This window comes from Ips typographus, linkage group LG16 (genome assembly GCF_016097725.1).
Source record: "Ips typographus isolate SLU linkage group LG16, UJ_Ityp_2.0, whole genome shotgun sequence".
NCBI lineage: Eukaryota > Metazoa > Arthropoda > Insecta > Coleoptera > Curculionidae > Ips > Ips typographus.
In genome coordinates, this window is record NC_138437.1 from 1,991,531 (window position 1) to 2,468,762 (window position 477,232).

General features: G+C 32.9%; 31 protein-coding genes and 3 long non-coding RNA genes across 64 annotated transcripts; 18 read left to right on the forward strand and 16 right to left on the reverse strand.

Annotated features, from left to right (window-relative positions):
• Window positions 1–5,658: 5,658 nt before the first annotated feature.
• onecut (homeobox protein onecut) lies at window positions 5,659–44,501 on the reverse strand. Of its 5 annotated transcripts, XM_081993485.1 has the most exons (7): window positions 44,384–44,501; window positions 42,774–44,321; window positions 37,338–39,267; window positions 26,051–26,110; window positions 16,754–16,777; window positions 13,316–13,428; window positions 5,659–12,911 (listed from the first exon to the last, which is right to left on the reverse strand). In XM_081993485.1, the coding sequence occupies exons 3-7, from the start codon at window positions 38,674–38,676 to the stop codon at window positions 12,666–12,668; spliced, it is 1,782 nt and encodes a 593-aa protein (XP_081849611.1). In that variant the 5' UTR covers window positions 38,677–39,267; window positions 42,774–44,321; window positions 44,384–44,501; the 3' UTR covers window positions 5,659–12,665. The 5 variants fall into 5 exon arrangements, with proteins under 5 accessions (XP_081849611.1, XP_081849612.1, XP_081849610.1 ...); XM_081993486.1 differs by lacking the exon at window positions 44,384–44,501 and having other exon boundaries at window positions 42,774–44,360; XM_081993484.1 differs by lacking the exons at window positions 42,774–44,321; window positions 44,384–44,501 and adding an exon at window positions 42,567–42,757.
• Window positions 31,672–32,094, forward strand: LOC145738645 (uncharacterized). Its single transcript, XR_014180830.1, has 2 exons — window positions 31,672–31,792; window positions 31,852–32,094. It is a non-coding gene; the product is annotated as an uncharacterized LOC145738645 (long non-coding RNA).
• LOC145738614 (SRSF protein kinase 3-like) lies at window positions 44,494–56,528 on the forward strand. 2 transcript variants are annotated; one of them, XM_081993490.1, is made up of 8 exons: window positions 44,494–44,852; window positions 44,944–45,192; window positions 51,663–51,881; window positions 52,001–52,283; window positions 52,337–52,499; window positions 52,552–52,778; window positions 55,918–56,185; window positions 56,241–56,528. In XM_081993490.1, exons 2-8 carry the CDS (start codon window positions 45,056–45,058, stop codon window positions 56,438–56,440), a joined length of 1,497 nt encoding a protein of 498 aa, XP_081849616.1. In that variant the 5' UTR covers window positions 44,494–44,852; window positions 44,944–45,055; the 3' UTR covers window positions 56,441–56,528. The 2 variants fall into 2 exon arrangements, with proteins under 2 accessions (XP_081849616.1, XP_081849615.1); XM_081993489.1 differs by lacking the exons at window positions 44,494–44,852; window positions 44,944–45,192 and adding an exon at window positions 47,599–48,186.
• Window positions 56,529–59,554: 3,026 nt separating this feature from the next.
• Window positions 59,555–80,825, reverse strand: Hcf (Host cell factor). Its single transcript, XM_081993432.1, has 12 exons — window positions 80,424–80,825; window positions 78,096–78,244; window positions 75,392–75,552; window positions 75,075–75,329; window positions 73,580–75,014; window positions 70,120–70,339; window positions 69,592–70,065; window positions 67,295–67,749; window positions 67,038–67,238; window positions 66,822–66,980; window positions 66,564–66,762; window positions 59,555–60,944 (listed from the first exon to the last, which is right to left on the reverse strand). The coding sequence occupies exons 1-12, from the start codon at window positions 80,581–80,583 to the stop codon at window positions 60,856–60,858; spliced, it is 3,957 nt and encodes a 1,318-aa protein (XP_081849558.1). The 5' UTR covers window positions 80,584–80,825; the 3' UTR covers window positions 59,555–60,855.
• Window positions 80,826–82,057: 1,232 nt separating this feature from the next.
• Window positions 82,058–83,496, forward strand: EMC3 (ER membrane protein complex subunit 3). The gene is made up of 4 exons (XM_081993414.1): window positions 82,058–82,346; window positions 82,632–82,885; window positions 82,946–83,107; window positions 83,167–83,496. Exons 1-4 carry the CDS (start codon window positions 82,195–82,197, stop codon window positions 83,343–83,345), a joined length of 747 nt encoding a protein of 248 aa, XP_081849540.1. The 5' UTR covers window positions 82,058–82,194; the 3' UTR covers window positions 83,346–83,496.
• A 199-nt stretch (window positions 83,497–83,695) lies between these two features.
• Window positions 83,696–96,257, reverse strand: LOC145738572 (importin-9-like). Its single transcript, XM_081993410.1, has 9 exons — window positions 94,820–96,257; window positions 93,043–93,470; window positions 92,299–92,865; window positions 89,910–90,316; window positions 89,691–89,856; window positions 88,835–89,634; window positions 85,828–86,005; window positions 85,492–85,774; window positions 83,696–85,260 (listed from the first exon to the last, which is right to left on the reverse strand). Exons 1-8 carry the CDS (start codon window positions 94,959–94,961, stop codon window positions 85,499–85,501), a joined length of 2,964 nt encoding a protein of 987 aa, XP_081849536.1. The 5' UTR covers window positions 94,962–96,257; the 3' UTR covers window positions 83,696–85,260; window positions 85,492–85,498.
• A 148-nt stretch (window positions 96,258–96,405) lies between these two features.
• On the reverse strand, window positions 96,406–103,026 carry LOC145738573 (uncharacterized). Of its 2 annotated transcripts, XM_081993411.1 has the most exons (8): window positions 102,622–103,026; window positions 102,142–102,283; window positions 99,161–99,451; window positions 98,455–98,526; window positions 98,314–98,400; window positions 97,755–97,944; window positions 97,484–97,702; window positions 96,406–97,115 (listed from the first exon to the last, which is right to left on the reverse strand). In XM_081993411.1, the coding sequence occupies exons 1-8, from the start codon at window positions 102,860–102,862 to the stop codon at window positions 97,050–97,052; spliced, it is 1,308 nt and encodes a 435-aa protein (XP_081849537.1). In that variant the 5' UTR covers window positions 102,863–103,026; the 3' UTR covers window positions 96,406–97,049. The 2 variants fall into 2 exon arrangements, with proteins under 2 accessions (XP_081849537.1, XP_081849539.1); XM_081993413.1 differs by lacking the exon at window positions 98,455–98,526.
• A 1,474-nt stretch (window positions 103,027–104,500) lies between these two features.
• Window positions 104,501–189,969, reverse strand: LOC145738827 (E3 ubiquitin-protein ligase RNF220-like). The gene is made up of 11 exons (XM_081993907.1): window positions 189,826–189,969; window positions 189,383–189,775; window positions 185,823–186,093; window positions 185,552–185,767; window positions 161,767–161,880; window positions 111,198–111,415; window positions 107,901–108,050; window positions 107,583–107,843; window positions 107,277–107,528; window positions 107,152–107,226; window positions 104,501–105,385 (listed from the first exon to the last, which is right to left on the reverse strand). The coding sequence occupies exons 2-11, from the start codon at window positions 189,500–189,502 to the stop codon at window positions 105,314–105,316; spliced, it is 1,749 nt and encodes a 582-aa protein (XP_081850033.1). The 5' UTR covers window positions 189,503–189,775; window positions 189,826–189,969; the 3' UTR covers window positions 104,501–105,313.
• A 4,751-nt stretch (window positions 189,970–194,720) lies between these two features.
• Creld (Cysteine rich with EGF like domains) lies at window positions 194,721–196,580 on the forward strand. The gene is made up of 4 exons (XM_081994438.1): window positions 194,721–195,187; window positions 195,241–195,417; window positions 195,471–196,053; window positions 196,110–196,580. The coding sequence occupies exons 1-4, from the start codon at window positions 195,029–195,031 to the stop codon at window positions 196,349–196,351; spliced, it is 1,161 nt and encodes a 386-aa protein (XP_081850564.1). The 5' UTR covers window positions 194,721–195,028; the 3' UTR covers window positions 196,352–196,580.
• Window positions 196,581–197,448: 868 nt separating this feature from the next.
• Window positions 197,449–208,903, reverse strand: Dcr-1 (Endoribonuclease Dcr-1). Of its 2 annotated transcripts, XM_081994428.1 has the most exons (10): window positions 207,777–208,903; window positions 206,558–206,923; window positions 206,145–206,498; window positions 205,897–206,093; window positions 205,552–205,838; window positions 205,281–205,495; window positions 205,017–205,230; window positions 204,357–204,959; window positions 200,249–202,176; window positions 197,449–200,155 (listed from the first exon to the last, which is right to left on the reverse strand). In XM_081994428.1, the coding sequence occupies exons 1-10, from the start codon at window positions 208,686–208,688 to the stop codon at window positions 199,766–199,768; spliced, it is 5,466 nt and encodes a 1,821-aa protein (XP_081850554.1). In that variant the 5' UTR covers window positions 208,689–208,903; the 3' UTR covers window positions 197,449–199,765. The 2 variants fall into 2 exon arrangements, with proteins under 2 accessions (XP_081850554.1, XP_081850552.1); XM_081994426.1 differs by having other exon boundaries at window positions 204,357–205,230.
• A 541-nt stretch (window positions 208,904–209,444) lies between these two features.
• On the forward strand, window positions 209,445–215,422 carry Cyfip (Cytoplasmic FMR1-interacting protein Sra-1). The gene is made up of 7 exons (XM_081994429.1): window positions 209,445–209,894; window positions 209,953–210,132; window positions 210,235–210,416; window positions 210,470–213,173; window positions 213,226–213,464; window positions 214,770–214,917; window positions 214,979–215,422. Exons 1-7 carry the CDS (start codon window positions 209,682–209,684, stop codon window positions 215,174–215,176), a joined length of 3,864 nt encoding a protein of 1,287 aa, XP_081850555.1. The 5' UTR covers window positions 209,445–209,681; the 3' UTR covers window positions 215,177–215,422.
• A 2,116-nt stretch (window positions 215,423–217,538) lies between these two features.
• On the reverse strand, window positions 217,539–223,015 carry LOC145739094 (uncharacterized). 2 transcript variants are annotated; one of them, XM_081994435.1, is made up of 2 exons: window positions 222,855–223,015; window positions 217,539–219,366 (listed from the first exon to the last, which is right to left on the reverse strand). In XM_081994435.1, exon 2 carries the CDS (start codon window positions 219,361–219,363, stop codon window positions 217,924–217,926), a length of 1,440 nt encoding a protein of 479 aa, XP_081850561.1. In that variant the 5' UTR covers window positions 219,364–219,366; window positions 222,855–223,015; the 3' UTR covers window positions 217,539–217,923. The 2 variants fall into 2 exon arrangements, with proteins under 2 accessions (XP_081850561.1, XP_081850562.1); XM_081994436.1 differs by lacking the exon at window positions 222,855–223,015 and adding an exon at window positions 220,637–220,776.
• On the forward strand, window positions 220,233–221,188 carry LOC145739099 (uncharacterized). The gene is made up of 2 exons (XM_081994441.1): window positions 220,233–220,740; window positions 220,794–221,188. Exons 1-2 carry the CDS (start codon window positions 220,351–220,353, stop codon window positions 220,881–220,883), a joined length of 480 nt encoding a protein of 159 aa, XP_081850567.1. The 5' UTR covers window positions 220,233–220,350; the 3' UTR covers window positions 220,884–221,188.
• A 42-nt stretch (window positions 223,016–223,057) lies between the features above and the next one.
• Window positions 223,058–223,776, forward strand: LOC145739100 (ribonuclease H2 subunit C). Its single transcript, XM_081994442.1, has 3 exons — window positions 223,058–223,314; window positions 223,371–223,603; window positions 223,664–223,776. The coding sequence occupies exons 1-3, from the start codon at window positions 223,167–223,169 to the stop codon at window positions 223,688–223,690; spliced, it is 408 nt and encodes a 135-aa protein (XP_081850568.1). The 5' UTR covers window positions 223,058–223,166; the 3' UTR covers window positions 223,691–223,776.
• Window positions 223,777–224,031: 255 nt separating this feature from the next.
• LOC145739096 (microspherule protein 1-like) lies at window positions 224,032–226,268 on the forward strand. Its single transcript, XM_081994437.1, has 6 exons — window positions 224,032–224,220; window positions 224,272–224,356; window positions 224,414–224,881; window positions 225,230–225,483; window positions 225,540–225,806; window positions 225,857–226,268. The coding sequence occupies exons 1-6, from the start codon at window positions 224,117–224,119 to the stop codon at window positions 226,062–226,064; spliced, it is 1,386 nt and encodes a 461-aa protein (XP_081850563.1). The 5' UTR covers window positions 224,032–224,116; the 3' UTR covers window positions 226,065–226,268.
• Window positions 226,269–226,821: 553 nt separating this feature from the next.
• Window positions 226,822–230,898, forward strand: LOC145739093 (targeting protein for Xklp2 homolog). 5 transcript variants are annotated; one of them, XM_081994430.1, is made up of 10 exons: window positions 226,822–227,078; window positions 227,144–227,236; window positions 227,302–227,431; window positions 227,487–227,550; window positions 227,661–227,833; window positions 228,711–228,821; window positions 229,021–229,150; window positions 229,248–229,526; window positions 230,165–230,287; window positions 230,391–230,898. In XM_081994430.1, exons 1-10 carry the CDS (start codon window positions 226,967–226,969, stop codon window positions 230,784–230,786), a joined length of 1,611 nt encoding a protein of 536 aa, XP_081850556.1. In that variant the 5' UTR covers window positions 226,822–226,966; the 3' UTR covers window positions 230,787–230,898. The 5 variants fall into 5 exon arrangements, with proteins under 5 accessions (XP_081850556.1, XP_081850557.1, XP_081850558.1 ...); XM_081994431.1 differs by having other exon boundaries at window positions 227,308–227,431; XM_081994432.1 differs by lacking the exon at window positions 227,144–227,236.
• Window positions 230,899–231,342: 444 nt separating this feature from the next.
• Window positions 231,343–232,662, forward strand: LOC145739098 (polycomb group RING finger protein 3-like). The gene is made up of 3 exons (XM_081994439.1): window positions 231,343–231,576; window positions 231,631–231,783; window positions 231,841–232,662. The coding sequence occupies exons 1-3, from the start codon at window positions 231,465–231,467 to the stop codon at window positions 232,251–232,253; spliced, it is 678 nt and encodes a 225-aa protein (XP_081850565.1). The 5' UTR covers window positions 231,343–231,464; the 3' UTR covers window positions 232,254–232,662.
• A 1,136-nt stretch (window positions 232,663–233,798) lies between these two features.
• On the reverse strand, window positions 233,799–239,985 carry LOC145739027 (serine/threonine-protein kinase ULK3-like). 3 transcript variants are annotated; one of them, XM_081994320.1, is made up of 8 exons: window positions 239,848–239,985; window positions 237,904–238,065; window positions 237,697–237,845; window positions 237,340–237,564; window positions 236,400–236,628; window positions 235,751–236,344; window positions 235,609–235,698; window positions 233,799–234,502 (listed from the first exon to the last, which is right to left on the reverse strand). In XM_081994320.1, the coding sequence occupies exons 2-8, from the start codon at window positions 238,063–238,065 to the stop codon at window positions 234,467–234,469; spliced, it is 1,485 nt and encodes a 494-aa protein (XP_081850446.1). In that variant the 5' UTR covers window positions 239,848–239,985; the 3' UTR covers window positions 233,799–234,466. The 3 variants fall into 3 exon arrangements, 2 of the variants coding, with proteins under 2 accessions (XP_081850446.1, XP_081850445.1); XM_081994319.1 differs by having other exon boundaries at window positions 239,786–239,921; XR_014180893.1 differs by lacking the exon at window positions 239,848–239,985 and having other exon boundaries at window positions 235,609–235,671; window positions 235,840–236,344; window positions 237,904–238,196.
• Syn2 (Syntrophin-like 2) lies at window positions 238,466–246,930 on the forward strand. 5 transcript variants are annotated; one of them, XM_081994316.1, is made up of 10 exons: window positions 238,466–239,182; window positions 239,238–239,444; window positions 240,548–240,707; window positions 240,763–240,888; window positions 240,941–241,284; window positions 241,344–241,502; window positions 241,551–241,775; window positions 241,828–242,031; window positions 242,087–242,210; window positions 244,876–246,930. In XM_081994316.1, the coding sequence occupies exons 2-9, from the start codon at window positions 239,247–239,249 to the stop codon at window positions 242,192–242,194; spliced, it is 1,524 nt and encodes a 507-aa protein (XP_081850442.1). In that variant the 5' UTR covers window positions 238,466–239,182; window positions 239,238–239,246; the 3' UTR covers window positions 242,195–242,210; window positions 244,876–246,930. The 5 variants fall into 5 exon arrangements, with proteins under 5 accessions (XP_081850442.1, XP_081850440.1, XP_081850439.1 ...); XM_081994314.1 differs by having other exon boundaries at window positions 238,467–238,859; window positions 238,962–239,182; window positions 242,087–246,930; XM_081994313.1 differs by having other exon boundaries at window positions 238,467–239,182; window positions 242,087–246,930.
• A 418-nt stretch (window positions 246,931–247,348) lies between these two features.
• rtet (major facilitator superfamily domain-containing protein rtet) lies at window positions 247,349–249,423 on the reverse strand. 2 transcript variants are annotated; one of them, XM_081994323.1, is made up of 7 exons: window positions 249,278–249,423; window positions 248,788–249,207; window positions 248,575–248,733; window positions 248,340–248,522; window positions 248,037–248,286; window positions 247,811–247,978; window positions 247,349–247,753 (listed from the first exon to the last, which is right to left on the reverse strand). In XM_081994323.1, exons 2-7 carry the CDS (start codon window positions 249,112–249,114, stop codon window positions 247,530–247,532), a joined length of 1,311 nt encoding a protein of 436 aa, XP_081850449.1. In that variant the 5' UTR covers window positions 249,115–249,207; window positions 249,278–249,423; the 3' UTR covers window positions 247,349–247,529. The 2 variants fall into 2 exon arrangements, with proteins under 2 accessions (XP_081850449.1, XP_081850451.1); XM_081994325.1 differs by having other exon boundaries at window positions 248,788–249,005; window positions 249,083–249,397.
• Window positions 249,424–251,365: 1,942 nt separating this feature from the next.
• Window positions 251,366–313,782, forward strand: LOC145739215 (furin-like protease 1). 4 transcript variants are annotated; one of them, XM_081994650.1, is made up of 11 exons: window positions 251,379–251,526; window positions 264,191–264,222; window positions 284,914–285,272; window positions 298,684–298,878; window positions 298,932–299,060; window positions 299,995–300,333; window positions 302,676–303,211; window positions 303,336–303,628; window positions 307,104–307,258; window positions 307,315–307,396; window positions 313,169–313,782. In XM_081994650.1, the coding sequence occupies exons 3-11, from the start codon at window positions 285,105–285,107 to the stop codon at window positions 313,600–313,602; spliced, it is 2,331 nt and encodes a 776-aa protein (XP_081850776.1). In that variant the 5' UTR covers window positions 251,379–251,526; window positions 264,191–264,222; window positions 284,914–285,104; the 3' UTR covers window positions 313,603–313,782. The 4 variants fall into 4 exon arrangements, with proteins under 4 accessions (XP_081850772.1, XP_081850776.1, XP_081850773.1 ...); XM_081994646.1 differs by lacking the exon at window positions 264,191–264,222 and having other exon boundaries at window positions 251,366–251,526; XM_081994647.1 differs by lacking the exons at window positions 251,379–251,526; window positions 264,191–264,222 and adding an exon at window positions 281,756–281,989.
• A 2,894-nt stretch (window positions 313,783–316,676) lies between these two features.
• Window positions 316,677–320,107, reverse strand: LOC145739216 (uncharacterized). The gene is given in 7 exon segments (XM_081994651.1): window positions 316,677–318,542; window positions 318,603–318,879; window positions 318,939–319,035; window positions 319,038–319,103; window positions 319,511–319,697; window positions 319,756–319,896; window positions 319,951–320,107. Coding segments are annotated over 6 exon segments (855 nt in total). The 5' UTR covers window positions 319,891–319,896; window positions 319,951–320,107; the 3' UTR covers window positions 316,677–318,449.
• Window positions 320,108–323,812: 3,705 nt separating this feature from the next.
• On the forward strand, window positions 323,813–324,460 carry LOC145738800 (uncharacterized). Of its 2 annotated transcripts, none has more exons than XR_014180867.1 (3): window positions 323,813–323,980; window positions 324,043–324,261; window positions 324,324–324,460. It is a non-coding gene; the product is annotated as an uncharacterized LOC145738800 (long non-coding RNA). The 2 variants fall into 2 exon arrangements; XR_014180866.1 differs by having other exon boundaries at window positions 323,817–323,984.
• A 404-nt stretch (window positions 324,461–324,864) lies between these two features.
• LOC145738799 (uncharacterized) lies at window positions 324,865–326,720 on the reverse strand. The gene is made up of 3 exons (XR_014180865.1): window positions 325,468–326,720; window positions 325,106–325,409; window positions 324,865–325,057 (listed from the first exon to the last, which is right to left on the reverse strand). It is a non-coding gene; the product is annotated as an uncharacterized LOC145738799 (long non-coding RNA).
• A 1,213-nt stretch (window positions 326,721–327,933) lies between these two features.
• LOC145738842 (BLOC-1-related complex subunit 8 homolog) lies at window positions 327,934–329,228 on the forward strand. 2 transcript variants are annotated; one of them, XM_081993936.1, is made up of 4 exons: window positions 327,934–327,952; window positions 328,320–328,443; window positions 328,494–328,671; window positions 328,730–329,228. In XM_081993936.1, exons 2-4 carry the CDS (start codon window positions 328,398–328,400, stop codon window positions 328,989–328,991), a joined length of 486 nt encoding a protein of 161 aa, XP_081850062.1. In that variant the 5' UTR covers window positions 327,934–327,952; window positions 328,320–328,397; the 3' UTR covers window positions 328,992–329,228. The 2 variants fall into 2 exon arrangements, with proteins under 2 accessions (XP_081850062.1, XP_081850064.1); XM_081993938.1 differs by lacking the exon at window positions 327,934–327,952 and having other exon boundaries at window positions 328,315–328,433.
• Window positions 329,229–330,730: 1,502 nt separating this feature from the next.
• On the forward strand, window positions 330,731–331,949 carry LOC145738843 (uncharacterized). Of its 2 annotated transcripts, none has more exons than XM_081993940.1 (4): window positions 330,731–331,098; window positions 331,211–331,435; window positions 331,649–331,796; window positions 331,852–331,949. In XM_081993940.1, the coding sequence occupies exons 1-4, from the start codon at window positions 331,029–331,031 to the stop codon at window positions 331,856–331,858; spliced, it is 450 nt and encodes a 149-aa protein (XP_081850066.1). In that variant the 5' UTR covers window positions 330,731–331,028; the 3' UTR covers window positions 331,859–331,949. The 2 variants fall into 2 exon arrangements, with proteins under 2 accessions (XP_081850066.1, XP_081850065.1); XM_081993939.1 differs by having other exon boundaries at window positions 330,757–331,098; window positions 331,208–331,435.
• Window positions 331,950–333,565: 1,616 nt separating this feature from the next.
• On the reverse strand, window positions 333,566–403,524 carry LOC145738597 (muscle calcium channel subunit alpha-1-like). 2 transcript variants are annotated; one of them, XM_081993461.1, is made up of 30 exons: window positions 403,327–403,524; window positions 363,145–363,487; window positions 358,066–358,171; window positions 357,872–358,011; window positions 357,692–357,798; window positions 357,038–357,190; window positions 354,637–354,830; window positions 354,066–354,576; window positions 353,936–354,009; window positions 353,726–353,877; window positions 353,465–353,672; window positions 352,948–353,068; window positions 352,666–352,879; window positions 351,820–351,905; window positions 351,582–351,723; window positions 350,387–350,519; window positions 350,040–350,206; window positions 347,805–347,892; window positions 346,934–347,041; window positions 345,782–345,834; window positions 345,109–345,727; window positions 344,975–345,058; window positions 344,713–344,910; window positions 344,544–344,655; window positions 344,342–344,490; window positions 341,717–342,382; window positions 341,056–341,375; window positions 338,877–339,148; window positions 337,308–337,463; window positions 333,566–336,301 (listed from the first exon to the last, which is right to left on the reverse strand). In XM_081993461.1, the coding sequence occupies exons 1-30, from the start codon at window positions 403,349–403,351 to the stop codon at window positions 336,141–336,143; spliced, it is 5,862 nt and encodes a 1,953-aa protein (XP_081849587.1). In that variant the 5' UTR covers window positions 403,352–403,524; the 3' UTR covers window positions 333,566–336,140. The 2 variants fall into 2 exon arrangements, with proteins under 2 accessions (XP_081849587.1, XP_081849586.1); XM_081993460.1 differs by lacking the exon at window positions 346,934–347,041 and adding an exon at window positions 347,533–347,640 and having other exon boundaries at window positions 403,327–403,523.
• Window positions 403,525–406,287: 2,763 nt separating this feature from the next.
• Window positions 406,288–408,521, forward strand: por (Protein-serine O-palmitoleoyltransferase por). Of its 2 annotated transcripts, none has more exons than XM_081994322.1 (7): window positions 406,288–406,461; window positions 406,518–406,678; window positions 406,936–407,146; window positions 407,197–407,416; window positions 407,469–407,601; window positions 407,700–407,861; window positions 407,916–408,521. In XM_081994322.1, the coding sequence occupies exons 1-7, from the start codon at window positions 406,424–406,426 to the stop codon at window positions 408,317–408,319; spliced, it is 1,329 nt and encodes a 442-aa protein (XP_081850448.1). In that variant the 5' UTR covers window positions 406,288–406,423; the 3' UTR covers window positions 408,320–408,521. The 2 variants fall into 2 exon arrangements, with proteins under 2 accessions (XP_081850448.1, XP_081850447.1); XM_081994321.1 differs by having other exon boundaries at window positions 406,291–406,461; window positions 407,469–407,575; window positions 407,632–407,861.
• Window positions 408,522–408,812: 291 nt separating this feature from the next.
• Window positions 408,813–412,271, forward strand: LOC145739031 (uncharacterized). The gene is made up of 5 exons (XM_081994326.1): window positions 408,813–409,424; window positions 409,478–409,577; window positions 409,636–409,760; window positions 411,474–411,724; window positions 411,779–412,271. The coding sequence occupies exons 1-5, from the start codon at window positions 408,906–408,908 to the stop codon at window positions 411,897–411,899; spliced, it is 1,116 nt and encodes a 371-aa protein (XP_081850452.1). The 5' UTR covers window positions 408,813–408,905; the 3' UTR covers window positions 411,900–412,271.
• On the reverse strand, window positions 412,261–413,698 carry LOC145739032 (E3 ubiquitin-protein ligase Rnf220-like). Its single transcript, XM_081994327.1, has one exon. It carries the CDS (start codon window positions 413,471–413,473, stop codon window positions 412,460–412,462), a length of 1,014 nt encoding a protein of 337 aa, XP_081850453.1. The 5' UTR covers window positions 413,474–413,698; the 3' UTR covers window positions 412,261–412,459.
• A 1,464-nt stretch (window positions 413,699–415,162) lies between these two features.
• LOC145739025 (EH domain-containing protein 1-like) lies at window positions 415,163–421,324 on the forward strand. Of its 2 annotated transcripts, XM_081994311.1 has the most exons (3): window positions 415,163–416,757; window positions 419,472–419,543; window positions 420,318–421,324. In XM_081994311.1, the coding sequence occupies exons 1-3, from the start codon at window positions 415,356–415,358 to the stop codon at window positions 420,515–420,517; spliced, it is 1,674 nt and encodes a 557-aa protein (XP_081850437.1). In that variant the 5' UTR covers window positions 415,163–415,355; the 3' UTR covers window positions 420,518–421,324. The 2 variants fall into 2 exon arrangements, with proteins under 2 accessions (XP_081850437.1, XP_081850438.1); XM_081994312.1 differs by lacking the exon at window positions 419,472–419,543 and having other exon boundaries at window positions 415,166–416,757.
• A 1,614-nt stretch (window positions 421,325–422,938) lies between these two features.
• Window positions 422,939–443,082, reverse strand: LOC145739024 (uncharacterized). 2 transcript variants are annotated; one of them, XM_081994309.1, is made up of 10 exons: window positions 442,971–443,082; window positions 439,098–439,290; window positions 438,867–439,043; window positions 438,570–438,808; window positions 438,202–438,510; window positions 437,862–438,147; window positions 431,510–435,705; window positions 428,189–430,352; window positions 427,666–427,832; window positions 422,939–426,742 (listed from the first exon to the last, which is right to left on the reverse strand). In XM_081994309.1, the coding sequence occupies exons 1-10, from the start codon at window positions 443,055–443,057 to the stop codon at window positions 425,849–425,851; spliced, it is 8,712 nt and encodes a 2,903-aa protein (XP_081850435.1). In that variant the 5' UTR covers window positions 443,058–443,082; the 3' UTR covers window positions 422,939–425,848. The 2 variants fall into 2 exon arrangements, with proteins under 2 accessions (XP_081850435.1, XP_081850436.1); XM_081994310.1 differs by having other exon boundaries at window positions 426,573–426,759.
• A 1,146-nt stretch (window positions 443,083–444,228) lies between these two features.
• On the reverse strand, window positions 444,229–447,788 carry LOC145738830 (ionotropic receptor 21a-like). Of its 2 annotated transcripts, XM_081993913.1 has the most exons (8): window positions 447,169–447,788; window positions 446,857–447,056; window positions 446,679–446,801; window positions 446,460–446,618; window positions 446,144–446,385; window positions 445,752–446,085; window positions 445,501–445,699; window positions 444,229–445,447 (listed from the first exon to the last, which is right to left on the reverse strand). In XM_081993913.1, the coding sequence occupies exons 1-8, from the start codon at window positions 447,739–447,741 to the stop codon at window positions 444,917–444,919; spliced, it is 2,361 nt and encodes a 786-aa protein (XP_081850039.1). In that variant the 5' UTR covers window positions 447,742–447,788; the 3' UTR covers window positions 444,229–444,916. The 2 variants fall into 2 exon arrangements, with proteins under 2 accessions (XP_081850039.1, XP_081850038.1); XM_081993912.1 differs by having other exon boundaries at window positions 446,460–446,801.
• A 128-nt stretch (window positions 447,789–447,916) lies between these two features.
• LOC145738767 (uncharacterized) lies at window positions 447,917–476,588 on the reverse strand. Its single transcript, XM_081993807.1, has 19 exons — window positions 476,357–476,588; window positions 458,437–458,629; window positions 458,035–458,296; window positions 457,827–457,976; window positions 457,712–457,770; window positions 457,581–457,658; window positions 455,701–457,521; window positions 454,631–454,797; window positions 453,583–453,773; window positions 453,480–453,523; window positions 453,264–453,428; window positions 451,902–452,945; window positions 450,823–450,921; window positions 450,310–450,503; window positions 449,592–449,817; window positions 449,266–449,395; window positions 448,845–449,152; window positions 448,592–448,790; window positions 447,917–448,539 (listed from the first exon to the last, which is right to left on the reverse strand). The coding sequence occupies exons 1-19, from the start codon at window positions 476,415–476,417 to the stop codon at window positions 448,381–448,383; spliced, it is 5,550 nt and encodes a 1,849-aa protein (XP_081849933.1). The 5' UTR covers window positions 476,418–476,588; the 3' UTR covers window positions 447,917–448,380.
• Window positions 476,589–477,232: the final 644 nt, after the last annotated feature.

Here is a 477,232-nt window from a genome sequence, read left to right on the forward strand (position 1 = left end):
TCGAGGAGTCACGTTTTGTGTCAACAGAAGAAAATGGTACGCCACTGCTTTTTCATCAGATACAAATTAGTCCTGAATTCCTCATTTAATTTAGAAAGGAAAAACTCTCCTGTCACTTTTTGACACGTTTTTTGGTTTTCGAGTAATATATAAAAAATCATGCAAAAGTACCAATACAATTAATACTAAATCCTCGACTTTTGTCATTATTCAATTTTTAGATTTTCATTTATCCAGTTTTTTAGTGAAAAAATTACAACATACTGCCTATCTACTCCTATCGATTTAAGAAAATCGTTTTAGAAAAAACTAAATAAATAAAAATTTAGAAACTTCATAGTAAACCGAATCCGACGATTTAGTATTGATTTTATGGGTACCTACATTTACATGATTAATAATAATCTTTACTCGAAATCCAAAAAGTTACTAGATAACTCCTCTGTTTTAAATTGCATGAGAAATTCAAAACTGATTTTCATTTTATGGAAAACAGTGGCGTACATAACTTGTTCGAGTTTTATGAAAATGTCTACAGCGGTTTTGAAAATTAATATTTTTTTTCAATAGAATTTTTTATCCAAACTTTAAGACCCTGTATTTCCATAACAAAACATATATGACTGAAATATGACGCATACTGGTTTTAGGACTGCTACTGGTTTTAAATCACCACAACCTACACCATCTATGTAATATGTAGAAATCCTACATTCAATACATTAATTCAAATATTTATTTTTAGTCATTTGCCCTATATCCATAAACAAATGAATACTTGTTTCAAATCCCTAAACATAATTATTAATGGCTTAGTGGAACAATGTAGCAATATTTTATTCCCTTGGGTATTCCAGTAAATTTAAATGTTAATATGGTAGGTAAATACCGAGAAATCTGAATGATGTTGAAAAATAATCACGAATATTTTTTTATCTTCTTTAGGTTGAAAATCCATTGGACCACGGCTTATAAGCCTTCATAGTCATCTTTTAATAGTTTTTCTATCTATCAGATTTTTTTATCCAGATCCAAATCTATCCACTATTGAATTACCGTAAGTGAAGTACCGTGTTTCTTTTCACAATCGAAAGTTGGCAACACTGTGAGTCAAAAATATTTTAGAAAGAGAGTATGTGTCTATGCTAGACTCTAAATTAAAAAAAAAACTATTGAGCCATTGTTTAGGTTTACCATATTACCATATACCATCACTGTAAACCACCCTGTATATGGCGTACTTTTCCTAAGGCTATATTGTCAACAGGTTAAACACAAATGGTAATGGTTTCGGTTAGTTTAACCTGAACAAAACTTAATAATAAAAAAGTGCCTCAAAACTTTGACAATTTTTGGTCTACGGTGACGTTAAACCGCTCCAAAAATCCCGTTTTTCCTTTTCTTTCCAGTGGTGTGCTCCAAAATCACTTCCATCGTCTCTGACGTTCAGGGTGAGCCAAAATAGTGGAGAGTTGAGCCACTCTGTATACACTTCTAGTGGGAAATTTGCCGTTCAACGTCTGGATTCAGTTTCTTAGACTTATTCTACGCATTTTTCACCCTTCCAACTTTTTCCGTATTTCTACTACTTTTTGCAATATATTCTACACGACTCATTTTAGAGACCGGAAACTCAACATTTTCTTAAGCAAGTGCTTCAAAATTTTAAGTGTCAATGTCTCAGTTAGTTTTTGGCCTACCGGAATGTTAAATCACTCAAAAAATCAAATTTTTTCTCCTCTTTGCAATGGTGTGCTTCAAAATCACCTTCATGGTCTCTTACGTACAGGGTGAGCCAAAATGTGGAAGGTAGTAGAGTTGGGTCACCCTGTATACCGTTCCAAAAAATGGAAAATTTGCCGTTCAAAGACCGGAATCAGTTTCTTTGACATTTTTTACGCAATTTTCACCCTTTTAACTTTTTCCGTATTTCTGCTAGTTTGCGAGATATTCTACACGACTCATTTTGGAGACCAGAAACTCAACTTTTTCTTTAAAAACTGTCTCAAAACTTAATTACCAATATTTCAATTAGTTTTTGGCCTAGGGTGGCGTTAAACCACTCAAAAAATCACATTTTTCTCCTCTTTCCAATGGTGTGCTTCAAAATCACCTTCATGGTCTCTGACGTACAGGGTGAGCCAAAAATGTGGAAGGTGGTAGAGTTGGGTCACCTTGTATACAGTTCTAGTGGGAAATTTGCCGTTTAAAGTCCGGATTCAGTTTCTTTGACATTTTTTACGCCATTTTTACCCTTTCAACTTTTTCCGTATTTCTGCTAGTTTGCGAGATATTCTACACGACTCATTTTGGAGACCAGAAACTCAACTTTTTCTTTAAAAACTGTCACAAAACTTTTTAATTATCAATATCTCAATTAGTTTGTGGCCTACGGTGGCGTAAAACCACTCCAAAAAAAACATTTTTTCTTCTCTTTTTAGTGGTGTCTTCCAAAATCAGCTTCATGGTCTCTGACGTACTGGGTGAGCCAAAAATCTGGAAGGTGGTAGAGTTGGGTCACCTTGTATACAGTTCTAGTGGGAAATTTTCCGTTCGAAGTCCGGATTCAGTTTATTTGACGTTTTTTACGCAATTTTCACCTTTTCAACTTTTTCCGTATTTCCGCTAGTTTGCGAGATATTCTACACTACTCATTTTGGAGACCAGAAACTCAACTTTTTCTTAAAAAACTGCCACAAAACTTTAATTGTCAATATCTCAATTAGTTTGTGGCCTACGGTGGCATTAAACCACTCCAAAAAAAAACATTTTTTCTTCTCTTTCCAGTGGTGTCTTCCAAAATCACCTTCATGGTCTCTGAGGTACAGGGTGAGCCAAAAATGTGGAAGGTGGTAGAGTTGGGTCACCTTGTATACAGTTCTAGTGGGAAATTTGCCGTTCAAAGTACGGATTCAGTTTCTTTGACATTTTTTACGCAATTTTTGACCCTTTCAACTTTTTCCGTGTTTCTACTAGTTTGCGAGATATTCTATACAACTCATTTTGGAGACCAGGAACTCAAAATTTTCTTAAAAAACTGCCTCAAAACTTTAATTGTCAATATATCAATTAGTTTTTGGCCTACGGTGGCGTTAAACCACTCCAAAAAAAACATTTTTTCTTCTCTTTTTAGTGGTGTTGTTTCCAAAATCACCATCATGGTCTCTGACATACAGAGTGAGCCAAAAGTGTGGAAGGTGGTAGAGTTGGATCACCTTGTATACAGTTCTAGTGGTAAATTTGCCGTTCAAAGTACGGATTCAGTTTCTTTTACATTTTTTACGCAATTTTCACCCTTTCAACTTTTTCCGTAATTCTGCTAGTTTGCGAGATATTCTACGCGACTCATTTTGGAGACCAGAAACTCAACCTTTTATTAAAACACTGCCTCAAAACTTTAATTGTCAATATCTCAATTAGTTTGTGGCCTACGGTGGCGTTAAACCACTCCAAAAAAAACATTTTTTTTTCTCTTTTTACTGGTGTCTTCCAAAATCACCTTCATGGTCTCTGACGTACAGAGTGAGCCAAAAATGTGGAAGGTGGTAGAGTTGGGTCACCTTGTATACAGTTCTAGTGGGAAATTTGCCGTTCAAAGACCGATTCAGTTTCTTTGACCTTTTTTACGCAATTTTTACCTTTCCAACTTTTTCCAACCGGTTGCGAGATTTTCTAAATGACACATTTTGGAGATCAGAAACTCAACATTTCCTTAAGCAAATGCCTAAAAAATGTTAAGTGTCAATGTCTCAGTTAGTTTTTGGCCTTCCGGAATGTTAAACCACTCAAAAAATCACATTTTTTCTCCTCTTTCCAGTGGTGTGCTTCAAAATCACCTTCATGGTCTCTGACGTACAGGGTGAGCCAAAAATGTGGAAGGTGGTAGAGTTGGGTCACCCGGTATGCAGTTCCAATGGGAAATTTGCCGTTCAAAGACCGGATTCAGTTTCTTTGACGTTTTTTACGCAAATTTCACCCTTTCAACTTTTTCCGTATTTCTCCTAGTTTGCGAGATATTCCACACGACTCATTTTGGAGACCAGAAACTCAACATTTTCTTAAAAAACTGCCTCAAAACTTTAATTGTCAATATCTCAATTAGTTTTTGGCCTACGGTGGCGTTAAAACACTCCAAAAAATCCATTTTTTCTTCTCTTTCCAGTGGTGTCTTCCAAAATCACCTTTATGGTCTCTGACGTACAGGGTGAGCCAAAAATGTGGTAAGTGGTAGAGTTGGGTTACCTTGTATATAGTTCTAGTGGGAAATTTGCCGTTCAAAGTCCGGATTCAGTTTCTTTGACATTTTTTACGCAATTTTCACCCTTCCAACTTTTTCCGTAATTCTGCTAGTTTGCAAGATATTCTACACGACTCATTTTGGAGACCAGGAACTCAAAATTTTCTTAAAAAACTGCCTCAAAACTTTAATTGTCAATATCTCAATTAGTTTTTGGCCTACGGTGGCGTTAAACCACTCCAAAAAACCCATTTTTTCTTCTCTTTTTAGTGGTGTCTTCCAAAATAACCTTCATGGTCTCTGACGTACAGGGTGAGCCAAAAGTGTCGAAGGTGGTAGAGTTGGGTCACCTTGTATATAGTTCTAGTGGGAAATATGCCGTTCAAAGAGCGGACTCAGTTCCTTTGACATTTTTTACGCAATTTTTACCCTTTAAACTTTTTCCGTATTTCCACTAGTTTGCGAGATATTCTCCACGACTCATTTTGGAGACCAGGAACTCAAAATTTTCTTAAAAAACTGCCTCAAAACTTTAATTGTCAATATCTCAATTAGTTTTTGGCCTACGGTGGCGTTAAACCACTCCAAAAAACCCATTGTTTCTTCTCTTTTTAGTGGTGTCTTCCAAAATAACCTTCATGGTCTCTGACGTACAGGGTGAGCCAAAAGTGTCGAAGGTGGTAGAGTTGGGTCACCTTGTATATAGTTCTAGTGGGAAATATGCCGTTCAAAGAGCGGACTCAGTTCCTTTGACATTTTTTACGCAATTTTTACCCTTTAAACTTTTTCCGTATTTCCACTAGTTTGCGAGATATTCTCCACGACTCATTTTGGAGACCAGGAACTCAAAATTTTCTTAAAAAACTGCCTCAAAACTTTAATTGTCAATATCTCAATTAGTTTTTGGCCTACGGAGGCGTTAAACCACTCCAAAAAATCCATTTTTTCTTCTCTTTCCAGTGGTGTCTTCCAAAATCACCTTCATGGTCTCTGACGTACAGAGTGAGCCAAAAAAGTGGAAGGTGGTGGTTTTCCATATTTCTACTACTTTGAACTGTATAGTCTGCCTTTCCGGGGTAATGCATTTCTACTGAGCTATGAATCAAAGTGGTGACCGTTACCCCGGAAAGGTAGAGATTATTGGTTCAAGTCCAGCTGAATTCGAAACAACATTTTTGCCTAATTTTTAATTTTTGTTCGAAAACCAAAAACTATTTTCTTGAAATTCGTAGATTTTCGAATAAGGAATAAGGAACTCCATTTGAGTTTTTATGTGTATAACTTTTTCTCCAGAGGAATATTTTGCGTTTGCCTCGACCTGTCATCTGATCACTGAGCTCTAAGCATCAACCAAAATCTCTCTGTGTACACTTTAACATGGAACATACCAGGAGGAGTTAAATTAATAAATACACGACACACATTGTTTTTCAATTTATTTAATCAACCTATATCTCTAATTAATTAATGTGTGTAGATTTATGATGCCACTCTAGACTGGGAAAGGGATATGGTATTGCCTTTTTTTATATGATTTCTATTGCACTATAACTAAAATTACATAATGCTTTCGTTATCAGTTTGAGAATTCTGAACATATACGTGGTACCAACCTCAATTGGGCATGTAATTGTTACAGTTTACATCGGTAAGTTAAGATTAACTAAAAAAGTGACAACTAAACTGAAATTTGATACTAAAAAAGTGCGAAATTAGGCAAGTAAAACGACAGCTAGTGAAAACATTCAATAACCTGCTAAAGAGTATTTGTTCGCTAAAATAAGTCAAACGAGACTAGAATAAATTAATTTTACGAAACAAATTCCTTATTTGTTTTCTTCAGTATAGACGAAAATCTCGCTCTTATAGTAAAAATATTCTGTATATTTTCTCTTATAGTATGCAAGAAATCGTGTTTCTCAAAGACTAGTTTTATATTATTTGTTTTGTATGAAAATAGAAACAAATATGCCGCTAACATGTATTGTTCTACAGCTGCTACCTCAATGTCTCAAAAAAAGAAAACCTCTAAACCCTAGAGTTAATAATTAAACAGCTGTGTTCATAACTACAGTGGAAAATTAGAAATTTGTTTCGCTGAATCATTACAGCTATAAAAGGGCCTAAATTTTGCTATTAGAACCCTGTCATACACTGCGTTTTATTGCCTTTATGCTAGAATGAATGTTTATTCACTGTACATGTAATAGACCCTTTTATAAGTAAAAATGTTTCAAAACTCTTTGACTAGATATATACAACACGACAAATCAAAAGTAGAAAACAACAGTCTCGGTTTATACAGTGTAAAAATATGAGGTGGGTGTACAATAGCATCTAGTCTGAATACTCCTATGTCTGTTAAAATAGAACGGAGACAATTTCCTAGAAGTAAGAATAATTACAACATTTCATAGCAAAAAGTGTTCCCAACAATACTAGGTATCATATAAATATTTTGTTGTCAATTATTTACATATACTTTTAACAGATTTATATATAATTAATCATAGTTTGACCTTATGAATCATGGTAGATTCGAATGGGGATGGATTTATTTACAATAAATAATTATAAAAATTATGACGCCTGGTCAGTAGAATTAGCAGCCAGCTGGTTAGCAATCGATGGACATAATATGTTTTATTAAATTTCATGTTTATCAAACCTCAATTTCAATGCAATACAATTATCCACCCTGTCTTGTCTAAAAGGCAAAATCACCAGTAACACAAATTTAGTTCAATACTAGTTATAAAAATACAATAAGAAATTGCTAACCAGCTGCCAAATAAAAATTGAAAAAACCATAATGAAAAATTTTGATTTTGAACCTTTTTTGAAATACGGGAGTACTTCTTACATAGAAAAGGATGTGTCTATTCATGAGTTTGCTATCTAGGTTACATTGATATTTTGTACCTATGGCAAAGATTTGCTAATACACAAAAACAAATTACAGTTTAGTTTGTACAATTATATCGATCAGACCATATGAGTTGCCTATGATTTATTTGTGCTAAAATCGTGTATTCACTTACGGGAACATGAAAAATCAAACTAAATAACTAAAATTAAAAGTGGCATATATTGCCTCTAAAAACAATATACATGTATTTTAAGCAACTAATCACTGATCAGCAATCTACCATAGTTAAGTCAAACTGTAAGGATTTAGTTGTGTTTACAATAATTTAGGAAAAATCAACAGAAAAATATTTATGTACATTTGATACATAGGTTTTTCATATAAATAATATATTAAATGAGGTACAATCATGTTAATAAGAACAGCCAAAATTGACAAAAGCCTTGGAATGTTTTCGGTTTGTAAAATACTTATCATTCATAAATTATTTTCCTATAAGTTGTTTAACTGTAATTTAAACCACCAGTTACAAAAAATGCTTTAATACAAATAATTCAAATTAAAAATAATAATTGAATAATTGACAATAAAAAAATTGAACGTGTAAATCAACACGGTTTATTTATATAATAATATAAATAAACAGGAAAATAGTAACAATAATAAAAATTATTCACAATACTATGGTTAATACTGTAAAAAAAATATTGGTATATTTCTCAGAAATATATTAATTTGCTAAAAATGTACCCCAGGTCCTCCATCATATTTAAATGTGACCAGAATCCTTTGAAATTAAATCAATTTAAGTATGAAAATTGCTGTTGCAATATGGCAACAACTGTATGATATAACTAATTTAATTGTATTGGAGTTCAAGCTCCAAATTATTGTCAACTTACGTAAAATAGCTTCAATTTATCTATAGAAATATTTTATTTTTTGGAATCGTTATAAATTCATCTCTGACAGATTCATTCGTTTTTTTGGAGCCTAGCTCTGGAGAAGAAACTGATCAAAGTATAAAAGTAGAATGTTTCATTTATACTGTAAGTAAAAAAAGTGCCAAAATGCACTGTAAATTGCTAATGTCATACCCACAGGAGGAAAAAATTGAAAATGATCATATTTTTGCATTCTAATTGATCAGCAGCATCTTAGACGACAAAATATGTGACTATATTATATAAGTTCTTCACAAGTGGAAGTTCCTATATTTGACTACTTGGAACTGAAAGGAATACAGAACAATGGTCCCAGTTAGTCAGAGGTAAGGAGAATTAATATAAACAATTAAAATATACAATTACGACTTGTGAAAACACGTTGAAGAAAACTTTCAACATAGAAGAACAAACTGGGAATATGGATTTTTTATTAAATGTTCCTCTGGGATTTTTTAGTAAGTCTGATTTTCAACCAATTAAATAGGCATATGCAAACTCTTTTTCTTTGAAAAAGTCAATTAAAAACACAAAAATATTGCCAAATTTGCAAATTTCTTTAATATGAAAATGGACTATAAATTCTCAATTTTAAATAAGTGACCACTTTGGTTTGGTTTTTGATTCGAACAGGTTCTCAGGTCTTCAGAATCGTTAACCAAACGAAAACAGCTTTTGACACAAGAGATTATATACCAAATTTTCATCGTGTATATGTAAAAGGCGTAAAGCAATTTTAGTCATAGTCAATCATCTTGGCATTTACTAAATACCATGGAAAATTCATTGTCCAGATATTTGTGATTAATTTTAAAGGGCTAATCTTTTTAAACGTGAAGTAGTAGTCCATTTTGAGTATCATTTTGTTACATGCCGATAAAATTTCAAAAATAAGAGAAAACATTTTTACGAAGAACTGCCTCTGAATAGAAATTTATTTATATACAAGCCAGCCCAAAAATTCAAGTAAAGACTCCAACCTGCTTTCTGTGGCATTTTATTATTTCCCATTGACATGTCAATCATCATTTATAGTATTCTCATAAAAATCCAACAGACGTAAATCAGGTGATCTTAAGTAATGATTCCATCGATCTACTTCTTTCAGCTCATTTACCTAATATGATATAAAATGTAAATTGAAACATTTATGAGACATATTTAAAAATAATATCAAAAATTCCTCCTATCTTATTTTTGAGCTGCCCTCTATATTTCCAACTTCTCTTGGAAGCCATAACATTTTATATCACATTTTATATATATAATGTGACAACATAAAACTCGTTTAATACTCTTGTTAATGACCTAGACAAATAACATCTGCCTAAAGTTGGTTTATGCCTACAACATATTCCTGTTCAACAACTAGTATTAAATTACTGTTTCCATTAACACAGCAGTTCTTGGTTAGGCGTTTATTAGTTCCAGCAATTGTTTGTAAATAACACGCTGAGGGTAGTAATCTAAAACCATTTAAGATGAAAATAGTATTTTGGAACTAGAATTAATTTTGCTCAAAAAATCTACGGGTCGCAGATCATCAACCCACTTGTTTGTAACACTCTGTAAACTTAGCTTACTTACAGAGTAAGTTAAAGTTTACACAATTTAAAACCGAACTGAAAATATTAATTTTCCATATACCTAGAAAAAACTTATTTTTAACATTATTTTTAAAAGAAATACTGATGACGTATGTCTATGAGCGCCATATTGAATTTCTTAAAAAAACTATGGTTTTAGTAATTGAATGCTTAAATAAAGTTCTGTACGGCTGTTGATGCCTTTTCGGATACAAATCAAGAAAGTCAAAGCCAACTAAAACAATATTCATCCATTATGAAGCAAATCATAAAATCCCATACATCACTGGCAAAAAAGCAATATTTTTCCTTCGAAAAATCTAATATGGCACCCATAAGTGAAATGTAGCAAGAAAATTTGATTCACCCTGTGTATGCAATGCAATGTTCTGTAGTGGTTCTCCGAATACAGGGTGGTCCAGTTTTATATGAAAGTTTTATAATTAAGTTGACATTTATTATGTTATTTTTGTAATAAGTGCTTCCTAAGAAAGACACAGTCCCCCAAATTTCAGTTTAAAAAATCGTTCTCTTGTCATAACTGTCAGACAGTTTTTGGAATTTGGAGCAAGCACTTATAAAATTAATACTCATTATTTGAAAAAGTATTTCTTGTAAAATTTTGATTTGAAACTTCGTCTACAAGATAATTGAGTTATTACGTTTTAAAACTCAAGAAAAACAGATATCTGGGCGGGCAAAATTTGGATAATTTATTTTATAAACATTGAACTGCAACAGTGGTTCTTCCTTCAAAAAATAAGTAGACATGCATGTTGTTATTTTTTAAAAGAACGCGTTTCCAGGAAGATACAGCCCTCCAAAGTTCAAGCTTCAAAAATCGTGTTTTTTGTCATAATTCTGAAACCGTTGAAGCAATTTAGATCAACTTTGGTACAAGTACTTATAAAATTGATAACCATTACTTGACGAAAGTAACTTTGATCTAAACTGTGCATGTCAATACGAGAGAATTGGTTTACTTATTTCACTTTCAGCGGTTAATGACAAAAAACAACGATTTTTCTGAACTTTAGAGAGGATGAGTCTTTTAAAAAATTACATCATACATGTCAACTTATTTTTTGAAGGAGAAACCACTTCTTGCAGATTTATTTTTATAAAATGAAATTTTACAATTTTTGGCTGCCCGGATATCCTTCTTTTTTGGGGTTTTAAAACGTAATAGCTCGGTTATCCCCTTAAAGGAATTTTGAATCAAAATTTTACAGGAGATACATCTTTCATTAAATTAACACCATCACCCTGTATCTACGCTAATTAACAAGTTTGACAAACGCCATTCACATCACATAATGAGCATTCGTTTTATAAGTACTTATTCAAGATTTGATCAAAATTGCTCCAACAGTATGACAGTTATAGCATAAAAACGATTTTTTAAACTAAATTTTGAAGGACTGTATTTTCCTTAGCACGCGTTTTTCAGCAAAATGAACATTTATTTTTTGGTGAACTATCGGATAGTAGATTATTGATATTTAAAACTGGACCACTCTGTATATAGAAACAACTTCAGAGAAGAAAATGAAATTAGAGAAGAAACACACAAGCGGATAAGTTACATTGCAGAAGAATAATTACCATCAGTAGGTCCAAATTATTTTATTAAGGGTTGTTCCTAAAAAGAAAGAATCTTGGAAAATTATATTGAGTCAAAAAGGAAACTGACAAATTTGATGATACAAAACTAAGGGTGGCTTAAAGAAACGAAAAATACGAAGAATTTGCAAATGGTGCCAAAGAAATCAGTTACTACCAACTGAAGATACTCTACAAGCCAACCTGATCATAATGAATTATCATGAAAGAAACATAAATCTTAACTAAATTTCAAAGATCATCTACACTCCAGTTAGGTTTTCTTTAGAAAGTCACATCTTATGCTTTTGGTGACGGTGATTAATATCGATCAGACAGATGATCAAGATGTGTGATTTGTTATGTATTAGAATTGAGTCTGCTAGGAAATATAACAATTTCACGTGGGAGAATGTGATGAAAGATATAGTATTGATGTAATTGATAGATTAGGTACTAAAATTTGAGTTTAACATTTGTAAAAACTGAACTTATCACGTTAACATCAGCCATAGAATTTTCTATACTTGCTACCATCGAAACAATAGACAGTTTAGCAGCATTTTTGAGTACCAAAGTTTTAATTAACTTTAGCATAAAAATTACTGACGTTTGAAAAACTGGTGGTTTTAATGACAGTTACGTGTGTAAGTAAAAAATCAACAAATACCTAAATCAAAGACAGACTTAACCAGCTCTTCAAATTAATAATTACATACTATTTTCTTATATCACAAAGATGGCAATCATGTAAAATTTCTTTTTGAGTAAATTAAATATAACGCTACTTAAACCTAACTAAATCTACCCTTACAAGAATATGACTTAGATCAAATGGCATCCTTTAAATAAAAGGCACAACACAAAAACTAATTCATATAAATTATGCAACACAATAATTAATTAAGTACAATTTTAACACGAATATCAAACGAATAATAGTTTTCTCTCTGGAAACTGGTCTCGGATTTTTTTCTACTTCAGGTACACGCCACAACTTTAGATTTACTTAATTAGTAAGTAAATGCCATTTTTTGCATCTACCTCTCGATAAAGCCAGTATTTAGAGAGAAAACATTGTTTGTCAATCTTTGGTCGACGCATTGTGCTTGACCAAAACGATATGCAACTTGTTTTGTGAACATCAAAATCTAACGAAATGCGCATAAGCCACTGGGATTGCCACTCGTTCCAACTTTAACGTACCGAAACGTATCCCTATTTAACAGAAAAGTGCAAAAGATTGTCGTAATAGTTGGATGCAAAATTTGCAAAATTATAAAATTTTGTCAGTGTCTTTTCTAATACATACAAATACGAAAGGTCAAATGCACAATATTATTTGGTGAATGATAAAAATTTATTACATGGCGCTCCACAAACGATCAGTGTCACAGCAGTAGTAAATGACGATCTCGGAACGCATGTCACAAGACATCTTCCTGGTCATCCATATCATTGTCTAATTCTCCATCGTGATCCATTTCATCCCCATCCATTCCTGGTGACATTTGTTGATGCAGCATTGCCGCCGCTGATTTTGGATCTTCATCTTTCCATTTATCCATAGATCGCCTTCGAGCGTTCATGAAAAAATTTCCCACTGTTGTTGGCTCTAAACCCAATTGTCTTGCAATCGTTACTTGCATTTCTTTTGATGGCCTTTTGGTTTCCTATAAATTCAAACAAAACATTACCAGGTTGACTAAATAACTTTAGGAAACTGTTTACTGTGGTTAAATTATACTGTTTTCCAGGTCGTCAGTTTAAAAACAATGAATTATTGAAGCGGTGGTGGAAATTTATGATGTTTGCTCGACTATTATAGACCCACAGAAACAATTTCCCGCGTTGTATCACAAAATCAATATTTATCTCGGAATTTCCATGTAAGGTGGCGCTAGGACTTACATGTGGAAAATATATTCTGTTACCCTTAAACCTCATTAATCCATTTTTTCCTAATGAAAATTGCAGCGTATTTACTGATGAAGCAGTAACATTCTGAGTTTTCACTGTTTTCAGTACAACGTGACTGTATGGAATATAGTGAAAAAGTTAATTTGCAAAACTTTACCTTAAAAATAGCCTGTAGAGTACGTCTCTGAAGGTCTGTGAAAACCAAACGTGGTTTCTTCGGCGTAGGCATCTGCTCGGTATTGTTCGTAACATCCTCTTTCCGTTTGCAACCTATGTTAGGAGATAAACATTAATCAGAAAACTACGAAAAGTTTGATTAAAGCCAATTTGTAAAAACCCAATAGTCAGCAGAATAATTTTGTTGAGTCGTCCAATTATAATTATGAATTCACATATGTTTAATCAAAAAAACCACAAGCCAATTTTTCAGTACATCTAGGTCAAGATTCAGCTATTGTGTAGTGTTTTACTCTCTCTCCATCCAGCAGGTTACCAGCCATTAAACTTTCAAATTTATTCATACACCAATGTATGCAGGCTATTGCTCTTGACAAAGATGGGAGCAATCATTGTGACACTTCTCAGCTTACCAAAATAAACATGATAGTTATTTATTAGTCACATGATTGAAAGTCTGCTGATTCAAGTCTTGTGACTAAGGTTCCAATTCCATCATTAGCAGAATGGTCCAGTTACTCATAGTTCTGCGCCAACTTAATTAAGAGAATTGGTTTGCAATGGTTCACTGTTGATTTCGTATGGAAAATTTTGAAATTTTTACACCTGTATATTAAGATTAAGTAGGGGCCTATAAACTCATTTGCAATGTTATTGGACTAGAACCTAAACTTGTTATGCATAGTACTGATATATCAAAAAAAACTAATTAGTGCTAAATTCAAATGTGTCTCATATGGCTTCCAAAATATGTCAAGAACATTTCTTCACGAGAAGACCCAGAAACTTTCAAGAACAACATTTGCACTTTACCAGCTTGTTAGTCTATAGCCAACAGACAAATTGTCGCCCTGATGACGTAAGCAGCACTACACTCTTTTGCTCAATTACCAGTAATCTAATCAAAGTTGTTTACCAAGTCTAAAATCTAGGATTTCCAATTTTGAAAAGCTTATAAAGTTTTAACTAAGTCTGATTGTCTTAATTTGTTTTGTGTGTAATCAGGCAGTAGAAGGTTATTTTAAATACCGGCGCAGTTAAAGTTAACATCTTCTGTTGATTAAGATCATTTCACCATTCTGTCTGATTCAAAGCGAATATTTAATTTCACAATGAGCGAAATGAATAACAAGGTCAAAGACTTAGAAGATATTCAGTCACAAAGAGCAAACAAGAATCATGTTGTAAACATCATAAAATACAGTCAGGAAAACACCATAAGAGTAAAATAGGAATCAAACTACTGAGAAACCATTCATGATGTAGGAAATTTTAAGAGAGAATGAGTATAAAAAATTTCAGGGTTACTTCCAAAGAAATGGGAGGAAGCAGGAGAACTGATAAGTTGGAATTTACAAATCTAAAACATACATCACGTGGAAGAAGCTGATGAATTGAATCAATTACTGAACATGCTTAAGATGTAGTGGAAAACGTCAACAATTCTAGACAAGGAGGGAAAATGTGATCATCATGTTGCAAAACGAAGGAAGGAAGTTAAAGCAATGGAGTAAATTATGTGACAAAGGGAAGATGAAAAGATGTTGCAGCTAAACAACCGCCTGAAAGAGATTAAAGCAATTACGTATAACATTTAAAAACCTTTAGGACTACTTCCACAGAGATGAGAGGAAGCAGGAGAACTGATATGTTGGAATTTACAGGTTTAAATCATACATCATGTTGAAGAAGCTGATAAGTCTGAATTAAATCAATTACTGATTCTACACAAGCAGAGCAAATGCTATCATCTGGAAAAAGAACAAAGATAGAGAGTTAAAGCAATGCAGTAAATCATGTGACAAAAGAAAGATGAAAGGATGTTGCTGCTTAACAACCGCATGAGAGAGATTAAAGCTATTATGTATTGCTAAAGATTCTTATCTTCTGCCTCATAAGGAGTCCATTCTCCTTGGCGCAAATACCAGATGAACTGAAAAGCAGAGACGTGTCCACCCTATAAAAGTGGTGGTTTTTCGTCAGAACCTGATTAAGTATCCATAAAACATTTTAGTTATATTTATACTTAACACAGTTTTTAATTTGCCTTGATTAATGGTGGTTCCAGTTCTTTGATGATGGTTTATATTGCGTTGTCATTCAACGCACTATTCTTTGCATCAAGTGTTCTTATAATATATCTTGCAGTTTGTAGTACCAAAAATAGCTAATTATGCTGACTTGCTGACTAAAGGTTCCACTATTGTCTCTTTGTCTTCTTGTTTGTTGCAGTTATTGTCATTTCTGTGTCAAATTGTTAAGGTTTTTTTTCCCCCTTGTTTGGCTGAAACTTCAGTAATTTAAAATGTTGGTTTGAGTGGCTATTTCATATCTAAAAACGTATGTTGGAACTTGTATTTCCTTTAACTTTACTTAGTGAAGAGAGGATCTGTGATAATTACGAAGGTCTGATCCCTGTTCATCACATTAAAAGTTGACCGTTTTTGACATATCCGATATTTTGATATTACATACAGCAACTTTTAAATTAGTAATATTGCTTTTAACACTTGTTGTCCAAAAGAAACTTTTTTAATTGCTAATACATATTTGTTGTGTGATTTACCTAAAAGCAAATTAGCATACAAAAATGTATGCAATATTAAAACACTAAATATCTCAAAAACGGTCCACTTTTAAGATCTGGAACCTTTTTTACGAAGAAAACATATTAAAATCATATTTTCGTCGAAGATGAAAGCACCGTATTTACCGGGTGGCAAAGCCCCTTTATACAAATTTTCAGTAATTTATATCAAAAGACCTTGATGATATGATAAAAAATCAAGAAAAATATTTTAACTTTCAACCTGTATTTTTCTTATTATTAATTTTCGGTATTGGACAAATAGCTAAATCGTTTTACATATTTTGATGTCAGGAATGTGCTGTAGCCATATGTCCCATTACCTATTGTCCACCCGGTATATATATTTTAGTTAAAATTTGGAAAAAAAAAAACATTTTTTGTAATTTGTAAATGCAGTGTTTTAAATTGATACTTTTTTCCACCGTTGAATGGTGAATTTTATGCCTTTTGCAAGGATGTATCACTCGATATGGGCTGTTATTTGACATTTCAAAATGAAGTTAGCTGGAGGAGAGGGGAGAAGGTAAGGCCAATTTATTCACATGCAAACTTACCTAATAAAATAAGATAAGATTATAGGAACGTAATAACTAATTTATATACCTACTTTTTCTTTATGGATGGACAAAATAGACTTTTTCGACTGTCTTCAAAGAAACTGAAAAACAGCAAAACACTCAACTATTTCAAGCATCAAGAAACAAAAGTCTAGCAGCATTTCAAGTTATACTAAAACTAAACTAACACTCAGACATTCGAATACAATTTTTGGCAAAACATTTTCAAACAAAAAGCATTAAAAAATGTTTAAACAACTATTTTACTTACTGCCTCGTTGGGGTATCTGAGCAGCTGAAACAAAAAATCATTATTAATTCTCTATTTTAATAATGTTAACCACATTTACATAAAATTGAACATCAAACATTTAAGAGTTTAATTACTAGTGTTTGTGCCATTGAAAGGGATCCCAAAACCATTTTGATTTAAAATTCCATATATTGAATAAGCATTATTTATGAGTTGCGATCCCTTTTTCAATTAATAACGAACATGCATTATTAAGGGTTTTAAACATCAAAATGACAAATAAAACTCACAAGCATGATGACGGCGAACTTTTCCTTCGTTTGCTGTTGACTGCCCTCACGTTTACATTGCGCGTCTGGCAGTCTGCAATGAAACAAGAGAGTAGTCAACAACATAAATTTATATAGAATTATTGTTATTTGTCACAAATTTAAATCACTTCATTCATAGTCATAGTTATTTTATATTAATAACTCTTTTGGGTTGCATTGTTACCGTTACCACCAGAGTGTAAGTTATTTGGTTTAATCAGACGTATTCGACATTATTCACGTGGAAACTAAATCGTAATCTAACAGAAAGCCCTCAAAGGGTTATTTTCTCCATTACTGCGTTTCAAAAATTAATTAAATAATTTTTTTTTGTTACAGATTATACTTTGGCGCAAGTAAAAGGATTAGTAGAATTTCTGATAAAACATTTGCATTGTTATGAATGAATTTAAAATTTGAAAGTTAATTAAAATTCTACTGCACGAGCACAGTCATTTTCCGCTTCAACTAAAACTCCGAATTGAGTTTCACAGAATTATAGGTATGGGAAAATTGGAAATCAAATTTTCTAGTTTCCAGTTTAATGACTGCTGTCGGAATCAGTGCGTTCACTTATGTTTTTTTAATTTCCTTACAAAGTTAGTTCTTAACAGGGGTTAATTGTAAATCAAAGGCGTCGTGAAATTAATTGCTCAATTTCAAGGCAAATCCCGTGTTCATAAACTTGTTAAGTCTGAAAATGCTAAAACAAGAAAACTGAAGAAAATCCCTTGAAAGACGTGGAGAAAACCCATTTATCCGTTACAATAGCGAACAACAGGAGTCAATCTTACTCCAGCTTTCTCTCAATTCTCCAAGTTATTAATGTAGCAAAAAGCCACGTTATTAATAACTGATCCTGGGGATCGAGACATTCAGTAATTTTCATTCCCTTTTTATTTATGTAGGACAACCTTTTCAGGATCACCAAAATTTGCTTAGGCTAAAAATATCTTTTTTAATGGTCAGAGGGATTGAAACCCGTTCATTTCATGACGGTAAATTAAGGACACAAACTACGGAACTAGGGGAGCCTTTTCAAACTTCCCTCCGACCATTTTAGGGTACACTACAAAAGTTAAAGTTTCATTTGCATTTTTCCGAATCTAGTTCGGGAAAGGTGGCACACTTCTTACCGGACAGTTGGCAACATTGTATGCTGAATAACCGAGGTACGGGAAAAATCAATAGCAGCAGGATGATTCACCTTCAACACGAAGTGCTTTGAAAGCTTACTCCTGCCTTAGCATACGTAATGTACGTTGCTTTATGTGTCATAAATTTTTGTATAACATTATTGTTCTAGTTAGTATTGAAGACCACGTACTAATTAAAATTAATTTCAACATTACGTAATAATTTTTGTAGGTATTGAAATGGTCTCTAAGGTTTGCATGTCACTAAGCTCAAATGTACTATCAAATTATTATTCCAGCTAAAGGCTTGCAGTTTTTCACAAAATATATAAACAATTCAGTACTGAAGACGTTATTCGAGAATATACTGAGATTCAAATTTCGTTATTAATATCATTCAGACAAATTTTCTAGTATATTTTTTTGACAAACGTGAATTTGAATTGTTTTCATTTTTTCCTGTGTTCTTATGCTTGCGAAATGTTTTTTTCCAATAATTCCTACAAATTTTTTTAAATTATCAAATGCAACAATATAACAAAAATGCGTTAATAAATAACTTGTTACCGACTATAAGTAAATTCTATTGTTTTGACTGTGAAATCAGCATTTTTACCTTAAATCAGAAGTCAAAGTCACAAATGGAATTAGGTTAATCCATGAATTTTCCACAATTAGATTAAGCTTCGCTTAGACATATACGACAAAATATTGTTTTCTTGATTTTTTATTAATTATTTACGAATACAATACTCTTCTATTTCCAGTAGTTATCTTGATTATTATCTCTTCCATCACAAATTGATTTTTTAGCTTTTCGTAAGCATATTCCATGTTTACACACTCTGTATAGAGTATTCTTTTAATCATTTTATAACTGAAATATGAGAGAATAAATCAATGTTATTTTATTTACATTTATAATACTTGCAGTGCAAATTGTACGTATTTAAGTACAGCTTAAGCTAGGTTTTGTTTTGGCTGTGACTTTTTACATCTAATCTAATCTGTCTCATTAAAATCTTAACTTCGCTGATTCAATCAGACAGACAAATAACGATATATCAATATAGAAATAACCAATTATTTAAAACATATTCTGGGTGCTTCCAAAATTGATCGGGGAAAGTCAGTAGAATACAGGTATGGAAATTTTAGAATTATCTATTCAAAATCAATCATAAGAAGAGAGAGAAGACATGTATCAAGTTCTGGAATGGATGCAACGTCATTCGGCAGTTGGTCACATGACTTTTTTCCATTATTGTCGGTAGCATTCGATCTCCTTATCATTGATTTCCTATGGATAATTTTCTATATACAGGGTATTCCAAATTTTTCGAAACGGTCTACCTTTTCCCGCAAGGTGAATGCTACGAGTATAGAATTTTGGAATATCACGTAAGGTTTAAGACCTAGGTTTTGGGACCAGCGACATCCACTACCTTTTTTTTTTAAATGGATAGGTAATGGTTTTAATCAATTTTCACGTTCTACCAAAATCCCTATAATCAACAATTAAGGTTGAACGAAGTTTAATCCAGCCAAAAAACAGGTTCCATTGATGAGTATAGTACTTCTCTGATGTCGATCCTTTAAAATAATCAAAATAGGTTAACATTTCTTATCCATCATTTTGTGATGTGTCAAGTCGCATTGCAAATTGAATAGAAAATGGTCCAACTAAACGAAAGAAAACGAGTAACATTACTCATGATGGTCGGATATGGTGACAGAAGACGTTCATATCGCCAAGCACCAGACATGTTTAGCAATACATTCCCCGATCGAGAACCGATATCCCTATCTACCGTATACCACCTTGTTCAGAAATTTGAGACCTTAGGAAGTATTAAAAATTTGCCGAAAAGTGGGAAACCGAGAACCACCACCGCAGAAGAAATTTGGGTTTTTCATTGTCTGTCCAGGATAGCCCACAAACATCCGTTAGTCGATTGGCCCTAGAAAACAACAACAGCATTACATCTGTCCATAAATTTTTAAAAAACAATAAATTACATCTGTACAAATTAAAACACTGCTACAAGAATTGAGGATGATCAACAAGTTATGGATATCATGCACAACAGTCTTCCATATTTTACACATAACATTGTATTTTCGGATAAAGCTTCATTTTATCTAAATATATTTCGGAATCGGCACAATTGCAGATACTGGTCAGGAGAAAATACTCACTGGATGAGAACATCATTCTCAACAGTCTCAAAAATTAAACATGTGGATGGGTTTAACAGGACGACATAAAGTTGGACCTTTTTTCCTTGCGGGAAATTTAACTCGGAATGGCTATCTGAATCTCCTGTGACAAAACGTTGTTCCTGCTTTAAGGCGAATGTATCCCAATACGTTGGAAGACATTTGGTTTCAACAGGACTCCTCCTCATTTTGCACGCAACGTGAGAGATTTCTTAGATCGCACGTTTCCTGATATTGGAAGAAGAGATATTATTGAATAGCCCCCTAGGTTTGCCTTAATGCCATTATGTCCTATTAAGTTGAATCAATTTATTTTCTTTAGATCTCCGGACTTAAATCCTTTGGATTTTTTCTGTGGGGACATTTCAAAACAGTGGTGTATTCAGCCAAGCCGTAAAATTTAGAACAGCTGGAGCAAAGGATAAGAATGGCAAGAGAAGGAATAATCGAAGCTACGCCAGATAATGTGTTGCAGGAATTCGAAACCAGATTAAGCCACTGGCAGGTCGCGGAAGGATATCAATTTGAACATCTCATTACATAAAAAGCAGATTTATGGCACTTTTTTTCAATTTGGACCTTAATTGTTGATTATAGGAATTTTGGTAGTACGTAAAAATTGATTAAAATCAAAACGGACCCATTAAAAAAGCTGGGGGATGTCGCTGGTCCGAAAATCTAGGTCCTAAAAAATCGAAACGACCATCAGAAGATTAACCTTACGTGATATTCCAAAATTCCATATTTCTCACCTTGTGGAAAAAGATAGACCGTTTCGAAACATTTGTAATACCCTGTATAAAGTGTATTCTAAATATCATTGGTTTTATATTTTTAGCAATCATTTTGTATTAATTTCTCTTGTCATCTGTTTATTCTACGTTACTCTTAAGGTCGTTTTAGATTGTAGAAGTTAAATTGGATAGTATCATAATACAAGTTGGTTCGAAACTTGGATGAAACTTGGAAGACCTACTGCAGGGCTCTATAATAGGCAAACAGCAAATATCACCTCTTGCTAGTTTTATTTCTGTGGTCTAAAGTATGATTAAAGAAGAGCAGATGGGCCTGCTTATTGTGCTTTACCACTAACAAAACATATATCATGACTCTATCTGCTGCAGCTCGGTACCGTTTGATGAAAGTCCCGTTGGTCCATTGTCGTAATTCTTTTTTTTTATCTGGTCCTTTTTGGTCCTTCTATTTTTCTTCAATTATGAGTTGTAGAGTTTTGTGCTGACATCACTTTTCAATATCTGTCCAAAATAACTTGATTTTCTTTGACCGTTCAGATTATTTCCTGTCTTTTTTGTCTGGCTTTTTCAAGGGATTTCAAGCGCTTACATTCTCCTTTGTGTTGTCTCTGTAAGCGTCCACGTTTATTACCCTTGTTTTAGTTTTATTTTTATTGAGTTTTATGCCATATTCTTCACAGACCTGATTCATAATGCCCTCCTTTTATGTCTCCTTCCTTGCTGTTGCTCATCATTACAGTATCATCCGCGTATTGCAAATTATTTCGACACATTAATCACTTGTTGAGTTGTTTAGCGCTTTTTTAAATATTGATTTGATCAGCATCTTTGTCTTTTAGAAAAGATACAACAATCTGCATTCTCTATACCACTTAATTCCATAAATCTATCATCATTTACGAGGTTTTCTAATTGGTTATATATTCTTCGATAAATCATTTGAAGAAATAATTTTGCTGTTTTTATTCATTAAGCTTCTGTGGCTATTTTAGTATTGGAATTAAAATAGATGCCAACCAGTCTTGTGGTATAACTTCTGTACATCTTGTATGTTCTATTGTCATCTCGTTGGTCTTCACCAAATATTTATTCCATCTTTGAAGTTGCGCCTAAATATCTGTTATTGGCCCTTCATTTATGTCTTATCATTCCACGATGCTATCGTTTTTGCGTTTCTGTTGCTTCTTTTATCATTTTATGCAATTTGAAGCTGTTAAGCTTGTTTTCGTCACGTTTTTTGTTAATCCATGTTTCTTTCGATCTTCTAGTGAAGTTCTGTTTGTTTTTCTACTTCTTTATATCGAGACTTTCTTGTTTCTTCCATTAATTTAAATAAATCGTCTATCATCCATGTCTGTTTCCTTTACCTAGTTTCCTCTGGTATGCAAATTGCGAATTAAAGCTAACAAAAAAAATTTCCGAATTTCGCCCCATTTTTCACAACTTTGTGAAAAGTGAAACAAAAACATTTTTATGGCACTTTTTCAACGTGATTCTAGTGGCGTGCTTAGTTTTTTGCTGCTTCCTTGCGTTTTCCCAATAATTGACATAACTTTCTTATTTTAAATGGAACTTATAATCGAATATAAGTTAAAAAAATGTATATTTTTAGACATTTACTAAGTCTATAGTTATTCCTACGAATAACTGAAATATGAAGTTAACTTGCAATGAGTAACAGATTCCAGAGAGACCCAATAACAAATTACTTTTTAAGTATTTTTACCTCGATTTCACACTCATTAAACAAACTTAAATTAAAGGTAGAAAATAATTAAAAATAAACTAAAGAAAAAAAAATTGAAACTTTGACTCCAAAGTTAAAAACGTAGTAATTTTAAGCATTCAAGTGTTGTCATAGAAACAGGGGAAAAATTAAAGTCATTTTTGACAGCTGATGTCAAAACTTGAATAAAAACAAAAAAGTGTATTATCTCAGTTATTTTTAAGATTAACTATAGACATAAAAAAATAGTAAACTGTATAAAATGGACATTTTATTAAAAATATAGCCAACTGTCATTTCAATTTAAAATAATAAAGTTAGATACATTTTTGAGAAAACGGAAGACATTATCAAAAAAAACAAGCACACCACTGGAATCACATCAAAAAAGTGCCTTAAGAATGTTTTTGTTTCACTTCGATATTTTAATAAACAAAAAAGTTGTGAGGTGTTTTCAAAATGGGCGAAATTTGAAAAACGCCCTCTAGCGCCGCAAACTGACAAGATATCAAAATACGGTTTTTGCCATTCATCTTTTCTCAAAAATCGACCTCTAGACTAGTTTTTTCCTATCTATCCGGGAAATGGGGTTTTCCTGTCAAAACATTCTAAATCCGGACACCCTGTACAGGGTGGGCCAAATTGGACGCATTTAAATGGGAAGTCTCTTATTAATAGAGATAGGCGAAAAGTCATGTCGGTGTCTGAAGCTCAAATTTTGACAGAAAACCTAATAGCGAAAACCGTTGGTTAATATCTGTCACCGTTTGACAGATATAGAGTGTTTCTCAGACCTCGTATTTTTCTTCAAAAAATGTCTAGCGTCTTCCAGGTGCGTTATTTTTTATTTCTGAAAATACATTTCTACAGCAAACTTTTTCCGAAGAATCCTGTAGTGTAAATTGTCTTTTTAAATGGAACACCCTGTATATTATTTCATTTTTGAAAAGATCTTGAAATTGCCATTCTAATGACATATAACACTTATAATTAATTTTACTATTTACACTACTGGATTCTACGGAAAGTTGCTGTAGAAATGCAGAAAATATATATGAAATAAAAAATAATGCACCTGCAAGTTTTGAAGAAAAGTACGAATTCTGAGAAGCACCCTATCTGTCAAACGGTGACAGATATTAACCAACGGTTTTCGTCATTAAATTTTCTATCAAATTTGGGCTTCAGACACCGACATCTCTATTAATAAGAGCACTTCCCATTTAAATACGTCCAATTTGTCCCACCCTGTACAAGAACTTGAAATTCAGTTGACAACTGGAAATCTTAGTAAAGTTCGACTTATTACCTCTTTAGGTCACTTTACCTACAATGATTTTCAGCACCATTGCCAGAAGTGGTGTATTGCACACCTGCACACCTTTCTACCTCAAAAGTCTAGAAAAAATGCAAAAGTAACTCATACCAAAACTACAAACCTCAACTATCATTTAATAATTCTATCTTATTAACTTTCATCTTCATCTTGTACTCAAAACGATAGAGAAATCACGGTGTTCTAACAATAGAAAATAAGCTTTCCAACAAAGTATTCCAAACAAAATTGTTCAACGTGATATATTGATTACTAAGAGAACTTGGACATCTGAGTTACAGCTACAACAATACACTTCTCTCACAAAGTTTCTTATTAAATTGAACTACAAAATAATGGAAAAGCGGATTTATTAGTCACTTCAAAAAAATGCATCATCAAATGCTGTGAAAAGAATTCAAAGACATAATGGGGAACTGGAGCAGAAGTGTACGAGCCAAAAAGCAGATACTCTAAAGCAGTGTTTTTCAGAGCCGGCAACAATAAGTGGATATTTTTGTTTTTTTAAGTGAAGTAAATCTACAGTTACAAAGTAAAAGCATAAATATTTGTTAAGCTGGAGCAAATTAGAAGCATCTGTACAAAAAATTCAGTTAACCGAATGTAACAATAGTTTTCGAGTACATTTCCTTTCCGAAGAGGCTCTCAAACGCTTTGATTTATGTTGTTAACAAGGTTCCATAATACTAGTGCCTAATTTGGAAAACACTGCTCAAAAGTAATAGACAAGGACATTTTATGAGTTAATCTTTCGAAGGATTATGTAAAGATAATAAACAACTCAAAAATGGTAGGTAATTTTTCTTGGTGTTAAGAATTTTATGAGATTCTCTTCATCAACCTCTAACAAGAGATAGCATAATAGAGAGTATAGAGACTTTAAGACAAAATTATTTAATTACTTAGAAACATAGTCAGCAGCTCAAAATGTACTTTTCTTCCACTAAACTAGTATCTGTGAATGCTTTATTGTATCTGGGTAAACAGTGTATTTTATTACAAATGCGATAGAATTAAATCAACAGATTGACAAATAGTAACAATTCTATTATGTGTAACATTGTTCCTGAAAGTTTACATTTAATACCTACTTAAAATTTGGCAAATGTCTGAAAATAAGTTTACATTCATATTTTTAGTACTGGTTCAATTTTTATAATTTTTTCTTTAATAATTAATTTTTTTTAAATTTAATGTATCATACAGATACCAAGTGGTGTATTAGTGTTAACGTACTATTGTACTACAAGCATGCTAGTAATAATAGTACTTCTGATGGCCAATTTAGCAGATTTAGGACGGTGAACAGGAAACTCTATTTTTCCGTAAATGATCTACGTTTTGACACTATATATCTGGTCCTTTTATAGACACAACATTAAAAGTTCCATAAAATCAGCTTTTATTAAAAATAAGTCAAAAGCGCTGCTTAGGGAAAAGCTTTAAAAACTACAAAGAGGTTTAACGCAGCTTTGTAAAAGTGGCATTAAGCTCTATACATTTTTTAATAATTTTTAAAAAAGTTTGGTTATTTTTAATGTTTGATGAAAATTTTCCGATAAATCAATAAATAAATTCTAAATGTTTGAATTCAAAAGTTAGGAAAAATTAGCAACATCAAACTTGAGTAGGTTTATTTAAATCTGAGTTACTGAAGTTGAGAATCAATTTAACAAAAACCTTAATATGTCAACATCAATAAAATAGTGACATTTTGAATTTTTCACAACCATTTTCATTGTCATCATCAAATACAAACACTGACAATAATTCAAAATGTCACTAAGTTTAAAACAAAGTTACGTAAGAATTTTAAGTTTTGCCTGCTTACGTATGAAGCTAGATTTCTCGTTTCTTTTAAGCTCGCCGAGGTTTGGAGTGATCGCATCATCTGGAAAGAAGCATCAAATTCTATAATTGTCTTCATTTTGTTATTTCTGCTTTATTAATAATGTTGTCGGTAATTATAAAAGTTTGAAATGAGTTTTGTAAAGCCATTGCGATTCTCAAAAACAACTGTTGTGTCAGTGTCACACAAATGTATGGTGGATAAAATAGAAACCTGAATACAGGAAATCAAATTTTTTATCACTAGCAGCTGAGGTTAAAATGCTTGTTTAACTCTGCTGTACTCTAAATGTTAATAATAACCGAGTTACAGAGTGTACAAGGTTTTCTGGTTCTGTGTTTGATTATTGTATAGTCTATGAATTTCTCATTGGCATTCAATAGTAACTTTTTTACAAGCCACCCTGTAGCTTGGTCATTGGCAACATTTAATTTATGTCAATCCTATATGTACTTAATTTTATTTACTAAAATACTCTAAAAAATGGAGAACTTATTCAAAAGTAATTAGCATGTACTTCAATACTTATAATTTCTATTTAAAACGTTTGATTCTACTTGAGAAATGTTATAGGAATTTCAATATTTTTTAGAAACAAGAGTAATTTTCAGGAAATGAATAAAATATACTTTTTGTTAATAAACTTTACGTAACAATAGTCATTATTAGCAGGTTTAAATTAGTAGGATTGTCCTACTTTTGATACTATTCAGGGTGTCCAGTCCTTCTGTTGAAGTGGCCAAAATCATAAAAATTGGCAGTGTAAACCCGTATTAAAAATCGCTTTGTTTTTAAAAGGCTAAATTTGTTTTGTTAAATTATCCTAAAATAAAAAAGTTCAAAATTGTTTCCCCAAATTATATTATAATACCTTATGTTATTTAAAACCGCTCACTAAATTTACTACAGCATATTATTTATTATTTTAACAAGGAAAATCGAATGACATGAAATTCCATTAAAAATAAGGGATGTTTGTGGCTTTCAACGTACGACTACGCTTAGAGTGCAATTATCTGTGAAGGATATGACAAATATGGCTGTAAAGATCTCAGAAACTGTACACTTTTAGTAGGTTATTATGTAAGGCTTGAAAAACAGGTTCGAATGATCCTAAAATATACATAGTGTCCCATTAAAAATAATGGAGATTTGTGGTTTTGAACGCAGTAATTAGGTACACTTATAGTGCAATTCTCTATGACTGATAATGATAAATTTGACTAAATATCGTAGAATCTGTCACTATGTAGTCCTTGAAAAACAGATTCAAATGGTTTTAAAAGATACAGGGTGCCACATTAAAAATAATAGAAATGTGTGTTTCTTCATTTTAATGCAGAAGATAACGACAACTTTGTAAATATCACATAAACCGCACTATTTTAGCATAGCACATAATAGGTCATTATGTAAGTCTTGACAAGGCGAATCAAATGACTTGAAAATATACAGGGTGCCCCATTAAGAATAATTTTAACGCAATGACTACACTTACAATTCATGTTCCTGTGGAAGACCAGGACAACTTTAACTGTAAAATTCCCAAAAATTGTCATCATTAAAAAAAGAAAATATGCATTTTTACTGTCAGTTTTATAAAAATCTGGCTTATAATGGCAACGTTGAAAATTATGCTATCAAAATGAAAATTAATAGTGCATATTTCAACACAAAACTAAAAAAAAAGGATTTAAATTGAAATTTATGAGAGTGTTGCTAATTCTGGTAAGAAAACTAGAAAATGTAGTGTAAAACAAACTCGAATTGAAGTTTTAGTTTCTTTTGATACTTATAATGCAAATATTACATTTTAAGTAGTTTACTGATTAAAAATATAATACTACTTCAAATGAATGTTCAATGCATCTTAAACTGAGAAACATTTTTTTAGAGCATGATCAATGAATGTATTTTAGTTCCTGTACACATTTTAACATATCCATCACTGAATTCCATGTATAGTTTGATCAATAAAATTCTCGTGACACGTCACGAAAATAAATAACAGATTAATTAATTTTATTAGACCATTTATTAAAGGTTATTCATATACAAATAGAACTGGATACTGGACAGGTGATGGAGTAAAGCACACTTTTTATGTTCCGCTTTGTAATGTTTGCGTATCTACATTAACAGCACGCGTAAAACCTTCCATGTGTGACAGTTTAGGGTTCCTGCACTTACACCTGCATATATCGCCCGCACGTACTAGATTAATTTAGGCAGTGGGTAGGAAAAACAAGGGTTCCAATCTAATCACGATTCAAGACCTATAGGGACGGCGCAGATGTTCAAAGTGTGTGTAATACGATAATTTTTTTCATTTTATAGAGTGTCAGTAAAATTGGATCAGACCAATAAATATCGTGGGAATAAAAATTCTACAAATGTTCTTGTTAATTGGATAAGAAGGAAAGATGACATAAATACAGCCGATTTTGGGTTTGTTCCTACTATTGTTAGAAAGTTCAATCACTAATATTTTGGAACTTATTAGCGCAATCAGTATAAGATGAGGGCATGTCAATTAAATCAGAACGGTACAATTGCTTAAAGCGAATTGTAACTCATTAAGGCTAGTCGGACTTGATAAACTGTTTGAGAAACACGTTTAACACTATATGTATGTTATTCAAATTGTCTATTGATCCTCTACGATGATAGAAACTTTGCCAATTACGGTCAACATAATGATAGGCACGAAGCTACATCATACACTGTTTTTGGAACAATATTTATTCACAAAAATTACAGTTGTAAGGATAACAGTAAAATGGATACCAGTCAATATAAAGGATCAAGCCACAAAAGTGATTTGTTCAAGTCAATAGACACTATGCTTAATAGCTTTTATTGGTTTTTGGCAAAATATCATTTACGTTGAAAAATTCTTTCAAACAGAAAGCTTACACAAAGTATTTTCCAAACCTGTTTTTGTCAACAAATCATACGCTTTATTATCGAAAGGCAACTATAACCAAAACTTTTTACAATAATTACTTTAATCAACCCACAATGTTTAATAATCAATCAAATTTGTTTACAAATCAAACATAATTTCTGAATTACGGGAACAAACTCGCATTTCCATGAGGTTAATCAATATTTAACCTCTACCTCTTAAACAACCAACATTTTTCAATAAACTATCCCATTTTTAGATATTTTTCAGCTGTTTTTAAATTTAAATTTACAGCAGAAACCATGCACCAGGAAGGAAGTTTAACATCCTTATGAAACATGTCACATAATGAGAAATTATTTTTGTATGCATCTCCTCAAGATGAAGTTCTATCAAGTTTTCCTTCCTGCATCTGATTATTTGAGACTTATTACTGCTTTGACAACATTCTCATGAATAACAACAAATTGTTAAATGTAGAATAATTTTTGTATGGATACTCATACAGTTTTATTTTTAAAGGATTTTTTTGGTGTCTTGAAACTAGTGATGGGTAAATTACAGTAACTATGTTTCTGACATTTTGACACATAGAAAATTTAATGAAGATTCCAAAAATGTGCATAAAACCGTCATTTCTGTTATTTCAAACTGAGTTTCTGTCAGTTCAAACTTTGACACCGGTTTTCTCCCTGACTGTACCAAATTTTGTAGTGTTTTTCAGGTTATCGGAAGGGAAAAGGGAAATTTAATGAAGGTTCCAAAAATGTACTTCAAATTACTCCAAGTGAGTTTTACAGACAATTTTGTCCCGACTGTTCTTTAACTGTGTTTAAATTTCAGACCACAATTTCAACTGATTTAAATATTTGTTATTTGTCAAACCACAAAACCAGTTTTTCCAGTGAAAGTTACAAAAAAATAGCAAGACCATACCAGAGGAGCAAGACCGTTTCTGCTTCCAGTATACATGGTGTGCATGAAAATAATGGTGATTGACTGTTTTTGGTCACCCTGTATGCAATTTTTCAAATAGAAATTTTTACTGTACACCACTGGAAAGAGGAGTGTTTCTTTTAAGTGGTTGAACCATCTTTAACTCCCCAAAAATAACTGAGTTACAGAGTGTTCAAATTTTAAATCATAATTTCAACTGATTTGAAAATTTGTTGCATCAAACCAGTTCATGCTAAATAACTCAGAAACAAAAAAATTGAAAAAGTGCAAAAATGTTTGTAAAGAACTGCTAAACTCATCCCTGAAGTTTCACACTGTCAGTCAATACAAGGGGTGCATGAACTGTGTAGTGATTCAGATTAATGATTTTTCAAATTAATGACAGCCATGACAGGAAAATGATATCTTTCAAACAAATTTTAATGAGACAAATAAATTTTACCAGTGAAATTATAAATTTACTGGTAAAATTGGTAAATTTTCCTGTCACACTGACTTACAGACATTTTACTTTTCCAGTTTTACTTTACCTTTACGGTAAATTTACGCCCATCATTACTTAAAACATAGAAACAAGTTCTAATGCTGTTATGCTGAAAAAATTGAGATATTTGGGAGTCTGATACAATAATACTCATCTTAGATACTTAGAAAGTTACAAAGAGTGTTTTCCATATAGAGGCATGAGGTTCAGTCTGTTTTCTGAAACCCACAATGGGGCTATTTCTTTGTATTAATTATAGAGAAATTAATTTATATTTTTTTTCGTCTTATTTGATGAGAAAAATCTTAAAACTTTACGTTACTTTACTGTTGCCTCGTTTCTTCCCTTATGACGTAGAAATTATATTTCCACAAGAGGATCTCTTAAAAATATTATACAACAAACGCAAAATCATTATTATTTGCAAACAAAATGGTTATGTGACTGTTAAATGATGATGGTGACTGATGACAGATTAGAGTAACTGTTACTAAATATTTACAAAAGTATGTTGAAACCCCCACATTTTGATGGTAAGACTGTTGAGTACAAGTTTTAAGTGAGGAGTGTCACTGTACAGCGATTGTTCCTATTTCTGTTAAACTGTAAGACTAAAGAATCAAAAAAATAAAATAAAACAAAGTTAACAACGTTTGCAGTACTTTACGCACTTTAATATATTTGAATTTGGTCATGATATGAAATCTCTTGGCTAGTATTTTATATAAAAGAGCATCAGAATACTGAAAATGCTATCCACAGTAACCTGTCAGTGGGTCACATACTTTTTGACTCCAGTAGAAAGTAATGCTGCATCAGCTGCAGTTAAGCTTTAGAAAAAAATCTAAATATACAGCTATACTAGTAATTATTGGAACAAAAATTTTTGAAAATTAAATTAAATGACACACTTGAAAAATGTGCAAAAATGTAATTAACTAAGCTTCTTTATTTCCACCTAATCTAAATACTAAATACTCAATTGCATTTTCACAATATATTAAAACTGTGTTTCAACCAGAAAACGCAATTTTTAGTAAGTTAAAATTAAATCAATAATACAAAAATAATGTTTTAATGGTTGTAAAACAACCGAACGTAAAGTATGCAGTTTTAAGTTCTGAACTGAAGACGACACCAATACAAATTTGTACCTAGGGAACCAACTCTGTATGAATGGTTTTTTCAATTACACAGGCGGAAAGTAGGTAGGTATAGAAATAAAAGGAGCCGTTTGAATGTAAGGGTGTGAAGGACGAAAGCAGGCAGATTTACTGGTCTAGGGTCGCAACAAAACAAACCAGTTTTGCGATGTACAAAATGTTTGATTCAAGACATAGAAGTGCTAACGATTTGAATTTACGTTACATATAAAGTAAGTACAGTAGCCAAACCAAAATAATGATACGAATAAATTACATTAATTAATTTAAGATAAATGAAAACAAAAGTCTGTGTGTGTCTTCAACAAAATCACCAGACAAATAAACGTATATTGTCGTCTATAATTGTTGCTTTAAGGTTTGAAGCTTTGTTCTTATATTTTAAATAATTATCACATACACACACAGACAGAGAACAGAACATAATGGAAATATTTTAAAAGTCCGCAAAATCAAAATTTTAACAGGACAAGTCTGTAGTAAAATCAAAACAATAAAAATGGTTAATAAAAAATGGTATTTTTACTCAGTAGTATTTGGTTTAATCTAAATTGTTTTTCTCAAATTCCAAATCTTAAATCATATTTCAAAACACGATTTTTCGATTTTTTTAATTGCTTTTTTTGCTTGAAGGTTTGCAGGTATGACGTGTTGTTATTGACAAAACTTGCTTGCAGTTGAAGATAACAAGAAACAACTAAAATATACAAAATATTATTTTTAAAATACACATCAGTTATGTACAGGTGATTATGATAACATTTATATATTACCAGAGGAAGCAACACAAACTTTTCCATTTTTAACAGAAAGTACCCAATAACTTTAATAATCATCTAAAAAATTTTATGTACTAATACTTAAATATATACTTTCAAATGGGCACATCAAAATAAAAATTAAATTGAGACTGGCATACCAGGTAGAAAAGTCCAGCCCTTTACAATGCATATAATTATATTAAACATCATCAACTTTATAAAAGAGATTGTAAGATCACGTTAAAGTTTACTTTTTAAGTGATGCTTTTAAATAAACCGTCTTCTTTTAATTTCTAGGAAATATTTTTTGCAATGGAAAAGATTGGTTTCTAAGTCTTACTTCAATATTGGTTTCCTCGAGGGTTTTCTTTTTCATTTTCTACATTTCCACTATGAGACAGGGCATTTCCTAGTATTATAGAGTTTGTTGCCTTTGCCATCCTTTTATATCAAAAATGATTTACAGAAAAATCTGATATTATCTAAGTAAAACTGACGTTTTCTTTTCTGTTGCATTTTGCTGAAAATAAAATTATTACTTTGCTCTAAACACAACTCAATAATGTCTTGCTACCATTTTGACATTAGTAATTTTGAAATAATTTAATAATACTAAAAGTTGGGAATTGTCGGTTTATGGAGTTAGTTGGTTTGGTGAAAAAAATCCAAAACATCGTGTAGTAATGATTTCCTCGACAAATTCATTCTAAATTGAAAGAAAAATTTATTTCATCCTGTCAACTCAAGATATTTACTAAAGTATATTGTTTATAATTGAATCTGTTTAATATGACTAATAAAAGTATAATTATTTCTTTATTTTGTGTAAGCATCATTCTAAATTTCTTCTAGTAGGCAATCCTCAAACTCTAAAGATCGATTTTAATGTGAGTGTGATCGCAAATGATTACTAAAAATGTCTATTTTCTTATCAGTTATGACCAAATTCGATTCATTTTTGACAAAGAAGGAATATGCTGTAAAATTGTCTTGAAAGCCTCATTCCAGCAAATATGGCAACTCTTTGAATTTACACCTGAACTGATTTTATTTCTAAACTATATAATTTTTTGACAACTCAAACCTTTCCTTCAAGTTGTTCCTCGATCCGCCACTGTTTAGAAATAATTTTGCTATGTCCCAGAAGACACGTATTTTGCTTTACTTCTGGTGCAAACCATTCGAATTGAGGTGCCATTTTACTGCTTTATTTTGTTAACATATACAGGTATAAAAAAATACAAGTTTATATGTTTGTGACAATGTTGTCAGATTAACATCAAAAAAGTTACAAAATAAATTTCCGGTTTTTAATATACTCTTAATTAACTTAAGCAAGACAGGCTTTTAAAATCAAGAAATTAAATATTTATATTAGCATCTTTATAAACATTATTGGAAATTAACTGCAGATTGGATTCACTGCTTTTGTCCAGGAAAACTCTCCAAAGCAAAGCTTTTCAAGCCGTATCTTATCTGGATGGCACTATATACCATTTATCATCCAGAAGATCATTGACAGTTTGTATCATAATATGTCTGACTAAGTAAGAAAATTATTTTTGGGAAGGTAAATTGCACACATTTATTTCCTGCATTTTTCATTTATGCAATGTAACAAGGAAAGGCGATATAGTTGGCTTTAATAAATTATTTAAAGTCAGATTCCAATTTTTGTCAAAAGTGATTTTGTATTTTTAGTTAGTTTTTTGGGAATATACACATTATTGCAAAAACACACACACAACCAAAAACCAATATAATAACATAAAATATCTCATGACTGTTCATATTTGACAATTTTTGAATTATTGATTATTTTCTTCATTTGACATTCATATTTTTTAAGTCTTAACTTCTTTACACCATTTTTGATCACTCCGTTTTACTGTTGTATTAAACAAATTGAGTTCTTATATAATTTGCTCAATTTAATTGGTTCTGTATTTTTTTTTAATTACTCGTATTACAGTAAATATTATGTAGGTTTACAACAATTAATTAACAATTGAAGTGTAAAATTCTTTTTTTAGCAGTCCTTTATTTAATGTTATTACATGGTTCCTATAAAATTATAACCCTGACAATTTAACGTCCATTGAATAAAATTGTTCATAAAACACAAGTACACTTTAATGTATTTATTCAGTTTTTTCTGTGAGTTAAAATTTTAGGTTTGGCATTTTATTCATTACAGCACTGTACAGTATGCGATTGCTATGAAATTTTGTCCACAACAACTTTAATGTACTGCACTGATTTCCAGAAATCAGCCGTGTAGGTAGCTTAGAATGTGACCTGCACAATTTGAAATTGTAACTGGAAAAAAATTGAATTCCTTCATTTTCATTTCTACTAAACAATTAAGTCTTTACTTGACATCGAATTCGTAAAACCTAATTCATTACATAATAAGGCGTCAAATTGAGGAAATTTAATACAATTTGCCTTCTGCAATTGTCACTCGTCATTAATCTGTTCGTTAACATGACAATTTTGCAATCGTCTTCAGTGATTTACGTAAGTCTTATAGTTGTAATTATTAGGTTTTTGAGAAATTGAAATTGACAGGACTGTATCGATTTCAAACAAACGGTTACATATTATTCAAACGTCGTTTATGCTGTTCAAAATTCTGCTATGGTCAGTTACGTCCATTATTTTTTTACACTGACCCACCGGACTAGCGTCATTTACTACGTGACCCTATATGCATAACATCATTAATTACATATTCATGTCAAAACCTGTTACTATTGATGTTCAATCATTGAATTTGACGTGCAAGAAAATCGTTTATCGAGGAAATTTAGTTAGTAAAACTTAGCTACTTTTTTATTAATTTTTACGTACTGAAACCCTTAGTTTGTCTATTTTCAGTGGTCAAATATATTGGCTCTAATGATATTTTTGAAACATAAATTTGGCTGAATGCTGTAGAGGCCATTGGAACTCTGGAACAGAACTTTTCTCTACATAACTTTCAATTTTTTGTGTTCAACGCCTTAAACTTAACGATAAACTAGATACTCAATCAACTCATTTTTCCAGGAAGCATTTACCATTCAATATAATGTATTTTGTATTGCTTTCTTTACAAATAAATTTTATATTATTAAATAATTATTATTTTGCCATATGCAATGTTTGACATAAACATTAAAATATCTCAAAAAATGTTATTATATAATATTTTATTTGAAATTTTAATTAAAGGTGGATTTATGCACCAACGTTAAATAAGAATTAAGCTAAACTAATTTAGTACTAAGGAACATCAACATGTGTAATGGCATGTGGACATTTATGCAACCAAATTTTCTATTAAGTTTAGTTAAGTTAAATTAAGAAGTTGATCAACTTTTAACTTAAAATTAATTTTAATGCCTTTGGACAAATGACAAATAACAATTACAGCTTATCCTGATTGACGTTTTCTTCCTTTGCCAGATTTTTCCGCCAAAGGGCCCTGTGGGCCTAACTGATTTGGGCAAATCACAAAAAACAAAACAAAAACTGCAATCAAAAATTTAAGTTAAGCACAAGGTAAAGAAAGAATGTTTTATCTGTGAATACAAGTTAGTACAACAAAAGTAGTATATACCAATATATAAAATCAACTCCCAAGTAGATGATTACAAGCTAATAGAGCTTGTTGTAAAATGTTGAACCAAACTTAACAAAGCCAGACTTAAAATTCACTTAATGTATTTAATTGTACTTATTCCAATTAATAAGTTGTAAAGCTCATTTTTGTCTATCAGCTTGCATTTTTCTTAATACTGTAGTTTTGGCCATTTGGACGCAAAACGTCTCTAATATTGCCAAAATATCAGATTTTCGCGTAGAAACAAGCAATTTATGATAGACCTGGTCATCCTGGGTGTTGCAATCATAGTTTAGAGTTTTTCTATTGATTTATTATTAAATGTAGTTACAATGTTATTTAACCCTAAAAATAAATGAGAAAGCTAAAAAACTTTAAATATATCTAAGGAAAAAAAACAAAAAAATAGTTATGAATGCAACACTTTACTTGACAAATATAACTTCCGCTTGACATCAAATTGTGTTGTGTAGATGCGTTTTGCGTGAAAAATAATATCTAGCTGGCAGCATTTAAAAAAAAATACAGAGTGATAGCGAAAAATGCACTCTACCACTTAAAGATTGAAAACCGATTTCCCATGTTAATCTTCTATGTTCATTGTATTCTAGGACACCTGGTATACATTCAGTTAATAGGGTGACTTATCATGACACATGCCTGATTTAAATGTTGACAATTTCGGATTTACAGGGCGTTGAAAATATACAAATCTACTTCCTTGGTTTCCCCTATTTAATCTTAACGTTAAATTTGTTAAATCCGTTTTTCTCGTAACACTCAAAATTCATGATTTACGTAGAAATAATTTTCAAGTTTTAAGTGAAATTTCATGTTTGATGTAAAATTGGTCCTAAATATTTTCTAAATAATATCAAAAAACAATTATATTCGTAACTTTTAACATATTTAACTGCATATCGGACACTATGTAAGTGTTTTCCTGTTGGTGGATTTAGAGTTTTAGAAACACCTTGTGGTTTTGTTGAGTGAGTATTTGATAGTATTGAATACATAATGTTAATTCAACCTGGTTGGTATCAGTTATCTTTGAAAAGGAACAGTTTTCTGACGTTTCGCTGAAATTTCATTTAGCACCATCAGATAATTTTATACCGGCAAATCCACAAAATATTTTGGTTGCTACAGAAGGTCCTGAAAATCAAATTTTAAAATGGCATTTTAGGGAATGATTGTCAATTATCTGTTTAATTTGTGGGTTTTATAATTAACGACGCCAATATTTCATTGTTGTAAGTTATATCTGGCTAGATAAATGTTACTTAAAGAAATTATGGTTTTTCAACATTTTTACTTAGGTCGTATGTGTGTATTTCTTTAATTTAGTAGATTTTTATTTCTTTAGGGTTAATTAAATACAAAACTCACCTGCTAATCGAAGTGCCGACATTCTTTGAAATTCGGGTTCCTGTAACCATTTCCACATCCTCCTAAACGTTTCCCGTCCAGATTTTAACTTGGACCAGGGTTTAGGATTTCGTAACAAATCGGATAACGTACCCTGTGACCTACAGAGTACCCTTTGGGCAAAAATAGCTTGGGGTATGCTATATCGTTTTAGTTCTGCACTAATTCTTTGGGCAAGTTCTTTGGTATTAATTTCTTCAACATCAGTGTTAATCGAAGGAACACTGAGGGAGCCGGGGCTGCCGTTTTTAATTTGGATTGTTTGCTGATTTTGTTGCTGTTGGTTGTGCTGTTGATGTTGATTACCGGGTGGCGTTTGTTGTAATGTTACCACTGGAGGCGAGGGCGAACAATCGCGTTGAGGAGGAGCGATTTGCACTAAAGTCGGAGGATGATTTTGTAATCCAAGGCCATTTAAAGTCGTTTGTCCACTGAAACTAGTCACTAAGGTACCTTCCGGAGAATTTAACGAACCCGAACCCGGAGGACTTAATTGAGGACTGTGTAATGTTCGACTCACTATTTCACCTTGTCTTGCACCATACGGGGAATCGTAACCTTGAGGGGACATACTCTTTTGAGGAGAAGTTAATCCGTTTTGACTGTAAGCACTTTGTGGACTAATTGGACTAGATTGTTGCTGCATTCCCATGGTAGGTGAGGAATAGTTGTGTGGAGGTGTCATTTCAATATTATTCATAGTGTAAGGTGTGCTAGCATTTAAACCTACTATGCCTTGAATGGTGTTATTTTGCATTACGGTAAAGGATCCGGTAACATTGCTGGCATGGCCATACGCAAACTTATCCGAAACCGTGGATATGGGCGGTAAGGGTTGCAAAGGAGTTAAGGTGGCATAGGAGGAACTAGGACTATAACCGGCGGGCGACATTCTGCCGTTTACCGTTGTTAACGTTTGATAAGTTGGCTCCGGATTTAGATTTCGATATTCATTAGCATCTATCATGACCGAACTCGGTGATAACTTTGGACTGAGCAGTTCGGATTCCCTAGATTCGTCTTGAGGTTGAACGATGACGGAAAGGGGGCCATCGGCTTCTTCCTGTTTAACAACACGACGCTCAACAACGGCGCGTGATAGCACCCTCATTGTCGTCACGACGCGCGTCTCCATGCCTCCTCCCGTTATAACAGCGTGCGTGTGCGCCGTGCCATTGGAGGAATCGACCGATTGTTCACCGAGTGACTGCTGTTCGATCATCTTTCCAATATTTTCCATCATAATATATGCGATGGGTTGTCGTCTAGTGTTATTCGCGATATCGAGACCGCTTACCATCCGGATATCTTCGGACGTTCATAACAACGTCCTCCAACGACAACCTGGATATCTCACCAACACTTAGCCTCACTTCAAGAGTAAAACACCAACTGGCACTTACACAAACCTAAAGTACTTGCAATTTCTGTGTATTTAAGACGGCGCCGACCGACACTCGGACGAGCCCATGGCATCCTTCTTAGAAATTATAGCCCTTATCGGCCCTTTAATTCCGACCTGAAATTAACGATTCGCATGCTCCCTTCGATTGGGAACCCCCCGCACTCGTACCCGATATTTAGTTATTGGTCTTCGATTTCGATTAGTATGTATCCGTAGAGAAATTGTAACTTGGCAGCCGGTCGATACTGAATTGAATGGGGGAGCGGGCGACGCCAGGTGGTTTTATGCGCGCGTTCTTCCCAAACCCTCGTGCTGCGCCTTTAGGTTTCTGCGTCCCTACGATATACTATTTTGTCCCTTTATTATGCCCGTTATACCACCCCGTCTAACTTGCTGTGGACTTTCGCAATATGCACCAATGAACAGAGACAGCTCTCGGTTTTCAATTCTTTTTATTTTGCTGTGCACCTCACATGCGCCAGCAACCTGAAAATTTTGTACTATTAACAAAAATAGCAAAAACCATCAACATAATACAAAAATTATCAAATAATATTTCATTCCACTTACACAAAAAGCATAATACACAAGACTGAGAAAACTTAAAAGTAGGTCAGTGTTCACCATGAAACTCTATAATCAATAAGCTCCCTTGGTGAGTTTTCCTAATGGATAGGTAGGTGTCTCTGATATCTCTGAGCTGTAGAGATTTATTGTAGCATTTCCATGACCGGCGAAACTGATAATTCAGTATGACACATTCAGATGTCATCAGCGGATTCATAATATTTGTATTGTTGTCTTTTAATTAATGTGTATTATCTTCAAACACAATATGTTAGAAACCGTTAATAAGTCTGAGACTAATGACAAATTAGAGATAATTTGATAATTATCAGCAGAAATATTAAATAATTTGTGATTTACGATCCTCGGTTGAATAAGTCTCCGGAAGTTTTGGGAGTTTTGGAAACCAAACTTCATAGTTTAGCCGACGATTCCTTGTCAATGTTACTTCAACTTCAACACATAACACTTAATAAATTATAATTAATTTAATTAATTTACTTCAACACATAACACTTAACTAAAATATCATTAATTTTTTTAGCTTGTACACAATAGCACAGTTAAAACAGGCTAAAAACTGTGAAGTTTGATTTCCAGTACAGATAAAACTCCCAAAAACCGAAAACACTAGTATTATTAAAGCATGAAAATATGCTTATTAGGCCAAGAAAAATTGCTTTGTTTTGTTGTCTATTACTTTGATTCTTAATAGTTTTGGGTCATTTTACTGTTCAATGGTCCAATTTTAATACAGCTACTGTGACAAGAATAGCATTGTATTCACCTTTGCCTTACAAGGCTGGTTGAATAACATGTTTTACCAACAACTCTATTATTAGTAATTTGACAGTTACAAAAATGTGAATATTTGATCAAATACACTACATGAACAGTTGATTAAATTATTTCATATACATGTCAACGCAGTTTTTTTGACATTTATTATGTCATTTTCCTTGTTTGACCATACTCTTAAAAGACACATGGGTTTAATAGTAAAAGATATACAGGGTGTTTCAGAATACGTATTACAAACTTATAGACCACGTAAGAAATGCAAAAACTACGAATGAAAATGTTTTATAGACAAATGTCATCAGAGCTTTAGTTTTCGAGATACAGAGAAAGGAAACTACAGATGGATAGATAAGCCACTATTAAAACGAATTGAATGACTTTAACTGTGTCTAACAGTCAATGCCAAATTGACACATTTCTTCATATTTAAATTTAGCACAATTAAAAAACGTAAATCGTGCGTTTTAGAACGAAAACATAGGATAACTTTTTTCTCTAAGCAAAATAAGCTAAATACCGATAGTGTCACATTGGCATTAAACTAAGTGCCATGTAAACACATGCCAATTTTCCTGCCATTGCACTGAATAATTTTTTCTGATTATTATTTTTTCGGATTATCAAATCATGTACTTTACTTAAGGCGGGTTCTCACGTATCAGTTTGACTGATTCAGTGATACTGAACATGAGAACACATTTTTAAAAAATGATCAGTAGTTCTTTCACTTTTACTGAAAGTACGAGTATACTAATCATTTCGAATAAAAATGTGTTCTCACGTTCATTATGTGATCAGTATCTCTGAATCAGTCAAAGTGCCTCAGCAAAACTGACACGTGAGAACCCACCTTTACCTGTACCATAAAGTATCTATCAGGTTTACTTTCCCAAAATTTGTATAACATATTTGAAACCACCGCTAATGCAACACTTTGTAAAAAGCTCACCCCGTATACAGGATAAGTGTGAAAAAGAAAAAAATAAAAAAAAATAAATCAATCTTTCAATATCTAAATGAAACTTATTTCAGTATTTCAGATACTATATTAGCAGCCATCCGGATTATTTTTAGGCAATGTCTTGATGACTAACAAAACAACTAAAAGATAAATTAAATTTTTGGAATAAAGTAGGCCAAAAAAATTGTGGCGTGGTAGACTTGTATTAATTAATGTAAACCATTAAAATGAAATGAAGCACCGTGTATATTATTGCATTTTTAGATAGTTTTTATTGTTTATACGAAAGATTTGTTAAATTAATGACACACAAAATGTAGATAAAAAATTAAGAATTCTTTTGTTATTCTTCTCGGGCGAAAAAAAGTTTTGCAAATTTTTGACTAAATTTTAAAAAACTTTGAAAGAAAATTCTCTACTTTAAATTTAAATTGACATTATCAAACATCGTATGAAAAAGTAAAATAAAATAGTGCAAACCATTTTTTTCTTCTGTTCAATTCATTAAGTTTTACGAATTTGGAAATCTGGTAAATTTCAGTTTTTGGTCGCCATTATCACGAAAATAATATCTTTCTTAGAATTAAGAGAACTAATCAAAAATAAAATCCAGGGTGTCCCATTTAAAATTTACCATGCCACAATTTTTCGCCATTTTAAAAATTTGCTTTCTAAAAATGTAATTTCAATCGAATAACAAATAAATCCATAAGCATCCGAGAGAGTTTAAATGAAGCACCCTGTATAAAATGAAAAATATTGAATACTCCGAAAATAACTTAATATCAGACAATGTTATATTATACCGGATATTTTGTAAATATAATGTTTTTATATTTAAAATAAAATATACAGGGTGTCGCGAAATGTAGTTGGGCTCTTTTAGAAGATAACCTAACACGCTAGTTTGTAATAATTAATATTACGTTAAGAAATTACAGTATAGTAGGTAATAGAAGCATTGTAATTTATTTTTGAACCACCATATGTATACCGAGTGTTCAGTACAATTTTTCCATTCAGTTAGTATATTTTATCAAAGAAAATGTAATAAAAAGTAACTTAAAATGTTACAGCTATAACCAGTCCCATGGTATATGGATGTCCATTGGATACATTGATTCAGACAATGTGCCCATCCAATGTGTGTCTAAATCTTAGAGGAACTTAACCTATTAGACATCCATTGAATTATACAAATGTCACAACTTCAGGCAAATTTTGGACATCCCACACATTACTAAAATACTATGTCTTTTGGAAACCAGACTTTATAAAAATCTGTACATCCAATAGACATCCAAAATCTTTAATGTTTTGAGATTGCTATTTTAAAGATGAACATAGTTCACTCAATCATTCCGCTGTTTTCAAATGAATTAAATAAAAACCCCATTCATATCACAATTTTTAAACGAAAACTCTTTTGATATACAACTTTTTGTAAAATACTTACTTGTTACAATCGAAAATAGAAAGAATTCACTGAAACACTAAACTTTTCAAGTTTTGTTTTGAACGTTAGTTTTTTTAATCCTGGTTCTTTTGAAATAACTAGAAAAAGAATTTCAACATTTTTGTTTATACGCTAATGTTTATATTAACGTAATTTAGTTTTAACCGTGTGTGTTACTGTAATGAATGCACAAATTCTACAACTTACCACAAAACACAAAAACCGTCTCGACGGCCTAAGTTTATCAACAACAATCACGTTTTAAACATTCCATTTATAGCTGTTTTTAGAGGAACAATTTATTTATATTTTGTTATACTCTTTATGTTATTAAACAAGTGTCGTAGTTTGAGAGAAATATAAAGCTGCAAGACGTATGAAATGGGGAACTTACTTGTATTAAACAATCGACAAGCAAATTTTAATTTTGTTAGTATCTGACTAATTTGAATTCGGTGGAGAAGGCACATGACAGTAATATTGAATGGATTTAATTATCAAAAAAATAGTTTCAGTCAAACTTCATGACTGTGCTCACCATCTTTTTTGTCATAACAGGGCTTAAACTAAACACTGAAAATCAGTAAAATGCTGCCTGAAACATGAATGGGATTTTGCTTTCTTTCTAGAACACCCAGTACAAAGAAATTGTTTAAGGACATTCTTATTAGGGATGTAGTATTTTCAATGTTAATTATTCTTATATAAACACCATCGCAATACAGGACTACGTCTATTTCCATAGACTACAGAAAGTTAGTTTGTGCACATTAAAAGGCTCCAAAAACTGAATCTTTTTCTCATTTGAGCCACCGTGTATTTCTCACCGTAGTTAAGGATAGCAATGGTGTAGCTGTCCATGTAGCATAAAATCGATATGTTTCTATTATTTTATTAACTTCTTTAAAGTGAGGACAGTATGACGTCATTTTGAAACCGGAATTTAAGGGAGTACAAATAGAAAGCAAGCAAATACTGGATAATGGAAAGTATAAAATATTTAGAAATGTTCTATTACAATAAACTATACAGCGTAAGAAAGCTTCTGCAAGAAATAGAATATTTGGTAAAAAGCGTTTAAGCTAATAAAGAGACATTTTAAAATGTGTTGAATACAGGGTGTTGCAGAAGTTGGCTTGGTTTTGGAAGTGTCACAGATTTGGAATCAGTCAATCTACCTGCTTGAAAAAACATATCATTTTGTTCATACCGAGTGACTTTTACATTATGTCAATTTATTAGTAAAAAGGTTGTTGTAATTGAGTGAAAATAATAAAAATGGAATGGAACTAAAATACGACTTTTCTTGCGACAAAATAAACATAATTTTTATTTCATTTCAATTGACTCACAAAAAAACTCTTGGGAAATTTATATGGATTAAAAATCGCGTTATACTATCCTCGATGATAAGTGTAAATAATATTTCATGCAAAAATCAATTTTGTCCCTATTTATATATGCATTATTAATAAAGTGACGATTTCACTTTACTGAAGAATTTTACATAAATAATTTGAAACTTAACTTAGTCTAACATATTTTATACCTGAGTCGTTTTATAACTTTTTATTATTGTTGTGTTTTGGGTCAGCAAAACCTTCTCGAAACCGTTTGTAATTTAGGTACTTGCAATGGTACTGCAGGTAGAAATGGATTTTTGTATTGACCAGTTTTTACTAGGAATTTTATTTCAACCTTGTGGTAGCCATATTGTAGTGTTAATGTTTGCACTACTAGATAATGTTCAATGACCTGCGTATAAAAAGATAAAACGAAATAAAAACGAAAATAACAAAATCCACCCAAAACCTTACAATATCGATCATTTTCCTCTAGCGCATGAGCTTTGATTATATCGCTTGGTAAATCGCAGGTTTCCCGTAGCAGAGAAAATTAATGTCGCGAGGTGTAACGCTTCTAGCCATCTCCTAAAGTTCATTATGTCGGATGTACCACATCTTAAAATCCATTCGATAGACAAAAATGTTCTAGGAACTAAAAGTGCAACGTCGTCTGTCGATTTTTTATTGAAAGGGCTTCCACCATTCTGGCTCCAAAGACTTTGGCAAGTCTGCAACCGAGTTCTGATAGCTGCAGACTTACGACGAGCGATAGCGGACCGTCTAAGAATTTCAGACCTTCCGAAATTCATTCTTCTTTCGACACTTTATATTCTTTATCGCCTAAAACTGCGTTTACCCAGAAACAATCCTTCTCCTTCGATACGCACTGGAGAAAATCTAGTTCTCAGGAAAACATATTTTTTAAAGGACTTTCTAACAGGTAGGCGTGCATTGTTTATCAATATAATCATGTGGTGCTCACAATTAGTGTTTTTTTTTAAGTTGTAGAACTTTTTATTAAAAAATTGTAGGGAACTGGAAGTCAGCTATCCGCCACGTTACACCACTAGAAGAAAAAGCGAAAATGGTGACAAATGGTTATTTGAAAGACTGCGATTTACCTCGCCGCCCGTGGCCAAAAAGATGCTGCCCGCAGCTGTGTGCGATAATACCTCTGGCAAACATAAGCCGCTGACTATAGATATTGACATACAATCACTCTCGTTGTCACCGCCAACTCCCCATTGTGAGAGTGCATATTTAATGGAATTTCCGTCTCTGTAAGTACGTTCTTATATTTTTTGTGCTTAAACAAATATATATAAACAAAGCTTAAAATTTGCGTTCAATAGACAATATATTGTAAAGTTGGAATGCACTGGTTGACTGTTTTTCAGAAATGTTAAAAAGTATAAAATAACATTTGAGTACACCTAAAATGGAATATATACTTATTAGATTAAATCACAAAAAAATCAATAAAAAACTGACCATATTTAAAAAACACTATCTGTACAGTGACCCTGAACTTCTTCTAGCTACAGTAGAAGTTGTAAAAACACTTTGCACGACGCAAATTACTCACTTACTTACTAAAAAATTATATAAGGTAATAGATACAGCAGATTATAAGCTTTCTGAAAATGTCTTTTTTTTCTTTAGTCGTTAGTTTATGTCCGTTTTTTTATCTTTCACCGTTACGCCATTAGAGGGCGTCAAATTTGGTGGTTAATTTGAAATTTGTCTGAAAAGGTTAATTGCGCACTGATGTTATCAGACGCGAATTACTCTGTAAAGTTACAAAGAAATTGCATAGAAGGTGAAAGGCCACATTACAAGCTTTCTGAGAATGTCCCTTTTGCTTTAGGGTCTTTAAGCATTACGCCACCAGAGGGCGTCAAATTTGGCGGTTAATTTAAAATTTGTCTGAAATGGTTAATTGCGCACTGATGTTATCAGACGCGAATTACTCTGTAAAGTTACAAAGAAATTGCATAGAAGGTGAAAGGCCACATTACAAGCTTTCTGAAAATGTCCCTTTTGCTTTAGGGTCTTTAAGAATTACGCCACCAGAGGGCGTCAAATTTAGCGGTTAATTTTAAATTTGTCTGAAAAAGTTAATTGCGCACTGACGCGAATTACTCTGTTACTTAAAAAGTTACAAAGAAATTGCATAGAAGGTGGTTGAAAGACCATATTAGAAGCTTTCTGAAAATGTCCCTTTTGCTTTAGAGTCTTTAAGAATTACGCCACTAGGGGGCGTCAAAATTAACAATTATTTTGAAAGTTCTCTAAAAAAGTTGCGCACTTAGGTTCAGGTTATCATGTCATTTAATAAGTTACAAGAAAAGCTCTGGAAAATGATTGGTTGACCAATTCGGTCAAAATTATCCTCTTTCAAATATTTGTCAGTTTTTTTAATTTTGATCGCCCAAAAACTCGTATTTTTCTTTTCAAATTCAATTTGACAATAAATTTTAATTTTTCACAATAAGACTTGTGTTACAAAGGGATTGTTCTAAAAGATTATAGAGAAAGAGAGATGTTATTGTAGGAGTTTGGCGATAGATATAGAATGTCAATCCCTTTTCAAATAGACGAAAAAAACATATGCGCCCATAAGAAAAACATAAGTGGCGCCCCCTAGAACCTAGACACATGTTTTCTAATTATCTACGTTATGTCAAACAATGGGCAGAAAGATACCATACATTTTTGGTATTTGACATTTTTTTCTAATGTCAACGGTTAGTGACATATTTACAAAAAAAGGAAATGAAGTAGTAATGTGGTGTTTAGTAATGTGGTAATAATTTGATAACCCCTCTAGATATATTGGATTTTAAGACACATTCTGAACGGGCACTAAATGGCGAAACTTTTCAAAATCCCAATGATGGGTTACCTTAAAAATTTCCACCCTGAATACTGTAATGAAGATCTTGTTCTTTGGTTATCAAGCCGTAATATGGCGAAATTGTTCAGAGGATTGGGATTGATTAACAAGAAACCACACCTCACCATTTGTAACCAATCACGAAAAAGCCTTTTTTATACAAACTCAATTCTTTCAGTCAAGGCATTTCAGAGAATGACTAAATATTCCAGTCTGGATTATTTCCGTGACCAGTTTCCTTAAATTCCTTCCAACCAAAAATAACATGGTATCATCAGGAAACATTTTTGTCGGTACAATGTAATTAACATATAACCAGAAACACATCATTTGTACAAGAATGACAATTGTCTCCTTCCATTTATTTGAAAATTCTCTACTTGACAGAAGTGTATTCTCTATATCTAGTAAACAGCAGCAACACAACATAGGTACATCACAGAGGACTTTTTTAAAGACTCCTCCTCCGCTATTTTTTTTTTTCATGTCGTCTTTTTAAAACTCCATTGTAATTGTTCTTCAAAATTGTTTTCCTGTTGTTTTGGAAATTAGACTTTCTGCCTTTGCATAATTCTGGTCAACATTCAACCATTTGAAACCTTCCAAATTGCTCAGTTATAGCAATTGCTTGCTGCAGTTATATATTATTTGTTGAGAACAATACCTCAAATGTTTATCCATGAAACCGGTCTACTCCATCGTATATGAGGCAAAAAACCTACCATAAAAGTCCACCCTAGGTAATACCACATATTTTCTGACGTCCTCACCAAGTGATAGGCAAACCACAAAACAATCTTTAAATAAATATGTTGAAATAATTTTAGAAATATTGGAGTTATCAATTTTCCGAATAGTGCCAAGACAAGTTATTTTTAACGTTAGTTTATTTTGCGATGTCTCACGTGTTGCGTAGCCTTCCTGACCGTGCTAAATTTTATCGCATACCTACCAGTGAACGACTATTAAAATGAAATAAATGAGAAAAGTGTTGGTTAAATTATCCTCATCAAAATGATAAGCCACGTAACTTCGATCAGATCAGCAACAATCTGAAAAATGATCATACTTTTTACTCCCAAGAAATGGAAAGTGTCTTTAACTGTCCATCAAATGCGACGGTATCCATTTATAGTGACTTATACAATTTTCTCAATGGGTGTTGTGAAGTGATGTATTATTATGTCGTTGTTTTCGCTACGTTTGTATTTTGTGTTTTGTATAAACGTCACAAATGCAGAACAGCTGTTAAAGCGGTTAGTGTCGAACCTGTTGCTGTCGTTGAAGAAATAGTCGAAGTCGAAGCTACTCCAGAAGTTGTGGAAATTAGATATTTTTCATTTCCTAGAAAAACTCAGTCGTGTCCTAATAATAAGTAGTAAGTCCTAGCTTATTTAATTATAGAACAAATCAGCAATACCAGCTCAATGGAAATAATCACCAGGCTAGCATTTTGAAGGGTGACAGCAACGTAGTTATTTAAAGTTTCTAATCATTAAATGCCTGGGATGAATTATTTTTACTTTAAGTTTTCATAGTTGTATCACAGCAAACACTAATTAACAATAAAAATCACATTCTTCCTGTTTCTCTCTGTCATTACTATTTGCCTCACATGGTTGCAATATCGTATATCAACAAAAATTTCATGATTAATGGCTTAACATGCTTTCCAAATAAATTAATGAATGCATGTTGTAAAACTAGCATACAAACAACTGATATATTAAATAAATTGGTTAATTTTAGGGAAAATTCTGTGTGGGTAGTTCACTTACATCGCGTAAGTTGAAGCAATTATATTCTCAATATGTTAAACTATTTCCTATTCATTTCATTATTTACAGTTGTGATTAGTATTTTTGTTCTTGGAAATCAGAAATCCAGATAAACAGAGTGGTTATTTAGTAACGATCACTGACAATAAAGTTTTAAATTATAGGCTTGTTACAAAATTTTAAATACATTTACTATTCATTATTTATATGAAGATTTTATTTCTCTTCTAAATATTTTGGTGTGTCTCAAAACTTAGATTACTAGCTTACCAAATACCATAGTATAAGATTATGTGTAGTTGGGCAACTTTGTATATCTTTGTCATTAATTCATACAAAACAAACCAAATACTACAGAATTTTAGCAAGTACATACAGGGTAGCGATCTATACAGTGTGTCCCAAATTGCTTCTACATGTATTGGGATTTCAAAAACGGTAAGAGCTACAGAGTCGGTTAAATGGGAAAAGTTTTAGAGAATTTTATGTGAAACGTATTTCCGGTTTCCAAATTAAATTATCTTTCTCAGTTTTCCGGAAAATTGGGAAAACGTCAGAGGCTGCATTTTAAACACTCTTTAACAAATCCAAAGAGAGTTTTGAAACTTAAGACATTATTAAGGCACTTTTTTACGTAGAACACGATGGCGTAATTAGGAAAAATCTATCTTCATTGGGTTCTGAGATCCCAATACATGTAGAACCAATTTGGGACACACTGTATAAGAAAAAGGACAGTTTTTAAAATTTGTCAATTTTTAATGTAATGCACTTACTAGAATAAACTAAACTAAAACCCACTTGCTTATTTTGAATGAAACACCCCGTATATTTTTATATACATGTATGTTACATGTATCATAACCTATAGTATATGTTTTGAAATATTGACTTCTCGAACATTAATTTTTCACAACTTGTGCCATATAGGTCCTAAACAGATTGAGTTAGAGCAAAACGCTTTGTATATTTCTGTGTTTACTCCGTCTATTCTAAAGCCTGACAGGTGTCAATTTTTTACTATTACAAAAATTTGGCCATCTGTCAAAATTAAAAATGTTACCAAGTGATGGTGACACATGGAAACCGTTATTCACGAAAAGTGACGTCACTGAGTTCAAAGTGCCAAAAGTCACAAAATTTAAATAGGACACCCTGTATATTATTTGGTCAGTGGATTGCGTACACTCACAGTGACCCAAAAAAGTGCTATAGAGAAACCGCTTTTGAGATATTTGAAGTCAAAGTTGGCCTTAACTCCGTGAACGAATTTCCAGGAAATTGACGTTACTGGGTTCAAAATGCCAATCATCACTAAATTCAAATGGGACGCTCTGTATATTTTCTGTTATATCAGTGGATTCCACACTCATTCCTCTACACAGTGACCCAAAAAGTGCCTGGTTTCCAATATATTTGAGGTAAAAATTAGTCTTAGCTCCATGAAGGAATTGTTTGCAAAATGACGCCACTGCGTTCAAGGTGCCAAAAATCACGAAATTCAAATAGAACACCCTGTAAACTTTTAGGTAGTGGATTGCGCATACTCAGGGCTACTTAAACAATTGAAATAGGTTAGGTTAGTAGTGAAAAAGGGAATAATATACAGGGTGTTCCATTCAGAATAAGCAAATTGGTACTACTTCTGGTGCAACCGGAATCGCCATAACATTGAAAATATTTTAGTTGGTTTGGGCATGCTGATTTTACTATATGTTGGTAATTTTCAATACTTTACTAGGTGTAGTTTTACTTACATTTTGTCTTTCGTCGTGGGACATCCTGTAATGTTGTAATTCATTTTTTTTTTTAACTTTTTTAAGTTGTACAGGCTCCGTATAATTAGACAGCTTGTAGCGACTTTTGTTTTTTGGCAGGTAAGAAAAAACTGTTAACACAAAAGTTTTAGTGCTTGTCTTAAATTACCAGAAAATATTATTGAGTATCACAACAGACCAAAGGTGAAGAAATAAAAAGTAGAACAAATTTTAATGAAACACCCTGTATATTTTATTTATTAGTTGATAGATCATTTTCTTATGATTCCAAAAATAAGTTGATATATGATATAGTTTTTCAAATTCACAGTTATCATGAATAATTAAACATAATTAATGTTATATTATTTGACGTCACGATGACGTATATTAACAAAACATATCACTGATGAACTGTCAATTACATCATCTTGACGTCAACCGTAACGTTCAGTCTCTTTGATTATTAATGGCAACTGTGATTTCAGAAAACAATAAAAATTACAATTTTTACTTTTTATTCTCAGTCTTATATTTTATTCAATAACGTTTTTTTGTCATTTAGGAGAAACCCTATAAATCCTGTATTAATACAAGTCGCCAAGAGCTGTCAAATATACCGACCAACACTGGACGTGAACACCAGTTTAAAGACACCAAAGAACAAGCTATATTACCCTTGGAGAATTAATATAATCAGTTCAGATCCCAGTTTTTTGCCCGATTAAAAGTACTGTGACTTTTTATCTTCAGGTTTGTGTTATTTTTTTCATTCTTCATTCTGTCAGTCCCTGTTCCAATCTCTGTCTGAAGAGATTCCAGTCACAGGATCTTTCTCTGATTTTCCGGTTAGTTTCATTTGTATAGATTGTTCACCTTTTACTTCACTCGTTGTTTTCATCACAAACGTTCGTTGTTCTGATTCCATTCCATATTAATCACATCACAACAGATTACTAAATGTATCTGCTTTTTGTTAGAGTATTCCACCAGTCTTGCTACCATTAGGTTCCTTTCCTTGTTTCTCCAATGAACAAACACGCTGAAATTCCACAAGGTAGTAAAAGTTGCTATTATGCAAGTTCTAAGATGGTTCCAGGCTCAGTTCTCCCAAGTTCTCTAAAGAAAATTCTTGTATCAGAACATCTTATAATGCGCTGTTGAATGAGGTATTTAAGGCTCAAAGTCAAGCTATGCTGTTTATTTTGAGCTACAGATTCAAAACCATTCTAACTCTTTCTGGTTGGTAATCAAAGTTTGAGACAAACTTGCCCAGCTTTTGCCAGTAGACTTACACTAATATTGGTTTTTATTTTCAGTTCGCCTAGCAAAGATGTAACTGTACTAAATTTAGAGGATATTAAGAAATTAAGGTATATCGAAAACAGAGAAAGTCAAGAGGATGAAGCTGAGTATGAAGCTGGTGGTTACATGCCGATTAATATCGGCGATGTCCTGCGAAACCAATACAAGGTCTGTAGAAAATTGGGGTGGGGACATTTCTCCACAGTCTGGCTTTGCAAAAATCTATCCGAAACGTAAGTAATGCAAATTATTTTTTGGTACCCTGTATAGTTGAAAGAACTTTGATTATTCGATCCTTCTTTTTGACTCACACTTTAACAGAAAATAATTTTATTGATTTTCACATTTTTAGTGGTCCTCAGTATGTAGCATTGAAAATATGCAAATCAGCACCCATGTTCACGGCAGTGGCAAACGACGAAATAAGACTTCTTCAAGAAACTCGAACTATCAATCCTAATCATGTTGGTTATAAAAACATAGTTCAAATGGTCGACACGTTTAAATTAATCAGCGTAAACGGAGTTCATAACGCCATTTCACTTGAAATAATGGGACCAAGTTTACTACATCTTCTTATACAAAGCGACTTCAGGGGTATACACGTCGCGGCTGTTCGTAAAATAATATTTCAGGTTTGGAAATAACAAAACCCTGATGTATGTCTACTCGATTTAAGAAATTCTAGGTTTTGCAAGGCCTAATGTATCTTCATGACGAATGTCACATAATTCACACGGATATCAAACCGGAAAATATTTTAATTAAGGTAGACGAGGGTTATATTAGGAAACTAATTGGCCAAATGGAGCGATTTTCAGAAATGGGGGTGGATTTGCCACGGTCTTATGGTAGGTCATTTTTAAATTTAGACAATTAAGCCTGACAAACCATGTATTTTAGTCAGCTCCGAAATATGGAAAAAAAGGGATAACATCCTACTCGAACCTGAAGAGAACATAATTAATCCCTTTGGAGATCAGAGAGCATCGTCCTATCCAGGGAATACCTATTTCAGTCAGGTGGGAGTTTATAAAGAGGAAAGAGATGCAGCAAATTTTGGGGCTCCCATGTGGGTTAGTCCGAATATTGAAATTAAAATTGCTGATTTAGGAAATGCTTGTTGGGTGGTAAGTATTTGTATTTGTATGTCTTATTAAAGGCAAAAATTAATTTTGAAGTTGTTTGTGTGCCTTCAAAGAATGAGTTATTTAATTAAAATATCTACTCAAAAGTATGTAATTGTGGCGTAGGTAGGTCTAATAGTGTTAAGGCCCTTGAATGACAGGAGTCGGCTCTATAAAGAAAGCCCTTGAAAATACCATCATACACACAGTACTTCACCACTTAAAATCAGCTAAATGGTAACTATAAAGGAATATTTACAATTTTTATAAAAATGACAGTTTTGCATTTAACGCCATGATCTTTCCTTCTAAGGTTTTGTAAATATTTTTGCAGATTTTTTGTTTAGGCATTAGAATATCAAATGGTTTTTGAGTATACACCCGCTTCGCTCCTCAAACAAAGTTTATAATGTAACACTTTAACGTTTATTTTTATGTACTTTCCACCTTTTAAATACCTTACAGTCAATTTTGGACCACCCTGTAGAGAGCTACGACTTTCAAGCACCAAGAACGAGCTAGTTAAAACGTTCTTGCTATTTGGTATACTACTATTGTACTTCAGTACTTCCAACCTTCTACGTGCCTTTTTCCAAAAATGTCTTTCTCAAAATTAAGGAAGTATACAGATAAAGTTAAGTAACCACCAGATAATTAAAAATGGTATTCCCAAACTTCTCAAATTTTCAGTTTTATATTTAGAACCTTAGTTTGTGGTATCTTTCAAAACTAATAATTTAATTAATCTTCTCAATCATTTGCTGTATTTAGTTTTTGTTGTTGTTATAAATCTGCAGTTTGTCTCCATTGAGATTCGATTCTTGTTTAGTACCTTCAGCTATTTCATTTTCCTTAACGCTTTTTTTGTGTAGGATGAGATGATTAGGCCATTAGAGCCCCCTGATTCTCTAAGAAAATATCAATTGCCATGTACCTCATAGATCTTTGAACTCACATACCTGTTCTAGTCCATCTGTTAAAATAGTGTGCCAGACCTGGTGATATCTCAGTTCAAGTATAAATGGCGATCACACATCTTTACAGATATTCTGCTTATATTGAGATGATTGGGTATGTGAAATGCGTATTCTGGAATGATATTTGGTGATTATATTAATCCCACGATTACCCTGGACAGACCATAATACAGCAAAACGCGTTCGTAGATTAGACCTAATTACTATGAGCAAACATTGCAGTGCACATATACAATCAATTCCAATAATTTCAGTGTGGAATAAGTGCATTACTGAGAAACATTGTTTTTTTTTTAAACCCTTGTCTTCCTGAAGCTGTTTTGAGGAAATGCAGATTTTATTATTTTTTGAGTTGTTACAATTTCAGTTTAGACCATTTGTCATTAAATTATCTTTTATTTTCAAATAAATCATAGCAAAATATGACACTTTTTTCCTGTCAGAAGACACAGGATCAGAGAATTACCTGGGATAATTTAAATCCTCTTATTTTGATAACTCTTCTAATTATTTCCTGTTCGCAGATAGCAGTTATTTCAGCCTAGATTTATAACAATGTTGGGTCCTTTAATTATCACCAAACTTCATATTTGTCCATTCTGCGAATAGATCTCATCGTTAACTCATTAAGGTTTTTCTCTTCTTCAGCGGCATAAAGCCAGCAAAAGACTCTCTCTCTTGACTTTTCACTCTCGAGAGAGTATGGTGACATTAAGTCTCAATTGCTCTGATCGTAGTTCTCCATTCTTCTCCGTCTTGAGCCACAAGAAAAGCTTCCCCCCAGCCCCCCACCATTGATTTTTCCCTTCACAATATGTTTCTTCAGTCCATTCGTTCTTCTTGAAATGTGTCCAATATGTCATAACTATGATTGGTTTTCGTCCAGATGTCTCGGAGGCATATGTGGCAATAGGAAGGATCAAGGAGTTTAGTAATTTCAGTTTGTTGCGTTGAGATATTGCAGAGTCTTATTACCATATTCGAGTTAGTTTTATGCTAAGTTACGTGCTATAGCCAATATGCGTTTGATTTCTTCGTTACAGCCGCCTTTGTTTGTAATAAGTGATCTTAAATAGTTAAATTTCTTAATTACTTCAAAACCATCGATCTGTGTAACATTGGCAGGGTTGCGGTCTACATTTATAATAATATCATAATTTACGTCTTCCTTTTGTTCAACGTAAGACCATGTTCTCTCTGCTGTCCAACATTCTCATGATTTCCCTGCGTTCTTCTTCCGAATGAGCGTGTCATCTGCATATCTAAGTAAGGTTAGTAAATATGTTTCCTCTTATGATTAATAGGAGTAAAAGACAAGCTAAAGTAAAATTGGGCAGCTGCTGAAGGATTTTGTTCTTTGTCTATCAGTATACCACCACAATCAACAAACACCAAATCAAATTTTGCCACTTGTTTTCATACGGGCAGAATTCAGTTCAAAAGCTTATTGGCAGCCATAATGGATACCTAGCTATGAGATTCAATCTCAGAGAGCTTTTTTGTCTAAACTTAAGGTTAAGTGGCCTCATTTTGGTATTCTGGTCGTCAGAGTGGGTGTTCCATCACACCAATTATCTCCCATAAGAGACTTATGAGAAATCTTTTTTCTTAGTATGATGTAACTGATTGTAACTCTATTCTGGTATTCTGACCATCAGAATGTCATCACACCAAATATCGGCTTTAGGAGACTTTTTGCGTGAATTTTTTTCATTGTTATTCGCATAGGACAATTTTTTCCAAAAGCTTTTGCTGTTGAAGATATCATAATTATTCAATCTCTCCCAAGAACTTTACTTTTGACGATTATAAACTGTGTCCTAACTTATATGCCTTTGAAAATGGTATGGTAATGTTCCCTCACCTCAAAAGACAAAAAAATTCTACACCTGTCTATTAGTTCATGTTAGCAGTTTTTTTCAGGTATAACTAATCTACTGTAAGCACTTTTAATATCATACACACATTAATAAGTAATAATATTAAGGAATTTAGTAATGATTAGTATACAAGGAAAAACTACATACTGGAAGGGGAGGCGAGGAATAATCACATACAAATTTTACAAGAAATTAATCTTATTAACCTGACATAACGGTAGTTTATCTCAGATTTCTAAAATTCCTTTTTTATGGTGACATTTAAACTTTTTTTTCATTATTTAGGATCAACATTTTTCCCCAGAAATTCAAACAAGGCAATACAGAGCATTGGAAGTGATATTAGGAGCTGGGTACAGTTACCCTGCTGACATTTGGTCGGTAGGTTGTCTAGCATTCGAGCTGGCTACAGGAGAAATGCTATTCAGTCCAAAAGGCTCAACTGAACATTCATCCAACATCGATCACCTCTGCTTAATATGGGAGACTTTAGGAGGCATTCCAAGATACATTACTGAAACTGGAACAGAGTCGAGAAAATACTTCCTAAATGGTACGTACACTTGGAGTTTCTTTAAAAGCGCGTTGGAAATAATTTGGTGTTGTAGGTAATTTCCGAGAAGTTCCAGAAGACAATCTCAGGATATGGAAAATAGAAGACGTTTTAGTTGAAAAATATAAATGGAAAAGACTGGATGCGATACCATTTTCGAGCTTTTTATCTAGTCTTGTGGAACCAGACCCTGCCCTTCGTGCTACTTCGGCTCAAGCCTTAAACAATGAATGGCTGCTCGCTACGGATCTTTAAAGTTAAAAGTCTGTTTTTAAAATCGTACATCCTCAATTGTAAAAATTGTTAGACAATTTTTTAATGATTAGAGTTAAGGTATATAATACTCATCATAGTTTTATTATATTACCCTTTATTTTATTCCTACTGACGCATAGTTTAGGTTAGGTTAGGTCAGGTTATTATACATAATCGAGAACTGTATTAGGAGAGCACAAACGCAAGGAGGTAAATTTCAGTTACTCCTGATACGCTCTATTCGTGGAAATCGACTTAATTGTCGTGGAAACAATATAAAAAATAATACCTCTTCGTACTCCTGTGCGTGGTAGAAAATGCAATTTACCCAAATCAAGAATTATAACAGGAGAGCAGAAACACCAGCAGGTAAATTTCAGATGCTCCTGATACCTCGCTCACTTACAAAATTGTCAAGAAAACGCAAAACATCTCCTGTTACTTCTATGGTCCTGGTAGAAAGTCTAAATTTTACACAAAATCGAGAATTGTAATAGGAGAGCAGAAACGCCAGCAGGTAAATTTTAGATACTCCTGATACCTCTCACTTACAAAATTGTCAAGAAAACGCAAAACATCTCCTGTTACTTCTATGCTCCTGGTAGAAAGTCTATAATTTTTGCCCAAAATCGAGAATTGTAATAGGAGAGCAGAAACGCCAGGAGATACATTTCAGATACTCCAGATAAGTCGCTCACGAAATTGTCAAGAAAGCGCAAAACATCTCGTGTTACTTCTATGCTCCTGGTAGAAAGTATAATTTTTACACAAAATCGAGAATTGTAATAGGAAAGCAGAAACGCCAGCAGGTAAATTTTAGATACTCCTGATACCTCGCTCACTTACAAAATTGTCAAGAAAATGCAAAACATCTCCTGTTACTTCTATGCTCCTGGTAGAAAGTCTAATTTTTACACAAAATCGAGAATTGTAATAGGAGAGCAGAAACGCCAGCAGGTAAATTTTAGATACTTCTGATACCTCGCTCACTTATAAAATTGTCAAGAAAAGGCAAAAGATCTCCTGTTACTTCTATGCTCCGGTAGAAAGTATAATTTTTACACAAAATCGAGAATTGTAATAGGAGAGCAGTAACACCAGCAGGTAAATTTCAGATACTCCTGATACCTCGCTCACTTAAAAAATTGTCAAGAAAACACCAAACATCTCCTGTTACTTCTATGCTCCTGGTAGAAAGTCTAAATTTTACACAAAATCGAGAATTGTATTAGGATAGCAGAAAAGCTAGCAGGTAAATTTCAGATACTCCTGATACCTCGCTCACTTACAAAATTGTCAAGAAATCGCAAAACATCTCCTGTTACTTCTATGCTCCTGGTAGAAAGTCTAAATTTTACACAAAATCGAGAATTGTAATAGGAGAGCAGAAACGCCAGCAGGTAAATTTTAGATACTCCTGATACCTCGCTCACTTACAAAATTGTCAAGAAAACTTAAAACATCTCCTGTTACTTCTATGCTCCTGGTAGAAAGTCTAAATTTTACACAAAATCGAGAATTGTAATAGGAGAGCAGAAACGCCAGCAGGTAAATTTTAGACTGATACCTCTCTCACTTACAAAATTGTCAAGAAAACGCAAAACATCTCCTGTTACTTCTATGCTCCTGGTAGAAAGTCTAAATTTTACACAAAATCGAGAATTGTAATAGGAGAGCAGAAACGCCAGCAGGTAAATTTTAGATACTCCTGATACCTCTCTCACTTACAAAATTGTCAAGAAAACGCAAAACATCTCCTGTTACTTCTATGCTCCTGGTAGAAAGTCTAAATTTTACACAAAATCGAGAATTGTAATAGGAGAGCAGAAACGCCAGCAGGTAAATTTTAGATACTCCTGATACCTCGCTCACTTACAAAATTGTCAAGAAAACGCAAAACATCTCCTGTTACTTCTATGCTCCTGGTAGAAAGTCTAAATTTTACACAAAATCGAGAATTGTAATAGGAGAGCAGAAACGCCAGCAGGTAAATTTCGGATACTCCTGATACCTCTCTCACTTACAAAATTGTCAAGAAAACGCAAAACATCTCCTGTTACTTCTATGCTCCTGGTAGAAAGTCTAAATTTTACACAAAATCGAGAATTGTAATAGGAGAGCAGAAACGCCAGCAGGTAAATGTTAGATACTCCTGATACCTCGCTCACTTACAAAATTGTCAAGAAAACGCAAAACATCTCCTGTTACTTCTATGCTCCTGGTAGAAAGTCTAAATTTTACACAAAATCGAGAATTGTAATAAGAGAGCAGAAACGCCAGCAGGTAAATTTTAGACTGATACCTCTCTCACTTACAAAATTGTCAAGAAAACGCAAAACATCTCCTGTTACTTCTATGCTCCTGGTAGAAAGTCTAAATTTTACACAAAATCGAGAATTGTAATAAGAGAGCAGAAACGCCAGCAGGTAAATTTTAGACTGATACCTCTCTCACTTACAAAATTGTCAAGAAAACGCAAAACATCTCCTGTTACTTCTATGCTCCTGGTAGAAAGTCTAAATTTTACACAAAATCGAGAATTGTAATAAGAGAGCAGAAACGCCAGCAGGTAAATTTTAGACTGATACCTCTCTCACTTACAAAATTGTCAAGAAAACGCAAAACATCTCCTGTTACTTCTATGCTCCTGGTAGAAAGTCTAAATTTTACACAAAATCGAGAATTGTAATAAGAGAGCAGAAACGCCAGCAGGTAAATTTTAGATACTCCTGATACCTCGCTCACTTACAAAATTGCAAAGAAAACGCAAAACATCTCCTGTTACTTCTATGCTCCTGGTAGAAATTTTAATTTTTACACAAAATCCAGAATTGTAATAGAAGAGCAGAAACGCCAGCAGGTGAATTTCAGTCAAAATCGAGAATTGTATTAGGATAGCAGAAACACAATGAGGTAAATACCAGTTACTCGTGATACAAGAAACCCCAAAACACCTCTTTTCCTCTCCTGTAATCCTGATAGAAAATCAAAATTTGACTCAAAAATTGGGCATCGTATCAGGACAGCAGAAACGCAAAGAGGAAAATTTCAGTAAAGTGCTTTGCCTATCGTTAGTGTTTCTAATGACCCGTTATTAGTTAAATAAAAAAATAATTCGTATTTTGAAAATTATTTATTTTAAAAATGGACAAATATATTATGGTGAACCAAAATATAAATAAAATGTAATGACGATATTTTGTTTGCGTAAATGATGATGTAAAATTATTAGCAGAAATAAGTAAAGAGTACAAAATAAAAATAACATCAGGAATTTAACTATAAACTATAATAATTTCTGGATATGCCTATATACATAAACCTAGTATGCACAAGAAAAACCGTTGACCAAAGAACTCCATTCGTACTAAAAAAAGTTAAATAAACACTACATTTATGTGAAAATTTAAATTCGTAAAATTTCAAAATTATAAAGTTGAATCGTAATTAAGCAAACATTGAAGTACTCTAAAGCACTTCCATAATATAATTTTAGATCTACAAATATTACATAACTTCTAAAAAGACATATTTAAGTAATTAATAATCAACGCATTCAAGTCGGAAAGGATAAAACGCCAAATTAACCAAAAACTAGTTGGACCACTGCATAATGTTAACTAGTCTACCCTCTTAACAATAACTGTTACATCTACAAAACTGCTTCATAAAAAACTTCAGCTAATACTTTTATGAAACACGTATCATAATAAAACGCAAACAATTTCAAAATTAGAGTCATTATTTATAGACTGTGTGATATTAGGCTATAAATAACAACTATGCAATATTAACACACAAAAAAGTTCTTGATGACGTAAACAATTTTTGAATTGGCGCCTGAAGTGTCCGGCTTGAAGGTATCGAAACTTTGGGTTTTTCGATTTACAAGTTTAGACTTAAAGATAATCTTTATACCCTAATCCGCGATGAACGTTAACTGATTTAACCTGATACTTTTTGTACGTATCACATTAGATCAATTTTAAAAAAATAATTCTCCCCATTATTAAGAACCTGCTCAAAAACGCTATAACATGAGCACTTTTAACAGGATAGGTGAGAAATATTGCGTACCAGAATAAAAAACAACTCAATTTACAGTAACATTGTCCTGTTTTCCATTCTTGAACTAAGTAATAATGATCTCACAAACAACAAAACTTTCATACACTTTTCACAAAATGAAAATGATGCGCATTTACATTTTTTATGGTTGCTTTTCCTATACCTTAACCCATGCTTTTTTTAATTGCTAAAAAAAGCGCAGATTAAGGTATAGATGAGACCATGATAAAACATAAGACAAATAATCCGCGTTTATTTCAAACGCAAGACAAATCTGGTGTGTTTTGAAGCGTTTTACATGTTGGGACATATGATATACATAATTATATTTAACACAACTAGAAGGTTTACACTTCGTCCTGTACTTTCAACTTTTTCAAAATGCCCGTACCGCCTTCTGTAGATCGTTTAGTGGGTTTACTTTGTACACCGGTATCTAAAAGAAAAAAACACAATAAGTATAGAATATTTATAACAAATCCAAGTAAAATATGAATTTAACAATGTAATGAAAACATTTTGTGATCAACTTGATGAATAAATGGAACAGTGTTGCTACATGATATTACCCAAAACCGTTTTGAAAAGTTGCCAGATTTCACTAAAATTCCCCAGAATTTTTTTGAAGTTTGGCCTTAATTCTACTTTCTTATAAATTGCAAATTCTTTAGTGTCCACTTAAAATGCGGTTATTACGTCTACTCAACATGGATTTCCTGATCTAAAAACTACCAGAATTTTGACATTTACTTAAAATGATTTAGGTTTAGAACTATCTATACTGCTTTGGAATATGTTTTTTTGTTTACTTTTATAGCTTCATAGAGTGGTATTTGACAGTTTGCAGCATTTTGACATATGGAACTAGCTCCAAGGAAAACACTTTCACGTCACATCGGTCAAAAATCCTACTAATGGAAGATCTACAAAACATTTAATGTGAATTTTAACTAACTGTACTAGTTTTAAGAAAGTTTTGTCATTTTAAAGCTTCAAGGAGAAGATTTTGATAATTTCCAAGTTTATGAGAAAATAAACAGATAAACGTCACAACTGTTAAATTTCTAGTCATGGACCTATAAACAAGCATTAATGTGATTTTCAACTGTAACAGTACTGACAAATACTCCAGTCGGTAACGCCATTAAACCGAGAAAACAACCTGTCAAAACAACTTACGAGCTACAAAGAAGAAACGTTAAATACAAAACTAAGTTATGTGTTACTTCCAGACAGGGGTATATTCTCAAATATATGCCAGATATGTGCCCAGTATATGAAAGTGTATTCCCAATACGTGCCTGGCATATTACTTTGTCCCTTTAGTTCATGTGTCAGGCATGTTTCTCAGGAATGTAAAAATAACATTGATGTAGGCGGAAATTTCGAAATTGTATTTTTTTGGTAATTTCAGTAATTTTTGTTTGGTTTACGCGTTGTAATCTTCTTGTGCTTGAATTAGCTCAACAGCTGAATGAAAATGTAAGGTTTTAAAATAAGACATATTCATATTTTGCTTTTCTTATATCAATTTATAGTTTATACTATATTTTAGTTGAAATAGTGTGTTATGTCTTGTAACAATTTTACGAAACTGTTTTCAATTTATAACAAACTATACTATAGAGACCAGTTTTCACTTCTCACACACCCCTGGCATATACTTATTGGAATATTTAAAACGTACAGCAGCCGGGTATATGCCAGGCATATTCTCAAATTCATATGCGGCTAGTCACATGCCTGGCATGTATTTTTCACATGAATATACTTTATTTGTTATGTAGGATTTAGCTCTACTGTACTTTTAGATAAACAGTTATTATACCGGGTGTCCCAAATTTGAGTAACGAACCAAACTTACGTTTTTTTTAAATACAATGACCAACTTTTTATACGATATTTGAATTCTACGTCAAATTATAGGCCTAATTGTGTAAAATGTTTGTATCGATATTTAACTGTTTCCGCAGCAGCGTCCTTGATTGATTGAATTTTGCGCACCCAATTAACTTCCTTATTTTTGGTTTTAGTAAAAAAAAACTAGTGGTAGATATTTAAGTCTACTTTACTCTTAGATAAATAGTTATTATACAGGATGTCCCAAACAGATGCTGCTGCAGAAAAAGTTTAATATCGATACAGACAGTTTACATCAATTAGGCCTATAATTTGACGTAGAATTCAAATATCGGATAAAAAGTTGGTCATTGTATTAAAAAAATAAGTATGGTTTGTCACTCAAATTGGGGACACCCTGTATAACAACTGTTTATCTAAGAGTAAAGTAGACCTAAACATCTACTAGTTTTGTATTTAACGTTTTTTTGCTAAAATCTAAATTAAGGAAGTTAAGGGGGTGGTCAAAATTCAACCAATCACTCTGTGCATATAACGTAGTTTAAAAGCTTTTTTGTTTTAGTTTAATAGCTCTATGGATCCGATTTTGCTCGTGGACACAACAGATTAAACTTAGTCCGAAAGATTTGTATGTCAGAACTGTCAAAATTGTATTCATAGACATATAAATAAGCATTAAATACTATTACTAGTACTGTCTTTTAGTGTTGTTAATGTGAAATATTTCAGGGCCCATAAATTTCATATTTTTCAAGTGACATTGTTGACAATGACAAGACAGAGAAGTGACATAACATAGTAGTAAAAGAGTTTAGTATTATTGATTAATTTATTAGTTATTATTAAGGACATTCAGATTATATTTATCCTGGATTTGTCGAGTTAAATTATGCAATGGAAAAACAAAGACTTGGCATGGAAATATTTTACCAGGTGTAACCTAAATGGTCGTTATTATTGCATATGAAATGCAAAATACAACCCGCTTAAAAAGCCACCTATATTGTTGTGGCAAAACATTAAAAAGCAAGTGAAATTACCCACAAACAGACAGAAAAGAGAACATAAAAATGATCAAGGTTCTAGGTTAGAAAATTCATTGGAAATACTCCCCAGTCCAAGTAGCAGTAGTTAACGTACTACATTACTAAATATACTACATAGAAAACACACCAATTCAAATAAAACTCTAGAAGAAAAGATCAAAGTGAAAATAGGTCATGTCAGATGTCATGAAAGATTTGACATGATTGACAGTAAAATATTTCATAAAATTTCTCAACACTACTGTCTTTAAACGATGTTTCATAATATGAAAGATTTATGGAGTTGTATTTAACTGTTACTACCATTGCGACAGATTAGAATACTGCCAAAAACCAAGTCATAAAACTATAAAATGCTTAATAATAATATGATTTACGCTAATTAAAATATTGATGGTTTTTAAACAAATTTTGTAGTTTTATGGAGTGGTATTTGACAGTTTCCAAGTTTATGAGATTGAAATTTGATTAAACTAAACAGATATAGGACACGACTGTCCAGTTTCAACTCATGGACCGATATATAAGGATTTAATATGATTTACACACTGTTATAGTATGTCTATTAACTATTTAACAATGCTGTTAATCAGGTTTTGTACTTTTAGAGCTTTATGGAGTAGTAACTGACAGTTACCCCCATTGTGATAGATTCAAGTATACTCAAAATAAACAGATACACGTCACGATTGTGAAATTTCTTTTTTGTAAATTCTGAATGTGTGATAAAAATTATAATTGACTATTTTTTTAGCTTTAAGTCAATTTTAATCAAAATTCTACTAGTTACTGTTCAGTGAATGTTGTCAAATTATCTGGAAATAATCATTCACCTTTGAAACTTTTTTGACACTCAACACAAACTTTAGGTTATTTAAAGATATTTTAAGTTTTTCCTGAATCTTTCCGATATAACATGAAATAAGAAAAGTGATTTGTAGAATCTCAACTTTAACGTTGGAAATATTACCGTATAGTTAGAACCTATAAAGGTATAAATAAAGCCAACATTTTCTACTTCCTTTCTAAATAATAATAAATTTTTCTTCTAGAGTAAATTTGGTTATTATATCACTGTGTGTACTACGCTGTTAAAATCTTGTAGCGCTACTAATCCACCCATCATGTTTCTTCAGAAAGTTTACAAAATTACGCATAGCATTCGTCAAATATTCACAAAGAAAAACTCATAAAACATACAGCTAAATTAATGCACGTGCAAACCCAACCACACTAAATGAATGCATAAAATACACAATGTTGAAAGCGTGACGTAACAAAAGGTAAAAAGTGTTTTGTATGATTGACCAATTTCTAGTATTCGCATAACATCTATTTAAAGCCTTGTAAGCAGTTGAAAAAAATATTGTCGCGGTAGCATGATAAGAACAAGTTAAACAAAGTAAAGTGTGTGCAAGATTTAAAAAATAAACAGAAGACAGAGCACGTGGTTCGAAAATACGTCAAAGCACATACGCCACACATTGGGGCCAACGTTGGCTTATGTTTGCGGTAATTTTTTGTAAAGCGTCCACACATTGGAACAGATTTATCGGTTCATTCCCTTGGAATCTCTTTGAAGCGGGGTCAAAAACCGACAACAGACGGCCAACTCCCAACGTTGGTCCGAACAACAAAAACGCTCCACACATTGGGGCCAACGGTTTTCGGCCAATGTGTGGACCGAGAAAATCGCGTTGGGGCCAAAATTGGCGCCAGCGTTCATTTGTTCAAAGAGATTCCAAGGGAATGAAACGATGAATCTCCAACATTGCCCCAATGTGTAGACGCTATACAAAAAATTATCGCAAACATAAGCCAACGTTGGCGCCAATGTGTGGAGCCGGAGTTATTGATTACTCTCAGGTTATGAAGCAGATAAAATATCAGCAACGTCGCATCTGGCCTTAATAGAATTTTTAAATAGCCTTCACTATACTAGCAGTGAAACTGGAAACAAAAAGAAATCTATTTTAGTTCACGACTGACACAAAGTTAGCAAAATTTACAAAAAAAACCTGCCACACCCTGGATTGATATTACCCACATAAAACACAAGCTGCATATCAAATGTTCCTTTTTGTATGATAAACACAGTAAAGAAAGTTAGAGTCTAGCTGCTCATGGATGATATTGGAACAGTTTTATAACATTTTATAAAAATATCATTTACAGCAATATCAACAGTCACGACATGTTTCAAATGCTGGTCGTAAAATGCCAGGTATTTTGCAAATTATTTGATTTTATTATTGCTGGTCCACCTTTACCTCCTCACTTTCTTCACTGCAAAACAATCTCACACCAAACCTAACATGTTGACCAGAATGACAACTAACAGATAATGATGATACATAACAAACATACTCCAAGCAGTAGTTCCAGTTAGTTTTACTTCTACTGTAAATATCAAAAACAAACTTACAACTTGCAACATTAATTGAAAAATTATACTTTAAAGAAATTACCTAGAAAAAGATACTCTCCATGTTACTAGCTTACGACTTCGCGTAAAAAATAAACAAATTATGTCACCCTGTTTGTGAAGATTAGCAAGTTACTAGGTTAGTAAAGCAATATCTTTCACTCTGTTGTTAATGGTAATTAACGGCTAAAAATCTGTTCAAAAGTAATAGTAAAAATAAATAATAGCAAAAAGTAATAATAGTAAATTTCATTTACATAAGGTGATTGATTTTTTGTATATTAAAATTCAAAATCGGTGCCAAACGGTATATTTTACTTAAATGAAACTTTTTTGAACTGTAAACAAAGCTTTATTTATTATTGCTCCAAGCCGAAACATGCAACATTAATGTGTATAAATTAGTGGTTAATACAAAGTCCAAACAAAAGTTAGTAATCCAAAACCAAAATAAAAAATATACAAAACACACAAACACACACACACACCCACAACACACACAGACACACAAACACAAATAAACCAAGTAATGCAAAAGGCGCATTTTTTTAAATACAAACACCACAAAAAACGTCTACAAATAAAAAGTTCTAAAAAATAAGTATATACAAAAAAAACTAGTCCCAAACTATTCTAAAATAAGGACAACATTGGTGATCAGCCAAGTCGATACACTGCGTGCACCTATAACGGATATCAATATTTTTTTTTTCAACATTCTCACCTTGGAGCCACCTGACTTGCGTAGCTGGTCCATACCCCTTCTCGTTCTTGGCAGCTATCCGGAAGATAATTGCGGCTTTAGTAGACGTGTCTATATGCGCAGCAAGAAGTGAACCGTTACCAACCACACATTGGTTACTAGGTCCGCAATACACGCGTACAAAGGCCAATTGTGGAGGAGTATTGTTTACGGTCTTTTCCTTTAATATGATCAAAGTTTCAAAAATTAGTGGTAATAATTCACAAAACACAAACATACCTTTCCTTTAACGGCTAAATAAACCGAATACTCAAGGATTTCCTGCGGATTTGAACCTGGTGGTTCCCAAGATAAATGTGCACCATCATTGGCTTTTGCTATTTTAATAGCTGAGGGAGCTCCTGGAAAACCTGGTACGCACGTTTTGAACGCGGAAACCTACAGAAACAAAACAGGTAAACACTCCCCTGCCACAAAAAGTATGCACAAGCATACCTCACTCCATTCTCCTCTCCCAACAGTATTAATACCAGCCACGCGGTATTTATAAGCTGTGCCTGGCTCCAAACTTATCCTGGGAAAATTCGAAAGATCGGGAAGATCATCCACAGTTAGGTCGTCAGTATTAGAGAGTAAGTAATAATTCTGGACGTCGTAACTTGTGCCTTTGATAAATCCAACTGTGTACCACTGACCCTAAAACACAAACGCTTATAAATATTAAAACCCTTAACTAATATCAAAAAACTAACTTTTACAGGTTCTTGGAACATATCAGCCCCGTTAAACTCAGTCTTGTCGTTGTCTTTCGAAGCATCTAATGCAGCAGAGGCTAAGGCCGCTAAAGGATCTTCGTTGCTGGTATTTTCCATATCCTCGTCTTCCTCCTCTTCGCCTTTTTCCTCTTCTTCCTGTTCGTCATAGTCCCGACTTTGAGCGGTCAGTTTACCAGAGGAGGCAAATGACGAGCTGAACCCACTGTCTGGTTCCTCTGGTTCAGTTTTTAAGTCCAAATCCAACGAGGTGGAGGAAAGCGACGTGGGAAAAATACCGAGGCCCTGATCATCCTCATCTTCTTGTTCTGGTTCCTGAGCCTCATCATTTTCCTCTACATCGTCTTGTTCCATTTCTTGGTGTTCTTGTTTGATGGCAGCTGCAGGCTCATTTTTTATATCAGAACATAAGTCCATTTCTTCCATTTTCATTCCTGCATTATTATTGATGTTATCATTTTATCAAAAATGTATTCAGTGTTATAAGAGTACAGTTGTAATGGAATTAACAAAAAAAAGTATGGCTGTTTTATTATGATAGCACCACGTGACCAAAACTAGATTTAGAGTGACACTGTTAGGCCCAGTTGTACAACAATGGTTCAAGTTTAAGTATCAGTCGCAGTTCAACTGAACTTGTCTTTGAACTGTGATTGTACAACCGCGGACCTTAATGGGGTCATCTACCAAAAATAGTATATTATGTTACTAGGCGTAGAAAGAGCGATTATTGTGCTGAGCTCGGAATTGGAGCGAATAAATCTACGTCCATGTAGCATATTCCAATTTTTTTCTAGCGGCTTTCCGTGCTTAACCAGTTGTTCGGGAAAACCATTAAATTCAGAACGCGTAACCGTAATCACGATTGAAAGCGATATATGACGCTAGACAGCCATGGTACGCTCTCTGTTGGACAACTTTGGAAATGGCTTCGTGTTAACTGTTGAAAGTAAAGTAGTGTTGCATTAATTTCATCTGTTTTTTTTTTAAATGCAACACTTCAGTCTAGATCAAGTTCTGGACATTATTTTTTTACCTCCTAGGACATTAATAAAAATCCATTTTAGCCTTTCTAGTACTCCAATAATATATTTTTACGAGAGAAGCCGAAACTGGTGAAATGAGTAATTTGCGTCCAGGGTGCTTTATTCTATAGGAACCTAGGAGATGAGATGAGATTTCTCTCCTATGGCCTGAACCATGAGAGAAATCTCATCTCATCTCACTAGGCACCTATAAAATAAGCACCCTGATTTAACACTTCCACGTACTTTATAAAATTGAAGGGGCTTTCACTACATCACAGAGGACCGTGCCCGGCTCATTTTAACTTTCTTTATAAACTTTTTGGGATGTAATATTGAAATGTAAGACGTAATAGCTCGTTTTAATGTATTTTAAAATTTTTATATCTGGAACCTTAAATTCCACTATGGTAGACGACCCCATTGTTTTAAATACTTGCAAAAATATAAAACAATCCGTGTTCTTCAACTTCATATTTGCATAAAACAATAATTGCTTTTTTTCAGACATGAGGGTGAAATGAGGTTCCCAAGTATACAGGGTCAGTCACAAAGTATACCAACCATACTCACTGCATGCGCTGTTATTTTAACTATAACATTACGCAAACTTTGAAAAAAATAAAATCACATATTTGCAATATTCCGAACTTTTTAGACACCCTGTGTATTGTATTAAAATATCTTTGACAAACTCGCAAAAAGATAATATTGTGTGGAAACAAAGAAAAAACACTTTTATTATTAAACAGATTTCCATTCAATGATTTATATTTAATCATATTAAATTACCCTTTTTCATTACTTTTTTCAAAAGTTAAGAAGTTCTATATGATCATAAACAGAAATAAAAACTTTTCAAAATGAAGTGTCCCTCAATACCCTTTAATGTAACCAGTTACAAAGCTTCTCACTCCCTTTTTTTTTATTTAAAGATACCCGGCACACCATTTATATTAACTGTCTAATGAAAGTACAACAAAATATCAGGGCATGTTTAAAAAGCTTCTTATGTCCACTTTGAAGGATTTGTTAGATACGAAATTTGACGTCAATGTGTTAAATGATATGGTAATGTACTACATACAACCCTTATATACAACATGAAATGTCAATGATCTCATGCTTTACAATACATAATATTTTGTAGTGGTTATAAAAAAAACTGATTTAAAAAGTTACCTTTCAAACAAACTGGCATAAATGAAAAATTCACTGGAATAAGTATTAAATCTCCACTAAAAAGCTTACCTTCACTTTCTTCTTCGCCTGCAACTTCATCTTCACCTTCTTCCTCTTCAGCTTCTTCAGCTTCGGGCACATTTTCCTTGGGTTTAGGTAAACCATTTACACTTTGTGTAGAATCCGCCTCAGCAGTAGTAGTAGGAGATTTGATATTATCTTCATCTTTACTACCTCCTTTCAAGCCTAGTTTCCTGTATCGATAGCCTTTAGGAGGGCAGTGAGAACCTCCCTTAAGAGAAAGTTTCGTTATCAAACTGCCACCCAAAAGTCCGCCCACCGCCGCTTCCGAAACTTCCACATCGTCTGGAAGTACCATAGCGTCGTCACTGGTCACACCTTCAGGTATGTCAGATTCTCCGATTTCCATCATTTCTGATTCTTTCGACTGCTGCTCTTCCTCTGGGACGATAAGACCAGCTTCTGCCGCTAGCGCAGCCAGAGCTGCGTCAGTAGTTGCAGGTCCTTCAAACGAGGACGAAGCTAAAATATGTTTTTTTAAGTTTAATGTACTGTCAGTGAATTAATCCGTATTACCGAGAGTCGCAGACGGTTGTGTGATTGCTTGTTTGGGCCTTTGGACAACCATCAGCTTTGGCTGTTGTTCGTTATTATTTGCCGCAGTTGTAATGGTTGGGTTAAGTCTCACAATCTTTCCAATTGTACTGATCTGGGATGGCTGCATCATAGTTAACGTTTTGTTAGTGCCTGATGCCATTTGTAGCGTTAACTGCTTTCCTCCAATCATTACCTGTTTCTATTGAAATATAACTTATTTTCTGATTGACTCTTTGTCATGGTTTACTTTACAAGTCAGTGAAAATAAAAATAAACCCTGATCATTAAAAGTTGGCAACCACTAGACGTCATGTAGGTGAGATGCCATTGCAAAAATTTGTCCATGTTTCCATAAAAAGACACAACATAATCAAAAACATTCTACCTACATATTTGTATAAAAATCAAATTGATTTGACGGTTAAAGCGTTTACACTGGACGCATTCGGTTTCAAGCTCCATGGAGCGAGCAGAGCATTTTTGACGTAACTTGGCAAAAACCATAATTTTACCAACTGTCAAATTACGTCATTGTGACGTCAAAAACGCTCTGCTCGGTCCATGGAGCTTGAAAACAAATGCAGCCAATGTTGGTAGCAAAACTTCTTGTTCAACATTCATTTGGAGTTCTTGAAGTAAAACCCACACGCAATCTTGTTGGAAGGAATCACTAGCAGCTGAAAATGCTTAATACACAAACAAGAGCGCGTAAAGAGGAAAGGAGAGGAATATGGCTATTCGTCGTTACCGCTGTACGACAATTAAATACGTTATCAATTAAAAAAGTACCTTTGGTTTTTTCTATACTTTGACAACAATGAATTTTTTTTACTGTAACATCACACTAAGTAGTTTGGTTCAATTTTCAATTATTTCTTATCTGGATTAACTTCTTTATTATTAAAATATTTGTATTTGAATTGATGAAATTGACATAACCAAAAAACAAGCAGCGGATTATTAACGACTGTTTGAATGCTTAGAATTTGAGCTAAATATTCTAAAAACTTATTGAAAAACTCAAAACAAAAACAAAAACTACTGCCATACACAAACCTAAACTTTATGTTGACACCCTAGCCTCGTGGTAAGAAAGCAAACTTCTTAAAAACCAAAAAACAAATTAAATTTATTAGAGCAACAAACGAGAAAAATTTATACCAAACATATTTTAGGTAAATAAAAACATGACTTTCCCAGAAAAATTATTGTCAAAATACTTAACAGATGGAAAATTCTAAAAGTAAGTTAATTAGGGATTCTAATTTAAATTAGACTCCATTCGAAATATTTTAGTGCCAAACACATAACATAAAACTATAAGTAGATTACACTGTTTCAGCAGTCCATTATAGATTTATTATTGTATAGCAATATAAATTGTTGAAGTTAGGTAATTCTTTTATTGTGCTTGAATTATTGACGTTTTTGATATCTTGATATATGTCTAAATTGATGATGGAGTGGAGGCTTAAGTGTTTATATAGCTTCATATTACAAATTGCCTAATGTAAGCAAATCTGCGTATTTGTAAAGCAAGCATTTGAAGCTCCCATTGGTTCTGGTGCAATTTAGGTGCCACCGTATTTTTAATTCTTTTTTGATGAAATCGTTGTCAGATGGTTTACTTACTTTTACCAAAATAAGGGTGGATGATTCACTTTCGCGCAGGAAAAACTCATATTTTCACCTTATTTCGTTTTTTATGGCATTCTCCATACTAAACATAAATGACTTATTTTTGATCGGTACCAGCACCACCAGCGTGATTGTTGAACATTTTGTTTGGTGCCTAACAACCCTAATAACGTTGTCAAACTGACCTACTTTTCTGTTCAAAATTAGTAAAGTCATTCTATAAATTGATTTTTATTTCTTAAAATGGAAGTTTTCCATATTTTTTTCTCTTTTTGACATCTTAACAATTATTGCTACATATATGAATCGGCCACTATGGTTAGCATTGTCAACAGTAATTATAGATAGTAAAGTGTCACTTTGCATGTAAAAACTAAAAATACCTATTTAATTTACTTATTTTTAAGCTATTTAACGATTAAACCCTTCATGTTAAACGTCTTATATCGTTTTCTTGAACCTTCGGTTTGGCAACGTTTCACATTTCCAGTAGTAAAGGGGAGGAATTTTTCCTAGACTTGGTGTAACCTGACCACTTTCAAAGCGTTTTTTTTTACGATTCTTTTCCCAAAAAATAGCTTTACACCCTTTTTTGGGTTGAACTAAGTTAAATAAAAAAAAAGACATCAATTTCATAAAAAAAAAAAATACGGTGGCACCTATATCGCACCAGACCCTTTGGAAATTACAGTACCTATTCATTTATTAAGTTCTAATTTTTTTAAAAATCTCTTGAAAGCAGCCTTGGACAATATATATAGCTTATTCACAAATATTTAATATTTGTTCAGTATCAATCTAACGAGAGTTGTAATATATATTATTCCATCTTTCAATACAAAACTTAATTAATCACCTTTTTCATCAATTGCACTAATACTAAAGCAATGTGATATCGAGTGTTGCAACGTTGTGCGGGACATGGGAATAGCAGTGTAATTTATTGGCACCGACAGTTATTTTGGAGGAAAACATAATTTAGAGTTTTTCAAGAACAGTAAAGTTGGCAACTAAAACGACAACTGAAGACATTTTTGATTAACTCGTCTAGGAGTAATTCTCAACACATTTATTTTCTTAACCCTCCGTATTTACGGGCCCCAGTCAACGAAGAGCTGAATATTCAAACATTCCTGGACAATAACTCTTTAACGGATTAATAAAAAATGTCTTAAGCTATCCTTCTAGTTACCGACTTTACAGACTAATTTTTTTCCTCCAAAAGAATTAGGAGAGCCACTAATTGATCCTATAAAAAATTACATTCCTATATGCCACACGACTATCAAACATCCTGTAGGAAATGTGTACATACATGAATATCTGTTATTGTCATATGAATGTTAATTCTTTATCCTTACCTTGGTTTCGCAAGTTATGTCTTAATGTTTGCTCTTTTGGCTTTAGGTGGGCAACACTTGGGGCCATTTATAAATAAAAATAATGTTAAATCTAGTGAACAAATGTTGAAAAAATGGTACCAAACCCCACAAATTACATGATTTAATTTTCTATTAATTTTACGTCACAAATCTATTCACTTTTATTGCGTTTTATTTGTAATAAACATCAAAAAACATAAAAGAGGACTGTATAGTGTTGAAAATATCACGGCACACCAATGAGTTTTTGTTGATATCATACAATATCATAAATTCACTTAATAAAACCCGCAACGTATGAGCAAACTTTTGCAATGTGGATCTGACGTACACCTTCCATTTTGTAATAAAAGGGAACCATTACCATAAACCACACCACTATATTATATTACACGCACCCATATTACAAAAATACTTACAGTGTTCTTAGGTAGAGTAACAGTCTTCGGAGATCCAACCACTTGCATTGGCATGGAAATGGTAATAGGTTTAGAAATCTTGACGCCTTGAATACTCTGCAACGAAGGCGCAGCTACCGCGGGATTAGTGTTAACGGTGTTAGTTTTAACAACTGACATATTAACAGATTGAGCATTGGTAATGGTTTGTATGTTCTTCAAACCAGCAGCTGAGCTGACTACAATCACTTGCTGATTACCAATAGTTTGTATACCACCAGTAGCACTTTTTGATAGTACTAATTTTCCCGTAGCTTTGTTCATTTGTATCATGTTAGATGGTATTGTCTTCAATGTAGTTAGAACTTTATTGCCTGGGCTTCCTGGTAATATTTTAACTATATTGTTCTTGGTCTGGGGTGAAATCACTTGAGTCGGAGCTTTGCTGACTACATTTCCGCCTTTAGGAAGAGCAGCTAGCGTCATTCCCGTGCTGGTTTTAACTAATGTGACAACTTGCTGCTGCACACCAGATTTTTGGATAAGATTTCCGCCTTGTTTTACTAGAACTTGCTTGGTAGTAGGTTGAGGTGAAGACGTTTTGATTATCGTTGCGCCTTGTGCGCCCTGGATCCTTACAGGATTGGCTAATTTGATTTGAGTAGGTTGAGTTTGAGCTAAAGTAATTTTTTGGGTGGCCGCTGCAGCTGCTGCTAGAGTTTGTATTCCAGACATTTGTGCAGTGGTCTGTCCCACTTTGCCAGAATCCGTAGTAATAGTATTCTGAAGCGTCAGTAAAGTGGGACTTTGATTAGAGGCTTTCGCGGGAGCTCGCGGTTTCACTTGTAATTTTATAGGGCTCGTAGCCGGACTAGGCAATATTTTGGCTTGCTGAATGGGAATGACTGGCGGGCTTCCTGGGACTGACAGTGCCGCTTTTGGTGAATTAACCACTTGAGGATTGCCAACCTGGGTAGTAATTGGCTTTGGAGTTTGAGCCACGGCTGGTGGTAAGTCATATTTTTGAATTTGTAATACATAGGTTTGCACTGAAGGTGATCCAGTCCAGTTGACTTCAAGTGAATGGGTACCAGCTTTAACTAAAGACACTCGACTTGGAGCCGGCGGTCTATCTACTTCCAAATACCATAAGTCTTTACAACACACTTGATTTTTCCATGCTTTTCTATAACCATCCCGTCCAGACCAAATGTACAACCTAGTACTAATACCTACAGCGCAGTGTCCAGCTCTAGCACAAGGCACACTGCTTTCATTTTCACTAAATATATTTAAATCCTCCCAGTTCATTGTCTCTAAATTAAGGCACGCCATTGTGCTAGTACATTTCCACTCTTTTTCATTTATTGCTAACTTTCCTTCATCTGCAACCACTGGAACCCACCCACCAAACACAAACATCCTATGCCCAATCAAGGTTGAAGTATGAAGAGATCTGCAATGATTATTCAAAAAATACGTAAAAAAGCTAATGTTGGTCTTTATCCTAGCTTACCGAGGTAACGGTGTGATACCAGACACAATTGGTTTGCTCCAAGTCATATTATCGGTATCCAAAAACCACAAATCGCCCAGTCGGCATCCACTCATTCCCCCATAAATAACCAAAAATGACTTAGACCGTTTTTTATCTATATAAGCCACTCCTGTATGAGATTCTCTAGGTGGAGGCGAGGGGCCATGTGTAACAGGTATATCCCATTGCATAGGATTACTTTTAATATCTAACGTGTATAAGTCGTTTAAATATCTAAAACCAAACCCCAAAACTTGAAGCTACTGTCAACCTTTAATAGTAATTTGGTTTAATACCTGGGAACATTATTTTTCGGATCTTCGCTGTCATTTGCAAGACCGCCAAATAAGTATACTTTACTATTTACAATGGTAAAACTATGTCCTAATCTTGGACAAGGGGGAGGACCACCCTTTGGACTTTTTGGATTAATCTTCTTCCATTCCCATTTTGATGCCTATAAAAGGATACCTTTATAAGAGTATGTTACGCCAGGGAGCGTATTCTTGAAACGAGGGAAGGAAATTATCAAGAGAAAGACCTGTAGAATGTGACCAGAACCCCCCATGTGTCAGCTTCTTCTGTCACATTCTATCAACAGGTCTCTTGAGAATTCCGTTCCCTACTTTCAAGAATTAGGCCCCAGGCGGTGAAAGTAGTTTAAAGGGATCGATAAAGACTTTACGTGCATGACAAACAGTTGTTCGTTCTTTATTTCTGTCGACCAAACTACAATAGTGTTAACGCAGACATTACTGTTTAAGCGACGATGTTCCTAGAGTGATGCGGAAAAGAGAAGGCAAGATTTCGGCTTCGAATTTCCAGCAACTTTTTAGTCCCAATCTTTTAACCCAAACTACCTTTTCCCCTTTTTTATTATTTGCGTTATCTTTTGTTTTGTTTTTTCATTAAATAGCTGAAAGTTTGGGGCATGTATGAAAGTTATTTTTCACCAAAAAAGTTTTGCACTTAGGAAAAATAGTGATTTGAAAATTATAGTAATTTTAGTTTAGCACATCTTAAAATGCTTCAAAAAATTTTTAATTCAAAGTCTTCTGTTCATTGAAGTGTCTTCTTTCATATGCCTTTTAAAAAACAGCAATATCTAGCCTAGTTTTTTTTTATTTGGATTAAAAGATTGTCATAAAATGCATTGAATCTCCCATAAGATGTTATGCTTTACTGATGCCCTTAATTTTAGGGCAACAGCTTCAGTTATTAATATTACACGTCAATTTCACATACTCTTAAACTTAACTGTAAGAAATTCACATTTTAATCTACATTTACAACTCTCAAACGATGTAAAAATGAAATAACTAAACTCATGTACTATATAAAAAATTGGAAAATTAAAGTGTCACTTAAATAAGAAAATATTAAGTTTTATTTCCTGTCATCATAAAGAAACTACAAATAACATAATCTAAAGAATACAAATACATGTACAACAGTTATTTATTGCAGTTATTCTTTTTAGAGTATAGACTAGAGAGCAAAGTAGGATAATGAGTTTGACACATGTACCTATTGTTGGCATGCAATATTTATCCATTTCTATTGGAATTTATTTAAATATCCACTTGAACAGAACAAAATGGTGAAGAATACTAATACCAAATTATAATAACACAGATACACTTAAGGCACCACTAACAAAACGTTTTGTCCAATTTTTATATAAACTAGACATGGACAAGCTATCAGAATTACTAACACGCTGCCGTAACTGAGCCCTTATATAACTTTTTTATTTTGGCACTTATTATTTTCTAGATACCGTTTTATGTTACAGAGTTACATATTAATATTTCTGCATGTGACAGAAGCAATTTAAAAACGGAAACGTGCTTGTTTAAAACTAGCAGTAGGACGTCTTTTGACATCGTCAACAGAAAAAAAATTGCAAAAATAGTAATATAAGCTTGGTCAAAATAAGGGATTAACTATATGAGAATGTACCAAAGGTCATAATAAACTGGACGTTCGTGAAGCAGATCTAAATCAATTGTACTGCTCTTAAATAGTTGAATATTGATTTCATAATTATTGGCAACAGTAAAGTTTATATGAACTGACAAAAAAGTTTTTAAACAGCTCAACAGTCAAAGTTAAAGTCATGTTATCTTGATAGTAAGCACGGTATATGACGATTGGAGTTTATTTCAATACAAAGGTATACTGAAACAGATTCCCCTTATAATGTCACAAATAAAACTATTTCAAATTGTCTGATTTTATATAATGTAATAAAATCAAAAGGTTGATCCTTGTAATGCTCCAATTATTGATAAGTGGTTTATCTTGGAGAATGTGTAGGTACAAAAAAGTATATGAACACTTAAAGCTGATAAGCAAAGAAAACGATGTGGATCCTTACTATCCACTTGTAATTCTCTTACAAATGGGCATCCAGAAATGTTTTTTAACTGATTTTGTTCTTAATATTATGACACATACATTTTCAATGTCAATTTTTAGAATAATATTTCATGTATTTTAATAAAAAATAATTTAAAAGTTTTTCTTAAACAGTTAAGAAAAACCTTGATAAAGCCAATATTCCACAAGAAAAAAATGGTGATCTCTGACCCATAACCCCTTTATAAAATCTGCTTAATATTCAGGACACCATCTACTTAAGTACAAGGTTAATTTATGGGAAAAAATTACAATGCTTACTACAGGCCTCTGTTATCAAAAATATTAGAGAATGATATAAATGATTGTTAATTTGTAAGAATATATTTGGAGAATGAATGTGACAAGCTAAAATTATGTTATATTTTGTAAACTGTATTTTTTAAATCTGAATCTTTTCAAAATTTTCAGTCTTGGCTGAAAATCCAAGGCCAAGAGATGAATTAGCAAAACAGGGTCTAATATGAATAGACAGATCAGGACTACTCTGATCCAGTATAGTATGATCCATACATAGTTTTAGTTTCCAGAATTTGGTAATATCAAGAACTAAGCAATAATAAAGTAGATCAAACTTGCCTGTAACTCATACAGTTCATTACTGTATTTGCCATATTCTACCATTCCTCCAAATACTAACAGTCTGGTTCCTTCGACGACAAACCCATAAGCTGCACATCCTGGAGGAACATCTCCTTTTGTCACTGGGACAAACCATTGATTCGTTGCTGCAATAAAAGATAGGTCATGTTATAACTTTATAGTAGTAACTTTATTAAAGTAATAGGATTTGATTAATATATTTTTTGTAGTCCAAGGTGGGTTAGGTTAAGTATATAAACCAATATAATGTTACATTACTTTGATTATAAGTGTAACTATACTTGTATGACACAGCACAATTTAAAACTTATTTCTTGCCACTATGATACTTCAGGGAACCTTTAGAAGCCATCATAAAAGAAAAGTAAGACAGGGTTGAGGCAAACAAAACACATTAACTCAGTTACTTGCTCTATAAAGTATGAATACACTTGAAGATAAGAATGGATGGAGGATTGGTTGAGTTAGACTAAGATACAAAACACCTGCCACCTGTATATTGTAAAAACTGTGAAAACATTAAGTGGCAAACACTTATTGACAAAATGTCAAGAGCCCTTTAATAACTGGTATAGTTTTCAGCTGCAAGTTTTTGTCATGAGACTTTTTGATAACATAGTAAGTAGGAAATACATAGAGGTGCTCTGGAAGAATACCAAAATTGCTTAATAGTAATCTTTCTACTGTAGGATACCATGTTTCATATAAAGTCTGTCCCAGGGCTAGTGGCAGTGACATAATGATTCTCCTTCCTTTTCTGTGTAGTTGTATTCCTAATTTTGATATTTTTAGTACGCACCTGACTAGCAATCTTGAGTGAACTCACTCACTAGTTGAACTAATCTAAGACATAAGGAAATTTCAATATGACATCACAGTTAATGTTATTCATTACCTATTTAATATACATTTAAAAATGCAATTACGAGAAATATAAGACAGCTTTGACAGTCCTTTCATATTACAGATAAACAAAACTTGCTTAACCAAAATTCAGGATTTCCCCAGGTAACACTATTGGATTGTGGTATTCAGGTCAGGCTTTGTAGGTGCCTCTACCATTAACCCATGTAAAAAATTATGGCAAATATTTCCTATAAAAATGGTAAAGTGTATTGACTTTTAAAACTACTAATTGGACAATATTATGCTGTTTCTCAAGTTAGTAGTTCAGACATATGGTTTGTACTGTAACTAATACACTGTATTTAAAAAGTGTATTACATACTGAACTGATGATCACATTATCACACTCTGTAGTTTAAAAACAATGATAAAAATAGTAAAATTACTTTTTATAAGTTATACAAAATTGTAGTTATAAAAACTGAAAAATAAAAGTTGGTTTATTATCTTACAGTAGCCTCATTACAAAACTTCTTTGAAATACTTTCCTATATTTGACAAAATTTGTTATATTTTGAACAAACTATCATAAGTTTATAACAAAATAATCTCCATTGCATTTTAACATTCATACTTAACAATTCTTCTTCTAAAAACAACCAACTCTGACAATGCCTTTTGATTTTTTATATTGTCAGTTGTCTTAAATATTAAAAAAACGCCAATTTTATACAAATTTGCATTACAAATTTAATATACCACTTAATAATTAAATATTTCTTGAACTTAATTTAACATATGGAATGGTAGTCATCAAATTAATTCAATAATACTGTTATTGGAGCTTAACAAAATAAAACCATACAAGATATACATTTATGAGATAATTTAATGCTAATTGATTCAAGTAATGCTAATACATAACTGTTCAATATTCATTAATCATGTTGCATTTAATTTAAAGGCAACAAATACGTTCAAATTTCCCGCCTTTACACATGAAGGAAATGCGTTGTTTTCATTGGTCTGAATGAAAGTTTCCTGCCGCGCACTGCGCCATGCAAAAATAGAGGTTATGCTTGAAAGTTAGGGGATGACAGAGACTCTCCCTCCAAATTATAGTGTTTGGCAAAGCTTTACTATTTAACTAAATAAGGATCAGCAGAATAACCGGTCTAGGAATAACACAAGCTAACAAATAGAGATATTAAAATCTAGAACTGTAGCTTCATATATTAGATCAGGACGCCATATTTGTTTCTAAGCTAAACAAATCCAAACCAAATGACATTTCATTATAGTCAGGCAAAATGCACTGAATTGAACTGCATTACTGACAGAAAAACAACATTTGATGGCGAACATAGAAACAAGTAACAATAGTTTTGTTAGTGTCAAAACAATAACAAACAAACGCGCCATATTCACCATCAATATGATACAAAAAGCTTGCTGTACCTGTGTTGTAAACATGGAGTTCATCGACAATTCCTTCGTTTCCGCCACCGAAAACTACCATCAAATCTTTAATGGCAACTGCCCGGTGTCCATGGCGAGGCCTCGGCTGAGGTCCAGTAGGATTAGCCACTAATTTCCACCGTAACGCCTTACCCGCCATTACGTATCACATTGCACTACCCTTGGGCATAGGAAGCAAACAGAACATCAATTCAAAACAAATAAATGTGGTTGGGAAAATACGACGTTTCATAATTAGTTAATCCATCGGATGCACTCTTTTCCTTCAGTAAACATCGCAACTCTTTTAACACTTAACTTCTTGTGAAAGAAATATTATTTCTCTTTGCCGACAAGCGGCAAAACGTTATTAAAAATGATTTTATTCTGTCGACCAATCGGTAACTGCAGATTCTGTTTTATCAGCAGTGCGTCCATTACTTTGTGGCGCCCTCTTGTGCTGATTTTAGAACAAACTCTGTTTTTAATGACGTCCCATAGAGAGCGCAGCCAACGTAAATCTATTTTAATAGAAAGAATAACACATTTAAATATTTAGACAAGAACCAGTCAGTCAGGCAATCTTTTAAATTATGATTTAATCGTAACGTTTTAACTACTCAGAGTTTCTATTGCAAATAACTTCAATTTATAAGTGAAATCGAATATAGAAATCTGTATTAGAAGTAAAGCAATTAGGTTGCTGTCAAAAATGTCAATGCCACAATAGAAAAGCCCAACAGACAAAAATGACATGTGCCTCGTGATTTCTTCACAAATTGAGATAAACTGTTCACGTGACAATAAAATTTTTTTCTTGATGGTAATCTATTCTGTCTATATCTTTTTTTGGTTTGGGGCCATCAAACCTTGCTAAAGCGAAAAGGACTTCCAAAACTTTCTAGTTAATTACACAGTTTTGTACAAATCATACAAATAGTGAATTTTTTTTTTAAGTTGTTTTTTCCTAGAATTGGCGGTTTCCTAGAGTTGGTTGACAAAAGTTTTGTAAAGTTGTTAGCGTCATGTCCTTGACCAATAGATCTAACTATCTGACATCACGTGACCTAATTGAATTTTTATGGTTATGTTTTTGTTTGGGTATCAGTTTATCTATACTCTAAACACATTTGAAAATCCTGAAAACGACTATTTGGAGCTAAATGTTCAATATCAACCTTTTAACATCCCAATTCCGTTTTTGTATATTAATTTTGCAAACATTTTTCAAGTCTGTTAAGGAGAAGGACCAAATTTAATTATTTGTTATTATTGCTGTATTGGATTGGATGACCGATGAAATATGAATTGACCAATATTGGACGGTAAAAATAGTAAAAAACTGTGCAGTTGTAACATTAGTAACTAGAAACGCTGGTCTGGTCGGTCAATAGATGGCGCACTATTATTGATTACATAAATCCAGGGAACATAAACATCAAAACATAGAAGAACTATAGGGTTAGCAATGCAATCTGAAAAATAAATGCCATTGTGTTTCTTATGGTAATGCCATGCCATGATTGCCATGTAATGCTCTCATCCAAGACTTTTCTACAAAACACAGAAACCCTGTAGAAAATTCGAACTCCGAAACTCATCACATTTCCAATAGATGGCTTTAAAACTGTCAGTGTCAGTAGCCCACATCAATAAAGCTACCTAACCTCACTTATCTAACTTAAGTGTTAGGTAAAAAGTTTATTTTTTACCAATCTTAGTACTTTTTCTCAAATTTATACTCAAAATTTATTAATAAAACACGCCAAAGATGAGTGCTGATTTAGTAGTAGACACTCAGATCCGTGTTTGGGTATTTTTGCCCATTGTGGTGATTACATTTCTAGTTGGAATAATCAGGCATTATGTATCCATACTTCTAGCTAGTCAGAAAAAAGTAGAAGCACAACAGTTCCAAGATAGGTAAGCATATAAGACTTTAGTAATTATAGCAGATAAGTTGTAGCTATTAAGACTCAGAGCAGAAAAGGTCTCAGAGCCATTCAGTTTGTTAGATTTACCTGCTTCATGAGTTACAATAACAGTGAACATTAAACTAAGCAAATATAGATCAAATCCTGTCTTAATTATGGTATTTGAACACATAGTAAATATACTGGGGTTTTACAGCAAATTGGAAACACACCAACTGATAAACTTTAAAGTGAACTAATTCCCAGTTACTAATATTCTTCTTGTATCTTGTAGCCAACTGATTTTACGAGCTCGTGTACTCCGCGAAAATGCCAAATACATCCCAAAAGCTGCCTTCCTATCCAGGCGGCTGGCTTTTAATGCAGAAGAAGATGGTTACTTGACCCAACAACGCCCAGCAGTAGCTCAAAGTATGATGACTGATCCTTCAATGATGACTGATATGGTTAAAGGAAATCTGACAAATGTACTTCCTATGGTTGTTGTTGGAGGTTGGATTAATTGGATGTTTTCTGGATTTATCACAAGTGAGAGTTATTACAATTAATGTCCATGTGTGAAAAGTCAAATTTGTAATCTTTTTACAGCAAAGGTTCCATTTCCTTTAACCTTAAGGTTTAAGTCAATGTTACAAAGAGGAATTGAGCTGTCACATTTAGATGCATCATGGGTGTCTTCAGCTTCATGGTATTTTTTAAATGTGTTTGGATTGAGGAGTATTTATGCCTTAGTTCTGGGAGAAAATAATGGTAATATTTCAAAATTGCTTTAAAAGGAATAATGCTCCATTTCTTTGTTATTGTTACAGCTGCTGATCAGTCAAGGCAAATGCAAGATCAAATGTCAGGGGCAGCAATGGCAATGCCACAAGATCCAAAAGTAGCATTCAAAGCTGAATGGGAGGGTTTAGAAATAGTGAATCACCAGTGGGCACTCACTGATATAGAAAGTAAACTTTTAGGTGTTGAAAAAGAAAAATCTGATTAGTTCAATTTTTTAATATGTAAATGCAATGAAAGCTTTTTTTGCATTTTTTTTATAGCATAAGGTCAATACTATTTAAATCCCATATAGTTGTATTATTGGATGTTTGATGGGTGTGGTGTGTTTCTAAAATGTTAGTAAATATTTAAAAATGTCTTGGTTTTTAACATCACAATTGACCACAACAAGAAAGAAGACTAATAACTTTATTTTACTAACTTTACTTTAACTATCTTTTATTAACTGATTATGCCTTCAAGTCTCTCCATAAGTTTTATCAGCTTGTCTAGTACATTTAACTTTTAATTTAGAGTTTGGTTTCATAAGAATTTACAAAAAAAATAAAACCAGAATTAAAGAATAAATGTTTCATACTCTATTATATTTGTCAAAAACTTTGTAACAATTCACAGCCATTTTGTCCTTAATTCTAATAATTAATAAACACTAACTAGAAAGACTACATACAAAAAATGGTTCAAACATTTTTGACTATATTTTTTCGAGGTTGCGTTAACCGATCTGCCCGAATTTGCAACATCTTAAATTTAAGTTATTGTACAGGGTGATTGATTGAATTTTGACCACCCCCTTAACTTTCTTAATTTTGATTTTAGCAAAAAACGTTAAATACAAAACCAGTAGATATTTAGGTCTACTTTATTTTTAGATAAACAGTTATTATACAGGGTGTCCCAAATTTTAGTAATAAACCAAACTTATGTTTTTTTAAATACAATGACCAACTTTTTATTCGATATTTGAATTCTACGTCAAATTCTAGGCCTAATTGATGTAAAATGTCTGTATCGATATTCAACTGTTTCCGTAGCAGCGTCGTTGATTGGTTGAATTTTGACCACCACCTTAACTTCTTTAATTTTGATTTTAGCAAAAAACGTTAAATACAAAACTAGTAGATATTTGGGTCTACTTTACTCTTAGATAAAGAGTTATTACGTTGAAGTGGTGTTAGAACTAAGTTAAGCTGGTTGGCAACATTTTTCTTGTTGACTTCAAAAACGGAATTTTGTGATCAAAGACACTACTGACAGAACTTACATTAATTACATTATTAATTATTAATATTAATTATTAATATCAGTTCTGTCATAATTAAAGAACCAGTATTTACATTTGGGGTTGTTATTGTTATGATTTATTACACTTGTAGGTGTTTAGTTTTATAGAGAAGTTAGCAGCAATAGGGTTCCGTTTTATCAATAAACTACAACATAATTCATATACATTTTTTGATGAAGATTCAAGCTATTCTGATGAGGATGAAAATTGTATTAATTAAGTGGTGATAAGGTATTCCGACGACGATTTTCAAGTATATTTAATTAACTTTTCTTAAAAATCTGTTCTGCTTCCTCAGGAAACAAATCTATTTAGAAGTGAGAACAATCAACAAAGCCCATACAAAACTTATCTCTAGAATCCGGATTACGCCGTTTCTATTTTCCTTAATCGACAACCACAACAAATGGCGGAAAGGGTTTAACATAACCTCAAAAAGGGGTAGAGTGTCATTGGTCAACATTGACTTCCAACATGAAATGAACATCCATCCGCTCCGAGGCTTGGTGGAAAGTTGAGGCTATGTTGGGATTCATCACAGATTTATGTAGACTTAAAAGATAGTGACAGTTGGATCCACCATTAATTCATCAGGACTTTAAGAACACTTTTTATGAAATTGTGATGCTTGTGTTGGCAACAATACCTAAACTGTTGACTTTAAAAATACGCGTGTTGCGATTTAAGATCGGTTAACGCAATGTCAAAATATAGTTTAAATCTGATTAAAAAAAAAAAACAACACAACAGTAGCAGCATATTTTACGTTGATTAAGACTTACTCTAACAGGAGAAGCTTTACAACACACATTGAGTTGGTCAATCATTTAAACGACTGTAACAAAAAAGAATAATAAACTGATATTGTCACATTTGAAAAGACAATAAAAAGTCTAGGGGTTAATTTTACTTAAATTGAAACAACTTTCTTAGCCTTAGTTAGCAAAAATGTGTTCCTCACAAAAAAGCGGACTTTTCGTAACTGATGGTTAATTAAATTACATCAACATAAGAAATCCAGGACTTAATTTAATTTGCAATTGTTAAATACAACAAACACACTTACCTCGTACTTACTCCATCGCCTCTTGGAAATGCATTTCTTCTTCCGGTACGCTACACCCCCACTCCCGCAGCTGACTACATACATTATGCGGCACGTAATTCTTTAAAACCGTATAATAAGGACTACTTCGAGTTTTTAAAAACTCGATAATGTGGTCAACTATGCTGATATTAAAAGGATGTAGGTAAAACAATGCAATCGAATCTTCACCACTTCTTTCCTCTTTATCTTCAGCGAAATTATGGAAGTCTTGTAGAGTCACCAAAGGCTCGTCGTAATATACCTGCCAATTAAAAATATGCTTAATTCTTGAGTTTTAAAAATGACACAACTTACTTTTTCAAAAACGAGAAATTGAATAAGTAGGTGGTAAAAGTATTCCATTCCAGTTAAGTTGAAGCTTGTAGTTGACCCCATTGCAGTGGAGTTGGTCAGTATTGTAACTTCTTCAAGACGCTCTCGATCGTTTGAATGTTCCAAACAGTGTCGTAAGATTTGAACAATTGCCAAAAGCCTAAATCAAAAAGAATAATTAATCCAACTGTATGTACTTATCCTTTGAACACTCTGTGATTGTTTTGTGATTTTACTCATTAGCTAACTCCGTTAATTTTTATCTGACAGCATACTTTAAATAAGCAAAAGTTTATTTATTTATTTAGGTACACTTTACAAACACCTTAGGGGGTACTTACAAGTAAAGGAACAGTTGAGCTAATGTAGTCGCTCATAAAGTAACAATCTTTCAAATCACTAAAGCTAACAAATAGAATATCTGGTACCACATTAGTAGAGATCAGCTCTTGCACAGTGAACTCATATTGCTAAGGGGTAAAGCCACAGATAGAAAAGGCTAGAGGATAAAATTCTTAAATTAACTTTAGGAACTTTGAAGTTTATATAATTAATCAGATCACAGCCAGAATAACCTTCTCAATTTCAATGCTATTAGAAAAATCTGCTGGTGACCAAATATTAGAGGCATATTTAAGTTGTGGCCTGACCAGTGAAGTATAAAGTTTGATAATTGTATCGACGTTGAAATCTTTGGTATTAATGACAAAACCCAGTACTTTAAACGCCTTGTTTATTATAAAGTCATAATGGTTATTGAAAGCAAAATTACTTTGAAATTTAACTCCCAAATCCCTGACCTCATTGCATCTCTCCAATCTAGAACCTGCTATATAGTAATACGTTTCCTGCTGTATGTGACAATAAAACATTTTTTAATATTAGATAATCCCGTCAAATGTCTTACTAAGAGTATTTAGTAAGCTGATAGGTCTGTAATTGCTCACATCATCCGTGATTCCATTCTTAAAAATTGGTGTCACCACGCTTTCCTTAAGTCTACTTGGAAAAACGTTATACTTCAGTGATAGATTAAAGATATGCCTCAAGGGAGCTAGTACCGCTTCTGCACATCCCTTATGTGTGTCCCAAAATGTATGTAGGAATGCCATGTGTTCCAGTAGATTTTAGTTCCAGTTGTTGTCACATGTAACAGTCTTGTTATTTGAATACTATTGGCATTTAGTATTAACTAGCCTTTACAGTGTTGGAAGCTCAAAATTGCATTATGAAATTCACGTACGTGGTGTGTGTCTCTTATAAATTAAGTTTTTACAACTTTCTAAATTTAATTTATCAATTTTTCTACATTTTGAAATATAAAAACTACTTTCTTAAGTTATTTACTTAAGTTACTCTCAACACTCTTACTTCTAAAAATTCTTGCTAAGTGTGTTTTGCTTGGTGTGCGGTAGACTCCAAAGTGCTTGTCCAGAAAAAGTGCAAGAGAGCTTTAAGAAAACCTGTCTCATTCCTTGAATGTTTTATTACACACCGTAATATGGTCATAAAAAGTTTTGGAATAAAATCAATTAATACCCAACATCATAGAATTATTTATAAATTTGGGTATAGTTCTTTAGTAACACTCAATGTAGATATTTTTTAAATTAATTTTAGCTAGAAGTTGATATACTTCTTAGCAATTTGTGACTTTTTTAACTGAACTTCAAAGGGTGTAACATAACTTCACAATACTCCAAACTGTCTCAAAATAATTATTGGAAAAAAACTCCAAATACTATTAATGTTCGAAAATACCGTTGAAGGTTAAGAATATGTTGTTAAGATTAACAACTCCCATATGGTCTTAGTAATTTAAACCTCCTCATTTAAAGCTCTACCCACTGAATACTGCTGTTTGACAAAAAGATTAGGCGTTGTGGGACAGCGCACACGTCAACTTCGTACCCTTTACCTCCGTCACGCTTGCGCGCGTACATCTCCAGTATAAATAGAGGCGCTACAGACTCACTTGATCATTATTCTTTCGACTGCCTAAGCATCAAGATGTACCGACTAGTACCTTTTGTCTCTGCTTGCTCAGCGTTACTTCCAATCCTCCCGGTGGAGGTCTGGTGCCTCATTTTACGGGCGTTAGATGGAAAGTCGCTGTTAGCAACAGTGAGAAGCACGTCCTTTTTCGGTAACATTGTTAGAGGAGATCCCGTTTTGAGGAAAACTCTTCGAGGTGCGGTTAAGGGCGAAAAGAAAGAGCTCACAGAGTGGCTAAATAGACCTGGCATGGCTTTGACTGTTACGCGTGAAAGTTCTGCTAAGTTATTTGGTTCGAACTCTAGGAAAAATGTGACGACTGTTAAAGGTCCAGATATGCAGGAGTATCCCAGGATAGATGCACCAAGGAGGGCCCGAAATAATCGGAAAATGAAGGTGAGTTTGACGAAAAATTCTAGGTATGCTCCTTATAGGATTTGAGTTGCGATGTTGTAAATAAACTGACTAATAAACAATGTTTTGCTGAAAAATATATAGTTTGGACTGATAAAATAACAAATAAAATATTATAATAACATAATTCAATATAACATGTATCCAAATGTATGCCAAAAATAAAGAAGTGACAATCCCTCATACCAGGAGAACTAAAGTTTTAAAAACTGCTCTAACAAAAACATGAAATTATTTAATTTTATCATTTTTTTCCTTGCTGTACCCATTTAATTTTAAAATTAAATATAATATAAATAAAATTGGATTATCAAAGTCAAGTGTAAGGTTGCAAGTTCAAAATTGCATAACAATAGCTTTTGCAACTAATGAACCTCCTATCTAAATTTTTCGAAAAGTCAAACCGTAAAAAATACATTATTTTCCGATTAAGCAAATAAATTGTATGTATTTTATTTCTGAAATCAGATCCAGAAAAAATACTGCAACTGTGCTAATTTAAATTAAATTAACGGATTTAGCTATTGAGTAAAATATAAACAATTCCCAAAATATAAATGTGCGACCCTGTAGTACTTACATAATTTTTCTTTCTGCTAAATCGACATACTCAAAAAACTCCGGACTCCATACTTCCATCATAAACTTTAATGCACTACCTCCATTCGGCCCAGGAAGACTGGCTAGAGCGTTTAAAGTATCACTTGGCCGGATCATGGTAATGAATAAAAATATTATCCAGTTAGACTTCAATTTAGGACACTGTGGTACAGCGCTACTTGTAATAGCATTCTTTATAATCACTTCACAGTGTGGTTGCATTATAGCAGGCAACGAATACATTGAGCAGACGACCAACTTTCCCAATACTTCAACTAAGAAAGTTACGTCAGGCTGCATTAGGAATTCCAATAGTTTAGGGTATTCCGTGACTATTGGCTGGCCTTTCGGCCAATTAACAATCATGTTTAATTGATCAGTGGCTTTAACAACCAATGTCAACAGCAAGTTGGATGCTGTGTCGTCTACTGCTATATCACGATGATTATTTAGTGTAAGTCTATTTGCTGCTGCTGTAAATGCTTCAAAGACGTATTCTGTATCCAAGGATGGTAGGTAAAGACTAACAGTCCCTAGAAGGTCAAATGGTATATCTAAGTTGCACTTGAGATTGAGTGGATGTCGAAGTTGGACCCACTGAATGAGGAATCTTAAAAACTTGTCATGCGAGAAAGGTTTGAACACTTGAGCTTGGGACATTTTAGCGCAAATAAATCGGATTTTAGCCATGATCTCAGGAGAGTTGTGGAAATTACCAATCGTTTGCATCAACACGTCTTCAAAATCTTCAACATGCTTTTTGACTACGTCCCTTTGACACTAAAAATAAAATCCTTCTTCAGTTTTAATACTCATATTAAAAAAACTATACTCACCTTGACTAAATACCCTAAAGCCTGAAGTGAAAACAGTACTTCATAACTATTCAAAGTTCTTGTGATGGACAGAAGATTACTCAGTAACGGTTCGACAAACTGCCTTATAATATTTTGATTTTCAACGTCAAGAAGGTGGAAACATTTCAAATGATTAGATAAAGCTCTAAAGGAAATAAATTTAACAATAAAAAAGCATTTAGTTAACTGTCAACTTACTGCATTGAAGGCACAATATTAAAATGTTCCTTGGCGCTTAAGTTTTGTTTAATGTAATTAAAATGACATTGAACCATATTTTGGTTGAGGAAGGTGGAATAGATTCCACCTACCCATATAACCCGCCCTTGCAATATTTCATCACTAACAGACAAGTTATCTGTCCACACGGTGAGATAGAGTTTCAAAGGGAACAAAGATTGAAGAGTGATGTCAAAATGTTCACTAAATGATCCTACTCCATAAATCATTGATTCTGTTATTCGTGATTTGTATTGCACGTTCTCAATCGTACTGTGGGGTGTTATATCTATTTCCGCACTCAGTTTTCGGAACACTTCGTTCATTGTTTTCATATACAGTGTACGGCCGTCTGGTCGGCGTTTTTGGATTTCCACTAATAGATGCTAGAAAAATGCGGTTTTTATATTATAAATAAGGAGCTAGTTGTACTTAACATTATTAGTCAAAAAGTGATGGGCAAATATTATGTACACAAAGTTACGATCTTGAGACATCCTTCTCCAAATCGATATTGTAACGCTATTTTTACATTTAAATTCATAATTTTCTTATGACTTGTTGTCCTCGTTTTGACGGTTAATTATTAGTCAATACCAGTAATCAAAAAGCTGTGAAAACGACATTATCTGTCCTGTATTTTTTGTAGTAATTGTCCTGTATTGTACAGGTTGTCTCAATAAGGAACAAAACGATTCGAGTTTAAAAAAATGTTATTAAATAAGGACTCACAGGTTCTCGATTAAATATTTTATCGGAAACTAACTTGAAAAGAAAGGAAGTTAGAAACTTGCGGTTTTTGTTATCTGCTGTCATATTTAGTACTCTTCATTTTGACATTAATATGACACAAAAATAAACAACTCTAAGCTATGATTTATAGTGCCTCTGATAGAGAAACAACTGCTTACATCAATTGCGTAAAAATCAACATTCTATAACAAATGGTTTAGAAGTTATGGCATTTTCTTGCAACCAGCTATAGACTTAACCACTTTCTTTTAAAAGACGAAGAAAAAGTACTAAAGATGTTAATCGTAAACGTACTTTTAGGTATTTAAAATTATGGAGATATGCACGTTTTTAGAACTCAAATTGATTTCTTCTCATTTCATGAAACTGAAAATATTTTTTAGCAATTTTTTTAGTTCGTTTCCTCTACAAGAAAGGGGAAATAGGTAATTGGAGCACTAAATTCGGTTCTATGGTCGAAGGATATAACAGATAGTAAAAAACGACTCATACTCAACACCATTCTGAAAAGTATAATGCTATATGGAAGTTACGTATGGCAACTGAACGATAGTCAAAAGAAAAAGCTTCGAACCGTGGAGATGGATTTTTGGCGACGATCTGCAAGAGTCTCCCGTCTAGACAGAATCCGAAATGAAGTCAGAGAAGACAAAATGAATTGCTTTTTGCCAGTTTGTAGCCTAAACATCGCATTTTAACCGTGGCGTACAGAGCTTGCATTAACAATTAGGCACTCCAATGAAATGTCAAATACAGCTGATTGAAACTTTTGGAAGGGCAAACAAGGTCATTACAACACATACACATATGTATTTGGCAGACATTTTATGAAATATCAACTGAAAGTCTTTAGTAAATCGCTAAATTTAAGTTAAAGTATGTATTCATAAGAAAGTGTGTTTTATTGGCCGTGTTTGCCCTTCTAAAAGTTTCAATCAGCTGTTTTCGACATTTCATTATAGTGCCTAATTAGAAATAACCAGTTAATGTTTTAGACTGATTGCAGCAAAAGTTAAAATATCATCTTTTTAACTTTTGACAGCTCATAACTTTGTTATTTTAACAGTTACAAAGCGGTTTTTTACCAGTTTGTGTCCTGGATACTGTAACAATTAAATAATCATAATCAATGCCAGCTAATGTTATTGACTGATTGTCTAAAAATTATTAAAATTTTACTCTGTTATTTTAAAAAATTACAGTGTGGTTTTCAGCCTTCTAAACTGGACAGAACTAGTTTAGAAAGCTGTATATAGTTTGAACTGGTGTTTAATTAAAATTTGTTCTTATGTTTATTTATAAGTTAAGTAAATTAGCAAAATGTTGGTTTAAAAACCTCTTTTAAAATGTTAGACCAATTAACCAAAATAATTTATTTTGTAATTTGCGGTTTAGGACATTCTGTCAAAATGTAACTTTTTCCAGTGTCATAAAAGTTATCAGGTCAAAACCAACAAACAAAAATGATATGACACTGACACTTCCAAAAAGCATATCTAAGTCATTAGGACTAACTTTAAACCTATTTGTATATGTAATGTAATACTTTAACTTTTACTATTCAAAAACATTCTCTCTCTATGAAAAACACCAGAAAAACTCAAAATATACTTACAAGTAGTATTTCTTTACACATCTCCCTTACTGTATAGAAAAATGACCTGTCTAAAGGGTCCACATAAAGCTGTTCCTCCATATTAGTATGACAAGCCATAAACACATAAATGCAATAAATCAAGTTTTGCAGATCTTCTATCAGCACATCAAAGTAAGACAGGTCAATTAAACTGCAAATAAACTTCAAAATGGAGCCAAGTAGATCAAAGAAGTGTTCAGGATCATCTCTCGTATGCGCTCCGTTTTTCCTGAACATATCCTTGATGATGCCCTTAAACAGCTCACAGCAGGTAGGCAATAAAATTCCTATGGTTGGTAGCAAGGGGGGGATGAATACGTGATACAGTGTGGTGAATTTATCTGTGCAACTGTTAAAAAATTGCATCACTTGCAGTTTTAAGATTGAGTCGGAATTTGGTGGAAAGGGTTCAAGTAAAACTTTCTGAGACGCATCCGTGATTCTGGTTAAGCATTGAGTCAAGTAATTTGGCTCTGGGTTTAATTTTAGAATTAGTACTAAGAGTGGTTGTAAGGTGGCGCTCCTTACTTCTGATGGAATGTTTTGCTGAAATCAACAATGCTGTAGTAGTATAATATATCCAAATGTATGTAAAGTAATCTGGACAGACAGAAAAAACATAATGACTTCACTAGCGTGGTGTATGTTTTTTTTTTGTATAAACGTAACATGTTTTAGCATCATATAACATTCAAATTTCATCCATTCACGTAAATGACTCACCGATGTAAAAACATTTAATAGTACATCAAACCAATGTGGCGCAAAACCACACCTGTCGGTTCCCTCCTGATAATACTCTACATTAATAACTCTATGCAAGATTTCTACAGCATTTGTCACTTGAGTAATATCTTGACTTTGTATCATATTATTGATTAAAACCGCAGACGAATTCCAAAATCCCATTCCCAAGACCATTACGACGCATTCGATAACCATGCGTCTTATGGGCGGATCGGTAATCGTCATTTCCTCGATCAACCGCAAGGCTAAAACCTTGCCGTAGCCTCTTTCTCGCAAAGCGGGATTTTGGTTTTCATGAGCTAGGATTCCTTTTAAGTAATTCTTTAGGAAAACAGAAGCTAGGTGGCGTTCTGATCGTGCTTCATCAGAGCATCCAATAATATCAGCAAGCACAAGAGGATACTCTGGAAAAAAAATTGTATGTCGTATTACTTGTATGTGCCATGATTTAAGCCAAAAATTCATTTTAACATAATAGAAAAAAAAAAGTTACAAACAAATGGGAAAATATTCAATTTTATTAACCTTGAGAGAAGATAATGTTTGAATTATGATTATCAATAGACTGCAACACATATCAACTTTAAAGTTTGAGACTAACCTTTATTTTCAAATCTGGAAAATTAACTTCTCCAAAAAAAAGAACAATCTATGACCCTTTATTTAATTTGACTTCTTCTAGATCAAGATAATTTTATCATTATTTTATAGTAAATTAGGTACTTAAATCTCTTATAAACAGTTATAAACTGATCTTAGAAGTTTTCATTATAAGCTAAGAAATATGGAAATAGCTTATAATATTTTACCTAATATATGTGATTGAGAGAACAAGAAAAGTATCTTGGCAACATTCACATACCATAAGTCCAGTGATAGTTAAAAATATTGTAGTTCAACTATTTATAAAACTGGAAAAATGACCATAGAATATAAAAATAGTATCTATTATACATCTGATAAGTGATCATAATACATTATCTACAATTAATACTAACATAACCATATGTACCTTAAATTGGATAACATGTAGGTGATGTAAAATTATCTGTACTATCTGTAGTAAAATTATCAAAGAACTGTAATTTGTGATTATTGTACTCATTCAAATTTATGTAAATATAACAGTGAAATAACTGACAAGTTTCAAACAACCATGTTAAATATATGTAATAATGTCAACAAATGGTAATATTTTCTGTCATAATAACATTACACTGTGCTGTCACAGGTTCATCATAAAACTCTCAATAAAACTGGATTCGTAATACCAACACACAACATGTGGCAATTTAATAAGTCTATTAAAGACTGCCCATTATTAATTCATTCCAAGACTCAGTGTTAATAGTGTTCATATCAAAAGACCATATAGATAAAATAGAGTATTTGCTTATATTTGCCAAAGTAAAGTAAAGTAAATGCTTCAAATTTTAAGTTTACTATACAAGTAAAAAGCCTATACTATTTTAAGCATTTACTGAAATTTTGTGTTTTGTTCTGTTATATTTTTATATCATTTTTTCCAATGATTCTTTTTAGTGACTATAATATATTGTTTTTGGTATAAGTGTTATACCAGCACAGTGACTGTACCAATTTCAATTATTTTCCTCAACAATCAGTTGATATTGTAACATAATTACACTATGTTAAGTACTATGAAGATAACATGGATATGGAAATAAATAATAGATACTAAATTTAGTGTATGTGTAGCAACTGTCCTTAACATTACTAATAACTTACATACCCTCAATAACTTGAACTTGTTTCAATCTATGCATAGATTGTTTCTGTATTGCATTGTCAGCCTGTAAAACACAACTTAAAATACAAGTCACTGTATCATACAAAGCTCTTTTGTTAGGTAATGGTAGTCCCGAGTCTGACATGGTTGCAAATCAACTAAAAAGCCCCACTAGTCAATAAATTGTAGAATAATTCATGTAAAACCACTTTTGTTTTGATTTTGTATGCTGGGCTGTTATTACAATTTCTAATAACCATTGAAAATATTACGGACATAACCCCAAAGTCTGTTCTTCTTTTTGGCATCAAGCCCACCCGCAAAACTTACTTTGCTATGCACTTTGATTTATTTTACCAGTTTTGTTTGGTGTTCAGTTTTGCCCGGCTTAGTTTTGCTAGATTTACAGGAAAAAGGCAGTTTTACAAGTAATTTTTTTGGTCAACGTTACAATTTGATATTTCCTTGGGGAAAAACGGCTCGCAACTTAGTAGGTAGACTTACACCAATCTACATATCATTGATGTAGTAGGTATTTTTAGAATGGCCAATCACCAGGATGCCTTCCCATCACTCAAGGTAGGTATATCAGATCACCAATAAAGCCAAAAGTCCCATGCATCCATGATCCGACGACACGAATCTCTTGTAATGTAATTGGTTGAGAATGCTACTGATATTCTTATTGGTCCAAATATAATTTTTGATTCCCATCTGACCGATATACGACGAAACGGTTACCCGAAACGTATTTTATTGGTCCGTAATTCACGTTTATTTTCGTTTGCGTTCACCATTTTAGACAACTATCAAAAATTAATTGTTAAGTGAAAGCACAAAAAGGTCTATAAACACAGAATTGTGTTTTTGTTACTAGAGTCATAGAGGGAGGTTAAAAACAAGCCGATATCGGACAAAAGTTAAACAAAATTCTACTTCATCCGTTGTTGTCCGAAATTTAAAAACCATCGGATAAAGTATCCCGTCAAAACATTATGACCAATCAGGAAAATGTCAGATCGCGGGCGCATGGGACTGCGCTTATTCCGGATAAATACCTCTCAAGCAGGCAAAGTTCCATACACCAAACACAAGAACAAAGATTATTGACATGTAATACTTTTATTTTGTACTTTCGTTTGCATATTTGTATGATTAATTGCGTTATTTCAGCATTTACAATAACTTGCTCCAGGGAATTTCGGTAGTATTGTATAACACACACCAAACATAAAACATACAAATTTAAATTTGCTAATTTGTTATGTACAAAAATAACTAGTCTTCTTACCGGTGGCACCAGACTTTAAGTCACTTAAAGCGATTCAGTAACGAAAGACAATAAAAGTAAATTTAAATAACCGTCATTTATGTGAAAATTACATTGTCTTCCTTTTTCCGCCAATTCCATTGAATTAAAATTATATATTTTGATAAAATTATATATTTTAATTCAATTATGTATTATATTTATCTAAAAATGGCGACTCACAGCTTGTAGTTTTTGTGTCATGTAAAAACCCAAATCAGTTAATACTCACCCTAACATCAGTGCAGTAATTAAAATTGGGTCAACTAAAACTCAAGTATTGTAGGTCCGATTTTTCATTTTTTTATTAAAAATGATACAAATTGCAAGATGAGAACGATTAACAAATAGAGAAATGCCAGATATAGCCAATTAATATGCAAATTCTCAGATTTGTTTGATAGAGCACTTTTATCGACCACGCCTTGCATAAACTTCCTGTTTCAATACTTAGCAGCTGTCTCTTGGCGTATTGACTAGTTGATCATGCAGCAATACGACAATCAACAAACGGCTAATCGTTATTAGTAGAATGCAATTTCACACTAGAGAAGAAAAAAAAACAATAATCAAACATCCTGATTAATTAATGAAAGAAAACATGCATGATGTAAAACCTAAAAATATAAATTAATTCTTTCTTCAAGACTACGGCGGATTCGCTTAAATGTTGTGACAATAACAAAAGGATATTTGAATCATTAATTACCCCAATTACTTATCCAATCAAAAAGTAACCAAACACTTTTAAACAGGCTTAACATATTCGAACACATAAAAAGTCAGTGGGGTATGTTTGACAATAATGTTGGTAAAATCCTAATTTCTATACCAACGCATTAACAAAAATTTATATTAATATACACTTTTAAATGGTATAAGATGGATTGAAAAACCATCAACAGCAAAAAACGTGATGTCCTTTTAACCTAACGACGGAAAGTCACGCTCGTCATTTACTTTCGGGGCTCTCGGAGCCTTCTCATCAATCTGAAAATATCAAAGTAAACCAATCAACTTTACTGAGTCAAATTGAAATAATATTTTCAATCATTTAAGTGGAAGATCGTATTCAAAGTAATATTATATACATCTCCAGCGGTTATTGTTCCTCAAATATGTAGTCCAAAGCCAATTAAAATATATTTTGGACGTGGTGCATATAATGAGGTGGTGCATCAATCAAATATATATAAATAACAGATTAATTTAGAGTTCAGTTTAAAACGTCATATGTCACGCAAATGAAAGTGACAGGAGCAAATTTGGAACAACTTATTTATACTCCAATCACAAATAATATAGTTGTATATAAGTTAGGCCTGTGTTCACAATACATTCATTTATTCAGTACTTACAGGCTCATCACGGAACCTTCTCTCCTCCTTTTCACGTGGAGGTCCACGTGGTCCAGGAGCTCCTCCCCTGCCCCCCCTTCCACCACGGCCGCCACCTCTGCCTCTACCACCACCTGGACGTCTGTTGTCGTAAAATTGAATATCAATGTCCAAAATGTGCTTTTGACGGCCAACCCTTTGCGGATATTCAGCGGCATCGTATTCCTCGTCGTCAGATTCCTAATGGAAAGGTTTATTAGTACTAAATACGCAAAACAGTTAAAATACTAACTAAAGCGTCGTCCTTTTCCTTCTTTTTCAGTTCAAACATCTTTTTCCATTGAGAAGGATCCTCTCCCTCGCCAGCTTTACGAATATTGTATTGAGGCTTAATACGTCCAGCGCGTTGAGCCTTCCATTCGTCCAAAGTCAGTTCTTTTGGTTCCTCCTCAACAGGCGCTTGTTCAGTTTCCGGTTCGTCTCTTTAATATCAAAACCATAAGTAATAGTTCAACAGCCATTTGTATAAAGGCTGTCATAAATGAGGGATCTCGAAAACGGTAACAGATACTGGTCAAATTCAGGTGATGTTTTGGAGTTTTGAGTTCAATAATATCCCAATTTAGAACTTGAAAATTGTCTATTACTTCTGAAAAAAAGTATTTATTTTTTTCTGAAATTATTTCAAGAGATTCAAAATGAACAGTGATTGTGATATTTGGAACATAGATTTAATTTAAAAAAATTTATTACCTTGATATGAGTGTAAAATGCGTCATATGATGGATGATTAAGACAAAGGCCTTTTTAGTGATCAGAAGCAAATAACTGAATTCTGAATCTATACTCACTTCTTTTCAGCGTCACTACTAACGTCGGGTTTGTCGGTCTCTCCCCAAGTTTGATCAGCGTCATTTGCAGGCCTTTCCACCTCCGATCTAAAACAAACCACATTACAACGTCGTTTTAAATCGAATTGGCTGCTTACTTACAAAATAAGATCTTTAGTTGATCCCCAGTTATGAGCGCCAGCACCGTCTCGCTTTTCTACCGGTTTTACTCCTCTGTAATCGTGGCTGCATTAATAAGGTATTGAGACTAACGCCATTGGAAATTTCAAAACTACAATTCCTTTTTTTTTTACTTCAATTTTTGCGAAACTTTTACTGTTGTTCAAATTGCTGCCATTCTTTCCGCCTTGCATTTCAGTTATTAACTTATAATTTGAGTAATGCTGCGCCTACTTTATTGTTTATTCTTAAGTTATGCTATCTACGTTATTAAATTTGACGCAACCATTTCCTATAGAAACAAGACGATTTCGCAATATTTGCACTTAAAAGCAGCAAGTGTATTTCAGTCCCCAGTAAATTAATAAGGAGATAAGGTGAATTATTTATAGCACTTTTTATGTAGGATCCAAAGGCGTAGTCGGATTATTTTCTAGATTCAATGGATTTTGGAAAATTTACAAAGGTGTTTAATTTCCACATGTTGACTACCAATTAAATAGTTTCAATGATAGAGCAGCTAAGTGAGGCACAAACTTATGATTAATGACATAAACATCAGCATGTTTTATTGTTTAGGTAGTCAATAGGTTTATATTTGCTGAAAAAAGAAGTCAACGAGGTTGCTAAGACACTTCTGGGCGCTTTTGCACAAGAAAAAAAAAATAAAAAAATGTGATTTTCTTACGTCTTATCAGATCCAGATTGTCTGTCGAACTCCCGTTTTCCGCGCCTGTCATCAAAAGTTTTTCGTGGTCCTCGCGGGCCACCACCTGGTCGATTTGCAGCCGGTCGTCCACGTTCTCCTCGCTCACCTCGGTCTCCACGGTCACCTCTGTCGCCACGATCCGCTCCTCGTTCACCACGTTCACTGCGTTCGCCACGTTCAATACGTTCACCACGTTCAACCCGATCGCCACCACCACGGTTACGGTTCTCAAAGTCAGAGTTTTCTCGCCTAGGTCGGTTTTCCCGGTCACTGTAACAAAAAGATAGTATAATGTAAAGTCAATTTAAAAATTTAATACTCCTTAACAAAGATGACCACATAGTTCTTTCTTTTTGTAATAATTTAATAATCCTAGGACAGAGGGCAGATATTGATCATTTTAGACTGAACAATGTTGTCTAACACTAGAGATGGGTCAGAAGAAAAAACCCATAAAAACCCTTGGCAACCATTGGGTTTAAACCTAAATTTTTTTTTTAATAACCTGGTTCTTTAAAGAACAACCTAGCCCTACTTAATAGTGTGGCCAACTGTCTACTATAATTAAAACAAATTAAACACTGTACATTGTAGGTAATTTCTTCTGGCTTGTGAGAGTTTTTCACTTGTTTTAGACATTTAAGTTAAATAAAAACAAGTAAATAATGGAATTATTTAATAACAACCACCCACCACAAGATTGGTGGATAGAAGAGTGAATTTAGTAGTCTTTTTTTATCCTGAAAACTGATAGAAAAGTAATACAAATTACAAACTAATCCTTTAGATGTTGAACTTCAAAGAAAGTATATTATGTATAAAATAATAGGTAACATTTTATTAACATCATATCATTATTTTTGTTGTTTTTAGATTATTTGTAGTGTAGCTTGAGGCTCCAAGGGATTAAACCCTTAAAAATTGTGAATCTTGTACAGAAATATATTGTTGTATAAGTTTACTGATACTGCATTTAAACTATCTCATTTTCCCACTAATCCTACTACCCATCCATTGGTAATAGGTTCAACAAAAAAGTTTGAATTGTTTATTTCTGAGGTAACTTCTAATACAAGGGTCAATTTTGCTAATCTTATCAAGTTTTCTTTTATTTGTGGTTAAAGATTTTACACATTTCTTCTTCATAAATATCAACTGTCTAAAAAGTTAATTTCTTAATTATTAAAGTCTTTGATTACTTCCATTAGAAAGTAATATGACAGCTCTTGTGAACATTATGCATACAGTCCACTATGTATCTTTACATATTCTAAAACAAAAAATTTTTGATATTGATACTTGTTTCATGTTTGGCAAAACAAGTTTTACAAAATTAGTCACCCATCTTAGCTGAATAATGAAGAATACTGGGCAATTAATTTAAAAACACTTTCAAACCAGATCCGCGATTATACACAAAGTGAAATAAGTGATACCAAATGTAGACAGCTGCAAGAAATGCCAGACAACATTCTGTAATGCAACTAAGGTTGATAGTACTTTGTTCTTTGCACACAAACACTACCAAACCATTGTTTTATTTAAATGTGAACTGAAAAGCTTTAAAATCATAAACCCACTCTCAAAATTGCATATGTTTACTAAAAAACTCCTACTTTAATACACATTGCTTTTGTTTTAACAGAAAGACATCACACCTAATTTTTAATTAGTAGTAGACCTAAATGCAACAGGATAAATAGAGATTTATAAACCCAAGGTTGAATTCAGTTGTATTTGTAATAATGATGTAAGAACAGTTTTTTTAAATTTTTGAAGTTTAATTTGTGGGTTTCTGTTACCTGATAAATTCATAATTCTTAATTTAAAATCAATAACACATTTTGTATAATATTTGCAAATTGGAAGTTGTTGGCAAGATAAATTTCAACAAAAATATTCATTTATTAATGAGAAAACTCAGAAAAAGCACTATCAATAAATAGTAGCAACATACATTTTGAAAAGGTTAAATAAACATTGCAATATATTTTTCTTCTTATAACATAAAAAAAATTATAAATTTTATTCTTTAAAGTAAATTACAAAATCAATTTCTGGTTCTATTTAGGGTTAAATAAAAATTAGAATAGCTTCAGCCTGCAATTAATAATTAATGGTTCAAATCAAAACATTGAAATTTTCTAGATTATAAATTTCACACATGGAAACAGTAAACTTAGAACTGCACACAACTGAACTTAAAAACACTGACTTAGTCAGCATTTATCAATAAAATTGAAAGAAATAAATGCATAATAACTCTGATAACACTTTTTTATCAGCATGTTAAAAATCACAAAGACTGGGAATATTTTTCCTGATATCACTTTAAAGAAAATCAATATGATATAATGGGTTTGGTCATAGTGGACTTATCAAAATTTAGTAACCAAAATATGACTCCCCCTTAGTCACACCACTGTGTATACCAGAATTGACAGTTTTTCTTTTTACCATTATACTTTGCAAACCACACCATGATAAATAATCCAGAACTATAGAGCACACATTAAAAATCAAAAGCAATATTTTCTTGATCATGTCATTGAAAAACTTAGTAACTGAACATAACCAAGCTTATCTCTTTCACAAGCAATATTCACTGGCTATTAAAAGATTAATATATCCAAGCAATAATAAAGGCACTGTTACTAATGAAAACATTTATTGCTTTTTTGCATGACTGTACTTTAGTCATAGGCAGTATCAAAATGGAATATTTTTATGGTGCTACTACAAACCTGTATATAAAATTTCCAATACATATAAAACTTAAGATAATTGCTGATCTTCTTACTGTCATGAATTAATTTTTTTTTTTAAACAGTTGCATTTCCACTAAATGGAGCCAATAACAAAATGTCCCTTTGACTAAATTAAACTATGTTGCAAAAAAAAACATTTTTTTACATACATACATAAACAGTTTTTTATAAAATTATTATAGTAGGACTTACCGATTCTCAGAAGGTCCATTAAAAGGCCGGTCCTCACGGTTTCTTCTGTTATTCCTTTCCTCCCGGTTTTCATTACTAAATTTATTAGAAGTTCTCTCAGGTTTGCCATCAACATTGTTGCCCCTTTGGTTTGGTTTGTTTTCTATAAAAGTAAAAAGCACACCTAATAAATATCATGCATGAAAACAATAAGTTATTTACTATGCAGACACAACTTGAGATTGAAATATATTAAAGCCCCAAGAGTAGCTATAAACACCAGGCAACAGTACAATTACATTACTTATTAGCTTCAATATTAATAATTGAGTAAGTACTGGCAAGTAATAAAATTGCAGAGTGTGCAAAAACAAACCTTAACTGCTCTATTTTATAGAACTGGCAGGGTTTTGTAAGAGTTAAAACCTAATATATTATGTAGAGTTATGCATAGGAACAAAAGGAAAAGGCCGACAATCGGCGCCAATTTTGGCCACTTACCGTCTCGTTTTTCCTGAACCTTGGTAGCGGTCGTCTCCTTATTTGGTTTTTTTGGAATACTAGTCACGATTTTTCCTTTCGGCGGCTCAGTTTTCACTTTGTTTTCCTTTTCGGCGACTTTGGTTTTCTTCTTTAATTCCTTCTCTTGCTCTTTTTGAAAAAGAGTCTCCAGCGGATCCGATTCATCGTCCAGGAACAAGGCGTACCTGTTGGCGACGCCGATACCATAGGAATTCTCCATTATGGTCAAAACGCGAAAATGTCTTCACAACTTTAAGATGTCGGAAGATTTATTTTGGCTACTTTAGCCTGTCTCTATTCACACATTCATTAAGTGCAATATGGCCGGTCACCGTCACACACAACACGAGGAGGGACGCACGCAAGAGAAGGGCAACTGACTGTGACTGAAAGATGAAAGCTCGAAAGCTGAAAGTGAAGTCTCGTCTCTGTCGACTGTCAAACTTCCATTTATACGACTTGTGTTGCTTAATCCGCAACCAAAGTTACACCTCAATAAAGTGTTGCCTACTAACAGCTAATGTTTTTTTTAGTTCAATTCTAGTAAACGCAAACGCGTATTTGGAAGACAGTGTTAACCTGAGTTTTAGGCTGTAGTTGTAGTAGCAAAATCTCCTTTCGTCAGTATAAGTTAATGTGGAAGGAACACTCTAGTAAACAGTCAGGCCAAAATTCGACTTTCTTTAATTAGTCAGTGCGTGTTACGTAAAAATTTCGGGATAACTTGTAAAATAAAAAGCAAGAAAACTTTACAATTTATGTGTTAAAACAGTAGGTCTACCAAATCTTTGTCTTGTACATCAAAAAATTTGCCATAAATATTAATTTCTGAGAATTTCTGTCGTCTCCCTGTAGTTCGTATCATATCATTTATTTGCATAGAATAGCGCATTCACCATGTGTCAAGATTTTTTCATAAATAATTTTTAACTAAAATACTACATTACGAAACATTAGAACTGAAATTATCAGAAGGACAAAACACTTTAGATCTCTAACGTACAAAGACAAAGGAATAAGTACTAAAACAGCCACGACAATTTATAAATCCATCTGTAGACCTCTGCTAGATTATGGAATTGTATTGAGGATAAACGCTACTGAGAAAACCAAACTATACATACACACCACAGAACAAATTTCACTAAGACTAATTACAAAAATTAGACATCCCATAACCCTTTACATAATCCATCCAACGAACTGTTTTATGAACGCACACAAATGACAAAAATTTCAGAAAGACTGCTACAAATTCAAACTAAATGGAAAAACAACCCTAACAACTGGACTATACTTGATCCTCTTTGTCTAAGAAGACAAACGAGACCTTTGCCTCCTGCACCCTATTGGAACAACTTAGATTTTAACTGTAAATTAAATTTTGATTTATTTTTTTTTGTAAATATTACTGTTAACTTAACTAAACTGTTTTTCGTTCTCTCTGTAATTGTAACACGGGCAGAAAGACCAATTGGTCGATATACTATATTATTTAACGAGCATGTAATATAAATATTACTCACAAGAGTACTGAGTAAAGACTAGGAGTGTTCTGATTCTTAGTGATTAACGGAAATCATTTTCTTTTTGTTATTGACTACATTAGTTTAAAGTGGCCTACATCATTTTAATTTTATGTATGATATTATACTTGGTGGCGCCATATATAAAGCAAACACTGAACTACTTTTTATATTTAGTTTGTGGTATTAGAGATGTCGCTAGGCGTTGCAAGCTGATCAATTTTTGGTTTCGTTATACATTTTTTCGACTTTATGGTGGACTGAAATATTTTTATTCAAAAGTTAGGGTAAAATAGGAGTAGGTTATATAGTATTTAAAATCAAAGACTGTGTTTACTCATGACTGAATGACATTTATTATTTTTGATTATAGTTATTAATTACGCCACAACCCTTATTGCGATGTTAACATTCATAGTTTCAACGCAATAGGTATGACCAGATGCGGACAATAATATCTACATTTCTTTACATTCTTTATACAAATTTAATACATATTATTTACCTTACTTAATATATAACAAGAAAACAATTATTACGTAAAGTTCATATAACATACGACGTGTGAAATGATGTGATAGTAGATCAATTGCGGTATTTAGGACCACGACTATAATAGGTAAAATATGCGTCAAGAAATTGAATAAATCAAGACAGCAACTAATAATGTACAAATTAAAAACTAACATTTATAAAAATGTCCTAATAAGTAGTACGGCTTCAGAGTGAATTGACAACAATTTATAATTACAGTAATAACAATTAAGATCATGTGCTCAAATTAACCACGGCAACAACAACAACAATTTATACACAAAAATCTCAGTAAAATACATTTAAATAAATAAACAATAAGGATGCTTATCAGTCATCAACTATACACACATATAGGAGATTGATTTAAAAGCTACCGACAATACATTTAGAGTGTGCGAGAACCTGTCAAACTAGCTACAACAGTTAATATGACATAATATAGGTAATTAGGTATATCAGTTTTGGTAGAAACATTAAGAATATGATGTGTCATAGGCGTAGCAGTAGGGCAAATTCGGAATTGATTTAAATAATGTTTTTGAGGAATATTGCAATAAGCGAAAATATAGACCCCTTTCATGTTACGCCAATGTATGCGATACGTAAAATTACATAAAAATTTGTCTCAGATCTGCGGGTGAGGTGATCATACTGCATTGTGGGCACACTTTCTTACTCCCCTGAAAAAAAAATGAACATCTGTTATAAAGAAGTAATAATATAAGAAATAGGTCTGTAGAAGATCAGAGAAATAAAGTACAGTGATTGGCCAGATGTCATAGTCACATGAGCGTTCAACAAATGAAGGTTGACATTCTTTGATTTATAGTTGGAAACCAGTTAGAGACTGCAAACCAAACAGGCCTAATATTGCCAAAAAAGAATTTCGGCAATTACTGCCCTTTATGTAAAATGTCATATACCTATCTGTAACCGTTTCTGAGTAATTTTCGTATTATAAGAAAACGTTTTCTTTTTGGGTTTTGTGTTTTGTCGTGTTAAGTAAAGTTAGTTCTAAGAGTGGATACAGAAAAACGTCAAAAAAAAATGATACGGTGTGGTTAAAAATTGGCCTCCAAAAGTGGGTTCTAAAAAGGGCTAAAAGTCAAGTTTTCCAAATGGAACACACCTATGTTTATAATTTTATCTTATTCCCTTCAAATTTAGCATTTATTTATAATAATTAATTTATTCCCTTTATTTTTAGTCAGTTTGAGTTACTTATTTGGAAAATAGAGACAGATTGAGATAAAATTATCGTGACGTCAATATCGCTCAAAAGAGGGAGAGTCAGAATGATACTGCGCCGATATGCATGCACAGTCGTTTATAGGATAAATAAAAATAGTTTGTAGTGATATTTGAAAAAATATCAATTTTTCTAGTAAGTAACATAATACGAACATGGCTAAATTTTCTAAGGGGAACAAAGTAAAATTATAAAAATAGGAATAGGAGTGTTCCATTTGAAGAACTTACTATTTTTTAAATTTATTTATTGAATTCAATCTTTGACCACCCCGTATCAATGTTTTTGACGTTTTTCAACACCCACTCTTATTAGAACCAACCTTGTTTAGCACGACAAAAACGTTTTGATATGCAAAATTTACAATTATTGTTGTAGTAAATGTAAAATTTCACATAAAATAACAAATATTTTAGAAACGGATACAGATGTATATGACATATTATATACATGAAATATGTCTAGAATTTGTTGTAGAATCCCAAAAAGAAACAATATTCATGTTTAATTTAAAATAAGCGAGTTGGTATCTACTTCCAGTTTAACCGGAAAATATTTTAGATGAATTTCCTTATCGACTCGGTTATTACGGTTTTTCCATAACAGATCACCGCGGTTCGTGGTGGACCACCCTGTAGAGGTTCAATATCACTGTATACCGATTAACCATTTACATTTTTTTAGAATTGACAATTATACAGGGTGTTTCAGGAGGAAAGGAACACCTTGATTTAAGAAATGGTTAAGAATCGAATTAAACATTATGGGTTCATTTCCCTTTCCTCCCGAAACACCCTGTATAGACCTAACCATCTTCAAACAAAAGAAAAGTAAATCTGTTTGGCTAATGTACTGTTTACAACCAACAAGAAGTATTGTTAGAAATAATTTTTATCAAACCTTCAAAATTCAAAGAAAAGAAATTAGTTCCTGTTATGTTATTTTTTGTGTTAAAACAATTTAAATAAAAAATTACACTAGACAAATGACTTGAAGACTCCATTTGTATTGAAAGTAGTGAATTATTAGTCTGTCAAACTTTATAACAAAGAGATTTTACGGATGAATATAAGCAGGGCTATTTATATGCAAATTTTAGTTATATGGAAATTTATGTTTGAAAATTATATTCACATTTCCTTAAGTAACTCCTTGAACATACTACAAGAAGGGTTTTGGGTATTAAAATTTTCTTACCAAAGTATGTAGCCAGCATTCTTCGCAGTGCACGTGCCAACATACCGTTGATATGACTGGTTTTTTGTAGTGTTCCTAAAAAAATTGTTTTAAAAATGTTTTCTTTTGTAGTTCAGGTAAATTACCAAGCAAATCAAGCATTTATATTCATCCGGTTGAGGTGTATGATCGTCACCAGGTGGATGTTCACCATTAGCTGCAGCTTCAGCTTCAAGTTGCCTAATCCGAATTCTAAGCTCTTCTATTAATTGTAGTCGACTGCTGGGTTCAGCATCAGAAGTGCTCACATTGCTGTCACATTGTCCACTTTGATTAGATCGATTCGTCTCCGATTCTAGTTTAATTTCCACGTCCCCGCTTGAGTTAACTGTCGCCACCTAAAACATCCCTTATGAAATTACAAGCTCTTCGCCTGGTGCCTTTTACTTTACTTGTGATTGCACCCCGTCTTTTTCCCGATGACTTTCTTTTATAAGAATGTCCGATTCGGTGTATTGTGAGGGTCCGAAACTACTCTCTTCCGGCTCATCTCCGTCTACGATCACATCTCTTTCACTGTCAGTTTCAGCAATTTTAAGCGACATATTCGAGTTGCCCGTAACTGACGACGAAGCCCTTTGCCTTTGAATTTCATGCCAGTCTTCTTCTGAATCTCCTTCGACATCTACGGTTTCATCGTCTTCATTCAGATTCTAAAACAAAAAAATTTCTTTTGTATTTCAATAAAAATATTTCTAGCTGAACCAAACCTTTCTTGAGCACTGCTCGACATGCATGTTTAACTCTTCTTGGGTTCGGTGAGGTCGACCGATACAAATCGGACATCCGTCGTCGGCTTTGCGTTTTCGAATTTTGATTCTTAGTCTACCCTGTCGGTTGTTTTTGATTCGTTGAAAAGTCTGAGTAAACATAATATTATTATTAGACTTCGATAATCTATTGTACCTACTGAACTTTTGAAACAGATTATACTAGAAAGTCATCAGTAGTTATAATGATGCAAATTTTATATACTAATTTATCATATATGACACATTTAAAACCGAATTTTATTACATGGTTTATTTACAAAACTATACACATTAATCCATAGACAGAGTGGTCCAGTTTTAAATGTCAATAATTCACCAATCGATAGCCCATCAAAAAATAAGTTGACATGCATTATGTCATTTTCCTCAAGAATGCTTCCTAAGGAAGACACAGACCTCCAAAGTTCAATTTAAAAAATCTTTACTGTCACACTTTTTCACCAATTTTGATCAGATTTGGAACAAGTAATAATGAAATGAGTACTCGTAACTGTGATGTGAATGACATTCTTCAAAATTGTTTAGATGCGTCGATATAGGGGGATAGTCTTTATTTTCTACGCTCACTGGAAATTATTCAAAATTAACACTGAAAATAGTAAAAAAATAGGTTTTTTGGACTATTGTTAATTTTTTAGACTATAGGTAGTGTAAAACTGATCATTCAGTCAAACTTTTTTTTATTCAATTAAACATTGCTAACCGTCCGAATTTTTGAATTAATTTAATTCTACAAATTACTGTTCAAGACTAATATCGTAGCATTTAATGCCAAAATTGTTTACTTTCATCAATGAGGAGTCTTGAAACTTAACTTTTACTATAAAAATTAGTTTAAAATTCGATTTTTCAGTCTTAAAGCACAGTAAAGCGTCTAGAGGTCAATTTAATACTGACAAAGCGTGAAATGGCATGTTTAAGCCGATGGAAAATGTAAAAATAGCTTTTTTAGTCTGCTATGTCAAAAACTTATAGAAGATAACCCTAAAACTCGATTTTCCAAGCTGAAAGCAGTTTTAAAGCCCTTGCCTATGAAAAGCAAAGTAAAAAAAATTGAAAAGTAAGTCTTTAAGTCAATTTTCATAAATCTAATGTCAATATCCTGTATTTAAGACTATTTTCAAGACTAAAGTATTGAAATGTATTTTCAAATTATGAAAACTTTTGAGAGACTTCAGACTCATTTTTTGGTGTCCAAGTCAATTTTTAAGATTGAAATGTGTGAATTTGTAGTAAAAAATTTTAGATAAAGTAGTTTTTCATGGATACAAGTCAATTTTCACTACTAAAGTTTTTCAACTTATCTGAAAACTATAACTACTGACTGAAAGACAGTTTTTAAGCCTCTCAAGTCAATTTTCACAGTTTTTAAGTCAATTGTCAAGGCTACAGTCTTTCAATTTGTCTGAAAACTATGGAAACTGGTTACAAATACAATTTTTAATCCTATCAAGTAAATTTTTACCGTTTCAATGTAAATTTACTGGTTCTCTAAGTCAATTTTTAAAACTAAAGTCTTTCAATTTGTCTGGAAACTATGAAAACTGGCTACAAAGACATTTTTTAAGTTGGGTTGGGTGGGTTTTGGTTCTTTGAACGTAATAACTCACTTATCTCGTAAACGAAGTTTTAAATCAGAATTTTATAAGAGATACTTATTTTGTCAAATTGAACAAGTAAAGTAAAAAAAAACTAAATTTTTGAAAAAGATCCAGTGACGTAGAGAATAAGACAGACAAATGAAAACCATCTTTCTGTATTTACACCACTGGACAGTTTCGACAAACCTCATTAACATCACATAATGAGTATTAATTTCATATGTATTTGTTCTAAATTTGATTTTTATCTGAACTTTTATGGACTTTTATGTATTTTCCTTGGGAAGCATTTTTCAGGAAAGTGACATAATGTATGTTAACTTATATTTTGATGGGCTATCGAATGGTGAATTATTGACATTTAAAACTGGACCACCCTGTATATAAAACTCAATCATCACATGATTATCATATTATACAGGGTAAGTCAGGTTAAACGGCCAAACCTATACCATGCCTAGAGAATTGGATTTTAAACAGAAAGTTGTAATTTTTTTACACTAACACCACCATTTCTACAACAATCGATAAAAGTGCATTTATTATGTTAATAATTAATGAACTTATTTTTAAAATGCTAAAAACAGTTGATTTATAGTTGTTTATTTGGTTTTAGATGAAAACAACCAAATCTACCTATACAAATTGTAGGTGAATTTGCTAAATATATGTCTTTTCGTGTTTCGTAACTAAAGTGAAAACGAAAAATAGTTTTTCTTAAAGCAAAATTTCCGCTATTTATAACAACCAAAATATACTAGATTCTTATAAGGTATCTGATACAATTATATAAGATATCCTATATTCCTCTATGTTTAACTGTTAAAGTATCCTTAACGACTGTCGTCAGTATTTGCAAATTTAAATTTTTGTATGTTGAACTGCATTTACTTTTGTATTTTCTTTCATATTTTAAACTCATTTTTAATTAATTAGCATATCACTTTAAAAATCGACTAGTATTTGAATTTTAACGCGTATTTTGTTCGATGTTTAAAATTGTAAGTTGTAGAAAAATAAATTGCATATTTAAGTTAATGTAACATAACACAAGATTTACAGAAAAACTCCTTTATGTAGGTAGCACCTAAAATTTTACAAGAATCTTGCTTTTTGCTTTGTGTTGTCTTGTGCAAGAAATGCACGACAAGTATAAGTAAAACGTCCTGTTTTCTATTACATCAAGACATAAAAATGTAGTATAAGTATTGAAAACATGGATGAAATGGTTAATGCAAGACAAGACTTTATAGAGAATCAAACTTTGCAGTTAAAAATCAAGAACCAAAACAACTGTAACTTCATCTTGCAGTTATAGTACGTAGCTTATTTTATAATCAGCTGTTCTAATGCTTTGTTTGTTTGCATTGTGACTTTTCGTAAAATTATTTAAATTTTAAACTGTTAAAAGAAACAACAAATTTTACTTAACTCTATGTAATTTTTTAGATGTCCATAACTATACTGGTTTAAACTATTCTAGAGGAAAAACAAATGTTGTTTGCCAAAAGCTAATGTATGCTAAAACCCAGCCAAAATAGCTTACTTGTAGAATTTTGATGCAAATATATCATATCATTTGACCCACAAATAATATAGTTTGAATATTAAATAATGATGGAAAACATTTTACCTCCCATCTGCCTTCTGGTCCACTATCTCCAGGAAGAGCTGGAGGTCGTCCAGGATCCCTAATATTCCGTTTTCTGCTAGCAGCAATACCCGTTCCGTTAAGTTTATACAATCTTTCCAATTCCTGCATAAAGTGGCCTTCCAGATCACCAAGGGATATCGACACGCCGCAGACTGGACAACTAGAGGGGTCCCTTTTTTTCTTATTCAGCACCAGATCTGAACCACAAAACTTTCGGTTAGGAAAGGTTATTAACAGCATAATGAGGAAAAACAGCAGTAACAGCTGAGTTGGGGTAAACTGTTTTAACCGCGGGGTGAAGAGGATAAGCGGGAAGGCTTACAAAGGATTAAATCGATCGAAATACATTCGAAAGTCTAAATTCTAAATCAAAGGTGTTAAAGGGATCGTGTGGAATGTAAGGTTGCAAATAGAACAAGGTAGTCGCCGTACGTATGTTCCAAAGCTAGGAAATCAGATTCCAGTTTTCCAGTAAGGGATTCGATTGTGGGCTTAAAGATTTTGTTGGAGGAGGAATGTAAATATATGCGGCAATGGGATTTGTGGGAGAAATCTGGTCATTGTAACCGAGCTTACGTGCCAGTGTATTTGTCATCTTGTTATTCGTAATCATACTTTAGATATATATTGGGTTTTGGGTCAACGCAGTGACATTGAGGTTTGTCAAATCAGATTGTAACCGTATTTTGTAACACTTTTTTTAATTAATAATGCCAAAAATTGGCGTATACGTGGATATCATTAACTTCTCGCTTTTATGAAATGAATATGAGCAAGTACCATTCCTTGCATCTGAATATGTAAGTATTCAGCTAAAAAGCTATATACAGGAAAATAGTGAGACTCCACAATATCGTGGAGCAAAATTCAAACTGAGGAACCATGCAATATACTGTAAAAGTGGTTTAGTTTTCAGTGTCAGCCATTTTTCCATTCTCACAATGAGAATGAGCATGTGAACAAAACTAGGTTCTTTTTGATTTGATTTGGCTATTATTCACCACTATCCTTTGTTCCAAATTACAAAATCGTGATTTAGTACATGTATTTATACATAATTGACTAGTACAAAACCATATATATTTATAAACAATCTTTATTTTCTACACGAAAAGGCTATCGACCACATGGTCTTTCTGTCTATGTTTACAAATTTTTTATTCCTTAACAATTTTTATATGTAGATAGAATAATTGGGAAATACATGAACGAAAAATCTCTTAAAATACTACATTTTGCAAACTTTCAATCTAGATTAAAGTATGGGATAATTTTTTGGAGTAGAGATGCAAGCATTGCAAGTGTTTAGTAACTCAAAAAAGGGTAGTTAGAGTTGTTAAGAAAATGGATATTAAGAAATCTTGCAAAAATGTATTTAAGCAATTGGATATTGGGTATATACCTATTTGAGTGTCGCATGTTTCTGTGTAGAAATAAAAACTTGTGTCAAACGTTGTGTTCTGAGAATTATAACACAAGATTATGCTTGTTTTCTTACTCTAGGCACCGACTGCACTTGAGTCAGAAGAGTCCAGAGTATGTATGTGCGTAAAGCTGTTCAATAAATTGCCTTTAAAACTCAGACAAATTAAAAGTGTAGCTGCTTTTAAAAAATAAATTAAAAAGTTGCTAATTAGCCTAAAGCCGTATACTCTGGATGATTATTTAAACATGTAAATAAATTATAAACCCTGGTAAATTAGTGGTAAGTTAATTGTTTGTAAGTAGTACAGAATTGTAATTTTGAATAAAATACTTTTGATGGCCTTCTATGACATTATTGACATATTTCAATTGTTATCTTTTATGTAAGAAGTTTGAAATAAATTGTTATTATTTGGATGTGGGAAGTGATATCCGGATTGTCTATTTTGTCTAGTTATGCAAAGTGGATTTATTATTGTCCAGTTGTTAGGATTGCAGTTGTATTACTCTGTCAGTTATTTTAGTCATGTTTGTTACGTTCGTAAAGCAGTTGGTTGGAAGGGTTGTGTAGTGGATTCTCAGGGTGTCGAATTTTGGTTATTAGTTTTAAAGCAATCTGTTCTGTAGTTTGCGTGTATTTTTAAGTTTTGTCAGTAGCGTTTGCTCTGAGTATGTGTCCATAGTCCAGAACTGGTTAGCTGTTTTCGTGCTAATACCTTTGTATGTTGTACTGTTGTACAAAACCATTGCACATTTTCCTGCATGGCGCCCCAATATTTCCCAACAAAGTAAAACATTGTGTCGTCAGTAAGAGTTCAACCTTAGGTTCACACTAATTATTTTCACGGAAACCTGACTGATTCTCTATTAAAATATGCTCTCGCAATGCTCTTGTCGTGTAACCTCAACTGTGTTTATAGATTTGAACAAATAGAAACTTACCACTAGAGAGCAAGGCGTTAACAACTTCTAAAAAACAATCAGTCAACAATCTTTTGAAAGTTTCACTCAGGATTTTTTAAGCTTTTCAAATGGTTTTCAACTTTCCCATAGTTAACAATTTAAATCTAGAAAAATGTTTATTTACTTCAGGGGTGACCTGGTTTTTACAGGTGTCAGAATTTTTTAACAGAATTATATCTTTAATAGATCCTCAGAACTTGAATAGAGTTATCGATTACCTAGTGCCATTATAATTAATTCAAAACCTGCTGATTAATTAATTTCTTTGGTATTAAAGACGTTTTAGTAGTGAGTAGACGATTTTTTTCTAGAAACGTAAATGGTCCCGGATCAAGCAGTTTCGTATATTTGCCATGCGTAAATTCCGGGTCTGATGACTTAAGCCGGCGCTGATTTACGCGGACCCAGCAATTAACACGGTTAGCCGGCTAATCCCGTGAATGATGTCGGCCGCCGCTTCGCTGACGAATGCCATTTGGGGCCCCCGCCTTAGCCCATTGGGGCTAAGCCCCCGACGTCAAACGCTCAGATTTATATACACGCCAACCTATAGATTCAGGTACATAGTAGATGCATTAAAACTGATAATTAACCGATCACTATAACTATTCTAGAAATTGTAAAAAAATGTCATCAACACGTTATGGGTAGCGAGAAAATCAAAACGTTCATAAAGTGCTCCCCAGGGAATTGGTGGCATGTTGTTTGGGGACGCGCGTCACCCTTATGAGAGATTATGTGGTTATAAGTATACGTCCCTAGCTAGAACGGTATTACTTTACAGAGGAAAGATTTATATACACCACGAAACACCATATTAAATCTGGCCCGACCAACGTTATTTCATTTAACAACCCAAGTAGAAAGCATTATATTAGTTGTACTATAGCCATTATTACCGTTTCACCTTTATAAATTATCTACGTCTTAATAGGAAAAGATTAATTTTTGGTTATTAACACAGCAACATTAGGGGGAGCATTTACGTACGACACTTCAGCATATTTTGCTTTGTCTTCTCATTTTGACGTACTTTACCATGACATTTAATCAGTTTTTCGGATATAAAAGAAAGTAAACTTTGAAAAAGAGCGTAACAATAACGGACATGAGATGAAATGGATATATGTTTCATTTTCTTGTCACGACTAGCTGCAAAACAAGATATTAACAAAGTTTCAAACCCTATGACCGTAGTTTGGCTTTTGTGGACAGCGGTCGACTTCCTATTAATATCTAATTTACCCTCTGTAGAAGAACGCCTTGCCATGCAGGGGTCCCAGCAACAGAGTAACTTCTTTCCCAAATACTGTACGAATTAATTAGACTAAATAAAGAAAATATAAGTCTATTAATAATATAGAGAGTTTTATATATTTTATATTTGTAAAATGTTTAGTATTTATAATTACCAACCCAAGAAATTGCTCAGCTGGTCAGGTAGTTGCCACAACATGCAGACAGAGCAGAGTGTTAGTGACGAGTCAAAAGCTATTCTCTATGGAAGTTATCTTCTAGCTATAATTCTTTCCAATGCTATTTCACTAATTTGGTACAAAAAATATTGCTTTTCTTACTATAAAAGATGAGAATATTATACTTGTTGACATTGCAGGAGAGCCCATTCTTTTCACATCACATTCTACATTTACATTTTAATCATTTATTCTAATGTTCCTATTTTTCTGAAAATGAATAAAAAGTCGTAACAACGGAATACAACTTGCTTCAACTAAGTTGAAAATAACATTAACCTTGTCGTCAAAACACAAAATCACTAACTTAGGCTCGGTCTTGATACCTAAAAAACCTAACGTTTCGGTGGAAAGTCTATTACCGTGTTCAGAGAATCTAAAAAAAAAGAAACAACGGAAGAACACAGAAAACAACAACTTAATAAATATTGAACATGATTGTGGTACAAATTAGAGCTCCGAGAAGGGTTTGTCAATAAAAATTTACATTAATTTTGACTTTTGTCATTCCAAGACGAAAGGTTATTTATTGTTGTAGTGAAAGGTGGGTTTTATAATGAAAACAAAATTACAAGAAATTTTAGTTTTGTTTGATATGACCCAGTGTTATGTTATAGTTAAATTTGGTCAATATTAATAGAGGATGTCGCAACACATAAGTCATTGTTTAATCTAAAACTATGCACTTGGAGGAATTTTATATATCACGTTTCTTGTAGATTCATGTGTGTGTTTTGAGTTCTAAATATTGTTTAGCTATTCGTATGATTTTGTCAGAAGTACCTGAAATGTTTGTAAAAGGTCAAGCAATCAAGCATCTTGTAATAATGTATCATTTATGTAAAAAATCATCTTATATTGTAACAGTTACTTGTGTTTTATAAAAGGTTTATACTGTTTCTGTTAGAGCAGTTTTTAGAACTTCAGTTCCCCTAGATTGTCACTTTTTAACTTTTGACAAAGCATTTTGGCAACTCGATTGTTTATTAGTCAATTTATTTACAACATTTCCACTCAAATCCTATAAGGGGCATACCTAGAATTTTTCGTCAAACTCACCTTCATTTTCCGATTATTTCGGGTCGTCCTTTGGGCCTCAATCCTTGGATACTCCTGCAATTCTGGACCTTTAACAGGCATGACCTTTTTTCTAGAGTTTGAACCAAATAACATGGCAGAGCTTTCACGCGTAACAGTCAAAGCCATGCCAGGTCTATTTAGCCACTCTGTCAACTCCTTCTTTTCACCCTTAATGGCACCTCGAAAAAAGGACGTGCTTTTGACTGTTGCTAATAGCGACTTTCCATCTAGTGCCCGCAAAATGAGGCACCAGACCTCAACTGGGAGGATTGGAAGTAACGCTGAGCAAGCAGAGACAAAAGGTACTAGTCGATACATCTTGATGCTTTGGCAGTCGAAAGAATAATGATCAACTGCACCTGTAGCGCCTCTATTTATACTAGAGCTGTGATCGCGCAAGCGTGACAGAGGTGAAGGTTACGATGTTGACGTGTGCGCTCACCCACAGCGCCTAAGAACGTTTGTTCAAACTCTGTAGCAAGTAAATAAGTAATAAAGTTGACTTATTTTCCATTCTTAACTGACCTATAATCATTTTTGTTATTTTACTTCTTTAAATTTTGAATAATATAGAGCCACAATAATAAGTTTGTCTAATCTTTTATCTAAAAACAGTGCTAATGGTTTTTTCAAAAAATTAATAAAAGGTAAATAAATGTTTTTTCTTTTATCCATAGTAAAACATGGTTCTATAAAGGTAAGTTTGAAGTTTGGACTGCAAGACTGGTCATTATACTTTTTTAAATTAAAGGATAAAATATTATAATTAAAGGTAAACATAACTATCTTAGAAAGCAACACATATCTATAGTTGGTTGGGTTGAGCATTTCATATTTATGTAAAAAATCTTATAAACACTTACTTATTTTATAAAAGGTTTATATTGTTTCTGTTAGAGCAGTTTTTAAAATTTCAGTTCCCCTGGTATAAGAGATTGCCACTTTTCTATTTTTGACATAAATTGCATTTTGGCAACTCGTTATATTGAAATTATTATTTTGCTAGAACTCCAAAATTTGTATATTTTTCAGCAAAACAATGTTTATTAGTCAATTTATTTACAACATTTCCACTCAAATCCTATAAGCAGTTTTTAAAACTTCAGTTCCCCTGGTATAAGAGATTGTCACTTTTTTATTTTTGACATAAATTACATTTTGGCAACTCGTTATATTGAAATTATTATTTTGCTAGAACTCCAAAACAGATATACAAATATTTTTCAGCAAAACATTGTTTATTAGTCAATTTATTTACAACATTTTCTACTCAAATCCTATAAGGGGCATACCTAGAATTTTTCGTCAAACTCACCTTCATTTTCCGATTATTTCGGGTCGTCCTTTGGGCCTCAATCCTTGGATACTCCTGCAATTCTGGACCTTTAACAGGCATGACTTTTTTTCTAGAGTTTGAACCAAATAACTTGGCAGAGCTTTCACGCGTAACAGTCAAAGCCATGCCAGGTCTATTTAGCCACTCTGTTAACTCCTTCTTTTCACCCTTAACGGCACCTCGAAGAGTTTTCCTCAAAACGGAATCTCCTCTAACAATGTTACCGAAAAAGGACGTGCTTCTGACTGTTGCTAATAGCGACTTTCCATCTAGTGCCCGCAAAATGAGGCACCAGACCTCGACTGGGAGGATTGGAACTAACGCTGAGCAAGCAGAGACAAAAGGTACTAGTCGGTACATCTTGATGCTTTGGCAGTCGAAGGAATAATGATCAACTGCGCCTGTAGCGTCTCTATTTATACTAGAGTTGTGATCGCGCAAGCGTGACAGAGGTGAAGGTTACGATGTTGACGTGTGCGCTGTACCACAACGCTTTTTTTTGTAAAACAGTGACATTCAGCAGCCATACATGAAAGTTGTTATTCTGTTTTCTAGAAGTTAATTTCTTTAACAAGACTTTTCGTCGATTCGATTTTTCGAGTTGTGTAATGCAATATTGTTATATCAAAAGTCACATGATGTGCTTAATAAAAACTGAAAAAGGTCAGATTTTAAAGTAATTTTTGAATTGTTGGATTTTAAGAGTATAGTTTTCCTACATTTTATAGTTAAAAGGTACGCCAAATATATTCCTAAAATAGTTTATATGAGGAATATTTAATAGTCTTGGTAATATGCTCAATGATTGCGGGGCTTTACGTCTACTATAGAGCATCATTATTATTATTTTAGTGATCTTTAAGGTAACTAAATCTGTTAATATTAATATATCTCTCGTTGCGTTTAACTATTAGGAAAGCGTACTTATATTAAATCAATATTATTTTGAAAATAACTGTAGTCCCGTAAACTAATTAGCCGACAGCAAATAAATCATTTGCTATCACAGTAGTTCCCATATGGTGTGCCTGTCTTATTGAACGCGTCAAATGGGTTTTTACTAGGCAGATTACGAATAATCTGGTTCGAATATAACAGGTGGGTTAATCTCTCGAGCTGCAGTTATATTAAAACCAAAAACCGGCGAACCTTGTCGGATTAGGTATAATACCATATTACAACACTTAATTAACGAAAAAAATTAAAATATTATCGATAATCTAATTCCCCGTACTTTACTATATCTCGTTAATAATTGACAGTTCTTTTGTTTGGCCTGTTGATTCCGTCACTCGTATCGGTTCTGGTTAATTTGTCAAACGGTCCAAGTGGCTGTCAGCTAGACGAGGCATTTACTGTATGTGTTCGATTAAATGATTATAATGTCGTTTACTTATCTGGGATTTGATATGCCAGCCATTAAGTTAATTTTATGTTTTACCGCATTTAGTGGAACAGATACGTACGGGAAAAAGACCCCGCAAAAGAATTAAACTGTGGCCCGCAGGTGCTCTAAACATGATGCGGGTCGTGTCGATCTTTCAAACCAAATCCACCGATCTGTCTGTCCTCTTCCCTGACTATTTAAATGACAAATGCTAATATATTTTGGGGCTTTTAGCGGATAAACAGATTTCAGCTTGATATATATTTTTGCTTCTTAGTTCCCTTTGTTTATTCTTTCGCTTCCGCTTAAACACTTCATTACTTATGGCACCGTACAATAAATGTTACGTAGGAGTAGCGGATTAATGTCCATTCATTTCACCCATACTAAGCCAATCTCAGGAAAAATAAGGGTGTCGTTTCAACACCAAATAATCCGCCACTGACGAGCCACTCGCTAAAATTTTAATATAAATTAAAAGGTTTTGGGAATTTAAACGATCAAAACGAAATGAAATACAGAGTTTCCCTGAATATTTTAAACTTTCTTTCAACTGTTTAACGCTAGAACACGAAATAAATGCTCGAAAGTACGTAGGGGTTGTCGTTTATTTGCGACGCTCCCTAATAAACCTCAAAGTTTTAAACTTTTTTTCGTTACCATACCAACAATTTTAAGTTTTGTTTACATTATATTTATTTCACTAAATTTTATATTCTTTTTTTTATTATAACATGCGCAGGCATAATCAATCATTTATTCTTCTTTTGCGGCAGTTTTTTTGTTAAATTTGTATTATCCATAAAAATAATTCCATTAATAAATTATAGTATTTTTTCTGTTGGGCCTTTATTTAGTTTTGTGTAATTGTTTTAATTTTGAGTCATGACTTTGTTGTGATATGGAATCCACTTATGACTGCAGCGTTTAAATTTGTCCGATGGAAGTATTTTATTGTCTTTTTTGAGAGACTATACAGGGTGATGCCAAAGTTGGAGCTTTCCTTTCACCTGCGAATAGGGCTTCAAAAAATAAGGTTTTTTTTTTGTTTGACGCTTTTTCGAAATATGAACAATAACGAAGATACAGGCTGTCAAAGCTTTTACTGAAAAAAAATAAAATAAAAAATAACTTTAATTTAACAACTGACAGGTTATTCCTTATCAACAGATATAAACTATAAAAGTTTTTGCTGGAAACGTTTATTTCAGTTCATTGTTGAAGATTATTGACATGTTTGTTACTATGTGCAGGTTCTTTAACTAGTAAGTTTTTAGTTTAATTTTTTTATTTTGTTGCGTGTATAAGGTAAGTCCCATAACTAGAGTCCAGATTTCTAGGAATTTTGCTTTTTGTAAATAATAAAAGCAACCAACCTTTGACATCTCTAATGTGAACGATTTACGCAAAAACACGTCCTTTGATTTTTTTAATGCTATTTTTGCTTCTTTCTTCTTTTTGTGCTTAATTTGATTTTTTGTGCTTATTTGCTGCTATTTTTTGTATGGTTTTAAGTTGAATAGGCTAATTTACAATTGCAATAGCTATATTGAGATATTGAAGGCTTCTGAGAGACAAAAACATACCAATTATCTGTTTCAAAATGGGTAAGAGTCAATTTACAAATTTAAACTGACCAAATAATTTCCAAATGTTCCGGAGTAGTCTAAAAAGTGTAAAAACATTCCAAAACACTATAGAAGCTTCAAAATGCCTTGCAAAAGCTTACAAAATAGTCTAGAAGCTTTCAAAAGCTTTTAGAACAGTCGAAAAGCTTCCAAATCTTATCTATAGAAGCTCTCAAAAGATTTCTAATACAGTCTAAAAGCTTTCGTATGCTTCTAGAGCAGTTTAACAGCTTCCTAAAGTTTCTAAACTGGTCTGGTTTTAAATGCCGTAAGAATATACCAGGTGTCCAAGAGCACCCTGGACATAGGAGATTAACATGGGAAAACGGTTTTGATTTTTTTGCGCCTGTACGGTTGATTTGATTGAAAAATCGTATTAATGAAAGTTGTAGTACCAATCACGGACTAGTTTTCTGTATTTTTTTCAGATCTCTAACTTGAGCCGTTTTGTCGTAAAACACGAACAAAAATGCGAAAATTTAAACTTTTGGCCTGCACTGTATAGGCGGTTGTCGGGCAACGGGTAAACAGATCATTGTTGCTGGTACGGTTGCTCGACAACCGCTTATACAGTGCAGGTAAAAAGTTAATATTTTCGCATTTTTGTTCGTGTTTTTCGACGAAATGGCTCAAGTTAGAGATCTGAAAAAAATACAGAATACTAGTCCGTGATAGGTACTACAACTTTCATTAATACGATTTTTCAATCAAATCAACCGTACAGGCGCAAAAAAATCAAAACCGTTTTCCCATGTTAATCTCCTATGTCCAGGGTGCTCTTGGACACCTGGTATATATTTTGACAAATGACACTTTACGTCACATTTCTACCATTAAACTAATTAAGGCAGTTAAAGACAATTTTAAAAATTCAAAAAATTTGTGTGCCAAAATTGTTAGTGGATCATTATTTTTGCTCAACCTGTACACAATTTTTTGCTCTACACCACTGAAAAGAGCACTTCAAGACGATTTGTTTGAGTCATTGAACCACCATGAACTCCCAAAAATAATCAAGCTACAGGGTGTTAATTGAACTAATTTTTGGTAAAAAGTGCATCAAAGTAGTTTTTGGAAAATATCTCGAAAAAGGTACACGGTACAAAAAAAAACATTACAGAAACTCCAAAATGCTTCTCAAGCAGTCTAAAGTCTTCCAAAACAGTCAAGTTTCCAAAAGCTTTTAGAACGCTTTAAAGGCTTCCAAATGATCTTCAACTAGTCTAGAAGCTTTTAAAAAAATTCAAAACTGTTTAAAAGCTTCTAAAAGTTTCTTGAACTGTCTACAAGGTTTCAAATGCCTTAAAAGCAGTCCAGAACCTTCAGTGTTTCTAAAGTAGTCTAAAAAGATTTCAAAACACTGCAGAAACACCAAAATGCTTCTAAAACAGTCGGAAGCCTTTCAAAACAATCTAAAAGCTTAGAATTTCCAAATGCCTCTAAAGCATTCCAGAACCTTTAATATGCTCTTTAAACTGTCCGAAAATCTTAAAAGCTTTAAAAAATTTGTTTTGTGCTTTTTAAAGCTTTTTTACAGATTTTCATGCTTTTTTGAGGAAAACAATTTTGCTTATTAAGCGCTTTTTTTCACGATTTTAGTACTTTTTAATCCGGACTCTACTCATAACACAAGAATATCGATTTACTATAGTTTTGCATTGAAAGATTTTACCAGCATGACAAGCCAAAGAAAGTCACGAAAACTTTTACGTACTTCTTCGTTTTCAAATATCGAAATAGCATTATGGAATTTAACAAATTTAATTAATGATAATTTTTAAAGTACAGGATTTTCAACGGACATGTAAAGTGTGAATTTTTTAGAGCAATCTAATTACAAGTGCGATATTTCTCTATTGCGCCCGGTCAAGCCCCTTCGACTAATGGGGATTTTGTTCAGTGTTAACACGAAACGGGTGTTCACACCTTTGGAGCGTGTAAATCCTTTTCAGGATTTAGAAAACGAAGCAGTTTAAGCGCCTGCATACATTCCGTTGACCATTTATCATGCCCTACGGGTCGGCATTTAATTCTCGCTCTGTTTTCGTCTTCTCGCTGTTGTCGACCTGAACACTCTCATATCCCTCTGCTGAGTACTGCATAAATTACTGCTTCAATCCTTTAATATTGAGTGAGCATTTAACACTTTTTGACAAGACAGTGCAGTAAATTTTAAGTATCGGAAACAATAAAGAACACACCAATTTATTCTCGATCAAGAGGAATCAAACACCCAGTAGGGGAAAACATGTGTAAAACAAGCAGGTTTACAGCATTAGCGTTACCCCGATTTAGGGTGTAAAATGTGCGTTTTCATGCAGTATACGTGTGCGACCGCGTGTGCAAGTCATTAGGATATTACCAAACTGAAACGTTGCCACTTTTCCCTGATGATTTTATCATTACCACCACATAAAACCAATATTGCCCTAAATCTTTAAAACTACTTCCCTATACAGTTATGTTTGGATAAAGCAACTGGTTACAAATAATTTTAAGTGAAAATTTTAAGTAAAATTCAAGTTATCAGATATGTAAGCGGTTCATTTTAAAGGGCTAAACTCTCCCCCAACAGGACTATTAAAAACAAGGGTTTGGCAACATGGAAATTTTATACGGAAATGTGATATAGCGTCATATGGACGCAGACCGTGAACACCAAGAGGTCTAATTTGCCGCGGTTATGCAGCATCATTAAGCTCGATTGACATGTCTCATTTTTGCTCATACAACTGTTGTTACCACTCTATGTATTCAACGTAGTTTAATAAAAATATTTTTATTTAATTATAGTTAAATTATAGTTTTTCCAAATGCAACGATAAAGTCATATTGGCTCGAGGGGTAAACCACTGGGGCATTATAGTTTACAAACTGTAGGAATTAGTGGGGATTACTTGGGAATTGGCAACATTACTAAGAATATGTAGGCATTACTGGGCATTAATATTATTAATAAAATTGAAAAGGTCTAAATTATTTTATAAAAAAAATTATTATACAATATTTTTTTCTATACATCTACCATTGAAATATAAACATAAATAAAATAAACAAAGTTTGATAATTTTCATGAAAGCCGTTGGAAAACAAGGAAGAATTATGAATTTTGTATATTTACTTTCAAAATTTTTGACTGTCTCTAGCGGCGAAACCGTACAACTAATCAAACAACTTTTATAGGTCAATAAAAAGCTAATTTCATTAGCTATCCATTGACATATAAAAGCTTATACAAAGTGTAGCAAATAATAAGCTAGTTATTAACGATTGAACAAAAAAATGCACCAAAAAAGCTATGAAAAAATAAGTCAACTTTGACGCCCTCTAGTGGCCAAACCTTCCAACCTATTAACCCCAGGTATTTTTAGAAAGCTCATTTCATTGGCTATCCATTGACGTATAACCAAAAGTAGTGCAACTAAGCGACTTTTTAAGGATTAAACAAAAAGATGCACCAAAAAAGGGATAAAAAAATTGACGCCCTCTAGCGGCCAAACCGTATAACCTGTCAACCCTAATAGGGATATTTTTAGAAAGCTCTTTTCATTGGCTGTCCATTGACGTATAAAAAACTAACAAAGATAGTGCATTTACTACGCGAGTTTTTAAGAATTAAACAAAAAGATTCTATGCTGTTCTGGCTGTCCATCGACATATAAAAGTATATACAAAGTGCTACAAATACACGTGTGTTATTTACGGTTTAGTGACAGGACACACCACAAACATTTTTTGACTGGTTAAAGGCTAATTTGACTATAGAAAATTAGTAAAACAAGGTCACGTGACTTACTAGATCTACCACGACGTAATGCTTGGAAATTTTTTGAAAAACTGTTTTTGCAAATGACAATTTTCGTGAGGGTCAAATTTGCCTGAAACACCGCCACTATCCTAATGGGTTTTGCGCGTTATGTTGACCAGTTAGTGCAAGCGAAAATCGACCTTAATGATTGTATTTCTACAGTTTTGCTACTACACTAGATTTGGCAATCATTGTGCTAGGTTTGTGCCAAACATAACTAACTACTACTTTAAACTTCATTAATTCGGTTATTTTGACAGTTACAGGGTGGTTCAATGTATCAATTTATAGAGTGATTTTTTTAAGTAAGTGGCGTAATACACACTTTTTTAATGTTGAACAGAGAATCAGACAAAATTATAAGAATGTGTTCCGTTTGAAAAACTAGACTTTCTGTCTTTTTTTAGAACTGATTTTTTGACCATACTGTATTATAAATTTTAACGTTTTTCTACACCCATTTCTAGAACAAACCTTGTCTAACATGACAAAACACAAAAACCAAAAAAAAAACTTTTCTTGATATGTATCAGTTAAAAATGTTTTGGAGACCGAAAATATCAAATTTCACATAAAATGGTAAATATCTCAGAAACGGATACAGATAATTATATGACAATACACGAAATATGTCTAGAATTTGACGTAAAATACAAAAATAAAAAAATACGCAGGGTGTCCCATTTAAAATAAGCAGCAGTTGATATCTACTCTCGGCTAAATCGTTTACTATAACTTTTTTTAATTAAAAAATTAGAATCTCCAGTTGTGATAATTCAGGTTAGTGGGTATTGTTAGGCTAGGTTAGGTTAGGTTAATTATTAAGAATTACTGGGCATTACAAGAAATTAGTGGTCATTTGTGGCATATTAGGAATTAGTGTACAAAATTTTACTCAGCGGTTTACCCCTCGTATTGGCTAATAGATTTTTTATGTAAACCGATAGTATGTTACAGTGTTGATCCGTATAGACCACCCCTAGCTATCCTATTTCTAACTTGTAATTTCATTGTTTGACCAAATCAAGTTTTATTTAAGTTTTTCATGTCACATTTTTTCGGAAAAATTAGTTATAATGAAAAAGACTGTTGGTTGTTCTGTGTTTACTGTCTATTATATAGATAAAAGCATAAAGACTAAACGAATGCTACAGGTTCTGGTAAATTTGAAATTTGAAAAGTGAATAAAATCAACAAGTCAAACCACTTATTGTATTTATAAAGCATATTATGTTGAAGCTGAATTTGCTGTGAGATTCTTATTTTTATTATAACTAGTAAAATTGTTGTTCTAAACAGTTATACAGGGTGGTTCAAAATTGATTGTAGGATACTGAAAGGGTAGAAAGATCATAAAAGAATAACGCCAGAGTGCCCCCTTTCGGAGCTAGCGGGCACTAAGTATATGCCCAAAACACTACAAAATTTGGTACAGTCAGGGAGAAAAGCGGTGTCAAGGTTTGAACTGACAGAAAAACAGTTTTAAAGGACAGTCAGAGACAAAATATCCTGTAAAACCCACTTGGAGTGAAAAAATGGTTGTTGAACTGACATAAACACAGTTTGATAGGGTAGTCAATGACAAAATTACCTGTAAAACCCATTTGGAGTCATAAAATGACTGTTTTAAGCACATTTTTGGATACCTCATTAAATTTCCTATCCAATAATCTGAAAAACACTACAAAATTTGGTACAGTCAGGGAGAAAAGTTGTGTCAAAATTTGAACTGACTGAAACATGTTTTGAAAAGCCAGTCAGGGACAAAATCTCCTGTAAAGGGGAAAATGACAGTTTTAAGCATATTTTGAAATCATTAAATTTTCTATTCAATAACCTGAAAAACACTACAAAATTTGGTACAATCAGAGAGAAAAGCGGTGTCTGAAAAACTGCCAGAAACACAATATTTAAAATTTACCAGTAACTTACCGGTCAAATTTTCCTGATAAGGTAAAATATTTACTTTATCGGTAATTTACCCTAATTTTCACTAATTTATATGACACTTTGGAGCTTACTTCTTATGTACTTTCCACCCTTGAATTATCCTACAATCAAATTAGACCACCATGTATTATAACTGATCATCAAAAATATTCATTTGTTATTAAAAATAATCAAATTCGCGTTTTATCTGACAGTTTGACATCTGCCTGATAAGTTTCGTGTTCAGAAAGAACCTTCAAACAGTTTTTTAAGAGGCTATGATTGGATTTGCAAGATCACACAATAGTTTCACAGACTCAAGACAAGTAAGGTCCTCTGATGACTTACCCACTTTGTTACTATTTTTGCACAAACATTTATACATTGTAGTTACAATTCAAATAATAGAACAAACGCCTCATGATTTTATATTTTCTAAATCTGATTTTAGATGGTTTCTATCTCGAATTACCAGAAATATTTGTGATGGTACATATAAGTGGGCCCCTACGTAAACACTCCTACGTTTATGGCTCGGTGAGAATAGTAAAAAAGCCAATAAGGACATCGAAATGGGAGACTCGTAAGTTTATATGTTCATAAAAAGGCGTATGATTATAAGTGGCTTTTGTGGACAGTCGGATAATCTCGGGAAAAAATGACAAGGGGGATTTATAGGGCTAACAAGGTTTCCGAAAGGGCAGCTGGGTGCCCGACTCAAAGATTGTCGGAGTTAGAGAAAGTGCGTGAGCGGATTTCCGATACCCTTTTGTAAACTCCCATTTCATATCACCTATAGATTTGTTTTACAGTTTCGCCACTCAGACAGAGATTTATAACGGGAATTTGTCGAAGGATCATCGCGGTATAGAACTTTCAAAACTGTATTAGTATAATACCACTTATTATATAACTACTAATATAATTGCAAATTGCGAACCATAAATCTACGAAATTCGACAAGTAGAAATGCAAATGTAACGAGTATCATAACGAGGATGTTAGAAAAGAATCAGTTGTTCCCAGGCGATGATGAGCAATTGATAAATCCGTCCTTTCCAGAACAGCTGAGCCAATTACGTTCCGCAAATCCTTGTGAATCACTGGATAAGTCAGGATAACACGAGAACCGCGAATATTTGATTTGAATAATGTTAAGCTTAGCAGTATTGAAATAAGGGCTAGAAAGTGTGAAAGCAATAAACATCAAATCGTCAAAAAATACCAAGAAAAAAGAAAGGATAGACGAACAATATGAATGCATTACTGTTCCATATAGAACCGTTTTTATTATACGATAGGGCTTATTCAAAGCTGAGAAAATTTGAATGTCAACAAGGATATTTCGTATATGACGGACTGATCCTTCCGGGGAATTTACCCTGTCAATCACGAGTCGAAGATGAAGAGAGGTGAAGTAACAGACACTTTTTTTTCTTTTTGTTGAGCTTGATCCAAAAGTTTGAATGCAAAAATAAATGTTGACAGTCCACCAGTAAAAATGGATTAAGCAGTGAGAGAAAATGCGAACACAGAGGAATGCGAAGACTGGCGCGTTCCGCTCGCTTTCATATTGTTTTATATAGCTAATTTATTGTATTGCTTTGTTTGAGATGTCACGAAATTAAATTCGCTTTACCCCGGACCAACAATAGAGCCCGATTTGTTTGCGTGGCGACTTTCGCCCTCGTAATTATAACACTTTCAAATGGTGAAAACTGAGCTTTTGACGTGTATTCGCATTTGTATGTAGGAAAAACTTTACACGATAATGATGACGCCGCTTGTCGGATAAATGAAAAGCGATAAAACTCGAAGAAATTCGACGCGGATTGGGTGGAAATTGCTACGATAACCGGATTTGGCTTTTCATTTTTCTGCCAGAGTGGCTCTCGATCGGAAAACTCATACCTTCGGCCCGTGGCTGTCTCATTTCCCCTTTTGCGCTCGAATCCCCTAACTCGATATTCGAAAGACCGCGTGTCGGCGTTTCTTTGCTCTACGGAATTACGAAAATATATGTATCAAATTGAGAAGTGGAAGATTCAGATACAGGATGTCAAATAAAAATACGGAAAAAGTACTAGTTGGTTTGAATTAATTTTTTTTTATCACGATAGCGATCTACAAGATTGGTCTGGAACTTATCAGTTGTGTTTATCGGAATATCGAAGCTTCATAGGAAAATGCATTAATCCCTCTTTCTTCCGCACATTTTGCAATTTTCTTCTCTTTAAAATTGGTAAAGGTGCTTCCTGAACGGAAATTGTCCTGTGATTAGGCTCTCTTCAGTTGTGATCTTCCTAGACTTACGATTTTCTGTATTTTGCTGTATTTTGTTTTCATTAACCTGCTAAGGAATTTGACGCCACTTGTTTTCCTTGAAGGTACATTATATTTAATTCTTTGGGCCACACTAGATCTCTTAATGAGTTTTTTGGTACTTTTTTAGGTCAAGAGTCTGCCTTTTCAATTCCTTTTCTCTTCCTTTTGTTTAAGTGATTTTTTGTTCAATGAAGCTTGTCCATATGTGATGAAATTGACTGTCTTGTATTGTAATTGGATGTGGATCGTATCGTGAGTAATCCATTTCAACATCGACCAGTTTTGATTTTTTGTTTTCAAGTCAGGTGTCCCATACAGACTTCCGTCCAAGTCCAGGATTCTCCTGGATAGGATATGTCTTCTTCTTCTTCTATTGCCCTATCCGATTACGGACGTTGGCTATCATCATGGCTATGCGGATCTTATTGGCTGCGCATCGGAACAAATCAGTAGATGTTACTCCAAACCATTTTCGCAGATTAGCCAGCCATGAAATTCTTCTTCTTCCAGGCCCTCGTAGTCCATCAACTTTGCCTTGGATTATGTTTTGGAGAATTCTGAATTTGTTATTTCTCATGATATGGCCAAAAACTCTAATTTTCTACGCTTCACAGCATAGGATATGTACGCAATAAACAGGGGTGGGCATAAGTCACCTGGCAGCCTTGAAAACAGTTCATGCGTCAGACCCACCACTCTCGCTCGGAATTTCTTGAATTTTTGCAAATTTGTACTATACAGGGGTGGGCATAAGTCACCTGGCAAATTTGCAAAAATTCAAGAAATTCCAAGCGAGAGTGGTGGGTCTGACGCATGAACTATTTTCAAGGCTGCCAGGTGACTTATGCCCACCCCTGTATATCTGGAGGACATTGATCCTTGTTCGTTATTCCCATCTTTTTCAGGCAATGTTTGGACAATGGTCTGCGAGCAGAAGAATGATGATGACCTTTCTTTTTAAATTAGATCAATAAATTATTTATTAATTCACGCAAAGCTCGAGTTTGTATCTAACAAGATTATATATTACATATGCATACGAAGTTGGGATCAACCAAAAAACCACAAGAACAAGCACGTTTAAAATTTAGTATCAAACAGATCCTGAAAAAAAAACTATTATTTTTCATTACGAATCCAGAAAGAGAAAAAATTTGATCAAGTGCAGACATCAATGATCTATCGATCACACACCCAAAAAATCATCAGACAGGACTATAACCTAATCCTTATTAGATGGAGTTGACTCTTCTGAGACCAGTAGGAATATCATCAAACAATGGAATCCAACAGTTCCTTTCTCATCAATAATTTTTAACATGGATGCTAGCCAAACCCAAGAGCTTCACATCCATTTGGTTGCAGGGTGTCACTACAGCCTCTGAGGAGTTTATTTATCTCCCTGTCTAGTAATCAACTGTTGTTGTACTTAGGATCCTAGCTAAATATTGTGTACTAAAAGTCTAATGAGAAAGGACCTAATTTTGCTAATTTGCCACTTCCAGTGAGAGCTGGGACCCATATTATTTCCATTTAATCGTACATGCACTAAAATGATTTGTTAGTTACCTTTGCTCCTTAACTTTTTTTGCTGTATTGCGATCAATCAAAAGAAACTAAAGCATCTTAATTAAAGCAAATTATTTTCATTTGAGGTTATTGTGTATTGGAAAATTTGTGCTCTGCCAGCAAATTGTCGATGCCCAGTTTTGTATACCACAGAAGGAAATGAAACAGTCACCAATTCGGCATATTTTATAATCGATTATTATCCTTCGAACAAATGAGGTGGTTTGTTGGTCAAATGCCAGAACGGGTTTGTCGAATAATTAAAATTTAATAGCTGCGGATCAATTCGATTGAAACATACTATTTAACAAAATGGGATAGAAAAATGTATAATAAAATAAAATGTAAAAATTAGTATTCAATGCCAGCAAACTAGTTGGCAAAGACAAAAGTGATGTTTTTTTAGTAATTAAACATGAGTGTACTTACTGTTGGGTTGTAATCAGCAGCAGAGTAATAACTTGGAACGTTTTATTTTATGATAAAAAGGAAAATTAAATTAGACAGCCTAAAATGACTACTTCAAACAATAAAAACTTGTGTCATATTACAAACATTAGTTATACCGAAATTCTAACACCTTCTCCTAATCTTAAATAAGAATACTTATTAGCTATTACAAGTACAAACACATAAATCTAATTCAACATTAAAAATTTTGAAATTTCACTTTATCTAAAGGTTTGGTTAAACTATCTGCAATCTCCTCACTACTCGGACAATAAAACAATTTAACAATCCCTTCAGATACCTTCTCATTAATAAAATTATAACGGACATCAATGTGCTTGCTACGTTTGTTAAACTGCCCATTTTTAATTATAGTAATAGCACATTGATTTTCAACATGTAAATTTATTTTTATATTTACTTCCAAAAGCTCATTTTTTAATTTGCTATACAAAAAAGCCGTTTTGACACGAATTTCCTAATTATTACACTATTTTTAGCAGCTAAAGCAATCAAAATTCTTAAAGGAGCTGGACATGATTGGATTAAATGTTTCCGTATAATCTATTCCCTGTTCTTGCTCAAAACCCCTAATTACTAGTCTAGCTTTATAATTTTTATTTTCTTTAATTCAAAAAAAACATTTACTACTTAGAATCTTCTTACTTTTAGCCGCCTCTTTGCCCACATGCATCCAAGTTTGATTTTTCTTTAATGATTCCTTCTCTTCATTTATTGCTTCAGCCTATTTGTGCTTTTCAGTCCCATTTATAGCTTCACTCTTATGACAGCATTATGTATTCATTTAATCGTTGAGGCTTCTTGATGATTCTTCCATATTAGGTACATTTTCATTGCAGATTTCATCCATGACATTTTCAGGCAAATTTACGTCTGAAACTGGTTCAGGATGTTCAATCTCTTCATTTAGGTTATCTTCCAAAAACACGGTTTTTTAAGTTGTTTTAAATTCTGGGGTAATCACTGGTTTTTAAAGATAACATCTCTGGAGATACGATTTTTCTATTTTGATTGTACCACAGATGATAACTTTCTCAAGAGAATCCAACAAAAATATATCTCATCACAACGATAATCAAGCTTCTTGATTGGTCCCTTCGGTCTTTTCGCATAGGTTTTGCATCCAAAGACTTGTAAACTTGTTAAATCAGGTTTCTTTCCATTCCACATTTCAATAGGAGTTTTATCAATAACTTGATGCACTTCTATTTAACAAATAAGTTGCAGTGTATACAGCCTTCCCCCAGAGAAGAGTAGGACACTGTATAGTCTACAACTATACCTTTAGCTTTGCACCATTCCATAAAGTTTCGATTTTTATATTCTCCTCCATTATTACACCGTAATTTTGCCACTTTTAAATTTTGATACAATTTTCCATAATCCACGTGCCTTAAACAGGATTGTGACTTAAAATTTACAAATTTGATATGTTTCACTATTTGTTAATCTCTCATTCTGAGTAACGTTTTCCACCGTCATTTTAGTTTTAATTTTATGCCTTTATGACCACGACCAAACACCAGGTCCAAATTTTATTTTTACTGAAGACCTCTGTTCTTCAAAATTACTTCTGCAGCTTAACGAACTTTGGGCCCATAACCTGTTGGGTTGTAATCAGCAGCAGAGTAATAACGAAACGTTTTATTTTATGATAAAAAGGAAATTTAAATTAGACAAACCAAAACTTCAACTTCAAACAACACTAACTTGTGTCATGTTACAAAAAGGTTCCAAACCTTTATCTTTTACAAACTAAACATAATTCTAACTTGTCTTATTTAAGATTAGTTATAACAAAATTCTAACACTGACTACAAAAGGATAAATAAATAGTCAAGTAGTTAGGTAGGATAAATATAGATTTAATTTAGGAAATTAGAGTATCTATAGTGCTGATTGATCAGTCTGTAGTAGGGTTAGTCTATAATTTGTTTATTTTCCATATAGATTAAATTAGCAATATACAATTAGTTTTGCGATTTTGCACATTTAGTTTTATGATTAGCTTTACAAGTGGCTTAAAATTCTATCAGAAAACTTAGAGAGATAACTCTATATGACAAGTCCAAGTCAGACAATGAAGAAAAACAATTTTTTATTTTGTCGTTTCGAATATCTTTTATTAAATTTGTACCGACGTTTGTGCGATTTTTATTCAATAACTGAAAAATTAAAAAATATGACGTCACATGTATTGTTTTAGCATTTGGCAACGTTGACACTTAATTAAATACCGCTTTAAAAAAGAAGGTATTAGAATCATGTCACGTCACGTTTATTTATTAAATATTATGTTATTTATTTTTTTAACTAAAAAAGGTATTTGATGATTATTAACATAATCAAGATTGGAAGCAAAATAATGCAAAATCATATTGTAATCCACGGCAGACAGTTTAGTTGAATTTGCTTTTTGATAACCTTGTTTCATTTTTACATTTAAAAATAATTCTAATTACACTTGTGAATTAAACTGTAGGTGAGGTTAATTTGATTATAATTAGTTATGTTGAATAGTCTTTTCTTCTAACGACTAGTTCGGTTTTTGGGTTCTATAGAGTTGTTTCTGTATCATCTTTAGGATAAAACTAAATATTTAATTAAATCAGATTATAAAGTCAGGGCAATCAATGAAACTGAAATTAATGTGCTCTGAAAATGCTTGCCAGGCTTAGTGATTCCATTAGTCAAATGAAAACAACATAGATTGAACAACTTTAAAAAAAAAATTAAAATAACAAAAATTAACTTGGGAGCTTTATTTACTTTCCACTGGTATTACCTTTAATCGGTTTGTATTTTTTAGTAACTGCTCTCAATGTAATTACTCAGCAACTTTCTAGCAGTACATGAAAAAAAGTACTCTAAATGGACGTCCTTTCCGTTGGGTTACAAATACTAATAGGGTCCCCATTTGCGTCACCCTTCACCTACCTTCGGTTCTGTTATTTATGAGATCTTGTAATCTGCACTAACCCGATTTTCATTCCGGTTAATCTCTTTGTGAAATAGATGATAAACCCTGTTGACAGGACGGAATAAAATAAGTTAATAGGGTTTCTAACGCCACCGTGTTGTTTTTATTTCGAATAGCAAATTCGAAAGCATTGCGGAAAAAAAGGAGAAACTATGCATAATCTGAGAGAAAGAAAAATAGGCCCATTGAATAATATAACAAATGTGGGTATAAAAGTACATGGCGCTGTTCGAGCGGTTTCCGAGTTTTGTGGAAAGCAATGGAGCGCGGTCCATTTGCTTTCATTGTGTTGGCACTCACATATTCTCATATTCACCCACGCTAGTTAGGAGTTAAATCCCCGAATAAAATATCGCGGTTATCGTTTCATTCAAGCGTTTGTTTAAAATGTCTTGTCCGGCACCTTGAAGTGCTTTGCTTGTCTATGGCAACCTCCAGCTTGACATTAAAGAAAATGACTCGTTAGGACGAGACTTCATTCCTTCCGAAATGAATTAAGTTTCTCGATTAGGGGGCCCTCATATACGATTAGGACGACACGGGCTGTGGTATTTCCAACAAGTGTTGCTCTTCAACTTATGCCAAAACTTCTTTGTCTTTTTGATATTGTTTTGAAAGTATAGGAAGATTATTTCTTGTTTTGTTTTCAACTTTAATTTAATCAATTTCTGAATTTGTCAATATGTTGAAACCATTATAATAACAATATTTGGAAAAAGCGTATTAAACAGGATTTTTGTTATTTTATAAATGTATAACCCCATAAACTATCAAAAGATGACTAGTAAAGACTCATTGTCGATTAATAAAACAAGCGGAATTTACTGAAGCTATTTAGTTTTGACTCGATGATTATTCCAACGCTTGTAAACTCGGGTTTATGGTAATGAGGTTCAAGACATTCCTGTAAACAAGACGATAGTTCTTTGTGGCCGAGGCGCAACGCAAAAGATCTACTAAAGGTCTTGAATCTCGTATTCATAAATGTCCAATGCCTATAAAGTCCAGTTGAAAACAGCATTGATGGACATCTTTATAGGTAGAGATATATTGGTGGTTAGATCGCCGAAAAAACCATAAACATGAAGTTGTTAGAGGTGTCAGACAAAGCCTTATATTGAAATCGATTTCGGTCTTAAACATCGACTGTCAAGTTTATGCCGTTCTTTTAGCGATTGCACAAGGTGAAATCCTAAAAGCGGTTTGAAATGATGAGTCAAATTAAATTTAAAGACTTTTGCTAATAGTCTGGATCATGATTTCAACCTATTGCTAGGGAGCTGAGTAAAGTGGCGGTAACAGCTGGTCAGCCGCCCCATGTATACTGTCGATCAACGCCGCAAATGGAGCTGCGAAGATTTATAGGTCCTCAAAATTAACAAAACGGATTCATCTGGGCCAATTAATTTCGGATTCGGAATAGCAGAGTCGTTAGATTCCGGACGGAATATGCCATTCTGGAGGACCCGAATTACGCCTCATCCAGATCATGCTACACGCCATTTACCGTTCTTAACGTTCGTTTTATTTTGAGGTCTGCTCAAATTTAAATTAATCGCTCTTTTAATGGATCACTTTAACTGGGGATTTGCTTCATTTATATATACTTCGTCTTTCACTTTCTAACCACAACATTTATGGTTGTAGTGATATTAAAACTCCACCTGTGGAATAAGGCTGTTATTTGATTAACAGGTTGATTTTATAGGCAAACAATAGTATCACCTTGCATTTGTGTAAAAATGATGTAAGTAAAATAAATCGTGGGTAACAATGCCAACAACTTGGCAAAGTACATTCAGTACTTCAGTCAGATTTTTATTGTTAATTTGTTTATAAATACTCTCCGTAACTACTAAAATAATGTCGTGTGTAGATAAACAAGAGTAAGCAAACATTTTTTTACTTTAAAATTTTGAATCTATTAAAACACTGATCATTTGTGTTTTTCATCATATGCAAATTATTTTCAGTACAAATTTCTGCAGCCTATAATGTGGTGCACAAAGATCATGAGAAAAATGTCTAGTACATTTTTTAGTAACAAATTGTTTTAATCAACAGAGGGAACTTTAGAAAATACAAAATTACTGAATAACTGTTCCTGTTTTAGAATAGCTCCGTCAAGGAATTTATGATCTTTGAAGTCGGTAAAAATCAGGAGGTCATCTGGTAAGTTACCTTTCTATTTTAAATTGTTTTTTATGGTTTATTTAATAACGTAATACCTTCCTGTCTTTTCGTTTTAATGTTTATATTGTTACTCCTGATGAAGTGTGTACAAACAATACACAAAAATTGAGATTAATGGAAAAATAAGTATTATTCAACACACTGCTACCCAAACACTAATAAAACAATAAAAACTTTTACAATCTGTATCTTGAACAACAAAAACATTTTCTTGTAGATAAGCATTTCACTTCAACCCCCCTTTACAGAATTTTGAAAATATAAAAATCTTTTCAAGATGTAATTTTTGCATATCCTGGAGCACTCAGTCTCTTGGCAGCTGGGAATCTCTAATAGAAATGACTAGGCTATTCTGAAGGTAATTAAAAAGACGTAGAAAACAACACTTTCAAAATTAAAATGTTTGATAGATCAAACTTTTGACACCTTTTTTGTCTGAAAACAAAGGGAAAAGATGTAAAGGTAACCTCTTACAGCATCTGGATTGAGTCTAAAAAAAGCAATGCCAGTTTATTTGACAAATTTTAAAACTTTTTAAAATGATTCTGGTACTTGAGGAAGGCTGAAAAGCACTTCTGAGAATGTTGAAACCAATTCACCATGTAGGTGTAAAGGTAGTATTTTTGAGGTACTCCTAGAAGAAGCATTAAAAAAGCAAATCGCTTGACAAAGTGTTGTTAGAAATTATGCTAGCAATGTATATAGGCAATAGGCTATATCATATAGTAATGGAATAACAATTTGACCTGTATTACTGTATGCCTAACATGTTTGCACCCCAAAAATCCATAATAACTAGTAAAAGGTAAAATTCGTAAAGGCCAGAGGGGAAAATAAGAAACTCTGAATAAAATAAAGGGCTGTCGATTGAGGGCGAGGGTAATTCGCATTAGCAAAGGCAATTCTTTGAGCATCATAATAGAATTATAAATCAATCCACTCTTGTACTAATCGAATTAGTAGCGGTCAGCGATCAAACCCAGTTAATTGACTAGCGGACAACACAAACGAAAATTTCCTGAAAATCGTCTGATTTATTTCTTTTACTCCTTTTTTTTTGATCTCAAAGAACTCGTTAAGGTCGCTACTAAAAGCTCCAGTAATATAATTTATTTTTTTAATATTTCTCAATCGGTAATTGTGATTTAATAGCCTGATTTAATTTTGTTTATGTACTGCTAACTTCTACTAAACTATACAGTAAAGAATTACGTTATCAATGGTATACACTTTTTTATTAAACACCTATTTAATTTTCTAGAGCATGAATTATTTTTGATTGATTATGATCTACTTATGAATAGGCATAAGTAACTAACTCAACATGCAAGGTGTAAAGAAATAGATGCAAAAAAAATTGAAATGGAGTTAGATATAAACATTGTGTATTTGAGCAACCCCTGCACAGATACTTCTTTTTAAAAAAGGAGTAAAAAAGTAGTTTCCAAGATTAGAGAGACATCCACATCCAGATTAGAATTAAAATTCAATACAATTGCCTTAAAACTAAGTTCAGCTTAATACTGCAACAAAAAAGTCAGGTGACCATAGAAACATGTCCAGCTTATAATATTTCAGTACTACTTCAGTACAAATATAATCTTCAAGTCTTTATCTTTGAGCTTACATGTTAGCTTTAAGGATTACATTCCGATGAAAACGGCTATCGACTTACAATGGTCTTTCTGCCAATGTTACGGAAATAAATGTATTTACATAAATATTTACATGTTAAAAAAAAAGTACAAAAAAAAGTAAAAATTTAATATAATATTTTATGCTTGAAAGTGTTGAAAAGCAAGGATTGAGCAGGAAAATGGAATTGGGATTGTCTTGTTTGTCGCGTTATACAGAGTGGGTTTAATATTGTCCATTTTGCTTGAATTTGTAGTAGTCTTTCGCTAATTCGTGTCATTTTCGTGCGTTCATAGAGAACTTCGTTAGAAGGGTTGTGTAATGGGTTTTTAGGGTGTCTAATTTTTGCTATTAGTCTTAATGCAATTTGTTCCATTATTTGTATGTGTTGTTTAGTTTTCGGAGTTGAGTTTGCCATTAGTATGTTTCCATAGTATAGAAGTGGTCTGCAGATAGATTTGTAAATTTGTGTTGCAGTGTTGGTACTGATACCTTTATTTTTGTAAGTTAGTGATCTAAAATGTTTTGTTCTTTTAATGAGTTCAGTTCTTGTATTTTTTACATGTTTAGTGAATTTTACTTTGTTGTCTGTATCTAATTTTTCTGCTTAAATTTTAATTTGCTTTTTTTTAAGGTTGAAATCTTAAAACGTCAGGCGACCATCACTATAACGTCTAGCTTGAAGTTTTGAAAATACGTGGCCGTTTTCAAAATATTAACTTATACTTCAATTTTAAGTTTGATAGCTTACAATTTGAGCTTAACAGAGAAGTTTTACTTGCTTGGTTGCCATGTTAATTTTATGAAATGCATAGATTCTTTGTTTTTTTACACCATTTGGTAACCCAACAACAACAAACAATAACATGTTGATATGGGGTAATTCTGGATATGATTTTTAGAGAAATAAGAGGCAAAACTAAAAACACTGTGACTAAACCAAAAAGGCATCTTACAGATTAAAACAATATTAACTTTGTGATAATTTGTTTGTCTGTCTATGGGAAAAGACCTCACTTTTTTGTAAATCAGAACCAAATCGTAATTTATCTTAAAAGATACAATACGCTCAAAGCTAACATGTATAAACATCACAGAATGAGATTTGAGTAGATTATGTTATTATATGACAGTTACATTAATTGTCAAATAGGTTTTTTGACTATTGCTGTCACCTTAATGATTATAACAGACTCTAGTAAAACGGATATGTTTTGTTTCTTTTATTACTTCCTTAACCTTTAGTTTCCATGGTGTTTTAGCTTGAAATTGATCTCCTCGTGGTCAGGATCACACAGTCAACACAAAGACGAACAATGTACAGGGTGGGCCAAATTGGACGTATTGAAATGGGAAGTGCTCTTATTAATAGAGATAGGCAAAAACTGATGTCGGTATCTGAAACTGAAATTTGATTAAAAACTTAATGACGAAAACCGTTGGTTAATATCTGTCACCGTTTGACAGATATCTCTATTAATAAGAGCACTCCCTATTTAAATACGTCCAATTTGGCCCACCCTGTACACATTACAAAACACACTTAGCGACTTAGTTTTACAGTTTTCATTTTAATTTTAATTATGTTTCAATGTAAAAGCATGTGATGACTGTGTGTTTTGTAATGTGTACATTGTTCGTCTTGGTGTTGACTGCGTGATCCTGACCACCTCTTTTTAAAGTCTGATGATGACTTAAGCGCCGAAATCGGTAACAGGAATAAAAATTTTATGGCAACGACTTATTTTTTTTTCTCTTCCTGAGTAAAAAATATGGGCCACTTTGAGGATTGGAACAACTTTATCTTAAGGTTTACTCGACTTTAGTTTTAGGAAATCGTTTACGGAAAAAATAAATTTGAAGCTTTTCCTGACTTCACTTGACACTTTGATTTGAGTAAGTCATCAGTTTTATAAGAAATATTAGAGACACCTTGTATATACACCTAATTACAGATGATCAAACAACATAAAGTTGAACCTCAAATAAACAATTTGCAAATTTCAACCCTCTTTTACAACACTTTTACTACAAATAATTTCTTACAAATAAAAATGAATAAACTACAAACTTTGAAACTTATTTATGGAAAATTGTAAGGTTTACATGTAAAAGACAATACAATGAAAATATTCCAGACTGGTCTGTAAAAAACTGGATACTGCGTAAAACATCGGAGCCGTTTAATTTTAGTTTGAACTCGTAAAGGGAGAGACAGCCATATTTTCGAGGTAATTTTGCGTCTACCATAAAATCCAAAGCCCGATCTATAACTTTAGTTTGTAGAATACGATTTAGATATATAAATTTGTGCTACTTTTTAAAAGGAAATAACGCCTGGAAGGGGAAAGGCGGCGAGAAATGAACGGGGCGTGTCTGGTTATGCCGCACCCCCGCGATCGAACGCACCTGAACCCAACGTTTCACTGTTTATTTGTTTTGCGGCTTATTTCAGTTTGAGGAGCCGCACCTGATCGTGACGTAGACAATGAGCAGGTTTCAACATTGCCGCATTCACTTTACGATATCATTTTCGAATTGACCCGTCATTAATAAACCGCACGAGAAGCTAGAAGGGCCTAATAATGCTCACTCTCCCCGTACTTTCGATAAACACTGGACGGAGCCTAAATGACCAAAAAGTATCGTAAAATATGATAGCAAAAAACGTTAAGTTGTCAGTGGTAGGTATTGTGTGAAATATACTGGTAACATGTAGCAGCGATATTAAAATTTGTCGTGATTGATGAAAGTTAGATAACAAGTGCTTTAAAAAAGGGGGGTTGGTTTCACTGGGACGGGTATTGTGACCGACGGAGCTCGGTCTATTGTGCTTAGATGACAGTTTTTACTGCTTTTCTAAATTTATTAAATTTCTCGGTACGTTGCTTTTATCAGAACTTCGGTTAACAATCGCATTTTTTATATAGCGACCTTTTAATTTGCCACTCACCCTTATTTTGAATTCGGTTTAAGTCATCACCGAGCTTAGCATCGCCCTGTCTTGGGATCAATCGAGTGTCAAAAACGTTGTGGCGGTTCTTACCGAGTCGGCAAAATTAATTTGAATCGCTAATTCGCATAAATATTTCATAAGATTCTAGAGTATCAGCATTCGCGAAATATATTCAACCCGCTGATTACAATGGCAAATAAAGAAAGGAAAGAATAGAGGAAGAAATAATTCGACATCGTGCTAAAACCGAAAACGTTGGGGCAATCTAAAATGGAGATTTACCCACGGAAGTCACACCTGTGGCGAGGATTACACGGACAAGAAGATATTCCGCCGAATTTCTACAGTTAGAACCGCTTCACTGCCCTCCGAATATTTCATCCTTTTGTTACGTTTTGTACCTACCACATCTGATATTCAGTTTGCAAATTTGATTTTACCAAAAGATGCTTAAAATCACCTATTTGAGCATTCCTTCCCATATTCACTTTGAAAGTGTCTCAAAACTTTATAAAATAAAAATAATTTTTTTAACTATCTTTGCAGGAATCACTATGTATAAAGTTCTAAATTCAAAATTATAGTTTGTTAATTTAATCCATGGAGTAAATGAGAATGTTTAGGAGGCAACATCGGTTATATCAGGCAAAACGAGTACCAAAACCCACTACAAAGAAGCAAAAATTACTTCGCCACGGTTATACCTTTCCATATTACCTGGTTATTCTGAAAAACAATCCTAATCTTGGTTATCCTGCTTAACCAGGTTAGGAAACAGAGCATACTCTTAATGTTACTTAATATATTACAATATAAATAAACTGCGCACCTCAATCAAAACAGTGATTTTTTTGGGTCATTTTTAAAATCTTGTAATTTCTAAACAAAACGACAGATTTTGATGCGGTTTGAGCTTAATTTATTGGCTCTTGGTTGGTTGAAAAACTCTGACTTAAATGCACTGCCACTGTGAGGAAAAGAAGTGGGTGCAAAAAAGTGAAATTTTCAAGTAGTCTCCAATTGATAAATAATTTCTTTGCTTAGGTTAATATCTAGAGAGGTTTTTGGCTGTTTCCCAATTAACATCCTGTGACACAAGAAATATCAATTTATCCCATGTAAATATCAATATGTCCCATATTATGTGTTGCATAATTTTAAGTCAACTCCTGTGACCGATAAAACCATACATGGTGTTTAGAGACTGTTAGAGTGGAAGAACAACTTGTGCAAACAATTTCAAGTTTCACTCACTGTCGCTGGACACCCTGTAAGGTCTTACCAAATATGGGGTTTGTCCTGAAAAGTACTCAGATTATTTAACAGATAATGTTGAACATATGGACAGGGTGGTCCAGTTTTAAATGTCATTAATTCACCAATCCATAGCCAATTAAGAAATAAGTTGACATTCATTATGTCATTTTCCTGAAAAGTGCTTTCTAAGGAAAATACAGTCCTTCAAATTTCTGTTTAAAAAAATCGTTTTTTTTTCTCATAACTGTCAGACCGTTGGAGCAATATTGATCAAATTTGGAACAAGCACTTTATTACACGTTATTATTACGGTCAAAGACCCAAAACTAACCCAACCCAACTTAAAAATTGTCTTGGAAACGGAAAATTCACTTAAGAAGTTTAAAAAATATTATTGTAGCTAGTTTTCATAGTTTCCAGACAAACTAAAAGACTTTAGATTTGAAAATTGAATTAGAAAAGATAAAAATTTCAGAAGCTTAAAAGTTGTGTTTGTAACCAGTTTTCATGCAAATCGAGAGACTTTAATACTAAAAATTGACTTGTAGACATAAAAACTACTTTTTCAAGAATTTGTTACTACAAATTCATACATTTAAACCTTAAAAATTGACTTGAACCCCAAAATGTGACTGAACTAATGAAAAGTGACATCAGAAGCTTAAAATTTGCATTTGAAGTAAGTTTTCATAATTTGAAGACAAATTTCAATATTTTAGTCTTGAAAATAGTCTTAGATGCAGGACATTGACATTAGATTCTTGAAATTTGTCTTGAAAACGAACTTTTCGTGCTTTTTACTTTGCTTTTCATTTTCTTCGAATTCTGGACTATTTTTAGTGCTTCAAAACTGCTTTCAGCTTGGAAAATAAGTTATTGACATAGCAAACTTAAAAACCAATTTTTACATTCTTCATAGACTTAAAATAGCATTCCAAGCTTTGTCACTATTAAATCGACTTCTAAACACCTCAGTGCTAAAAATTCGGGTATTTCTTAATAAACTAGACTGTTTTTAGTGTTTAAGGCTGTTTTCAGTGCCTCAAATCGAGTTTCAAGACTATCTTTACAAAGTTTTTGACTTATCAGGCCTAAAAGCCAGTTTGTCCACTGACCATAATCTTGAAAATGTTATTTCAAGCTTCTTCACTATTAAATTGACTTCTACACTCATAGGTGCAATAAATTGTAGCATCTCTAAGAAATTCAGACTGTTTTTAGTGCTTTTTAAGACTGAAAAATCAAAAAGTCAAGTTTCTTCAGTAATAAAAGTAAAAAATGTTGGTACCAAATGCTACAATAATAGTCTTGAGAACTAATTTTTAGAAATAAAATAGTCCGAAAATTTAATTTACTTCTAGACTTGTTGTCCAGTCCAGAAAATTCAGTTGTACATCAATTAAAGTCTTGAAAATATACTTTTGGACTCTCTTTAGTCCTAGTAAAGTCAGTTCTAGCATTAAAAGTCAACTTTTATGTTATTTTTAGTAGTAAAAAATAAGTTTCATGCACAATACAATCTTTGTCTTGATTTCCGGATTTTTTTTTGTTCTTGAATGCCAGTTTCAGACGCTCAACCAGGATGGCAGTATGAGAAAGCGAATCATAAGACCATTCCTAGTAGTAAAAAAGTTTTTAGACTATTCAGTACAAATTTGGACTTTCAAAGTTCTTGGATGTTCAGTTTTAAACTATAAAACGATTTTTTAAATTGAAATTTGGAGGAATGTATCTTCCTTAGGAAACCTTTTTCAGAAAAATGACATAATGCAAGTCAACTTATTTTTTGATTAGCTATCAAATGGTGAACTATTGACACTTAAAACTGGACCACCCTGTATACAAACCTGCTAATATGGCTTAATGTGAATAAAGATAAACATATGTAAGTAAGTAATAATGTAAGAAAAAAGTTAAAAATATTTATTAGTAAAGTGACTGTAATTTAATACTTTTCATTTTTTGCACACGTTCTTGTCCCATTTTGATTGTCTCCACCCACCCTGTATGGTCTTATTGGTGATGGGGTTGCTTTAACAATTATGTAATAGATAGTATTGGATCTACACCCAACTAAAATGACACATAAAAAGCTGCTGCCATAACTTAATTCAAGCTTGAGCACTGTAATGTTGTCTTTTTCGGATAAATCAATATTTCTTGTGACATGGGACGTTAATTGGAAAACGCCCAAAAACGTTCCGAGATATTGACCTAAATAACACTTCCTTATGTTAAAACAAAAGTCAATTAGGGACTACTTAAAAATTTCACTTTTTTGCACGCACTTCTCTCACACCCTGTATAAGGCTTTAAAGCAAAAGTTTTTTACATCAGTAAAAAGCCAATAAACCAAGCCCAATGACAGTCCAAACTGGCACCCTTACAGGAAATACATCTTTCTTGAAATTGAACAAGGAAATTAAAAAACAGTAATTTTTGGTAAATATCCAATCAACGTAGACAATAGAGGGGGAAAATGAACACCATCCCCATATATCTACGCCACATAACAAGTTTGACAAACGTTATTCACATCATATAGGATAATGGATTATTAATATTTAAAACTGGACCACTCTGTATATTTATTGAAAATGTCAAGTAGGTAACGAATTATTATATTATTATTATATCTACATATTAGATTAAATTTAAGCCCAAAGTCTATAGTTGGTCCGTAATTCAGTTATTTTGACAGTTTGGAGGTGAATGTTGTTATTACTTATTTTTTCTCAATATTTTTTGTTGGTGAATTAGTTTTTTTTTTGCTCGAAAATGGTAAGTTTATTTAATTTTAGCAGGTTTTATTTTCATCACGGTTTCTGAAATACGTGTATTCTGTACACCTGGTATAGCAGAAGATATAGTGGTAATGCCAAATAAATGATGAGGGTGAGTTTGTATATTATCTAATAATTAAAGACTAAATGGACTAAACTGAGGGTTGAATTTCACTATTTGCAATTTTTTTATGATTAAAAATTCGACTATTTTGACAATTGTTGAGGCTTTTATCAAAATTAAATCTTCTTAACCACCCTATAAGATGATAAAATAATATACAGGTTGTATCGTAAAAATTACAAGTTCATCACGACACACTGTATAGTCCTGAAGAGTTTTAAAATGTATCTCCATTAACCACACATATTTTAGTGAGATTTCGGAAGTTCAGAATGTTCAGATTCAGGACTCTGTATAGTACAAATGTCAAATGTGTTTTTGTACTAACTAAAAACTGATTGGAGTCATTTAAATCGGATTTTACAGGTTTCATTAACAAGATGGTCGATGAGAAAAAAGTCATTATAGAGATTTGAGAATGCGGTTAGGACCTTACAATGTTTTCACAAACCGCATTTTTTTATGAACTATGTGACTAGTGACTACCACTTTCTCAGACTAATATTTAATGTTTGATAGATTAAATACAAATTGACAATATCACAAAAAACAACATGATTGGTGGATCCATGGCAAATTACCCAATTGTAATTTGTATATCATAAGTACCAAAAAGTCGTTAAATGCTACGTATACTGTTAAATATAATCCAATATAGTAAATACATCCAATATTACAATACTTTCAAAGATAATAATATAAGAGCATTATTCGGCAACCTATTCACTAAATAATATTATATTCTGTCAATTCGTAAATATGCGGAACAAAAATCACACTAAAATCACTTTATACTGTAAACAAGAAGCAATCTGTGAACTGACAAATAGTTGATACTCAACCTGTATACAAAAAGAGCATTTTCAAAATATTGGACACCATGATACAGGAGCTAGCTACTAATTTACATATTTTACATGCAACAGGCCTTATATTTCTATTTTTTGGATGGTGCACTAAATTAAACTGTATCGTCAGATCTCATCCTAAGCTAGATATTTAAAATTCAATTGAATTGAAATATTTAAATAGGACGGACTCCGTTATCGATTGATATCTTGGTAAATCACCCTGTATAATGCCTTGCTATTGGAAATAAAAAAAAGTCTTTTGTGTTTTGTAACAAGCCAAAGACCCATCACAATATATTATCAGTATATTCAATAGAAGTTTCATTATTGCTGTGGAAAAATGTAGCTTTTTTATTCACTAGTCTACTGAGATATATTAATATAAGGGGTCCAAGCTTTTAATCTAATCCGTTGCAATAACCGACATTCTTTTCCAATGACAAATACCCAATAAGTTTGATACGTCTACAGAATAAGGGGTATATAAAATCAGCAATCATCAAACGCTAAAGGTTACACCAAAAAGCATTTTTAGAAAAAGACATGTTAAATGCTATTACGTTTATTTTCAAACGTAATATTTTAGAGGGCTACCGCACTGGCATTAAGCCATCATGCCTTATAACTCCGTTTTGCCCTGTCACAGCTATAAACCTAATATTTGAAAACATAAATTTACCAAATCTCGTACGCCAAATGAATGAAACCGAGACAAATCCACAACGTAAAAATGACATTTCGCTCGCGATATTTGTAACTTGATTGAGTTTTATTCCCTCTGCTTTTAACAAATATTATTTTTGAAAAACAACTTAGTTGGTGGTGTTAACCCGCATATTGCCCTCGTATATTGCTAAAGAGTAGGATATATGCCATGGTCTAAACTGTAAGGGAAAGTTGAATAATGGCGACTTTTCTGGTAATTACAAAGCTTTTTGTTTGTTTTGAGGATTTTTTGAGACCTGTCGAGTTAATAAAATATGTCATCTTATTTTCAAGCAGAACATCTTTTGACTTAAGAACCAAATAGGTACGTCCTGTCATCACGCGAAAAATTATGAAAAAATAGAATTCAAAGATCAATTTTTATTATTCAAACAACTTAATATGACGATTTTGAATGCCAAAATTACTAGTTTATTGTTCTATTATTTTAACCCAACACTTTAATAAATTCAGTTTTAAAATGACAAGCTGTAACTTGAAAATTGAATTTTCAAGACAGTGATAGTATTGAAACTTAAAGCTACATTTACATTCACTTGAAAGAGAACTTTGTTATGAAATTGGCAAGCTTGACATATGGACCTCTATAGTGACATTTACACTAAAAATAATTCCAATTTGACTTCAAAGTGCACTTCGAAGTGCATCAAGCTGCTTGGCAGATGCAAGCAAAATGACCAATTTATAGGTCAGATCTGTTTATAGGAAACCAATTTATAGGAGAGAACTGTCAAATTTGGGGATGGGTTCAAAAAGAGTATAGTGATTTCTCAATAATAAACAAAACATGATGGTTAGTTAACATTAAAATGGCAGCATTGTTGTTTTGCTATTTGTAAAAATTTTTGGACAATATAATATTTGACTCGTTGATGCTGAGCAAAGTTAATTGCTTACAAGTGGTCACGTGACTGCTGTCAAAACTAAGTAAATTTAAAAGACCTCATAAAATAGCTTTTTTAACAAATGACATGTTAATTTTAAATTCATTTTTGAGAAATTTTTAAATCCGAAAAAATTCATAAACATAAATGTATGTTTACGTAGGAAATCGATTAATAACGAAAAACGTCTGTTAAGTAGAAAATCGAAATACTTTTGAAATAATGTGTTACCGCCTCACTTTCAAGTTGAAATTTCATATATAAGTAGTGGTGAGCTGTCAAGTTGACAGTGACATATTCAATATTTAAATCAACTAGCTGAGGATCAGGGTTTTTTAAACATGACTAGTTCTCAGTTATTGAAGTCACTCAACTCAATCCACCATATGGCCCATTTTTAACAGTGAAAGAAAAAAAGACAAGACGACAATATGTAAGAAATGGAAGTAAGTCAAGATCATAAGGTCAGTTTGCAGCAAAGGGAAACAAAAGTGAATAAACTCACAGGCCAGAATAGCAAGAAGAAAATCTAGCAAATCAAGATCTGGAAACAAATTTTGCTTGCAAGTTTAAGGAAATTGAAGAAATCCGGCAGAACCTGAAAATGAATCGAAGTAATAAGTTAAAGCTGTTTTTAAGCTGTTAAACCGCTCACCAGTTGATGAACTGTAGAAGGGGGTCAACGTTACAAAATAGTTTTTGTTATTTGGTGTTACCCCTTAAAATACTCCTCATTTGTTCACTATCATCGTGTTTACACAAATTTTATAACTTTGAATTTTTTGCAAAAAAAAATTCGAAAAATCGCTAATTTTCTGATAAACATAACACCATTTCATACTTTTTTTTGTGGAGTATAACGGTACAACACATTTGTGCACAACTGGAATGCATCCAGGAAACTAATTTTTTGAAACCTATTATGTATTATTACAGTCTATAAAAAAGCCACTAGGGTTAAGAAATTATTAAGTAAAGGTGGAAGTAAAAAAAATCAAATCTTTAAGTAGTCATAAAACGAAGAGAAGAAGCGATAAAATTTCACGATTGGCAAGACGAGGGAACGTGGAGAGTCCTAATGAGATTATTTAGGGAACAATACTCCTTATAATTGAAGTTTAAAGTGTCCAAATGAACGCAATAAACACGAAATAAAAAAGTTACAAATCAACGTTTAAAAGCGGAGGTTTGGCGAACAGGACTGGGGAGTCACAAAGTATAAAAATAAATGAAAACTTAGCTCATTCGGAGTCTGATTAAATTTAAGTCGGGGAGTAAAAGTCGTTGTCACCCCGTGCCCTTCTTAAGGGCCTTTTCGCCGAAAATTATATCCAAAAGCGGCAGTCGACTATAATCGGCCAGGAACATCAACCTGTTTAAATTAGTTCGGTTGCTGGCAACGTTTTCATTAATTTTACTTTGAACTCTTAAAAGACGTTAATGCCTCTACAAGCCGCGCTGCAATATTAAAACATTTAAGATGTCTCGCTCTTCGGTACCAGATCGGTACCGCTCAATGAGGGGCCAACTAATCATCATAAATCTTAAGAAGTGGGAAATTATGGTATATTGTTCACCGCAATAAACGTTGCTTATGACACTTGTGGGTAAATTTGAGTTTAGACAATACGTATAATAAAATATAACTTTGTAAGAACTCCAATAATAATTTCAATTAAACCCTTTTAAGTTGCAGGCTCATTGCTTCTAAAATTAATTACATCCCCGCATAAACAATAACTTCACAATGTGCCGCCGAGTTTTCACTGCGGCAAAGCATATGAAATACTCGGTCATTGATGTGGAATAAACCTCTATATAACCAGTCAGAGCCGGAATTTCTGGTTAAACAGACAATTATGTAATTTCTCAATATTTTCAAATTTTTATTTCAAAGCACCGTACATTTTTTCATTATCTCAAAACACTTGAACAAGCAACGTGCAGAGTATAGATTGAAATTTGAAATTATATAATAGTTGTTTGGATAAAAAAAATAAGTTTAGGAATTTCTTTTAGAGTTTAAAGGTAGCTACACCACTGTTTTAGTATGCGTCTCCCCTTACAAAAGCGCGTTCTACCCTATTATTACGTTCGGATGACCCCTTTGCAGAGCAATAGATTATAAGAAAGGGCAATCTTAAGTCCGTATTTTTCACCCAGACTCTTTTTATCTCAGCGGCGAATTTCTAACAGGTGATTATTCAATTACTTTTGCAAAATGTAAATTTGTGGAAAGTATTTCTATGGTACTTTAATAAATTAAATTGTAAGGCAATAATATATTTTTGTTGTTAATCCTTACTAAAAAAAATAGGTTAGGATTAGTTCTAGTATACTTTCTCTCTAACTATACTGAAAATCAAACAAAGGGACAAATCACGTCACAAATATTTCCACGTTACAATACAAATATATACAGTGGGATCAACGATTCTTTGCATGCACGTCACACTGATGTGAATTAATTTGAATGTACTTATTTGTTCAAACTCAAGTATGCTGTAAAATGCAAACACTGAAAAGTAGGTTTAGTGTCTGGTGAGGCAATTTTTTTCGGTTATAGTTATGACAGATGACATGTACACGTCACAAGGATGAGAAAAAGTGGTTGATGACGTGCTTGCAAAAAATACATGATTTTAATCAGTTATGAAAGTCATGAATACCATCATAATCAACATGTGGTGCATGGTATTTTATACATCCTGTATACGTTCGTAAACCAAAAACCTTAATTAACTGAAATCTTTGATATGCTTTTTCAAAAATTTCATTTTTTTAATGACTGACATGTGTCATTAGCAATTTTATTTATTTAAGTCGTATTTTAGACTATTATTTTGACTTTTGCATTCAGAGAATAATATTCATCATGCAAATTTTGTATTGTTTTCCGTATACATTTGAACATCAAACCAGTAAATTGAGAATTTGTAAATTATGGAAAAATTTTGTTTATTTGCTCACAGATGCATTTATTTGTTCTATAATTATTTTTGACTTCCTTCCACTTTACTAACATTTTTTTTGTTACTTCAAATTTGTAATTTTCTAACGGTTGTCAAATGGACGTAAATAACTACAAATATTCTGATCACTCAAATAATCGAGAATTTTTTGGTATCTCTGCAATACTTTGATCAAACCGATTTGATAAATAAAAAGTCGTTCTGTCTAGAATCAGAGCCTGAGGTTGAATTTGAATAGAAATAATTTAGTCTTGATTATGCAGGGTATACAAAAATGTTTAGAGTAGTTAGAACTTTTCCTATACTTTGTACATCAACTAAAATTGTTTTGAGAAGATAACATTTCCGTAATTTTTATTTATTAGCAGTCAGAAATGTTACACAAAAATGTCTGTACTTTACCTATATAAAACCTACCTTGTCAGCAAATCAACAAAGCCTCAAATCTGTTTAGTATTAACAAAAACTCAAAAAGTTTGGTAATTTCAATTTAAGATTAATACTAAGTACACATTTCGAATAAAAAATAACAATAGTCCGTCAAATTAATGGGTCAATGTTAAGTCAATCTTGTTTACATCGGACATCCATGGCATGGACGTTATCGTTTCAATTGGATAGAGCATTTCAATCCTGTTATTTTTTAGGATTGACTAGTCAATCCGAATGGTTAATCCGCGTTGTTTATATCGGGGATTTTATGACGGTTTACTTGATATGAGCTTGATATTTAATAATCATTGATCTCATCAAAATCGATTGCGGTACCTATTTCCTAGATACAGGGTAAGTTATAAAAAAAAGTTCGACTTTTTAAAACCCCTTGTAATTTTTCTGGTAGACCAATAATTTTTTCTGTTTGAAATGAAACAATTTTGCAATTCACTTTTTCTTACCCTGTATAACTAAGAACCTCTGGTCAATTCTAGAAAAAACAATCTTTCGGGGAAAGTGACCGAAAGTTTTGCTGTTTAGTTTAAAAATTAATAGAGAGAAAAGCCAAAAAAAACAAAGGCAGTTAGGCAAATACAAGGTTTTCTGAAAAAATGGTAGTACAAATCCTTGAAGCTTTTAAATAAGATGATTTCGGTAATACAGAGTGTCAAAAGATTTGAATTAGTCACTTTACAAAATCTCCTTAGCAGAATTTTGAACCAATAGGTCATTTATTCAATATTTTAACCAAATTAAACTTTACACCTTAAAATTTCAAGAAAACTTCTGACTATTTCTAGTTTTTAAGCAACAACAAGAAAAAGAAGAATTAAAATAAATTCAAATATCCTGTGTTTAAGGGGCGAAGTTCCACCGCAATGGTGTTAAATGTAGAGTAAAATATATACATACATACAGAGAAAAGCATCCCTATTTCCTTTATATGTGTAGCCACGCCATAAACACACGACATAGATCGTGGAGCGGTCTTTTGCTTAAGTCCAATACTTCCAATCGAGATAAAGCTTTAAAATATCGCCGCATTCTTTCTTCTTCAACCCTCGCTTTGTAGTTTTAAATTTAAACTATCTCCCGTTTCCGCACAAATTCACCGAAATTTAAATTGCATAGAGGGAAAGTTTTTCTTTATTTCTTGTTGTTGCTTAGAGATAACAGTTTTACTTTGCCACCCCCAATACTATATACCATATTATAATTACATGATTTTTTCCGTGTGTGGCAAGTATTATAGGAAACAAATTTGTTTTACAAATTGATGGGAAGAATTAGCATAAAAAAGAGGGAAGGTAATAAGACTCTTGATACCTTATTATGTCATAATGGGGCGGGTAACTACCCTCTCACAAGGAAGAGCCCATTACAAAGGATATGCAAAGAACAACGTTTGTTTATATCGCGATATCCTGTGAACAGCATGTGTACCCATATGTCAGGCTCCCTCGTTATCGGATCACTTTGCTTCAGATTACCGCGATCCCGGCAATCTAAACGACAGAGACGGAAATATCCGTCTGAAAATTGCGAAAAAGGGACGGAGAAAATATCTTTAGCCACGAACAGGCAGGAAAATTGCTTTGCACGAATACGTTCCCTTTCCGTTTTACCTTATATTCGTCGGATGCGCGGATTACTTATTCTCTAATATATTTAATCGAGATGACTGAGATGAGGATACGCCAACATTGGGTCTCAGACGTTTTCACGCTGGGGAGAATGAAATAAGGTTACATAAAAACGAATCCTGTTAACGTAACTAACCCCAGCCTCATAAAAATACCATAACTCAAAAATAAGCACGTCAATGCATATGCACACTATAAAATTTAGAGAAGCAGCAAGTTGGTGGACATTTGATTTACAATGAATACATAAAGCTGATTATACTCAGAAGGAAAAGTTCTTCAGTTAAAAAAAACTCTCAGTATCCTGTTTGTGACCATATTTGAAATATGTCAGAGCAGGCTCAATTAAAGTATACAAATAAGGCCTGTTGTTTTGTAATAATATATATTGTGGAAACTTTGGGAATTTGGGCTTTTGTGGTTTTCAGAATTAACTCTTTACTTGGTACTAAAACTGGTTAAAGCCGTTTTAGAACGCACTGCCTCTATATTAGAAAAGAAGGAAAAAAAATTACAATATCAAGTATCAAGCAAGTCAGAAATGCAGGATTACTACTGCTTACCATATTATGAAGACATTTTTAAATAGTCAAAAAGACAACAACAAGATGTCAAGAATGACGAATAATTTGACTACGTACCTTAAATAGTTTTCATTCATTTTTTTTACTTCTACTTAATCTTGTTTTCAGTATGTGTTATCTCTATCATTTAGTTTCTTTCTCTTTGTTTCCACATATTTTAGTTTCCTTTGCTTCACGTTTTATTGTGCTTATTTGTATTAGTTTTTACTTGTTAGTATATTTCTTATATTTTTCTTTTTAGACAGTTTGTTGACAAATTGTATGTAATTTTTTTTTGGTTATAGATTTCAAAATTTCAAAATTATAATTTTATTAGCAGAGTAATAACTACGCAACGATATTAGAGAGAGATATATAAACTAATCTGAAAACTACAACTACTGTTAAAAAAATGGTTTTGAAAAAATCCATAATGCTTCTTTTGGTCACTCGGTATGGTTATGTTGAACATGATGTGCAAACATTATGGATTCAAAACCAAGCAAAAATTAGAATAAAGAATCCGCTTTTAATCATAATTTGTAGGGGCATTAAAGAGAACAGCAAAAAACATTTTTATGACAAAATTAAAAATCACTTTTAAAAAACTGAATAACTAATTGCTCTTGTAGTCTGGTATAATAGTGAAACCCTTACTGATTACTAGAACCATTTTAACCAAATTTTTTTATCCAAAAACAGCGGCAGTGACATACTTAAATAAATATTGCAAAATGACTAGTGGCAGATAACTGAAGAAGAAGAAGAGAAGTTTACTGTTTAGAAATAATTAATGAAGCGTTTTTGGAGTAAAGCAACTATTGAACTATGTTGATGGAAGAAATCTGCATAACTGACATGTGTCAGTCTATCAATTTGATGACCAGAGAGACATCAATCAGATTTTCTGATGAGTGGTCACGAGATCAACTGAGGAATGACGTCACATCTGTTCCGGCAAACCGACACAGGTTAGTCACAAAGCTTTCTTCCATATTTGTCCAGATTATTGATTTTGAATAGTTTACATAATTGTATATAGTAGGCCGAGTGCATGCATATATGGCAATTAATTTTTTTTAGAGCTACAGAGTTAAATAGAGAACATTGTATTATTATAAAGTATAGTAAATTCGTTAAGAGAAGTGGAAATGTTCTTCATGCATCATAAAGAGTTTGGAAAAGAAACATTTCGATTTTTGTAACAAGTATATGTGAAGCCCTAGCCTTTATCTATATTTGAAAATCCCAATTTTTCCTAAATTCTTAACTACTAGTTTTAGTTTGAAATAAACATTAGCATCCCTCCCTTAATAGTACCTAATAGTATTTTGGTAGGTTTGGGTTTGGTAACTTTGGCACTTAAAATACTTTGCAAGTTATTGTTTTCAATCCACACATCGTTCAAACAAATCTCATTCTGACAAGCAGAAAATTCAAAATGACGTCCAAAAGATTTGACATAGTTACTCTATACATTACTCTCATTTCTTCAAAATAATGATACATCAATAATGTCTTTAGCTTCAGCCTGATTTAGAAACTACAGGACAATCTGAGAGTCTTCAAAATCCAGAGTTGTACAATTTCACAATGGAAAAAGTAAATTAAATGTTGACACCGGTATAAAATACAGCCAAATCTTTTTCCATTTATCCAAACATTCTTAAAAATCCCCACATATACCAGTTTGGTTTACTTTGTATACAAATGCAACCTTAAAACAAGTCTTGGACTTTCGCCAAAATTTTTCTGATTATGACGTTTTTTAATTTTGTTTGAGTTCTGGTAGCTTAATTTTTAAATTAGTACGTTATAGTTACGTTTACAATACTTTAACAGCATACCCATATCACACAAGTTAACAATAATAGAACATTCAAGGCGTTTTACTATTTTGTCTGCCTTAAGTAAAATCTATATTTTTTTAACCTTCTTTATCTACCGTCAAAATTTCGAATATACAGTATATATAAAATTATAATGTTTGTCGGAACCCTATCTTCTTGAATCCTACTAAATCCTGTAGTCGCACGGATTATCTCATTTTAAGCAGCCAGAATGCCAAGTTTTTTTTCATCTTCTGTTCTCTAGACAAATACAGATAATAATCCAATTAGTAAAGTTTGTGGACAAAAAAGTGATTAAATTTTGTATGATGTTTTATAGAACTAGTCAACTCTTGCTTATTAAAATAACATGATCAATCAAAGTGTAGAAATTCATTTACATTTACATTGAAGTCTAATTGGCATCAGAATTGTAAATAATGAACCGTGTGCATAAAGTGAAACAGTGCAGTTATCGATTTCATAATGGATTTTTATTAATATCGCTCTTTTGAGAATCAGTGGCAAATTTCAGAAGCTGAAAAACCGATTAAGACGACCTCGTCTCGGCAACAAGCAAAAAGGGTGTACAAGGCGTTTTTGCCATTGCGGAATCTGGTTGTGAATCGTGAGAGACAAAGCGACGACATTGTTTAGCACGACCGGCATCAAACGGGCCGGTTAATCACACCTGGTCCGAATTCGAGTCATTTTTATTCTTTTGCTCTGATGAACCGTCTTCTCAGATACTTGAGTCGACAGAGTCATTAATCAATTAGAAATATTCCTATAAAACATCTTTTTATCACTTCATTTGTGCTGTCTTGTTCCCTTTAAATATTTCAAACCTCCATAACCTATTACTCACTGCAAAAACAACACCAACTATTTTTATTTCTAAATCAATTATTATTAATGATGATACGAAGAACAATTGCATTTCCTGCAGAATATTAGTAAAGCTTTTCAAATAGAATTGGGATGTTGTAAGAAAATTGGCAGGGTCGTTCGAAACAATTTCGAGTGACAGTCGGGGTCGAGTTAAAAGTAATTAGGCAAGGTAATCATGTGGGGTGCTGAGATTTGGTTCAGTAGTGCCTATTAGCAGTCAGCGATGTGTCGTCCCGCAACTTTAGGGGGAGACCATAGACGGGGATTTGGGATTTATGTCCCTTGAAATATGCGTATTTATTCATACCCTTCTATGATAACTTAAGTCAAACTTGAATTCGATTATTGGAGAGCAAACGGAACGTTAAAGAGCCTTAACTTGCTTTATCTCGTAAAAAAACCTTTCATGTGATACCCCAACATAAAACATAATCATAGAGAACAGTTATTGTAGTTTTTGTGCCGCTAATGGCAATGTCATCCATGCGATGCATTGGACTTTTAGGGGAACATGTTAACTCGTGGGGTACAAGCGTCAACGAAGCGGTTAGCGACGAACGTTAAATAAACATTTAGGCCGTTACATTTCCCTTTTCTCCCAAACTAATGTCTTTACGTCACTCACTGTGCGTGTAGTCTGGCACTGACCTATGACGCCTGCTCCAGTCCGGGCTTATAACGTAATTGAGATCTGAATGGGATAAATGTTACGGTCCATAGGAAAAACACTTAAGTTTTTGCTACTAGATCCCGACCCCATCGCTGGCCTTGTTTTTTGCTACTTTCTCACATTTTGTATAAGGGGAAATTCATGCATTTCTTATTTACTTTTCATTATGAAAATTATAAATTTTCACTTCTAATTAAAAGGTATTCAATAAGTTGGTTTAGGGTTTCAGTTTATCTAAAAGGTTTGTTGCAATTTTACACTTTTTTCATGTGCAGAAGTTATTGACAATGCAATAGTTCTACTGGTTTTTCATTTCTTATACACAATATTCTTATAATGTGAATATTTTCAGGTTTTTGCATCCTCCACAATGATGAAAACTTATAACAGACATCCTGGAGTACATGTGTCAAATAACTATTTAGAATAACATTAACTTTAGAACAATGTGCAAATCGACTGGATAATCATGTTTTTTTTTTACTTTTGAATTATTTTCTTTCAATTATGATTGCTGCTAACTAGTACTATTCCCATTTGCATGTAGTAGCATAAACCTATTATTTGAAGTAGACTATAGCGATTATATACATACATTTTGTTTGCTTCACCCTACATTATCTTCGTTCTACGACTCTAAAAACGTAATTTACTACTTGGTTGGAAGTCCAAAACGCTTTTATTCTTTCAATAAATGGTTAAGGTATCTGCGGCGCAATGGTCGCTCCAAACTCGATTTGCGACATTGTATAAAGTTGTGAAACGCTAGGAATGCGGATTGAGCTAAATGCTTTTATAGAAAATCAAAGTGTCCGATGAAAATCCGTAACCTTCTACTTTATTATTTTTACCTGTCAGAAACAACCTAGATATTCCTTCGTTTGTGGTTATAAATCAAGTTGGAATCAGAGATAATAGTGTAATTTAAGTATACTAAGTATATAAGGTTTAAAAACCCTTGAGGCAGCATTTAGTTGAGTTACTGCAGCACGGTGTTAAAATGTAGTTCATATATGCTTGAAAAATTGATTGAGCCTCAACCACTGATATCAGTGAGAGTCCAAACTAACGACTACAAAGACAATGATGCAGTAATTTAAACTTGCTCTAAAGAAATAGACTTAGCGTTATCAAAAAATTCCTTAATGCTATAAAACGCTTTTTCAGCTAAATAAAGCTTTAGCCATCTTCTTAATTTAATTCTTGGTAGTGTTCTCACCTTTGTGGGAAACGAATTGTAGATCTTCTTACACGAGTACTCAACGTTTTGTATGTAATGTAATGATGTGTTTTGCTAGCAAAATTCAGTTTTGTACCAAACTACTTACATTTGGTATGCCTTGCCATTGCAAAAGTCTATCACAACTTTTCAAAATCACATTCTTATTTTAAATAAATTACCCTGCATATTGTTCCTTTTTTGAATGAAAACTTGTACCAAAAATATAATAATTTAAATAAGTTTATTTGTAATAGATATCAATGTGGCGACTAAGTCAATTGGATTGACATAGTTTTGAAATGTCAAATACTTAATCAAACCAACCAAACACAATATGACAGCGTCTCTTTGAGGCCTTATATTTTAGAAATATTTCATTTTATCAGAAAAATTAGGATAGTGAAATATGAAAGTTATCCAAGCTTATATTTAGTTTTGACCGGCCGTGAAAGCCTTCAGAGTCTGATAAAATTGGGATAAAGCACCTTTTTTTATCCTAACTGATTTTATATCTTATCAGCCTTATCACTTTTGCTAGATCTGTAATAGATACTACGCAAATGAATCTAAATATTTGAATGATACTTTTTAGATGATAAATACTTCAAAAATATATAGATAAGAAACTAAGATGTTATAATTGCAGAATGTTCAATTAATTTAAGCTAAGTAGAGTTTGAATGACAGTTCCGGCAAAAAATGTTAGAAAAATTAATTTAATAATACAATCGCGATCATACGAAGGCGTAGAAAGGCCACAGACGTTATTTTTCTTAAATTTCGACTTCAAACTCGGAAATTAACTAAATTCCGACTTTGAACTCGGAAATTAGTTAAATTTCGACTTCGAACTCAGAATTTACATTGTCACATTGCAAAAGCTCTTCAAACCAAATTAAACAAAATTTTTCAGTTTGGCAACATTGCAAACATTCTTCAAAGAAACTAGTCGGACTTGTCAGTTTGGTTACATTACAAACACTCTTCGAACCAAAATTGTAGAATTTGTTAGTTTGATAACATTGCAAGGATACTTTTGAACCAAATTACCAAATTTTGTCAGTTAGGCAACATTTCAAACAGTCTTCGATCTAAATTAGGAGAGTTTGTTAATTTGGCAACATTGCACAAACACACTTCAAAGAAATTAGTTGAACTTGTCAGTTTGGACAGATTGGAAACACTCTTCAAACCAAAATTGTAGAATTTGTCAGTTTGATAACATTGCATATACTCTTCAAACCAAATTAGTAAAATTAGTCAGTTTGGCAACATTGCAAACACTCTTTGATCTTAATTAGTAGATCTAAAATAGTAGAATTTGTTAGTTTGACAACATTGCAACTAAATCCGAGTTCGAAGTCGGAATTTAGTTAATTTCCGAGTTCGAAGTCGGAATTTAGTTAATTTCCGAGTTCGAAGTCGGAATTTAGTTAATTTCTGAGTTTGAAGTAAAAATTTAAGAAAAATAACGTCTGTGGCCCTTCTACGCCTTCGTACGATCATACCGTTCCTCTAGGTGAAAGCAAGTTAATGTCAATTCTTTTAAAAAGTTATCTATGTACGTCCCCGTAGGGCGTCCCAAGTTTGAATTGGAAAAAAGAATAAATCCCCATATAAATATGTTTAAACGAACATTTTAACAGATTATTTAACGGATAAGTCCAACTTTTTAACAGGAAACTTGGCATACTTATTTTATCGATTTCTACTATCTTATTGCACGTCATTCATCATACCAATATGGTATGAAGAACTTCATACTGACTAAACCTAATAATTACAACTACGTTAAAGAAACGTTGTACTGAAACGCAACCTAACGTTGATTTTAGGAGTTTAGACAACGTTAAAATAAAGAAAAAATGTCGCGTGAATCAACGTTGAATAGCAAATGTAATTCAATATTTGCAAAAAATACTTCAATCAACGTTTATTTGTTTAAAACTTTTAAGCAAAAATTGCACTTTGCAACTTTTTAAATTAAGTTTCCAATACTTCAAACTTTAGAATTGCCTTCAAAACTGTTAATATTGACTTTAATTAAAGTTTCTTATTCTTATTCTAAAATTTGCACAAAACACTCGAAATGAGCTTGTTTCATAAAATCAGCAGTTTTTTTAATTAAATTCCTAATGCTTGAAACATGAGAGATGTCTTCAAAACTGTGAAAATTGATCTGAAAGATAAAAATTAGCTTAAAGCAATGATGAAATGTACTTGAATTCATAAAAATCAATTTACAGTTTTTAAGTTAACTTCCAAAAATTGAAAAATGTTTTCAAAACTATAAAAAATACTATTGAAATCATGTAATTTGCTTCACAAAACTCGAAATGTACTTCAATTCATAAAATTCACTTTGCTGCTTTTTGAATTAAGTTTTGCAATCCTCGAAATAATATTGTCACAAGTCAAATTTATTTTCAAATTTCATTTCATTTAAATCAATTTTGGCTAAATATGTACAGGATGGCCACTTTTCGTTGGTTTTACAAGATACAGAGCAAACGGTGATAGATAAAAAAAAAGTAAGATAGCTGTTACGAGCTCAATTTTCGTATTTAATTCGCTGGTCCCATCAAAAATGAGAGAGATTTTTGTAAATTGACCATACTGGAGTTTTTGCGATATCTCAGCGGTCATTTAAGTCAAGACAACTGAGAAACTTGAAGCCAAAATTGGCCACCCTGAATATATATTCTGACCTATCTGACAATTGTGTATCCCGACCCGTCTGACACTCTGTATCTCAAAAATGAAGCATTTAAACAAACATTATTTCATTAAGATTGCTGCTTATTCTTTTATGTCCTATCTTCTCGTGCATCTTTAGGACTCAGGTACAAACAGGTAGTGCTAATACAGCACATTATCAACAATTAAAATGAATTAATTGACGGTAAAAAGCAAACTAATCGAGGTAAATATTATTTGTACTTAGAGAGAAAATAAACTAATTTATTAGTAATTATCTATGTTAAAGTGAATGTTTGTGGAATAATAAAATTATTTAAGATAATAGTACTTAGATACTACTATGTATCCTTTCTGTACTTTCATAGCTCTAATGATTGCAATATTATAATGAAGCTCTTGTAAGGAGAAAGAAAATTTCTTTCCTATTATAGCTACAATAGGAAGAAACAATTCCTTTAAAACTTACTCACATATTAAATACAGTTTAAATAGTCATAGACAAATGAATATTATTTAAAAAAATACTATATAGTGTATTTTGCATGTTGTACTGTACACAAACGTTAAAATATATAACTGGTAGCTGTCCTATTTAGGAAAAGGAAGGCGGCGCTAGGCGGAGCTAGAAAGCGTTCGTCGAGACGCCCAGACAGTATCGCGACGCGTCGCCGAATTCGGAAAATCGCTGAAAAATAACGCTTTTTTGTGCACCGCCTTAAACTTGGAAAATCATTACCTGAACTAAATGAGAAAATCCCCAGGAAAACGTTTATAATAAAAAAATGAAAGCGGAATGATATTAAGCAAAAATTATTACTACTGGGTGTTGTTGGTAGCCCAAAAGTGTCCCATTTTAAAACCATAACTCCAACCAAAATAAACCCATTATCTTTATCACCGAAATTGGCCATTTTTTACTTTGAAAGGGTGTTAACAGGGGTGATAAGCACGCTCGATGTCCATCTGCTAAAACGCCTAAACCCTTAGAAAGTAAGGAAGTTTTTGCAACACCCACGAGAAAGGCGCGGTAGGTACAGGCTGTTTCCTTTGGTAATAAAAGCGTTTTGAATTGTGTTGAATAAAGCAAATAATCATATAAATAATTAGGTTAAAACAGGTGATTAGTATATTTTTCAGTTTCTGAGCTCCGCTAATTTAAAGTTGTTTGTTCGTTTAATGCGAAAATGCTATTGACGGGTTACAGTGAAAACAAGCATCAGTTATCTCACTGTTTCTTCTGTTCTTTTTATGATCAAAAATCTCTTCTTAGATCTCTGATGAAATTAAATGCCGCGTTTTAATGTTCAACGGGTGGAAAAAAGTAAAAAGTTTGTATCATCCCCTTCAGCTTCTTTCGCTCGACAGTGTCGTCCCGAAAAAATCCACAACTACCTAATTTGACACATAACAAAGTCTTTTATCGTCAAGTGACATATGAAGAAGTCCACTTCTCCAACCCCTCAACAACTAATAGTCTAAACAAAATTTACTGCTGTTTCGTGGGATTTAGAACCAGTATTTCTTAATACTGCAATGCACGCCTTTGAATTATTCCTGAACTGTTTAACGTTCAGTCTGTCACCGAAAGTTCGTCGAAAAAGGGAATTTAATTAAGTTAAATTACACTGCTTGTAGTTTAATTATGTTGGTATCAGAGTTTTTGCTGCAAATCATGGGGTGAGATGTATTCGCACCATCCCATCGGCCGTTTTAGATGCGACTGGACGATCAAAAGCTTGTTCGTTCAGTGGCATTTCCTTGACGCGTGACATTCTTTTGATGCTTTACACTTAGTCACTTCCGTTGATATTAACTTTTTTTAATAAAACTGTACTTACCGTGATCGAATAGGAATCCAGACTTTGCCAGGGCGTGAGCAGCAGGCGGCAGACCAGGAACTGAGAAGTTGTAGGCTCCGTTGCTTCCGAAACTCCCTCCAAACAGTGGACCTACTAAAAAAATTATATTTTTATCATAACCGTTCTAATTCTCAATCAATAACTTATCATGATTGTATCAAATAAAAATATAACGTCACTTAGTGGACGTAAAGAATTAAATTTGAAACTACAGATAATCCATTAAAATATTTCAAGCGAAACGTTTCTTAATGGTCAGTACATATTTAAAAGCAAATAATTTCACAAAACCTAAAATAATAAAGGAAATATGGTAATCTTCAACACCTTGAAAGCTATTGAGTTTTAGCTCCAATTATAAACATACAAAATTACTATTTTATATGTTATTACACAATCAAAAAAAAATTAATAAAAGACCTGTATTTCTAATTTTGAAACAATATACTTAAATAAAATATATACTTGATTAAGAAAATATTTACTTGGAATATAAAAAACTGTTTAGTAGATAACTGAATTGTATTTGCGTTTAAGTTTTTTTATACTGAAATTAAGTATTTTTAAAAATTTTGTTTTAGCAGTTTCTGATTAACAAATGTATTGTTCTACTACACAAACTAAATTAGTAGCAATGCAATATTCTAGTTCTTCAGATTTACGAGACTTCCTAAAAGTCCTATTTGAAATCTACCTCTAAGATATGCAGGGTGTCCGTTTTTCAGAAAGCTGCGCAATTCTGAACTTAATCAAATGTAATGAAAATCAAAAAATGTATTTTTGGAGATCTCTGGAATAGAAAAACGGAAAGAGGTCCCGTACATCATTTAAGAAACAGTATGTCATATGAAATGTTTGAAAATGTGGTAAAGTGACTTATCGGAGATGTGTTGAGAGATGTTATTTGCTAAGCATTCTAAATTGCGCAACTGCTCTAATTTATCCTCTCTATGGTGATGTTCAAAGAACACTCTGTATAGTAAAAAACACAATTTCCATGCATCCAAGTCTGAAATTAGTGTTTCTGAAGTCTTGTAATATTCCATTTACAGCATTACCAAATCTCTTCTAGTTTCAAAATTTCGGTAGCAATCTTCGTTTTTCAAATACGAACTTGGATGTTTTTTACTGTACCAAATGCAAACCAATGTTTGACATTGTAATGAGAATTCAGGTCATTTTATGATTTTTTACTTTCAGATAATTATTTTCAATTTATTAATGAAACCAAGAAAAAGCGGCGTTAATGAATTCATTATCATGTATTTTCGATTTTAGTTATTTTTACGATATCACTTTCTCAATGCAGGGCCGCATCCAGGATTCACTTTTATATACAATACTGAAAATGCAATTTTGACATGGTAATGTCAAAAATCCTATTAGTGCAATAATATATCGTTCAATTGTATATTAACACGTTAGTGACCACCTAAAAAATTAAATAAAAAAACAAAAAACAGAGTGCACACTACTATAGAGCAGTTGGTTGTTAACGTGTAAAATTGCGCATCCCAAAATCAAGGTTCGTATTTAAAAAATCTGGGAAGCTAGGAAAGAATTAGCAACGCTGTAAACGGGATAAAAATATTGGAACATAGAGGGTGTTATAGATACCCTGTATTCATTGCTGAAACATATTCTCAAAGGCTGATTTCAGATTGTGCAATTTAAAACATGTTTTAACCCTTGCATTTCTCGTAATTCACTGATTTCTAGTTATTTTGATGAGTAACTAAATATCGAAAACTATCAACACTTAAATCAAGCATAACATTTTCAGATCCGGATTTTCCAATCACTCTCTAAATTGGGACAGGTAACACTATAAAGGTAAAGTAAATTTTGTAAAGGTACATTTTCTGTAAATGTTGCAGTTTCCTTAACAATATTTTCAAAATAGCCGACAAGAGAGCAATCTTACTGAAATGAATTTTATGAGATTAGTTTTGTTTTATCTCAAATATAATATTGGAACACTCCTCCTATTAGAATTTAAAGTTGTAACAAATAATTAACGTATATTTATGCAAGAAAAATTGTAAGCTTGACGTCACAGTAATAGGTTCAAAATTTGGGAACGTGGTGTGAGTGAAAGAGAGACAATAATAAAGTTTCTTCTTGATAGGGTTCAATTAGATTCTTGTTATCTGTGAATCACATTAAAAAACTGCACACAACATTTCGTGAAACCAAAATTAAATATGAAATAGATTTAGAATAACGTGATTCTAATATCTTCTTTCTTGAACCTATATTAGCATCAAAGTTGCCAAGTTGTTAAATAGTTATTGTGACAACGTTTTTAATAAGCAATGTATGATTATTAATACTACGTGATTTACAAATAATTTCTACAGGTACTGTTTCAGATCTTCTAAAACGTCTCTTGATTGATTGAATTATTTAGGAATATTTTAGGATATCCTAAAAGATTATATACGAAAATATTTTTTAATTGAAGGTTTTGCTGTGTTTTACTTTTGACATGTGGGACACTCTGTATAGACTGGCTTACAAGAAACTGCATAATAATAAACAATGCCATAAGAAAAAAAAAATTATGGAAATCATGTTATTACGTTATACAAGCTCAATTAGTTTAACCATTAGATTAAATTTATCATTAAGAATGTTTCAATTCAAGCGACTGGATGTCATTATCAAATTTTTTACCTAATTTTTCAACAATACAAAGTCACTTAAAATCATCATCAAAATTTTAAGACCTAACCTAATTTAAACAATCTGCACCTGGGTGTTATTTTTTGTGTGTCAAGTATATGTTTAAATTACCCAAATTCAATGTTGCAAACTATTTAATAAACATGAGTATTACTTCATCTTTAATCGCAAACAATCTCTCTTAACTAAAGCTAATCAAAGAAACGAAATGGTTTTCCAAATGTTTGGATATGATTTTAACGTAATTACAATTCTATTAACTTATAAAATAGAAAGTCAATAATGTAAAGAATGTGAACGTGACAGGTAACATGTATTTTCGTAATTGGACAAAACGAATAAGAGAATAAACTGTTGCCTTATTTAGAATGGCCGCTGACGAACGTTTTTTTTTCCACTGGTCTAACTACCTTCGGCTAAACCTAATTCGTTCAAAGTATGGCAAATTTAATTTTATATGTATTTACTTAATTAGAGATCATTTTAAACCGGTTTAAACTTTTTACATGCGATAAGTAACGTAACAACCTGAGTGATAAATGGCCGCATTTCAGCTTGTACGAGCTTTTTTAACTTAATACGCCGCAACATGGATCTAGCCAGTGATGACAGTATAACTTTGTTTTTTTATGTGAGAACAATATGAAAACACTATAGAAGACTGTGATTATCTTAATTAGCTTAGCTCATGTGCCATTAAATAGGAGATTAGATTATCATTAGCTGCTTCAAAGTACTAACATGTTGTTATATCACTCAATAGAGCAAAAAGTGTAAGAAATGGACGGATGGATGAAACTTATTCCTCGTTTTGCTAGTTTCCAAACTAACCTGGATTCCTCATTTGTTTTGTTGCAAAAACACAGGAACAATAATATATATAATTTTTATTCTGAATGATGCACTGATCAGCTGCCATATTGGATAATACTGCTATAAGATTAGAAGTCCTCAAAAGCTTAATAGCTTGCCTTAATTTGAAAGTAAGTCACCTTATTGGGAACCACATATACTCCAAACTTGAATATGGCGGTACAGCCTGCAAATGTCCGCGAGATTCAAGTAGCTACCACATTTGGAAACACTGAACGAATATAAATTGAAAATCGCCTTTTAAAATGTGCCCCATAGGGACCATTTGTCGACGTTAATTTTAACAATAACACTCCAACAAACCGACAGGACTGGAAAGAGTTGTACGCACGTCCTGCATTTCGCAATTAGCGTTTACGTGTTTAGGTCCATTTAGCCAGTGACGTAGTAGTCATTCACATTGGTTCAAACGTGACTTACTGCATGACTGTAAAAAATTAAAAGAGAACTTTTATGTGTCGTTTCGTGGTCCGCATTTATGGTTTGAATGACCTGCTTAGCTAGGATAATTTAAGTCGAGTAGTAAGTTCTAAGGTTACGATGAATAAGATGCAAAATTAGACTGTGCAAGTTATAATTAGAAATAAGAAAAGTAATAGAAATAAAATGATTAGCATAGATCCGACTCTGATTTACACAGCTTATAAACCTGGCACTCTGGGACAGCGGAGCACTAATATAAGTAGAGACACCGCTTGAATGCGGATCACGTTCGTAGCCCGTAAAATGTGCGTAATTGCCGCATTTCATTTCAATCGAATATATCCCACCAAAAATGTTTCAAAACTTTACCCGTGGTTTATCTTATTTATATTTTTAATAACCGTTCTCTAGCATATGGTGTTAAGGTCCTTAAAGAAATATAAAACGCGATTATGTATGACATTAGCTAGTTACTGCCTAGATCATGTTACTTTGAGATACAGTTTTATAAAATTTTGAATATTGTTACCCAACCCAAGATAGTTTTGTGATTAATCAAGGGTTCTGGATGACTTTTAGGAATTAATAGCCTTTTTAGGCTGTCCACAAGTTATTTTTAATGTCCCAATCAAACGACAAGAATGTTGATTTCATTAATTGACGTACAAGGATGCCCTGAATTAATTCACCCTGTAATAAATCAAATTATATTCTACGCCAAAAAAATATGTCAAAAAATCAATACCATAAAAATAGAGTTCATAGGAGGCATGAGCCCTTGAGAGCTATTTTTGTTTACTGTCAGCATGACATTGTTCTATATTAAGCTGTAATTGTATTCAGTGATTACAAATGATTTAACTTTTCCATAATGGCAGCCGAATCTTCATTAGATTGACTTGACATTTGAAAAACCTCTTGTTTGAAACCCGTTTTCACTGAATTTGACAATATCACCACTGTTTTTGAAGTATCTGGTAGACTGAAATTTGGTCCAAAAGATCTCTAGATATAGCAATAAAAATAATGTACTCTTTGTCCCAGGGGAAGTGGCAGAGACGACATTAATTGTGACATCATGTTGAATTTTACTTAAGTCTGAGATTAATGTTGAGACAGATTGTCCTATTTTGCACAGTGTCAGTGCAAAGTCAAAACCTTTGTTTACGAGAGCATTTGACGACATGGCATCAATATGTTTTTAAGGTTAATTAACACCCTCCATATGTGTTACATAAAACATACGAAAATGATTCAAATAATTACTTACTTTGAAAACTGGTCTTAAGGGTAACTTCTTTTTCCACCTGAAAATTTTCTACCAATTTTTTTTCCTCACAAAATCTGTCAAACAAAAATTTACAATGATTCGTAAATAACATACGGCAAAAACGTCCATCCGGAAGGTTGTCAGTAACACTTTGAGGTCAGATTCAAAATGGTCTTAAATTCCTCTAACAATTCAAACCAATTCTTGGGAGGTTTAAGACACTTGTAGAGGCCTCTGGTACTTTTTGGAAGGTTGTCGGGTACACTTAGAGGTCTCTGGCGGATTCAAAATGGTCTTAAATTCCTCTGACAATTCAAAATAATTCTTGGGAGGTTTAAGACACTTGTAGAGGCCTCTGGCACTTTTTGGAAGGTTGTCAGTAACACTTAGAGGTCTCTGGCAGATTCAAAATGGTATTAAATTCCTCTGACAATTTAAAACAATTCTTGGAAGGTTTAAGACACTTGTAGAGGCCTCTGGCACTTTTTAGAAAGTTGTCAGTAACACTTAGAGGGCTCTGGCAGATTCAAAATGGTCTTAAATTCCTCTGACAATTTAAAACAAATCTTGGAAGAAATTCTTGAAAACTGGAACTATAATTTCATGAACTAATTGCCGAATAGGTTTACAAAGTGTTTTTTCTTTCAATTTTGGGTGTAAAGCCTGTTTGACGGTCATAATTGACTTTATTATTCGTCGGTAGTGGAGAGTGGACAGTTTTTTGTTTTAAAAGTTCCATCTCGCTCAGTTCGCAAGTATAATAGAAAAGGAACTATAATTGTTACGTCACTGCCACTAGCTCTGGAATGGACAAACATTTAAATTAGCTACTATAAATCGTCCAAAATATTTTAACAGGTTTTGACACTTTTGATTACTATTATCTAACGATTTCTCTTACCAACCACCAACAATCTTGAGTTTATCAAAATTTACCTTTTTTTATTACATCACCAGAAATAAGACTATATAATAATTAGTCTACAATAAAAGATATATGTAGGCAAGAGGCATTGTCAATTTTTTACATAATAAGCGAGTAAGAATAATTTGTTAAGGAAAGTTATTTCGAACTGTGATATTATTATTACAATACACACAGGGTGTTCAGTTTAGAATGATTTTAAGTTTTAACCCAAATGATTTTGTTGGTGTTACCACTGTTAGTGAGGTTGGCATTTAAATACTTAAATGACAATGATAGAACAAGGTATAAGAAACCTAATCCACTAATTCACACATAAAATAACATTTAAAAATGACCAATTTGAAGCAGTGCTGTAGCGATCAGCAAATTAACAATCATGGCGTGTAATCACTTTGTACGTGGTAAATGTTACTTACTGATAGCTTCAATAATATTCTTGACAGTAAGAATTAATTCGGTATTATTTATTTATCTTTGTCATTTATACATAACGACTTTAATACTATTAAACGAATTTGAATGACCTGTTTTTAGTTAAGTATGATTTGAGAAACTCATCATTTGATATGTCTAAAGTGTGTGAATTGAATTTAACATTTTTTCACAACTTGGTAAATTGCCGTTTTTCTGTATCAATTTGTCACCTTTGTATTTAAAACATTTTTTTCTGAGATTAGGAAGTGGGTTTATTCGTTACACTTAAACATATGGTCGCAAATAAAATCGTTTTGCAAATGCCGAAGCCTGAAGCAGCAAAAATATTTCCCAGATTTCTACTGTCAATATTTAACCACAACCAGCATAAATTTACATGTAATTGACGTATTCAAAGAATATGCTCTGCAAGATGGTCAGATTTATACCGTCTATAAGAAATTACTCGATTGTATTACAACGCCGTACGTAATGTCAGTCAGAATCCGAATTGCCGAACGATGCAAATAAACTCGACTCTCCAAAAAACTTTTTTATTTCCTAATTTTGACCTTCTTTTTAAAAGCAGAGAACATACGGAAAAGAAAATTTACATAATAGCAGCCTGAACTAGAGCTTTTTTCAAAGATGACGGTTTGATAAGGTAATAACCTGCGCAGTCTGCAATATTTAAATAACTACGTATGAATTATGTAGATGGGTACTTATTCGATTGGACATATTGATACTCCACTCGGCGTTATTAATAGTCACAATTTACACACAATACGATACCAGACTCCGAGTCCAACGTTTCAATACAATTTATATTCAAATGCGATACATTCATTTGGGCATAATTGTGCAAAAGATATTTTGTTGTATAAACCGTCTGTATATCTAAGATCCAAAAAAAGAACACGTTCCTATTCCAGTGACTTAAGTGCAGCAATTTTTTTTGTGGATTTGAAAGTTGTCTTCTCTCTTGATAATTCCTGAACACGTTTCTAGTTGTATTTCGGCAAATACCTTGTCTTACTTTACAGTATGTTTCTCACTCAAGTGGTGATTTATTCCCAGCTATCGTTCGACTCGCGCTCCTGTGGCATTCCTGCCGCAGACAACTTATTTATGTTCGGATTGTTTTCTAAATCCCGACTCGCTGGAAATCTCAAAGGTTTTGCGGAATTCGCTCCTCCGAGTCACGATGTTCAAGTGGCCGAACCCGCGTGCGTTTTGTATTTAACACTTCATCCGACTTCTTTTAACTGAGCACCAACCCGCCGCTTGCAACTTAATTCTGAAGAGCTAATTTATCTCAACGTGGAAACCACCGAGATCTAAGAGAATATAGCATCTGCCGAAGCAAAAAAAACTGAAGAGCTAGTAAATCTTGCTACAAAATGTTAACAACGGAGTAGTCTATTTAGCCGGTGTAAACTAGCATAGCACCAACCTATAATCTGTGTAATACGAAAACACCTTTTGTCGTAATACCTTTTCGAGGCTTTGACAAATTGCGCTCGCTATGAAATATAATCGTTTAAATAGTGGTGTTTATAACGTTTCCGCGTGAATTATCGTCCAAATACGGGTGAAGCAATAGGATTAATTTGGGTGAAATGATGTTACCGAACATAGCCCAGGGGAGGACTAACACTTAATATGCGCTTACAACACTAAAATTACAGTGGCGTCTCACCCTGTACAGTTTTTATTTTGGCCAACTGTTTGATTCGAATAAAGTATGTTGCAGTTGGTAATTCAATTATGTTATTACGAAATTTCGCATTCAATACTACTACGACTAATGTCTAACAAATTCATACTTAATCCACATCAAAGTCATTACAAAATACTCAAACTCGTGGTAAATTTTCAAGCTGCAACTGAAGGGGTTAGCAACAAAAAAGTCATTTTGGTTTTAACCCCTTCACTGCCAATTACAATGATTTCTAAATAAACAAGGCAAAACGATTGTTTTTTGCTATCCTAGTTCTAGTTTTATGTTATCTCAGTGGACCATTTTGTATACCAGAGATAAAAGGTTGAACTTATTCAGTTTTTTCCATTAAAACCACATAGTTCCTTGATGTGCCTACTCAATTTTGCTGGGTCCTCAAACACTCTTTTTATGTAAATCATGTGCACTGAATCTGTAACAATAATGTATGTCTAAGTTCCCAAAGACGTAAAGGCCAGTTAATAAAATCAACGACATTTTTAGACAATAGGAAGTTTTACCTTAGTTTTACTTGTCCTGAACAAATCAGAGGACAACGCAAATGACGCCAACTATATTTGTCGTTGTTGATTAACTCTCTATACATCTTAGCAATAGACTTAGCAGAAAACTGTTAATTCAACAGTGTTTCCAAGGATGAACTCTATACACATTGTATTAAAACCATCTTAGTTATGTAGCTGAGAAGCATAAGATAAGGCTGTTCTTTATATGAGCTTCTGTAATTATTATACCCCAAATACATAATCAAGAACACAGTTATAGTACGCCAACAAAAAAGTCAATACTGTCAACATTTTGACAGATTTGTTTAGGTGGTTATTAAAAATAGAGTGGTAATGTGGCAACAACTATATTAAATATTAACATTTCATGGTTAAATATTAACTTATTTAACAAAGTTACTAAATTTCTACATATCTCATCCAACTTGTTTTGGAAGATCAAAAGTTTTAAGAAAATAATAGTAGCATTGTGTACCCGAATTCTTCCTCAAAAAAACTATTCCAGAATGACGTCATTGACAGTTCAAATGGGCGCCGCCATATTTGTTGGGAAGCACATATAGTTCATTAAATTCTTGTTTGCAAAGTTTTGATGTGAAATTTGAATCTTATTTAATTGTTTTGCAGGAAGATTTTAATGCTAACCAGTTGACCATCAAGCTGAAGTAATTTTGTGGTAATACTAGCTTGTATTTACAAACAAATTCAACAGGAACCAATGAGGGAAATAGTGTGAACTGTGAATACTACATACAATCCCCATTTTTCCCCTTGATTGATTTAATACGTAATTCCAGGTGAAAACAAACACGTAGAGTAGAAGGTAAAGCGTTAGTAAACATATACATTAAAGATGTCATTGTAATGTTGTTAAATATGGAATTAAAGAATCTTTTTTTGAGATAAAAGAGTAATTAAGGGAAACCAAATGGTTTTTATTTTATTGTTTCTAAATCTCTTCAAAAATAGTGAAATTTTTGAAACAAATAATTTTACACATAAACATACATTCAAAAGTCAACAAAAAATCAAACTTGATTTGTAGGAAACAAAAAAGAAGTCGTTTGTACCTTTAACAGTGTTTTCGTAAGTACAATAATAATTACATAGGTACCACCATAAGTAAGATATTTATCATTATTCTCATCTTCTAAACGTATTCTCAGGTAAACTTACTAATTTCTCAACTTTCTAGTATTTTCTGATTGTCAATAACATCGCTTGTATGGTGCTTTTATAAGCTTTTTCTTACAGTATGCTTTTGTTTGTGATTTGCGTAATTATTTGGAAACCACGAAAAAATACTAAAATTGAACAAAGTTTTTTTTTTTCTCGGAAGTTAGTAATATATTTATAATAAAATTAATAATGAAAGACTATACACAACACACGGTTGCCAAAAAATTAAAACGATAGTATTGAGTCAAGATGCTTGAAAAATTATTTATTATATAAATAATAATGAATCTAAAGAAAAAGACAAACTCAAATTAAATAATTGTCTGCCCCTCAATAAATATGATCTGTCAAAGTCACGTGTTCGGGAATACGTTTTGCAATGTTATAAGTCTTTATAATATGAAAAACTGTCAGATTTTGTATTTAGAAAAAACAGTTTTATAAAAACATTGTAGGCTATTGTACAAATTGTTTCTACGTACTTACAAAAATAAGTAAACATTACGAATGAAGAAAATCGACACTAAATATAGGTTTTTTAATAAGTAGAGCAATGTATGCATATCTCGATGTCCCTTTTTTTCCTCTACAAAAATGTAAATATATTTGGTCCACCCGTTATCAAAGAGTCCTTTTTGATCTTCAAATATTTTGATAACTGTTGAAGCAAATAATATACATATACTCTATTATATATTTTTTGACTATAATATGCAGTGTTCTATATTAAAAAAAAGTATGTTTTGTCAATTTTAAGCTTGTAGAAAAAGTGAATTAAAAAATATACAGAGTGGCCACAAACAAGTACCCTACTTCGGAGGTTGAAATTTTTACTATATTTTTTGCGTAAAAATTTGATTAACCCTGACAAAATCGAGTTTTTGGAATTTGCCAAAAAGTTTATTCCTACCCTGCAATGCCTGGCGGCACGTTTTCGATGAGCCACCTTGTAAAATTTTTGTATTTTTAGATTGAAATTTAAATCCGGCGACAACTTGTTACATTATAAAACCTAAACCTAAACATTATTTTTACTAAATTTAATGTGTCACAATTCATATATTGTGATTAGTTTATTAATTTAAGAAAGTGATATAATATCCAAATTTGATTTGATTGAAACTTATTACATCTTCGCTTTGGCAAAGTAAGTGTACAACATTTTTAAGTCAAAAACACAGTTATTAAGAGTAAACCAATTTAAAATGTTTTTGCCATAAGTGTACAAATTTACCTTCAATATTTTTATAGTTGGTAACAAAAGGTTAAATTTATACGATCAAAGATAAAAATTTGTAGCATTTTATCACTGTCCGTCAAAATTTGAGTAAAAAAAATAAAAACCGTAATTTGGTTTTATTTCGAAAAACGTCGACAATTTAGAGGGTTATAAAGTCAAAACGTGTTACACCACCAGCAAAAGTGTTCATATTCGCGAGCAACAAAACGGTACGCTTCCCCATAAAAATCTTCAAAATTTTATCGCTTTGTAATTCGGTTAGACGACAAATTTTCAGCCTTATAAGAAAGGGATTCGATAAGTTTACGTTTAGAGTAAATATAATAACAATAAAATGCAAATTGATTTCTCACGGGGGTTTTGAGCGACTCACTCACAGTTTATTTAGCGGAAGGGATAGGGCGACGAATATTTGAATGTTGACTTCGCAGCTGGATGCCTGTAATATGGCATCGACATACAGTCAACTAGGTCTATTTAAATAACGGACATAAAAAGGCAAAATCTGCACCTTTTAAACCTGTTCTGGTTCTTGGCATAAATGCAACGTGACTAAGTGTGCCAATTGCAGATGTGGCAGCTCTTATTGCAATAACACATTGGACTATCGAACATAGTTTGCGTTCATTTCTTAACTAGGTTATTAATCTGGTCAAAAATTCAATAAACATACATCTTGTTCGATTATTGTTTTTTCTCAAAGTTAGAAAGAGACTCTTAATGTGCTCAAATACACAAAGACAGGTGTGATATCTTGCCTTTGTTTAGGAAAAGTGCGAGTAAATCAATCCATCCTGTCTAACGTAAACATTAGACTTTTCATGTGTCGATGAACCTAATATCATCATAAAGAATATTAAAAACAGTTTTGAGAGAGAAATGAAAAATCAATAACCGGTGTTTTTCGTAATGGCCGATAATTAGCAAAATTTAATTAGGCAGTAGGGCTCAGCTGTGCCATAGGGCGGTTGACCCCCCAACTTCCAATTACGATTATCTAACTGTCACCGAACTCTCCCCCCATTTCAGCCCACTCCCTAAGTAAATTCGCATCTGTTTACTTACGCGATTTACAGATTAACACCATCGATTTTTAAATGTCACTCCACTTGCTTTATGTAGGCCAACAAGTCAGAGCTTTTGCCAGCCCCCCAGACTTCTAGGGAGAATCACTCTTCGGATTAAAATTCTCTTGAGACTTTTTACGGGCCAATTTAAATGATTGAAGCTAAATTTAAATTATTGAGATATTGGACAGAAAACCAGATTTACCTGAGTAAGTCGACCTACGTCTAAAAGGGGTGTCAATGCGATCCGTCACCTACAAGGTTTAAAAGACCAACTTAATGACTTTGGGGGTTATATCTTTTTTATTCGATTTCCGGTCTTGCTTTTGAAAGAACCCACTCGCCACGCTGGGTTACGGTCAATTTTAGATGCTAACAGACTACCATAAAACACAACGCCAAACATAAGGCAGGACATGACAGAGCGGGTAACTAGGTGTCGTTTATTTGCTACTGATATGGGGAAATGCAACGGAACGGTAGCAACTAGATAAAGGAAATTAATTTAAATGACAACAAAGTTATCAGGGTGGCAAAAGTATATTAGTAGGGACCCGTTCACTATGGCTTATTTGTCACCCTATAAGTGACTCGGCTTTCAATAGGAACACCTGCGTTACGGTTCAATGCCTAAATATTAGTTTGTGAGTACACTACCATTTGAAGTGACACCGGGAGTCATTCAGTTCAGTACCTATTGATTTAAAGGACTGCCGCAAGCGTGGCTTTGAGGAATTGTATCCTAGTCATAAGCGTATCATTTTGGTTTTTGCTATAAAATGTTCACTAACTGCATCACTATGTTTGCTTGCCAAATTTTGGTTTAGTTTATGAGATATCGACACTGACTCAATTTTCTTAAATATGACCCTGAATTTTTTTCGTTATTTTAAATGCATATTTAAATCATTAATCACGTGTGTACATTTGACAACATTTACAAGTTAGTCCCTGTATTTCAGTTGTCAGTGATCACTCATAAATACTTTGTTTGTTGGCCCTTTAGTAACAATTTTACTTTATTCTTACCCTAAAGATCTAATGTAGAATAAAATTAATTAGTTACCCTCTGTTTATGAAAACATGAAAAATTATGTTTTTTTGGCACAAGTGGTTTAATATCAATAGTATTTAATTAGAGAACATAGACAATAACACTAAATTATTCCAGTTACAACCAAAACCCATATACATACAGTTGATAAAATTATTTGTGAAAAACTGACTCATTAGGTAATTTACCAAAAAAGAGTTCGAAAGTTTTTCCAGAGCAATGAAGAACAGTTTTAACATCTGTAATTTATTACTTTACTGTCATTAATTAATTAGTATTGATTTAACTTATCGGTATCAAGTATTTTTCGTTTTAGTTCATGTTTTCTCATTTAAACAGAGGACTGATTTAGTTTGTTTTACTTTAGAGGAAAATTTATACGATTTCTGAAGCACCAACTTAATAAATGAGATAACAAAACATGTCAAATTAAGATTATAATCGATTTTTCAGAAATTGAACAAAATTTTACAAACGGGTCCTGACATCCTGACATGACAACTTGTTATCAATTTTTTTTTTCTCAATCAAAATTGTTATCAAAAGTGAAATGAAGAGGAAACTAGAGCAGATATTAATATTCCAGAAAACATGGCCTAATAATAGCCAATGGTTTTCCAGAGTATTACATTAAAAGAATGGAATAAATGTAGCAAATTCTTTAAATACACTTAAGATGCTCAGAAAACTTTCTTAGCACCAGAAAATGTGTCAACGTTCCTTTAAGAAGATGTCATGAAGAAAAAGTGAATATACGATGTCAGTGATTTACCTCCTGAAGGAGATTGAAGAGACAAAACCAAATTATGCCAAAATTATTAATATGTGAAATAAAGAAGAATTAGTTATATTTCCTTCAATAGGACATGATAAACTTGAATACTTTGTTTTCTTTCTATCAGTATTTCACCGAGAAAGACGAATCAAATTTTTGCAAATTTACTGAAAATGTTTAAGAAGATTTGATGTTAACTTTAGAAATCTTCTGAAGATAACTTTGCAGCAACTAGAAAATACCAAACTATGTCAGGGTCTTCTCAAGAGAATACAAAAAAATCAATATAAACTAAATAATTGAAAATGTATGTAAATTTGATATTTAGACCTTTAAATCATATAAAATGATTTGTTTCATTCAAGTAGTTATATCTTTATACAGCGTGTCCAGGTTTTTAGAGCATGACCCTAACTACGTCTTTTATGTCCAAAATACGCCTAATTTCCTTTTTAGTGTAATTTTTTTGTATTCGTGTTTTTTGGAACCTGTCATCGTCCATGTATTCCATTTTTTTTGTTGATTATGGTAAATTTGTCGTTCGGCGTGCGTTTTAATAATGAAGAAATTATTTTAGAACATCAAACCAACTAAAAACAAAACAAATAAAAATTTACTTATAATATAATTACTTATTTAAGTCACATCGTTAGTATTGCAAATGTTTTACTTTGAAATTTTTATTAACAATGACAGCCTGCTAAACTACCTACTAAAATGGCTTTAATCTAATAAGAATTAGGACAATAAACTTGTCGTTTAGTGCAACAGTTGCCTATTTTTGCAGTTACCAGCCGTTTGTTTCGACCAGTCTCTCCAAAACGGGACAGTACTCTTTGAATAGCAGAACGACTATCGTTCAGTTATCGAAAAGCATATCTTTGGCTTTGTCCATCTTCCACGAGAGCTTTAGCAGAACTTTCAGTGCTTAGAGCCATATACTTAACACTGTAACCTGTTTATCACAATAAATTGTCTAGCAACCAGTAAATATGTAGATAATCACAAAATAGAGGAACTTAGTTTGATTCGAACACATGCGATAGGTAAATGCAAAGGAAAACTAACTTCCTAACTGAACTCTATATCAGGTAATGTTAGATTTGTAAGTGTAAGGTTTATGACGTTTGTTAAATAATAAATAATAATAAGAGAAGACCAGTCCAACTAATCATCAGAAGATAACATCATTTGCAATGCTCAAATCTGTTGTGACTTGAGTGTATTTTCGGAACATCAATTCCTTAATAAAGATGGATTCAACCATAATAGCAAGTGGTTTAAAAATGGATAATTTTCAAAAAATTGTATCTCTGAAACAAAATCAGAGTGATCTGAGCAGTAGAAGATGTTTTGTCATTGTTATTGTTATCTGTAATTAGCTAAGAAGCTGCTTCTCTGAATTAAGTAATGATAATTGCTTTCGCCAATTAAGAAAAATTAAACACCTGTCATTTTTATATTTGTAAACAAACAAAACCTTTTATTTGTAATGACTGATGGCAAAATGTCACAGTCAAAACAAAGAAGCGTTGGTGTTATCGGCAATAAATGTACTAGATATAAAGTTCCTCAAGTAGAATGTCCATACAAATATTAAACTAAATCTCAACGATTATTTCAAAAGTTCATAGTTTTCGATTGATTCTAAATATGTATGCATGTTCTAGCAATCTGTTTATTCTATGGTAAACATTTATTTTAAAATATGATCCCAATTCTGGGGAAAATCTAAAAATAATTTAGTTATTTTATTGCGATTTATTAACGGATATCGGTTTGAGGTGTTCCAAGCATTATAGCGTAAACCAAGATTAATGAATGTTTGTTCGAATGACAAATTTCATTGTTAACCTTTCGTTCGATAATTGACAGCCAAACTCGTAAATAATGACCGGTACGAAATTTATTTTGTTTGCCAGCTTTCTCTCTCTGTGTATACTTTAATATGCATTCGGGATATTAGATGGACAAAGCCGAGTAGTGTGATATTATAAAATCGGAGAGTACAGTCAGTTTTTACTAGTGGAAGTACCGCGCGGAACCTATAAAGCTCTTTTAAGTGGGTGTGGATACGAGATAATTATATCTCGTATCGAGAAATCCGAACTTTGTTTGGTTTCTAAAGTCGGTTTTGTTTATCTGGGTAGAAGAAACCCAACTGTTTTGACTAAATAAACATAATCATATAGCTACTATTGTTTTTCCGTTGCGATAGCTTGCGTCCACCTGGCACGTCGTAAACTCATATATACCAGATTAGTTAGTATACGCATAAGTTTTGTTGTGGGGTTATTAAGTAATGAACTATTTTAAGTAGATATATATCGACCTCCATAAATTTGTACAGTGAAATTTCCCGCTCGATGTAAAAGAATTTCTTCGGGGAAAACGGAAGCGTGCGGAATTTGAACTAACCATATTGCATAGAAACGGACGAAAGTATTTTTATGGTTCGGTCGTATTTCTCAGGGAGGATATATTAGTTTCATTTCGAATGAATTGCAATCCGTCTAGGGGAAACGAGCGGAGAAATCATTCTCACCCACAATTAATGGCAATCGAAATTAAAAACGTAAAGCGATATTGTTTCCGATTGATTTGCCACCCCTATCGTTCTTATTACTTCTTAACCGAGCAAAATTGATGATACGGCAGTCAAAACCGATAACTACCCCTAAAGAAAGTTAAAAAATGTTTACAGAAAATGAAACCGCAGAATGGCAGTTCGGTTATTAAAATTGCGGATACAAATTCCCTCATAACGGGGCGGCATTATGTTAGCATTACGGAGGCAGTTAAAATCTGTTAGTTAAAGCTTAAATATGATTTGTTGTTGCGGGCTTTCGCCACCACAACGCCGACATTTCCAATAACGATCGTGATTATTTGGTCAGTCTCATATTCTTTTGTTCCGGAAAAATTCCATCGCTTCGCTAACCTAAACCAAATTTCCATAATTACGATTTGTCACCACTGAAAATCAATTTAGATCCCGTATTTACATATCGCAAACCTGAAAAATGTTTAGGTAAAACAAGAGCAAATGCGTCTCTTTGTAAAGGAAACGTAAAATGCAGTTTTTGACACGCGAACATGCTCCCTGATGCCAAAGAGACGCCTGGGTCGCTCGTTAACGTTTACCGCATAACATTCAAATTGAAATGTCACTGTCATACTCACGCCCTGTTCTCCCCAGGCTAATTGTTCTATTTTCAGCCCTTCGTGTCATATCGACAAAAAGAACAAAACTCTACGTGCATTTCACCTGCTAATTATACGGCTGTATGTATTCAAGTAATATCAGAACCATACATTTCTAATGCCTTTACAAGGACACTGTCCAATTCTGAACACAAATTGAAACTGACTGACTTTATTGTCATATTTATGATTAGGTATTATTGATGTGTATACCAAGATGGTAATATGTACATTAATAAGAACAGTAGTCGTCAAGTTGAGTAGTGAAGATATGTTCTATACAGGGTGGTCCAGTTTTAAATGTCAATAATTCACCAATCCATAGCCAATTAAAAAATAAGTTGACATTCATTATGTCATTTTCCTGAAAAGTGCTTCTTAAGGAAAATACAGTCCTTCAAATTTCTGTTTAAAAAATCGTTTTTTTTTTGTCATAACTGTCAGACCGTTGGAGCAATATTGATCAAATTTGGATCAAGCACTTTATTACACGTTATTACGGTCAAAGACCCAAAACTAACCCAACCCAACTTAAAAATTGTCTTGGAAACGGAAAATTCACTTAAGAAGGTTAAAAAATATTATTGTAGCCAGTTTTCATAGTTTCCAGACAAACTAAAAAACTTTAGTTTTGAAAATTGAATTAGAAAAGATAAAAATTTCAGAAGCTTAAAAATTGTGTTTGTAACCAGTTTTCATGCAAATCGAGAGACTTTAATACTAAAAATTGACGTAGACATAAACACTACTTTTTCAAGAATTGGTTACTACAAATTCATACATTTAAACCTTAAAAATTGACTTGAACCCCAAAATGTGACTGAACTAATGAAAAGTGACATCAGAAGCTTAAAATTTGCATTTGAAGTAAGTTTTCATAATTTGAAGACAAATTTCAATATTTTAGTCTTGAAAATAGTCTTAGATGCAGGACATTGACATTAGATTCATGAAAACTGTCTTGAACTTCTGGACTATTTTTAGTGCTTCAAAACTGCTTTCAGCTTGGAAAATCGAGTTTCAAGACTATCTTCACCAAGTTATTGACATAGCAAACTTAAAAAACAATTTTTACATTCTTCGTAGACTTAAAATAGCATTCCAAGCTTTGTCACTATTAAATCGACTTCTAGACACCTCAGTGCTAAAAATTCGGGTATTTCTTAATAAACTAGACTGTTTTTAGTGTTTTAAGATTGTTTTCAGTGCCTCAAATCGAGTTTCAAGACTATCTTTACAAAGTTTTTGACTTATCAGGCCTAAAAGCCAGTTTGTCCACTGACCATAGTCTTGAAAATGTTATTTCAAGCTTTTTCACTATTAAATTGACTTCTACACTCATAGGTGCAATGAATTGTAGCATCTCTAAGAAATTCAGACTGTTTTTAGTGCTTTTTAAGACTGAAAAATCGAGTTTAAGACTATTTCCAAAAGTCAAGTTTCTTCAGTAATAAAAGTAAAAAATGTTGGTACCAAATGCTACAATAATAGAACTAATTTTTAGAAATAAAATAGTCCGAAAATTTAATTTACTTCTAGACTTGTTGTCCAGTCCAGAAAATTGAGTTGTACACCAATTAAAGTCTTGAAAATATACTTTTGGACTCTCTTTAGTACTAATAAAGTCAGTTCTAGCCTTAAAAGTCAAGTTTTATATTATTTTTAGTAGTAAAAAATGAGTTTCATGCACAATACAATCTTTGTCTTGATTTCCGGACTTTTTTTAGTTCTTGAATGCCAGTTTCAGACACTCAACCAGGATGGCAGTCTGAGAAAGCGAATCAAAAGACCATTCCTTGTAGTAAAAAAGTTTTTAGACTATTCAGTACAAATTTAGACTTTCACCAGTCTTGGATGTTCAGTTTTAAACTATAAAACGATTTTTTAAATTGAAATTTGGAGGACTGTATCTTCCTTAGGAAACCTTTTTCAGAAAAATTACATAATGCAAGTCAACTTATTCTTTGATTAGCTATCAAATGGTGAATTATTGACACTTAAAACTGGACCACCCTGTATGTTTATTGAGACGAGGTACTCATTTCTTCGTTTCTAGTTGGGTATTCTGTCTCTCCACAAAGTCAACGTCCCGTCAAAAACTACATTTTTTAGTGCAAAATTCTATTTTTTCTACAATACTTTTTGTGTGGTGAGACAGAAGCCCAACTAGAAACAAAAAAAAATGTTAAGTAGTGCAGGAAGTGCAAAGAATCGTATTTTATTATTTTATAACAGTAAAGCTAGATTCATAGTTCTAATTCCGCAAGAAGTAAGCAGCATGCAGCAAGCAGTAGGAGTAAGAAGTAAGTTGTAAGAAGGAAATAACATAACCCCAAAGTCTTATAAACCATCAAACGCAAAAGACATATTTGTCAAATGATATTCCAAAAATCTATGAATGGGGGTAAAGACCAGTAGTATATGACAGAAGCAGTAAGGAGCAAGGTAAGAAATGAAAATGATTCATTTCTTGCTGCTTACTGCTTGCGGTTTATGTGGCTTGCCTTTATTTGTCCAACTATGAATTAGAGCGTTACAAGAATATTATTTATTTTTACTGCAGCTTACTGATTACTTCTTACTTCTTGCCGAACTAGAACTATGAATTCAGCTTTAATCTCCGTTTGCACAGTAACGTTTTTCGAACGCTAATCATTGATTAACTTAATACGTGTTTTAACTTTGACATTAGTTTAGGACGTCACAGTCAAAACATGACTTAAACTAAAACTATTCAATTATTAGCGTCCGAAAAACGTTACAGTACAAACGGATAATAGTCTTACGTAATGTAAGTGTGATTATTAAACCGATAATAAGTATGCTACTTTGAAAAGTACAATTCAACACCCTCTAGATCGGTAACGAAGCGTATGCGGACCTACGTTTATAGGAACTTTTTATCATAAAATGGCCTAGGCAATCACCCCCTTCAATATTACCGTGTTTTTTTAAACACTCTGTATACAAAAAATCTTTAAGTGTCGAGACGAAAAACTAATTCAGTCTGCTAACAATTGTTATAGTATTTCAGGCAATAAACACTCTTTCTTTTCCGTAATAATTAATACTCATACAGTTATGTATCTGGGTTATTATTGAAAAAATTAAAGTCTTGTTAAAAATGCACAATTTGAAATAACATTCTGTTTGCTTCAGCTGTACATTTTTGTTTATAATACCCCCCTAAATAATAACGTATTATTATTATAGTAAAAATATGGCGTTTATTTTTCTAACTTTTCGTTGACTGAGTGAAATGAATAAAAAAAAGTTTTCTCGGTGTGTTCCATTCTATCCGTTGCCCCAACATACACGTTTTCGTAATATGCAAAAAAGATACCGAGTTTGGCGTTTTAGAATCGTTCTTTTTACCCCCTTGTAAGCATTTGCTCAGTTGAAATCACACCCTGCTTTAAATGTGGGTCCCTTGTATACCGGCAAAGTTGTTTGGGAATTGTCGGCGGATTTTAGATATCCGAGACAAGCTGTAGTAAAAGAAAAAAACTACACGATTTCGGACGCACGGACAGTCAACTTACAATCTATAAATATGTAAACGACCTCTCAGAAGTCATTAATTCATCCTGCCTTTCAGAAGTTTTTAGTCAGCAAAAATACAAGTTCGTAAATCGTCTTTTATTTACAGTAAAATCTGACAAGGACCATTGTTCTCTGTCGTGGCAGTTTTATTTCCATGATACCAAGTGTTACACGACTAACATTGTTACGAATTAGCACATCACATATAGAACATAAGTTACAAATGGAATACGAGACGATACCACAAACAATCCCGAATTACCCCAATCTACAGAACTGATCATGATCGTTAGGGGTAGTTAGTAAAAAAAACAACACTAACAGGACCGGGGACGTAACAATTAGAGTTATTTAGCAAAGCATGAATGATGAGTAAGTGTTTACACGCATTTTTAATTGAAAAATGTCCGGAAGTTTGGCGCTGTGGCTTGTTAGTTATGCACTTTTGTGACAAAACGATAAATCCCGTTTGTCAACTTTCCCAACACTTTTTCCATTATCCCAAGTTGTTACGAAAAATAAATGTTAAAGGCGCCGTCAGTTGACGTCAATTAATTCAGTTTATGGAAAAAACAACCAATCAATTTATAACAAAATGATTTTCTTAAACTTTCAATATTTGACAGAACGATAAAATTGATTAGTTACATCATCATGTACCATTTCCATTCCTTTTAGAAGGCTAAAATATCTAAAACCATTCCAAAACTGTCTCAATTTTAAAAACACTCTTTGAAAATTTCGAAAATAACCAGAAAAATACAGACTGGGAATTTTCAAGGTGACCCATCAATCGGATCTCGGAAATGGCAATAGGGCATATTAGTTAAATGGAGAAAAAGTTGCGCCATTTAGTGCCCGTTCAGAATGTTTTTTTAAAATCTAAGATATCTACAGAGGTTATATGTCAAAAAACAAAATATGTCACTAACCGTTGACATTAGAACAAAATGTCAAATACCAAAAATGTATGCCCATTTTGATGATAACGGAGATAATTAGAAAAAAATGTGTTTAGGTCCAAGACATTTCTAAGATTCCAATAATGGGTCACCTTGAAAGTTCCCACATGAGACAGTGTATATGAAAACTATAATTATTAAAATTCAAACTCCTATAGGTTCAAAATGCATTTTAGGTATATTTTTGACTTATTTACAAATAATTTTGTCATATTACTGTAATTATTTTTTTAATCAGGGCACAGCCGAAAAGTTTGATGATAAGTAATAATGACTAACAAAATATATTTTATATTATGTATTATAAGTTTAATATGTCTTAAAAGATTAAATGCCACATTCAAACCAAAATCAGCATACGATTATTATTCTCAAACGACTAGAAACGACTTTGTTTAATTTTATGATCGTCGTATTGAATATTGGCAGTTTAGGTTATCCCATAAAACGTATTGCGTTGTTTCGAACATAAAACACGAAGTAGTAAAATATACTTTGTTGAACATTCCCAATACTTGATTTTGCAATTTTATCAAACGCGATTGTTTTGAACAGATCAAACTTTATCGCCGATGTTCAAGCAAAACTGCATTTCATAATTTGTACTTTATCGCACGTATGCAACATTAAATATATTTAGTTAAGTAAAGTTAACTCACTGTTAATAATTGTATTTTTTTGCTATACTTTGTACTATTTCAATGATTCAGTTAAATTAATAAGATGCAACTTTAATATAAAATTTCAAACTAAACTTCCTTATTTTACTAAACCTGAAAAGTGAGGAAATGACAGAGCCAATAAATATGATTCCTAGAATATTTACTTAACATTTTAGCATAATGTCTGGAAGCTGTCCAAACAGACCAAAAAATCACCGGAACTAGATAATCTGCTTAAAACTAAAAATGAAATAAAATTTTGCATATATCTTTTTGAAAACAAATAATTGATAAATAATTGATTTTACCTTCTTAATACTTTCTAGAGGGAATTCATATTCAAGTAAAAAAACAGATTTTCCATTTAAAATAAGCAACTTGGTTGCAGTCGGTTGGTTGGCATAAAACATATTTGCTAACAAAAGTTTTTTTAAATAACTGACCTACCATAATGTCCCCATAAATCAAACAATACACCACCAAATATTATTCTCTTAAGTGGTTTAGTTTCCAATCCTATGGACAAAATGTGTTTTTTTAATTGGAGATAAACCACAGGATTTGGTTCTCTCAAAACACGTGTTACTAAACCCGATTATAGTTCATAATTCAGGTTGGGCAAAATGATTAATCCTTTGTTGATGTTGATCTGACAACTGTCCGAAACTGGGAACAGTTTATAATCGCAACAACCTTTTTTTTGGTCACATTGTATCCAAATTTTGTACAGTGTTGTAAAACTGTACTTTAAGTATTTTTTGTTGTTTTGTTTTGAGAAGCTTTATGAACTAGTGACTTGACGTATAACGACACCAAATTGTCCACCCAAATTTTTGTTTTAGTTAGGTTACACTAACATTTTCAACAAAAATCAAAACGACATTGTGCCCTAAATTTAGTTCAGTTCAACATTTTTCACCACCTTTTAAATATATTAACAATTTTCCACCCCGACATCCCTCGCCCTTAATCTCTGGAAAAATAAAACACAACAATCACAAGACGGCTGCCTTCACTTATCGTGGTCTTTACATCCCCTGAAAAAGTAGCGAGAAATTTATATAAAAGGGATTTACGGCACCCTTCTAACATCTGCGGTAATTTTAATTTTTTCTGCGGGTATTCCGATTTAAAAAAAATAATGCTACGAAATCATAAAAGCGGCAATATCTTTTGGAGTGATTAAGATAATTGAGGACGTTAACACCCTCTTATTAAAACAGAGGCGTACTTACTTCGAAATCCCCTTGTTTCCTCCTGGATTCCCGGTGAATCGGTGTCAGTGGTTCGAGAATGATGCTCTCCATCCTCGGATATTTGAGTATCCATACTTTCTTCCTTAACTGAAGAATTTTGGGGTTGAGGAGATAATGAGGTGCTAGCTGGGGAGCAGGAATCTGCACCTCTAGGACTAGGTCCTAGGATACGATCGTCTGAGGGCGAAAATATACCTGAAAAGCACTTTTCAATTAGATTCAGAAGGGCACTGAAGGGATAATAGCTTACCATGGTTGTGGCTCCCACTCATACTTTCATTAGTAGTCTCAATTTTCAAGCATTTGGGAGGAGCAAAAGCGGATGGAGAGGGAAAAGATTTGAGATCTCCCAAAGGGCGGAACGCCCCGGAACCAAGAGATAAACCAGGATGAAGAAATTGAGGCTGGAAATGGTTGAGGATATGGGCAGGGATACCACTGTATGCTTCCATATGTCGCAAACCGAAGGAAGATGCAGCAAAAGGACGGTGTAATTCTTTTTGGGCTTCCGACATAACAAACTGAAACAACATAATTGTATGTAAAATCTTGTTGATTTGTTAAATAAAAAGAATAATCACCCAAAAAATTAATATACAAAGTGAGTTTCCTAACCTAATTTGTGTCAATCATCTAATAGTTCGTTTTCATATACCGAGGTGTCAAAATTAAAGAAGCAGTAGCCTGTCAACGTGATGTTATTTGTAAATTATTGTCGTTTTTATTTAAAACGGTTAAATCAACGGTACTAACACACAAAAAAACTGAAACCGATTTTGCTTCAGAATCTGTTATGTCCACAGACTTTCTGCTGGACACTCTGTAGTATGCTGGTACTTGTAATTGGAAGTTAATCATTTTACCACAAAAAGACTGCACACTTAAGCACAATTCATATTGTGCAATAGTAAAATACAGGGTGTCCAAATCACATGTCTCGTGAAAAGACAAGACTGACAAGAAAACATTTCTGTTTATATGTTTAATGTAAATTAATCGTAGGTGGAACTTAAATAATACAAACAATATTTGGATTTTAGAACAAATTGGGACCGAATATTTGCAATGTTGCCAAAAATTAATAACTTTGCTAAAAACTTCTTATATCTTCCCAAAATTTTTAAATGTCTGATAAACATTTTTCAAAATATTTCAAACAATATTTTGAAAATGGCCTCTATAAACTCCGTTTAACAGAAAATTGTAGATAACATTTTTGTGTTTTTAAGACAGCTCCAAACGAAAAAAATATTCCAAAAATAGTGACAGCTTACAGTTCTTATTTAACGGAGTTATGCTTTCTAAGTTTAAGTTAATCCAGTTTTGTTAAAGATGTTCCCAGTAAGCATTAAGGTTTCGTTCATGTGCTTTTCAAGTTCGGATTTGCTTCCCCAAGGAACATTCTTTTTGGTACGAGTTATTCAGATGCAGAATACGTTTCATGCAGCACATGAATTTAAACACATGTTATGCACGTGATAAGAACTTGCGCAAGAAACTCGTTCCGCATGGTAATTGTCATGTATCTCCTCAGTAGAATATGCATTACATGTTCTTTTCTACGATCATGGCATTTGATATTCATATTCTTTATGCATACCATATAAAATAAATAATATGCATAAATATGTTTTTTAATAATAACTTAGCAGACAAATAGAATAGAAAATTATTACTATCAGCTTAAAAGTTAGGTTACGTTAGTTAAATTATCCGTATCATGTGACTTTCAACATTATTAATAATACCCGGGCAATGTGATATTTCCTATTTAAATTATTATTTTGTCTTTAAATTAAATTATCAAACTACCAGGAATAATCAAATTGACCGTAACAGATGCAATCATAAGTACGATTTTTGAAAATTAAAATTAATAAAAAAGAATCCCTCAACAATATCTCACAACAGCTTAAATTCATTGTCAATCTATTAAAAAAATTTCAGATGTTTTGAAAGTTTATGTTTGTAAAGGAAGTTAGAAGAGACCTTTTGTAATATACAAAATAAGCAATAAACATCTTGAACATCACAAAACTAGTTTATTTATCATATTTCATTGCATGTAAAATATCTTGGAAAGACCTGATAGCCTACCATTACAGGGGTAATCCAGTTCTGTTTATAGCACTTAGGTACCTACTTACTGAAGAAATCAAAAGATAGGTAATACAAACTTAAACATGTCTATAGTCTAAGTTAATTCAAAAGAACTATCTACTAGTAAAAAACTTGCTCATTACAAAGAAATCAAGGAATAGTACACTGTGGCTTTAGCCTTATTTCTGAGACAATGGCAATAATTTCTCAATAAATAAGGTTACAAAAAATGTTATTTTTAAAGCCAGTAACTCTCTAGAATACTCACAAAAATGTATTAAAAATTACTTTTCTGTTGACACCATTTATTTTAAAGTAGGTAGGTAAGTTAAAATGGTTTTATAAAACTACATATTAGAAAAATGTACATATGTAATTTTGCCGCCGTCGGAATGTAAAACACTTTTTTTATTCAGATAAAATGCTTATAAAAGGCCTAAATTATTTTTTTTTGTTCAAAAAATATAAATGTCCTTTCCATATAAGAAAAAATTATTATTTTATATACAGGGTGAATCAGGGTTAAACGACCAAACCTATACCATGCCAAGAGAATTGATTTTTAAGCAGAAAGTTGTAATAAAGTTGCGTCTGGAAATACGTTGTTACCGAGATACAGGGTGATCAAATTTCAGATTTTTTAAAGGTTTACATAACTTCATTCATTGTTGAAATAGCAAGATTAATTTTTCTACATACACTACTCTTTAGGATCTCCACAATTACAATGTTGTACACATTGTATACTGAAAATGTACAAAGTGATACTTTTTCAGGGGTCAATCCCCATTTTATCTTCCCAAACTTTTTTGTAGTACGCCACCGATCATTTATTTTAATCTGAATTCTTTCTTTGATTTAGAAACTTTTTTAGTCTCTTGCATTTTTTCAGTATCTGTCGCTGTTTTTGATTTGCAGTGTCTAGGAGTGCACATGCAATTCTGTGAACCAAATTTTAGTTTATTAGGACTTTTTATTTTCAAAATATTGCTAGTCCTCCTTTTATGCTTAATGGAAAATCATTGGGAAAATAAGAATGAATGAAGTTATGTAATAAAACCTTAGAAATATGTGAAGGTTTATCACTCTGTGATAACAACGCATTTTCGGACACAACTTTATTATAACTTTCTGCTTAAAATCCAATTCTCTAGGCATGGTATAGGTTTGGCCGTTTAACCCTGACTCACCCTGTATAATAAAGTAATGCTAGTTATTTTTTGTAATAAGTTTTAAAGTGAATACGTATGGTTATTCTTTGGTTTATTATATTTTAAGATTACAGTTACTTTGAGTATTTATTTAAATAATAGATAGATTATGCAAATAAAATCTGACTGATTTTTGCTGTTACGATTTAAATTGAATCTATACAGATTTCACTTAAAACACTGGTATAAACATTTTGTAAAAATAATTGCAACGAAATAACAGTTTAGTAGGTACTAAGTAATATTTTGTTTAGAGTAAAACATTGAGAATTTGCTACTTTTTTTAGGTTTGCAAACATTAAAAAAATCTCACATTTATGGAGCGTTTTTAGCCGTAAATACACTAAGCATCAAATTTTGATAACAGTAAAAACTATATTGAAATCTACAAAGTAACATAATTCTAAATAACGGTTCACCCTATAAACATCATAAGCAGTTCTAATTCAGATGTATACTGCTTGTGAATAGAATGAAAAAATTTTGACTACAATTTTACCTGTGGATTGAAAGGTCGTTGAATACGAAGAGCATCTTGCAAACCACCAGCTTGAGAAAAAACCACCAAAGCCGGAGAACTTAAATGTCCAGAGCTAGGAACATACGCTGAATTATCCATGATTTTGGATAAAAACAAACGTTTGCAACACTGATTATTTCCAACCCGATTTGATAATCTAAAACTCCCGAGTTCGCGTCTGGTTTCAGAAAACTCAAGGGACGTAGGATAACATTTCACTCAGCATCGCGATTCAAACTGACAGAATTTCTGCCCCACTCTATGAAAGCACGTTGTTGGAAGGCCTTTTGCGTCGAAGGCAGGCGCAACATGTGAAATAATAAGCACCTCCTACCCAACCAAAACGAGATAGGAGGATCTTTTACTGAAAACCTATAATCATGTCATTAATTTTGTTGTTTTAGATTTATTTTTACTCTCACCTGCTCTTTTGGACCGCGACAGCAGCTGAAAAAACTCCTCAGCAATCGACCGACTCAGTTACATTAATCACTTTTAGCTGGATTTTTTTTCAAAGTGAGAAACGCTCTTTTAAGGCGTTTGTAACTGAAAGGCGTGACGATGCTTCAACAGTCTAAAGATATTTACTTGCGCACACAATTGGGCTTGATCTTTAATTCTTTTATTTGGACGCATTCCATTCCACATAAGGCATAAATGGTTCAAAATGACTTGATACAAAATTTGTATCTAATCTCCTTTACAGAAGAAAGTCTTATCAACACGAAAATTATTACCAAGCAAAAAAAACAGATTTGGAAAATTGTGTTTTACAACTCAAAGAACATGGTCTGTTTGTAAAAATTATGGCAATATTTGAATATCTTTCTAAGCATAGCAGTAGTCTAATACAGGACGTTGATAGCAACATTGTGGAACAATTCAATAATGTTATTGGTAAATACATTGGAAGAAAACGTGTCAATTTCACAGAAAAACGTCAATATCGTAGCCGATGTTTCACTGCGGCGTTAACATTCAATACCAGAAAGTCCACTTATTATAATTTATACAAATTTTACAATAGAACGAGTCCGCAAATAATTTTTTATCAAAAAAGTTGTCCGGAAGAAATGATGATAAAAATGATGGCCCTTATTGCGAGCACCTGACATGAGCTCAGAAGAATTTGAAAGTGTGAAACAACCATTTTTGCAAGCGCCATTATTCTTGGCAGGAATACGGCCTCAGATAAGGAGGTCAAGCAAGCTTTTTACCTCCCCATCGGTGTAGACCATTAGGCCAGTATCAGTTGCACCCCTACAAAAGCGAATTTTTCGACTTAAGTCGACATTCGCAAGTTAGGGGCTCTTCTGCGCTCTTCTGTCCTCCTGGACGCTTCTTTCTTCATCGGCTTGGTCAATGTCGGAGAAGGTTTGCAAATTAAATGGTAGACTTTCAGGTCGTTACCATTTCATTTACAAACCTTGGAAGGAGTTGAGTTGGGTAGGAAGGAGGTGCAACCAGAGCTTAGTCAGCACTAAGTTAGCTGCGGAGAGGTTTTACCCAGATTTTGAGAAAAAATTCGTCGGGGAAAACGTCTGTCGGAGTTGGTTTTGTCAAGTCGCATCTTCTTTTGAGTGGTTTGGTCCTGGCTTCTTAACCAGGTCCAGGTTCTCCTTTGGTCCACAATTCTTAACCCTTAACTATTTGGGCAAACCATTATCTAAGACAGGTTAGGTAACCTAATTTAAGTCTGACGTCATGGTTTAGACCACAGGTCAAGGAAATTTCTGTGGTTAACTTTGTTTCTAACCTGGTCTGAATAATTTTCTCGAGGAAATTCGCTTATTATTACTGCAGAATATAAACCTTCCATGCAAGCAAACCCGCTCCGAACGACGTAATTTACGGCGCATGTCTGTGTCTTTACTTCGAACTTATCGAGAGAGAGCGCAGTCAGCGCGAAATATTTTGGATATGGCCTCTTAAACGCTTTAAGGGCCGCCAAAGTCAATCACGCCTCATAAAATTATTTTCAAGACAGAAATTTGTTCTTTCTCTGTGGTTCTTTCAATACTAAGAATTCTGGATATTTTTGAAACTCATGTATAATACAGGGTGATTCACAACCTTACGGACACAGAGCAGAGGCGTGTAGAGAACCTCAAAACAAGTCGAGTTGCCGTATAACTTTTTTTCTCAGGTCCATGATTAACGAGATACAGGGTGTTAAAGTTTCAAAAAAATATTGGTGTTTTCTCTTTAATAACTCCTACAGTTACTGTAAATTAAATTAAAGTAAAAAAAATCTTTAAAGTCAACTAGTTGTGGAGAAAAATAAAAATAAAAATAAAAGTTTATAGTAAATCACCCAGAAACCCTACATGAACAGCAAATCTGTCATGTTATCGCAAATAATTCGAAAATGAGGCCAGATACGACAAATCTCCAAGAGATAAAACATTTCCTAAATTGAACAAATTCAAAAGTTGGTTCGATCGAAGTCAGTGGCGCACAATAAAAAGTTTGGGGGGTAAAAAGAGGTATTGTATCTCCGTTAACCATGGGCCTAAGAAAAAAAGTTATACTGCAACTCGACTTGTTTTGAGATCCTCTACACGCCCCTACTCTGTGTCCATAAGGTTATAAATCACCCTGTATAAGCAAAAATGTATATCAGTAGATTAGTGTAATTTGAAGCAACCCCAAACATCTTCGTATGTACAGTCTGATTCTTAAAAGTTGACTTATTTATGTAACAAAGGCAATTCTTACGAATTAACCCACACATACGTTTTTCTGAGATTAATCGATAGTACTAAATAAGTACTAGTACTATTTGTCAACATAACAAGCGACGTTTGACATTAGTCACGAAAAGAGACTGTGTGTGCTCAAAATAGCCTTCTTTGGTCACGTGATGGTCAACAACAAGAGAATCAGACAATAGCTACGTGGTCTCAGAAAACTTTTCGTTACATTACCATCTTATACCACTTTTTTGTTTTTTCTAGATTTATTCCTACATCCACTTTTATATTTAGGCAGAGTGCAGAAAGGAATAGCAAAACTAGCAACATGGTCGTTACTTTACTCAGTACCAGTAACAGAATGTTTATTACTTGACGTTTTATGTCATATGAAACAGTAACATTACAGTCACTCTCTTTTTAACGAAAAGTATAGCTACTTTATTTCAAAAGAAGGCTTATAATTAAGTTAAGATTTGTGTAAAGAAGTGTAAGATTCAGCTTTTTAGAAATATAACTTTCCCTTGCTAGAAAGTTTTTAGTCTTTATTTACTTATACGTCAGTCTGAGGCAGCTAAAAAATTGCTGGTTTGTACAAGGTCCAATTCCATAACATGAAGTGTTATCTTCATCAAAACATACTTCCAGGGATGTAATAACACAGTAGATTATTTCTTTCAGAATTTTGAAAGATTTTCTGCTGTTTGGTTGTATCGATGACGTTTGATGATACTCTCCTACAAAGCAGGGCACTGAAGTTTAACTTGTAATTGAATCTACGAGTTTGTCGGGATTGTTCCGATTCTTTAAAGCAAATGCCAAAACGACTTGTTGGGAGGTCTTGACCACGTTTAAATCTACATATATGAGCCATTAACAGCAAGTTCTCTCAAACCGAGCATTTGAGTATGAAAATAAGTGCAAGAACAAACATAATTCTTAAAGTAGCAGCATAGAATCTACATTTTTTCAGTCAATTTGTTTCTTCCAGTATAATATTAAATGTTTCCTTGGCTACACCCTTAACATTGAATAGAAATACAGAAGTTTTGCATAAATTCAAAAAACCATTATTTACGAATTATTTATAAAAATAAACTTTTGGCAGTATTCAGTCGAGCTGACTTAAAGGTGTGTAACCAAATCGGTTCGAGAAGAGTTCCTGTACCATTCAGAATCACGATTCACTAATATTAGAGTTTTCAAAATTACGCATTAATTGTTTAAACTATTTCCAGAAAATGTTTGCACTGCAGGTCGTTTCTGAGCCTTTAAAGACACTTCAAGGGTCTGTAGAAGCTCAGTTTTTCTATTTTGTTACCAGAGATGGTATAAAGTACCGCAATACATTTTGACATACCGCACCAAAGTGTAATTCAAATACTATTAGCAACAAAAGTTTATAAAGAAAAATAAACAAATAAGTTTGTTAGGCCTACTGAAACAGAAGGAATAAAGTTAGAAAGCCGAAATCAATTACTTACAGAGATAATCTGGAATACTGAAAACATTGAACTAAATTGTTAAATTTTGTGTTATAATTAAAAATTACAAGTGATTTTTTTTTGTAAACTTGTCGTGAGATAATAAATGAAATGTTTTTTGACCTTTTGACAACATTAGTAAAACGCTTTGTTTATTAACAATTTGTTTTATCAAATTCATCAATAATGACATAATAATTTTTAAAACCTTTGAAATTTTTTGGTTTAATTTTTATACAGGGTGGTATGGTATATTACAATTAAATAATAATAAAATTTTATGTTCGGTTCTGACAAACAAAAAATATTTTTTTACAAGTAGAAATAACAGATCAAAATGTATTAAGCTACTCATAATTGCTACCTATAGTTGCTACCTATAGTGCTACCTAACTATTAATTGTTAATTACGTTACTTTTATTAAAAATTACATTATTTTCAGTCAAATTTTGCAAAAAGTTAATTAATAGTAAAACTGTAACTAAAAATTTTTTTACAGTGTTAAGCATGTTATTTTAGCTGTATGGTAGCTTTGGGAAGTCAAAAATCTGTAGACCTATTGGAACTGCACTGCTTCTGGCAACACTGCACTCTGCAGGGAACATCCAATATTCAAAGTTCAAACGGTAAGCGGTTATTGCAGATGAGTACGCCATCTGTCCATACTTATTAAAAATAACCTATAATGAGAGAGAGATTTCTGTGTTGAGGCTATATAGTTAAGCAAGTAATCCTTGTATCTAGTTCTGCAACAATAACTGTTAACAAATGAATGAAATTAATAATTATCCAATAAAATAAAGTACAATTTAGAGTTTAATACGAATAAAAAAAGCGCATAATATCTGAGAAGCAAAATATTACTGATATCATTGTTTGATATTATGTTATAATTTTATTTTTATCGTCCGCCTGTATAATTGAGTGACTATATGAATTGATCTTTAAATTTTAAATTCAAATTGGTAAAAACCATAAAAAAATTAATCAGATCATGAAGTGCTAGATGGCGCTGCGCTTGGTCACAATGTGCACATGACTAGAGATATAGATAAGTATAAACCAATGAAGGTTTTTTGAAAGGCCACGTAATGTTATCAAAATATGCTAATATCGACATAACTCTTCTATACTCTAGAGTAGCGGCTTTCAATTTTCAATTCGTAATCAATTAAGGCCTATACCAAAGATTATAAAAAATAATAATTAATGCAATAATACATGTAACTCGCATGTAGAACATTCTAGAAAAGAATCGCCGTTATCGATAACGTCATATCAGCTACCTATATTTACACGCGTAAAGTATCGATGTGATAATACATCATCCCTATAGCGACGAATCGGTGATGTTGTTATTGATCGACCACATAACCTGACTTTTACCTAGTTTTATTAAATACTTTAATTTTTCCAAATTATTTCCGTTTGACCATAATTAATAACAATGCCGGGCTTCCAAATATACTGGATTAGTTCTTTATTATATATTGTCACCCTTTTTCATACTGGAACTTCAGATGGAAAAGTTCAAAGTGAACAAGCTCAAAATCTTAAGTTGGCACCATGTAGAGCTTGTAAAGTATTGGTGGATTCATTCAATAAGGTAAGTGGTATGCAGCTTATATTAATGACTTTGTTATCTGTTTTAATTTGCAGGGATTGCAAAGAACTGCATCATTTAAATTTGAAGGTGGGGATGCAGATTGGGAAGAGAAAAAGTTGGGTTCATATGCAAATAGTGAAGTTCGCTTTGTGGAAATCCATGAAAAATTGTGCTCTGAGGTAGCTGAAGGAAAAGCCCAGTGTTATCAACTGCTTGAAGAATATGAAGAGGTAATCTACTATTAAGCTAAAAAAATATCATTTAATAAGTTTGTTTTGGGTAGGTTCTAGAAACATGGTGGTCCAAAAAACAAAATGATGAACCAGACCTTTTAAAATATTTATGTATTGATACTGCTAAAGTTTGTTGTCCTGAGTTTCATTATGGAAAAGACTGCACTCCATGCAAAGGTTTCCCTGATAAAATTTGTAATAACAATGGGAAATGTAAAGGATCTAGTACAAGAAAAGGAAATGGAAAGTGCCTTTGTGATAGTGGCTATACTGGAGATTACTGTGATTCATGTACTGAAGGATTCTATCAGTCATATAAAGATGAAAATAAAGTTTTGTGCTCCCCTTGTCATAAAGCTTGCCAGGGTACATGCACCAAATTGGGACCTGATGGTTGTTTGAAATGCAAACCTGGTTATTTAGAACATAAAGACAGAGGCTGTGTGGATATTAATGAATGCTTAATAGGCAAATCACCTTGCTCAAGTAACCAGTTCTGTATTAATACAGATGGGAGTTACAAATGTTTACTCTGTCATTCTTCTTGTCTTGGTTGTACTGGAGATGGTCCAGATGAATGTATTAGTTGTGCTCCAGGTTATGTGTTTAGAAAACAAGACAAGTTTTGTATTAGTAAGTTAAATATTTATGGTAAAGTTTAAAAATACTTATATGATTTTTGTCTTTAGATGTTGGGGAAGAAGAAACAAAAAGACATATGTTTACTACAAGGTACATCACATACTTTGGGCTTTGTGTTTGTACATGTATTATTCTTCAGAAAAATGTCACAATAGCAGCCATCCTAGGACTATGTGTAGCAATATATATTGCCTTATCAGAATATATAGCGAAATCATTTGATTCTCCAGTAGATGATTTAAAAGAGCAATTGACAGAACAGCTCCAGAAAACGTTTGGTACAAGTTAATGTATTTTATAACATATAATAGCTTATTTCTTTAAAATTCGGTTTATATTAGCTATTTTGTCAGATTTTGTGTGTATTGATTCTTGTGACTGCTTGATTTATGTCTGAAACTCTAGGTAGTAAGTTTGCTCTAAAAAATCTTAGAGGTTGATGCGTGTACCTCATAAAGTTTACTTTTGTGATATTTTTTTTTTGTTAAGGATGATGAATAAATATACATTCTTGTTAGTTTGTATTCTTACTTCGTTACTTGAGTATCTACTGCATTAATTTTAATTTTCCGGTTATGGAAGTTGAAAGCATGTATTTGACGACAAAATCAGTACATTAACCAAAAAATCCTTTCAAAGGGCACAAAACCATGTCACATATATTTTCAGTCCTGGAGAAGGCAACCAACAATACATAACGAACATCATCTTATAAGCAACGCTGCAGAAGAATGAACTGGCAATAGTGCCAACAAGAAATCCTGCGGATAGGTTATTGATTCCTCAAGGAACAACGTCATTGGCTGTGGGAGGTCACGTGGTGGAAGTATCGAACACTGAAGTTAATCACAGTGGCGCCAATTTTATATTTTTAGTTTTAACTTTTAAGGGTAAAATGGTATCAACATTATTCAGGGATTTGATTTTGATATTAGTCTGAAACTGATGTAGGCACCAAATCAATTTTAATTCAATAAAAGTTGTCAGAATTTTTAAAGAACTAATTAATCAGGGTTACATTTCTTATGGTGAATGACAATTTAGGGCGACTATACTAACAGTTGAATATCAATTTGTACCTCTTAAATTATTAATGACATAACGAAAGGTCATATAGGAGGTATTTAACAATAAAGACAGATTTTACTAAATTCATGGCTTGAGTCTCCGCCCTTTAAAACTCGATCATTTGTGACCTGGAATATAATTTATTTTCAGAGCTGTCGAACGAATTTAACAAACAATTTTTACTGTTAAACTAGACACATTTTAGTAAAAAATCGAAGAAAGATGCGGGATCAGGTTACAGAAGTTGCAAGTTAAATAAGGAGCATTTAGAAGTAAGCCAAATATAGCTGTTAATAGGACTTGGAAAGAAAAAACCAATTTTAGGTCAAAAGTTTATCATGGAATGGTAAAATAAAAAACACATAACAACCAACTGAAAGTAAAGTGGTATATAACTCGATGTGGCCTAAAACAACGATAATAATAGTTAAAGTTAACATCAGTACTGTTTACACAGTGTTTGCCGGAATTAATAAAGAGATAACTGATGTGTACATAGTTTTATTGCTTTAATGGTGAAATGCAAGTCACTCAATCATGACTGGTTGAGAAACGTGTGTTAAGGCAAACACTGTCCTAATGTAAACCATATTGCAGCTACTATTGGTTAGATTTTAAGTCAAAAGCTGAAATGCATATGATGGTTAGGATCATCAACATTAAACGCTGTACCCGCAGATAAAAATCTTGAACTAATTTCAGATAAAACAATCCGCACGCAATTTCAATTATTGCAAGTAACATTTCTCTCAAATTCCTCTTACCAACTAGTCCAAGACTTTTTGCGTCTACAGCTAATATAAAATAAACAAATTATTATTATACTTCACAGCCGTATTTTTCGTATGTACGATAAGACAACGTTCATAAAATCACTCGCTTTGATGAATATCCTATCAATGTACAGGGTTAAATTGAAGACGGTGATTTGTGTAAACATTTTGTTTGCCTAGCCCTACATCAATTTACTCGATGTACGTTATACCGAAAAAAAGAATGGCTCATTTGTTATTATTTCAAAACAACTACAATACGCAATACTGTGTGGTTCGTAAATAAAAAAATTAGGTGCAAAATGGCAAGCCAAGTGATTGGTTTTACCCGTAGTTTTGGTGTTTATAATCAGTCTTTTGATATTTATTATTCGTTTGATTTGTCTAAATGGTGCTACTACAAAACAATTGTAGGCACCTTATAAACTTTATTATTAAAAGCAAATCCCGAGCTACGAAAAAATTTCCTACGATTTGAATAAAGTCTAAATTATCGTTATGACATAAATATCATTGACATAAGTTAAATGACCGAAATAGGAATAAAATTGACTAGAAATGTCTTTAAAATTCATAAAATACCCCTAAGGTCGTCGTGAAAACAGTGGATCAAGTGTATATGGTGTCCCAAATTTCTGTGGAAGTATGATCTCTATGAATACAATAATGGTCATATTTAGATGTAGTTTAAAGTTTTGAATGTGACAGATAGTATGTAAAATATCACAGTAAAACCAAAACTTACCCTAGACCATCTAAAGGCTAAATAAAGAAGTTGAAAATTTTTTCCAAGGAGATCCATATTGCCATCTGATACAACGTATAGTGTTATCGCTAAGACTTCCATACTTCCAGTCAAAATTGAGACACACCACATTTAAAAGAAATGCGAATGCCTCACCAGCCATAAAATATTGGTTAAAATCCGACAAAGCACCTTACTATTAAAATAAGGAGCAAGCCATTAAGGCTCAAAATATTGAATAAAAAATATAAAAGTTTCTTTGCCTTCTCAATGCACAAATATTGTATAATTGCAGTTATTTTTCTGGCGTTTGTTTGAATATTTTAGTATACAATGTAAATAAATACAACAGCGATTTCCAAGCATATATGGAATGTCAAACAAAGAAGAATAGAAAAGGCAGTTTTTCAAGAATGAAATGATCATTGCATGAATGATAGTTATATCATTTTTAAAAAATTGATAAAGCTTAATCATAATGATTAAGAGATAATAAATAATAATCAGATATGCCTTAAGTCTTGTAGAAACTGTGTGGAAATTCATGTTTTAACCACCAATATTTATATACATCAATATTTCAAAGATATTCTAATATCAACTAAGAGCAATGCAAAAATCGTGATAATGTTCTTGAAGAGGTCTTCCTCACCTTAGCTAAGATCACGTCGATGGTTCAGTTATTTATGTCACATCCTCAATATTTCTGACTTAATATGTTATGAAATTTCTCTGTTCTGTTGTTTTCTCCCAATGATGTAATTTAGCACAATGATACAGTACCCAACCTAGACTAATTTAACTTCAGTCTTTAATCATAATTTAAAAAATACTTGTTTGATACGTAATTAAACTTATTGTATTATTTAAATGAATTTTCTTGCATTCCCACGTTCAGAATTTTATATTCCGGGTTTAATTGTCTAAATGAGTTAATAATTTTAAAGCATTTTTTTTAGAACACTAACCCTTTCTACTACACGAAAGATTAAATTTTCTAAAAAATCGACTTTGTGAACGATTTGAAAATAAAGAGCAAATGACCCACTGTTGTCACATTGACCCTAAAAAAACTAGCATAAATAGCTCCAAATTGAAGTTAATAACTTCTTATACTTCATGATGCTTCCGTTTTATTTTGTCGTAGAAGTCCCCGTTTTTTTAGGTGTTTTAATGCACATTTAGCGGCAGTGCATTTGGCAATGCGATAATTCCGTCCTATTCCCTTAAAGATACCTTTTCCGAACACTTCAACTGTGACGCGAACTCGTCTTCCATCCGCTAATTTCTCCGGTCTACCAAATTTAGCCGTTTCTGGCTCTAACTCTAGCAACTCTCGTATAGGAGACTTAGGGACGCGGGTGGAGAATTGTTCGATTTCCGCCTTCATTATCCGGTAGTACACCCTCCAAACGCAATCTAAAGACATGCCAGAATCCAAGAATATGGCCCCAGCTACTGATTCGAATACGTCACCTAATGCTTTAGGCACCTCCACGTCCTCAACCTATACCAAGAAATAAAATATTACATATTCAATACTTTCAATAATACAAAAGGATTTCTTAAAGGTGATCTGAAAAAGAAAAATAAATCTTACCTCTTCACATTCAGTTTCCACAACCAAATATAGTTCATCCAAAATATTATGGCCGCTCTCTTCTTGCAGCCGAATAAACCTCTCAATTACTTCATTCAATCCTGGTGATAAATGCCTGAAATACTTGTGAAAACCATGCCTAACAGCTAGTGAAGCAAATATTGTGTTATTAACCAAAGCGGACCTTAAGTCCGTCAATGCACCAGGAGAATGCATTCTAGGGTCCTCATACAAATGCCTTGTTATCAAGTAGTCTAGAACAGCGTCCCCCAAAAATTCTAATCTTTGGTAACAATCGGTTAGTTGGTTAGGACTGTATGAAGCGTGAGTCATAGCTTGAAGTAAATAAGATCTGTCCCGAAATTTGTAGTGAATGTGGCGCTCGAAAGCATCATAACCGTCTAGTAGTCTGTCTAGTTCCTGATCTGCATTTGGTATATGTTTGACTAGTGGTGATTTGGGAAGGTAAACTTCTCCATAAGATCCAAACTCATTTTTAGGCAAAACTTTTATTCCAAGCCAGGCCATAAATAGCAATGCGCCTCTAGGGCCGCACTCAATTAAGTAAGCTCCAATTAAGGCTTCAACGCAATCCGCAATGCTTTTATCAGGAATGCTGTGTTGAGTAACTAGGTTGTACGGAATTGTGTGAGGAAAACACTGGCCGCTGCGTTCCCGAACCATAAAACAAATTTCATCTATTGTCATGTTTCTTGTGGCCTCCATGTCTGCTGGAGACCAACAATTAGCAGGAAACTTAGCGTCAATCAACGCGTCCTCCAGTTGTTTCGGAACGTAGAAACATGGAGGCAACCAGTTGTCGTGAGGGTCAAATTTCGTAGCAATCATATACTCTCCCAGTCCTTTTCGTTTACCAAGTTTATACAAATTTAAATTACTAACCTGCTTGGATCGCAAGTGACTCAACTTTCCTTCATGGACGTGTTCATATTTTGAGTATAAGTAGTTAGTAATAGCGTATTTTAAAAACGAATCACCTATAGTTTCTAGGCGTTCCAAGTTAATACCATCATTGGCATTGGACATAGTCAAGGCTTGCAAAAGAACGTTAGGACTCGGACCTGGGTGGGTTTGCAGATCTGGTTGCAAATCAAAACTAAATCCCAGCTGATCAGACGAGTCATCATACTCGTTTAAAAAAACCTCTGTAGGGGCTTCATCCGATTTTCCTAAAGACACATAACCAACATACAAAGCGCTGGTGTCCATATATTTAAATTGTGTTGACAAAATTTCAGCTTCATCTTTACCAGTTTTTTCATCCTTACGAAAAGTTTGATCTGCGTGTATTAATATTCCACTTGAGAGTATATGCTCTTTATTTTTAGAGCACGACTCGTGAAACTTGATCTTCAATTTCTCAGTCTCCTCACTGTTATCATCTACAGTCCAAGCATCATTATCTTCGAAAAGATAAAAACACTCATCTTTAGATCCGTCATCATCGACAGCTTCAGCTTGATGATCCCCAGTAAATTCAATTCGTAGCCCACCCCATTCATGTCCAGAATCTTCAGAATCAGTTCTGGAATTTTCCTCAGAAATATCGGAAAAGTCGTCGTCCCACGAACCATGCGGAAAGCCACTAGTAGGAGAACTATACCGCACAACTGCGGACGAACTACATGCTCCTCCTGCCATTTCATTAGACCAAGTGCCAATCTCCATGCCCCAGTTTTCCTCATGCCCTTCACTGTCTAAGTCACTCTCACTAAACTCACATTCTACCGCTAGATCACTCTCTTCGCAGTTTGATACTACTTCCGTAATTTGCAAAGCGTCTAATTTTTCTTCGGCTTTTTCTTGCAGCAAACGAAGTTCTTCTTGTTTGCGCATTTCATCTTCCTTGGACTTTCTAAGAACGTCGGATAAATTCCAACCGAAGTTTAAGGAGGGCCATTTAAAATCTGAAAATAAATGATGTTGAATGAATAGCCATTATTCAATAAAAAGTATTATTAACCCCTAATGTTTATTAAGCTGATGTTTGGATTCAGATGAAAATAAGTAGATATTTAACTTTAACAACCCATCAAACGTAGATTTACTCAGAACCATTTTGTAGGGTTCAGCAATATTTCTTTCAAATCGTAAGAAATTCTAACGTCTTTAAAGAACCCAGTTATTTTTTTGCTCAAAACGGTCAGTTTCGCACGTGATGCAATAAAACTTATCCGTTGCTTCACCGTTTCATATTTTAGCACAATGAAAAATACGACCCTTTCCAGTCCTCTTTGTTTAAGCTTCTCCCCCATTTGGACGGGTGTGGGAAACCGAATTTTGGACTATAAAATCAAGCTGCGATTTGAAACAAACTCTCTCTAAAACAAGCTCTCAGACTCGTAACAAACTCCAAATCCTTCACTTTGAAAGGTACTCTTGCTATTTGCAACACATCTATAATTTACTCTCTAAAACAAGCTCTCAGACATGTAACAAACCCCAAATCCTTCACTTTGAAAGGTACTCTTGCTATTTGCAACACATCTATAATTTACTCTCTAAAACAAGCTCTCAGACATGTAACAAACCCCAAATCCTTCACTTTGAAAGGTACTCTTGCTATTTGCAACACATCTATAATTTACTCTCTAAAACAAGCTCTCAGACATGTAACAAACCCCAAATCCTTCACTTTGAAAGGTACTCTTGCTATTTGCAACACATCTATAATTTACTCTCTCTAAAACAAGCTCTCAAACCCGTAACAAGTAAGGCTGTCCCAATAACACCCGTATGCACCGTTCGTACATAATCCGGATCAGCAACCTAATCCGGATCAAGTCTTCAATTTCCAATGCACGGTCATGAAATGACGTGGTTGATTCGGATCAAATTAAACGCCCAAGTTTGGCGGTTTAAACCTACTTTTCTAACCTTAAACTCAATGTGTTATTATGATCGGTCTGTTATGAGGTCTGTATAGTCTTGTTTTCATAATTTTGTTTTAAAATATTTTTATTTTGGAATTTTGTGGTTGTAAAAATGGAATTGCCATTAATTGAAATAGAAGATAAAATGTTTCTCTTAAAATCTTAAAAGATAAAAATCTTTTTATCTTTTAAAAATCTTTTAAAAATCTTTTTATCTTTTAAGTATAATTTCGCTGTACCTCTGCACTATATTAAGCAAATGTTCTTTCTCCGCGGGTGTACAATTGGGGGTACGTTGATTTTCAGTTGAGTTCACTTTCGATCTCAAAAACTCGAAGTAGATGAACTGTAAAACTTAAAACAAGGTGAAGCTCAAGATTCGCAACAAAATCGATTTCAAATTTGGTGGCAATGTGACACACAGATGTGTGGGTTAATGGGAGTTTGAAAGGTAAATGCCGTGTTGCCACGTCGGCCCGGTGGTTTAGCTAATCGTGCTACGGAATACCACGGTGCATTGAAATGCAACTTGGATTAGGCAATCCGGAGTAGCTAACTGCGATTAGAGTAGAGTTGCGGTGCATACGGGTGTAAGACAATGTCAAACAGTCAACCAAAACAAACCCCAAATCCTTCACTTTGAAAGGTACTCTTGCTATTTGCAACCTATCTATATTTTACCCTTTCTTACAAACCAATCCAATCCTTCACTTTGAAGGAACTCTTCCTATTGGCGTTTCAAGATACAAGATACTCCCTCTGGTGATCAGTTATGAAAACAGTTTCGGGCATTCCAGCTGTCATTTCTCCGTTTGTTTACTTGATTTTGGCATATTTTGGTTAGGAATTTAGCACAGGTTTCATAAATATGAAGTGACACTGTCATATTATTTATAATGTCAGGTTAGAAACGGGTTGCCCGATTTTAGTTCAAATGGCGCTGCGATCTTAACTTGAAACGCCAATAAGGCAACTTATTTCTGACCCTGCTATGGTTCTAGCAGTTTACTCAGCTACCCTACTCTAGTTTACTTTACCTATTGCTCAAGAATCACTACGTGTAATTAAAGTGTAATATATGTGATACAATTGTGTTGTTAAGGCAATTTGAACCACTTATATTACACTGCTTAGGTATTAATAAAACACATCATGTTTCTTATTGGTTTGCATGGTTGACCTTTTAAAAATACATAATATAATATTACTCTTACCTTCTGGAAGTTCAGTTTTTCCTAATCCAAGATCAATAGCAACCGTAGTCCGAATTTGATCAGCTAATAAAAGAGCATTAATTCGATATAGTATACAAGGAAGGGCTACAGCTTTCCGCCATAAGGAAGCCGGAAATGGATGAATAGAACACAATTCCGGCACCAAAATTTGTTTCTGCTCTAAATTCTCCCTTTTAGCCCTTTTTGTTTCTTCACTGCTCGTTGGCAATGCCACACCCTTCCTGTTTACATATCTAGGAGTCAAAAAGTTTAACCTGGCGGAGGTGTGATCTACGTCCAATAAATACTGATCCAAGTTCTGGATTTGGATTACGTATTTACGGAAATAATACTCTTCAAATGTTTTATACTCTGAGCCCGGAAATGCCGATTTAGGGTTCAAAAATGTGCATATTTCTGCAACGTAAAAGTACTGAGGTTGATCTTGATTACGGTACCAAGGCATCACAACGGCGTCTTTGTATTCATCCAAGTTGAAACTAAAGTTCTTGCGGTCCTCGTCCGGAATTGATTTCGGAACAAACTTTAATTTATCGTAGATCACATCTATGAACGTCCAGTCTACTTTTACACCTTGTTCAGCTAAAAAATATCGAAATACGTTAAAAAAATTGTAATATTCACTAGTTACAAACATACTGTCGATTATCGGTACAATTAAATAGTTTTTCAGCGAATTTTTCGGGCTAAAGAGCATTAAATATTTTTGAAGCCTTAGCACAGTGGTAAAAGTATAATTGACAAACTCCTCGATTTTGATGGTTTGCAATTCATCAATTACAATTTCCTCAGAGCAAAGTACCAACTCCACACTCACTTCGCCTGACCTAGTAAAAATTGGAAAGGCACTAATCTGCAAGAAATTATAAATATAAACTCTTAAGTCATATTTTTTTTATTAACCTTTGGAATTTTTTTGCTAGTCAAAATACCAAATCCTTGAACAAACTCCTCAGGAGGATAAATTTTCCGCCCACGAGTATTCTGTTCTTCTGGTAATGGACAAGTTAGAGTCATTGATATTTTGTACAAGTAGGATGGTTCACCAATTTTAGGATGGCAATCCAGCAAAGCGTTAGCAATTTTTTTGTAATAATATTGCCGCCTTTTTGTTGTCCCTATTAAATCAATACAGTTGTATAAATGTTTTAAAATTATTTTGAAAGTCTAGTACCAGGCCTGGCTTCAGAATTTTCGTCAAATTGCTCATCTAGAACAATATTAGTCCAATCCTCGTCATGAGGAACAAAATTTTCTTTGCTAATTGGTTGAAGCTGATTATCCAGCTCTCCAATTTTATGTAAGTATTGACATAATATAAAAGCAGCAGCTCGCCTTGATAGTAGCGAATTGGGCATTGGAGGACTAGAGATTGTGTATTTAAGGGCACTGTTTATAGGAAGTCTTATTTTGCAGACCCAACCTTCAGGTAATTTTTCTTCATGCCAAATTGGGGTCAATCTGTAGAAATACATTTTGAAGTAATAGTTTTAACATGTTAGAGACTCATAGGATATACCTAGTAAAAGTATCACTGGGTAGTTTGGCACAATATCTATTAATTAAAGCTATAGAATTTGAAAGGGTAACACTAGGAGCACCTTCTTCATTTAAAGGTTGATAAGGCAAACAACAAGATGAGTAATTATCAGCTAACAATTCCTCAGATTTATTGGGCTCCAAACTCTCACATCTTCTTAGTAAAGTATTTTCAACCTGTAATTAACTTTTTATCACATACTTAACCATTCATCATGTCATACTGACCTCATTATACTCAGCCAATTTACTAACAAATTCATCAACCTCACTTTCATTAGGAAATAATATGTAATGAGCTTCTGGAGCCCTAGCACGTGCTTTACTTTGTATATAACTATGAAATGTTTGAGGCAAATCAAATCTAACAACCAAATTACACTTAGGGAGATCACAGCCTTGTTCTAATACCGCAGTTGATACTAGAATATTGCATTCATGACATCTAAACTTCCTTAAAACCTCTTCTTGGGTTTTGTGCTCTTGCTCAGCTTCACGAGGCTCCTTGGCAATATCAGCAATTTTGTCTACAGAAAATAATGCTGACACCCACCAAAAATCATCATCTTCTTGAGAAAGAACCTAAATCAAATATCAACTTATGATATTTTCACCACTCAAAGTCTACTTTAAAAACTCACACAAAGCAATGCAAAAAGTGATTTGGCTTTGTACCTATTATGAACAAAAATAAGGGCGCAGAGTGTGTCATCTGTTTGAGCTTTTTGAGTTAGTCTCTTTATCTTCCCTTTGCCCTTCTTGAAAGGCACTGATTGCGCCTCAACTTCCGGCGACTTTTCCTCTTCCACCTTAGGTTTTTCCCCAGCAGGTTTAAATTGTCTCAACATGTCAATAAATTTTAAAACTTTTGGGGTGGAGTAATTTTTCACTCTGTCCATTTCATTATCACATTGCTCAAACTCATAATCACATAGAGATCTAGTATGGACTAATCTTGTAGAAGTTAAACATAACAATAAGTAGTGTCGCTCATAAGGTGTTTTAACCTGTAGAATACACAACATTTGTACAAAAATATAGTAATTAAGTGAGGATGTGACACCAACATTAAAATTGATGATCATAAATATAATTAAATGCTCAGATCACTTTTTGAGCCCACAAAAATAAGTAAACCAGTAGGATAACATCTGAAGAGAAGTATTGGGAGTGGGCATTAGAATCAATAGAGTTAGAGTTAGTTCCACACTCAAAAATGTGGTGTAAAAGCATGTTTGTGTCTACAATATGTAATGTTTGGTATTATTTTGAAATTTCTTCTGGTAACAAAGTCAAAATAGAATTTAAGAAACCCAAAATACTACTTTTGATGTAGGCAAAACTGGTTGTAGAAAGAAGCTAAATTAAAATTGTTGAATTTGTGACCATCTGACCATTTTGTAAAGGACTTAAATGTCATCAGTACAAAAAAGGTGTATTTTGGCAAAAGTGTTAACCTGAGTTTTAAGCTGTAGTAACATAGGCCATCTTGTTTTATCAGAATGAGTTAAAATGAGATAGACATTGTAAACACTCTAGTAAACACTAGCCTATAGCCAAAATATGTCTAAAGTAAAATAGTAAGTTAGCCACCACTTAACAATGCTTTATTTAATGCACCAATCAAGATCATTGCTCTCATAGCAACATAAAGTGAATAGGTCTATACTCAAAAATGTTAATTAAAAATAAAAAACAGATAATAAAAAAAATTCACTCAGGCACTTATCTTTTGGAAGAGAAACATAATAAAAAAATTCAAATTATAGAGAAAATTTGTCTTAATTTGAAGACAATTTTTGACAATCAAAATATACACCTGTGACACTAATATAAAATTATAATTCTTAGGTCTCTTACCTTCAACTTTTCAATTTTGGAGAGTATATTCAATGCAGCCTTATCAGCACACCAAGGGCCCATATCATTCAATATATCCACATAATTATCTAACAAAGTTAATGGCATATCTTTTGGATCTGGAATATCTTTAAATTCATCTAGGAACTCCTGATCATAAATTTCACTAGGGTCATATCTATGCTCAGTCAAAAATCCCTTACACTGGTCAATTAAAATTAAAAGATTTTCTTGTAAAGTGAAAGACACTGGTTTTGGACAGGTTATTAAGTACTCCTTTGGATGACAAGACAGGCGTATTAATGTAACTATTTCACTAGAAGTATCTACTTGTGAATGTAATAATTTTTCTAACCTTCTTAGCTCTGCTTCTAGTCTATCAGACTGCAAATCAGTACCTAACATTCCTGTTGTCAAGCCAACTATTCTAGGCTTATCTCTATCATGTAATTGTTCATATTTGCTCATTATTTCTCTTACTTTATTCTGTCTAATACCATAAAGACAATTGTCAATAACTAATAAGTTATACCTTTTGAGATCTAATAAGGGATGAATGTTAGCACATAATTCTGCAGTGGTAACAATAACATTATTGTCATGAGCTAATTCATCATTGTAGTCTTCTGGTTCCACAAAACTAACCACTTTTAAGTCTGTAAGGTACTGAACATGTGATGCTAAAACACTCACATTCTGAAGGTCCAAAATAAGTAAAGCTTTCTTATGGGGCTCTCCTCTCATCTCCCAAGAGTACTCTTGCAAAAGCTTCACCAAGAGGAAAGCTTTAGATGAACTTGTACTAGAACATACTATAGTGTTTCTTTTTATAGCAGAATCTAGGAGTTCTACTTGGTATTCTCTAGGTGTGAACGTGTGAGTGTATACATTTTCATTCACATAACACCCCATTTTTGAGTTTTATTAAGGCAACAGTAGGGGCAAAAGTTTATTACACTACTAATGTTAATTACCATGAACAGGATTTTGCTGATAGCACCAAAATAACCAGTACAAAATTTCCTATATTTTCCTATGGTTTGTGTATTTACTTTAGTAGGACTTCCGGGTTTATTTTTTGGTATTAAAAAAACTGAAAAATGTTATAATAAACCGCCGTTGGATTGTATTTGTTTGACAAATAAATAATGATTGACATTGACAATTATGACGTTTGACGCAACCAATTTTTAAAAGAAGAAGTGATGAAAGGAAGAGGAGTTTAGACTTCCACAACCAAATACATTAGAGATTATATACCGTTAATTTAGTTCGAAAAAGGTGACCGATAAAAACTATTGATCAAACATTTCGGTGTGCGCATGCGCTGCGGTAATTTGGTCGTATCTTTACAGTTTTTCCGACATGTAATTTGGACCAGCACGTGACAACATTAATAGATTTTATTATTAACTAATTATTTTGATTTGTGAATAGTGGGCTGATTATCATCACTGATTTTCTGACAGTTTTCGGCCGCCATACTGATTTTTGTCCCCCTCTTTGATTGCTATTGCTCCTTCCTGCTATATTTCTTTATTCAATGTGTATGTCGGTCTCATGACTCCAATAAATCTAAAAAGAAGAGGAAAAGAAGAACACACAATTTGTCTTAAAAGTTCCATGCCGATGCCAAGAATGACACATGACATTGATATATTGGGGTGAATCAATTTTGACATTTAACTAACAAAAATTCAATGTTTGTTTGGTATGCCGCACCTTTCCCAATTTTCTAAAGAATTTTATCTAGCTTAAGGAATACTGACTCAGGACTAGGATCACTTCCATAAAATGACAAAGGTTTTGTTTATCTACAGTAGAGTGTAGATTAAAAATGAGCTGTTGAAAAAAAGTTCAAAGCAAATTACATAAATTGAGAGTGTCATAAGTTTCTCTACAACTATGGCAGGAACAGATAGAGTATCAATGAGCGATGCTCTTTCCAATGTAGAAGTCTTGGATGAGCTTCCTCTGCCAGACGAGCAGCCCTGCATTGAGGCACAACCATGTAGTGTAGTCTACCAGGCTAATTTTGATACAAACTTTGAAGACCGAAATGGTTTTGTAACTGGTATTGCCAAGTACATTGAGGAAGCTACAGTACATGCTAGTCTGGTGGGTTTCAATTGATTTTTTACTAACTATGCTTAGCTTACTTTTTTGTTTTTGGCAGAATGAATTGTTAGATGAGGGACAAGAGCATGCAGTTATGTTATACACTTGGAGGTGTTGTTCAAGAGCAATTCCACAACCCAAATCTAATGAACAGCCTAATAGAGTTGAAATCTATGAAAAAACTGTGGAAGTGTTAGGCCCAGAAGTTAATAAGCTATTAAATTTTATGTATTTCCAGGTAAACTAATTTAAGTGTACTGTGCAAAACTAATGTTACTTTGCTTCATTCATTTCAACAATCAAAGACATCATTACTTTTCTTAATTTGGACTCTTTGTAGAGAAAAGCAATAGAAAGATTCTCCCAAGAAGTCAAGCGTCTTTGTCACACAGAGAAAAGAAAAGATTTTGTTTCTGAAGCTTACCTTCTTACCCTAGGAAAGTTTATCAACATGTTTGCTGTCCTTGATGAGTTGAAGAATATGAAATCAAGTGTCAAGAATGATTACTCAACATACAGAAGGTAAGTCAAACAATGAAAATTATGTAGTAAAGGCAATTAATTTTAAAATTTAGGGCTGCACAATTTTTGAAGGTGATGTCAGACTCACAGGCATTGCAGGAATCTCAAAATCTATCTATGTTTCTTGCAACACAAAATAAAATTCGGGACACTGTTAAAGAAAATTTAGAAAAAATTCAGGGATATGAAGAGTTATTGGCTGATGTAGTTAATATTTGTGTTCACATGTTTGAATCAAAAATGTATTTAACTCCTAGTGAAAAGCATATGTTGGTAAAAGTAATGGGTTTTGGTTTGTTTTTGATGGATAATGATATTTGCAACATAAATAAACTAGACCAGAAAAAGAAGTTAAGACTAGACAGAATAGATAGAATATTTAAAAATCTGGAAGTTGTTCCACTTTTTGGTGATATGCAGATTGCACCATTCAATTATATTAAACGTAGCAAGCACTTTGATGCAAGTAAATGGCCCCTTTCTAGTAGTCAAACTCCATCTCCACAAGCAGATTTGATGGTACATTTGCCTCAAATAAGAGAAGATCATGTTAAATATATATCTGAGCTTGCTAGATATTCAAATGAGGTCACAACCACATACAAAGAATGTGGAAGTGATGCAGAAAATAAAGAAACAGCAGATTTAGCCTTAAGAGGCTTACAGTTACTGTCTGAGTGGACTAGTGTAGTCACAGAGTTGTACTCTTGGAAGCTGTTACATCCCACAGATCACCACCAGAATAAAGATTGCCCTAAAGAAGCTGAAGAGTATGAAAGAGCTACAAGGTACAACTACAATGAAGAAGAAAAGTTTGCTTTGATTGAGGTCATAGCCATGATTAAGGGACTTCAGGTTTTAATGGCCCGCATGGAAACAGTTTTTACTGATGCTATAAGGCGGAATATTTATGCAGAATTACAAGATTTTGTTCAGATTAGCCTTAGAGAGCCTTTAAGAAAAGCAGTCAAAAACAAAAAGGACCTTATTAGAAGTATAATTATGTCTGTGAGAGAAACTTGTGCTGATTGGGTGAAAGGGATTGATCCAAATCAAGATCCTGCATTAAAAGGTAAAAAAGATCCAGATGGTGGTTTTAATTTAAAAGTTTCAAGGAGAAATGTTGGACCTTCCTCCACTCAATTATACATGATTAGAACTATGCTGGAGTGTCTGATTTCTGAGAAGTCTGGTGGTAAAAAAACGCTGCGTAAGGACATTGATGGATCTTATTTGGTGCAAATTGATCAATTTCATAAAACGTCGTTTTATTGGAACTACTTACTAAGCTTCAGTGAATATTTACAAAAATGTTGTGACTTATCTCAGCTTTGGTATAGAGAGTTTTACTTAGAAATGACAATGGGCAGAAGAATCAACAAATGTTCAGTAAAACATCTTCACAATGAAGAGTGTAATGATTTAATAACCATGGAAAAACGAATTCAATTTCCAATCGACATGTCAATGCCTTGGATTTTGACTGACCACATTTTAAAGACAAAAGAGCCTTCAATGATGGAATATGTTCTTTATCCCTTGGATTTATATAATGACAGTGCTTTATATGCTCTTACTATATTCAGGAAACAGTTCTTGTATGATGAAGTAGAAGCTGAAGTCAACCTCTGCTTTGATCAATTTGTGTTCAAACTTAGTGAACAAATATTTGCATATTACAAGCAATTAGCAGCTAGTATATTTTTGGATAAGCGGTTTAGAGTTGAATGTTCAGCCATTGGAGCCTATTTACTGCCTTATCCCAGAGCTAATAGATATGAAACATTGCTTAAACAGAGGCATGTTCAGCTATTAGGTAGATCAATTGACTTAAATAAACTCATTACACAGAGAATTAATGCTGATATGCAAAAATCACTAGATTTAGCTATTAGCAAGTTTGAGGCTGGAGATATAACTGGTGTGGTTGAGTTGGATGGTTTACTACAAGTTAATCGGCTCTGTCATAAACTGTTAAGTAAACTGCTGGCACTGGATGATTTTGACTCCATGTTCAGAGAATCCAATCACAATGTTTTAGCACCGTACGGCCGTATAACGTTGCATGTATTTTGGGAGCTGAACTACGACTTTTTGCCGAATTACGTCTACAACGCTGCAACAAACAGGTTTGCCAAGAACCGAGAAATATCGTTTTCTCAAGCAGTTGTTAGGGACAGATCTCCTCAAATGTCACACCACTACCTTTGGGGTACTAAACAGCTGAACATGGCTTACACAACTCAATACAGTCAATATTCAGGGTTTGTCGGTCCTCAGCATTTCCACACAATGTGTAAATTGCTGGGTTATCAAGGAATAGCAGTTGTGATGGAAGAGTTGCTGAAAATCGTTAAAAGCCTCATTCAAGGAAGCCTTTTACAGTTCACCAGAACTTTAATGGAAGAAGCCATGCCAAAAATATGTAAACTTCCAAGATATGATTATGGATCACCTGGTGTTTTGGGATATTATCATGCGCAGTTGAACGATATAGTGCAATACCCCGACGCCAGGACAGAGTTGTTCCATATTTTCAGGGAATTCGGGAATATAATATTATTCTGTTTACTTATGGAGCAAGCACTATCACAGGAGGAAGTGTGCGACTTGTTGCAAGCTGCTCCATTCCAAAATATCTTGCCAAGACCTTATTGCAAAGAAGGAGAAAAACTGGAAACCAAACAGAAAAGACTAGAAACTAAATATTCGGCCCTTCAAATTGTTCCTAACATTGAAAAGCTAGGAACTGCCAAGGTTGTATTTCAATCACATTTGTTTAAAAGGTCCTAATTAACGGCGTTTTTAGCAAGCGATGATTTCAAGAGAAGGAGACCTGCTTACAAGAGAACGACTTTGCTGTGGACTGTCAATTTTTGAAGTAGTTTTAAATAGGCTTAGAGGTTTCTTAGACAATCCTGTTTGGGTCGGTCCTTCACCTGCCAATGGAGTTATGAATGTAGATGAGTGTACTGAGTTTCACAGGCTTTGGTCTGCTTTACAATTTGTTTACTGCATTCCCGTTAGCGAACACGAATTAACGGTTGAGTAAGTATTGATTTTATTGTCAGTAAATTGCCTATTCACCTTTGGGTAATATCTGTGCTAAAGTTTGAGAATTAAAAGTGATTGTCCCCATTTTTGGACAGATGACATTTTTGTTGCATTCAAGAAACAGAAAGGTTATCTAGAGCTCTATTTGCACCTAAACAGCTAATTTCCCACATAAAAAGTTATTGAAAATCAAACATTTGTTGCATAAAGTGCTAAACTCTGAACGTGATTATATTTTAATTTAATTTGGCTGTTAAGATGCCTTGTTTGGAAACGTTTTTTTTTTTATACTGTCCATTGAATGTCGATTTTACTATCAAATGTTAGCCAGTATGGTTAACATTATTAAAGGGTAATTTATGACCTCAAAAGTACTGCAAAAGCGATCAAAATATCAATCAATAGTGTGCATTTGAAATTAAGTTCAAGTGAAGATTTTTTTTTAAGTAACAGCAATAGATTATTGTTCATGGAAAACCAGTGTTCAGACACAATGTTATTGCTTTCAAATCTATCACAAAAAAAAAAACAGGAGTTTGGAAGCCTTTATCCCAAATATAATTCAAAAAGACAATGTTAAAGTTAAGGAAGCTAAAGCAAACAACGTTTTAAAACACTACCAGAGAAATATTTCGGTGTTCAATGGAAAAGAACAATTAAGCAGCAATACAAAAGGGCCCTAATTCTTGAAAGCAGGGAATGGAATTCTCAAGAGAATTGTTGATAGAATATGACAGAAGAAGCTGACAATGGCGGGTTTCTGTCACATTCTACAGGTCTTTCTCTTGATAAGTCCCTTCCCTCGTTTCAAGAATACGCACCCCGGACGACACCGATAATGGGGATATATGAGAGGCTTTAAGGAGTTCCAAAATTTGTAGTTTAGATCATTGAGCATTTCCTCTGTTTAATCAAAAGTTGTTTTTTTGTTGAATAATAATTTTGTTTATGTGCCAAAGCAATAAAGTAATAAATTTCTTAAGTTCTAAATTTAGTTGCTGCAAAATCCATATTTTCACAACAAAATCTCTAATCTCCAATATATTTTAAATGTTTTTAAGGTTTCTACTACCAACAAATTACTTTTTTCTTATGACTTTAAACTTTGAATAAAAAAAAAATCTAAATAAGACTGATACAAAATGGCTGAACATATTTCAACAAAACATTGTAACAGTTAACTATCATCAATTAAACATGTTTTCAAATAGGAGATATAGTATATAAAAATTATTTTATTTAGAAAAATCACTCATATAATAAACACAAAATTATTACATTATATTCTTGCTTTTTTAGAGAGTTATTCGGTGAAGGTTTGCATTGGGCCGGATGCACAATGATTGTTCTTTTAGGCCAACAAAGACGATTTGAAGCACTTGATTTTTGTTATCACATACTTCGAGTACAACGAGTAGATATGAAAGACGAAGCTGTGAAAAGAATTGTACGTTTCCCATTCAGATGCTTGTTCCTAACTTACTAAAACTGTCTTTTTATTCATTTAGGACCTGAAAAGAATGTGTGACAGAATTCGTCGATTTCAAGTGTTAAACTCGCAAATATTTGCAATTCTAAACAAGTTTCTGAAATCTAGCGAGAATGATGAATTGTCAGTGGAGCACGTCAGATGTTTTCCCCCGCCGATTCACCCCTCGTTAAACTCGCAACAGCACTACCATGCGCCTGATCATGTAAGACCTTGAGGGTGGGTTGCTGGTGGAAAATTGCAGTCTTTACGATGATATTTTATAGTTAACATATACATATTTATTCATATTGTTTTATAGTATTGTTAAACGTCTTTTTAACTTTTATAGTCTTTTATAAAAAACACAATTAGGGTAAGATACTTCTTATTGTATCAAACACATACACTCCCAGTCTCCACCAAAAACATTCAACACTGATGTACATATTACGTGCTTATAATAAAACAAAATTGTCAAGAATTCGTTTTTTTATTTTCGACCAAATAGATACTCCTTTGACGTTTTTCGTGTAAGCTTTATAGACAGTGGAGAATATTTCAACAATTTGTCGTTAAACCAATTTATTAATAATAAAATCTCATAAAAAGGTAAAATACTACCGTATGATATTCACAAGACCAAATTAATTAAATACGGAAAGCAATGACGGTACGTGCAAAGCTGTGTTTAAAACAAAGAAAATAGTAAAATCTGACGGGAGTTCTGTTGAACTTCTATACCAAGTTTGACAACCATGAAATTTTTGGCCCATTACTTTCCTTTGTATTATATATTATAATAGGAGTTTCGGTATTTATTTTTCATGCCCAGATATTGAATTTGTTCTTCTTGCTGGTGTACATGATTTCAGTGAGCTGTGAATGATAATTTGAGCATTCTCTCCTATGTAGCCACATTCCAAATGTGGTGGCTTCTGTGTATGTCCAAGATTCAACCCCATGATGCATTAATTCGGAAAAGACTAAATAATGACCTAAATTTTAGGTATCGTTTTTCTGGACATGTTTTCTTGAAGATAGTACACATTCTGTTAAAAGGATTCATAAAAACAAATAGCAGATAAGCAATAAAAAAATCGTAAGTATTTTAAATTCGATGGATTAAATGACGTAGTAAGCTTTTTCGATTAGTAATCGATTTACTTCAGTGCATTCAGAAGAAAATTGTCTAGCAATAGCTAATCGATGTATTCTTACGAATGGGACTAAATACATCAGTCCCTTTTCAACTGGTTTATCTCTTCGCGTTGTCCCATTGCTGCGTGTCTCATAATTTATTACTTTACCCGCTAAAGACTCTTTTATATCCCGTCGATCTGCGGTTCTCACACTTACAGACAAATGGGTGAGGAAGTCCCATAGCCCAAACGGAGAAAAAAACAGGGCGCGGAAAAGTTGGTACAAAAATGACTGATTCTGAGTGGTAAAAATCGATAAACAGATTAAAAATTAGCAACTGCGTTACAAGATATGATTTATTTATTATCTTAATAAATGTGGTCTCGAAAAATATTGTCACACCCGTGTTAGTAGTTACGGTGCACGGAAGATTGTGACTAAACTATTCACTTTCAAAAAAGTTTTGATTCTGGGATGGATTTTAAATTTAAAAATATTTTCAAGATGTACCGTTGTCCCAAATGCAGAAAAAGTATCAAAGTCATGTTTTTCCAAATGGAACACCTGGTATATTATTTTATTTTCAGAATCTACGCTGAAAATAAAAGGTAATTTTATTGATGTTTGATAGAGGTCTAAACTTTACAGTTTCTCAGATATTCCTTATTTTGTAAAAATGTAGAACAAATATTAACATTTAAACATTCAACCTTCCTTTAAGATTTATTGACCAAAATTCGTTTGGACGCTGATAACAGATTAAGTTTCATGGTCCAAAAGTGATAAATTGTCTAGCTCATACAGAAAGTCTCAAAAAATTTACTCAAAAACTAAAATTTCGACTACAAACACAAACATACCTACTCCGTTTTTGAATCATTCAGCAACATTATTAAGTATCTTAATGGATATACTCCTAAAAATTTCGCTAATTTGATATTTAAGCTGTCATTTAAAACCACTTTAAAACAGTTTGAATCTGTGGTAATTTCTCAAAAGTATATTAAAATTACTTAAAAATGTTGACTTTCCAATAAAACGCGAACAGTTAGCCATAGCAGACCTCAAACCTCAATAATTTTCCATAGATAATTAAATTTTGCATCTACTTTAACCATAAAATAGGTGGTGTTCAATTTGATTTTGACAAGTTATTAAAGTTTAAAGGTTGCAATTATTGGGTAAAAATTTTGAGACATCCTGTATGAGCTGAGAACAGAGGTTGAGTGATTAAACCTTAATATATATTCTAAATTTGTGCAAAATAACGAATATCTGAGAAATTGTAAAGTTTAGACGTACCAAACATCAAAGTATACCTTTTATTTTCAACGTAGATTCTGAAAATCAAATAAAATACTAGGTATGTATTCCTTTTGAAAAATTATAACTTTAATACTTTTTTTGCATTTGGGACAACCAAAAAAAAAAAGAAAAGAATTTAAAAAAACTACATGTCAATAGCAATAATGGCTTTTTAAATATAACGGTATAATTACAAAAGAAAAATCTTTTCAAATGCACAATGAAAATTGTATAATTACTTATTACAGTATTCTTTGAAAATAATGTATTACAAACAGAAATTCTTAAAGTAACCCACTTTTTCAAGCAGTTGCTGGGCAGATAGAGGCGCAACAGTGTATATACAAGAATACTGACATTAAAAAAAAGATAAAAAAACTAACTTCAGGTAAATAGTAAATAGCAAAATGGTGTTTTTAATAACAGTAATAATAACAAAAGAAAAACCTTTTTCAAATTCACAATGAAAATGATATAATTACATTACTCCTTAAAAATAATGTATTACAAATAAAAAGAGATTCTTAAAGTAAGCACCTATTCCTTTGAAGCAGTTGCTGAACACATATGTTTCCAACGAACAGAAGCCAAGTTAAAAGCTGGAAAACTGTGTTTGCAATGAGTACACAACATAGGCTGGTCTAAGTTGTGTTCTATTGTCAGATGTTTCATCATTTCACTTGTGTCATTAAAATTTTCCCGGCAAAAGTTGCAACTGAACGTGATTTGAGGAAGTTCAAATTTGCCAGAGGTTGGACTGTTTTCAGGATTAAACGAGCAAAGATGATTTATGTAGTCATCTATCTTGATATCAGTAGCTACGTGTTCAAGCACGGTTTCCATTCTGGGAATTATAACTTCAGTATAACCAACATCATAACGAGTTGGAGGAGTCTTTGAGAGTTTTTTGTTTCTAAAGTAAGTGGATTTACCAATATTGAACAAAACAGAAGTGGCACTAGCAAATGTCGAATGACCATTTCGTTGAATCTCAATTTCTGTCACATCTGCTAAAAATTCATCTATTACAATCTCGTATGCCTTTAATACTTCTTTAGATGTGTAAACAGTCTTTAATGCGTCTAAAAATTCCATACATAACTCTTTTAGGTATCCTAAAGTATATGCCATCCTTTTGTTTGTGTTTTCTGTTTTAATAGTCTCAATTTTCTCAATAAAGTCCACTGGAGTTGGTGGTACACCAGTTCCTACTAAACTAATGAATCTTCTAAATTCATGCACATTCTTTCTTCTAAAAGAAAAAACTGGACTGGTGAAATGAACTCCTACATGAGGCCAAGTAATTAACTGTTTCAATGTCATAGAATCTAACATCACGCGGTTCCAATCTAAAACATGTTGTTTCATGATTATATCTCCTTCAGGTGTGTCTGTAAATACAATAGTATTTAAAAGATCAGGTTTTGCAGTAATGTGTATACAGACTGGCGACTCTGATTTTGGCGCCAAGTTGTCTGTCTGGGTGTTTCCATCCGCAACTTTCTTAAGTGTGTAACGTTTTTTATACGCGTTTAACTCATCCCCACTTAATTCCTCTACAGCCTCAGTGTAACGATTATTTATTACATCATTCAACTTAAATGTTACAAATTTTAAAAATTTGTCATACCAAGTCTTAAAAGTAATTTTGCCTGAATAATACTCAACACTCTTCTGCCAACCAGGCCAATTCTTAATGTAATATACTAATAGATAAGGAAGTGACCCAGCCAACACTGGATCAAGTAAATTTAATTTAATATTTAACTCTTTCCGTAACATGAGTTGCACCACTTCTAACTCCAAATGCACCTGCTTCCTGTTGACTAATGCGGAAAAACACTGTCTCAGTCCATTGTTTTTGGAATCTTTGACCTTCTTTTTACATTCACTAGACAGCCCTGTTTCTAACTTAGATGATTGCGCCTTACTAGTGGTGGCAGCATCTGACGGGCCTTGGGGCGGTGCAACTTCCATTTCCTTAAAAATAAAGTTTTGATGAAGAATTTTTTGGGCAAAATGTGTTTATGTTGGCAATGTGAAGCTAAATAACCATAGAAGTAGAGTACGGGTCTAAACAGTGAAGAAACGAGGGCTATCACAGTTTAAATCGTGTTTATAAATATACCGTACAGTGAAGAAAAGCGGAAGGTCCATGCGAAAAACGGAGAAAAGGGGAAGGTCAATATTTTCAAGTCACGGCAGGTACTTATTTGCCGACATATTTTTGTTGCTCTAGTGTTATTCTCGCTACGTGGGAATAACTTGATTATATTATTAGTATTTAAAAAGACGGGCCAAAAAAACAAACACAGAAAAAAAAAACAAGAAAAAGAAAACATAAATTGGAAACTTAAATACCTACTAACTCTGTAAATTTTTGAAAATACTTTCTTTTGCGTCTTGTTACATAATTAGTTTTACATTAAACAACCCATATTTAAAATAGCGTTTTAAACTTTAAAATCGAGTTTTCTCGAAAACATAAAACAGTGACCTTCCGCCTTTCTTCCCTGTACTCTTCATATGTTCTCATACCAGGTAAAAAAACTTTTGAGGATATGCGATTAAAACATTCGTAATCCTACACAAGGTGGATTCTAAAGAATCTCACCTAAAAACTAGAGGTTAAAACGTTTTCAAAACTTCCAGGAGCCAAAGAAGCACTAAGATAGGGCTCAGAAAAAGGTCATTAACTACGTGTTTATATGCGTGTTATTATTTAATAACTATTATCAATTCTATTGCTAAAATATATGAAATATGTGAAAGTGTTCACTATGAAAAAAATTATGAATTTGTTAGTGACAGATTACGGCGAACCTAGTTAAGCCAAATGGGACGCTTTTTTATACAGATGGCTCAAAACTAGAGGGGAGAGTAGGAAGTGGAGTCTTCTCAGAGTCCCCACCTCTCAATCTATCATTTCGGTTGCCGGAATACTGTAGTGTTTTCCAGGCAGAAATGGTAGCTATAAATGAAGCAGCCAAATGGGTACTTCAAAGTGGACTTGAGTCTAATGAAATATCTATTCTAAGTGACAGCCAAGCTGTCATCAAGTCTCTAAACTCGGTCTACCTGACCTCAAAGGCGGCTATACAATGCCGTGAAGCCTTAAATGAGCTGGCGACTAAAGTAAGAGTCAATGTTGTATGGGTACCCGGACACAGGGACATAACAGGCAACTGCATGGCGGACGAATTAGCAAGAGCTGGTACAAAGCTCGCGGCTATATCCGCTAATACTATACCAGGGGCACCTATCGCTGAACGAAGGTCGCTCCTCCGGAAGGAAATACTCCGCCTAACCAACCTTAGGTGGCGGGAGGAGCGTTCTTGCACCTCGTCAAGACAGGTATGGCCGGAGCTTAACCTGCGACGCACTAAAGATATTTTATCTCTTTCCAGAAACTCCATTGGAAACGCGATTGCGGCCATTACTGGACACTGGCTTGGAGGATGCCATGCTGCACGTATGGGAATCCTAGAACAAAATGACTTCTGCAGAAGCTGTCGAGATGAGGAGGAGGAAGAGACGATGGTCCACCTACTCTGTCACTGCCCTGCCCTATCCAGAAAAAGATTTTCTGCTATGGGACAGCCCCTTTTTGACAACCTATCCGATCTTCAGTCGGTTGGTATCAAAAGCCTCATGCAGTTTATTAACAGCAGCTACTGGTTTTCACGATAATGGTGGGGGTGGTAACCACCCCATACGGCATCACAACGGGCCTCTGGCCTATGTGGGTTCCACCCCGGACCACCGTGTTAACCTAACCTAACCTAGTGACAGATTGTCAAAGTGCCAGGTAGATCTACAGTATCCAACCTCTGCACATTTGCTGAAAATGCACTTGATGCACTAAATCAAAGAAAGCAACTGGATGTAATGTACACTGAGTAGGGTAGCTCCTTGGAGCATTTACTTTTTTAAGCTTTATCAATGATTTGCGGGATCCTGTGAGGTTCGCTGGACATGCTTACTGTACGCGGAGGACTTTAAACTGTTTAGAACCGTAAATGATAAAGCAGACTGCAGGCTGATCTCAATGCTGTTGTGGAGTGGTTCAACATGAATTATATGCGCCTGAATATTGAATAGAATATAGATTTGTTCAATTGTTACATTTACTAGGAAACTTTTGAGTTTGTTGCGGAAAGCTATTATGTTGGCAAAGCCTTATTGAACAGAAAAACTGAAGTTTTTAAATCGCGACTATAACGCCTGTGAGACGCCGTGTGTGGAGTATGCATCAATTATATGGATGCCTATACTGCATCAGTGAATGATCTGATCAGAAGTGGTTTCTCAGATTTCTCTATGGAAGAAAACAATGCTTACTGCACATGCATTTCAAAGCTTGACACTTTTAACATAGCAGGAGAGATAAGCAGGCTGTAATGTTTGTCTACTACGTTATTAATAATATTAAGTACAATAACTGTTAGCCAAATTTATTTAAAAGTTTCTAAATTACAATTAAGACTTTTGCAGTTCGATTTGTTCACAGATAGGAATCCCTTCTCACCAATAAGTAAAATGGTGTCAGTGTGTAAGGGCACACAATGAATATTTTAGGTTTAGCTGGTTAGTATGTGGTTTTCTTTAGTCATAAAGTGTAATAAAAATAAAATAAAATTATTGTAATCTTTTTCTGAGGTCTTGTGTCTTGCAGGAACATGCTGACCCAAACCACATTAGTTTTGTAAAAAATGAAAAAATGTTCTTTCAGATATATCAATATATACTTTTCATATACTGGGCTTTGTTTTAATTACTTTTTTTTGGACAAAAATCATAAAATTGAAAAATTTAAGTCAAAAATTCGGCCATAGTCCATTACAGCAGGGACATAAATATGACATATCATATGATATGATGACAATGTATGTATGATGATCATATGATGACAATCACAAAATTTTCTCATGTGGGAGCTCCTGTGACCTGTGACCCCAAGGAACTCAATTACTCAAACACTGTTTCACTTTATTAACACTAACATTAAGATCAATCCAGATATGTTAATCAGTGCATTTGGATTTTTTTCAATCTGGTTAGGAACTGTCACTTTAAAATGTTATAATGTGATTTTTTAGCATATAGGTATTAAGAACTGTTAAATATTGTTATAGTGTGCTAAATGAAAAATATGTTGTACAAATTTAAATTAAGATTAAAAAATCTAGAAGTTGTACCAATTAAATCTTGAAAGATGGTACCTACTTCCACAGACTACTTTTTCTCAGCTGATTGGGGCAAGACTTCAAAAATGAAAACACAGAGAATTTAGATCTGAGGAAGACAAAGCTCCATATTCAATACAAAGTATTGAGCCGCCTCCTAAATAGTTCTAATAACCCTCACCTTGTATAACAAATTATTAAATTTAAGGCAATTATTGCTTTGGTTTAGAAGACTTGAATGAGAAAATAATTTATGTATCCAAGTAAAGTATTGTTTATTACCTGGTCTAGCGTGAGGGCAAACGTTTCTTCCAGAACTAGTACAAGGTAGAAGAGACCGGAACATCAACCTCCAAACTTCCAAATGTTCCAACTTCCAGTTCCAACTACTAACTACTGTACTACTGAAACTACTGGAACCTCGAACAGTCAAACCTGTCAAACTTCAAACTACCAAAAAAACAAAAAACAAAAAATACATAACCTTTCTTTAACTTTAGCCTGTGTAACAGCAACGCCCCGAGCACCGACTGCCATCTGTCATAAACATACAATTTTAGTAACGACTTCGACATAACATAACCTCTAATAACAATGGCAATTCATATTCAAATTGACAAAAAAAGTATTAATAATACAGAAAATGCTAAAATTCAAAGTGTCCCGTGCAAAATCTACGCGGACGTAGACGCCTCGATCTCTACTTACTTCGAACCATACGTAAAAACCACCAAGGATGGTCGTAAGTATGTTTTAATACCTTTGAAGCGCCCTGTTACCCTAATTGGAAATTTTCAGTATTGAAAGGCACATTCAGGGGCTACCCTTTGACAGGCAAACAAATCCAAGTGCCCGAGGGCTACATGGCACTACTGCTGCATGAAAGTATGCGTCCTTTGAGAGATATAGATGAAAGAAAATTTTTTGTTGTTAATAAGTTTAAAGAGATTACATATTGGAATTGGGATAAAACCCCCAGCCGAAATGACCCTTTTGTGAAAGCACTTGACTGGATTGATATTGCTGAGGCTGTAAGTTATTTCATTGTTTGTCAGTACTACATCTAATTTTGTTGTGTTGTATCTTTTCAGTTACATAGCCCAGTCACAGAGGACTAACCACTAACTACAAGTTAAACTTACTCAAGTGCCTTCGTATTATAATAACCTTTCATTAAATACTATTAAACACATTTTTTAAATTAGTTAGAATGTTTTTTTTTTAGGAATAACTGCACCAAGATATTTTTATCTCAATCTAAGTATAGTTTTGGCTGTGCCATTTTGCGAGATTCAGGCAATATCCTTGCTATCACATTCATATTTCAACTTTTCAGGGACGACCCTTAACTTAAAAAAGTGGGTGCAATGAGAGTGATCCATAAAGTAGGCAACCGGCAAGTATATGAATAACAGGCCGCTGTCACAAATGTCACGTCAACAATGTCATCGGTCACGCCATTTTTTTGTTTATTTTCAATTTCAAGTCAGTAATCATTCAGTTTTGTTATTAAAAACAATTTTTTCTGCAAAATAAACGGTACAATGGAGGGTCTTAACGGCCACGATCTTATGCTTAGTGGCAACGATTACAACAGTATGAACAGTATGTTAAGTGAGAGTGCGGAGGCTACTGCTAGACGTCGCAGGTAATTATTTCCATAAAGCCCCTTTAAACTTTTTTAACATCTTTGATATAGCTCCAATCGATCTATAAAGCGCCGAAAGTTTGATGATGAGCTTGTGGAGTACAGTTTGGGAATGCCGGGCGTATCAAATGTTAAGGTATGCACTTGTAGAAAATTGGCCCAGGTTGCCCTATTTAACCTTCCAAGTTTTTAGAGTGGCCGATCTAAGACTCAAAGCTTCCAACCAGATTTCACTCCAGTAGGCTCCCCCTCTACACCCATCCAGTCAGTGACACCAGTTCCTCCCCAGCTGATCGAAATAAAAAGAAAAAGCATTTTGAAACCAACACTGAGCACCACAAAAGGCAAAAAGAGGAGCACTCCCAAAAATCATTTAACCACCAAAGATTTGGGTCGCTGGAAACCCATGGATGACTTGGCCTTGATTATTGGTGTTCAACAGACCAATGATTTGAAAACAGTGCATTTGGGCACAAAATTTTCCTGCAAATTTACTTTGCAAGAGTTGCAGTCGCGTTGGTACGCATTGCTCTATGATCAGGCAGTGTCTAGAGTTGCTGTATCTGCAATGAGGAACTTACACCCTGATATGGTTGCTGCAGTGCAGGATAAGGCTTTGTGGAGTCAGGAAGAGGAGAATGTGTTGAGCACCATTAAGTCTGTAAGTTCTCTTTAACTTTAATTTGAAGATTAATTTCTGGTTTATGATGGTGTGTTAGAAGCAGATTTGGGAATATGTATTCTTAATTACTTAAAATTAGCTTTATCTAAAAGACTATGGGAATATATCTTCACTAATTTCTTCTTTCTAAGGTAAATAGAGAAGTACTTATTTTCAAAGCCTTTTAGATAGTGTAATGGAATAAAGTGGCTGAAATTTTAGTAAATCAACTAAATGAGCTTAAACAAAGCTCTTATTTGAACATGTTTCTTTAGTAATTAGCAACAGTTTGCATAGCAACTTTGTTGTTTTTAATTGAACACTTTCTAGTTAAGTAATGTTTTGCAGAGCACAAATCCAACTCTAGAGACGTTTGCCGAACTCTTATCTAAGCATGCCAATGTGTTCTACAATGGTAGAACAGCCAACACATTGTTCCGTCATTGGCAAAGCCTTCGAATGTATCATTTGCTGCCCGATCAAGTAGTAACCCCCATCGCGACTGCAGGCAGACCTATAATGTCTTTCAATGATGCTGAAGAGTTGATCCAAGACTCCGAATTGACTGAACCAACAGATGAAGCCTTAGATAAGGAATTAAAGTTAGAAGTTACTAAACTTGTAATTGAATGTATAAAACATTTTGAGCAATTTTTAGACTGCAACACCGCCGCAACATCAAGGAAATTCGTCAGCTGGAAAACGAAGTGGGACGTTGGAATGTGCTGGTTGACTGTATTACTGGAATGTGTCCCGGTGAGCTGGACAATCAAACTTTGGCAGTTCTACGTGGCCGTATGGTCAGGTACCTGATGAGGTCCAGAGAAATTTCAATTGGAAGGTCTGGCAAGGGGCACAATGTTGATATTGATCTGTCTCTTGAAGGACCTGCTCATAAGATTTCTAGAAGACAAGCCACTTTAAGGTTAGTTGCCTTCAACTTATTGGAGTGTGGTTTTGAAGTGGTTGTTTTAGATTGAGGAATACCGGGGAGTTTTATTTGAGTGCTGAGGGAAAAAGACCAATTTTTGTGGATGGCAAACCACTATCTGCAGGGAGTAAAGTGAGGTTGTATGATAATGCAGTGGTGGAGATTGCTACTTTGAGGTTTATTTTCTCCATAAATCACGATTTGATAAGAACCATTCATAATGAGAGTGTTAAATATAATTTGCCACCATAGTTTGAAGATGGGTTAAACATATGCTACTGTAGTTTTTAAGTTGTTTTTTGATAAGCATGTATTTTATGCTAGATTTGTTAGTTTTAGTGAAATTGAACCTAAAACTCTGATCAGACTTGTGCAAATGGAATGTAAAAATATTTGCCACTGTAGTTCTTAAGTTGTGTTAAATGTCAATAAAGGAATAAAGCTGTTTTGAATTAACCATCTACTAGTTTAATCAGTTTCACTTTGCAAACAGTGTTAGATTTAACAAAGTTAGGCCTGTTAATTTTTTCATTGTTTCTATCAACCTTGCAAAAATGGATCGAAAAGTAATTTTAAGAGCAAAAGCTTTCTTGAGTAACTGTTGACTGTACAGGTGCTAAATTTTTTTAATTTTTACATAAGAAGGTAATTTAATTAATCATATTCACTTCTTCAGGATATTCTAATTTTTCTGCTAATAACTATCTATATATATTCTATTTCTATAAAGACGTCACGTGCAGGGGAAGAAATGAATATCATTATATTTAGATTCATAGATTCTCCCATTTTTATTATTTTTAAATTTAACAATAATTTATGGGGGTTAACATTGAATTTTTGATTTTTTAAGATCAGGAAGAAAGAAGAACAGTTCATTTGCTGTCTCTGTCTAATACATACCGATGACAAGAGATGCTTAAATTCAGTAGGCACTGAAAGGAGTCAAGTTTCATGTCAACCTCTTTGACATTGGACAACTGTTACTGTCAAACGCCATACCCAATCAACGTCACGTCAGTTGTTATTAAGAACGTTATTTTATTTGATTGCTCTTTAAAATACTGGCATTCCCTATAGTTTTTTTCTTAAATTTTTCAACTAGTTTTATTTCAATCGTATTTGTCTGTTGAATAAAATTTTGTTGGAGTTTGATGAGTTTTGCCATGGATGAGCACTTTGTTTTAGACGCGCCCCATTTTGTGGATTTAACCAACGCTGATGAAGATTTGAACGATTCTGCTTCAGCAGATGAATATTTCTTTCGTAAGTTACTTTTTAAACTGGTTTTAATGCAAATTCTGATGAATTTCGGTATGCTTGTGTATTAGAGACCTGCTCTATAGAAAGATACGAAACTGATGATACAGCTATATTGCAGTCTTCCAATACTATGTTTTTCTCCCCATCTGACAGTAAAATTGGTAGGAGCTAGTGATTTTTGTAATTTTTTGTGATGTAATTGTAATTTTAATGTTAAATTAATTAGAGCTAGAGCAACCTCTACCTGCAGTTGGGAACTCAAGAAAGATGAGAAGGTCTATGAGCAATGGCAATTTGGTTATGTTCAGTGAACAAAAGGGTCGACTGCTTCAAGAACCAACTTGCAAAGTTATTAAGTAGTACTTTTAGTTTCTTGTGTAACTTCAAATAAATTAACTTGTGCTTTGATAGGGAAAATGAGAGTACTGGCGGACTTTCAAAAGCCAGAAGCAAATCAACATGTAAAGGGAGTATGGTAAGTTCCTAATTAGGGTAGAAATGACTGGGCTTTTTTTTCACTCACCCTCTACCTGTATTAATATTTTTTTACTGAATGGATCTTATTAATTTCTTTTTGTTATCCAGGACCAATTGAATAAAGGAGCCCAACCCAAGCAGTATGGGTCCTATGATAACTTAAAAAAGCTGAACCAAAATAAATTTGTGTCTATGGCAGAGCAAATTAGTATGTTTCAGAATCGCACTCCAGAACGTTTCAGGGTTAAGGCACCAGTGCATACAAAGCCAGCTTTACAAAAGTAAGTAATTTTTCAATTATTATTACTCTTATATATATTTTATTTACTTTATTGATGACTTTATAAAAAACAAATAATTAGTTTTATGTTTTGTTCATGGTTAAAGTTTTCCTATTTTAAGTCTGGACTAATTATGTGTATACAGGTTAATCAATCAATGTTTTTGTTTCTCCTCTGCAGAGTTTGTAAATTATTCTTATTTTAAAATTGCCTATAAGCTGTTTTCAGATGTTTGGTTTGACATTTCCTGAACATTATTATGCTAAAGTTTAAATTTTTTTTTTTTTTTTGTTGGTTTGGGATTTACTGGTCTTGGATATGTATAGGGTGTTCCATATATTGTCTTGTTACTTTAACATGGTGTTTTAAACAATTCTACTCTGTAATTTGGTATTTCAAAACTAAATATTTTTTGAAAATACACTGCACAATGAATTTGATTTTTGAGTGAATTACTGAGTAGAAGGCTAAATTGTGGCTAATGAATATTTTGAAAGTGTTTGGATTGTGCTTGGAGTAATTATGAAGTCCAAGCATAAGCCTTGTATTGTCAATTCATAATTGTAAAACTATTCAAACACAGAACAATCAGAAAATTAAAATTTAAGTTGTACCAACTGATATTGAATAATTATTGTATAGCAAGACTTTATAAAATGTCCCAAAACTAACAACTGTCACCTGGTTCTTTTCATGAATAAATCAAGACTCCATTTGTCAGGCTTAGTTGGAAAGCAGCTGTACTTTGTGTTTATTGTGAAATTAACATTTCATAGATTATCCTTATATAAAAACAGACTATTACATTATTAACAGGTTTTAGTTTGTATAATATTGCGCTACGACCCTGCAAACATTTTTTATCATTGAATTTCAGGACCATACCGGAAAGTCCAGCGCTGACCACTAAATTACGAGCGCGTCCAGATCAACAAAAGATTTTATCTCATGAGGAACGGGAACTAAACGAGTTTCATAACTTACAGAAGTATGTTGTATTTGCCTGAAAACTGCTTGCGTTTTCATTATTCTTGCTAGGTAGAAATGCTCGTTTGATTTGCATGTAGTTCATCATAAGAAATTTGCTTTATTAAATCTTGTTGCTTGCAATAATTAAATCACCTGAGTGTGTGGGTTAACCTATTTGGTGCAACTGCTGGCATGAGTACTATTGTTGCAATTTTCAGGTGTAAAATCAAAGCAAATCCAGTCAACAAGAAAATTTTACAAGGTCCTGTTAAGGCTTTGGTTCCTGTAGAGAAAAAACCGTCGACAGTTCCGGTTCCTTTCAAATTGACGGAAATACCCCCTAAACAGGTATGTACTGCCTTCCAATTTCACGAAAATCGAGTTAAAGTCAAAATGATTCATTAAATGTTAATTAGAATTTATTTCTTAACTGCACCGTTTACAGACTGCACCCTCTCCAAAAAAGTACGTGTTCCACGCCACTCCGATACTGAAGCCAAGTCCGCAAAAGACAGCAGCAGTGACAGCCACTCGCTCAACAACAAAACCAATCACTCCCACATTTATGAAGAATTACAAACCGCCAATGCGATGCGTAAGCAAAGTGACAACCGCCACCGTTAATCCGGAAGTGAACAGACCGCGCATGACGAAACCGGAACCCTTCAGTTTTGCCGACCGCGATAGACTTGTAACAGAAAAGCGCGAAAAATTAATTCAAAAGGTAATGTAAAACTGTGTATAGTAACTATAACTGGTCTATTTAAAAACTAGAAGGAGTGATTACGAATTAGGTTGGCAATAGTGGTCAAATGTAATTGGCCAGTTGGCGGTACGATTTACACAGCAGAAATCATAAATAAACAGGTTATGTCAAGAAACACCGGCTCGGCCACCATTTGAATTTTCAGGTTAATCACCGTCAATCTGATTCTTGGCACCTCAAAGTTTCTTGTTACATCAGAGTCGTTAAAAGTTGTTTTTGTATTGATATCACAAAAAAAAACAACACTTGAATATCCATTCTGCATAATGTGGTCAACTACGAAAAGAACCAGTGCCTCGATGTGAATAATTCCCCACTAAACGCAAAGGCAACTGGAATTAGACCATTTGTATCCTGAAGAAAAGCAATTTATAGTGAATGTGTACAAACATATATTAAATGAAGACCCGGATGCAAAAACCATATATACTGTGGGAAGTTTTTTGGTAACTTTTGCTTGTGTATGTCAGGCTTCTTCATTCGATTCTCCTAGTTTTTAAATAGATTATAATAATAAAAAGCACAGAGTAACTGACACTGCAAATTATTAGTTGTCAGATTTGAAAATAAGTCAAAACAACAAACTTATTTTACAGATCTTGGAAGAAGAAAGGCGCGCTAGAGAATTTCACGCCAATCCTATTCCAAAATCCATATACAAATCAGGCAGCAAACGCACTTCAATGGAGAGTATAAATTCGACCAAGAAAGGATCAAAGGTTAGTTTTTAACTTAGCCAAAGTTAGTAGAAGTGAATTTACTAGCTGACTAGCTACTGACTTACGTAGTTATTTTAATTATAAACTTTTTTTACCCGTTTAGTCAAGTTCTGAAGACTTGTCCAGCAACTTTAAAGCGCGTCCAGCTAAAGTTCTTCAAAAGAAACCGTTTATTCCCGCACGAAGTGATAAAATACCGACAGTGCCAGAGCCGTTTGAATTAGAAAGCGAACGCAGACGCTTGGAAAGACTGGCGTTTGAAGAGAAACAGCGACAGAAGATGGAAACTATGCGAAATCTAGAGTTGCACCGAGATGAATTGAAAAAAGCAGCTGAAAAGGAAGAAATTGCAAGACTCCGTAAATTAGCCGAAACCAAAGCTAGGCCGATTCCGAACTTTAAACCCATGGAGATTCATTCGTCCGATAAGAAGCTTACTGAGCCGAAGTCTCCCAATTTCCGAAAAATAAACAAGGAAAACTTTCCATCTAACAATTAGTTAATTAGTTTGTGTAGACCACTGGCATGTTTAAGTGTATATTTTTTTCTTGATTCGTTATTATTAAAGTTTTTTATTAATACCTGATAAAATAAAAACCGTTGTAAAAGCTCTCTTTTGTTGATTTTTTAAACCAATTTCATATGGGCAGAGCATTCGGCTGCTTTTGACATTTATGACAATAGAAAGAACAGATCTGTTGAAGCTTTATACAGCTTTAAAGTGTTTTAACTTTCAGCCGGAATAGTATATTTTAAAAGTTTTACAACAAAAAAAATGCTAGAAAATTGTCTCTGCAGAAAGTGCCTTGTTTATGCAGTTATGCACAAAGTCCTCATAACAATATTTGAATTAATGTCGCAATGAAAATATAACGGAGATTCTTTCTAGTTTTGCTAGTTAATAATTATTAATTTGATACTTTAAAAATACACTTTTCCTATTGTTTTTCCTTTTTCCGAACATAATTTACGTAGTACACATTTGGCAACAATGGCCCCCTACCAGCTGACAGCTGTGAGCATCGAGAAGCTGACAGCGTGACAGCAAACCACAAATTTCTCAAAAGTAGGGTTAGGTAAGAAAAAAGGACAAAAAGGTTGATTATTCTTATCTCTTACATTTGTTTTCTTTGATATAAATGAATGATTTTACGAAAATAATGCGTGTCGCACAATTATGACAATGGAAAAGAAAATAAAATTGCGAATACTTAATAACTATATAACATGTAGGATATGCAGAGGCTATTTAATTGATGCCACCACTGTAACAGAATGTTTGCATACATGTAAGTTCCATGACAGGGTTAGTTCTAATTTACTTTATGTAAGGATATTTTTAGTTTGCAAGAGTTGTTTAGTAAAGCATCTTGAAGAAAATAATAATTGTCCATCATGCCAAATAGTTATACATCAATCCCATCCACTGCAATACATTAGCTTTGACCGAACAATGCAGGATATAGTTTACAAGCTAGTACCAGATTTGCAAAAAAGTAAGTTGTTGTCAAAATACTTGTGTTATTTAATGCTTAATTATAATTTTAATGCAGATGAATTAGAAACTGAAAGGAAATTTTACAAAGTGAGAGGGTTACCAAATCCTAAAGATGTGCCACCAGCTTCAGGGGATTATAATGGAGAACATGAACCCGACCCCCACGCAGAATCAGACTACCACAGACAAGATGAACAAATCAATGTTTGCTTAGAGTGCATTAGTTCCAGTCTTAGAACACTTAGAAGAAGGTTTATTAGGTGTTCTGCACAGGCTACCATATTACATTTAAAGAAATTTATTGCAATGAAAGTTTTGAATGGGATGGAAAGATATCGTGATATTGATATTTTGTGCAATGAAGAGTTATTGGGGAAAGATCATACCTTAAAGTTTGTTTATGTAACTAGATGGAGGTTTTTAAACCCCCCTTTAACACTGCAGTACAGACCAAGAATTGATATTTAGTAAATAGTGTAGTTAGTTTACCCTTAATAATATGAATCAAGGGGTTCTACCAATGTAAAGACTTGTTCAATTTACTTTATTGAATGTTTATATGTATTTGATGTACTTATTTTAATGATAAAAATCTGTGATATATTTATGAGAATAAAGACATGACATATATAATGTCCAGGTATAATTATTAATTGTATTATAAGTGTAAATGTATTTATATCAGTAAATTGTTCTATGTATATGTACTATTACTACCATTTCTAGAATAGTGTGTTTAGCAACACAGATTTACAATATTTTGATTTTTTTTATCAGAATAGAAATGGATAAACATGAGAGTATGTGTGTGTGTAGTTGTACATTCAGCCCAAATTATTTGGGCTTTACTTGAATTATAGATGTTTTTCGAACAGAATTGACTTTTTGTTTTAAGTCAGAATCTACGTCCATTAAAGGTGATAATAAATGTTAAAAATTTCACAGTTAGCAAACTTTTTTAAAAGACGTCTAAATGGCGTGAACTTTGCCGCTATTAACGTTAATTTAACGGCCGTGCGTCACAGCAATAGTGACGTAAATTAGTCCCTAATAAAACATCGATCAGTTACGAATAACGAGCACACACGGCAAATGTAACGGTTACATTTTCCGTTGCAGGGCTATATAGCATTATAAGACGTAGGTACGTTCTTTCTTAAAGAAATGTTTACTGCAGCTCTTATACAGGGTGTCCGGAAAATACGTGTACAACGTTTGACGACAGACTCCTGACGTCAAAATATGTCGATCTAAGCCGACTTAGTTATATCCAAAATTGTCTCGTTTAGCCGGTAGAGGGCGTCAAAAATTTGTAAAAATATTGGTTTTTTACTAAATTACGTGAAAACCTGCTAATGGATTTTAATGAATTTTAGTATGTAAAATACTTCCGGTCACTCGACAAAAATATCTGGGTTGTCATAACGCCGTTCATATAAAAAATTAGGAGAAATGTTGACGTATTATATCACCTTTATAACACGTCCACTTATTTACAGCCGGTGACTATACTACTAGAAAACGTCATTTTATAGTATTAGTCTACATACTAAAATTCATTAAAATCCATTAGCAGGTTTTCACGTAATTTAGTAAAAAACCAATATTTTTACAAATTTTTGACGCCCTCTACCGGCTAAACGAGACAATTTTGGATATAACTAAGTCGGCTTAGATCGACATATTTTGACGTCAGCAGTCTGTCGTCAAACGTTGTACACGTATTTTCCGGACACCCTGTATAGTTATAGACAACGTGAAAGAATGTTACCACTAAATGTTATGGTAACGAAACTATCCATTGATAAATAACGTCTTCTAGTGGTCATAGTTTGCTATCTGGGATCGAATATTATGATGTTCCACTCCACTGTACACTCTTCTCCACTGTGTACAGTTTGCACGTTAAGAGATATTTCGTTCCTTTGGACTACCTTATCTGTTTTACTCAGATAGCACAGTTGTAATATGTTTTCTAAAGGAGGGTTCAAACTATCAATAAAACTCAACAACTACAGATAAACTTTTTATACAACCCATTATTTTTCATTACAATATAAGTAGAATTTTATTTACTTAATACATCTATTATCACAGATGCGAATTTTGAACACATAAAGTACCTACCTGTATAATATTTTAATGCATAACAATCACAGAGATTCAACTTACGGTTTACATGTCAAAGTTGTTTAACATATTTAGGCCTTAAAAGTATCACTATGTAATAAGGTACAATTACTCAACATAAGGTACAAGCCAGATAATTGAAAATAAGATAATTCTAGGTTCCTTGCTTGGAAAATATTTTAATTGCACAAGTGAGTAAACAATGAGTTATTTAATCTGTACAATACATTTGAGTAGTTAAATGGTAATTTAATTATATAAGTTAGAAATAATTGTTCCCATTGCTTAAAAAACATTACAATAATATCTTTGGTAGGTTTGGTGGTTTGCGCTTGTTAATCATAATACTTTTGTGCAGATTTACTTCTCAATAACGCAAGTACCTTATTTTAACAAAATTTTACACACAACAATAACAGTCTAACTCTGAAAAATAAACCTCTTATAACACAGAACAAAACATAAACCGTAGATGCAACACAAACAGAAAAATCAGTCTTCATATAGTGACTGTGATGGTAGGTTACATGCAACTCAAAACGATGGCGTCATCAGAAGTTTGAAAAATGTGATGGTCCCGAAGCTGCCTAATAAATTACAAATTTAGTTTTAATGAAAGGTTATCTAACATTGTAATTAATACTAATGGACATAATTTCTTGATACACGCCAATAAAAGCTTTAGCTGTTATTTTAAAAATGACATATTTAGTTTGAAGTAGAAGTCCATTGTCTCGCAGTGTTGGTGTAAGAATACAGGGTGCGGAATAACACACAGTCTTCTCCACTATAAATTTATTAACCCACCAGTTAATGGGGGCGCGCTCGACTAGTTTCGGGCATAGACATGCCCATCATCAGGAGCTAAAAGAATTAAAACGCTCTAACAAAGGTGAACTCAAAAATGTGGACAATGGATCATTTTTCTCCATGATAAGGTAATGAAACTCTTTTATACTTCAATTTTATATTCCAAATTCTTTTTCAACCATTTTACAGTTTAGTTGCCTTCCATTAATGTTAAGATAACTCTTTGCTACTAATGGGTCTCGCTGTCTATCCCTGTATAGAAAGACAGCGTCTAATGTGTTAAGCAGCTTTTAAGGTATGTCCTTCGCCATTGTCCACATTTTTGAGTTCACCTTTGTTAGAGCGTTTTAATTCTTTTAGCTCCTGATGATGGGCATGTCTATGCCCGAAACTAGTCGAGCGCGCCCCCATTAACTGGTGGGTTAATAAATTTATAGTGGAGAAGACTGTGTGTTATTCCGCACCCTGAATGACATATTTGTAACAGTGACTAATTAAACTTATAAGACTGAAACTGTGTTTGATAAATAAAATCCACTTCTGATCGTTTCAAATAGCTGTAACGTCGCTCAAAAATTTACTTGCTGCACTTGAGGATTCTATTGGTACTGCTTGCATTTCACGGTCAGTTTTGTGGGATCACAACAAAACACAATTCTAATAATAACACCAAAAATAGATATTAATGATGTTTCTTTCATGCAGTTAAAAGTAACTCTACAGCGTGAACCAAAATTTAAAACAGAGGTTAAACAACTCCTCATTAGTGTATTATAGACAACAAATTGTTTTAAATTTTGTTCCTGTATCAATTTATGATTATAAATCAGAAGAACTGTAGGACTGGTCGTGAGTAATTAATAAATGTATTACCAAAACTTACCAAAGAAGTACTTGATAAAGGAACGGTGGAAGCATCAGATTCAACAGACGGATGTTCCAGCTTCTGCAAACAATCAATCCATTTTTTAAGCTAAACATAAATCATGTTAAAAAAAAATTAACTCAAACTGCCTTTGAATTACTTTGATTCCTAAAGCTTTCCTCCTAACGGAAGATGGCTCAGATTTCATCAAAGGCAAAATAATTTGTAAAGCCTCGTGGAAGAACTCACATGCTTTATTTATATTTCCTTCTTGTAAAAACATTTCCCCATGTATTCCAATGTCAAACCCTGTTAACAATTCTGGTGTGGAAGCAAGTTGCGCACGCATTTCTTCATTTGAAATTGGCCCGTCCTTCGAGTCCCAGTCAGGTTGACTTAGTAGTGCCGTTATAATTTTGTCAACAAATTCTTCATAAGATTTCCACTTTTGCTTTAATTTTTCTCTTTCAGCTGCATCACTTCTAAGATTGTGCATAATTTGCAGCTCCAACACACTTTTCTTCGCATCAACCAGTGCATCTCCATAGTCCTTGTTTTCCAAATGCTCAATAGCGGAACTAATATCCATTTTTGCTTCCATATACAAATTGTGATTATCATACTCTTGTTTTTTAATGTTAATAAATGGATGGTCTCGTAACAGTGATCCATGAAGTCTTTTCTTAGGATCATATTCCAAAAGACCAAATAGAAAGTGTGCACAAATGGTTGTAAATTTTGATATTCCTTTTACCTAATAGAAAATTTTCTAGTTACCTTCAAGCTTAGAAAAGTGAGTACAAACTTACCTCCATACCTTTCTGAATACGCATGGCGTCTCCCATCACTTTCAAAGTTGGACGAGCCTTTAATTTAAACAGGTAACGCTTGAACAAGAGCATGTACATTATAACTCCGGCAGACCATATATCGCAAGTTAGGTCTACAGGTTTTGATAAAACTACTTCAGGGGCCATGAATAAAATTGATCCCTTATCATGTGTAAATGGGGTCCCATTTATTTTCATTTCAGACAATCTAAAATTAATCACTTATCTCTTCACCTGTTCAATGCTTTCATCTAATTTGGTTTAATAAAATAACAAATAAAATTAATCAACTTTGAAAAAACTTTTTATGCAAAAGTTTAGATTTATGCACATATTTTATCTGTCCAGTCAAAAAAAACATAATGAACTTCATTTTTTAAATGGAACACTGTGGATATGACTTGGCATTTTATAAATTTTTGTTAAAATGTTTTGAAAATAGTTTAGTTATCTCAAAAAAAGAGTGCAATAATATAAAGTCAGTCTGGACTTACACACATAAACTTGGAAAATTATAGTTTAAGACAAGATAAGAATAGTAGAAAACTATTTAAAATTAATTTAGATAGCATGACACTCATTTCTGGTATCTGTAGCATTATTATGTCAAATCAATTTTGCTTAACAACATTAATTAAAATTTAATAATAGTAATAATCATAACAAAATAATTATTAAATAATAAATGTTTTTTTTTTGTTCTCCATCAGTATTTCAAATTTGAAGTTTAAGTGTATAAGCCAAGCCTCCCTGCATATGCAGCATTCCTAAAAAAAAATTCAATCAACTAAAAATTTAAAATAATTTACTTTACATTATGAAAACTAACCCTGTACCATAAAGTTCTCCCAAGATAAAAGTTGATTAAACACACACAGACACACTTGATTAAAATTTTTTATTTGAAGCCAATACTCACCCAAAGTCACAAATTTTGATATGAGGAACGCTATTTTTTATTTCGTAGCATATAATATTTTGCAACTTCAGATCTCCATGACAAACTCCTATTCCATGCATATAGTCCACTGCCGAAATGACTTGTGTCATAAGTTTCTGGACTTCTGACTCACAAAGGATTCTCATTCCCGCATATGTGTGCAAGGAATCAAAGCATCCATATTCAGTGCCAATGTATACATACCTGAAACCCAAAAGCCTAAATCTGACAGTTAATATGGCACACAACTATAACAAAATGTCTCTTGAAATCTTAAACCTTTCAAAATCTTTAAAAATTATACACAAGCACAAAGAACTTTCTTTTAACACTTACGTTCGACTAATCCCATACATTTTCACAGAAATTATATTGGGATGGTCCAGGACACGCATTATGGCGATTTCTTTAGCAGCTGATTCATACAGGGACTTGGTTGTCAGTTCTTTTCTGAAACATTTAATTGCCAGGACTTCTTTAGTTTCCTAAACAACAAAGGTGAAATTTCATCGTTTTGCTGGTCTTTTCTATTTTTCTTCATACTCTATGTATGGCCTTGTAAACTTCTGAAAAAGATCCACGTCCTATAACACGCTTTAATATGCTTAAGTTCTTGGTTTTTAGAATCTGAATACTCTCATTAACAGGGATGGGAATGGATTGATCAGCCGGTCCAGGACCAGCAGTCGGTGCAGCTGCAGCCATCTGGAATAAAATTCACAAATTGTTTCTAAATTTAAACTATTTTCCAAATTGGTTTTTGTTATTTTCTTAGTCAGGCCAATCAAGACAATAATTTTTGGATTTCAAAAGTTAGGTTATTTTTGTTTTGACTTTTGACAGATAACAATCAACATGGCGACATGGCGAATTTTGACATAGTGCAGAGTGCCGTGTTGCAATTCACTGGCACTGGATCTCACAACTCACAAGAGTCACAAGAAGAGGAAAATTCCAAAAGATAAACGATAAATTATAAATAAACAAAATTTGAAGAAAATAATTGATTTATTTTATAATTAATAGCTGGACAGCAGGACCAGCTAGACTAGAACTTCACCTAGCTCTGCATTTTCTTATCCATTCATCTGTAATGTCTGTAATTTTCACACAACACGAAACATCTCTGCCTTTGTGTATGTTGCTGTATTCTGTAAACAAAAGATTAAACCGGAAAAAAATAACAATGGAAAACTTTGCAAATACGAAGCTGTAATCCATAGCCGCTTTCATTTGGACAAAAAATAAAAATTTGTATGAACCTTTTGCGTTTAGCTTGAAAAATGTTATAAGTTACAGAAATACACAGCCGTAGATCAGTTTTACAATTTTGTTACCAAAAAGATGGTTTTTAACTTTAAAACATTGCAATAAAGGGTTATTAACCACAATTTCCTTTAAAATTGATTCAAAAACTCAAATTTCGCCGCGATCTGTGTTGAAAAAGTGTCAGTTGTCGAAAACAGAAGGACGCGTGTAGGGCCACATTAATCGATACGGTTGGTTAGCTAGATAATTTCAAATGGAAACTTTAATCAGCAATTTTTTGTGCTTGTTTAATGTGTAATGCTCAACTTATCAGACTACACGCATCTCTTTAGGGAAAGCTGGAAAGGATTTCCAGGGCTTTTGACCTCCAACCTGAACCTACATAGGATCAGCAAGGAAAATGGCTGTTTCGAGTTGTAATTGGACGACCCAGTTTTACAAAACAAATAGAAACAGAGCTGGAATGTTTATTAGATTAAACCATTTGAATTAGCTATTATCGATGAACGACAACTACAAATTTGGGTGAAGGTTGTTCAAATCTCCCTTAAAGGTAATACACTGCCCTAGTAATAGAAAATCAATTATTTCAATCCAAACACTTTCAGCTCTACAAAATGAAAATAAACGCTATCAGAATGAGCACCCCAATCGAAGAAAAAGTAGATCAGAAATTGAAAATTAGGACTGGAATGGTAACAGTTAGTGATGGAAAAAGTCGCCCCACACCAGTTCAGTTGCATTTATCTATGGAAGTGCTTCGACTTCAAAGAGAAGAAGTTATTCCTGCTGAACCAAAGCCACTAAACTCAAAAGTGAGTACACATCTATAGTTTATTACTTGTTGTTGCTGTTTTGTGCAATTTCTTTCATTGTAAATAATCAAAAGTCTTTTTTAAACTGCCATTTTTTGCAATCAAAAGCATTTGCAGGTTAGATTTTTTTCAATTATCAATTGTTAGTAAAAATTGGATGAATCAAATAAAAACCTTTTAGTATAGGTGAGAAATTATAGTACCAGTTTAATTTAATAGTTTAAATTGGTCTAAGTTTGCTTAAATCAAAGATTTGTCAGACCTTAGAAGACTGTAAACTAAAAGTAGGTATTGCCTTAAAGCCCTGTTTAAAAAATATTGTTTATTATTTATTGGCTTACCTCAGTCAAGTAAACCTATTTTAAATATGCAATAGTTGGAAAATAATAGCAATTTCACTTAGTTTTAATATCAGTATTCTGAACTGTGACTACTTTGATCCTTCACTATTTACCACTGTGTTGCCAACATTGGTGAAAAAATCCCTAGAAGATTTTTTTTTTAATTTTAATGCTTAAATATGGTGAATGCCTGTATTCAATTCACACATTTGTTACAGAATAAATTTATTACATGTATAGGTACTGACAATAAACAATTAATATGCTGTTTAAAATGATTAGTCTAAGGTGGAAAATACATTAAGTTGGCAACATTATTATTATTTTGTTAACAATTCTTATTAAGGCTTCAACATATTTTAGCCTTCTGAACTTGTATAAAATAGAAATATACTAAAAGCTAATCAAGTTATTATTTATTAGCAAAAACTGCAAGATTTATTTACAGTTTGCATAGAAGCTTTAGAAATTAAAAGAGTAGATCCTGGGCTCGAAATTTCCAAAAGGCCTTACCTCATTCTTTTGTAAACCTTTGGAAAAGCTGGTTCACCATCACTCCTCTCCTCAACTCTGACCCATACTTACCAAGTTGTAAACATTAACAGAAGTAAGCTTAAATAACCTCATGGGAAAAAACTGAGAAAAACCCTACAATCTCTACAACTTTAAAAAAGACTTTGCTATTCTTATCTACAATCTCACAAACACCAAATGATTGATGGAAGTGACATGTTCTGTTAGTTTTTCAATTATTATGATTAGGAAAGGATGGTACAAATTCACAGACAGAAAGTTGGTGGATTAGGCCTTAGTATCAAGGGAGGTGCTGAGCATAAGCTGCCAATCCTCATATCACGGATCTATAAGAATCAAGCTGCTGAAAGGACTGGGGATCTTTTTGTGGGTGATGCAATTATAAAAGGTATTAGTTTTTTAATTACAGTTTACAGTAGGGGCAATTGGTTTTATTTACACAGTGAATGGAGAATATATAACTGCATGCCCTCATGATGATGCAGTTAACATTTTAAGAAATGCAGGAGATTTAGTTGTTCTGACAGTGAAACATTATAAAGCTGCAACTCCTTTCCTACAAAAACAAGGTTTAATACAACTTTGAATGTATTTTCTTTAATTAAATTACTATTTTTACAGAAGATAAAGATTCCCAACAGACTGACAGTAATAGTGAAAAGGAAGCTTCAGATGAGAGTTTCCGCATAACTTCAAACAGTACCAGCAGTAGGCCAAGCTCAATTTGTTCTGAAATGGACCAAGAACCTGTTCAGACACACTGGGTGGATATAGTTACAGTGCCTTTAATGATGGCATATGTAACAAGGTACATTTTTGGGACTGACAAGTTGCGACCAAATTCATTTGAAGTTCGTGGATTAAATGGAATCAGTACTGGAATAATACACTGTGATGATTCAGCTATTTTATCTCAATGGTTAAAGTTTATTAATGACAATATTATTGGTCTAACAAACTTACAGGTTAACTTTCAATGATAAGATTTTGCATTTCATGTAAAACATAATTTTGTGATTTTTAGATGAAACTGTATAATAGAAATTTCAGTGTATCTGAGAGAATAGACTATATGGGTTGGGTTAATGAATGTGTTCTTAACAACAACCAACCTTGGCAGAATTACAAACCTAGATTTTTGGCTTTAAAAGGATCTGAATTAATGTTGTTCGAGTCACCTCCGGTACGGCTATTTAAGTTGTGTTTAAATTTTCTAAAAATGCATTTTTAGCTTAACCTGACGGACTGGAACAAGTGCACATTAGCCTTTAAAGTGTATCAAACAATGTTCAGGATTGTAAAAGATTCTGAAAATGTTGATGAGCGCCAACATTGTTTTCTAGTTCAAACATCCGGACAAGATTCGCGTTATTTTTCAGTTGAAACTAGACAAGAACTGCTAAGAATTGAAAATGCTTGGCATACAGCTGTGTGCAACTCTGTTATGAAACTAGGGGTATTACATTAGTGCTATTTACAGCCTTTAAAATAACCAAGTTAAATTTCAGTCTAAAACCTTTACTGTAAGCAGCTCTGGCAGAACGGCTGGATTGACTTTAGACTGGAATTTAGGATTTTCATTACATGAAGGAGATTCCAAAGTCTTAGTATGGCAGTACAAGTTTTCTCAACTCAGAGGGTCTTCAGATGATGGAAAATCAAAGCTAAAGCTTCACTTTCAAGATATTGACACTAAAGCTATTGAAACCAAAGTAAGTAGTAAGTATTTGATAATTTCATGTATTTATTAATGTATATTTTTGACAGGAATTAGAATGCTCAATTTTGCAAAGCTTGCTTTACTGTATGCACGCATTTTTAACAGCTAAAGTGGCGTCTGTAGACCCTGGTTTCCTGTGCTCCACCTGCCCATAAGAACTGAATTTCTTTAGTAAGTATAATATTGTTATTAGGCTGTTAATTATTTCGAAACAGACACTTCATAGACTGAATTTTCTCGAATATTTTATTTTTATTTGTGATGTTGTTGTTGGAGGTATATCCCCTTATAACTAGAAATGTTACTCTACAACCGAAGTTTGAAATTTGCTGGAAAAAAAGTGTAAACTTAGGGGAAAATATTAATGAGGTGTAGAAAACTGGTAAAACAAACTAAAGCAGCAACAGTTGTAATTATATCAAAATACAATGTTCAAAGAATTGTTCAAATAATAAAACAAAATAATCAATTTCTCAATAATAGAATCTTTTCAAAGTAGTCAACTGAGGCTTGATAGTTTGATGGTCAATTAAACAAACTGGTGCTTCTGCGCTTAGACCCATCTAGAGAAGGCACATCCCATGATCCTGAATGGGTGTTTTCTAAAAAAAAAACACATAAATAACACAGAAAACCAAACAACTGTATATGAACATTTAATTTACCTGTATTTTTTGATCTTTAACACATTTGTGTATAACTACAAATTGTTTTGTTGAGTATTAAACTGAACACAAAAACCAAACAGTAAATACCATTTATTTTCCATTTTAGGTTAGGTTAGGATACACACACACACACACACACAAAAACATCTTATAGAAAGTGTAGTTTACATTAGGCATTAGGCAAAAACAAGCCCAAGCATTGCCTGTCTTGACCAAAATAGACAAGGCGGTGTTGCGCATGTGAGGATTTTAAATAATCCGGTGTTGTGAAATTTTTGCAGTGTTGTGTAAAAAAAATAAAGAAATGCCCATCATTATTACTTAATATTGTTAAGATGGCGGCAGCCATTTGGCGTCCTTTCAAAATTCAAGACAGTTTGTTAGCCTCAACAAAGATTTCAAAAAACAAAAGCTTTTTTTATTATAAATGTAAGCGCCCGTTATATATGTAATGACATTTTTACCTTGTTTTTTCAATATAATCAACTCAATTCACTTTTTTTTTCTGCGCAGCAGTCAACAACGCCGCCAATCAACTTATCGTCAATAACAGTGTTGCCAAGTCAAAATATTTAATGGCGGTAGAATAATCAGTCAAAAAACTGTAGTTAACGGTAGATCAAAACAAATTCATTCATTTTATATTATTATACAGGGTGTCTTTTAAAGTTGTCAAAAATTTTAATCTTTGAATCTTTGCTATAAAAACCGTACTTCAAAAATACAGTTTTTGTTTTTTTCATTAATAGTTGTTTATTAAGTTTTGACATTAGTGACAGAAATTACGTGGTTGTAAAGGATAATTTAGCTAGGCAGTCACGTGACCATTCACAAAAATCATAAATCTTAAATACACTCTTTATATCGAATACTGCAAGAAAACGTTTCTAAAACCCTGATTTTTGCAACTTTAGAGCATAGTTTGACATTAGTCGCAGTTGTCACTTGATTGTAGAACACTATTTAGCTAGACGGTCACGTGACAATTGGCAAAATAACTGTCATAATTCTCAGAAACACGTTCTATATCAAATACTGCAAGAACATTTCTAAATTCTGATTTTTACAACTTTTGAGCATGGTTTGACAGTTTTGACGTTAGCGACAGTTGTCACGTGATTGTAGAACATTATTTAGCTTGACGGTCACGTGACAGTTGGCAAAATAACTCATAAATCTCAGAAAATCGTCTTGTTTCGAAAACTGTGTTAAAATGTAATTCTTGCAAACTCTAGTAAAATTTTGTCAATTGTGACAATAATGACAGACATCACATGGTTTTAGAGAATAATTTGGAGTAAGAAAATTACTTTTAAGCGCATTTGTAGAATTCTTATTAAGAAGTATATAAACAGTTTCACAATCAACATAATGGCAATAACGTAATTAAAAACGGTAGATTATATACAAAAAACAGGAGAACGGTAGATATACTGTTTTAACAGTAGACCTGGCAACATTGCTCAATAACTTAGTGTCACTACTCACTAACGTTGCCAACAGTGCAAAAAAAACACACTAAAAACAAAAGTTAAACCCAACAAAAATCCACTAGAATTTTTTATAATCCTAATGGAGAAATATTTTTAAAATTTCTATAATATTTATTTTCTCACATCTGAGTAAATTTACAGAAAATTTCTTGTTAGTGTAGTAACAAGTTTTAAAACTTGTAACCGAAAATTGCTGACAACTCCGAAATGGATACTTTAAACGCCTGTTATCTCGTTTAATATGTTTGATAGTAAAGATAATTAATAGTTTCTAGACTGCATTTAAATGTAAATAAACATTTCCTATCAGCCAATAATGCCAAAATGCACATGAGTTTTGGTTTTTGATTAATTGTTGTGGTTTAGCAATGTTTGGGCCAAGCCCAAACATCATTAACTGACTAAAAATTGAACCCAATAGACAAGGCGATATTGCGCACGCTAGGATTTTGCGAAGAGTTTAAAACTTTAACTGATATGGAAGCGTTGTAAAAGCATTTTTACAGGGTTAAAAAATACAAAATTCGTATCATTAACATTGGAAAGATGGCCATCCTTAACTCTAGCTTCATCATAATAATTTACAAAAAACGGTAATTTTATAAATTAACATTGTATAAGCGATATGCTCTATATGGCCGTGGATATGATATGGAATTTTTACCTTTTTTTCAGTCTTCAAGTTTTATTCCAACACTTTTGCTTGCAGACCAACTCCCACAAAAACAACAATCAAACCACAGAATGAAACAATGGTGACTCTCCAATGGCGTAAGGGTTTTCTATTGGCACGTTTAGTGTGCCATACTGTTTCAATGACATTTGAGCAAGATACAGATACATTAGTTTTGCAGTAAACTTGCCAATAAAAAACGCCATAAGTTGGCCAGTGTCACCAACAGTACCAAAAGATAACCACTAAAATCAAAAGTTCCATCAGACTTTTTTTTTTTAATTTAATTGTATTTGGATAAATTCTGCAAATTTCTCTATTGCTTATTTTCTTAATTCAGAGTTTTTCACGTAATTTTATAATTAATAGCGTTTTCGGTTGGTATGTTTAGTGCAAAACCAGTGTATTACCATACTGTTTCAATAACATTTGCTAGAGCAGGACACAGATAGATACATTGGTTTTGCACTAAACTTGCCAATCGAAAACGCCATAAGTTTTTGGGAATGTACACCATCCTAAATGAAACCAAAATTATACAAAATTTGAAGATTGTTTGAACACAGAGCTGCGAAAGTAAAAAAATTGAAGTCGCAGCATTCGGGTTGATGCTTCATGAAGAGCAGAGTGAGTTTGACGTCACAATGACTTAGTTTGACAAAACTATGATTTGACCAACTGTTAAAATACGTCATCGTGACGTCACATTGGCTCTGCGCTCCCCATAGAGCGTCAAAACGAACGAATAGAACGTTTTTTGAGTTGCCGAATTTCAATGTTGCTCTTTACTAATGAAAATTAGGTGAAGTTGGTATGAAAACTAACTTCACCACTTACAGTAGTTAAAAGTTTCATGATCTAACGTACAAACCAAAATTTGCTTTTGGTTCGTGATACTGTAATCGATTTTGCTCTCTTACCGTTTTCGAGAAAAATTTTATAACTTTAAGTATAACTGATGTTAAAAGTTTTTCCAGCATTGGATCGGACGTAGAATCACATTTCTAGCGGGTATACCCCACTGATGTATGTAATATATACTCATGGAATACCCTGAATTAACCTAATTGAAAGTTTAATGTTATATGGAATTAAAGTGTTAAAAAACATTCCAATATAGTTAGACGACAGATGTAGAATTTTTAGACAATTATCTTTCTGTGTCGTTTTCTAAGAAGAATTCTAAAAAATATTTAAATGTATGGGGTGCTTCTGTGTAAGCTCAGGCAAACAAACTCTATCATCCTTACTGACAATATTTACAAGTTGCTTTAGAACCACCCAGTATATTGTAAATCTTACAATGTTAACAGTGTCTGTAGTTTAAATGTCATCCATCAACATATCATTCTAGAATATAATAAAATGTCAATCTCTTCATCAATTAAACATATATTCTAACTAGAAATCAATAAGTATATTGTTATATTTAAGAAGGCATAAATCATCGTCTTTACTTGTTGGATTTTCGCCTTTTCATGTCACCAAACCATTCAATCTTATTAAAATAGCCTGACATATTTCATGAAACTAGTATTATGTTGACAATTGGTGAATGCGGTTTCCTTTAGGTTTTTAGCAGAAAAATATGTCAATACAATACAGGTTTCATTATCAAAATGAAAAACAGATGTATTTTTAAGTCTTTACTTACAGTTTAGAAAAGTTTTCTTAGAAAGAGATTAGATGGTTTACTTGCCAGACAGTCATAAAAACGCTTGAATTAGGGTTGTGATTTTTCAATTTAGAGCTCCAATGAGCAGTTTTCTTCCTAATTATTCTGATCTCATAGGCTTGTAATAATTCACGAGGTTCTCTACAGAATTAGTGTTGTATTATTCATGTACGGCTTTCGTGTTTATTACACTGTTATCAAAAAGTTCCGTGTCTGTAGCTTTATTAAGGAAATTGTCTAGTATTACTTCGGACTGCTGCAGGCATAGACCAAAATCCGAAACGATTATGATGCCCTGTATGACCAAACACTGTTTTATTACGTTAAATGTTATCAAAAGTTAATCGTTGACAATATAAATAAATTTATTTAATACCCTTTATTCTGTGCGTTTTTTACTCTCTGTACCCTCATCAGTTTCTTAAATCCTTTTAATCTTATCATTTTGAGGCACTTGATTAATTTTTTTGCAGTATTTGAAAGAGGTAATACCAAGTGAACTTATGCACATACTACTAGAGCAGACGAAATTTCCAAATATAAAAATTAAACACACAGAATACACATTACAGTGTAGTTACTTCTGGTTGTTAAAGTCTACTCTTTTCCTCCGGAAGCGGCGTTTCACTTCTTGCAGATAGATGACGACAATGTCGAATCAATGATAGGGCGATCGATAAAAAGCAAAATGGTTACGTTGTGCTAGCAAACTGAGGTAAAAGTTTTGGTTGTATGCATACTGTTTAATTCTCGATCGATTTTTTTGTAAATATATTTAGAAATGTGAATGAAAACAGTAATTTTAATAAAAAAATATAATTATATAAATATTAGTTGTATAAATATAGAATGAAAATATTAACAATAAAAAAGTTGTATGATGTTATGGTAGATGAAAAACATAAATCACAACCACCAAAGAAAAACAATATAAGTAATAAAATCATTAAAAAGAACATTGTTGAAATAATACTGAAATAATTAAACTTTTCTCAAAGTTAAAACAGGCCATAACAAAAATACTGCGCCGGTTAGGTAGGTAATTTTAGAGCCGACACTCCAAAAGGCAACACTGGCAACTATAGGACCTAAAGCACGAGCCAAAGCCCCTAACGAACGGAATATTCCCATCACGGTTCCTTTTTGGTGCTCACTGCCATGTTGAGATGCTAAGGTGGTTATTGATGGCACTACCATTGCTGTAGCTAGCGTTGTAATTTTATTAGACTTGAAACTCTAGTGAAAGGGTAAAAATTACTTACAAACTGCATACAGGAACAACCCTAAGTTTAGCATTAAAGGGTCAGTGGCTAATCCTACTGATATAAATGAAGGTATGATTATCCACAGCCCCAAAATGGCAGTGGCTTTAGTTTTCTGAGGAGGAATTCTTCTCACATAGGCTCCTTGTATGACAGCCATTGTCAGACCTATGTGAGTAATATACTTATTAATGTTTACCAAAAGTAAACACAGTTTTCACTTTACCTATAGCCAAAAACATCCAGCCTTGCTGCATAGAAGTGTAATTAAATACATGATGTGTCAAGAATGTTAGTGTAAACTCTAATCCACTATAAATAAATAGATATACAAAATATACTAATCCCAGTCTTTGAAGTTCATATAAGTCTTTAGCTTTCAAATCCTTAACAGCAGAAAATTTAAATAAATCTGTGGGACTTATCAGAGTCTTGGCATTTTCAATAGTAGCTGTAAACTGTGAGGCACGCTTTTCCTATAAAAAAAACTATAATTAGCAACTTATTACCCAGTTGATTATCATACAACCTTTGGAAGAGACTCTTCAAAAAATTTAGCAAAAAATATCAGATCAGCCAATGAAAGTAGAAGAGCAAATAATGCTGGAACCACAAACCAGTTTCCAGTTCTCTGTTTGGCCCAAACAGCAAATATAGCACCAATCATTGGTCCCACAATAAAACCCAGTGAAAAAGCTATACCTACTAAAGCCTGTAAACCATAATCTTTCTTTAAGAAGAAAATATAATAGCACCTAACTTACCATGCCTTTTCCTCTAGTATTAATTGTGGATACATCTGTAATAATAGCCATGCTTATTGAAACATTGCCTTTGCTGATACCTCCAATAATTCGAGCTAATATAAATAGTACAAGGTTGTTTGACAATGCCCATAGTACATAAGAAAATGAGATGCCCACCTGAAAAATGTTTACTATCATACTCTGACTCAATACTATATGCAATATACATACCATGCAAACAATCATAACAATTTTTCTTCCAACAATATCAGATATCCCTCCAATAATTGGAGAAGCAACAAATTGTAAAAAGCTAAACATTGAACCTAAGATACCCCCAAATAATACTGAGTTAAACTTGCTAGGGGCTCCTACAAGTTCTTGAAAAAAATATATCTGTCTTGAGAGCCAGGTATATAAACCGGTGCTATCATGTTCCTTATAGTGGTCTAGTAGTGATGGTAAAAGTGGCAAAATCATAGTAAATGCTAACAAATCCAATAACAAGGATACAAAAACAACATACACTGTCTTGTGAACCTTCTCTTTGCTCTCCATCTTGGACCGGTCAACCTAAATTGCTTCTTTGAATCTCAATGTTGAAAATTTAAACAAAACTGGTTCAACTTTCTAATTGTAATTAACATATTCCTGTAATGATTTGATTTTATCTATTTATTTGTAGTGTCATGTACCTTACAAATCTATTTTGCTAATTTACTTTAATTCTGTTCAAGGACAACCGGCTTCAGTTTGTTTACTTTCAAATTAAAAAATTTAAACCAAATGAAAATTATATTTTTTTATTACAGGAGAGTACAAACGATTGGTAGTAAAGAGTCAAAATGTCAAAATCAGCTGATACTAAATTGAAACTCCTTGGAGGACAAACAACAAGGACGCCATGAACCGATCTCGGTGGCGTGGTGGGTTAAATGCCCAGTCCGCCATCGAGTAGTCGTGGAATCGAGTTCCACCTCGGGCATGGTTGTTGTGTGTTGAAAGAATTAAAAAAATTAATTGACTTGGCCTGGATGAGTGCCCAAGTGGCAAAATCCCTTAAAAAAAAAAAAAAAAAAACAATTACGCTATCTAAAGGTATGTTCACCACACTCCACACCACTACTGGGTTTTTAATTTAGACAATTTTCATGAATATATGTATTCTGATTTCATTGTTCATGTTCGTAAAAGATAAGATATATACGTAAAAGTATACAAAACAACTGCCGCAAAGAAATGCAGAATGCTCCAATTAAACCCTCAATATAAATAAGAATTTTATTTTTATTATTTCAATCAATCAATCATAGTTTGATTTTTAATTATTATACAACAATTTAGAGAACTAATTATCCGAAACACAAACTAGATAAAATATTTAATGAAAACGATTCATCTAGTTTTAAGAACCTTGTTGTGTTTCTGTATAGATGGCGCTGTGCTGATTTGGACTCTCACCCTACTCAACTCACTCATTAACGACAAATAACAAATGCGGAAGTCCGAAGTTGTCAAGTGCAGTGTTTTATTCATGACTTTCTTTTCTTTTAATTCATCGAAATACATACAAGTCGTATTCAATTATAAATTGTACGAAATACCTAAATAAACTTACCTTTATATAATAATTTCAAATACAGACCAAATAAAATTGTTTAAATAAACAATGGTGCATATGCAACACTGCATTTGACTTTCATAATCGTTACTTGTCAACAATGACGCGCTAAATCAAACTTTTTAAAATATATTTGAGTGTTTTCGGCCCTTCAGGGCTTTCTTTGAATGTTCTTTGGGTTATAATATTATACCTTATCTTATTAGAGGAGCAGAACTGTTATTAGAATGCAATTTAATCTAATACGATACTTAAAAGTTCCGGTTGGTAAACAGCGTCTCCACCATACGGTCTCTACCATGTATGACTGGTCTTCGGATGCAGTACCGAAGGCTGCGGTCAATTTATTATTTTTATTAATACCTTACTAAAAATTTTCAATTTTTTCAATAAATAATTTTCATCGGCATCAAAAAAATCTTAGCAGTAGAACACCAAACCTGATTCATCCCTTTTTTCTTTTAATTTTTGCATTCAATTTTTAAAGATAAATTCATATAAACAAACAAGCACATGAGTCATAGAGCACACTATTTTCATCTAACTTTATTTACATGGAACACACAGAAGTAGATATAATTAAATCAATCAAAGCCGTCAGCTGTCATTTCTTAATCTTGAAAAGATTATAAAAGTTTACTCTCTAAAATGGAGTTTTTTTATGTCGTGGGTCGTGGACCTCCATCAATCAAGTACCTATTAAAAAAGCTGGGTTATATCGTAGGCCCCATTCTACGCTCAATGATTGTGACTTCACAATGACGTAATTAGACAGTCCAAACTTGTCATCGTAACGTCACTTTCGCTCCATGGCGATTATATTTAAATACTGCGGAAAGTTAGTAACGAGGTCATTAAATTTTGAACATTTTGTGCTTAATTGTTTACACTGTTACAGTACATATTTACTTTTTATTAAAGTAATTAAAAAAAAATTATAATAGTAATGGCAGTAAACACTAAACAGTGAAACAAATCGATATTTTGGTAAATGCCAATTTTGTTTATTATTATTTTCACTACCAACTGCAAAAATCGGTTTTCACTGGATACTCATTATTTTGTAACAGACCAAACATTTCGACAAGATTCCTCTGAATGCTTTCAATAACAATCCGTCGTGTGCTGCCGCTGTCGTGATTCGTGGGAACTACGCTTAACAACCGTCAAAGTTGTCACTAGATGAAAGGAATTTTGATATTTTTCTCCAGTTTGTGTTTTGTTAAGATGTGTGTAGTTACGTTGTTAAGTTTCTGTGATTGGAATACGCACATGTGATTGACTAAAGTTCGTATAAAATTTCCACTTCAAAATAGACACGTTAAAATGACTTTTGTGATACCTAAACGGTAAGTTTTCACTTATATAAACATAATTAGATCGCTACACTTAACCTAGTTGTCTATTCTATCTATCTAGTGTAAAAGTACCGTAGTTCTAGCGCATAGATGCTGGGGAAGATTTATCATGTTACAAACCTTATAAGTACTAGTTTTAACTAAAAAATAGGTTCAATCAGGTAAATTTGTTTCAAAACAATCTAGGAATTCACAACAAGTTTACCAAACTGATTATTTTAGTATTTAAAACGACAAATAGTGTGCGTGTCCAGCAGCAGGTAAATTCCTATAAACTACGACAAAAGATCTCTTATTAAACTACCTGGAATTTTTCTACTTTAATGTCCCCTAAATTTCAGGTACCTGTTCTTCCAGGTACCATTTTTTACTTGACGTTTTTCCTGCCCTATCAAAGTCCTAGTGTAATTTATGAGACGCACTAGGTAAAGGTAATTATGAGGATCATGATGATGACGATTTCAGGTTCATAATTTTGTAGATTACCAAAACCTGGTGGTAATATACAAAACACCCTGCACATGACGAGGTATTATTAAACCTTATTTAATAATTAATTGGCAACCTTTTGAATTGCACAATGCCATTAAGGTTCATATTATTATTGAAGTAATGTTACATTTTTAGATTTAAATAGGTATATAAAAGTAAAAGACCTGGAAGAATGTTTTTCATACCTCATATATGTTGTTACATATTTTAGGTAGGTATGTTTAGTTTTCATGATTCCTTGTCAGGTTATTTCACATACCTATGTATTTGTTCTAAAGCACCTTTTCTTCCAGTTTTTTGCTGTTATTTAACACAAATTTGCTTTTGCTTGCAAACTGCCCTGTGTAACTTTGATACTTTCATAATTAGCCTGTGCTTTTGAAATTGAAGTTTTGTAATAATAATTTTAATATACAGTGGCGTATACTTCGAAAATATTGAACATTTTGATGGTACGTGCGCCACATGTGAACGAAATCAATGTTAAACAAGTTCCTGCCTTAATTCTATCAAAAAAAAAGTTAAATGTCTCAAAGTGCATTGAGACTAATGTGAATTTTACATTTTTTAAACACCCTGATAATTCCATAACAAAGCATTTTTGCACTGCAACATTTACTAAGGTTATTTTTAAAAGTGGAATATTAGGTTAGATATGGCGCCTTTCTTATGGAACCCTTTTATATTTATAAATTTTAGTTTCGTTTCTATCTGCTGCTGTTAAAAAAATAACAAAATGTTTTATCTTAGTAACAAAGTATTGGCAAGGCAAATGGCAACACTGTTTGTGGTTTTGACAGTGGACGGTGACAACTAAGACATCGACGTAAATAAGATGGAAACTTCTTATAGAGAGGATACTTTCTTATCATGTTGTAAAACTTGATTAATCTGAAATTGTATTAGTTCTTTGGATTTCAGGAATGTCTTTATTCAGAAATATAGTTAAATTATTAAGACAGCTTTTAAAATTAATTCTCCACAATGCAATGACCAAAATTGTAAATTTAAGTTAACACCTTGATTAAACTCATTATTATGTGGATATTTGCCGATCTATGTTAAAAATAAAAAGAAGAAGAAATCCATATTTTTACAGTAGAGGTGTTCAAGTCAAAGAGATCAAGGAAGTTTAGTTGTTTTTAAGGGCATCTGTAAAGCAAAACGTCTTATGGGAGATTCAATGCATTTTTTGACAATCTTTTAACCCAAATTAAAAAAAAACTAGGCTAGATATTGCTTTTAAACAGCATATGGAAGAAGACACTTGCTATAATGTGCGAAAGTCATAATAATTTTAATAGAATGTCAATTAAAAATTTTAGAAGCATTTTAACAAAATGCTAAAATTATCATAATTTTCAAGTCATTATTTTTCCTACCTGCAAATCTTTTTTGGTGACAAAAATAACTTTCGCACATTTCTTAAACCTTTAGCTATTTAATAAAAAAAAGCACGCAAATAAGTTAAAAAATAAAGTCGTAATTTGGGTTAAAAGATCGAAGATTTCGAAGCCGAAATCTTGCACCTTTGTTCCACATCACTCTAGGAGCATCATCCCTTAAAAAGTAATGTCTGCATTAACACTGCCGTAGTTTTGTCGACAGAAACAAAGAACGAACACTGTTTTTTATATATTTATCTACACGTAGGCCAAGCATGGTGGTCGAAAAACGTAAAGTCTTTACCGATCCCCTTAATGGACATATTCACCAAATACTGATAAGTTTAACAATCTGTTAAACTCAATGATTTTACGTGTGTTTCCATTGGAACACAGGAACTGTAACTGACTTATTAACTTGATAACATGTTGGTGAATAAGGTGGTTAATCTTTGAAAATTATTTCCTTGATGATGAGACACTTCTGCTCTCAAAATATTACGTCCGTAAATCAATTAAGAATATGTAAAGTTGTGGTGTGGCGGTTGAAGGCGGAAAAAAAATTGCTAAAAAATAGTTTTATTGAATATTTTAATAGTTTTTTATTCTAGAATACAACTATAAAACCTGCAATTTTACTACTAAGTGAAGTAATGCTATTTTATAGGCATATTGAATGTGTTTTTAAAAGAGTTTCAAGGCGATATTTCAAAAGCTGTTTTAAACGTTTGTATAAAAATTTGAAAAACTGATATCTATAGAGTATCTCATTATAAATTAGTAGATGGGTATTTTAATTAATATAGATTTGCTGCAATGTACCTAAAGCTTAAATTAGAAATACTGTAAATTTCTCAATGATGCCAATTCTTTGAAATTGTAATAAAAGCACTTCTTGCTAGGGAAAGAGGGATAATCTAACAATTTACCTTACACATTGGGTAAACACTATTCTAAAACCACCCTATATAGTAACAATATTAAATAACACATTAAATGCCCAAAGCTCGGTTCCTTCTATCTGTGACACTTATTTTTTTTTTGGCTTACCCTATATAGTGTTAATAAGAAAAATGTTATGACTGACTTAGTTTAGTACAAAGACAGATTGGACTAAACTACTGTATCAATTTACTATTTTTCTTTATCAGTGGGAAACGAGGTTCTTTTGACAGTAACAGGGTGGCGCACGATATCAATCTGTGACCCTTCAAATTCCGTTTGATCACTGTATATAATGTCTATAGTGATAAATGTGGAATAACTGAGTTATTTAATAATACAGTCCCATTCGACTAAGATGCTGTATGATTTTTATTTTATTAGTTTCCAATTTAATAGTACAAAACTCAATTACGTTAGTAGCTACTGTTGAAAGATGCTTTATACCAATTTGTAGTCCTTAAAATTATTTTTGATAAACCTTGTAATCTATAGTGAAATTGTCAATAACTGTCTTATTTTATAATGGACATATTGGACTAAACTACTGTTTCAATTTACTAGTTACCATATAACAATCTTGACAGTTACAGCGTGTCTCTGTGGCTCTAAAAATAATTCAAATTTGGCACCTACAGGGTGATTCTAGGCAGAACTTAAATCTAGTTAAAATTTTGTTAAAGACAGTTTTTTAAATGGCTCGCCCTGTGTAATAAACCATTTCTTCCATTGACAAAAAGTTTGATACTCTATGCTGTTCATCACCATTACTCAAATCAAATTTAAAGGTTTTTGTGTTTAGAGTATTTGCTTATATACGAAAAATCAAAAAAAAGGTAACAATGTAATAGTACACATTTTGACACTCTTTGTTTGACAATTGACTCTGGTCTCATAATTTCTGTAAACCTCTTCGAAATTACAGAATTATTGAAATTATCTAGACATTGTCGAAATTCTTTATCATGATAATTAATTCAAAATGGAATTTAGGTGTACATATTTTTGTGTAACGATCAACATGCCTTGCAATTTCCGTTGGCTGCTCCTTCAACTTTTATTTAAGAATTTCGTAATATAAATGAGCATTTTTTTCAATTATTAAACCGAAATTAATTTGTTGTCATTCTTGCCAAGCAAATTGCAAATAAAATAATAAAAGCTTTATTTTGTTAAAAACGTTGATAGTAGCTTTGTGATTTAGCCATACCAGTTAGTCCTAAATAGTTTAGTATTTAACAGATAAAAAGTAATCTCTATTTGTGTGTAGTGTAATGGGGTGCAGTTTTAAATTAAAATAAAATTGATACGCGAATAACGTCATCTTGTAATCAAAAACAAAAATTAATGCGTCATTTCCCGTTTTAGTATCGGCCACTATTGTAAGCACAAGGTTAAAAACTAGTTTTATTTTTTGCTAAAGTTCATAAAAAGGTTGTCACACAAATGAATTGAGTCGAAATCATAATAAATTAACACCTTAAACCGAAACTACAGTTACTGAGGAAAGTAATTATAAAGGTGTGGCAACAGCAATTACCCAGATCAGCGTCTCCATAGTTTTAGAAACCGCGCAAAAAAGTTCTTTGAACGTTTCCATCAAGAAATGCTTTGGGTTTCACAGTTCACTGGCTTGGTTACTTACCCAAAAGGTCACCGTGCTTTTAGTGCAATGTTTCCGTTCTGTTTGAATACGGTTCGACGGTTCAGTTAGAACTTTTTTGGGTATACAGCTAATTTTGCTCAGTTTTGTCTGGTTTTGCCTACTCATTGACTTTCACCTTTAATGCAACGGGTTGTGGACAGTAAATTATACTATTATGTAGTGTTTCCTGTATTTTACTCTTGCGCCTACATCCTGACCACTTCCGCTTAATTTTAATGTCAGCAGATGAACCTTACTACATTATGTAACGTTTTCGGTTAGGGGAGTTAAGAGTCTTTAATCAAAAGTAATAAATTGATTTCATGTTTAATCCCTTATCCGGAAAAGTGTTTTTAATTTAAATCTGGGAAGACTGATGGTTTACAGGTTCATTTTTCTCTCGCTATCATGCAAATGACACTTGCTGCCTGTAGAAGTCACAGTTTCTAAAATAAATGTTTGTTTTGCTTGGCTCTGCTTATTTTAGTAAGTATTAAAATTTCAGTAGGTTGGTCCACTTTGCTGGATCTAAACTACATGTAATTAGCATAAAGCCAGCTTTCATGATTTTCCCTAAATACTAATATGTAATTATCTCTCTCATTTGATCCAGCCTTCGTTTACCTAATTTATGCTGGCAAAATATTTACTTTGCTTCAATCAGGATTTCGGGATGAAAAGCGTATTAGGGCATTATAATATTTGACGCTTTTGTGATTAATTAGAATAGAACTAAATCGGAGGTTTATATTGTAAACGATGTAATCTTAAAATGGAAGATTGTTATAATACTCCACTATATTGCTATTGAATTCGTAAGAGAAACTTTAAATACACAATAAAGTCTATTTTTCAGCCTGTCAATCAAAATATTGCCAATACATACAGTAATACATATAGGTTGGAATCTGCTTTTCAAATTTCATGTAGGTATGTAAGATCAAAATTGACAGAAATCTTAATAACATTTTAACGGGATTTGCTGTAATAATTAAGATTAATGATAAGCGATTTTGATCCTTATTTACATTTGCGTTTTCATCAGTTAGGTTAAAGGAGCCAGTGCAGACAACTAAAATAAACCAACCAAATTTTTTGAGTATTATCCGAATGTGTTTACACAGTGATTTATAAAATGGTAACATAAAAGATAATTATTCTAGGCAAACTAATTTGGATTGTTTTTAAATTCGTATACAGAGTGTTAAATATTGAGAGCATTTAAGTCCCAAACATCCAACAGCACTTACAATTGATAATAAACTATGGTTTTTGGTGATTTGAATTATTTAAACCCTGTACAAGAATTTGAAATTATTATGTCATAACACAATTTTACCCAAGTTATTCCTTAAGTTAAACAGATTGAGGTAATTAATACCCATTTTCCCTCTACTCGCAGACTAAAATTCTGAAAAAGTGTTCTGTTTTAGCAAATTGTTTTTTTTAAAACTTCCAAATAGATTTACCTAGAACTCATATTTTTTTAAAAATTCTGGTAGTCCGGTTCATTTGGCCAGAAGTTTATTTCTTTAATAAAACTTAAAAACAATCTCTGAGTTGTGAATGAATGATGCCGATTGCATCAAATGAATCGTCTGTTACTAAATTAGGTTAGATAATGTAAGATTTACTTTTTATGAAACGAAACCGTTCATCTTTAATTTGATAGTCGGAAAAGCTGAAATTGTAAAAGCACGTCACTTTATCGTGACAAGTCGCAGCTGGCAACACTGTAAAATTAAGGTGAAATTTGTTAACTACAGTCACGTGACCCGGAAAATGTCTCTAACTGCGATAAGTCTGTAAATTACAATTAAACAGTTGAGGAAGCTGAAATTGTAAAAGAGCGTCACGTGATTGACAATTTAAATCCGCAGGGGCCAACATTGTAAAGTTAAGGTAAAACTTGTCATGCACCGTCACGTAACCCGGAAATTTGTAAATTACATTTAAACAATTTAAATTCGCAGCTGGCAACACTGTAAAGTTAAAAACGTGTCTACAACAGTCACGTGACCACGTGACTCGGGAAATATCTTTACCGTTGAAAAATCTGTAAATTACATTTAAACAGTTTAGGAAGCTGAAAGCTGGCAGCTCTGTAAAATTGAAACTTGTCAACCACAGTCACAAAACCCGGAAAATGTTGTCTTTAACCTTGAAAAAACGTAACCTTAATTTTAGTGAATAAGAAAATACTTAGAGCGAGTATAATTTTAAAAAAATCTCTGAAGTCCGCCCTTAGTGATGCTGCCAATTCTCAAGTAATGCCTCAAGTACACCATAATACCCCAGCGGTTTACCTTTCGGAATAACTGCCTTATTTGACTAGCATGATATGGATTTTTATAGGTCGATGGATACCTAATAAAATGGGCTTTCTAAAAACCAACACTTTTTGCTGTAAGTTTAACCATTTTTACGCTAGAGGCCCTCAATGTTTTCTAATATTTATAACAAGTCCAACAATGAGTTGAAGGAAGTACTGTAAGATGCAACAAAATCCTGCGTGTAAATTTAATAGTTTATTTAAGTTTGATATCAGGATGACAAAATAAAATAATAATTTTGGTTCTTTAAAACATAACATAAGCCAATTTAATGCCAATCACTTTTTACAAATAGTTTTAACTAATAATCACATTAATGCGATTTGGGTTATTCAGTAGTTATGATTCAGAGTAGAGGTTCTTACTCGGGTTCTTATTATGACCTCATTAATCAGCTGTTGTTCGTCACTTTTGTCACCACAAACTTTCGGTTAAAATTTATCTCTAAGAGTGAGTTATGAGTGATTATTGTGCAAAATGGGGATTGGCGGATTTGATGCGTTTGTTAAAAGTGAGCTGCTTGTGTAATAAGGTTTTTTTTAATTGTTGTTTCTATTTTCTTTATTGTCAGGGTTTGGTTGCATGGTTGAGTTTTTCTCCTCAATGGAAGATCAAAATTCATACAAATATGTCCTCAGCCTAAATTAAGCAATGATAAGTTTAAGTTTCTCTACATACGGAATATAATTGGACAAAATGAATTTTGCTTAAGTCATTTAACCATAAAAGCGTAAATATCTCCTTTGCAATCATTTGGTGGTGTATGCTAGTAAATTAATATTTTCAAATGCTTCCTAGACGGAATTTCAACAATTTCATGAGTTATGTGGCTAAAGTCAGCCAAAATAAGTTGAGAATGAAAAAAGTCTCCTATATTTTTGCTAAAACTATATACCAAAATAACCATATTGACCAGAAATATCTTTCTATGTTCAAATGTTATGATTCCATTTAAAGTAAATTTGATTTAATTTTCGTTCATTAGAGCATAGCTTTAAACCAAATAATTGAACAGTAAAATTATCTTCAAATGTATGATGAAGTCAAAACCGTGCTGATTAAACTGTCAAACCAGTTTGGGTCCCTTTTATTTCCAATAAATTCTACTTGCACAACTATCAGGTTAAGTCTCTAATTCTGGTTTTTCCGTTACCGTAAAAAAATAAAACCATTCGTATAAATGCAAACTAGGCAATAGCCGGGAATAACGATCTAGTAAAGTAGATCTTCATTAAAAAGGCGATAAGCCCAAGTTTTAGCCTCATTTGCACCAAGTGCACCGAAAGCCTAGGTCTGAAATGGTCCGCAACTAATTAAAACTTTTTCGAAAGCGGACAATTGCTTTCGATCTATTTTTTTTGTTCGTTTTTCTGGTGTTTTAGAATGCCTATTTCAATATGGAAATGTGCTTTTAGAAAAGCATATAGGTATATATTAAAGTTTAACAGAGGGAAATCACGCAAAACCTTAAAAAGAATATAGCGGAACATTAATGTCGATGCTGTTGAAATTTAAATGAAACTTCATGTAACTTTTCAGGTTGATGGGAACACTTTTAACTCGATTGCTCGATAAATTCGTTCAACCCTCGGTTCAACTCTTCCTTTTTTAATTAGGAATCGATACAAATCCTCTAAAAACCTCCGATGGATTAAATCGGTACAACGCTTAAGCCTGATTGAGTTGACCAACATATTTTACTGAGAGATTTAGTGCTTTCCTTGATTATGGTGGTTTTTTTCAGGCATTCCTCTTTTTAAAAGGATTATAAACTGTTTCGTTGGGAATAAAATTAAATGACCAAAAGTCAGCTTAGTTTTAGCACTTTTGAAAGTAAAAACAATCAGATTGTTAGGACGTTCTGAGTGTGTAGAAAATTTCTAACGTCAAAAGTTCTAAAACGTCAGTCCCATCATTTGTTGTTACCTTTTTGTACAGTTTTTATTACTTCCAGAATGACAAGCAAAAAAATCACTCTCTAACGAGAACGGGAAAGTTGAAAAAGATTAAATGAGGTGTATATTCTGAAGTTTCGTTCCATTTTTCTATGTGTTGTAAAATAACCTTTGTTAGCCAGCCATTACAGGACAAATTACTACAAATACAACATTTGATCAAGGGATGGATGATTTTAATTGCTTCATTTTTTATTAGTAATAGTAGTTTAATAGTGTACTACATCAATGTTATCTTAGTGTAGTTAGACATTTTGTTTCAAATAATTGATATATTAAAATCTGGAAAAAAGAGCAATTGATCAACTTTGTCAAGAGTACTCTAGATTCAAAAATAAAGGCTTTGCAATCCACCGTAGTGCATAACCTTTAAGATTCCGCCATTTTAGTTTGCTAGCTTCAGAATTGGTGTAATAGTAAGCTCCATATGTCACGTGACATTTTTATTCACACGAGTATACTAGGGTAAAACCACAGAAACTTAATAAAAAAAACTAATAAAGTTTTGACATCAGAATTTCCATAATGATGGTAAAAAATAAAAATTTGTTTTATTAAATGGAATAGTTTAGGGTTAGACTAAGTAAGAAACGTAACCTTTTATCTTTGAAATTTGATTTGCGTAAGGCTGAAATTTGCAAGAAACTCGCTAGCAATTTACTGGGATTTCCCGTTACAATTAAAATTAATGCTATAGGCGATTATGGACCTTAACTATACAGACAGTTTTTTTATACTTAAATCATCATTTTCTTGTGCTAAAATTATTTACTTACAAAATTCAATGCATATATGGTCGAAATTGGCAGGAAACTCACTAGCATTTTAATGGAATTTACCATTATAATTAAGATTAATAATACTCAATTTTGGTTCTTATTTACATTTTTTACATTATCTCAAATTAACGTTGTTACTTACAAAAGCATGAATGGTGAACTGTTACTACAAAAAATGAACTAACGTCTCAATGGAATTTGTTTATGGTTCTTATTTACATGATTACCTGCATTTGTGTTACTGTTCAGTAGTGTAGGCAACTGCACTATCAAACTTAATTAGAACGTTTAGTTTTAGTTTAGAGGAAAAGTTACAAGAGTCAAGTATTTTGTAACATCAAACTCAGATTTAAAGAAATACGTTTTCGTATTTTCTCGGATATGTCAGGAAGTAATCAGAATTTTTGAAAGTTTAAAATAGCATATGATTGAACAAATTACTCCTCAATTTAACCAACTCTGTTTCTTACAGTTCAACTGTTTGCTTCTTGTATAAATAATAACAAATTCCCAATAGTATGGTAGATTCTTGCAGAAACAATTACCAGCAGCAAACGAGCCATAATGGCCTTTTTCTTTCTTTGTTTTGAAGAGAGATCAATAAATATTTCGGAAGGTCGAAAAATCCAACCGAACTTTCTCTGAACTGGTGAGCCCAAAGGTCATTAGTCAAAGAAGCCAAATCAGGCTTCCAAAATGTAATATTCCGCAATAATGTCATCCATCAGTCAGTTTTTGATTTATTTATTTGGGTAACTCTTGGTTGTCTTCTTTGATTAATATATGTTTATATGTATGTATCAAGGGCATTAAGGAGACGGATTCAAAATGAATCTGAATTCAGGCAGTGTTTAGTTATACGAAAGCAATCCCCTTTTAATTCATAGAGAACCACATGAAATTAACGTTTCTTACAAGAAAATGTATCAAAATTAACTGAAACAAATTACTGTTTTAGCAGGAGGAACAAACAATGATGAGTAAGTTGAACCATAATGACATACATTTTGTTTGTCCACTGCAGGACTTTATATTATGCCTGTTTAAGGGTGAATTTCAACAGTCGATTGTAGATAACTCTTAAGAACTGGGTTAAAATTAACATTGCTTGACGTGATGTAACTACAATCTTATACAAATGACCCTAACTGAATTTAAGCAATGTGTCTAAAAAATGACTTAAAAATCATGTAACGTACACTTATGTTAAACTAGATTGAACCTTATTGTGTAATTCTCACCTTAAAAGTGTTTAAAAGTTAACTAAAACATGTTTCTGCACCTCAAACTTAACAGTTAAATTTGCCAAAAATTATGTCAATTAGGATGAATTTACATTAAAACAAATTACTGTCTCAACTGTATTTACTATTGTATTAAACAATACTGATAAATAAAAAAAATAACTTTATTGACGTCTATTTGCTAAAACTGAAGGAATCAGCATTCAAGTCTGTTTAAGGGTCAATTTACACATTTTCATACCCTAACTTGTAGTTAACTCTGGTTAAGGTATAGGTTTAGTTAAACTCTGACTTTCAAAAGGTTTTTAATGTAATTTTCGCCTTAAGCGAACTTGTTATTAACTAAAACATGTTTCTGCACCTCAAAATTTACATTAAAATTCACTCAGGGAGGTTAAATTGGCCGGTAAAGCTCACATTAGTAAAAATCATTTCAAAGGTCGAATTTATATTAAAACAAATCATTGTCTTAACAGTGTTTACCATTGTCACAGTGACGAGAAACAATATTGTGTAAACTGTCATTAAATTAATGTTTTTGACAAAAAAGCTTTATTTTACCCTTAGGAAATATAAACCAAAACTCTCTTTTGAGAGAACAAAGACCCTTTAAATATTGGACTTGATTGTAGTAAGCCCTCTGTAAACTTTTACTAAAGTTAAATTAAACTTGAAGAATGCTTCCTAGCATAATTTGAGATTTATGATGTATTTATTAATAAAGTTGAATAAACTAGAGTACTTCCTACTCTAGTGACTTTTCAATTAAAGTTAAGGCCGTTTTTCTTGACGTTGTTTTAATAAGTGCACTTAACAATTTATTACTTCAAATATACCTACAACTTAGATTAATGGACGACCAAACCTGAATTATGAATAAATTATTATTTTTGCACTCGAAGCTTTAGAGTGGTTGAAGTTTCTGCATGTTTATTGTACAACCACTCTAATTAAGTTACGTAGAGGGTATTAATCAAAATGGCACACTTTCCTAAGTTAAATCATATAGCATGCAGTCTGTATATTGACCAAAGTGACAAACCAGGTTCAATTATCACTTAGTTGTTACACTGATAAAAACAGTTAAGTCACTGTCAGCTAATTGGTGTTTTTTACTACTTTAGAAACGAAATTTTAACATTTGATTGCTGTATGTGTATATTGCTGAAAAATGTCTAGTTTGGAGTATACATGTTACAGAAAACATTCTGTATATGATAACTAGTTCACTGCATTACTCTCAATAAATTAATTAATCACTTCGTAAATTTGACTGAAGTAAACACATTCCAATACATACCCATATACCATACATGGCAAATTTCGCCAAAGCTTTGTATGTCGTAGATCTGTTAATCAATTTAGTAATTCGACTAGTCTTGTTTTCGAGAGCCTCTCAAGTCAACACGAGATTAGGAGCTGTGTTGATCTAGGATTATTTTTGTAGAGTGTAAATACTGCAAATGTTACCTCTGGAGTTCATGCATTTCAGAGCAAAACCAGATATTTCAAATAAAACATGTCTGCAAACCTTTAATCGAAACATTGTCGACTTATTAATAAGGATGTTTTGAATTGACCTGGTGCGAATCAAATTAAATTTAGTATGTAATTATAAACATTTTTTCGTGTTTGTCTTTATATCGAATTTTTAAGTTTCCTAGCTTTTTAAATTCAACATTACTTTAATTTAAAACATATGTATGAACACCGACACATTTACTAGTTTGTTATTACATTACTGTAGCAAATATTAATTACCTTACGTAATTAGCGGAAAATTAATCAAAGAAACTCTTAATTAAGTTATACGTTATTTACGTGGCTTTACTGTAAATTTTCAATTTGTCTTATGGTAATAAATTATCTTTTTATTGCAGGTAAGAAGGAACTACAAAAGGCGAAGTTGAAGGTAAACCTTTCTCTCTTAACCTTAATAATGGTTGCTGAATTTAAATGAACATTCAGTGTAAACCTAATTTAAATAACATTACTAAACTATTCGGTATAATTAAAGAGTCATTTGTTAAATAACAGATTTTTAAGAATTTAAACCAATATTCAAATAATTCTATTAAGTAGTAATGTGTTGTGGTAACAGGGTTGCCCAGAATTAGATGCGTAAAAACAACGAAATATTCAATCAAAATTCTTATTACTGTTCAATTAAATTTTGGGACATATTTCGAACAAAACTTTACTTTATAAAATTATTAATCGCATTTGTCAACTTTCATAAACATTCTGAACAACTAGATGTGTTTTTTTATTTAAATAAATTCTCAAATAATATTTTTTTTTACATTTACACAAAAATTTCATCTTTCTATGGAAAAAAAGTCAAAAATCTCTTAAAAGATGCCACGCTGTAAATTTGCGTCGTCAGACGAAATTAAATTAAAGATGTTATAGAATTGATATTAGAACTTAAGTATGTCCCAAATTAAAAAGGAACCCTACCCTGGATTTCAATAAGATCGAAGATTTTGCTATTGTACTTTTGTCATCTAATGCCCCGAGACACTCTGGGTCTTATTAATACTGTACCAAGTGTTCCACGTAAGATGCTTCACTCTATCATCTAGTCGTATGGCAAATTTTCGACCACAAGTTAAATACAAAAGTTGTAGAAATATGCATATACAGTAGTATTTCATGAGGTCGTGCCATACCAACTTTTTTTAGGGGAAGTCCCTGTAGCTCCCTTAGCCTCTTTTCTAATTCATGTAGGTCTGCCAGCACCATTTCGGCTGTTTGCTGTTCTCTTTAGGAAGCTGCTTAAACGACTTGAATTATTCATGCACATTTTCATTTTCCTGAAGAAGACAGCGAATGGTTTCGAAACGGTGCATCATAGACCTATCAAACTGTATATTATTGAACTCCTCTATAAAAAAAGCTATTCAAATTTGTAATAATCTACAGGTGGATTAAAAAAGGTAAGTTGGTATATGCTTGTGGATAAAAAGATTAAATATCAACACGATAAGTACAAGTTTTGTATTTAATTATGTTGTGGGAAATTTATCCGCACAATGAGTGAGGCGTCTTACGTGTGGGACACTTTGTACACAAACCATGTTGTATTTTTTTTAAAGTAAAAGTGCATTTGGGCTTAGATTTTACTGTATTTGTTTTATATCTCTTACTTAATAAGTAAGCACTCTCATTATACAGGGTATTCCAAAATTACTCACGTCTAAAAATATGGCACAAAGGTCATATGACTGTACATCCGATAATGCTTTGTCACTCAACTACAGAGTGTTAAAGTTTTAATTTTCCCCATAGCCACTGTATTCTTTTTAATATACTTAACTATTCATTGTAAAATCGACAGGGTCATATTTTTCTGGATGGGGTTTTCAAAAAGCCGCTGTGGAAAAAATTCAATTTTTGAGAATTTGACATCCTGTATGAGAGTAAACATCGATTACTTTGTAATTTTCTAAATAACGGGATGTGGCAGAAATATGAGGAGTTACTAAAATACTTTTTAAGGAAACTATACTTTTAAAAAAACATTTTTTTCTTTTAACAATTTTGTTTGGCAGTAATAATAATAAATTTATAATGAATGATTTATTGATAATTTGTGCCATATAATACATGTGACGTTATATCAGTTTTAAATCTATAGTCAATTTAAATTCATCATGGTAGAAACTTATTTTTATCAAAAGTGGACTGACCAGCTCAACTTAATTTAAAATTAAATTAAAATTTGAATAATTTTGGAGCTCTGTATTGCCGTTATTATCAACATTCATAAAAGCTATTCGTATTATTTTTTCTTTCAAAATTTCCTGTGTCTAATTACTTATTGGACATCCAGTAAAACAACGTGATTACAAGAAAACTAGATTTTTCCTTTGTTTTTATAATACCCTATTGGTTTCTCTACGCTAATCTCCATTTTCAGTTTGATCCTCTTTTGAAACTCATTGTTCATAAACTTTTTTAAATTCAAAACTCACATTTTGATATAAAACGAACATTGCACGAACGTATAATGGGAATGAACTTTTATCGGAAAATAGCAAAGCCGAGCTTGGGCAATTCGGTGAATAGGCTGGTTTAGATGAACTGGAAAGTACAACCAAAAGGCTTAAAAGCTAATGGCTAACAGAATAATTTTAGTTAATTAAAATAGCAGCTAGCACTCAGGGAGGTTAAATTGGCCGGTAAAGCTCACATGATAAATCAAAGATAAGATTAGATTATTAGTTAACAATTACCTGCACGAGTTTGAATTTTAATTACTAAAAACCGAGCTAAAAACCTAACTGTTTTTTTTAATTGATGGTAAAGCATGTAGCACTAATATGTAATTAATGCTTATTTGAAAACAGTTAATGGGTATCAATATCAATGCAAAACCAATTAAAAATTTTAAGCGCACCCGAAATTTAATTGAAATTTCCATTTTATCATTAGGCCCTGTAATAATTATTATGCAACTAATTTTCAGTGAAAATTCAGTCAAATTTGTCAATAAATTCTCATTTTCCGATTTAGCTATTCACAATGCAGAACTTGCTAAAGTAATTACAAGTGTATCGATATCCTGTTGTATTTTATTAATTATAGATCCTGTTATTGTCTCATGGTAACTAGATAGCCTTCCCCGAACGCATTTGATATGGTATTGGATATTATGGAGATATGGAGACTGCATTAATTATACAATACCAGATGAAACGCATTCGAGATTCAAGTGTCTTTTAGGTGCAAATTACATTTTGTGGTCAATTTTCACAATCATTGCACTGCTAAATTGCGGAAGTGTACATACCGGTAATTTTACACGAAGTTTTAACACATTTTTGCTCTCAGGTATGAAAATCGTCAAATACTAATAGAAGGGAAAGTAGTAGTATTATATGCAGTATAAAACAGAATGAGATATTATCTAATTTTGCCACGTCACTTGTTTGTTTTAAAAGTAAATATACTGCATCGCACTCAGTGACAGATGTGAGTTTGACAACTTTTCACAAAAAAAAATAATTTGAAAATTGTTATGCTAATTTTTGTAATTCAGTTGTGGTAATATTAAACTCAAAATAGCAAAATTGAAATATCACATTAAAGCCCTTCATTTCTGAGTTTCTGGAATAATTTTAGCTTTATTTTTGGTGCGCACCTTACGCAATCATCTAATTTGGCCATATTTTGATCAGTACATCTTAATGGTCAATTTTGATGTGATGTTAATGTTAAACATTAATTATAGACAACGTATATATCGTAATTTTTGATCGGATTCTTGAATAGGACAAAGCTCTATCCACTTGAAAAACATTGATGTATGTCTCTAATTCTAGTCCAATCCTCTTTTTCAAGTGGAGGTCCACAGGTTTGAAAACCAATCCGGATAGATCAATTCTGTTCAACCTACAACAACTTTACTTTTTTAAATACGGACCTAGATTTTTTATTTTAATCGCTCTCTTTAATCCAAACAATACGGTATGCAATATGACATATTTTGCAATTACAGTCTAGTTAAAAATTGTTTTTCTATTAAATTATTATTTTTCTATTAGTCAGCGGGCGGGAAAGTATCACTTTCCGCACTAGTTAGAAAAATAACTATATTAGAATATTTAAAATTTTTGGAAAAAAAGGAAATATAATAGAACAAGGGCTATACGCGAGCTAGAACAATTCAACTGGCAATAACCAGCAACTTGCTTAGAAGAACACAAAAATGTATTGTGGTGCAGAGAGGGTTGTTCGAGTATTTACTGTAATATTATATATTTTTGTTTAGTACTTTGTTTGGTAGTTAGACGTCTTACTAACAATAGCTCGTAATAAAAATATCTAGGGGCTTCTTAAAAAGTGAAGAAAAAGATCAGACAGGCAGTTTTTGAAAGAAATTTTCAGATGTTCACTTTTATTTCTTAAGACTTTTCTAGGAAAGCGTTTATTAAGTTTGGTTCATAATAAAGCCCTCTTCAAAAGACTGACACAGCTTTGAAAATAAACGAAATATTACGTGTACCATAATAAAAGTCTGCCAATTAAACTCGTCAACCTACCATAAAATGATTGTACAGATACACAAGATAAAATCTAATGTTGTTCGGTCATTTGGTATAAATCCTGTTTTACAATGTTTGAACAAAAAATGACGGAAGGATCATTTGTATGGGTCTAAAAACTACTAGGTTATTAAAAAATTAAAATGGAGCTTAAACCCAAAGACGTCGTTGACTGGTGACATTATGGCTTCGTCTAGCTTTAGTAATTGAATTTTTTCCAAGTAAATCCAATTTTTCTGGACTGCATTTAAATATTTCGAAACATTATCCATATCGAACCACTGAATAAACTCTGTTTACAGTAGGTTGACAATTTTTGTTTATTTTAAGGATTATTGTTTTGTGCAATACCGTTGTCTCATGACGCTCAAAATGCAAAACTACCAGGAATCAATTAGGTAATATAAAAATGACGTCATATACGCAAAAATTTGCTTTATTGTTAGAATGGCAAATACAAAATTCTATTGATGAAAACGAGCTTTTGATTTTTTTTTGGGCTAAACATATGTATGTATTTCATACAATCTTTCCAAACTAATTTCTAACTATTTTTTATGAGTAGGTTTAAATGATTTTTTTTTGTTCAAAAAACGTTATATTTACAGTAAATGTTGTAAGAAATGAAATTAAAAATTATTATGAAGACATTTCAGAATATATTGATATTTGACAGCATTTCGTGTGTTTTCAGTAAAGTGTACTTCTCTTACCCATATCAAGTCAATCGTTATAGAAGGAAATCCTAATGAAAGCTTTATTATATTTTTGGTATTTGGTCAAAACGTCAAAAAACTTCTAACATATACTAGTTGGACCAGTGTGGCAAATTTTAGGCAATACTTATTACAGAACTAATTTAGCATTACAGCTTTTACCTTAACACTAAAATTTCTTCGTAATTCAAAGGAAAAAAAAGATTTGTTCACATTTTCATTCAGATTAAATACATCCGAAAAAAAATGCTCACACACACATTTTATGGAAATATAACAGTTTCCATAAAGTTCATGAATTATTGAAATTTTATAGGTACAAATTCATGCAAACATGTTACATGATACATTCAAAACTGAATTTTGAAAATGTTTTGAAGTAGGTACCAAGAATAGCAATTAAAACCGTGATTAATTAGAAATTCCTTTTGAATCAAAAAATAAAAGCTGCAATTATAATAAATACATTTTGTTTTTGAGAAATAAAATTGGAGATTTGTTTTTTATGTGAAATTGAAAACCTAATGTTGGCGTTTGATTGAGGAGTTTAATATTTTCAAACGCGATGTAATTAGCGGCAATATTAGTTTTCAGTTCCGTTCCTATCGACTCGCAAACATTGTATGTATACAGTGGGTGTGTTTAGAAGTTCTTTTTGTTTTATACACACGGGCGCACGTTTTATGTTTGCTGTAATAAAATTATACATTTTGGTGTTTTAATACATGAAGGTTGTTAACATTCCTTCTATTCTTTTATTTAAATCTGGTGTAATTTAAGTTTGAGAATTCGTTAAACAAAACTGTTGAAATATGTATATGTACATTATAAGTGAGGTGAATTTAAATTGACCGCTTTTATAGCCGCTACATTGTTAGAACGATAATTTCGTTTGAAGAATTAGGGTTGGAATATTTTTGAGGTGATACTTTGAAGGTATTTTATTTTTCATTAACGTTGGTATTTTGCGGCAATTACGGTTAAACGGGGAGCGCCATTTTGAAACGTTTCGCGACACTCCTGATTTCTACCGTAAAATATTTCTTGTATTTATTTTATGGTCTAACCAGAGAATGAGAACCGTGGATTGTGCACTTCACTTTATTAAATGCTGAGGTCGGGTCGTGATGAATGATTTTTGGGAACGTTCGTTCCGTCTTTGACATTCAATGTTAACTTTACGGTACGACTGATGTGTATTGTGCATGTGTCACCTTTCCGAGACATTAAACGAGAATCCGGCTTGACGATGCTGCAACGCCAACGTATAGATGTCACATTAATATTTTAATAACTCTATGAGTAACAACTTTTAACTAGCAAACTTCTACAATAGGTTTTTTGTATGGTTATTTCCAACCAACTAATGAAAACTCCTAAAACAAAATTAATTAGTTGACGACGAAAACTCGATCCTCGGTGTGCTAATTTCTAAAACTGGATTTATGGGCCTCTATGTCTGCTTCGTTATTGTGGACACTTAGCTCAATTATAAACTCAAACGCAGTAACCTATTTCTATATTAAATACAATTAATTTTTAACTGAACTCTCTGCTACAATTGCTTGTTGTTCTTATCGACCAAACAAATTGAAATTAAACTTGATTTGTAAAGAATTTTCAGCACGCTTTCACAATATGATGAATTAAAAGTTCAATTTCTCTGCTTGGTATGGACCTGACAAAACACATAATTTCGTTTTTGATATATTACTCATAAAATGACATTTGAGTTGCCATTATCATTTTTCCAACGAATTTTAGTTTGGAGGAAGAAGAAAAATTATATGTACGGCTACAAATGTCATATTTAAGTACAGTATTAAAAAAATTCATTGTTTAAAACGCCCGCCAGTATCACGTAATAACAAATTATGATCTCAAGACACTATTGCCAAATTTTGTTAAATTGTGGAAGTATTATTTACTCATGAATCATATGTGTGTTTATTATCTGGCAAATATCCAAACACTTTGCACAAAAATTAATTGAGCTTTTATTATAGATGCCAATATGATAAAATTGGTCTAATTGAATTTACTGTTACCATTTATTGTTCTGGCAGGCAAAGTAGATTATCTTTATGTTTTCTTATTTAAAGAGAAGTGTTTAATTTATTTTGTTCTACCTCAGAAAGTTTTAGGATTAGAGCAAAATGTATTTTTTCTGTCCAACCCAATCAAAATAAACCAGAACTCCAACAGAGTGATAACAATACACAACAACGAGGAGGAAGCGAAAAAAATACAAATTCCAGTCCGAGTCCAAAACTCAGTAATGATCTAAAAACCTAAACAGTATAAATACTAAAAAAAAAAATGCTTCAAACCTTAACAGTGAAAGTCTGCTGGAATAAACCTGATTTCTACAGTTAAAAATCATGTTTTTATACAGTATTGAACTACGATTAAATATGTTTGACCTAGATAATATGTAATAATTGTTTATTTTTCTTGAGAAATATAGTAAACATTTATAGAATAAAAATCTAAGTCTGGAACATTGTAGGCAATTCCGTTTTATAGATTGTTGTTATCGAAGCTATAAGATCATAACCGTATGTGGTGACAAAGTGTACAAATTATCAATCCTCTAGTAGAACTTTCTGGAGACATTGAGCAGGAACAATGTATGGCTTTCTACCATAATGGGAAAGATATTTTATATCAAGTGACACTGCACTGCACTATAGAAGGAATTTTGGCATTTCCATTATTCCATCCATTTCAAAATAAGACACACATGTTTTTTGTGTATTAAAACATGGCCAATCTCTCTTTCCTTTTAACTTTGCATAGAAATGTGCTATACAGGCACTCAATTTGAAATTGAAAACGTATACTAAGGCACGTTTTGAATTCTAATTTGTTTATTTACTACATCGAGACAAAATGCAAATATTTAAACCCGACCTACAAAGCCATTTACTGTCACTGAATTATCCAACGATCCAACGTATCATGCAGTCTAACTAGGAAAAAAATCTTATTTTTATCACACATCTGTTGTATACTGATTCAATTAGAGTAGTTTTGACAAAACTTATGAGTTTGCTATTTTGTCATATTAACATATTTGTATGTCATACTGTGCTAATTGTCATTAAACATAATGGAAAATTGCACAGTTAATACAATGACAAATTCAACAGTTTAACGATTCATTCACATTGTTATCTAGTCAGGATAATCTGTTTGTGGCCGTTTACAAAGTTGTTTTAATTACCCCAGTAAATAATCTAGTAAATGTCTGACAACGACCTATTAATGGTCAAAATCATAGGTTTTAGGTCACAAAGTTTTTGGTGTTAATCTCACAACATATATGTATTATCTCGATAACAGTCTAAGTTATATGGTTTTCAGATAGTAATTCTTCCAATGGTTAGTTGATTGCGAAAGTAATACATACTCATAACATCATGTATGTACAAACATAATTGAACCATCACTTATCCTCTAACATTTAAGTTAAGAGGATGATTGGTCAATCAAAATGTCAAATGCCAACAGAGAACAATTATTGCAATTTATTATTGATAATCGAGTTTATATCGTTGCTTGAACCAGTTTTTGTATGAATCTGATCATAACAGAAAATGTTATTATTATTATATGGAATAACTTTACTCTCACAGAAAACTCAAATTTTCTTTTCTACAATATTTCTATGTTTTTCAAAGTACCTACTGACCTTCATTGAATTACTATATTACAATGTCTGGCTTAGTCTTTGATTTATTTACAATAACAATGCTCTACTTTGTTTATAAAACATAGTGAAAGTACTAAGTATACTCTTTTTAAATATTTAATGCAGCTATGCTTTCTTGATTGTATATTTTACATAGCAAATTGGTAATTTTTAATGAAATGAATGAATAATGAGGACATGTTGGTCCGTTTTTATAATATCCTCTGGTAATAAATCATTCAAGAATAAATAAATTCAATGATGACTTTATCGAAAGCTTCATAGTAGTTTCATACAGATCCCATAATTAATTGGTCAATTTAGTATCTAAATAAAACAAAATTGGATACAAGATTCCAAAAAACTTATATACCACTATATTTACATACATCTTCTATATTTACATACACAAACATTCATATAAGCAAAACGAACAAATTGACTTAGTGGAGATACTGTTACCAATATTTAGATCGAAACAGTATGTAAAAATTTGTGCAGACAAAAATGTATACTTTGTCAGGCGTTTTAGCATCATTTTGTAGATGCCAGATGTGTCTAAATGATACTGAAAATGTGCTAAAACTTGCAAGAGGCTTCTAAACAAGTTAGGACAAGTGTCCTAAATCATTTTAAATTGTCAAACACTTCTAGAATTATTTTAGAAACTTCAGAGGCCTGTAAATACTACTGAAAACGTCCGAAAAGTTGCCAGAGGCCTTTACACTAGTTAGGACAACCGTCTGAACTGCCCCGAATCTTCAAAAATGGTTAAAAATTGTCAGAGACTTCTAAACAAGGTGGGACGACTGTCCTACATTTTCCTAGAATTTTTTTAAACTACCAGTGTTCTCTAAATACTACTAAAGACTCCTAAAAGTTTCTAAAAGCCTTTACAAAATATTCTAAACCTTTCAAGATTTGTTTTAAGTAGCCAAATCCTGCTAGAATCATTATGGAAATGTCAGACACTTGACTAGACAAAGTTTGACAGAAACTTAGCAATGATGTCTAATGACAACGTCAAAGATTTCATGTATAGTATAAACCTGGCAACATTGTTCATTGCTACCAACTGTGTCAGTCGAATCAACTTGGTTTACATTCAAAAAATATGGTTTTATTGAAGTTTATGTTGGTACAAATTACAAAGTATTGGGATTAGCGACGTCATTCTAATTTTGTTTGAATTACGGTATACCTATTTAACAACACATAAGCAAGTTATCCAGACAGCTACAGAGTAGTTCGTTCCACTTATCTGTAGCGCACAATGTCCTCTTTATTACCCTGTACATAGTATTTTTTTTAAGTTGTATCATATGGTACGTAGTCAACTTATTGGAATTAAAAACTAGTTATTTGTGTAATCTCCACGTGAAGAAACTTTTTTATCACTCTGTATAGGAAAGGGAAAATGCGAAAAATTATTTTAGAACCTATTCAAAATGGCTTACATTTTTCCTATCTGTTCAGCTGCAGGGTTTTTCTCATGTTTTTGTACCTCATTTTTGATAACTGTTTAGTACTTCAAATAACCTGTCTTAGTTCGTGATTAAGTCAATTAAGTTAATACAAATCGGGATTTTTGAAAAACTGTAATTTTGGTATGTAACTATTGGCACACATCACTCGGTTATTTGGTCAGATAAAGAGAGATGGTGAGAGATGGGTTCCCTTTTTGTGTTGCTTTAAAAGTGGTTTTATTTGCACTCTGTTCAGTGGCGATAAAATAATTTATTATATAATAGTAGTTTATTATATTATATAGTATCAAGATAAATGTTTTGAGTATTAACCGTTTACTGTTATTATCAGTATGTATAATGTATAATAACAGCAATTATTAGCTATTTATCTAACTAGTTTGAACAATTTATATACACAGTCTATGGTATACACTTATTATTTTTCTAATTCTTATCATACAAGAGACATACTTTTCAAAAAGTTCACAAAATTGAGCTTCAAAGGTATTTTTTCCTGAATTTTCGGAGCATTTCCTATTAATGCGACTGTGATATACTTTTTTGTGACTCGTGATTTTCGGCTGAACCAACTAATTAAAACCATCCTAAAGACCTTTTTTTACTTTTAGTATCCTTATAACCAAGGGCAGTGTTACATCTTCGTTCGGGTAAAATCATTAATTACCCTCTAGGGGCGTCCATTTATAAGGGTTAGTGGGTTTTATTCTAAATGGGTTGGAGCACACTTTGCCTCGGGGGCTTTATTAAAGAGGAAAGCTTTTCGAGAGTATTTTTGTTAATTATTTATTGCATGTGTCTTTTTTTGACATTTCTTTTGTTCCTCATATTCAGATAGTCACATATACAGGGTGTTATTTAAAACTTGTTTTAGATGTGATGATATTGTTTAAAAATACATTTTATTCCAGGATTTATACGAAAGGCAAAAATGCTTTAACTTCAATTAAGGCAATTGACTGAAATTAATGTTTGTTATTTAAAAAAACCTGCATACAATCTTTGGAAGAGTAGAAATAAAACTTTGGTAGTATTTACTTACCTATTTTTCAGAAAATGCATCATAGCTGTATTTAAGACATAAAATCGTGAAAAATGAGGCATTTGTGCTATAACAACTAGGTTTCTTTGTTTATTTTTCATATTAGAGAACAAGGGTAAACTTGAAACAAAAAAAAAGTGTTTTTTTTTACATGGTAAAAGTTGCCTATTGTACCTTAACAGTCACGAGTCATGTAAAATAGTTTTTAGAGCTTTTGACTTGTGAACATAAATTTTACTGTACGTCATAAGCTGCTACTAACAAAATGCAATTTTACGAAGAATGTTTTAAATTTGACTATTGTTAACTAATTACAAAATGTATTAATTGATTGATTGAATTCATTGTATTTACTAATTCAGGAATGAGATGTGTATGTTTTTGACATCTGTCAAATTGTACTCTCCATTGATTGTCCGAAAATTGCACTTTTAACCAAAATACCAAAAATAGAAAGAAAAAAAGAAGAAATAGCAAAAATTGAATAACAAACAAAATGTCAAAATGCAGGATCCCATTTTACTTTATTTCACTTTTCTGCTCTTATTTGCTGCACGAACAAGGGACACGAATCTACGAATTTTGTGTTATAGTTTTTGTAATATTGTTACGCAAAACGTAAATACACATATTTTAACTGTTTGTGACAATTCAATTGGTTTTTGAACATACTACGTGAACCATCCTGTATAATAACAGGTTTTTGTAAATCCGTAAATTTTTGTAGTTTCGAAACATTCAAGTAGGTAGCAACTGAGTATCGTCTTTGGTTAATTGGACACCCTGTACCTAGGACCTTTTATGCACATCTACGGAGATACTTTAACTCGATTAAAACAGACAGCTCCCAAATTCGTTTGCCTGTCCTCTATTTTACATAATTAAGTTACGTGTGAAATTAATATCACTCTCTTTGAAATGGCAACCCAATTTTCAGTATATGGCTCCGCTATTAAGGTTATAGTGTCCTGTAGCATCTCGTCTCACTACCTGTTAACTACTTTCAGCAGCATTAATTTCATCCTAAGATCAGCTTGTTTTCCCAACTTTACACGTAATAAATTTTCTTAACTTTAAAAGCTTATTAAATTTAAGGTTGGTGAATTTTTGTTTATATTAGAAGTACAAGTATTTTCATTAAAAATGTTCTAAACAAGCTCGCAAAGGCATGTTTTTCCTTAAAAATAATGAATTTGGTCTGAGTGTGTTTCCCTTAAGGTTGGGGGATCTTACGGTTACCGAATGAGAGGGATTTTAGCAATTGTCGAGGGGCCAATATTTGCCATCATTTTTCTTACATATTGGGGCTCCCTTCCTTTATGTTTAGACGCGCGTAGTCTCTCCGACGAAGAAAATTATTTGGGGGAGCACACTGTTGGATTTGGATCAAGCGAGAAAATACTGATGTTTCTGAGAGAAAGAAAATTAAACGCTTGAAGGAGAAATCTCGACCCTATAATTATCGTTTTCCGATATACCTATAGCTCAAGACTTTTTTTTTCAATTTGTGAAATATGCTGTTTCCAAATATGGTCTGGAGATTTAAATTATTCAAAGTAAATGCCTCCCTACACATCAATTATTGTATGGATTTGAATTGAAAATGTTTGTGTCTGACCTTAATCTCGGTTTAAATTGTTTATTTATTGCTGTACTGAGCAGAATTTCAACAAGATAGTCGGTATACTTATTTATCAACATAAAAGGGGAATAACAATCATTGTGTGAATGTTAAACTTCTGAAGTTTATCATTGCTAAACATCCCGGGGGTGTTATATATGTACATATCAATTTTTTCGTTCTGCGTTTGTCGGTTAAGTGACAAACAACAATACATATCGTATTTAAATATAATCAGTCTTGGAAGGAAGTTTGTCCGCAGTTTATTACTGACATTTTCAAGGACATGCTATTAGAGATTATCACTTAAAAATACGTCAATAAACTCATAGTTTTGAGGATTAATCACGATACTTTAGACGAAAACAATCTTGAATTTACAAAGTACTTATTCATTAAGATTCTCTGAAGTCGTAACCGGTCATTTCCAAGTCCATTTTGCGACTTTTTCCTTTTGCCCTATTTACGAGTGGATGGCTTTTAAGAAAACTAGCAGAATATAGCTCTTTTACGAGTCAGATGGTGCATTCCTAAAATTTAGCTTCGTAATAATGGAGTCTTTCTGGTCCAGAAATAACTCTCGAAATATACCCTTAATGTTGTAAGAGAGAGACGGAAATTGTTTAGTACACTACCCTCGTAGCAGTATAAAATTGTCATCGAATTTTTTTCCATAACGACGTGCGCTAAATTGAGCCAGATCGAATGTTCTGATGGAGGAAGCAAGCTTTGCACTGTTTTATGGTGTCTTTAAGTAGAAATCAGAAAAAATCAATTGTATTCTTGGTTTGGGTGTGGATTAAACGTATAACGGAAATGTAGTGCAGTATAAAATAAATCGAGCAAGGTTATAAGTTGTTTCAGTAAAATAGATAATATAGACAACCGTGACTTTGTGAAAAGTTACTCGAATTATTACCACATAAGTTAGAGGTTAACTAATTAAATTCTTAAAAAGTTTTAAACTTTGTTGAATTCTAGTTTTCTAGGTAATGGCACCACTTCCATAAAGTAAATCATTAATACATCATATTTTCCGTGCCACTGCATGCCAGAATTTCCAATTTTGTCAATGTTCTCCCAATGCAAAAAAAGTCTGGTTTATTCATCAACCAGAATAGAAAGACTGCTAATTTGTACCTAAAGGTATAATATATTTTAGTGATGTATACTAAACGGTGTTCCAAATGTTTTGAAGTATGTCTAGAAATCTCGGAATCTTCTGGGTGGACCAATTTGGTGATGCCATGGACGGAGATTTTGTTAGAGATATAAGATCGAAAAATTTTTGGGCCACTTGGTAGAATTCGATGTGGAAAAATTCTATTATCATTACGTTGTAAATCTTTATGCATTTTTGGAAAGTCCATAAAAAATAATTTTCAACTAGTATGTATTTGTCGACACGATTATTTACTTACTGAAATGGAAAAAAACGATTTTAAAATTTTTGTCTTAGTTGTTCTTGGAAAACTTTGCCACCATTTCCATTAACTAAAGCGGATTGTGTTATTTCTGGGTAAAACCAAAGTAAAATTTTATTTAATTTTTTTTGAAAACTAGTAGCTAATGGCCTGTCATGTTTCGTAGCCTTATTATGGCAATGTTTTGTTTCTCTCTTTAGAAACTCACCAATGATATCGACAAGTACATCATTGAAATGGATTTTTAAGCGATTTGTAAAAATTTAATATGAATACCAGGACAAAAACTAGATTTTGTGTTCAATTTAGCAAAGATAAGTCAGAAATCTAGATGTTTTTTTATTATCAATAAATAACCCTAAATCGGATATAAATATGTAATTAAATATGAAACGTTTACGAAGGGAATCAAAGGGAAATTCTAATTTTTAGGAAAAGAGCACCAAACTGTGAAAAAATGGATTTAAAAAGGATACTATTATCTTCAGAATTGACATTTGTGTATTTATTATTTATCAACAGCGCTTTATACTTCCATAATACCCTTTGGTCACTAGGTAAAAGCGTAAACTTAACAGAAAATTTTCAAGGCAACCAATAAACAATTTTTATTGTCTAAATACTGGTTTAACTATCTTGGATGATTCTATTAACCGTTATGACAGCCAAGAAAATGTTTTCCTCTCCACCATTGTCATTTTTAAGTCATTTAACTGAATGAAAAATGTTGTGTGATGTTCATAACTGTTACTAGTAAAACTACCATTATTTATTCTTCTACCGTCTAATTTAATAGCAAAAAATCTGAAGCGGAAGTGAAATAAACGTATATTTATGCTTTTATGTTGTCAATGTTGGTGTTCGATTGCATTTCCTGAGGCAATAACTGCTTTTACTTGCGTTAGTTATTTAAGGTGAACTATCAAGGGCAACTGGAATTAATTTAAACTTAATTAACGATTCCATAAACGCTGGATATGATTTTGCTAATCTAAAAGGGTGGAAAACACGTGTTTGATTTCATATTTTAAGATGCACTGCTTCGCTCAGTATGCAGATAAGTTTCACAATAAACGTCGTCAGTGTGATATAGTGAACGCCACTGCCCTAGTTTTAAACACGTATTCCGCTTAGTATAAATACAACGTTGGTAATGAACTAGATTTTTGAAGTAAATAATGTATATAAAGCACTGCTTTAAACTATATAATATAGTTTATTGTCTGCTTGGAAAAATGTCCTCCTGCTTGCAAGCATAACTGATTAGTAATAAGTCTCTTCCACTCACTTTTTAATTAGTTGACCTTTTTTACACTTCGTTTATTTTGTTACCATATTATGATATTTAAATCGTGGTAATGGCCAGTGAGCGTCATTATAAGTAAATAATCTGATTTTTTTCACTTATTAACCTGGGCAACCTTGATTTTTTCTTTTGTACACACAATAGAGTTAAAATATCATGACAATCGTATTAAATCATGTACAGTAAGGCCAAGGTTTGTGATGCTCTTTATCGCAGAATGATATGATCAATGACAGTATTTTGTTTGTTCTGGCTGGACCGTTATTTTTTTTTATATAAAATTGTCGTGTCTGAAATCACTTAGTGTTGCTACAAAGAGAAAAATGTGGAGAGTGTAACAAAAACACTAGAAAGACAACACAGAGAATCAAATTATTAGTAAAAAATGCAAACTTTTACCACAGTATATCAAGAGGATTGATATACCGTGCTTTTACAATGAAGGTTAAGAAAAAACTACTTAATCTGCTGTATTTAACTGCAACTGTATTAAAAAAGACTTTCGACATATCTTATAAGAAAGAAGGCTGCCCTTTAACTATTACTATTATACTATTTAGTAATTTTAATAATTGGAGTTAAAGATAATTACAAAAATCTTTACGATTTAAACAACTTTAGAAAGTTGATTTAAGGATAATACAACCTGACCTAACCTAACGTAAAACCTTTTCTTTCCCATCTTTTCCACTGTATACAGTAATCAAGATACCTATCATAATTGTTCAATGTCAATCTCTCCTGTCAAAAATAACAAAGACAATTAAAAATGTTACACTCTGACATTTTTTTATTTTGGGCTTTTCTAGTTAGTACAATATCATCTAAACGTTTTCCTCTGCCGCTCTTCATGAGATTTTGATACAATTTGATATTTTCTAAGTTTTTTAAATAGGAATGATGAACTGAGTGAAAGCCTGATAATTCGGGTAATAATTCTGTTTTATTAAAACATAGTTTAGCTAAACTGACAGCAAATAATTGCAAATTTGAAAAGATGCTTGTTTTTTGCTATAAACATTTGGGGTTCCTACTTAGGGAAAGCGAAGGCGTTAATCTGACATTGGAACTTTCTATATGATGACTCTTCACATTACATTTATATTTGCATTAAATTAATTGTTACTTTTGTTACTTATTTTCTGGAATTGATTAAGATTATTGTTTATGTGTTTTATTCCATTTTTGAGCCTTTTCTGGTCATAAAAGCAAACATACAGGTCATCTTTAAAACTTCATTCGAAACGAAACTAAACAACAGATTGTGATGGGGTTTGAACTATTATTGAGCTTGATTGAAGCTGACGGAAAATATCGTAACTTAATGCACTATCACTGTACTATAGAGGGTGAGAAAGAAGCACGATTAAACAAGCTAAATTTACAAATAGTCTTCAATTAACCATTTTTTTTGTTTATAGGTACATAGGGAAGTGTTGTTTAAGTCTATATCTCGGGACATTTTTGGCCATTTTCCAATGGGAGAAAAACTTGAACAAAAAAAAAGTTTGCTTGAAATTAATCAATATAGTAATGGAAAGTTTCATAATAATTGACATTAAAAATATGCAAAAATAAACCTTATTTGGCATAACATGTATGATATAGTAAATTTGAGACACCCTGTATAATTAACGTGTAGCAAATAGTTATCTAAATGATAATCTGTGTAGCGTGTCACAAGTTAAAGATATCAAGTATTTGACTGTTTCTGAAATTGCAATCCGATTTTTTTTATTATTTCTGCATATTTTGTCACTTAAACTACATATCAGACATTAAATAGTAAAGTTAATTAACGTAATGTCAACCTTAACAATAATTGTCACAATTTCAATATCGCAGTCAAGATTTGATGTAAACCTTGAAATTACCGGTATAAAACCTATTACTGCGTCATAATGGATTTGTTTTGTTTTTAAATTAAAAGGTTTTGCATGAAAAATTAGTAAGGTTTTGGATAAAAATGATTAAAGAAGAAGCGCGCGCATATCGCATAATAACGTATCCTCCGCGTTTCAGCGAAGCACGATTCACAGTCATTCGAATCGCGGTGGATGGTTCGGCATTGTCACGTGGTTACGTTCCTCTTCAAACCTGATTTGAGGCGCGAATTCAAATAATTCGTTTCAACAATAGGCGCAAATTGATTTCCAATTAGTTTGATGAGTTAAATTGGAGCTAATGCGTCAAGAAGCGCGGATGTTTTGCTTTAAATCTTTTTGTAAATGTTTACCAGAGTTTATTGTGTTCAACTAGGACTAATTCACAGTAGCTGAGCGCAAACAATGATCTCTGTAAGTTGTTGTGGTGGTTTTTATTACTGTTTTTGAGTGCATGTAAGTAGATTTTCTATAAAAACTGTTTATTATGTGCATAGTTCGTTTGAAATAAAATTGATTTATCTCTTGCACTAAATAACCAGTTCAGGATTTTCCGACATAAAAATCACGTTATCCAGAGAAACTATTTTTAGTTTGTTTTTATGTTAAACAGCGTTTATTTAAAAAAAGGTCACTTTCCAGAGTCTAAACCGTATAAAACACAAATAAATATAGATTCCCGCTTTTATCAGCAACCGGCAGAAAATGTAGATGTTGAATATATTTGGGATTAGAGAGGATTGTAAGGGTCTTGCCATTGAAAAAATATATATAAACCCACAGAAAGGCTGGATTTTGCCAAACTTTGATGCGGTTTAGGAGGCTTTTCAGTCGATGGATTTTCTTCTTTAATTTTTACTATTTCGCTTGATCGCAATTTCTAAACCACGTGTTTTGCATATGTATAAAGGCACATAACAATTCGCAGGAAGGAAATTCCACACGTCCATCAACGTGAGATAAGATTATCAAAAACGTATCGCATTACGCATTGTTCAAATGCCTGTTATTGCCTTTTATATTATACATTTTAGTTGGAAACCGTGCACCGGATATAATATACGAGTATAGTATATACGTTACATCTTAGTTATTGGATCAGTCGCATCAATGAGGAATGAGATAAGTTTTAATGTCCACTTCAAGTTTTTCAAGTTGTTTTTTTTGTCAGTTTGCTGTAAATTTTGATCAAGGTTTAAGTATCAAACTTACGTATTTCAAAATAAACTCTTATGGTTTTCTCTACTAAGTTCTACTATCTAGTTCCATATAAACCTTTGTTGGACACGGTTCATATATTGTTGACCCATATAGGGTGTTCCAAAATTAGCGTAAACTAATTTAACAGCATATTTTACGTCAAACGTTATATTGGCGAAAAATGATAGGGTGAATGGAAGATACTAAAATATGAATGACTATTCCACAAAACTTAATAAAATGTTGTGTGACACCTTACGTGAAAACACATAAGGTGTCTCAAAGTTATGGATCGAAAATGAATTCCACAAAACATGTCTCATTAAAATGTTGATTTTGAATGTACAGGGTGTTTAAAATTCGAGCCATATCATTGGAATCTCAGCAACGGTAAGAGATACGAGATCGGTTTAATTGGGGCAAAGTTGCACAATATAGAGTTAAACAATATACCATTTTAACATTTGAAAAATGTTGGGATACCCGAAAAAATACGAAATTTTGAAAAATCGTTTTTATTTTGTTTTGAGCTTATTTGAAGAGATAATTCAAAGTGACAGTCATTGCAACTTTTCCAGCTCTGTAAAATAGTATACATAGTTTGTTCCTCCAACGTTTTGTTTTTTGGTAACCATCAGCAACTTTTTTCAATACGGACCTGGATTTTTTATTTTTTTATTTTGATCGCTCTCTTTAATCCAAGGATACGTAATATGACATACTTTGCAATTACAGTGTAGCTAAAAATTGTTTTTCTATTAAATGTATCTATTATCTCTATTACGAGCTATTGTTAGTAGAACTACCAAACAAAGCACTAAACAAAAAGATATGACATTACAGTAAATACTCGAACAACCCTCTCTGCACCTCAATACATTTTTGTGTTTTTCTAAGCAAGTTGTTGGTTATTGCCTCTTGAATTGTTTTAGCTTGCGTATAGCCCTTGTTCTATTATATTTTCTTTTTTTTTCAAAAGTTTTAAATATTCTAATATACTTATTTTTTTAACAAGTGCGGAAAGTTATACTTTTTGCACGCTGACTAATAGAAAAATAATAATTTAATAGAAAAACAATTTTTAACTAGACTGTAATTGCAAAATATGTCATTGCATACCGTATTGTTTGGATTAAAGAGAGCGATTTAAATAAAAAATCAAAAATCTAGATCCGTATGTAAAAAAGTAAAGTTGATGATGGTTACCAAAAAACGAAACGTCGCAGTAAAAAACTAAATATGCCATTTTATAGGGCAAAAAAAGTTGCAATGACGAAGCGTCAATCACTTTGAATTATCTCTTCAAATAAGCTCAAAATAAAAACTTTTAAAAAAATTAAAAATTTTTCAAAATTTCGTATTTTTTCGGAAATCTCCGGAAGTAATAGGAATTTTTTAAATGTTAAAACGGCACATTATTGGACTGTACATTGCGCAACTTTGTAATTAACCTAATTTAACCGACCTCGCATCTCTTACCGTTGCTGAGATCCCAATGATGTGGCTTGAATTTGAAACACCCTGTACAAGGCGTTCAAGTTTCTTCAAAAACCATTACATTAACATTTTATTTTGTGTAATACTTATATGTAGCATCTTCTGTTCATCCTATCATTTTTGCCTGACACAAATGAGACACCCTGTATAAACGTATGAGGAAAATCAAACACAAATAGGATGACGTAACAATGTAATATACAGGTAAAGTGTCAGATGTGACAAATAAAGAAGCAGACGTCATATTCATTGCATTTATTTCAGGTATTACATTGACATTCTTTATAGGTGCCCTACGTTTCCGTGATACAGGATATACCAGTTTATCAGTATTTACTTTATATAAGTTATTTAGCTGAAATTTACATGGTTTGTTGAGCTAATTATTCAGAGATTACCTACGCCAACTTATTGCCAGAAACTACAGGGTGTAATTTTTCTTTGGGCGCCTATTTTGATGAATATTATGGTTCGTCTTGATTGACGATTTTTAATAACTGGATTGACTTAAATCGTATGAAATTCACAAACAAACAGCTTTTAATTTCATGGTTTTTCTCTGTGGCGCGCTAAAAAAATGTTGAATAGTTGGAAAGAAAGACATGACCCAACAAATAATATTTTATAAACTACATAGAAGTATACATGTTTTTACAGCTCTAATGAGAGTTTGTTCTTTGCAGGGGGAAGACGTTTCATACAAGCTCAATCCATAATACTAGATAGGAGTAACGAAACTCGGAATTAATTTAAGTTATCGTAAAGAACACATCCGAACCTAACACAAACCCAGAACCTGACAGGAGGGCCAAGACTGATCCATCACCAAACATCATTAAGACGAAACCAAAAAAACGCTTAATCTGGGCGTTTTATGACGATGAAATTTTCTTTCAATTCGGTTTGTGTAGTTGTTGTTATCGCTAGTCACCTTTCGTTCATGCATGCACACTACACACAACAATGGGCTGTGCATATACCGGGTGGTTCTGAAGTGGCCGACAAAGTGGCCCAAGATCACGGATTTATTAATCATGGACTGGTAAGTTGCTCATCTTTTATAACCCTTAATCGATAACTTGAAAAGAAAATATCTGAAAATGTACTCGGTTATGCTTTTATAAAATTGTCGCCTTCAAGGCAAAGCCTGACACATCTCTCCAAAGAAAGAATTTCGACGTGGAAAAGATAAATTATAGTATTGAACCGAAGTGAAATTATAAAACTGATGTGTTGCGATTTCTTTTTCTCTTGGCTAACGTTGAAGTCTGTAGCAATTACGATGGACCAAGGATTTCAATCCCCATTCCCTTCTCTAAAAGAAAATAAAAGAGGGGACAGCCCCCTTTGGTTAGCCATTTATTACGTTACTGTTCTGGATTAGTTTCCCCCCTCTGTTTTGATTAAACCACCTGCTAACTTTTCTTGAGGGAACGAGGGTTTACTAATCAATCCAGGTTCTATGTATGTATAGGGCAGTTTCTTGTATTTTGACAAACCTCTAGAGACTGAACTATTCAGTTGACCACTGTTGTTTTGACATTGGTTGACGGTGTAAAAGGATAATTCAATAAAATAAAACCTCTAGGGATTGTCTAATGCATTGTCTGGGTAAGGGACATCAGGGTGGACCTCTTTGTGCAAAAATGTCGTTTCTTCAATTCTGAACCATCATGTATACGGTTTTTTACTATAAAACTTAGTACTTTGCTGTTTATAGGAACACTTCTTGTATCTTTGATAGTAAGACTTCCGAGTTATTAAGAGACGAAGCTAAAGTAGTCAAAATAACTGTCTGAGTTGGTTGTAACGTGTGAGTTTGTCGCTTTCTAAAAGCTAAACGACAACCTGTGACTACATTTTTTTAAACCTCTTTGATCTATTTTTTACCTTCCTGCTACTTTTAGTAATAAGTCTTCAAATGACTTTATTAAGGATCAAAACAAAAGTAGGAAAATTAACTTGCTCTGTAACGCGTGAGTTGACGCCCTCTAGCGACCAAAAAGTTCGGAAATGTATTGATGCAAAATTGTCATTTAAGTTATACGTCTAAAATTACCTAACCTAGTATACAGAAGGCCAAGTAGAATCTATCCGGTCTATGTTCTAAATGTTTTTTTTTTAATTTGAAATTGTCTACGTAATGGAAGAACAAAAATATTCAAATCACTTTAAAACTATTTTTTTTAGCAAAACATTGTTTATTAGTCAGTTTATTTACAACATTTTATTTCAAACCCTATAAGGAGCATATCTAGAATTTTTCGTCAAACTCACCTTCATCTTCCGATTATTTCGGGTCGTCTTTGGTGCATCCATCCTAGGATATTCCAGTATCTCTGGACTTTTAACAGTCATCACTTTTGTCCTGGAGTTTGAACCAAACAACTTGGCAGAACTTTCACGCGTAACAGTCAAAGCCATGCCAGGTCTATTTAGCCAATCTGCGAGCTCTTTCTTTTCGTCTTTAACAGCACCTCTAAGCGTTTTTCTCAAAACAGGATCTCCTCTAACAATGTTACCGAAAAAGGATGTACTTCTCACTGTTGCTAACAGCGACTTTCCATCTAGTGCTCGCAAAACGAGGCACCAGACCTCGACTGGGAGGATTGGAAGTAGTGCTGTGCAAGCAGAGACAAGTGGTACTAGTCGGTACATGTTGATGCTTGATCAGTCGAAAGAATAATGATTAACTGAGCCTGTAGAGCCTCTATTTATACCAAAGACGTGTGCGCGCAAGCGTAGCGGTGGCGAGGAGCACGACGTTGACGTGTGTCTGGATCTACGGCGCCTCTAGTAATGCTTTCAGATGACAGGGTTCAGTTGTTTACCATGAGAACGTCTTTTATTTTAACTCTTACTTTATTTTCTTCCAAAAAATGTAACCCAGTCAGTTAACCTTTTTTAAGAATCTTAGCATTTTGTACTTCTCCTCCCTGACCTGCAGTTTTTTTCAATTAATTAAGGTAAATGTGATACCCTCATATTACACACCTTTGCAAATAGGTAGGGCAAATATCAACGTTGAACAATTTTAATTTATACGTAAAAGACTTATTATAAAACCTTATCACATTAATAGTCTTGTCGTATAGATTTACGACATTTTGGTTCAAAGTTAAAAATGCGTAGGTAAACAAATTATAGTGAAAACTAATCGTAACTGAAGTGTTTAATAGTAGCTCAAATAGAACTTTGCACTTTTATTTACCTACAAAGCACGACGTATATTTGTTTTAAAGTGTATTTAACTGTCTACTTACGTAAAATGGAAATAAATAAAATTACTTTGCATGTGTTATTTTTAGGTAAACTTTTCCAAAACACTAGAGCCACGTAAATTACTATCTATTTAAGACTTTTCATGTGGGTAATTATATGTCCCACCTGGGCTGTTCATTCCGGGAAAATTAAATTACTCTATGATTTGTTCTGTTTCCTTCAGGCATAGTTTTTTTGTGTGCGTTGACTAATTTGTTGAAATAACATTTTATTTTATGCATTTTTTGCCCTGAAGGAGTAATCTCAGGTAGTTTTCTTCGAACGAATACAAGTTTCAAGAATTACCTTCCCAAGGTAATTACTTCGTTGCATTTAAATCTGCTATAAAAATGAAAAACTTCCTAAAATTACAAATTTTATGGTTACAAAACACATTTTTTTGGCACCTTGACTTACTCCCAACTGGTATTTTAATTTCCTCTCAGAAAAAAGTGTGGGAATATTTTGTTTGATCAATATTGCTGTAGGCTAAACCTAATAATGTATATGAAACTTTAGAAATTGTAATACGTAAAATAGTGGCTTTACTAAGAAATTTTCTATTATAGATAATAATTTATAATATTCAATATGTTCATCTGACACCTTCAAGAAGCAACCACTTGCGCAACTCATTAAATTCTGAGTAAATTCTCTCTTTACGTAGTTACCAAATTACGCCATTTACTTTAAATTAGAGTTATTTGCTTTAGATAAGCTACGATTAGAAAGGAAAAATTGTTTGAGACAATCTGGAATTAATTTACTTATCTAAGGGTAAAGTGAGACATCTTTCAAATTATCTTTTACAAAACAGTTGCTATTAAAAGGGGTTTTCTTGGCAATGTATCACAGTTATCTTTAATTAAGTGTCCTAATGCAGTGTTGTAATCGGAATCATCCAAGTTACCTAGATGCATAATGGTTGTGTTTACTAAGTGTAGAATATATTTTTTTATTTAGTAGATTTGAATTCTTTTGTTTTTTGGCTAGAGCTCAAAAAGATTTTATGGCTCAATTGATTTTTTGATTTTTTTAAGGAGAACTGAAAAAGAAAACAGAAACACAAAAATGTGCTCTGTTTATTTATTTCAATTAATCATTTGTCTGGTACAGCCTTCTACATATTCAATCTTTAACGTCATTTTATCGAAAATTACAAAATTTATGGGAGAAAGAGAGGAGCGTCGAAAAAAAGTATCAAAATTTTAATTCTAGCTGCCAAGCCTGGAAGTAATCCATAAATTTTATTTCGTAAAGAACGTACATCTCTAAAAATAGAGCGACTTTGCCAAACTGCTACTTTTTTGTTAAATGTTAATCTTTACTATATTTCAATTAATATTTGTCAAAAACTAACTTACCGTAACACATATTTGATACCAGAAGAAAAACTGTCCTAATGACAAATTTTAGTCACAAACCTATCGAATCACTTCTAACCAATTTTTTTTTTGTAATTTTTTGTTTATTAGTCAGTTTATTTCAAATTCTATAAGGAGCATATCTAGAATTTTTCGTCAAACTCACCTTCATTTTCCGATTATTTCGGGTCGTCTTTGGTGCATCCATCTTAGGATACTCTAGCATCTCCGGACCTTTAACAGTCATCAATTTTTTCCTAAGATTTGAACCAAATAACTTGGCAGAACTTTCACGCGTAACAGTCAAAGCCATGCCAGGTCTATTTAGCCAATCTGTGAGCTCTTTCTTTTCGTCTTTAACCGCACCTCTAAGCGTTTTTCTCAAAACAGGATCTCCTCTAACAATGTTACCAAAAAAGGATGCACTTCTCACTGTTGCTAACAGCGACTTTCCATCTAGTGCTCGCAAAACGAGGCACCAGACCTCGACTGGGAGGATTGGAAGTAGTGCTGTGCAAGCAGAGACAAGTGGTACTAGTCGGTACATGTTGATGCTTGAGCCGTCGAAAGAATAATGATTAACTGAGCCTGTAGAGCCTCTATTTATACCAAAGACGTGTGCGCGCAAGCGTAACGGTGGTGAGGAGCACGATGTTGACGTGTGCGCTGATCCACGGCGCCTCAAGAAGAGCTTTCAACCGGATGACAACGTTCAGTTGTTGTTGTGTAACACGAGAACGTTTTTTATTTTTCTCTTACTTTAAATTTCTTGCAAGTCCAGGATAATTTGCAGAATTTAAAAAAATGTCACTCTCAGGGACTTGAGCTTTCTCTATCATTTGTTTGCTTGGTCGTACCTCTGTTATTTGAATTTCAATCTATTTAATTCCTTTATTCGAAAGATCATAAAACGTATTAGGAATTGGAGGTAAACTCGACATTGCAATTCAAAAATTCTATATTTATTTTTATTTGATTGCATAGGTAAATCAAAGCTGCTGGAGCAGAAACAGTTCAATATCGATATGGACATTTCACACCCATAGGCCTAAAAGTTGAGACACATCTATCTACTAGTTTTGTGTTTTAAATTTAAAAGTATGGTGGTCAATGAGGTGATCAAAATTCGATCATCCGGTAGATCTTAGAGTGATCGTGATGGAATAATAAATTCACTATTAAGATGTTGCTCACGGGTCAATAGATCACACTGTACATTACGCAGATAGTGTAAACCGAAATCAATTTGTATATTTTTTTCATTGTTTGCTAATTTTGTTTCATTTGAATTAGATTTTATGCAAATGGGTGTTTTTGAATGTATTTTTTCTTTAGTGGTTTACATTCATTATTCGGTTTTTCTGTAACTACCTACACAAACAAAAAACTACTAACTGTAGCTACAACAAAAATAACTAGTTTACAATTTAAGGTTTTGCTCTTTTTGTAAAAATGTGGACATCCCTATTATATAATGGTTTGCATATCAACTCATACATGTGCCACTACTAGTGTGTTTTAAAAAACCGTGGAAATCCGTTTCTCTTGAAATTAGAGTTTGGAGCGACTTCAGCTTGATGGTAATACAAAAACCGAACCATTGAATTTCGGAGTTTAGTTCAGTGGTTTGTGAAATGATCTATTAAAACCAACTTTACATCCCCAGGAAATAAAATTCCAATGAAAAATACCGTGGTTTGATTTTATGCTCCTTTGTGGACTTTTAAATTGTTTTTCGCCTTTATTCGCTTGCAACGGGTTTTAATTACTATCGGATTTCCTATATTGTTAACTTTGCTATATTTTAAGCTTTAGTGATTTATTGGACCGTTGGAAAGGAAAGTTGTGTCTTCCTTGAAACCCTTGAATTTTCAAATAAACCCCTATATCTCTCATCACAATTACAAGCTTTTTGTCTCAATTGAAAATATTGGTCTTTTTTTCTGCTTTACTTCGTCACACCGGACAGTTTGAGTTATCTCATCATCCATTAATAGGTTTTAATTAAACCCAGGCAGCATAATGGATGTCAATTCAATAGACTGCCTGCTGGAAACAATTGGACGTGGGGTTTTCTTTACATCAAATCCTTCACAAGTAGATCTTTTGTGAAAGTTTGTCATTTTTTAAATGCGCAGAGGTAGTTCAGTGTTATTGTTAAATTTTGTAAAGTCAGCACAACAAATCAAACCGTAAACATCATTTCATGCTTTTCAGTTTTAATAAAATGCTTCATAATTTAAGTTTTGGCTTGTATGTGAACAAAAGGAAGTCGGCTTAAGTTTTCCTAGTCTATTTCTGAAAATTAATATCTGGAAAGTTCCGCAAAATAAAAGTGTACTTTAGGAGATGAGACTTAAATTATCGAGTTTGAGGGAAAACGGATCTGAAAAGAAGTTTTTTAGTTCTCATTTCTCAACACTTCATCAGTTTGGATATTTTCTTCGGTAATGCAGACGACAACCGTGTCACGAACTCGGTTTATTTATTGTGCAATGGGAAAAGTTTTATTTATTCTCTTTTACTTTCATTCTCATCCAGGTAGCATTGAACAATATGTGTTTTAGTCCTAAGGTATTGCAGGGAATCGTTTTATTATTTTATTTCATACAGTTATTGTTTTGCTGTCGATTAAATGAAATATTGTTGGGCAACCAATATTAGAGATTGTTTTGTATAAATTTAAACAATATATACACATTCCTTTGATTACGGCTGTCAGAAACACACACTAATTTATATCCAAATTTAATTAAAGTGGACAAAGTGGTCGTCTTTTGTTCTTTTCATACAATTATAATTTTTAAACAAATGATATTTGTTTGAGAACTGCTGAAAGAAAACCCGTTTAATTGGTGTGGCGGTTAGGAAAATTACTTCCAAAGAGGACAGGAGTGTACGAGGCTCACAATGTTTTCCCTAAATAATATTCATCAGTTCACACAAAAATGCTTGAAATGTATGGATTTTTTAACATATTTAAATTAGGAAATGCTATAAAAGTTAAACTTATTGTGTTAACTGCTGCACTTCAAACAAAACAAATAGTCAGACAAATTGATTTTTGTCAAATGTTTTACTTCTGATAGCATTAATATCGAATTCACTACTTAAATTTTGTTAGTTTGTTTTTTTTTCACTGTTTATGTAAATGTTCTAAACCGACATACGAAAAAAATATTTAATTCTGATTCTAATTACGTCAAAAGTTTAATACTTTATACGTTAAGTTAAGTTACTACATATTGGTGCCCAATCTGCCACAAACTTAAAGCAACACCACAATAGGTTTGTTGTAGTGTTGTAAAGAGTAGTGTTTTTAGTTAGCGGAACAAACCAAATGAAAAATATTTGTTAATATTAACAAACATATATCTGCCTGAATTTAACTTACTCAATGTCATTTAGCAACAGTGAATTATTTCTAAACCACTTCCCTATGGAAACTAAATGATCCTACTGTTGTTTCTATGGAACTTGTTCCAGTAAATAATTTATTATTATTGTTTTCAGTTCCCCAATATCAGAAGATGAAAACTAATCATTTTTAACCACTTAATTAAAAATGTATTTAAACTCACCTGAACCAATTATATGACAATTTATATTTATCAAATCGTTCACCGCAAAATTGTAAATTTAAATGGGGAATACATAAATAAATTAATGTTCCTAAATTTCGTTCGGTAATTAAATGCACTTTCCAGAATCTGAACAGTACCAAAGGAAAATACGTCTGGCAACTTGCTTGCTTGTTAATAATATTAAAAGTCGGTTTTATTATCCGGCGATAATACAGTTATGTTTATTTTATGTATCGGGAAATGGTGTTTTTAGGGTCGAGCAGTTCGTTTATGGGTGAAAATTTAATTAGCGATGAATGTACCGTTAATTTGCTCTAAATAACACACAGTAAAGCAGAATAAGTACCTTTATCTACTGAATATAGGTTGTGTGCTATAAAAACTTTAATCAGCTTGTTATAGTGCATTGGCTAAATACAAAATATGGTTGAATTTCCCTTAAATAATGAGTCTTCATTTAGTCAATTATGTTTTTTGTAATAATTCCACTCGCGTCCAAATTAATTTTGCCGCGTTTGATAAACTTTTACCAGTTGTGGTGGAAAATCTACACAACTAGAAGCAAGTCCCTTGTTTGCTTTCAAAAGGAAATTAGCTCTTCTAAGATCTAAGGAGCTTTACAGTAATGTGGAAGTTCAGTGAAATGTTTATGAGGCCTATTGTAAAATATTCCGATGAGAATATTAAACAGACATCATGTATATTATTCATATAGCACCCTGAATAATATGCCGTTGCTGGGAGTAACTGTAGCCTAGTAATTGTTTGGTCAAACTATTAGCGATTAGTAATGCAGTTACCTATTTGTTTATTGCTTTACTACTTATGCTTCTAGGGCATCAAATTTGTTTAACATTTATGTTAACATTTTCTAAGGAAGTGTTCAACAATAGCGTACCATGCTAGTCATTTTTAAAGCTTCACTGCTCTATTTTCTTTGTTTTGATAATAAAGCAAATTTTATATGCGCCAGATGATTTTTCACAGTCATAATTAACTCCTATTTACATTCAAAGTTTATAAAACTACTTTAATGGCAGTGTCTAACAATGGCATACCGGAGATTATTCTTCATACTTGAGGCTAATACCCGTCATTTCTAAACTTATAAAAGAATTTTCATTAGCGTTTGGTAAATCCTTCTTGCCCTTCATTGAAACCGAATTAGGTTAGCTAATTGATTTTGTTGCCGAACAATGTAGAGTGATCGATTTTAGCAGGGTTAATTAAAAGATTTCTTGGGACTTTTCGTATATGTATTCCGTAAAATTTTATCACGCTTTTAAGAACGACAGTTTCGTTTCATTTCAAGTAGCTGTCGAGTTAATTCACTGGCGTTTTTAAACATTTCTAATTTAGAAAGTTTTAAGAATATGAAGTGAAAAGTAACTTTGAAAGTTATGGGTCGATTTACATGGAATAAGCTGAAGCTGTCATTTTAATAAATGGTACTGTAAAGACAACGAAGAGTTTGTTAGTCAAACGGGATTTATTTATCGAAAGAGTATAAAATTTGGTTTTATTTTCTTTATGCAAAAACAACTAATGCAATCTCATATTCACGTTCTATTAAACAGTTTCCAGCGTGTTGTTCTTTTAGTTTAGTTAATATATTTTGTTATATGTTAATATACATTTTTTTGTTCATAAATCCGACCTTCTGTTTCGGATCTTCTTAACTTTGGTTTGATATTTGATACACATCAATGCTGAACTGTTCTAGAAATTTACTACTTACTATAAAAAGTATTCATTCTATTTGCCCAATATAGTACAAAAGTACATACAATAGGTATAGTACATACGTTTTTTATAAGCTATTTAATAATGCTAATTTTTTTATATTTTTTTTTTTAGTTTATATATTTTCAAAAGTGGAGATCTTTGGTTTTTAGTTTGTCATTTTCTCATGAACAAAAAATCATTCATTTAACAAAACTTTCTTACAATCAACAAGAGAATCTAAAAATGCCATATAGAAAGAGTTTCAATTTAAAATAATAAATTTGGTATTAGCTACTGTGTTACATGACACACCATGGATAAAAAGTTTCGTTGGAAAATATGCGCAATTAATACTGTTAATTTTATATTATCGACCTAATTCCGTTTCTGATACTGTATAACCTGTTTTCCAAAATTTGTTTGTTCAGAAAATGATCGTGATTATTAAAATCTTAATATGATTAATATAAAATATTATTTATTACTTCTTCAATCAAAATGCACCCGGTTTACAAAAACCTAATTAACAAAAAGGTTATTAAACATGAATTTACAATTTTACAAATAAATGAAAAATAGTGACAGGTATCAAAAAGCTTTTTCATATATCTTCTTTGTACAACTATTTCAACTACTTAAACCGTCTCCAACGGTTTTATTTTAAACTACACACCCTGTATAGCTCCTACAGGTACAACTCTTTATCTTTATTTTGTAATTCTAAATTTGTTAATTATTTTACAGTTTGTTTAGCCCCTGTATAACTCCTACAGATGTGTAGCTCAAATTTGGAATACACGAACTCATTAGAGGCAAAATCGTCAAACTTGATAACTAATGTTCATTTACATTTTTTTTTGTTTGTTTTGTAATCTTTACCTTCAAAATCCAAATTTTTGTTTTACTTAGAAACTGTTTTCGTATTTGTTATGGTTTTTGAGTTAATTGCAGAATTTTTAAATGTAAAAGTAATCGAAATTTGGAATGCTATTTCTAGTTCTTTTGCAAATAACTCAAAAATAGAAACAAACCACAAAGACCACAATAAAGTTTGGAGTGGTAAAAAGAAGAAGAACCACAGAAAAAACCTTGTAAAAGTATTAGGAATTTTGTTTTCCAAATTGTTCAAAACCTGTAGGACCTATAAAAAAATACTGGAACTTTGACACTTTTTGTAGCCTCATGCTTATACGAATTTTTTTGATAAAAATTGGTTAACCCCTTAAGGTTGATTCAAGTTCTCAATATACACCGTGTATAGAACGTAGAATATGAGTTTAAAGTATTGTCATTTCTTCATAAAACGCTCTGTATATTTTGCTTTTTCTTTGTAATTTGTAATTCTAATATAACTGGTAGTAAAAGATTTTGAGCGTTGATTTTGCATCTACATCCTCCGAATAGAATTTTGAATACTTCTGGATATATTCCAACAAATTCTATTTCTGTTTTTGTAAATAAGGTATTGCACAAAACTCTTTCTTCTAGCAGAGATATTGAATTGTGGTCTGTGGTAGATATGAAATCAACATTAAAAGTCCTTTATGAGTCTGTTGACCCTGGATCTAGATCGACTAAAAGCGGATGCACATTTTTTGCTACAGCAATAAATTTATCACTTTATGAGAGATCAAATTCTATGAACAATAGTAATATTAACTATTAACAGTATTGTCATAAAAAACTTAGTGTGAGTAATTATCTGATAAACTATCCAGTTTTGCTTCTTATGATTTCCGTAAATAAAACATAAATTTTACATTACTGCATAATTTAACCTAATCGACTTGTTTTTAGGTGTTTTTCCGTAAAATCAAAATTTTAGTGGAAACTCATTTAACATCATTAAGTTAAAATGTTTATTTGTACCAAGTAAAACTTAATTGAGTGTGTTGTTGAAATTTAAATTCATGGTATGAAAAATGTTTATATAAGTTTGAAAAACCAGGCGTTAACTTCTGGTGTGTATAGCCGGAAGTGATTAATAGTTAAGTGGATTGGGCTATATAAACTTGAGTATTATGACTAAACCTAAAATTTTTGCCTATTCATTTTCGTGATAATGCATTTTTTATCTCAAATCGAACGTATGTTTCAGTAACAGAACAAATGCCCTCACTCAAAAAGCAAACTGTACCCTCTGGTCTGTTGGGAGGCGTAAAATTCAATAACTGTCTCATTCTAAAAACAAACAGTAATATACATACAATGACTCTTTTAAAGTATTCAAAACTTTCCGCATCTGTTGTACTTTGGGACACTTTGTTTATTAGCTTATCACTAAACCAAAGATTTATTACTATTTTCAATAAAACCAAAAATAAATAATGTTTTGGGAAATTTTGAAATGCAATATCGAACATGTAACCATTATCAGTAAATTTATGTTACATGTTGATAAGCTCGTTAGACTTTTAATGGGTTGTTACAGATAAGAGCTTGCGAACTTTGACCAGGCTTAGCACATAATCATGTTTTGGCTGAAAAATATCTTCGTATCGATTCACAGGTTGCCAAACAATTAACAATTAATTTAAGTTACTTCCCGTCAGTGATAAAGTTTGAATACTTTGCGAAGGACTAATGATAATTCAGCTCATTGATAAATTACCACAAACGTGTTTTAGCAGAAATAACAGACCAGTTTAAAATAAAGTTTGTTATCGAGAAGTGAGTCCGCTAGGTCAAATAATAACAAGAAAAAACAGTAATAATCAATTACGTTATTATTTTATTATTGTATAGGTCGTATAAGTAAGCACACTTTAAATAAGAAGTAAATTGAAATATAGTTGAAAACTATTAAAGATTATTTCTATGACGTCATTTAACAGCTAGGCATTGCCAGATTTTTCATACATATTTGCTAATGAAGAGATAATTGTATTAACAGCACATTGTGGTCTCCCATTTTTTTCCGATTCAGTTTCTGCACTTCGTTTATGATGACATTTTTTTATACAAGCATGGATTCAGAAAAAAGTCAGTCAAAATAGTCAAAATCCACGGTAAGAAGAGAGATTGGAAATTAATGCTCCTGACAAAGATGGAGAAAAAGTAATAAATACAATGGCACAATATGTCAATCAGAATAACGCCACACCCGATTTGGAAGATTGACATGTCACTTATTAATTTTCCATTTTTGCCAAGAGCATTTATTTGCAGTTGATCTCTCTTTACAGTTTTGAAACTTCCAAACTACTGTGTGTATAATATTTGAATGTTATATGAGTACAACACATGACTAATTAACTAAGAATTGCCCATTTATTTGAAATATCCAAATTAGTAAATTGATTCATCTGTTGCCGATGATTCAAAGATAGTGTCGTCACATAACTTATTACTTAGCATTAAATGCAGTGTGCATTGAATTGTAGTCTGCATTTGACAGTCAATTTTAAAAGTCAGTAACTTTGTTATTTTGACAGTTACAGGGTGATTCAATATACCAAATAGTAGCCGGTGAAATTCACTTTGGATCATTCGGCATAGCGATGTAGCACAAACATCACATTGTTATTGAGCTTTTGATATAAAGTCCGAACTGCATTCTTAATACACCCAATCACTCGGCTATTTGAACAGTTGCACGGTTGTTCAAGGTACCAAATTGTAGCTCGTAGAATCTGCTTTCAACCACTCTGTATATGTAGAGTAAATGTCACATAACAGTGTTATATTACAGAGACAGTCTATTTTAACAGCCCACAACTATAAGTTACTTCGACAGCTACACAATGTTTATCTGCCTGTATAAAGAGGTTTTCATATAATTTAATTATTTAGGTGCACAATTTTATTTTACAAATACTTTGTACCAGTTTGCACGGACCGGTATAACTGAAATGACTTCCAAAGTGTTTGCTTCAAGTTCAAGGTTTTGTGTCTTAATTAAAAAATCAGCTTGTAGGTAATTATTTTTAATAAAATCTACTCTTGACAGAACAATAACATGGTTATCACTCTGCATTCACAAGCAGAATTAATATCCTCACCTCGTCTATTCAAAGTAAATTCAAATGCGATAACAAACGAAAACCAAAGTCGAAAAATACATAATAATTATCATTTTTGATCAGAGTGCATGTTATATTAGCATTTCGTTTGCAAATATCGTAGAGGTATAAATTGATGTATCACTGAGTTTTTATATAAATATAATTTTAAAGAAAACGGTCCATTTCATTCTTGACAATGTGATTTATTACATTTTATAAGCATAGTTAAATGCGTATTATTGATTTTCCCTACATTAGAGTATCCAAATTAACTGTGGGAAAATAATTAGCGACCTGGCAGCGTATAGAACGACCTGGCGGATTGTCAAATTTTAGTTTTTGTTTCTGAATTATAGTTTTGGTGAAACATGCCAGACGATGCAAAACTGCATAGTGCATATAAAGGGTGAAGCAATATAAAGCCAAAAGTTGCTTTTAAATTTATGTTCATAAAGGACTTATTTCTGCTATTGTAACTGTGTTAAAAAAATACATTGTGTTTATTTTTATTTTAGATATTCGAAGACCACTACTTTTTTTCACATAATCGGGTCGCTAAACGGTCCTTATCTCCCAGCGTAGAAAAAAAAGTGCGTCTTGCAGCTGACACTCGTGTACTTTGGGCTGGTCAACAAAAAGCCAAAAGGCGTGTCAAAAGAGACGTACGCTTGCAAGATTCAGATCCTCGGTGGGCAAGCATGTGGTATTTGGTAAGTATTTTGTTGCTTCTTTTAGTAAGTCATTGATAAAATTGTTGATCTAGAATCGCGGCAATGGACTTGACATGAATGTGATACCTGCCTGGCTCGATGGAGTGACTGGCAAAGGAGCCGTCGTTACTATTTTAGACGATGGGTTAGAAAAGGATCATCCTGATTTGGTTAAAAATTATGTAAGTTGCAGTCTATACCATTAAGATCACATTGTGACAAAGTCTTTCATCAATGTCAATTACAAGTAGAATTAAGGTGGTTTGTAAACTTCCGACAGCCTCATTCCGATTATTGTTGTAAACAAGACTTAATTAACGGTTTGAAAGTTGAAAATTACTTCGGCTCGCCGCATATGCCTTGTAATAACCCAAAACACGAAGTGGGAGATATAAATAGTCGAAAAGTGCATTTTCTCTTCGCATTCCGTACAAGGATGTAATTATGCAATTTGAAATATTAAGAACAGTGAACGCTTTGATCTTTCCTGTGATCAACCACACACTATGCGTAATGACATCATCACTTAATGAAAGCTGAACTTTTTGTGCTCAACAATTTAGAACGTCGTAAATACTGCCATCATCTTTCTCGTAATTGAATTATTGGCGTCATTACAGTTTAATTTAAACCACAAATCTTACAGTATACCACCATCTGATTTCATTTCCAGGGTCGAAATAATTTCTGATAAAGCCTGAAAGTAGGTATATATTATTTCTTATTCCCACGAAAATGCAAAATGTATTTGATTTATAAGCAGTGCAGTCCGTGTTTTGCAAAGTCACTGAACCATAGGGCTATAAAGCGACAGACGGAGGTTTTTGGCCTGCAAATGCAGCTAATACAAACAGTAATAAGCGTTTTGTCTGTAAGCCGAACATTTTGTTCGTAATTAATCTCAAAAATCTTCAGCCATCGCATTAAATCACTACGCTTTATTTTTCCAGCACATTTAACTGAATGCTAAGGTTTTCTTTTCATCAAAAGCTGTAATTTCGCACGGAAAATAATTATTATACCACTCTTTACTATTATAGCGTGCTTACTGAAATCACTTTAATGTATACTCATTAAACCAAAGCATACTAAAGAAAACAATCATATTTTTCAAAGGATCCTATGGCGTCCTACGATGTCAATAACCAAGACTCCGATCCAAGCCCGCGATATGATATGATCGACTCAAACAGGCACGGCACTCGCTGCGCGGGAGAAGTGGCTGCCACAAGTAACAACAGCATATGCGCATTGGGTGTCGCTCACGGCGCGCAGGTGGGTGGGGTGCGCATGCTGGATGGTGACGTCACGGATGCAGTTGAAGCTAGAAGTTTAAGTTTAAATCCTCAACATATCGACATATACAGTGCCTCTTGGGGTCCCGATGACGACGGTAAAACTGTCGATGGACCTGGAGAATTGGCTACAAGGGCTTTTATGGAAGGTGTTACTAAGGTAGGTTGAACCAGGAGTGAAACAACGAACTGTAGCAACTGTTTTTACTTTTGTTTTAACATTTGTCTCACATGATACCGGTTGCACAATGATATAATTTGCTTGAGTCAGGAAAACTATTAACAGTCCGACTAAGCTACTTGTATTAGTACTATAGAAGACTAAAATATGATACTAACAGCATTTATTTACCAATCATCAACTGAAAATATTGAATTTACTTTATATTACGTTTTGATCTATGGTATCATCGGACCACATCGGATGAGTCCACCATTGAACCATGAGTCAGATTATAGATGATGATACTATGTGTGTGTTATTTGTTTTGATGATGCCATAAAGTAAAATATGTGTAACCACATTGAATTCAGTTCAAAAACGAATTCTAGGAAGCAAGGCTAGATTAAATAGGTTAAATATAATGTATTTGCTGGCTAAACAAAATACGCCTCCCAACTCGAAATTTAAAAGAGTTTTGTCAAGAAATTAATGAATTCGATAGATGTTTTTCACATTTCAATAATCCAGTTGATTAGTCAGGTGAGGTTTTTGGAGTAAGAATCATAAAATAAAGCGATATTTAACTAGCGTTAATTATTCACATTTTTCAATCAAATAGAAGGAATGAAAAAATGATTTATGTAAAACTTGAGGGTCGACAACAAAAAACACCGAAGTTAGGGGCTTAAACAGATGTTTGAAATCCCCCTTTTCCATCTCATATTTTTAGTACCTTAATATGGGAATGGGTAAAGGGGAGGCATGAATTATTTATACAAAAAACCTTGATAAAACTGAGTACTATACTCTCTGATGTATTAAAGTATTTTGCAGCAAACACTGAATCCATGAGAAAGTTGAACACTTCATTAAGATGCTGAAATTTTCGACGTCAAATATGCCAAATTTGTTCAATAATTTGTTTTCAAGCTTACATTTGCAAATCAATTTTCATACTTTTTATGGATAAATGGTGATGGTTGCGGTCTATCAAAACGGGCAAAAATATACTATTCTGTTGTCTAGTTAAATTAAGGCATTTTTGTTTTACCTAAACCATTCATCGTTTTTCATTAATCAGTCGGTATTTTTTTTTCATTTTGCTATAAGGTGTTGTATCAACAGAATTAGAAACTAAACAAAAGCAGATAATATGCTTGACTTGTGTTATGTTCACTATAGCTTCTTAATGATAAAAATTAATTTGAAAGGTACTATATCCACATTTCAAAAATAGAAACTCGGGCAAATTAAATTTGTTCGTTCATACGTTATTCAACGAGGGATAAGTGGGTCACATGATTTTCTCGCTGAAGTTTCTTGGAGAAGTTTTTTTAATGTAATTAAAGGTAAAAAATCGTAAATGGCAAATCAGAACATAACTTTTCTGAAGAGTTATGTATACCAATATTATGTGTAAAGGGTAGTTATTTTGCACCACCTTTAATAAACTTCACATTTAATTTAAATTAACTATATAAGTAGCTACCGAGGATCAGATCAATCTTTGTTTTTTTTTTAATAGGAAAGAGTTTATTGAATGATTCCGCAAAAAAGGCGAAGCAGAAAGGAACAAGAATTTTCGCTTTATCAGGCATGTATCAACTGACATACACATAGTGTATGATATACGGGTGTAATCTGGAAAAGAAAGGACTAAAACGGTATCACAAACACATATTGTGGACCACATCTCGCTTCAGCACAGGTGACGCTAAGACCAACTTTTCATACAGATGTAGCTACATGCCTGATGCAGCCAAAAAGCAGAAACACGGTCGCCGGGATATCATTCGTGTTCTTTTCTGCTTCACCCTTTTTGCGGAATTACCCAATAAACACTTTCCAGTTTTACATTACATCCGCATAAAACATTCTTACATGTTTTGTTTGTTTTATAATGAATCACCCTGTTTATTGTTTTACATTTTTCTTGGGTATGATTTATTGTGTGAGTAAACTTGTGTTTACACTAGTATCGTTTAAATATTCTGTATTATGTACTTAATTTTATGATGTCAAAAAAGATATAAGTATAAGTACTTATTTCACATACTAATCTCTATTTTAGAACAGTACGTTTCCCTAACCTAAAATCTACTCTAAGTAACAACTAATAGCGGTAAAAATTCAGGAAATTTACTTATATGGTCAGTTGAAGCTGTAAAAAAGACTACATATGTACAGTATTCAGGATGATTATGAAATTTTAAAATTGAAATTGTGAAAATGTCCAATTACTTTTAGTTAAAACTTTTTTTGGTCCTGTATATTGATTAACCCAGTTGATTTTGGGACATTTAAATACTGTACCAATAAATAACTTCATCATTTTACAGGGCCGTAGCGGTAAAGGTTCAATCTTCGTCTGGGCATCAGGAAACGGTGGCCGAGACCAAGATAATTGTAATTGTGATGGATATACAAACTCAATATATAGTTTGTCCATATCAAGTGCCACAGAACATGGAAATGTACCTTGGTATAGTGAAGCATGTAGTTCTACCCTTGCGTCCACCTATAGCAGTGGGGCCGCAACCGAAAAGCAAGTGGTCACCACTGACTTAAGGCATGCGTGCACTAGCAGCCATACCGGTACAAGCGCAAGCGCTCCTTTAGCAGCGGGAATTTGCGCTTTAGCGCTAGAAGCGAATCCAAATCTAACATGGAGAGATATGCAACATATCGTAGTGCGAACAGCTAGACCTCAGCACTTAAGTGCTAACGATTGGCAAGTGAACGGTGTGGGCAGAAACGTTTCGCATAGTTTTGGATATGGATTGATGGATGCCTACGCTATGGTTTTGCTTGCCAGGAATTGGGTTACTGTGCCTGAACAACACAAGTGCGAGATATCAGCTCCCGACCCTATCAAGTATGTATAAAAAGAAATTTTCATTTCCGTCCGCATATTCTAGTATTTTCCGGAAATCGGCGACGAAAATTAGGCAAACAATGATTGTTATTCTAGTAGAGAAGTGAAACTAAACGATTTTCAGGTCGATTCCGCCAAAAAGTTCGGTGGCTATTCCACTGGAAGTGACAGAATGTGCAGGGGTTCAGATCTTGGAACACGTCCAGGCCAAGTTGACGATATTATCTCAACGAAGAGGAGATTTAGAAATTTATTTGACTTCCCCTATGGGTACAAAAGTTACGCTTCTCGCTCGGCGGGCGCACGACAATTCTAGGACTGGCTTCAATTATTGGCCCTTTATGTCTGTACATTCATGGGGAGAAACTCCTTTCGGCATTTGGAAACTTGAAATTCATAATGACGCTCGCATAATGGGTAAGTTTTGTTTTTAATCTTTCCACAATTGTGTAGAGTTAACAAAACGAATATAAATAAGCGTGCCTGTGCTTGACAATACTAACAATTTAAAATTTTTAGGACGGGCTACTTTACAGAACTGGTCCCTAATATTGTATGGAAGTAAAGAATTTTTATCCCTTTCATCCATTACTAATGAACCCGTCAAACCGAACAAAAACAAACCCAACCGAGGATTCAAAAAGAACAAATCCAAACAAAAACTACTGCAAAAATTGAAAAACCAAAGACAACAAATTCTCAGTACTAAACCACCAAAAGTTCTTTCAAAATCTAAACCCAAATTAGGTTCTGCTAAAGAAAAGGATTCTTTACCTACTAACGTACAAAACAGTACATTTCCAACAGGAACTTCAAAAAATAAACAGCTTAGTACTGAACCCAGTACTACCACAAGCGATTTTTCACCATATTTTTATGCAGTTTCAAACAGTAAAATAAAGTTAAGTCACGAAAAAATGGTTAAACACTACTTAAAATTTGTCAAAAACGTTACTATCACGTATCCCGTTATGATCCCAGCTAGAGAGTCGCTAGACAAAAAAAACTTCAAGAAGGGCCAGAAATTAAAGGAAAAAAGCCGGGACATAAACTTCAACAGTCAAAATCTAAAAATTTTTCTTCCAAAAAGTACAGAGAAACCGTCCGGCAAAGATACTAAGGGTAAATTTCCGTAGATAGAGTCGCAAGTTTTTTTTTCGCTTCACCATTGTCTTGCCGTTATTTTAATACAAATTCTCCCTCGATTATGTAGTTCTTGCAACAGAGTTGCTGTAGTGATTGCATTTTTATAGTACAAAAGTGTTTAAATCACCAATCGACCATTTTTTTAAAAATATAGTATTAACGCATGAATCAATTTTGATGCTGCCAACTTTTATTTCATACGTATTATTTCTCCAAGAAATTTGCGTAACGGGTACGGACTAGATAATTTGATAAATGGGAATTGAAAGCTTTCAGCACAGGCGTTGGGTTTAGGAACTCGTCTTGTTCTGATTTTTAAATGCACAAAAGTTATTACATAATGTAAATCGTTTCACTAGAGAAGAAAAGTTTCAACAGTTTTATTAAGTTTGTATGTGATTTTTAACTTTCTAGGGCGAAATGAAGTTAAAATTTAATGAACTGAAACTATACTGCTACAAGATGAACTACGAAATTTTAGCAGGTGGTAAAAATATTTTTTAAATATAAATTGTTCCATTCTGTAACATTCAAGGAAGGTCAACTACCTAATAAATTGTAACCTTTTGATAATGGTTTTTACTTTAAATTGCAACAGTGGCGTTCCTAGACAGGTCAAATATAAATACAGACGTAAATATTTTGAAAGTTCAATAGACATTTAAGACCAATCGTCAACATAGACCTAATTGGTTCACGTAAACGTAAATATTGACGTTCAGCATTGATGCGCAACCGTATAACCGAGTAATTTTTTTTATTAAAACCAAGCAGCCAGGCGTAACGTGGGCGAATTGATGTAAAAATCAGTGGTTTTCTTAACCAAACAATCTATTATTGAAGACGAAAAGTAGGGTAATTGTTTATGTTTTAGCTTTATTTTAGTATCCTACATTTTTTGCCTGAAAATGGATAGAGCTCTTGAATTACTCAACTTTTTATTCAGAGTGTTATATAACGTTTAAGGTTCAGATTTACAATAGCAGTTCAGTTAAGTAGTCTTGACTGGTGGTTGCACTTTTTCATGTAAAACGTATTGTCAATTATTTAGTTAAAGCCAGCTGAACCACTATTACACTCACAACTCTCACTCATCCCTCAAAGGTGGCTAGAATAATAGAAATCTAAGTGGTATAGTTTAGAAACTTGCAGTAAAATGCAGTACCTGAAATACTCAGAAATTAAAAAGTAAAACCTTACATATTATTAAAAATAATAAAAACATAAACCAAGTTTTGAAAAACCAAAAATTAAACTGAATTGAGACTTGGGGAAGGGATGAATAAATAAAGCAAAATTTTAATAAAAAAGATTTTTTTTTGTGATAATCTTTTTTCATTAATAAGAAAAAAATCAAAAACGCCCAATTACAAAATTAAAGCATTTACACAACAATGCTTTTTGAGTACGAAAAAAACTAGTGGGACATCAAAACATTATGTAAACTATTTAAAACATGAACTAAGGTTGAGTTTGAATAAAATTTTGCAGCATCAATTTGATTACCTAAATTTTAGATTTGTTTGCATTTTTTTATTATTTCCTTTACACAGTAATTTATTAACAATGGCAAATTTGAAAGCTGAATTTAGCATGTAATCGTTGCAAACGTGTCTGCATTCAAGTTGACGTTCTTAAAATCAAGTTCATAAAAATCAAGTATAATATGAGCGTATAAATACAAAACTAGACATTTATTATTTGTATATAAATACTGCTAGGAACGTAGTTTTATAGCCGTCAAATGTATTAACATAGGGTCATATTAATAATCATTCCTTGGGAGTTTTTTGAAACTTAGGAGAAACATGGTATTAATAATTATATGAGGAAGCCCATATATGATTTACCCTTTGCGAATACCAAAAAAATATTAGAGATTTCGAAAATCCTTAAAAGAAAAGATTTAGGTTTTCCAAAATGACTGAAAGAGAATTTTTTATTACCTCTTGTTCAAGGAGCACTGGAAATCAATAGCAATAGAGGTTTGCCAGTCAGTCCCAGTTGCAACTGCTAATAAGAATGCAATATTATACTACAGGAACTTTTCAGGTTAAGTTATATTTTAACATCTACCAAAGAGGTGTTCAAGCGAATGACTAAAAGTAGTTGGTAATTACCCCTCAAAATTTCAATTTATGTTTAAACTGTTTTTCATATTATTAATGCAGCACTTCAGTGTTTGTTCACGCAGTTTTTTTGCATAACAGATGTTTAATTTTTTATTACTGTTCCAAGCTTCCTTGAAAAGAAAATAACAAAACGAAGTCCGAAAATACGAAAATTTCTCTTGCTTAGTCTTGATCTAGTCTCACTATTTTTTTATTAAAATACTTCTTCGTTACTCATTGAATCCTTTGCTGTACAGATAGTTGCAAAGCCAAACGTTTCAGACTTATTTAGATACAAAAATAACTATATATTGTTAAGTTTATTTAACACTACTTATGTGTCAAATGTCTGGTTTTGTATCCAAACACATTCATGTGCTTATTCAAACTTCCACAAATAATATATTAACTTAAATCCCATTTGCTTACTTTACTTGGTCCTCTGCACTGGCGCTATTTTTTGGTTAAAACTTGCCTATATGTGCTGTTAGTTTTATTACACTATCAAAAACGTGTATACATTTATTGACAAATGGCTACCTTCAGCCTTCAACTTGTTCATTGTTATTAAACTACAATGTCTAGTTTACTCAATTATTATGACTTTACTAATATATTATATTGCTATGTTTTAGCTGAATTAAGACAGTGGGATTTGACATTATACGGTACAGCTACCTCGCCTGTCTACGATTTAAAACAAGCTGGGGCAGATGGTCGGTCTGATATTTACAAAGACGTAAGTGATAATTCCATTGATACTTCTACTAGCTGGAGAGGTGGTGCTGAGGTGAGTTATTTCTTACGTTCTCTTAGTAAGTGTAGTAAACGGTTTTTTTTTTATAGAATCGCAAAGATACTTTAGAAGTAGACGAGCACGAGAAGAGCACGTCGTCCTGCAAAAGCGCTAGCGGAAATTTTTGTTTAGGTTTGTTATGTTTTGTTTTGGTATCGTACTTGCGTTCACCTATAAATAACGATATTCTTTCTGTGTTACTAATACCCATTAGTGAACTAATTTTAATGCTACGACATTTATTCGTTAGTGATAAATTATCCTTACTTGCTATTAGAAGTCACTCGAATCATCACAGCTTTGCTTCAGAACATCGTGATCGAATACTTGCACCAAAACAAAATTCTGACAACAATTTTCACATAAGCGATTGTCGAATAGCTCTACTGGTAGGTTCTAGAACTGACAGTTTGGGTACAGTGGCGAATCAGCAATTAGGACTTTAAACAATTTTTTTTTTTAATTTACGAGTGTTTGTAGATTTGTTCGAAGTCGTTCAACTGTCATCCTCATAAAGCTAGAAACACTCGTCTTGTAGCTGTAAATTTTTCTGTACAGTACTGTAAAATATCTGTAGAAATAAGCTGAAGCAGCCATTAACTTATTTTATTCTTTATGTTCTTTTTTTTTCTTGCTCATTTTTATGGAGTACGTACTTAAAAAACGTTGACTGATAACCCCAATTCGAATTGATATTATTTCCTGGGAAATTTATATGAATCTGTGATTTTTTATCAGGTGTTAACCGAATACCTGTTGGGTTAACCTACACTTTACTGATTTCATGTCTACTCAAATTTTGGTTTTTCAGTTTACCTACTGTACTAATTTACAGTTTAACGTTCTAGTGCTGCTCATAAAAAGCAAATAATTTTTTCAATACTGTACCTGAAGAAGGATAGTTAGTTACTTAAAACGGTTTTTGTTTCCATTAAAGAGATACCGAATATTATGGCGTCGGAAAATACCGTCGTTGTGCGTATAGTCTGAGTAGGGTAAATAATTGAAGTTGGTCAATCGAAGTTTACAGTGTAACATTGAGTGTGGAATTTTGATTGAGGATTATGTTAGCTAAATGAAGATATTTAGTACTTCATTTCATTAACTTTACATCCTACTCAGGTTTCTATACTAGGTGATTCACTGTATTTTATACTTCACTGCCATCCTAAAAAAATCACTTTTTATACAATAAGACTACTGTATGAATTTAGTGCTGTGCCATTTTCAGTAGCAGTCACCCTCATTATATAGGTTAATTATTGAGCGAGTGTCTTGATAAACATAATATACATCCCTCGTAATGTGCCTCATTATGCGTTGTTGCCATATCGTTGCTTCGGTAAGAGGGAATTGGCCACGTCGCCGCTGATGCGGACATTAACATTATTGCTTATATAGTTGTACTTACCTAATTTTTTGTAAGCAATCGTATAGTCTTCCATTGATATTTAGACGCTGGTTGAATTGTTTGGAGGGGTAGCACATTTTTATTAAACATTTGTTATGTTATTTTTCCATTCAGAGTTTTGGTGATTGTTATTGAGTTCTGGTAACGGGTGATTTGTGACAGTTAACAAGTCATATTCGGGGGCAACGATTTATTCAATTATTCACGAAAGACAGTGCCAAATTAGAGAATATGTCCTTTTATGCATTAAAATTTGGTCCTGTAGTCAAAATTTTTATATTTATCAGCAATATTGTTTGTACTTTTCGAAAAAAAAGTGCAATTACCTAAACCACCATTTAGGTTCAATCGTTTTAAGGTAATAAATCGAGATTTCTTAGTTTTTAAATATGGTAAGGAGATATCTTGTAAGTTAATATTTTACTGTGATTATTTCTTGTATATAAATATTTAAAGGTCGTTTATTTAACGTTAATGCAATGTTCAATTAATTAATAAATCGACTTCTTTTGGGGGACAACAGTTATACCAAATTTTCACTGTAACATGAAAATTCTTGTTCACTAATTATTTCCTTCTGAAAGATTTGGCTTTACTAATTTCTCGATTCATTGTTTATATTATTGGTAGTTCCTGAACGTATATGTTAACCATTATTTTAGGATATAGCGAATGTATATCTTTTTAGCGTTATATTTACCATTTACTTTATACTGTACTCCTAAGTATGAATAGTATTTGAACTAGTTTTGGGCACTTTTAAAATGATAATACTCTTTACAAAATTATTCCCGTTGAAATAACGAACGTTTCTAGTCATTTTTATAACAATCATAAATAATTTAACCCTCTATGGTTATGATTTGTTGCTTTGCGCAACGCAATAAGTTGCGAAATCCATATCGTACGAGTTCAAATGTTTTTATTTAAATCAAAATATATAAATCAAAATTAGGACTATTACTTAATTAGGTGTTGAATGTTATAGTGTAATGGAAATATAATCTTCCTTTTATTTTAACAGATCAAAAGTGGGTACATTTTTCGAAAATTCTAGTAATTTAATACCCCTATCTAATGAAGTTTATTAGGACTTTTGAAATAAAAGTTTCTAATTTTGTTATAATAGCTCATATTGGAGTTACATGATTATATTTACTATCTAGAAAAACTCTCACTGAAATTAAAAACAATTTCTATAAGTGTTTATCTTCGGGTATATAAACAACCGTTAGAGGATACACATCACTCTATCTCCCGATTGTACAGATTGATTAACAATACGTGTTTTGACTTTGATATTAGTTTAGGACTTACAACACTATCGTCATTCAAAGCGTGACTGTCGTGAATTAATCAATGATTAGCGTCTGAAAATCTACATAACAAAACTTTTTTGAACAACTTTGGCTTCATCGTACAGTAGAAAATTTAGATTACTGTAATTTAATACAGTTTTGGTTGACTTTCAGTTCTTCTTTTACTATCAAAGAATTTATTGAGCAGTAAGCCTACTCTTTTTAACGTAAAACTGTCTTAATATAAACAACCTTCTAAATATTTTGAAATGCAATTAGCAAACTTTACACTAGCATATTCATTTGCAACTTACTCATTTCTTCTTATCGTAACAATATGTCATACCTAAAACTGTAAAATTGCGACTCATCAGCTACTAAGGAATGAAAACGCATACTATGTATATAAAATAAAATGTACATCTTAATTTTGTTAAGTACGTCACTCTTTAAGACGCAGTAAGTATCAAATTGTATGTAGGACTAGATGATTTTCATGGTTATTGTCAGTTTAGGTTTCAATGGGCCTATCCGACAAATTAAAAAATCAATTTTTATTATTTCGAATAGAAAAAATTACTGCAAAAATATAATCATTTTTCAAATTTGAACCAAAAATGAAACTTGCTCACGTTGTTAGGAAACTTTACGTTTCTTGATTATAATTAAAATGATTATTTTGTGGGCAGCACCTATGAGCGACGAGCGTTATTTTTGGATGTAATTAATAATCTCTATTTTTATGTTGACTTTTGACATGTTTTAAGTTAGTAGTTATTATTTTATTTTTATTGAGATTATTTATCAAAATTATTCCATAATTTAAAGGCAAGCATTCTCTTACTGCCGATTATTTCATTAAAACTCACTGTATCAGCTTGTTTTATTAAGCAATTTTTTAAATCTTCCATATTTTTCATATGGATATTATTATGCTGTAAGTGACAACAGGACAAACTAGTGCTTTCTCCTACCGTACAAGGCAATCTCTTACATATATGCAGTTTTTATTATACTATTTTTTTCCGACTTTGAATTGATTGATTGAACATTCACAGTGCATACGACTGTTAGAGGAGTGTTGCACGAAGTTAATGCGCAAGGAGTTGTGGGAAGTTTTGCTATAAGGAATCTTAGCTTTAGGAAACCTTGTACTTTTTATGATATTTTTTATTCCCATCTTAATTACAATCAAATATAAGCTTAAATTTCGTTAATAAACACTTTGGTTTAAAACCACTTCAAACAAATATTTTTATAAATATGATACAAAACTTTATAAGTGACATTTGCCGGTTTGGATGTGACGTTATTTGACAATTGGTTAAACCAATTTAACTGTCACTTTTGCTCCGGCGGACTGGCATAATCTTTTTTGTTTCTGGCTATTGTACCAATACATTCATATGTTTTTATTATGGTATTAAGCGAAAATGTTTGATGTTTTAAACAGTCAGTGATATTCTGCAAGTAGTAAATTGTCTAGAACAACTGTTTGTAGTCTTAAAGGGTTACAAATTGTATGTCTAGTCAGGTTTAAAATTTAACAACGGTCTTTAAAATGTTTATGTTCTTAAAACTCTATGGAGAAGGAAAACTTCGTGATTCTTCAAGCTTTCTAATTAAACTTCTGTAAGGATCTGCAGAAAGTGTATTAGTTGAAGATTGTCTAAGGTTTGAATACTAATCTGTAAGGCCTTGAAGTGCTTAAAAATCATTTTAAAGTTAAATAATAAGCTCAGAAAGCTTCAAAACTTACCTAAGCGACTCTGATATACTCAGAACCTATAAAAGAATCTTCAAAAATTGGAAAAAACGAATTTACTACTTCTCCAAAGACTTGAAGTTTTAAGAGCCTTTGAAAAAAACTTTTCTAAACGTTTTGAAAAAATGAGTTAGCTCAAACTAGAAAATTGCTTTTGAGAGCACTTACGACCATTGAAAGTTAGAAGAAAACTTCCTCAATGACCTGCAGACTGCAAATTAGTTCGAGAAGATTTAAAAAGTTTTTTTTTTTGCCTAAATGGGCACTCTATAAACATTATGACAATTTTAGCATTTGTTTGACACTTTCTGTACTGTCCATGTTGCGCTATTAGTGAGACCTTGTACAAATCACTTCCTGTAGATGTTGACAATCTTTGACACAATCTTAATGTTAATAGTGTAGTAGTAGCAGTCTTTGATAATTAGGAAAAACTAGTACAGTAGTAAAGGAATATTTAAATATTATCATCACAAAAATAATGAAAATAATTTTATACTAGTCCAGTAATTGGATTTTTCAATGCGTAAACTGGTCTTAGTAAAAGTGGTTGGTTAATTGTAAAGCACTTATTCAGTTGGAAATGTCTTTTGCTTGTTATAAGATTTCCCATATTAAGCCTTTTGCATTACTAATAAATTGTTGAAATAGTGCCCTAACATGAAAATAAAAGTAATGCCAGTCAGACTTTTCTAAACACTCCTTAAACGAAATGCAAACCAAATAGTTTCTGTAATGAAACTCATTTAAAATATCATCATATCTTATTATTCCTATTAAATTATAACTAAAAGGAAGATTATATTTCTTAGACGTAACAACTGGCTCAAAAAGTGTGAATTTGATTGTGTGATCGTCTCGGCCATATTGTTTTTGAGTATTGTGACATATATTGATGTACACTATAAATTAATGGCCAAAAAAAACCAGTCGCGGATCGTTTTGCCTTGCTGCGTGTTTTATATGTTTCTTTTCTGTAAATAAAATTCCAGTCAAATCTTGTGTAAAACGGTCCGGGCTGATCGTTGTTATTTATGCAATATTGTAAGCCCTACTACGGTTTGTAAAATTTACAACACACAATAAAAAATGTGGCAAAATCACACGTGATTGCTTTTTGGATTCCCTTTGGTGAAGGAAGTAAATGGGATTTAGAAAGTGGCGAAACATGGATATTGAGTTCAAGCGGCGAAATGTTTAGGTAAGTTTTCATTATGTTTTGAAATATTTGCATGACCTGTTGTGTTGAAATTGTTGTCAGATTTTTTGAGCAACTATTAAGCTGCCGCTACTTAGAAATTGAGGTGTACATATAGTGTATATTAATCAACCAACATATTTTAGAGATAGTAATTCCCTACTAACATATAGATGTTTTGCATTCTTTCTATGTAAATACAGTGTAACTTTAAAGATTCATTTTTTTCTAGAATGTCTTCAAGATTTAGTATGGTATAATGGTACCTGTCTGCAAAGCTGTCCTCCAACATACTACAATAGCAGAAATGACTTGAACCCGAATGCTGAAGATATGCCACAAAGTGCCAAATGTTTAAAGTGCCATTATAGTTGTAAGAGATGCTACAGTTTCATGGATTATCAATGTACCGAGTGTTTTTCCGATGCGGAGTTATACAGCCCATCAAGTTCGGAGAATTACTGTTATTCATCGCATATTATGAATACAGTGTTGTCCGAAAAGTGGTATTATAGAGTGTATTCTATTACATATGTGATTGTTTTAGTATTAATTTTGAGTGGGGTAGTGTTGTGCATTGTGCAGTACGCAAAACGCCGTCATCGTGGTTATAATATGGTAGGAACTGATGATGAAAAGATACCAGAATTCGGTTACTCTGGCTGAGAGATTTACCTTTTTGAAGCCAGTTTTTTATTAGGAGAATTTGATTCTGTGATTTTTAAATTTTAATTCAATGCGTGAACGGGGATAGTAAAGATTATTACTGCGAACACTACATATTTTTAGTATTGTAAGTATTAATACGTATTTTAACCAATAATGTAAATAAATTATTTTAATTTATGTAATCCCTTTTCAATTAAATTCCAAATGTGCTAAATTCATTACTCCGAGTTTCGGCTACATAATTGAGAGTTAACGCTCTAATTAAACAAATTAAAAATTGTTTTTATCTAGTCTTAGGCAGGATATAGACGGCCAATAGACGTTACCAATTCAACCGGCTTATTTAATATTGTCACGTTTAGGGGGTAGCGCAGGAACAGAAACAACAAACGTAGTACAAGCATGACTTCTTTATTCGGCGCTGCATAACTCTTAGTATTGAACACTGTCCAAGAGGGGGTGTGTAGATGCGTGGGTGTGGGGGTATGGGCGTAAGGCCTTCTGAAGTGCCGCCAAGCGGTACCCGCTCGATACGAGCAGGGTGCCCCTATGTCCGACACGCCCAAAGGACTTACTTTAGGTACTGCAACAGGGTAACGAGCCGTCCGGGCACTAGGAAGTTCGGACTGTCGCTCGTGACCTCCCTCTGGGGATGACCCCAGAGTTCGGTGGTCGTCGATGGCTTGAGACGCCGATTAAATACTCGTCTCATGACCCCAATTTGCCGGTCTCGCTGATTCGGCAGTGCACTGGGGGAGACCGGGGCCAGACTAGGTACCGGAACATGGTGCAACTTATGTTATTCGTGACATCTCCCCCTTCCAACAAGTGTTCGCCCCGAACACTAAAATTCTATATTACAAAATAAATTTCTCGTCTTTCCTTTTTCCATATGAATCTTAAAATTAACCGATGTTGCTTATTTGCTAGAGAGGGTATGGGAAAAACTTTATTCCAAAAATATAAACACTTTTCTCTTAAAACTACTTCTAGATTCCTAGATAATGTTTTCAGCCACAAAAAAATTAATTCTTTCCTTGGGTCACCTTTCAACCTTGTGTTGCGTCTATCTTCTTGCTCTCCATTTTGGCCAAAATTTACGTCAACTGCACATTGTATTGTATACTCCTTTGGGCACCATCATCTAAGTGGAAACGCTTCACCTAGGCTTCATCTCGTAGTGCCGTCTCTTGGCACTGTATTCTCTAAGCGGCAAACTTCATCGCTTAGCTTCACTTCTTCCTACTGTGTCCTTTTGCGTGCTCCTTTAGCACACCTATCATTGGACATGTATACTTCTTCTTAATTAACGTGAGCACATTTGGAGATGCTTCTTCAGCTCGACTTATTAAAAGACTCTGGGTGCACACGGGTGTAAGTAGAACCGTCGTGGCGGGACCCATCTGAAGATGTCAGCTTCTCCAAGACTTGCTGCTTTACTTCCTTAAATGATATGGCAATGCGTTGATAGACGCAACAAGGTCGTCCGGTGGCCACTGAAATAAACAATATATATATATTTTTTAAATTAATAAACAAAGAATCCTATATCAAGTACTTGCACTTGACCTAGTTTTAAATAAACACACGATACTTGCACTATTTTGCTGTCTCAGCAAGGAACCTAGGTCACTGGCTTAGAAAATTGAGACAATGTTATTACTAAACTGCAACTATGCAAATTATATACTTATTTCTACTATACCCAATTACTCAGTTAAATTTTACCTTTACTAAATTAATATAAATTATACTTATTATTGTGCTCATCTGCACTGCATAGACTCTGTTGCTTTAGGGCGTCCTCCAGGTCGCTCTTTACTTTACCCTACTCGATTCGGGCAAATGCGAGTCTGTAAACTGGTCCTTCAAAATCTTCAACATCTTCATTTTTTGGGAGGGTCGTAGCGTCAGGGGTAGAGCTGGGGTGTGACTACTGATATGAAGATCAGTAGTCCGAGATCAAACGAGGCGCCTCCACCATGTCACGTTTAGGGGGTAGCGCAGGAACAGAAACAACAAACGTAGTACAAGCATGACTTCTTTATTCGGCGCTGCATAACTCTTAGTATTGAACACTGTCCAAGAGGGGGTGTGTAGATGCGTGGGTGTGGGGGTATGGGCGTAAGGCCTTCTGAAGTGCCGCCAAGCGGTACCCGCTCGATACGAGCAGGGTGCCCCTATGTCCGACACGCCCAAAGGACTTACTTTAGGTACTGCAACAGGGTAACGAGCCGTCCGGGCACTAGGAAGTTCGGACTGTCGCTCGTGACCTCCCTCTGGGGATGACCCCAGAGTTCGGTGGTCGTCGATGGCTTGAGACGCCGATTAAATACTCGTCTCATGACCCCAATTTGCCGGTCTCGCTGATTCGGCAGTGCACTGGGGGAGACCGGGGCCAGACTAGGTACCGGAACATGGTGCAACTTATGTTATTCGTGACAATATGGTAAGATTGGTAAGTGTTAATAATTTATCAAATTTTGCCAACCAATAATAAAGATAGGGGGAAGAGGAGAATTTATGTAGTGAGGAATTAATGGTGTCATTAATTTGGTCAGGCATCACCATGCTGAGGTAATATTCAGAAGGCGGTCACCAATTTAATTTAGAATTTACGGGCAACATATATATGGGCAGGAAGGTTTACGTGGGGTATCTGAGAACATAAAAATAAGGTGAGAACTTATATCGTTTTTACATTGTACTGGGTATATTCCAAATGTGAAGGACAAGTCTTCGTTTTGCGACAAGGTGAAAGCTACAATGATGATTTTTTGGAATAACATGTAAGGTTAGGTAATTACGGATATGTACAAACATCCTGAACCTGGATCAATCACCTTTTATAGAAAGACAGCCAGTGCACCAATTATCGATCTGAGCTCTGAAGCTAGGTGAGTGTGGCAGTGACTCATGAAAGCTGCTATTTATTATATTGTGGAGACGACTGTTTTATTTCCTCCTTTTGGTATTTTTTTTTTTACTTGTAGAATCTTACAATATCTCAGAAGAAGGCGTTTAGTTGCTGGTCTGACGACTCGGCTTGGAAACTCATATAAATAAATCAGTGACTGGTATATTTGCTCTTTATTTCCCTCCTGAATTTTACCTTAGACATCAATTTCATATTAGTCCCAACTTCCAACATTGAAAACTTACGAACAAAAGAACATAATGTTAAGGCCATTAAGCAATTTAACATCTTATACCTACTTAATGTTTGAATCCACTTAAAACTTTAACAAAATTTCGTTAAAAATAGTTCCAGTACTTACATATATTTTAGTTGAATCGGACCATTTAGAGAATTTCCAACCCAATCAAGTCACTTAACTTAGTTTTCCAACAATTTGGAAAAATTGTATCTGCTAGTGCAGAAATTCCCAAACTTTTTTTTTCATAGATCACTTTAAAAATATTGCTGGTTTTGGTGGTCTCCCTGAAGCTACATATTTATACAATATTTCCAAGATTCAACAAAAAATATGAAGACAAGATTTAACTGAAATTTTGTGTTCCGGCTTACAGCTGAATTCCAACCACGAATTAACAGTTAAAAAAACAGTGAAAATTGATTGATTAATGGTTAATTAACTAACTGATTGTGGTGAAGGTATGCTAACAAAAAAAGTGATTTTATCCAACTTTACTTTCTTTACTTCTATTCACAGCACAAGAAACCAATAGAATCTCGCTTATAAATAAGTTGTTAAAATATATAATAAAATAAGTTGACGAAAACTTTGAACAGATTTTTTTCTAACTTTCTAGCAAAGGATTCTAAGCAGTTAAAAATGCATTTTGGAAAAAGGAAAATTTTCACCCCAAAAAATTGCAAGGGAACCTTCTTACTTTTTTGATCATAAAATTAAGCTTTTTCCAAAATGCATTTTATCTGCTTAGGATCATAAAGTGGTTCATTAGCTACTGCAAAACCGAGTTTTATTAACTATTAACTTTATTATTTTTTAGTAGTTTTATTACCAAATTTTATGTGTCAAGATTTTTCTGACGGTTATTCAACAAAGCGAGAACTCGGTATTGCAGTAGCTAATCAACCACTTTATCAGCAGTTAAAATGCATTTTGGAAAAAGTTGAATTTTATGGTCAAAAAAGCAGAATGTTTACCTTTGCAATTTTTTGGAGTAAAAGCGTTTTTTTTTTCAAAATGCATTTTAACTGTTTAGAATCATAAAGTACATAAAGTAGTTTATTAGTTACTGCAAAATCGAGTTTCAGTTTTATTCAATAACCCGGAATAGTTTTATTATTAATACAAAAATCTTGACACATGGTGAAGGCACTGAAAACAAATTTCTTTCAATTAAATTAAGGCCTGCCCTACGTGTCAATTAAACAGAACACTGTAATTTTGCACGTTATAGTACGGCCGATCGCTAATAGATGGGTGTACACTACTTACAGGAAACCTTAAATTAGATCCAGGAGTTGCGGACAGAGGGCGCCACACGCATTATACCGCGTGTGTCGCCCTCTGCTCGCAATACCTCGAAGCAGTTACCACTAAATTAAAGTTTCCTGTAAATAGTATACACACATCATCTATTGGCGGCTGATTTTACTACAACGCTCGACATTGCAGGGTTCTGTTTAATTGGCAAGTATTGTGCGGGCAACCATTCTTTCAATGCATTCACCATGTGTAAAGATTTCTGTATTGATAATAAAAACTGTGATAAAACTATTCCTAATTATTCAACAAAGCTGAAACCCGGTTTTGCAGTAGCGAATGAACTCATACAACATATGAACCGTATCAAATTTGCTAATGCAATGCTTTGCAAATATTAAGATCAATTTACGTTCCATTATGCTAATCTTAACAATAAAAATATACAAATAAAAATATACAAATTAACATAAAAACTGGTTTCTTCCTGGTGTTGTGTTGTGGGAAGATCAGGTTCCCATGCTTTACAAATATTATTGTTTACTCTACAATTATAATATATAAATTTCAAGTTATACTTACGGTTTTCTTCAATATTAAAAAAAAGGGTTCATTTTCACAGTTTAGATTAAGAGGGAGGGTTGGATGAACTGGATTGGAAATATTAAAGTCAGGAAGAAGAGAGGGTGAACGAGATGGAAGTGGTGGTAAAGGAGGGTTTGGGATGTGTTGTTGGGGAAAAGGAGGATCAAAAAGATTTGGGAAGTTTATGGGAAATTCTTCTTCTTCTTCAGGTGGTACGTCTTGGTTCCATTCTTGTAGTTGGACATCAAAGTTCTCCATAAAATGAACAGCTTGCCTACAAGAACAAAAAGGGATTAAAGTTATCGTTCACAGGAAGATCAGCACACAACAAACCTGAAGAAGTCTTGTAAATTAAATCTACCATCAGCCAACTTGTCCCATGCCTGTGTCAATCGCCTGTCAAATACTTCGTTTCGCTTAGCTACCCTTAGACTCTTCCCTGCTGTTCCAGTTGTTGCAGTTCCAGTATCGCAATATTTTGAAAGTCGATAAGTGTTTCTAAAATAAAATTAAGATTTGAAAAAAGTGCTAGCAGAGGTTCTAAAGACTAATGATAAATTTACAGAATAATTGTAGTAAGTAAGCACAGACGGTCAAATTTGTTAGGTAGGTGGGTAAATTTAAATTTTCACTTAGCAATTTGACATACCGATGGCTTAACCAGAGGAAACACAAACCCACATCAATATTTATCTCCGCGGTTCTACAATCAGGGCATCTCTATTCCAGAGAAACAGTAAAAAACAGCAAAAATTCTACCATGATAATTAATATTAGCTTCAAGTAAATTTTAAGTACATGCCCACCTTTCCTTCAGTTTCAACTTAAAACCAAACCAATAAATATAGCATATTTTTTGGAACCCTGCTTAAAAAAATACCTAATTAAAACCAAAATGCTCTTACCCATCAAATCCCAAATACCCGGATGTCTAACTAGTCTTCCATTCAGTCTTCTGTGGTAGGCTTCCATGACATTATTGGTTCTGTGGCGCTCCCGAAACACGCTGAAATGGTGTGGTGTAACTCGGTCCATCCATTGCCGTCTTATATAAGTTCGTAGATCTTGAAATGCCTCACGCAGTTGTTCATCCTAAAAATAATAGAAATAGAGTCTTCTTGAATAAAAAAGTACAATTTTTTATGCATACCTGTAAAAATTCAAAAGCTTCTTCCATCCTGTCCGCAGGAACAAGCGCTAAGGCGTAGTATTTTCGAAGTAAAGCCATTCCGTGGGGATTTTCTTCCACGGCTCTCATTACTCCTAAGGTCCTCGCTTTCCGCATCACAGCCTGTTTAAGAAATAAGATTATGAATGAACCAGTGAATGAACTTCCATTCATTACCAAGTTAGAGTGGAATAATGATAGAAGAAAACTGTAACGACTGACGTCACACTCCGGCAGCCATTTTGAGTCGGATGAGATTTAGGTTGCGTGTGGTTGTCCCCTTTAATTTAGCTGTAACTGCTTCGAGGAGTTGCGAGCAGATGGCGCCACACGCGGTACTATGCGTGTGGTGCCCTCTGTCCGCAACTCCTGGAAGCAGCTGGATCTAATTTAAGGTTTCCTGTAAGTAGAGTACACCATCTATTAGCGACCGGCCTTACTATAACATGCAAAATTACAGTGTTCTGTTTAATTGCCACGCAGCGCAGCCCTTAATTTAATTGAAGGAAATTTGTTTTAAGAGCCTTCACCATTTGTCAAGATTTATGGATTGATAATAAAACTATTCCGGGTTATTGAATAAAGCTGAAACCCGATTTTGCAGTAACTAATAAACTACTTTATGATTCTAAGCAGTTAAAAATGCATTTTGAAAATAAACCGTTTTTACTCCAAAAATTGCAAGGGTATAACTTTCTGCTTTTTTGACCATAAAATTCAACTTTTTTCAAAATGCATTTCAACTGCTGATAAAGTGGTTGGTTAAATTTGGTAATAAAACTACTAAAAAATAATAAAGATAAGTAACAAAACTCCCTTGCAAATTGTTGGATAACTAAGTTAAGTGACTTGATTTGGTTGGAATTTGGAGATTATTCTGATTCAACTAAAATATATGTAAATACTGGAACTATTTTTAACGAAATTTTGTGAAAGTTTTAAGTGATCATTTTGGGAAAAGTTGAATTTTATGATCAAAAAAGTAGGAAGGTTAACCCTTGCAATTTTTTTGCGGTAAATTATTTTTTTTTTTCAAATGCATTTTTAACTGCTTAGAATCATAAAGCGGTTTATTAGCTACTGCAAAACCGAGTTTCAGCTTTATTGAATTTTTTTATCAATACAGAAATCTTGACACATGGTAAATGCACTGAAAACAAATTACTTTCAATTAAATTAGTGTCAGCACTACGTGTCAATTAAACAGAACACTGCAATTTTGCACGTTATAGTAGGGCCGGTCGCTAATAGATGGGTGTACTCTACTTACAGGAAACCTTAAATTAGATCCAGCTGTTTCCAGGAGTTGTAGAAAGAGGGTGCCACACGCATAGTACCGCGTGTCGCGCCATCTGCTCGCAACTCCTCGCAGCGAGACGGTAGCTACGAGCCTAAATCTCAAGCAGCCTACTGTGCATTGGGCATAAATCTCATCGAACCTACTGTTCGTTTGATGCAACGTTGCCAATTGTAATAATAAAAAGTCTTTGTGATGGTTATTTTTGTAATAATGTGTAATTAATCTAGTATTAATCTTATATTTAGACTTATATTGACAATAACTATTAATATTATTAATAACTATATTGACTTAAATAAGCCATTCTTTGAATATTATTGACGTATTCACATGCAGGGACTTAAAACCAATAAGGATCATGGGAGAGGCTAACTTGGTTAGCAACTTTACTATGATTATTTGGTAACATAAGTTATGTTTCAAAGTTCTATTTTCATTTTATTTATTTGATAATATGCAATGTATATATTTACTTTCTGAAATGATCGATTAACAAACATTAATGGGTTATTTATTCTCAAGAATCCGAACGATACTTACCCCCATTTGCATCGCCGTATTGTAAGCCGAGCTTAAGTTAAGTGTGGGTCAGACTGTGACAGTTTAGGTGAAAAAAGTCACACTCTGAACCACACTTAACTTAAGCTTAGCTTAAAGTAAGACGGTGCAAATGACGGTTATTGAAGTATCTAACTAAGTAATTAAATAAAATGATTTTATAAGTTATAGGTTAGGTTAGTTACGAGCAATATAGTAGATATTGGTATTGGGCTGTTCGGGTTAAGTCTAAATTTTTTAAAAATGTTAGTGCATTTTCTTGAGTATATCATTTGCACTCTCAAGTTATAGGTACATAGTTGACAAAGTGGCATCGTCGCAAACATCCAAGCGCGATCGATATACATAAAAATTTTCGAAGTACACGTTTAGTCGGGGAGATGGCGCTTGGCCAACAGGGGACCTACGCAATGGGGGCGCCATCTTCAACTTAAGTGATAAACTAAATTTACTATACGCGATCTCAGAGACACGTTTTACTATTAATTTACTACCATTTACTATTATATTACGTTTGGCCATGACCTAGTAGTGGCGGACTCTCGGGTAAAATCAATATTTTATAAAGGCTTCCACAGAAGTTCTTGAACCGACACAGATCAGAATGGTGTAACGCCCTGAAAATAATTTTTTCAGCAAAGAAAATTAGTTTTTACCAAAAAACACACGTCAATTTAGTTATCGAAGGGATATTTAAAATCAGTGGGCATGATATTTTAGGTTTTGCCCCCGGTTGCCCCCACTTGAAATTTTTAAATGGCACTTTTAGCTTGTAGCACATTATTTTAAAGGTCTTAAAAACCCCGATTCGTTACTGTTTAACAAATTTGAAAATCAAAATTGAAAAAACTAACAAAGTTTGTTGATTTTGTGTTTTAGTAAAAATTGTGTCATCTTGACCCTATTTCGAGAACGGATTAACCGATTTCAGTTTTTTAAACGGTGATGAATCGGGGTTTTTAAGGGTTTTAAAATAATGTGCTACAAGCTAGGGATGCCATTTAAAAATTTTATCCACTATATAGTTTTAAACTTCCCCCTCGATATCTAAGTTGATGTGTTTTTTTTGGTCACAAGTAATTTTGCTTGCTGAAAAAGGTAGTGAGGGTGTTCATGTGATATATACAGAGGGTGTTCCGCGAGGTAAGGGACAAAATTTTACTACGAGTTCTTTAGGTAAATTCTAGTCGAAAATGTCCTATGAACATGGGTCCGCCAATGCTTCCTTACCAAGATATGATTTTTTTAAATTTAATTTTATTTATTTAAGTATAATCCTGTGTTATTGGGAAAGCTATCAGCCACATCATTAAAAGAGCTAGACTATGCTTACAATGTGAAGGTGGACACTTTGAGCAATTATTGTAAACAGTTATTTTCACAGTAATATAAAAATTTTTTTCTTAAATAAAATTATTTTCCGGCATTATTGTAGTTTTTGGCACAATAACACTATTAAAACTAATTTTCGACTCGAATTTACCTAAAGAACTCATAGTAAAATTTTGTCCCTTACCTCGCGGGACACCCTGTATTTACTAAGTAGTTTTATACCCACAATTGTTTACAGAATAAAGTACCTACCTTTTTTGTTATGAGAGGGAATCACTTAAGAGCAAAAAAAAACTTTTTGATCATAATTCTTACAAAATTTTATTACAAACAACAAACAATAAATAATCATGCATTTTTAATTCAAATATAAAGTAGAAAAATGTATTATATTTATAGACATGCCAATTTATAGTTATTTCGTAATATCATCGATTTTAAAACCTAACCTAACCTAACCTAACCTAACCTAACCTAACCTAACCTAACCTAACCTAACCTAACCTAAGCTAACCTAACCTAACCTAAACTAAACTAACCTAACCTAACCTAACCTAACGTAGATAGAAGTTAAATAAAACAATAAGTTTATTTTTTATTGATATGTATGTTGTATATTATTAGGAGATTAACGTGGGAAAACGGTTTTGATTTTTTTGCGCCTGTACGGTTCATTTAATTATAAAACTTCCTTAATAAAAGTTGTAGAGTGCAACTTCGGCTATCAACCTGTAATTTTTTCAGTACTGTGGGTTTAGTCGTCGCAAAACGCCTCTAAAAATCCGAAAATTTGAATGTCCCGCCGCACGGTAACTATGGCCCGTAAACAAATTTCCGCGCTGCCAACATTTTACAATCATAACAAAGAAATGTCATTTTATCTCTTTGCCAAACTTGTTAATCGAGTTAATTTTTACATACATTTTAACTATTACATACATAAAGCAAAGAAAATGAAACGGAAAGCCGATAAAGATACTTTATTAGAAGCTAGTGGGAATAAATCTACAAAATGTCGTAAGTAAGTTGCACCATAACCTCAAATCAGTATCCCTTCAATAGGTAAATTTGTTTTGCAGCTCATTCCAGGTTGAATGGTTACGTTTTTCAAACAAACGTGGTTTCTAGTTGTTGATAAAAACCACCAATGAATCATCTTCAGGCCCGCAGGTAAAACTTGAACACATTTGAAGTGTATATAAGTGAAAAATCATGGAACACAGACCATAGTCAAAGTGGATAAAAAATCACCTCCCACATGGATTTTTTTCAGTACAATGAGGAGTCTTCAAAAATGGGTAGATATAAAACATAAACTATTATTAAATCCAGCTGTCTTGCACTCCTTCTATTTTCTCAGGCTTGTAAACAATAATGGACTAGTCAACTAGTGGTCTGTGGTTTGATTAAGAAAGGACAAAATGTGCTTAACTTTTAGTTGTACCCACTTTTCCCCACAACCAATTATTGCAAATAAAAACGATTTTTACACTGAAAGTTTGTATTTATTGATTCACACTTCAACTTGCAGAGTCCCTACATACAGTTTGGTGAAGAGCTTTGAACAGATGGCAAAAAACAAACAGTGGTAAAAAGTTCTAGAAAGCTCAGAGATAAAATCCTAACTTAGCATAACAGCTAACAGCACCTAGTGACTCATAACACTAACTGATTAAGCCATCTTCAAGTTTGGCTAAAATCATTCACTAATAAATGTAAGCTGTCTGCTTAAGGTCCCACTCTTACTTAGGGCCCCATTTTTATTCCTGTTATAGGAAGATTTATTGTAATACTTGTTCAAGAGACATCATCACATCATATGTTTAAGACATCTAAGATACCTTAACTTGTAAATCTAGGAAAAATAATCTGATCAGTGATTCCAAAAAATCCCTTTATTTACATACAACATAGGTACAACAAACAAAACAGTTATGTTGGTTGAACTTAAACACATGAACAAAAGAAAACACAACACAAAAGTCACTAAACCAGATAATTTTGAAAGTGATGATTCCACGAGATTAACCAACCCAATTTTTGAATGTTCTGACAGGTTTTGTCCACTACTGTAACTGTGATTCTCCTACAAATCTATTTGAATAGTTATTATAGTTTACTTATGATACTAAAAGTACCTACCTAATTCACCTGTTTAGAAAGTCCAAATTCTGATGTAGGTTGTGGATGTGGCAAGTCCAACAAAGTTTGAACAGTGATATCTACCCATTTATGAAAACATGTCACTCTACTGAAAAAAAAAGAACAATATAGGAGGTGGTTTTATGTGCTAATTCAACTTGGTTCAACTATGGTCTGTGTTCCATGATTTTTCACTTATCAACACTTCAAATGTGTTCAAGTTTTACTTCCAGGCCTGAAGATGATTGATGGTTTGTATCAACAACTAGAAACCACGTTTGCTTGAAAAACTAGCTGGAATGAGCTGCAAAACAAATTTATCTATTGAAGGGATACTGATTTGAGGTTATGGTGCGACTTACTTTCTTAGGACATTTTGTAGATTTATCCCCACTAGCTAAAATGATAAACTGTAAGACTGGTTTTGTAATAGTGATGTTAGTCTGTGTTTAACAAGTTACCTATTATTATTATAGGTATATACATATGTATATTCTGCACTAATAATTTATCACCTGCTTGCAAATGTTAATAAAACTATATTACATTATAATATTATACATAGGATACAAAAAATTTAAGCTGATTTTTAAAACCACTAGAATAAAAATTAATGAATGGTTGAACTTTCCTGTTTACTTTATAGGGTAAGAAATAGGAATAATAAAAAAAGTTTATTTTAAAAATTATTGTTTTGTCAGTAGTTTTATAAATCCATGACCTTATAAATACCTACTTATAATATATAATTTTGTCTTTGTCAATAATGCATACTAAATAATAAATAACATAATAATTGGAAACCACTTTTTTACAGACATTCTCAAATGAGAGAATCAGATAAAAAATATAATGATTGAAATATGAAAGTTATCCGGGCTTGCTTATAACCCGTGGTCCATTGGCGGCTTATAAGCCCGGATAACTTTCATATTTCAGTTTTGACCGGCCGTGAAAGCCTTCATAGTCTAATATAATGATTTTATGAAAGATATATGAGTAATGAAAATAAAGCCATATAAATCAAGGGCAAATGCTTGAATATAAAGAGAAAAATCAAGTTGAAATTATTACATTGATCTGGTGTAGGTTGGTAAGAAAGACTATAATGTCTCTGGAGAATTTTCTACAATATGTTTTCAACTCTCATGGATGAAGAAATGAAATTCTATGAGTTAGAATGAGCCAAACCACAATTGGAAGTATTCTGTTATTATTTAATTAACGCACTAATCACACCAAATGCACAGCACATGCATATTTCACATTACACATATTCCACATACATTGCCAAAAGTCTGTGACTGTGACAAAACCAAGGCGAAATAGGTTCAAATATTATTGCATACTTGCAAGCCCCATTCTATCAATGAGCTTCACCTCCATTCATTATTTTCGAATCAGATTATGAATGAACGAGTGAATGAACTTCCAATCATTATCAAGTTAGAGTGGAATAATAATAGAAGAAAACTGTAATAGTTTACAGTTTTTTTTTGCTGCAATATTGTCGACAAACAGATCAATTTACAGTTTCCTTCTGTAGCGACTGACGTCACACTCCGGCAGCCATTTTGAGTCGGATGAGATTTAGGTCGCGTGTGGTTGTCCCCTCGCAGCAGTTACAGCTAAATTAAAGTTTCCTGTAAATAGTCTACACCCATCTATTGGCGGCTGATGTTACTGCAACGCTCAAAATTGCAGTGTTCTGTTTAATTGGCAAGTGGGGCGGGCAACCATTTTACCAGGCATTCACCATGTGTCAAGATTTCTGTATTGATAATAAAAACTATGATAAAAATATTTCCGGTTATTCAATAAAGCTGAAACTCGGTTTTTCAGTAGCTAATGAACCACCTTATGATCCTAGAGAGTTAAAATGCATTATGGAAAAAGTTGAATTTCATGATCAAAAAAGTAGGAAGGTTATACCACATATACCCTTGCAATTTTTTGCGGTATTTTTTTCCAAATGCATTTTTAACAGCTTAGAACCATGAAGTGGATTATTAGCTACTGCAAAACCGAGTTTTAGCTTTATTGAATAACCGGAAATAGTTTTATCACAGTTTTTATTATCAATACAGAAATCTTGATACATGGTGAAGGCCTGAAAAAATGGTTGCCCACACCACTTGCTAATTAAACAGAACACTGCAATTTTGTGCGTTGTAGTAACATCAGCCGCCAATAGATGGGTGTAAACTATTTACAGGAAACTTTAATTTATCTGTAACTGCTTCGAGGAGTTGCGAGCAGATGGCGCCACACGCGGTACTATGCGTGTGGCGCCCTCTGTCCGCAACTCCTGGAAGCAGCTGGATCTAATTTAAGGTTTCCTGTAAGTAGAGTACACCATCTATTAGCGACCGGCCTTACTATAGCATGCAAAATTACAGTGTTCTGTTTAATTGCCACGCAGCGCAGCCCTTAATTTAATTGAAGGAAATTTGTTTTAAGGGCCTTCACCATTTGTCAAGATACATGATTACTGATAATTAAACTATTCCTGGTTATTCAAGAAGCTGAAACCCGGTTTTGCAGTAGCTAATAAAGCACTTTATGATTCTAAGCAGTTAAAAATGAATTTGGAAAAAGTTTAATTATATGATCAAAAAAGTAGGAAGGTTATACCCTTGCAATTTTGTGCGGTAAATTTTGTATTTTTTTTTCAAAAGCATTTAGCCCACGATGTATAAGGGGGGTCGCTCTGTTTTGCTGATTCTAGGATGAGTGATGAATACTATTTTAAAATAGCCTATAGTTACTAATACTGACAGATGACAGAAAAGGAAAAGAAAAATTTGACAGTTGACATTATTGACAAGTGACTAGTTGACAACATTCGACAAAAACAGTGTTGCCAACCGTAGCGGAATTCCGCTACTGTAGCGGATTTTCGATCTATGTAGCGGCGTAGCGGCAGAATTAACATATTGTAGCTTAAGTAGCGGAAATTTAAATATATTCAGACAGTAAAAATAAAGCAGTGGTATGTATACAGTTAAACGTAAATCTGCAGTTTTACCAAAAAAATTTACTATTTAAACTAGGTATTGAAGTTAAACTGAACAAATAAAACTAATTCTCAAATAAAATACCATTTAATCGCGCTTAGGCTACTTTTTTTTTGGTTGTAGCGGAGTTTTGGCAAATGTAGCGGAATATTGAATAGCCGGTAGCGGCAAAGAACGTGAAACGGTTGGCAACACTGGACAAAAACAAACAAGCCTTTTTAAATTAAATTTTACTGATTAGTGATTGATTATTCGGTTTTAAAAGAAAAACAATCATGTCCTTCAACTCAGATTCAGATTTGGAAGTAAAAGTACGCAAAGGTAACCCTTACATCATTACACAGTAACCTATTCTAACCTAAGTGTTTCAGCCACTGAAAGAATATCTGAAAACATGCATATTGTAGCTAATGAGCCTTCTCTAGCTTTCTACAGACTTCAGCAGCACGTTAGGAAAGCCCTAAATCCCATGGTTGAACTAAGAGCTGATGTGGAAAAGCTACATTCTGAACTACAAGGGCATTGCTATGACATGGAATATGCAGCAGGGTTAGTATAGTAAGTTGTTTTTAATCCTGACACAAAATTAATATTGGTATGCTTCTAGAGCCTTGAAATCAATGAAGAATGCTGGAGAAAGCTTTGATAACATAAGAGAGAGCTTAAAAAATGCAATTTTTTTAAAACAACAACTGAAATACGAGGAATCAAGAAGAAAAAAAGTTGACTCTGGTTCAGTATATAAAAGATTCTCTGCTCATATCACCTTAGATTTACCTGAACTCCCTGAACTGTCTGATGTGGTTAGGGAAACTGCAAATCGGGTTGAAAGTATGATGAGCAAAGCTACACATTCAACAAACAGCTAGTGAATTATATAGAAGGAATACAGCATAATGTGATATATTTAGTTTAATTTAAAATAACTCTATGTTTGTTTCTTTTTTTTTTTTTATGTTCTTTGACTCTCAAGTGTGAATTTTTGTAATTTAATCTAATTTTAGTCAGTGGGTATTTGGATGTAATTAGCTATAACTTTTAAAAACAGTTCTCATTGAGACAGTGGGCTGAAAATAGCAATTGAAAATAAAAATATCTCTTCTTAATAGTTATTTTTAATTATTGCTTATTTTTCCATTTAAGGACACACAGTAACAAATTTTTTACATTTTCATACATTTAGCTGGTGTTAAACTTCAGGGCTCAGGAGTTGCCTTTGCCAGGATTAAAGTGAGCAATATAAGATTCATTTGGTCTAGAAGCTATGGTCTACTTTCTCTATAACTGGAAGTCACTTTTGACTTTGATATTTTGGTTGAACACTGTTCATTCTACTCTCAAATTTTCTGATAAGGTTATTAGAAAACCTTCATTCCCAGCAAGACACATTTTGTTAATAAATCTTAAAGGTCTTCCTTGTTATAAATGATCAAATTAAAATTGCAAACTAATATTTCGACCTAGATTTGTCATTTTCAATACTACTTTCGCAATAAAGGTCTCAATTTATTGGCACCTATACATCCACTGGACAATTAAAAAAATCTTGACCACGACCTTAACACCTACGATGTTTGTTATGGTCGATTTTCCGACCTTTATACTGTTTTATAGCCTTGACTGTTACTCATAATTGTAAAGGTTAGTAATTAAATCGTTCTCATCTATAGTACTTTTCAAAAAAAACAGTATGAAATCAAAAACAATTTGTCAGGTTATTGCATATGATACAGAGGGTTATGTATAAGATATGATCGCTCAATAGCACACAGGTAAAAAAAACAAAACTTGTCTTATTTACAGATTTATCTCAATTAAACTAGTAAAACATTGTATTTTATATTATTATTATTTTTTTTAAACATTAGGAATCGATCATCAGCTGTTGGAGCTAAAAGGGGTTAAAGTAAACAACCACATAAATTATTTATTTCTTTCAGTTTCCGGGAATGGAAATAATTTCAAAAAATAAAATTGCATATTGAATTAAAATTCTTACTAGGAATACCACCTGCGTCAAATGACGGAATTAAAGTATTATGTTCTAATTTCGCGTAAGATAACTTCCAGTTTATTAGACAAAGCTCCATAACAGAGCTGATTAGAACAAGTTGATGAAAACGGAAATTGAGTTCCTGCAGTTAAATTCCTTCTTCAGTCAATAACAATGAAATTAGGTTAAAAATAGTGGATGTCCTTAGGATCTATTTTTGCTTTACCATTACTCCTTATAAGGACAAACTCCATAGGTGAGTTGTAATTTGTTTGAAACAAGTCTCGACCCTAACAACCTTCAATTGTTTGATAAAACATGCCCTAAACATATCAAAATGGCTTAAAATTGGGTAATATATACTGGGTGGTTTATTTAAAAATGTGCAAGCAATATGTACATTAGTTTGGAATGAATCGTAAACCACCTAATTACTAGCTTAGAGTTGAATGACAACGAATTGCTACTTACCTGACCTACTAATTATAAAAATAATTCAGGCAATTACCTTACGGTAACCAAAACAACTAAAAATCCCAGAAATACAGAAAAACCCGAGGATCACTAATTAAGAACAAACTATACGAAGGTTAATGTCAGTTTACCTAGCGGAACGGGAGATAAAATAAATAATGATATACAAAATTGATGAGCGCCAACGTCATGTGTGACTTCCGGATCCACTACCAAATTATAGAAAACACGACAAAATCTACGTTTAGGATTTTCTCCTCATTGGGGATTTAAAAAAAACCTTCGGCCAAATCTTGAATATCTTTCAAGAACAACAAGCATATCAAAAGTGGGGATTTTCGTATATCTATATACAGAACGCGATATTGGTAATAAGACAAGTTTACTTCCGAAAAAGTGTGAAACAACAACTACTGGTCCGCTTGACTATTAATTTAAAATGATTTTTAAATTCTTGATTTTCATTGGAATTGCTGCACAATGTTTGGCTTTACCATACAAATCCACTGGTAAGATAAACTGTTGAAGAAATACACTAAAATTTTAAATTCAGTTCAAAAACTTCTTGTCATATAGTTTTTTTGAATAGCAGTGGTACATATAAAACATTATTTTCAGAAGTGAGGTTACCCAGGTCTGCCAACCCTCATCATTTCAAGAAATTTGGAGGTGGTAGTCCGATTATAATTGGTATTATTAAGGGTGGACATGGGGGTGGATATGGAGGTGGTTACGGCGGTGGTCACGGCTATGAACATGGAGGCCACGGAGGAGGTTATGGAGGTTACCCAGTTGGAAGTTACAATGGCGGGGGATATGGAGGACAAGCTCAAGCACAGGCTCAAGGTACCTAACTAAATAAGAAATGCACATATTAGTACAAATTATTTAATAAAAAACTTACTAAAAAGAGTTTTGAAAAGTGTCAATATTACCAAGAAATACTAAAGAATTTCATAAACATAATTTTTGCAGTTAGTATAGAAAAAAATAACTGCAACTATGTGTTATTTAAGTTTGAAAACTAAATCTGTATAGTCTATTGTAAACAATTTCTAGCTCAAGCAGGAGCAGCTGGTGGTCATGGAGGGTCAGGAGCTCAAGCTCAAGCACAAGCTCAATCAGCCTCTTTTGGATTTGGACCTTTTTCTGCAAGCTTCTCACAAGCTCAAGCTCAGGCACAAGCTAATGGTGGCGGTGGAGATGTGTAAGTTACTTAATATATATTATGTTCACGTTAACTAATTTAACACGTATTTCAGTTTTTAAATTAAGAAGAAGAACACCACCAAAAAACTAAATTTAGTCATTACTTTTGTATTTATTTATGTGATATATTAATAAATCTTTTTACTGTTTTGATGAGTGTGTCATATGAAAAAAATCAAGGTAAAATGGAAAATTAGCTAACTCCATTGAGCGACAACGCAAATGCGACTATTAAGTCAAAAGACGGGTAATATTGTCACGATCTAAATTTTGAGTTGTACTCAAGTTAAACTCAAAGTTTTAATAACAAAATCAACGTTTATTCAAAGCGAGAGAGATTAGATTATTACTATAAATGTAAACATAAAAACGTGAAATTAACGTTCAAAACTAGTCATGTGCTGACCAAAAATGGCCAGTTGAATGACGTGAATGACCTGAAAAAAGTGACGTTAAAGTGACCTCTCAATGTCTCGGACCAATGACGACATAAATAGAACGTGAAATTTACGTTAGGAAAGCGACGTCTAACCATGTCTAACCATCGTATGATAATAATTAATATTAATACAAAAAAAATGACTCCTAGATCTAGACTTATTAATAGAAAGTTTGTCTTTACCTAACTTTATTCTACGACTTAAAACACAAAAGGGAACTGTACCGTAATTACATCTCTACTAAAGATGACACTTTGAAACGAAAACTTAACAGAAACATAAAAATACTAATAGACCAATACAAACAGGACAAATGGTTAAACGCATGTCAAGAAATTGAAAAAGACAAAGGAAAATCTTACTGCACAAAAATTAAAAAACATCACAATACAAAAAAACAAGTGCTGTCGGTAGAATAGAGAAGGACCGAACTGAACTTTATACAAACCAAGATAAAGCAGATGCATTTGCCGAACGCTTCCAAAGAGCATTTAAAACTTCAACAAACTCTAACTTTGATGAAGATAATTGGGACTGCATCGGGAAAATGCAACATCACAAACAAGACTCTAAAAAATCTCCAGAGACTCATCAACTAATACTAACACAGATGAACAAAAAATGGACTAGACAACACACAAGTACAAAACTACAGGCTTATTACACTACTACTGGTACTAAGCAAAATTTTCGAACATTCAACAAAATTTGATCGGTGAGCATATACCACCATACCAATTTGGTTTTAAACCAAACCATTCGACCATACATCTACTTTTCATATTAACAAATAACTTACAAACTACACATTTAGATAACAAAAGATTAGCATGCTTATTTATGGATATCAACAAAGCGTTTGACAGTGTCTGGCATAAAGGACAATTGTATAAACTACATGAGCTTAAGATACCAAAATATCTACTTCACTATTAAAAACTTGACAATTAGAGGTATAGAGGTGGGGTAAGATAATTGTTCGAATACCAGAGAACCAAACTTTTCTTAAGCTAGGATTAAAGTACGACAGTGCAAATGGTGGTAAACGAACCAGTACCATTACATTTAAAAAGGATACACAGACAATAAACGCCAATATAAAACTAAATGGATTTTTTTAGAAGTTCAATTTCTTTTGGATTTTATAATTGTGCGTCAAAACTGCAGTTAACGCATTTGATTACACTGATGATCACAGAATATTTTAGCGTGGAGAGGTATACACATTTAGCCTTTACTGGAAAAATGAACCTAAAACGCCAGATTTCCTGTTTTTCCGGCACTATTACATCTAAACAGGGTGGGAAATAAAAATAAAACAAACATGAAGATATTCAATATTAATTTACTAAATAAAAATATTCATATTTTAAACTTAATAATATTTAATTTATTGTATATACAATCAAATTGCGAAAAAACAGCAATAATAATCAACAATAATAATAAAAATATGGGTTGATGGAAACAAAATTCACCATTTTGTGCGTATGTCGCTGTAAAAAACTATCCGGAAAATGTGGGTTACTCAATCCTGGGACCAAATAAAAAGGATTTGAGAATTATATGAGCAAAATTGATTCTTATTAAGAGACAATTTTAAGAGTGCCTCTATGTTTCTAAAATTAATCATTTTATATATCCGTAGGTCAAAGAACTGATAGCACCCAATGTAGAGTTATAAAAACAAAAACATGAGCTTTATAAACTGACAAATAAATGTATTTTATATTACCTACCTATTTGACACGTTTGGCAATACAGAAGTCCACAATTTTCACACCCTGTACAATGGAAATTGTTTGACCAAAATTTGCGTTTAATTTTATTTTTTTAGCAATATTTATGAAAAATTTCCACAAAAAACAAAAAAATTTACTAATATCACAATCACAAAATTATATTATAGATATCAACGTCGGTAAACATGCATCACTGTCTCTGACTTTGTTCCATTATCTTGTAAATTTGTAAATTGAAGTGAGTGTAATGTAGTTTCAGAAGGAATATTGCAGATGAGGCAAATTTTTGGCACCGTGTAAGTTTTAGTTGATCCCATGACATGTTGTTGATTTGTTTATCATTGGAAATATTCTATGAGAAAATATATTTTAAAAACTTTAACTTCTAATTCACTAAAGTTAACCGACTAGAAGGCACAATGTTTAAATGACAGCTCCAAGTATAAAGTTACAGTAATAATTGAAAAATCAGTCTAGTAGTACGTAAGTACGTACTCTGACTTACTACTACAATACAGTGGCCATTAAACAGCTCCTTGGGGATTTAGAAGTGAGATTATGTAAATAGTAACTAAGTACTGTAAATAGTGTCCAGAAAAACCATGAATATGATTATGTGTGGGAAATCCCTGTTACAAAGAGACTCAAATCATTATCAAAAATTGTGTTTTTTTATATATATCAAAATCTTATATCGTATATCTTTAAACATGTGGTAAAATGTGGAAATACCGATTTTCCTATAAGAAGTGAAAATTTTACTTTGCCATTAAAAAGAGCAGATAATAATAAAATTTTAATAAAACCTGTTAGCATATAATAGTTAAGTAGTGATGAAAATAGAAGAGAAAAGATAATATGCTAATTTGAAGTAAATACCTGGTTTATGCGATGAAATAGTTACGCTTATTACGAGGTAAAGGGTGTCCAAGTTAATATGTTAATACTTTTTTTTCAAAAATGTAGAATCTGAAAGCTTGTTTATATTATAAAAAAATCAAAATATACACAAATTTTACCTTCTCGTCGTTAAAAGAAACGTTCTGTGTACCTATTATGGTAGTGTAAAATAATATTGAAAAACAATTTGAAAAAAAGGTCATACATGGAAGTTTACAGAATGTAAGATCATTTGATAATTAGTCACATTACCTCTTTAGCTGATTTATTACGTAACATTCGCTCTATGCAGTTTTAACTCAATCTGTAATTGATTGTTTTATCAAATCAGTCAACTTAAGCTAGGCCACGTGACTTAAATTTCAAGCCACTAACCGACAACAACTGTCACGTAATCTTGAAAGGACAATTTTAAATTTAAAGTAATATGGGCATTTGCAAAGTTTGACAGTCATCTGACCTATTATAATTAACCCTCTAAAGGCCGTATGCACCACTAGACATTTTGAGGGTTTAAATTTAAATCAAGTGTAGACTGTGGATGTCTACTAGGCATGCACTAGAAAGAAAATCACAGTCTAAAGTCAAACTTTCAAAATTACTGTGATTGCATACGTCCGTAAGTGTTCGGAATGTACGCTGGATGTAGACAAAAAAGATTGAGGCCAATTTTACGATGAACAAACGTTTTTTGTGTGAATAAGCTAAAACTGTTAAAAATCTATTGATGGGCACTATGTAAATGTCAGATAGCTTGCAATAGCTCCTAAGATCTGAAAGTAATGACCATAGGAAACTAATTTCAAATTTTAAAACTGTTTTCAAACCTAAAATTATTTGCTTAAATTAAGGTTGAAATTGTTGTCACGTGTCGTGCAAAAGTCGATACTTTTTTATAAATCGTCTCTAATAATGGAAGTTTCAAATTTAAACTAATTACAGAATGAGAAAAACGTTCGTCCTTCTTACGTCTACACAATAAACTAATTGAAGAGCAAGAAGCTGTAATGGACCCTGTAGAAAAATTATCATTAAATTGCCTTTCACTGACATGAAACACAAGAGACAGTGATGCATTAACAACAACTCATAAATTTCTGAAACGAAACAAATCTGGAAAGTTGCTTTTTTATTTTTGGCAACGTTAGAGAAACAATCCATATACGATAGAAAACTACGCGTTACTAATAATTTTAGTCTTCCTTGGACCAGAAGAATGATTTAGGCACTTGGTAATGTGGTTGATAGAACGTTGTGATGCTATAATTGCTGAGGGCTGGATTGTCCACCGCGGCTTTTTATTTGACGTTCATGTTGCAGGAGTTGATGAGCGGCACGGTCCATCTCTTCCTGAGTCATGTCTAGTGCTTCTTGCATCTCCTTGGATGTATTTCTTACAAAGTCTGGATCGCAGTATTTTCCTAGTTAAATTGAAAAAGCAATATTTCAATTCAGTTACTTTGTTAAATATGTATCAGGAAATCTCATCAAGTATCTCATTAAAATTTCTTAATTGCTGTTTGCCACTTGACATTTGTAACTTTATATGGTTTGAACACATGCAAACATCAGTTAAGATACTTGAGTAGATGTCCTCTGGTATAACTTTACTATAGTTATATCCAGTTTTCGGAAAGATAGCCAGATATTCATTTCAAATTCTACGATTACAAATTAAACCAATTAAATAAAGAAGAGGAGCTACCGAGTTATGAGCTTTTTGTGATGCATGCGTTCCAGGAACCACTCTAATTAATTTGAGAACTGTCACCTTAGTAAAAAAATCCTGACAGATATCATGTTATTTTTCCAAAAATACATCTTTTGACAAAATTGGCCGGAGTTGCTTTGCTAGATCAATATTATTTATCAAAAATTTCAATTTTCAAGTGCGTGAGTAACACTGCATTATCTATATCTTTTTGTATTAAGTAGCTCTTTCCGATAATTTATGTTATGCCTGTTGTTGTCTTAGGTTAAAATAACGATAAAATAAATTTTAACAAAATTCCCCAAGTAAACCTGGTCAAACTCACAGAGACAATCCTGCTGGTTGTAAAAAATCTGCTGTTGTTTAGTAAAGTGAATGTGTTTATATCAGCACTAAGACTGGCATTAATGGACAAAATTAAAGCAAAATCTTATTATTAAAAACCATTTTCACGAAATGACTCTCTTCCATTTCAAATAAAAATTGTTTTGCTAAAATGTAAATTTACCAAGCTCTAATTATATGAAAAATTGAAAATAAATTATTACTGAAAACTTGACATGCTATTTTGAGTCAACAAAAATTGACAACATAATGACACAAATGTGCTTTTGTGTTTATTATACGAAAGCTTATTGATATCTAGTCTAGACCAACGAACGAAGATGTTAATTACAGGACACAGTGCTGCACACTACTAAAAAAATATTTGGTACCTAAACCTTGCTCAACTAAAATCCTCCCCACCAAACTTTCGGCTGAACCAACAACCTCAAATGAAGGAGGCCTTCTTTCCGCAGGACTTCCTGGTAGAGAATGGGTTAACCTTTCGTTAGCCACGTGTCCATTGGGCTCACCAGGTGACACTGGAACTAATTTTTTTTAAAGTTAGTTTCACCCTTAAATACCAAAAAAAAACGCCATCTAGAGACCCTTAGTCAGCGTTCACAAAAATAAAAAAATCGTTGCCTGGGTTCTGGATACTACAAAAGCAACATTTAGCGTCAGTTAGATATTTGTCTCTAACGTTCTCAATTCTAACGTGGAGGTCAAATATCTGAACTCTAAAAGCCATGCAAAAAGCACCAAAAACGGGAAAACGTACATACAAACACATAAACATGTTGGATTCGAAGAAATCAACTGTTTTAATGTACCTAATTTAGTATAGAGTAACTTTGAAAGAAAATTCATTCAGGACAGTAACATTTATCATATAAGATACCAGAGTATAACCATAATTCTTAATAGCCACAAGTTATGACTTTGTATTATGCTTTTAAGTTTAGTAGAGCAAACCTATATCCAGAGTTTTTATTAATAGTAGAAGAAATATACAACGTATGCAGTATTTTTTACAACTTTTACTACTTTCAATAACCACTTAAGTCAATTTTTGTCACTCGTCAAATGGTTCACATGTTCTCGGCAAATACCCTCCTAAATTGTATTCAGGGTGTTTTCTAAGAGTACATAACTTCTTAGGGACGTATTATTCTACAGCTAAACTACAAGTAACTTTGCTCTATCAAACTGTATATCTTATAAAAAAGTATTAAAGTTTTAATTAAAATTATATTTGATACTATATTATATATATTTTGTATTTTACGTTTATCTTAAAGGTATGGCAAAAAAGGAGCCAACTATGTCACAGATGACAAGTTAATGGCATGGACACATCAAGGACAGTCAAGAGAACAGTCAAGTAAAAGTATTAATTCAAAATTATGAATGATTACTACACTTAACATGACCAGTTTCGTTGTTTCCTGCAATGCGCAAAATTTAGATTCATTTTGTGTCCAAATTGTCAGTGTTTTGTGTAGTGTTTTCTATGCAAAATGACTTTTGAATGTATCGTCTTAATTGTTTTATATAAAAAATCCAAGCGTGCAGTTGATTTCTAGAAACCACATGATTAATTAGCTGAAGAAATACCAGTTACAAAAAAAGTCATTTAATTAAGAAAGACTTAAGAGAAGAAAAAGCATTCATCTATACACCGTCGGAAAGAATTTGGAATCAGTACTTTATAAATGGGTAATTAAAAATGTATTGTCATCATTTTCATTCAAAGTTAGACAAGAAGAAACAGATTTCTTCACATATTATAAAAAATGCCACTGATACAAAATTACATCGTAAAAAAATAGTTTATTAAAGAGTTAAAAAGTAGACGGAGTATAGACACTTTTTGGATTTACTGAAATAAATTTTAGGAGTTGTATAACTGGATTTCTAAAACTAGTGGCCTACACGTCGGGGGGATTGGGCGGGCTAACCTCGGCCATGGAAAGAAGCTCGATGGTTTAAGAGACAGCAACGCGCATGCTTGTCGTCCATTCTAGGAAGTAAATCCGTCAAAGCCCCATGAGGGTGAAGGGCGCCTGCTCCATTGTCGGTCGTGGCCGGTGCTGGCAGAAACCCGGCCACAGCCATAGCTTGAGCCTGCGCGATCTTGAGGCCGCTCGCAATGCGACTAAAGCCTCCACCCCCCGCCCGCCTTCGAGGGGGCGGCGTGGGCGGCATTAGTTCTTGACTATCGCCCTGAAGACTGCACAACGCAAACATGTTTACTGTACGATCTGGCCACGGGTATTTGTGAACAGTTCATGTGTCAGTCGGGTCAGATAGTACAGTGTTCTATACAAGATTGTCAAGACAGTACCGGTTAGCGATCAAAATAATAAAATAAAACACGAAACCCAAACAGTTATTGTGATAAAAGCTAAATTGAAAAAATAGCACACCATGTCACACCCCGCATGTGCTTACCCTTATAGCTGGGGTGCAGTAAACCGGATTTACTGAAAATTAAAAGCAACTATAATGCTCCCACATTTTTATTGTGTACCCAGCTTTAATCCAATTATGATGAAAAGCAAATATAATGTAATATGTTTTCCACTATTTACCAAAATAAACAAATTTCTTTATTCATTAATTAGTGCATAAATTAAATTGTAGAATTTATATTATTTTGACAAACGCTTTAACCAGTATAGTTTTACGAATTAAGTACAGTGTAAGTCTACACAGAATACCAAAATTTCGCTTTTATAGTAGCAACACTGTTTGTTACGAAGTGCAAATCCAAATAAGCTAAATATAACAAACTGAACCAGTTTAATAGATAGAAAAAATAAGCAAACCAGTAAGAGAGAGAGAATTTTTTTTATTACCTGAATGGAACTAATTAAAGATCTTAAAATGCAATCCTATCAAATTATACCAAGTAGACAAGATGATTAAGAACTTGAGACCAAAACGGTTTAGGAACCAGTTTAGAGTTTCTAAATACCAGAAGTCCTTATACTATGATTATACGACAAGAACTGGAAATTCCAATAACATGGAAGAATGAATTATTATACAATCCAAAATTACAATTCGGCAAAGACTTAAGATAATTAGGAAACAAACACAGAAAGAAGAAGCAAGCTAATGACCGAAAAAATGAGCGAAAAAAAAAATGTAGAACAAGTCACAAAGATATGAAGTAATACAGAAATAGGTAAGAAGAAAGAAAGTGAGAACGGAATTAGATGTCTTTTTTACCAGAAAGGTATTTACTGAAGAACCGACCAGAGTAATTAAAAATTATTCAGATATTTGAATAAACTAAAATGGCTGAAGATTTTAAATTCAGGAGTTCTGGGATACCTTGGGCAACAGAACATAAAAGCGTCCAGCTTTTGAACTGGACTTGTTTAAGGACTCTTTTCCCTAGATTGCTCGGAATTATAGCAGACTATAGTACACATATAATAAGAGACTATTGATCCTTCCAATGGACTGAATATGGATAAATTTAAAAAGTTACGCAGACAAAGTAAAGAAGTTTTAAAAACAACACAACTGCATCCAAATTGATAAATTAATTAATAAGATAAATGACCCATAGGAACTGAGGTGGTGTCTTGATCATAGAATCTTGCCAGGGCATTGCAGACTACATAAACAATTAGACTTATTAAGACTACCTAAAAATTCTCCTAAATTAAAGAATGCCACTTGAGTTGAAGATCTTGTTCAGAAGGAACTGACTGGTGAGGTAGTATTAATATCTCAAGTAATAGGCCACACTCACACTTTCGAGTTTGTTACTTATAGTGATTATAGAGCAAGCAGTCAATGGATTGAGCAAAACTGGGAGTGTAGTCTTGGTACCATGATATTATGTACATTAGAACACCATGTAAGGTTTTTTACTGAATGCCAATCAAAATTTTTGCTTTCGTCAAGCGTTTTGTGAACAACAACTGCGGAAAACACTGTATGTTCTAGTCAATGAATTTGAAGATAATTGTTTTGAACTTCAGCACTGTGTGACATAAAACTTGGGTAAAAAATGATGTTGCCCAATAAAAAATTACAAACTAAAATATACCGGTTAAAGCGTTCGCAATTTTGTTCATGATTCTATGTAGAATACTAGAAGAAATAATTGATGTAACTTACTCAATGACGGTATAAGTGCTCTTCTCCGTATCGCCGTTTCTTAAATTCGTCAGAGCCCTAAGAGGAATTTCCTCATCGTGGTACCTGTCATTCAAAGAAGTGGCGCTTCCCTTGTTTTGACCCACATTCTTCCTCATCGATGTGATGTGATTCATTCCATCAGCCACAGCGTTTTTGATTGAATTGTACGGTAAATAGTCAACGCTGGAAGCTGGTGTGATTTTAATTTGGGTCGAATTCAGTTTGAGTGATTTGGCTCTGTTGAAACTGTGACCTCGTCTCATCGATGACCATACGCTTCCAAATAAGGAATGGTTACGCTGAAATAAATTATCCACGTAAAGAAACAGAAACTCAATAAGTTTTCTTGAGTGTGATGTACAGTTGTTCAGAAGATGTATCACTAATTACGCTGATTAGGATTACTGTAAACTGTAAAGTGTATACAAGCAGCATCGACGCTCAATCAGTGCTGGCAAGAAAAGAAGAAAAGGTGCGTTGTCTAACTTTCCTCCCTTGCCAGTATGAGTAGAGTAATCACCTAAGGGCTTTAATTCTACCCATCGGCACCTACTAAAGTAATTGTTACTCTTTCCTACATCATTCCCCTAAGTGGCAATATTCAGATCACTCATTATATTAATATTGATTATCAACTTACACGATGCATTGGTTCTGGGTTGTCATCAATCAATTCATCTAAGTTTCCAGAAATAGCCCGCTTCAATTCAGGGCCAGCTTCATGCAATGTTCTTAATCCAGCTTGAAGGGTCACAGTGTTATGTTGGTCTTTGTCTCCCTCTTTCAATTCTTGTTCCTTCCTCTTCTTAAACCGCCGGAAATAATCCTGGATGAGGAATGTAGCGTAGAATTTACCCACTGTAACCTCGTCATCCACTCCTGGAGGAGGTACCACTTGATCCAGCAATTTCGGACTAGTTCTTTTCCAAATTTTTTTAATCACTGCGCGCAATTCGGCGTTTGCGTCATCGATATTTCCTTCGGTTTTAATACGTAATGATGTCCGAACTACCGCGAATAACGTCGCGTTAAACAGTACCGTACCGTCACTATTTAATGGCATATTCATGGAAACTAAACGTTTACACGCTACACGATGGGGACACAATTTACCGAAACCTAAAGGGGGGGAAATTTTTCTAAGGAGGGTTACGACGTCTAAGTGCTTGATACGACCCTTAGCGTCAGGGTCGTACTCGCTCCACAACCGAATAAATTCGTCTAGATGGTGCGGGCCTAGAATTGACCAGTCCCTTGTTAAGTAGTCGAAGTTGTCCATAATTACAGCTACGAATAAGTTTATAATCTAAAAATAAAAAACTAATTTAGTTCAGTTTAGAAATTGTGAGTATAGTAAATTGGTACATTATATAAGCAAGACACGATGGCCAGTTTCAGGATCTTGACCAAAGAACCAAAACAGTGTATTGTTTCTAAGGAGAAGACAAGATTACGATGCTTATTTAAAAAGGTAGCAAATCAAGGATCTAATGCTCCAAGTTTTTCTAATGTCATTTTGAAAGTATTGCAAAGGTTATATAATATCTTGTAATTTTGCTTGATCCAAGGACCTCAAGTCTTCTAGACACTATTGCAACTTCTTCAGATATTGATCAGCCAAGCACCTAGAATATTTTCATAATCTGTATATTTATTGTTGTGGAATAATGTTTTTTCGTCTACGGTTTGGTCTGATAAGGTCTGCTCTTACACTTTTATGATTGCAATTTTACTTAATTTACTCTTGTAATCTTAATTTAGTTGTTTATCATTTTAGATGTTTCACCATTTTATGTTAACTTACCACATAATTAATTTATTTTATATTTTGTTTTATAAGTCTTCCTTTTTGTGTCAATGCAGCAGTTTCTGGGTAACACTTTTGTGTATTTTAGGTCTGATGATGGCTTAGGCCGAAACCGTTAACCTACCTATTAAATTATCGTGGCAACGCCTTTGTGTTTTGTTTTCCTTATTTTTGCATAAATATCTATTTCTTATTATGTTTATTATTTTTTTCAAAATGTTTCACATGTGTCAAATACTCTCTTCAAAGTCATGGTAAGTCATCTAGACAAGGTACTGTGTTTGTTGTATTTTGAGGTTTCTTATATACTCTTCAGGTGATTTTGATATAATCTGTAATTTAACACTTATTCAAAGAAACAATTAACAGGAAAATAAAACGTAGATATAGCAGCTATCCTTTGATTGACATCAGCAGCACTTTAAAAAAAAACCTGTATCAGGTACTTTAGAGATAAAATATTTTTTAGTACTGTCATTTTCATAAGACCAAAACTTTAATCGGGAAACACAGGGTGCTGAATGACTAACCAGTACAGTTTTTTCCAATTCCAGTTTACAAGCTTTTTCAGAATCGGGCTGTTCTATGCCATTACTGTAGGACCGTAGATGTAACAGAAATAACCATATAAGCTATGTATACTAAGATGTCAGAACATAAATGACGATAAGAGAAATTGGTTCTTGAGTTTGTTTCTTTTAGTTCCTACATGTTATTGTATGTTTGTCGTTTTGTGTTATTAAACAACGTGTTTAGTTAAGAAGTGTCAGTCTTGCTACTAAATTCAATCCAGAATCTAGTAGAAACCCACATTTCGGTTATCAGAATTTATATGACAAACAAAACAAATCTTGTATCAGTATGCTCCACAAGTTCCTTAAGAAACCCAGCACCATCCTTCAATGGACAATGAGGGAATAAGATTCCTTTTTTCTAAAAACTAGCTCAAACAACTAAATAGAAAGGTGAAATTCGGACCCACACAGGAACTGAAAGAGACACTGGAGTACGAAGCAGACAAATGACCAGACCACTAAAAAGTTCTTAAAGCAAATGACATAAGAAAATTGAAAACTGCAAAATGGAGTAAAGAAAATCACAACTGTTTTGTGTTGATCTGAAGATTGGGATAACAGGAATCCTAAAAGGAAGACAGCTGATGACAAAAACAGAAAAGCGTTGAACCGCTTTGTGTCAGCGAGATTCTGCTCATCACCAACACTCTTAAAGAAAAAGAAGACTAGGAGTTTGACCTTTTAGAGTCTTTAAAAATACATACAGGAAATGTGATTTTCCTAACTCGTTTGCCATAGGAAATGAGAGTATTTTCAGCAAGTTTTCACTTTCGGTTCTTCAGGAACCTTAGATATTTACATATTCCCTGAATTAAACTTTGACTTTGAAAACTGTGTAGTTAATTAAAAATTCACTCTGAAAGAGATATTAAAAAAAACTTACCAAAAATGAACACAACACATAAAACGAAATAAAATATGGATAGGCAGTATCGGAGCCGCAATATTGAGACTCTGTACGATTGAGTCTTCTATCACATTTCGCTCTTTTGGTATCTGCGCAGTCCATCATTATTTCTTGCCATGCTTCTCCTGCAAATGTATGTTTCTTTCACTAGAGTGCACATAAATGGACTGAATTTTACCTGTTGCTGAGCGAAATAGAACTAAAACTGCTTGGAAAAACGAAGCAAAATTATTATTCCTTGTCAAAGCAGTGCCGGACTCTAAATCGTTACTCTCGATCTTGCCAAACATCTGAAAACCACAATTTAAAGTATATTTGCAGAATTACAGCTAAAAAGGTAATCTTACCTGCATTCCTATAACTGCATAAATAAAGAACAACATGACAATTAATAAGGCTACATAAGGGAGAGCTTGAAATGACTTGAAGAATGTCCACAATAGAGTTCTGATACCCTCTCCTCTGCTTAGTAATTTAATTAAACGCATTACACGAAACAATCGAAAGAAGTTTCCAGATAACTTTATTCTTTTTGGTCCTGGAGGCTGAAATATGGATCAAAAAGTGTCATAACAACCTGAAGATCACAAACAGCGATAAAATACTTACGCTAACATCTTGATATACTATATCAATAAAACTCCCCAAAACAATAAAAAAATCAAAAATGTTCCAAGCGTCTCCAAAATAATTCTGAAAAATACCAGGTAAGTAAGTGATTTTTTTTTGCGAAAAAAACTCACTTTAATTCTAAAAGCTGCCAGTTTAAATACAAATTCCATAGCAAACACTGCAGTAAATATCATGTTCAAGTAATCCAGTGCTAACCCGTACAAATCCGGTTGATTGTGGAATTTCATTGCCAAAGTTATGGTGTTAATAATAATCAATGTAAAAATTGCATATTCAAAGGGTTTGGATGTTACGAACCACCAAACTTTATACTGAATTCTGTGTTTGGGAATGTATCTCCTAATAGGTTTGGCTTTCAAAGCAAATTCTATGCAGTTTCTCTGGTTCTTATCCAACTCGCAGTTTTTATATTCTTGTTCACCCTCGTTTTGGAATGTGACGATAACGAAACCGACGAAAATATTAACCATAAAAAACGCTATAATGATAATGTAAATGATGTAGTAAGCAGCTACTATAGGCCTGTAATTGTGAATTGGTCCTTTGTTTTCAGTGTTTGAGTCAATTGACACGTAAAGCAGCGCGGGCCAACCCTCGAAAGTCGATACGGTGAAAAGGGTTAACATTGCTTTGGCAACATTGTCAAAGTGGAATTTATTTTGTTCCCATTCTCTATCTTTCATGGATGGTTTATTAATGTCTCCATCCACATAAACCAGAAACGTTCCGCTGGAAATTAGGATTAATATTTGTCGGTTAGTTTATGTGATCTGTGTAACTTACTTGCATTCTGCTGCTGTCAGTTTTGATCGATCGGTGCAATGAGAGAATTTACCCTAAACATAGAAGTAAAAATTAGGTTCTGGTTTATTTGGTTTTTTGACAGAAAACGCAAAATTGCATTCTACGTAGCGCAACATATTCTAGAAAAACACTAGTTAAACCTTAACTTCAATGTATTTTATGATAGTTGGCAGTGTTCGAAATTAAGGCAGTATGTTTAAGTATTTTAAATTGTTAATGTAACTTTTCTAAGACCGCTATTTTTGATTATGAAGGTCACTAAACTCTACACAGGGTGTGCGTGGAAGAAACCATAGGAAAAGCTTGACAACATAGGAATTTCTGGAACATAGTTCACAGGCAGACAGGAAAGTTTATTAAGAGCATAAAATTGCTCAGACTGAGCAGACAAAACCAAAGATTACATTTCCTGGTTATTCAAAGAATATGTTGTACTACGTAGCAGAAAAGCATTGCATGCAAAGACTTTTTTAAGATTGAGCAAAGGCGTGATTATCTGTAGTAAGTGAAACAAATTAGTTCCGTTGCACAGAAACGGACAGCATGCAAAAATAGGATAAAAAACGGCGATCACTTGTAGTCATAACTAGTAAAATCCACAACGTAAAAGAGTGTAAGTGCATCTGGTTTGTCGACATCGCAGTGTTAGATACCGTTGCTCGGCATTATCAGTTAAATTCTGTCATCCTCTAGTGCTAATTTGTAGTTCAGCCCAAGCTACCTGGGTTGCATTTGCGCAGCCGCGTAGATCCATAATACAAAATAATAACTATTCAAACATACAGGCTAAAAGTGACTAACCAAAAAAATATATTTGCATTAATTGATGTTTTTGAATGTCAAAGGGTATAACATATTATGATAGAAGGAATGAAAACGTTTTTATTTACTACTACGTACAATAATGCTGTTCTATATCACATGCACAAATAAATGTTACAATACAGTTGTCGATTATTCTATAGATACAAATTAGTCGCAGAAAATAAATTGGAGTATGTGATTCGTGAGCGTGGTCTGTGAGCTGAGCGATCGGGCGACGCAGGCGCCCTACTCATGCTACTACGTAGTCGTCATCAGCTACGACAGAACATGCACATTTACGGCGCTGAAGCCCCGTTTGGGATTTACCTTGAAGAGCTGCACTCCAATGACAGCGAACATGAATTGGAGAAGGTAGGTAACCAGCATGATATTGCCAATTGTCTTAATGGCTACTATCACACATTTGACTACGTACTAGTCGTAGTGGAAGGAATGAAACAAACGAAACAGTCAGTTACAAGCACACAAGTACAACAGTTATTATATTATAGATACTTAAAATACGTTTCTAATTTGAGGAGGAAGGGGATTTGGTGAACATAAATGTTTGTCCTTTACAGTGTGACATTGACGCCCAAACAACAAATTTGGTATATTTACGGTCGCTCTGACGTAAAACAGACGGGGTGGGACCTGTATGCGTTTACTAAAATAAGACAGGCAAAGAGTGGTGGGGCATCGCGCAGCCGTCTCAAATGCACCCTGGGTCGACCAAGCGGCGGCGGTGCCCTACCCTAGATATGACTACAAGTGGTTGAGGATGACTTCGCTGTAGACGGATCGAAACGTTGCAAAGCCGCACACATGCGGGTTAGTAGCGGTACGATACAACTTGACTCGATGCTGCAGCTGGGAACCAACCCATAGGTGCATTTGCAGGACAACAACGGACTGCTGGTGCCTACCTTAAATAACTGGACTCCAATTACCGCGAACATGAATTGAAGCAGGCTAGTTACCATCAGGATATTGCCTATGGTCTTAACCGCGACTATCACGCATTGGACTACGTGCTAAGGACAGACAGTAATTTTTAATCAATTATTGGGTCAGTCCCGTCAATATTTTTATACCTCTGACTTTAAGTTGTAACAATTTGCCACACTTATATATAAAAATACAAGGTATAATAGTGACTTCTTAATAATTATCTACGCGAAAAGAAATATGTCCTTACCTTCAGTCCTTTGGCACGGTTGATGGCTCTAAGTGGTCTCAATACCCTAAGAACTCTCAAAATTTTTACCACCGACATCGCCCCTTGACTGAAAAGAATTAAAAAAATTAATCAAGTACCAATATATTGATATTTTATTTTTTTTCAGGTGCAATTTAAATTTCTAATTTATTTAAAAAACTTAAAGTACCAAGTACAATACAATAAAATGCGCAACTTTCCTCCATTTAACTAAAGCTCTATGAACTATACTTTTTGAGATAGCAATGCTAATGCATCGAATTTGTAACACATAACATAACATAACATATAGCAATTTCATCCACAATAAAGTCATTCTAATTACTTTCAGTACTTTTATTTACCAATACAAGATGGATTATGATCAAATTTACGTTTTTATGGGCGGCATGCTGGATAGGAAAAAGTAATACGTTTCATTCTTATTTATGTGATTCTATCTATCTTCTTGTGACAAGAATTATTTTAATTCTAAATATTGAATTTAAATAAAATTTAGTATGGGGACCTTTGAGAGTTTTGTCGGAAGTGTCATCGGTTTTACTAAAAAAAAGAAAATGACAATATACATTTAAAAAAAAATCGAATATTTGTGTTACTCTGTATCTTAAATTCACTTACACCTTGATTAAGCTTTTTTTAGGAAATAAACAATGTTTAATCTATTTGAAATTGATAGATACAACGGATTTTAAAATTATGAATCATAATATTTTAGAGCTCAATGGCGCAATAATTTACTGTGAAATTTAAGATAATTCTAATAACTCTTTACTGCGCTTAAACAGCCATGGTAAAAGCCATTTTCTGATAACTTTCAAATCAAGATGTAATCACTTTTGGTGTATTATTAACATCTTCCTTTTTGACTTTTAGTGTTTGATTAATAGCCAACAGGACCTAGGCAAGAAGAAGAAGTAGGTTGTATTGAGAAAGCAGCAGAAGTTATCTTATGTTATCAAAAAATGTCCAAAAATCTGAGCAAAAGAAGGAATTAGGTAGTATTTTCTGCACATATTGTCCATGTCCCCAGAACTAAATTATGCAATAAAATATTTGATGCTAGTTTTGGATTCTTTTTAAACTGGATAAAAGTAATTCCTCTACTAGTATTTACTATACTTTACAGGGTCAATAGCAAAAGAGTTAAGCAACGTGAAACACAGGGTACTTAAATAGCAAGAAACTTATCGAAATGTCCCTGTATTATCTATTTAGTGACAAGAGACTTGATTTTTTGCAAAATATACAAAGTTTGAAAAAAAATAATAAAAAAAGATTTACGGTTCTTCAATATTTAGTAGGGTCATTTAAATTATACTGAGGTGCTCATAAAGAAGTAGTAAGCCAATACTGCTTTTTTTTAACACTGTATATAACATATTTTATTTGAAATAAAGTTGGTAAGAATCTTGAATAAACCGGTTTCTACCTTGCTTCATTTCTATTTCGTTAGTTTGAAAGACATACAGCAAGCATGCATACTGTTATGAAAACATACTTTATAATAATCATGATTAAAATCATGCTAAAAATCAAATAGGAAAATACGATTTTATTGTCCATTTGTCTGTTAAATTATTAATGTGCCTATTTTATTATTTATCGTATTACGTTGGGATTAATATCCATAATAAATTTATTTTTGTATGTTTACTTAATAGGCTATTTTTTAGCTATTTTTTAGATTTTATGACATTTTATTAAGTTGGTAAAGTAATGCCAATTGTTGACATTTACTTTCATTTGTATAATTAATTAATACATTTTTACATGTTATTAAACAGGGGTTTCATGTCATGCTGAAAAAGATCTGAATTATTGATAAATGATAACCAATTTTTTAGTGGTTGTAATTCTGACTCTTAATTTAAACGTAACATATGCAGTTTTAGCGTTATTTGTTTAGGATGCTTTCTAGATTTGTCTTAACACCTTAAGTTTATGCATTAAACGTGTACATAGTGGCGATGCTATTAGACCACTTGTCAACACATTAAGGGAACAATGTAAATGTTAGCAGATTATACAGGGCGTCGCTAAAATATCCGGATAGTTTCAGATAGCTTTACACCCTTAATAATTTTTATGCAAATACGAATTTTTAGTATCCAACTTTGAATATTTAATAATTAGGGTAAACTCTACTTGTGTGAGAGACACCGTTTACTATAAAACAATATTATGTTAAGGATTTTGAGTTTAAAAACTTACCTATTAAATATTGAAACCAAAGAAACACATACGACAACTAAATCCAAAACATTGAAGGCAGATCTTAAAAAGGCACCCTTGTGCAGAATGCACCCGTACGAAATAGTCTTAAGAATTAATTCCACCGAAAATATTCCGGTAAAAATGTAGTCGAACTTGGTTAAAATCTGAAAAAAAAACAAGGTAAATTAGTTTTTTTCGAATTGAACGTTTAAATCGATGCCCAATTTGACTTGCAACATATTATAGAAAGGAATAACCCCAACTTAGCTTGAATACTCAATTTGCTCTAACTAAAAGTCAAATTTGGGACCCCACAACAATAAAAATTAAACTCACAAACTCACCTCGGCTTTTTTATTGTCCTTATCAGGAATAGGGTCTTCTAACGCTAAGAGAGCCGAAGAAACCAGAATGCAGACCAAGATTATGTTGCTAAAGTAGCTATGGTTACATAACCAATGGCACAACACTCGAAACCTAAAACATCAATTTATTAAAACTTATCTAGTATTTAACAGTAAGTAGTTCAAATTTTAATTATGATTTATACACGACCCTAAACGTTAGAACAAGTACGTCAGTAAGAACTCTGCTGATTAAATACAAACCTAAAATGGAAACAAGTTTGGTTTCAAGTTATTAATTTAAAAATCAAACCTTAAATAAGGGCAGAAGAAGTACGTACCCTTTTACTCTGGTTATAATTAGGAAATAGTCTATTGGCTCTATTCAGAGATTCTATTATTAGAGAGTAATTTCCTGAGAATATTACCTCAACATTTTTCGCAAGTCAGAAAGATAATCTTAGTGACATACTTGTACAGAAACAATTTTAGTATTGGTTAAATACATTGAATTGGATGTGATTAAAACAATTGCAAAACTACTCTATAAGGATTAATTCACCATAACACCTCAAACTGTGGAGAACACCGTAAAAGAGTAGTAAAACCACATGAAACACTCCAAAAGATGTAGGATCAATGACAACTTTATCTGCAGAAAGTCACATTAAAATCACTTGCTGCGGATAAAATCTGGGTTTGAAAACAAAAAAACAAAAAAATCTTCTCAACCCCATTTTACTGGTATCTGAAAATTGTTGTTTAGCTCAAGGGGAAAAACCACAACAGCATCTACTGGATGATTGACATATTGGATGATGCGCAAAAAGCTGCGCAGTGCTCAAAAATAAAAAAGATAAAGGGAAAGCGGTCACACTTTGATGAGTCCTAACCCCGTCTATTTCACCTGTTAGTTTGAGAAAAAACGAAGAAGGACGAAGCAGGAGGGATCGGTACGATCTGAGAAGGTTTTGTTTCAGAAAGACGTCGTGGCTGCGAATCATCTACTTGATTATCGTCGTAGTCATCATTATCTGTAAGGTTACACCAGTACTTATTACTACAAGTTTTTGATCAACATAGCTGCAGCATACCAATGTTAGGTTATAGGAACCTTATATTCCTGCTAAATCAATAATTAAAAAAGAAACAACAACAACAAATCTGCAGCTACGTTCTGTTCACTAAAGCGTACCTGTTTTTATAAGAGAATATAAAAAAGGCACTGCCTTTCGGAATTGGTTTGATTTTATTAACTATGGTAACCTCGGACAGTCGACGAGGTCTTGCCGATTCTATTTGGTTTACCATATCATTCTCGTCCTCACCATCTTCGTCTGAAAATAACTTTTATCGTTTTTGTTCCCCCTTTTAAAAACTTTCATCCCCTGTCTCGAAAATAAAATAATAAAACAAACCTCCTTTGACATTACCTTCGTTTTGTTCCCCATCCTCATCGTCCTGTTCCAAGTCAAGTTTTGTTTCCGCTTCTTCTTCTTCTTCTTCTTCATGTCCCGACCTAGAATTCCAGTTTAAATTATCATAGATAATTAGTTGGCATGAACATTTATTTTTGTAGTTTATCGAACACCCTGTAGAAATCTGAGAAACTGATTGATAGCAACTAGTAACTCATGAGCAAAGAAATCTAGATCTCTGAAGGTACATCTTAGGAAAAGATATTTTTAAATGGATTGGGTATACAGGGTGTGCCAATATTTATGATCAAGCTTTGGGTATGATTAGAAAGACATATTTTAAGCTATGTTTGTCCTATATAAACTATTTTTTTATAATACATATCAAATTACAGTTTTATCATCTCAAATAAAAAAAAAGTATATGATATTACATACCAAGACGTAATAGTTAATTCAAAAACGCTTTTTTAACTAGAAAACCGATTTTTTGCACGTCTAAATAGTTCTTAATAAGACGAATTTAAAAGGTAATTTTATTTAGAGTACTAATTTATTGAATTTATTTTTTAAATGGGTTCTTATTAACATGAAGTTAATAAGACCAAATTTTGTTTGACGCTAAGTTAAATTATTATGGCAAATTCCATAAAGATACCAGTTTGTCTCATGCCCAATGCGACCTTACCTGCATAGTTCTCTCAAAACATAAGGTTAATTTTTGTGTATAATCGAATTTAAACGGTAATTTCAGAAACTCATTTATTTCATGACAATTTGAATCTTCTCTTGCTTCTACAGAGTGTATAAAATCAGAAAAAATGGACATTTTGTCATTTAATTTTAAAATATTGTACCTACCTATCAGAATATTGTCCATCTTCCATGTCTTCATCTATGCTGTGCTCTTCTTCCTCTTCTTCTTCAACCTCTTCTTCCTGATTAGGAGTGGGGCTTTTCGATCTTTTACCCTCTTGTTCTGCTTTCTCCTCCTCTTCCTTTTCTATTGCAGTCAGTGACTCTGCATCGGCTAAATTGTCCACGGCAATAGCCAAGAACACATTAAGAAGGATATCTGCGCTTTTAGTATAAGGAAAATTTCGATACTGTGGTAGTATATTGGGAAACAGTAAAAAAGGATACAGTTACCACAGATGAAAAGTATAATATAGTATATACACGCTAAAGCACCAAAGCCCTGTACGCCTCCATAGGCTTCAATCCCTTCATACATCACCATGTTCCAATCCTCACCGGTTAATATCTACAAACAAAAGTTTTACTGACTTTCCGCTAGTTTTTTTGATAAGTAAACAATTTCATGTGAATAAGATGCAAAATCGACTAGAATTAATTTTCATATAAGGACAAATTTCTTTGCTGAATGACAAATTTTGGTGCTGGCGGGTTTTGTGGCAATTTCGACCTTACTTTTTTCAGAAAAACTCGATTAAAACTCATTTTTGAGATCCCTATATTTGCACATGAATTTGTGGCACTCGTTTTCCTTTGCATTTCAAATACTTCATAAAAAAGTCATTAAATTATTTTTCCTTGTTGGGTTATTAAATTCAGCATCTGAGCTTAATATTAAAATTCCAATTTTCTCAGGCAATTTTTCAGAGGCATTGTTGAGTTCGCAATTATATTAAAATCTGACCTGAAACACCGTCAGCAAGCTTTGCCAGAAACTGTCGAAATTGTATCTGATTTTCTCCTCAGTTTTCTTATTGAAGCGTCCTCCGAATACTTGCATTCCCAACAGGGCAAAAATAACAATAAACAAAAACAGTAGCAGCAACAATGAAGCGATCGATTGTATCGAATTCAACAACGATGCCACTAAATTGGACAGTGACCGCCAGTATCTACAAAAAATTTATTTTACTATTTGTAAATTGTTATTGTCTTATAAACTTACTTAGTAACTTTAAAAACTCTCAACAGTCTAACGCAACGTAACACAGATATACCCAAAGGAGGCATGATGTTTGTATTAGTTAACACCATTTCGGATATACTACCTATGACAACGAAACAGTCGAAGCGATTAAACAACGACACGAAATAACCCTACAAAAAACTAATTTTGTGAAAACCAATGTGGTGGTAAAGGTTAAGGGACACTTACCTGAAAACCCAAACTGTACATTTTCAACAACATTTCTAACGTAAACAACGCGATAAAAAACATATTAGTATATTCTGAAAGAAAAAAGTTGATATAAAAATAATTTCAAGTCAGATTAAAGAAAACATACCTTGAAATTCATCTAGCCAAGGAGGTTGTTCATAATGTTCCGTAGCTAGAACTCCGGTATTCAAGAAAACTAAAACTATAATGAGCCAATAAAACGTTTGCGATTTGACAGCTTTCCTGCAAGCTCTTCGCATCCTCCTGTTAGCCCTGTCAAACCCTTTTTTCTTCTTTGAGAACCAGGAATCCTGTTGAACCTCCTCTTCCCCCAACTGATCAGTAGATGCCATTTCATTAGCGATGTTGTTTCTCTGATCTTGATTTTGCTGATCTTCCCCCTCAGGCTCGATATCCTCAGCTTGAGTAATCCAGTCTAAATATCCCCTCAAATCTTCTTCCAACTGTTGCTTTTCTCTTAATTTATGAAAATCACCACGCGCTTTAGCTTTTTCTCTTTCTTTAGAAAACTCTCCGCTCAGGACACCAAGAATTAAATTCATAACGAAAAACGCTCCTAAGATTACCATGGAAACGAAATACGACCATTGCCATTCACGACCTAAAGCGTCTTGAATCTGCAGTGTTTTGTTTTAAAATAATTTACGTGTATATTTTTAAAGATATTACAAACTTACGCTGTAAAGAACATCAGTCCACCCTTCCAGAGTAATACATTGGAACACAGTTAACATGGCTAAACCAAAATTATCGAAATTTGTTATGCCCGAATTAGGGCCTTCGTAATCGCCCTCGCAAACATAATCGAAACCAATTTCGCTCGTACAATTGAAACCTTCCCCACAAGGATGCGGTTCTTCCATATACTCCCCTAGTAACGAAATTGCAATTAACAAGGGATTTAGGGTTTAAGTGATTAGCCACTAGAATTCGGATTAGATGCTCAGAGTGACATCTTTAAGGTAACTGATTATATAACTATTTGCAGCTGTACATTTCTGTACATACTAACATAATAACAAATTACTGAATTATGATGTATTGATCTTAATAAATGCGTTCTAAGAAAATTCTGAGCCTTTTAATATACCTACTCCAGATCCAGTTTGAAGATCCTCAAACTTCCATAGCTAATTCACATCTTCTATGTCACTGGAGATGCCTTCTTGACAAAATAAGAGTTACTAAGCTAATTCACATTCTCTGGGTTATTGGAAACGCTTTCATCAAGGATTGTACATTTCAGGATATATTTAAAATACGAATTTAAAGTCATTTAAAAAACCTTTGAGTAAATAGTCATGGCTTTTATCTTTGAAGAAGTATTCTTCACAGAGTTTTAATCTTGTCAAAGTCCTTGAAAGGTCCGTTTTTAAGTTTAAAACTATTTGAGTTAGTTCTTCAGGCCCACCGAAAGGTTCTAAACAGCAAATTTGAAAGTTTAGCGTTTCTGAAGTTACATTATTCATGATTCAGGAAGCCTTCTTCATTTTAAGACTTCGCGAGTTAATACGTAGTTTTAGATTATGTCATGGCTCTCAAAAGCAATTTCTTCTTTCCGAGCTAATTTACTTTCTCTGGAATATTGGAGAAGCCTTCTTCACAAAACTACTCATTAATCAATCAAGGTCCTCCAAGCAGAGTGCGAGGTTTAAAAACTTTTGAAATTTGGAGAAACCTTCTAAGTTATAATCATTTTAAGGTTCACAATAGTGGTCTTCTAGGTTCTCTCTCTACGGACTAGTTTTCTAGGTAAAACTTTATTAGCTAACTTAGTTTCTCTAGTTTTTGGCAAAACTTATATAGGGCTTTACACAAGTCTTAGGGAAGGAGGAAGGTCAAAATTTAGCCTTTCTGACCAATCCGGTATTAGCAGAAGCTTTCCTTATGAGGGTTTAGCATCTACCATCCCTCAGGTCAGTTTTTAAGAATGAATTCTAATTCACTTTTTGCATCATGTATTTAGAGAAGCTTAACCAAACTTTTATAATTTGTGTGGTTACTCATATTTGCCATGGCCATGATAAAGTCTCCTCCTCAGAATTATAAGCATTTTTGAAAAAAACTGCTTAAGAAGGTTTTACGCATTTCAATGTTCTTCAGGTCAGTTTCAGGCAAGTTTTGTAACTATAGTTTTCTTTCTTTCGGGTGCTGCAAAAAAATTTGACTAGGTTTTCCAGGTATGGATTGGAAGGGTTTAAAACATTTTCACATTGTCTTCCATATTCTATAGAAAAGCTTTCTTCATAGAATTGTAGGCATTTCAAGAACCTCCAGATCAATTCTTCTACTTTCTCCATGTTCTTGAAGAAGTGTTAAATTACTTTAAGTTTATTGTTAAGGTTTGAAACTAGTTTTAATTTCTTAGTTTTTCGAATATCATTTCAAATAGTTTAGTAGTTCTCCATGTCTATAAAAACGTTACCTACAAAGGGTTTTAAGCTTATACAGTCAAAATATTTGAGATATATATAGAGTTATAGTGTTTCATTTAAAAATATGAAAAAATATGTTACAGAATTCTCTATGTCTACTTTTTTATACAATAAAGATAAGTAAACTTGGGTGACACTCATATAGTTATTGACAACCGAATAGAGATCTGTGGTGGGCAAAGTGAAACACCATGTATATTAAAAACTGCTAAAATCGTCCAAAATTAAACAATTAGAACCGATAAAACAAGTCTAAAATAAAAACCAGTAAAATAACGAAAACAATAAAGAACACTCGTGACCAATTATTTTTAAGTGTCAGATTATCTGTGCTAAATAAATATAATAAAGATTTTTATAACTCTAGTGATTCCGTCCGACGTTGGTGGTACTGTCAGAATATGGGAATTTTGGTATAATTTATTAAGCGATGACAAACACTGAAATAGTTTTTTGGGAGAAAGTGTGAATTAACTTTTCCATAATGGTAATATCGCAGCTTTTACATATTCACTCCTCAAACATCCTGACTATAGAATTAACGATATCCAAATTTGGAACTTAAATTGTACTAAAGGTATTGCAACTTAATGACAGTACTGTCACTCCGAACACTCTAATAGCATACAGTTTTCATACTTACTTGTGTTTTTGTGTATGCAAGTTTTATGCAACTGCCCTGAGAATAGCTCCAGTCCTATGATGGCGTAAATAATAATTACGAACAATACCAACAGAGCGATGTGTAGCAAAGGCACCATGGCACGAAGAATTGAATTCAATACAACTTGAAGACCTAACAAAAGAAAACTTATTTTTCGACACATGTGTATAATCAATATATTTTCATTCTTAAACCCTCCATACACATCTTATCTAAAGAGGTAATTTTTTTGAGCCTGCAGGGCACAGATTTAACAATAAAATATTTTCTAGACCTATGTGTATATGACTGGCTTTAGGGTCAAAGTGAAAAAATATACAAGACAGCTGAACCACATAATTATTTTCACCAGAAAATTCGCACTTAAAACAATATTTTAAGTAATTAATTTACACGATGATAACATTAACAGTTTTAGATGACAAGACACCGAAAATTAGATTAATATTTTAGTTTTACTCTCGAGCAAATCCAAATAAAACGACTTTGCTATTTAGTTAACGTTCATGATCCTGTCGCTTAAATTATATTTACTAGACATTGTAGTAAATTTATACATTCATGAAAATTAATTACGCTAAATACCGTATATTCTAAGGAAAATCGAATTAAGGGTGCAGGAGATATACTTACTGGGTACTCCGGAAACAAGTCTTAAGGGACGCAACACTCTGAATGCTCTTAAAGCTTTCACGTCAAAGCTGTCTCTTGTTAAAAACGAGAGAGCTGTACTTATCATACTGGAAATGAAGAATATAGGATTTTAAGGGTTGATATATCTTGCGCCATTGCCCAAAAGGGTAAGGGTCTTACCCTATAACTACGATTGTAAAATCTAGCAAATTCCATCCATTTCTCAAATACGCTCCTGGATGCATTAAGAAACCATACGCGATTATTTTCATTATACACTCAGCCGTAAAAATCACTAAAAAGATGTATTCGATTTTTTCCTGAAAACAAATACATCTTTAAAATAAATTTAATAAAAAAAAATTCTAACTCACCAAATACGCATTGGTAATGTTGGAATCTCCATTAGGAAAGGGGGTGTATATAGCTAAAGCAACACAATTTGCAAAAATCGTCATCAAAATCAGCCATTCAAAAGGTCTACAGCTAAATTAAGGAAAATTCCGTAAGACACCATTCCTACAAATTAAACTCAGTCGAGAATATTTGAGCATTAAATAATTAATGAACTCGCAGGGAATAAAAGTTTTACTTAAGAGTAATTTTCCGAGAGCTTGTTTGTTGTAACGGAGTGACATAAATCGGTTCCAACATAATGGAAATTCGATAATTGTATATAACTTCGACTTTATTAGATTATTAAAGCACATTAATCTGATAGAGCAGATATAATACGGTTAAACATAGAATGCTCTATTATACGTCAAAGTTTTAATTTACTTTTCGTTTTATGGCAGCTAACTCATTTTACCATATATTAATTACCTGTTTGCAATGTAAAGGGATTTTATCTAATTGAGATTTGAGATTTTGTCTTTAATTCGGTGAAGTACTGCCAAAGTCCGTTTTGCAGTGCAGTTTCTAGTTTTGCTACCAGAGTTGACAACATTCTAGTTTTATGGTCAAAGTTTGCGATGTTGCAATTTGAAAGCTACTTTGCTAGTCATTTATGCTATTCATTTTTAGTTTTGGTACCATAATTTGCAACGTCGCCTGTAAAAATACAGCAACTTTTTATGACAATATCTTTGCCTTTGAAAAATTTGTTTCAAGTTACTCATTTTCTTTCATGTTATGTTATATTCTCACATCGAATCAGATATAGTTTCTAAAACGGGTTTTACACCAAACATTTTAAATCAAAGTAATTGAACACTTTTATTTTATCTATGTTTACTCATCAACATGATTAAAACTTGCACCTTCTAATGGTGGCTTTTACTGTCAAAAACCTGAAACTTTGAAAAAATGCATTTATTTACAACAAAGAATATGTCATTTGGGTCCATTTTTGCGTCAAAACGGTTCTCAGTTCTTATGGCAAAAGCCATTAAATTTCAAGCATATTTGAACCATAATAAAACTTGTTGTTTTTGCTATAATTAAAGCTTTTTGGGACCTGGAGGAAATTATATACTTAAACTATCTAAAGTTGACGTACAACAGTCTGCAGAGGTGTAAAAAATATTAAAATCCTCTTTGAAAAACTGCGTAGTTTCTTAATTTGTTTAGTAACAAATAAGATGTCATTTTGGTAACTTTTTGCTTCAAATTAGTCTACGTTCTTATGGCAAAATCCATTAAGATAGCTTATCTCAAGAAAATTTAAACCATAATGATATTTGTCGTTTTGGTATAATTAAAGTTTTTTGAAACCTGGAAAAAGTGAAATATTTAAACCTTCTATAAATGTACCAAAAACAAAAAAGTGAGTTTTTTTGTTTTTAAGTGTTGGCAGCAGACAAAACAGCAAGTTTGATCAAACAAGTTTTCCATTATTTTAAAGGTGGCACTCTGTATAATATAGGGTCGACTCTGCTTGTCAAGGCCTACCTAATGACCTACTATGGGCTATACCAGAAATGCTCACTTTCTGCGATATTTACAGTCAAATTTGTCGTTACCTTTCATAGAAAATGTTACTGTAAGTGTAGGCATTGCGTTTAAAACCACAAATTACTTGCAATGCAACACCAATATTTTAGAGTCGTTTGATTCTACTTGTGAAGATCTGCTGTATACTGATATGCTGTACTAAAACCGTACGGTTTCTTAGATATTCATCTATCTAGGTGCCGGATATACCACTTTCTTAGTTTAATAATAAAAAATTGTGACATGTCCATTTAAAAACATACTTAGTCTTTTGAAAACATAAGTTTTTGAATTCTATACACGGTTATAGTGTGGCCACTTTAACAAGGCAGAAACACCCTATATAATGTAAACCAACTAATAATAGTTATTTTTAGGCAAAAAATATGTAGGGTACATGAGTACCTACTTATGTTTTAATTTGTAATGTTTTATTTCTTTCTTGAAAATTACTTTTACTTCTAAACAAGTACTTCTAAAAAATATACAAATACAACAGTTTCTGTGTTCTACGAAACACGTTTTATTGAAAGATTGTCGATCTACAGGAAGGTTTTTGTAGAAGCAATAATGAGGGTATTAAGACTGTACGTAGCCAGAATTTATACTTAGTTTTGCTATTAGGCATAACACCTAAACCCTAAAATTTCTTGTTCCAAAACTCTTCTTTTGTTTACCATAACATTTTTGACTAACATTTTCTAGTGAGTCTGTATTTAAAACCTTGGCTTTTTAGGCTTTACGTACATTTTTTAAGAAAACTTCTTAGTGTTAATAACCATCACTTTAAAACTATTCCATATTCATAAGCCCCTGGTTCTACACGTTCGAATGTTTTAAAACGATGTCTAAAGAAATAAAACGTTATCCGCATAATCCTCAATTCTGAATAAAGTCCATTTAGACTTGGTTAAACTATATAAACGAGCATATCCAAGCTTTGTCTAGTTGTGTCAATCTTGTCCTATAAACCTGCGGGTGTTTGAAATCTACATGGAATATTTTAGGTTGATAATATAAAATCCAGTCGTTTTATGCTGATGGGCTGCTCATTTGCAATTTGATTGAGTAATAAAAGTGTATAATTCAAAAACTTATTCAGACCGCTCGAGTTGCAAAATAAAATTATTCGACGCGTTTTGCTCAAAACCCTGTTTGATTATTCCGGACAAATCAAGTATTTACCAGGAGAAATTCGGAAATTAATTTAATTTAGTATACGCTGGGGGAAAAGAGCTGCGTTAAATTTTCATTTGAAACTTCAACCCCCTTAAACCGTTCAGAAACTAAATTTGATACAAATCAATGATTTAACGCTTAAATATAATAAATAAATCTAAATTTTCTCTTGTTTAACGTTATAAACACCAATTTTGTGGGCTATTTGTATTGTGCACATATAATGAACTGCGAAATTTCGACAAAAAGCACGCAAATATTTAGGGGGGTTTATAGGAACGCTTTGATCCCAACTTCGGTAACAGAACAGTTATTTAAAATTACCGGAGGCAATTTATCGTGGTTAGGCTTCCCTATTTACAGAAAAAGTTTTATAAATAAAAAAATCTTTCCTGCTCCTTCATGTCACGTTTAATAAAAATAATCTTTATTCGATGTGAAAGATAAAACATGAAATACTCGAGAAAAAATCAGATATCAATAAAACTGAAGTGGTTTTCGAAGACTCCTCAAACATAAGGGCAATTGATGTGTCACAAAAGGAAATGACTTTTGAACACAAAACGGAAGTGATCAATTCTGGTATACGTGGAGAAAAGTCAATGCTCCCTTTTCAAGTTGAAATCGATCCAAAGGGAATTAAATATTCATTTGCATTCGATTGGTTGGATTTATTATTATTTGTCTATTTGACTTGATATCCGAAATCCCTTTATCTATTTATGATAAAAGCACCTTGGCAAATTTTGGCTTAGTAAAGTTTTTACATTAAATATGGGACAGATTTTTGCATTTTTGATAGAAAATGATATAAAAGTCATCTTGATAAAGCATTGTTAGCAAAACGTTTGTCAAGAACACTAAAGTTATTTACGCATTACGCATTTTGTGGACAATTTTAATTTTTTTTTCAATATATTAGATAAAAATACATTTTTCTTTTTTTGTTTGGTGGTTAAAAATCCAACAGACACTAAACATTCACAAGAGGATTAATACCTGAACAAAACATAAAAATGTCTCATATAATGGCTACATTGTCATCAATCAAAGGTTTATTTGTCATGCTGGATTGATGCATATGGCAAGGAATGGAATTATTTTTCCCTTAAATATTTACTTGGATAAAATTTATATAAACTGCAGTAGTGCATACGAATGATATTGTCACAAACAGAAATTACTATTATTAAAAACATTAAATTTAAAGAGAACATTCGGCGATGGCAAAGCAGCATTGCAGGTGCATGCATGATTAAGTAAAAAGGTAAAAACAAGGAAGTGACTTTATTTACCTCTGATATGCAAAAATATGGAAAACAAGTGTCGAATAATAGATTTCGTCAGTGAACCAACTCCTCAGGGTTGTACAGTAATTGTATTTAAAAAGTATTTCCAAATTATTAAAATTACCAAACCTTCCAGATAGAGCTGCCCTCTGCTTTTAGATAAATAATGTAAGTATTATTTTACTGTTATTCCATTGTGTTGAATTTAAGGCATAATATTTATCGGATGCATTTCAGAATGATTTTATTTTCGACATTGATAAAGCAGCTATTTTTGTCTTTCCCTTTTAATTGTTACTTAGTTATTGAATTATAATTCTCTACCAAGTGTTATAATAAAGTCTTATATTGAGCAGGAAAAACTAAATCAAAAACACATCCATTTTGCTGTCAATAACAATCTTAATTCAGTTCCACCTATTGAACAAAACGCAAATCTATTGAAAAATTGCATTACTTCCAAACCGAAGAAAAAATTAATGAAACTAATTTGCATCTGTCAAACACAAAACTGCCAGGGTGCAAGTAATAATATATTGTTTTGTCGCTGACATTCTCAACATAAAATAAACGTGATTATTTTTAAACTTTAATAAATATTTCAAGACATTTCATTATTTTCATTTCTTAATAATAGCATGAATAAGGTGTTTGTCTCACCCAAAAGAACAACTTTGGTGCCCTTTCTTTGGAACAAATAATTCAGCAAAAACTGAATATAAAATATATTTAAAGGTTATTCAGAAGTCATGTAATTAGTTCGTACTTCTGCAGTTCGTAGAAACGCACTTACAATTAAAAGTTATTCTCCAATTTACTTATTGATTAGTTTAATAGAAATGAATGATTTTTGAAATAATTATCCCACATGGAGACGAGATCCTGGAAAAACAAATTACCCCTTGTCAAAAGAGTATGAAAATGTTACGTGCAAAATGTATTTCCAACAGTTCCAAAAATGCCAGTCAGTTAAATGAAATAATTCGTATTTTCAGTTTTTTTTTTTGGAACTTCCATCAAACACTTTTTTTAGTACTAAAAAAAGGATACTTCCACTCAACAACATCAATGCACATTTTTCTAATGGGATTCTTGACGGTGAGACAAAAAAGGGCACGTTTAGGTCGATCAGGTGGCGGTTTCTGGACCCTTCTAGGGGGCCGTTTAGGCGCAGGCGTCGGTGCTGCTTGTTGCCCTTGCGTCTGGGTTCCCTGAACGGCATTGGCCGCAGGGGCCGGCCCCACAACCCCTGTCGTACTCATCTCTTTATAGCAATTGAGCGACGACGCCACTGGCCATGCGCAACCCTCTGTCGTGGCACCGTCGCTGCACCCGGTAACCGACCACAGACGACTGTTGCACGAAGAGGGATCTCGAAGCTCATACTGCAGCCCTAAAACAAAAGCGTCAATTACATTCAAACAAAGGAATTACAGTTGGCGTCATATTGTGTACTTAAAAAACAGAAGATAAAACCTAAATTAAATAGAACATCCTGAATATTATTTTACTCAAATTTCTTAACATATTTTTTTTGCTTTCTTGAACTGTGTTTTTTATCAAAGAACTTGAATACCCTTGGCTATTAAATAAATAGGGTTAAAACTCTATTTATTACCAGTTGAAAATGTAATGCAGTTACAACTACAAAATACCCCAAATCCTCAAAAGGACGCTAAAAAACAAAAAGTATAACTATATGATTTACTGATATGATACAGCTAACATTTTCACTCACGCGACATGAATTAACAATTTGTGTTACTATTTGGCTTTTTATTTTGTTCACTATTATTACAACGGTATGTATAATGGAGTTTCAAAACATAAAGCAATTAAGCTAATGCATTATAAGAAGGACTAAATTTTTTTTACAATGTAAATGTGGATGTTTATATAATTTGTTATTTGCAAATTCCTCAAAAATGGTCGAGAAAGTATACCTGTTTAGGGCATAACAATCAATTCTTTCTAAGTCTATAGCAATTAGAATACTCTGCTTTATAATGAAAATGAGCAAAATCTATAATACAGATTTGGTTACATTTACTTAACAGCTCCACTATGTGAAAATTGATTTATCACTACATATATGCAACCTATGGTTTTACACTTATTTGTATCATTGGTCTAAGAAACCAATAACTAATTTACTTACTGATTATTAAAGTTCAGATAGGTAGTCTCTTTGTCTATTAGATATCAGAGATTTAGGCTGCTTCTAGACAAAATCGAAGACATCTCTAAGGAGGTCTGAAACATAAGCTTTTTTGATATTTTTATTGCCAAAACTCCATTTGTTAGATTAATCCAATGGATTGGCTACAGAATTACTCTGACGTCTATCTGTCGGCAATTCGAGCCTGGGTGCAGTGAAGTTGATAATTTAACATAAAGCTTTCAAATTTGATTAACTTTTCATATTCGTCAATGTTAAATTACGTTTGACATTGAATTTCAGGTTCAACAAATTGCTTATTGCTGATTTGGTTGGAGTGGGTGTATTCGAGGTCAGGGTGAGAATGTTGTTTTAGTCGGCTACAACAGCACACAAAGTGATTACAAATACATGTCCTTATGGACGTTTTCGTGCAAAAGATACAGAAAAAATAGTTCTATAAAGCTACAGCATTTCCAATTGCTTTGGTGTAGTTGATGGAAAGCATGGACTTCACCACAGTGCAACTGAATATGTTTCATATAAAAAGTCCCCTAGTTTATTATTAAAGGCAACTTGCGAAATGTTTTACACGTTTACATGTGGACATTGGAGAACCAGGCTCTAAGCATGATAACAGACAGTATTTAGACAAGGATCTTGACCTTTACCAGGAACAGCACATAATATTCGATGCTATTTCGAAGCTTTCCCATTAAGTAAACATATGATAAGATTCCAAACGTATTTTCAGTTCTATAATTGGCAATATTGATACAAGTGAACAGATAGTGAAGACCGGTATAGTTCTTCACATTTCTATACAAAAAGCAGAAGAAGATCCGTCAATTAAATATAATAATAATAAAAATTTTAAACATGATCGTACTTTTTAGCTTATATTGTTACAAACAAAAATTCCTATTATTAAAACATTAAATTAAAAGAGAATATTCGGCGATGGCAAAGCTTAGGATTGCAGGTGCATCCATTGAGTAAAAACGTAAAAACAAGGAAGTAACTATTATATGCAAAAATATGGAAAACGAGTGTCGAATAACCAACTCCTCAGGGTTGTACAGTAATTAATTGTTACTTAGTTATTGAATTATAATTCTCTACCAAGTGTTATAATATAATCTTATATTGAGCAGGAAAGAAGCGAAGCTTTCCCATTAAGTAAACATATGATACGGTGAGAATTCACCAGATTCCAAACGTATTTTCAGTTCTATAATTGGCAATATAGATACAAGTGAACAGATAGTGAAGACCAGTATAATTCACAACTGTATACAAAAAGAAGAAGAAGATCCAAACTCTGTAAATACTGTTCCCCAGCATTCGGTGTTTTTTTTTTATTCTCTGAATTAAATAAGAAATATAAGGCTCTATGTACCGAAACATTTTTAAGCATGATCGTACTTTTTAGGAAAGGGAGTTTACTTTCTTTGATAAAAAGGAGGTTTTGCTTAATTAATACTTTTGAGGGAGGGTCTTTTAGTATTGTTCGTTCTGGTTTAGGGTTCCTTTTAAAGAATATAAATCATAATTAGCTTGTTAGCGGACTGTTATTCAGTCTTAACGATCCAAACCAATATGTTTTGGGATTATGTTAAATGATTTAACGGCAATCAAAAACAGTTAAGGTAAGAATAGAAAATGAATTGCTAGCTTTAAGAAGTTATAGTAAATTGGATGGTACGCGTACATCCAAGCTACTGTAGATTTAAAAATAGCAAACGTGTAGCATCTGAATTTTGTACGGGGAGTTTAACACGCGTTCAGAAAACAAAATTACAACACGCTGACAATATTGTGAATTATATTTCTCTCGAAGTTTAAATCAAAACATTTCCTTCCTTCTTGATATCCGCAAATTGAGTTATATTCTCATAACGTCAAAGTCGAGTCAAGACTCCCAAGAGTAAGTGATTCTTTCTTCAATTTATATAAAATTGAGGAAATGTGGGTAAAAATACCGGATATGCAAACAAATATTACCTCATATAACTTTCAGCCCCTCTTTTTGATTATTAACCAAATTATCGTTATCGCATTTAATATACTTTAATTAATGATCCTCTTATAGTGCGCGGTCCCATTATTTATCGATATAGATAAGTTTACCTATATTGTATTAGATAGATTTAGGTACACGTACACGGTTCTTCTTTTATTAATGATTATCAGCCTGTTAACCTTGAGCTTTTAAACTTTAAAATTATGCTCTGTATTCAAGAATAATCTAAGTAGAGCCTGTTAGTCAAAAGACATAACCAAACCACTTAACAGAATTACTTGCAAGAGCTGGGTTAAATGTTAAAAATTGAAGTCTTAAGAAATTTAATAATATAAATTTTATGATTTGATTTTATTTAAAACATAATCTGCATGATACACTCAATTACATTAAATACATAATATCGAAGTTAATTCTGTATGTCTTAATTTCTAGGAACTCATTAACAGTTGCATAATACCTACATTTTTTCTGTTATTTTGAAATTAATGATTTTAAATCTTTTAATAATCAGTTTTTAGTTAAACAGTTCTTTTTGTTCGAAAAACCACCTATTAAACTAAGCGTACGAAAAAAGAATTAATGTTTGCATCTTTCTTCCATTTATATCGAAAGTCTATTAATACGGTTATATCGAGGGCTGTATATTCTCTATTTAAATCTTGATATTAATTAGCCTATCAAGTAATTGACCATTAGATATTATTAGTCAACCACTGGTTAGGTTGGTGATCAACAGATAAAATTTTATGCGTTAAAAAACAAATAATAACTTTTCACAAACTCAAGAAAATGTTACAACACGATCTTTACAACAGACAAGAGCACGCAATATTCCTTCATCATGCAACCTTACGAGTCAGTTGAAATGAAAATCCTCTGTGAAAAGAAAATGTGCCCATCTAACAAGAACAGAAAAAACCTATTAGAAAGATAGATTCTGATGTGCACAAAAAAGGGACTCTCATTTAACTTCTATGTTAAAGAAATCATAAATGCAGATAACACACCTAACCAACTTTTAATAATGTTAGTGAAAATGCTGAAGACTTATTAGATAATGCATCAAGAATTTTTAATTTAGATGATTTAGAATTTGTCACTAATGCATATACTGATACTGGAAAAATATTTTTAAGAAGTCAAATCATGGTCAGACAAGGAAAACATTACCAATTATTCTTTGTAATTTTAGAGTAATTTTTTCATCCGTGTTGATTTATACATATTTCTGTTAATATTTTGTATAAAATCATTGATAGTAGTCAATTGATATCCATATAAATAATTAAAAAATCTGTTATTCTTCACTTCTTTGAACTGAACAAAGACTTGCACATCATGTTCAACTATTGGAAAAAACTATTATTTCACATGTATATAATATGATTTGTGAATGCAAAAGTTCGAATTTAAAATGTTTGGAATAGCGCATTAATTATTTTAATGCAATAATAAAAATTAATAACAATATTACATTATGTTTTTTTTAAAACACATTTTATATATTATTCTTGTTTTTTCTTTGTATAATAAATACCCTCTCAGCCTTACTGCATGATCCCCAAAAGACGATACCACGTGTTTTAAGATTTGCAGAGAGTTTTCACAATATTTCTCAAAAAATAGTTAAAAAATTATGAAACATGTAAACATAATTACGGAACCACCTGTATATGACATTTTGCCATGATGGAATTAAACAAATATTTTTTTTTTGGAAATAGCCCCATTCCTCCAAGTAATATTCCAAACCACGATGATGCTAAAGGTGACGAAACCTGTCACCAGTTAAATTATTTATTTAAAAATTAAATAGCAAATTTCGTTTGTTTTTGCAACAACCGAAACAAGTAGCCAATTTATTTTACAAAATTTGTATTATACGATAATTATATTTTAATATCAGATAAAACCCTGTTATTCTTGCTGCTCTTAAAATGCAATTACATTATTAATAACGCTCTTAAGCGTTTTCAGCATTAATATATTATAATAATTTTAAATATTATTACTCCTCATAATTTTAATTAATTGTTAAACAAAATTATATATACATATAATAACAGTTTTACTTAATATTGTAATCAAATTGAACTAATGAACAAAATTGTACATTTTTTCACGCACTAGAAATCAAATACAGTGAGCGTGCCAAAATTGTTTCACATTGTATTCACAGTGACCCTAATTAGGTTTCTCCATAATTGCAGGCCAAAAAAAAATTATCAGAACCGAAATTTTGTTTTGCCGTTTCATAATGAACATGTCACAATAACGCAATTAGAGTTTGCCCTATAAAATTGACCATAAATCAGAAACTATGCACAATATCAAACTGGAGCCAAATATAAATTTACATCCCGGGACAATTCCGAATGACAAAATATTTTCCTGTTTTGTTCTATAAATAATACACCGGAATAGTGACAACAATCAACATAAAAATACTTAGAAATAAGTTGACTGACCGAATTACCATGGTATCTCAGGTCAATTCCATTCTGTTCGACATTTATGACTTTGTTTTCAATTTGGAATTAAATTCTCAAACATTTAGTGTATCGATACCATGGCAGCAATTTTTGCGATTTGTCGCCGGCTTTTAACGATTGGTCAATACATTTAGCGGATATTAACTGGAAATTCTAATTTCGATTAAATCTGTTTATTTTCCGGATGTCAGAGCAAACATAGCAACTAGTGTAAACATGTATTCGATATATAAATAAATGGAACAAGGAAAAATTCCATTAGAGGATTAAAATCCAATCAAAATAAAATAGTTATTTGATTCACCGAGAGTAGGGCACAAAAAGATATTATTCAAATTTCCAGTGGCGTCTATATTTTTAAATTTTGCTCTAAAACCTATTGGAACAAAAAATTGTGATAGATTAAATATCAGCAATCATTACAATTGGACAACACTGTAACCGGAAATATATATCTCAATTTAAAATATCCAGTTTTTTGTAGTACAAAGTTCAGTTTTGATCTTGAGGTAATTTTAGACTGAGAGCTGTTTACATACGTACACACACATTTTTATAATAATTTCTGAAAAAAATTAATTTGACAACAATGTCAAGTGCTTGTAAAAAAGGAACAAGTGAAAAAAGGATAATACCACTGCATTTCGCAGAATTATTTGGTTAGGTCAGGCATTACCAAAATCATAATTTGACAACAGTGTAGAGGCGTGGTTTTTCCCAAGCTACTTGGTAAGGCACACGCTAAACGATAATAATTATAATAAAATTATGGAAAATTGGTAAAATGCAGCAACACTGGAAACGTTTTGCAAAATTAATTTAATTAGTGTTTTTTTTAAATATACAGTGGTTTGCATCTACTACATAAATATAAATAGATAAGTAAATAAGGATCAAAATCATCTCTAATCTATCTTAACTGTAATGGCTTATTCCATTAACACAACAGTTGGTTTGATGCTTTGCAATAAAAAACGTACATTTTAACCAAAATTGTCTTTCATTAATCTTAATTATAGCACCAAATCCCATTTAAACGCTTGAGCTTCATGCCAATTTCGACCTTAGATATATTGATTTTGGTAAGTAAAAATTGAATTGTAACACGAAAAAGTATGTTTAATTGCAGTTCTTTGCACTACATAGAGTCTACGCTACTAAGTTTTCTCTAGTTTTAGTATTAACTAAACAGATCACAAGTTTATGTAAACAAGTCGTATAGAATCAAGGTTAATTATAACAGAAAACCTTGTTAAAATGCTAATGACTTTTAGGAGAATTTCAGTTTTACATACATCAAATTTTAAAAAGTTTCGTTTTTTCTGTAGTATACTGAATGTCCAGTTTTTTAACACGCAGAATAATAAACTGAAAAATAATATTATGAAAATACAGGATGGTGCAAAATTTCCATTTAATTATGTAATGTAATCTTTTTATTACACATAACAAATAACTGAAAAATATAAGTAGGTAATAAACTATAATGGCTAAATTAGAAATGTTCTTAATGTGCAAATTCGGGGTTACTTACAGAGATTTAGAAAACCATAAGAAAATACAGGGTGGGTCAAACTGAAGCAAGTGTGCGAATTAAATTAAAGCCTCTATAATCATCTTCAACTTCCTATTATTTATTATAGCAGTAAAAGTAGTGTTTATATATTAATAATTCATCGTTAGCCATCAAATGGTAGAAGCCTCCTTCTGGATAAGATTAAATGAAGCACACATATCGATTTCTGTTGTCGATGATGATGATCGATTTGACTCTAAATTCATTGAAAACGAGGTGCAACTGACAATAGTGCCGAAAAACAGAGTGAGAATTACGATAGATGGCAATGGCGTAAATTTATTACTTCTCTCGAAATAATCGGTCGACTACTACGCTTAGAGTAACTTTATCTTAGAAAACCTGTCATAATACTACATATTTAGAATGAATAAAAGTTTTCGAAAAGCTTTGTTTAAATTCATATAAATTTAAATTATTATGATAACTGTAGTGTCGTTTGTTCCATTTCTTTCACGTCATTAGCAAAATGTTTGAAACTAATCCTTTTAACAAATGTCAAAACAGTAACACAGTTACAAACGTTACTGAAAGCAACACTGCATTTACAAACAAAATGAGATAAAGAAAAGAAAATGCTATCCAAAATCACTTTAAGAAACTAAATTAATTGTTCGATTTAATTAGCTAAATGTATACAATCAACAAAGAAAATAATACGGTTCAGCTTTATACAATTAACTGATCTAATCAAGAAGAAAGGGCCTAACCCTGTAATCAATTACACACACATAAGGATTATCATTATAGCGGAACAAAACTGTAAAACGTCAAAGAGATTGATATATTATATATTCTTTTCGCAATTTCACGTTACAAAGTTTGGCCCCAAGCCTCGGTCTGAAAAATCAAATTTCCTGTATGGAGTTCATCATTCCCATTTGCCATTTTTACGGCCACACTCTAACATTAAAGAGGCTATTTTTATGCTCTGGTACTACAAAAATACTTTTATAAAGTCGGCATGTTTCTATTAAATCATAATTCTATAGATTCTCTGAAATAATATTAATAATCGAAGGTGTATGACTATTTTGAGACAAGAACACCCACTATATTGGTTTTAAATCTCCCGATAGCTTAACTACGTCACATAACTCACGAATGGTTTATTTTAAGAAATATTGATTTGGCAACTTTGTTTTTGGTTGTTATGACAATTAACACAATGTCAAATTTATATCATTTAACCTTGAAACTATAAAACAAAACAACGTAATACTATATTTAAATATATTGATTAAAAGATTATTACTTATGTATAATGATATTAAATATTGTTGTAAAGTATTTTAGTTAGAAAAAGGTAAAATATACACAATTTAGAAATTCTCGTAAAACAAGCTGGGTAGAATCCCGAAATCCTCTAAGAAGGTCTACAGAGGATATCAGCCAAGATGAAGTATACATCTACCAAGGATAACAGCCAAAAATTTGGAAACGGAACAAGAACACAGTCTGGAGTTTGGAGCAATAAACTTGGAAAGCTGAGGGTACGTACTTGCTTCTACACATCGTGAGTTTTCACAGATAGGACATGATAGGACACTTTCTTACAGCAACGTATAGCATATTGACACATACTGGTCAGCCTACTGATACAACTGACCTGACTTTTAGGCTAAGACAGCAAAAACCAAGTAGACAAGAAGTAGTAACGTCTGTGATGTTGAAACTGTCCATCAACCAATTTCAAAAATTCAAATCTACCCTATCCTGCTGCGAAACGCCTAGAAACCATTACTTCACTTGTGAAGAATATTCAGGTGGTATCTCTCTTGGAAAAATGTACCAAAATTGTGGCAATAAGTAAGGGTCAAGTAGGTATTGTTTGCTTTTGGGGATTATCTTCCAAAAGCCAATAGACTAATAAACCTTTATTCTTTTGTTCCTAAAGCGCTGGAAAGGCTTACAGATAGATATAATAACTAACAACACTTCCTTCTAAATGAACGCCATTATTCACATCATCCATTACAATCTACAGAGTAGTTAAAGCCTAGGTTTATAGTTTCAGTTTAACATTACTCTACAGTTAGCATTGAAATCTAACAGTTAAACATCAGACTGCTATAGCCATTTATCTAGATCATGTAAATAGGGCTTTTAACCATGCCTCAGCAGATAGAAGACGAAGCACACCGGCAATCTATAAATGGACCATAACAAGTCTAAAAAACAAGACGATAATACTTAATTAAGAAAAAGGATACGCAGACGATCTAACGATTGTTGATTGTCTAACATGGTGTTAACTTTTAATTGTGACAGCACTGAATTGTTGAAAACTAACGCAAAGAAAAAATTCAATTAGTCAACTTAAAGAACACAGCAGTCGTTCAATTCACTAGAAAGATGGCCCAAACCACTACTTGTACATGGAGAAGAAATTCCTTTTTACAAAGAAGCGAACTATCTAAAAGATTGTTTTTAACCAACCTTACGAGAAGTAAATAGCAGAATGAGTGGTATATTTTAATTTTAATACTACAAAATGACGGCGTGAATATGAGAAATATTCACACCTAGAGTAACTAAGAAACTTACAATTTTGTATTATTTATTCAGTACCTATCACATGGGATGGATGACTAGGAAGGGTGTTACTTGAAATGTTCCACAAGTGTCAATTGTAGATCAAAAAGCTCTTTCTTTTATTATTTCATTATGAACCTTTTAACTTGCTTGTAAACTTCCAGACCAACATCCTTTCACACTGTTTGCTGACGGCATTACCATTCTTTGTTGAGGAATAAAGAGAACTTTTAAACTGTTCGAAGACTCGATTTCGATGTGATGGAGTTGGGAAACACACTGGTTTCTTCCGCGGAAGATTTCCGCATTTTTCGCTTGCTGAATCTTATTTAAGACATGTTTTGCCTGTTTGGGGAGCTTGCTCAGAAACATTATTTTAATTACCCCTTCCCGATTTATCCTGAAGACCGCATGCGTTATCCACAGGAACTACCAGAGGTTAACCAATAATCAGAAGTAATTTTATCATGTTTTTAATTATTTATTTTTTAACAGTTTTTATTAACTTGGCGACTTATTCTCAAACCTGCCCTGTCAATAGCAATTCTTGAACAATAAAGCACTTTTCACTCTTTCTCACACACAGAAAACAAATACAAAGTCAAAGATGATAATACAATTTTATGATTGACATAGGTCCGTGAAATCCTGAACACCAAAGGATGTCAGTTAAATATTCACCCCAATCAATGTCAGACATTATTCAAATTCAGCTGCAGAAACGATAGAGAATATTCTAGTTGAACTAGCAATCAAACATAATAGCAAAACAAAGAGCTATGCAATACGTCAGATCAAGATTATTAAATGAATGCACCCTGTCGGTTCAGTTTAGTTCTCGGTTTCAGTTTCAAAGTTCCTTCAAACAGGACCATAAACAATCCGATTAAGTGTGCCGCCTCGGTTGGAAACTTCGCTCCATAAAGTGTGGACACAACAAGCAAACGTGTTTTGTTCCAAAACCACAGGGTACATTATGTACGTTATATAGTATTTAAGGTCAATTTTTTTGATGTTCCCAAACAGAAAATTATTCTGCTCACTGAGTTTTCCCCACTGATAAATCGATTCCAGCATTGAGGAAAACTTTGTACAGACACAAAAGTATATTGAAACTTAGGCTTAAAAATAATGAGTCCTTCCTTCGATAGAAAAGAATAAGAAGCTTAAGAAACAAATGTTTTCGAGAATGAAATCAAAGCAAGTTTAAAAAGGATCAAAATTTAAACCCCGATCTTAAAGTTTGGTAAGTGCAAATGACAACACGTTTAAATTCATCTTTTGTACGTTTGTTACATCGTCGTCTATTCTCCATAAAACGTTTTCCCGAGTATGCGAATTTCTACAATGGACTCAACCACTATAACGCCTGTTTAAATTTGATAACAAAGTTTTCATTGCCCACAGAATAAAAGGCTTTTGTTCACATCAGCTAATTAAATTTCAAAACCCGCTTTAAATATACATATTCTGCTGTTTTACACCAACTTTGCATACACGTAAAAGTTACTTCAGTTGAGTGGATTTTTATATAGTTGTGAACCGATTAAAAAACTAAAGTATGTTTTGTTTGTATTTAGAAGACTTTAGTCAATTTTTTTAACAACAAAAACAGTTTAAAACATTTACAGTTTTTTTGTCCTTTCTGCCATTTACGATTTTACACAATTATTCTAAATAACACAGTCAATAAATTTTAAAATGTCAATCTTTTGATTGGTCTGACAGTTTCTTCGAATACAGCCCTCAGTCATAAATAAAGCTTTTTGCAGATTTTCTAAAATAGAGGCATCATCTGACAGGAAATTTGTCACAATCCGCTAACGCAATTTTGAATTTAAAAAAACAAATATTGATTTTGCAAAAATTCAAGCTTGAGCCTGCATGTGAGTAAGTGATACTTTGGCCAATTACGGCCCTGCCAGTTAATGATTTTTTTTCTGCTATCTTACCTACCTACTCTTAGGGCAATCTCGCACAGAAAACTCATGACAATCAGTTAACGGGTTATTAAGTTAAAAATGTTCTAATATTCATTTACAGATACAGCCCTGTGTGTCAAATGTCATTAATAAAACTATGATTATAACATTATACGTGTCTTCTGTCTTAATACTAATAACTTCTTAATACTAATTTATTTATTATTATTATTATTAAATGAGATTGGAAATAATAACAAGTGAAAAAAAAGCACTCTTAGCTGCTTATGTTTGTAAAAAATGTTTTAACACCCTGTATCTCAAAAAAGAAGAATGTTGTTTAAATTTTATTGTTAATTACCAACAAATACCACTTTCAAGTTCAGGTGAGGTTATTATAATGCTCAAACTAGCTTAGAGATTATTTTTCCACTTTTTTTACCACTTTATTTTGATAACATTTTCTCTTTGCTTTTGCCAATTTTATGTCAAAAAGCCTTAGTTTACCTTACCTCAATTACTTTAAGCACTTGTTCGACTTTATTTAGGACACCTGCAAGTTTAACATCAAAACAGTTTTTAAAAAACATATTTAAGGTTTAAAAAACTACTACTACTACTACTTTAAAAAAAACTATTTTAAGGTTTTCCAAACTTGCAAAGGGCAACTTTAAGTTTAGAAGACCAACTTAATAATAAAATACAATCACAAAAGCGTTTCAATCAAATTTATGTCCATTTTTGAGACTGTTCATAGTGCTCAAATTTTGACAATTAAGCTTTTGTATCAGTTTGCAATTTGCCATAAAAATATACAAAAAGTATCTGAAATTTACAAAATAACCTTCATAATACTTTTATGTATTGTTCAAATTCCTGTAGAACACGTCAAGTTTTTTATACAAAAAATACTTTTCTGAGTTTGCTAAACAATAATATGCACAACTTGTTATTTGTTATCATGGAAAAGAGTTTCAACAAGTAATAGGAGAGAAAATAATTGATTTCTCATCTGGTTACAAACGTTTTGCTCTAAAAATAATTGTTCTTCCAAAAACCTTTAGCAGCTATATATTCAGAATATACAATATGTTTCAAAAAATTGTGGAAGAACGAGACATAAGTAAAAAAGAGCGTAAACTCAAAACTTCTCAATCTTTGAAGTAGTCCAGTTTGACTATTTCACACCCTTCCAAATTTGAAAAACCTTTAAAAAGTCACAGAATTGATAATAAAGCACAAATTCCCAATATGATTATACAATCAGGAATTTAGATCTTTTCAGACCGTTTTGTTCTTAAAGGTTCCTGACTCTACTTCCTCACAAAACCTCACTAACTTTGAAAAATTACTAAAATGTGATTTAAATAACGTTAAAATACAAATTCACAACTTTCTTAAAATTGTTGAAGACCTCTATTTAGGTCATCTTAAAACTTGAAAACCTCTGTAAACTGCAATTGTTTCACTTATTCATCAAAACTAATTTTAACGATATAATATAGTGTGGCAGTCACTATACCGTTTCCTGACGACCTGGGGCCAACCTGGATTACCTGAAGGTCCACGGCACGACGGACTTTTGTTTGGTGACGTATTCAGCAACCGTTTTGGATTCTTTTTGTTGACTGTCAGTTATAACCTGGAACGTTTATCAGCCAGACGCAAAACTCCACTACTCACTTTTATATCTGTTTAAACGTTCATTTATTAAAAGTATTGTTCTACTTTTGCCTCCCTTTATTTGGACATTAATTTCCACAAGTTGAACCTAAAAGACCTTTTGCAAAGTTCAAAAACCTGGCAAAGTGACTCCAAATTCATAATTCGCATTATAAAGTGTAAATCCACTTTGGAAGTTTCCAAACAATACAAAGTTTAGTGCTTCAACTCTTTAAGTCCTTTTGATGGTTTCGCACTCAAATTATGGTCTGGAAGCCTAAACAATGCCCTTTGAAGAATCAAGAAACCTTGATTTTCTGTTGTGCATTTAATTAACTATCATGAAGTTGATAAAAAAATATCAACATGCGTTAAATGTGGTCATTTCCCTCTCTAATTTGTGTATTTACTTTGTTTGGCTTCTCACTCACTCAAAACTAAACATATTTATTTAGAATGTCAAACATTCAAACACAGGATGTGAAAATTGATTTTTTTTTTCTAATTATGTATATCCATCATTCTGAAAGTTGGTTTGAATGAAATTCAACCTTTCAAACAAGATCCCAGTTTTTTGCAATTACATTTTTCAAAAAAAAACAATCAAAATGGACATTTCCCTGTTAGACCAGTTGATGGACGAAAAATAACAATTCTCCAGCAAAAAAGTACGAGAATCTGATGTAAAATATTGTCGGAATGGAGAAACCCTATCGAATTATGGGGCTCCAAAGGGGTTCGCAAAAAATAAGCGGCGTGTCAATACATCCATCAATTTTAATACGATCAATTCCGAAATTTGGTCTCGTTTTTACTGTCCATTAAGTCCGCAGTTTATCGTATTTATTAATTCGAGATATTACATTGTTATGATAACAGAAACATTTCAGAATCTAATTCCAAAACAAATTGAACAACCCTATTGTTATTTTTTTTTTGAGAAACATGCCAGATGCCTCTTTTAAAACTCGCCTAGAAGAATGTTGCCAAACATTTTTAAATCGCTTAAATAAATTTATAAATATCAGAGCTAGTGCTAAAATCCCCTAGTATCATTCCTAAAAATGATATAAACCTATATAGAAACATTAGAAGAATGCCAGAAACCAGAAAGAATAACTTTCAAATACAAATGCTTCTAAAAGCATCTAAAATTTTTCAAGAGCTTATTATGAACCCCAGAGACCTCTGTTGACTACTGTTGAAAATACTGGAAACCTTTAAAAGCTTACAAGACCTATCAGAAATCTTTTATCAATATCAGAGACTTATAGAGTACTCTCAAAATGCTAAATGCCTCTAAAATCATTACAAAACATGCAGAAGTCTCTGAAAGCGTTGAAAATCCCTCAATCTATTTTAGACATTAGAGAATTATTTTAAAATTGATAGACGCTTCCAAAGTCATTTTGAATTTACCAGAGGTCTCTAAAAAAATCGAAAACCTTATAAGAAACTTATATATATTATATAACCTTATCAAACATTTAAATCATGTTTAAAAAATGCTAGAGATCTCTAAAGCGCCTCTAAAATTATTTTAATGATGGCAAAGACGTCTAAAACATTATCAATAATTCTAAGGATGTTTAAAAGAGCCTCTAGTTTAAGGGTCAGAAAATTTCAATATTTCCAGAGGCCCTTAAAGTTCGTCTAGAATTAATTTTAAAATGTCAAATGCAACTAGACCTTATCATACATTCCAAGAATATTTTAAAGTTGCCAAAGACCTCTAAAGTGCTTTTTGAATTATGTTTAAAATGCCAGTGGCCTCTAGAATCATTTTAAAGGTGCCAGAGGCTTCTAAAAAAAATTCCTCTAGAATTTACTTTAAAATGTAAATGGCGTCTAAAACCCTATCAAACATTCCAGGAATGTTTAAAAAATGCTAGAGATCTCTAAACTGCCTCTAAAATTATGTTAAACATGCCAGAGGCTTCTAAAACCTTATCAAGCATTTCAAGGATGTTTAATATTTGATAGAGTTCTCTAAGGTGCATCTAGAATAAAAAATTCCAGGAGCTTTTAGAAATATTTTAAAATTTTCGGAGGCCCCTAATGTTACTTTGGAGTTGATTTAAAAATATCAAAGATGTTTAAAAGTTGTCATAGAAATGTCTCTAGAATTATATTAAAAATATCAGAGGCGTTTAAAACCTTATCAAGCATGTTTTAAAATTGCCAGATTGCAACATTCTCTAGCATTATTGCTAACAGAACAGCTCTAATAAGGAAAATTTACGAAAAAACAACAATGGCGTCTGTTGCTAACCAAACAGAGCCAATTTTCAGTTGTACAAACTTGGCAACAACGCTCATTGTTACCAAGTCAACGACCGTCGAATCAACTTGATTTTCATGCAAAAAATTATAAAAATTTAATTCGAGGTTATTACTAACACATTAGTTAAGTAAACTATAGATGTTTAGTATACTTCCACATAAAAGTTAAACTCAATGTTTACACGCAACATGCTTAGTTATTGCCAGATAATATCCAAATAATTACAATTTTACACTACGGAGTAAACAATTGAAGTTAGAACAAAACTGTTTTTTTTCCTCTTTACTATTATTATTTTTCTTATTATTTAACTATAAGTTATTTTTAAAATAGAAAAATTAATTACACTATAAAATTAAAATTATGCGATAATACAAAATATCCTAAATGTGACGAAATGACCCTTTAATAATTTGCGCATTGTACTTTTACGATCGTTCCATATACCCAATACTATAAAAGTTTATTGCTTTGAACATACAAATTATAGTTCGATTTAGTTTGAAATCCCTTTTATGTACGTCGATTCCATTCTTAAAACTTCCCTTAGAAGGAAAAGACATTAAACCCGCTTTGTCGGACCCTAGTACCTAAATTCCTTAGAAAACTTTTAGTAATTTTGTTAAGCAATTGCTCTTTGATCGCAATCTTCAAAATCACTTTGCAATGCCAATGGAAATACGTTTATTTTGTAATCGTTTAAAATGTGTTTATTAAGTATCTTGAAAAATGATATTTTCAATAGAAGTAATGTACTTTATTTTTTTATATATATTTCGTTAGTTTAACCCAACTAACAATTTTATATTTGGTACCAAATAAAAATTTTAATGCAAGCCAGTATATCTCCATTGGCTTGTTTTGCTACCAGCTTTTTCCATTTTAAGTCTAATTTTAAAAAAACTGACTGTAAAAATGCAATGTACTTTTTTTTACAATTAACTTCTTATTAATTTCATAACTATTTTAAGCATAATTTTTTTTAGCATTTTTGGATACAGAAGAAAACATTTTAATGCTTTATTAAAAGGGTTTTAATTTTGCTCCATTTATAGCACATTTTTAAGGTATTTTAAAAATACGTTTATATGTTGTACGCAACAAAGCCTAGAAACATGGTTTAGTACGTGAAAAACTTTATTAAAGGCATTTTTATAACCGGGATTATTCCCAACAGACATAATTGATAATTTAACAATATCTCCTAGTTCAGATACCTAAACTACCACACAATAGCAAATAATTTCCAGTTGAAATTTTGACCATAGCGTCACAGAAGCGGAAATCCGCAATTCCCTATTAACGCCAAAATCAATTTAACAAAATTATATTAACCAATCAAGCCGCATAGGAAATTTACTACCGAAATTCCCCATTTATGGATAATAGTCTGTTATGTCCATTTTCCTATCATTACCCTAAAGCACGGACATAATCGCAAACTAAGGTTTAAAACAATATAACAATGATAAATAGGTTTCAAGTTATTTTTAAGATTACTCGCAGCCGGTCTTAAAATGGCGTACATCGTACATTGTAACTAAAATGTATCGTTGTTTGCATTATTTCACTAAATTTGACGCAAAAACTAAGGTTAAACAAATCACTGGATTTATTAGTGTATTTGAGTGCGAAGATGTTCCAAAACTTAGAAAAAATATACATCAGCGCATTACACACGTAATACAATTTATATTGAAAATATCGTACTTATCACTGCAAATAAAATTACATAATTTCATGGAGCTGTCAAAAATTAGACAAAAAACTGAATGAATTGCCCCCAGTTCTAGTTTTATTGGAAAATAAGGAACACTCTAGGCATTTTCACTAAAAACCAGTCAAACTGGAATGGCTGCCAAATGTAACAATAATAAGCTGTTAATTCCAACATTTCTTTTAGATTACTGTGACACCTGTAAAACTTTTTTTAACACTCTCTATTGTGTTTATAATAAAAACCTCAAATAACTCAGTTATTTAGTCAATGAATAAAAAATATAGCAGGAAGGAGCAATAGCAATCAAAGAGGGGGACAAAAATCGTTTAGTATGGCGGCCGTAAACTGTCAGAATGGAGAAAAAATCTGACACTACATATTTAATCACATTAAAATTAAATTTTCTTAAATTAGACCCATTTTTAAGGGCTGGGTGAGACCCTATGGGGAGAAAATGATAACTTCAGATTTAATCCACCATCCACGGCAGAGGCGATCAAACAGGAATTTTGTTCCTTTATTCCCCTTTTTAAACTACTTTTTAAATTCACTAATTCTTTGTAACATGGGTCTCACTGTCTCTCCCCTTTTAAAAAGACAGCCGGCGCATTGATTTTTGAGTTGAGCTCCTGAAGATGGCCATTTATATGTCTGAAACTAGTAGAGCAGACATTACCCTTTGAAGGTTGAAATAAAGTATTGTGGAGACGACTGCGTGTCATTCCCTTATGTTTCATATTTCAGTTTTGACCGACCGTGAACGCCTTTATAGTCAAATATTTAAGATATGTTTAAAATGTTTTTTTTTTTAGTTTTATTGTAATGGATGATATGTTGTATGAAATATGCTGACAAAATCTGAACATTTTTAACGTAAAAGAGTTCCTCAAATTTTAAAAGTCGATGTAAATAGGGTCGAGTTTAACCTGAAACAATTCATTCAGTAAAACGACATTTTCGTTCTTAAATAAATTTTATCCCAAGCGAAATTAAACCGTACTGACATTAACACATATTGAAATGTTAAACGGTTTCCAAAATACTTCTTATTAGTACCGTTTTAAAATGTTTCTTACTCTTTTACATGACGATGCATAATGGCAGAAATTCTGTAAATTTGAACGTAAAATAATCCTTAAATTTTATGATGCAACGACGAAGGTCGATTTTGGTTTGGAAAAGTTCAGTCTTTCATTGGAATTTATCTATCTAAATGAATTTTGTTACAAAGCTAATTAAGTCTTATTTACATTAACCATTTAAAGTTAAATCTCAATTTTCGAACACATGGATTGAAATGAAGTTATAATATACAAGGGTACTTAAAAATTGCTAGCACCTTGCATAATGCAAATATTTGACGACGGTTAGATATATTGCTAGTCTTTAAATAAAAAAGGAAGTTTGAGGTACTAAAAAATGTTACTTTTTAAAAAAGTAAGTCTGTTGACAAAAGAGCTAAAACTAGCTAGACTAAAGTTGTCTCTGATTAGCAACATGACAATAATTAAAATCATTAGACTTTCATAAAAACAAGCAAGAAATTTATCTGCAAGTTGTCAGAAACATAAAAATACTATAATTTTGTACTAAATTAAATAATAATAAAAAAAAGAGTGTGTGTTCTTTCCAATGTGGTATTCGTACACCTCCATTGTGAGACAATAAACATTTTCTTTTTCACACTATAATATTGGTTTTTAAATATAACATTTTTTGACAATTTTCCAGTGGAAATCTCTATCTAAAAGTTTTTGGGCAAATTCGATTATTGACAACCTACTAAGCCATACTGTATCTGCACTGCAGTTTTCGTAAATTCCAACCTGCGTTTCAACTTCTTCACTAATCTGAATTTGATTTAGTTAGATTTAGTAATTACTGATTTTACTAGTTATTTTGCTGTGAGTGATTTATGATTTATGTAAGATGAAAAGCAGAGAACTGAGTATTATATATTATGTATTATGTATTAGTATTATTATTATATACCATGGGCAGAAAGGCCACGCGGCCGATAGCCCTTTTTACTGTACCGCGGTACTGTGAAATAAATATTATATATATATATATATATATATATAAATAATGTGTCAAAAAACCAAAATAATTTTGATTGCCAGATTAGGAATTTTAGATAAGGAAAAAACAGTTATTCCTAAAAATTACACACCTACAAATGGGGTGCAAATAAACTTAATTGTTACACACAGTATATGGATATTTCAGATAATCTGATGAAGAATATGTTCAATGTTATGAACGTAAATTATCCACAATTTAAGGTTAGGCGTGGTGCTAATCCCAGTTTAAGCCCTGAAGAGCATTAGTTTATGTGAATCCTGGATCAGAACGCCATACACTGGGCTTAACAATTAGTGCAATACTATAAACATGACTAATCTCGGTTTAAACCTAACCAAAATATGTTTCAACCACCAAGAACAGGGAAATTTTAACGTAAAATTTGTACCTACTAGATCTCCTTTATTGAATGCTTTACTTCAAAGGAAAGTAACAATCATCTGACCTTTAAAGTCTATAAGGCAATCTTCTTTCTCGACATCAATCTTGAATACAGCCTTTCCACTTTGATCTAACCTAGATATTTCTAAATTGCGTTACTCGAGACACGGATAAACCTGTATAGCATGGACTTTTAAATGCAATACCTAAGGCTTTAATTTAAAATACCTAGAACGCGTGCATTTAATTCCTTGAACGGGCATCGAGACTGGATATTAGATTACCAAGCTTACGGTTACGTCTCTAATGTTAGTTAGAAGGGTTTTCTTATGCATTGTTATCAAAACATCGTTTTTTCTATAATCTCTTGACTTAAATCATGTACTAGTTACGACAATTGGAAAAACTGAAGAATACTATTCACGTATTAAAAAGAAGAGATCAGCAAGATTTCAGGTATTGATGGAGTAACTTCTTTAAGACAAATAATATGAAGCAACAATTAATGTACAGTTTTAAAGAATTTAAATAAGCTTTTAGAGAGTATAACTCCCGCTATTAATTAGCAATTTAAATTTGGGAAATAAAGTTCATACTCAATATCGTCAGTGTGTCAATATTTGAGGCTACTAATGGTTTGTTTGACGTAATATACGATTTTTGCCTTGTCCGAATATTTGAAGTGAATGCATTAGGTAATGAAATTGGTAAAGCTTTGATGAAATCGTGACTTAATATAAAGATATTAAGTTATGACAAAATTTAAAATAGAATTTTCTCATAAAATTGTGAAACACACTGTATATCTTGCCGTTATACTTGAACAACGCAGTCTATCCTTTCTCGTTGAGTGCGTTTCTTATCTGTCGGTGCACGGCTGTAAGAATTTGAAGTATCGAGCTGGAATTGATAGAGTGTACTCTTTTATAAATATTACAATAAATAAACAATAATATATCGTTTACATAACCAAACATATACAAATAAATCAATTTCATAACAGGGTAAGTGATAAAGTAAATATTATACAAGTTTGCTGTTCTAAAGCTGTACTTGCTAACAAGTTAAAATAACTGCAATATTTCAATAGACAAAATTGGAATTTGGTTTTAATTTTGTAAATAAACAAGAATCTCAACAATGGTTACTTTTTAACCATATTATCGTTTAACAGTGAAATTCTATCTATATCTATAAAATATTGTAACCACCGAAATTAATATAATTAAATTGTATTGCTCGAAAAATTATTATGTATTAACACGTGTGAACAATATTGTTAAATATCAATTCCCCTCATTTATGCGTCATCAACAATTTTTAAGATATTAAAGATTTCTAACAGGAAGAATTGTTTTTCACATGTAAACAAATGAATCGAATGATGAAGACAGTTAATATTATGTTAGTATTTTGATTACTAACGTTCTGCTAGCATTGACCGCGTTTACCTCGTTCTCAGTATCTCAAACTTGTGTAGAGAGTTATGTAGGTGCAGAAAAGCATTCTAAACATTTATGGTCTCTTGCAAAATTTGCAACAATTACACAAAGACATTTTAAAAATTGCGTATTTCCGCCATTTTTTAGGTTTCCGCGACCGTAAAAAATCAAAATGCTCGTCTTGAATCGTTCTTTTACCTAATGCTAACTGCAATGATTGAACATATACAGGGTGTTCAAAAAACATAGAGAAAAACAGTTAATTTTCAAACTAATGCTCTGCCAGTTGTGACAGTGTTTACCCGGAATTAAAATTTGTATTTTTTTAATTAACTTATTTTTGGGCCGCTCTGTATACATGCATTTATCATAAAAAACCGCAGACAAAAATAAAAATCGACGTGTACGAGCGTATTTCCAAAAACTCACTCCTCACTGTATAGGTTGTTCAAAAAACAGTTAAACTTCGTGGAAAGTAGAACAGCTTTTTAAAAACGTCATATTAATTTGGTATTGTTTCAGTAATTTTTAAAGAAAAAGATATCAGTTGGAGGAGAGGTAAAAGGTTTGTTTTGTATGGACATTAGAAGCAGCAAGTGAGATTAAAAAACATCCATAAAAAAATTAAATTCTCTTTTGTCAGAGGATACAACCAAAATTAACAAAAACGTCTTTCACCTATTAGTTTTAATGTAACTGGGAGAAAATCTTCACAAAAGCTTTAAAAATAACTTTAAATGGATATCCACTAGATCTGTGGCTTTGGATGTCCATTTATATCCATATGATATCCAGTGGACATTCGCACACATGAAACCCAGATGGCAAATGTCGATTGGAATTGGAAAGTAAATATTCAATGTGCAGGATGCACAAAGTCTAAAAGACTTTAGAGGAACTTCTTGTATGATATTATGTTGTTTCTTCATAACATCAGTTACTCTTACTTCTTACTTAATCTCTACTCTTGATGTGTTTTTAAATACATACAAGAATTTGATTAAACCTGTTTTATATACTGCCCATATTAATAGAACATATCTCAAATACCATTATTAATAGTATCTATAGTTCAGTGGAAGTATTGAAAATATGGGGGGTTTAAAGTTGTTATTTTTTAAGCGTTTTAAACACGTTTCCAGCGATGCCAAATCTCTTGCCTCTAATATTTAGAATGTCCCAATTATGTGTTTTCAGATACAGACTGAAGTAAAAATTGATATTACCGAACGAAGCCACTTGATGATCTCAACATAAATATTCAATATTTATTTTTCTGATAGAGGTAAAACTCATAAACATTTTTCTGGAAAAACTGACTGTATGAATGCATAGGCGTCTTTCCTATTCTATATAAACATGTTCCAAATTGTGCGCTTTCCATAAAAAGTTATGTAAACATTAAATATCCGTTAATATGCAATTAGCTTCTAATTGCAAGCAAAAGTATTACAAAATATCACGAAGGAAAATCCTAGCAAATAAATTCAACATGCTCCTCAGGAGGATTGGATAAATATTTAATTAATTCCCCAGATGTCAGTTAATCAAATTTAACGTCTCTACATGTGAAAATTTCATATTTTGTTTTAATCAAATAAAATTCTATCTCTAACAAGGTAATTTACATTTTTTATATTTATTTTTAGTTCGGCAGTTGCGTCAATAAATTTTATCGCTACTAGAACACTCTGAGCAAAAGTTTTTACCGCACTAGTAGCTGGCAAAGAAGAACAAAATCGTGATTTTTGAGTTAATCACAAACGCCAAAAATAAAGTGTGACATTAGAGAATTAAAAAAATTTGATGCTACACAACAATATATTCGCGGAACACTTTCTATTATAAACCGCCGGTATCCTGCTATAAATAGTTAGAGACTGATTCCAAAAAGCAACTTATTTAAGGGACTGTCAATTAGTTTTCAGAAATACTAAATCTATTAAAAACCGCTAAGTTTATCCCAAAACTCTTTGAGTTTGAGCGGCAACTAAAAAGTTAACCAACTAAATTGAAAAGAATCGGACTAGAAAGTGGAAAAAACGTTTTTCTAATTACCTATCCAGGGCTGCGGCAACCAAAATGTATATTGTTCCCATTAACTTTTTCCGTACGAAAGAAACAGCACGAGATCGTATTCAATCACTAAATATAGCACTTACATTCCGCGCCCGTCATAAAACTGACTAAGGCGTCGGGACGATGTATCCCGACGTTCAACCTATTGCGTAATTACTGCGCATGCGTCACCCAATAGGGAAATGAACAGGAAAATGCTGGGAAGCTGGTATGCATGCTTTTTCCTGTTTAATTATACATATCCCCTTTCATATATCTTTCTTAATTTTGCTTTCAGACACTCTTTTCGAATCATAGCTGTCAACCTTGATGATCGTTTATTGCAGCTGATGAAACCTTATCGATTACTTAACTTCTAGCAATCAGTCAGTGGAAATTAAAAAGTTAGGGAGTTGCTGTGTTGTTTAGCGAGATGGGACCAACTTTGCCCTCGCAAACTTTAAGTAGCTTACTGCGGAGCAATTCAATACACAAACTAGCTGTATAGAATTGGGCGACCAAAAAGGTGAACATGTATACTCCATTTCAAAATAGTTTAGTTAAGTAGTAGTAGTATTTTTTAAATGTACAACAAGGCAGGATACATATGAGACGAGGAGTTTCGGTTGAGGCAAGTTAGTTTACAACGATATCCACTATCCATGTTTTACAACATGGAGGAATTAAACCCTGTTGTTTTACTCTTAGTAGTTTTATAACCAAAATATAATATAGTAGAAGGTAAGATACCTTCAAAAGGTACTTGTCCTAAGAAATAAAAAGCGATAGAGAACTTACTCAATCTAGCGTCAATGCAAGGTACCCTGTTAGGCCATCAACCAATAATAGGATGATATACCATCTAAAATGATCATATATGCAAGGAAGTTAAATCGACAATGGCTCAAACACCCAAGAACGAGTAAAAGCTATAATAATCTATGAATCCAGGATGAAAACAAAAATCTGTATTCGGATAGGCTACCCTGGTAACAGTGTCTTGCAATAGAACACTGAACAACAGATGTAGAACTACAGTTGCTATCTACTGCGACAGCCAATATAGGATAATAAAAAAGGCTCGTCTAGGGAATTGATAGTCCCTGTTTTAGAATCCTTCAGTAAAGTAGCTAAGCCAGTTGCCAAAATACTCGTGAAGAAATGAGTATTGTATAAAAAGCCACAACACAAACGTTGTCAGGATAATAGGAGATCTACTGACAGGCCATTGCGAATGATGGGAGACAAAAATGTAGGTTCTGGCTGGTAGAGGAAGACACTACATCTCATACTTGGCTTAACAACACCAAATGCACACTAAAGATCCATTGCCAAGGTTATATAGTATGAATGGCCAAAGGAACAAAACTAGATATAATCTGTATCTCTCTCTAGCTTGTGGGTCACGGTTATAGTAAGGCAACTCTCCCAAATTGTTATCTGTATGAATAAAGTGAAACTGAATGTCCTTTTGAAGTGTAAAAACTCACTGAAAGTCGTTATGGCTTGTGGAAAATACAGAGTGGATATGTTGCTTCGATTTCTTTAAGTTCCATCTTCTAGCGATGGTTGGAAATCATCATGGCTATGCGGACCTTAATGATCGCCGCTATAAATAGTTATTCCATGGTTCCATAGTCGTTCAACAGTTCGTTTGCCGGGATATGTTTCTGATGAAAGTTAAACTATGGGAGGTTATTAAGAAAACGATTCTAACAAAGGTAAAAACAAAAAGTGTAGACAAAAGAAGGATAAAGCTCGTGCAACTATTGGTCTTCTGGAGGACAGCCAACTAATTTACCTCCATAAATGCAAAAACGGCAAAGCTATTATATAATACTACAGAAATATAAGCAAAACACTACACATTCAAGTAAAATTTCTTTACTGAAAAGAATGTATATAGGACGATTATTATAGAAAAGCATGAACCAGAACTACTAAACCTATTGAATAAATTGATGGCGTTAGGTACAATGCTCAAGAACAGCGTCGTAGTTGCAATAGTTCCTTAAAGCTTACCGAAATACTCTATTATTCTGATTTCATTCAGTATTGTACATTCCAACACACACAAATTTACTTACTTTCCCCAAAGAAAATGGTCAATGGTTGCTGTCAAGTAATTTTCATCAACAATCACGTGGTTGCCATTTAAGTTATGGTTTGAGCAATCTCCATTTATCCCTGTCTGGGGCATTCCTGATGTTTTCTTGAAATGGAGTTTTATTGGTTTACGTTGTCCAAGAGATCCTCAAAAGTCTTTTCCGGACCGAAATCTTGAATACCTTCAGCTTTTTGATGAGTAAAAGGACCAACATCTATTCCATTTCATTTTTTAATTCCCTATCGATTTCCGATTCTTAAACTCATGAATTTCTATATAACAAATTAATAAAAGTAAAGGATTTACCAAACCAACTTTTATTTAGTGTTCTTCAGCTACCTATACGTTCAAATACGACAAAAAATAAAGCCAGAAAATACTAAAAATGATCGAAAAGTAAGTTACACACCATGAAGAAGGAAAAGAAATGTATAATTATTTAAAAATTATCGATCTCCTTTGGCTTTCTATTAAAAACCCTTCTAAAATAAAGACAAGGCACAATTTCAGATTATCATTGGACTGGATAACTACCAAAGCAGGGAGTTATTCTGAGTGAAAAGAGAAGACAACCAGAAGTACTGAAAATGACCTGAAGAAGCAATCAAATCACATACAAAAGTCTTACTTATTAAAATCATCCAGTAACTAGCAGATATGTTATGTTTTGATGTAAGTTATACGATATCATACTGCAGAGAAAAATTATTTACCAAAGTAGAATCTTGCATTAACATACTCATCCCATTCTTTCTAATGATTGAAAACTGGTGCTAAATTGACATCTTGTAACTCAAGTTTATAATATATTCAGATGTCTATATAAATCATAACTTGGTACTGAAAGAGAGAGTGTTGAGAGTGCTCTCTGAAAAGAATAAATATATAAACTGGCAAACTCAAGTATTTTTTACTCTTTCTCAAAATTTCTTTATTATTACTTGGATGAATTCTGAAGATAGAACCTTTCAAAACGGTTATCAATTCGCGTTTACTTTCCCATCTTTTTATTTTAAAGGACTGTGGATTTTATGTTGCCCTTAAGTTGAGTGGTGATTCTAAGTTGTAACTCAATTGAATCATTTTCAGAGGTATACCAATTTTCTAAATTATCAATTTGTTTTAACGTACAAGTAAAGAGAGAATAGGAGAAGTCGGGTAGAGCAATCCAGGAAAAGATAAATGCTGTACCGATATAAGGCTAAAAGGATTTGCCCTCAAGCTAAAGATAAATCAACGGAAGTAGCAGGAAAGACGTAAGGGAATTTTAGATAATTCCCTAAGAGGACCTGAAAATGGCTACTCAAGCACGTATACCTACATGACACACGGTATATACGCAATACTTTTTCCTTTTTATATAAAATCTGACTTGAGGCTGATATAATTATTTACCAGTCTATTATAATTTACCGACTAAAGGGTTTGTTTATTAATTAATCTCTATTCATAAGTCTTTATACGCGAGTAATTACCAAACATCATTTTTTTTGTAAGCCAAACACACACTACACTTGAACAGCAAATAAACTTTTTGTTATGCCAGAAGGCTTTATGAAAAATCGATTTTATATATATGTTACAGTGTAGTACTTTGATTTGGCTTTATTTCTATATTTAATAAGTTTTATGACTTCAGGTTAGAAAAGGTAAACAGCAGACTACATTTATTATTCCTCCAACAAAAATCTATGAGGTATTGTTGCGTTAGTGACGATATAATCAATGCTCAAAAGAGTGCTTTGTTTAATTTCATCAAAAGTTTACTCCCCTCTTACACTGTCTGGCATTTTCCAGGCCGATGTCACACTGTTTCAAAATCCAGATCTATTCATAGACACGTATACCTGTCTATATTCTATACTTTCAGTGTGCACATAGCTTAATCGATTTTCTATTGGGTTACAAAAGAACTGATGTTCTAAAACGATATAAACACACAGTTGGGGACCTCGCAGTCTGGATAAGTACAGGAATAATTTGAATTGTGATTGTGGTGGTCTTCCACGGTCAACAACTTGTATTGACATGCTAAACAATACTATACATTTACATTTACATCCCTGGGATAGAATTTACCTGTTTGGAAGCCGCAGCAATTTTCCCCTGCTTGCACCGTAACATTTTTCGGACGCCAACCATTGATTAATTTAACACGCATTTTGACTTTGACATTAGTTTAGGACTTAGAACACTAACGTCACAGTCAAAACGTGACTTAAGTTAATCAATGATTATCGTCGGAAAAACGTTACCTAGTGATCCAATCAGTACAACAAAAATTGTGATTATAAATTACAGTTTTATCTGTTATTGAAAATTCGTCTTTGCTAGGTTATTTGGCAACATATTTAAAAACAAAAATCACTTTGCCAGGGTCAATAATTTTATTTTTTCGTCTTTTCAAATTCGTTGAAATATTGACAGTTTTTATTACTTTCAGGCAAGAACATGGTAGAAATTAAAATTAATTTGAAGTTGCATTAAATTGTCATTTAACACAACCTAAGAAGGCTTACTTACTCAGATGAGTTAAAAATGTCTAAATTTTTTGCACAAAACAACCAATTACGACTAAGTCAAGGGAAGAGCCACTTGAATTGACATAAAACGTATTCTTATTTTTTAATTTAAGGTTTAGTTTAATATTAATTTTAGGCCACTAATTAACCACACAGTAAAAATGACTTTGCATACAAAACAAGCCAAGAATACTCTTATAGGACACCAAAAACGTATAAACAGGGTAAACCATACATTTTTTAGAATACAGAAATATTAAGATTTTTTTTTTGTTTCGATAACTTCTTTATGGTATGGGATATCATATTGTAGATGACCCTAAGTGAGGTATTATAATAGGGCCTGACTATTATGTCATTATTCTAGAAATAATTGTCTTTCTAAAGACAAAACTTAGGATTAACAATATCTTCTTAATGAATGTTAATTCTAAAATCAGCTCCAAAAGTGACTCCAAGATCCTTACAATAGTCCAAATTTATGCCTGGTAAATGGAGAATAATTTCTTGACATTTAAAATGGTTCTTAAACCGACTGACTACAGTCTAGATCTTGAAGTCATCTGCAAACAGAAGACAGTGAGAGTTTGCAAGGCACATTGGTAAGTCATTAATACAAATTAAAAATAAGACAAGTGCAATCTTCATTGCGAAGGTTGTATTATATTTCTCAGAGTATTCTTCACCTACACGCATTGAGTAAGCTCTCTTTGACAGATATGAACCCAAGAAAGTAACAGCATTTTTGGAAAAACCAATAGAAACATCATCTACAACAACTACAACATCTGTGAATATGACATCCAGCTTCTTATTTTCTATGGGGTTATAGAAAATATTACTAGAAACACACAGATTAGATGTTGTAGATTTACTAATAAATCAGGGAAAATTGCCATATTGATTTAAAAACTGCAACATTTATAAAATAAACAAATGACACAAAACACACCTACAATATCACACCATAATGACAAAAATAAAAAATAACCAAGAGAACAGAAAAATTAAAGGAAAAATTAATTATATATAGTATAAAACTGCATTTTTATGCCTTTGATTTAAAAACTAACTAATTTGCACTGTAAAACTTTTTCGGATGGTTTTAAGAGCCATTTAAAATTAGGTGCCAGATGCCTCTAGGAACTATAGAGAAGTTCCAGAAGACTCTAAACCTTGTCATTAATGTTTTAAAATTGTCAGATGACTATAGGAGCATTTAGTGATGCAATCAAAGGCATCCAGGACACATTTAAAATTCGCAGATGGCTCTGAACCCTCTCAAGACTATTTTAAAAATGCCATATGTCTCCAAGAACTATTTAGAATTGGTCAGAAATCTTCTGAAGATTGTTTTTAAATTTACAGGGTTCTCTAGGATTCATTTAAAATTGCCAAATGCCTTTAAGAGTCATCTATAAATACCAGAAATATCTGAACCATTTCAAGACTATTTTAAAAATATCATTTGTCTTTAGACGCTATTTAAAATTAACCTAAATAAGGTGCCCTGTAAAATTGCTAGATAACCTTTAACCTTCCTGACACTGTCTTAAAATTAACAGCTGTCTTTAGGAGTCATTCAGAACTGCGAGAGACATTTAGAAGTCATGCAAAGTCAAGTGTCAAGTGCCAGAAACCTCTGAACCTTCTCAAGACTATTAACTAAAATTGTCAGATTTCCTAATTAGGATTTGGAAAGATTTGATTGAACAGGGTGAGTCAACCATAACGTTTATTATCTCATTTGTGTCAGGAACTGCAAATGATGAGGCAACCGTTAAAACCAAAAAATGTCGATTTAAAAAAACTTTTTAATTTATCACGGATCTTTGAACAACCCTGTATATTGTATGCGTTGTATCAGATTTGTCTCCAAAACTCTTATTTCTATCATCACTGTGTAAATACAAATTGACTGGCTCTTAAATATTTCTTGTATTTTTTTTAATTATATACATATAATTACCGGTCACTAAAGAATACAAAATTGTAGAAAATGTGTTTTGAGAGCTGTTTAATAAGATTTTAGTAGTTTCAGTACCATGATGCTCTAAATGAGTTGCCACTAGATGGCGTCAAGTGCTCGTAGGTATCAAATTTTTTTAATTATTGACAAGAGTAAACCAGTTCATACTACCGTTTCAAATCAACCTAATTTGACAGTAAACTTGTATTTTCCACTAACAAAATTAAAAAATAAGTTTTTGTGTCATCAAGAGATAACCAGTTTAGTTTTTGCTATCATTGTGACCTCATTACAGTTCATATCCAGCGTTCGCTTTGCTAAATACTTTTTAGTTTCCCCACAAATCCAATATTAAAAAGTTGCAGTTTATGATATTACTTGAGGGTGCAATAGGGCGTGTTTTAACGCCACAAACCCTGTAGTTTATGACCTATATTTGTGTTTTATCAGAACAAAACCCAGTCAATTTACCCAAGGTAAAAAAGCAGAATATGAAACGATAGTGCACTGAAAGTTGAACGAAAGCCATAAGACATAAGCATATTTGTTTGTTTACTCTTTATTTCAAGTTACATTAAATACATAATATAAAATGAAACAGTGTCATAATTTTTGCCTAAGCATACAAATTCATCTATACAAACTTAAAAAACACATTGACAGTGTCCAGTAAATGCAAAAAAAAACAAAATAATTAATAACGCAAGTTTAAAAACCAAAGTTAAATCTATGCCTTAATGTTTAGGAACTCATTAAGGTTATAAGGTTTTAGGTCAATAAGGAAATCTTTCAATTTTTTAAAAATATTTTCTCGTTGTTGACTTAATTTTATCACCTAATTTGTTAAAAAGCCTTCTACGCATATATTGTGGGGTTTTTTCATACAGTGTTAGTCGATGTTTGAGATAGCTTAGGTTAGTTGAACGTTTGTTGTAACAGTGGCTCGTAGCTGCCAGTACAGTGTCTTTATTCCTAAATGTGAACATTATGACCTCAAACAAGTATATACCGTAAATTGTTAAAATGTTTTTCAGTCTAAAAACACCTCTACATGACTGAAGTGACGACATTTTATACATTATCCTAAGTACTCTTTTTTGTATAATAAATACATTCACAGTCTTACTACTTGATCCCCAAAAAACAATACCATATCTAGCTGTGTTTTCAAAATTTGCAAAAGAGGGTTCTTAAGGCATTTTCACTAAGATAGCCATTTAAGCATATTCTATGTCTGGAAAGCCATTCTTCATTAATATTGAATTCGGAATTTACTTTTAAAAACAAAGTTTATATATTGTTATCACCCATCAGCAAGGTAGTATCATCAGCATATTGAGTTACACTAAGATTGGATGACTCTGAACTAATGTCATTAATGTAGATAATAAATAAGAGAGATCCCAATATGCTGACATTTCCTCTCTCTAAATGATCCAGTATACCCTCCAAGAAATGTGAAATGTTTGTTTGTGTAGACCGATGCTTAATATAATTATGTTAAACAACTTGACAATTGTAAATCCACTATGCATAACCAGACAGACTAGACAATCCCGTTATCTTTTCCCCGCTCTCACCCTGTTAGAACATTTTAATTAGAACTTTTTTTTTTTTTTTCTCAATGTATAATTTGTATATATTAATTAGAAATAAGATTACCTGTACATATTAAAAAACATGTATACATAGGCAGAAAGACCGTAATGGTCGATAGCCGTTTTTTCTTGGAAATAAAGATTGTTTATATATATATATATAATTATGTTGGATCTCTGAGAAAATGTTACAATCCAGCACTAATTGTATGAGTCGTTTATACATTACCAACTCAAAAAGTTTTGAAAATATATTTGTTTGATGCGCGCCCTTTTGATCCAATAATAATGTGTGTTTATAAATGCGATGCAATCAATACAGGGTTTTCTAATATTCTGTTTAAACAGAACTGTTCTTGTAAGTAGTATGACGATTGTCTGCTAATCTATTCCGTTCTTCCTACTATAATGTGTTGCAGAGTGAACTTACTCAGGCATCCGCCATAAATTAATGCTGAAAAACCTCAATGAGGTTATCAGGGAGCTTATAAAGTTTTTCAATATTTAGAATGATCTTAAATAGAAACTGAACTTATTTTTATCTTTCGGCAAAGACCATTTCAAACAGTATACATTTTTATAATAAGTAATGCAATACAAATTTTTACAGATTGAGTGGGGTTTTAAGTAGTTTAAAAGGAATAAGTTATTTGGATCCGAAATTTTTCATCACCTCGTATAATTATTTTAGACAGTTTTCTGAAACTATCTTTACTCCTAGTTAGCAATCTAGAAAAAATAATAAATGTTACTTCCGGTATAGTCGTAAAAATATGTTTTGCCTTGTTCCACCTTGTACACACCTACATAAATTTACAATATTGTGATTCTTCTTTGTTGCACATCTATATTGAGAAACCTCCCGTAAACTACACAGTATATAAACTTCAAAATATATAAGTACTCTTACTCTTCCACTTAAGGCCTGTAAGATATACATAAACGTGCCTATATACCTACACTCTCGTATACGGTGACAAAAAAAAAGCACTCCTATTTCATCCAGACTCGACAAACAAGAAATCCGGCTCACGCTGTTTCAATAATACCAATCGGGGGGAAATTGGTATTGGAAATTATCAGAGCAAAATCAGTTACTTCTGGAATAATCGATGCAATCCCTGAATCACTAGCGGTTATGTCAATTATTCTTTCCTAAACCCTAATCTTGTTCCCTTAGCAACAAGATTCCGAGGCCTGAGGTATCTGTTAATGGGATTACTTTATAATCATGAGATCCCATGTCGTGATTTCAAATTGTCCACTCAATCAATAAACATATACAAGGTTCAGAGTTACAGTACATTACAAGAATATATGAAGAGTTGTTCATATATTCTTGTAATGTACTGTAACAAATAATTCGACTGAATTGATTTCCAATCATTGTTTTAATTATTAGTACTGAACTAAACTTTATGTATGTGGGAGAAAAGATCAAATTAGCGCGAAACGAATTTCTAGTCTAATGGGAATTATCATAAGAATTGAGATTTAAGGCAAACAAAATTCGACGTTATAGACAATGCCCCGAATAAGAAGGGCCACTATAGAAAACTCAATATAAGTCCGTCTAATTAATTTTTTTTTTGTGCATAGTGTGTTTTACTTCAGTGCTTTACGCAAAAACTGAAAAAAAAAACAATTTCTATACAAAATATTACATATGAAATAATTAATTTATTTTATCATTTGAATTAACATCCTGAAAGTTGAAATAAATTAAGGATTCAAAACTTTCAGAATAAAATATGTCTTTTACAGCACTCTGAAAAGGTATCAAATATATGAAAATCCTGTTTGAGATATTTGTTTGATATTGTGAAGAAACAAATGTCGTAGTGGATCAAATTAGCTTGAAACTAATGTTTAGCATCTTGAGAATTACCATAATAATTGAGAATTAAACCAAGCAAAATTTTACTTAATTGACAGAATAACTGTTTTAATAAATACGGAATTAAAATATCCAATTTAAGAATATTGCATTTGTTGTTGAACTAAATTTGAGAAAAAATTATTGATTGATTAATGGTGATATTGATTTAAAAGAACTTTATAAACATTTTTTTTTTCTATTAACGAAATGTTTAAACATAAAATTAGTTGTACCAACCTAAACCACAATAAAAACACATTATCTGAGTAAAAGTTGGTTTGCAATAAGCGTTGTTGCCAATTCCACACATCTGCTGAACATTTTGACGTTTGGTTGCCACCATTGACGCCATTGTTATTTTTCTCTCAAGCCTAGTTTTTAGAAACCTATAAAAATTATTTTAGAAGCCTTTGCAAATTTGAAAATATTTTTGTAAACAAATTTCAGACGTCCCTGATAAACTTTAAATATGATTATAGAAGCATTTTTGATAGATTTGCTTTGTGGTTTTCAAAGCTTTTAGAGGCCTCTAGTATTTTTTAAATGGCTCAAGCGTTTTTTGTCACTTTCCAAAATTATTTTAGAGGTATCAGCCATTAGAGAAAATTTCTGAGACATTTGCAAAGCTTCTAGAGACCTCTAACAATTTTTTTTGTGTTTTGTTCAAAGATTAAAGGCGTTTAAATAAAATCGTTAGAGGTTTACCAGATTTTTTGGGGCTTGTAGCATAAATATAGTATTTTAAAAACTTAAAAGTCTAGTCAGTCGGTGTTTCAGATTTTCTGTTTGGTTTATTTTTGAGGTTAGAATGTATTTACTTTTGACAGATGAAAATTCAGACAATAGAGAGTTGTCTCAACGCAGCAGAATTTCGAATGATTAACAGCTAAACGTAATTAAAAATAAATGCAGAAACTAGACCAAACAGTAAAGACTCATTAATTGAAATAAGTAGGAATGGTCCAATAGTCCAATAACTATATAATTATGTAACTAATCCAATCGATGAATTTAGATAAACATCTGACAACATTGCCATAAAGTTTTCTCCTACTAGACTTTTTATTGACTTTTCTGTCTTTGTCTCGCCTGTGCAATTATCAATGTTTCTTTGTTAATTACACAGTTTTCCTATAGTCGATTTTTTCTTTACCACACCTGTATAACCAACGAAACTTTAAACAAAATTGGAATGACATCACAAATGTCAAACAGTTTGAGACAACCTAAATATGAATCAAAATCACTATAGTCCATTTAACAACTAGGAGGAGCGATTGTGAATTAGGTTGGCATTAGTAGTCAAATGTGATTGGCTGGTTGGTGGTATGATTTACGCAGCAGAAATCATAAATAAACAGATTATGTCAAAAAACACCGGCTCGGCTACCATTTGAATTTTCAGGTTAATCACTGTCAATCTGTTTCTTTAGCATCCTAAAGTTTCTTGTTGTATCAGAGTCGTTTTTGAGTCTGTATAAACTCGTTTGGCAGTGTATTGATATCACAAAAAAGCTTTTTTCGATACTGCACCACTTGAATATCCATTCTGCATAACTACGCCAAGAACCAGTGCCTCGATGTGAATAATTCACCACCAAAATGCGAAGGCAATTGGAATTAGACCATTTGTATCCTGAAGAAAAGCAATTTATAGTGAATATGTAGAAACAAACATTGAATGAAGACCCAGATGGAAAAACTCTATATATTGTTTTAAAAATAAGTGAAGTAAAGCAGGTAACGAGATTGGAAATTTAAGCTTAGCAATTTTATGTTTATGTTAGTTAAATTTTCAATAAAACTCTAAATTAACGTATTCTTATTTTTATACACTGGCACATGAACAAACTGCCAATGTCACCCAAACTCGTAAATAAAATCTGGGGAATTTTTTTTGGTAACCTTTGCTTGTGTATGTCGGGCTTCTTCATTCGCTCCTTCTAGTTTTTAAATGGACTCTATCTTCATGAAAATCAAGTTGATTTGATGGTCGTTAGGTTGGTAGTAAGTAATTTTATAATGATTGTAGAAATTCTGCAATTTTAAAATATAAACCTTTTGGAAATGATTCTAGAAGCATCTCGTCATTTGTAGGTTTTTGAAAGGTTTTCTAAGTTAACTAAAGTTTTCTGACAAAATCAAAACAATTCTAGAATTTTTAATTGACAAATATTCAATACTTTGAGAAGCAGCAGCAGATGGTTTTTTAAAAGCATTTCCAAATTGATAATACTTGGTGTATGGTATCTAAATGTTTGGCTTCTTGACATAGAAATGATTTTTTAAGGTGAAAAACGTAGTGTTCCTTGACACTGTGACTGAGACGTCTTTATTTTAGTATTGTTTGATTTTCAATGTCTGCGTATAATAATTGCAACACTATTGTGAACACTTCCATAGGTTCAATATTCACCAGCAACAGAAACTAGTTTGGGCAAAATATTTTCCCCTTTTTACAAAGTAATACCAAATTTTTGCATCCAAAAATAATTAACTACTATTACAAAGTATCAGTTGATATCATTCATGCTAAAATCGCAATAATAAAATTATTGATGGTTTAATTCATTTGTGCAATAAAAATAGGTGTGGGTAATGCCCTAAGGCGTTGTTCTACTAATCAGTAAACTGCACTTCTACAAAAACTGCAAGCTTGGTTTAATATAGAAGGATTTCCGGAACTATTTAACGTTCAAAATTCAATTAACTAATTGACAATTAGGGTAATGAAACCTTTAGTACATTCAAGATTAAACTGTACAAACTGTTTTTATTGATTTTCAATCATATGCAGACCACCATACCGTTTCTGTTTGCCCGAGGCAGTTACACAGACGTGCATCGAGCACCTTAGACTGCATTCTTTTAAAATAACATGTTAGATATAAACATAATTGATCTATTTTTATATAAAAATGTTATGAGACCAAAGTCCACCATTGTGCAGTAAAAATAATACATATATCACCTCCTCTGCCCTTTTACATCAACAAGCCAAACAACACAATATATCAAGCAGTGTCACTTTTGGAATAGAGCTTTTTGTAGCTTGCTAGCAACATAAAAGCTCGAACTATTGGAAATGTTTGAAGTTTTTAACTAGAAAATCAACCTTTGCAACGTGCAGTTTTATGGACAATTCTACAGTGAGTAATGATATTCAGCAACTTAGTGACAAACAACAGATGAAACATAAAATACCCAGGAAGTTCTAACGCAAAACGTATAGGCCCCATCCTAACATTTAAATTTAAAATAGAGTGCATTTGCAGTGCTAAAAATAATGTATACTATATGCTTGGTTTAGATCATTACAATAAACATCATCACTTTCTGGCTCTAGCACGGTTTCTAACACTTTCATTCAGTTGACATTTTTACGCAAGGTAATGTATACAGGGTGCCAACAAAGTATGGGGGGTCTCGAAAACGGTAAGAGATACAGAGTTGGTTAAATGGAGGCAAAGTTGTGGAACTTGGAGTTCAATCTTATGTCGTTTTAACATTTGAAAAATCCGAAATTTCAGAAAAACGTTTTTATTTTATTGTAACCTTGTTTGATGAGATAATTTAAATTTATTGACATTTTGTCATTGCAACTTTTTTCCCTCTAAAACCTGACATCGTCACATTTGAAATCCGACGTTTCGGTTTTTGCCAGCCAGAAAAAAGTTGCAATGACAAAGTGTCAATAAATTTAAATTATCTCATCAAATAAGCTTACAATTAAATTAAAAACGTTTTTCCGAAATTTCGTATTTTTTCGGATATTTCCGGAAGTAATCGGATTTTTTTAAATGTTAAAACGGCATAAGATTGAACTCCAAATTGAGCAACTTTGCCTTCATTTAACCAACTCTGTATCTCCTACCGTTTTCGAGATCCCCATACTTCGACACGAATTTGTGGCATCCTGTATTTATCAAATTAAATATGTAATGAAGGTTGTGAAGATTTCTAATTTTGTACAGCAATTTAAGCGTTTAATTTAAGAAAGAAATTCACATTGATTTACATAAAAAATTGAACATCCTGTATATGAATGAGTTGGCAAACTTATTGTTACCGAGATATGCGAGAGAAGAGAAAATTATGCACCCAGTGCCAACTCTACTACTTTCCGAACTAGTACTGAATCAAATATTAAAAATTAAACGATATTTAACTCATCTCTATTCGGGTAATATTGCTGTAGAATCAATACCTAACCAAAAGCACACATCGATTTGTTGTTACCTTACTAAGCTGGTATGTTTATCAAGACTTTCAGGGCAAATCGATTTAGACGCCCCTTCATATCTTGAATCAACATAGTCCTGCTTATTGCTACCCAGCTCGACCACAGTGTCCAGTTCTAGTGCTGACCTAAAAACCTATTATTTTAACTAGGGATGGGAAAACTTGGGTGCATTCGTTTGCACCGAATTACCCTGAATGCACCCAGTGCATTAAAAGATTTTGATAGGCGCTACTAATGACATATTGACATGACTTAATTTTTGATGTTTTACATTTTCAAACAGAATTTTGATGCATTTATAAGGTCAGAATAAGTTGCAGATGACACCAATAATAATTATTGACATTTGACACCTGACAAAGCCCAACTCTTTCAAACTGTCGAAGTTCAAATTGTGTTCAAAAATCATTGACACAGTCACCAGACCCATAATGCAATTTTGACGTTGAAAAATATCTTAGACGACAAATTTTATCTGTCAAAGTTCAAATTGAGTAAATTTACTTTAAAAAATAGTCAAAACAGTCACGTCGCACGCGACCCTAATAAATATAATTTTATACGTAAAAATGTTGAGGAACGTCAAATTTAAAGTGCCAAAGTTGAATTTCAGTAAAACAGTCACGTGACCATGAAAAAAAATTAATTTGAAACTGTCAAAGTTCAAATGTCAACAGGACAAGAAAAAATATAAATGACGTTTAAAAAAAAGTTAAAACAGTTGCATGGCGCTAATAAATACAGTTTTGAACTTGAAAATGTTGCAAAACCGCAAATTAAGACGTCGAAATTGAAATTAAATAAAACAGTCACGTGACCCTAAAAAAATTGAATTTGGAACAGTCAAAGTTTAAATGTTAACAGGATAATTCGTGTTTTCACGATCACAGTGTCCAATTCTAGTGCTGACCTAAAAATCCAACATCTACAGTATTTGAATAACAAATCGATTTGAAGAGTCCATTCACGATTTACGATAATCGGTTCCATCCCTAGTTCAATACTTTTTGAAATGTGCGTTTAGTTCTGTGGCCGTTCTTCCCACCTTTATTCATTTACGTAGGTATGATATTTTCTTCATATTTTCATTACAAATTTGGTATCGATATCTGAAATCATATTTAGTTTACTTGGAAATGGAAAATGAGAAATATGGTCAGTCATGACTGACAATTCAATTTTTGAATTAAAATTACTTACCGATTAAATAACACATTATTAATATTTGTTTGATGAGTTTTAAGTTAGTAATTTTTTGTTGTTTGTAAATCCCAGGTCTAATAAACAGTTTTTCTATGTATTTGGGCTTGAACTGCAGTAATTTAAGTAAATCTTCTCATGTTGCATTTGAAATTTATTTTAATGTTCTACTTGGTTATAGCTTTCAAGTAAGGATGTTCAGGCTGCCCTAAAACCTCTTTAACTGACGGTTTTAGAGCACATCACTAATGTATAATTGACGAAGTATACAGAATTAAACTACTACTTACAAATAAATGTTGAAACTTGTATCAAAATTACAATTTTTTTTAAGTTATACTTGTCTGCACTACACATAGCACGATAATAAGTTTTCCGTAACAGTTGTTGTTGTATTTAATTATTTAATTTTTTTTTAGTTATTAGTTTTATTAAAGCAATGTTGCTTGCATTAATTTCTTAACATTAACTCATCAAGAGAGAAATGTAAATAACAAGTAAAATCTCCTATCATTAATGTTAATTATAACGCTAAATTATTAAAATGCCAGTGAGTTGCATATGCGACTTTCAAACCTTTTCTGATGCTAATATTTCAAATGCCAATTTTTGTATAAGAAATAATTACACACAACTTAAGTTCAGGTAAATAAGGTTCAAAATTGCTTAGAAATATTTTTAATTCTAAAGGCAAATATTGTTAAAAAGCTAGTAAGTTTCATACCAATTTCGACTTTGAATACAAGTGAGACAAGTAGAAATTGTGCACCTTTGCCTCAATTTAACCAACTCACTCTGTCTTAACTTCCTATAATAATTAATAATTCATTAATTTAAATTAATAAATTACTTCTTATGGTACGGCCAAGTTATTTAATTAATGGTAGCTTTATATTTTTCTTTCAATCAATCAAACGATGTTCGCATTTCTCTTGACACAAAAAATATTGCTATGCAGATTCAGCAGACAGCAGAACAGCTTTTCATTTTGAGCTTTATTGGGATTCGTAATAACTCATAATATTATTGTAATAATGATTAATGATTAAATCAAAATTTACGACTTCCACTATTTATATTAAACAAAAATAATTGGGTTTTGAGCTAAAACTTTGCAATTAACTTCACAATCGATTTCTGTTGGGTGGGGTTAAAAACACTGGTTTCAATTTAAATAAAAAATAAAGTAGCAATAAAAACGTCAATTGCAATTAAATTATGGTAGGTTTGACCTCTTTTAAGGAAAAATATTAAACAATTAAATATAAATCACAAAGTTTGATATGGCGCGTGTTTTGTTGACAAGTTGAAACCGTTGAAGTAGGGTTACTATGGGGACCACAGTCATACGTCAAGTATATTATCACACTTACCGGGGTAATAGAGGGTAGTGTCCATGACGGTAAGATATACGTTGGTTGGGGATTTTCAAAAAGATACTGAAACCACCACTTTGTTCCATATTGCTAGCACTGACATTACCGAGATAAAATAGGCGGGTATTGCTTTTGATCACACGAAATCGGATTAAATCGTATCACAATAACATTTTGACGAATTTTCGCAGCCTCACCCCGGCAATTCGACATAAAAACCGGCGACAGCTCTATTCTATACTCTATGATGCGCGTGCCTCCATCTTTGGATTCTCGTTCGAGTTTAACCCCGGCATCCACTTTTCAGGGATCAGAAACTGAATTCCTGTTTTGGTCTGTTTAATTTCAATGCCCTTAATGACACTGCACTGCAGCTACGCTCGTTTAAATAACTATACATCCAGGTTCTCTGTTAATTAATCGCCATTGTTGTTGTATTATGCATTGTTTTGTTAAGGGATTTGGTGGTGTTTTTGAGTTGAAAATACGATGTAATACCTTGTTATCTCCTCTATTGAAAACTTTTGGTCGATTTTTTTAGCTGTTCGTCACAATAACAGATGTGGAGTTAGTAACATTTATTTTGTTTTCAAACATTCCCCCCTAAAAAAAATAAAAAAATTAATTTTTAAAACTGGTTTAGAAAAGTGGGTGCAATTTTTTTTTCAAACAAAAAATATATACCTATTAATTTAGAGAAAGATTTTAAAAGAACTAGACAGTCACTTTACAGTGACTTACATTTTTTCTGAATGCATCCCTGTCTTTAAACTACACCATTTATTTGTATAGCCTTTAGGGGTAGCTGCTACACCGTTAACAAGAAGGAAGTTATTACCTTCCTTTACAACAACGAACATTTTCAAATTTAGTAATATTTTTCGGTCAATTACGGTCCTGCAGTTTTTAGTTTTAAAACTAAAAATTACTTTAAATTTTTCCAGAAAATTTCCGAAAAAAAAAATTAGAAAATCTGAAAATTCAAAAATAATTTGTTTTTTAATTATTTGTATCAACCATCCAATATCAATCTAAATTAAAGTTTAATGTACTTTTAATCATTAAATTTAGATGTCTAAAGTTATCTCATTAGAATTCATGATAAGTTTGATAATAACCATGACAAATTTGACAATGGTAATTACAAGTTTGACAGTTATTTTCCATATCAAGGAAAATTTTCATTTAAAGATGAAGTAATTTTCCAAACATGGAAATTTTCCGACTCTAAAATTACCGCTCGTAGATCCCATGCTATTTACAGGAAACTTTAATTTAGTTGTAACTGCTTCGAGGAGTTGCGAGCAGAGGGCGCCACACGCGTAGTACCGCGTCCTCTGTCCGCAACTCCTGGAAGCAACTGGATCTAATTTAAGGTTTCCTGTAAGTAGTGTACACCCATCTATTAGCGACCGTCCTTACTATAACGTGGAAAATTACAGTGTTCTGTTTAATTGATACGTAGTGCGGACCCTAATTTAATTGAAGGTAATTAGTTTTCATTGCATCTACCATGTGTCAAGATTTCTGTATTGATAATAAAATTACTCCTGGTTATTCAATAAAGCTGAAACTCTGTTTGGCAGTAGCTAATAAACCACTTTATGATTCTAAGCCGTTAAAAATGCATTTGAAAAAAATGTACCTCAAAAATTTGCAAGGGCAATATAACCTTCCAACTTTTTTTGATCATAAAATTCAACTTTTTCCAAAATGCATTTTAACTTCCTAGGATCATAAAGTGGTTCATTAGCTACTGCAAAACCGAGTTTCAGCTTTATTGAATAACCCGGAATAGTTTAGTTTAATTAGCAATGCAGAAATCTTGACATATAAAATTTGGTAATAAAACTATTCCCGTTTATTCAATAAAGCTGAAACTCGGTTTTGCAGTAGCTAATGAACCACTTTATGATCCTAGGAAGTTAAAATGCATTTTGGAAAAAGTTGAATTTTATTATCAAAAAAATAGGAAGGTTATACCCTTGCAATTTTTTGTGGTAAACTTATTTACTTTTTTTAAATGCAATTTTAACTGCTTAGAATCATAAAGTGGTTCATTAGCTACTACGAAACCGAATTTCAGCTTTATTGAATAACCGGGAATAGTTTTATTTTATCACAGTTTTTATTTTTTATCAATACAGAAATCTTGATACATGGTGAACGCACTGAAAAAATGGTTGCCCGCACCCAAGGACGGTAAACAGTACAGGAGTGCTTAATCCCATAAGCGCAATCTTGCCGGTATCGGCTCGGGCCGGTGACGATTTTTACGTCACCATGGGTCTCTCGCGTTTGCGCGATTGTTTTGCGCGATGCGCGATTGCAGTCGATCATTCACAAACATGATCTCGTACATAGCATCTCGGGCGAATATTTAGCGTATTGTGCACCCGAAGGCCCACTGTGACGTCAGAATTCATTCGCCGCCGGGAAACAAAATCGGCCGATCGAGCAATCCTGTACTGTTTAATATCCTTGGCCCGCACCACCGCACTACTTGCCAATTAAACAGAACACTGCAATTTTGAGCGTTGTAGTAACATCAGCCGCCAATAGAAGGGTGTATTTGTTACCGCACTAGGAGCGAAAAGAATAAGGAGGTACCAAATACCTCGTTTGTGCATTAAGCGACCGAGACGGAAGTCGCCATCTTTGTCCCTCATATTCGCCTACTGCGCAATTGAGTGAAACTTTCGAAGTTAATCGTAAAACAGTTTTGTTTAGATTTGGTGGTATGTGAAGTTAGCTAAAAACCGCTAAGATTTGTTGTTTTTGTTTGTTTTGCTTTTTGGTCCGTTAAAGGTTAATTTTTGCAAACTTAAATTAGTTGAATCATTATTGACGAGTGGATTTGTGAATAGTGGGCAACAGCAGATTGATTTTCTGACAATTTACGGCCGCCATACTGAACGATTTTTGTCCCCCTCTTTGATTGCTATTGCTCCTTCCTGCTATATATTTTTTTTCATTCACCACCACACACCTTCTTGACCTAACCTTAAAATGGGTAATAAAAATAAAACAAAGAGGAAACATAAAAGCGGCTGTGTTTATCTAGTTTTTAAGTGAAACTAGAATCGGCTTGAAAATGGAAGACCACCTATTGAGCATTTACCAGCAGGACAGGTAGTTAAACCGTTATTTAGCATTTTTTAATTCATAACAAACTTATTTTTTAATAGTGAACTAGACTACTACAAAGATACATTTGGTCCAGAAGAGGATCAAGAAACTCTGAAGGAAATATGGGATAACTGTGTAGTTGAGTCTACATTAAGCGCATATGTTTCTCTATATAAGCCTGTGATTCTAAATATAGTTTTTGGGCTGGTAACAACATTTGGTAAGTGCAGTTAAATGTATTTGATTTGTTGTTTTTGTTGTCTTACTAAGCTCAATTAGATTCCCTACTAAATGTTTCAATATATAACTTATTGATAAAACAATATTTGAACATCATAAACACATCCAATTTATTTATTGTATGTATTTTTTAATTAAAACTTTGTGTTTGTGTGTATTTGCATGTTACTTTCTATATATTACTACCTTCAATAACTATAAATGTACATTTCACATGATTATATTATTACTTTGTAGGTCTTCCTGAATTTCTATTCCATAGTTTGTCAACTTTATGTGGACTGTACATTCTACTATCCACAATACAATCAACAACAGGCTTGATTGTAGTGTTTTCAACCTTCACAATTGCTTATGTGATAGTTAAATTTTATGGGTTAAGAAAGCCATTGACTACATCTCATGTCCCTGTGATCCAGTATATGTTAATACTTATGTTTGTCTCATTGTAAGTTCCTATTTTGGTTTAGTTGTTGTTTCTAATGTGTTAACTTGCAGTCAATATTTAGTTCTTGACAAAGATACTTGGCTGGAAATTCGTGGAGTAATGATGGTGTTCTCTATGAAGCTTATTTCTACTGTGACAGATCTACCACCATGTGAATTTCCAAGTGTTTCTCAATATTTAGGGTATATGTTTTGTGGTGCTAATGTTTTATTTGGACCATGGATTAGTTTTGAACATTATATGACACTAGTCAAGTATCCAACTAGAAAGGTATTTAATTATAACATTTAGTTGTGTGTTTTGTAGCAATTAATTTTTTCAGAATTTCTGTTGGTTTTATGCAATATGCAAATGTCTGTTTTGGTCAGTAATATTTTTGACTATATCAAATTGCTGGGCTGATTACATGATCCCAGAAGGTTCATTCAGGTTTATAGTTAATTGTAATTTATCAGGTTTGTTCACTAATCAATCCTTTATTACAGTTTATTAGAAGGCTACAAAGAAGCTCTATCATTCAGGACTAGTCATTACTTTATTTCATACCTTTCAGAGGCTTTGATGATAGCAGCTGGTTGGAAGGATTATCACTTCCACTTTGATGATCATTACTGGAAGTTACTGGTAACTGATGTCTTAAAAATTGAGTTTCCCACTGCAATTGCTGAAGTAGTTGTCAACTGGAACAAGCCAATGCATGACTTTTTAAAGCAATGTACGTATATTTGGAAGTTTTTACCTAACTACTCTAATTGGTAATGATTTACAGATATTTACAAGAAATGGCTGTACTCCGGAAAGTTTCAAGCCATATTAATGACTTTTGTTATGTCTTCATTATTTCACGGTTTTGAAATTAAAATTTCAACAGTATTAATTAGCTTAGGTATTTTCTCCTATTTGCAAATTATGGTGCGGGATTACATATCACACGCTTTTGACATTTGCGTTAAGGTTCGTCCATGCAAAAATTGCCAACATAAAATCAAAAAAGGCTCTTTTATTTGTACATTAAGTTTATTAGCATTTTCATTATTCACTGTTCTTCATCTCATTTTTGTTGGAGTCCTTATGGACCCAACAACTGATGATGTTGGCATCTACCAGAAATGGGACAATTTATACTTTTATAGTTTGTGGATTATGTTACTAAATTTTTTAATTGTGAAGTAAACAGTTGTAGTAGACTGCAATTATTTAGTTGTCTTTTAACCATGTGATATTAGTGTTTATAGATACATTCAGTATTATTTTTTATACTTAATATAATAGTTTTGTAAGTAGACGAAGGTGCCGTGTGCTAATTCTACATAATAATTGCTAGAAGCTGTTTTGTGTAATTGTATAATACAAATACAAGTTACCTGTATACAGACTATTGGTTTTTCTTTAATAAGAGGTTTGTTTGAGGTCTTTTACAGCTATTAACTGGTAAGTAGTGGGATTATGACAGTAAATGATAATTCAATAAACTAGAAAATACAGGAAATCAGTTTATTATTTTATTCTAAGGATTGTAATCCAAAAGTGCTTTCAACTAGGCATGCATAAAAAAAAAGTTTTTAAACATCTAGTAAGAGTGTTAAAATTCTAAATAGCAGTCTCCGAAACTAAATTTCAACCCAAAACAGGTTTGTTATCTGCAAAACAATTTGTCGTGTGTAGTGCAAACCTTCCAGAAGAATTCATTTATTTGAAGCGTATAGAAGTGTGATTGCACGAGTTCCCTTAGCATCAGTGTCTTAAAATTTAATAAAAAATGGGTATCGTTGGTGAACAAATATCAAGGGAAGAGGAGGAAGTCCTCAAACTTCTTATTTCCGTTATTTGTTTATACGGTAAAGAAGGTTTACCCTTTAAACTAGTGGAGGAGGAGTTTCTTAACATGTGCGGTTTTCCTATACCTTGGAAATACTTTGGTGCAGCCGATTTAAGATCTTGGATCCTTACGTTGCCGTATATTTACTTATTGAAGAACCGTTACAATGAAGATGTGCTACGGGAGTACAGCCCCAAGTCTGAACATATTCAAGAGTTGATAACCAAACAAAAGCGCAGTCACGGACGTTATATCTGCCCCCGGGAGGATAATTTAAAAATTAAAGCCAGTGTGCAAGAAATTTGGGAAGACAATAATGGCGCAATTTGCGCTAACAACTTTAAAAACAGGCTGGAAGACTGCGAAAATCAAGTTTTACAGGAAGATTCTTTTATTCACACTTCCGTTAACAGTGTAACTTCGATAGACTGCGAAAGATACGAGAAATTCGAGCAATTAGTAAATTTTTAATTAAATTTCCAGAATTCAATAAACCATCATTATTATTACAGGAATCAATGTTGCCCTTATTCTACAAGCACCAGGCTCTTGGAGACGATTTCTTTGTAGACATCGCTGACACAAAACTGGGCTACTACGTCTCTGAAAAGGGTATCTGTTGTACTTAAGTGTCTATAATATTTTAAAATAAAAAATCACAAAATTACAGGACCGAAGCAGACTGGTTTGTGTTCAGTAGGACAAACTATTGCCGAGCTTACAAAGAAAGTTCGACAAGCAGAAAATTTGGCACCTCGTGTTGTTGTGATGATAGGATTTCAAGATTTGCTTAAGGTGAGTTTGTATTACAAAAAGGTAGGCCAATATAGTTAGTTAGTCTTCTTTATTTCTAATTATGGTCACAATACATTTCCTGTAACTACAAAAAACATACATGAAAACACAAAAAGAAACAGCGTCATTTTAAGATGAGCGTACACCTAATAGTCTCTTACATAATCCCTGATACAATATGGCTCTAAATTAATTAACATCTGTTTTACCTTTCTTTTAAAAAGTTTCTCATTTCTTTCTAATTTTAAATCATTTTGTAATGTATTAAAAAGCTTCAAACAGGCATAATATGGATTTTTTTCGGTTATAGTTAATCTGTGTATCGGATAATTTACATTTACGCTTCGAGTGTTATAACTATGATGTACCTCCAGATCAAACATACTTTTGTTTTTGAAAAAGAAAACTATACATTCATAAATATACAGTGTGGAACAGCCAAATGGAATAAATTCAATAACGAATAAATGAGAGCGTGTTGGGAAAAACGCTTGGACACGTCGATTTGTATTTTTAGATGCGCATTTATTAAAAAAAATAAAAATTATATAGGGTGTGTCATGTGACAGTGGCCGATACCAACTTTCTTATTTTAAATACAACCCCCGCCTGTATATTATAATTTTTTTGGATTCTTCAGAAAATTCTAGACATAATTCATGTACAATGTCCCATACCTATCTTCAACTGTTTCGGAAATATTAAGTGTTTTCAGATGTATTACAACAATTAACATTAAAAAAAGAAAATTATTTTATTTCACAAATTCGCTACATTACACTCAATACTTATTTTCACGAACATTTTGAACATCTCTTACATTGAAATTAATGTTTTTTTGTTTTTTTTTTACATTATTTGTGAAATAAAATAATTTTCTTTTTTTAATATTAATTTTAGTAATACATCTGAAAACACTTAATATTTCCGAAACAGTTGAAGATAGGTATGGGACATTGTACATGAATTATGTCTAGAATTTTCTGAAGAATCCAAAAAAATTATAATATACAGGGGGTTGTATTTAAAATAAGAAAGTTGGTATCGGCCACTGTCACATGACACACCCTATATAAATTTATTTTTTTAATAAATGCGCATCTAAAAATACAAATCGACGTGTCCAAGCGTTTTTCCCAACACGCTCTCATTTATTCGTTATCGAATTTATTCCATTTGGCTGTTCCACACTGTATAGTCCCCACACCGTCAGAATGCCATTAGCTTTGAAAACCCCCCTGCAGCTCTCCCTGTATCCCATTTTCTTGACTATTCTAAGTGCTCGTTTTTGTAAAACAAAAATTTGTTCCATTAAGCTATTAGAACCCCAAAATATTATCCCATACTTGAGCACAGATTCAAAGTTTGCGTAATATAGGATTTTTAATGTTCTTTCATTCATGTATTTCGCAGTAACTCGTATGCCATAGCAAACTGAACTAAGCTTTTTGTTTAACTCTAAACTAACCTCTCTAACTCTAAAATATGATTTGACCAGTTTAGGAATTCATCATAACTACAGGATAATTGAGCAAAATAAATCCGAGTTTCTTTTAATTTGAGCGAAGATGTTTGATATTCAGGGTGTCAAAGTTAAGATTTAATTTTCGGTTATTTCAAATAACTTTTTAATATACTATTTTTTTAAGTCATAAAAAAGCCTCTGTTGTTGCAATTTCTAGTTACTTGATAATACTGAATTTTGCTTTGCAGCACCATAGTATTAGCAAGATGATCACAGATCTAAGGCAACTCGTTATAGAACTAAAGAAAAAAAATACTCGCGTCACACTACTTACTTTGATACCTTCACCAAAACTTCCTGACTCTCAACTCTATGAAACCAGAAAGGACATATATAATAGAGCTATTTTGGAGTATGGTACAGATCCACTGTATAAGTGCAATGTAATTGACATGAACACAATATTTGCAAAGGAATGCCAGAAATTTAAAAGGGATTTGTAAGTATTTTGTTTCCTAAAGTGATAAATCAAATTTAATAATTTTTGTGGTAGTGAGCGGTTTTATAGAGTAGCAAAAACGGATCCCTACAAAGTGTTTTCTGACTATGGCAGGAAAGTCTTTCTGAATGCCTTAAGATCCTGCTTGAAGCAACAAATTGAGTATGGACACTAAACCTGAACCAGTTGCAAACCTTGAAAAAAGGCATTTTTTATAAAGTTTGTGAACATACAATTCATTTTGAATGTTTGTATGTCACTGCATGACTGATTACTATATAAATGCTTTTTATATGTGCCTGTTATGTTTATGTTGTGTCTGTTTTTATTGTGTTTTTACAGCCGTTTATATATTATTATTTATTTAATGTTAAAAACATTAATTGTAGAAACGTGTAGAGCACACCTGTGATATTCTACTTAGCCAAGCATTAGTTGTAAGTTTATTATTAGGTTTAGCAGAGCAAATAAATGGAACCAGAGATAAGTTTAGTATAGTAAATAAATTTAGGTAATAAAATAATTATTATAAGATATTAAAATATAATTTTAATTTATTTCTCACTTTCCACATCCTAATAATTAAAACTCATTCAATCATTCCAACACATCATGCTAGTAAATTTGATAAAGTATAACCACTGTACAGAAAAATTAAATAGTCATTCCTAATATACAGTTTATATAAATTTTATTAATGAAATATAAAAAGTTTTTTTTTTTAATGGCAAAAGTTCACATGTAAACTTTTCTCAAATCAGCTGCAGAGGTAATCATATTACATTGTGGACACAATTTCTTCGCTCCCAAGGTTTGAAGCCAACACTGTTCACAATGCACATGCCAACAACAAACTGAAATGACTGGTGTCTTATACCTCTCCATGCAAATTAGACATTTGTAAACTTCATCTTTAGTCTCCAAACGAGCCTCCAGTTCCCTAATGCGATTTTTCAGTACCTCAAGCACAGGATCACCTTTACCATTATGTAAAACGTTTTCATCTTCACTGGTGCTAATTTGATTAGGTTCACTCCCAATCACAGCTTTCCTAAGTGCTAAATCACCAGGAGCTTCTTCACAAGGTAGTATAATGTCTCTTTCTGAATACTGAGGTGACCCAAAAACTTCCCCATCTCCATCTACATTGAGATCTTCATCTTCTTCAGCATTTTGCAAATGCTGGCCTAAACTGGATACTCCTCCTTCTAAAAGGCTTGTTACTCGAACTCTACTTTGTCCTGCCCATTCATATTCTTCAAATGATTCAATATCAATGTTTTCATCTTCTTGGTCACTACTATTTTGTTCAGATCTTCTAAGACACAGTTCAACATGTATAGTTAAGTCTTCAGGGGTATCTTTGTTGCAAATAGGACAGACCTGATCTTCAGCTTTCCTCTTACGTGTTTTTGTTCTCAGTCTGTTTTGTCTATTGCTTTTCACTTTCTGGTATGTTTCCCAGTGTTTTCCGGCATCCACTGGGGCTTTTTGTGGACTTCCATTGGAACAAGAAGGAGTACTTTTTCCATTGACTTTTAACTTTGCCACTGGAATTTTATTGAGTTTGTCAATTTCCACACTCAAGTGAGAGTCAATTTCCGTCTGGCGAAGAGTAACACTGCAAACCGGACAACAAGTCGGATCTAATTGTCGCTTTTTGGTACGACAACCCCGTCCACCCTCATCGCCGTTGTAACTTCCAATACTACCATTAGAGACTTCGCCGTTCTCTTCGAAGACTTCCATTTTTCCCAGTGAGAAAACTGCATAAACTTTGGTTTAGGCATTTATAAGCGAAGTTCAAGCAATATTCTCCAAATTATCCACCACATCTTCAGATGTTCTTGGATTTTCTTTAAGTATTTGTTTACATTTTTAGGTTATAAAAGCCACAGCAAAACATATACCTATCAAACTAATTAATCAGAATGAAAGCTTGGCCCTGTATCAAAACAAACTTCTATACAAAGTAGAACAATAAACAAACTAGCAGCTGACGGCTGACAATTTTGACGTTTAACAACTGATAAAAGCTATGGCCAATTTTTTTCTCTCTCTCTAGATTATGTTTTAAAGTCAGCTGAAAGGAGAGGAAAAACCAAGACGTTTGACATATTTACTGACATTGAACGAATTGCACTCTCAATATTCTTTCATATGCATCATGCGCTTTGAAGCGCCCTCTATAAGGAAAACTATTGTTACAGCATTTTTGACAAAATTATTTAAAATCGTTCAATTTTAAATTTTTTTTATTAAAACTGGGTTACAAAATATACTATTCACTAGTTTCGATCTAATTCTATATAGATCTAGGAAAACGCCAGTAGCTCAAGTAGCTGATTTCTCGCATTCTCCCTATGTACACCCGTACGTGTATATTTGGACGGAAAATTATTTTTACAAAGAAGAAAAAACAAAAAAACGCTAACTACCAACGACCAACGGTACAAAGGTACAAGCAGAGACAAATTTACCGGTTACGCACTTGAACTTGAACACGGCTTTAGCATTTGCTTTGGTAATATTAGTATTAGTAATAAATTTGGAGCAAAAAGAATCAGGAGGTAGCAAATACCCCGTTTCTGCATTAAGCGACCGAGACGGAAGTCGCCATCATTGTCCCCCACATTCACCTATTGCGCCATTAAATGAACTTCCGAAGTTAGTTGTATAACAGTTTTGTTTGTATTTGGTGGTATGTGAAGTTAGCTAAAAACCGCAAAGATTTGTTGTTTTTGTTTGTTTTGCTTTTCGGTCCGTTAAAGAATAATTTTTGCAAACTTAAATTAGTTGTATTATTATTGACGAGTTGATTTGTGAATAGTGGGCAACAGCAGATTGATTATCGTCACTGATTTTCTGACATTTACGGCCCCCATTTTTGTTCCCCTCTTTGATTGCTATTGCTCCTTCCTGCTATATTTTTTTATTCATTGGTAATGAGTGAGACAGAGCCCCAATGAATAAAAAAAATATAGCAGGAAGGAGCAATAGCAAACAAAGGGGGTGACAGAAACAAGGGGGAGAGCGGGAGTAATATGGCGGCCGTCAACTTTCGGTTGGCACTATAAAACACTATTATTATTGTCCACTGTACAACTTAATTTAAATTTGCAAAACTCAACTGTTAAAGAACCACAAACAAACAAAACAAATTAACACTAAATACAAACAACAAATTTTTGCGGGTTTGAAACTCCAAACTGACAATGACTTTGCGTCAATTCAACTGCGCAGTAGGCGAATGCGCAATCAACTTCCGTCCCCCTCGCTTAATGCACAAACGGGTTATAATTTGTATTATTGTTACCTCCTGATACTTGTTCTTTTTCCTCATTGCAGAGCCCAAAACAAAAAACTGTCAAAAGTCACTGTCACTGTCAGTAAGCTCCTCCCTTTTTAGAGATTTGTCACGGTAATGTCAATTTACTCATTGATATTGATGATGACATTAAAATTGAAGTGAACAGAACTATCAGTTCAAGTTACCAATACCAACTCAGTACTCAGTTTTCAATTCTGACTTCTGTGAAGTGGGCACTTATCTTAGTGAGTACGCCCGTGTTTCGAATTGCAAATATATTGCAATTATTTTAGTGTGTCAACTGCAAAAACGGACAGAAAAATGTTTAGTTGGTTAACCAGAGACAACAGTAAGCAGGAGATCTACAACAGTGTTGTGGATGGGCTCAAAGATATCTATAAGCATAAGTTGTTGCCTTTGGAAGAGCATTATCATTTCCATGAATTCCATAGTCCTAAGTTGGAGGATTCAGACTTTGATGCCAAACCTATGATTCTGTTAGTGGGGCAGTACTCAACAGGTAAAACAACATTTATTAAGTATTTGTTGGAGAGAGAGTTTCCTGGTATTCGAATTGGACCTGAACCTACTACAGACAGATTTATTGCTGTTATGTATGATGAGAAAGAAGGAATTATTCCTGGTAATGCATTAGTAGTTGATCCTAAGAGACAATTTAGGCCTCTATCTAAATTTGGAAATGCCTTTTTAAACCGCCTTCAATGTTCACTGGTAAACTCCCCAGTATTAAATAATATATCAATAGTAGACACACCTGGTATTTTATCAGGAGAGAAACAGAGAGTGGATAGAGGATATGATTTCACTGGGGTTTTAGAATGGTTTGCAGAAAGAGTTGATAGGATAATTCTGTTATTTGATGCTCATAAGCTTGATATATCAGATGAATTTAGGAGGTCTATAGAAGCTTTGAGAGGACATGATGACAAAATTCGAATTGTTTTAAATAAAGCTGATATGGTGGATCATCAACAATTAATGAGAGTATATGGAGCCCTTATGTGGTCACTGGGTAAAGTGTTGCAAACTCCTGAAGTGGCTCGAGTATATATTGGTTCATTTTGGGATCAACCATTAAGATATGATGTCAACAGACGGCTTTTTGAAGATGAAGAACAGGACCTCTTTAAAGACTTGCAATCTTTACCTCGAAATGCAGCTTTAAGAAAACTGAATGACTTGATTAAAAGAGCAAGGCTTGCTAAAGTACATGCTTACATCATTTCTGAATTAAGGAAAGAAATGCCTTCTGTATTTGGAAAAGATGCAAAGAAGAAGGAACTTATTAAAAACTTAGGCCAAATATATGAGAAACTTCAAAGGGAACATCAAATTTCTCAAGGAGATTTTCCGGAAATAAAGAAAATGCAAGATGTGCTAATAAACATGGATTTCACTAAATTCAATCTATTAAAACCCAAGTTGTTGGATATTGTTGATAGGATGCTTGCTGATGATATTTCAAAACTTATGGCAATCATTCCCTTGGAGGACACATCAGCAAATAATGCTAATAATGGGCATGTGTCTGGAGGGGCCTTCAATAATGTTGAAGATACTGCTTCACCATTTGGCTACAAGAGAGGAGAAGGAATTGATGCAGGCCATGGAGAACATGATTGGATTGTCAACAGAGAGAAGCCCAAATATGATGAGGTCTTCAAACAACTCAATCCTGTTGATGGAAAAGTTTCAGGAATGGGTAAGGAATTGCTTGAGTCTTTAATCTCAATTGGTTGCATGCTCTACTTACTCTAACTTCTTAATTAAAAGTCTTTCCTATGTATTTTTTTAAATTCATTCTACAATTAAAGTTGAGTTAGATCAAATTAACACCCAGACATTTTATCTGTACCTGTACTGCCTTATCTGTGTACTTTTAATAGGTACAAAGTGTACAACTGTTTGTAAAGATTAATTTTGGCAATGCTACTATTGGTGGTAAAAATTGGGTTACATTGAACAGAAAAAAAATGGCTCAAGGTGATTGTAGATGGAATATAATGCTACATGAAGCTTAACTGGTTAATGTCTTTATAATGTGGATTATGAGGAAACACCAATTTTGAGGAAGTGACTTGCTTATGAAAATTCTCTCTGCCAATTTATTGATTCTGCCACTTAGATAACTGAGCTGATTATTTTTGATTCATCTAAAATTTTCTACCTAATTTGATGAGTAATCCATTAAAAATTTCAAATTATGAGATCATTGCAGTTTTAAAAGGTGAAACAAATCCGTTTGTACTTATCCAAAATACCTACATCCAATATTATATTTGCTGTTCTCTGTTGGTATTATGTAATCTTTAAACATTCAAATTTCAAAGTCTTTTGGAGTACACATATTAAGCTCTATTATTCAATTTGTTGCTTGTGGTTGATGATTTGCATATTTTTATTAATAGTAATGGTTTTCAGGTCAGGATTTAAATTATTCTAGTGGTATTTTAATTATCCACATATGTAATAGGTCTGTCTATTTTAAGCACTAATATTTGATACTTTTATTGTTGAAATTGAAGATTTTTGTGCATTAAAAATGAATGAAATTGCATATCCTTAGAAAAAAGGAACACCTGGTGTGCCAAACCTGATTAAAAGCAATACTTTCTATAGGGTTCATAAAAGAGCAGTAGTAAAATATGCTTAATCATTTTATTATGGTTGTGTCAACATGTAGGTTAACAATCACCTGCTAAAATGCAATACTATTTGTAACAGATCAATGAAACTAAATAATGACTAGTTTTCATAATTTCATTTGTTGTTTCCAAGTTATAATGTTTCAAATATTTAGTCATGCTTTTGTAACTTTCTATTGAACTGCCCTTGTAATCTGCAAGCAATATGTTGTCACCAACCTAACCTTAGAGATTTAAATTATGCACAGCAATAATTTGATATTGACAAAATAACACACTGGGAAAAAAACTACAGCATTGAAATTAACCTTAAATTGTCAATTTTGGTTTAAAGTATCCTCTGCATCCCATAGGTATTTATGCTTTAAAACACTATTTTGAATGATGCTTATTGTGAGTGGTTTCAGAAACTTCTCCATGAAAACCGATTTCAATTTTAATGGTGTTTGTTGTGGTTGTGCTATTTAAGTTATTGAAACTCTTGTCCTGACTATTTTTAATATTATTAGAAGATTTCAATAAGTCAATAATAGCCAATCAAGTGGCTTTGAAACAATGGGTAGTAAGAAGATTTGGTAAATTTAGAAAATACACCAAAACATTAGGGATGTTTTAGCCTACTAGTTAAAGGAAAAATTCTACTTGGAACAAATATCCAAAATTATATAGGTAATTGTTTTAAATATGTTTAAGTGTTATAATACATGTATGTGTACATAACCATTCAATGAAAAGCCTCACTGAAGGTTTTTTAAATATTCCAAATCCTACAAAAACTTACTGATTATCATTATTTAAACGCTAAATTCATACACTTTCAACCTTTGTACACCCAATGGAATTATTTTTAATAACCACAAGAATTTGTGTTTAATGTCTATATATTTTTCGATTTTGATTTTTGTCTAAAGGGCACAATAAATATCAGAATTATCTAAATCCCCGTCCACAATAGCAAAATTTCTGACTTCAGAAAGTCTACTCAAAATCTTGAACAAACTTAAAACTTACACTAGTGGCTATTCTATGTTTAGTGCTAAACTACTACTATTAACTGTCCTTACATTTGAGTGGTACCCACATCTTTATTACATCAATCTTTATTACATGATTACATATGACAATATTAATTATTAAACAATTTTGTACAATGTGTATTCAGCAGTTTATCTAAATTCAACTTAGTGTGTTATGTAATTCTAATGAGGATTAAAAGGCTGGCTTTTGTTACAGAATTAAGCACACGATACACCTAGTTATTCCCTGTTATACAGATTTTACATCCTATGTTCGTCCACATTGCCTATTATATATACATGTAGGTCCATGTGATTCTTTGGAAGCACTTGTAGTAAAGTGAGCTAAAAAAAGCCTATTGTCGGCTGGCCAAACGGATGTAAGCCGTAAATAAATAGCTAATGAGTGTATGCAAATAGTGGAACCTTTTGATTTTCAATAAAAATGTCTGCATTGGATTGATTTTTTTTCTTTAAAATATAATTGTAAAAGTCATTAGGTAGTGTAGCTGCTTTAAGATGACACAGTTTTTACGACTTGATAAGGTACAATTTTATTATCAGTTATTACTAATAAGATATTTGTTCAATAAATGATAAGCTTATCCCACAATCTATATACATTATTGCATTCTTATATAAATCTTATATAAACAGTAAATTTACTCATTTTATATATCTACAAAGGCCAATTTTGCTTTAAGACTTTACGCCGTTTTAATTGATACCAAAATAATCTGCTTCCTTGTTTTTAGCCGTTTTGAATGCGCCTCCAACTCTGATAGGAATTTGGACGAAAAAAAAGAAAATTTGGTCCTTAAGACGATGTAAGCAACAGCAATACTTTTGTGTTGCGTTTTTCGTGCTTTTGTATTAAAGTCTGCAATTTTATATGAACATTTTCATACAAAATATATAAAATTGCCAGGCTAAACGGTTGCAGGGGTTGTAAATAGTTAACATATATATCATTGTGTTTTGTCTTGTTTGCATAAATTGTTTCATTATTTGGTTTCTACACTGATTTGGATGATATTTAAAAGATATAAATAGTCAATTGTTTGTGCTTATGTAATAGCAAATTGTAAATGGGGCGTGAAAAGTTTAATTTCCATAACCTAAACACATTCAACTAATTGTGGTGAACATTAAAACAAGCCAATTATTAATACGGTGTGGTATTGAGTGTTACCAGATCATCAATTTGAATTAAAACGTTAAATCATTCACATATCTAAACATTAACTTAGTATGGTAAATGATTGAAGAATAAAAATCAAGGAAGCAGACTAATTAAATGAATATTATCTTTAAAATCCAGTTCAATGTGCTTCTGTAATGCATTTAGTGCTTAGGAGATTGTTTGTCAAGTGTGCAATAAATACCCAGAACATACACTTAAATTTTTAATTACCTATTTAACAACACTTTTAATTATGTAGTTTGTAGTGGAATTTTAAATATTTATCCAGTTTGCCTATAAGTCATCCTCCTCAATAAAACATTCTTAATATAATTTTAAATGTGGTAGCTGATGCTTTTGTAACTTTATTAAACTGTATATAAACCTGTTTAATTAATTGAGTTTAAATATTTTTCAGCCGCTAAATCAGAAATGGTCAAATCTAAACTTCCTAATTCTGTTCTGAGCAAAGTTTGGAAATTGGCTGACGTGGACAAGGATGGTATGTTGGATGAGGAAGAATTCGCTCTGGCAATGCATTTAATCAATATAAAAATCGAGGGAAACGATTTACCTTCTGATTTACCAGCCCATTTAATACCACCGTCACAACGTTGATATATTCATTATTTACCTACGTAACTAAACCTTTTGTTGTTCATCCGCAAGTGCTATTTAGGTACCACATTTTTTTACTTGTGTAACATTCATTTCAAGGCATTTACAGTAATTTTGTTTGTTTTCAATACCGCAACATTCAGGGAAAACACAGACAGTCCGCAAAGTAAATAATATTTATTAATGTAGCGTATTTAGTCAATATATTTATTTTCAACGGCAATTTTTGCGTTCCTTAATAAGTTTACACATGCAATTTTGATGTAAAAATTATTTGATAATTTAATATGTTAGAGAAGAAAATTTATCTTGTTTAATTATACGTATTTTAGTAAAATTTAGTTTTAAACTGCTCTACGAAACACAAGTCATAGGCTATTTTAACATTCAATAATTGGACCTATAGTCAAACCAAACATGACACAAAGACTTTGCATCTGCCTCTGCTATTCATCAAAACATGCAAAATAATTTTAGTCTCATTTTCAAAATATAGTCATCAATCTATTCTAAATAAGAAATGTGATAAATACAGTACTTTGTATATTTGTACTATAATCTGTAGATAAATTACGTATTGTAAATCCGCAGCCCTATTGCTTTCTTCATATATATTTGTATAGAAATCTATACCTCAAAAGCACAACCTCTTTAATTCGTTATTATTGTATTAAGCATACGATTCCATATATAGATTAATTTGTCACTCTATAACTTCTTTTCTTGTTAACGCTTTTGGAGTTTCTTATTTTGAATAAGATATTTGCAGTTTAATTATTTGTTTTCAGTAAAATATGTTTATGAAAATTGTTGTTTAATTGTTATTATTTGTAGTACTGTTTCTGCTTATACAGGGTGAGTTAATACGGGCAGAACTGTTGCCTCAGATACGCAACAATTCTGCGTTAACCATTGAGTATAAGGGTGAATTTAGCTTGTCCTAGAAAAGCGGGGTCAGAATCACGTGACCTGAGTGCGTATTCTTGTAACGAGGGAAGGGAATTATCAAGAGAAACGTCTGTAGAATGTGACAGGAACCCGCCATTGTCAGCTTCTTCTGTCACATTCTATCAACACTTCTCTTTCCGTTCCCTGCTTTCAACATTTAACATTAACATTCAGGGGGCCTATTCCCCTGAATGTTAATGGAGTAAAAGCAAACTGGAACGATCTTCGATCACCTGTCATATTTTAATAAATTTTGTTAAGTTAAACTAGTTAAGATTTTCTAATCAGAATACTATTTTATTACAGTGAATAGGAAGACAGTCAGAGTAACTTAAATATGTTTATTTTGACTCTTCAGAAGACGAAGATAAAAATTATGTGGAAATTGTGGTAGGTAAACTTTGATAACAGATTACTGACTGAAGTGTCAGTTTGACGTAAACTAGGACACAATCTAAAAATAATATTTGTTCCATATGATTATTCTCTTCTCTTTAGTAAAAGTTATTGTGCATGACCCTGATCGATTTGACGCTCCATGGAGCGAATTTTGACGCCAAGATGACCTAATTCCACAGTTGGTCAAAATATTGTTTTGTTAAATTAAGGCCGTTTTAGACTATCCAATTTCTTGAACAATAGACCGAAACAAACTTGCAGCAAATCTTAGTTCCTATCAAAATTTATCGTTTTGGCGTCACGAGGAAATAATTTTTGGCAAAACCATGATTTGCCCAACTGAGAAATTCCGTTATTGTGACGTCAAAAACGCTCTGCTCGCTCCATGGAGCTTGAAAACAAATGCGACCTTCATTTAATCTGCTCTATTTACTGTTATCCGAATGCTTAAATGAAACGAGTGACCAAGTCAAAGTCATTGAGAATAGACTCCGCAAGTAATTCATAAGCTCGTCTATGACAAGTCGACATTGTTTTATGTTTTATAAAACAAATAAACGATATATTATACTTTTAAAAACGCGCTAAAACTCGTACCCAGGTATGACAATGTTCGATTATTCAAACTAATTGAAAGTGTGTCCAAATGTTTAAGAAATGTTCTGCAACCAAGCATACATATGATTAATTTGATACCTACGTACTAAACAAAGAAAAATTTGTCGAGATATGTTTTCGGTAAAGAGCATTAGGTAATGCTTAAAGGTAATTCATACAAATACTAATCCTTTTTTTCCTGATAATGGACATAATTTGTATGAGGAATTCCATGTTTGGCAACACTCAGTCAGTATTTGCTCATTCAATAAAAACACTTGAATTTCTATTATAGCAAAAATCAAAGTTCAATATGAGATGACGTGACAATATTATAGAAGTATAAATACTTTGAATGTGACAAATCAAGAAAGGTTATTCTATAAATTGTCCAGAGTTTTCTGCAAAACCTTTTATAAAAAAGATGTTGTACAGGACATTTAAAACACATCTTCTATTCAAGTAATGCTAGTAAAGTACTTTTTGTAAGAACATTTATTTCGAAAAAATACTGTAATAAAAAAACATACAGAGTTTGTCTTATATAATCGAAATTCTGCGTACGTACATCAACTAAGCATACAGAAATTGAATACTTATATTCTAGACAATACAATAAACAGAATGAAAATTAAAATTGAATCATAATTGAACAATGGATGGTCAAAATTTACAATGCATAGGATTGTCTAACTTAAAGTTCTTAAACGATTGCGCAAATAAACTAATAAAAAATAAAGAAAATAACATTCTTTGAAAATGTACAGGGTTGTTCATTATAAATTACCCATTCCTTACTATTTTTAATATTCATTCAAGAAAAAAGTTATTATGTGGAAGTTACTGGTAGTTTACAGAGTGTTCTAGAGAGTTTATAATATATAATGTATTTCATAGCATACTTTAGTAATGTTAATTCTTAATAAACAGTACTAATTAAAGTGGTCACAATAAATCTGACAAAGCTGTCATGTAACCCATTGTCAGAAAACGCCACGAAGATATTACACTAAAAACTGCAAATTGTCTGCCAGTTTATTTATAAAGTTTATTTTTAATTAACTCTGTTAACTGCTAGTAACTAAATGTTTGATAGTACCATTAAAAGTTAAAACCATAAAGCATTTCGACATAAGTTTTTTTCTTCAGACACAATAGAAGCAATGAAAAAAGGTGGATAATTTTCAGTGATTATTTCCCTCATTGTACTAGCAGCCAATAAAATTCAATGAACCTTTCTAGTTCGACCAATGAGAGCCGTTTTATACTGATTAAATCCCTAGCTGCTAAAATTTAATAGTGATTAAACACCACCTACCTTTTTCGAATACGTTTTTTGAAGAACATTTGATATTAAACGAAATGGGATTTAGACACATATAAAATTTAAGTTATTTTCTTCAATATTAACAATTAATAAATCACTATAACGTAGTTTCCATGATGACGTATGATTGTCAATCTGAAATGTAAACCAAAATATACATGGATGGCTGAACGAAAATCTGTCGTCTGTTGGGGTGAGTTCAATATTATCATTAATTTCATCACCTTTAGTTTAGTACTTGTGTTCTAACTAAGGTGTTTTCTTGTTAATATACTAAAATGTGGGTTTTCAGGAAATAATCTTGACATATACCCTTCGGCGTTCACGTTTTATCACGTAAAATGTGCATTGGTACTTTTTTGCACATCAATCATTTTCCAAACAAAATTTTGCAAAAAACCACCTATGCACAGTTTACCTGATAAAACTTGAACGTCTCGAGATATAACCTATGAATAACCCAGTACAGTTATTAACAAACCAAATGTTGAAAAAAAATTGAATAATTCAGATTCACTGTAACAAACCAGTTTAAAATATCAAACAGTAAGCAAATTAAATCAGCTTCTAAAAATCGTTTAAATAATTTAAGTTAGACTGAATAATTTTCTACAATCAATGTCACTAAAATAATACTATAAAACAAAATTAATCAACAAAAACAAAATATACAACAGAAGTAAAAATAAAATAATTACGATAATGGTCGTGCAAAAAATAGCAAGTTAACACTTCACGCAGAGGATATATTCATTAAACCAGTGGCCATTTTTGTTTATAAGGAACGATTTATTGTGTGCGACGATCTAATGTGAATTGATGTGGACGTTTTGACACTTTAAACGTACGCAAGCGGTAGAGCTATCATGCTAACACGGGTTTGACAGTTTACTAGTACCGTGTCAGTCTAGTTTGTACCGGGTGGTCAAATAAGATCGACAGTCTGTATATACAATAAAACAAGTCAAATACAAAAATTGTATTAAATAGTACAACTATAAATTATAGCCCCGACCACCCAATACAAATCTACTATTAGATAAACTATGACTTTAGGTCTGTTTTAGATAGAATTCTCAACTGATAATCAAAGAAAATATTAATGGAACGTCAGCATTGAATCCATGAAAGCCTACATTCCTTTGATTTTCTGTTAGACACCATTTAGGAATTGTCTCTAAGAACCTCCCTCAATGAATTTCCTTTAAATTAATACCTCAAGGTAGCCACTGGAATAATACCTATATTTGTCCTATAGTTATTACTTATTTACATCGACAAACTGCACGTTTATTAAATAAAAATATTTTACATTACACGAGAGAAATTTACAGTGAGAGATAACTACCATAAAGACTGCAAATGTAGCAATTAAGATTTTTTTGTATACAATTTATCCTCCGCTATTCCCACATTGCACATTTCTCAATTTGTACTAGAGTGCAATCATTCCATTAAACGAATTTCAATAACAATATAAATAATAACAAAATTTTTAAGTTCGCTAATAGAAATTACTGATTTGTTGAGGCAACAGCAGAGTTCTTGAACATATAATTCTCTACTTTCTAGACAATTTTCGGAATAAAGCCACGTTTCCTGCGGGCGAACATAAGTAGCAAATCGATGAGCAAATAGATATTTACAATATTCAATATAAACACAATTACTTTAATTTATAACATACATCATATGGCTATTTGCAAGTACCATTTAGTCTTTTTTCAAACAGGACATCTCGTAGATGCTGTGGGGCATTAAAAAAATCCCAATTCACCCTGTGTTTAGCACGAGTTTCTACCAAAGAATTACAAGAGAATAAACCAACTTTTAACTTTCCACAAAATTATATAAGAATATACGAACTATTAATGTTTGGCAATCGTTACAATAGATTTGATTCTGGGAGTGATTCAGACGCCTGCTTTAATCAGGCACGGCGTATATTATTAGTACTACCTCACACTCAATAAAAAGGCAGTAATATCACGGAGTTAAATTGCCTTAAAGAATTCACACGCAAATGCACAACACTTTCATTATGTCACTGATTGCTACGACTACCTTTTTTTATTAATGGCTAATTTCTTGTTGGATACAGGGCTATGACCTTTAGGGGAATTCATCCTTTTCCTAGGGTTGTATACATTACGAGACCCATTAAGACACAAGCAAGTTTTTCTTCCGATTTTCTTACAATTTCTACTGGCTTCAATCCCACCGTGTATTGGACAGTGATCTGACTTATTTCCCTGGCTTAACTCAACGTCCTCAAGAGTATCCACCACAGTTTCTTCTTGGATCGCCATAGGAGCCTCTTCTTGCATGACATTTTGCGAACTGGTAACTTCTTCGTGCCATCCTTCCTGTTGTGTTTTAACCATTTTCTCCCCTTTCTTCCTGTTGCTGTATTTAAACCTATATTTAATGGAATGACTGTTGTCGGTGTAATCAGGTGGAATAGGTGAGTTTAAAGTCACTTCTGATATAGCTGCGCAGCTGGGTAAAAGAGTGCAATCATCGCGAGCTGCAGAAGAGTCAACCACCGAATTATTCCCATTAACCGGTTCATTCCCTGATATAGGAGGATGGTACTCTACGTAATCAAACAAATCGTTACGCAAAGATCCGGAATTCTCATCGTCACTAAACAAATGCAATCCTTCTTTCCCTTTAACTATAGTCTGGATTTTTTGCCCTCCTTGCTCATACGAGGGTGAATGGTTGGAATCGAACAGCAAATCAGCTTCTGGAAACAAATCGCTGGCACTTGGTTCGTCCACTCCCAAATCTTCGCATTCTTCCGAAAGTGATTTCTGTAGTCGCAGCTCTCTTTCTATGGCCGCTTGCTTTTGGACTTCGGGATCGATTTTTTTATTGATATTTTTCTTTGTTCTTATGGCGTAGTAAACGGCGTTGTTTTTAAATACTTTGGTTGTGGATCCCTGAGGTACCTGGAACACAACAAATGCTGTTGTCTATAAGTAATATGTTCTTTACTTAAGGTAGGGATGAGTTAAAAATCTAATAGTTAGCGATAATTTGTATCTGATTAGCTGTTTAAGAGAAAAAAAAAGTAATATCAAGCGGTCAATTCTGGTATGTAACCAATACATGTTTCAATTGGTTGAAATTTGGTTTCATGGGGACAAGTACTAAAATTTTTCTTGTGATTTTGAACAGTTTATGTTAGCATAAAATTGTAATCCTTACAGAAGTTAGAATAATTGAAAAAATAAGAAATTACAAATCCTGTGACGTCGCAACTATCAACTACTTGTCAAAGTTGACACTTGTTGATACAATATGTCTAGAAACAATATATTAGAGAGTTTTTATGCCGTTAAATTTAGCCATAAGCATGAAATGTTCTTGAAAAATGTTAAAAATAAAAGGTTGACATGTGTTTTTAGAAATCTCTCGCTTTGAGCTTAAAATATGATCACATGACTTTTTCGTTTTTCCTTGAAAATGGATGTGTAATTTGTTGTTTACAATTATAAATTTAATACTGTAAACCCGCCATAATACATTTTAATTCTAGTTTAAGGTAAAACGCAGTTTTACAAAACGATTAAGTCACCAGTACCTTAGAATTTGGTACATTAATTTACTCAGTTGACTCCTTATTACTTGTTAAATTAATTATATTTTGGGTATTGGTACATATTGATGTACATCTCCATATAATCAGCAACATCATGCCATTAAAAACATTTAGTGTGAGACACCCTGTATACTAGGTCAAACAAGCTAGACTGTGTAATCAAACCGCAACAGTTATTCAGCCTCCATGCTGACAGTTTAAAATAATTGGTCATGGTCAAGGTGAATCACACATCATAATTATTTAATGCATATATCAACAGCCACGTACCTTTCCGTGAGTAAATTCTTTGGGCGGAGCTGCTGTAGTCGTCTCAGCTTCTTCGTTAGCTTTCCGGTACTTTGCGTTGGTATGACTCAGCATAGGGCCATTTGAGGATGAAGCGTTTACCAACACTGAACCTATACGATGTTGAACGGGTTTGGAAGAGTCATTTTCTGTAACAAACAATTGATGTTTAAATTCATCTAGATAATTAAAAAAAGAATAGTAATCACCACATCCAAATATGTTCTAGATATACTAGTTAATCATAAAATACTCAGTTACATTGATAAAATAACTAGTAATATACTTAAAATTCAGTAAATTTCGGATAGCCTTGGCAATGAACAGATTTTCAAGGCTCCGATCCCCATCCCTCTAAAAGTAATTTGTCAGGTTTTCAAAATATTTTTTAATAATAGGTAATATCACATCAAGTATTAAATGAAAGACTCTTTTTGTGAAAAACTACCTGTCACCCTGCAATGTTCAGACCAACCAAATCATAATACTTATATAAAAATATTACCTTTACAAATTGTAGTGTCTGAGATGTTCTGAGCAATATTAAGCTCCTCTTCCTTCTTGACTACTGCTGCTATGACTGAAGTGGCCACGCTGTTGGTTTTCTGGGTTGAATCATAACTGTCAGCAGTACTGGAAGGACTAACGTTGCTTTTAGTATTTGCTTCACATTGTGCGCTTTCTCCTGACATATTAGTACTACTGTCAGGTAGAGGAACTTCCGGGGACTTCTCGACGGTGGCTGTTTCCCTAGATGGAGCGATTGTAAGCAACAGCTCTGTACTGTTGGTTTTCTCACGATCGTCGATTTTCTTTAGAGTTATAGGTTGTGCTAAAGCAACGGCAGTTACGGAGTTGGATGGTAAAATTACGGGAGCCTGTACTGTGGGAGTGGATAAACTAGAAAAAGGTTGCAACGTAGAGTATTTAACGGCAGATATGGCGCCTTTCTTGTTTTGATTGGTAAAACTTTGGAATAGGAGCATGTTCTGGCCTGAACGAGTGGGCACCGTGGTTAAAATTTTGCTTCCTCCAGACACTACAGCAATTTGCTGACCACCTTTCACCACGGAAACTGGCATTATATAATTCCCCGGCATTATCAAGGCAGTATTAGGTATCTTCATTGTATCTCCCATACTAGAATCTGCTATGATAACGTTTCTAGGTTGAGTGGATGAGTCAGCAACGAGTAAAGGTCTAGCGGAGATAAGAGAGTTGGACGTAGCTGGTTCTAAGTTTGATTCTGGAGGAGTTACACTCGCTGACTGAGATTGTTCTTCGTCAGTCATAGATAACTGAACAGGGTTTCCTCCTGAACTGTCTTCACTTCCCATAGTTAAATCTTCATTGTCAGTTTCTACTAAGTTAAGACTAGACGAGGAATTATTGCACTTTTTCTTTTTCTTCTTGCTTGACGACGACGATGAGTTGTTAGAATTGGGATTGGTTGGAGGGTTTGACCTTCTTCTCGGCGCAGGTTTATTATTCAAATCAGGGGAGTTACGCAACTGCTCAGCATACTCGGCTAAAATATCGAAAATTCTTTGAGTCGTGTGTTCATCTTCTTGAGGTTTTTGCTGCGGTTTTGCGATTGGAGGAACTGGTGTTGGGGAAGTTTTTGCTACAGCGCTTCGAATGGTTTTACCTTTTGAAGCTTTAACAGTAATTTTGGGTAACATCACAGCATTTGCTTGAGTTACAGAAACCATATTTTGTGTTGCTGTAGCTTGACTTAAAGTTTGAGATGAATTCTGTTGAGGGCTGTAACTGCTGACGACCACTACAGGGGCTAGTTGGGTATATTTTTGAACTTGGTTGACATAAGTAAAACTGATTCTCTGCTGCTGTGGAGCTTCTTGACTATTACTTTGTGAAGTGGATTCAGGTTGTGCTGGATTACTACTGCGTTCTTTGACTTGTTTATAAACCATATCAAACTCCCTCAGCTGCTCTAAAGTTGTAGAACTAACGTTAGGTTGGGGAGCTCTAACTGCATTAGCAGGAATTTGTAGCTGAACTGGTTTGATAATTCTCGCAGCATTTGTGGGAACAGCACCGGGCCTACACAAGGTAATTCTTGTGGCCGAATATTCTTCAACAAGTTCCCCATTTTGCTCAGTAATTTTAGGTTTTCCTTGTAAAGCTGCAGCTAGGAGGGCACTCATTTTATTCTGTATAACAGTTTCTTTTACCAAACTAATCTGTTCGTGTGTCGATCCAGTAATTCTAAATAACTGTCTCGTATTACTTCCTGGGGGAATTAAACTCACAGTTTGTCCTACAGGGACCTGTCCTCGAAAAATCACGTTTCCGCTAATAGGCTGAACATTCACAGGTAACGCTTTTGCTGTTATTTTCTTCACGTCAGGAGCCGCTGTTGTAGTAGGAGTAGGGGTTCCACTATCATCCGCTGAAACGCTCGCAGTCTCCGGTGTCGCATCATTGTTACCTTGATACACAGTTTTGCCAAAAGCTTGTTGAAATTTTGGAAGTGAAGAACTTTTGCAGATAAACTGTAAGATGGTACTTCCTTGTGCTGGGCTGGAAGCAGTGGCAGCAACTCCTGCTTGGGTTGTTGTAGTAACTATTCTTAAGTTGGTGTTTACCGTTTTTGTGGCTTGTGTATCAGGTTGTTCGTCTGGTTCTACTTTTATCACGGTAGTTGTCTAAAATTAATAGTAACAATATTTAAAATCAAATTAAAATTTAATTTAAAGTTTAAATTTAGTACTAGGAGTAGTCATTTCTACAAAATAACTGCTGGCTAAAGCCCAGGTAAATATTGTTGTCTGAGAGTTAACAAGATATTAGAAAAATGGTTCTAAAAATGATGTGAAATTTGCCTAAAGTGAAATTAATTTTAGACAGCACGTACTAATAATCGTCAATTTGGACGGTCACAAATATACATTAACCTATTAATAAAAAGTTTTGGGTATTTTAGAAGTTGTGAAGTCACAAACGATACATGAAGTGGTTAAGCCGGTTTTACCCAGCCGGTATACCTCGCTGGTTTACAAAGTATAAATTAGTAAAACACATTGATTTTATCAAAGTTACATTCCTGAACTTCTTGGGGTACAATGTGATTTCATTTTACACCTATCAAGCATTTAACTCAAGGCTGTCAATGAAAACTTTACCAAACAAGAATTTTAGGTTCTAATAATAATTTGTACTTGTTTTTGTTATATTTTATATATTTGGGTTTTAAAATTTTATAATCATCAATTTTATGTAATGGTTAAGTATGTGATAAGTGATTTTTCTGACTTTGTACTACTAAATTAGTTGTTACTTAGAGTACGCTTTAGGTTAGAAAAACATACTGTTTTTAATGTAGAGATTATTCTTAAAAAGGAATAGTCTCTGAAATACGTACTTATACATTTTTTCTGCAAACTCGTCTTGTGTTGGCAATATATATATAATTAATCTTTATTCATAAAGAATGGGCTATCGACCAATTGGTCTTTCTACCCGTTCATAAAATATTTTATGTAAAATTTTATTTTACATGGATAAAAATGTGTCCTTCAAATTTCTCTAGAATATATCTTCCATTCCACACACAACAGTTATGAATGTGAATAAAAACACCGCAGAACTTTGAAGTATGTAGTTCTGATAGAAATGTATTATGAAAGTTTCAAGTTTGTCTTAGTCTCTTCCAGAAAACTCTTGAAGCTTAAATTAGTCGCGAAAATCAACCCAAGAAAAGTAATGGTCTTTATTTAGTACCTCCAACCATAAAACCTACCAACTTACGATACATTAATCATACTTTTCTACTCTTTACTTCTTAAAAAAAAAACATACTTACCGGCCTATCTGTTGTGGTAGTAGGTCTTATAACTTGTTGAGACAATAAATTGACATAGGGAGTTGTTTTGGGCTGCACAGCCTTCACAGCAGCTTTATTAGCAGTCAGCACGTTAATCAACGTCGACGTTGGAGGTGTCGAATTAGCAGAACCGGTCGCTGAACTAGATGACGGCAAGTCAGAGTTGCTGTCATATCTTTCAGATTTTCTATCTGTAACTAATTTAGGTTGTCCAATCCGTTGAATGTGGGGAGTGACCTGTGTGCTAGTCTGCGTATTTTGACCAGGTACGTTAGTTGATCGAGATAATGAATGCTGGACTACGTTAACCACATGATCAACATTCCTAGGTAACATTTCTGAATAGTCATGTAATCCTGGAATTCTTAAGTTTAGAGGTTCGTCATTTGTTGAGTAATTTTTAACTGCAAGATCCATCAAGTCGAAGATTCTTTTCCGTTTGCTTTTAATCTCAGTAAGGTTATCAACATTGTAATCCGCTAATGGAGAAGCTTTTTTGTAAATTTCGCCGTCCGCGTTTCTATTTCTCTCTTCATCGTTTTTTGATGCTTCTGTTACAAATATTTTAACTGGCCTAGATCCGGATTCAGGCAATGGATTCTGAGCTGCAGGTGGTCGGCGGGATCTGTACTTGTGCACGTCTTTTTCCTGGTCTAATTTGAAACAAGGAACGTCATCGTGTTTTCTTTTTCGAGAGTTGTAATATTTTTTTATTCCCGGTTTGTCATAAGGAAAGTCTTGGAAAAATTTTGATTTGTAATACTCAAAGTCAAATTTTCCCATTGCTGCGTCGTCCAATTGGGAATAATTCAATTGAAAACTAGTTTCTTTGATATTTTCTTTATCTAATTCAGAACGTGATTCGTCTCCATAGTGATCAGAAAAAAGTTTTAACTTGTCCGTCGCGATTTGAAAAGGACTTCGAACATTTTCCTTGGAATTAGGTAACTTAGGTTTCTTCAGAATACTTTGACTAGTTACGTCATCAGAAAAATTCTTGTTTTTATCTGCCGTGTGCTTAACATTGACAAGTTCTGTTTCTTCAAAAAAACTGCTAACTTGTTCTTCAATTGACTGTTCAGTAGAAGGACCAGGTTTGCTTGTAACATCAAACCTTTCATCACTTACATTGTTAGTGTCATCACAGAAATCTTGCTCAAGAAATAAGGGTTGTGTACTCTCAGTCAACACCTGATTACTCTGAATTGGGTTAGGAACTATTAAAGAATCATCTTCCACTGCCTCATTCAGTTCTGCAACAGAATCTGCTAAAGTTATTGCTTCCTGCTGAAGAGCAGGATGACACGATTCAGAAGCATTCAAGTCATTACTACTAATGCTGCCACATTTATAATTCATATCTTGGCTAACATCTTCCTCTTTAATTGTATGGCTATCGTTGCCATCAAGCCATTCATCAATTTTTCTCAAGACTTCGTCGTTATCACAATATTGTAAACCTTTTGAGACATTATTACTCGATACGTCTGTTATGTTATTACTATCACAGTCCATTATATTTACATTTTTATTTATTGTGCTAAAATCACCATATATGTTAACGTCCAAATGGTCTTTGGAACCACTGCTGTTGTTACCACAAACCGTTGAGGTAGTATTTGTTTCCCCAGTAGCTTCAATCTCAGTAACAGTTTGAATATCAAAACACGCATTATCTTCACATTTAATTACAGCTTCCGAAAAAAGCAAGTCGTTATTACTAAGACTAGAATCATCAGTCAGAAAAACAACATCTTCAGTCTTCTCATCGCTATCAACAAGCCTGTTCTCTTTGTCACAAGTGGTCGTCGTCTCCGTCTGGCTTTGAGAAGAATGACTTTGGTTGGAATGTATAGGCACCGTTTCCGTCTCCGTTTGTGCGCTGCAAAGTTCGTGAAGTTCCGATGGTTTGATTGTAGTTTGACACGCCACTTTGTTGAACGATGCCAAAGCGAGCAACTCTTTCACTTTCTCCTGAGGTACTATGATTATTTTGTCTAGTCGACAAGGAACTGGCACTGGCTTCTTGTAAACTTCCTGAGGAGGTATATCGTTCTGAAGAGAATCCGACCCCTCCGGCCGGCGCGTTATTTGCAATGGTTCGTCGAAAGTTTTCTCTTGAACCTCCTCCCTCTGAATTTCCATGGGACATGCCTGGTCCTGACAGGGCACTAAACAATCGGTAGAAGTGTCCACCATTTTCTGGACTTGCTGTAGATGTGTTGTTATTTCTGCTGGAGGAGAATGCGAGGTCAACGAAATTGGCAATGCTGAATTTTCCATCGCCGCCATACGCGTTGCTAACGGAATCTCCGTTAAGGGAATGAAAAGAGTCTTCTTTCCTTTTAGCGAAACAGCTAGCTTGTTGCATTCTTCTATTTTGGGAACACTCTGAGGTGGTGATGCTAAGGCTGCTTGCAGCATTGAAAGGTTCGACTTTACTATGATTATTTTCGGTGTTTTGGTAATTAACTTTGCCACAAGAATTGACTGATCCAAACGTTCTAAAGGTATGATCACTTCTTTTGTATGTACTTGACTGGTGTCGGACGTCGTTTCCGAGTTCTCGGGTATAATTTGGTTTGGCTGGAGGTATTCCTGGCATTTTTCGGGATCTAATTTGACTATTCGGATCGTGAGATTCCGTAGTTTGACAGGTAGTTCGCCATTCTCCATGGTGTCGGTCTCGCTCATGATTGGGGACAAATCTGGAGTCCCATTGACGGCGGTCGTCTCTGCTTCTGAGCTGCTCTCGCTGATGTTTTGCTGCTTCATTTTGCATTCGTCGCTGATACCATTCGGCGAGGACATTTCCGGCGGTGATTTCGTTTGCGTCGGTTGAAGTACTTGGATTGGCTGTTCCTGACTGTTCGCCACTTGCCCACCAAGTAGAGGCAAAGTGGCAGCTTCGTTTTTTGGCTCACTGTTGTTTGTCAATTCAGCTTCGGTGTCCATATCTTGAACTACTTCCTTTAAAATAGCATCTAAGTCGGACACCTGAGTTGAACTCTTGATACTGGAGGGCTTTGTAATTGTTTGTGGTTTCGGTAACTTTTTCGAGCTTGTATGTTTTAGTGAACTAACAGTATTTGAAGAGAAGAATGACGCTGATGGATTATTATGCTTTTTGGTTAAATTACTTGGCAAACTTAACAATGAGGAGCTAGTGGAAGCTGTTTGTTTTGTAGAGTTATTTGCAGTTACTTTAGGTACTCCAAATGTTAAACTGCTTTTTATAATGTTTGATACGTAACTGGTAGAAGTCACGCTACTTAAATTTGTAGAGTCAAATACTGAATTTAGAGACTGCTCAGCTATGTTTTCTTGATTTGGTTTTGTGGCGCGACTATTTGATGAATAGTTAATCATACTGTGGCTTCCGCGATATTGTTGCCCATCCCTGTAAGAATTTCCATTCGTTTCACTGAACTCTGGTGGTGTAAATGAAACTCTCGCTGCCAGGTTGGAAGGACTAACAGATGAAAATTGATAACCATCTTCTCTGTGCCAGTCGTTTTCAGGGATATACGGTACTTTCTTTGTTGAAGAATGCGGCTCGTCATCTTTTTTCCTTTTTAAATTTGGTCTAAACATTCGGAGGCTCTTTAGAGTGTTAGGATCAGACTTCATTGATTGTGCTAACAACAGACTTGGTTCCCCAGTTCCGTCACTTCCCAAACACAGGGACCTCTCATGACTCTCAGAGAGAGAGGTAGAATCTTCACTTGCTGATGAATTCTCTTCATCAGAGACGAAATTTAAGTCTAAGTATTGCTCATAACCTTTCTCGATTCCGGTGTATTCGTCTACCGGTTCTCTTTTAATGTGTTGGAACATCGAATAATCCACGTCTACAAATTTCAATTCTGTGACGAAATTTTTCGTTTTTTGTGGATCATTCAAATAAAGAATACACAACCGATATAAGTCATTCCAAGAAAGCAGCCAACTTAATATCTGATAACGAGGATTTGATACGCAAACTACTAAATCGTCGCACAGAGATTCTGATATTCCTAATACTGACTCTTGAAGGGCTTCCTGAAGCGGTGTGTTCATGTGAAGAGGAGCAGCTAATTCTGGTTTGCACATCCACTCCCCACATTCTGGGCAAACCCAAGCTAATTCATCCGATGGCAAGACTGGAGGATGTAGTCTACATTTCCATTCTTGACCTAATAAGAATTTAAAATTAGTACATTTAAATAATGAGAGCTAAAACACGAAACTTCATAAATAACGACATTTTTGCTGAAATAATAACATTGTTATGCAGGCTGTATTTCGTGCGTGAATCATGGAATATCTTCACTAAATGTGTGTTTTTTTAATTTGATAAAGATATTAATAATGTATAATACCTGAATCTAAAGGATTTTATATACAACACAAATCCATTTTAAGTACTTAAGAATGTGCAAATCTAGTTTTTGTTAGTATATTTCAATGAAACATGATGAAAACAATCCAAACAAAAAATGTATAATAAAAACGCACTGTTTTACTGTCAATTTAAAAGACTGCCTAAATAGCAAATAATTTGTGATAGAAAACGTATGTTGATACATCTTCAAAATAACGAAAAACAATTTTATGGTTGGGTAAGACTAACAAATCTATTGTTTTAGTCAGTTCAGCAGAATGATCTTTTTGAAACAGGGAGCATCTTCTATTTTATTTCTAGGAACATAAATACTCATGAGTACATCAATACTCTGTAAAACTGCTTTAAAATTAGTTTAAAATTAAATAATAACAGTTTTTTCAAGTGTTAGAATAATATCAAAATATAAGATTTAAAAATTATGAAATGATTTTCAGCACGCAGATACCTATACTAATAAGTTGGGCTATATTAAGTAATTTCTGAAACAATCATGTCAATTGGCAGTTATTTAATTTTTTCAGAAAATGAGAAATATTTTGTAGTCAATCCACCTAATCTCTGACACTAACATTAATTTCACAGCTTTGACAATAATTGCCTTTATTTATAAGTTTTTTCTTCCCTATTAAATTTGAAATCACATAACACGCAAATGTGTCCGTAAAGTCGCGCATAAATTTTATTAAAAATCAGGGTTTTGTTTTCTGGGAAAACGCTCCGACACGTCAATATTTATTTTTTATTGCGATTGATTTTAAGGAGATGAGGCGCTCATGGATCTGTTGTGGCGAATGTTGTCCTTCAGGTGTTGCAGGATCCGTGGCACACACATCGAGAACTTCAATGGAATGTGGAGCACATAAAACTTCCATGAGAGCCTCATTTCTTTGAGGGGGACGTACCGTAGCAGGCGCGCTTCCCCGATTTGTCTCCCTGTGACTTCTTTTTATGGGGATATCTCAAATCCATTGTTTACAATGACAAACCACGGACCCTGCAACAACTGGACAACATTCGCCAAGCCAACAAAAACATTGCCGTCAATATGCTCGAAACAGTGGAGCGAAACTTCATAAAGCAGATGTATCAGTGTATAGCTAGTGAGGGCCTCCATTTGTCCGATTTTATTTTTAAAATCAATGAAACAAAAAATTAAGATGAGTACAATATGATAAAAAATAATTAAGTTGATATTTAAAAAACTTTTTCTTTTATTGATCTTTCAAATCTGTAGAACAACACCGGATTTCAATTATATTGAACGCATTTGAAGCGAAAAGGTGTTAATATTGTTACATGTTTGTTCTTTAAAACAAATAATAAAAAAAGTCATACTAAAAATAAGAGAGAATATAATTATTAATAATTTTCAAAATGTTTATCATGACCAGTATAAACACTTAATAATGAATTAAGATTGGGTAATATATAAAAAACATATGTCACTTAAAACTTGCCATTCAAAAAATATCCACAAAGAAGAAAAAATAACCATTGTTAATTGCTTTCACAAGCATATACAAGTTGTTTCATAAATATTGAAAGTTTTATAGATTTCCTAAGGGTATATTTAGTAACCCTCCTAGCAATTGTCACCTAATTCAGAGTCACCAGAAATTGATTTATTATGATTATTGTTGTTGAGGAAGAATGCAATAAAAGCTTTTAAAATCAGCTTTATATGCGGTTTTCTTAACTGTTTTATTTGCCATCAATTGGCAGTTCACTCCATGGGTTACATAGCAACAAGAAAAACAAATGAATAATGACAAAAGAACAGAAAACAGTAAAAAAGCCTGACAAACTGCATTGTCTATATATTCAATACCCCAAACCTGAAAGATGTATTTAAAAGTATAAGTACATAGTTGTAATGGAAGTCTTGTGTTCTAACCCTCTATATGCAATTAAACAAACAAATTATCACTTAATATAAATTCTTACCAGTATCCAAGACTTCAAAACCACTACGTCTTGCCAATTCCTCTATACGCTGTAATCTATCTTTGGTTGGTTCTAGACTGAAAGCTGTCAAAACGCATTCTCGAGCCACTTTGACATGATCATTCAAAAGGTCCGCCAAGTCTGTGAAAGTGTGCGCCAATCTAGATGTGGTCATCTTCACTTTTTCCTCGTCGTTCACATGTTTCAGACGTTCCAACTCGTTCATGTCGGTTGTTAAAGCTCTTATATACATCTCAATAGCGAAATGCCTCAATTTTTCTGCTGCCTATAAGGTACAATTAGTAAATAGAACTGTTCACTCACTTCAGTATACCATTACCCCTCTATGTATGACGTTACACATAACACACAAGCCTTCAGCGTCTGCAAGATTTGTTAAATTTCTTACAGATACTACAAATTCTTGAAGTAATGATTCAGTACTTGAGAGCACTAGATATGTTTTTAACAGGTCTGTTAATGATCCTTTAAGGCTGCTAGTGTATTTCATTAGGATTTTTGAAAGAAAATATCTAGAGCCAAAAATGGCGATTTTATGACAATTACGCCATATTTTAGATATTTTTACACGTTTCTTAGCAAACCTCTTGATAAGTTGGACGCCTTCATCCAACTGCAGCTCCTCAAACTAAAACAAAAATATAATCCCATTACTCCCTTTGCTTTTAAGTTAAAAGCAGAAGTTACCTGTTCGAGAATCTTTGATTTATCTTGAAATTTGTACAAAAGAGCGATGTAAATATCAAAAATAAACCACAGTTGCGTTTCAGTAGCATTCAAGTTAAAGTTCTGTATTACAGCTTGCCTCTTACATTTCAAAAAATTTGTTACTAAATTGAGTGCCAGGTCTTCACAATGATTTTCACACAACTTTTTTAATCGGACAGATACTAAATAAGCGGTTTCAACACAAAAGAATTCAATTTCTGCAACAGAAAAAACATTTCAAATATAAGTCAAATTGACCATATTGTTATGTTATACCCTTAGATCCAATTTCAGCATCTCTTTCTTGTATAAGGTTGTACAATACAGGATCTTCCCAAGGCTTTTTAACAACATCAGCTAATTTTTGGCAACGAGTTGAAAAAGCGTCATTCACACTGGCCAGGCTTCTTTGAGCCTTCTCTATACATTCTAATAAACTATCTCGAAAATGTTCTGCAAACATTTAAAACAAAATCAGTAACATTTCTAAAAAAAGAAACTATTCACCTTTAGTAGATCTCCACTCTCCAGTTAATACTACATTCAGTGCGTGCAGTTTAGCCCAATCTATTATTTGAATTATGTATTTAATATCAAATTGGGAAAAGTTCAATTCAGATATACTTTTCCATACTTCAATCAGTGATTGAACCTTATTTTCAAACTTTTCAGACTTATCATTTAATATTGATTCATATTTCTAAAAAAAAAATGAAACAAATTAAACAATAATAACAGCATCAGTTTAAAATAAAACTTAATAAAAAATGTTATATTCCTATCTATGAATATTCCTTATAATTAAGTTATTTTAGTAATGACGAAATAGTTGGTACAATGGTGACTTCATATCATAGCTTAATTTAGAGACATTTGAGACTATAAAATTGGCCATAGACCAGACTATAAGACTATGGAATTGATTTAGTTTTGCTGTAGATTAAAAATGCATAACAACCCTGTAAACTCTTATCTATTAATTGTTGACTTTAAGGTTAACCTCATGATTAAGCTAACTGACCATTAACAGATAATATGAGGTCAACTTTTATTAAAAAAATATTTTGGTATAAGAACAATTTGTCCACAGCAATCTTGTCAGGTCAGGTGTTAAAAATATGATTATGAGATAAAACCTTGTTTTTTCTCTGAACATTTATTGTTGAACATAGATTGAGGGTAAATGTGTCAGCTCATAATACAAGGAGTACCTAGAGGTTTTACTGCAACAGCAATAATTGTACAAACCAAACTTATTTTCAGAGAGTCTGAGACCAATGAATGGTTGCCTGGAGACAAAATACACAAAGATAAAAGAAACACAATGCAGTGAGACACAATAATTCACAATAAAATCACAATCATTTATTATTAGGATATACCTATATACTTGAAACAATCACAATTATCATTCATAATATCAAATTGCAATGATTGAAGTTGTGTTTCAATTGTTTCAAGTGGTAATGAGTTTCAGGAGAATATTATATTTGTCCTCTTTGCTGCATTACTGAGGATGTTCTTTTTAATTGGTTTTATTTGGTTTAATTGGTTTTAATCAATCCTGTGAAATCTACATGGTCTGTTTGGTAGGTAATATTTAACAATTAAATCAGAATTAAAACTCAGTACCTACATTAACAAATTAGCACATACCATATAGCTAGGATTTTAATTAAAGAATCATCATGGGTTTGATGTGTAGACTGTAGATAAAACCTGATTTAACAACATTTCTAAAGATAATGACCTTAAAAAACTTTAAAAAAATTATGTTAAAAAAATAATACATTTTCATGATATTCATTAGTTAAAGCAAAAGCAAACAACACTAGAATAATTAGTAATCTTTAATACCCCCTGACCATTATATTTATTCATTACTAAACAAGACTTATGTTGAACTTATATGATAATAACAAACATGTAGAAATTTTTCTTAGTACAAATACAGTCATCACTACAAATTACAACAGATGGCGCTCATTGAAGTGAGTACAGACATTAAATAGAAGTGTCCCACTAGACCAATTAAGTGACTTACTTTTTGTTACAGATTCTAATTACACACTAAGAGAAAAAGGAATTAATTCATAAAATTGTCTAGGCAAATGACATTCATAAAGCCTATGTCAGTGGAAGAATTGACTCAAGTTTGAAGTGTGTTTGCATTCACCATATTCTCCAGATATGACCAGTAGACATTTTTTCTAATGAAAGAAAAATATTGATGATAATAGATCATCAAAAAATATCCATCAAGCTAACAGTTTCTGACTAAGAAAAATTGGATGTTGGAGAAACTGTGGGCAAAGTCTGTCAAGATAGCAGGGAACCAAGTTGAGAAATAAAAATTAACCTCCCAAACACATATTTTTTTGGTTTATTGTAAAGATTTATTTATCCACTCCATATTTTTAGATCACTACAGCTGTAGTCAGGTCTCTCTAAGTGTTATAAAAATGACAAGTGAGAAACATGATACTCTAAATTACCATCAACAGATAAAAGACAATGACAGAGAGAAGCAGCCTATTATCACAGGGTTTTACTACATTAAGTAGAGAAACTTATTTTAGAATAAAATGAAAACTTTGACACTCTGTATCTCAAAAAATAGGGGGTTGCTTACACCTATTTATATGCCATAGCATAGCTATCTTAAATAAAGTTCTCAAAAGTCTTGCTAGTATAAACTAACTCACCCTGACCCATTACACACTTTGAACAAAACTCAAAACAAAAATGACAATGGCTTTCCTTTTATAATATATAATCCATAATCTCTAAGTACTTGTGAATTGTTATTAGTATTAGTGTGTTCTAATTTCAAGAGAAAACTGTCATTGGGACAAATATTGAAATTTTTGAGGAAATTTCATACTTGTTCTTTTTATACATCTAGAAATTCATAAAGAGACAAACAATTCATTTTGTTAGTGAGGACTTTGAGGAGAATAGCAGATAATGTTTATAATATACTTTAGTTATAATGAATAACTTTTTGGTATCCAGAGAGCAACTTATAACCTAAATCTACAGTAAAACATTAGACTGACCCAAGATCCACTGATTTAAATCTTCAGAAACTTATAAAAAACCCTTTCTAAATATGATACTACAGTGTTTAGTAGCATAAGTTTAGCAGTTTTAAACTTCATACAATGTTAAGTCTGTAAATACTGTTGTCTGAAGAATATCAACTTGTCTACTTTTAAGTTTTCTCTGCATAGTTGGACATGTCAAGTAAAGGAGTAATTAAACTAAATTTGTTTGTTCTTTTTTTTTGGTACAGTACTGAGCCTTTCTTCTCACTAATAAAATTACAATAGGTGTTTTGACTCTTTAGTTTTTACATCACAAATCACAATGATGAAAAAAGCTAATACAATGATATTTGACTACATAAGTTTAACTACAAAAAAGTGAAACACCCTGTGTATCATTCTTGTTGTGAGTGTCAGAAAGATGATTAATTGGATCTTGAATATATGGGTATTAAAATTAAAATACTAGATTCCATTTATGATTTTACATTTTTATGACCTTTTTCAGATAAAATGTATTTCATTTAAGTAATAATTTTGATAATAATATTCATGTAAAAAACTGAAGTAAAGGTCAATTTAATGCAGTTTAGAATTCCTTATAATTAGATCAAGAAAAGCTTACTGCAGTTAGAAACTTAAAAGTGGTTCCTACTTACCAGCTTACTTTAGTCTTGACTAGTGTTGATGATCATATTAGTCACTACAATCAGTTTAGATTTAATTTAAAATATAGTAGTAGACTCTACTGGGCAGCAATAAGAGAATGAAAGTTAATGATATGTGAATATAATGTCCCCAAGCCTGTAGGTTCTATGTAAAGGGCACCTTCAAAATGAAGTAAATAGACCAGTGTATGATGTTACTTGAAAATACCCTACTTTACAAATAAAACTGTAGTTTTTAAGACTGTTACATTGTTATAAGCATAGAAATGAAGTCACTATCGATAAATTGCCACTACTTGTTTGTCAAAAAATGTGAAATATAGGTGTTTTTAAAGGGCTCAAACAAAAAGTATCCACAGTTTGAGAACTCATCTTGAAACTGAAGCAATTAAACAAACAAGCTCCCAAATTAAATTTGAGGCTGTTCAGGAAACCCGATAACGCGTCCGGCACACATTTAATAAACACTCCACAATTTTTCGATGCCGGTGGCACGCTCATACATTTTTAAATTTTACAGGCGGAATTTCCTTCATATTTTCTGAAGTAATTCGGCACCGAATATGGCCGCCATGCGAAAAGGGAACTACACAATAGATTCACAGTACACATGCTAAATACGAGTAACTAATTAATCTAGAAGCACTAAATTTTCAAATTTTCACCTTATAAACATTTAGGTAGTATCTTTCTTGATCTTTGTTTACATTAGAAATAGATTCAAGCTTGTTATGTTCTTCTTGCGACGCCATATTTACACTAGAAAACTGCACGCAAACGCTTTTGTCTCTACGCATGAATTCAGCGTCAAAGATTATGTTGACGTTTGGCAGATGACAGATGCATTTCAGTTTTTAACCCATGAAAATATAATTATTTTATAAAAATTAAGAATTAAAGTAATAACATAAGAAGAATTGCGAAAAAAAACTCTTTTTTGACGAAAATTCTAGATTTTTCGTGATTTTTTTTTTATCTGTACTATATCCGAAGCAACCTAATCGAAAAACAAACAAATCAAAATTCGTGGTTAGCTATTCTTTACAAGACCCTCAAACCTAAATATTTAATACAATAAACTACCTAAAAATGTTGTAGGAAAACTACTATTTTGAACAATGATAACAATATCATATTCACATATTTAAGTTTTTCTCCACATAAATCCTGACATATTGGTGAATTTAATTTATTGTTTATAATAATATTAAAGGTTAAAGGGCTTTCTGTCCTTCATAAACTCAGTAACTGTTACAAAGATCGTGCTTGTATTGTCCTATAGAATTCAATATAATGGACGTAACTGGACACAACAGCTTTTGGTCCAATATACCAACTTCAAGGTTCTTCTATTTCAAACAATTTAGTTAGATTAATGCTTAACCAGTTAAAACGGTGTAGAATGTCTTATTTGAGTTATCATGTTTACTAGGATGTACAGGCAAAAACAGACTACTAGTTAGGGATGTGCAGACTATAAGGGTAGCTATATCTATCAGCCAGTTAGCGGTTGTCTTACAGCATCAAAAAAAATTAAGTCAAGTTTCTAATCTACAAGCCGAGAAGTCTGAAGTGTCGTGATTACTAAATTTATTGAAATGTTTGTAATAATGTGTATTTTATTATTTATTGTTGACTATTGAAAATTATTCTTGTTTCTTTGTTTCTTACCTTGTTTCTTATTAAAATTCACTTGAGACATTGGAACATTGAAACAAACGGAAAAAACCATTTTAGAATGAGTGATTGGTGATTGGATGATTTGGGAATTAAACAAGCTAAATATTAAGGTACGGGGAACGGGGAACCACAAAAAGAAACCACTGGTCCTTTACAAATATCCTGTTTATGGATTTTTAAGGGCCCATAAAGTTTGGGAATAAGGATTAATTGGTAAAAGTCTATACAATTATTGCAGCCAAAAACAGTTTATGTACTCTAACAACAAATTTCAACTTAATTAAAAATTATCTAAAAGGGAACAAGGCAATTAAAGATCCTATTTATTGAAATTGTAAAATTTATTTTTTGTAGCACTCACTGTAAAAACTAATGACATTTAGAAAATAACAAACTAATTATTACATCAAAAAGCTTAGCGTCCGTGATAATAGTAAGTTGAACATTGTAACGGGTTTCGGACAATGAAAAAATACAGCTCGACTTTTATTAAGTCATCTTCACGGCTAAAAACCAAAATTATTATCTATTTAAAACAACGTTGTAAAAAAAAATATTGTTAAAATCAAAACAAAGTGACTGAAATACAGAAGAGTGTACATACATGTATATAAAAACAACGCAGAAGGGACAACCACTATTAATAAAGGCTTACTATTATGTATGTACATACATACCAATTTATTATACATACATAATAGGCCTTTATGAATAGTCGTTGTCCCTCTGGCGTTGCTCATGAGATGTATTTTGGTTTTTAGCCCTCAAGATGACTTAATAAAAGTCGAAACGTTGGCCGTTTCTCGAAAAGAGAAGTAATATTTTTTTATTGTCCGAAACCCGCTACTCTGTTCAACTCAACAAAATATTTATTTCTGAATTTTGGTTCACCAAATGTATGACAAAACTAACGGTTACGTTGGCTCATTACTTATTTATAATCTTTAAAACTAGTGCTGCTATGAATTTCCAACTCAGAAACCGTATCATTATGCATACTTAAAGCGTTATCAAACAGTTCATTTATAGTGTCACTATAATCAACTTGAGACGCATTAGATCCATCTTCCTCGCTCTTGTCAAGGTTTTGTGCTTCTTCTAACTCATCACGTTGAAAACTTTTAGACATAAATTTTGAGAAAGTAAACTCTTTAGATTGCATCGAGTGAAAGCTTTGCCTTCGGTCAGAACTGCCTAAATGAATACTGTGATGCCGTTCTCTATTTGTTTGTCTCTCATGAAATCTTGGGTTGCTTGGTATAGAGCTAGTTGTTGAAGTCGCTCTTGACGCTTTAGATTTCTTGCATAAGTTGAAACATCCTCCAAATATTTCGGACAGCAGAATACCTCCACCAGCTACAAAACCGATGGCAAGAAGTAAGAACATCCCTTGAGTGTCATCTAGGGTTAATGCTCTGTCTTCAGGGGGTAGCATTTTTAGTCCACCCCCACGAGAATTAGCCTATGATATATTTTCTTTACAAAAGTAAAGTATAAATAAAAAATGGATCTTACTGCAAGTAATTTTCCCGTAGCGGACCTCATGGTCTCCCATTCAATATCGTTTTGAATTTTAATGTGGAAACCTGATTGTAGTATGTTCTGAATACCTTCAGCTATAACCTCACTGTAAACTGAGTGAGAAGGTAGAATGATGCCAACTTTGAAAGGTACAAAACATTGTTGGCTTATATGAAGAAGCGACTTTTTGTTCCTGAAATGTTTCCTGTAGTACAAACATACAAAATTAATGCTATGCAATATACTCCATCGAAAAATTAGTTTTTACTATGTAACTAAGTTCCTCTCGAGATCCTAAAAGAGCATAAGGCCAAAAAAACGCTTTGGTAACGTTAACTAATCCACTCTCTACATCTGGAACATAGTCAACTTTCCGAAGAAGTTTTTCACTGGTTTTATCAGATATATTTTGAAACCAATCAGGCCAACCGTTTTTGTTTAACATTCCTATCTGAAATCTGCTGCTGAGCAATTGGTCTGTTGTGTCAATTACTGCAGGATACACAGGAAGAGTCACAAAAGCTATTATAGACCCTGTGTAACACGCTGTTATAATAATGGTAAATAACCAGTAGACTCCTAAAATATGTTTGATATTCAGTCAACAGTTTGAACATTTTAGGTAATAAGTTATTACCAACTAAAAATTTGGTGACACCTTTTTCAGCTCTAGTCCATGAATTTTTACTGCTGAATGTAAAGGAGTTTGTAAACGTTCCAAAAACATACCAGAACATATTTTCGCATTCCAGTGGGTCTTTCATTAAGTGTCTTAGGGTTAATTTGTCTGAATAAGTAAAAACTGGTATTGATCCAAGGTAAACTGCGATTAAAGCTAACCAAACTGTCCAGTGAAATGGACCCATAATCGCTCGATACCTGTAACATTTTATTGTGTACTTTTTCTTGGCGTGTTGGTGAGTAGCAGGTGAACACCATATTGAGTGGCTTACCTTGGTAAAGCTGTTGATGCCAGTGAAATAAAAGAGGCACAGTCTTCACTATGCCAAAAAAATGTTCCGGCATTCAATCTCGAGTGTGAAATGTAAATTCCCCCTATTCCCAAGTTCACATTTCCTGCGTTCAGTGATTTAATAACAGCATCACCAGACCTGAAAATAATTAACGTATTTTTAGTGTTATATTTTACTACTTTGAGTGCTCTAACATACCCCACAGTTTTCATATCACTCGCATCCTTAAAATCTGTGCTGAAGTTAAACATTCTAGAAAGCAAATCCACTAGTCTCACTTCTATTCCAGAGTATTCAAATTCATCAAGTTCATTCCGTCTCCTGTTAATGAAAAGTAATAGTATGTTATACCAAAAAATGGTTGAGATTTAATTACGTTCTAATAACATATGGGGGTTGATGCGCCGTGGCTACTATGAATCTATGTCCTGAAAAGCCGTGTTTGAGTTTGGAATCGAACAGTGTGACATTTCTGGAAAAGTTGCCCTCAGACCATGATCCTACTATTAAGGGCTGACTAGAACCTAGGGCGTCTACGAATAGTTTATGCGTATACAGAATATACGGAGCTTCTTGCTGAAATAATTTTACAAATGTTTATTTTCTAGTAGTAGTTATAACCAACTATATGGAATATACACAGAATGCTCTGAAAAACTAGTTAGCTAACATTATTAGAAACTCTTACCTTTTGTGACATATACTTTTCGGACTTTACTATTATAAGCAAATCAGCAATCTCTCTAGAAAATTCACTGGTCAAATATTCCTGCACTCTCCATTGTGACGATTTAGCCACAACGACCACTTTTTCACTTCTTTTACTTATGATATCCTGGCATCGCATTACATCTTTTATGAAAATAATAAAATGTACGCACTTATTATCTAACTGGAAAGATTCTCCAATTGGAATGTAGTAGTTTTCTGGAATAGCTTCATGCACGTGGATTAGGGGGTACTGCTGGAAAAACTTCCGTAAGAACACGCTGTCTTGGTTGTTGGTATAGTTGTCGTATAAAATAGCTGTAGTACAGTCGTATAGGTAATCATTCGCGATTTTACTTAATAAGTGAATTAGTGATGAATCTGGGTCTTCGGAGTAAACGTTGGGTTCTAAGAAACGGTTAGAAAGTTTTTGTATTCTGGGTTTTTCGTGGGATTTTTGCAATGCTCTTTTGGATAAGTTTGAATCTAAAGTAAATTCAGTACAACTGATAGTAATTGTTAGAGAGGCTACAGTCACTAAAATGAGTAACATTATTGCAAGACCTACAACAAATAAATACAATTTCTTGCACCTATGAGTAAAGTAACTAGTCTGTGAAGGTTGGGATTTAGTATGTATAGAAATTAATAAGTTATACTTCTGCAGGTGTTATCCGGTTTCAAACATTGGAGCACAATAGGAACGGGTAACAATAAATAAACAGATGTAATTTTGACGCGTTTTAATTATTTATCACTCACTGGATTCGTCACACATTTTTCTGTACACGCAACAAAGAAATTGATTTATAATAAATTAGGTATAATATAAAAGTAATCTAATTTTTAATATATGCCAGCCTAGAATGACGTTTAGGCAAAATATTGTCAATTATAGCTTCTTAAACAATTGATAAAGCTAACGATTCTTGGCAGATTTATTTATCATAATTTATAATAGTCTAGCCAATATATATTTACATATTTACTAAAAGGCCACGATCCGATGATGTTATTCAGGTATGAATTAGCTTGGCTAAGTTTTGGACACCTAAAGAACATCGACTGATATTTTATCATATACACGCCCTTAGGGGTGCAGACCCCAATTAATGACGAAATAGAACGTAATGTCTAATGGCCTAATAATATCCTATAATCAAAAAAACACCAATTTTAATTTCAATTCCTTCTAATCTTCGATGTCGTTGTCAATTTTACTACTGCGAATTCCAGTGTTGCCGGTCCAGGGGTAAATGTCGGGACAAGGTTGACAGGTTCTCATGTATCTAACTCCAGATTTATGCCAGAGGTTGCAGACCTTAGGGTTGTTGCATCGTTTTGGACGGTCCTAAACACATTCAAATTAATTCTAGCTTAGATAAGACTAAAACTTCACTTACTGAATAATCACATTGGAACGGCTGGAAATTGTTCACCCTAGAAAGGGGGGTGGGATCCCTAACCCACTGAATAGCTTGCCAGTTAGTGACTAGCCAAACGTCTTTCATAGTTAAGATTGTGTCTATGAAGTTAATGAAACCTTCCTTGTGGTGAGGTTGTGTAAACCAAGCAGCATGGTAGAACAAGCCGAAAGGTGCCCTACAAAGTAGCAAAATAAATAAAACCGTCATAGCGCAATTATAAAAAGCTAACCTGTTAGTGGTGTAATGTCTTTCAAAGTTTTTAATAAGCATCTTAAACACTCCATCAGCGTCAGGAGGGTTACTGCAAGCGTCTCCCATAGAACATCTTCCTCCGTTTAAGTCTTGCCACATCACCATAGGAACTTCCCATACTCCAGGGTATGATCGAGTAGGGCAGGGAGGAATCATACAGTCATGGAACAATTTGTAGTCCAAAGTGTAAGGCCAGCTTGGAGGTTTGTTCTCATAGATTGGCATCGAAGAATCGTAGGTAAAGTTGGAGTCGTACAACATTTTGAACATTTTGTTTCCTCCCACCTGATTAAAAATTTGAAAATTAGTGGTTATGTATATTACATGATTGCGTCAAAGTCAATTGTTAAACTATTACTAGCAGCAAAACAGTTGTTTTCTAGGAAACAGAAACTTACCGACAAAAATGGAGCTCTCATGCCTCTAACATCTTCCAATTTAACTCCTCCATAAGCTGCAAGAATCTCTCTTTGTCCGGCTACTTCTTTAGTCCATTTCTTTTGTGAGAATTGTTCACCGAAGCTGTGCCTAAATGTGAAAAAAATATTCTTGAAAAACTGATTTATCAATCCAAGTTAAGTGTTGTTAGTTGATTAGGAACATTATAAAAGTTTGATAGAAATTATTAGTGTTAACGCATGCAAGTATAGGTGTGCGTTAATTATTTGGGGTGCAAACTGACGATATGTTGTATAAAAATAAATTGATTTTTTTATTGACTTACGATACGGTATGGGATGCTAATTCATGACCATCAGCGTAAAGATTTTGTACTTGGCTGTAGTCGGTCCACTCATGGGACACATAAAAGGTGGCAGCAATTGGACACCCATTAGGATTGGTTCTGCCTCTTTCGAATAAGTCTTGGTATAAAACTTTGTTGAGGTCGTTAACAGAGTCGTCAAAAGTGAGGATTACTAATTGCGGTACCTGTTCGACAGGTATGTCCCCTGTGGGTTAGTAAGCGAAGAAAAGAAAGGAAACATGAGTGGCATAAAGAGAATGAACATGTAGCGATATAAATAAATAAGTATTCGCAACATATAAATATAGAGAAACAAAAGAGAAACATATAGTGGTTGTCCCATGTCCCATGATGGCCAAGGTTCGGGCCACTTACGAGACTGTGTGTGAAGCTAATTCGTGGCCATCTGCGTATAGATTCTGCACCTGACTGTAATCTGTCCATTCATGTGAAACATAAAATGTCGCTGATATTGGACAGCCGTTAGGATTAGTGCGTCCATTTTCAAATAGTTCAGAATAATATCGTTTATTTAAGTCATTGACGGCGTCATCAAATGTTATTAACACTACTTGAGGTGTTTCCTCCACAGGAATTCCTCCTATTTAAAAAAATACCTTGAGATTTCCTTGTCTGTTTTAGCTGTAACTACCTATTTGCTGTGGAATTGAAGTTACCTTAAACTTAGTATTCTTACCGGGAATTTCTTTTCCTCCACAGTAGCAATCTGGTAGCAAACACACGTCTTTTCTGCATTTAGCTGCTGTTTTGTCAGGTTGAGGTTGAGGGTATAAAGCATCAGGTCTTCTTGGGGGAAATTTGTAGATGTCGACAAATTCAGCAGCTTTTGAAACGATTGAGGTTGAAGGTTTTAGTGTTGGTCGTGATCGGCTACAAGTTATGACTTATTAGAATCCCTGCTCAAATGAAGTGGTCAATTAAACAGAGCATCGATATATCTTAAAGGCTGTTGAGTTGCTATACAATTCCATTTCATGCAACTTTACCATTCCTATATGTTAAGTTAATTAAAAATAAAGAACATCCAGTGTGTGATGTATTGTGTCATTTATAATAAGTCTCTGTTTAATCGCGTTGTATATTTCAAATGGATCATATTTGCAAATTGTTACTATTCGGTTATCTTGAATAAATGTGTATAATATCCCGAAAACTCTTGCAAACATGATCTTAATAGTGTTGAACTTACGGAGCTGGTGTACCCCTGTTTGCGTTAACGGTAACTTCGTTACTAGCAATAGAAGCAGAGTTTGTGTAATGGGATGTACCACGTCCTCTTGAAGGTGTTCTAAAATTAAGTAAATTATTTTAATATGATGCTGTACAGGTATGCAGTGTGATTCCAGCCAGAAATACTCAATACCATGCCGAATTGTAAACTACCAAAACTATCCCATTTCGCTTTGCCTTTCAATTTGCTAAGCATGTTACGGGCTATGCTAGAAATATACAGCGTTGCTCTATGGTTGTATTTCAGTGAATTAAATCATGTATTAATTGAAGTTAATGCAATATGAGATTTTTGAATGTCGTATACAACAATTGAGTGACACTATAAATGTGTACGGTTAATTTGCTATAAACGTGTGATCTGTACGCTTGTAAAACAGTGCACCACCATTGTGTTTTTTTTGGAATCCGTTTTTATGTCGGTAGAACTGTTCTGACCAAAAAAGATGTTTTCTGATCTTAAGTATATTGCCGAATAGCAATAATAAGATAACCTAATAAACTCAGACCTTGAGCTGACTAGTTATATAAATTTTGCAGAACATATGCACAAAGTGTTTGATTAGAATACCATAATTTACCTGCTCACCTAACAATACATCAAACACCTTGTGAATGGGCAACAATTTTCAGTTCATCAACAAGTACATTTATAGCAAATAAACCATAGATTGTATGTTTGCAATTAGAAAAGAACCATCAAACTAACTTTTAAGTAACTAAAAGGCATAGATCTTTTTCTAATAACAAACTCTAAAATACCATATTATTTCAATGCATTGGTTTTGTGTAACTGCACTAAATCTAAGTGATTTTTGTATAATAATAAGTGTTAATTGGGTATGTGTTATTTTATGTCAGGATGGGTAAGGTCCAGAGTCAACTTCCAGTCTCACTAAATTTTCTCTAGTTAAAATATTGTCTTGGCTAGTCCTTACTGAAAGCATTTACGATATTTGGTTAAGAGGTGCGAATATCAGGAAAATCGGTGCTGTTCCATGCAAATTAATTTGCAGAATGAGGACGAATGACAAGTACCTCTGTTGTTTAGCTTCGACCTTGCATTTCGGACCTTTGTTGCTACATTTCGATGGTCCTTTAGTTCCACCAATAGCAATGAGGGATTTAATGGCAGCATTGACCCGGGATACTCTAGCGGGGTAGGAAGTCGTGATAGGGGATTCTGTTGTTTTCAAGTCTTTTGGGGGAAAAGAAGGGGGTGATGGTTTGTAGGAGGGCGGTTGGTCCGGCTCTGGTTTTTGTGTGTCTTCGTTAGAGAGAATATCTTGTGCCGTGGGAATTTCTACTGTCAGATTGAAACGCTTTTCACTTGTCTTTTTTTGGTTGTCTGTATCTGAAGTTGCTTTTAATTTTTCCTTGGATAAAAGGGCGTAAAGTCGATTTTTGAGATGTTCTGCGTCGGCGTCAAGAATATGTTTTGTTGTTGTAGTTGTTCTGGATTCTGGAGTAGTAGCTGTAGGCGGTAAAGGTGTCGTTGATGTAGTGCTAGTGTAGTTTGCCACTTGGTATGCGTCTTTTGAGTCCAGTGGTTGTTCTTCAAGATTGGCAACAATGTCTTCAGCAGCTTCGTAAGTAGTTCCTTTCGCATTTGTGAGTTCGTGGTTAAGTTTTACTGGATTTATGAGTTTGCGCACCGCTTTTAAGGTTTTATAGCGACTTTGATTTTTTGGTCTAAAACTGAACAACGAAGAGGAGACCACAGGACTGTTTGAAAGTATAGTTTTACGCAAGTATTTCGGTGCGTATGTTGTTGGGACGATGATTTTGAGCTTTACTGATGGCTGCGCGTCTACATCGACTTTCTCATTGCTAACAGTGCTAGAGGAGACCTGGTGAGTTGACTTGGGTGCCTTGGTGATGTAGTGAAAAGCAGGTTTAACAGTAGTTAAATGCTTTAATGGAGTAAGTTTGGTTGTGTGTTCATGCAAGTCGGGATCGAAGTCAGTCGTCGATTCGACAGGATCGTTTAAGGACTCAGGAACATCTACAACGTGTCCCGGGTTTGTATTATTTGACAGTGCAACTTGTGTTTCGTTTTCAATCGCTGTGACAGGCGTTTTGCTAGAATAAATGACAAAATGCTTTTAGATTCCCCATCAGTCTTAATTAATAAATGATTATCAACTAGAGTGATTTGCACTTCCATGTTACTCTACCATAATATGCTGACATGATTCCATTTTTCATGAAGTAATGAATGTAAAACAACTTCCTAACCACAGCTGCATGATTTCTTAACTCAAGCTGAATGAAATGAAATACTACTGAATGAAAACGGAATAGATAAAAGATACTACAAAAAATGATAGCAACCAAGCACATCATCGCTGATTGGCAAGTGAACCAATTTACGTAAGCCAGCTTGTAATTTTGTAGTACCTTGAAGGGGTGGCAGTATTCTTTTGGGGGGATAAGGTACGTGCTTGCGTCGTTGTGGTAATTCTGGGAGAAATTGTTGTAAGTTTTCGATTTGCAGGAGTTGTAGTTCTTTTAGTTGTAGGGACCTCCTCTATATCATTTATTTCATTCCTGTCTCCCCTATGGCTAAAGCTCAACTCAACGCACTGTTAGTATATTATTGGTACAAATACTTACCTAGAAGGTGTTCTGCTAGATTGACGATAGGCTGTATCTTCTTCCTAAAAAATAATAAATGATTATAGCTATTTGATGAGTTTTCAATGTTTATCTTTATTACTTGATAGGATTGGTCGTTGTACTCGGGAACTGTTGAAGATTGCTGGTAAATGTCTTGGTTCACATTATTGTAAACTACATTTCCTCGTTTTGGGGTTTCGTCCCTTACAGCTCCACGGTAACTTGTAGTGCTAGCTCTAGTACTTGGGGAGTTAGTGTTGTAGTTATTATTTTGCGGAGTGTAATCTGAAACTGTAAGCAAATATCTTAGCTATCGCTCTCTATAAGTAAGTACAAAACTCGTTTCGGTCTTAGACAGTTCTTCTTCAAAAATTTCTAAGCTACCAAGCTTTCGCTAATATTTAGTAAATTTATCAGGGTTTTAATTATTGTTTTTAGATAGGAAGGAGATTCCTAAACAAAAACAAATAGTAAATCCTGCCATGTCACTTACACCGAATCTATATGATATATATTCGGTAGAACTTTGTAGGCAGTTATTTTGTCCGTTTTTTTTTCTGTTCATTTTACTTAAGACTCTAATTGATGACAATGTAAGTTTGTATTGATAACCAGTAAATTACATGGCAGGATTCTGTTTGTTTTGTTTGGAGACATCCTTCCCTTCCTGTCTAAAAACAATTGAAACGGTCAGTGGAAAAACTACATACTATTGAGAAAAATGATAAAATAATATGTTTTGTGGCAAAGATGTACATGTTACCATAAATAGATTGTACAAAAGAGTTATAAAGGATAATCTGTTATGTATAAGAATTTATGAAATCTGTATTAAAATCGGTTAAGCATTAAGAACATTATTTTGGAGTTATCTTGTTTTTCCACTCAACGATTTAATGAGCACACTGATGTAGTTAGTAAATACAGACAAGTTTTTTTTTAACTGCTCAAGACCGAAAACTCAAGAGTTTAATACTTGTCTAACTACAGTCAGTCAAGACACAAAAATAACAATAATCCTTTCTCTACGTTTCAGTGTATACAAAAAAACACTAATAAAATTCTCAATCAAAAACAATCTGACTCGAATGATTGGAACAAAATTAGTGATGCAATAAATTATTGCTACACTTTAATTCAAGACTTACCAACGTCCTTGTAAAGCTCTGCGTCTTCATCATATAACGGATAAAATGGGTCATAACGGTTGTCATTTTGATTTATATTGTTATACTGGCTGCTATTGTAGATGGTTCTTGCAGTAGCAGTGGCAGTGGGTACAGTAGGTGCCTGAGAAACTGGGCTTTTTTCCTCACTAGAATACATTGAACGAGTTGTACAATGTTTCAAATGACAAAAAAACGAGCGTAATGCAACTGTAATTTGCTTTGCAACTTATTCTTGTTTGATTTTTAGTTGGTTGTGGGCAAAATTTGTAGCTTTTTAGACCAGATGTTTGAAGTGAAACCGATACTAGAAGCCATTCAAGGTTTTGCTCGCACCAGTTACCTATTTTGCCACCATTCTATTATACTGGGTTCGCTGCACCAAGTGCGGTTTCTTATTTAAAAAAAATTGCTTTCACTGTCTGCAGTTATTAGTATCGGAATGGGTCAAGTTTTTATTCCAATGTCGGAAACAATGCAAACAAAACAGAATTGCAGTTGCAAAACGTGTTAGGTATATTGGTTTTTCATGCAATTAAATGCCAGCTTGAGCTCTCTGCAGTGATTTTCTTTGTAACCTTTTTCTTTTATTACTTCATTGACACCCGATCAAAAAAACTGATTTTTTTTAAAATAGTCAATTGAGAAACATCTACGAGTACTCTTTTTTCTTCACTTCTATTACTGGCACATTTTGAAACCTCAATAACTCAATTAATATAATTCGTTATAGTTAACTAAAAATATCACATTTTTTGCATTTCATGAATGAGTTTACAGCGTTAATTCTTGCTTGAATCAGGTCGAGGGTTTTTGGAAAACAGAAATAAAAGTTTGTCCAGTAAAAATTTTAGAAAATATATTTTTTAATCAGCTCTCCTAGAGGTGTACACTAATGTGACAATTTTTCACAACAACAAAGCACAATAAAAATATTATTACAGGTTATGAAAGAAAAACACTGTCCCAGAATCTCAACTACACACGGAAATAACAAGTAAACTACAAAGATAGTCCCAAAAGACAAAAAAATAGGAGAGATACTAAATTACCTGGGAACTATAATAGATTGTTCTTGTCTAGAGTCATGTTCGTATGATACAGTCGTCGATTTTTGTTTTCGTTTCTGTGTAGGTCGTACCGTAGTCCTTTTTCTAGAGGGTGCTTTCGTTTTTTTTGTTTTTGTTTTGGGTGTTGTACTTGTAACAACAGGAGTGACAGGACTTTCAACTACGAATTGTTTAGTTTCTAAAGGGTTTTCAAAAGATGCTGTTGAAGTGCTAAAAGGAAAGGGAGTTGGGCTTGAGGAGACTACCTGAGACGGTTTTGAGGTTAAAGACGGCTTAGGAGGTTCGATATGGTATTTTGTGTTTGACGAGCTTTTCTCTGGTTGATCGTAACTTGCTTTGGATGGTTTTTTTGTTGTGTCAATGTTTTTTGGATCATCTTTATATTTTGCTGAAAATTTTACAGGAGGTTCAGCTTCTTGTTTGGTTTCTGAAGAAGGTTTTGGAGAAGGCTCGCTAGCATTGGTGTTTGGTTCCAGGTAATCATACTCTTCCCAGTAGTACTCGTATTCAGGAGGGGATTCTGTTAAAGGTTTTTCTGTAGTTTCTGGTAATGGATTGCTGGAGTAAGTTTTCTTATTGCTGCTTTCCCTCTCTTCCTCATAGTCGTCAGCTAATTCTTCATTAACAGGTTTAATTTGGGCATTTGGTACTGGAGTAGCTGGTTCTACTATGTCTTCTGGTGGTATGGTTATTAAAAATGGTAGTGGAGGTTCTGTTTTTTCGATCGATTCGATTATTGGTGGTTTGTAATCAGGTATCGATTGCGTAGGCTCTTCTTCTACTACATATTTTACTACTGGAGCTGGTTCTTCTTCCACTATGTATTTTTGAACAGGGACAGGTTCTTTTATGATATATTTAATTATTGGAGCAGGTTTTTCATCTACTGGGATAGGTCGGGACTCTTCTATTATTTGTGGTCTTGGGGTCGTTGTGGTTGTTGTGGTTGTTGTTGTAGTCGTTGTGGTTGTAGTAGTGGATCCAAGTTTCTCTAAGAATTGGTCAAAGTCGAAATTCGGATCCTCAAAGGGATTGAAAATGTTTTCATATTTGTTGGTACTTTTGAAGAATTCAGCAGGAGGTCCTAAGTCATCATCATCGTCATCCTCGGAGTGGTATTCATAGCTTGTGGTGTGATTTTTAGGTGAACCGTCTTTATTTTCCGCATCTTTTTCTTCTGCTGGAGCATCTGTTTCCTCCGCACTGGTATTTTCTTCGCTACTTTCGGGTTCTCCTTCTTCAGAATTAAACTCTTCTTTAGTTTCTTTAGGTTTTTGGTCTTGTGCTTCTTCTTTTGGTTTATCTACTTCTTCGCTGCTGTTTTTTTCTATACTTACTGCAGGTTCTTGAGGTGCGTAACCATTTCTCACCACTTCAGTATGGCTTCTAATGCTGTCCGAAAAGTTGTCTTTTTGTGGCATGACAGTTTGGGATACTACGTTAGAAAAAGCGGATTCTAAGGCATTGACAGGGAAGTTATTGAAAGTATATTCCGGATGTCTTAACGAACCTTGTTTCCCTCGTAATTTCTGATAATCGAAACTATGAGCAGTCGCTGAAGTGACTGGGGTTTTAAACATATGTGTGTGGATGTTTTGGAAATGTTGAGGTGGGGGATGACGTACAACAACCTGATTAGATGGAAGAGCGTAATTGGGAATGAAAGGCTTAAAATCTTCGTCACTTTCGTAATTCATGAGAGTAAATTTTTGTCTAGGGGTATTGTGTTGGTGTCTGTTATGTTGAGTGTATCTCATCCTTTGGGCAACTTGCCAAGACTTTGGTTCGTTGTGAGGAACTCGACTGGAAATTATCCTCAATTACTATAAAAGTACTGTCATGGGTTTACTGCGTGAAGTTACCTTCTTTGAGCGTCTCTTTTGCGTCGTCTCTTCTTTGTCAAGTCGTTAGTCAATATTTCCGTCAAGTACGGCGCATTACTGCAGACCAATCCAGGTCAATTGTTACTTGTGTTATTATCTTAGCCACTTACCTGTAATGTTGCAGCTGAGATTGCGTTCCAAATGAGATTACTCCTATCTTTTCTCTCGTCTGTTGACAATTTTTGGTCATTAATAAAAACTCGGGTTAATTGAAAAGTAACTTACAGGCAGGACGTTGGAATGTCTATATCCATCTCTGTCTCTCTGCACTTGACCTACTAGAGATGGCTGTCCACGATATACCCTTTGTTGTCTGTCACTTTCTACTTCCTCAGCTGGAGGCAAAGCTTCTTCTACGTCGGCGTAAAGTTGTTGCTATAATTGAAACACAATTTTTCATCTTCTTAATGCCTAATTAAAAGTCTGAAATAACCTTAATAATTTCTTGCTGGTTTTGCAATTGTCGTGGTTGTCCTCTAGATGTTACCACAGCCTTAGGTTGTGGAGGTGGTGGAGGAGCTGGGGAGTACTTAGTTCTGGGACTAGCAACTCTAGCATCGGTTTCTCGGTCACGTGGCCTTTCTCTCCTGTTGCTGCTGCTACTTTGAGGCGCAGGGGCAGCAGGAGGAGAACCAGCGAGTTCCAAACCATCGCATCCGACGTTTCTAGGCCAGTCACATGTTTGTAACTCATGGCTGAAAGTTACATAATTTATTGATTATTAAAAAAATACATTTTTTTTTTAATTGATGAAGGATGATTGTGTGGATGTTAGGTCAGGTAGTTTTAGGTCGTACTTTGGAGTTAATACTCTTATGCATCTTGTAATTTATACCTGTACATAAGCCCCCCGGTACATGATTCTAGTAAAGCACCTCCAAATACACAAACGTAGTATTGTGTGCAGTCATTTGGATGGGGATAGTAACCAAACTCTTCAGGACAGTCGAAGTTAGCCCTTTCTCGTTCTTTGGTTTCTGATGCAGTGGGTAACGGCCTAGCTAGCTTTCTTTGACCTTCGGCAAAATCTGTAAATAACATTTATACATTAATGTTGATATGAATGCAGATTGCATAATTCTAACATAGGTAATAGTAAACTAAAATTATATTTGGTGCAATTGTTGTGTGTTTAGGTTTCCAATTTCTTGAAGTCATAACTCCTTTTCCTTTTCCATACAGCAGAAATGTTTATTATTCTACCACATATTTCTAACACTAGTTGAGGTAAATCGCTGAATCTCCTACCAACTGCTGGTCATAAATTTTACACTTTACCTTGTTTATCTAAGTAATAAAGTAAACAGAGAGTGTGAAGACTGAAAGTAAGTTTAAGACTATCTATAGTCATAAACTTAACTCTTTAATGGTTTTCCCTTGTTGCAATGAACTTGGAACGATTTTCGATTATTGATATTAACTGTCTGTATTGTTTATTCCAGTTTTAGAGGTGCGTTGGTCGTAATGTTAGCGTAACAACAACCAACACAAATATTGTGATACCAAGAAAGGGATCAGTCGTTAAAGTAGTGATTTAAAATAAGACAAGCGTAGGTAGGTCAAATAGGTACTGATATGCAAAGTAGGAGCTAATGGAATTTTTACGACAATAAACTTTTTTGCAGTTATCCGGGTAGTTGAAAGGTTAAATTATGAATATTTATTTTAGTATGTTGGTGTTGGTGGTTGTATTTTTTTTCGTCATAAGTGGAACCAGGGACTTTTTATTTAGGTGGGCTGTGGACATTTCATTACATAAAAGGTCTGGCATCATTTAAAGGTTAAATGAAACCATTCCAGTAACAAACCTTGTTGTAAATTAATTGAACCAGTTTTTGCTTTCAGGTAAAGAAATCGATTGTGTAAACAATGTAATGCTATAATACATGGTTAGATTTGTATCAGTTCGCAAAGTGTGGACCTACACGAATTTACACACGTAATTTTTTACACATATCTAAAGCCGTGCCCAATTGCTTCACCTCATGGTTGACTTGCTTTCAAGATGGGTTATCTCAAAAACTAACTGACCGTTTTAAAAATACTTTAGTATTGCCAAAGAAATGGCCATGAAAAGTCTCACTCATGTGTAGAAGTACACACTTATCATTTACCTAATCAAAACTGAATGTTGTTTGTAACAAAAATGCTTTCCAAAGTACTTTCTAAACATTTAAAGACTAGAAAAGTGTATCCACCAAGGTTTTTCGTGATGAACAACGCCTGTCGTTGCACAATTGAACCCAAAACGTACTTCGTGATGTATACAATTGAAAATTACGTGCTCTTGCTTTCAGTTTGACCCTTTGTCGTGCAAGATTTAAATGTTAAGCCACTGGCTAGTTCCCCTAGTTCGTTAATTGTAAGAAGTATATATCTCTGGTAAATATCGGAATATTATTAAAATTGCTCCACTCTGGCCAGAGATAGTAAACTGATAATTGTGCAACTGAATGAGCAAATACAAAATGTCACAACTGTTGAAATAATAACATTAGGTACAAGTTTTAAGTTTTTTCCTGGACAATAAAAACAAACATTTCTCATTTATTCGCTAGATTAAATTATAATCGTGGGAACTAGACCTATTATGAATAGGCTGGCATAATTAATTTCAAGTGTCTTTCTTGCCACCAAGTTTTTTTAATACTGTCAAGCTCGATTGTGGGAGTAGTGCTGATGAATTTGCATTATCTACTAGTACTACCAATTAAAAAGAATGATTGTAATATGTGGAATAATTTGTTAGAATTTCTAATTAGTTGTTTAACTGGTGAAAGATTAAAAATGGTGGCTTTGGCTAGTAAACTTATGTGTATGTACACCGTTGTTCTAAAATGAAAGCACACAAAGAAAGCGTATCAGAATATTTTCCGTTGTTTGACCATCACTTTGTTTTTTGTGTCAGATACTGAGAAAATCAATTAGGATCATAAAGATTATTAACTTTTTGGAAGCACTGATGAAAGCTTTCGTAATTTAGGAAGAGTTAAGCAGTGGCGTAACTAGATATTTTGAGACCCAACGCAGAATTTGCTTGTAAAACTCTTGAAAATCTGTGTAAAACTACGATTTTTTCAAAATAACCACCGGGTTTGAAAGTCTACTGAAACTGTCTAGTCACGCCACTGCAGTTCTGTGTCTCAGGTCATACATAGTACCACAAATTCATGTGCAAGTATGGAAATCTCGCAAACGCTAAAAGGTACAGAGTTGGTTAAATCATGACAACATTGCGCAATTTTTTTCAAGTTTAATATGGTGTCTTAAAACTTACTTCCGAAAAAAAACGATATTTTGAAAAATAGTTTTTATTTTTGGTTGATTTATTTGATGAGATAACTGTCACTGATGACGTAATTGCCACTTTTCGGTACCACTTAACAACAACACTACACTTTACGGTAGAATTTATCTTTTTTATCGTTGATGAGCTAATTCAAAGTATTGTAAATAGTAGTTGACGATATACCAAAATGATATTTCCGAAGATCGACGCAGAAAACCGAATTTTTGAATAATGTAAATTTTGTGACAATAATTTGAAGAACTGTTTTGTTTTCAAATTCTAACCTAATTTTCCAACAAACAAACAAGTGAAATATGAAAGTTATCCGGGCTTATGCCGTGGTTCAATGGAATTTCTTCCTAGAAGAATTAGGAAGAAATTCTATTGTACCACGGCTTATAAGCCCCGATAACTTTCATATTTCAGTTTTTCAGACCGGACGTGAAAGCCTTCATAGTCAAACAAGACGGAAAAAAGTTGCAAATGACAAAGTATCAATTATTTAAAAATCTAGCCATATTGGATTATCTTGTCAAAACCCAATATGGCTACTATAAGAAAAATTTAAATTGTTGATGATAACCAAAAACAGAAACGTCGGATCTCACAAATGATACTGCCACGTTGTAGAAGAGAAAAAGTGGCAATGATAAAGTGTGTTTATTTTCATTTAATAATAAATTAATGAAAAATTAAAAACCAGTTTGCTTTCCCAAAAACCGCCATCAACCAGTTTTCAAAATTTCGTTTTTTTGCATATATCCGGAAGTAATCAAACTCCAAGAAGACCATATTGCGCAATTTTACCATAATTTAACAAACTCTGTATCTTTTACCGCTTCCGACACACGATTTTGTGCCACCCTGTATAGTCCCTTATTCAGGTTGAAATTTTGGTTTGCTATAGCCAACATGGTTTGGTTTTACAAATTTAAATCCGAAATGAATCTTTTATTATACAATTGAAAGTTAGAAACTAAAATCAAATTAATTTAATTTTTTTTCTAGTATTCTTTGAATGTATGTATTTAAAAAATTGGAAATTTAAGACTTTATGATTAATGAGCAAGCATAAGCATTAGGAAGTGAAATTGGGTGTCATTGTATTGGACATAAAAAGAAGCGTTCTTACCGTGTAATTTGAAAGTGGTTTCAGTAATTGCACTTTTTTTCTGAAATCTATGCAATGACGTGATGTTAAACAGCTAAACTTGATTAGTACAAAATAGTTCATACAAAATCAGGAACAATTCATTTTAATCAATATGATAATTTTTACTTTCACTGACTCACTTTTAGGGTGTTCTTGAAGTTAATTCGACCTTACTATACTGACCCTTATTTATTAAAAAATCTTATTAAATCGGTCATGTGCGTATCTGTTGTAATAACGGTAGTTTATTACAAAGTATTGCAGTGCAAACCGTAAATAGGTTACCGTACTAAATTAAAATTCCATGCAAATCTGCGCACTCAATCGGGACTAATGTATACTTCGGAAAAAACGAAAGTGTATAACAGTGAAAGTCCACTGTGATTCTTAAAGTGATCAATATTTGTCGTGTTAATGAGTAGCCACCCGCACGTTTTGACACAAACATTATCCATTTTTGGGTGTCCGAAGTTTATGTAACAGGTTATGGCTAACAATGTTTCATAAGTAAATGCAACATGTGCTGCTATGTTTGTTCAACGTAACCACTAAATATGGGAAACTTGCACTTCGAGAGACCTTAAAGGTTAAAATGACAAGACAAGAATCATCGATATCGCCGATTGTGATGAGTTTCGAAATGCTTTATGAATATTATTAATAGTTGTGTATGCATGTCGTTCATAACCCAGTTCTGGAACCTGTCTTTATTGCTTTCAATATTGTAAGGAACCCAAATCGACAATCATTTTAATTAAAACAATTATGTAAGCCAATTTCTGTACATTGTTTTCGTTATTGAATGATTTACATCATATGAAAATAAATCCCATTGTCTCGTAACCAGATTTTTGCGTCTGCATTACTTTTATTAATGAATAAGAAGTCTTTGAATCGTGTGTTAGAGAAAATTGTAGTTATATGGTTATATATTCGGAAATGTTGACAAAATTAATACATTTCTGCTTGAAGTAGCTTTGTCGGTTTAATTAATAAGCCCACATAACGCTATTTACACGCTAATATAATTTCCTGTCGAAGTCGTTTAGTATGTGTACATGAAGTTTATTGCTATCTGAACGGTTTTACTTTCTTCACATCGTGGCATGCAGGCAATAAGCTGTTGACTTGAATTAGTTCACTATATCTATTACTTAATCTGTTGATATCTCTAACTTTCAGTATCACTTTGACAGTTGTATCATAGATGGATTCTTAACAAATACCACGACGAGACCTACTTACTGTTATTTCACACTTAAAGCTGTCCAAAACATCCAATTAATATCAGTCACATTAAAAGTGAAGTGACCATGAAAAATCATAATAGAGTTATGTCAGTCAATTGGATTATTTTTAAAGCCTATTTGCGCAATTTTTCTTTTATTGTTCCCACCTGATGAAAGTAGCGCGTTAAATAAAAATTCCTTGTACCGAAGTAGAAGGGTACCATTTATTTTACAATTGTAACAACGTGCGTGTGCTCGTTCCTTGCAAATAGCCCGCATATGGCACCTTGTATAACGAATACGTAACAAGTAGTCGGAGACGTAAACAACTAGAGCGGAAAACAAATAATATTGTCTTTGATATAAGTAACCAGACAAAGTGAAATTTGAATTAAATCGTATTATTTTAATAGGGAGCCAGCACGTTATCGGCCTTTCACTATTTCATAAGAAAATAAAAATATTAGTAGTGTGAACGAGAAACGTGTTTTGCGATGATTATGGGAATTTGTCAGACCACAACTTTGACGATGGCGACTTTAATATGTGACAAAAATAAACTCTTACTTTGGAAAGTCAAATGAGATAACCAATGATACAAAAAAATCACCTTCACTAAATGCCGACAATTACTCCTGTGTACCTAGTTGAAAGCCTTTTGTTCATAACAACTTCAAACGGAATATTTCCGCTTCAAAAAAAAAACCAAGAGAAAGAACTACGCCCACTGTTCGAACAATTCCAAGGAAAACCATTAAAATTGCAAAATACATAGGGGGAAAGGGTTTGGTACTGGTACTGGTTCAATTAACATAGATATCAAAACGTGACATATATCGGTCGAAATTTACTTTTACTTCGTGCGTTAACCATACATGATCTTTGAGCATGTGCTTGTGAATATTATTGTTTTTGCATTACCTAAAAAACTAGGCCGGGGATATGGTACAGAAAAGAATGTTTCTTTCAGGTGTGTAATATACAGGCTAATGAACAAGTCTGATAGATCTAGATAAAGCCTATGTCATTGTTGTGGAAAATTTTAATTTTTTTATACTTGCTGTTCTCAATAATTGTTTTAACAAACCTGAAAATACTGTAAATTCGACTTTTGTTAAACTTTCAGAGAGTTTCAATTATGTTAACTAAAAACGCTTTCAATTCAGCTAATCAGCCTGGTATCTGTTCTTCTTTCTAAATTTACTTTATGACAGTGACTTGATTAGTGATTGATTTAAAGCACTTTCTCGTATGTATTTGTATCTCATGTATTTGCAACATTTTACTGTATCGAAGGTTGCATAAAACTGAAAGAGGATGTATTACTTTTAACATGAGAGAGTCTGTTTTGGTTAGCCTACTTATCACCTTTTGCTTGCATAAACTAGTGTAAAAGCTAAGTGTTAATTATCTTAATTTATTAATGAGTAGATAAAATTGAAAAAGTATTTAATACGTAATTAGTAAATTGTATTTTTAATGAACGTAGAATTGATACGCTCAATCACCGTCTTTTCAGAGTACCTGACTATAACTTATAAACTACTATTTTGGTCTGTTATTAACAACTAGTTTTGTTTAACTGTTTACCTTCTCGAGATTTCCTCAAGACTATTCTAATCGGAAATTTTCCATCCCATCCAGTTTTATTATTTTAAATACACAACAGCAAAACGCTGATTCACTATAAAAATCATCATCACTTAGTTTGAGTCCTAAGAGAGGTTACCAAAAAATAAAACAGAACGTGAAATAACCTTGCTTTTGTCAACCAGTGCAGTCACATTCTACAAACGCTTTTCTTAAGATTATCACCCATTTTGGTTTTAAAAAGTTCAAATTGGCTTCAAATATTTTGCGCTCACAAGTGAATTTTACGTAAACGTTTAAGTGATACCAAGCAAAAAATGGACTATAATGGCATTCAATTCAATTTGGAAACAAATTTACCTGTTTCTTATTTTGGGGTTCTGGAACGTAACCTAATTTTTATAAAATTTAGCGTTTTATGAATTTTTGCTTGGTTTAAATTTGCGTCAAAGAAGTCACTACCTTGCATATTGCTAAAAAAGTAAATAAAAACTGATTTCTCCATGTTTGTCATTCTCACATAGTGATAATGGTTCTAATTTTTACCAGTGATTAGTAATAATCTTTTGGAGCATTTACACCTCTTACTTTATTTGAGATCCATAAGATAGACAACTTACGTGCCTTGTATATGCGAAAGTAGTAATTGTATTTTTTCTTACCAGAGATATCAATTTAGATTACTGAGTTGAATCTAACAAGTGTTTCTATGTGTAAAATTACTGAAACATATTTTTTTTTAGATAATAACATTGTAATAATTATTACAGCTTAATGTCGTATAGTAAATATCAACTAGTTCATCTTAGATTGAACACTTTTAAAGTCTTCAGGGTATGATTTGACCTAAATACTTAGTTGTTTATTTGTTGAAAGTGTGTTACATCGCTTTGTACATTTAATGAATGGCTTATTGTATTGGAATTCTTGGCAATTTGAGAGATAGTTGAGACTTGTGGTTTAGCTTGATTTGACATTTAGAATGAAACAAACGTCTAACGTCTGTTTTTTTCGTGACTAAGCTTATATAATTTTGCCTGATGTTTGTCAGACGCATAAAATCAGATAATGAAAAACTAACCTATATCTAAGTCATTAATGAGTAGGTACATTAAAAAGCACTAAGGTGCAAATTAAGTTTGCGAAATGTGGATGAAATAACACAGTTTTATATAATTTCAATTAAAATTCAACGTAATAGTTGAGTATTAGCCAAATAAAGTTAAAGTAATATTTCAGATAGATATACGAAATTTCAAGTCAAATAGCTTGTCTTGACTTAACACATAAATACTTAAAGTAGTCAAAAAAAGGTAAGTACCTGACTTGACTTACCTATTCTGTTTATGTTGACTTGATGTCAAACATTTTCAATAGGACAGTAAGTAATTTCAGTCATGGTATTACAGATAATTCCCTGTGTGACATATGAGGTCATTTGAACTTAAAGTAAATATCAAATCATTGCATTTCAGCTTGAAATTCTGACATTTTTTCAATCTAAAAATTTTTGTGCTTTAAGGCTATCTATCATATCCACCAATACATACATGAAGGCACAATATTATATTTTTATTTTTATTATAATGTCGAGTAGTCTTGTCTCCCCCAAAATACTACAGCACATTAGTCAAGAAGTATAATTTCAAATGGGCTATTTCCTTGCATTTCGCACAAAAATCCTATACCTACAAATTGAAAGAATACATGTATATATGGATATATGATATATTGGATATATGATATCCAAGCATTAACAATAATCAATTAAAACTATTTGACTTGAATTGCTATTCATTCCTTCAAATCAAGTCAAGCTTCTATTTACCCACATATCTGTAACAGATAGTATTTTAAGAACCAAAATGGGAAAATCTATCAGCTGATCGTATATGGAAGTAATTGTCAAACACTGACTAATCCAAGAACAAGATATTCCATTTAATTAAAACGGATCTTGCAAATGCAATGGGCGTAAAATTGCCATTCAAAACCTCACAATAGGAATGAATCTTTTTGTTTACGTGCTGGAAAGTCTTGGGTTTAATTTGATTACACGTTTGACGGTCCCAATTAATTTCCGGATAATTGTATTTATTGCTTTATTTATTTTTTTCAGTCATTTAGGTGGAGTGATATTGTTATTGAATGTCGTATATAGGTCAATTTGATAGATGGTGTATAGTTTTAGATAATCATTGTGGCAATAGGCGAAGCAATTCCGCAGTAATAATGCGGTTGCTGGTACTAAGTAACCTTCAACTTTGCTGGTAAATACGAGTAATGCATTTGTGTTTACCTTTTAGTGGTATGTATTACTAAATAAATTTCTCACCAGATGAAAGTTATGTGTATAAGATATTAAATGTCGAAATAATCCCATAGTACTGAGAACTTGTCGTTAAAATTAAAGTATTTAATTAACAATCATTGTTCTAAAATTTGAGCCAAATATGCGTGCTATTAGTGGTAGATGGGTGCGTGGGGTATTCACGTAATATGGTGTTTCATAACCGTACATCCACTAACATATTAGCATGCTGATTTTATGCAAGGTGAATCTCATCGCGTTCATTAATTGCCTCATTAAAATAATTACAGTAGTTTTTGGATATTGTTAGATAACTATCATATTTAACAACAGTAAATCAGTAAAACGATCGATTACGAATTGTGGTTCTGAGGCAACTCACCTCGACGTTAGAAATGCCATTTTTTATTTCAACCAAAGTCAACAAAGTTTTACAAAAAGCTTTAGGCTTGTCGCAACGCATTAAGACAATCAAAATTCGATTCTGCGGCCGTAAAGTAAAAGTTTCTTCACCCTAAATAATTATCATTCTTAGAGATGTCCACTGATCATAGTTTCTCAAATAGTTGAAAAAATTAAACCAAAAACCGCGAAATGCAATCAACTTAATACGTCAGTTATATAAGAATCAGGTATGAATGAACTTTACGGCCGATAAATAAATGGTCTTCAAACCGTTTAAACTGGCAGAAATTGAAAGTGTACTCCATTTCAAATAGTCTAAAGAGAACGTAAATGTGATTTACGTTGGAAGGTTATGTATGTAGCCCCATTATTATTACTTTAGAACCGCAATTTAACCATTCTGTTCATGCTTACATTTTTTATTATGTTTCTACCTTGATTTGTCAACTTGAGCAGTGTCTCCTGGAAGTCTAGTAGGATATTACTTTAATTGGTTATTTTTTGTCCTGTCAGATCCGGATCTACATATAAGGGATTGTTGAACTTTGTGATTCAAGAAACCGTGATATTATAAAGTAACCGCTGATTAAATTAAAAACAAATTGCACTTTCGTCAGGTAATCAACCGTGTATTCGTAATTAACAGCGTATAGTAGCTAGATACAGCTGAAGAAAAAAAAAAATTGGGACCTCCAATGGTTGTTGTCTTAAAGATGAAGGTCGCTTGATACTGGGCGTGGTGCCCAATGACCTTCCATTCGCTAGGCATATCCGTATGCATGTTTTGTTTAAAAGTTGCTATTAATTATCACTTTAACACTGTATCCGAAGAAACCATGGGATTTTTCTGTTCTTACCCGAATGATAATTATATTTAACATTTCGTTCAGAACAACTTGAACGTTTATTTGTTCTAGCAAGGAAATGCATGCCGAATACTTTCGGTAAAAGCCAAGGTTAGCAAGGACGTAAGCTGCAATGAAAGTACATACCATGGTATGTCCACGATTTACAAGGTGTCTCCTACCAGAAATTTATTTCTTATCCCAACTTGTAAAGTGCATTAATCTGTTACGTGACCGTTCAAAGATAGATTATTAGAACGAGTGCAGTTAAAGCAGGTTACGAAACGGTGAACAAACATCTATCGAAAGTCGATTTTGTGTTATTTACACACTGAGATACCCACCGTGTCATTAAGACACCATATTATTATTGTATTACCTCTTTGCGTTCGCTTTAGAAAAAGTAAGTGGGTGTAGCCAATAAGTGAATGTATTATGTTGGAAGCAAGGCTTAAAGTAGGACTATTACCATTATTGTAGTTTTTTCTTTAGAATATGGAAACAGTGTAGATCCGTAACAAAAACAAAGACAAGAGTTTTCCATATTTGTATAGTCTGCTGTTGCAAATATACTTACTTGGATACTCAGAATTACTATAATACATTTTCTGAGCAATGTTTAAAAGGTGCCTTCTTAAGATCGCTCGATTACGTTGTTCTCGAAATAAAGTTGTTAGTAGTCTTTCCAGCCTATAAAGTATTCTTTAAGTGTTGATTATTAAAGTCACAAATTACGGAAGTAATACTAGGTTTAGACGTAGACTTTTTTAGTGTCTAAACTTGCTCTATAGACAGAAAGAAGAAAGTCTTTATATGGAACATATCATCTGGAGGGGTGTTTTTAATTAATAAAACAACACAAATCTTGTCAAAGCAATTTCTTTAGATTTTTAAACTAAAGCAGTCTTTGTCTTTGAATTTTAAATTCAAAACAAATTCAACATTGGTTGATCAATCTCATGAAATTAATGGTTTATTTTTATAGATAAATAAAGGGTCCGGAAAAAGTGCATCCAACACTAGACCTATAGCAAAAATAGGTGTAACAAGTTTACAACACTTTTTCAAAAACGCAATAATAACGGTTCTACAGCCGTTAAAGCTGAAATCTAGAAAAAATATGTAACATTAATTCAGGGATTGATTCTCAAAAAAAAATTCAAACATGCAATATTGCCAATTTTTGGTCCCAAAAATCTTTTGACTTTATGCTATAAACCCAGTTACAAGATACAGGATATGTCAAAAAAGTAAAATTCATATCCAACGATCATGTTGGTTTAACCCAAAGTCTTTGGTAGGTTTTACATTGGTTGACCTCTGTATGGATACTAGAATCGTTTTCTTTTATTTATCAATGGATGTGGAACTATACAGGGTTTTAAGAAAATTGTTCGATAATTTGGCGACTCCCAAATATGTCTTTAAAATCCTTGGAGATTCATTTTATTCACTGAATCTGACCATAAAAACGATAACATGGTATTAGAATTAATAATCTCATTATGGTTCAAATTGGCTAGAAAGAAGTTCTTAACCTAATAGGATTTATCGCAAGCATTAAGAAGTATAGCAAGCAAAATATGACAATCATACTTTGACATCAGTACTTTGCTGTTGAACAGACTGTATAATTTTGGTGAGTAAACACAGCAAAACACTTTATACCTTCCTTTTCAAAAAATTTGGCAGTTACGGATTTGCTATTAACAGCAAAAACAGTGAGTTGGCAACCGAATACAGATCCGTACTCAGAAAAATCCTTAAGTGAGAAACGATTAAATTATATTAATTTGAAACTGGTAATTGACTAAACCACTTTTGAGAAGATATATAATTTGTGTTTTTTAAATTTTTTTCAATGTAACGGTGCATAGTTGACCAACAGACAGACAAAACCACAACATCTTGGAACGAATTGAATTTGTGACGTAATCTAAATTTTTGTTTTCTAGGTATGGAAAAAACATTTTTATAAAGTAATATGAAACTAATTTTTAAGAAGAGGCTTTGGGTACCTTGCCTTCTCTGTCAGGCCGCCACTGTTTTACAGAGTGTCCAAGTTACAATTTAAAAAAAACTTTTTTGTTGTCATCTGATTTTTTGTATTATTGATCACATTTATTCCTTAGTTCTAAGTGGTGTATGCAAACTATGCTAATATGTTTATTTCATGAGTAACTTTCAAAATACGTAACATCGTTTCACCCAAATTCTCACGGAATTTTTAAGTGATAATAGAGTGATGCAATTAGAGAAGGTTTGAAAGAAGACATAATCGTGATGGAAGTAGCATAATTCTTAACAAATGCAAGAATCAATGAGGTTATGCATGATAGTTTTAGCAACCGCACGTTTATTTACCGGTTATTTATATATCATATTTTATTAAGAAGACAGGAGGATTACATAATAAGCATCTTACGCTTTAAAGGTCACTATCAATTATGCCGCTGTACATCATTTGGGTGTGAATGATATGTGTGTTAGTGGAGAAAGTGATTTTGGTGGCAAATTTTTTCGGCCTTGACCTGTTTGAGTTCGTGGAATAATGAAGGGTAATGCAAGAAAGTCATAAAGGTAATTTAGATTACTTTTACTGTTACGTTAGATGTTGTCTGTAAGTCTGACCGTATACTTATTATCGGAATTGTAATACTTTCACACTTTCATTGGAACTGTTTTGTCACCGACAAGAGTACTTAATTTCGTTTTCGTTTATTGTTTTGTCAATGTCCACTTTCGGTTTTCTTGTTCCTATGCAGTGTGTACGGTAGCTTGACAGTCTCCTCGATTTGCATGTAACATCGTTTAACGGGTGATTGTTGAATAGGTGATTTACATAAAACCAGTTTAGAGTGGTATATTTGAAATGATCATAATAGACACTTTGCTAACACTTAATTTATATGACCTACATTTAGTGCATTTGAAATTATCTGTTTTGATTATCTGTCTAAAAGACCTCTTTTTTTGCAACTAAGAGTTACGTAAAGTAGTTCATTTATATGTTTCAAGTTAGCATAAATTACCAGGAGGAACTAGGAAGTGCAATAAATATTTTAGTGGTTATTTTTCTTCTCTTAGGCCGATTAATTTAATATTGTTCACCTTGAGTGACAATGTGGAAATCACAAGCTTAAAGCTTATCTTACACAAACGCCGCTAATTAAGTATTAATTTCCACAATAAAATACTAAGAATACGAAATTTGTGACCTTTTCGTGTTGAGTAATGTTGGTTGTCTTTGACACGTAAATATTTTATTCAAATTTAAAATCATATAAACACTACTGATTAATTATGTGCCAAAAATATTAACCTATCATCAAGTCACGATGGTTAACAGGCATTTAAACTTCTCCGCCTATTAGAACTATTTAAGCTTTGTTTTGGCGTGTTGCGTAACTTTCACGTCACGACTATCTAAGTGATTTAAATTAATTTAATTTTTATTGCTTGTTTAAGCAGATTTTGATTCAAAATGCACGATTTCAAACTGTTTTTGTGATGATTCGTGACTAAACCGTGTCGTAACATGCCTTGAAATTTACCGATTTTGATGTAACACGTTTTGAAAAAAAAATCATTTTGTTAAGTAATTAGGTTTTACATGAAATTGGATTAAATGACTTCCTGAAAAAAGGTTCCCACAAAAATTTTGACGGAAACTGTATTTGTTTTGTTTTAAAGTTTTGGTCACAGTTTTTTCATTGATTACTTTTTTTAAGTGAACATGATAATATCAAACATCAACCACAAAAACGTAATGCGGATCGAATGTTGAAAAACCTGCGGAAATTTAAAGTTTCATTGTGTTGCAAGCCAAAAAAAGTTGATATCGAACAATTTACTGGATCGCCTTCATTGTGTCTAAAATATTCTTAAAGCTATTGTCCGTGACATTTAGTTCGTTTTTTTTCAACGCCCTCAGTAATTTAGCATCGATGAGCGGTAATTGGCGTTTACGTGACACCAGGAAGCTGAAACTGCCACAAATTTTTCATATTCTTTTATTGCGGATTTACGTTAAATAACTGGGTTGGGTAGTGAGACAAGGAGCCCGGAATTGATTTTTAAAGCTTTGTGTAACATCCTTGTAAATCAAGTTGGTTGACTTTTATTTAATTGGTATGGCTGACACTAAAATGCCTTGATATTTGCTACAACTGGTAAGAATTTCAGTTGGACACAAAATTGTGAACATAATTTTATTCAAGAACCGGTAGATAACATTTAATGCTTTGCATAAATGGAAACCCATGTCTCAACTGACTGAAATATTTCACTATTTATGGATAATTTATTTGAAGTAAAAGTGATTAATTTCGAAACCGTAAGGTTTTATGTAAATGCCACGCTAACCAACTTTATTTACAGGGTGTTTTTCCCTGTCCTTGTAGTGTCCCACTAATCTTCCGCAAAATCCGAATGCTTTCTTTGATTTCAAAACTTTTGCACTGCTTGCATTTCCTTCTCTTTTCCACCGTTTTCAGTTATTTGTAGCCGATTTTTGAAATTATATTCAAATTTAGCTTAATTTTACAGTAATTTTTAATTGAGAAATGCAGCAATTACTGTAAAAGCTAAATAAGTTACTAAATTCAAGAGAACGAAGTTTCTAAAGTGAAGAAAGAATTTAGACTTCGTGGTGCACTACGAGAAATTTGGAGGAGGAACCACAGATAGAAACACCCTGTAAATGAAGTTAAACATAGTTAGCATGCCTAACGATGTAGGTTTTAAGAGAGTTAGTTGTTTTTGGCAATCACTCTTTTAAATATTGTAAAATTACTATGTATATTTGAACTTGGCCATTTTAAAAATGCATTTTTTGGGGTAGATTTAGAGAGATGTAAACTTTGATTTTACGAACAACAACTTTGATTTTTTGTAACATTTTACTTCCAGACACCATATTCTCGAAAAGATTAAATTAAACAATTAATACAATATTAAAAATAAAAGCAGTCAGCTAAAGCAAAAATACACATAATGTAAAAAAATGGAGGTGCCAGTGTATTGGAACTATACAGGGTCCTGTATCTGAACTTCCTCGGAGGCATACAGGTTTATTTGTTAACTATTTGAAATTAAATTTTGGCTTAAAAAGACACATTTTAAAATTAGTGAGGCCTATACAGGATGTTGTAGAAAAAAATTAGCGTGTTCAAATTGCATTTTTTAAAGGGTACATTAAAGTATTTTTGGATAATTCTATTAGCTATAAGTAAGTTCTGTTAAATAAATGACACATCTAAAGTGCACCGTTTTGGAGAAAATGGCGACCAAATACCGACAGGTTTCACTTTCGAAAATGCGGAAAACTTAAAATATTTAATGTAGAGAAAAACTAAACTTGTCCAGTTTAAATTAAAGGTGGCATTATCAAATAGTTGATGAACGGGAAATAGGAATGTGCAAGTCATTTTCCTCTAAGTTCAATACTTTAGGTTATACGCTTTTTCGAAATTCTATCGTTATTTTCTGCAAAACTGTTCACTTTAAATGTGCCATTCATCAAATAAAATTTACTTATAGTCAATAGGACAAGCTAAAAATACTATAATACAGAGGGTTTCCCATATAAGAAAAATTCACTACCAAGCTTCCGAGGGAATTCATATAAGGGATCCTCTAAAGTCTAAACCATCAACGCTCTATTGCCAAACCATGAATAGTAACACCAATATTGAAAGAAACATACATTTTTCATTACCCTAATTACGTAAGTTCAACATTCCTTCTATAAACAATAAGGTAACTTTCTTTTTGCTAAAAATTTGCACGGTGATGCAAAAACCGCAAGCTTTTAGCTCTATTAATCATTGCGTTATCCTCTAATGTCAAGGAAATATGAATACCCTATTCATAATTTTTATTAAATTTACAAACGTTATTTGAGTTGATTTGCTTTTCAAATATGTACATTATGTAGTAGGCAGTAGCCCTAGAAGGAGGTCCCGGATTGACGCCTGTTTTAGAATGTGTTTTATATCAAAAAAGGAGATAACGAAAGGGGAACTTAAACGTGACGTAATATTCAGGGCCAGCAACCCACAATATGTTTTTTTTTTACTTTAGCGGAACACGAACATGTCTTGTGTGACACAAAGATATTGAGAGTCCAAAGAGCCACTTCGCAGACCTACTTAAAAATGTCATATTACCTAAAACATCCTATGTATTACTAGCAGCAGCGTAAATTGCCGCTCATTCTTTATTGTTTCGTAATGCCTTATTGTTTGATCTTAATCGAAATGATGAACTTATGTCATTAAATCGTAACCTTTACAAGCTAATTCGTTTGACGAGTGACAACATAATCCATGGGAGTTGAGTGATATAACAAATGGTGTTGCATATTAAATTGGTTTGAGATACACATTTCGGGGATAACCGTCCATATAAAAAAAATAAAGGTGTAGAAATTCTTCTAATGTGAATTTAAATAGCTTATAAAGACCATCCTTTGACCTCGAATATTTTTTGAATGTTATTTAAGGTTCCACGTTGGTGAATGGAAAAAGTAGGCGGTTCCGTTGTAGCTCTAGGGATTTCCTTAATGCGTTTTATCTTTTCATCGCATTTCATGATTTGGAAGCGACATTAACCTACATGCGTAAGGTAACGACCTTTCTAATAGTTGGTCGGCGTTCTTTTTATCCAAATTTGCGCACATGATCCTTATAGGGCGTAAAGAGTATAAGACATTTTAATGCAAACAATGCTGAAGTCCTTGACATATAAATAAAAAGAATTAGCGAATAGTTCTCTACGGCTGGCCTTGCTTTCTATAATCTGTTTCTTGCCGAGGGATAAACGGCGTTATTAATTTCTCTGGCGTCGGTTACTGTTATTATATTTAAATCGCTTGAAAGCAAAAGTTTACACTTTATCTCTAGCTCGTGTATATTTAAATGATCATTAAACAAATCTGCTGTTTTATTATTTCGGAAATCATATAAAAAGTAACAGCTGACGGTTGTTGTATATGCATTATAAAAATTTGTTTTCACTTTGTAAATTATGCGTATTGGCACTTCAGTTTGCTTCCTTGTCAGAAGTTCAAATTCAGTTAGAGAAAATATTTTTTTGGTTGAAAACAAATTAAGGATAATAAACGTATCACTAGACTTGTCATCGCCTAAAGGCAGTAAAGATACTAGTGAAATTTAACGCTATTATCCTGCAAAATGGGCCAGATCCATTAAGACGGTCATCATCAATATCTCTTTCATTCATATGGTTGTTTAAGCTTAAATATCTGGTAAGCAATGAGGCTAAGCCTTTCAGTTATGCAAAACTTCGATTTTGCATGTGTTTTGAAATCCTAACGCAGTTTTTTCACCTTAGAAATTTATTGTCAAATAATTTACGCTCTAGTTCCAAAAGTGTTATTTGATTAGCCTTGTAAGGTAATTTCGCAACCCGCGGGAATGTATAAGAAATTTATAGTTGCTTTTTTTATAAATTAGCCTTTATGTGAAAATTTAGCAATAATTTGATGTTATTGGTCACTGACATGGCAAATCCTAATTTACACGGTGGGAATGTGCGCTGATTTGAACTTGAGTAAAAACCAAGTCTGGCACAACAATGAGAATTATATAAGAAGACTAACCAGGATCTGGGTAAGGCGTTACTATTATTGCACATAACCACTTGCAGATGATCATTAGCTCCAGTCCACCTTGAGAATTAATTGATTAAACTGTATAATAATGAAAAGTGTACATTTATGGAAATTCTGGACATAAGATTATCACCAGCACCTCCAAAATTATATTCACAAATTCTAATAGCAGCGCAACACACTAAATGTATGCGTGCTTAGTGGTTTTAATTAATACACATACATGGCAAGAACGCGCAAAGCGTTGACGCGCCTTACGTATATTTTCAAAAATTAATAAAAAATTAAAAAACTTACCAAACAGTGAGACTTGAATAGCTGATAGCAAAATCGCGGAAACGACGTAAGTCGACACCATGATGCCCACTGTGCACTTAATATCCAGGGAACACTGATCACACGCAGGAGCTAATGCACTTCACCCATATAGAAATCGAAAAATTCTCCCCAAATGTGACAGCACAGTACGCGCTTAATGCATTGACTGGGTTGCCGAAGGAATAAAAGTGGTTCTTTAATGATTAGTGAAATGTCCCAAGTGGGGACCGAGAAGAGAAAACCTGAGGAACCCCCACTAGAACTCGAAGCGGTAACACATTGCTTGGTACTTATTGGTTTACGAATATACTGTTCTTGTATCAATCTATTATTATTAAGTTTTGATCAATTTTGTTTAGAAGCTGATTTTATTGAAGTCAAGGTTTTTGATGATTATAGTTTAATGAAGAAGCAAAGAAATTGTTAGATACTCCAAACATATTCTTTTGAAAATACAGGAGAAAACAACTTTTGTTTAGAGTTCCACTCCAAGAATGCTATTTATGTTATATTATACGTGCACTAAGTAACAGTTTAAATTTAGGTTGTCAGAATAGTAGGTGTCACGTTCTGGGACAAAAAATGTATCATACACCTTGCAGTGAAAAAATGTCAAGGTAAATGAATTTACTTTTAAAAAACAAGTATGGTTTAGTAGAGGAACATAATGTTCGATTTCAACTTGGCATTGGAAGCCTTTTTTTGTGTTTTTTAGTGAATAGTTCATTGGATATCCAGTATTTTATTTGAAAGTGATTGTTAAATTAATGGGTCTTTTTTGAATCAAATGATTCGACAATGTTCCTAAGCACTCAGTTCGATATGTATGTACTCGTGTAGTATGGCAAATTAATA

Excerpts from the sequence above, each read along its gene's own strand:
- LOC145738767 (XM_081993807.1), bottom strand. The coding sequence starts at position 476,417 with ATGGTGTCGACTTACGTCGTTTCCGCGATTTTGCTATCAGCTATTCAA. Across the intron at positions 453,774-454,630 it reads AGAGCTTTACAAGGACGTTG|TTTCAGATTACACTCCGCAA; the intron begins GTAAGTCTTGAA and ends ATTTGCTTACAG. Across the intron at positions 453,524-453,582 it reads ACAACGACCAATCCTATCAA|GAAGAAGATACAGCCTATCG; the intron begins GTAATAAAGATA and ends ATTATTTTTTAG.
- LOC145739096 (XM_081994437.1), top strand. The coding sequence starts at position 224,117 with ATGGAGGGTCTTAACGGCCACGATCTTATGCTTAGTGGCAACGATTAC. Across the intron at positions 224,882-225,229 it reads TGTTGAGCACCATTAAGTCT|AGCACAAATCCAACTCTAGA; the intron begins GTAAGTTCTCTT and ends AATGTTTTGCAG. Across the intron at positions 225,807-225,856 it reads AGAAGACAAGCCACTTTAAG|ATTGAGGAATACCGGGGAGT; the intron begins GTTAGTTGCCTT and ends TGGTTGTTTTAG.
- onecut (XM_081993485.1), bottom strand. The coding sequence starts at position 38,676 with ATGGTAAGCGGTCTCGATATCGCGAATAACACTAGACGACAACCCATC. Across the intron at positions 16,778-26,050 it reads CGAGAAATCTAGCTTCATAC|CTGCTCAGATACCCCAACGA; the intron begins GTAAGCAGGCAA and ends TTTTTGTTTCAG. Across the intron at positions 13,429-16,753 it reads TCAGATACCCCAACGAGGCA|GTTGCAAACGGAAAGAGGAT; the intron begins GTAAGTAAAATA and ends CTCCTAACATAG.
- LOC145739024 (XM_081994309.1), bottom strand. The coding sequence starts at position 443,057 with ATGGCGTCGCAAGAAGAACATAACAAGCTTGAATCTATTTCTAATGTA. Across the intron at positions 439,291-442,970 it reads ACTACCTAAATGTTTATAAG|AAATATGAATCAATATTAAA; the intron begins GTGAAAATTTGA and ends TTTTTTTTTTAG. Across the intron at positions 438,809-438,866 it reads TGCTGAAATTGGATCTAAGG|AAATTGAATTCTTTTGTGTT; the intron begins GTATAACATAAC and ends TTTCTGTTGCAG.
- Dcr-1 (XM_081994426.1), bottom strand. The coding sequence starts at position 208,688 with ATGGGGTGTTATGTGAATGAAAATGTATACACTCACACGTTCACACCT. Across the intron at positions 206,094-206,144 it reads AATTGGCTGAGTATAATGAG|GTTGAAAATACTTTACTAAG; the intron begins GTCAGTATGACA and ends AGTTAATTACAG. Across the intron at positions 200,156-200,248 it reads TGGAAACTGAATGTGAAGAG|GTTGAGGACGTGGAGGTGCC; the intron begins GTAAGATTTATT and ends TTCTTGGTATAG.
- Syn2 (XM_081994316.1), top strand. The coding sequence starts at position 239,247 with ATGAAAATAAACGCTATCAGAATGAGCACCCCAATCGAAGAAAAAGTA. Across the intron at positions 241,285-241,343 it reads TTGGTCTAACAAACTTACAG|ATGAAACTGTATAATAGAAA; the intron begins GTTAACTTTCAA and ends TGTGATTTTTAG. Across the intron at positions 241,503-241,550 it reads TGTTGTTCGAGTCACCTCCG|CTTAACCTGACGGACTGGAA; the intron begins GTACGGCTATTT and ends ATGCATTTTTAG.
- LOC145739215 (XM_081994646.1), top strand. The coding sequence starts at position 285,105 with ATGACGATGAAATTTTCTTTCAATTCGGTTTGTGTAGTTGTTGTTATC. Across the intron at positions 298,879-298,931 it reads GGGCAAGCATGTGGTATTTG|AATCGCGGCAATGGACTTGA; the intron begins GTAAGTATTTTG and ends TTGTTGATCTAG. Across the intron at positions 307,397-313,168 it reads TAGCGGAAATTTTTGTTTAG|AATGTCTTCAAGATTTAGTA; the intron begins GTTTGTTATGTT and ends ATTTTTTTCTAG.
- LOC145739027 (XM_081994320.1), bottom strand. The coding sequence starts at position 238,065 with ATGGCTGCAGCTGCACCGACTGCTGGTCCTGGACCGGCTGATCAATCC. Across the intron at positions 236,629-237,339 it reads ATCAAAATTTGTGACTTTGG|ATTGTCTGAAATGAAAATAA; the intron begins GTGAGTATTGGC and ends GATTAATTTTAG. Across the intron at positions 235,699-235,750 it reads GGAAAGCTTTAGGAATCAAA|CTTAAAAAATGGATTGATTG; the intron begins GTAATTCAAAGG and ends ATTTATGTTTAG.
- LOC145739025 (XM_081994311.1), top strand. The coding sequence starts at position 415,356 with ATGTTTAGTTGGTTAACCAGAGACAACAGTAAGCAGGAGATCTACAAC. Across the intron at positions 416,758-419,471 it reads TGGAAAAGTTTCAGGAATGG|CCGTTTTGAATGCGCCTCCA; the intron begins GTAAGGAATTGC and ends CCTTGTTTTTAG. Across the intron at positions 419,544-420,317 it reads AATTTGGTCCTTAAGACGAT|CCGCTAAATCAGAAATGGTC; the intron begins GTAAGCAACAGC and ends AATATTTTTCAG.
- Creld (XM_081994438.1), top strand. The coding sequence starts at position 195,029 with ATGCCGGGCTTCCAAATATACTGGATTAGTTCTTTATTATATATTGTC. Across the intron at positions 195,188-195,240 it reads TGGTGGATTCATTCAATAAG|GGATTGCAAAGAACTGCATC; the intron begins GTAAGTGGTATG and ends TTTAATTTGCAG. Across the intron at positions 195,418-195,470 it reads TGCTTGAAGAATATGAAGAG|GTTCTAGAAACATGGTGGTC; the intron begins GTAATCTACTAT and ends TGTTTTGGGTAG.
- LOC145739094 (XM_081994435.1), bottom strand. The coding sequence starts at position 219,363 with ATGGAAGTTGCACCGCCCCAAGGCCCGTCAGATGCTGCCACCACTAGT.
- LOC145738572 (XM_081993410.1), bottom strand. The coding sequence starts at position 94,961 with ATGTCAGACTCGGGACTACCATTACCTAACAAAAGAGCTTTGTATGAT. Across the intron at positions 92,866-93,042 it reads TATTAAATGTTTTTACATCG|CAAAACATTCCATCAGAAGT; the intron begins GTGAGTCATTTA and ends TGTTGATTTCAG. Across the intron at positions 86,006-88,834 it reads TTAGCAGAAAGAAAAATTAT|GCTTTTGGCAATTGTTCAAA; the intron begins GTAAGTACTACA and ends TTTTTGATTTAG.
- Cyfip (XM_081994429.1), top strand. The coding sequence starts at position 209,682 with ATGGCAGGAACAGATAGAGTATCAATGAGCGATGCTCTTTCCAATGTA. Across the intron at positions 213,174-213,225 it reads AAAAGCTAGGAACTGCCAAG|CAAGCGATGATTTCAAGAGA; the intron begins GTTGTATTTCAA and ends CGGCGTTTTTAG. Across the intron at positions 214,918-214,978 it reads ACGAAGCTGTGAAAAGAATT|GACCTGAAAAGAATGTGTGA; the intron begins GTACGTTTCCCA and ends TTATTCATTTAG.
- LOC145739100 (XM_081994442.1), top strand. The coding sequence starts at position 223,167 with ATGGCAATTCATATTCAAATTGACAAAAAAAGTATTAATAATACAGAA. Across the intron at positions 223,315-223,370 it reads AAAAACCACCAAGGATGGTC|TATTGAAAGGCACATTCAGG; the intron begins GTAAGTATGTTT and ends GGAAATTTTCAG. Across the intron at positions 223,604-223,663 it reads GGATTGATATTGCTGAGGCT|TTACATAGCCCAGTCACAGA; the intron begins GTAAGTTATTTC and ends GTATCTTTTCAG.
- LOC145738827 (XM_081993907.1), bottom strand. The coding sequence starts at position 189,502 with ATGGATAATTCAGCGTATGTTCCTAGCTCTGGACATTTAAGTTCTCCG. Across the intron at positions 186,094-189,382 it reads AACGACCTTTCAATCCACAG|TTTGTTATGTCGGAAGCCCA; the intron begins GTAAAATTGTAG and ends ATGTTGTTTCAG. Across the intron at positions 185,768-185,822 it reads GAGTGGGAGCCACAACCATG|GTATATTTTCGCCCTCAGAC; the intron begins GTAAGCTATTAT and ends AGTGCTTTTCAG.
- LOC145738830 (XM_081993912.1), bottom strand. The coding sequence starts at position 447,741 with ATGTTACTCATTTTAGTGACTGTAGCCTCTCTAACAATTACTATCAGT. Across the intron at positions 447,057-447,168 it reads AAAAGTATATGTCACAAAAG|CAAGAAGCTCCGTATATTCT; the intron begins GTAAGAGTTTCT and ends AAATTATTTCAG. Across the intron at positions 445,700-445,751 it reads AAAACTAATTTTTCGATGGA|GAACAAAAAGTCGCTTCTTC; the intron begins GTATATTGCATA and ends GAAACATTTCAG.
- LOC145739099 (XM_081994441.1), top strand. The coding sequence starts at position 220,351 with ATGGTAGCTATAAATGAAGCAGCCAAATGGGTACTTCAAAGTGGACTT. Across the intron at positions 220,741-220,793 it reads CTTGCACCTCGTCAAGACAG|AAACTCCATTGGAAACGCGA; the intron begins GTATGGCCGGAG and ends ATCTCTTTCCAG.
- LOC145738614 (XM_081993489.1), top strand. The coding sequence starts at position 47,894 with ATGGAAAGTGTCTTTAACTGTCCATCAAATGCGACGGTATCCATTTAT. Across the intron at positions 52,284-52,336 it reads TTCGTAAAATAATATTTCAG|GTTTTGCAAGGCCTAATGTA; the intron begins GTTTGGAAATAA and ends AAGAAATTCTAG. Across the intron at positions 56,186-56,240 it reads GAGAAAATACTTCCTAAATG|GTAATTTCCGAGAAGTTCCA; the intron begins GTACGTACACTT and ends TTGGTGTTGTAG.
- Hcf (XM_081993432.1), bottom strand. The coding sequence starts at position 80,583 with ATGGCGGGTAAGGCGTTACGGTGGAAATTAGTGGCTAATCCTACTGGA. Across the intron at positions 70,340-73,579 it reads TTACTCTACCTAAGAACACT|AAACAGGTAATGATTGGAGG; the intron begins GTAAGTATTTTT and ends ATATTTCAATAG. Across the intron at positions 60,945-66,563 it reads GCAAGTCAGGTGGCTCCAAG|ATACCGGTGTACAAAGTAAA; the intron begins GTGAGAATGTTG and ends TTTTTCTTTTAG.
- LOC145738842 (XM_081993936.1), top strand. The coding sequence starts at position 328,398 with ATGTCCTTCAACTCAGATTCAGATTTGGAAGTAAAAGTACGCAAAG. Across the intron at positions 328,444-328,493 it reads GGAAGTAAAAGTACGCAAAG|CCACTGAAAGAATATCTGAA; the intron begins GTAACCCTTACA and ends TAAGTGTTTCAG. Across the intron at positions 328,672-328,729 it reads GACATGGAATATGCAGCAGG|AGCCTTGAAATCAATGAAGA; the intron begins GTTAGTATAGTA and ends GTATGCTTCTAG.
- LOC145738843 (XM_081993939.1), top strand. The coding sequence starts at position 331,029 with ATGATTTTTAAATTCTTGATTTTCATTGGAATTGCTGCACAATGTTTG. Across the intron at positions 331,099-331,207 it reads TTTACCATACAAATCCACTG|AAGTGAGGTTACCCAGGTCT; the intron begins GTAAGATAAACT and ends CATTATTTTCAG. Across the intron at positions 331,436-331,648 it reads AGCTCAAGCACAGGCTCAAG|CTCAAGCAGGAGCAGCTGGT; the intron begins GTACCTAACTAA and ends AACAATTTCTAG.
- LOC145739093 (XM_081994430.1), top strand. The coding sequence starts at position 226,967 with ATGAGTTTTGCCATGGATGAGCACTTTGTTTTAGACGCGCCCCATTTT. Across the intron at positions 227,834-228,710 it reads ACAAAGCCAGCTTTACAAAA|GACCATACCGGAAAGTCCAG; the intron begins GTAAGTAATTTT and ends ATTGAATTTCAG. Across the intron at positions 229,151-229,247 it reads CGGAAATACCCCCTAAACAG|ACTGCACCCTCTCCAAAAAA; the intron begins GTATGTACTGCC and ends CACCGTTTACAG.
- rtet (XM_081994323.1), bottom strand. The coding sequence starts at position 249,114 with ATGGAGAGCAAAGAGAAGGTTCACAAGACAGTGTATGTTGTTTTTGTA. Across the intron at positions 248,523-248,574 it reads ATACTAGAGGAAAAGGCATG|GCTTTAGTAGGTATAGCTTT; the intron begins GTAAGTTAGGTG and ends TATGGTTTACAG. Across the intron at positions 247,979-248,036 it reads CTGGATGTTTTTGGCTATAG|GTCTGACAATGGCTGTCATA; the intron begins GTAAAGTGAAAA and ends TTACTCACATAG.
- EMC3 (XM_081993414.1), top strand. The coding sequence starts at position 82,195 with ATGAGTGCTGATTTAGTAGTAGACACTCAGATCCGTGTTTGGGTATTT. Across the intron at positions 82,886-82,945 it reads GTTTTCTGGATTTATCACAA|CAAAGGTTCCATTTCCTTTA; the intron begins GTGAGAGTTATT and ends ATCTTTTTACAG. Across the intron at positions 83,108-83,166 it reads AGTTCTGGGAGAAAATAATG|CTGCTGATCAGTCAAGGCAA; the intron begins GTAATATTTCAA and ends TTATTGTTACAG.
- LOC145739098 (XM_081994439.1), top strand. The coding sequence starts at position 231,465 with ATGACAATGGAAAAGAAAATAAAATTGCGAATACTTAATAACTATATA. Across the intron at positions 231,577-231,630 it reads AACAGAATGTTTGCATACAT|TTTGCAAGAGTTGTTTAGTA; the intron begins GTAAGTTCCATG and ends GGATATTTTTAG. Across the intron at positions 231,784-231,840 it reads AGTACCAGATTTGCAAAAAA|ATGAATTAGAAACTGAAAGG; the intron begins GTAAGTTGTTGT and ends ATTTTAATGCAG.
- LOC145739031 (XM_081994326.1), top strand. The coding sequence starts at position 408,906 with ATGGGTATCGTTGGTGAACAAATATCAAGGGAAGAGGAGGAAGTCCTC. Across the intron at positions 409,578-409,635 it reads CTACTACGTCTCTGAAAAGG|GACCGAAGCAGACTGGTTTG; the intron begins GTATCTGTTGTA and ends ACAAAATTACAG. Across the intron at positions 409,761-411,473 it reads GATTTCAAGATTTGCTTAAG|CACCATAGTATTAGCAAGAT; the intron begins GTGAGTTTGTAT and ends TTTGCTTTGCAG.
- LOC145739032 (XM_081994327.1), bottom strand. The coding sequence starts at position 413,473 with ATGGAAGTCTTCGAAGAGAACGGCGAAGTCTCTAATGGTAGTATTGGA.
- LOC145738597 (XM_081993461.1), bottom strand. The coding sequence starts at position 403,351 with ATGGACACTACCCTCTATTACCCCG. Across the intron at positions 342,383-344,341 it reads ATGTGTTGTGTTCATTTTTG|ATTATAAACTTATTCGTAGC; the intron begins GTAAGTTTTTTT and ends TTTTATTTTTAG. Across the intron at positions 336,302-337,307 it reads TTTAGTTGAGCAAGGTTTAG|GAAAATACTGCGATCCAGAC; the intron begins GTACCAAATATT and ends CAATTTAACTAG.
- LOC145738573 (XM_081993411.1), bottom strand. The coding sequence starts at position 102,862 with ATGGAGAATTCCTATGGTATCGGCGTCGCCAACAGGTACGCCTTGTTC. Across the intron at positions 102,284-102,621 it reads GGTTCAGGAAAAACGAGACG|AAAACAAACCAAACCAAAGG; the intron begins GTAAGTGGCCAA and ends TTACTTTTATAG. Across the intron at positions 97,703-97,754 it reads AGGAAAAGGACGACGCTTTA|GAATCTGACGACGAGGAATA; the intron begins GTTAGTATTTTA and ends CCTTTCCATTAG.
- por (XM_081994321.1), top strand. The coding sequence starts at position 406,424 with ATGGAAGACCACCTATTGAGCATTTACCAGCAGGACAG. Across the intron at positions 406,679-406,935 it reads TGGGCTGGTAACAACATTTG|GTCTTCCTGAATTTCTATTC; the intron begins GTAAGTGCAGTT and ends ATTACTTTGTAG. Across the intron at positions 407,147-407,196 it reads ATACTTATGTTTGTCTCATT|TCAATATTTAGTTCTTGACA; the intron begins GTAAGTTCCTAT and ends GTTAACTTGCAG.